The 576,716-nt window shown below is 44.8% G+C and overlaps 2 protein-coding genes and 4 long non-coding RNA genes across 23 annotated transcripts in view; 3 read left to right on the top strand and 3 right to left on the bottom strand.

The window, feature by feature from the left end:
* Window positions 1–182,185, top strand: part of PARVA (parvin alpha) — a 192,012-nt gene extending 9,827 nt beyond the window's left edge. The window contains exons 2-15 of one of the 7 annotated variants that reach the window (XR_003425072.2): window positions 90,930–91,019; window positions 91,099–91,169; window positions 93,488–93,590; window positions 130,603–130,743; window positions 137,703–137,818; window positions 142,066–142,124; window positions 144,366–144,385; window positions 145,741–145,802; window positions 146,513–146,581; window positions 150,224–150,325; window positions 151,065–151,137; window positions 177,916–178,763; window positions 180,309–180,642; window positions 181,549–182,185. Coding sequence is in view for 2 of the 7 variants with exons in the window: in XM_027073116.2 (XP_026928917.1) it covers window positions 90,930–91,019; window positions 91,099–91,169; window positions 93,488–93,590; window positions 130,603–130,743; window positions 137,703–137,818; window positions 142,066–142,124; window positions 144,366–144,385; window positions 145,741–145,802; window positions 146,513–146,581; window positions 150,224–150,325; window positions 151,065–151,137; window positions 160,582–160,658 (983 nt within the window). In the remaining 5 variants the exon portion in view is untranslated. Of the gene's footprint in view, window positions 1–90,929; window positions 91,020–91,098; window positions 91,170–93,487; window positions 93,591–130,602; window positions 130,744–137,702; window positions 137,819–142,065; window positions 142,125–144,365; window positions 144,386–145,740; window positions 145,803–146,512; window positions 146,582–150,223; window positions 150,326–151,064; window positions 151,138–160,581; window positions 162,309–177,915; window positions 181,137–181,548 lie in introns of those variants that run through there. The other 6 variants (XR_003425071.2, XR_008290460.1, XR_008290461.1 and 3 more) reach the window with 6 other exon arrangements.
* Window positions 93,601–175,890, bottom strand: LOC106971843 (uncharacterized). 2 transcript variants are annotated; one of them, XR_008290464.1, is made up of 4 exons: window positions 175,783–175,890; window positions 143,331–143,449; window positions 97,830–97,930; window positions 93,601–95,050 (listed from the first exon to the last, which is right to left on the bottom strand). It is a non-coding gene; the product is annotated as an uncharacterized LOC106971843 (long non-coding RNA). The 2 variants fall into 2 exon arrangements; XR_008290463.1 differs by lacking the exon at window positions 175,783–175,890 and having other exon boundaries at window positions 143,331–147,247.
* LOC128311824 (uncharacterized) lies at window positions 137,825–138,560 on the top strand. Its single transcript, XR_008290462.1, has 2 exons — window positions 137,825–138,274; window positions 138,314–138,560. It is a non-coding gene; the product is annotated as an uncharacterized LOC128311824 (long non-coding RNA).
* A 101,544-nt stretch (window positions 182,186–283,729) lies between the features above and the next one.
* TEAD1 (TEA domain transcription factor 1) lies at window positions 283,730–551,683 on the top strand. Of its 11 annotated transcripts, XM_027073108.2 has the most exons (15): window positions 283,730–283,861; window positions 284,463–284,609; window positions 368,908–369,163; window positions 474,529–474,593; window positions 476,978–477,040; window positions 477,130–477,192; window positions 490,626–490,637; window positions 491,479–491,613; window positions 493,013–493,059; window positions 493,935–493,996; window positions 495,556–495,680; window positions 511,357–511,530; window positions 533,322–533,462; window positions 537,816–537,968; window positions 543,906–551,683. In XM_027073108.2, exons 3-15 carry the CDS (start codon window positions 369,007–369,009, stop codon window positions 544,017–544,019), a joined length of 1,311 nt encoding a protein of 436 aa, XP_026928909.1. In that variant the 5' UTR covers window positions 283,730–283,861; window positions 284,463–284,609; window positions 368,908–369,006; the 3' UTR covers window positions 544,020–551,683. The 11 variants fall into 11 exon arrangements, with proteins under 11 accessions (XP_026928909.1, XP_026928907.1, XP_026928911.1 ...); XM_027073106.2 differs by lacking the exon at window positions 284,463–284,609 and having other exon boundaries at window positions 283,731–283,861; XM_015068726.3 differs by lacking the exons at window positions 283,730–283,861; window positions 284,463–284,609 and adding an exon at window positions 352,491–353,752.
* Window positions 462,677–470,243, bottom strand: LOC106971846 (uncharacterized). Its single transcript, XR_003425068.2, has 3 exons — window positions 467,912–470,243; window positions 467,267–467,625; window positions 462,677–466,882 (listed from the first exon to the last, which is right to left on the bottom strand). It is a non-coding gene; the product is annotated as an uncharacterized LOC106971846 (long non-coding RNA).
* On the bottom strand, window positions 471,217–476,874 carry LOC113603470 (uncharacterized). The gene is made up of 4 exons (XR_003425069.2): window positions 474,608–476,874; window positions 472,767–472,849; window positions 471,687–471,781; window positions 471,217–471,581 (listed from the first exon to the last, which is right to left on the bottom strand). It is a non-coding gene; the product is annotated as an uncharacterized LOC113603470 (long non-coding RNA).
* Window positions 551,684–576,716: the final 25,033 nt, after the last annotated feature.

Genomic DNA, 576,716 nt, shown 5'->3' with positions numbered 1-576,716 from the left:
TGGAAGAAGCCGTCAACTTAGTTGAAACAGAAATATTCTTTTCTTTTTAATTTTTTTTGACATTTATTCATTTTTGAGAGAGAGAGAGAGAGACAGAACATGAGTGGGGGAGGGGCAGAGAGAGAGGGAGACACAGAATCCGAAGCAGGCTCCAGGCTCTGCACTGTCAGCACAGAGCCTGATGCAGGGCTCAAGTTCACGAAGCGTGACTTCATGACCTGAGCTGAATTCGGAGGCTTAATCGACTGAGCCACCCAGGTGCCCCAAAACAGAAATATTCTTTACTATTGCACACTTTCTCAGGGGAACAAAGAATGAACCAAATTGCTTAGCATCTAATTTTTTAACGAAAGTGTTTTTTTTTTCCCATTATAAAATTAACCCATGCTTTTGGGATTTATGGGAAGATAGAAAACAGCCGTGCAAATTCCACCTCTCAAAGGCAATCACTATTATAATTTTGGTTTACTTCTGTCTGTTCTTTTTCTTCATGATAACTTTTTATAATCATAAGTATGCCATGTATATTATACAGATAAAAATCCTATAACTGTATTTTTGGTTTATTATTATATAAATATAATTTGTGTTACAAATATTACTAAACATATTTTTACAGGTGCATAATATTCATTGAGTGAATGTTCTCTTGCTCACCCATTTCTTTCGGTCCTCTCCCGCTCTTTTTTTTTGTTTGTTTTTTCCCCTAGAAATAATGCTGCCTAAAGCTTTTTTAAAAATTAAGAACAATTTTCCTTGGATAGAGCCCCGGAAGTATAGTTATAGGGTCAAAGGGTGCCAGTTGGCTTGTGTAACACTGATAGTTTATCGTTGATGACCAAAGAGAAATTTCTGCTTCGGGGTCTGGGTGGTCTTCCCAGTAGGCTGTTGGAAAGTAAAACCAACATTGTCGGGCCAGAAGTTTTTGTTTGCTTCTAGCTAGCAGGACCAGGGCACCTAAGTTGTGGGGTGTGGGGTAGGGTTATGGGTCAGGGGAGTGCAATTTCCCTCCTGGCCAGTAACATGTCCACAGTAAGCTGTAGTACAGGCAGGTCTTTATTTCAGAACATTCTCTTGGGCCCATCCTTCCATCTGTACGTGGCCTGGTATATCAACCCAAGTTGCCTGCTCTTCTAACAGGGCCCATGGTGCCTTTGGAATGGTTTTCCTTAAAGTTCCCCTGGGAGCTTTCCCAGGCCACCCCCTGCCCTGCTGAGTTCTCCCCCCGTTCATGTGAGAGCCAGTGAAGGTTTGATCAACAAGTCCCTCCTTGTCTCGGTCTCTTCCTCCGCACCTCCCGACTTTGGAATTCTTGGACTTGCCCCACACTCAATAACCACAAACAGGAGGTCATGACAAGACGGTGGGGAGTGCTATGGTGGACAAATTTGGGTTGCCAGCGTTGAGGACCCCTTAGGAGACATGGTGTTTGCAAGCAGGGTCTTGAAGCCGGAGGAAGAAACCCCTCCCCACCCCAGGCTGACAGAAGAGAAGGGATAGGATTCAGGAGCCTTCTGAGTTTCTGAGGGATCTTGACTGAGTGGGCTGGGCTGATGCCTCCAGGGCTCAGTTTCCTCAACCTGCATCAGGAGTCAGCAGTCAGGTGTCTCATCTCCTCTGCTAAGAGTGGATCTGAGCCAGATGGAGCATGGAATTATCACACCCAGCACCCCAGGGAGTGTTTCTGGGGAGTCGTTTATGGAGGCCGACTCCCTCACAGGGAGTGGTGTGTCAGGGCATTTATTTCATCCTTGAATCGTGCCGCGTTCCCTTCACTCATTTCCTTATCTCTTTTAAAATCCAGAAGCCCCTCCCCTCTTCCGTGCTGGGAAAGTCCCAGTCGGGCAATGAGGAGCCATGAATGACGCTCTTCATGAAAACGCAGCAGGTCTCCTGGGGATCATGATGGTGATGATGTGGGATGGCCCGGAGGCGAGGCTACTAGACTGTTTCTGCTCCCTCAGTGACATCAACCCAGGTCACGGGGCTCCCCGAAACACCAAGGTGCTCCATGGAGCAGGATCCGCGCTTACTCCTTTCTGGGATGTATTCATCAGTACAACCAGTAATCTGCCAATTGCAGTATTTACATTGACTCTTCAATGCAAAACAATTCCTAGCCAATGTGGCTTTGGCCATAGCCCCCGTGGAGAGGCAAAATTAGGGAGGGGTTCAGGAACAGGGTCTGCAAATTTAGGGGACAGGGCATTCCAGCTTCGTTGGAGCAGGCATTGAAGTGGCAGGGTGCAGAGGTTCGTGGCATCTGTTGGGTGCCTGCGTTCTGAATCAGGGAGGCTTATCCAAGTCCAGGATGGGGTCTCAGATTCAGGGGCTTGGGGCAGACACTGGTAGAACTTAGCAGGCAAGTCAGGACCCTGGCTGAGCAGGTGAGGGGCAGGAGCAGGCTACAGCATCAGTGTGGACTCGGGAGTCACTGGCCCCACACGCGGAGGTAAGTGAGGAGGCTCCTAATGTTTACACGGGAACCCTGGGTCTTGCCTCACTCATCCACCCGCCCACCTCCCCCCCCCCCCCCCCCCCCGCTCCATGCCAGGCGTGGAAACAAACTTTCAGTGGAGAGGGGTTTTCCTTTTTGCCAGGGCTGAGCTATCGCTGGCTCCCAGCCCTGGTGAGGTGACCTGTGGATGACAGGTAGTTCATGGTGACAGCCGGGAGAAGCAGGGGCAGCAGGAGCCAACAGTTTTTGATGCTGTTTGCAAAAACGCAAAAGGAGGGTGGCACAATTCCGTTGTAAAGCAACCCAGGACACGGGGAAGTGCCGAGACAACCCTTTGCAAGGAGTAGCAATTGCCTCTTGGCTGACAGTTGCAAGGCCTCTCTTTGTGGGCTCAGTAGCCCCTCCAGCACATGTCCCAAGTGCCTGGAGCACAGAACGATCCCTTCGCCTGCTTTTCCTCTGTGCCTGTCATTATGGTAAATTACAAGGCTCCCATGATAACTATGGAGAGGCAGATTGATTCATTCCTTGTGATTGTCGCCGTGCCGGGGTGATGGGCACCCAGATTTCACACCTTGTAATGGCCCTGCCAGGGGTGGATGTTAGCACAAGTGGGACCTGACACTTCAATAAATCTGAGACATTCTGCCGTGGAGATCAAAGTTCAGAATTGCTTAAATTGGTGTTGGAGCAGGTGGGAAACAGGAGCCCAGGGCCAGGAATTGGATAGATGGCAATTGTCCTTCCATTTGTAGGGCCTGAATGTCAGCTTTTCAAACAATATGACATCAATTTAAGTGATTTGGGCTCCCAGTTACCTCGCCTATTTAGTATTACTGGTTCTGGGAAGTGTGATTCGTGGTCTAGCTGATGCTCTAAAAAGGGGGACCTTGGGGAACCAACCCTGCTTGTATATCTGGGGTCAGAGACTTGCGTTTGTGGAGGGTTGGTAACATGGGGTTATTACTATTCATGGGAGCGTGGATGAGCGTTTCGTCTCCTACCTGGGTGTGTTGGTAACCTCCCAACTTACACTTCCAGCCATGACCTCTCTCCTGAGCTTTAGACTCATTAGCACGTATATGTCATGGCATTGTCATTTGCACACAGAGGTGAGCCTGGATTTTAACACAGGGCATGTAGTTCTCAAAGGCTTTGGATGAGGTGAGAATGTGCTCTGGCTTCTTCTTCTTCTTCTTTTTTTAAATATAATTTATTGTCAAGTTGGCTGACATACAGCGTATACAGTGAGCTCTTGATTTTGGGGGTAGATTCCTGTGATTCATCGCTTCCATGCAACACCTAGTGCTCATCCCAACAAGTGCCCTCTTCAATGCCCGTCACCCGTTTGCCCCCTCTCCCCCACGCCATCCCATCAACCCTTAGTACGTTCTCTGTATTTAAGAGTCTCTTATGGTTTACCTCCCTCCCTCCCTCTCTGATTATAACCATTTTGTCCCCCTTCCCTTCTCCCGTGGTCTTCTGTTAAGTTTCTCAGGTTCCACAGGAGCGAAAATGTATAATATCTGTCCTTCTCTGACTGACTTACTTCACTTACCATAATACCCTCCAGTTCCATCCATGTTGCAGCAAATGGCAGGATTTCATTCTTTCTCATTGCCAAGTAGTATTCCAGTATATCTCACTGTGGTTCTCATTTGCGTTGCCCTGAAAGGGCATCTTTTCTTGTGCCGTTTGGACATTCGTAGATCTTCTTGGGTGCACAGGCTTTTAAGGTCCAAGGAGGTCAGTGCACTTCCCCTCAGTCCTGAGCATGAAGAGAGCTCTGGCCGCTAACCCAGAAAGGTACACGCCAGGAAAATCTCATCCTCCCATTTTTTTTTTTTTTTTTAAGTTGGCTGGGAGTGCCAGAGACTTGCCGCATCCTGTACGAGGTGCAACTCATCTCAACAGAATGACTGTATTCCTGAAATATTTCCTGCTGAGCAAATTGTCTTAATCCTGTTATACCACCGGCTTTCATTATTGAACTGGAAATTGACTGGAATAAAATTTTGGCCCCAAATTGTACATGTGGAAATTCTTGATGGTATACCATTACTTTTCAAATAATGATATTAAAGACAATGATAATAACACAAATGCATCAGGGGCAAGTACTTTTGCAGAACTAAATGGGCCAGGCAATGTAGTAGATGCTTTAGATATATTAACTTATTTGATCTTCCTAACTGCCCCGTGAAATAGGTATTATTAGCAGCTTTGCCCCTTTACAAATGAGGAAAGTGAAGGGCAGGAAGGCCAGGTAACTTGCCCAAAGTCAAGGTTAATGTACTAGTTAAGGTAGCACTAGCTGCTATAATAGATAAGCCCCAGATTCTCAGAAGGTTAACATAATAAAAGTTTATTTCTTATAGCAAAACCCCATGGCGTCATTCTTTTTTTTTTTTTTTTTTTTTTTTAAGTGATCTTTACAACCTACATGAGGCTTGAACTCACAACCCCAAGATCAGGAGTCCCATGCTTCACCCACTGAGTCAGCCAGACCTCCCCCACCCCCCTTGATTGGATTGTCTCCCACGTGGTCATTCAGGGATCCAAGTACCTTGCATCTTACTGCTCTTCATTTTTCTAGGTTCTTTGAGTCCTCACCGATCAACCAAGGGGGGCTGGTGAGAAAGAGAGCAAGACTTCAGTGGGAGGCTTTTACCTGCCAGGCGTGGACTTGATGCATATCGCTTCTGCCCGCTTGCCACTGGCCAGAAGTCAGTCAGTTATGTGGCCACACCTAAGTGCAAGAGAGGCAAAGAAACACAGTTGTCTGCCCAGAGGGAAAGGAAATGAATTTTGACAAATCATACGCGTCGCTTTGCCTTTGCTGGCGAGTGGAAGCCATAGGATTTGAACCTGGGTAGTCTGGCTCCAGAAACTCAACTCTTGACTCGAACATTCTACCATCTCTCCGGGAACAATGGCTCAAAGTCGGAGAAAAATGTGGCAGGTTGCACCACTTTTTACTCCATTTCCCTCCCATCTGTAACTGTCTTTGGTTGCCTAGATGCTGTGCTTGGGAATGTTATCAAAGCCATTGTCTTTCCGTGAGAGGCTCTGTTCTATGCATTTAATGGCCACAATCACCCCCATGAGATAGACAGTCATTATCGTTCCCGTTTTCCAGGTGAGGAGGCTAAAGCAGGGAGCTTTGTTATGTGTCCAAGGCATAAGTAAGTGGTGTCTCTGGGCTTCCGGAACCCTCACACCAAGCCACGGAGCAGGGTGGGGGCTGAAGGGAAGATGAGAGAAGGTGAGAAGGCCAAAGCCACCAAACCCCACCCAGCCAGAACCTCGTTTGGATTCTGCTTCTGCAAGTTTTTTATGGGACAGGCAGGGAAGTGTAAGCTCTCAGTAGATATTTGATGACCCTAAGGAATCGCTGTTAACTTGTAGGGCATGAGAAGGGCATCGTGGTCATGTTACAAAAGAAAGTCCTTATCTTTTCCAGGTACGTACTGAAACGTGTAGCGGGTGGCATGATGAAATGTCTAGGACTTGGCGGGGCACCAGGGTGTCTCAGTTGGTGACGCCTCCGACTCTTGGTCCTCAGCTCGGGTCATGACCTCGTGGTCTTGTGAGTTCAAGCCCCGAGTCGGGCTCTGCGCAGACAGCGCGGAACTTGGGATTCTCTCTCTCCTTGTCTCTCTTCCCCTCCCCCGCATGCTCGAGCACGCTCTCTCTCTCAAAATAAATAAACATGTTCTTTCCACGTCTAGGAGTTGCCTCAGATAATGCAGTGGAGGGATTGAGGTATAGATGGACAGAAGGGGGCCACAAACAGCTCCTTCGTGCAGAATGGTGATGGGTACATGGTGGATTGTCATTCTAGTCTCTCACTTTGGGGCGTATTTGAAATTTTCTGTAATAATGATAATAAAAAAGAAGACTTTAACGAGTGGACTCTCTGTAGCCCCCTAGACTGTAAATGAAGTGATGGGGACAGAACATGTTTGTTGAGGAACAGCTGAGCGGCCTGGAATGTTTTCTAAAGCAGGTCCTCAGGGACCCTGTTTGGGAGCTATTGGCCCGTGTGTGAATTCTGATTCTGAGATTCTCCCAGAGGCGGCCTATAGTGCCTGGAGAACTGAGCTCGGGAAGATGAGCCTGGGGCCTCCGAAAGGCAGAAAGCACAGACTCCCAGGGTGAGAGGGATCCAGGCAAAGTCTGGGCTTTGCCCCGGCCCAGTGGCCTCAGCCCTGGCTAGCTGTGCGGCCCGTGACAAATATCTCGCTGAAAGGTACAGCACGGCCCCAGGCCCCAGCTGCACTTTAATTAAACACTGAAAATCCATCAAAGACTCGGCCTTCTCAGCCAGCCAGTTCTCAGAGTCCCAGGTGAAGCCAGCTCTGGGCTGGCTGCGGGCCAGGAGGAAGGTGCGCCGCGGGCCCTCCCAAGTCCCTGGCTAAAAAAATCAACAGCCAGGGCTCCGCAGCCCAGCTTCTGACCTGATGCAAATTAAGCTTGGCATTTGGAGATGGTATTAAATTGTCCTAAATCAATATTCTAGTGGCAGGATCAGAACAATTAAAAACCCCGATTTCCTCCTCAGATCGTTGGAGTACATGTGACTATGAATTGTCAGTTCACTTTTAAAACTCAGCAGGTTGAGAAAGGCGGAGGTCTGCTTGGTGATGCGCCGGGCATAGTTTATTCCAACCTCAGCATCTCTTCCTGTTTTTACATGTGTGCGACATATGTCAAGCGCACAGGGCCGTTCATATATGATATAACGTGTATGATGTAACATCTAATCCCTGCAGCAACCCCAGGAGGCTCTGTCATCCCCCCTTTACAGAGGAGGAAACTGAGGCTCAGAGAGGTGAAGTCACTCGCCCAAGTTCTCAGCTACTAAGTGGTAGGGCGAGAATTTGAATTAATTTCTCCAAGCTCAAGGCCAATGCTTTGCCCTCTGTAACACAGCTGGCTTTTCCCAATATAGTGTTTATTTTTCATTCATCATGATAATTAATAGCGAGGAATGAATGGCAACAATAGTGACTGTTTAATAATTTTGTTTCTCTAGTCTTAAAAGTTGGTGGCAATTTTTCTAGTTTGTCCACTTGTTCAACAAACGTTTATTGAGAAGCAGCCTGGTAGGGAGGTTTCTGGGCTCGGGAGTCCGCCAGACTGGTCCCACCCACCACGTCCGGGCTGTGTGACCTGGTACAAGTTCATCATCGTCTCTGAGCCCAGCTTCCTCATCTGTAAAATGGGATGTTACTAGTACTCACGCCCCAGGGTTGTCATTAAAATAAAAGGAGTTGGTACTCGCAAAGTGTTTAAAGTAAGGCCTGGCTCTCAGTGGGCATTCTATCAACCTGAGCCCCTGGCAGACGCTGTCAGGGCCCTGGAGGAAGAGCTGTGTCTATGTGCTCTCAGAACTCCCCTCTTCTGTTTAGTCAGTTAATAGTATTGCTTCTATTTTTATTAAACCAGCTAAACATGTTTAGGTTTATGGTAAAGAATTCAAAGAGTTGGGGCGCCTGGGTGGCTCAGTCAGTTGAGCATCAGACTTCGGCTCAGGTCACTATCTCACGGCTTGTGAGTTTGAGCCCCGTGTCAGGCTCTGGGCTGACAGCTCAGAGCCTGGAGCCCGCTTTGGATTCTGTGTCTCCCTCTCTCTGTGTCCCTCCCCTGCTTGCACTCTGTCTCTCTGTCTCTTTCTCTCTCTCTCAAAAATAAATAAAGATTAAAAAAAAAACTTTTTTTAAAAATTCAAAGAGGCCAGAAATAAAAACTGAAAAGTAAGAGCTCCTTTCTACTTTCCTATAGTTAGGACTTAGATAGACTAGTGTAACCTGTGATAATAATAATGATGATGATGATAGTATATGATAATGTAATAATAGTGTGTCAGAAATGCTCTGTTGTACAAGCATACACACTTGTCTTGTTTTTATACAACTGGAATACCACGGTAAAGGGTGTTCAGCAGTCCATACTTTTCCACTTACCCACTTACCTGTCTTAGGTACAGACTTACCTCGTTTTATTACACTTTGCTTTATCGCGTGTCGTGAATATTGCTTTTTTTTTTTTTTTTTTTTTTTTATAAATTGAAGGTTTGTGATAACCCTGTGTCAGGCAGGCCTGCCGGTGCCATTTCTCCAAGAACATTTGCTCACTTCATGTCTCTCGCAATATTTCAATATTTCAAACTTTATCATTGTTTGTTACATCCGTCTGCGGTCAGTGATTATGCCTTGCTGAAACTTGAGATGATGGTTAGCATTTCCTAGCGAAAAATATTTTAAATATTTTTTAAAAGAGGTCTAAACATTTTTAAGACATAATGCTACTGCACACTTCGTGGATTATACTACAGTGTAAACATAATTTTTATATACACCAGGAAACCAAAAAGTTCATTTGATTCACTTTATTGTGGTATCTGCTTTATTGCGGTAGTCTGGAACCGAACCTACAATATCTCCAAGATATACCTGTGTCTTTCACATATGGATTTACCTAATTTTTAAGCAACTTTATGCATTGTCTGGATGTGCCATAGTTAAATTTAACCATCTCCCTATTGTTTTTACTAGGGCTTTGCTACTCCAAACAATGCTGCATTAAACATGCTTGCAAACAAATAAAAGCATTCTGTATCTGTTTATCTGTATAATATAATAAACTCTTAGAGATGGAATCGCTGAGTCAAAAATGTGGTAGGTCTGAATTTTGTTGGATATTACCAAATTGCTTTCGAGAAGGAAATACTAGGGGGGAAAATGCTACCCATGCTTTAAAATTCATATTTCTTGTTAATCAGTTTCGAAAGAGAGGGTGGAAATGAGCAGTTAGCCTGATCTCTCATTTTATTGGAAATGCTTCTCCTTGGCCACAAATTTTTAGACATTACATTCTCTGGCTCCCCTCCTCAGTTCTTGATACAGAGAGAATGTTCTGGATTTCGAGGCAAAATCCCATGTGTGCTTCATTCTCTCTCCACTCCCAGGCCCCCTGCCCCCCATTCTCTGAGGGAAGGACTTCTGTTCTCTCTTTAAGTTTCAGGATAAATGGGGCTCACAGAGGCCCAGATTTCTCATGGGAGGAGAGAGTCACACAGGAACATCTTCAAGTGGGTATCTGAAGCCAGTGTCTGGCTAAGCGTCGGCCAGCCTGGCCCAGGCCTTTCTGCCTCCTCGAATTCCTCCAGGCCCACAAACAGCTGGGTGCCGCCAGTGTCCTTCCTTCTGCGTCCGACAGACTGATTTCCTTTTAGGGATGACTGCCTCCACCCACCCTCAGCCAACCAGGAGCAGAAAACCCCATGACGAAGATAATAAATTGCATCCAGGGCCACGGAGGAGGGGAGAGAAATGACTCACAAGCCCCTACATCCTCCTGCCACATTCCAAGAGCTGCCTTCCTTGGGGCTTAAATCACTCCCTGGGAGCAACACCCTGAGCGGATGGTGGAGGAAGGCCAGCTGTTGTTGCTGGCTGGATGAGGCGGGTGGGGTGAGGGCCCTGGCTGGAAACAAGTCCTGGAATTTTTCTTTAGAATGGGCTGGTGATCCTGGCTCCCCCTGAGAACAAGGCACGGGGCATTTCTGCCCTCAAGGGGCTTGTGCTGTAGCCTCTAGAGCCCCCTGTCCTCTTGCCCAGTGCCCTGGAGGGAGACAGACCTAACAGTCTGGTGACCCTGGGCAAGTCACTTCATTTCCCTGAGCCTCAGTTCCCCCCCCAACCCCTACAAAATGGGAAAGAAGAATTCAGTACCAGTCTCCAGGGTTATTAATAATGAATGAGCTAATTCATGTCAAGTGCTTAGCATGGAGGCTGGCTCACCTTAAACACTTAGTATTACTTGCTATTATTGCTACTGCTACTGCTCCTCTCGACAATTCTGCAAATAAAAAATTAGGAAATGTGGTCTGGCCGTGGCTCTCACCCCTGCCCGTGATTTATAATAATGATTGTGAACATTTATATAGAGCTTACTGTGTTTTAGAGCTTTATGTATGTTGACTCATTTAATCCTGCCAACCCATGAGTACCTACGCTGTAGGTTCTGTTACTATCCCCATGTGTGAATATACCAAGGCACAGAGAGTTGAACCTCTAGCCCAGTTAGGAAATAGTGGAGCCAGGATTCAGACCCAGGTTGTCAGCTCTAGAAGTTACTTTCTTTAAATTTGATTCTTTTTAATGTTTGTTTATTTTTGAGAGAGAGCAGGGGAAGGGCAGAGAGAGAGGGAGACACAGAATCAGAAGCAGGCTCCAGGCTCTGAGCTGTGAGCATAGAGCCCCACGCGGGGCTCAAACTCACGGACCACGAGATCATGACCTGAGCCGAAGTCGGACACTTAACTGGCTGAGCCACCCAGTTGTACGTAAAAGTTACTTTCTTAACCACTATGTCATCCTGCCTCTCAATATGTGTTTGTATATTTCTATACGACAGTTTTCTAAAGATACAGCAGTCAAGTGATGTTTATTTTTTTTCTTTTTGCTTGCATTAAAAGAAAATGTTGGTTTTAGAGGTTCCTGGGTGGCTTCGTAGGTTGAGTTCCCGACTTCGGCTCAGGTCGTGGTCTCGTGGTTCATGAGTTCGAGTCCTGCATCAGGCTCTGTGCTGACAGCTCAGAGCCTGAAGCCTGCTTCAGTTTCTGTGTCTCCCTCTCTCTGCCCCTCCCTGGCTTGTACTCTGTCTCTGTGTCTCTCTCATAAATAAATAAACATTGGGGCGCCTGGGTGGCTCAGTCGGTTAAGCATCCGACTTTGGCTCAGGTCATGATCTCACGGTCCATGAGTTCGAGCCCCGCGTCAGGCTCTGTGCTGACAGCTCAGAGCCTGGAGCCTGTTTCAGATTCTGTGTCTCCCTCTCTCTCTGAACCTCCCCCATTCATGCTGTCTCTCCCTGTCTCAAAAATGAATAAACGTTAAAAAAAAATTAAAAAAATAAACATTAAAAAAGATTTTTTTTTAATTGTTGGTTTTTCTTATAATAGCAACATAGCATTATTTTTTTTAATGGAAAATAGGAGTACCTGGGTGGCTCAGTGGGTTAAGCATCCAACTCCTGATTTCTTACAGATTGTGAGATTGAGCCCCAAGTCAGGCTCTGTACTGACAGTGTGGAACCTGCTTGGGATTCTCTCTCTCTCCCTCTCTCTCTGCCCCTTTCCCGCTCATTCTCTCTCCATCACCTCCCCCCCACCAAAATAAATAAATAAACTTACAAAAAATGGAAAATATAGACGAGGAAGATCAATGTATTTGCCTACAGTACTACCACCTGACCAGTGGCCTAGATAAAGGGCTGGTTCTTTTTTATTTTCAGTGACAAAACTGTGATGTCCTCCCGTGTATGGCTGCTGTGTAGCTCGTGTAACCTGTAACTCTCCATCCCCGTTTGACAGCACTCGAGCTGGTCTCTATCCTGTTTATCGGTACAGTTCCATGGTATGCGTACTTGGATGTCACAGGAAGAACAAATTGCTAAAAGTTTCTGAATTATCTTCTTGTCGTGTTAGGTGACACCCCGTTCACCGACTGCTGCTGGTCTGTGAATCATACTCTGAGCAGCACTGACCTAGACAAACACTATTTACAGTTTAGTGTATTTATTTCCAGCATTTTTCCAGCACTTTTTTTTTGTTGTTTATTTTTAGTCTTTATACACCTTTCTTTTGCTCACTACACTTCGTGTTACAAAATTACTGTAAGCAATTCTTGAGTGTAATTTTAATGACAATAATATCATAATATTCCATCTGGAAGAGGTACCATAGATTACCAGCCTATTCCCTTTTTCATGGACTTTGGTAGGTTTCCATTTATTTGCCATGATTAAAATATGATGGTAGTTTTAGTATAACTATTTTTCCATAGTTAATGTTATTTCCATAGGGTAGGTCTCCTACAGTGGAATGACTAGGTCAAACAATATGAAGTCTTTTAAATTGCTTGTTAGGTTTCCCAAATACTTCCTAAAAGTGATGTGCCGGGGCGCCTGGGTGGCTCAGTCAGTTGAGTGTCCAACTTCGGCTCAGGTCATGATCTCACAGCTTGTGAGTCTGAGCCCCACGTTGGGCTCTGTGCTGACAGGTCAGAGCCTGGAGCCTGCTTCCGATTCTGTGTCTCCCTCTCTCTCTGCTCTTCCCCCGCTCATGCTCTGTCTCTCTCAAGAATAAATAAACATTAAAATATTTTAAAAAATAATAAAAAAATAAAAGTAATGTGCCAATATATGCTCCCCACAGTAGTCTATGAGAGTGCCTGCTTACATCCTTTTCTGCATTCACTATTATAATTTGATTAAGGGAACAATCTTAATTGTTTTGAGTTGCTTTGATTGCTGATGAGGTTGAATGTTTTCTGCATGTGTAGCCATTTATATTTATCTTTTGCTTTGGACTCAGTTGGGCGCTAGAATCAAATGTTACTATCTTGCACAGATTTCACCCTACTTTAGATCAGAAGCCGAGTAAATCCATACATAAAGTCTGTACATATTGATGTATGGTATCTCCATTATTTAGATCCTTCCCTTTTTTCTGCTGCCAGAACTGGGGGACGCTTTTATGTGATCTTGATGGTGGTTTTTGTCTTTGCACCAATAATGTAGTAAGTATATGGCCTGAATATTTGTGAATATGTTGTGAACATGTTATTTCATACGTTGAAATCCTAAACCCCCAAGTGATGGTGTTAGTCTCTGGAGCCTTTGAGGGATAATTTGCTGGGGGGGGGGGATTAGTGCCTTTATAAAAGAGACTCTAGAGAGCGCCCTTCCCCCATCCTCCATGGGAGGACACAGCAATGGGGGTGCCAGCTATGAATCAGGAAGCAGGTTCTCGCCAAATGCCAAATACAACCATTCTGGTGCCTCGATCTTGAACTTCCCCAGCCTCCAGAACTGTGAGAAACAAACATATTTCTGTTGTTTTTAAGCTACCCAGGCTATTGTACTTTGTTAGAGCAGTACATGTGGACTAACACAGGGATTTTTCTTGAGTATTTCTGATATTTCCTCAGCTATGTTTTCTCTATTTTTTTTCTTTTCCTTTCTCTCTCTCTCTCTCTCTCTCTCTCTCTCTCTCTTTTTTCCTACTTTTCTTTTTGCTATGATTTGGACCTATTTAGTAAGTATTGCATGCCAGCTTGAATTAATCAATTTTGAAACTACTGATCTGTTCGAATTCCAGACATACTTTTGTTAATTATGGGAAAAGTAGGAAAAAACTTCTGAAATCTGGATGATTTTAGGAAATACTAGATGCCCGAACTGAAACATTTCACCATATTCCTGTGTATAATAGCTGTATGGGCAGAGTGAAATACTGAGGAGTGACAAGGGCAGTTTGGGCCTGTATTTCTCTCAAAGGGACTTGTTGAGGGCTTGTTTGCCTTTTAATAACATAGGAGATATTTGTCAATAAGACAGGGATGTCTCCCTGTGCCCCAAAGTGCTCCCTTTCAAAGTGTATGGTAAGAGCCACGTGTAGTGGTAATGGTGGGGGCAAAGTATTCCACTGCACTCGAGTTCCCCCCTTAACAAGCCTCAGGTCCCCTCCCCGGGTCGGTAGATAGTTTTAAGCAATGCAAAAGACCGTAATTGGAATCTATAGTGACCTTATAGGCAAATAATTACAAGTAGCTAAAGTATGGGTATTAACAATTTAGAATGAAAGTTTAGCTAAGTTTCTACTTAGGAAAGCTATTAGTAAGTGTCCACAAAAAAAGTACACCGTGTTCAAATTAGTTCAGAAAAGCTAGGTTAAAAGAGCTTCTTTTCCTCCTATTAAAGCTTGGTACACTCTCTGGATTTCCAAAGCAGCGACGAAGTAAGATACAGTTTTTGCAAAACTTCTTTTGCCTACGGGGTCCTATTTTTCAAGAGCTCCGTCCTCCTAACCCCTTGGCAAATAGTGTCTTGCAGCACACAACAGATCATGGAAAATTCTGGAAGCAGGCCAGCTTCTGTGGCACTGATGTTCACACTGGCTATGAATCTTGGGGATTGTTGTACTGAAGTGCAGAATCATTTGCGAACGGGGAGTGATGGCTCATACCTTCTAAGGGTTGGTTTTTGAATTGTAGTTCTTTGCCACCTTTATGTCCAATGGTAGATCAATAACCTTTGGGGAGCAATAGGATTGGGAAACCATGATCACAGGTCAAGTCTTGAATGGCACTGAAAATGTTTCTTTTTGTTACTAAAATAGACCAGAGTCAAGACAGCCCAGTATGTGGAGACATTTAATGCATTTTGAGTTAGAGGACAATATTGCACGGTCATTAAAGAGAATCCAGGCACGGGAGTACAACTCTCTGTGCCTAATCCAAAACCTTCCCATTGAGTGAGCTGTGTGGTTCTGGGCACTTAGTGAATCCGTCATAATCCTCAGGTTCCCCAGCTCTAGAAGGATAATTTCACCCACCAGGATTGATGTAGGGAATCAAAATGCACATTACAGTGCTCACGACCTCAGGTATCCATTGAGGTCCTGGTGGGAACAGTTGGTGCTCTTACAAAGTTGTAGGTTGAAGGGAAGCAGCGAGGGTCACACACCCCAGGGCTGACAATAGCGGAGAACACTTACTACCCCTAGGCCTTCAGGGACAAGGGAATGGGGTGCTGGCCAGCTGCTGGGGACAAAGCTGTGGCAGTAGGAGAAGAGTTGAATGGTCCCTGCCAGCTCATGGCCCAGCAGGGAGGGGCCGGGGAATCAACATTCTGCCTCATCCACTGGCTGAACCCAACTGTGGCAGAGATGGCGTGTGGAGTAGCTAACAGATAGCTCCGATAGGAAGAGCTCAGTACATGTTAACTAATTTTGATGGGTACTGCACAATTAATTTCCATTTTTTGCCTTGGTTACTTGCTTACTACCCGTGTAACTCTTGGAAAATTGAAAATTACTTGACCTCATCGTGCTTCCCACTCTGTCTGCAATGGACATACTGCCTTTCCCATGATGTAAGATTGTGAATAAACTCTCCATTAATGTGAAGTGTAGAGCTCTTTCCCTTCCTCACAATTTCAAAGAGATTGCGTGCACATGTCCGTTCCGCTTTGTTGCAGCTAATGCGCACATATGCGTAAGAAGGAACTTATTTTCCTCCTGGTGTGGCCTTCTATCTGAAAGTTTAATACCTTCCTGATCTTGTGATTCAGTTGCTGAGTCCCCATTCTGGACCTCACAGCTCAGTCCCAGGAACCCAAACACATTTTTCTGATGCTCAGGGTAACTTTTCTGTAATGTACTTGGCACAGCTGAAGAGATATTTCTCAATCTCTCTCTATAACGCGTGGTTAGCTCTGCCCATTCAGTCTTTGTGCTAAAGTGCATGACATCAACCCCAATAGCACATTTCCCAGCTCCCCACCTCCCTCCCTGCACCCCACCCCCCAACAGAGGCCAATATGGGACATCTCTAAGGTCCAGTCTTCTTTTCTCTATTTTCCTTCTTTCTTTCCAAGGCTTCGTTATTAAACCCAGACTCCATCCTGCCTTCTCCTTTCCCCCTGCTTCCCCCTTCCTCTGCTATTTCTATTAATCATAATGATGCAAGGAGGGGAAGGAGGAAAACTCTTGCTTTCTCAGCTTTGCCATGAGCAGCCTGAGGCTTTGGTGTTGAGGGCACCAGAGCATGGAGCAGGTGTCCTGATCAGTGTCCTGGTGGGTGCTGGGATGCCACCTAATCCTCAGGAAGGCCGATTCCCAGGGTTTCCCCATGCTGATGATTGGAGCATCATCACCTTCCCAGTGCCCAGCCTGTGCTCCAAGCATTTCAGCTGTGCCTGAGGGATCCTGATGCGGGGGGACCCAGACAGTATCAGCCACATACTTGAAGTATGATATTGTCAAGTGTTTACGCAGTGAGGATGGGGAGAGCCTGATATTTATATAAATAAAGCTAATAAGCCTGTTTATTTATATTCCAACTAAGGGATGACATGTTTTTATTTCATGTGAGTTTCTGAACTAAGCAAGGTCTTGGAAAATATACTAAAGGAGTTAAAATTTAGTTACTCAAATACATTAGTTATTCCCACGAAGTGGCTCCAGTGTCTAGGGTGATTGTCATTTCAAAATGTCAGCTAACCTGGGCCTGCTGACTTTAGCTTGCTTGTCAGCTGGCTGGTCTCGGGGTTGATGGCCCTGTGTGGCCTCTAGTTACACCTTACACATCTGGCAGCCCAAACATGTCCATCCAACATAGCTTCTTCAGTGGACTCTGCCTTTTTGCCCCCTCTCACCAAGCGTACTATCTTCTTTGTCAGAAGTGAGACCTGTGGAAGAAGCAAAATGTGGACACCTGAGTTAACTGGTGCCATGTTTCCAATTTATTCCAGGGGTGTTGTAGCATTTCTTCTAAACTGGCATCCCAGGCAGCAACCCAGCTAGCTCACCATTTAATATGCCCCACCCCCGCCCATTGGGAGATGCTTAGGTGTTTTGCCATGATCTCAATTATGGCCTATGAATGGTGTGTTTATTCATTCATTCAGCAAACACTAGATGTTATTCCAGCCTGGATTACCACTGGGTCTTGGGATTGCAGGTTACAACAGGATGCCATGGGCACTGGTGCTTCAGGGTGAAGGGCTCATAATTTGGAGAAATCAGCCTATTTGTTGCAGAGATGCTAGTATAATAAGGCCCAGTTGCCTGGACATGCCAAGGAGGGCATCAGGGTCCTAGGAAGAAGGTTCAGTCCTAAAGGGGTTCAAGAGTATGCTCCATCTGGGCAGACCCAGGAGGAGGAAAGAGGGAAAGGCCTTGGTGCTAAAAGTCAGTCCAAGAACTTGGAAGTTGCCGGCAATGAGAATTGCTCCTAAGTCTTCTGCAGGGGGAACATCCTTTCATGGGCACAGAGACAGCAGCTGGCCAGGCCTTGAGCCTGTAATTAGGTGGAGACTGGAGAGGCTGCTGAGAGTGGAAAGAGAGCGCCGAACGTGGCCCTATTTGGGGCCGTGTGGGTGGCCCTGTGTGCTTCCAGCTGTGGACAAGTGGCAGAGCCCAGGGCCTCTTTAGTCCCGGCATCTGACCCTGCCATCCTCATCTTCTCTGGAGCTTAATGATGCCATTGTCTGAGGCCCCGAGGAAGGCTGTAGAAGGCCAGGGAGAAGACACGGAGAAGGCCCCATACTGTAACTGACATGGTGCTCACACGGTCTGTGTGGGAGAGTAATGAAAATCACTCACATGGGCCTAGTTGTACTGTTTACAAAGGACAAACTTTGGGCTGTGTCAGCTATCACCTGGGCATCTGTGTACCAACCACTCAAACACTCTTAGCCTCAGTTTCCTCATTTATAAAACAGGGATAACAAAAGTCACTGTCTTGCCCATCTAACCAGTTTTTCGTTCCTAAGAAGAAAGAAGGGGCGGGAAGCAGAATTAGGCGTACAGAAAAGTGGGGCTGGGGCAGGCCTGGAGAAAAGGCCAGAATGAAATATTTGACTATGGTAGCAGGTGAGATGGCCTCTTGAAATGACTCTGTACCTTGTAATGATGTTTTCCCTAATTACATAAAGAACACATGCTTTTAGTAAAAAATTTAGGAAAAAATATTAAGCATAGCGACCCACATTGAAATAAACCATGGTCTTTTCACAGTTAATATTTGGATTTGTTTTCTTTTTTTTCATTGTTCATATACCTAATATTTTAATAAAATTAGAACCGCGCTGTGTGTTCAGTTATGGGACCCAAGCTTTTTCAGTGTAATTTATACATATATATGTTTTTAGCTTTGTTTTTACAAAATTGGAATTGTGCTGTGTATCAGTCAAGGTTCTCTGGAGAAACAAAATCAATAGGGGATATATATATGTATAGGTATTTATACATATACACTTTTATACTCATGTGTATACATATTAAGAGATAGATAAAAGTATTTGCACGTATACATACATAGATTTATTTTAAGGGGTTGGTTCACATGAATTGAAAGTCTGGCATATCTGAAATCTGTAGGGCAGGCCAGCAACCTGGAAAGTCAGGTGGGAGTTAAGGCTGCCATCTTGAGGCAGAATTCCACTGTCTTTGGGAAATCTCAGTTTTTGCTTACCAGGCCTGCAGCTGATTAGATGAGGCCCACCTACATTACAACTTGTACCCTCCTTTACTGAAAATCAGCTGATTGTAGATGTTGACCACATCTACAAAATCCCTACACAGCAGCATTTGGCGTTTGATTAAATAACTGGGTACTATAACTTAACCACGTTGACACATAAAAATGACTGTCACGTACAATATACCCCAATTAGTATTTTGATTTTTTCACTTTGCATGTGATGAGTATTTTTCCATAGTATGAAACATTTTATAAGAACTTGATCTTTGTTTTTTTTTTTTTTTTCACCAAATGGCTTTACCATGATTTATTTGGAAATTTCCCTGTTGTCAGATATTTTTACTTTAGCTTTAACATCATGATAAACATCTTTGGGTGCATTTTCTTTTTATATATTCCTAGAATATATCATTAATGGGGAATTGCTGAGTCAAAATGTTTGGAGATTTTAAGGCTTTTGATATACATTGCCGGGGCGCCTGGGTGGTTCAGTCGGTTGGGCGGCCGACCACAGCTCAGGTCATGGTCTCACGGTCTGTGGGTTCGTGCCCCGCTTTGGGCTGTGTCCTGAGAGCTCAGAGCCCGGAGCCTGCTTCCGATTCTGTTTCTCCCTCTCTCTCTGCCCCTTCCCTGCTTGCTGTCTCTCTCTCTCAAAAATAATAAACAATAAAAATTAAAAAAAAAAGATGTACATTGCGAAATTTCCTTTAGGACAATACTTCTCAAGCTATTATCCTTGCACCAGTACCATCAGTATAACTGGGTAGCTCGTGCAAAAGACAGATTCTTGGGCCTCTCCCTAGACTACTGAATCAGAATCTGGATTTTCTTTAGACTCCCATGTGATGTGTATGCACGCTAACGTTTGAGAGGCACCACCCAAGAAAATCTGTACTGAATGTTTGTGTCCTCTCAAAATACATCTGTTGAACTAATGCCTGATATGATGGTGTTAGCAGGTGGAAACTTAGGGAGGGACTTAAGTGGAAGGGATTAGTGCCTTATGAGAGGCTCCAGAGAAATCCCGGGCCCCTTCTGCCACGTGAAGACACAGGGAGAGGTGGCCAGCTATGAACCAGGAAGAAGGCGGTCATCAGAAAACTTGACCTTACCAGTGCCTTGATCTTGTACTTCCGGCTTCCAGAACTGTGACATATAAATTTCTGTTGCTTATAAAACATCCAGTCTTTGGTATTTTGTTATAGCAGCCTGAACGGACTAAAACATACCAGAAGTATATAGAGACTTGTTTTACTTCACTCTCATCAAAATGGGGCATTATGTTTTCCTCTTTGTTAATTTGCCATAAAACGATATTCTATGGGTATTTTGATTTTTATTTTATAACAGATTGATCGAAGAGGCTGGCTACCGTAGGCATTCAATCAGGAAAAAGCCTTTTGTTTTCCAAGCACAGCCTTAAAATATGCTCTGTGATATCTTAGGTGGATTGCATGACTTTCCGGTTGCTTCCATCTGTAAGAGCAGTCTCATTTAGATAATTATGTAGGTTTGACGTTCTAGTCCAATCTGAAATCAAAACTTCAGTTTCCCGTACAATTCCATGCTCTGCCCCTCCTCCTTGCTCAGCTTCCCCCACGACTCGGGCACCTGGGTGGGGCTAGAGGGAGTTGGGGGTGAGGGGGTGTCTAGGAGGGGTGGGCAGGGGGCCTGGTTGGGCCTTTCACACTTTCTCTACTGCCTCTTCCTGTTTCTCCTCGCCATGGGCGGGGTACCAAGGAATCTGTTGAGAAGAGACAAAAGCCTTCCAATATTGGTGCCATTGTTATCATTCTCTCCCGATTACTGCTGGCTGGACTAGCTCATTGCTGATGCCCCATATTTGGCTCTTCAGAGGCCCGCATAAGGAATTTTCTTAAAAGAGTTCTTCAATGTGGTGAGCCGGGTTGGGATTTCAGTCTCCAGAGCCCATGATGCAATGGCCTTCCCGGTCATGCATTAAAATAATGGCACTCAGAGTGGCTGTTGCGATCACCCAGAGAAAAACATGATGACAGCCATTTAAACTCCCCCAAATGACAGCAAAGTGAACCGAAAATTCTGGTGTTTAAACTGTGCATAGCTGATGATTAGACTAGGGGAGGATCCACTCCTTTGCAGGTTGGAACCATCTTTTATTCCTGAAGCCTCAGTTCTGCGTTGGGTATCTTCAGGAAAAGTGGTGTGTCCATCATTGTCCCTTGCGACTGCAGGTGTTGTGGGTCTAACTGACCCTAGGGAAAGGGAGGAATACAGGTTGTTATTCTCGGGCATGGCGGAGTTTATCCCCTCTAGGCGATATAAAGGGATAGTTTTCAATGTTGCACTTAGAACATGCTTGGTGAATCAAAAATTCTTTCCGGCCAGCTTTTCAAGCTGGTTTCTAAAATCAGGAAAGTGTAAATATCCACTTTGGGGCTGGGAGAAGAGAAGGTTGCTTCAGCTCCAGGTATAGGTCACGATTCCTAGGCTTTCCCGCCCCCCACTCCTTGGTTGTTTTCATACCCTCCCAGGTGTTCCCAGCTGCCCAAATGATCCCCAGCGTGATGTGCTCATGGCCTGGAAAGGTCGGGTTCTGCCTGCATCATCCTCACTCAGGGTGTCATCTCTCAGCCCCCCCTTGAAGACCCTTAGCACAAGGGCAGTGCTTAATCCAAGGGAGAGGAGCCCCAACAGAAGGCTTTGCGGTGTGGGGGTGTTAGTGGTCGGAAACTTCCTAGCACTCATGCCACCTAGTAGAGAGCAGGTCTTTGTGCTGTCCAATCCATGCTACCTTCCACTGCTAAAAGAAGTCTTCCTAAAACGCAGGCTTCTCTCCTGCTCAAGAACCTGCCAGGGCTCCCCATCCTTCTAAAGATACTGTATAAATACCTCAGTCCAGCTTTGAAGACCTGCAGAGTCTGACTTTAACTTGACTTTCCTTTCCTCCACTTCCTAATGGGCACCTTCTGCTGATTGCCTTCCACGTGTGGCCAGCCAGTGCTGGGCCTGTGCCTTTGCTTGCATATTCCCATCTACCCCACCCACCTGGCCCTGCTAACTAAACCCAGCCACCGTGGCCTCCACTGTGCTGTCCCGTGTCTGGCCCTGCAGCCCTTCCTGTCAGAGCAGTGAACCCTGGATCATATGCCTCCTGGTGCATCTGATTGTTTCATGTTTTGGATTGGGTTCCTTGACTTGATTAGGCATTTCTGGTTTGCAGTGACCGTGTCTCTCCCTGTCTCATTGCCTTCCTGGCCAAACACACAGACCGTGCTCAGGCTCACTGATTGATTGGGGCATGGCAGCCTGGTCAGAAGCCTGTGTCCCTGTTTCACTGAGCGGGGAACTGCTTGAGAGCTGGACCCTGGGTTTCCACCCCTGCACCTCCCTGCTAAACCATGGGTTTCTGACGAGAAGCTTGGCGGGGGGGGGGGGGGGGGGGGGGGGGCTGATTCCTTGAGAGGCTGGGGTGTGGAATATGTCCTGTGCTGGAATCCTAACTGATTACCTCTGTGCATTTGGGCATTATCACTTCATTTCCTCCTTTATGTAGTTCAGATTTATTCATTTAACGAGTATGTATTGAGTGTTTAATACATGGCAGGCCCTATTTTGGGAGGTGAGAGTATGCCCTGAATAGGGTAGAGATCTGAACAAATGAGAGAGGGCGAATTCTATGAAGATCTTGGAAACAAATGTTCCAGAAGGAGGGGTCAGTAGGTGCAGCCTCAGAAATTCAAGGAACTAGAAGGAGGCCCACAATGGCTGAAGCAAGGAGGTCGGGGGAGGCTGGCGAGAGATGGGGCTGGGATTTGGGCCCAGGCTGGATTCCCCAGGGCTTCACATGGCCATCAGAAGGCTGTGAGTTTTTCCAAAGACATATCGGAAGCCATTAGAGGATTTTAGCAGGTGAGCAACATGATGTGGCTGATTAACAGAGCCTGCCTCATTGAACGTAAACTATAATTAAATGAGATAACGTATGTAAGGTGCCTAGTCGTATGCCTGGTACATAGTAGGGGCTTGATAAATAGTAATTATTATTTTCAGGTTTTGGAGAAAAATGATTATCTCTTACAGTTAGTCTGACCTTAAAAGATGAAGTTTGTTATAGCCTAAATAATGGTATCTCCAGAATGCCCATGTCCTAATCTCTGGAACCTGTAAATATGTTAGCTTACATGGCAAGGGAGGATGGAGGTTGCCGATGGAATGAAGACTGCTAATCTGCTGACCTTAAAATAGGGAGAGCCTCCTGGATCATCCACGTGGGTCCATTGTAATCCCATGGTCCTTACAAGCAAAAGAGGGAGGCAGAAGAGAGTCAGAGGAAGGTCAGAGAGATGCAACATCGTTGGCTTGGAAGATAGCTTAGGGGCCCAGAATCAAGAAATGCTGGAGCCCGCTAGAAGCTGGAAATGGCGAGGAAATGGATTCTCCTCAAAAGCCTCCAGAAGGGAATGCACCCCTGCCACCATCTTGATTTTAGTTCAGTGGAACCCAAGTTGACTTCTTTCTGACTGCCAGACTTGTGAGATAAGAAAGAAGTCTGTGTTTTTAGCCACTAAATATGTGGTAATTTGTTACAGCAGCAATAGGAAATGGATACAAGGATTTTGCGTCAAATACTCTCAATTCCGGGTTAGCACACTCCCGTATGACCTATGACCCATGAGTTTTTAAATCTCTCTTGTGTTCAGTGCCCATTGATTGACATCTGTGCTTGTGGGGAGTTGACCAGCTAGGAGGAGGCTTGCTGGTGTTTTCTGTAACCTCTAGGGGTACCAAATTCCACATGTGCCTCTAGGTGGCACGTTGTAACCTTCAAGCACGGTGGTGAAATGAGTCCTACTTTTCATTGGTCTGGGAGGCCAAGAAATTCTATAGAGCTCAAGGTAAGAGACTGGGCTCTCAACCCTAGTACGCTCTGGCTGGGGTACCCAGGAACACACACTGCGAGGAGGGGTGGGATTGCCTTGTGCTGGCCCTGAGCCTCTGCTTAAAGTCCATCTGCCTTTTCCCAGCCATTAGAGCCCAGCCCGCAGGCCGCCTGCCTCCTCCGTGAAGCACCCCAGGCTACCAGCCCATAGGAAGTATTTACTCTGAGACCTGGCCTCTCCGCTGGCATGGACTCTGGGCTAGACTGCTGCACTGTTCAGGTTGTGCCTATTTTCCCTTTGCTAACCATCAGGTCCTGTCTTTGGAGGTGGCAGACAAGGAGCCCCAGGCCAGACACACATTTACGGGCTTAGCAATACCCGTGGTTTGATTGGCTGGGGCTGGATACAAAGGGTTCCTATGGAAGGGCTTTTTGCTTTATCCTTTTAAGGAAGTTAATTCTCTCCGGTTGGTTCTCCTCCTCCTTTTGGAGACAGCGTTAGAAAAATCTCAGCAACAGAGGCCCAGTCGCCTGCACCAGTCCAGCCTTCACGCTGCGGCTGCCAGAACGTTAGCTCCAAAACCTAACTCTGACCTAGTCCCTCCTCCTACTCACCCCATATATAGCTGTGGTTTCCAATGTTTAAATAAGAACAGTAATAATAACAGTAAAATCACTACAGAATCTTCTTCTTCAATGAAATATCACTGTATAAAAATAAAAGTCGGCAGTATACAGTCATCATTAAGTGTCTGGACCCTGTTATCAGACAGACTAGGTTCAAATTCAGGCCCTATCACTTATTTGATAGCAGGCAAGTTGATTGACCATCTGGTGCCTCATTTTCCTCATCTGTAAAATGGGGATGCTGATAGCACCTAGCTCGTGGGGTTGTTGCAGAAATGATATATCACAAGGTATATAAGGTACTTAGCAGAGTGCTTGGCCAGGCATAAGTACTGTTGTTCCTAGCATATACGTTGATTTTCTAAGTTCTCATTTATAGCACTTAATTATCATAAAGCCCATCAGGGACAATAGTTTGGCTGTTTGGCTGAACACAGAAATAAAAAAACATTTTTTTTTAATGTTTATTTCTTTTTGAGAGAGACCGAGAGCATGAGCAGGGGAGGGGCAGAGAGAGAGGGAGACACAGAATCCGAAGCAAGCTCCAGGCTCTGAGCTGTCAGCACAGAACCCAATGCAGGGCTCGAACCCATGAACCAAGAGATCATGACCTGAGCCGAAGTCAGTCGCTTAACCAATGAGCCATCCAGGTGTCCCAGAAATTTTTTAAAATCAATTTCACTTTTTTGAATAGTTTTAGATTTACAGAAAAATTGTGAAGATAGTACAGAGTTCCCATATGCCCTGCACCTACTTTCCTCTATTGTTAACGTCTTACGTTAGGGCGCACGTGTGTTATAAATAGTGAACCGATGTCCATACATAACCTTTAACCAAGATCTGTACTTTTTCAGATTTTTTTAAAGTTGTTACATAACAATGCTCATCTTCTGTTCCAGGATTCTATCCAGGATAGCATATTACATTTAATGGTCCCATCTCCTTACGCTCCTCTCCCCGAGTTCTTGGACCTCTCTTGTTTTTGACGACCTCGTCAGTTTCTAGGGAGTCCTGGTGTTTTGTAGGTATTCTGCAGGATGCCCCTCTATTGGAATTTGTCTGATGTTTTTCTCCTGGTCAGACAAGTTGAACGCAGACATTTGAAGTCATTGGGTCACGGATGGCTACTAGAGCTTTCTGTTAGCCTCAGCATCCATGAAATTAGAATCAAATGTCTGTGGGAAGCCTCAGGCACATTTTGGAAAATCACAATGGGGAAGATGAAGTCCACTATCCTGGGTGTGGCCTCCCAGGTCCTCTGTCCTCTCCGCCCACTTCCTCAGTCTCTTGGGCCTGCAGTGAACACTCCAGCTTCTCCACATCCTCTGGAGAGGTCTGGGCTTTGGGGCATGTTCATTCTTCTACCTGGAATGCCTTCCCTCCTTTCTCTGCCTGGCTAATTCCTGGTCTGTAAGAAAAGACTCTAAGATCCAGTTAAACTCGTACCCCCTCCCTGATGCCTGTCCCACTTTCCCTAAGAAGACAGGCACTGTCCCCAGGGTTTCCACAAGACTTGCACATCTCTTTTCAAAGTTTGTTTGTTTGCTTGTTTGTTTGTTTACTTATTTATTTATTAATTTAGAGAAAGAGAGAGTGGGGGAGGAGCAGAGAGAGAATCCCAGGTAGATTCCATGCTGTCAGTGTAGACCCTGACGTGGGGCTTGACCTCCAATAGGATGGGGATGACCTGAGCTGAAACCAAGAGCCAGATGCTTAACCGAGCCACCCAGATGCCCCAGCACATCTCTTTTTACATTGTCCTTCTTGGGTCACATCTCTACCTCTTCCTCCAGATTGGAAGCTTCTTGAGAGCAGTGACTGAACCCTAATCCTTTTTCCTCATGCCCATTGTGGAGCCTGGCATACAATAGGTGCTCAAGAGATGCTCAACCAATGACTGACATGGGAGAGAGGTGCTGTATCGGTACTAGCCTTAACGTAGATCATGTTGCATTTGTCCTAAAAATGTGGGGTCCCCCAGTGAATGACGGATGCCTGCGATAAGCCCTTGGGTGGAAAGCTGCTTTGTCCCTGCCCCAAAGAGGTGTGAGAATGCGGTGTGAATACAGAAAGGACCACCAGGGGGCTCCAGGAAGCAGTTCAAAAGCCCTGCCCGAGAGGGAGGCTCAGGGGTGGTGGCTTCTGCTGCAAGCTTTGGGTCCGACAGAATCCACAAAGAAAGTGTGTCAAAAGAGAGGTCTGTTTTGCTACTGATGTGCCAGGCTCTGTACCAAGGACAGGATGTACCAGCCTGTTCTGAAAACATGTGTGGGCCCTGGTCGAGCTCTTTCTCCCAGAGGTCTCTGCCTGAAGAAATTGGGACAAAAGATACTGATAGCTAAGAAATAATGTTTGCAGAAGCAAATGATCTTGTTACAGCCACGAGCAGACCTGCACTTCATTCAGATTTCCCAGTTTCTGCTTCCCTTCAGTGTTGATAGTTCTCCTTGGATCGGAAACTCTTAATCCTAAAAGCCAAGATTATCACTGAGAAGTTGGAACCAAAATTTCCAGGCTTTTTTTTTTTTTTTTTAATTCTATGAGGAGGGAAAAGAAATAGCTGAGTTAATTTGAGATAATGAAGGTTGAATTAGAAATTGCTCTCTGGAGTCAATAACATCTATTATTTTGTTCTTGTGGCTGATTATTATTAACAGTAGTAATAATGACAATAGGTCTCAAGTACTAAGTGCCTACCCCATGCCAGCATTGGTGTGGAGATGTCTGCTCACGCCAGGCATTTGCCTTGAGGCATCTAAGGGGAATCAGACCAGCATAGTCCCTGCCCATTCTGCTACAGAGACATTAGCTCCATTTCATAGATGAGGCAACTGAGGATCAGGCACATTAAGTGATTTGTCAAGCCTTAAGATCTGATCCCTTATCAATCCCCTAAACACACCCCAAAAGGATCTAAAATATTGGCTAAACATAAAATGACGAGGGGCGCCTGGGTGGTTCAGTCGGTTGAGCGTCCGACTTCGGCTCAGGTCATGATCTCACGGTCGGTGAGTTCTAGCCCCGTGTAGGGCTCTGTGCTGACAGCTCAGAGCCTGGAGCCTGTTTCAGATTCTGTGTCTCCCTCTTTCTCTCTCCTCCCCCGCTCATGCTCTTTCTTCTCAAAAATAAATAAATGTTAAAAAAAAATTTTTTTTAATAAAATAAAATGACGAGAGGAAGGGAAGGGATAATAACACAAGACCGAAATATATAGACATTACATTACAAGTAAACCCATTGTTAATAATAATGATAAAAAGAATGATGTCTTACTGTTCTGGGACCATGAACTTCCTAGCATTCGTGATAGACAAGTGAGAAGATAGGGGGATACTGTAAGAATTTCATACTGTTTGTATTCAAAAGACTTTTATCCTTTAACAAAACGGTTTACTTTAAAAAGCAAAGTTAGGGGGCGCCTGGGTGGCGCAGTCGGTTAAGCGTCCGACTTCAGCCAGGTCAAGATCTCGAGGTCCGTGAGTTAGAGCCCCGCGTCTGGCTCTGGGCTGATGGCTCAGAGCCTGGAGCCTGTTTCCGATTCTGTGTCTCCCTCTCTCTCTGCCCCTCCCCCGTTCATGCTCTGTCTCTCTCTGTCCCAAAAATAAATAAACGTTGAAAAAAAAATAAAAAAAAAAAAATAAAAAAAAAAAGCAAAGTTAGGATGGAACCTCTAAAATCACACTTTTTAATTTAAGTTTTTATTTTAACCACCCGGTGCTCATCATAGCAAATGCCCTCCATAATCTCCATCAGTATTTCACTCCTAGTCCCCCCACCTCCCCTCTGGTGACTGTCTGTTCTCCATATTTAAGAGTCTATTTCTTGGTTTTCCTCTCTTTTTTTCCCCCCTTTGCTTGTTTGTTTTGTTTCTTGAAATGCACATTCGTCTTTCTCTGACGGACTTATTTCGCTTAGTGTAATACTCTCTAGCTCCACGTTGTTGCATATGGCATGATCTCACTCTTGTTTATGGCTGATGATATTCCGTTGTATAGAAATACCACATCTTTATCCATTCATCAGTCAGTAGATACTTGGGTTGCTTCCATATCCTGGCTGTTATAAATAATGCTGCTCTAAACATTGGGGCACAAAAAGATAATAAATAAACATCAGGGTGCATGTATCCCTTTCAATTAGTGTTTTTGTATTCTTTGGGTAAATTCCCAATAGTGCGATTGCTGCATCATAAGGTAGTTCTATTTTTAATTTTTTGAGGAACTTCCATACTGTTTTCCAGAGTGGATGTACCAGTTTGCATTCCCACCAACAGGGCACAAAGGTTCCTATTTCTCTACATCCTCGCCAACACCTGTTGTTTCCTGCATTGTTGGTTTTAGCCTTTCTGACAGGTGTGAGGTGATATCTCATTGTAGTTTTGATTTGCATTTCCCTGAAAATAAGTGATTATTGGCAGGTTTCAAGTGTCTGTTGGCCATCTGTGTGTCCTCTTTGGGGAAATGTCTCTTCATGACTTCTCCCCATTTTTTAATTGGACTATTTGTTTCATGAGTGTTGAGTTGTACCATTTCTATGTTATATATTTTGGATACTAACCCTTTATCAGATATGGCATTTGCAAATATCTTCTCCCATTCAGTAGGTTGCCTTTCAGTTTTGTCAATTGTTTTCTTCATTATGCAGAAGCTTTTTATTTTGATGTAATGCCAATAGTTTATTATTGCTTTTGGTTCCCTTGCCGCCAGAGATAGATCTAGAAAAAAGTTGCTACAGCTGATGTCAGAGAAATTACTGCCTGTGCTCTCATCTAGGATTTTTATGGTTTCAGGTCTGTTTAAGTCTTTAATCCATTTTGAATTTACTTTTGTGTATGAAGTACGAAAGCGGTCCGGTTTCATTCATTTGCATGTTGCTGTCCAGTTTTCCCAACACCATTGGTTGAAGAGACTTTTTCCCATTGCATATTCTTACTGCTTTGTTGAGGATTAATCGACCATATATTTGTGGGTTTATTTCTGGATTTTGTATTCTGTTCTGCTGATCTGTGTGTCTATTTTTCTGCCGGTACCATACTGTTTTGATCACCAGGGCTTCATAATATAACTTGAAGTCCGGAACTCTGATGGCTCCAGCTTTGTTTTGCATTTCCAAGATTGCTTTGGCTATTCAAGGTCTTTTTGATTCTGTACACATTTTAGGATTGTTTGTTCTAGTTCTGTGAAAATGCTGTTGATATTTTGATGGGGACTACATTAAATGGGTACATTGCTTTGGGTAGAACTGACCTCTTAACGGTATTTGTTCTTCCAATCCAGTAAACTCACATGTTTGAAAAGGCAGACTCCTCCTTCTAAGGGTCTTGATCCAGCTACATGTGATCCTCCCACACCCCTCCTCTGCCCACCCCCCCCCCCAATGACGATTGTGCTCCTGTGAGGCATCCATCAGGAGGCTCCCAGAAGCTGGCACCCGTGGCTTGCTGTCCCATCATTTCTGAGGATGAGATTGCTAAGTGGTAAAGCCCAGAACCAAACTTGGAGAACGCTTGAGCCCCCAGCTGAAAGACATTAATCGTCCATGGACAGCTTTCTTAAACAAAGGAGAATTTGTAACCGGAGAGCAAAGCAGTTTCTGCACAAAGCCATGTCAAAAGGTGGATGCGCAGGAACCATTTGGACCTCTGTCCCACACGATGGCCTCCGTCCCTCTAGAAGCTGCCGTGGCTCCCAGGCCCGGGTGTGCATGGTGCCCTTGGCCGGGCTCTGGGGGTGTGCGGGCCCACACGGTGGCCCTGCCTGGCAAGTCTGCTTCCCCTCGCTCGAGACTCATCCGTGCCAGCATGGGGCCGGTCATTATTTTCCTTTGTCAAACCTTTGTCAGCAACTTCGTCCCAAACATAGTGGTTTATTTTCCCTTTGGCAGTGTTTGCGCCTCTAGTAAATAAGAGATAATTATACTCCGGTTTTAAAATTAAAACAGAAAAGCCAGAGATGCCAGTGAAGAATTATTTACATTTTACAGCAGCCTGCATCCCTGGCCAGAGAGTCCCCAGACTTAGTTTGCTGTGTTTCATGCAGACTCTGAGGGGTCTAAGGGATTTACATTGTGAAGTTTTTATTTTTTGCTTCGAGTTAGTCTTCAGTCGTGTTTTAAATTCTTTTGTGTCTTAGGGTCTCTGGAGGAATTTAAGGTTCTAAAACTGCGATTAAAATGTAGACCGTGAGGAATTGCTAGATGCGATGAGAGCATGTATCAGCATTTGGAGATGGTTTTGTTGCACCGTGACCTTTCTGTGTGCATAATGCCCTGATGATTTGGCAGCGGGGGGAGAAAGCCGATCTTGTCTTGTGGCTGCAGAGAATTTCCTTCCTTTTCTTTCTTCTTCTTTTTTTTTTTTTTGGTTGCCTAGTTTGTGCTTGGAAAAGTGAAAATATATTCAAACGGGTCCTTCCAAACATTTGATCTTGTCCTAGGAAGTGAAAGGAATTTTTAAAAATGGAATTGGATTCCTCATGTTGTTTGGCCGGTGACCCCCTGTGGGGGGTGGAGAGGTGTGGCGGGCGGGGAGGGGGGTGAAGGGGGAGTGGTGGAGGGGAGGATAGAGCCGCCTAGGGATGGTGAGGGGGCTGTCTTCACTGGGCCTCCAGCTTTGCTACGTGGAGGCTTTGAGAGGAGAAGACACCTTCCCCGTGGGTCAGAGGAACAAATACTACAGATCCAAGGGCCGTGTTCTTTTCAGAGCCTAAGGAACCTGCCTAGACCCCGGCAGACTGGCCTCACTCCTTGCTTTTCACCTACACCCCCCACCCCAGTGCCACCCCCTTGATGGAGTAGACGGCTGAGGGCAGTAGGACCTCCCCACCTGGGGGAGAGTTTACTGGTGACAAGTGAGCTACTGGCCGCATGTATGCTGGAGGGCATTTGAGCCCTGGAAATCTCTGAATACTCTGAACGGAACAGCCACTGTAGGGCCCATGGGAGCAAAGATGGAACGAGAAACTGGAAAGCAGGTTTCCAATATGGCAGAGTGGGAAGAGTAAAGTTTTGTGGGCTAGGGCCTCAGCTTTCTCGGAAGCCTTTATGTCCACAAGTCATGGGAGAAAGCCGTATTTGGACAATCCTGCATTTAAAACATACCAACCCCTTTGACTGTTAAGTGGCATTTCCCTCCCCACCCCCCTGGTTGTGCTGTGCTAACCTGGTAACACTCCCTGATGTCATCACTACTTAAATTTATTTGGAGGGATGAGGAGAGTTTTGGCCGATGAGAAACAACTCCCAGTGTTTACTCCCAAGGGGAGTCAGCCTTTACATCATCTGAACCTAAGACATTTTCTGGACCGCAGTATATATTATCACAGATCTTAATTTGAGGCATAGATGTTAGAATAATTTCATTTTGAAATATGGCGGTAGTAAAATTCAGCATTAACATGAGCAGTCAATAATTCAAACCTTTATTTGCTCTGATATCAAAGGGATATCTTTCTGCTGCCCTCAGCCAGAGGGCAAAAAAAGAGCGAAATCTAGCATTTTGCCAATAATAGTACTTTTTCACCCCAATTTAATTTTTTTTTCCTTAAAGAAGAGCCTTCATAATTGATTTGTTTGTTCTCTAAAATCCACGAGAGTCCTGTATAGCTTCCTGGGTCTTTGTGAAAAGGCTCTTGGCCTCTCCCACTCAGCTGTTGGCGCTAATCTATGCATGCCTTATTAGGGGCAGAAAGTTTGCGAACTTCGAACTGTTTATAATCTCTCTGTGTTTCTCCTTTCAGCATCTTAATGCCATGGTGAACTGGCTGCTTTGGCAAAGAGGTCTAAAGTGGAACGATTGAGGGGGGATTTTTCCCCTTGGTGAAACCGATCGAGCAGCCTGTGTAACCAGCTTTAGAAAACTTTTCATCTGTAGAATAAATTTGGCCATTATGAACCTAAATGGCTCTGTCACCCTTCAGCAGGCAGATGGAACATGTGTTTCATATTATTAATTCAAGGGAGCATTAGGGCTGGTGGAAGCAACTTTTAAGAAAGCGGAGTCTACACATCCCCATCTCGCTTCCAGCTCCCCCTGCAAAAGGCACTCTTAAAATTGTCCGGGGTTGCAGAACAGCCCCTTCTGATGGGAATGCTGTGTGACATGAACCTTGCCAAAAACTAATGGATCATTTACAGGAAGTAAGAAGTTAAAGGGGAGGATGAGTCAGTAGACTTCAAAGCTAACCCAGTTCCACAGAACTTAAATAATGAATACCAAAAACTGAAGATTTCACAGACAGCTTACACAGCTCTCGGCACAGCTGGGACCCTCACCCAACTCCGGCACTGTCTGCTTGGAGGAAGGATCCCCACTGCCTCTGGAACGGAAAAGGAGATAGGGAAAAAGGAGGGACAGAAAGGGGGAGAGAGAAGGGATGGAATGGAAAAGAAAGAAGGGAAGTGATCTGGAAGGGAGACCGTGGGTAGTTAAGTCTGATTTTTGCACAAATATATTTTGTGTGGCAAGTATCCTGGTGCATCTGTCATGTGGATCTCTGTGTAGCTGATTACTAAAGTCAAATAAAATTGTGTATTTTTTAAATGCCACTGAGTCATTTCTGAGCTCATAGACAAGGAGTTTAAGGAGTTCTATTTTGGAACTACTTATAACAGAGAACTGCCTTTGAGAAAACCAAGGGCTGGTTCAGATTATAAGCACAGCGCAAAAGTCTGTCACTTGAAGGAAACTTGTATATCAACGGAATAGAACCGATTAGGGAGATTTATGCATATTACAAAAACATTCTGATTCGGCAATTCCACTTTTATGAGTTTATTCTTAAGAAATCATTGGACATCATGTATGATTGGATACCAATCATATGGTGTAGCCTATAGTAATATACTATGTCATTAAAAATACAATGCAGTTCTTGGGGCGCCTGGGTGGCTCAGTGAGTTAAGCGTCCGACTTCAGCTCAGGTCATGATCTCCTGGTTCATGGGTTCGAGCCCCGTGTAGGGCTCCGTACTGACAGCTCAGAGCCTGGAGTCTGCTTTAGTTTCTGTGTGTGTCTCTCTCTCTCACTGCCCCTCCCCCGCTCTCACTGTGTCTCTCTCAAAACTAAACATTTTTAGAAAAGTTAAAAAAATAAAATGCAGTTCTATATTACTGACATGGAATGATTTTCACAGTATATTAACTAAAACTTTTTCAGATTGTTTATACATATTTATATAGATATATAGATAAAGATCTTTTTTTTTTTTTGCATTGAGAAGTCTGGGAATGTATACCTAAAATAGTAATAGTGATTAAATCTGGAAGGTAGGGTTTGAAGTGATTTTGATTTTTCTGCCTGCGTTTTCTAATTTATTTTCTTCAGTGAACATGTATTGCTTGCCTAATATAAAAAACAATTGGTAGGCGAGGAGGATTTTTCACTCTGAGATAGGATTTGTTTAATAAGCTTTTTCTCCACAGAGAAGGGCCCAAGTTGAATTTGTTTACAGAGCCCCTCCCAATGTTGGGAGGGGAAGAAAACTTTCCCAAATGTCAAAATCCTGTTTCTGGACCTTTTTTGCTTTAAGGGCCTCCTGGTGCCAAGCCTTCCTTCCTACTTATAGCTTGACCTGAGTCTCCTCCAAGGGCTGGACCCAGCAGATACCCTTCCAGCTTGCGGGGTCAGGAGCGGGGCCGGGGGGTGCGCAGGGCACCCCGGGCCAGACGGCACTCCTTTCTGTGGATTCAGGACCCCATCGCTACCAGGTTCTGATGGGAAGGGAGTATAGGCCAGCTGGGGTGTTTTCAAAGGCTTAGGGTCGAAGTGGGGAGGAGAAAACATTTGTTTGCAAGAAAAAAACAAAACAAAACGAAACACCCACCAAAGTGCAAGTCACTGAAACCTTCCTGCTGGCACACCCCTCTGGGCCCTGAGGAAAATCAGGAGCTGAATTCCTGCCCCATTGTCAGAAATTCCCCAAGGAAATCGGCCTGGGCCCAATGAGAGTCCAAAGTGGGAGCGGGCCGCCTACCTGGGCCTTTGTTCTCTGCAACAGCTGCTCCCAGTCTCTGACTGGGTGGCATGGACTCTGTTCCCTCAGTGTGGGCTTGGCAAGGCCGTCCCGGCAAACCCCAACCACAGCAGGCCTCAGAGGTCTCCCCCCTGGATCTCGTTCATCCGTGTGTTTGGGGGCTGTGGTGACCTCCGGGACCGGCTTCCCACTTTTGTCTTGTGTTCTGTTTGTTAGGTCCAGCTGGTCTTATCCCTGGGGCAGGATGGGTGTGGGCGGAGGGCGAAGACAGTTGGGATTCTTTCGCTGGTGGGTTGTTGGCCTGGAGTGGAACCGAGCTTCTCGGCCATCCCTACCACAGCGTCCGCCACCCCTACTTCATGGTCGGGACAGAAGCTCCACTTCTGACTTGATCTGGAGCCAATGTGATGATTGCTTATTCTCCGTAAGCCAACCTCACCTCATTGGAACCTAGTTTAATCTTTATCCTGCCACCCGCTGGCTTTGTGACCCGGGCTGATCACTTAACCTCTCTGAGCCTCTATTTCCTCATCTGTAAAATTTCAGCTTTATTGGGGGTGGAGGTGGGGTTGTTGGACGCTAAATGCCGTGACAGGAAAATGCTTCCAGTGCTGCATCACACTTTGTAATCATAATAATTATTACTGCTGTGATAACTGACATTTATTGAAGAATGCTTTGTGCCAGGAACTCTTATAAACACTTCAGGTGTAGTAATTTACTTAATCCTCACAATGGCCTCTGAGGTAGGTACTGACAAATCCCATTTACAGATAAGGAAATTAAACCATGGAGAGACTGACTGACTTGCCCAAGTTAGTAAATGAAGTAGTGAAGTAACCGGGCTGTGACGAAGGCGTTCTCTTTTTTATGTGTGTGTGTTAATTGTGGTGAAACACACGGAGCATAAAACTTCATCTTCACCGTGTTTAATTGTACAGTTCGTTCGTGTCAAATACATTCACGCTGTTGTGCAATTCCTCCCCGCAGCTCTTTTCATCTTGCAAAACTGAAACTCGATACCCATTAAGCAAGAAGTTCGCATTAACCCTGCCACCCCCAGACCCCGGAAACCACCATTCTCTTTTCTGTCCCTATGAATTTGACGACTCTAGGTACCTCATACAAGTAGAATCTTGCAGTCTTTGTCTTTTTTTGGTGACCGGCTTATTTCACTGAGCGTAATATCCTCCAGGTTTCTCCATGCTGCAGCAGGTGCCAGAACTTCTTTTTTTAAGGCTGAATAATATTCCGTCGTGTGTATATACCACATCTTTTCTCCATTTATCTGCCAGTGAACAAATGTCTCGCTTCCACCTTTTGGCAATTGTGACTAATGCTGTTATGAACAAAGGTGTATCTGTTTGAGTTCCTGCTTTCAATTCTTTTGGGTATAAACCCAGAAGTAAAATTCCTGGATCATAGGATAATTCTTTTTTTTTTTTTTTTTTTTTGAGGAACTACCACACTGTGTTCCTCAGCTGCTACCACATTTTACGTTCCCACCAGCAGTGCACAAGTCTTCCAGTTTCTCCGCATTCTTATCAACACTTGCTTTCTGGTTTTTCGATAGTAGCCATCCCGACGGGTGTGAGGTGGTATCTCCTTGTGGTTTTGATTTACATTAACCTAATGATTAGTAATTTCAGTGTCTTTTCCCGTGCTTATTGGCCGTTTGTGTATTTTCTCTGGAGAAATGTCTATTCAAGTCCTTTGCCCATTTTTCAATCAGGCTGGGTTTTTTGTTATTGTTATTGAATTACCCTAGTTCTTTATATAGTCTGGATCCCAACTCCTTATCCGATGAACAGTTTGCAAATATTTTCTCCAGTTCTGTGGGTTGCCTTTTCACTCTGTTGATTGTGTCCTTGGATGCACAGAAGTTTTAAATTTTGACATGGTCTAATTCATCTGTTTTTACTGCTGTTACTGATGCTTTTGGGGTTCTGTCCAACCAAGGGGTTCTTTTGGAGTGATCTATAGTTGAAGAAAGCTGGAAGAAGCAAATTCTATCCAGTTTTTATGGAAAGTAAGACATGAAGACCGAGGCCACCACTCTGCATGGTGTTGAGCAGTACAGAGAGACTTAATAAAAAAGATAAAGTATAACTAAGGGAAGGCAATTTGAGATTGGATCTCAGCCCAAAATCAAGAGAAAGAGCCTCAGAATACTCTATTACCAGACACTATTTGAGGCAGAAAAAAGAAAGGGTCCTAAAGGGCTGGGAGCCAAAAAGTCCAAATGAGAGTAAAAAATTAGAAGATGGGAAAATGATGGAGATTCGAGGATCTAAGGGGGGGAGGGGGTGCACATTTGGGAAGGAATTACTGCATGAAATTCGAGCAGAGAAGTTGACACATTCTCCTGGCTGGGGAAGAGGGAGGTTCTTACAGACTGGGTTGAACTGGATGGTACAACTGTGCAGGGGAAAAAGCAGGACCGGAGGAAGCTGAGGTTGCTAATTAAGAGAGAGGGAGGGCTTTTCAGAGACCCAAGGAAATGACTGCAGAGCTAAATTCTTAGTCCCTTTCAGCCTTCCCCATCAGGGTTCCAGTAAGAGTGAATCTGGCACAGCCAGAGCAGCAAGGGAGCAGGAGGAATGGGAGCCCTAAAGAGCATGCAAAGAAATATCTGGAGCCCATGCATGCCCTTTGGTTTCTGTTATTTATTTGAAAAATGAAGAGAAATGCACTGTGGCAGGAAGAACCCTGGCCATGTTTGCTGCTACCCACCCCTGAAAGTCCGGGCAAGCCCAACAGAGAGGCAAGCACATTAAAGCAGCAGCATTACTCAAGATTGGTTCCCCAAGCCCCAAAGCGGGGAGGAAGTTCAGTTACAAAGGCAGTGTGCTGGGAGGCAAGAGCCCTGGGGCCGCCTGGCTTTGCCATGAATTTCCTCTGTTTCAGTGGTTCCTCACATCTTTTTTTTCTTCTTTTTAATATCCTCTCTTTTTTGAAGTGCAGTTGACATCCAATGTCATGTTAGTTTCAGATGCACAACATAGCAAATCGACAGTTCTGTGCGTTACTCTGTGCTCACCAGGATAAGTGTAGTCACCATCTGCCGCCATACAATGGTTTTACGGCAGTATCGATGATATTCCCGGTGCTGAACTTTCTATCTTCATCTAGAAAACAAAGGCTAGAGCAAGCTGATCTTAGTTTCAGAGAGGCAGAGAGCTTTATTCAAATGATCTCAGGTGGGATGCCTGGGGAGCTCAGTCTTTTAAACATCTGACTTCTGCTCAGGTCATGATCTCGTGGTTCCAGAGTTTGAGTCCCACGTCAGGTGAGCTCGTGCCCTGCTTCGAGTGAACACTAGCCCTACTTCGGGCAAAACGTGTGCCCTGCATGGGGTGAGCTCAAGCCCTGCTTCGGGTGAGCCCTGCTTCTCTCTCTCTCTCTCTCCCCACCCCTCATAGGATTCTCTCTCTCTCTCTCTCTCTCTCTCTGCCCCTCCCTCACTTGCACCCTCTCTCTCTCCCCCAAAAAAACAAAGATCTCAAGTAACGGGGGTTTACTTGAAAGACACCCATTGACGAGAGCTCTGAAAAAGCAGAAAAGTCAGACTGTGAGCTGAGCAATCACCATATCCCACCTGAGATCATTTGAATAAAGCTCTCTGCCTTCAAGCTCAACTGAAGGAAGAAGGAACATGGAATGTGTTCACAACCTAAGGCAGCAGGAGAGGCTTTGCAGGTAGAAGTTGCTGGATTTCCAGGCTGGTTTGCCACCACTACAGTGACTCTGTCTACTCTAGATACTTTTTTCCACCTGTGCTTCTACTTATCCATCCTTTCTACTTAACGTAATGATTGATCTGTGAGCTCAGATCCGGAGCCCAAATACTCGTTTGTAGTGCGTGATGAAAGCAATGATAATGGCTAACATTTATTGAGGGCATCGTATGTGCCAGGCATCGTATGTCCTCAGAACTTTACAGGTCTTCCGTCCCTCAGTCTTCTGACCAATCGTATGGGGCAAGAACCATCAGTATTCCCAGTTGATAGATGGAAAAAACTGAGACCAGCGAAGCATTTTGCTTACGGTCACACAGCTCAGGAAGCGGCATAACCAGTGTTCATTCAGGTCCAGAGCCTGTGCTCTTCGTACAACCCGCTGACTCCCAGCAAGGAGGGAAGGAGCTGGCTGCCAGAGATCTTAAATTCCTGCCTCCTTCAGCAGTCACCCGAGCAACTGTCAGCTGTCTATTCATATCAACCTGTCGAAGACTTTCAGTATTTTTCAATCTCTAGCAGCTCTGAGAAATGGCACCTTCCTGAATTTACTGGGTATTGTAGCTCGATGGACACAGGTGTTTGCCATTATGGATGGCTTGACACGGGACTGGCAAGGAAGTGGGTTGGCAAGAGGGGCAACTACGAAGAGTAGCACAGATGAGGACATCCAAGCATGGGAACAGGGATTACAGACGTCTCAGCCCTAAATACAAGTGTTTGCATTATATCCTATTAGAATATCCAGGCAAAGACATGGGACCAGAATTAGGGGTGGGGGTGGGTGTGTTCAGCTGTGAGAATGAATGAACTCTCCTAGAGAGAGTGTATGAGGTGGTGACTCCAGCTACATATGTCAGATTCTTTCCCTGCAAGTCTAAATACCAGATCCAACAACGGATTTTTTTTTTTCTTTTAATATGCCTTTTAAAGTCACCTACATTTGCGGTAATTGCAGAAGAGCTTTGCTGAAATGGACTTCACGTGGTCTTAAGATCCCCACCAGGGCATATCTCCGTGCCCACCTGGTAAAGCCCACCTGCCGAGGCCATCCTTTATGGACAGGCTGGTGATGATTGCGAGGGCAGTGATAACACCAAACTCTCAGTGCCCTAATTGCAGTGCTGTTACTCATTCATGTATGTCAATAGGAGACAGTGACTTACTTAACTGGAATTGAGTTTGGACACTCCTTCCCTTCATTCACAAGACAACCAGAAAAACCACAAAAGGATGCATTCTAGAAATGTTAGGACTAATGGTAACTTTTTCTGGTTGTGTTCTTTTGGAGCTAAACTAAGCGCTAGAAATACTGGAACAGGTTGGGCCTGGAGCATGCTTGATTGAGTGCTTCATGACCACTTGATCGAATTCAGAGCCTTACCAGGTGACTGTGCAAGCCAGATGCTGCAGCTGTAACTTGACTTCTCCCTGCATCGGAGGCTGTTCCAGCCGGGAAGGGCTTTGACTCACAGCTGTCAAATTGTCATCTTCTCTGTCTCATTGGAAATGTTTTGCAATTCTTCCCCTTTTAGGATTCTCATGCTTGTTTTTTGTTTTTTGTTTTTTTTATCTTAAAATCATTCCATATTTACCTCTCCATCCATAGATCCACTCACAGTTTTCAATAACTTCATAAAATCCCTGTGAATTGTTACATCAGATTTACTTAACCTGTTCCCCTATGGTTGGACATTTAAACCTATTTGATTTTGGTTCTTATTAATCTGACATTAGAAACTTGGTTCACATTTCTTGCTTTTCTTTCTGTTTTGTCTCTCTTTTCCTCTTGTGTACATCCTTGAGATGTAGTCCCCAAGAGGAATGAAGGATCAGAAGGGTTACGGCTCTTGTTCCATACTGTCAGCCAGCCTGCAGAAACTGCGGAGTAATTTACAATGCCCCAGCATGTTCCCTACAACTCTGCCAATACTGTTTTATCATTGTCTCTTATATTGTTTTTAAATAGATGTACAGTTCTTTTGTTATTTCTTTAGTGGTGAGACTAAACACCTTCCCAGGCGTTGGTTTGTCAGGTGCAGTTTCCAGTGTGCACAGTGTATATATATATATATATATATATATATATATATATATAGTGTGACTGGCATGGGCTGCCACTTATTAACATTCCATCTCTCTCCTTCTTTTTCCTCTACCTTGTTAGCTCTTTGTCAAGTGGGGTCTCATTACTGATGACAATGTATGTTTATATCACAATGTAAGATTTCATTCCTATTTTGGATCTCACATAATTCTAATTATATCTTAGAACTTCCTTTTGTCCCCTTTGTATTTCTGTGGTTACTTGTTATTAAGGAGACCTTAAAATATTTGAATTCCCCTTCCTCTGGTCTTATGATGCTATTCTGTTTTTCAGTAGTCATGAATTTATCCCACTGCTACAGCTGACATAAAATACACTTTTTTTTCAAATGCTCTTTGTGTTTAATTCGTTCATTGACCAATTTGGAAAGTATTACCGTATTTGGTAAGTTATGAACATAATCTGCTTTTCTTCATATTGATGATACCGGATTATTCTACTGGCATTTATTAAATAGTGATTCCTTCATCCATCATTACTGTGATTCTTTGTTTTGTTTTGTTTGCTGTATTCCAAGGACTTATCAGTGCTTAAATCCATTTCTGGAATCACTATTTGATTAGTCTTTGTCCTGGCTCAGATCCAGCAAAATTCAGTCTTGATGAAGATCATTTTATAATATATCGTTAAATTTGATTATTATATCCTCCTCCAATCTTCTTTGGTATTATTTGGTATTATTATGTATTTATTTTCCTTATTAATTTTGCTAGTGATTTATTACATTCTAGAACATTCTAGCAGGAATTCAATTGTTCATACGTTAATCTATTTTTTATGGACTAATGTTACAGATATTACTCTATTTAGGTATTCTTTTATTTTTCCTATTATGATTTTTATCCTTTTTCCTTCACTAGGTATCTTATTTACCTAGATACAGAATTCCCAGGTATTTCATTTTTCCCAGTATCGGGCCTCGCACCGTTGTTTTATTGTCTTTTCTAGCTTCACATCAATGGTATGCGTTTGGGTGATCTTGCATTTTCTATTTGGTCTGTTGGATCACCTGCAAAGAAGTGATATTGCTAATCCTGCCTTTCCTATATTCTCCAATTCTCTTCCATCTTGTCTTGCACTATTTTCCAATATTACCTCCAACAGGAGTGCCGAGAGACGCTTCTTAGGCTTCTGCCTGTATTTGCAGCTACTGGCTGCTCCTGGCCATTTAAATGTAAATAAATTAAAAGGTAAAGTAAAAAAGTCACTTCCTCAGTCACTTTAACCACATTTGAGTGTGCTCAGTGGACATGCGTGACTGGTTACTACTATACTGGACAGCACGGAAATATTCTGTCCGTGCAGGACGTGTTAAGGGATAGCACTGATCTCGGGTTTCCACACGAAGAATAATATTGAAACTCAGATTTAAATCTGTGATCTTTTTTACCTTAAGGTATGTGTCTCCTCTTCCTATTTTAAAGACTTCTTAAAAATAGTTAACGTTGAATGTTAATGATGGCCTTCTCAGCACCCACCAAACTAATTCTTAGATTTAAAAATTGATTTTTTTTTTATATGAACTGTCCTAATGATTTCCCCATCTAGTGCTGGTTCAGCCTTTGTAAAGTAGCTCATGCTTGTTTATTTTTGGAACTTGCCCCCTTGGTCTATAGGAAATGATGTAAGATTTATTAAACTACGTTCTTATATCAGGTAGTCCCAGCACTCTCTCTTGCTCAGTGTTGTCCTCAGGTGTTTTAGATCAAGATCTCATTTACTCCCTAATACGACTTCTACGATATACAATCTTGTCTGTATTTTGAAACCTTTTATGTTACTGGTATTTGAAAATTTGGAGATGTTCTCTGGAGAACCCATTAGGGGCTTCTTTTAGAAATGTATGCATGGAGGGGACAGAGCTTTATGAGTTTTCCATTCAACATAATTAGTCCAGTAAGCACCACTGAATGTAAACCTCTCCTGTAGAACCAGGGGCAGAATGCTCTATGACAGGATGAACGTGGTATTGGCCATGTTCGAAAAGAATGAGGATTTTCACATCCCCTCTCCACTGGCTTCTTCAAGGTCCTCTCCCACCCCCCAGCTCCCTGCTGGCGGACTCCCCAACTTGAACCACCAGGTCAGCTCTCTCACACACACCTCAACCCCACTACATCGACCTCGTTCCCTCGCCCCAACCATGAGTTTCTCTTGCAGAGGAATGCCCTTTTCCTCCCCCCCTCATTCACCCTGAGGACCCGCCCAAAGTTCCTGTCTTTGTGATTTTTCTGAGTGATTTCTCTCTGCTCTCATTTTCATGTATTTCTTGAGTGTGTCATTCTTTTCGGCAAAGAACTATTCACAGCCTTGTCATTTTATCTGAGTATCTTCTGTGTTCTTATGTACCTCTCCTGTGTCTAATATCCCTGTAGGGGTAGGAAGGGAGGAGGATTTCAGGTCTCTGTTTTTTTTTTTGTTTAGCACACGCAGGCCAATATATAGTATGTGGCAGACATTCAGAGATGCTTACTGAATAAGTGTGCTGATAAGTTAGTGATTCTTACTCTGTTACCCTGCAAAACCAGCAAAATCTGTGTCTGTGGGCAGGTTTCAGTAGCTTTGGCAAGCTAGTGTAACCTATTTGGAGAAACAGGCAAAATAGTTTCCGTAAAGGACCACGCTCATCTTCCTGATTTAATTCAGCTACGTGCTCCCACTCACTCACCAGGTAACTGCTGACTTATGCCCTCCTGTGTGCCACAGGTGGGAGATACAGGGTTGCACAAAATAGACATGGTCTCTGGCCTCATGGTGTCCACAGTCCAGTAGCAGAGATTGGTGTTATAGAAGTAAACCACGAAATAAAGATGTTGTGACAAATTGTGCTAAAAGCTACAAAGGAAAGAGAAGGATGGGGATGAAGGTAGCCTGGGTGGCTGGGCTGGGCCTCAGTCAGATTAGGAAGTGACACTTAAGGCAAGAGCTGAAGGGTGAGATACATTATGTTCATGTGAATGAAGAAACAAGGCAGAGGAAACAGCATGTACAAAGGCCCTGAGGTGTGAAAGAGCTTTGTGGGTTTGAAAAACAACCAAAGGCCGGTATGTGAGTAGAACATGGTAAATAAGGAGTTGGGGGAATTGACATGGTTGAGGCAGGTCCAGATCCAAAGGGCCCTTATGGTGCTGGATGGGGCATTTGGATTTTAAGCCAGTTCTAAGAAATCTGATGTACATTTTAAGAGATTTTTCTAAGCCAGTATACGTGCCTAGTGTCGCTCCAAGCAATGTACGTATATTATTCAATACAGAGAATATTCATATGATATAGGTACTTTTAATATGCCCATTTTCAGTTGAGGAAACCAAGGCCCAGAGATCGTAAGCAACTAGCCTGGTATCACATGGTATGTTTGTAAAGGGGCCAGTATGTAACCAGGTTGTCTTGAGCCTCCAGAGCTCAAGCTCTGTCTGACTGCTAGGTGGCTTTACCACAACGTCACTTGGCCACTCTGTGGCTTGTGGAGTTGGGCAGCATAGGAGCAGGCAGATAAATTTGGGGTCTCTTGCAACAGTGCAGGTAAAAGGTCGTAGCTTGCACCAGGGGGGTTTGTCATTGGAGAGAAACCAATATTCTGGGGTGGAGCAAAGAAAGAGAAAGGGAAACAAACATGATACATGGGAATAAGTAAGTATGATTTATTTAGACATTTTTATACTCTTTGAAGTCCCATTCTAAAGAATTTAGAAAAGAAACCAAGTAATCAGCGAAAGCACAGTATGAAAGCGAAATAAAAATAGGATCAGAAATGAAATGCAAATCAGACTAATAAAACAAGTTGGTTTTTCTTTAATTGGCAGTGGAAAGAAAAGGAGAAGCAAGAAAGGAAATACACTTGTTATAAAAGAAATATGTCATTTGAATGGAATATTGTTTATAACTCCTTGCTAAGTTAGCTAACCAAGCTGAAACAGATAACTGAATTAGCGAGTAAGGAGATAATGCAGTTTGTCCATAATTTAGTGTCGTGAAATCAGATATGAAATCTACTGCCCTCTGTGGTACCCGCTGTTTTCCTCCCCTCCCCTCCCCTCCCCTCCCCTCCGCTCCGCTCCCTTCCCCTCCCCTCCCCTCCCCTACCTTCCCCTCCCCTCCCCTCCCCTCCCCTCCCCGCCTGTTGAAGTCTGACCAGTCCTCATGACCCTGTTCAAGCCCTTCCCTAAAATAGAAAAATAAAACTATCACCACGAATATGTGGTTATTTTAGCCCAAACCAACAATTACCAGCAGTACAGATGGCTTCACAGTACTGGAAACAAAGGTTACGTGATGTTCAGCCTTTTCTATTGAAGAGAGCAAGGAAGGGTTTAATCTGCTTTAGAATTTTTTTTTTAATTTTTTTAAATGTTTACTTCTTTTTGAGAGATAGGGCATGAACAAGGGAGGGGCAAGGAGAGAGGGAGACACAGCATCTGAAGCAGGCTCCAGGCTCTGAGCTGTCAGCACAGAGCCCAACACAGGACTCGAACTCAGGAACCTCAAGATCATGACCTGAGCCAAAGTAAGATGCTTAACTGACTGAGCCACCCAGGCGCCCATAGAAATGTTTTCTACCCCAACAGACACATTTTCAAACAGCAACTTTTGGAGCATAAAGGCATAAGAATTATCTAGAACCTTCTATCATGTGGATTACCAAGTGGGCTAAATAAAGTTCAGGTGAAGCATCTGTGGGTCAACTGAAGGTGTAAGGTTGTGGGGTAAAAACCTCACATACAGCCGCGATGCTGTTAACTTTTATTCTCTTGAGAAAAGGTGAATGACAGCGGTTGGAAGTAAATGACCAGCAGGCCATCCAGCGGACACGGGAGGGAACCTGATGCTGGTTGGCAGTGAACAGGACTGTGTCTAGTCCAGGTGTGTGTGCCCCAGGAGCTCACACCGTGAGAGAGCCGGGGAAGGTAGAGGAGCTCCCAAGTGTGGCTGCTGTTCCCACCTCATGGCCGTCTTCTTCAGTACTCCCTCATCCTGGGAGCGGTCTCCCCAGCTGTGGAAAACCCAGGACAGGGCTCCCCACCAGCCCATGTGACCTACCTTAGAGAGTGAGGGGCCCTTTTAAAGGGTAACAGGTGCTCTCTGTGAGGGCACTGGGGCATGCACAGAGTGGCAGTGGAAGGCGAGGAGAGAAATCAGCCCTCTGCAGCCCTGTGCCTTACGCATTCCAGGTGACAATCTTGGGAAAGCAGTCCTGCTGTCATAGGTCAGGTTCGCGTCACTGCACTTCCCTTTTCCATAGGGAGTCCCTCATATGAAAGGAAGGAGGGATAGTAAGGTGAGCAGGAGGAAGAAGAGAAGAAAGGGCGAGGGGGTGGATAATCGGATGCTAATACCAGGCCAGTCGTTCATCCATGGACTTGGGTGTGCATCTGGCCTTACTGAGACAGGACAGAGCAGTGTCCCGAGAACTGGAGTGACCAAGGTACAGTCTCGAGGTAACGTCCTTAAAAAGTCAAACGCGTGACCACAAATACTGGTTCGCCCAGACACCATACGCAAAGTCCTTGACGTGGCGTCTGGCGCATATTTGGCACTTGGCAAACCCATGCCATCATCACAGAACCGTCTCCGTCATCATCACGAGGCTGTGAAATCCTTGAGGACAGTTGTTCATACAACTCGGTTCTCCGAATTGTTCTCCAAATGAGAACTGCATGAATGAGTTCTCCGAATCTGTGGCTTGTGTCTAGTGCAGAGGTCAGAGTCCATGAACGTTTGTTGACCTATTGACTAACTGAATGAATAAACTTCTGAGCACCCATGCCCTGCAGGCACCTTTAAAAGGCCTGGAAAAAGCCTCTGAGACTGACCTTTGTCCTAAAACGAGATGGGGCATAAATAAAAAATGTTGTGAATTGAAAAGCCAATGTGGAGGTGAGGTAGCATTTGCAGATGCCAAAAAAAATGAAAAACAGAAGAAGCTTCAGGAATTGGTGGGGGAGGAGTACATTATGTGAGTTGGTAGGGAGAGTGTGAAATGTATTAATCCAGAGTCGAATCAAGTTCAGACGTTGGGAAAAGTAGTAACCCTTTAACCCTTTGGCAGTGGGAATGGGGAGAATAAACCCATCCCCAAAGCGTGAGTTTATAGACATCCTCATTCAGTTGGGTGCTGGTAAATATTTAACAAGTAGCTTTCCAGAAAAAAAAAAAAAAAAAAAAAGTGTGTGTGTAAATGCATATATAAACTTAAATTTTTCTGATCTAAAGGATCTGTAGCACATAATTCACAAATAATAATAAAATGCCCAATACTTTCTTCTAAACTCCATAAGCCAATTGATTGTCACAGAATGTTTTTGTTGATTTTTTCTTTTTTTTGAGCTCTTGTACCCACAGCTGACTTGTGGGTGCAGTTCAACCATGACTTGACTAGTAGAATTTCATCCCGATCCACTCACTCTTTCCCAATACGTTCATTGTTATTAAATCTGATAATGTGATCTGCTCAACTGGTTTTCACCCTGGTGCATATTCATTAAACTAAAACCTCTTTCCGCTTCAGCGCTTAGTATGTCAGAACTTACTCATTCACCAGTGACATGAACATCTTTGCTGAACCAGATAATAGCTTACAAATACTGGGAGAGTATTTTCCTCTCTTTTAAAAAAAAATACTACTCACAATGTAATGACTACGGATGTGACTCACTTTTAAGGTTAATCTGCATTATTGCCATTTCTTCCATCTACATAAAGAAAGACCAGAAATCAAGCCCTGACTTGTTAATGTTTGCTGATTTCCAAGATGCAGATACCCCCTCTGTGGCCCATTTCGTGATCTCCTTGAAGGTAGAATTGGAGAAAAATCTGTAACAGCACACCATTATGTGGTATTTCTACCATATAGATCCTGTAAATGTAAATAATGTCAAGAGCGTGGATAAAATAAGTGATGAGTTTGCGTCTTTATTACCTCTGTTTTAAAGCATAATTTATTTAATTATAAGTTCACGTTTTAAGTCTTAATGATGGCTGTTTTTGACAACCGGCTCGATGAATTCCTAACAATTTAGTATCGGAGAGCTGGTAGGAGCTGGTTTCAGTATACCTGTTGCCCTCCTTCCTGGTGAGGGTGAATGTCTCCTGTTTGGCGAGGAGCTCGGTACTTCTCTTCACCTTGCCGCTGCCTGCCATACAAGGCTCAGTGGCCCATGCTGCCTCGGGCAGAACTCCCACAGGGGTTCGTTCCTTTCCTGAGTCTGACACCACAGCAGGCTGCAGGGAGGCTGACACGGACCTAGCCTCAAGCCGCATTACTCACCCTCATCGTGATGTTCAGCGGCTTCTTCGCTATACTTCACATTTCACACTGATTTCCATTGTATCTTTCAAGACAAAAGAAGGAAGGATCTGTGTGGCTGTGACAGAGGACACTTATCAACAGCCCTGGGGCTGCTTACCGCCCCCGAGGTGTTCTTCAAAAGCTCCCTCCTGACCTGCCTTCAGAAAGAGACCCAAACCTGCCCGACAGGTTGGAGAAGTTCCCCGACCTTCTGGTCTCTCCCACTCCTCCTATCACAAGCCCAAACTTTTATCGGCAAAGCAAACTTTTACTGAGAAATTGGACAAAACAAGCTCCCCCTGGCCCTGCCCTCGGCCTTATTTTCCTTTCTTAAGCAATATTCCTTTCACACAGATGTGGAAAGGCTGCCAAGTGGGGGGTGGGGATAACCTGACTGCCCCACTCCCCCTGGCTGACTCAAGACAGTTTATTTTTGCACTGCTTGGTAAAGAGCCCATCTCCTGTCTGGGCCAGTGCCCCTCTCACCCCCTGCAGGCTACCTTGCCCTTCCCCAGGCCCTGCTGGGCCCCCCCCCCCCCCCCACAGTCTGGCGGACGCAGGTGCGTCTAGACCCACTCCCACATCTGACAGTGGGACAGTGCTTGGATTCTGCCCATTGTTAACTATGAGTATCACCTAGCCAGCAACCAATCACAAAATACCCTCTGTGCTCAGCCCCTACCTCCAGATCCCAGCCAGAAGCCTGAGGCCCACCTCTTGGCTATGGGACCCCTTTTGTTTTTAAGAGAGAAGAACTCAATAACTTTGAATACAGTGAGCATCTTCAGAATCCAGGGTCCCTTCTCAGAGGCGACTGCCCTGCATTTCCAGGTTGTTTCACTCATTTATCCCCACATCCAAAATCCTTTAAAACCCTGGGTACTCTCCCTTGCAGCCCCCCCCCCCCCCGCCCCCACAACCAGAACCTTCTGCCTGTTAGACCTTCCAAACATCTCTGCCCAGCTGGGCCCTACCATGCCTGTGTCCAGACTCCCCATGCCACCTCACCCTCTACCGGCTTTCCTGACTCTTGTCACTCTTTCTGTGCCATCAGCGCTCAGTCACCCTGCCTCACTTGCCCACAGGGACTATCTCCTCTTCTGCTATGGGTTCCAAACCTCCCTGCTCATCTGAGCCTGGCAGTTGTTGGAATTCCCAGCTTTCCCTCTTCCGGGCACAGCCATGGCCCCTATAGAGGTAAGGGGAACAGTTTACATTGGGGTCTTCTGTCCTTTGACCAAAATCATAAAAGAATGGAAGCGAAAGGACTACGCAAAGGAACTGTAATGTGATCAATAGCCAGTCATAATAAAATCGTTTTTCCATTAACATGAAATTTTTCCTACTTTGCTTTGGGTTGCGAAATTACTACTGAAATTGAGTAATTAGATGGTGGATTTTTTTTTTCTGATTTTCTTTCTTGCCTGTTGCTTTAAAAACATTGCTCACAGATGTTTAAGAATTTATATTAGTGAATTCCAATAAGAGGCCTCTTAATTATTCAACCTCATTCAGTAATTCTTTTTAGAAATAATGTGCATGTTTAGAAACAGGAGTGTTTTCAAATTGTCATTTTGTGAGAGAAATGTGTTGGGAAATGAAGAGAGTATAAATAGATGTGAATGTCATTTTACCTAATTGAAGGTGAATGCTGACTTTTAGGAGCTCTTGTAGAATTGAGTCCTGGTTCAAACTTGCCTTGAAAGAGATTTATGATCATGGGATATGAAGCCTGGTCTCCCAAGGGCTGTCCTGGTGACCGTTAACTCCTTCAGCTCAGTACTGTGTGCATCCAGAGGGACCAGCTTGCAAGGTGGATGGGAGAGAAAGGAAGGGTGTTGCAGACGGTGTGACAGGTCAACAGAACAAAACCTGAAAACAACGGCTTCATCCTGGCCGTGGAACATAAAGTGGTTTGACAGACTAAGAGCCCCATTCTGTCCAGTGTTGGTTTTGCCAGTCGGCCATCCTTTGGGCTTTTGTGTCTTCTTTTTCTGTTTGTAACACGATTTTGCAGAATGTTGCTTGAAGGGGGAATTAGTAGCAGTTCTATCACTGTTTGTTGTAGACATTATTGTTGAAGCCTGGCATAGCCATTGTGTTTGAGCTCGTTTTCTACCTTGGCCTCTGAAAACCTTTTTCCAGAAAACTGAGTGCTTATGTCTGATCTGTGGTTACACACAAAGGAGATCGTGGTTAGAAATGAGGGCTCCGTTGTGGCCGCGATACTGGAAGATGCTTCCCTGCTGGAATACGGCAAGGCATGGTTTAAAATATTAAAAGGTGTATTAAACTGAATTGTTTTGTTGGGTTTAATACCTTTAGAGGTTGCTAGGGAAAACTAGAGTTCTTAATGACCCACTTGAAGAATAAAATGGCCTTGAACCTGTGGGTCAAATGGTGAATTCCTTCTGCAGGTGGAAATTCTGCACCTTATGGGGGAGGCCAAGTCTCATTTTTGTGATGACCTTACCCATTTGAAACTTTCCCGGAATCTCTTATCATTAGCTCCCCACCCAAAGGATGAAAAACACCATCTGATTTCCAGTTTTTCCCATCTCTTATTTGAGTTTGCAACTTTCCCGAATAACAGATGGCCAGAAAAATGTGTAAGCCTAAATAAAAGCAAAGCATGGGCTTTACTGTCTTCACTGGTGTCAGTTGCTTTTTAAAATTAAAATTATGTAAATGATCCCTCGGCTTTGAGTAGGAGAGTCAGAAATGAAGGAAACAACCCCAGCGCTTGAGAGTGTTTTAGTTTGGGTTGTGTGTAGAGCTTTTTTTTTTTTTTTTTAAGCTTTTAATGTTTCCTTTTAAAGAGAAAGAAGAGAAGAGGCATTTGGTAGAAGCATTTTGCAAGTTGCTCATTCACAAAGCACACAGAGTTTCACCGGCAGCCAGCCTAGCATATCGGGGCTGGCAGAGACCATAGAGATCCTTGCTTTAATTGACTTGAGGAGGGAGGAAAAGACCAGAGAGGAGGGCCTGGCCGCCCCGGGTTTGGCATCTTTCTTACCTCAAGGAGTTAAAAGTCTGGGGCTGAGCGTGATCAACCAGATGGTCTTTAACAGTAACACGGTTCATATTGTTTAGATTATCCTGTTGCAAGCACCGTGCCTCGTTTACCTTTTATGGAATAAAGTGTGGAAAATTGACCACAGATGTAAGTAACCAAGAATGACGGGGAAGCTGTTGTTACCAGGCCTCCTCTTTTCTCTCCAACACTCCTGATCCCGCAGATAAAAATAAAGAGAGAAATGGGAGGCGGGCCGAAAAATAGCTTGCCTTACCTCTACAGCGCGGGTCTGAGCGCCGTCGGCCCCCTGTTCTACGTTTTCATAAATCCACGGTTGGCCTCGAGACTCACGCTCAGGCTGCCCTCAAATTCTGATTTTCCAAGTGCCCTCCAGTTAAAATATCCTACCACGTAAGCACTTTTTCCATCCTGCTCCAAGAGGCAGGGGGGCAAGGGCAGATCACTGACATGGAGCCGTTCCATGCCTTCCCGGCAGGAGAGAGAAGTGAGGGGCATTTTGCAGCCCGAGGGGCACAGATAAATTCTGCATTCCCACTGCTTCGATTACTATCTCAGCTGCAGGCTGGGCCACATTTATCAGAACTAGGCCCTCGTTATTCCCCAGAATGTATCTGGGAGCTTTTACGGAAGAGCTGGCTACCAGAATGGGCCCGGCACAGAAAGGAGCTTGTTGGGACAGGCCTGTGCGTTCCTTTACGGCATGCTTTTGAGGATTATAAAGGCATCTGTGCCTTTTTAAACCCTCAGAGGAATATTCTCCGACCAAAGTCGTACACTGGGTTTTATGATGCCCCTTTGTTTTTACTCCCTCTTTCCTCAGTTCTGTGTACTGTTTGCCAGGGCCACGTTGACTCTTGCCTCTCATCCTTCTCTGTGGCCCTTGTGGCACTCGTCTGGGACCATGGTCAGGTGACTGGGCATCTGCTTGCACGACTGGAGGCAGTGACGGCCACAATTAGCCACTTGGGTCACAGGGGGCCTCTGGAAAACGGACTTCTCAGAGCGGCCTATCGGCGTGCCTACCCTTTGTGAGGAGCCCGACACAAGATGGGGCCCAGTCCTCTGCTCATTTGTGTTTTCTGTCTTCTCATTCCCATCCGGTTCAGCTCCCTTTTCTCCTGCCAGGCCCTTCTGCTAATCTCTTCCACCAGGCTCTCCCTCTGGAGTCCTGGCTTTGCTGTCCAGAAACTCGCCTACACGAGACACCCTTAACCCGTTCCTCACACACTCCCCCTGGAAACCCCGGCCTGTCTCCGGGACGCCGCTTTCTTCCCAGGCTTCTGGTTCTCCATGCACACTTGTAGTTCACTGTCCTCCATGACCCCTTGGGCACCTCTGCTTTTAAGCCGAGGTGCCTGGTTAGCCCACTCCCGTCTGTTACAGACTCCTGGGTGCTTCTTCATACCTGCTGAGGACTGGGCAGGTGGCTTTGTCATACACTCCTTCCTTACTCCCTGGTGGCCTTCATAGTCCCCTACTGGCCTGTCCACCAGCGTGTGGTTCCTCTGTCTTCTCTGGTCCCCTGACTGTTCTGTCCACTCCCCCACATGACTTTGCTGCCATGCTCCCATCTGGAATCATGAGCGCTTGCCCTCTGAACTTTCCTTCCCTGACCACAACCTTTCATTTCACCACCCCCACTGCTCTGTAATTCCTGGAAGGACCTCTAGCTCCTGCCCCTCTGTTCTTCTAGACCCTCTGTCCCCTCTCACCCCAGCCTGAGGGCTGTAGATGACTTCAGCCACGTTCTCCAACGTTCTCCATTTCCCCCACCCCCACCCCCACCCCAACTCCATTTGTTCTTCCTCTGCTCCAACCGAGCAATCCCCAGCCTGAATCAATTCGCACGGCCTTTATCCTGAGCCTGCCACGGGCCTGCTAAGAGCTGCTGGACATAATCACTTAATCTGTCTAAATGACTTGGGACAAACCCTTGGCTTCTAACATTACCCCAGCCCTCAGTGCCACCCCTGGCCCTCGTCCTCAGTTAGCTCCTTTTCTCCCCTTCTTCACCAAATGACAGGAAAACTCACCCCGAGTGCCACCTTTTTGTTTCCACTAAGGCATCAGACTGCCATCTGGCTTCTGCTGCCACTGAAATTGCTCTAGCCTCGGTTACCTGGGACCCTCCAGTTTCCTAATTTTCTTTCTTCATCTCACAGGGTCTCTCTTCAGCTGTCTGCTTCCCGGAGTGCTCAAGCCCTTCTTCCTCGGCTGTGACAGGCGTCTCCCAAGGTTCTTTCCCCCCCCCCCCCCCCCCCCGCCGGACACTGTTCCATTTTCCCTTTTCTTTCTGCTCCTTGAAAAACTGTTGTTCCCTTAGCTCCCATCCTCTGCCCCCTGTCCCTTCACTCCAGCCAAGACCCTGATCCTGCAGCGTGGTAAGAAGCGAAGAGGTTCACCATACCGAAGGCCACTTCTGAGAACATCCTTTTGATTCAGCACAGATGGGAAGCGAAACACCCCAGATGACTGAATAGTGCTTAGCAGTCTACTTCTGAGATGATGGGCATGAATCCCAGGACTGAAAGGTGTTCCTCTTGGTGGTAATAATGAGTGTCAGGGCCCATGGGCTCTGAGTGGGCAAGCCAGTGGCATTAGCAGAGGGTTTGAGCCGTGATGTTGGGTGTTCCCATTCTCACAGGCCATCAGGGACCATGAACAGGAGGTATCTGGAACCTGGAGAAGAGTTGTCATTTCACAAGTTGGGATGTATAATGGGAACAGGTGGAGTTTGGAATTAGACATTACATTTCAAATCTTGATCTTCTGTGACCACTTGTGTGACCTTGGGCACTTACTTCTCTCCTGACTGTACCTCAGTGTTTTCATTAGCAAAGTAGATAACATTATCTTCCTCTTCTTAGAATTAGGGATAATGCACATATTAAGAAGATAGGAATTGCGAAGCTCAATTTGGTAGGATGGTTAAGCTGATGTAGACATATCCTCTGAGGCTAACCATAAACCTGACAAAACAGGCAACCCATCAGAAATCACTTGATCACCTCTTTCATGGCACTGGGCTCAAGAGTCACTGGAGAGAATGAAAAGTGGTCTCTGCTCTCAGACTGGTTGAAACGACCTGAAGTCAGAGCCTGTTCAGTAACAATCTCTCATCCAGGTTTCACTGATTTGGGGTAGCAGGAGTTCTGGAGGTGGAGAGATGAGTGAGGGCCAGAGGAGGCAAGACAGGTGGCCTCGGAGAACCTTTGACTGCCTGGAACAGAAATGTCATGTTAGTACAAAGTAGGTAGTGAGTGATAGAGTCAGAGGCTTCTGCTAAACTTGGGTGGGAGTGTTAAAATTGATGCCAGAGGCCACTGGAAGCCGTTGAATATTTTTGAGAACATGATGGAACAGTGTTTTAGGAAGATTTGTTTGGCTTCCTTATATAGAAGACATTTTTGATTGGGATGATGGAGCCATGGAGGCATTGGACAGATTGTTGCAGGAATCAGAACCTGATTTGAAGGCATACAGGGTTCAGTTGGGAAGGAAAAAGATGGAAATGCAAGAAAAAAAAACAATTAAAACTATTCTATTGTCATATTTTTAGTGGACACTGATTGGATTGCAGTTTCGCTGACTGATTGCAGTTTCACTCAGGTTCTCACACTATTTACCTGGAGATGCCATCAGATCCTACGGGTTAAAGGCTTAGTCCTATAAGACTGTTCCTGCCCCCCCCCCCCCACTTTAAATGACACCTGTGTTTCTGACCGACTATAGATTGAATGCTCCCACGAACCCTTCCTCAAGTTAAATTAATTGTTAGAGTGACTCACAGGAATCAGGAAACAGTTTACTTACTAGACTACTGGTTTATTAAGAATATAACCCAGGAACAGCCAGATGAAAGAGATGCATAGGGCAACGGGTGGGGGAAGGGGCACAAGGCTTCCATACCCCCCCTGGGGATACCACTCTCCCAATGCCTCCTGTGTTTACCAGTTGGAACCTATCTGAACCCTGTCCTTTTGGGGGACTTTATGGAGGCTTTATTACACAGGCGTAATTGATAGATCATTGACTGTCGGTGATTGATTCAACCTTTAGCCGCTCCCCACTCCCAGAGGTCCTGGGATGGGGTTAAGTGTCAACCTCTGATTCCCTGGTTGGTTCCCCTGGCAACCAGCCCCCCATCCTTGGAGGTTTTCCAAAAGTCACCTCATTAACATAAATTCAGGTGTGGTTGAAAGGGGCTTGTTATGATATGAGAACATTGCTCTTATCACTTAGGAGATTCAAAGGCTTTTAGGAGCTCTGTGCCAGAAATGGGGATGAAGACCAAATATCTCTTTCTTCTTATAAATCATAGCATCGCAGAATTGAAAGCAAAAAATGACTTAAAAGCAACTCCAAAGTTTCCACTGGGATGTTACGAAAATGAAAGCAAAACTTTTTTGTGTGGTAAAATACAACATGAATTTTTACCATTTTTAAGTGCACAGGTTAGTGGCATCATCTATATCCCCATTGTTGCACTACCATCCCACCAGAGAAGAAACTTGTATAGCAATTTGACGTTGCTGCAGCCTCTGAGTACATGATCACTGTGCTTGTAGTTTTGTGTGCTTTGTTATTGCAACATTTTCTGGTAATTTACTTTATCATAGATTACAAAATATCAGTCAGCAATGATTGGGAAATTAAAAAAAGAAAAGAAACTGGTCCTTTTCTTCAGATTGCGTTGATAAACACTCTTCTAGAGGAATGGGAAAGGTAAAGCATCCCTGGGAAGGAGGAGGTGAGGTGGAGGAAGGATGTCCTCTCCTCTCCTCTGCCAGGCAAGAGTCTCTTCATTCTCAAAGCTCAACTCCTCGGTCCCTCCCTCTGAAAAGCCTTCTTTTCCTGAGGAGGGGCCAACATGGCAGAGAAGTAGGGGGGAACCCATACTTTCCACGTCCCTCAAACAAAGAAGTGTAGAAGCCGAAGGACTTTGAACACCAATGCCTGGGAGGAAAAGAGACTGAATCGACTAGGAAGAAAATGGGAAAGCTGGAAAAAAGATAGGGCTACTCCAAGGAACAAATCAAAGCACACCTAGTGGAGGGTCCAAAATATTACGACGAGTAGGGTAATAAAATAACCAAAGTCACGACAACAGAGAGCAAGTAACAATCCCAGAAAAAACACCTCCTAAAGGGCCAGGCCCTGGTCACAGTGTGTGACCCCCCCCTTTAATATAGCAGTGTTTACAGGTGCAGAGCACACAACAAGCTTTTAAAATGTATAAGGGACAGAAAACTAGCCAAAATGACGAAACGGAAGAATTCTCCTCAAAAGAAATTCCAGGAAGTAGCGACAGCTGACAAATTGATCAAAACCGATTTAAGCAATATAACGGAACAAGAATTCAGAATAATAGTCATAAAATTAATCGCTGGGCTCGAAAAGCCTTCTCTTCCCAACCACCCCCCCACCCCACATCCCCAAACCTTACCAGAGACCAATCAGCCCTCATGCTGCCACTGTCCCATGGACCTATTTCTGTTGCTGCCGTTGTGGTACTGTATGAACTGACCATCTTGGTGGGATCCCCCGCTAGAATATGAGCTCTGCATGAGAACAGTGGCCTCTTCATTTCTGTGTCCATATTGCCTTGCACACAGTAGGTCCTCAGTGAAGGTTTACTCAACATGAGTCAAACTGAATAGAAGGAGTAGACTTCGATGGTGGAAATATCTTATAGATAAAGGAGCATCAGGGCCATGCTTGGTATCCAAGAGTGCTGCAGGAAGGAGGCCCTTCATCTGTTTTGAGTAAAACATGTGGGGAAGGCATGGAAGCCAAAGCCCAGAAGTGGATTTGGGCAGCCTGTGTGGGAAATGTGTGCTGGGGAGGCAAAGAGAAGAAAAGAGGGAAAGACAGCAGCATGGTCTTCCCATTCCCTCTTTGACCTTGTACTTCTGCTAAAGCAATCATCAGAGTTTTTTCATCAATATCCAAGCATCAGGTATACTTCAGATTCTCTCGTTTATTCATTCATTCATTCATTTACTCAACAGATATCCACTAAGCACCTAGTTTGTGTTTCAGCTTCATGCTACAGACTTTATTTGAATTATCTTTAACCTCTGAGCACTCTTTCAAGGTAGATATCATTGTCTCCATTTTGTAGAAGAGGCTCAGGAGATTGAGTTATTTGCCCAAATGAAAGCAGCTAGTTTGTGGCAGAATCAGATTATGAGCTCAGGGATTGAAGCCCTCCTGCCTTGCACAGTGTCATGAGCCTGGTGCTCAGTAAATGTTTGTCAGATCTGCTCTAGGAAAACTTGGACCAAGATGGGAAGAAGAGGGACACAAGAGACAGTTTGAGGTTAGGAATTAACTCTGCTAGTTCCCAGGAGAATCAACAAAGAATGAGGGTGGGGCAGGCACTGGGGAGCCTTGAATGACCCTGGAAAGAGAAGGGCTGCATGAGTAAGATCGTGTTTAGGATGGAAAATGAACAGGTTTGGGGATGTGACAGAGGAGACCCCCACTAGTTCTGGTCCTGGGGGAACAGTAACTCTTTTGAAGTCCCTATACTGATTTCTAAGCTGAATGTGTCCTAATGCACTCTCCTCTCTTGGGACATGAGGATGAATGGGGGATGGGACCACTCCTTAGCCAGTGGTTCTGCAGATTCTTCTTCAGAACTGCATGGCAGGAGAGAGGGAAGGAGGGCCCAGCTGTGTCTGTAGGGAGCAGTCTTGGCACAGACATGTTTTACTGTATTCACCATTATTGCCTGTGGACTTCACTCTTGATTTAGTCCTCAGGCTTCCACTTAAGGAAGTGGTTGGAACGTGATTGAATTAACCAGTGTTGGTCTTAGCTATAATGGAGGCATGAATTAAGTAGTTGTCTAGTCTAAGTTACCTTCTTTGGGAATAGAAGCACCCAGAGGCTCAGCTGAAGGGGCAGGTGTGGGAGGCCATGCTTTAGACTTTGTTTGGATCTCTGACCCAGGACCAGCCAATGTCTGTCACTACCTTGCCTTCAACTCTAGTGGTTTCCAAGGTCCATATCATGACCTCTAGACACTCTTTGTGTTGGCTCATGCTCTCTCTCTCCTCATTTCCTGTCATTTCCCCTTGTTTCCTCCACTCTACTCCACAGGCCTTCTGCCGGGTATTTGCATATCCTGCTTCTTTACTTAAATCCGTTTATTTTTTTAAATATTTATTTATTTTGAGAGAGAGAAAGAAAGAGAGCATGTGAGCATGAGGATGAGTGGAGGAGGGGGAGAGAGGGAGGGAGAGACTTCCAAGCAGGCTCCACGCTCAGCCTGATGTGGGGCTCAAGCTCACGAACCATGAGATCATGACCTGAGCTGAAGTCAAGAGTCAGATGCTTAACTGACTGAGCCACCCAAGTGCCCCTCAAATCTGTTTAAATGCTTCCCTCCACACCAGGCCTTACCACCTACTTACAAAAAGCACTTCCCGTTTCCCTTTATCCTGTTGCCCTGCTCTGTTTTCCTTTGTAACCCATCATTGCTGGCATAACCTATGTAATTGCTTGCCTTTTCATTGTCTCTCCCCTTCACTAGAATGTGAACTCCCTGTGAGCAAGAATTTATCTTGCTCATTGTTACATCCCCTGCCCCCACCTAGAATGATTCTTCATACATTGTATGTGCTCAGTTATTATGTGATGAAGGACTGAATGACGAGTGACCAGCTTCTCTCTCAGGAATCTGAATGAAGCACACAGTGACTTTCTTGGTTGCTGATAGATTCCGGCCGGGTGGGGTCAGTCAGACTTGGGACTGACAGCCATGTTCATCACATGTAAGCACAAGGAAGCTGGTCGAGGTCAAAAGAGAAGCTGAGGAGAGAGAAGAGTCCAGGTATCCCTGGAAGGGGAAGAGCAGGTTTTGCTCGGGGAGGGGGGGGGGGGGGGGCTTCTCTCTTTGCCGTTGTGTCCTGACCATATTCGTATTTGTTTTGCCCACTGACTTGTCCGAGTGTCTGTTATGAGGTTTCTCTTATTGCTTGACAAATGATCACAAATTTAGCAGTTTCAGGCACCACCCGTTTATTAGCTCACAGTTCTGTAGGTCTGAAGTCCGGGTGGGCTGGGTTCTCTGCTCAGGGTCTCACAAGACTGAATTAAGGTACTGGTAGGGCTGGCCTCTTATCTGGAGGCCCTGGGGAAGAATTCGCTTCCAGACTCTTTCAGCTTCTTGGCAATCTTCAGTTCTTTGCAGTTGTAGGATTGAGGTACCTTTTTCCTTGCTGGCTTTTGGCAGAGGCTGCCCTCAGCTCCTTACCCTGTGGCCCCCTCCCCATCAAATCGCTCCTACAAGCTCTCTGACTTCCTCCTGTGCTACCAGCAGGAGAAAACTCCAGCCTTTTAAAACGTTTATGTGATTAGGTTAGGCTCTAGGCTTGCCCGGGTAATCTATTGATGGACTCAAAATCCACTAACCAGTAACCTTAATTACATCTGCAAAATTCCTTTTGCCTCGTAACCTAACATTATCGGAGCGCAACATCTCATCATGCTTAGTCCTCGCATTAGGATAGAGAATCTTGACGGACCATTTTAGGATTCCGCCTACCACAATATTTATTTATTTAATCTTCTTTAATTAATTAGCTTGAAGGGGGGGCGGAGGGGGTGTCTGTTGCTTGCAAATAAAGAGCAATGGACATAGTCCACAGAGGCCTAGCCTTGGGGAGTGGAGGTGGGGGATTGCAGTTATAAACTTTGTCTTCCTGACCTCTGCTAAATCATGGTTCTTTATTTTTCCTCTGGAATAGAGTTCAGAATATAGAGATGTGAAAGATTAGACCATCTGCCATACTTCAGATGCCAAAAAATAATGAAAATAGCTCCTTGCCTCCAAACTCTGGTAGGAAACTTTTTTTTCTTTTTTTCTTTCTTTCTTTCTTTTTTTTTTTTTTTTTTGTAAATGCTTTTCCTTGCAGCTCACTCTCCAAGTGAGATCATTGGTGATCCCAAGCCTTTTCCCATGACTTAATTGATGAGGAAAGGGCCGCCCAGCTAAATCTCACAGAATACATTCTGAGGGTAATTGGCTTAAAGCCTCCAGGCTCTTGTTGAAATGAGTGGTTTTGGTTAATCCACACCATGAAGCTGAAAAGCTATTATGTATGTATATTTTTGTCCTGAGGTACTATTGAGAAATTCCATATAGAAGGAAATAAACTATGGTTTGGGAATGAAAAAAATTTTTAAAGAAAAATGCAAGACATAAACTCTGTTTCCTGTCCATGTAAATCAGAGCAAGTTTTAAAGCCTTTCGTGACTCACAGAGAGGTCACCGACCAAATCTGCTGAGGGAGGCAGGATGAAACAAAAATGGTTACATTTTTGTGATTTTCTTCCCCCCTGCTGCTGTTAGCTTTTCCATTTTTGTGATGTGACACAGTTTTCCAGAACGCTGTAGGAAAACGGAGATATGGAACTCCTCTCCAGGTCACTGCCTAGCTTCAAACACTGGATAGTAGTAGCTGAGTGTCAAACATAACATGTGGCAAGTTGGGGGGAGTAGAGGGGGGAGGCTTACTTGGCAGAAAATTGTGAGATTGTAGAACCAGAGAGCCTCAGAGTTGGAAGGAGCCTTACCCCCTATGGATGAGTCGTGTCCTCATTTGATGCACAAACCAACTCGGTAACGCAGAGACAGCCGGGCATCGGCTCTGCTTGATCCTACTCTTGAGAGTGAGTGAGAAGAAACAAGGAGGCAGTAACTGTGAATGACGATAAGGGGTATTAGACCTCGGTGGCACCTGGTGCTGCAGCTGGGGGACCTGGCACATGCGAATCTCACTGTCAATTGGCGATCATGGTACCTAGTGAGCAGGGTTATAGAATCCAATAAAATGTGTGTGTGCAAGCTTTGTAAACCATTAAGCGAATGGACGTTATTGTGCCATGTAAGTACTGTGTTAGTGTTGTTGATAGGAAGACACCGAGACTCTTGCCTCTGGGATGCTGGATGGTCAGTGTCTGAAGAGAAGGTGCATGGAGCCCAAGACAGGTCTAGGAAATGCAGTAGGAGACATTGTGGGTTCAAGTAAACAGAGCACTAGGAGCTTGAAACTATTTTATTTATTTTGTTTTTGTTTGTTTGTTTTGAAACTGCTTTTAGAAAGAGGAGAGGGGCGCCTGGGTGGCTCAGTCGGTTGGGCAGCCGACTTCAGCTCAGGTCACGATCTCGCGGTCCGTGAGTTCGAGCCCCGCGTCGGGCTCTGTGCTGACAGCTCAGAGCCTGGAGCCTGCTTCGGATTCTGTCTCTCTCTCTCTCTCTCTCTCTCTCTCTCTCTCTCTCTGTCTCTCTCTGCCTCTCCCCCACTCATGCTCTGTCTCTCCCTGTTAAAAAATGAATAAACGTTAAAAAACAAACAAACAAAAACCTGAACTCTTATGAGCTGCTCCCCAGGCTTCCTGAGAAAGCAGATGCCAAGCTTGAGTGTCAGGACCTGAGGGGCCAAGAGCCTGCCCAAAAGCTTCCACAGCTCCTCAGTGAAGTAAAGGCAGTTTCCATAGCCTTTGGACAGCTGTATCCAAGTGGTCCGTGTTACATGTTGACTTCTTTAAAAGTGTCAGTCACCAACTGTCTCCTCTCTTGGGTGACCCTTTACCCCTGCAGATGTAGGATTCAAAGAGAGCTGAACTCTTGGCTTTTGGCAATACAGGGTCAAGTGTATCTGTTCATTTCTTTATTCAACAAGCATTTATTGAAGCTGCTTTTGCCCAACCCTGTGCCAGGCCCAGGGCATCAGAGATGCAGCCTAGTGGGTGTCAGGTAGGAGCAGGAGTAATGTAACCTCGGCTTTTCCTTCCCTGTGCCCTCAGCTGACAGTGCTGCTGATTTCTGTCCCTCAGATCTTGCTTTCAGACATACTTCCTCTCCTCTGTCTTCGAGTAATAGGCTGAGGGGTGCCTGGGTGGCTCAGGTGGTTAAGTGTCTTACTTCAGCTCAGGTTATGATCTCATAGTTCGTGAGTTCAAGCCCTGCGTCGGGCTTGTGCTGACAGCTCGGAGCCTCGAGCCTTCTTCAGAGTCTCTGTCTCTCTCTTTCTCTGCCCCTCCTCCATTCCTGTTCTGTCTCTCTCTAAAAATGAATAAACATCAAAAAAAAATTTTTTTTAATTATAGGTGGAGCTCTGGTTCTCCTTCAAAGCCTTACCAAATCTTCTCATGCATGTGGATCACCGTTTGCTTGTTGTCTTGCCCTAAATTTACTGTCTCTGATCGCATTCCCATTGGCCTCATCCTTTTCAGTATGATTTGATAGTCCTGGGGCTGGTTTCATGGGCGCTTGTCAAGCTGAACCTAAAGGTTGTCACTTCCAGCGCTGTGGGGCAGCTGCCGGGAGGCAGGTTTGAATTTCTTGCTCGCAGACTTCTCTCTGCTCATGGTTTCCTTGGAGAGAGGGCATATCAGTGTTGCCCTCACGTGGTACGGACTTGCCAGAAGTGGAATCCAGGTGGTCAGTGGGAACATGGAGGAAGGCATCGCGTAGTGCTGTGGATAAGGTGGGTCAGTAGAAAAAAGAGGCGTTGCAAGGTACTCCAGGCGGCACCATGAGCCAAAGTTCAAAGGCCAAGAAGAAATGAGTCTCCACTAATGGAGATGGGGGGAGACCAGGAACAGGCAGCTCTAATTATCACCCATTCCTTGTGATGACTGATCCCATCCTTATGTATAATGACACTCAGCCCAGAGTGCCTTAAAGGCATTTTATAGTGTCTGCATTGTTGTTGTTCTTGAAGAAAGAAGTCACTGGCTGTTGCCAACAAATTCCAAGACCTTGGCCCTGGCCTGGGGGAAGAGAAAGCAGCTGGGTTAGGATACAACCAGAACAGGAACTTCACAATTGCAAGATGGTGTGAGTGGAGGCTGCGTCACAGTGCCTGTGGTCTGCCCCAGGGGGAGCCATCCTACCGTCAGTGGGTGGAATTGAGAGATTCTATCCTCCAAGGAAGGGTCTGGCAGAGCTGTTAAGGCCTGAGTGGTTACCAAAATCCAGAGACGGGAAAAATGGTGTGAGAAGGGCTACGGAGCAGACAGAGCATATGTCCTTTGGCCGTGGTGACTCCACAGCAAGGGAACCAGGAAATAAATGCTCCAAGTTCCTCTCTCTCCCCTGGTCTTCTTGGGGCACTTCCCATTGATCTAACTTCAGCTGAAGGCAGACAGCAAGTATGCCCATGAATGTGGCCATTCCTGGGCGGGGAGCAGGGTGGGGTACAAAGGAGGAGATGAATCTGGAGGGCTAACCATGGGCATTTGAAACCTAACTAATTCTGGATCCTTTTTTCTGGTGGGACTGACCCTACTGTCATCCTGCCAGTGCTAGGAAGGCTGGGCTCAGGACTCCCGGTGAGGTGACCCTCAGCCTAAAAATCTCTGGTGCTGCTTAGAGTTGACAGGAGCTGAGAAAAGAGGGCCTAGGATCTGTACCTTTAAAGTAACAGCTTGCTCCATACATACGGGGGCCATATGTCCTCAATTTTCCAGGACAGTCTCCATTTAAAATATTCTGTCCCATTTTGCCCATAAGAATACTGGCACTTGTCAGATCACGTGCTCCAATTTTTGATTCAGAAAATATGGTCACTGTATCCTTATACCACAACAAATGCCAGATGGTTTAAAGAGCTAATTTTTTTTAATGGTATACTTATCCCGATTGTTGAGAAAAGACAATTTTCTGAAGATTGAAGCAATTGAAGAAATTATCAGTGACAAGTGTGATGGGTTCAATTACATTTAAAAAAAGGAAAACACCTTTTTTGGTACAAAGAAAATCAACAAAACTAAGAGATAAAAAGAGAAGCAACAGGTTGAGGAAATAGTTGCAATAAAAGTACATAACCGATAAAAACTTAATACCCAGACACTTTGGAGTTTTATATAGTCTTAAAGGACACAATCAAGACTTCATTGGACAGATGGTCAAAGGATATGAGTAGACGATTCACATAAGAGGAACATTCACTGCAAACAAACCCCAGGGAGGGATTTTAATAAATTGAGGTTAAAACAATTATGAGTTATCACATCACACCTATTACATTATCAAACATAAAAGCTATAAAATATAACGTGGGCAGGGCTTTGTGGAAACATACATTGCAGAAAGCATTATACATTGTCTTTTCTTTTTCCTCTGAGAGAACAGTGTGATGATATGTAAAATAGATCACAAAAACAATCCACCACTCTGACCCAACAAATCCACTTTTGGAACTATGTCCTAGGGAAATAATATTAGTTAAGTAAATAAATCAATATTTATTTTTTGTAGAAATTAAATTTGTATGTATATTTAAGCTAGACCAAAACAACCCAAATCACCCACAATTATATATGTATATTCTTTGCCTACAGTGAAACAACCCAAATTGCCAATAATTGTATGATGATTAAAATATAAGAGTCTAGGATAAATAAGTATTATCGTTAAAATATCAAATATGTTCACTTTGTGAATATGAGGGAAGACGTATTTTAAAATGTTAAAATAGGGGCACCTGAGTAGCTCAGTAGTTTAGGCGTCTGACTCTTAATTTCAGCTCATGTCATCATCTTATGGTTCACAGGATCAAGCCCCGCATCGGGCTCTGCACAGCTTAAGATTCTCTCTCCCTCCCTCTCTGTCCCTCTCCCTCGCTCATGCTCTCACTCTCTCTCTCTTTCTGTATCTCTCAATAAATAAATAATTGATTATGGTCATGGGAAAGCTACTTTTGTCTAATTATAAGGACCTGATAAAAATGTAAATAGTATAGTTCCTCGGTTTTCTATAGTAAAAGTGTATTCTGTGCTGTCTGGCAGATTGCTGCATTATTGTGGGTTTAGACATTTCAAATGTAGTCAGATTTTCTACAAAAACAATGAGAAAAGTCAGTCAGAATAAGGCTCTGACTCTGGTCATCTGTAGATTTATTCAAGGGTGAATGCTGGTTGCTTCTTACTCTTTTTTTAAGGTATTTTAATTTTTTAAAAAATTTTTGTTTATTTTTGAGAGAGAGAGAGACAGAGCATGAGCAGGGGAAGGGCAGAGAGAGAGAGGGAGACACAGAACTTGAAACTGGCTCCAGGCTCCACGCTGACAACACAGAGCCTAACCTGGGGCTCGAACTCACAAACTGTGAGATCATGACCTAAGCCAAAGTCAGATGCTTAGCTTAACCGACTGAGCCACCCAGGCACCCCAAGGCACCTAGTTCTAACAGGTGGTGAGCTTCCTTCTACGTGTTACTCACATCCTCAAGTGTAGTGGTACGTACTGAACCATTAAATGTTGTCGGGTCCGTCCACATGAAGATCAATCTAGTTACTCCCACCGCAAGGAAAAGCCAATATAATCTCTAGTGTATATTTTTTATGGTATTTTTAAAGCCTTAAGTGCTAATCTGTTACAGGAGGAGGGGCAGGGGAGAGGATTCTTTGTGCAAATGTGAAACTCTCAAGTACCATACCCCGTGTCCCTCCTAAAAACATGCAGCCAATGCTTAGCCCACTCTTCGATCTCTGGCATACCTCTTGTCCCCAGCAGGAAGAGAGAGGCCAGAGCACATTGCTGAACCCCAAGCCCTGCAGACAGGTCTGTTGGAATGCATTGACTTCCTCTGGGAAATCCAGGCCCCACTGGTACCTCGTCATTGGGGCAGTGGCTCCTATAAATGTACGAGTACTTATATGTAGACCCCTTGAGAGTGTTTGAAATTCTACAGTTTGTTTTCTCTGTGATCTCAAGTCAAGTGCTTAACGCCTGAATTTTCATAGCAGAAACAAATCTGGGGGAGGCGACTGAGGACAGTTTGTGTGAGAGTGCTCTGAGTTCATTCAATAGCTCTGAGAGCAGCTGCCATGGATAGTAAGAAATTTTATAAAAGGTGAAAGAGAAAATAGAAACCCTCTGGGGTTCCCGTTACCGATCACAAAGACCACTTCTGGTTGTCAGGGAATGAGCATGAGTTTTGAAGTCAGCAGGACCACTGTTCAGATGCCTTCCTGCCTCTTCCTCATATGGCAAATGTTACTGACAATGTCCACCTCTTGGGATGGTTGTGAGTTAAAATTAAATAATTCCATAAAGCACATAAACGGGTCGTACAAAATAAACCTTCAATAAGTATTAGTTTTCCTCTCCTTCCTTCACCTGATAGGGTGTCCGGTAAATGGGGGGTGCTCCATTTATCATGCATATACATTATCATAGAGTCACACATCAGAGCTGCTTTCTGATTCATCTACCACACGACAGAGATAACCAGACACAGAGAATAGGATTCTGTGGATCATAGTGGGGCATAGCCAGTTACCAAGAAAGGCAGAGAGGGATGAGATCTGGATCTGACTCTTCCCCGGTGATAGGATCGCCCTCAGATTGCTGGTCCACATGTGAGCAGTAAAGATGCAGTCTGGCCACCATCCCAAAACGACAGCAGCAATGAAGGGTCCAAAATGACACAGTAGGACGTCCCAGTGGGTACACTGAGTACAGCAGCAGGAACTTGAAGGGAAGATGCTCAGACACACAGAAAACAGGTAGCAGCCTCAGGTAGTCTGACTCTAGGTGTGGTTACTTGTTCAGGACTCTGGGATGGGGTGCTAAGCAGATGATTCTGGGACCGGGGTTGAGACAGAAGGTCAACAGTAAGAACCTGGGTAATGCGCTGAGACTCTCCCGAGTACTGGAATAAAGCACCATACTGGAGTCAGACGATGACGTGGAGTCCAAGATAGCCTCAGGTCAAGTTGGATCCTGAAAACTGAGGCAAGAGTGAGTTGCAGAGGAGAGCCAGTGGTCTCAGTCACGAGGATGAGATGGGATGCAGCATCTGGGACCCAGGGTGGACCAGCCATTACGCCTCTTTGAAAGCAGATTCTCTTGTTGCTACTAGATCACAATTTGGACTCATCTCCACAGATGTCCGTGGACATTGCTCCAGAGTTCTACAGGGGTGACCTTGAAGGTTCCGTTTCCCTTCTCTTTCTTCCCTCCCCGGCTTATCTAAATCAATAAAAGCGTCTATCTTACTGATAGAGTAAGAACTTCTATCAGGATTTTGGTGGAAGAAGAGAACTGTATGTAATGGAAAATTATACTTGATGTGTTATAGCTGCTTTACTTTGAGTTCAGTTGCGATGTTTAATTTGTTTTGAAATCTCAAATCTCAACGAAGTGATTTTTTTACTTATCAAAAGGGACATTGGTTCACAGTGGTCATGAAGCACTATTTATGGCCCCTCTTCTAAGCAGCATTCTCTGGCTTTCCGTTGACAGGCTGTCTCATTAACTGCCTGTTGCTTTTTTCCTCTGACCACAGATTCTAGCTCTTCATTGTCTGCCTTCGTCCTGGTACATTATACTTTTCAGCTGGACCAGGAGTTCTCTATGGGGGCGATTTTTCCTCCTAAGTGACATTAGGCGATGTCCTGAGACATTTTTGATGGTCGTGTCATGACTAGGGCAGGGAGTGGATGAATGCTTCTGGCATTTGGCGGGGAGAGGCCAGGGATACTCCTGAACACCCTACAATGCATAGGACCACCCTCCAAAACAAAGAATTATCCAGCCCACAACATCAGTAGTGCTTCTATTGAGAAATCCTGGGATAGATGGTAAGCATATTACAAGCTGATGTCACCACTAGCAACTAACATTTATCAAAATCTTACTGTGTGTCAGGCATTGTTCCAAACATTTTCTACATATTAACTCATTTAATCTTTCTTTGTTAGGAATTATTGTTACTCCATTTACGAATGAGAGGACTGAAACACAAGGGAATTAGGTAACTGACCCACAGTCATGCAGCTGGTAACTGGTGAGGCCAGTCAGTAATGAGAATCGTAATAGCGGTAGCAGTAGAATTTGTATTAATTTGGTGGGGTGTTTGTCTGTCTGTTTGTTTTAGAGAGAGAGAGCTTGCGAGCCAGGGAGAGGGGCAGAGGGAGAGAGAGAATCTCAAGCGGGCTTCATACTCAGCTCAGAGCCAGACATGGGCTCAATCCCACAACCCTGGGATCATGACCTGAGCCGAAATCAAGATTTGGACGCTCAACTGACTGAGCCACCCAGGTGTCCCTGGGTATGTAGCAGTCTGTATTAAGCCAAGGACTTCATACTTATTGGCCCATTTCTTCATTGCCACAACCCTCTGGGACAGGTATCTGTAACACCCATTTCAGGCATGCAGAAACTAGGACTCTCTGGAGCTTGCCTGGTAATTGTGAATTTGTACATTTTTAAAATTAGTATTCATCTTCCCCACTGCACTGTCATCCTAAGCATGCAGGGACTTTGTTGCTTTCTTGCTCCTTGGAATAACCCCAGTCTTCGGCTCAAGATCTGCCGCAAGGGATTGAAGGACAAGGGAACGAAGTGGCAAGGTGTTAGGTGCCCGTGGATGGACCTGTTGAGACCAAGCTGTGACTCGGCAGCTTTGCCGTGTTTTCTCTGCCCTGGTGCTTTCCTGTGAGTCCTTCCCCCCACTGGAATTCAAAGCTACCCCCATGAAGGGTTCTGGTCCTTGTCACCACAGAGAGTCCTAAAAGTGGTGGGGACGGGTTCAGAACATCCACTCTCCCCTCTCCCGGCCTTGTCAAAACAAGCAACAGCATCTGATTGTTTACAGCAGCAAAAAGATATCATGACCGTGTCAAACCCTAGATTTTCAGGCACCTTTGAAAATTTTTATGACCTGCTCTCAGAGGAGAGGTACGCTTTCTTGTGACTGGATACTCATGTCCCTACCTAATGAAATTTGATGACACATGACACTAGGTAGGAATAGTTTTTTTTTCTTCTCTTCTGATATCTGGATATTTTCAGAAGTTAGATAATTTTATCCTATTTACATCAAACAGGCAGGTAACTCTAGACTTTTATATCTGTATTCTTTCTGGGGAGGTATAACATGATTATGAATGACAGTAATTGACATTACATGCTTTAATTAAATTTCCTTTGCTGTGAATCAAAACCTTTTAGTCCAGTCCTGCAGTGCTATTTCTAGACTCCTCTTTTACATGCCCTGATGCGTTAGGCAGCAGGTATGACATAAGTTTACTTTTATAGAGTCTGTATCCCCTAGATTAAATGAGATAATATGTGCGAGGTCAACTTTAATGCCAGCCATGCAATAATTATTAATCAAAAACTGTTAGCTACATTTGCATACTTTGTGCCTTTCAGGTTTGGGCTATTTCAAGAATAATGTGCTTCTTCAATGATCATTATAAAGCCGATGGTTGCAAAAACACCCCGTTTTCAAATGATTATGGGTAGGTAGCATAGTAATTACATCCCAGGATTTGTCCTTGGAGAGCTTTTAAGTGGCCTGTAGGACTGTAGGGTCTTACTCTTCTCCAAACGGGAAAAGTACCCCAAATAGCCTCCTGCTCCCCACGATCCTTCCCCTCCCCCAGACAACAAATACTCCACCATCTGGAGCTTCCAGCCTGGTAGAGGGGACCACAAAGGAGGATCGGGGCCAGTTCGTCAAGCCTAAGCCCTCTCCCTTTATTTAGGTACACAAGGCACCTTGCCTTGGAAAATGCACCTGCAGCCTTTTCCAGGTATCTGACCGCCCTGAGCTTTAAGGATCCTTGAGCACAGCTGCAGCACTATCTCTCTGCATGATCTATACCTTCGTCTTTGGGACCAGAGGGAGCAGGAAGCTAAGAGTCCACTGCTTGATTAGCTATGGTGCCTCTTCCCAGCCCAGAGGTTTTCCCTAGAACTGACGCTTAGTAAGGCCAACTTTGTCTTATTGCTTAGTCTCTCTCCTCCCCTAGGGCAAGGGTAGTTTTGGCACAGGGTCCTGAAGGATCAGCCACAGTAGTGGGCATCCCTGCCAAGTCCCCCAGGATCCAGCATCTTGGAAACCGGCCTGGAGTCTCTTCAGAGCTCTACCATAGCACAGATGAACTGGTCCCAGGATCTGAGGAATCCATTTAGCCCAGTGCCCCTACTGGGTCACTTCCCTCCCTGCTTCCTCTGCAAGTGGTACAGGTGCACAGAACCAAGGCCTGCCTCCCCCAGCAGGGTTTTGCATTAAATCACCCAGCCCACAAACTTGAAGGGCCACAGTGACAAATATTCAAATACAAGAGAGTTTTCTCCCAGTTCTTAACACTTGCCTATACAATGATGAGTTTCATGCCTAGAAGAAATGTGTATGTAGATACCCTCACACCTTCATTACCTAACTACACATTTATGTTCCCTCTCCTAAAATGATGGCTTCCCCACAACAACTGAGAAAAGGCTTCAGGGCATAGCATGGCCACTCTGTGTCCAGGGCGGCCTGGGGTCACCTAAGGAGAAGCATATGACTTTGAGTCTATGAGTGGACTAAGAAATTCGAAATCACCCCAAATGAGACTCGCTTCTCCGCAGCCCCCAGCAGGTGACCCGTGGCAAATACAGAGCCCAGCCTCCACGTGTGCCCGGCTCAGACAGGTAGCTTGAGGTGTATCCCCAAGCTGAGCAGAAACAAGCAGGCCCTCCGGATTTCCAGTTGCCAAGAGGCAAGAAGCGAAATCCTGCTTGCTTTGCAACAAGTCTATGAGTCTCATGTGGCATGATATTAAATTATATAGGCAGCCACTTGTTTTCAACTGATGCACTGAGCCGAGAGTTGTATCCAGCAGGCAGCATTCTCCTCAGTAGACGGTTGAAAAGATTCTATAGCTCCGCAGACCTCCAAACCTCTGAAAATTGGCCTGACAACAGAGGGGTCGGTTAGCTCTGGGCAGAAGGTACCATGCTTGCAGCTGAAATCCTGGACCATGGGCTGTGGGGCACTCTGCCCTAAAGGTACGTCAGAGCTGAACAAAGTTGCACATGCCGCCGCTGGGGAAATTCTCTGTTGGGGGTGCCCTGGCCAGCTCCTGGCTCCTCTGTGCAGCTGGGGCTTCTCAGATGGTAGGTGCCCCTTCCTTTTGCCTCTGAAGGTTGTTTATATCAACCTGCGCTGCATTAGCCTTGTTCTGTTGTTAGAGATAAACAGTAGAGGGATGGGCTGTGTGTGTGTGTGTGTGTGTGTGAGAGAGAGAGACAGAGAGAGAGAGAGAGAGGGATTGATTTAGGGGTGGAGGGAGGAGGTGAGTATGAACAAAGAAGGGAAAAACTTATAAAAGCTCTCCCTAATTTCACTGCTTGCTGTCTTCTGCTCCTGCATAAGGGTAAATCTAAGCATGCATTATGAACGCGTAGAAAGAAGCTTTTGGCCTCTACGAGCAATTAGACTGCTAAACGCGTGTCCTAAGACCTAACAGCTAGCTCTATTCCGTAGCTGGAGCAGAGAGGGTGTTGTAATTCTCATTAGTGACAGTAATATGAATAGGACACATATCTTACTTGACGAGCTCATAATCAATAATGCCTAATGGGCCTTTCCAATTCCCCAAATAGTTCGGGATAAATGTATTAAGACAGGAACTGAAATGGGTTTGATTGATGTGCATGCAAGTTCTTGGCAAGACTTCCCACTCGGTTTCCACCCAGATTAAACGCGGTTTGACAATTCACGTGTTTGGGTTTACGGCTGGGCTGCAACGTCTCCCCATGGATTTTTGACAGGTTAAAGGTTAGATCACTTTGGGCTCCTTGATCCTGGTTCTGCGAAGACCACAATTAATAAAAGAGTGAAAAGAGTAGCCATGAGCCCCCTTTCGGCCACACGGAGACCTGAGGGACCATCATGGTGAATGAGCCTTCTTGGCTGCCCCCACCCTGCGAAGAAGGACAGGGGAGATGTGGCTCTTCCCTGGGCTCTTACATCACAGCCTGCTTACATTAACAGCCTGCTCCCAACTGAGAAATGTATAAACCCCAAATTTCACTCATTTGCACTCTCTAGGAAGCATTTGTGTTGAAAGTCTCAGCCAGAGAGAATAGCCACTCTGGGGAGAAAGCAGGAGGTTTTGAGGGATCCAGAGGTTACAAGCGGACCCCTGAGATCCTAAGAAGAGCTGGTGTTGGCCCTTGGATTGATTGGGGTGGTGCCTGGAGCAGACACAGAGGGAAAGAAGGTGCGGCGAGGGTTCTGGGAGGCCCCGATGGGTGTTTCACTGTTGCTTCGCTTCTCTGTGCAAACCAGTGGAGATGAATGTTTCTCCCAATATTTACAAGTTATTTATATTTTTCCCTTCATATAAATTGCCACTTAATATAATTGATTAATTTTCCTTAAGGGCTTTGATAGATTGTTATTATGGATTTTTATAATGAAGTTGTTATATATGAAGAATATTGATCTCTGCTTGCCACATTAGCTGCATTTTTTTCCCAGACTGACCTCCTTCTCAGTTGTTTGCCCTGATCTGCCTCTTTATTTTACAAAACAAGCCTGTGGTTTCCTTCTGCTCCCCACACCCAGAATCCAGTTCTTAAGTGCCATGACAAAAACAAAAATAAGAGTTTCTTACTAGACATACACAAAAGTAGAAAGAATAGCATAGTGCATCCCAGGGAACACATCACCTCCTTGAACAATGAAGCTTGTTTCATTTATACCTCCCCTCTGACCCTCAGCACCGCCCCCCCCCCCAAGAAGGTTCCTTTGCAGTGAATCCCAGATAGATCATTTCAGTACATATATCTCATTTATAGCTCTTAAAAATAAGGATTCCTTTTTAAAATGCAATTATATTACATGAAAACAAGAATTCCTTAACATTCCCAGCTATTCAATTTCATTTTGAGTATTTCACTTATTTATTATTTTTCTCGGTTTGTTGGAATCAAGACTGAAATAAGGCCCATGCATTGCGATTGAGTGATATTCTCTCACGTCTCTTTTATTCCTTGATATTGAAGAAACCTAACGAGTTTCCCATTGACTAGAGATTGCCAGTTGCATCTGAATAGTGTCAGTGAACATGTTCCTCGGATCCCTGCATTGCCTGACGATTTGTGGGTAGTCTTTGACCACTTGTGGGTAGATCTAGGACTGATGGTGGTATGTGTCTTTGGAGGTCAGGGGAAGGGAGAGATTACAGCTGGTCATGTCTCATTTGTGGAGAGCCACTGGCCATCATTGCCTAGATACATTAATTCATTAGGGGTTTCCAGATGGTTATATTCTAATTCATGTGTTCTAGCATCATTTAATGTTAGAGTTTTCCCTTTATTTACTATTTTGCAAAATGAGTGGGTTTCCAAGCCTCCTCCGGAGGTGACTTGGGTGTTGCGTTGTATTTTCCAGTATTATTATTAACTCGTGGGTGTAAATATATTTGATGCCTTTCAATCCATTGCCGTTATTATCCTTATTGGTGCCCCATTTTTTCTGTCTTTAGCCAACAGATGCTTCTTTGCTAGGACTGTACCTAGTAGAAAGTCACAGCTTATCAATTTCTAGCAATAAGATGTCTCAGGCTCGTCTAGAATCAACCATTTCTCCAAGAACCCTGATTCCTTCTGGGGGGAAATGGAATTATTAGTTAGAGGCCACAGTCCAGATGCTGTGGGTATTGAGCACTATTTTTTTCCGCCTCTGGAAATTCATCCAAACCACAGTCACCACTATCATCAGCATCACCACCCGTTAGGGCCACCGTGGCTGCCACCTGCACTGCCATCACCAGAGAGCCTTCCTCTTTCCTAAGTGTCCCTCTTCCAGGCTCCATAACACCCATGAGATATTCCTTCTCCAACATGCCTTGGCATCACTATGCCACTTGTTCCAGAGTGCCCTTCTGTACTGCAAAGCACTCACGGGCCTTCTTCTGGTTCCTCTTTCACTATGCTGTCCCTTTTCATCTGTTTGAAACCCAGCGCAAGGGGATAGATCATAATTTCTTAGTCTTCTCCAATCTTGTTTTTGGAGCTCTTGCCAAAGTCATTCCTGTTTCACTAGATCATTTCTGAACAGCCCTTCTCCCCCATGCTTGCACACATTGCCAGCACACATTGGGAAAAGGTGGGGAAGCACTGAATGCTTACTAAGGCATGTTCTGCTATGCTGGGCATTTAGTGCGTGTTGTGATGTCACCAAAGCTTCATTACAAACTTGTGAGCTAAGTGTTATGATCCATTTTAGAGAGGGAGGTAAGTTAAATAAGAGACAGAGCTGGGATTAAGCGAAGGCCTGTCTTCCTCCAGTGCCCAGGCCAGCTCAGACTGCCTGGTGGTGGTGCATCCCAGGAAGACTTGTGCTTAGATGGTCCCACTCAGGAACTTTCTGCAGCCGTCCTGCAAACTTGCAGATCTCTGATTTTCTTATCTTTCAGTGGCTCCCCATTGCCTTCCGTATTAAATCCACACTTCGTATGTTCTGGACCTTGGCTTAACTCTCTAAAACCCCACAGACACATTCATCTCCAGCAACCTTTCTGAAAATGTGCTTGTTCTCTTGTCTCCAGCTCTTTGATAAACCTTGCTCCCTCTTCACCTACTGAACCCCTACTTCTCCTTGAAGAGGCAAGTAAAGCATCTCCTCTGAGAAGCCCTCCTGATTTGCACTTCCACATGAGTTCAATGATACTCCTGTGGCACTCACAGAGTGCGATGCTGTACTCTGGGTAGCTAGGTTTTATTCATCCCTTTGACCCTAGGACCCAGCACAGCACCTGGCCCGGGGAAGTTACTGGCAACACTGTTGAATGCATATTTCAGCAAATGGGGGAGTGTGTGCTACCTGCTATCCCACTCTTGGTCATATGGGTGTAATGTTATCTTCTTTGGAATGGTCTTGACTGTTTCTTGTGGCCTCTTTCACTCTTTGCTTCTGTTGTGCATGTTTATTTTTGCCCATAAGTTAAATTATGCTCTGGGCCTGGAAGAAGCACTGGAAGGAGGCTAAGAACACATCGCCTTGCACGTAGTCAAGTCTCAATAATTATCCATGTAATTGAATCAAATGGAAGGTTGTACAAAAGGAAGCCACATTGGAAGTGTCAGGCAGGCAATCAGCAGAATGCCAGCCAGACAGTTAAAGCATCTCTCATTTACTACAATTTCTTTTAATAGGCTCTCTATACAGATTTGCTGTCAACATGTATTGTTGGTTTAGGAAAGCAAACAAACAAACAAACAAACCCAGGAGGCCACTTCTAGCGTGATGGTCTCAGATTTCCAGTTTGGGACGGGACTTAGTCATTGATGTTGGGGAGATCTAAATGTAAGCAAAAATGCCTCCCACTAAATGTCTCGGACCCCTACGCTCAGAACTGACACATACATGCCCTCTCTGCTCCCTCCCTTGCTGTATCCAGTTCCTTATCCTTCTCTTCTTGAAGACCAGACCCATCATGGGGCGCCTGGGTGGCTCAGTCGGTTAAGCATCCGACTTTGGCTCAGGTCATGGTCTCGCGGCTCGTGGGTTCAAGCCCTGCGTCAGGCTCTGTGCTGACAGCTCAGAGCCTGGAGCCTGCTTGGGATTCTGTGTCCCCTCCTCTCTCTGCCCCTCCCCTGCTCATGCTCATGCTCTCTCAATAATAAATGCTAAAAATTAAAAAAAAAAAAAAAAGACCAGACCCACCCAATATGAATGTCTGTCTGGCTCTGATGTAGAAGATTATGAAGAGGTTTATTTGGCTGTGGGACTCTCCTGGAAGGGAAGACTACTCAAGAACCAGCATTGCCAACTAGTTATTCACTCAGTAAATTCGCATTAGGCACTTGTTGTATGGCAGGTACTGGCAGTGCAGTGGTGGGCAAGGCCTTGGGCCTCTCAAAGCTCTCCACAGAATGGAGGAGACAGGTGTTCCACAGATACGCACACGGATGTGTAATTACAAATGGTGGTAAATGATATGGAAAGAAGAACAGAGATCTGTCCACAAAAGGGTCTGGCAGCGCTATCTTCGTGAAGCCCTCCCTTGTCCCTCCTGGCAGTGCAAGGCCAGCCTGGGGCTCCCTTGTCACCTGGAGCCATGCCTGTATCGGCCCTTGGGCCACTGAGACTCTGGGTGTACATGACCGTGAGTTCCTAAGGCAAGGGTTCGTTCTGTCCTAGAATAGCATGTGGCATAAAGCAGGTGCCCAATCAGTGTTTAGGGATGGAAGGAAGGGAATGAACACTTTTACAAGTCCCCATTCCATCAGATAAAGGAGTCCTGGACTTCCCTAGCACTGTGATCATAAGAGTGTGATGTTGAACTGGTTCCAAAACTGCAGCTTTGTCCCCAGGAAGAAGGCATCTCTTCTTCTCCTGAGAATTGTAGAGGATGAATCATGAGTGGAACCCTCCACACAGGGCCTGGCATGGGGCAGGAGTTCAGTTCAGGTTACATCTCCACCTCCCACAGGCTTCCTCAGTATGGTGTTCTGCTTCTGATGGAAGCCACCTGCCCACCTAGCAGAGTAGACCTGAGCAAGGTCAGGGGCAGGACTCACATCCTGCTCATCTCTGAATCTCAGTGTGGGCATGTCAGAGTCAGGACTAAGGAGACCCTTACTGTGAATGGTACTGGCTTAGTGAATCTTAAGAACAGGATTCTGCAGCCCATTCATTCTTATTTGTGTCTTCCTTGGAGAAGAAGAAGAAGGGTATGTTCCCCTCTCAGATTTGTTCCTAGAAATATACTCTCTTAACTCCCCTGCCCCATCTCCTGGGATTTCTCTTCTGGGGAGAGAAGAGGGAGGACCCTGGCCCACTATTGCCTGGGTGAGCGCAGCAGATGATCTCGTGCTGCCCATCACAGTTCTTGGCTACCTTTCATTTCAGCCAAGCTGTGATGGACCGTTTGGTGCACACAGCAGACCCCACCACAGTCTGGCACCTACACTCTTCCGTCCAGGGCTCTGGCTTCTGAAGCCCCTTGGCCAGCATCCAGCACAGCTTGGAGGTGCGGAGAGGGTAGCGCCCTGTAGGGAACCTCAGCTACCGGGGAGGTCTCTTGGAGACGGTGTACGGGTTCCTCAGAGAGCCCATGCAGAGGATGGGGTCAGTTGCCCATAGGTGAGGGCTCAGTAACATGTGCCCCCTTCATCCCTGTGACTCTGTGTTGCTCTCCTTGCCCCCCTCGCTCCCTTTCTCTGAGGTTCCTTTCTGCTTTCAAGAGACTCTAAACTGAGACACTGGGGAAAGGAGATGACTAACTCTTCAAATCATTTTCTAGGAAACTTTTCAGGCACATCTCCTAAACTCTTCTGAACTTTAGTTTCCTTACCCATGAAAGAGAGACTAGCTTGTGCCCGGACTCACAGGGGGCCGCGCATCTAGCATCCCAAGGGCACCACACTCTATGCTTGCTCGTCCCGTGGCCTGAGCAGGCCCGCTCACCCTTCATAGCTGGCAAATGACTCAACCTTCCCAACTCAGCCACCGCTCCCCACAATTGGAAACCACCTAAATGTCCGACAGTTATGGAACGATTAAGTAACGTGTGTGGACCTTCGATAGAAATTGAGAACACTGTTTAAAATGATATATTTTTTGATGTGCATTTATTTTTGAGAGAAAGAGAGTATGAGCAGGGAGGGACAGAAAGAGAGGCAGACAGGGGATCCGAAGCGAGCATTGCACTGACAGCAGCGAATCTGATATTGGGCTCGAACTCACAACCCATGAGATCATGACCTGAGCTGAAGTTGGACGCCCAAACAACTGAACCACTCAGGTGCCCCTAAAGTGATATTTTTGATGGAATAAGGAAAGATAATGAGATTATGTGATATGATAAAAACAGGTTATAGAACTATGTGCAGTGTGTGTGTGTGTGTGTGTGCGCACGTGTGTGTAAAACAAAAAAGCTGTAAGAAAATGTAATGTGTTAACAGGGTTTATCTCTGAGCAGTAGGATTATTTGCTCTCTTACTTGTTTTATATTTGCAAAGTTCTCTTAAATGAGCCTGTTTTTCTTTTATAGCCAGAAATAAATCAACCCGTTATTTCAAACAAAACAAAAATAATGCTCATACGCCACCTCCTTTTGAATCTATTTTCACCGAGGCTGAGTTTCCGTAGAGTGACCAGACACCCTTGTAGGGCTTAGTGTATGCAAGATGATGCCCCGTGAAACTTTCTCCTAGCTTTATGTGGGAACGCAGAAGTGACCATGTTCTAGACGTTCTCATATAAAAAAAATAAATAAAAGCCATTATGTAAAACTGGGACAAAGTATCGTGTTAAGGATGTAAACTCTGCAGCCAGCTAGCCCGGGATCAGCTGGGTTCCACTTTCTAGCTGTGTGGCCTGGGGTCAAGTTCCATAACTTCTATGGGTCTCACTGTCTTCATCTGTATAATAGGGATCATAATAGTAGCTACCCTTTGGATTGTTAGGAAGATTAAATGTGTTAATATATGTAAAAAAATAAAAGGGGGGGCCACGTCTCCATGCCCGGTACGAAGGAAGTGCAGTGCAATTGGGTAGGTTCTCTCCCAGTCACCATCATTGTTCATTTGAGAGTTTCCACGAAACCCCTCAGGATAAACCACTGACTGACGTGCAGACCAATCCAGAATGAGCCCCCCCAGAGAATCAGTCCAGTCAGGACACAACAATGCCTTGTTCACTCACTGGCCACACCCAGAGCTCCTTTCCACAGAGGCCACCACGTGGGAATTCAAGTGGACTAGTATTGATGTGACGCTTTTTAAGCAGCATTGAGAGCCACTGCAAAAACAGATGATTGGCTGTTCAGTATTCCTGAAGAAGAAAGTTATAGACATGAAGGTCCAAGAGCCACAGAGAATGAAATGAGGAAAGGAAACTTGGCACACAAAGATGAATGCAAGTGGGGCGCACAGGCTGTGATGTGTCCTGGGGCTCTCCGGGCCCTCCCGTGGCCGCTGGGTCTCCCACACACTCCTCTGTTACTCCCTCCATTCTGAAAGGGCACTCTGCCCTCAGGACTTGGTTCCAAACCACATGGGGGCCTGTAACCATATCGCATTGCAGGTTGTATATATGTCTTTCCCCTCCCATCCCCAACTAAAGCACCCTCCCAGCATGTACTGAATGCTTACTGCATGCCTGGCTCTGTGTTGGGCTCTGAGAACCACTGAAGGCAACTGCCCTTCAGGAACCTACTGACCCTAGAAGAGAAGTAATTATTTATCTACACCAGAGATGACCGCACCTGTTTAGAAATGGAAGAGATCATAGTGGTGCTGGTCCTGCACTGGCTGTCCAGGGTTGTTCATTGTACCCACACTTTACATGTAATTAGGCAATATGCCAGGTCAAGTTCTTTGGTCTCCCCCAGGCTGTTGTAAGTGCTTAAGGTGTATGGATGCTCACAGGAGCACACACATGCAAAATGGCTTGGAGGTTTTCTTTATCAGCTCCCAGGCTGGCACATCCATACCACCTTCTGCTTAAGTAGGAGTAGGTTTCCTTTAAAACCAAGGAAATGGTTCTGGTTCTCTATCTAAAGACCAAACAGAACGTAGCATGGCAAAAGACAAGGAACAATGATGTATTGTTCCCCTGGACCCTCTGTGCCTGTGCAGTGTTTCCATTCCCATGACTTACTTGAGACCTCCACCAGTGTTTCAGTTCAGATGGCTTTGACCGCCCAAAGCCAGCCAATGGTGCATCCATCTCCCTCCTTGTTTGTTAGTAATTGGAAGGCAGCTGAATCACGTGCTTGACTGAACAATGAATAAATGTCCAGGGTCCATTTGCTTGGCAGACTTCCAATTCTGCAGAGACTATAAAACTGACCAAAACAAAGACTATGGTGGAAACTATAAGACTCATAAAGACTATAGATCTCCCTGTCAGCCCCCATCACAACACCAGCCTCTAAGTTCCCTTTTCTGGCTGTGCTCCAAGGGCTGGATTTCAGACTGTGGTGACTAAATAGCTGTGTCAAGTAGAGGGGAGTGTGTTGAGACCCTGACAGTCTGCTGAGGCCACCATGAGCTGGCTCCCATGTTTGCCTGATGCTTTATATTATGACTGCTGAAACAAGTATCCTTTTAGCTGAAAGTAATAAAACTCCTCTGGTTTAAGGGCTGGGATGGAAAGGTTTGGAATTCTGCATTTTCTTTTGGCAATCTCACACAGAGGGAAAGTGAACCCATATGTTGTACCCAAGGGTGAGTATGGAGAACAGAACCTGTCCCCTTAACCAAGAAAGCTGTTATAGGCAGAATAATAGTCCCCCCAAAGATGGCCATAACCTAATTTCTAGAATCTGTGAATATGTTTCCTTATGTGGCAAAGGGTAATTAAGGGTGCAGGTAGAATTTTGGTGGCTAATGAGCCCTAAAATAGGGAGATTGTCCCGGATTTTTCAGATGGACCTGGTGTAATCACAGGGTACTTAAAAGTGGAAGAGGGAGGCAGAAGGAGGCGCTAAGTCATGCAGTGTGAGAAGGATGTGGCCCCCAACCCCCATTGCTGGCTTTGAAAATGGAGGAAGCAGGCCGTAAGCCAAGGGATGCAAGTGGCCTCTAGAAGCTTGAAAAGGCCAGAAAATAGATCATCCCCTAGAGCCTCCAGAAAGGAACACGGCCCTCCCAATGCCTTGATTTTGGCCCAGAGAGACCCATGTTGGACTGGTATCTTATAGAACCACAAGGATAAATCTGTGTTGTTTCAAGCCACCGAGGGTGTGGTCATTTGTTACTACAGCAATGGAAAACTAATACAAAAGCCCATGGTGTAAAAACAAACCCCCACCAGGGGCCATGGATAAAGGTAACTTCCAGAGCAGTTCCAGAGAAAATCATTAAAATCATTAAGGAGACCAATGTACTTTAGTGATGGTTGTACTAGTGGGAAGGCAGAAATGACCTTGTCAGGCATCCTTAAGTACTGAGGAAGCTTTGTCTTCTCATCTCAGCCCTGGAAACAAACACATAAACTATGTACTTTCTTCCTGGAAACTTAGGTTCTCACTTGGGAATGAGTAGCTCTTGCACTTGTAGGGCTTTGAAGTGGTCTTTGTGCTTTGTCCCCTGTATAAATGCTTCTGTAGGGCGTAGCTACTATTGGATAAATTACCACTGTCTCATTAGTGATGAAAGGAAGCATATGTGTCCCATAATATCATGGATTTCCCCCTAGTGAACACTGTATTTGGCTGGGAAAATAGCAAATTTGGATTGATTTTTTAATAGGTTATTTTTATGGTAATTTTAGGTTTGTAGAAAAATTACCAAGGTAGTACAAAGAATTCCCCTATAGCTGACACCCACTTTCTCATCTTATTAACATCTTACGTTAGTGGGGTACATTTAAAATTCGTGAACCAGTATTGATATGTTATTAACTAAAGTATATAATTTATCTTTAGTTTTTATCTAATGTACTTATCTGTTCCAGGATCCCATCCAGGACCCCACATTACATGTAGCCATCATGTCTCCTTAGGCTCCTCTTGGCTGTGATTATTTCTCAAGCTGGTTTTTGATCACCTTGACAGTTTTGAGCAGTACTAATCAAGCGTATTTTAGGATGCTCATCTATTGAAATCTAATGTTTTTCTCCTGATTAGGCTGGGGTCATGGGTTTGGAAAGGAAGAACACAGAGGTAAATGCTATTTTCATCACATCACATCAAATCCCATGATTTATGACTGTGATGTTGACCTTGATCACCTGGCTTAGTTAGTGTTTGTCAGGTTTCTGCACTGTAAAGTAACTCTTTTCCCCCTTTCCATATTGTACTCTCTGGAAGGAAGGCCCACGTTGAAGGGGTCAGGGGCTCTGCCTCCCCTTCTTTGAGGACACAGGATCTACATAAATTATTGGGAATTCTATAAGGGAGATTTCTCTCCTCTTGCCCATCATCTATTAATTTATTCAGTCATTTACATCAGTATGGATTTGTGGATATTTACTTGCATGGTGTTATAATCCAATATCACTTACTTTATTTTGCTGCTCAAATTGTTCCAGGTTCTTTCCTTGCTGGTTCCAGACTCATCTTGCAGATTCCTTTTCCACTCCTAGAATCAACCATCTTTTCAATGAGCTCTGGTTCCTTTTGTTGGAGAATCGTACCAGAAAAAACCAAGATCTGGTGCTAGGTATATTCACTGTTACTGGAATGTCATTACTTTTAGGACTTCTCGGCTGACAGAGCAAGAACATGTATGTGTGTACATTAACCCATGTATGTACAGCTGACCCTTGAACAATGCAGGGGCTGAAGGGCACTGACCCCCTCACAATCAAGAAAATCTGTGTATAACTTTTGACTCCCCCAAAATCTAACTACTGATAGCCTATGGTTGACTGAAGCCTTACCAATAACAGTCAACACATATTCTATATATGTGTTATATACTGTATTCTTACAGTAAAGTCAGCTAGAGAAAAGAAAATGGCTTTCTAATTTTTTTTAAGTTTATTTATTTTCAGAGAGGGAGAGAGCACCAGTGGGGTAGGGACAGAGAGAGAGGGGAGAGAGAATCCCATGCAGGCTGTGCACTGTCAGCATAGAGCCTGTTGTGGGCCTTGAACTCACTAACCATGAGATCATGACCTGAGCCAAAACCAAGAGTCAGACACTTAACCGACTGAGCCACCCAGGCACCTCAAGAAAAAAATTTTAAGATGTTTGTTTATTTTGAGAGAAAGAACACATGCTAATGTGAGCAGTGGAAGGGCAGAGAGAGAGGGAGGGAGGGAGGAAGGGAGAGACAGAGAAAGAGAGAGAGAGGAAGGGAGAGAGAGAATGAATGAATCCCAAGCAGACTTCTGCTGTCATCACAGAGCCAGACACAGGGCTTGATCTAATGACCGTGATATCATGACCTGAACTGAAATCAAGAGTCGGCTGCTCAACCAACTGAGCCACCCAGGTACCCCAAGAAAATGTTAAGAAAATCATAAGAAAGAGAAAATATATTTACAGTACTCTAGGTATATTTATTGAAAAAAAAAATCCACATATAGGCTGGGAGAGGGACAGGGGAGTCAGTAGTGGGCCTGGCCCAAGATGGCAATGCTTTGCAGCCTAGTGGCCTCAGCTGAGCAGTGGCAGCCACCAGGCACACCCATGGGGGGTGACAGCAGCCCGGAGGCATGCTACAGCTGCTCCATCTACCTGGAGGTGTACCACCGGCCTGTGGCCTTTGGCAGCTGTGGCTACCCATGAGGCCAAAGGGCTGGGCGCTGCCACAGAGGAGGAGTCCCTACTCTGACCAATAGGGTCTGTCCGAGGTCTGCAGCCAGCCCAGCACAGCCCTGGAACCTGAAGGATTCAGGGTGCATGAGTGCCATGGGCACGGGGTTACACGCATAGTGCTGTCATCCCTGCCCTCTGGGAATGTTCTTCTCCATCAGCCCAGCCTCCTGCCTGCCAGCCACAGGCACTGGACTGACCTCCTTGTTGGCACATGGGTGATCTGCAGCCCTGCCCAGGCCTAGGGCCATTGGGGGCTTCTAGCAGCCTTAGGAGGCATCCCCAGCCATTCAGAGGGTAGCAGGTATGACTCTGGGCCGCACCCTTTGATCTGGTGGAGACTGGAGTGGACACTTGTAAATAAATGCCTTGTGGCTTTTGCTGTCAATTCAAAAAACAGTGCGTAAAAGTGGATCCACACAGTTCAAACCTGTGTTGTTCAAGGGTCAACGATAATCATTCCTCTCGGTATTTCCATATGTAACCATCAGGATCTAGATTAAGCTAAACATGAACGCTTACTGACACCTCCACCCCTCATCCTCTCATCGATTGCCACAGGGATCCTTCTACTCTTTGCCCCTGCTCATCTGTAACCTCCTACTCCAACAGGGAGGGACCTGGTTCCTACCATCCACCATCCATTTACTTAATTGTTCAGTTCCAGCGTGCGTGTATGGCAGTATCAGAATTGTTGACCTGCACATCCCTGGGAAATAACTTTATCAACTAGAGTACGTTCTCATGGGCAGTTCCTTTTGACTGTGGTTTCCCAGACACCACTCATTTCCAACAATGCTTAGGTCAGCCCCATCCCCCTAACCCCTTTCAGTGAGATTGTCTCATGCATTTGTAATACTGTTTAATTCTATCATCATGGTCTACGTTCCACCCTCAGATCCCCCAACCTCCTAAACAATTTTTTGAAATTTGCCTACATTTAGGTTTACTCCCAGGGCTTTGAAGTTCTGTGGATTTGATAAATGCACAAAATCATGTATCTGTCACTACAGGATCAGACAGAAGAGTTTCATCTCCTTAAACATGTTCCGTACTTTGCCTGTTCAAACCTTCTCCCAAACCCCCAGCAACCATTGATCTTTTCATTCGTTGATCATTCATATTTTCATTCATCTTGTCTCCATGGTTTTCCCTTTTCTGAATGTCATAGGAGTGGAATCATACATTGTGTAGCCTTTTCAGACTAGCCTCCTCGACTTAGGAATTGTAAAGCTCTTCCATGTCTCTTCATGGCTTTATTACTCGTTTTTTTTAAATCACTGAATGATATTTCACCATATGGGTATACCACAACTGATACAATTGTCTATTGAAGTGTGTCTTGTTTGCTTCAAATTTTTGGCAATTATGAATAAAATTGCTATAAATCTTCAAATACATACTTTTGTATTAATATATGTTTTCAAATCAAGTGAATACTAGGAACATGACCGCTGGATTATAGGGTGAAACTCCAGCTTCTAAGAAGCTATCACACAGTCTTCCAAGATGGCGCTATCATTTGCCATTCCCACCAGCAATGGACAGGGGTTCTTGTTCCTCCACATCCTTGTCAGCATTTGGTACTGTTAAGTTTTGGGGATTTTAACCATTCTAATAAATGTGGCAGTATCTCATTGTTTTGTCATTCCCTCATGACAAATGATGTTGAACCTCTTTTCATATGCTTATGCCATTTGTACCCCTTCTTTGGTGACATGTCTGATTAGATCGGCCCATTTTGTAGTTGGTTCGTTTTCTTCATTTTTAAAGTTTTTTAGATGTTTTGCAAATACTTTCTCTCAGTCTACGGCTTGCTTTTTCATTCTCTTAACAGTATCTTTTGCAGAGTAGAGATTTTAATGAAATCCAGATTATGAATTTTTCTCTCACGGATTATCCTTTTGTGTGGGATGTTAAAACTTATTGCCAAACCCTACGTCATATGGATTTTTCTATTTTTTTTCTAGAAGTTTTGTAGTATTGTGTTTTGTTCTTAGGCCATGATCATTTTGAGCGAAAGTTTGCAGAAAGTGTATGGTTTGTGTCTAGATTCATTTTTTTACATATGGATGTTCAGTTGTTCTCATACCGTATGTTGACAAGACTATCCATTCTGCATTGAATCGCCTTTGCTCCTTTGTCAAAGATCAGTTGAATGTGTTTGTGTAGATCTATTTCTGTGTTCTCTATTCTGTTCCATTGATCTATGTGTCTGCTCTTTTGCCAATTCTACACTGCATTGATTACTATAGCTTTATTTTAAGTCTTAAAGTTTGGTAGTGTCAGTGTTCCACATTTGCCATTTTTCTTTAATATTGTGTCGGCTATTCTGGGTCTTTTGTCTTTCTGTGTAAACTTAAGAATCAGTTTGTTGATAGTCACAAAATAGCTTGCTGTGATTTTGAGTGGGATTGCATTTAATCTATAGAGGAAGTTGGGAAGAATCAACACCTTAGCCATATCAAATCTTGTAATTCATGAATACTTAGTATCTCTTCATTTATCTAAATCTTCTTTGGTTTCTTATATAAGAGTTTTATCATTTTCTGCATGTCAGTTCAATATGTGTTTGTCAGATTTATACCCAAGTGTTGTATTTTGTGGTGCTGCTATAAATAATACTGTGTTTTTAATTTTAAATTCCAAAATTTATTGCTGGTTTATGGGAAGGCAGTTGACTTATATATTTACCTTGTATCTGCAACCTTGCTATAATTGCTTACTGGTTCTAGGGGCTTGGGGTTTTTGTTCTGTTTGTTTTGGTCAATTCTTTGTTGCTTTCTGCATAGATAATCATGTCATCTGCAAACACAGTTTTATTTCTTTGTTCTCAAGTTCTATACCTTTTATTTCCTTTACTTGTGTTATGGTACGGACTAGGATTTTTAGTATGGTTTTGAATAGCCGTGGTGGAAGGAAACGTCTTTACCTTGTTCCCAGTCTTAGGGGGCAAGCATCCAATTTCCCACCATTAAGTATGATGGTAGCCATAGTTTTCTGATAGATGTCCTTTCGGGTTGATTTTTCACATAGACAAAACTGTTGGGACTTGCTGAGCAGACCGTTGTCAAATTATTTGTCTGTTGCTGCCAAGAACTTTTGTGGGAGACCTTGATCCTTTTAGAAATGAAGGGAACTTTAGTAGCTTTCAGAAGGACCAGAAATTAATCATCAGAGTCCTGATAAGGATCTAGAGCAGCCTAAATGTCTCACTGGTGCCCACTTGCACTGAAGGAGAGAGAACATCCTAGCTATTCTCTTGTCCCCCCCCCCCGCCCCCCATCTTGGTGTTTTTGGTTTGGTTTGGTTGTTGTTTTGTCTGTAGGGACAAAACAGGGAGCATGGTCCAGAGAGTGCTAAGTAGATGAATTCATGACCCTTGACACTCGGGACCCCACCTACCTAATTTGTTCTTCTGTTCCTTCCCTTCTTTCCCCCTCTGTGCCCCCACATTCCCAGTGCTCAGATGTAACCATTACTCTCAACAGCTACCGCCCCCCCCCCTTTTTTTTTTACACACCTTTATGTGTTTTACACGAGATGTGCCTTTTGGGGGTCGTCTGTGCCAAATGAAAATATATATTTTTCAAAGTCCAGCTCAAATTCCCCCTCTCTAGGAATCCTTCCCAGTCTTCCACCCAAAGTTACCCTTGGTCTGCCTGAGCTCTCACAGCGCTGTAGTCCCACGTCCCTCACCCCTCTGCGAGGCATCCTGCATGTTGTGGTTATGCGTCTGCCCCTCCCACCACCCATGTGCAGACTGAGGCAGATCCATGTCAAATCCCCAAACCTATATTCCCAATGCTGGCTCAAGGTCTGCTTCAGGAGAGGTGCCTAGTAATGTTTGTTGGTTGAACGAATGAAATTACTGGCTTTGCCTAAATGGACCCTTTTGTACTTGTAGAAACCTCTGTCCTTTCTTTTCTCCATACTTGTTCTCCCCGTGGTGTTCTTTGAATCCCTTTGTGCGTTCTGAAGTATAAGAGATGCCTGCAGCTATTCTGCTTCTCATGGAAAAAAAGGAAAGGAAAATGACCATTCATTGTGTCGCCCTACACTATTCCTCTATCAACTTTATAATCCTGGTGTCCTGTGTATTAATTAGGGAGTTGGAGCTCCAAGCCCCAGAAAATGCCAACTCAACTAGTTTAAACAATAAAGGAGCTTATTATATTTCTTATAACAAGACACATAAAGCTAGAGTGGTTCCAGGGATGTAGGCTAAACAGCATCAACAGGAAACCCCTTTCTTTCTTTTTTTCTCTGCCAATCTGAGTATATTAGTTTCTTCTTTGGACTTGGGCTAGCTCACCTCGTGACTACAAAATGGCTGCAGCAAAGCCAGGCATAGCATCCTCATACAACAGTGATTAGAAGGAGAAAGATACCCTCTCTTCTTTGGACCCCTCTTTAAAATGGAGGAAAACTATTGTTAGAAGCTTCTAGAAATTTCCTCTCACAACTCATCGTATCACATGACAGTGCTTGAGTCAGTCACTACCAAGAGAATTAAGATTATCATGATTAGCTTAAACCAATCAGGATCTCCTCTAGAACTTAGGAGGGAGAAGTGTACACACTGGAACAAAACGAAGGTTCTTTCAGCAGGGAAAAAGAGTAAAATAAATATTAGCAAGGAAACCAGCAGTGTCAGCTCCAGCGTTGTTTTATAGAGAGTTGTTTGATACTGAATTTCAGGGAAGCTAAATTTCAAGGTCGCCCAGCTGATAAAAATAGAAGTAGGATTCAAATCCTGCTCTTTCAAACTCCAGAGCCCATCCTTGCCCTTTTTCTGCTGCACAACTAGACCCAGAGAGAGCCTGCGTTTCCCGGAAAAGCCAAAGCCCCCTTTCTGATGGTGAGCACTTCAGGAGTTGAAGCAATCACCCTGCTTTCCCAAGCTTGACCTTCAGCTGGGCATTTAATCTGTTTATTAAGTTATGACTAATGGCGCCGCGAGACACGGAGGGCTGCACACTCAGACCTAGTTTTAGATTGTTAGAGGAGGTTGAAGGGATAAACATCATATTCATATTCTGTGCCAAGAAAATTCAATTGCAGCTCTTTTCTCTTTCAGAGCGCGGGGATTGGCGAGGGGCTTCTGCTGGGTCCTGCTTTGGTTTAATAGAAATGAAGCCTCCAAAGCAGGCGGGCTGTTTTGGGAAAGTGGCCACTAATGCGGCCCCATGGGGCGGGGGCCAGGCCTGAACGGGGCAGTTTGCATATTCACTTTTACAAACAGTTGGCTCAGAGTCAGCAGTTAATGGGATGGGAATGATGTTCCTGTACCAAATCATTTCCTGAAAAAAAAAAAACATTTCCAATTGCAAACATATCTCAGCCTTTCTTGTAGGGTTTGTTATGTCTCTGTTGAGTGAATTAAAGAGGCAGGGCAGAGGGGAGTGTTTCGGACTGGGGATTTTTCATCTGAAAACATTTTTATGATGTACACATAAAAAAAGATCCTGTTGAGACCCACCTTGAGGAGTCCTTGCCACAAATAGTACATTTCTAGTTGCATTTTAGAGGTGTAAATATCCCTATATTCATAAATTGGCTCTCGCCATACAACAGTCTTGGAACAGATGTGGCTTTTCTCTCCTTACAAAATATAAGCACACACATGTGCACACAGGATCAGGCCAAAATTTTATATACACACACACACCCCCACACACACTTTTTTCCCCCCTGAGAATAAGCTGGAATCTTTCTTTGCATCCTGTATACTAATTTGGCAAATTCTGGCTCAATTCATAACCTGTGCAGTTGAACGGTGGTCTTAACAGTTTTGGTTATTCGTTTACTCAACTAATAGTTCTTGAGGGCTTACTCTGCATGAGGTATTCTCTTAAGTAATAATAATAGTTATAGCATAATAGCATGCATTTATGCAGTTCTCACCAGGTACCAGGCACGCTTCTAAATGCTTAATGTAAACCCATTTAACCTTCTCAACAACCCTAGGAGGTAGGTAATGTTATCACCCCCAATTTGCAGATGGGGAAACTGAGGTACAGGAGGTTAATGAACTTGCCCAAGGTCACATAGCTAGTAGAACATGGATTTCAGCCTAGGCACTCTGGCTCCTATTTGGGGATCTAACAGTGAACAAAAGAGAAAAAGTGCTAGTCTTTTCTCTAGGTGGGGGACAGACAACAGACATATGAATAATTATTATTTAAGATTGTGATGAGTCCTCTGGAGAAAATAAAACATGAGAGGGAGGCTAGGGGCTAATCAGAAGGCCTTGCAAGTGTTAGTAAGGAGTCGGAGCCTTATTCTGAGTATGATGAGAGGCCAAGGGAGGGCTTAAAGCAGAAGAATGTATCGTGCTATTTACATCTTTATAGACCATTCTGACTATGCTCTGGGAAGTAGACAGGGATGCGGAAAATGCATCAGAAAGCAGTAGACCACTTAGAAGGTGGCTCTGGTTGTCCAGGTGAAAGCTGAGGGTGGCCTGAACCAGGGTGGGGTGGTGTAGATGATGAGAAGTGGGTGGCATTGGATCCTAGTGTAGAGGTGGAGCCCACGAAACTTGCCAATGCATTCGATGCAAAGCATGAGGAAGGAAGAGAAGTTAAGGGTGATTTGTTTGGATTTTGGCGTAAACCGTTGTATAAGTGGCGGTGCCATTTACTGAAGAAGAGAAGAACAGGGGAGTGACAGTCTTGTTTTAGGGTTGTTACGGTGGAGGTGAGAGTGTTGACAATCATTATGTTTGGGATATACACGCTTGAGACCTATTAATAGACAAAAGAGGAGACATCAAGTAAGTCTGGAATTCAGGGTCAGGCCCATTCTAGAGATTTAAATGTGGACATCATCAGCATTTGGGGTCAACTAAGATAACACCATCCAATTGAATTTCCTATAATGATGAAAAGCTACATCTGTGGTGTCCAGCCTGGCAGTGGCCACTAGCCTGCCACACGTGGGCCATTGAGTGCTTGCAATGTGATAGGTACAACTAAGACACTGAAGTTTTAACTCAGGTAAATGTGTATATTTGCATGTGGTTGGTAGCTACCATTGACAGTACAGACCTTAGGGAGAATGTAGGTAGAGAGGCCCGGGGCAGGAGCTGTTGTCTTCACCGGCCAGCGTGCCCAGTCTCGCTCCCCCATTTAAGCATGACTCGACTTCCACTGCCCAATGCTTGCACAGCAGTGCTTGTTCAGTAGTGGAAATCTTGCTTCTTTGTGAGAAACAGCCTGGAAAAGAAAACAAACTACTAGTCTTAGGAGGACTATTAGAAGAAACCTAGGACTCTAATGAAATTATAGGAGTCCATTGTTTTTCACTAGAAAGCAAATGCAATCCTATACTTATTAGAATCATTTTAGCCTTGAAGGTGTGGCTTCTATTTTTCAGTTCTGTTTTGGGGGGGGGGGGTACTTATAGAGAGTGGTGGGTGTCTGAATTTGCAAATTCAAGATGGTGACTGGCTGATATCCCGTATGAATGTCAAGAGCCCACAGCGACGGGACTAAATACCAGCTTCATAATGCAAGTTGTGTCTCTTTAGGGTAGAGTGTGTTTCACGCTCTTTGTTAGGCAATCTCGTTCCCCGTCCAACTGCAAACATCAGTGAGTTTGCTAATATGAAAGAACTCTTTGTAAGTGGCTGTCTTGTGCTTAAGAGTTCTTGCAAGTATATGCTGGCAGTCAGGGAGGCCAGAGTCAATAAAAAAATAATAAAATGGAAAGATGGGACATTGCTTTTATTAAGGTTGATTGCAGCTGCCATATTAGCTCTTTGAGAGCCTTTTGGTGACCAACGCTTTCAGAGAAAATGGTCTTTCTGTGCTTAATTGGTAAAAAGGAATTACCCAAACTGGCACTAAACAGGGGTGAGGAGACTGAAGACACTCATTTTAGGGGGAGGGTTATCCAAGGTCATTGCTCAGCAAGTGTCCATCATGCAGTAGTTTTGTGGTAGGAATTTGTTTTTCACGAAGGCGTCATTTGGGGGGTGGGTGTATGGAGGGGAGCAAGCTGGAAGTCTTTAGCGGTCATTGACCTCTTTTTGTTTTCCTTGAGGAAAGTGGAATTGTAGGTTTCTAGGACTTGAAAACTGTAAACGGACTCTCTGGCCATCCATCCAGTTGAGCTCTTGATGTTCAGTGGAGGGAATGGACCTAGGAGGAGAGGTGCCTGGCCCCATGGTCCCCTACTCATTAGAGCTAAAGAGACAAGACGAGAGCCCAAAGGAGGGTAGCCTGAGGCATTCTCAAGCAGTGGCTGGGGTGGGATGGGGTAAAAAGAGAAGGCAGGATGATCAGAAAAGTAGTTAGGGAAGCCAAACAAATAGAGAGAGAAGTTGGCTGGAAATGGCTTACAACATAAATGTAGACTTGACCTGGTGACCTCGTTTAGCCAAGCAGGTACCGGGCGGCCACTGTGCACCAGACAGCCAACCCTTAAAGGAGGGGTGGGCAGGAGATGACAGGCAGAGACCCAAGAAAGACCTCAGTGACCACCTCACTTCCGTGTACCCTGAGATCGTGTCTGGGAACAGGCGGAGGCCTCCCTCTTTCTCTGAGGAAAGCGAGTGAGGTGATAGTTGGAAGAGGGGACATGCAGGAGACAACTCAGTCCTTCTAGCGAGGAGAGGCAGGGAATCTATTGCAGGTTGAGTAACAGCTGTAACCTAACCTCAGTAGTTTTATTAATGTCAATCTCAAACACCGTGTGCTACAGAGCCCCTCCCTGTCATCACTGGGCTGCCGTGTGACTCTGCCTTTCTTCTCTTTGCAGTATCAGAGCTTCAGGAGGAGGGCATGAATGCCATCAACCTGCCCCTCAGCCCGATCCCCTTCGAGCTGGACCCGGAGGACACCATGCTGGGTAACTGGGTCTCTTGTTCTCTGGGTTAGCCTAACGCCTCCAAGTGGAGCCACCCACTGACTGCCTTTTCCTTTTAAAGAGGAGAATGAAGTGCGAACAATGGTGGACCCCAACTCCCGCAGCGACCCCAAACTGCAGGAACTGATGAAGGTAAGAAGAAATTAGGAGGGGCCTCAGCTGCCTCCCAGACTCAACAGGCACCTGTAGACCACCTGCTCTAGGCAGGCAGCACACATGCCCCAACAGAAGAAATAGAAAGTTACAGGCAGCTCATGGTCCCATAGGTAGACATCTCTGATTTAACAAAAATGGGGCATGGCCACTGCCCAACAGATGGTGTTGATTGTAAGTGCCAGAGAAGTTAGTGCAAAGGAGCTCACGTTTGCCAGGATCTTAAAGTTCACACAGTCTTTCCACTGCTTTCCTCAAAGACCCTCAACAACATCCTGTGAAATAGGACTTCTTATCATCCTCATTTACAGATAAGGAAGAGGAGTTTTAGAAAAGCCAGTAGTTTGTTTATGGTCAAAGCTGAGTAGAGGAGATGGAATTCAAACAGAAGTAAATAAGATTGAATGAGATATTGTACATTGTGCCTGGCACAGGGGCTGGCTTGTAACCACCCACTGAAAAATGTTCATTTCATCCCCCTTTGCATTTCCCGTCCTGTGTTTTTCTTCTTTAGCTTCTCCAAGCTGAACTCAAAACAGGACAAAAAGGCACTGGATGCCAGAGTGGCTCATTCAAAATGTAAATGAGATCTATCATATTCCTGCTCAAAACCTCTGTATAGATTCCTGTCAACTGAAGTCTGAAGCCCATGCTCCTGGGGATGGTGTTTGGGGTCTCATGCTCTAGCTGCCTCTTCAGCTTCAGATTGTCCCCTTAGAGTCACCATGTGATGACTGCTTACCGCTACTCAGACACTTCTCTGTCTTCACTAAATGGTGAGCTTCTCAGGGTTCAAGACCCCCCCACCTTTTATTCATCATTGTTCCCCCAGGATCCAGCACAGAAAGTGACTTGGAGCAGATGTTCATAAACGCTGGGTGGGTGGATGGGGGAGAGACGGGAGGGTGTTGGATGGAGGGAGTGGAGGGGAGAGGAGGGAAGCTTCTATTCTAGAATAGTAGAATGATGTTCTGTGAAGACCCCCGGGCTCCACCCACGTATGCAAACCCAGCCCAGCTACTACCCCTGTTATAAAGGCAATCTATTGATGCAAACACAAAAGGTGATGGTCCCTGTGGTTCCATGTATTTCCAGATTGTGGTGGTTGCCTGAGGCCTGTCCTCAGGGGAGGGGACTGAGCACAAAGCCCAAAGGAACCTTCTTTCAGCGAGGGAGTTGCTTTTTATCTTGATTGTGGTGGTGGTTACACAACTGTGTACAATGACCAAAACTCAACAAACTGTATTTAACATTAGTTAATTTTACTGTACATAAATAATATCATCATAAACAAATGAGCTGAAAAAAAAAAAAGTAAGATAAAAGGCAGTGGACTTTTGCAAACTGCAGTTTCCTTATCTGAAAAATGAAGTGAATGAACCCTCCCTCGAAGGGGTGTTGTGCAGATTAACTAAATGAGCTACCTCAGCTGTGCCCCTGCTCAGTGCTTCATGCTGAGGGCACTCAGGCAAGGGCAGGAGAGTGACAAGAGAGGAGAGGAGACTGCACTGGCCCACCGCGAGGTAGCTTGGGGATAAGGAGGAGAGCAGTACCTTAGAGGGCCGATGGATAGGAGTTCAATTCCAGTCTGTGTCCATGGTTAGCAACGTGACCCTGGCAGATACGTTCACTTCTGTGTTTGCTTTCTCTTCCTGAACATAGGAGGAGGGGTGATAGATGGGGATGATAGTAACCACCTGACCAGATGTCCTAATGGGGGAGAACTTTATTTATTAATTAGACGTACCTTTATTGAACATTCGGCCCTTGACGTATGTGATTCTTTTCTGCTACCTAAAGCAGGAGAGATTTTCCTCCTTCATCTTAGAGGTGGGGAATCAGAGGCTCAGAGCAGAAACTAGTTTGCCCTGGATTCATAGGTCACAGAGGCACACACAGAGAGGTCTGTGGATGACAGAGGTGCACAGACACAGGTGCATACATCACAGAGCTACACAAATCAGTTGGTGGGTAACTAACCCCAGTTTGTATAACTCTAAAAGCCCATATCCTTGCCTGGTACGAGCCACACACCCAAACACTGTGTGAATGTAGCTTGCCATTGGGGTAAGGAATGGTAAGGGGCCAGAAGATATTAACAGGGACACAGGTGCCACCAGAACTAGAAGCACTTACCCCGGAAAATTAACAGGGCCACTAGGGCTCACCCAGCCTTGTGTCCACATACTGAGTCACAGGGATTGTTCTGCTGCTTTCAAAATCTGAAGTGCATTTAGATTTTAATCTTCCAAGAAATCTGGCCTACGAATCTTCTCTTATTCTCTCTCTCTCTGTAGGTACTAATCGACTGGATTAATGACGTGCTTGTTGGAGAAAGAATCATTGTGAAAGACCTGGCTGAAGATTTATATGATGGGCAAGTCCTACAGAAGCTCTTTGGTGAGAAGGGGGTTGAATGTTGCGGGGGAGGTGGATGGCTTTGCTCGGCAGGTGGATGGCTCTCAGGCTCCTAGTTGGGAGTGGTTCTCAGCTTACAGCCGTTCACGTGCCGTTCACACTATCAAAGTGTGGTGTGTGGGCCCGCAGACTGGTGGGGCCTTTAGATGGCCTCCTGGAATCTGTTTCACATAAATGAATTGCCGAGGGAGTTCATTGGCCAGATGGGGCTGCTCCCCCTAGCAGTTGAAGGGCAGCAGCTGGGTAGATGAAAAGATTCCACTGTGTACTAGAAAACCTGCCTTACCCTCTCTAGAAAACCATGCACTTGTGACCTCTGTAGGTGTATTTACACGTGTGTGTGGGGTAAGCGTATATATGTATACCTCTGTCACCTCTGGGTGGGTGTATGTGTGCGTGTGCACGTGCGTGTATGCATACCTCTGTGAGCTGTGGACCTGTGTGTGTGTTCCTCTGTGTACCTCTAAGTCAGGTGCAAGAATGTGGGAGCCTGTGCCTCTGTGACGTTCAGCCTCTGCGTGCCTAGATGTGCTGTCTCTTGGGAAGGTGTGTTCCTGTGAAAATAGGCCCCCGGGGAGGAAAAGGAGAATTCAGGGGTGATCTAGTATTGAAATGACAAATTCAACCTGAAAGAATTTGGACTTTGCCTCAGCTGCTCCCCATTGTCTCTAGTCCAAACCTCTGCCCCAAGTTCTAGACTTCCATTCCTAGCTGCCCACTCAGCCCCTCCCCCTGTGTGCCCCTCACGCTGAGCTCATCCACTTTTCCAAAGAGGTTTCTTGCGCTCTGAGTTAACCGCCTTCCCCTCTTCCCCGCCACGCCCCGCGTATGTGTGGGGCCTCCAGGGCTCCTTTCTTCTTGCTCACATGGTCTCCTGCAGCCACTCTCCCTGCGGTTTTCACTGGTCTGAGCTGTCGAGACAGCCTCCGACCTCACCTGCCTTCTGCCTCTCTCTGCCTCCAGCCCATTCCTGGGCCGCCAGCAGAGGAGGCCTTCTCAAAACGCAAGTCTAGTCTTGCTCTCCCCTGCCAGGGTTGGGGCGGTGGGGGGGGGGGGGGGGGGACTGGGCCAGTCAGGCCCAGCAGCACTGCATTCACACAGACCCTCATGCGACCCCCCTCTGTCTTTTCAGCCTCACTGTTCATCTTTCAGTCTCTAAGGTCCATAGAACACGCCTGCCTCTCGCACCTCTGACAACAGGATCACATCTAGACGTGATTGTCACGCGCTCTTCTGGGTTCCCCCGGATACACACACACATACATACATAAATGTACATAACACACATGCCTTTATTATATGACGTTCCAAGTTGTTTGTAGCTGTTTATGGAAATGTCTGTGGCTTCCCAAGAGCAGGAACACCGTATCTTCCTCATCGATCCAGTCTCCTCCAGTTCTAGCAGTTTGCCTCCTGCATGTTGCCTGGCACTTCATCAATGTCTATTGAGTGAATGAATGATATAAAATCTAGTCATTTCTGGGAAGCTACACTGATTTGGTACTCAAACGTCAATATTAGTGAGTATTAATATTTAAAGACTTGTAAATGCAACCGAACGCAGAGAGGAGAAGGCTTTGGCACATGTTCCCATGGAAAAGCCATGAGCCTCGCTGGTCATCTCTTTTAGCGACTATAGCTTTTAACTCCTCCAGCGGATTTCTGGTCAGGATCTGAAAGTGTCTCGAGACGCTCTATATGCTGGGCTTTCAAGGCAAGGGTGGAATTTAGCCATGGAGTGATGGAACAAGGTCACGAGGTCATCTTGCCTCTGCGCATGGGGAGAGAACTGACCAACATCACACCCGTGCAGCCCCGAGTCGGGACGGAGCACAGTCAACGTTAGGTTTATTTCAGATCTCAACCTTCGCGTTGAAAAGGTGATGTTCCTTCTGTCCACCTAAGTTTAGACCGTTTGTAGGTAGATGGGGACACACATGAAAAGGTACAGGCAGGGTGCCCAGGTGGAGAGAACCAGTTTGCAGGTAAAAATATGCATCGTGAGTGCCTGGGAGGTGTCTGTCGGGAGGCTGACTAGGATAGGCTCCAACCTTGACTTCCCCTCTATCTTCCTCTTTCCCAGCAACGTTCCTCAAAAGAATATTTGGCACTGTATCTGCTTCCTCACCACTAATCACTACCTTCTGAGGTACAGCCTGGGTATCATCATTCCATCTGCTTTCTCTTCTGAGGTCTCCAGTATCGATTCTGACATCTCCTGTGCTGTGGCATCTGACGCTAACTACCAAATGTCTCATCCCCCTTCCCCAGCCCAGTGGTCTCTGGGATCTCATGCCGCTTCCGACACACCCTCTCTTCCCCATCTTCTTCATACCCTTGACTTCTCTCTGTAACGGCGGGGACTTCTCAGTCTTCCATCTGTGGCCCCTCCCTTCCCTTTTTCTCTCCTATCCTCTTCCTGGGTGATTGCATCTCCTCCTGCGTTTCAACCATTACCTCTCTGATAATCACTCCCTGAAGCTGTGAGGTGATGTGCTAACTGCCTTCCACGCATGCCCACCTGGGTGTCACCTAGGAACCACGCTGCCTCAAACTGATCTGATCTTCCTCCTCCCCACCAAAGCTATTCTGCTTGCCAGAATAGAGCCAAATGCTCAGATTAGAAACCTAGGAGTCATGCCCTTTTGCTCCTTGTCCTGTCACAAATTGTGACAACTGTACTCCCCTATGTAATGTGTCGAACCACCCCATTTCTCAGCCAGGGGGTATGTGCAAAGCACTTAGAAAGTGCTGGCTCCCCACGTGCTGGGTTGGTGGCACTTTCTCTGATTTTCCAGCCCCTCTGCTGCCACCTTAGCTTCTCCGGCTCCAAACACCCTTTTCTCTGTGATACGCCGTTTCCTGCCTCGGTACTATTTGTCTTGACACTTAATAGGCCATTTGTCAGTGGGTTTTTTGTTTTTTTACTTTTCTTTTGAACTGATTTTAGACTTACAATATTGTCGCACAGAGAGTACAGAGTTCCTGACCCCCTCGGGCCCAGCTCCCTCTAATGCTAACGTCTTACCTGACCATGGTACGGGTACCAAACCCTAAGAAATCAACCTCAGTCCCAGAATTTATTTGGATTTTACCAGATTTTTAAATGAATGTCTTTATCAGTTCTAGAATCTGATCTGGGATTGCACACTGTACTTGATTGTATCACGTCCCTTCCAAACTGTGACTGCCTTTTCTTTCATGACCTTGACACTTGTGAAAGAGGACTGATTAGTTATTGCGTAGAATAGCCCCTAACTTGGGTTTGTCTGATGTTTTCTGATTATTAGATTAAGGTCATAAATTTGGGGGAAGAATACCCCAGAAGTGACAGGCCCATTTGGGTGTGTTGTACCCAGGGTCCACAATGTTAACCTGTCTTATTACTGGTGAGTTCACCTGGATCACTTGGGGAAGGCAGTGTCTGTCAGATCCCTTCACTGCGAAGTTGCTATTTTTCTCTTTACGATTCATTTGTTTAGGGGGCAAGATAATTTAAGATTATGCAAATATCTTGTTTCTCCTTACATGTTTCCCACTGATTTTATTCAGTGGATCATAGCTGCCTCAATTATTACTGCAGTGGTTGAGTGGAGATTTTCTATTTTCTTCATTCCTTCTACATTTATTAATTGGAATCCTTCTGCAAGGAAAAGTTGGTCCATTTACTTATTTATTCAGTATTTATATCAGTATGGACACAAGGATACTTACTTCACACTCTAGGTTATAATCTATCGGGGGTTTTTTTGTTTTTTGGGTTTTTTTGCTCGTATACCTCCAGCTTTCACCATTTGACCATTGGGAGCTCTTTCAGGTTGGCTTCTGGACACTTTTGACCTGCTGCTCCATATTTTTTTGTTCTTAGCACTTACTTTCTGGCATCATAAGATGTTCCAGACTCCTCTTATGCTTTACTTACTCTGACCCTGGAATCAGTCATTTCTCCGCGGAGCTTGGATTTTTTTTTTTTTTTATTAGAAAATGGTATTTTGCAATCAATATATGGGCACATTAGAGAGTGTTTGTAACCTGCTATCCGTAGCACACGTAAACGTAGGCACAGTACGATGACCTGGTGGTACTACAATGAATGAGACACAATCATTTCTAGAAATCCAGTTGGGCTGGGCCCAGAGAGCAGGAGCGGGCTGAGGTTGGGATTAGTAAACTAACTATGAAACACGGGTACTTAGAAGAAGATGGAAATGCCACAGGGACCTCAAGGAGTCCAGATGTGCCAGGTCACACCTCAGGAGCAGGAAATGCATCTGGAATCCAGGAAACGAGGTTGATGACCTCATGAGGCAAGGACTCAGAACCTGGAAGTGAACAAGATGTGGAGGCAAGAATCTCTCAGCAAAAGGCTCTGTGTGTTTTAGGGTCATGGTGAAAGCCTGAATGGGTGAGCATCCCCAAGATGACAGATAGACTCTGCTGAGCAGCATGGCTGGGTGTTCTCTGATCACAAACCCTGTGAAGGCAGTGTCATACCTGGGTCTCCTTTGTGCAGCCAGATACTGCTTGTTCGGCAGCACTGGGGCTGCTCAACTTGCCTTTCTCAGGGACCCCAGGCATATCTGGAAGGTTCTTCTGACATACCTTCCCCCAGTCCTTCTTTCTGAGCTGCCTCTGTTCCGGGGGGTCTTCTCTCTTGCCCTGGCTGCAGTTCTGAGTTCAGGTTTTCCCAAAAGCAGATGCCGGGACAAGGACTTGGGTGGAGGAAGTTCATATGAGAGGTGATCTTAGAAAGTAAATAGTTATGTGGGGAATGTAAGAGAGCAAGAGAAAGGCCAGTGATGTTGAGTTTGCAACCAGGGTTCAGTCCTGCAGGGTTCCCTCTGAGAAACACCTTAAGTCATCCTCCCCAGGACAGGGAGGGTCCTCCCATCCCCCTGTGGTTGAGGATTGCCTACGTAAGAATTAAGAGCTTCTAGGTTGTACTTCTGATGGAGAAGCTCTTGTGCAGAGAAGAAGAGCTTCAGGGCCAGAATTGGAACCCATGGTGTGCTGGGCGCCAATTGGGGGTGAATGCAGGTGAACCAGGGAGCTCCAGGAAGAGGCATCCACATCACCCAGGAATACGAGAAGGTACAAGTTCTGCTGTAGGGGCTGCTCCTGCTGAGTCCCTTGGTGTTGCTGCCAGGGAAAAATCAGGTACTTGTGCCGCCACCCCCATCTCCTCACAGCAACCGCTCCAGACCTTTCCACACCTCAGGATAAAAGCTTGCTGCACTTGCATCCCCAACACCTAGGCCAGGGATACTACCAAGAGAGACAGGAGATAAAGGATTCTAGAAAAATGCCTGCACCAGATAATCATTTCAGGTGAACATAAGCTTTCCTGACTTGGGATAGCTCTGTGAGCTTCCTTACGGTATGTTTTAGTTAATGGATTCTTATCTTTAAATATGTGCATGTACTTGCCTGTGTTGAGGGCTAAAAGTCATAAGGTTCTTTTTTCTAGTTCACAACAGCATATGCCCGAAACAGGATATCTTCTTCAAGCATGAGACTGAGCAGGGTCCTTTGGGCATAAAGATTCTGCAGGAGAGTTTTTTGTTTAGCTTTAGGGTATGTGTTTGTCCCTGGTAGACCCTAAAGAGAACATCTTACATTGACCTTACTCTTGTCGATTACTATTCATTAAGCAAGAGCCATTTCATTTGCTAGATGCTACCTGCTGAGTTAAGGGATACGAAAGGAAATATGTTGCAGTGTAACATACTGCATAACACAGTGCCTTCAGGTAACTCACAGTCTGGTAGTATGTGTGGGATACCAAGTAGTTTAGGAAAGGTGTCATGAATGAGGAGGCATTTTGAATGAGTCCTTAGGGAAGGAGAATTTAAACCAGATGAAGAAGGAAAAGAACATTCTAGTCAGCACAACAAAATGTAAGCCCATGTGGATTTCAGGGTGAGTGGTGGGAGAGTGTTGTACAGACAAGGAATATGTGGGTAGGCAAACTTCAGGAGTGGTTGTGTGGGACTTGTGGCTAACACAGATGAGACCCAGCACCCAGATCTTGATTTCTTACACCATTCTCCAATAATAGAAACCAGGGTATGCAGAAAATTGGCAAACTGTAGGACTGGAGCATCTTGCAGTGCCGAAAAGAGGTACTAAGAAAAAATATAGATGTGTGGGACAGCATATGGAAAGTATTCAGGACCAACCTAAAACAGCTCCCAGTGGCTAATGGTAGAATAATTTGAGCACAGAGATGAATGACAATAGTATTGGATTATAGCCCAAAGTGTAAATATCCTTAAGTCCATATTGATATAAATAGGTAAATAAATGAGAAAAGGAACAACTCTTCCTCACTGAATTATTCTAAATAATTCATGTATTTACATTCCCCTCAAAAAAATGAAAGTTAACTCCCACCTCTTGAGTGAACTCCATTTAGTGACTAGCTTCCAATGATTATGGGATGGAGCTGGAGGAGGCAAGTAACTTTGCAGTAAAGAAACAAGATATAGACCCTACTTTGACCGAGTGATCAAGGTTAACATCACCAATGATAAGTCATGTTGATAGCATGCATCCTTGATACGATGCAGTGGAAAGGGCACTTCACCTCTGTGATCTTCCTCCCAAAACCCATAACCTCAGTCTAACCATGAGAAAAACATGGGAAAAACCCAGTGCTCCTCAAAACCATCAAGGTCATAAAGAGCAAGGAAAGTCTGAAAACCTATTACAGAATAGAGGGCACTAAAGGTGACAATGATGAGAAGAACCCAAAGCATGGACTTAATGTCAGTTCATTAGTTGTGACAAACATACCATAGTATTATAAGATGCTAACAATGGGTGAAACCGGATTCAGAATATGCAGGAACTGTATGAACTATTATTTCAGCTTTTCTATAAATCCAAAAACCATTCTAAAATGAAAAATTTAATGGCCAAGTAATCTTTGACAAAGCATGAAAGAATATCCAATGGAATAAAGACAGTCTCTTCAGCAAGTGGTGCTGGGAAAATTGGACAGCGACATGCAGAAAAATGAACCTGGACCTCTTTCTTACACCATACACAAAAATAAACTCAAAATGGATGAAAGACCTAAATGGAAGACAGGAAGCCATCAAAATCCTGGAGGAAAAAGCAGGCAAAAACCTCTTTGATATTGGCTACAGCAACTTCTTACTCAACACGTCTCCAGAGGCAAAGGAAACAAAAGTAAAAATGAACTATTAGGACCTCATCACAATGAAAAGCTTCTGCACAGCGAAGGAAACAATCAGCAAAACTAATAGGCAACTGACAAAATGGGAGAAGATATGTGCAAACGACATATCAGATAAAGGGTTAGTATCCAAAATCTATAAAGAACTTATCAAAGTCAACACCCAAAAAACAAATAATACAGTAAAGAAATGGCAAAAGACATGAATAGACACTTCTCCAAAGAAAAAATCCAGATGGCCAACAGACACATGAAAAAAATGCTCAACATCACTCATCATCAGGGAAATACAAATGAAAATCACAATGAGATACCACCTCACACCTGTCAGAATGGCTAACATTAACAACTCAGGCAACAGCAGATATTGGCAAGGATGGGGAGAGAGGGGATCTCTTTTGCATTGTTGGTGGGAATGAAAGTTGGTGTAGCCACTCTGGAAAATATGGAGGTTCCTCAAAAAATTAAAAATAGAACTGCCCTACGACCCAGCAACTGCACTACTGTTTCGAAGGGACACATGCACCCCAATGTTTATAGCAGCACCATCAACAATAGCCAAAGTATGGAAAGAGCCCAAATGTCCGTCGATGGATGAATGGATAAAGAAGATGTGGTATGTATATATACAATGGAGTATTACTCAACAATCAAAAAGAATGAGATCTTGCCATTTGCACCTACGTGGATGGAACTATAGAGTATTATGCTAAGCAAAATTAGAGAAAGACAAATATGACTTCATTCATGAGAATTTTAAGACACAGAACAGATGAACACAAGGGAAGGGAAGCAAAACTTATATAAAAAACAGGGAGGGGGACAAAACAGAAGAGACTCTTAAATATGGAGAGCAAACAGGGTTACTAGAGGGGTTGTGGAAGGGGGGATAGGTAAGGGGCATTAAGGAATCTACTCCTGAAATCACTGTTGCGCTATATGCTAAGTAACTTGGAAGTAAATTTTTAAAAAAAATGGGGAGCAACTTTTTGATATAAAAGCAAAAAAACTGGATAAAGGAATGAAATGAAAATGAAATGAAAAATTTATTTACAGAAAGAAGAGGAGCCTGCTTGACAGAGGACCTTGAACAAAGAATTGTGGACTACATTTGGTGGGTAGGCAGTGGTAAATGCTAATGGCTTGTGAGCAAAATGACATGATCAGAAATGAGACTTCTGAAGATGACCAAGAGTAGTAGAGGAAGTGGAGGAAGCTCCAGCAAAACACCTCTTTGTGCAACAATGATGATGTTGAACTAGAGAGGGAGCAGTATTGATGGGGGGAAAGCTTCAAGTGATGTAGGGAATAAGTGGCTAAAGGAAACTGGTGGATGTTGAATAGGGATGACCCCTTAATCCCAGGAGGAGCAACGTCTTGTAGGGTTTGATCATATTGGTTTTGATGATCATTTTCCCACACCTACAAGTACTTAGGCTAAAGTAGAAGCTGTGGTAAAACTGAAAGAGGAATGAAGACACGGACAGGAGATCTAAGATCTGCATTTGACAGCAGCTCAGATCACTCTTCTGTAAAACCAGGAAGATGGCCTATACAACCTTACAGCTGAGCTAATGCAGTTCCACTAGCCACATGTAGCTAATAAAAGCAACCAAAAGTAAAAATCTACTTAGTCACACCAGCTACACTTCAAGTGCTTGACACCCAAATGTGTCAAGTGGCTACCATACTGGATAGTGCAGAAATGAATATTTTCATCATAGCATTAAGCGCTTTTGGACAGCATGCTCTAATCTTCCTACTGGAACAGTCATTGATTCTAGAACACTTGAAGATAATGTATACTACCATTCTTAAACCGGAGGAGGAATTTTCTGGCCTCAAGCTGAATGGCAGTCTTTTTATTTTTATTCTTTTACTTGTTAGTAGAGATGGGTATATATTTGGCACCCCAGCACAAAGTACTCTGGAGTCAAAGTAGACATAAGCTGGGAAATCCCAGTCAACCTCCAGGGTGCCCCATGTGCAAGTCACCGTGGGAACTCCTACCTTGTGCTCACCTTCATTCCAGCCACCCTGCAAGGGCATCCCATGCATGGGGAAGCCCAGGACACCCCCCTCCCTCAGTCTGCATTCCAGCTTGGCTCTAGCTGCCCCGAGAGGCCACCCTCTACCTTGAGAGCCCTAGGGTATTCCAGCTTGAAGTTTTCACCCACATCAGCTTCAAGTGTCATTCCAGGGTGCCTGCTGCACAGAGAGGCCAGAGACTACACCAGCTTATGTCCACTTCAGCTGCCCTGTCAGGGCATACTCTGAGCCCCAAGACCACCCCAGCCCATAGCCACTTCATAGCCCATAGCAGGCACAGCTCCAGCCAGCCAACCAAAGTCACCAAGCACACAAAGTCTACACAAGATCATTCCTTCAAGTTTAGGAGAAGTAGCTGCTCTGCCTAATTCATAAAAACAAACACAGAAAGTTAAGCAAAATGAGGAGACAGAGGAATATGTGCCAAATGAAAGAACAAAACAAAACCTTAGAAAAAGAACTAAATGTAACAGATATAAGCAATGTGCCTGATAAAGAGATTAAAGTAATGATTATAAAGATGCTTAATGGACTGCAGAGAAAAGTGGAAGAACTTAGAACTTCAATAAGGAGACAGAAAATATAAAAAAGAACCAATAAAAATTGAAAAATATAATAACCAAAATGAAAAGTACACTACAGGGAATTAACAGATTAGTAACTGCAGAAGAATGGCAGCAATCTGACAGTGTCATGGGAAGTTCCCAAGCTGAATAGGGAGGGAGGGAAGGAAGGAAGAGAGAAAAAATTTTAAGTGAGGATATGTTAAGGGATCTCTTGGGCCACATCAAGAACAATACAATTTGCATTATAGGGGTCCCAGCAGGAAAAAGAGGGGGAGAAAGGGACAAAAAAGTTATTTTAAGAAATAATAGCTGAAATAAGAGACTGTTAAAAACTGAGAACAAACTGAGGGTTGATGGGGGGTGCTGAGGAGGGCACCTTTTGGGATGAGCACTGGGTGTTGTATGGAAACCAATTTAACAATAAATTCCATATATTGAAAAAAAAAGAAAACATTAAAAAAATTTTTAAAAAGAAAAAAAAAGAAATAATAGCTGAAAACATTCCTAACCTGGGGAAGGAAAGACATCTAGGTTCAGGAAGCACAAAGAACCCCAAACAAGGTGAACCCAAGGAAGTCCGCACTACAACATGTAGTAATTAAAGAGAATTTTAGCTCACTCAGCCAGTGGAGCATGCCACTCTTGATCTTGGGGTTGTAAGTCCAGGTCCATGTTGAGTATAGAGATCACTTTAAAGAAAAAAAAAATCGGGGTGCCTGGGTAGCTCAGTCAGTTAAGTCCAACTCTTGATTTTGGTTCAGGTCATGATCTCACTGTTCATGAGTTTAAGCCCCACATCAGGATCCTCACTGACAGTGCAGAGCCTGCTTGGAATTCTGTCTCCCTCCTCCTCTTCCCCTCTCCTGCTCACATGTTCTCTCTCTCTCAAAATAAACCAATAAACTGAAAAATCTTTTTAAAAATGTAAAAAGCAGCAAGAGAAAAAAATAGTTACACACAAGGGAAACTCCATAAGGATATCAGCTGAATTTTCAGCAGAAACTGCGCAGTCCAGGAGTGGCATGCTCTATTCAAAGTGATGAAAAGAGGCGTACCTGGGTGGCTCAGTCAGTTGTGTTCAACTTGAGCTCTGGTCATGATCTTGCAGTTCATGGGTTTGAGCCCTGCATCAGTCTCTGTGCTGACAAGTTGGAGCCTGGAGCCTGCTTCAGATTCTGTGTCTCCCTCTCTCTCTCTGCCCCCTCATGCTCGCTTGTGCTCACTCTCTCTCAAAATAAATAAAAAAGATTCTCCAGGGTAGATAACATGTTAGGCCATGAGTCTTCATAAATTAAAAAAAAAAAATTAAAACCATATCATCCATCCCTTCTGACCTCAACAGTGTGAAACTAGATGTCAATCACAAGGGAAAAAAACTAGAAAAAACACAAGCACATGGAGGTTAAACAGTATGCTACTAACCAACCAATGGGTCAACGAAGAAATCAAAAAATATGTGGAGAAAAATGAAAATGGAAACAGAACACTCCAAAATCTTTGGGACACAGTGAAAAGCTCTAGGAGGGAAATTTATAATAACACAGGCCTACCTCAAGAAACAAGAAAAATCTTAACCTAACCTTATATTTAAAGCAATAGAAAAAGAACAAAGCCCAATATTATTGGAAGTAAACAATGAAGATCAGAGCAGAAATTAATGAAATAGACTTTAAAAAAATAGAAAAAAGCAATGAAATCAGGAGCTGTTTTTTTTTCAAATATGTATATATTTGAATATATATATAGAGATATATATTTAAAAAATAGATAAATCTTTAGCCAGACTCATCAAGAAAAAAAGAGGACCTATGTTAATAAAATAAAAAATGAAAGAGAAGTGACAAAATGAAAGAGAAGTAACAATCAATACCACAGAAATACAAAGGATTATAAGAAACTACTATGAAAACTTATATGCCAATAAATCGGACAACCTAGAAGCAATGGATTCTTAAAAACATGCAATCTTCCAAAACTGAATGAGGAAGAAATAGAAAATCTAAACAGACCAATTACTAGTAATGAAATTGAATCAATAACCAAAACAGTCCCAACAAAGGCCAGGACCAGAATGATTCACAGGTGTGTTCTACCAAATACTGTAAGAAGAATTAATCTATTCTCCTCAAACTATTACAAAAAGAAGAGGAAGGAAGGCATCCATACATTCTGAGGACAGCATTGCCCTGGTACCAACACCAAACAAAGACACTACAAAAGGCCAATATCCCTGATCAATATAGATGCAAAAATCCTCATCCAAATATTAGCAAACCACCTTCAACAATATATTAAAAGAATCATTCATGACAACCACATGGGATTTATTCCCTGGCTCAATGTCCACAAATCAATCAACATAACACACAACTTTAAACTGAAGAATAAAAATCATATAATCATCTCAACAGATGCAGAAAAAAAAAATCTGACAAAATTCAACATCCGTTTATATATAAAAAAGAAAACTTGCAACAGATTGGTTTGGAGAGAACACACCTCAACATAATAAAGTCCATATATGAAAAACTTTCAGCTAACATCATACTCAATGGTGGAAAACAAAGCTTTTCCTCTAAAATCACAATCAAAATGATGTCTACTCCTGCCAATTTTATTCAATATAATAGTGGAAATTCTAGTCCTAGCAATCAGAGAAGAAAAAAGGCATCCATATTGGTAAAGAAGAAGTAAAAATGTCACTGTTTGCAAATGACAGGATACTATACACAGAAAATCCTAAAGATTTCACCAAAAAAAAACCCTCAAAAACTATTAGAATAAGTGAATTCAGTAAAGTTGCAGGATACAAAACCAATACACAGAAATCTGTTGTATTTATATACACTAATAACAAAGTAGTAGAAAGAGAAATTAAGAAAACAGTTCCATTTTCAGTTGTACCTAAAAGAATAAAATAACCAAGGAGGTGAGAGACCTGTACTTTGAAAACTATAAAACACTGATGAAAGAAAATGAAGATGACACAAACAAATGGAAAGATATTCCATGCTCATGGACTGGAAGAATTAATATTGTTAAAATCTTCATATTTACCGAGGACAATCTACAGATTCAATGCAATTCCTATCAAAATACCAACAATATTTTTCACAAAACTAGAAAAATAAATCTTAAAATTTTTATGGAACCACCAAAGACCAAAGCAGGCTTTAGAAAGAACAAAGCTGAAGGTATTACAATCCCAGATTTCAAGATCCACTAAAAAGCTGTAGTAATCAAAGCCTAATGGTATTAGCACAAAAATCAACACATAGATCAATGTAACAGAATAGGGAGCCCAGAAATAAACCCATACTTATTTAGTCAATTAATCTATGACAAAGGAGGCAAGAATATACAATGGAGAAAAGATGGTCTCTTCAATAAATGGTGCTGGGAAAACTGGACAGCTACATGCAAAAGAATGAAAGTAGACCATTTTCTGACATCATACACAAAAGTAAACTTAAAATGGAATAAAGGCCGGGGCACCTGGGTGGCTCAGTCAGTTAAGTGTCCGACTTTGGCTCAGGTGATGATCTCACAGTTCGTGAGTTCGAGCCCTGCGCTGAGCTCTGTGCTGATGGCTTGGAGGCTGGGGCCTGCTTCAGATTCTATGTGTGTCTCTCTCTGCCCCTCACATTCGTACTCTTTCACTCTCAAAAATAAATAAACATTTAAAAAAATATTTTATGGATTAAAGGCCTAAATGTGAAACCTGAAACCATAAAACTCCTCAAAGAAAACATAGGCAGTAGTAGGCTGGGAAGATGGCAGCAGAATAGGAGGACCCTAAGCTCACCTCATCCCATGGATACTAGATAATACTCCAATGAGCATAAATAACTGAGAAGATGACCTAAAGACTGGCAGAAGAAACTCCACGAAAGGTAGAGAAGAGGCCACATCGAAGAAGCTAGGAAAGGCAGAGACACAGTTTGGAAGTGAAACAGACCTTGGCCATCTGCAGTTAGAGGGAGCCAGGAATGTGAAGAAATAGACTATCATACCAGGGAGCCCACACAGGGAAGATGAATCCCCATATTTGGTTTTGAAGGTGAGAGGAGTGAATCTCATGAGTTTTTACAATTAGCAGGATTTAAAGCCTCCAATTTTAAAAATAAGCAAGCTCTGTTTCAGGGGAGTCCAGAGGGCATTAGGAAGCTGAGTCCTGGCCCTTGAAGAAATAGTAGGACAAATAGCCCATGGAGATACAACAGTTTCAAAAACAGGTGAGCATACAGGAGGGAGATTTATTTACTCATCTCAGAGCATGGCCCAGAGAGCCAGGGATTGTGAGGAGACACCTCCAGCCCCCTTCCCCCCAGCATAAATACAGCCACCCATGGGAACCAACACAGTACATACACTCACTACCTAACTTGCTTACACCAAGTCCTGCCCCCCAACCTCTATTTCAGCAGATCCACCCTTCCTAGTTATGCTTGCCTCAGTACCAGTGCTACAGATCCCTTCCCAAGAAGACTGGTGCAAACTCTACCAATACCACCTCTTGACCCTCACATTTTGCAGGGCCTCAGTACCAGTGGGGGCAGGTCTCATTTCATGAACAGACTATCTCACATTTTGTTGAAATGTACCCTGCCTGGCTGGTGACCAAAAACTGGCCACAACAGGCAAAGAGAGCCTCTGCAGTTGACTAGACTGGAGGAAAAAAATGGCAAGGACATAACAACAAGGCACACACAACACATAGGAGACACTTTCTGAAGCACCAGGTTCTGGGGAACAGAGGACACTGCACTGCAGGGCACTGTAGGTCCTCTTCTTCATAAGGCCATTACCATCAAGAGCAGGAGATATTAGCTGACTTTCCTAACACACAGAAACAGAGTTAAATAACATAGGAGACAGAGGAATATGTCCCAAAGGAAAGAGCAGGAAAAAACCACAGTAAGAGACCTAAGCAAAATAGATGTAAGTAATGTGCCTGATAGAGAATTTAAAGTAATGATCATAAAGATACTCACTGGACTTGAGAAAAGAGTCGAGGATATCAGTGAGACCATTAATAAAGAGACAAAAAAGAACCAATCAGAGACAAAACAATCAATGAAATTAGAAATACACTTGATGGAATAAATAGCTGGCTAGAGGAAGCAGACAAATTGTGATTTAATGACCTGGAAGACAGTGTAATGGAAACTAATCAAGCTGAGCAAGTCAAAGAAAAAAAAATGCAACATAAGAATAGACTTAGGGAACTCAGTGACTCCATCAAATACAATAAAATTCACATTGCAGGGATCCCAGAAGAAGAAGAGAGAGAAAAGGGGTCAGAAAATTTATTTGAGAAATAATGGCTGAAAACTTCCCTAATCTGGGGAAGGAAACAGATATCCAGACCCAGGAGGTACAGAGGTCCCCCAACAAAATCAAACCAAGGAGGTCCACACCAAGGCACATAGTAATTAAAATGGCAAAAAGTAGTGATAAGGAAAAAAAATTTTTAAGCAGCAAAAGAAAAGACAGTTACATACAGGGAAAGCCCCATAAGGCTATCAGCAGATTTTTCAGCAGAAACTTTTCAGGCCAGAAGGGAGTGGCATGATACATTCAGAGTGCTGAAAGGGAACAATCTGCATCCAAGAATACTCTATCCAGCAAGGCTATCATTCAGAACAGAAGGAGAGACCAAGAGTTCTTGGAAAAACAAAAACTAAAAGAGTTCATGACCACTAAACCAGCCCTGTAAGAAAATTTTAAAGAGTACTCTTTGAGTAGAAAGGGAAGACTGTGAGAGTATGAAAAGTAGGAAATATAAAAGCAGTAAAAATAAGGATATCTGTAAAAATCAATCAAGGGATTCACAAAAGGATGTAAAATATGACACTATATATGTAAAGTGGGGGTGGGGGAGTAAAGAATGTGTCCAAAGTTAAGCAACCATCAACTTAATACAGACTGCTATATGCAGAAGATGTTATATAAACCTAATGGTAACCATGAATAAAAAACCAGTAATAAATATGCAAAGAATAAAGAAAAAGGAATCCATGTCAGTAAATAAAGCCAATAAACCATGAAAGAGAGCAAGAAAGGATCAAAGAAAAACTAGAAAAATAACCACAAACAAAATTATAATAAAAACATTCTATCAATAATTACTTTGAATGTAAATAGACTGAATGCTTCACTCAAAAGATATAGGGCGACAGAGCAAATTTTAAAAGGGACGCATCTATATGCTCCCTACAAGAGACTCATTTAAGACCTAAAGACATCTGCAGATTGAAAGTGAGGGGCTGAAGAAAGATTTGTCATGCAAATGGATGTCAGAAAAAGCCAGGGTAGCAATACTTATATTGGCCAAAGTAGACTGTATAACAAAGACTATCACAAGAGACAAAAAAAGACATTATGTAACAATAAAGGGGACAATCCAACAAGAAGATACAAAAATTGTAAATATTTTGCACCCAAATACATAAAATAGTAACGAACATAAAGGAAGTAATCAATAGTAATACAATATAATAGGAGACTTTAACACCTCACTCTCATCAATGGACAGATCATCCAAACAGAAAATCAACAAGGAAACAATAGCTTTGAATGATACCCTGGGCCAGATGGATTTAACCAATATATTCAGAACATTCCATCCCAAAAGCACAGAATGCACATTGTTTTCAAGTATACCTGGAACATTCTCTAGAATAGATCACATATTAATTAGGCCAAAAAAGAAGTCTCAACAAATCATGCATCTTTTCTGACTTAGAAAGCAACCACAAGAAAACAATCTGGAAAGACCACAAATACATGGAGGTTAAATAACATGCTACTAAACAATGAATGGGTCAATCAAGAAATCAAAGATGAAATAAAAGATCACATGGGAAAGTGAAAATGAAAACACAGTGGTATAAAATGTTTCAGATGCAATAATATAGGCCTACCTCAAAAGCAAGAAAAATTTAAATAAATGACCTAACCTTACATATAAAGGAGCTAGAAAAAGAAAAAGAATAAACCCCAAATCAGCAGTAAAAGGGAAATATTGAAGATTAGAGCAGAAATAAATGATATTGAAACTAAAGCAAACAAACAAAAAAATAGAACAGATCAATGAAACCAGGAACTAGTTTTATCAACAAAATTGATAAACCTTTAGCCAGACTCATCAAAAAGAGAAAAAGAAAGAAAGGACTCAAACAAAATCATAAATGAAAGAGGAGAAATAATAAGACAGCCCAGTAATACGAAGGAGTTTAAGAGAATATTATGAAAATTTGTGTCAACAAATTGGACAATTTAGAAGAAATGGATAAATTCCTAGAAACATTTAACCTCCCAAAACTGAAGCAGAAAGAAATAGAAAATTTGAACAGACTAATCACTAGCAATGAAATTGAATTAGTAATCAAAAAAACTTCCAAACAAAAGTCCAGGATTGGATAGATTCATGGGCAATTCTACCAAACATTTAAAGAGTGAATACTTTTTCTTCTCAAACTATTCCAAAAAATAAAAGAGGACAGAAAATTACCAAATCCATTCTATGAGACCAGCATTACCCTGATACCAAAACCAGATAAAGACACCAACAAAAGAGAGAGAGAGAGAGAGAGAGAAGTGCAGGCCAATATCTCTGATGAACATAGATGCAAAATCCTCAACAAATTACTAGCAAACTGAATCTAACAATGTATGAAAAAAATAATTCACTGCAATCAAGTGATACAAGGGTGGTTCAATATTTGCAAATCAATCAGTATGATACATCCCATCAATAAGAGAAAGGATAAAAACCATACGATCATTTCAATAGAAGCAGAAGAAATATTTGACCAAAGTACAACATCCATTCATCCATGATGAAAACCCTCAACAAAGTGGATCTAGAGGAAACACACCTCAACATAATAAAGGCCTTATACAAAAAAACAAAAGCAAACATACTCAGTGGGGAAATACTGAAAGCTTTTCCCCTAAGGTCAGGAACAAGACAAAGATGTTTATTCTCACCACTTGTATTCAACACAGTACGAGAAGTCCTAGCCATAGCAATCAGAAAACAGAAAGAAATCAAAGGCATCCAAACTGGCAAGAAAGAAGTCAAATTTTCCGTATTTGCAGATAACATGATACTATATATATAGAAACCCCTAAAAACTCCACCAGAAAGATACCAGAACTGATAAATAAATTTAATAAAGTCACAGGATACAAAATCAATGCACAGAAATCTGTTGCATTTCCATACACTAAAAATGAAGCAACAGAAAGAGAAATTAAGAAAACAATCCCATTTACAATTGCACCAAAAAGAATAAAATACCTAGGAATAAATTTAATCAAGGAGGTGAAAGACCTGTTCTTTGAAAACCATAAAACATTGATGAAAGAAGTTGAATACGACACAAAGAAATGGAAACACATTCCATGCTTGTGGATTGGAAGAACAAATATTGTTAAAATATCTATGCTACCCAAAGAATCTATAGATTTAATGTGATCCCTATCAAAATACCAACATTTTCCATAGAAATTAGAACAAACAATCCTAAAATGTGTATGGAAGTACAAAAGACCCAGAATAGCTGAAGCAATCTTGAAAAAGAAAAACACAATTGGAGACCTCACAATTCCATATTTCAAGTTATATTACAAAGCTGCAGCAACCAAAACAGTATGGCACTGGCACAAAAATAGATACATAGCTAATGGAACAGAATAGAAAGTCCAGAAATAGATCCACAAATACATGGTCAGTTAATCTTCAACAAAGCAGGAAAGAATATCCAATGGGAAAAAGTCTCTTCAACAAATAGTTTTGGGAAAACTGCACAACAACATGGAAAAGAATGAAACTGGACCACTTTCTTACTCCATACACAAAAATAAACTCAAAATGGATTAAAGACCTAACTATGAAACTTGAAACCATAAAAATTCCAGAAGAGAGTACAGGGAGTAATTTCTCTGACATCAGTCATTGTCACTTTTATCTGATAGGTTGCCTGAGGCAAGGGAAACAAAAGCAAAAATAAACGATTGGGACTACATCAAAATGAAAATCTTTGTACAGAGAAGGAAACAATCAACAAAACTAAAAGGCATCCAACAAAATGGGAGAATATATTTGCAAATGACATATCTGATAATAGGTTGTATCCAAAGTAAAGATATGTAAAATATATAATGAACTCAGCAACTCCACACACACACCCAAAATAATAATAATCCAACTTACAGATGGGTAGAAGACACAAACATTTCTCTATAGAAGACATGCACATGGCCAACAGATACATGAAAACATGCTCATTGTCATTTATCAGGGAAATGCAAATCAAAACGACAATGAAATATCACCTCACACCTGTTAGAATGGCTAAAATCAGAAACACAAGAAACAACAATTGTTGCCAAGGATGTGGAGAAACAGGAACCCTCATACACTGTTGGTGGGAGTGCAAACTGATACGGCCACTCTCAAAAACAGTATGGAGTTTCCTCAAAAAGTTAAAAATAGAACTACCCTACGAACCAGCAGTTGCACTCCTGAGTATATACCCAAAGAATACAAAAACACTAATTTAGAGGGATACATGCACCTCAATGTTTATAGTAGCATTATTCACAATAGCCAAGATATGGAAGCAGCCCAAGTATCCATTGATTGATGAGTGGATAAAGAAGATGTGGCATATATATCCAATAGGGTGTTATTCAGCCATAAAAAAGAACGAAAATGTGCTATTTGCAGCAACGTGGATGGAGCTAGAAAGTATAATGCTAAGTGAAATAACTCAGAGAAAGACAAATACCGTATGATTTCATTCATATGTAGAATTTAAGGAATGAAACAAATGATTAGAGGGAAAAAAAGAGAGAGGCAAACCAAGAAACAGATTCTTAATTATAGAGAACTGATGGTTACCACAGGGGAGGTGGATGAAGGGATGGGTTAAATAAGTGATGAGGATAAAGGAGTGCATTTGTTGTGAGGAGCACTCAGTATTGAATGTAAGTGTTGCATCACTAAATTGTACACCTGAAATGACTATTACGCTGTATGTTAACTCACTGAAATTTAAATAAACACTAAAACAAACAAGCAAACAAACAAGTGTTGGTGAGAATGTGGAGGAATAGGAACCCTCATACACTGTTGGTAGGAAAACTTCCTCAAAAAGTTACAAATAGAACTACCCTTTGATCCAGTAATCACACTGCTGGGTATTTATCCAAAAGATACAAAAACACTAATTCAAAGGGATGCTTCCATGCCTATGTTTATTGCAGCATTATTTACAATAGGCAAATTATGGAAGCAGCCCAAATGTCCACCGATAGATGAATGGATAAAGAAGATGTGGTATGTATATGCAATGGAATATTATTCAACCATAAAAAAGAATGAAATCTTGCCATTTGGAACAACACGGATAGAACTAGAGAGAACAGTACTTAGCTAAATTAGAGAAAGACAAATACCATATGATTTCATTGGTATGTGGAATTTAAGAAATGAAACAAATGAACGAAGGAAATAGACCAAGAAACAGACTCTTAACTGTAGAGAACAAACTGAAGGTTACCAGAGGGTAAGTGGGTGGGGGATTGGGTGCAATAGTTGATGGGGATTAAAGAGTACACTTATCATGATGAGCAGTGACTAATGTATAGTGATTGTTGAATCACTCTATTATACACCTGAAACTAATATAATACAGCATGTGAACTATACTAGAAGTAAAATTAAAAACTTAATTTTAAGAAACATAGTAATTTCTTTGACATCAGCCTTAGCAACATTTTTGTGGAAATGTCTCCTCAGGCAAAGGAAACAAAAGGCAACCTACCGAGTGGGAGAAGATATTTGCAAATGACATATCTGATAAGGGGATAATATCCAAAATATATAAATAACTTCTACAACTCAACACAAAAAAATATAATTAATCTGATTTAAAAATGAACAGAAGACCTGAATAGACATTTTCCCAAAGACATACAGGTAGCTACAGACACATGAAAAGGTGCTCAACATCAGTAATCATCAGAGAAATGCAAATCACAACCACAAAGAGATCTCACCTTACACTTGTCAGAAATGGCTAAAATCAGGGGCACCTGAGTGCCTCAGTTGGTTAAGCGTCCAACTTCAGCTCAGGTCATGATCTCACTGTTCATGAGTTTGAACCCAACATCAGGCTCTGTGCTCACAGCTCAGAGCCTGGAGCCTGCTTCAGATTCTGTGTCTCCCTCTCTCTGTCCCTCCCCTGCTGACTCTCTCTCTCTCTCTCTCTCTCTCAAATAAATAAACATTAAAAAAAAGAAAGAAAGAAATGGCTAAAACACACATACATACACACACACACACACACACACACACACACACACACAAGAAATAACAAGTGTTGGCCAGGATATGGAAGAAAGGGAACTCTCATGCACTGATGGTGGGAACGTAAAGTGGTACAGCCACTGTGAACAACAGTATGGAGGATCCTCAAAAAATCAGAAATACCATATCATCCAATAATTCCACTACTGGATATTTACCCAAAGAAAATGTGAACACTAATTTGAAAACATATATGCACTTCGCTGTTTACTGCAACTTCAGTTACAATAACCAAGTTATGGGAGTAACATAAGTTACCATATCAGTGGGTAAATGGATAAAGAAAATGGGGTGTATACATACATATATAATAGAGTATTATTCAGCTATGAAAAGAATGTGGTCTTGCCATTTGGGACAACATAGATGGGACTAAAGAGTATTGTGCTAAGTGAAATAAGTCAGAGAAAGACATTACCATAAATTTCACTTATATGTGGAATCTAAAAAGTACAACAAAAACAGAATCACAAACACAGAGAACTGATGATTGCCAGAGAGGAGGGACTTGGGGGATGAGAAAAACAGTTGAAGGGGATTAAGAGGTACAAACTTCCAGTTATAAAATAAATAAGTCATAGGGTTGAAGGTACAGTATGGAGAATATAGTTAATAATACTGGAATAACTTTATATAGTGACAGATGGTAAGTACATTCATCATGATGAGCATTTCATAATGTACATAATTGTTAAATCACAATGGCTCACCTGAACCTAATATGTCAACTATACTTCAATTAAAAATAGAAACAATTAAAAAATAAGTTTGCTATATTGTAAAAAAAAAAAAAAAGCCCCTAGATTAAGATGTAGTTAAAAGTTATTCCAGATTATTAGTGCTTCTCAAGACAAAAGCAAACATATGTCCTTTTAGAGGAATGAACTTTAAACCCAGGCCACAAAAAACTCCCAGAGACAAAATTCCAAAGAAAACAGCTAAAAATCAGAAATTATCAAACACATGAGAAGCCACTTTGAGCAAAGATCAACAGAAAAAGAAACTGTAAATTCATCCCACAAATGCTATATATTAACAACTGATAAGTTATGGAATATCAAATATGTTTAATGTCAAAATAAAAGTTTAAAAGACTATTGAAAGAATGATTTTTAAAAAGTAGCTATCAAAATTGGACAAGTCAATGTGAAAGAGAACCAAACAGAACTTCTGGAAATGAAAAAAAAATGTAATTAAATTAGAAACCTCAATGGATCAGACACAGCTAAAGAGGAATTTGTGAACTGGAAGTTGGCACTGAAGAAATTACTCAGAATGCAATAAATAGAGACAACAGTACCTAAAATAAGAAAGAATTAGAAGACAAAGATTTTTCTAAGAAAATCCAACATATGGCTACTTAGAATTCCAGCAGGAGAAGATAAGGAAAATGGAGCATAGGCAATATTTAAAGACATAATGAATGAGAATTTTCTAGAATTGATGAAAGATATGAATTCTCAGATTAAGGAAGCTCACAGATTCCCAGATAGGATAAATAACAAGAAATCTATACCTACGTACTTTATAATGAAACCTAAGAACCCTGAAGACAAATTATTAAAAGCAGAGATTAAAAATAAATTACCAATTAAGGAACAACAGAGTGAAAGCTGTCTTTCATCAAGAACAATAATAGTCTAAAGATACTAAAATGAAATCTTCAGAACTCAGGAAAAAAATGGTCAACATAAGTTAACCAGGAAAAAAAAAAAGCTGTTTCAAAAAATGAGAAAGTGAAGGCATTTTAAGCAAACATGAATTGAGAGGGTGTACTTCCAACAGATCCTCACTAAAAGGAATCTCTAAAGGATATGTACTCCAGGGACCAAAAAAAAAAAAAAAAAAAAAAAATGAACCCAAAAGAAAGATCTGAAATGCAACAAAAATGATGAGCAACAGTCACCATGGTGGGCAGAATAAAGAGCTCAGAAATAAACCCATGCCTACGTTGCCAATTAATCTGTGACAAATCTTACACCATACACAAAAATAAACTCAAAATGGATTAAAGGCCTACATATAAGACCTGAAACCATAAAAATCTTAGAAGAGAACATAAGCAGTAATTTCTTTGACACTGGCCATAGCAAATTTTTCTAGATATGTCTCCTAAGGTAAGGAAAACAAAAATAAAAAACATCAAAATAAAACTTTTGCACAGTGAAAAAAATGATCAAAAAAATGAAAAGGCAACCTACTGAATGGTAGGTTAAAAATGATATATCTGGGGGCACCTGGGTGGATCAGTCAGTTAAGTGTTTAACTTCAGCCCAGGTCATGATGTCACAGTTTGTCGGTTCAAGCCCCACATCAGTCTCTGTGCTGACAGTTCAGAGCCTAAAGCCTGCTTCAGTTTCTGTGTCTCCCTGTCTCTCTGCCCCTCCCCCATTTGCACTCTCACTCTCTTGCTCGCTCTCTCAAAAATATTTTAAAAATTTTAATGATATATCTGATGAGGGGTTAATATCCAAAGTATATAAAGCACTTATACAACTCAATGACAAAAAAGCAAATAATTCAATTAAAAATGGGCAAAGGACCTGAAAAGACATTTTTCCAAAGAAGACATACAGATGGTCAACAGACACATGTAAAGATGCTCAACATCAGGAAAATGCAAATAAAAACCACAATGAGAAATCATCTTACAACAGGGAGAATGACTGAAATAAAAAGACAAATAACAAGTGTTGGTGAGGATACAGAGGAAAGAGAACCCTTGTTCACTGTTGGTGGGAATGCAAATTGCTGCAGCCACTGTGGAAAACAGTTTGGAGGTTCCTCAAAAAATTAAAAACAGAGGGGCACCTGAGTGGCTCAGTCAGTTAAGCGACCAGCGCTTGATTTTGGCTTAGTTCATGATCTCGCAGTTTGTGGAATCGAGTCCCATGTGGGGCTCTGTGCTGAGAGCACAGAGCTTGCTTAGGATTCTCTCCCCCCCCCATGCTCTCTCTTTGTCCTTCCCCCATTCATGCTCTTGTCTCTCTCTCAATAAATATTTTTTTAATTAAAAACAGAAATATGCTATCATCCAATAATTTCACTACTATTTACCTAGAGAAAACAAAAACATTAATTTGAAGATATATGCACCCCAATGTTTATTGCAGCATTATTTATAATAGCCAAGATATGGAAGCAACCCAAGCGTCTACTGATAGATGAATGAAAGAAATGGCACATATATTTATTATTTATATTTATATTTATATTTTTTATATAATGGCATATTAGCCATGGAAAATGATGAGATCTTGCTATTTGTGACAGTATGGATGCGCCTAGAGGGTATTGTGCTAAGTGAAATAAGTCAGACTGAGAAAGCCAAATATCATATGATTTCATTCATGTGGAATGTAAAAAAACATGACAAATGAATAAACAAAAAGCAGAATCATACCTAAAAATACAGAGAACAAACTTATGGTTGCCAGAAGGAAGGGATAGAGGATAGACAAAATGCACAGAGGGGAATGGAGACACAGCTTTCCGCTTATAGAATGAATAAGTCATGGGAATAAAATGTAGAGTATAGGGAATAAAGTCAGTGATATTATAACAGCTCTGTATGATGACAGATGGTAGCTATACTTGTGGTGAGCACAGCATAATGTATAGAGATGTTGAATCACTATGTTGTACACCTGAAACTAATGGAACATTGTCTGAACTGGACTCAAAACAATTTTTTTTAACAAAATGAAAATCCTTTGCCTATGATAATAAAAAATCACCAAGGTAGGTAGATTGAAGCAATAATTAAATGAATATAAAAGAATCACAATAATTTCTAATTTGTTGATTTAAAAAGTTAAGATAGAATCCCAGACAAATTATAGCATTTAAGTCAGGAAGAGCGTGAGAAGAGTCAAAGTATGCTGACATCCTGTATTATTTAGTATGTGGATAAAGATACTAATTAACTTAATACTCTATTAAGTTAAATACACATGATAAATTTTTTAGGGTGGCCACCAAAATAGTAAAACAAAGTATATAACCTCCCTACTAGTAATGGGGGAAAAATGAAATGAGAGAGATAAAAACCTTATTCCAGAAGAAGGCAAGGATGGAAGGGTGGATAAGAACCAAAAAAGCAGAATATTAGAAAGTTGAAAATAAGTTGGTGCAAGTGAATCCAAGTATATTGATGAACCCAGTCAATATAAATTGACTGTATCCATTTAAAAGACAAGGATTTTCATGAGGTCCCAACTATTGGGGCCTCATGAAGGTAAAAAGCCTCCACACTGCAAAGGAAACAATCAACAAAACTAAAAGAAACCAATGGAATGGGAAAAGATATTTGCAAATGACATATCAGACAAAGGGCTAGTATCCCAAATCTATAAAAAACTCACCAAATCCACACCCAAAAAACAAATAATCCAGTGAAGAAATGGGCAGAAGACATGAATAGACACTTCTCTAAAGAAGACATCCAGATGGCCAACAGGCACATGAAAAGATACTCAACGTCGCTCCTCATCAGGGAAATACAAATCAAAACCACACTGAGATATCACTTCATGCCAGTCAGAGTGGTTAAAATGAACAAATCAGGAGACTATAGATGCTGGAGAGGATGTGGGGAAATGAGAACCCTCTTGAACTGTTGGTGGGAAAATAAACTGGTGTAGCCGCTCTGGAAAACACTGTGGAGGTTCCTCAAAAAATTAAAAACAGATCTACCCTATGACCCAGCAATAGCACTGCTAGGAATTTACCCAAGGGATACAGGAATGCTGATGCATAGGGGCACTTGTACCCCAGTGTTTATAGCAGCACTTTCAACAATAGCCAAATTAGGGAAAGAGCTTAAATGTCCATCAACTGATGAATGGATAAAGAAATTGTGGTTTATATATACAAGGGAATACTACTTGGCAATGAGAAAGAATGAAATATGGCCTTTTGTAGCAACATGGATGGAACTGGAGAGTGTTATGCTAAGTGAAATGAGTCATACAGAGAAAGACAGATACCATATGTTTTCACTCTTATGTGGATCCTGAAAAACTTAACAGAAACCCATGGGGGAGGGGAAGGGAAAAAAAAAGGGAGGGAGGGAGCCAAACCATAAGAGACTCTTAAAAACTGAGAATAAACTGAGGGTTGATGGGGGGTGGGAGGGAGGGGAAAGTGGGTGATGGGCATTGAGGAGGGCACCTGTTGGAATGAGCACTGGGAGTTGTAATGGAAACCAATTTGACAATAAATTTCATATTTAAAAAAAATAAAAAATAAAAGGATTGTCAGACTAGATAGCCCAACAACATCTTGCTACATGCTATTTACAAGAGACACTCATAATTTATGAGGGCAAAGAACAGTTTAAAGAGTGGGAAAAAATGGGGCACCTGGGTGGCTCAGTCGGTTGAGCGTCTCACTTTGACTCAGGTCATGATCTTGCAGTTTGTGAGTTCAAGCCCCACTAGGGCTCTGTGCTGACAGCTCAGAGCCGGGAGCCTGCTTCGGATTCTGTGTCTCCCTCTCTCTCTGCTCCTCCCCCACTCATGCTCTGTGTCTCTCTCTCTCTCCTTCAAAAAAAAAACAACAACAACAACAACAAAACATTTAAAGAGTGGGAAAAATTACATATGTTACACAAACACTAATTAAAAGAAACCTGGAGTAACTGTTTTAATATTTGACAAAACAGACTTTAAGGCACTAAGCATTACTACGGAGAGTATATATTGAGGAGACTAAACCTACTAGGAAAATACAGCCATTTTAAACCTAAATGTACTTTTATGCATCATTATATAAAAACTGAAAATGACAATCAGAATTACAAACACTTGATAAATCTGCCCTCACAGTGTTAGATTTTTAACGTATTTTGGTTATGAACACATTAAGAAAATTTCAAAAGGATAGAGAAGATTTGGAGAAAAAGTTAACCAGCCATGCCCCAAAACTAGAGTATTCTTTCCTTTCAGCTGCACATAGAACACTTAAAAAGTGTCAAATAAAGTAGGTCTCAACAAATTATTATACAGACCAAGTTCTCTAACCATGGTACGATAAAAAAAATTTTTCTAACAAAGCCTCTCCATATATTTGGAAATACAAATCTAATAACTCAGGAATCACTCATACTGGAAAGAGTATTTTCTGTACTCAAATTCTCTGAAGGATGTTGACATTAACATAGTATGATCTATACAGTAACTGTGTGTGTGTGTGTGTGTGTGTGTGTGTGTGTTAGAATATCCCAGTTTTTCTACCATTCAGAGTAATTGAGTTTATTCTTCCCTGTCTTGATACTTGAGAACTTGTGAATACTATTTCATTGTTTTCTAAAAATAATCACTCCAAAAGCGCACTTGGATGCTAAACTCAAAAAACAAGAGAAAGATTCACAAAATAATCCTGAGAAAATTTTCTAAATAGCATCCTATTTCAAAATCATTCCTGTTACTTTATAACAAGTTAGACTAATGATGAACAATTTGCAGAACTATAGAAACATAAAAGGAACAATTTCATGGAAGAATAAAATTTGAGCAATAGGAAGTTTTCGTGGAAGTTAGCCTAATAATAAAGAGCAAAGGAGGGAAACCAGGAGTCTTGAGAAAGAAATTATCTTTAAATACTTAATAACAATGATTGAAATTACTATTTAACTACAGGAATATTTGAGTGGATCTGTTAAATTTTGAGGGTTGAATATTTCAAAAATAAATAGGGGTAAATAAATAGGGGTAGAAATAGCAGAAAGAGGTTCTCAAATCTTCTCTTTTAAAATGTCATATAAATGAAAAATAAAATAAAATATCATAAAATTGAAATAAGTGATACAAGCTTACAAAATAGAGATAACTATGTTTTACCTTATTTTCATACCCAGAGAATGCTAAAGACTCAAAGAAACAATAATAGAACTAATAAGGAGATTTGATAAGATGACTATATTTAAGAAGAAAATCTTTAAGGCAACAAGCTTTTCTTTTTACCAGCAATGATCAGTCGGTAACATACACACACACACACACACACACACACACACACACACACACACGATGTTTATTGAAACTTTAATACAAATAGGAAAAAGGTGGCTTATAACCTGACTATATATCTACAGAGGAATAGTTGAATAAGTTCTAAGTCCTATAATGTATTATGTAGATTTTTTAAAAGAATGAATTGTATCGATATGTACTGATGTAGAAAGATACTCATAATATGTGTTTGAGATATTTGGGACATATTTAGAAACTAAAAAGATAATAGAAAAGATCAATGAAACTAAGAGCTGGTTTTTTGAAAAGATAAACAGAATCAACAAACCTTTAGCTAGACTTACAGATACAGGACTCAAATAAAATCAGAAATGAAAGGGGAGTTATTACAACTTGTACTACAGAAATACAAAGAATCATAAGAGACTACTGTGAACAATTACACACCAAAATTGGGCAACCTAGGAGAAATTGATAAATTCCAGGAAATGTGCAACCTACCAAGACAGAATCATGAAGAAATAGAAAATCTGGACAAACTGATTATTAGTAAGTAGATTGAATCAGTAATCAAAAACTCCCCAATAAACAAAACTCCAGGACCAGATGACTTCACTGGTGAATTCTACCAAACATTTAAAGAAAAAATACTACCAATCCTTAAACTCTTCCAAAATAGAGAAGAGGAAGAAAAACTTCCAGACTCATTTTACAAAACCAGCTACTAAAACCAGACAGGGATGTCACAAGGAAAACTACATTTTTCCTAATGAACACAGATACAAAAATCCTCAACAAAATGTTAACAAAGTGAATTCAACAATACATTAAAAGGATCATGCGCCATGATCAACTGGGATTTGTTTCAAGGATGCAAGAATGGTTTCACACCCACAAATCAATCGGTGTGATATGCCCATTAACAAAATGAAGGATAAAAACCACATGATCATCTCAATAGATGCAGAAAAAGCATTTGACAAAATTACACATCCATTCATGATAAAAATTCTCAATAGAATGGGTACAGAGAAAACATATCTTGACATAATAAAGGCTCTATATGACAAGCCTACATACCCAATGGTGAAAAGCTGAAATCTTTTCCTCTAAGGAACAAGACAAGGATGCCCACTTTAGCCACTTTTATTCAACAAAGAATTGGAATTCCTAGCCATAACAATTAGACAAGAAAAAGAAATAAAAGGCATTCAAATTGGCAAGTAAGAAGTAAAACTGTCAGTATATGTGTGTGTGTGTATACATATATGTGTGTGTGTGTATATATATATATATATATATATATATATATATATATATATATCAAAACCCCAGACTCCACCAAAAAAAAAAAAAAAACCTGTTAGAACTAGTAAACAAATTCAGTGAAGTCACAGGTACAAAATCAATATACAAAAATTTGTTGTATTTCTATACACTAATGAAACTATCAGAAAGAGAAATTAAGAAAACAATCCCACAAGGAGTGAAAGACCCTCTGTGCTCATGAATTAGAAGAATATTGTTAAATATTCTTCTACCCTAAGCAATCTACAGATTCAAGACAATCCCTATTAAGTTGCTAATGGTAGTTTTCACAGAAATATTGGAGTGGGAGAAATTGGCTTCCAGTTATGAAATAAGTCACAGAATGAAAGATACAGCATAAGGAATATAGTCAGTGATGTTGTAACAAGTGATGATGTGTCAAGACAAATGGTAGCTGCACTTGTAGTGAACATAGCATCATGTATAGACTTGTTGAATCACTATGGTGTACGCTTCAAACTAATGTAACATTTTGTGTCAATTATGCGCAAATGAAAAATAAAAATAAAGACACATTGCACAGAAAAAAAAATAGAAAAGGGATCCTAAAATTTGTAAGGAACCACACAAGACCTCAAATAGCCAAAGCAATCTTGAAGCAGAAGACTAAGAGGTACCTCAGTGGCTCAGTCAGCTGAGCATCTGACTTTGGCTCAGGTCATGATCTCACAGTTCCTGGGTTCAAGCTCCACATCAGGCTCTGTGCTGACAGCTCAGAGCCTGGAGCCTGATTTGGATTCTGTGTCTCCCTCTGTCTCTGCTCCTCCCCTGCTCATGCTCTAAGCATAAATGTTTTGTTTCTCTCTTAAACAGAAATAAACATTTAAAAAAATTTTTTTTCTTAAGAAAAAGAAGACTAAGCTAGAGGCATCATGCTCCCTGATTTCAAACTATTACGAAGTTCTAGTAGTCAAAACATTATGGTAGAGCATAAAAACAGATACATATGTTAATGGAACAGAATAGAGAGCCCAGAAATAAAGCCACACATATATAGCCAATTAATTTAAGACAAAGGACCCAAGAATATACAGCTTCTGCAGTAAGTGTTGTTGGGAAAACTGGACAGCCACATGCAAAAGACTGAAAGTGAACCACTATCTTACAACATACACAAACACTAACTCAAAATGGGTTAAGGACTTGAACATAAGACCTGAAACAATGTAACAAAATGAAAAGGCAACCTACCAAATGGGGATTTGGAAATATGTGCAAATCATATATCTGATAAGAGGTTAATATCCAATATATATAAAGAACTCATGAAACTGAATAGCAAAGAAAAAAAGAAAGAAAGAAAGGAAAGAAAGAAAGAAAGAAGAAAAAAAGAAAGAAAGAAAGAAAGAAAGAAAGAAAGAAAGAAAGAAAGAAAGAAAGAAAGAAAGAAAAGGACGAAAAGAAAATGAAAAAATACAATTAAAAAATGCACAGATCTGAATGGACACTTTTCCAAAGACGACACTCAGATTGCCAACAGACACATGAAAATATGCTCAACATCAGTTATCATCAGGGAAATGCAAACCAAAACCACAATGAGAGATTACCTCACACCAGTCAGAATTGGCTAGTATCAGAATGACAAGAAATAACCAAAACTGGCCAGGAAATGGAAAAAAGGGAACCCTTGTGCTCTGTTGGTAAGAATGTAAATTGGTGCAGCCACTATGGAAAACAGTATGGGGGTTCTTTAAAAAACTGAAAATGGACGGGGCGCCTGGGTGGCTTAGTTGGTTAAGCATCCAACTTCAGCTTGGGTCATGATCTCACGGTTCATGGATTTGAGCCCCCACATCGGGCTCTGTGCTGACAGCTCGAGCCTGGAACCTGCTTCGGATTCTGTGTCCCCACCGCCCCCCCCCCCGCCCTTCCTCATACATTCTCTCTCTCTCTCTCTCAAAAATAAAAAAAACAATTAAAAATTAAAAATGGAAATATCATATGATCCAGTGATTCCACTTCTGGTTTTTCCTAGAGAAAATGAAAATGCTACCTTGAAAGATATGTGCACTCCTCTGTTCACTGCAGCATTATTTACAATAGCCAAATATGAAAACAACCTAAGTCTCCATCAATGGATGAACAGATAAAGAAGATACAGTGAATATACATTTATACAGTGGAGTATTATTTGGCCATAAAAAAATAATGCAATATTGCCATTTACAACAACATAGATGGACTTTGAGGACACTATGCTAAGTGAAATACTGTATGGTCATACTTATATGTTGAATCTTTATTTAAAAAAATAAGCTCATAGATACAGAGACCAGATTGGTGGCTGCCAGAGGCAGGGGATTGGGGGGTTGGGCAAAGTGGGTGAAGGTGGTCAAAAGGTACCGAAAAGATGAGTTATATCCATATATATTGACATAGGTATTCATAATGTATGTTTGAGTGGAAAAACAAGTAGCAGAAAAATATATATACACAGTAATCTCACTTTCATTACGGGAGAAAATGAGAGAATGCTTTCTGTTTGTGTAATTGTGTATGTGAGCATGGCATAGAAATACACCTAAAACTGTTAACAAAGTTTGCTTCAAGATCTTCTATCTACTCAAATCCACATAATACCAATGCCATTGCCTAAAATAAAATATCCAACAAAATTAAAAGCAAAAATAAAAACAACCCAAAAAAACTAAAGTAGAAAAAAAGTCAAGTGGAATTACATTTTCTCAAAAATTATTATGCAAAAGAAATAAACAAACCATAGAAAGTCTTCTCCTGAATAATGCCAGATGCTAAAATACACAACTTTTTTTTTAATTTTAAGAAGGCATTATAATAGCATTGTGGCAATTAAAAAATATTGGCAGAAACAGAAAAAAATGAGTATTCTAGTAGGTCATGTATGAAATCCAATTTTTAAAAAATGAGAACAGAATGGACAACAGTGCAGAAAAAGTTTTTGAGCTAATAAACAGACTCAGGGACCTAAGAAGTCCAACGTCAGCAGAAGGTTATAAATATGAAAACTTATAAGCCATGATGTAACAAAATAGGGCAGGCGGGTACGCAGTCTCCTCCCCTCTCCCTCTCCCCAAGCCCTCTCCCAAGACTGTCATCACTATCCCCAGTGATCTTTTCCTCTCAGCCAAGATAAAGCTGCAGAAATTTTCTTAACCGAGCACTTCGGGCAGCCTCTACCAAACTACCCAAACTGTGATTGCAGTATTAGATGCAAACAACCTGTCATTTCTTCAGTAGGAGAGGATCCAAGATAAGAATTTGCGGCCCAAAAAATGGAAAAGGCACACGTGATCTCTTCAAGTATGAACAATCAAGAGGAAGACATTTAAATATAGGCTTATTGCTCTGGAAAACAGTGTGGAGATTCCTCAAAAAATAAAAAAGAGATCTACCCTATGACCCAGCAATAGCACTGCTAGGAATTTACCCAAGGGATACAGGAGTGCTGATGCATAGGGGCACTTGTACCCCAATGTTTATAGCAGCGCTTTCAACAATAGCCAAATTATGGAAAGAGCCTAATTGTCCATCAACTGACGATTGGATAAAGAAATTGTGATTTATATACACAATGGAATACTACTTGGCAACGAGAAAGAATGAAATCTGGCCATTTGCAGCAATGTGGATGGAACTAGAGGGTATTATGCTAAGTGCAATAAGTCAGGCAGAGAAAGATACCGTATGCTCTCACTCATATGTGGATCCTGAGAAACTTAACAGAAGACCATGGGGGAGGGGAAGGGGGGGAGTTACAGAGGGGGAGGGAGGCAAACCCTCCCTTTAAGTCTTTAAGAGACTCATAAATACTGAGAACAAACTGAGGGTTGATGGGGGGTGGGGGAGGGGAAAGTGGGTGATGGGCATTGAGGAGGGCACCTGTTGGGATGAGCACTGGGTGTTGTATGGAATCCAAGTTGACAATAAATTATATTTAATAAAAAAATAAAAATAAATTTAAAAAATAAATATAGGCTTATTAAATCCCTGACATTTAGAAATAAAGAATGATGGCCCTGGGGCACCTGGGTGGCTCAGCCGGTTAAGAGTCTCACCGTTGATTTTGGCTCAAGTCATGATCTCACTCGTGAAATAGAGCCCCACATCGGGCTCACAGACAGCATGGAGGCTGCTTGGGATTCTCGCTCTCTCTCCCTCTCTCCACCCCTTCCCCACTTATGCATGATCTCTCTCTTTCTCTCACAAAAATAAAATACATAAACTTAAAAAAAAAAAAAGAATGATGGCCATAAGCAACTAAAGAGAAGAGAAAGATAATACTTGGGCCTTCGAGGTGAAAATAGCTTGAGCTCATTCTATCCAGGTGCAGAAAATAATTTCTTTTTTTAACGTTTATTTATTTTTGAGAGAGAGAAAGAGCATGAGCAGTGGAGGGACAGAGAGAGATTGGGACACGGAATCTGAAGCAGGCTCCAGACTTTGAGATGTTGGCTCAGAGCCTCATGTGGGGCTCAAACTCACGAGCTGCAAGATCATGACCTGAGCTGAAATCAGATGCTCAACCGACTGAGTCACCCAAGTGTCCCAGATACAATTCTTTTTTTTTTTTTTAATGTTTGTTTATTTTTGAGAGACAGAGCGTGAGCAGGGGAGGGGCAGAGAGAGAGGGAGACACAGAATCCGAAGCAGGCTCCAGGCTCTGAGCTGTCAGCACAGAGCCCAAGGCAGGGCTCACACCCACAAACCATGAGATCATGACCTGAGCTGAAGTCAGACGCTTAACCGAATAAGCCACCCAGGCGCCCTCCCCCCAACCCCGAAAATAATTCTTAAATCCATAGAAAACTGCAGAAATTCTCCAATGAACAATCTCATCTTCAAATAACTACCCAAGGCACATTTGAGCTGGATAAGATATAACTGCAGAAAAATAAAAGAAATACTATAAGCATTGGGGAAACCATTGCTGTAGGTTTAATTCTTTTGTGTGGTGCTCCTTAAAAATGTGGAGAAAAGACATTTTAAGCATATTTTGGAGTGTCCGTTCTATCAATCTTGAATGGGTTGTGGAGAGTAGATTCGGTGAATCCAACAGCAGATAATACTTCCCATTATTTAACTCAAAGCTGTTCTCTTTAACAGATAAAAATGTAGACCTTTAAGTATTAAGTTATACCATTGGATGCAAGAAAAATTGATTTTAAAACACACCATTTTTAAGTACCACTCAGAAAAAGAAAAAATCATGTCAATTACTATTACTCAAAGCTTACCAATTCCTTAGAATTTTTATTTACTACTTTTTGAAAGTGTTCTTCTAGGCTTATTAAGGTATGGAAGTGCCCACACTATGAAGAGGTAGGACGCAGTGCACACACGTGGAAGCAATGAGAACCCCTGTCTTCCACCTGGCTGACAACGATTATAGAATGCCATCCATCTTATGACACTCTTATTTCAGGGATGTTAAAAAGCGAAAAACAACAACAAAAAAGTGCGCCCTAAAATTCATGAAATGGGACACATCAAATAAGTTACATTTCCAGTGGGTTTAAAAGGAAAGAAGGTTTGGGGCGCCTGGGTGGCTCAGTCAGTTAAGTGTCCGACTTCAGCTCAGGTCACGATCTCGCGGTCTGTGAGTTCAAGCCCCGCGTCGGGCTCTGGGCTGATGGCTCGGAGCCTGGAGCCTGTTTCCGATTCTGTGTCTCCCTCTCTCTCTGCCCCTCCCCCGTTCATGCTCTGTCTCTCTCTGTCCCAAAAATAAATAAACATTAAAAAAATAATAAAAGGAAAGAAGGTTTTTAAAACAGATATGTCTCTGGCGGCAAGGGAAATAAAAGCTAAAAGAACTACTGGGATCTCATCAAGATAAAAAGCACAGGGAAGGAAACCATCAACAAAACTAAAAGGCAACCGATGGAATGGGAGAAGATATTTGCAAATGACATATGGATAGAGGATTAGTATCCAAAATCTATAAAGAATTTACCAAACTGGCCCCCCAGAAACAAATAATCCAGTGAAGAAATGGACAGAAGACACAAATAGACACTTTTCCAAAGAAGACATCCACATGGCTAACAGACACATGAAAAAATGCCCAACATCACTCATCATTAGGGACATACAAATCAAAACCACAATGAGATAACACCTCACAGTTGTCAGAAAGCTTATAATTAACAACTCAGGAAACAACAGGTGTTGGCGAGGGTGTGGAGAAACGGGAACCCTCTTGCACTGTTGGTGGGAATGCAGACTGGTGCAGCTGCTCTGGAAAACAGTGTGGAGGTTCCTCAAAGAATTAAAAATAGAACTACCCTACTACCCAGCAATTGCACTGCTAGGTATTTACCCAAAGGATACAAAAATGCTGATTCGAAGGGGCACACGCACCCCAATGTTTATAGCAGCACTATCAACAATAACCAAATTGGAGCACCTGGGTGGCTCAGTCGGTTAAGCATCCAACTCTTGGTTTTGGCTCAGGTCATGATCTCACGGTTTCCTGAGTTTCACCCCTGCGTCAGGCTCTGCACCGATGGTATGGAGACTGCTTGGGATTCTCTCCCTCTCTCTCTCTCTGCACCTCCCCTACTCACACTGTCTCTGTCTCTCTCAAATAAATAAACTTTTAAAAAAAATAGCCAAATTATGGAAAGAGCCCAATGTCCACCGATTGATGAAAGGATAAAGAAAAGGTGGTGTATGTATATACAACTGAATACTACTTGGCAATGAAAAAGAATGAAATCTTGCCATTTGCAACAACATGGATGGAACTAGAATATATTATGCTAAGCAAAATAAGTCAGAGAAAGATATCATATGATTTCACTCATATGTGGAATTTAAGAAGCAAAACAGATGAACATAGCAGAAGGGAAGGCAAAATAAGATAAAAACAGAGGGAGGCAAATCATAAGAGACTCTTAAATACAGAGAACAAACTGAGGGTGGCTGGAGGGGAGGTGGGTGGGGGATGGGTTAAATGGGTGATAGGCATTAAGGAGGGCACTTAGGATGAGCACTGGGTGTCACATATAAGACAGGAATCACTGGGTTCTACTCCTGAAGCCAAGACTGAGCTGTACGTTAACTAACTTGAATTTAAATTAAAAAAATAATAAAACAGATAAATGTGATTCAGCGTGACACATACCTACACATGACACATACAAAATGCCTTGAATGATGAGGAGTGCCAGGGGAGGCACGCAAGCCTTTTCAGTCGGGTCCCAGAGTATGCTTGGAGAAGGCAAAGATGAAGAGAAGGAAAAATCCAGAATGCTGGGAAAGAGTTCAGGTATGACAGGATGGGCTACATGCCCCACTCTGAGCTCGCACAGCTCTCTCAATACTGGTGACACATCAGATGAGGCGGGGAGAGCAGTGTCCCTCACAGAGCAGGTGCTCAGTATACACTTGCTGAGCGAGTGAACGTGTGAGCATGTGTGTTTGTGGGAGCGAGTGAACGAGCGTGTGAGTTAGGGGTGTCTGTGGCCGGAGATAACAGCTGTTCTCTTTCCCCCCGCCCTTGTCACCCCAGAAAAACTTGAGAGCGAGAAGCTGAACGTTGCTGAAGTCACCCAGTCAGAGATTGCTCAGAAGCAAAAGCTGCAGACCGTCCTGGAGAAGGTCAACGAAACCCTGAAGCTTCCTCCCAGGAGCATCAAGTGGAATGTGGACTGTGAGTTTTACAAAAAAGGATGGAACGGTTAAATGTCCCCTGTGGCCCCCACCCTGGGGTTTCCCCACAAAGCCATCCAGAATGCTGGCAGGCCCCGGGTGGGTGCAAACCCATTTATCATTGAGTGAGACGTGCCCTTCTTTAGAGAACTTATCCTCTGTGCTGCTGGGAAAATGACAAAGGGTCCAAAGCCAGTGTGCTTTTCTGTGAAAGGCCGTTTGTAGCAAGTTCACGTGAGCTAGGGAGCAGAGGAGACTGCTACGGATTGAGCTACTTCTAAGCCCCTGTACAACCTTTTGAGAAAGCCACGTGTCCAGCTCATAGAGGCTTCAAGAAGCCAAAATCCCTACGTTCAGGCAGCTGAGGAGCAGGGGAGCACGGACTTGGCTCTGTTTTGAAGCCCATGCCCTTCCTCTCAGCCCCTTATTTTCCAGAAGGAGCAAAGGTCTGGGGCTGAGATCGCAGGCCCTGGAACAGGATTTTCAAATTCAGGTTGCGCGGCCAGTGTCGCTTGAACATCTCCAAAAGTTATAAACTGCTTGTTCTTTTGCTACTTTAAGAGCCCGCCAGGCTAATATGGATGTGATGAGTCCATAACAGAATCAGCCTTGAACCAGCAGATCAGGTGACTCCAATGGCAACCTCAGATTTCTCAGAGGGAGTCCAGAGTTGTTTTGTTCTTTGTAATCGATGAAAATATGAATTCAGATTAATAAAATGATTTAGATCGTGTTCTCTGCTTTTAAGTATTAAGGGGTTAAGTTCTAGACAAAATCATATCCAGTTGAAACAACTTAAAATGGACACCTTCCCCCTCCCCCCAAAAAACCACCTTTCCAACTTGGGAAAGGAAAGGAAATCTTGGGGCACCTGGGTGGCTCAGTGGGTTAAGCGTCTGACTTCAGCTCGGGTCATGATCTCGCGGTCTGTGAGTTCGAGCCCCGCATCGGGCTCCGTGCTGACAGCTCAGAGCCTGGAGCCTGCTTCGGATTCTGTGTCTCCCTCTCTCTCTGCCTCTCCCCTGCTGTGTCTCTCTCTGTCTCTCAATAATAAATAAACAGTAAAAAAAAAAAAAAAAAGGAAAAGGATATCTGTATCCCTCAGCTTAGACCCAGTAGCTGCCAGACCCAACCTCTTCAGCAAGTTTCTAGCAACTGACATTGGAGGTGAGACAACAGGTACCTCCTTCAGCATAATCATACCTTCGCGTGCACATCACACAGTGCTTGAAACAGGGCGACCTCTGTGTGATGGAGAGAAACACCCGGGAAGAGGGGAAGCCACACCCTGGGTCCTGATTGCTGCCCCAAAGGCCAGGAATGCTAACAGTGTTGGAGGAGGGGGGAGGGCGCCTGATTACTAGTGTGGGAACTGCATCTACCTTGCGGAAATCCACAATAGTCGTGAGCATTAAAGTCCTCTGATAAAGACCCCTGCTTAGTTTTGTTTCAACCTATTTCCTCCTCCCTGAATGTGGACCATCTCCATGCACCCCTCCCAACAAAACACCTTTTCACTTACCAGGGAACCCAGTTTCGGAAAGATTGAGATAGAATAGAATTTTTTTTTTTTTTTTTTTGAGAGAGAAGGAGAAACAGAGCACTTGCACCAGCAAGGGGGCATGGGGGGCAGAGGGAGAGAGAGAATCTCAAGCAGGCTTCATGCCCAGCATGGAGCAGGAAGTGCGGGGCTGGATCTCCCCGAGATCACAACCTGATCCAAAATTCAGAACCATCCTGAGCCAAAATCCTGAACCATCCAGGCGTCCCAGCATGGAACTTTTTAAAGCCACTTCAGGACCATGGTCTTTAGTGGCTTCTAATGATTTGTTTGTTTCATGTTTACCTTCATTTCTTTAAAAAAAATTTTTTTAATGCTTATTTATTTTTGAGAGACAGACACAGAGACAGAGCGTGATGGGGGAGGGTCAGAGAGAGGGAGACACAGAATCTGAAACAGGCTTCAGGCTCCGAGCTGTCAGCACAGAGTCCGACGCGGGGCTCGAACTCACGAACTGTGAGACCATGACCTGAGCCGAAGTCGGACGTTTAACTGAATGAGCCACCCAGGCACACCCTTCATTTGTTATGGGGATATGTGTACGAGTAAAATAATCACCCGTGTTGCCACTCTCTTCTGGCTGTTTTCATTTTTTGCCCACTACTGTCCCTATCAATGCAAATGTTTACTCACACTCCTGTGTTTTGTTATTTTCTCTTAATATTATATCAGATTTTCTATATTCCCATGTGGTATTCATTATCCCATGTATTCACTATCCCAGGTAGCCATTATTTTTGATGGCTGCTTCTATTTCACTGGGTAGAAAGTCCCATAGGGATCTTAAACCCTACATTGACGTTGATCCTATTAGGATGTTTGCTCACCTACTGGCTACTGTCGGGGCCAAGTCAAATGTCTTAGGTTGGGTCTCTTTTTGCTTCTCTCGAGTTATTCCTGTCAGATAGATTTCCAAAACGGAGATGAAGTACTAGGCCGGAGGGATCATTCTCTCAGTGGCTAGATCCCTGTGATGACTGTTTACAAGCATGAATGGTTTCTTCCATAAGGGATGTGATGGGTCCAACTCCTGGAGAGAAGTTCTGTCCCTCCCCTCTGCTATTCTCTCTAGCTCCTAGACATTGTGTCATCTTTCCACTCAGGACGAAGGTGGCAGGGACAGCTGTGAGTTACCAAGGCTCTTGATCTAGGGCTTTAGGGAGGTCTACCTTTTCTTCTTGCTTTATTCACAACAATTTTCATGATTAAAAAGCTATAAAATGAAAACAAATTTGAATATTAACAGCTAACATATCTATGGTGCTTACTGTATGCTTTGTACTATTCTAAACCGTTTACATATTTTCATCCTTGTAATCCTCACTCAACCATCTGAGGTAAGAATTCTATTATCCCCATTTTACAGATGGGAAAATAGAGGCAGAGAGCGATTCAGAGACCATGAATGTAAGCTTTAAGAAGTCAGGGATTTTTGTTTCTTCACTACTGAATACCCAGAAAGTGGAAGAGCAACTCGCAAATACCAGACACAGTAATATTTGCTGAAGGAGTGTCCTTGTCCAAGGTCACACGGGTGGTGACGGGTGTAGCCAGAACTGAAAGAGAGTCTTGCCGTGGAGCCCGTGCACTGAGCCTACGCATGCAGTCCCTCTAAGCTGCCCACCCAGAGACAGGGACTGTCAACCTTCGGTGTTCCCCTTCAGGTCGAGTGTGAGTGTGTGTGTAACAAATAGATAAGTAAATTAAATGTGTGTATACATAATTACATATTTTTTTTTACAAAGATGAGATCAGTTTATAAGATGTAGATTTTCACAGATCATTAAATATTCTTTCACTTTTAATATTATGTAGCAGGATATCGTATGGCTATAGTATAATCTATTTAATCAATAATGGATTTTAAGATTGTTTTCCATTTTTCCACTATTATCAACGTAGCCTGATGAGTTCTGTCTGCTGATAGCCACAATTACTTTTTTAGTACAAATACCTAAGAGTGGCATTCTAAGGCCAACGTGTGTGTATATTTCTAAGGTCATAATACGTATTGTCAAATTGTCTCCAAAAAAAATTACACCAATTGATATTTCCACCACAACTCCTATTTGGAGGACTATGCTGAACTCAGCAGCTCCTTTGAAAATGTCCACCAGCTCCTGGCACAATGGCTAAGTGCCCAATTTATATAGTAGAGCCTGGGCCCACCTCTAAATCTGCACAGTGCCATCCTGACCCAAGGGCAGGACCACAGAATCCCTAGATTCTATCTGGCATCAGGGAGAAAACCAGGAGATAAGCTCAAATGTGGCAATGATGAGGGGACCCCAACAGATGAAGGTTGTTAGGATTTTTCTTAATTGAAAAGATGAGGGGCACCTGGATGTCTCAGTTGATTGAACGTCTGACTTCGGCTCAGGTCATGATCTCAGGGTTCATGAGTTTGAGCCCCGCGTCGGGCTCTGTGCTGACAGCTCAGAGCCTGGAGCCTGCTTCAGATTCTGTGTCTCCCTCTCTCTGCCCCTCCCCTGTTCATGCTCTCTCTCTCTCTCTCAAAAATAAACACTAAAGAAATTTTAGAAAGAAAAAAGATGACATACCTTTATTCTAAAAAATTTTTGAAATAGGAAACTATCATATTTTCATTTTTTTAATATTCCTTTCCAAGTCTTGGCCACAAGCACGTGTGTGTGTGTGTGTGTGTGTGTGTGTGTGTGTACACACATATGTATATGTATTTACATGTATGTATATCCATAAATGTGTATCTTTACATTGTTTCTATTATTTCTGTTTAACATTACACTATTAATATTTATAGTTACACTGTTTCAACAGTGATTTTCAGTGTGTGGAAATTATTCCATTATGTGGATATACCATAACTTATTAAAGCAGTGATTATTAACCATTCTTGGCCCAACCTAGTGATTTGCCAGGAAGAACTCAGGCGTCACTGAGGAGAGTAGCAGCTGTGGGTAGCAGTTAGGCCTTGGGGACCAGGACACTTGTGCTTTTTTTCATCTGTTTTGCCTAATGGCTTTTAAACAAAGGGTTTCTCTGCCTAATAAAAAAAAAAATGTTTTTGAAAACCACCAGTCTGAACTATCCTCTTATTATAGTGTTTTCCAGATTTTTAAATACTATATTACACAATAATTAACATCTTTACACATGTGTGTGTGTGAGAGAGAGAAAGAGAGAGGAAGAGAGAAACTGTATAATCATTTCTTTTGAAAAACTTCCCAGGAGAACCGAGCACTCCTCAATAGAGACTGGCATCTGTATGGTGCTTATAAAATAGCTCTATACTGCTCAGTACAACAGTCAAGATGAAGTACAGTGTCACTGGTGGGTAAGAACAACCTTTTTGACCACATCTTCTCTAGCACTATGTTTTGTCATTAAAAGGCAGAGGCGCCTGGGAGGCTCAGTCGGTTAATCGGCTGACTTCAGCTCAGGTTATGATCTCACGGTTCGTGGGTTCAAGCCCCGCGTCAGGCTCTGTGCTGACAGCTCAGAGCCTGGAGCCTGCTTCGGATTCTGTGTGTGTGTGTGTGTCGCTCTCTCTGCCCCTCCCCCGCTCTCACTCTGTCTCTCTCAAAAATAAACATGAAAAAAATAAAGAAGAAAGGGTAGAGTTAGCAAATGTCCTTACAACCCTCAGAGACTGGACTGACGTACAGCAGCTCTGATCAGAAGAGCAAACCCAATTATGCCTCTGTCTGGCTGCAAGCACACCATGTCGGTAGGTCACTCCCGGGCCAGGAGCCTCCTCCGAGGCTGTAACTGTGGGTGAAACTTTGGACGATGCCCAAAAGCTCAGAATTGACAATGTCTTCTGGAAGACCTAAATGGGAGCAGATCATCTGCTGCTCATTGGCGGTGGAAAGCCTTCTTCCAAATAGCAGTGATAACAAGTAACCCTAATGAGTTCCCAAGGAATGTCTGAGTCATTTCCTTTTCTTGGGGATTTCCTTTTTTTTTTTTTTTTAACGTTTATTATTTTTGAGACAGAGAGAGACAGAGCATGAACGGGGGAGGGGCAGAGAGAGAGGGAGACACAGAATTGGAAGCAGGCTCCAGGCTCTGAGCCATCAGCCCAGAGCCCGACGCGGGGCTCGAACTCACAGACCGTGAGATCGTGACCTGAGCTGAAGTCGGAGGCTTAACCGAATGAGCCACCCAGGCGTCCCCTTGGGGATTTCTTAAATCTCCTGTTAAAGCAGATTCATCAGTCCCAGGGCAGACAGAATGACACCCTAATAATGGGCCCAGTTTGTGCTAAGTACACAAAATGAGCACTTTTGTTGTTGTTCTTTCCTTAAATGCCTCCCTGTAAGGAGGATCCCATGAGACTGGTAGGACTGGGAAGGCAGGTAAAGTACCTGGCAAAGCTTTCCTTTTATGAGACAGAACGAGGAGAAAGTTGACATGGTTTAATTGTGTAGGTATGAAGTGTCGTCTCGTAAGTTGCAATAAAAAATATCAACCCTTCTTTATCATCTGCTATGGGCTGGAAGCTTGGTCTATACTATTTCTGGGAATTCTTACAACTTGTATTTCTGCAAAGGTACTACTATCCCCACTTGTGAAGATTAGCAGATTGAGACTCAGAGGCCTTGAATGGCCTATCCAAGGTCATGGAGGCAGTAGATAGAGAGCTTGTCAAGTCAGAACTGAAGCTCCAGTCTGCCTGGCCCTGTGTGTACCCATTACATTACAGTCTTCTCCTTTCATCTGTGAAATCTACAACTCACCAGTTGCCCACCCTCCTCTAGTACAAATAGGTTTAACATCTAGCATGTTGCTCAGGAGCTATAGAAGCCAGCTGGGTCGTACACATCCTTTCCCCGCTCTTCCCGAAGGGCATTGCCTACGCTGGCCATACACGGTACTCCAAAGAGCAACAAAGGCCTTTAGATGTCTCATGCCTTCCTCGAGGGACTGCAAGCCCTGAACAAAGGAAAGGATCCAGTGTTCCTGACTCAGTGTTTATTGAATGAGGACTTGCTTTGGGTAGAGCCCTGGGACAAGGGTAGTGGTGATAACCCAAAGAGTTCAGAGTCAAGAGGGAAGGGAAAGATGATGCAGGGCAGACATGAATGAACAAGGTTATTAAAATAGAATGAACAAGAACATGGGGGTGGCAGAGGGCTGATCTTTTGTCAAAATTCAGCAGCTGTCAGGGTCCCTACTGGAAACCTGGATTAGAGTGGAGAGGCTCTATATTGGAAATGCAGCAATAACATGACCCAAGAAGTAGCTCCATGGGACTTGGCCAAGAATGAGGGGACCTAAGGGCAAGGCCTGTGAGATCCTTAGTGGGGCGATAAAAGGTGCATTGGGTGTGGTACTGCTACATTTTGAATATCTGCTTCTATTTGCCTAGAACCTGGAAGACGATTCTCTAATTTTTGATTCATCTTTTATTTCAGCTGTTCACGCCAAGAGCCTGGTAGCCATTTTGCATCTGCTGGTTGCTCTGTCCCAGTATTTCCGGGCACCGATCCGACTCCCAGATCATGTCTCCATCCAAGTGGTTGTGGTCCAGGTAAGACAGCACTACAAACATCTGCGCCCTTAAAGAGGCACGGAGGCTGAGTTCATATGGGAGCTACGGCATGCCGGGTAGCCGGTTACAGGTGGAATGGTTGCTGAGTGTCCTTGATGTGCTGTGTGTTGGGAGGCGCATGCGTGTGCCCTGTGATGCACATGGGCAGCAGTCAGTCACGTGTGCAGTGGGTGGAAGAGTGTGTACTTGAGTATGGGCTAGCCTTGTGTGGGGCTTGTCCGTGGGGTTTGCAGGTGTTCGTAAAGAGGGTGTCTGTGTGCTATGTATTTGAGGGTGTGATGTATGAATGTGAGGTGTGTGCAGTGGGGTCAGGAGAAAAGGTGTATCCCTGTGTATGTATGGGTGTGCCCTGCAAGCCAGGGAGAATCATTTTTTGGTTAAACAAATGAGGGACAGATATTGGGAAGAGACAGATAACCTGTGCATATGAAGGGGGTGTGTGTGTGTGTGTGTGTGTGTGTGAGAGAGAGAGAGAGAGAGAGAGAGAGAGAGAGAGAGAGAGAGAGAACCCCTGACTGGCCATGCCTATACGGAGGGCATGGCTGCTTTTCACCTGCCCAGAGAAGCATGGCTGGGATCTCAAGTCACCCTTTCCAGATTGTCGGATAGAATTTCCATTCGCATATGGCTGTGTAATTTCCACGGCGAGAGTGTGCTCTCTCCCTGTGACTATCTCACTCTGCTCCTAACCCTATTACATACTCAAATTGAATTTTATTTTCCAACTTTATGCCCATTTAGGAAAGGTCAGCATTCTGTTTGCTTGTTTCTGTTCTTTTCAAATAAACATGCTGCAAGGGAGAACGCCCCTTCTAAGCAGCTCACTGGTTATCCAGCGCTCTGGAATAGAGAACAATATGGCGGTTTTACCACCCCTTGGTGATAAAGAGCCTTGAGGGCTGGTAGGCTTGGCCTGACCCCACCAGGCCAAGTTTCTAGGACAGAAGCTGAGCTTTCAGGGATCGGATGTCGGTGGAGGGGAGGGAGATGTGAAGGTGTTCTTCAGTCGGCTGCTCGGCCGTGCCCTGGTGATAAAGTATTTCTTCCATGCCTTCTGGGTATCTCCCTTGCTAAACGTCAAGGAAATATCATAGAAATAGTCACGCTGGCCCTGCCTGCCAGGAGACAAGACTACACCAAGGAGAGGGCGATCAGAGGGCCACAGGCGGTGAGCATGTATGTGGTTTAGACACTTAAGTGCAGCTAAAAGGACTAATTGGCCTCATGGATCGAGCAGTCAGCTGCGGCAAGCGTTTTATGTCTGCCATGGATATGTCGCCCTCCCAGAGCAACCTGGTTGGTACAAGCATCTTACTGGTGAATCCAAGCCATCTCTATTATATTATTTTCACCACTCATGTATAAATTAATTTCAGTATATTTTTTAAAACGCTGATTCAAGATTGGGGTGGGGGGACCCCTGTTTTGGAACAGGGGTTGCTGCAAGCCCATGTCTCAAGCCTTATTTTAAGCTCAGTTATAGGCCCATCAGAAGGCTGTTGTCAGTTTAACGTCTCTGTGGACAGTTCTGTGAGCAGGAGGGTGGAACACAGGACAAGGTACATAAAAACCTGCATGTCAGGTTTTATGGGGTGTTTTGCTTTGTTAAGTTAAACAGGCACAGAAGCAGGACTCAGAATTAGCCAGAAGTCACCGACCCAACCACAGAAAGAGTCCTCGAGGCAACAAATAACAGATCGAGGTGAATCTAGGTGCTGTATGAGGGATTATTTCACCCAGATTTCCTTTCTATTCTGTACAAAAGCACTGAATTCCGCATGAAGTTGAAGATGAGTTTCTATGTCTGTGAAGAGCCTTACAAGATCAGGACACAAATTCCATTAGCCCCTTGTAAAAATTACACATTTGTTGAAGCTGAAATGGGAAAGGCCCTTTATATATCCTTACCGGATCCCTTTAAAAAAATTTTTTATTGTTTATTTGTTTTTGAGACAGAGAGAGAGCATGAGCAGAGGAGGGGCAGAGAGAGGGAGACACAGAATCCAAAGCAGGCTCCAGGCTCCGAGCTGTCAGCACAGAGCCCAACACAGGGCTTGAACTCATAGACTATGAGACCACGACCTGAGCTGAAGTCAGACACTTAACCAGCTAAGCCACCCAGGCGTCCCTGGATCCCTTTTAAATTATATCTTTATTTTTCCTTTTTACCTTTTTCACTTTGATAACCCATTCTTCCAAATCTAGTGCAGATACACTGTTGACCTTTATCCAGCTCTACCTTTCCTTCGATAAAAGTATTTTGCAAGGACACTAGTTTCTGTGGCTCTTAGGAATAGAAGAGAAGGTTCTAGAAGTTTGGGCAGGAGGGCAAGAAGGCAGGTTTCAGCCGAAACACTAACAGTGGTAGGCTCCTTTTTGACACTCTTCTCTGCCTTTGTAAAAGATGAAATTGGGGCGCCTGGGTAGCTCAGTCGGTTAAGTGTCCGACTTAAGTTCAGGTCACTATCTCGCGGTCTGTGAGTTTGAGCCCCGTATCGGGCTCTGGGCTGATGGCTCAGAGCCTGGAGCCTGCTTCCGATTCTGTGTCTCCCTCTCTCTCTGCCCCTCCCCCGTTCATGCTCTGTCTCTCTCTGTCTCAAAAATAAATAAAACGTTAAAAAAAATTAAAAAAAAAAAAAAAGATGAACTTGATGTGACAGGTGCTTGCCATCCCCAGACTGCTGTCCTCATTGTGTCTGGGAACTGACTACAGAGACCTGGTCTAATGAATCTCCCTCTCCACACCTATCAGAAGGTCTTCCTGAGGGTGCCTGGGTGGCTCAGTTGGTTAAGCATCCGACTTCAGCTCAGATCATGATCTCACAGTTTGTGGGTTCAAGCCCTGTGTCGGGCTCTGTGCTGACAGCTCAGAGCCTGGAGCCTGCTTTGGATTCTGTGTCTCCCTCTCTCTCTCTGTCCCTCCCCTGCTTGTGCTCTGACTCTGTCTCAAAAATAAACATTATAAAAAAAAAAAAAAAAGGTCTTCCTGAGCCCTGACACTCTTTCACTGGCTCTCATGCCCACCCAATGGGGTTTAAATTTCAAACTGGCACTCAGTTGACTCCCCATCGTCCCACTAATGGCATCCACCATTAGTGGTTCCAAACGGCCTCCAGTGGTGCTCTCCTGCCTCTGCCTTTTTGCTGGGGCCATCCCTTCTGCTGGAATGCCCTCTCCTCTGCATCCTGTCAACTTCCAGCTTGAGGACCCCCGCCCCTTGGAAGGGTTCCCCGACCATCCCAGCTGAACGTGCCTGCTCTCGTCAGCACTTCTGTCTGCATGGGACCACCGCATAATTGGTTACACACGACACTTCTGAGAGTGAAAGGGGGGTCCTACTGTAATCATTGAGCCGTTGAGCCACCCCATCAGGCACAAACACCGGTACTGTTTCTTGGAAATCTTTCTCACATACCTGTTTCATTTACCCCATTGTTCTCTAAGTTCCTCAAGGTCAGAAATTATGTCAGACGTTCCATAGTATCCGCTCTTATCCAACAGAGGTTCTTATACAGAGAAAACACCAATTCATGAAATAAAGAAGAAAGAGGCTAGATTGATGGGAGGAGGCAGACAGATGATGGATGGACAGATGGATGAGTGGGCGGATGGGCAGATGGGTAGGTGTGGGAGCCACCAAAGTGCTTATCCTCTTCTCAGAGAATAAGCTAGTCACCTGCGGACTGTACTGCTTAGTGAAAAGCTTCCCTATTTATCCATTAAAAAGAAAAACAAAAACTCTCCCCCTATTTAAATTTTCCAAGTTGGCCTCCGTCCTCCACCCCAGCCAGCCCCACTGTTAAAAGTGTTTCTCTGCTTCCCTCCGTAGCCCCAGCTGGAGGGCAGACACGCCCTAGGCCTTCATTTCCATTTGGTTTACTGTGGATTACTCCGGGAGGCAAACAGTTTGCTTCCAGCAAAATGTCTTCCAATAAAGAAAGAAAAGATTCACCATCCAAGAAACAGCCAACTTGTTTGGAATAAACACTAATTGCTCTTAAGTATGAATGGTATGGTCCAGTCCCAGAAATCTGGGGCCTCCTTTTGCCTCTGGTAGTATCTCCTCTCCAGTTTCATTTCTTGAACAGCAGTAACTTTCTCAATATCAGGAACGCTCATCAGTTTTGGGTGGGTGTTTTGTGTTTTGTTTTTTTTTTTTTTTTTGTATTTTTCTAAAGCATATTTTTCTCTCTGCCTCCCAACCCTTCTCCCCACCCCTGTTTCAGAAACGAGAAGGAATCCTCCAGTCTCGGCAAATCCAAGAGGAAATAACTGGTAACACAGAGTATGTCAACACCATTGTTGCCAGCCATTCTGTAATGGAACACAGATGTTTCTCCGAAATTCATCCATTTGCTGATATTTAGTTTTCATTTATTGGGATTGCAAGAGGGATTAGACTTCAGCCAATGATTATAGTTTAGCCTTTTCCATGCATTCAAAACATGCCTCTCAATGCTTAAGGTACAAACTTGGGTGGGGAAGTGGGGAGAGGGAATTAGCAGTGATTGAAAAATTCTAATTTTGTGGCACTCCAGGAAAAAGTATGCCCCAAAAAGCCAACCAGCATGAAATCGTCATGCCATAAACATGGGGCTGAATTTAAATTGCGAGCCTCCAAAAGGACGTTTTCTTCCTTTTCTGAATCTGATTTATTTGGTCACGTGCCATGACCCAGAAAACCCTTTTCTACCTTAGAGTGGTGGGTTGGTGCTTGGTGTTTTTTCGTTTCCCCGTTAAGTAGTTGGCATATCAGAATGCAGGAGGTTTGCCATGGGACAGAGAAGTTTGTTCTTAGGTAGAAAAAAGGCGGGGGTCTTGAGATCACTGGGCAGGCCTGAGCCCGGGCCACGGGCAAAGTGTGTTTTCATGAGACCCCAGCTTTCCTCTATGTTCTCTTGAACAGGAACGAACTGGAAAGGGCAGGAAGGGACCTTTAAGCCGGCCTGACTTGAGTTCAAATCCAGACTCTCCCGCCCGCTCAGACCTTGGTTTCTGTATCTCTGAAGTGGGGAGTGTTTTCCTAACCAGAGAGGTTGTGACGATTCACTGTGGCAAGGGCTTGGCCCCCGTGACCATCAGCGCTGCCTGTCGTGGCTCTCCCCCACCACGGCTGACCCGCACCCTCCAAGCATTGCCCAGTCTCTAGGCAACTTGCCTCCCCGGTGGTGGCTGAGGGAAGTCCAGGGTGCCATCTGCCTGGACCACAGTGTGTTTGTGCCTTAAAAAGAGCCCAGGGTAGGGCAGAGACGTGGAGTGGCACTTCCCAAGGGGCCCAGTTTATGGCCTGTGGAGAGCCTATCGGACAGCCTCCGCATCACTCCAGGGCCAGTCTTGGCGGCCAGTAGGGCTGCTGACACACAAAGCACGCTGATTCCCGGCCTTGCCTCTGTGAGGGGCAGGAGGGACGCCTCCCTGCCCCTCACCCCCCACCCTCTGCTGGGCTTGTCCACGCCCGCTGTTTCACCTTCTGGGAAAGAGAAAGACATACCTGAGAGGAGTCAGGGGACATGACGTTTGGGTTTGCAGTGCTCTGTCGGCTGCACGCCAGGCCTCCTGTGGTCTCCCTCTGCCATCTTGCCACATAGACATGAGGGTGGATGTGAACTCCTAATAACAGCAACACAGAACACTTTATGAAGCACTTTCGTATCTATTGATATTCAAAATACACAAAGCAACGCTCACCCCTCCTAAAGCCACATATCCCAAAGGTGAAGAAGCAACTGTCCTTGGTCTATCCAACACCTAACTCCCAAGTTCATTATCCCTTCCAGTACATTACCCACAGGTCATCATCTAGTAGGTGATAGATGCACAGTTGGAATAAACCGATACAATAGGAACCAAAAACGTATTCCGAAAAAAACGAACTGAGCACTTACTATATACTAGGAATTATGCTAAAGTCTTGCTCCATATTAAGTCATTTAATGCTCCGAACATCCTACTGGAGTATTTACCATTATCATCCTCCTTTTAGAGAGAAGAGACCGGGAGCCCAGAGAGGCTCCGTAGCTTGCCCAAGGTCACACAGCGTCTCTGGGATTCAGACCTAAGTAGTCTGTTTTAATGCTTGTGCCGTTAGTACTTTGAGGCTTCGTTGGTAAGAGTATGGTTCTATTTCCTGCCCTATTTGAGAAACTGATTCTGAGTCAATGGCAGGTGCGATTTGGTGGGAATCACAGGATGAACTAGAGAAAGGCAAAGCTGACATCCCCAAGCTGATGCAGTGCAGTGGTTGGGAGTGTTGAAGCCCCGAGTCCGATATTCCTTCTCAACTATAAGCAACAGTGTGATTTTACTTAAGGCAAGAAATAGTCCTTTAAATATCACTTACACCAGGCTTTGTGCAAACACCAGTCTATCTGTATGGCAGAGGGAAAAACAGGTGGCAGTAGGGTAAGGACTACCAATAATTGGAGACTTAGTGCAGAAGAAAGTGCCAAGGAAGGAAGCTTTGTGGGCTCTTCAGTGAAGGGCAAAGAAGAAGAATCATGCTGTATCCTTTCTCCTTTTCCTGCAGGGCTCTTTCCGGAAGGCACGGTGAGTTGCATAAGATTATCCTCTGGTGCTGGTGGCTGCCACGGGGTTTCTAGTTAATTCTGCAGCAGCTGGGAAGAACAGGCACTCAGCTTACTTCCTGCGTGTGTGTCTGCACCAGCCCGGTGACAGGGCCACTTGGTAGGGAGGGTCGGCTTACCGGTGGGAAGGGGAAATCTAACCACGGCTGCCCAGTCCTCTTGTAAGTAGCCAGAGCACTGACGTTGCCAGGCCCTGGATGGGTCCTGGGCATTTTCAGGGCGGTCATGCTCTAAGTTTGTTGTGGAAGTAAAGAGGTGTATGTACACGCTTGGGAAAGTCCACTGTCCCCGCTCAGTCCAGCCCTTCTAGAGGCAGTCTTCTCCCTCTTTCCTCATCACACGTCATCCCGCTCCAGTTTCCCAGAACTTTGGGTTTGTTTATACCGTCTGAACGTTAGAGACCTCAGTCACCCTTCTGGCGGTCCCAGATTTATTCATCAGTGCAAGAGCAGGAAAAGGCAGACCCCGGGACCACCAAACTTCCCAGCCCTGGGTCCCTCCTGGACATTCTTCTCATCCCCTGCCTCAGATCCTATCCTCTATTTTACGTCTCAGTTTAGAGAATCTGGGGGCTATAGCAAGAAAAACCCCGGCAAGGGGCATGGCTTTGCCATTTTCAATGATCCTGTATATACTATGGATAATGTGAGAAATATCCCAGTCCTGCTAACAAACTCAGATCAGCACACACTTCAGAGTTTACAGAACGCATGCACATGCCTTCTTCTCTTTCGTCCTCACCACACACCTGGGAAAGGTTTTTCAGACGGCATTTTATAGAAGAGGAAACTGAGGCACAAGGGTCGAAGTGACTAGATCACTCAAAAGGAAGACCACACATTCTATCCCGGGGCTCCCAGTCTCCCAATCCGGTTATCCGTGCACGGATGTTTGTCATGGGTATCCTGGATTTGAAAATTAGCAGGTGAGGTGATTTGAGATTTGGATAACATTCTACCTCCAAAAAGCTTCAGAAACCCTTTAGGCCCATAACTAAGTCATGATGTAATGGATATAAATAGTGAAGAGAAATCCCAAGTCAATCTGGGATTCCACAGCTTAACAGAGCCCCCCACTCCCAGCCTAAAAGAGGCATGACCTAGAGAATAGACACAGAGAAACAGAGAAAGCCCCTAAGCTAAGAATCAATCCCCAAAACCTACCCAAACCCAGTTTCCAGAGTTCCCAGCACAGTTTCATGCACCAAAGAATTCCTGCCTATATCTGACCTGGTGGCCATCTTGGCCGAGCCCTGGGGTGGGCTTCCCCACCAGGAAGCAGGTCTTTGCTGCATTTGACATTTTCCTGTGTTTCCAGAACGTGATGCCTTTGACACCTTGTTTGACCATGCACCAGACAAGCTCAATGTAGTGAAAAAGGTGAGCAAGAGGTGCCTGGGAGGGAGGGGGGCGAGCTGCACCAAACAGTAGAACACACGCATGCAGCTTGCAAGCTTCTTCAAACTGGTGTCCTCGCCAGCTCTCGGCAAACTCGGGGCTTTTCCCACCTGATGTACACTTTACCCGTCCCGTTCCCACTGGATACCTTACCCACTCCCTTCTCCCATCAGGATGACAGTGTCTCCTGGGGGTTCTGAAGCTACAAGCACCCTGTCTTCCCATCCACACTGAACCCCCAACCAACCGGGCCTCCTCACTCATCCCTCCCTCCTCCCCAGGCACAGGGCACCTGCCCCTAGGACGGTCTGAAGGAGGGACCCGGTGAGGTCACTTCTTCTCTGGCACCCCCCCCAACTCTGAGCTGGAACATTGCACCTATCATTCTGCCCTCTTGGGACCCCCTGCCCCTTTCACATTCCTGAGACTGGCTATTTGAATCCCACAGTGCAGGAGACCACAAATCCTGGGGGCCGTCCTTTCCTGCGAACTCAAGGAGCTTTGCAGAAAAGCCTCATAGGCTGCTTATTCTCACCCGGCTGAGCAGTGATCCCTGGCGCAGCACCCTTAGCTGGGCCTTGTCCTAGGTTATTACACTGGTCCTCGTCCTCACAATAGGGTCACACAGGTGGCCACCAGGTCTGGCACTGGAGAGTCTCCATCTCAATGCCTGGCTTGTGCTTCTCTTTTAGACACTCATCACTTTTGTGAACAAGCACCTGAATAAACTGAACCTGGAGGTCACAGAACTGGAAACCCAGGTGGGTGACAGCCCTGAGCGCAGGGTGGGGGGCAAGGCCCTGTTCAACAGCCACTCTTCCAAGTGCCCCATGCCTGCATTGCCAGGGTGGCTTTCCATGCTGATCCTGAAGCTTTCCCAGGAGGGAGTGAGATTCTGTCCTGCTCACAGGGGTGAACTGCGTTGAATGCTGATTTTTTCCAGTGTTTTATTTTGAAAAGTTTCAGGAATATCATCATGAATATTCGTACACGTTTCACCTACCTACACCAGTTTTTGGCAGTTGACCACATTCATTTGTTCCTCTCTCTCCTAAATACTTCAGCTTACATCTCTAAGAACAAGTACTCTCCTAAATAATCACATTACAATTATCAGATTCAAGCAATTTTCACATCAATACATTAGTCTATTTAGGTTGAACCAAATGAAGTCATTGATATTTGGCTACTTAGGACAGTGTCATAGGGATCAAAGAAACAGTTGTCTTAACATTCTCAGGCTGCTTTTAATGGCCATGTCTCAATAGTCTCTTTTTTTACATTTTTTTTAATGTTTATTTATTTTTGAGAGGGAGAGACAGACAGAACATGAGCAAGGAAGGGCCAGAGAGGGAGACACTGAATCCAAAAGCAGGCTCCAGGCTCTGAGCTGTCAGTACAGAGCCTAATTCGGGGCTGGAACTCACAAACCACAAGATCATGACCTGAGCCAAAATCAGACGGTTAACAACTGAGCCACCCGGGCACCCCTAGTCTCTTTTTAATATAGAACAAATCCTCGGCCCTTTTTTGTAGGACATTGACATTTTTGAAGAGTGCAGGCCATTAGATTCATAGGACCTCAATTTTTTCCACCTCATGATTAGATTCAGGCTATGCATTTTCAGTGACAATTCCACCCCCATAACACTGTGCTCTTCTCAGGCACTTTGTCCCTTAGTCCCGTTCCTGGTGACAGTAACTTTGCTCACTTGGTTAGTGTCCACCAGATTTCTCTACTGTAAAGCTTTCCCCGCCTTTATAATTAATCTTTATCAGGAGGTACTTAAAGACTGTGCAATTCGGGGCGCCTGGGTGGCTCAGTCAGTTAAGCATCTGACTTCACCTCAGGTCACCATCTCACAGTTCATGAGTTTGAGCCCCACGTCGGGCTCTGTGCTGACAGCTCAGAGCCTGGAGCCTGCTTCAGATTCTGTGTCTCCCTTTCTCTCTGCCCCTCCCCCATTCATGTCCTGTCTCTCTCTCTCCTTCAAAAATAAACATTAAGAAATTTTTTTTAAAGACCGTGCAATGTACCCTGTTTCCCAACCCCCTTTCATCTGTGATGAACTTCTAAAGTGTGGTTTTCTTTTGAGGATATGTGGGCACCTCCTGTTACGTTCAAAGATGATTTCCGGGTCTGCCACTGAGCTTTACCTGAGTGTGTCTTGTCCGTACTCTATACTCTTTGGGAAGACAGGGAACCCTCTAGAAAAGCGATGTGTCCTCGGAAGAGCTAGAATGAGTTCTGGAATTCCCACTTCAGTTTTCACGGGCAAGGAGGGTTGAGAGGCAGCCTCTGCCAGGCACATTTGATGCCTGTCTGCAGGTTCAACCACCAAGTCGTCAGAACCAGCAGTCAGGGGTGGGGACAGTCTAAGTCAGCGGCACTCAGAGTTGTGAGCAGACCTGACCCTAACCCAGGGTCCTCCCCTGGGGAGACATATTGGATTCTTTTTATTCTCAGTCAGTTCCAGCCACTGCCAAAAAGAGGCCCAGCTAGGTCCACGGGAGGGCCTTGATTCTGACACAGACGCTGGGGTCTGTTCTCCCGTTCACCCTGGCATGGCCTGAGGATGAGTCAGGGTTAGGCCCTCCCCACTGGAATTGAAGGCCAGCTGGCTGGAAGCAGGGAAGAATCTTGTTCCTAAGGTCAAGTTCAAGGCCGGGCGGGACACCCATCATGAAGCCAGAGCCCCAAGCCCACCAGCTGGTCACCCAGCAGACACGGTCCAACTCACATTCCGGGCAATTCTGTCTAGTTTTGTTTTAAGTTCCCTGAGAGGATTCCAAGAACTTTGAGCTCTTAAGACCTCTTTAACAACTGGGGTTTATGCCCAGAAAGACTTGGGGGCCCCACCTCCTTTGAAGGGTTCTCTAATTTTAGGTATCCATCTGACCTCTAGATCTTTTTTGTATTTAATTTTTTAATGTTTTTATTTATTTTTGAGAGAGAGCAAGCGGGGGAGGGGCAGAGGGGGGAGGCTAGACAGAGGATTGGAAGCAGGGTCTGTGCTGACAGCAGAGAGCCCGATGCAGGGCCTGAATCCACAAGCCAGGACATCATGACCTGAGCCGAAGTCAGATGCTTAACCAACTGAGCCACCCAGGTGCCCCTGACGTCTAGATCTTTGCTCAGACCATCCTTGGCCCCTGGCACGCCTACTCCTCCCAAATGCCCCTCATCTCACAGGCCCCTCACCACCTCCGCGAAACCTGCACTGACTGCCCACTGCACATTCTCCTTGCCCTCCCGCAGCAGAAGACCCACACCTCCCACTTCGCTCAGGAGCCTACTGTCCCTCAGACCAGGTTCCCAACTGTCCTTGATGGAAGGGACCAGGCTCTGTGCCTCTTGCTGTGGCCCTCAGCACACAGCTGTGCTTCGTCAACAGGAGCCAGGAAGTTGTATCCTGACTGCTTTGCTGTCGTCCCAGATAGTAATAGTGATAGTTAATATTTAGTGTCGCCTACATGCCAAACAGTGTTCTGGGCACCTTGCACATATTAACTGCTTTATCCTCATGATGAACCTCTAGAGCAGGTACTGTACTCTCATTCTCCCCACGTCACAGATGAGAAAAATGAGGCACAGACAAGTGACCTAACTTTCTCAAGTCACACAGCTAATAAGCAGGACAGCTGGAGGCCTAGGGCCAGAGCCATATACGTAACAGCTACGCCCTGCTGCCTCTCAAACAATAATACAACGAGAGGTGACAAAGGAGAAAGCCCAGGCCTGCGGAACACTAGAGTTCTTTCTCTGTTCACAGAGCCGAAGTCACCCTGCCGTGGGCTTTCAACCCCGTTTCCCTCCTCCTTGTGCCCCCCCCTCCCCCCCCCCGCCCCAGCTAGCTCCTACTCATCCCTCAGGTCTCTTTTCAGGCTGTGCCACCTCCAGAAGCCTTCCCCATGGTCTTCAGGGGGAGTGGCCGACCTCAGTCAATCTCACACGGGCCAGTGTGCCTGCCTCCATCAGAGCAGCTACTGCCTTCCTCCACACTAGACTGTGAGCCCCTCACGGGCAGGGCCACACTGACCTCTCTCTGTGGTCCCCGGGCCAGATCAGGGCTGGGCACATGCTCAGTGTTCAATACATGCTGGATCAGCCGAGAGCCGGGCCAGATCAGGGCTGGGCACATGCTCAGTGTTCAATACATGCTGGATCAGCCGAGAGCCGGACCGTGGGCCGTGGCTCCCGGACTGGACCGGCCAGACATGGGCCGGGCCTGCTGCACACAGGCCTTCCTGCCTCAGGCCGCTGCCATTGACCCTCTGCCAGCAGCCTGCCTGGGGATAGAGCCTTCAGGGCGCTGCCATGACAGCTGATGAGCCCCCTGGATAGGGCTTGCCTTCGGGGGGGCTCAGGGGTCCAGTGCCTTCACCTGGCCCTCTCCCTTCAGTTTGCAGATGGGGTGTACCTGGTGCTGCTCATGGGGCTCCTGGAGGGCTACTTCGTGCCCCTGCACAGCTTCTTCCTGACCCCGGACAGCTTTGAACAGAAGGTAAGTGGAGGGAACGTCAAGGGAGGGCCCCAGCCCTCATCCCCCCATCCATCCGCCCTCGCGGGGAAAAGGCAGCGGCTTCCCATCTGCCCAGAGTCTCCCATGGTTGGATGTGGGGCCCCTTCTGATGAACAGCTGAGCTGGGAAGGAGCTACCTGCGGACCGCTGAGCCTTCTGAACAGCTCTCCTTCCCTTTGCGGCCTGATCCCCTAGCCATACGCTCCCACCATGGGCACAGCCAAGCCTCCTCTCCCCCCAGACATGACAGGGAGGGTGGCGGCAGAGCCGGCCAGACCTAACGCTCACACTCAGCCGGGTTCTGATGCCTCTCATGAGTACCACGGCGTGCCCGCTAGACAAGGGACGTTTGGTCCAAAGCAGAAACCCTTCTCTGCCTCTTGAACATGTTTTCCGTCTGATCCTTTCAACTGTGCACGCTGAGTCCCTAAGCTTAAAGTCCTGGCAGTTGACCTGGGAACACAGCAGGACAGGAAGAAGATCTTGAACTTCTCCAGGAACGTTTCACCAACAGCCAGCTGGGACCGGCCAGCTCACACTCCACATGGCCTGCCCATCTTGGTAGCTTCATTTCTCCTTCAAATCAGGGCCTCAATTTTACTCAGCCCCTGCCCCCCTGGCTATAGTGCTGGATCCTTTGCTTTCCAGGGTCAGATCCTGGGAGTCCCAATGATCCAGGAATCAGTGCACAATGACACAGCCACCATGTTTCTCTTTCCAGGTCTTGAATGTCTCCTTTGCCTTCGAGCTCATGCAAGACGGGGGATTGGAAAAGCCAAAACCACGGCCAGAAGGTACTTTGCTCTTCCTTGGGTTTGTGATAAGACCCCGCACGTGAGTGTTCAGGGCACAGGGCAGGCCTCGTGTTTGACTGGTATCAGGGGAATGTCTCTTCTCTGAAGTCGTCTTTGCCATTTGCAGGGGGAAGTGGGACGGGGTGCAGCTGCTCTGTCCTAGAGATCCTTTGTGACTGCAAGTAAAGGTCCCACACATGGGATTGCAGAGTAAGGCCTGAGTGGGGGGTGCCACAGGACCTGCCCTGTGCCCAGTTTCCAGGTTCTTCCGTCCCTGGACAGGCCGCTGACCTATCAAACAGCTGCACCCCAGCCAGGCAAGGGGAGGAAGCGGGAGTCGTCACCGGCAGCTCTGCTCTGAGCATCATTCCCTTTTCTGTTCTTCGCTCACTCCAACTCTGCCCAAGACGAGGCCTGATGTGTTGGGCTTGGGTCGAAAATGTAAGACTGGATAAAAACACAGAAGGAGCGGGCTGCTCATGCAGCCTTCCCGGGCTCACGCTTGGAGCCGTGTGCCTCTGTGCATATGGGAGGCACGCTTCTCCTGGGAGCCTCCTTGGTACGGACGTTTATTGACTTCCTGACTGAAATATTCCATTTTATCAGCGCTGGTGAGTCAACACTGTGTTGCAGATAATTTTCTGTTTTCCATTCGCGGGCCCTTTTGCTTGCCCCCGCCTAGTCGTTTAAAGGAAAGTGGATCAGTAGGGGCTGGCTGCGTAAGCTCCCTCCCCATTGTTAACTTGCACCTGCTCCTCCATCCACACCTCCACTTTGGGGGGCGGGGAGGGTCATTCACTGACTGTCCAGCGGGCCCAAGACCCCACAGATGGTGACGTGCCAACAGGGGTGGGCTGTCCCTGACCTCAAGGCACTCGCAGCCACTCGGGGGTCACCAAAGATGCACCCGGTAAGCACGACGGAATGACAGTTGTGGCCACTACCATGAAAGAGGGACAGCTAAGAGAGCGAGAGAATTGAGGAGGTGACATCGCTTCAGACTGGGCAGATGACGGGTTAATGGAGATGATGGCAGTTGGGCTAAACCGTAAAGATCAGATAGAATAGAGGAGGCGGCATCCCAGATAGGATGACAGTGGGAGCAAAAGTCCTGCCTGGGGGATGGGGAGGAGCCCCGTTTGTGAGACAGCAGAGCATGGGGCTAAGCTGGTGACAGCCCCGGATCCAGTCCCCACCCCACCAGCTAGCCGTGTGGCCTTGGGCAACTTACCGATCAATCATCTCTGAGCCTACTTGTCATGTCTATAAAAATGGAGCTCCTAGAGACACGCACATGACAAGATTAAATGGGATGACGTCTGATGCACAGCACCTGGCATCTGACCATCAACGTGAAGCAGTCGCCTATTCATCTGGAATATGAAGCGTATGAATTGGAAAATGGTTGGTGAGGATGAAGTGAACTGGTGCTAGGTCCTGGAGGGCCCTGATGGTAATAAGGAAGGGAGTTTGGACTTTATTCTGTAGGTAGTGGGAGACATGGAAGTTTCTTAGGCAGACAAGTGATGTGATTGAAGATCTGTTCCAGAGAGATCATTTGGAAGGCAGTGTGAAGAATAGACACTTAGACATGGGGCACTGGGGACCCCAGGAGGAAAAGCAGGCTTGGCAGGGGCCATAAGGATCTCAATCCTGAGGATTGACCAAGCAGAACCAGAGTTCGGGGAAAAGATCAGGGCTGTGGTTATGTAACTGGAAGTCTCCCACTTAATGGAAGCTAACAACAGGAAAGCATGCCGAGGAAAAAAAAAGGGTTAAGGGCAGTATCTTGTGCAAATGCCTTTCTTGAAGCTGGAGGAGAAAGCAGGAAAACCAGAGGAGATAGGTAGATTATGAAGATGCGGGTTGTGTCCCGGTGTCATGCCTTATCACAGACCTCATTAACTCAGCTCCGGCCAACAAAAGCCAATCCCTTATTCTCATTTATTGCCACCTGTTCTGAGCGCCTGGTCACTGCCGGAGGGCTTCTAGCAAGGTTGGTCTCCTTCTAGGGGCCCTCTCCTGGCAAGGTCACTCTGGCCATCCTCATGCCATTAGGAACGGACTCTGAGCCCTGGGGCCAGAGGATGGGCACCCGCTTCAGAGTAGGAGGGAAAGCCGGAGAGGAAAGATCTGGCCAGGGTTTCTCTTTCCATGTTCTCGAGCCGCTTAATATGAAACTTCCTGGTCACGGATGGGAAGTACTCCTCCTGATACGTCCATTTTCAGGCATTTATTTCTCTCGGAACAGACAGCCTTCCCAATATCAATTAACCTACAAGGCTATTTCAGCATTTAGAGGACATTTCTCATACAATTACCGACTGAACTGCTTAATGTGGAACTTCCTGACCCATGGCCATGGAAAAACACATCTGCTTTATTTGTTGTTCCACTGGGCATCATGCCCACACTGAAAATTTCCAGTGCGTAAAGGAGAACTGAAATGGCATTTTGTGAAATTGTACTTTGTGAGAGGTATATACCCCAGCATTCCCTCCGGTTTCTGTGCTTCTACCTGGAAAGTAGATTCAGTGGTAAGTGCTGCAGACTTTACAAAAGGTGCCAGTGTGGGTAATTCTTTGAGGGTTCTTCCAAAATCAGACCGGCTGTGGTGGAGGCGTTTTTCGTGGCAAATGTTTTTAAGGTCAGGAAAACTCATTCTCTGCCATACTGTTTGACATTCAAAGTTCCGTTGTACCTTGAAGTCTCTTGGGAACTGGGTTTGCATCTCAGATGACTTTTGCTGCCCAGGCTTCATAAACTTTTAGTACGCCAAGTGTTAGCATCAAGTTCACGGCCAGCGAAGCCTTTGAAACACTGGCATAAAGCTGATGGCTTTTTATTTGGGGGATTACACCACCTGTCTTCCAATGCACGTGCCTACCCTGCTATTATTCAGGGAGAGGTGTCACTGAACGTGGTTAAGACTCTAGCATGATAGCCAAGCGGGGACTCAGGAGAAATCCAGTTCCAGGCAGGAATGAAGCCTATAGGTCAGCCAGCAGGCTGATGGAATATCTAAAATTTAAAGAGTCCGAAAGTTGGGGCCAGACTTCAGGCAACACTAAAAAGCCAGGCAGGTGACAGAAGCTGAGGTCCAAGTGATCAATTCATTTGGAAAGGACTTGTTTAGTGGCTAGAAATACGGAAAATGGTTCAATTTCTCTTACTCATTCCTTTAGGAGATAGTGTGCACACAAGACAGTGGCAAAAATTTTAAACTGATGGTATTAAGGGTTAGCAAGGATGTGGAGCAACGGAAACTATTGGTGTGACTATAAATACAACCATTCTTCTAAAGCAGTTTGTCTTTATGTTATATACGTTATATGCTGTATAGTTTACTGTCTTTATGTTATGTAGTTGGAGATTTGTAATGCTTTATACGGTGGGCGGAATGATGGCCCCCAAAATGTTCACATCCTAATCCCCCGGACCTGATGATAGGTTACCTTACATGGCAAAAGGGATTTTGCAGATGTGATTAAGTTGAGGATCTTGAGACAGGGAGGTTATCTCAAAGCATCTGGATAGTTCCAGTATAATCACAAGGGAAGCAGAAAGGCTCAGTGTCAGAGTGAGGCAGCATAAGAGAGACTCAAACAGCCATTGCTGGCTTTGCTGATGGAAGGAGCTACAAGCCAAAGAACGCAGGCTTACAGAAGCTAATCCCCAGAGCTAGAAAAAGCAAGAAAACTAGTGCTCCCCGGAGTCTCCAAAAGAGATCGCAAGCCTACTGATACCTTAATTCATCCCAGTGAAGCCCATTTTGGACTTTTACCTTTAGAACTACAAGATAAAAAATTTTGGGTTGTTTTAAGCCACCAACTACATGATAATTTGTCACAGCAGCAATAGGAAACTAATGCCTCTGTGAGGCAATAACTCGCTCATACATATGCATGTCCATACACCAGAAACTAAACTAGACCAAGACTATCCATGATAGCCTAGACTGGACAGCACACCCCAACAGACTAGATAAATTGGAGAACAGCCACACCATGGACTAATACACAACAATGACAATAAACGAACAGAGAAATTGGGGGAAAGACTTCTAGTTACTGTAGCATGAAGAGGTCAGTGATTATTCTCTGCAAAAAGGCAAGTATAAAACCAGACAAAAGGATCAAAAATGACCACTTCAAGGCACTGAAAATTGACTATAAGTAGACAACAAATTGAGAAGCACTTATTCTTGAAAAACTATAAAATTAGAGCTGGATAATTATAGTTCTAGCTCAATAAAACAAATTACACCTCAAAATCATGTACAAAAAGAACAGCTCAGGGGCACCTGAGTGGCTCAGTTGGTTAAGCGTCCGACTTCGGCTCAGGTCATGATCTCACAGTTTGTGAGTTCGAGCCCCGCATCAGGCTCTGTGCTGACAGCTCAGAGCCTGGAGCCTGCTTCTGTTTCTGTGTCTCCCCGCATTGGGCTCTGGGCTGATGGCTCAGAGCCTGGAGCCTGCTTCCGATTCTGTGTCTCCCTCTCTCTCTGCCCCTCCCCCGTTCATGCTCTGTCTCTCTCTGTCTCAAAAATAAATAAAACGTTAAAAAAAAAATTTAAAAAATAAAGGTACCTATGTTGCTGGTGGAATTATGAAGAGCTAGGAAATAATGATCATAAGAATCAGGATACTGGTTATCTTTTCCAGGTGAGAGGGGCTTATGACCGGAATAAGCTCATGATCATCCTCTGACATTCAAAGTTCCGTTGTACCTTGAAGTCTCTTGGGAACTGGGTTTGCATCTCAGATGACTTTTGCTGCCCAGGCTTCATAAACTTTTATTACGCCAAGTGTTAGCATCAAGTTCATGGCCAGCGAAGCCTTTGAAACACTGGCATAAAGCTGATGGCTCTTTATTTGGGGGATTACACCACCTGTCTTCCAATGCACATGCCTACCCTGTTATTATTCAGGGAGAGGTGTCACTGAACGTGGTTAAGACTCTAGCATGATAGCCAAGTGGGGACTCAGGAGAAATCTAGTTCCAGGCAGGAATGAATGTACCAGACGGGGACGGGGCTCTTTGAGGGTGCTGACGATATTCTGCTTCTGTCATGGGTGATGGTTACATAGGGTTTCTCTTCCAAGCATTTAACACCATACATGTAGGTTACGCGAACTTTTCTGGATGTTCGTCATATTTAAATATTTTTAGTATGTAAAGAAAAGAGCAAGAGCGCCAGATAGGTAGCAGGCCAACATCAATATGACGCATCTCCAAAGGATGGGTCCTATCCCGCGGTGGGTGGGAGGGGGGGAATAGGGAGCAGACAGGAAAGTGAGGCAGGGACTGAGAATGAGCTAGATCCATCAGGAGTGGGATGGAGGCTGGCTCACCCCAGCTGGCCTGTGGCTGCCCATCTTATTGGGCACACCCCCACAGGTGGGGGCCTGCCCCCACCACCTGGTGGCACTGAGCTACCAGTGTCTTCCCACCTTGGTCAAGGGATTTGGGGACCCAGCTGGAAAACTCCTGAGAAAGGGCCTCAGCAACTGGTCCAGGCTGGGATAAGGGAGACATGTGGCACAGATGGCTCCATGGAGGGCATGGCCATACAGGGCCCTGTCCCTCTGTAAAGACTGTGCGAAGAGAGTTCCCCACGCCCCTTTGACTTCTGCATCCTTTAGAGAACCATGAACTCATTTTGGATGGTCAGCTAATGAACAAGAAGCATTCCTAATGCCGCCGGGCGAGAGGAGCAAACATGGAGCCTTTTCCCCTTGGCGAGAGACTATTTTCTCCCTAGAGTAGTCTTGGGTCTGATTGGTCTCTCCCTTGGCCACAGCCAGCCGGCTAACCAGCTCTGGTTGTTTCTAACCAGGAGCTCCACCGTGCAGACCGCTCCCAGAGAGGGGCCCCGGGCCAGCACACAGTGGTCATCAGAGCAGTACTGAGTTAGTAATTACACAATCTATTAGGCCAGGGCTTTCAAGAGGTTCTGTTTATATAGCATGGAGTCACAGGAATCCAGAGCCTCTCCCCTGGCTGACATAGCCCATCTGCTGACCTGCTTGGAACTGTGTGGTAGTTGGCTTCCTTGATAAGAACAGACCATTGTCAGTGTCTCCGACTGTAGTCCCCACTCTTCACCAGGCCTACCTGGTGGTGATGGCCTATAGAAAGAAGGAACTCGAGTTTCCCAGGGAGTGCGGCCCCATCTATGTAAATGGCACCCCCTGGAGTTGTGCACTACACACACTTGGCAGCTGTACATAACAGGTGAAGACGAGAAAGGGGAAGGAAAACTACCGTGTAGGGAGGCCTTCACGTGTTCTAGATGTTTCTTGTAAACCCAGTTTTACCAGTGAGAAAACGGACTCAAGGAAGTCAAGTGACTTTAACTGGGTTACATAGCTGTCGTGAAGATGGGCTTCAAACCTCAGCAGGCATTAAAATTAAATGGTCAGCTTGAGACATTCTCCCATAGTGGGCATTTTCCTTTTCTAGAAACATCCTAACTCACCTGTCCTTAAAAGGGGAGAACAAGTCCTCCTGCATCTGTCTCTGCCTCTCCTCCATCAGCCCCCAAGTTCCTCCTTTGTGCCCATGCCCACAGCCTCCATTCCTCATCTGCCCATTCTGTGGCTAACACGTGGCCTCCACCTGCACGTGGCTTTGCTCTCTGGCCAGCCACCAGTTAGAGCCATGTCCCCTGGGAACTCCTTCCGGTCTTACCCTTGTGGGAGCACGGAGCCCTATCAGCTCTCTCTTCTCCCTAGAATTTTCTTCCTTGGCTCGCATGACATTGGGCAATCATTCATTTATCTATCTACTCATATCTTGTAAGGTCTACACATGCCGGGTACCAGATTAAGCCGCAGATGCAAAATAAGGCTGGCTTGCTGTGATCAAGTCACACACAGTCCAGGACAGAGGCAGATTTCATCAAATGAGCACCAAATCACCAATTTAGAACTGGAGGGAGTGCTATGGAAAGCATGGGGGCTCTGAGACCATAAAGCAGGGCACCCTCACCGAGGCCCGTTGTCAGGAAGGCTTTCCTAAGGAAGCAGTGCTTTGAGCTGCGATCTGCAGAAAGTTCAGGCGTCGGCTATTTGGGAAGGGTAATCTAGATGCTGCAACAGCATGTGCAGAGGCCAAGGTGATGGAGAAGCACGGCCATGGGGGGGGGGGGGAGGTGCGGGGGGGAGTGAAAGGAAGTCTGTGTGACCTGCGCATAGTGAATGAGCAGGGAGTGTGGCATGAAGTGAGACTGGAAAGGTGGGCCGGTTTACATCATGCCTTGCAAAGTCATGATTTAAGATTTTGGACCTTACCTTAAGTGAAATGATTATATGGCCATACAAGTTATGAGCTGCACAATTTCGAGGGGCACCATTTATGCTATGGCCTAGGGTAATGATACCACAGAAATGTGAACAATGCACCCTGGAACTGTGCAGTGTACATCCTGTACAACCATACCCAGAGACTGAATAGTCTATCTAGAGTGGGTGGAATGGATTAGAGAGGGCAAGAGGCTTTGAGGAGTCCAGTCAGGAGCCTGTTGCACTCGTCCCGGTACTACCCTACCTTCCTTTCATGCTCAGTCCCTTGCTGAGCTCACCTCTGTCCCTCTCTGCTTTCCAACAATTCCTCCCTTGACTAACTTCTTAATGATTGATTTGAGTGGAACTTAAGAACTACTCAACAGCAAGCAGTCAGGGACAAGCAGGAATTAGCCCACAGGGCATAGGACTCCTGGCAGAGGGTACCTTGGCAGGGGCAGGGCAAGGTAGCAGGGCAGAGCCGCTGGACAGGGCCCTAGATCTAGGGAGACTCTATACGTGCCTGAACCGAAATGGGAGCAGAAAAGGAAGCTGAGCTCCAGGCCTCTCGAGTGGTTCCCGGGAGACCCTGGTCTATCAGCAAGAGAACTTGGAGCAGGATCCGAGCCCAGCTAGGGTGGAGCAGGATTGGTCACAGCTGGGATAAGGCCTATGAGGAAGTTGGGGCAGCCCTAAGGAGGTGTCCCGGCGCTGGACTCGGCTTGTAGCCCAGGCAGCGTTGATCTTTGCAGAGCCTGGACGCTGGGGCCTGAGGGGGCCTAGCTGCGGCAGCCACAGCTACAAGGGTCCCAAGGCTAAGACCTGGGAGCCACAACCCAGCCTTTTGGAGCCACTGGCCTCCTTCTCTGCCCGATCTGGAAGGATCCCTGTCCCTACTGACCCGGGCGTGGTTAGAGCTCGGATATCTTCCCTTATCCCTCCTTTCCCAGGGGTTCAGCAGGAGCTCTCCCCGCTTTGAATCCCAGAGCGTTTATATTTTCTCTTACATCATTTATCTCATCTGACCCTCTGCATAGTTCGGTTTTTAAAAATCATTCTCGTGGTGAAAAACAGCACATATACAGAAAGGTACATGCAACATAAACATACAGGTCGGCGAAATCTCAGCCAGCAAACCACCCACGTGACCACCACCCAGCTCCCAGTTTCCTTCCAGCTACGGTGTCCTCAGCCTTTTCCCTAAATGTAACCACTCTCCTGACATGGGCTTTTGCCTTTTGCTTTCCTTTTCTTTTTTCTTTTGTTTTTCCTGATTTATTTACCTAAATACACACTCCTAAATAGGAGGAAGAATTCTTTCTCTTGTTTGTTTTCTCTACTCCCGTTCTTCAAAGGACAGCTCTCCAAGGGAGTGTGTGCAGGGGGACCAGAGCAGAGAGGGGGCCTTGTAGGACAGAGGCGGCAGCAGAGGGCTCAAGGGGCAACCAGAGAAGAAAGGGATGGGGGGAGGAAATGGTTGTACAGAAGCTGGGGAACCGGTGGCAGAACTCTCCTGAAAATACAAACTCCGAGCCGCAAAGCCAGCTGCCTTGCCCTGTCCTCCACCTGAAGCAGTCTGTCCCCTGATGACCCTGGTCTACTGCATATTCTCACCAGGTGGGCGTCTGTGCCCTCGGGGGGGCCCTCCCTGCCTGAAGAGAGGCAGCTCAGTCCTGACTCGCCTCCTAGTCCCCCAACTGTAGCCCCAGGCCCTCCACTCCTCCCCACCCCTCCTGGCTGGCTCTGTGGCCGAGGCTGAAGGCAGAGGAGCCCCACAGACCAGGGAGACTCAGGGGACGGGGCAGGGGCCCCTCGTGCAGAGATGTGGCTTCTAGAGTGAAGCCTGCATGCCCTGGGGTCAGGGGAGACCCCCATGCTCGGCACCTCTGCCCCTCGCTCCAAATTCTTGCTGCGCACACTGCCCATCCTTCACCACCCACCTGCCTCTGGTGGCCTTGTGGGGGATGCTTTTTCTCTCCCAGCAGTACCAAACGCTCTTCAGGAACACAGAACGATGTCCTGTGGGTGAGGGGGGACACCCACCCCGGGACCATGCTGGGCACACGAGGCGGGCGGTGGGAGGAAGGAGACCAGGAAGGCCGTCTGCTTTGGGCTAGGCGGCCCCACTGAAGCAGTGTGTGTTTTGTTTTCTACGCAGACATTGTCAACTGTGACCTGAAATCCACACTGAGAGTGTTGTACAACCTCTTCACCAAGTACCGGAACGTGGAGTGAGGGGCACCCTGGCCCGTTCCCCGGCCACCTTAACCTGCTTGTTCCCGTGTCCAGCTCTGTGCTCTCCCGCCAGTCCAGCCACCGCCCGGGGAGAGTGGAGCTGAAGTTAGGAAGGAAATGATCAGTAACCGGGTGGGCTGACTCACACCTCCCAGGCAGTGGGGACTGGCCCAGCCACTCCTCCCATCTGGTGCCAGCTCCAGAGTTCCTCAGTGCGATTCGGGAACCAGTTTAGGCACAAGAGACTCCCCTTAGAAGATGAAAACGAAGATAATCGTTACCATTTAATGGTTGTAAACTAGGTGCCGGGCACCACGCTAAGTGCTCTGACATCCTCAAACTCCTTAACACTCAAGGATCCCCACTGAAGCAGGTATTATAATCCCCTTGGAAGATTATAATGCTCAGATGAGGCAACTGAGGCTCAGAGAGGTTACGTGACTTGCCAGAGGCTGGCATGTGTTTTTCTTCTTTGAACAGGCTTGTTAATAACTAGCCCATCCCATTAGTCTATAGTTGTGGGGGACGGTTTGGGCACCTGCACCCTCAAAGATGGCGGGAGCCCACCCATCCCCCCACCAGGCGAGCTGCGTCGCAGCTTAGTGATTCACACTGAAATTGGCGAATCCAATTTAAGTCAATTAATAGTGTGTGTGTGTGGCAGGAGTCCTGTCCCTCCACTACTTTGTACAAATGAAAATTACTCTTAATTCCTTCAGATTTGTAATAACCCCATACTCTGGTTTCAGGGTGATATTTGGGAAGAATTCTGTTTAAAATTAATGGAGTGGCACATTCTGCAGCCTTTTTGCTTGATTGCATGTAATGGAAGTGCCCTATATTTTCCTGCAAAATAAGTACTCAATTCATTATCGTTAGGCAAATGTACAGTAGCCTCAGGCACCACAGAGAGCTGGGCGCAGGCCCACGTGAGCGTGGCTTGGGAAGCAGGGCCCTTCAACAGGGACCCTTGAACTTTAAAGAAAGGAACTCCTTTTTGCCTTCTAATTGATCATTTAGACCATTCCTGGCGAAGTCTGCCCACATGCAATTACTGGCTAATTCAAGCGAGGAAAAATGTAAGTCATTTAGACCCAAGCCGAGCAGTTTCCTTGCGTGGGTTTACTCGCGGGCTTGCGGTTACTCGTATCCCCTCTCTGTGAACCCAACTCTGAAATATAGGTCTGGTAGTCCCAGGCTGCTGGGTTCTGCGAGAATAGAAAAGGGGCCAAAATGGGGGTGACCAGAAGGACAAGAAGCAGGAGGAAGCATTTGCACACTTGACATGGGGAGGGGGACACCCCCAGAAGAGGGTTGGGGCTTGTGGTACTTAACACTTGTACCCTTCCATTGACCAAGGCCTTGGGGTAAATAGTAACTCATTCTCATATTATATCTTCATTATAGAATTTTCCTAAACATGCCAGATGGACACCAGCCTGTAGACCCGCCTGAAGTCTGTGCCTGCTTTGGCACTACTTTCGGCTCATTGCCCAAAGCCCACCTCTAGTTTGAGGAATTAATTTTGATCTCCATCTACAGCCCACAGCCCCACCCCACCCCCAACAAGTTGGGCCTCCCATATTGTCCCAAACATTTCCTTCCAGCTTCGACGCATTTCCTGCTCTCTATCTGCAGTAACTCAGAACCCATAAAATTTAGATACACCACAATATTTCCGTGGACATTTTGCTCTAAGAAATCATTGTTACTCAGCATAATGAGCTTTTAAGATATAAAGACAATGTACTCTCTCGTGCCAATTATGTAAAAGAATACAACTCTTTTTATGTGATTAATGAAATACTACATTTTTCATTAGGAAACACTAAATACTATAATATTTCTGTGTGTGCTCATGTAAATTCCTGACAGCAAATCAAGATAAACCATTGCTTTGTCCCCTTGAGCAGTCCAGAAGCGGGATGAAATGAGAGGAATGTGTTCACTTAAACATGCTTTGCTATACGAATTTTGTCTCCTCTGTTGTCCTTTTTTCTTTATATTCACGCTGCAAATGTACAAGGTACGAGTGGCCTCACTAAGAGCCCTCCTTTTGTATTTTGCGTATACATGGTATGGAAATGCATGAGAACGCTGGGCAGGTTTTCAGTAACGGGGCTAATTTGTCAGAATACTATGTCTCAAGATGGAGGTCTTTGCCTCATCTTTGCCCAGACCTAGGGCCTGAGTCCGACATCTCACCTCCTCTGGAGGCTTTCCTTTAGATTCTAGAATCTCTTGCTGAATACGCGACCATGTTTTTGAAGGTGGAGAAAGGGATCAGAACAATAAATAAACCAAACTTAACCCTCACCTCTTTAAAAACAAGAAACCAAGAATCAACTCTCTGTAGGCTTACTGCCTCTTTTTTTTTTTTTTTTTTTGGCCTTTTCTCTTCCAAATTTAAACTGATATTTTGAATAGTTTACTTACAAATGGTACAAAACTCAAAGAGCATGAATGAGTATCTAGTAAAAAAAAAAAAAAAAACTCAGTCTGCCTCTCTCCCCTCCCCCAGCAGCAGATACTATTGGCAACTATTTTGATCTGTTTTTGCATATTCATTTCCAGAGCTATTCCAGCCACAGAATGCATCAACACATATATAGCATCATGTCTTTACATAAATAGCATAGTATGCATACTGTCACACACATTGCTTTTTTCACTTAACATCTTGGAGATTTACACTGGATGTTAAAACTTCTTTAAGTGAGATTGTAAACACTTTATAAATCCAAATAAACATCTCTGGTCTGCTTGAGCCAGGCAAGGAAAGCCTTCCTCGAAGGAGGAGACGCTGCTGAGGTGATGATTTCAAAAGTTGAAGCTGAGATCTAGTGGGTTATGGGTAAGGGGTATGTTACCAGAGACGTTCTCATGCGTCCTGAACTGAAATTTTTTAAAGGCACGCGCTGCTCCGTTCCGTCAGCAAATTCCCATTTCCCACATGCAGGCACAGAGCTGACGTTCCCAAAATCCAAAATCTGGGAGAAGACCCTTTATCGGCACATCGCCAGTGTTGCCTTGAGTTGGTTGCGATTTGCAATGGCTACATTCAGTACTTTCTAATCATGAATTACTGTCAGCTTGGTTTTACCATTATCAGTTTATTTTGTTGTGGGTAACCCTCCCTAGTATACTGAAGCTTATTTGCATCAACAGTATTCTGGAACTGTAATTTTCCAATGACCAGATTCTCAGACGTGTATACATTGTGGTTCAAATATGAATTGTCCATACTCCAGGGCTAAAGCCAATGTATACATGATCCACTTCCCCCCCAATTATCACCAATTTATTTTTCCGCTGGAAAATGAGACTAGATGGAGTTGGTAGGTCAAGCAGTTTTGCCCTAAGCAGGGGCTGATCAAAAATAATTTGAGACCCAATGCATCTAATGCAGCTGCACCTCAGGAAGCCTACCTACGTTAAACATCCTAACTATGCAAGAGGGATATGTCCTGAAACCTTCACTCATGCTAATATCGCATGCAATCGCCCCTCCATAAAATTCACTCCGGTCTGTTGGAAAATTCAAGAAAATACTAAGAACAGGAGAACTACATTGAGATGCAAATGCTACATAGGAGGTAGACTCACTCAGCCACTAAGGGACCTGTGTCCACACACCAGCTTCCCAACACTTACGGATTCAGGTCTCAGCAAAAGACAAGTCAGCGTGTACAAGTTGCTCATTGTCATAACTACAAAGATTGTCTCTGCAAACACCATGTTCTATCTGCAAATACCAAACGTCGACTGTTTTTCCCTCTTTCCCCTGAAAAATATAAACCCAGGCTAGCTCCAGAATTTGCTCAGGCTCCCTGCTTTATTAGGGTGGTGACTGCCCACGTGAATACATGCACAGGCATCCAGGAGGGTGCTCAGCACAAGATAAGCGGCCCCCACACCCAGCCCGACGATCTTGAGTTTCAGGCTTCCCAAGTAGGAAGCCACCAGTGAAGCACGTCTTAAAGTACATTTGTGGGATGTTAATCGATGTTAGATGGAAAAAAATGTCACATTCAAATACGTTTGGGAAATGTGAGGCTAAAGAAAATTAAACTCACTTCCCACAGCTTTGGTTTTATTTGTTCCCTTTTGTTTTCTTTTCCTTTTGTAATTTTTTTTAAGTTGTATTTATTTTTGAGAGACAGAGAGAGTGAATGGGGGAGGGGCAGAGAGAGAGAGGAAGAAAGAGAATCCCAAGCAGGCTCCGCACTGTCAGTGCTGAGCCCCATGCGGGGCTCGAACCCACCAACCGCGAGATCATGACCTGAGCGGAAACCAAGAGTTGGATGCTTAACCGCCTGAGCCACCCAGGAGCCCTGACTTTTGTTTCCTCACTGGAGCTCATCGCAGAGTCTCCTACACGGAGGCATATTATGACCCTCTGCAGGGAGACAGATGAGGGCACGTCCAGATTGCATCTGACCATGGGACTGACTTACCCCCTGAAAATCTGCAGGATGAGCGCTCTGTGGAGCTCATTCATTCATTTAACCAGCTGGCCAGATAGTCAACAAGCATGCACTGAGTGTCTACGATGTCTTAGGCGTGCCGGGTCCCCTGACAAAGGAGGCTCCTTTGTGGAGCTCACTTGGGGACACACATACACACAAAAATCACAAATCAGTGGTGCCTACAAGCTATGGTGACCGCTGAGGACAAATACAAAAACCTGTGAAAGAGGCCTCGCTTGGGTTTTGAGGTCAAGAGAGGCCTCTGGCAAAGTGATGTTTTCAAGTGACATCTCCTCACGTGAGGAGCTTGTCCTTCAAGGGAACAGCATAGGTGAGGACCCCAAGCCAGGAGGAGACTTGGCTCCCTGGAGGGAGCTGCAGAAAGCCAGGCTGGCTGGAGTGCAAGGGGTATCGGCTCAGAGGTGTCAGAGGCCTGTGGATTTTATGAGAAAAGCGGGAGGCAGTGTGTATTCACAAGCCTTCTGGCCACCGTGCGAGAAAACTCTGCAGAAAGCAGTCAGCAGTAATGGCGTCGGAGGCTGGCCTTCCATCTACAAACCATGGTGACAGCCAGAGAGCAAAGGAGATCAGGAGAGGAGACGAGCCTCTGCCCACCCCCAATCTGGAAGCCGAGGTGTGCTTAGGAGAAAGCCTCATCCTCCGCCTCCCTGGGGCTGCTGGGAGGGCAGGAGGTCCTAAGCCACCTCCAACCTTCCTGTATTTTCGTCCCCTGAGAAGAGGTAAGGGAGCCTGAAGACCAGAGGAGGGTGTGTGCGTGAAGCAAAGGAAAGGGCTAGAGCCAGAAAGCCAATCCCTGAGGCCCAGTGTTTCCAACCTCCTCACCACAGAGGACTTGTGCCGTTGGGTCCCAGTGTGGATTCAGCGGGGTCGGGGGTGGGGGGGAGGCAGGAATGCGGTCCTCCAGCCTAGGGTCAGGTAAGGTATAGGCTTCCTGGAGGTGGAATAATAATTTTATTTTCCCAATTCATATTAGTCAGTACAAGTGACTGTTACAATGCCCACCACATTGTATTAAGCCTACCAAAAGCGGGTCACTTCTGCTTCACGGTTAGCGTCTTGTGAAATATCTCCCATTCTGATGGTATATTATTTTCACTGAGAGTTTTGAAATCCCAGAAATATCCCTGGAAACCCCCGCTGGGGAGCAATCTGGTTGGAAACCAGTCCAGTGGGGGACTGCCCCAGAATGACCCTTCTCCCCAGCAGGCTCCTGCGGCCTGAGCCATCGGCACTTCTGCCTCGATGACTCCCCTGGGCCTTCCGCATACACGTGGTCCCCAGCTTTGACGCTGGCATTTCAAAGGGCACTTAGGAAATTCTGAGAAGCCCCACGGATTAAGATAAACGATGCTTTATCGGCGAAACAGCCTTTTCATTTCTTGTTATCGATTTTCATGTTTCCACATCTTCAGATGCGATTTGTTAGCCCAGGGCCGCATTCCAACACACACAGACGTCATTAAGGCAGCCGTTTTAAAGAGTGCCATGTCTTATTGAGGTGGACAGGACAATAGATAAATATTTAATCTGTTACACATTTGCTTGGTATGGGAGACAGGGTTGGGACTCCGTGACTCTCAGGTTCGTACATGTCTTCCTGGAAACCCTGACAATGGCCTCACCGCCTGCCCACAGAAACAGCGTGCCTGCCCTTTGGCAAATTTCTGAAAAGCTGCTCCTGGAAGCCTTTTTCCACTCAAGCTTCAGAGGTTACCCCATCTCTCCTCATTCGTCACAATATTGGAGAATACAAACTCACAGAACTGGGGGCACTTGGCTTAAAAGAATGGAAAGTAAGGGGCACCTGGGTGGCTCAGCCCGTTAAGCGTCCGACTCTTGATTTCAGCTCAGGTCATGGTCTCACAGTGGTGAGTTCGAGCCCCGCATCAGACTCTGCACTGACAGCACGGAGCCCGGTTGGGATTCTCTCTCTACACCTACCCCACTCGTGCTCGCTCATGCTCTCTCTCAAAAAAATAAACAAAAATGAAAAACAATAATGGACCATAACATGGTAACCAGTGAGCATGCGCTAAGCCAGGTTACCGAGGCCATGGTGCCCTCACCTCGACCGTGTTCTGAGTCTTTCTGCGTCTTTGGTTCTCTGGGCTAATTCCCATAATGCCCCACTCTCTCACATCAGAATTGCATGTCCAGACCCATGACCAGGCCTGTCACTGACTGTGAAAGGCCAAGCCCACCAGCAACCACCCTAATCGGGGGACCTGCCAAATCGCTTTCATTCATGAAATTCACTCATCCGGACGAAATGGCTTCCTGACCCGCATACCTTCGGTGCTCTTTGTTGATAAGATACGCAGCTTCTCTCCTGTTCAGGAGGATTCCAACCCCTACATAAGTATGCCCAAGCATTGATGAGTGGGACACCAAAACACCACAGGACAACAAGAATCCTGTCAGCTCCCCGGGGCCAGGCCCCGGACTGTGCATGATCAGGATGCAGTCAAGTCAGGGAATATTCGTGGACTTCCTGTTCTGAGTTCAGCCCCTCGCTATGCACAAAATGAGATCAGAAAGTACAGAGTCCCTTCCCAAACGGATTCTTCCAATCCAGTGGAGGTAAGTGACAGACACAGCTCACTTGAAAGAATTCAGTGACACGATGAGATAGGACCAGATACATTTGAGGCGCCCTACGTAGATTCTCCCAGAAAACAACCCAGCCCCAGCTGCCATATAATCATTAGGGGCTTTTGCCCCTAGGATCGGTGATTTCACGTTCCATACAGGTTTGCTGCTACAAGAAAACACACAACCTACCCTAAGGCCAAACGGAGATTTACAGTCATTTGTCTCAAATCTTACTTGTGGCTGAGAAATCACTGTCTTTATTCCACAGACCGCAGATAGTGAGCCAGGACTCCAAAATCCAGTCTGGACCCCACCACTAGTCATTTTGACTCTGTCCTTGCACTCAAAGTCTCCTTGCCTCTCCAAATCACGTCCCACTAGTGGACATTTTTATTCTTGTTCCCCAGCACGGAACTGTTGCAGAAAATCACAGATTGGACACGTACCAGCTGACTCCTCAGTTGCGTTCAGATGCTCCCTGGCTTCTGTGGGTCCTCCGCCATCTCTCGTGGATTCCCTTCCTCTCCCCCGAACACCTGCTCCCTATCTTCTCCCCATGCCCCTCCACCTGCTTTCTCCCCGCACCATGCCTTCACCTCTTCCTTTACCAACAACTCAAAGCTGTTGGCTTCGTGGTTTTCCCGTAGCATTTCAACATCCCACTGCGTCTCTCTTCCTCCCGCCCCAGTTCCCAGGCTGCCCCTCCTGCCGCCTGCCTCCTCCGGGACCAGCTCCCTTCTCCTCCAGCATCCTGGCTTTCACTCCAGACCATGCAGATTTCTGAGATGAAAAACAATGTGCACTTAAGCCAGTTCTCCCTCACCCAGTGCCCTGGTTCACATTTTTCCTACGACGCTTCCTCCTGGTTCCACTTCCTCCCTTTCTCCTTCCTCTCATGAACCCCCAGAAGCCACTACTAGTTTTCCAGCGGCTGAAATTGCTCTCTGCGTCGTCAGCTCTTTACCCACGGGGCTGGTCCCGACCCCTCTTTTCCTGGCTCTGCAGCATCTGACCTCACTATCCATCACCTCCTACCAGGAGCTCAGCCCCCGAGGTTTCACAGATGCCACGCTTTTCTGCTTCTCTCCCATCCGCTGGCTGCTGCCGTTTGCACCCAGGTGGGCTCTTTGCCTCTCCCCAGATGTGAACGCCACCTAGGTGCATCCTCCACACTTCTTAGGTCTCTGCCCAGCTTCCGTGATGGCCTGCTCTCCCCCCAGCCCCAGTATCTCACCCAGCTCGTTGGGCATTTCCAGCTTCACATCTCCCCATGACTGGGCTACCCCAAGTGCAACTTAGCATGCCCACGCTGAATTTTTAGCCTCCATACCTGCTCCTTCTTTAGACGTCCGTCGTCCCTCCTGGGGGTGCCATCTCCTACCCAGGCACCCTCGCTCTCAGAGGCACAAAGGAGTTCTGAGTTTTCTCCTCCCCCCTCCTCTGACCTTCCCCTCCACCACAGCCAATCAGTTCTGTTGATTGCTTCTTCATGAACCACCTGTTTTGCACTGATCTCCGCTTCAGGCCCCAATCGTTCCCCTAATTTAGGCCCTATCCTCTCATGCCTGGATATTGCAATGACCTCTTAACTAGATTTGCTTTGGGATAATCCATCCTGCACCTGTTCCCTGCTTCACTATCTTGAAACACAGCTCCGATAATCTCCCACTCCTCTCAAATAGTCCCAACAGCGGTGCTTACCGAGCACTTAGTGTGGACTTCCTACAAATAATCTCATTGAGTCCTCTCAACAAGGCTGTGACATACTATTACCATCCTTGTTTTATAAAGGAAAAAGTAAAGGCACAGAGGTTCGATACTTGATACAGGTCATATGCCTCGTGGGTGACAGAACTGGGCTCTGGGCAGTCTGGCTCTAGAGTTCAAGTTCTAACGTCTTGAATTCACTAGATCTTCCTCAGTACCCTCCATGGTTTCCATCATCCGGAGACCAGAATTTCTTTGCCTGCCCATAGAACCTGCTAGAATCCGGTTCCACGCTGCCTGACCAATCACTAACGCTTTGCATCCAGACAGACCCGTCTGCTTGCCAGAGGCCCTCTGCTTCCTGCCAGCAGCTGGTCTCCTTTGCCTTGTTTTGAAAAGGAATTCCTGAAGCAACCAGGCTCCGACTGATAAGGTTGTCATTCATTTATTCTTCATTTGTTCAAGAAAGACAGTGCCGGACACTGTGCTAGGTACACAATACCGCAGAGAACAAAACAGGCATGCCCTCATCCCCGTGTGTGTACAGTCTAGTGACTTCCAAGCCCTGCTCCTTTCCCCTGGCCCCCGGTTTAGACCCCACACGGAACCCACGCTTCTGCTCTGCTTGACCCCCTCCAACTGCAGTCCCTGCTGGGATCCTGCTAATCCCCTCGTCTCTGGGATCAGATCCCGTCTGGGTGTACCAGGTAGAACCCACATTTTGCCAAAGCTGAAGGTGTTGCCCGGGGACAGATGCTCCCACTCAGGAAAGCTCAGCTCCAAGCCCCTTCCTGGTCAAGAGGCTTTGATTCAGAGATGAGCCCCAGAAGTCAAGGAAAGACTGTAGACAAACCCTTGTGGCCTCCAACCATGTGTTAGGCACATCATTGGCTTTTGCAGAGAACTCAGCAGCTACTCTCATGTAGGTGCTATATTTATCCCTATTTGACAGAGGAGAAAACAGAGGTTCTAAAAGGCTCACTAGCCAGGACTCAAAACCAGCTCTGACTCTGAAATCTTCATTCTCCCCACAATTCCCTGCTGTCTCCATGTTCCTATAATCCCAGTTTCTCGGGGCCACACAGGCTAGAAACGGGTCAAGAGCAGGTATCGATGGGGTTTAACTCCAACTGTGTTCCTTTTAACATCTCAAATACTGTGTTTCCTCTTGACTTTATTTTATGTATTTATCTAGTTAGTTGGTTGGCAGAGGGGGAATGGTGAAGCTTTCCTTAATAGGAAACTCTGAAGTTGAATCAAGAAAGATGGAACAAAACTCCAAAGGTGTTCTTTTGAAGGTCCGTTCTGTTGTCTTTTCTTGCCAAGCACTTGGTTATTTGGGGTGCTCTGGGAAGGGGCGCAGGTGTTAATGGCTGAGGGAGCCTCGCTTTTTCTCCAGCAAAGAAGTGGCCTGCTTTTGCCCTGGAGTAGGGATTTAGGGGGACTGTCCCAGTCTGGGCAGAAAGCAGGAGACAGGCTGAGTCTGGAGGGAGGAAAAGAGCCTGAGGGCTAGGGAGGCTGAGCGCTGCTGTGCCCAGAGAAGCAGCCAGAACTGCTGAGGTCTCACAGGTGAGGCTCACACAGGCTGGAAAACAGTTCAGGCAGGAGGACTCCAGCAGGTAGGGCTGAGCCCGGGCAGGAAGCGAGGCTTGAGATCAGAGGGAGTGGCATCATTCACAGAGGGGGCTGAGCAGAAAGCCTTGGAGCCCCATGGGAGGGAACCCCAGGGCAGGGGTTGAGGCAGGAGCTCAGGCCTGGGAGCTGATCAAAAGAGCCAGGAGGAGGGCGCCACCATCAAAGTGCCCAGGTCCTCCAACTAGATGCTGGGTCTTTAATAACCACGCCTTTCCAGGGCCGCCTGCGATCCCTCCCGCCACCCTTTCCAATCTTCCTTCCCTACCCGCCCCCACCCTGCAGCCAGGGGATGGCTCTGGCGTCTGCTTCAGGGAATATCTATGGGCCCACTGGCAGTGAACTAAAGACACGTGGTGACGGCCATCCTGGCCCACAGTCCAGGCCCAGCCTGGCCACCCTGCAGAGAGCACATAATTCTGTTGGCATCGCCTGTGCTCGTGTGTGAACGGACTCCACTGAAAGTTGCTGCTTCTTCCACTCACAACCAGGATTACTCACACAGGCCTCTGCATGAACGCTGTTTTGATGCATATTTACAATAATGCACCGATGAACATTGACAATAACTCCGTGAAGTATTTCAAAATGGAACTCCAGGGAAAAGCAAGCAGGCCATCTAGCAGACCTTCTTTTACATTATCCCGAAGTGTCAGGGAGTCAAGTTACACGGACCCAGGAGAGACCCAAACAGGAGTGCACAAGCACATAGTTTAGGTACAGCCAGGGGTGCCTGGCATCTGACTTCGGCTCAGGTCATGATCTCACAGTTCGGGAGTTCGAGCCCCACATTGGGATCTCTGCTCTCAGCACAGAGCCTGCTTCAGATCCTGTTCTCCTCTCTCTCCGCCCCTGCCCCATTTGCGTTTTTTTTCTCTCAATAAATAAATAAACATTAAAAAATAAATAGGTACAGCCAGAACCCCTGGGAACTTCTAGTTAGAGCACAGCACCCGGGATCAAGGCCTGGTGCTCTCTAGCTGTGTGCTATTGGGCAAGTCACTTTACCTCTCTGAGCCTCGTTCTTTATAGTGAGATATGGGGGCGGGGGGGGGGGGGCTTGTCACATGTTAAGGATGAGGCTCGGTTCTGCTTGCCTGACTCAAGTGTCTCCTTCCCACCTCACCCTCTTTGGGCTTGAAGCTGTGCTCCAACTACGTTAGTAACCATCCCAGTCTGAGCAGGCCCATTGCATCACCTGGTGCTGGTCAGGGAGACTGAACGGTAGTGTTGCTGTGGACATTGGGTAAAGCTGAGTGTTCCACCTTAAATATGAATTCTTACTGCTAGGACCAGGGCTGGCAAACAGCAGCATGCTTACTCTGCTCCTCACACACCTGTGGCAGACATTACTAATCAATCCCGCACTCTTCCCCGGCCAGTGATGTCTGCAGTGGAGTGGGAGGGAAGTGGGAGTATAGAAAGGAAAGCTATTTGCCATATAGCTTAGGACACCAATGCAGGGCTCCAAATCCGTGCCTGAATGCTAATCACTGGCTCTGTGTGGGTCACACGCCCACCCCTGGGCCAATTAGCTGCAAAAGGGGTTAAAGACCAGAGGCAGAATCTGTAAGAAGAGAGAAGCTACCATTCAAACTCAAGAGAAACAGTTACTAGGAAAAAGCACGCGTGTTATTCTGCTCAGATAGATTTTTCTCCTCTAGACAAGCCACTACCCTAGGTTCTCAGGGGTGGCAAGCCATGTGAAAAATGAGCAAAAAACCCGAGATGTGACCAAGATGACCCTCTAGAAAGGACGAGAACCATCCGACTCCAGTTTCTATGCTTTTTTCCTTCAGGAAGGCAGCAAGGTTTGCAAATACCCATGTGTTAGGCAGCCAACCTCATGGAGGCCATGACCCTGCAGCCAGAGGGCAGCCCTGAAAAGTGAGACCCAGGGAGTCCGTGGCCAGGATCTAAGAGCTGAGAAGCAACCACAATGAAATCCAGAAAGCTTCTTTAGAGACGCCTGCAGTTTGGGAACAATCCTGCTAAGTCATAAATGCTTCGAATTCCTCAGCTTTTGCCTTCAGAATTTCTGGCAGCTGAGGGCGAGTGTTCAGGGACAGACACCGATTCTCCTCTACTGGGGAAGGCCAGGCCAGGCCAGCCCGGGGTCCACGAAGCCAGCAGACCGAGCCTCTCCTCTAGACATGTCCGGGAGAAGGGAGGGCTGTTGCTGCAGGTGCTGTGGCACCCACTCCGATGCCCCTCAGGACCCGCACTCATTCTCCCCTGCTCCCCACCCCCCACAGTCGTTCCCACTGCCAAGGAAGCTGCCGGTCCGAGTCTCAGCCCCCTCCCCCCCAACCCAGGACACAACAACCGGTACTTAGCTTCCATCCAGGGCATCTCTCATCTCAGCGGTGCTCCGGTGAGAGGGTGGAGTCCCTCTGGCCGGCCCCGGCAGGCTGGCTTCTCTCCTCCCTCCACCAAAACTGCTGCCAACTCCCAGGTGTTGACCCTCATGGCTGTTGGTCCTGCGATCTGTGCTCCCGGAAGGTAGAGCTCATTCCCTCACAGGCGCTCCGGCCGTCACGTCTGCCTCCCACCGCCCACCCGGCATCTCCAAGCCCGCAGCCCAGGACCGCGGCCTGCTGCAGCGGGAACATGGAAGGAAGATTCACGGGGTCTAGATGCCCACAGCACGGGAAAATCACCGCATCCAGCCCTGCCAGCTCGTCGGTGGACAGCCAGCCCAGGGCCACCCACAGAGCTGGCTGGTGGCTAAGCCGGCCCCAGGGGCCTTTGACCTCACGGCCTTCCACTTCTGTGGAGTTGCTAACATGCTTGCTACCCACTCTGTATGCAAGCTTTCTCCGCATCTATGAGGGAGGGGTTAGCGGCTTCGCGTTTCACAGATGTCGTAACTGAGTTGCTCAAGGTTGCGCAGCTCAGTGGTGACGGAGGCAAATCCCAGCCCGGGTCTGTGCCACTCTCGAGCCCGTGATCTTTCTAGCCACACGGCCTCTAGCTCCTGTGGGCACCCGGGGTCTCTGGGTGGTTTGTGACACAGTCATGGGGCCTACACGGGTCCTGGGCTAAATGTGGCCCGTGTGCCGAGCCCCTCCCCTGCAGGTCAAGTTCCGCTCATTCCTTGGGGCAGCCCTGCCAGCTGCCATTCCAGCCCAGGGGGGCCAGAGCGTGGAGTCGGGATTTAAGCCAAGTGCCCAGCGGGTCCCCAGGGATGTCCCCAAAGGGGACAGAAATAGGTCACACCCATGCTCTCTATACTAGATGAAGCTGGAATTGTTGCGGCTCAGGACGTGGCTCGTTGAGGAGGCCATAGGATCCTCCCGGGATGACACAGGATGAGGAAGATATGAATAGAAAAGCCTCGTGGTCTACCAGCCGGGGGAGAGAAGAGAGGGATTACCTCTGCACAGGGGAACAAGGGAAATGGGCAGGAAACCAGGAGGGCAGGCCTACCAGGCCCTGTAGGCTTCTGCTCTGCTCCCGCATGTGTAAGCACATCCCTGGGTCCTGTGCACCTCAGGCAATGAGGCCGCTACCCGCAAGTTCAGCCTCCTCAGGCCCTGGGCCCCCAGGAGACCTCGGTGCCCCAGTGATATTACTTTACTCACACCTAGTGGCTGAGGCTTAAAAGGCTGGGAGTCTGAGCACTGGCCTATCGCCATTCCCCCAACACACCAGCGTTCTGCCTCAGTTTCCTTTCCTGGCACTCTTATTTTCCCAGCAGAATTATTGCTGCTCATGAGTCCAACATGCCCGTCTGTGGTTCTGACATCGCGCCCAGCCCGGGCTCCCTTCTGTCGGAGTCAGGAGTAAGGGATGTCAGTATCTCTGCTCCAAAGCACAGCCACGGCTTGTGGTCCTCCTCAAGGGGATAGAGCTCCCAGAACTTTGCCACTGTGGATGATGGCAGAGCTCTGGGGATCAGTAGCCCAACCACGAAGGGTGGTCTGAGGCAGGTAGCACTGTGGCTTCTGAAGCTCAGACAAGGTGCAGGTGGGGTGGACCTGAGAAGAGCCAAGAGTAGTCCCCAAAAAGTGACCCAGGGTAGGCAACGGTGTATCCCAGGAGTGAGTGCAGGAGACCTGTGCTCAGTCTTGGACAGAAGGGTTCAGGCTAAGGGGCGGGACTGGCCCAGGAGTCCTGTGACTCCTGTTCAAAAGCCAGCTCTGCCACTCAGTTGCCAAGAGACCTTGGGTGGGTCACTTCACCTCTGTCTCAGGTGAGCCCCTGCAGGAAATGGATGGACCACTCCAATGAGTGAGAAAGATGAACAATGGGACTGTGCATGAGAATTTAATGAAGGAATGGTTTTCAAAGTTGGGGGCAGGGCTGAGGGTGGTGATGCACTGGAGTCCAGCCGCACTGGGCAACGGGTACCATGCCAGGGCCAGGGGCAGAGGGGTCTTGTGGGGACCCAACAAGATCTATAACTACAAGGAAGGGCCGCTGGACAGGAGCTGTGGCTTTTGGTGAAGGAGTCTACTCACTACCGCCAAACTGAGGCCAGGCAGGGAGGAAGCAGGGGAGCGTGAACACCCTCCTTTCTCCTCCAGCCCTGCAGTCTCTTGCCCAGAGGCCAGGGGGGCCCAGCAGCTTCCTGAGGGCACAGAGAAGGAGAGACAAAGTCTGAAAGCAGGCCCGCAGGGGCAGACAGAAAACAGCCAAACACACTCTGGGAAAACAGGTTCTTACCCCAAAAAGTAGGAAAAGATACCTATCCTGCTTACCTCCAAGGAAGCTGTGAGGATCCGGCAGGAGGTTCAAGCTCCAGGGGAGGGGGACTGGGTGACTTCTGAAGTCGCTTTCAGCTCTCAGAGCCTAGGAATCTCAGCAAATAAAATCAGTAGTACTGAGAATCTCTGAGCAGAGCACGTGCGGCAGAAGAGAAAAGTCTGGGGAAGCTCAGTAGAGCCAGTCTGGAGCCACAACAGAGTTCAAGCTTGAGTTTGAGCTTAAGTAGCCACTACGGTTGGAACCAATGTCCTCAGGAGATGGTATACACAAAAGTATAGGTGTGGTGAAAAGGCCAGGTTCAAATTCTGACTTTGCCACTTACTAGCTGTAGAAGGAAAGGTACTAAATCCTTCTAACTATCCTGAACTGTACAAATGGGAATACACTCTCACAGGCTTGTTATAAGGATTGAATTCAAAGAGATGATATGTCACCATGCCTGGCATACAATGCATTCTCATGAAATAGGGGCTCTTTCCTTTCTTAGGGACACAGGACATGGGAGGAAGCAGCACAGCCGTAGTGAGGCGTGGTGGAAATAAAAGTGAAAAAGCAAGTAAGCTCAGTATGTCTCAGGAAGCAGGTTGCCCATGAAACCAGTCCCCCCAAAGGAGGTCTGGGAAGGTCCCCAAGAAACCCAGAAATGCTGGGAGACAAGTAACATGAGACCATGGAGTGACCCCACGTGACTGTCCACAGATGACTCAGCCTCGGGTGGAACAGGACTGTCCGTGGTCCAAAGCACGTACCAGCCAAAGCCCTGGGTCCCCCTGGCAGCTGGCTCATCATGTCTCAGTGAACGCATGTGTCTTCAAAGGACATCCAGTGGCTTCCAGGTACCCTGGTGCTTAGGACAGGCATGGAAGGTAAAGCCCTGAGCACATGCCCTCCTCTGGGTGAGGTGCCAGCTCATTAGTTGAATGAGGCATGTGGGTACCGAAGCAGCAGCCCTGGACAGAGCCTGCAGTTTTGGGTTCAGTTCCAACTCTCCTACTAGTTGTGGCTTCTCCCTGAATCTCCTTCTCTCTTCTCTCATCTGCAGAATAAGTGGTAATAGTCTCCCAGAGGAGTCAGACAGAGCACATTGCTGGGGGGTGTGGGCAGGAAGGAGGGGGTTCCTGGGTGGCTTGGTCGGTTAAGCGTCCGACCTTTGATTTCAGCTCAGGTCATGATCTCGGGATTCATGAATTCGAGCCCTATGTTGGGCTCTGAACTGACAGTGTGGAGCCTGTTTGGGATTCTCTCTCTCCCCCTCACTCTCTGCTCCTCCCCCACTCTGGCTCTCTCTCTCTCCAAATAAACAAATACAATTAAAAAAAAAAGCAGAAGAAAGAAAGAGCACATGGAACACGGGAGAGCGTACGTACCCAAGCGTGTGGCATGATCGAACCATTGCTTGCCATTGCTTGCAGCTGTCCCCAAGACAGCTGCTGCAGAGAAGCCACAGTGAAGAAATGACTCCTCCTATCAAAGACCCCATCAAAGAGCTAACTCTTGCCCAACTTGGAGCAGGAGGGAGCACACGCTGATTGGAACTGAGAACATAGACATCCAGGCCCCCAAACTCTAAGAGCCATGGTCACGGAGAGAAAAGTCACTTGGGGATTTGGGGTGGTACCAGTGGGGCAAACGGATTAGACAGAAGTGACCTCCATGGCAACTAATTCCCCCAAGACTGTTCCCATAGCAAACCGAACCACTGCACGTCTACAGAAGGGGCATCTCAGTGATCAGGAGTATGGTCCAAGGCTTGGGATTACAGGAGCTAAAAGGAGTGTAACCTGCCTGAGTCTGGTGTTCTAGAAAGAATCACTAACTGGGTGCAGTTCTCATTGCACAATGTGGGATCAGTCTTTCTCAGCAAACCTTTCTGTTACCCTTCAAAGAGCTCCGGGTATTTGTGGTGAGGGGAGCCAAGTAGGTAGACTCTATCTGTAAGCTTGATGATACTATTCTCACAATAGGCTAAGTGCAGTAGCCCCCACTTCCTACTCTTTGTTGGGAAAAAAGACATCTGAGGTAGGTTGGTTCCTCTCTGGGAGTGCTTCTTAGGACACGAGCTGCCAGAACAATTCCTGGCTCCTTTCCAGCACTCAAGAAATGTTCATGGTATCGTTCTTCCATAGGATGCATGGCCATCCACACCCAGGAAGACTGACACTCAAGCCTAATATCTGTGTCCAACTCCTTAGAGAAGGACTCCTTCTGGAAGCAGCCTGGACCCAAAGCCTTCAACAGCACCAAGGTTCCAGGCCCCAGCACATCTTAAAGGAGACGGCCCAGGACCCAGGACTTCTGGAACTCAGCCCAGGAGTCAGCAGGGGCAGTCTAGACCTTTCTGGGTCTATGGCCTCCTTGCCCCATGTCCCATGCCCCATTGCTTCTATTCCAGCTCTCTGGACCCAGTTGACAAGGGACAGCTTTTCCTTCAGTTCCTGAGTGTCATAGCTGCTCCAGATACCGGGCCAGGATCTGGGGATCGAAAAAGGCTTAAGACTCAGTCCTTGCCCCCAAAATGCTATCCTAGCACCTGTAAATAGGTGTGAATGGGAACAGAAAGTACAGAGTAGGAGCAAATGTTGAAAGAACAGGAGCTGAGTCATGAAGGACCCCGAATGTCAAGCTAAGGGATTCTTTGTCCCACATTCAGGGACCAGAGACAGTCTCGAAGGTTGACTAAGTGGGGAAGGGATAGGACCAGGTGCGCCCAGGCAGAGAGGGAAAGAGGGGTCCCACGCTCCCTGAGACATGGCTCCCTAGCCACCAGAAATGCCAAAGGGCATGCCAGCTTCTCCCCCCCCCACAGAGTCCAGGTGCCAGGCTGGCTTTGCCCTTGCTCTCTGGCTTACTTTAACCCCAGGCCCCTCACCCTTCTTGCCAGGATGACCAGGGGATTTGGATCATCTTGTTGAAGACCCAGAAGTCTCCTAGACATCACAGTAATGCAAATGTTAGATCACTGGCTTGGAGACAGGTGAGTTGGGTTCTAGCACCAAATTTCCTTTCTCAATGACCCTGAACAGGTCATGACGCCTCTCTGAGCTGGGTTCTCTTTCCATAGAATAGCTTCACTCATTGCTATGAGAGTACAATGAGATCTTGTGTGTCAAGGCAGCTAGTGTGTGGCCTGGGGACCCAGAAAGGGGTCAATTAATGCTTGTTTTATGTGAACCTGTCTAGCAGTTCAGGCTGGGGTCTTTGAGAGAGGAAACCCAGCCAGGCCCAGCCCAGCAGGAGAAAAGTTCCCTAACAGGGAGAATTCCAGGGATCACCAGTATTCTGAGACCATATCAGGCAGTGCTCTGACCCCTCTGCTGTCCTGGGGTAGAGTGGGAGGGACCAGGGCTCCACTCCAAGGGTTTATAGGCTATTAATAGCTAGTGGCAGTGGGGCTGCAGGCCACTGTCCAAGGGACTCCTCTTTCCCCTCTGCTCTCAGCTGTGCTGTTCTTTAGAAGCACTTGGGAAGATCTGTGTTATTTGGAAAAGCTGGTAGGGGAAAGAGCATGAAATCTTGCCTGGAAAAGACCACCACTTTCCCCAAATTGTTTGTTTCCCAACAGACGTCTTTATATTTCATTTCTCTGCTTCCAGTAAGGCAAACAAATGCTTTTCATTTGCTCTTTGCTTTGTATTTTTCTTTAAAGTAATTATCTATAAATAGGAGTTCACACTGAAAAGCACATGGACGTTTCCTCATTTAATCCTTATCCTAAGGTAGGGGCTACCTTTATTCCCATTTTACAGGTAAGAACACTGAGGTTATGTGATTCAGCCAGAGCTGCACGACTGGAAATGGAATCACCAAGCACCCAACTCAGGATGCCTGCCTCCAAGTCCTGCACTCTTTCTAGTGCCCCAAACTACCTCTCGATCTCCCTGAGGAAGTCTTGCTAGCTCCCCACACTGCCTCTCCTCTCCCTGAAGAAATCCTTGCAGTGGCTTTGCAGAGCTCCTCTCTGAAAAGCACAGGAGCAGAGAATTCCAGAGTTTGAAAGGACCTGCTGCATTCCCACACAAGGCAAGAACCCCTCCCACGGTATTCGTGGCGGACGCACACGTCCTGTTTCCCGGAAGGGGAAGTGCGGTGGCCCAACATTAACAAGGCCGTGATGGAATGGATTATCTAGGTGGCATTCGCCACTAAATCATAAGGAAAACCCATCTATGGAACAAAAAAACCAGCACTGGTTAAATCAGAGGCTCCATGATGTCATCGGGGACCCAGGTTCTTTCCCGCATTGGGCTCTGTCACCCTTAGGAGGTGGGTGTTTCTCCACAAGGGCTTGTAATGGCTGTCTCCCTTGCAGGCTTCCCAGGCAGCCTCAGCAATAGCCCGTGGATAGCAGACAGGTTTTTTGGTGGTGTTGTTTTTGGGGTTTTTGTTTTTTGTTTTTTGTTTTTCGTGAGAGAGGGGTGTTTGTGTGTTTAACCTGCATGTCTTCTTCTTCCTCCTTTTTAAAGCAAATAAAACTCTCCTGGCCTCCATTAGTGACATTTCCTCATGTCTCCTTGGCCAGGACTGAGCCTCATGACCACCCTCAAGCCACTCACAGGCAAAGGGAATGAGATGCCCAGAAACACTGGCCTGAAGAATGAAGACTGTGCCCCCCTGAATCATAGAGAGGAGGCTTGGAGCCCTAAGTACAGCCAGGGTTCTGTCTGCAAGCAAAAAGAGGAGAAGGGCTTAGAGGAGCTCACCAACCCTCTCTGCCCTTGGAAAATGCTGTTTTCTCTGATTTGCTGGTGAAAACCACTGAGGTTGAGAAGTGACTTGGATCCTTGTCGCTGGACTTTGCCCTGCATCTCACTCACTTGTATAACCCCAAGAGGATTCAAAACAATGCTTTACATGTAGGTGCTCAACCAACCAGCTCAGTTTAATCCAAAGAACGTTTAGGGCTTGCCTCCTATATGCCAAGTGCTTTGTGGTGTGCTGGAGATACAAAGATGATCCAGTCAGAGTCTCTATCCTTGAGCACTACAATCTGGTAGTGCTTTTAGTTATCATTATCATTATTAATAAATAGTACTATTTATTAATAGTACAGGTACAAGAATAGTACTATTCTTATTATTTTCAACCAACATTTACTCAGCACACATAATGTGCTAGACATTTGGAATATATAACATTCATGCCAGGGCTTAGGATAATTTTTATATCCCAATTGGCAGAAAAGAACACTTAGGGACAAGGAGTTACTTGCCCAAAGTCTCACAGCTCATGGGTGTCAGACACAAGAAGAAACTCAGGTGCACCTAAGTCAAAGACCACCTTCTTTCTGCCGATTGTATTCTCTGCACCTCTCAAAAATTGAATGCTCTAGCTTACCAATAATATATATTATATATATGTATATAATATATAATATATTTATATATATTATGTATATAATATATATAATATATTTATATATATTATATATATAATATATATAATATATTTATATATATATTATATATATAACACGTTAAGCTAATATATGGATAGGTAGATCTCAAAAGTTGTTTTAAGACCTATTTTCATTAGTCTCTCCTTGTCTATTTTGCTCTACTCAGTGGAGATTGCCCTTCCCCTACAAGGAGATGCAAAACTGGGCAGTTTTGTCATTTTCTTCTGGCTTCTTATACCTCACATTATGTTTCCAACAAAATAATTAAGAGGTTAAAATGTCTCCTTCCCCTGTGCTGGAGACTTATGCCAGGAAGAACCCACCATCAGGGGAGTAAGACGCTTCTTCTCTCTTTACTTTTTAGATAATGAATTTTCCTCAGGTCAGATTCGCTGGGGAGTTATTTCTGGAATCCAGCAATTCCTCCATTTTGAATGCCAGACCTTTGTTATCACCAGCCTTCTGGAGCTGCCTCAGGATGATATAAAGAACCTGTTCTAAGATGCCACGGGTGAAAATAAAAGACATTTGTTAGCCAGCTGTGCTCAGAAGTGTCCTTCCTGGTGCATCAGGTGGTTCAGGACATGAGCACAGCTCCACTATGAACCCATGCTCCTCCTTTTCACCAACACGAGCTGCTGGATGTTGCTGAGGTGGACTCTGCTCAGAGGCCCATCTTCCTCTCTGGGTTGAGGACACTTCGTGCCCTAAACTAGATCTGCTGCCATCCTCCTGGGAGCCCAGAATTTGGGAGTCAGGCAGTGAGCCCCCACCTGGCCCAGGAAGCCTATTTTAAAGAAATTATAAGAAATTCATGGGGCACCTGGGCAGCTCAGTTGGTTAAGCGTCTGACTCTTGATTTCAGCTCAGGTCATGATCTCATGGTTGGTGAGGTCCATCCCTGTGCCGAGCTCCGGGCTGACAGTGGGCTGCTTGGGATGCTCTCTCTCCTTCTCTCTCTCTCTGCCCCTCCCCTGTTCTCTCCCTCTCTCTCTCTCTCTGTCTCAAAATAAACAAATAAACTTAAAAAAAAAATGCAATAACCATCCCTCCCTAAGCCTGTCACTTTTTTCTACATGTTCTACCCATCTACCTCTGCCTTCTTTCACCAGGATCTCAGTTTCCTCCCGTTAGTTCACCTTATGTTTTCTTGTCCCAGTCTCTTTTCCTGGACTCTAAAGCCTTCTTGCTCATGGCCAGCTCTGTAGTATAGCAAGAACCAGCAGAGGCCTGAGATTCGGGCCATAGCCAGGTTCAAATGCAGGCACTTCTACTTACCAGCTATGAATCCTACGGTAGAGACTCAACCTTCCTGAGACCCAATTTCCTCTTTAGCAAAATAGGAATAATAGTTCCTACTTCATAGTGCTATTGGTGGATTAACTGGAATCTTTCATGTAGGAAGCCTGGCATATTGTCAGATACACAATCCCTATTAGTCGGCATTACACCACATAGCCCACGTAAGCAGACTCACTGGTGCTCCACAGAGCTTTCTTGAATTAACCTGAAATAAACATTTTCTAGATTTCCAGGCTCCCCGGAAGAATTTCCTCCACTACCCCTATCTCAGTTAAAAAAAAAAAAAAAAAAAAATCAGTGCCTGGCTGGCTCAATTGGTAGTACACACAACTCGTAATCTCGGGGTTGTGGGTTTGAGCCCCATCTTGGATGCAGAGATTACTTGAAAAAGTCTTTAAAAATTAAAATAGTTTTTAAAAAAACAGAAGCTTGAAAAGTGGAGGAGGGATTGGAGAGAGGGCAATGAAGTAAGCCGGATGCAAGAGCCTGGATTGCCTTTGGCTCAGTCTGGGTTTGAGGGAAACCTGGAATTACTGCGATTTCATCACAGCAGCTGGTCCAAGATAAACCTGCCAGAACTGCTCAGAGGCCAGATCTGGATTGCAGTGATAGCTGGGGCCTGCTGAGAAGCAAGGAAAAACTATTTATCTGACATTTTTTCAACCCCAACCAAGAATTTTCTTTGGCTCGAGATGCCGCTGGGACCGGTTTTCATTTGCATGGATCTCATATGAGGATCCATGCCTCTGACGGGGGAAGACTTCTTAGAAAGACTTCCATTCCCCAGCCTCCTTTCCACGTGTGCCTTTCTCATGATTCAGAAATAATTATCCATCCAGGAAAACTAATCCCTGAGTTACTTATGCATGGACTGTGCCAGAACCTCACATATAGGTTCGCTCTGATTCAACTCCACACACAGCCTGTGTAGGTCTGAGCATCAGCAAAGATGGCCGCCAGAGAACATTTGCCCTCCTTTCAAATTGGCAGCCTTCATGTCACTGAAGCCATGTTAACTGATGTGGCACATTTTAATGCATTTCACTGTCTCAAGCTGTGGCACCAATTTAGAGTGTGAATCTTCTTAACAGCTGCTTCTAGAGTGGCGGTCTGGAATCTACATCCTTGACTCATTGGTGCCAACCAAAAAAAAAAAAAAAACAAAAACTTGTCCATGTATCATATATGGCTTTCAGTGGCTTTAAGACAGTCCTGTCTGAACTCGAACGCCATTGTTCTTGTAATATGCTTATGAAGACCGCACTTTTCAAACAGGTAGCATTTGGGGAGTGGTATAAATGTTCTAGGAATAAAATAGTGAGTTTGAGAAGTCAATCCAGAATATGTCCAATCGGATTAGCATTATCTGTGTTGAATCAGGTACTTTATTTGAATGAGATGGCCTTACGAGCCTGTTGCATGTCCTGTTGATTTATCATCCTCATCCGTCGCAAGGCAGAGGATACTGCTTTATGAGCCCTTTGGTTTATCATCCTTAGTCAAAGCTAGGCACAAGGATGGACTTGGCTGCATTGTTGTCATAGCCAAAGACTAGAAACAAATGTATCTATTAGGATGCATCCAGTTAACGGAATGGCATATATCATTTAAACAAAAAAAGTGACTCACCGAAAATGTACAAGTGTTGTTATGAAATAATTTCCAAGAAATAGAGTTAAATCTGGAAATATACAAGATCCTGGTCATACTGATCATCTCAGGGGAAAGAACCAGGGGCAGAGGGTCAAGAGAAAGAAGTTTCTGTAATTTTTGTATGCTCTTGAGTTTTGTACCTTGCGTTACCCATATACACCATGATAAAATGGTTGGTTTTTCAAAAACTACATTCAGGGTCGAGCCCGAAGAAAGATGGTCAAACTAGCTATATAATTCAAAGAGTTATAATCACAAGAGCTCTCATTTGCTGAGCAATTACTCTGTATCAGCCTCCTGTTAGAGCCACTTACACATTTCATCTGGTTTTCCCTTCAAAGCAATCCTGTGAAGTAGATTTTACCGTCTTCAATTTTAGAAACAAGGACACTGACTCAACGGGTTCAGGAAAGTTGCCCGAGGTTACACAACCCGCACAAGGCTAAGCTGGGATTCAAACCTGGGTCGGACTAACTTTTTCCACTGGTCCCTGCGGACCTTCTCCGATCAAACACTCAATGGGACTGCATCTCATCACTCTGTCCCCACGGCCTGGCAGAGCACTTGGCACACAGGAGGTGTCTAATACATGCTGAACAGATAATAAACAGAAAGCAAAACAGTGAGAGCAAGACGCAGCCAGCAATTCCCTAAGAGGAATTTTATACATGCTTGAGCATCTTGGAATTGCACGACTTCTTTCTTTTGTTTTATCCCCTGGTTTCCTCCATGATTGTTGGAAAAGGCCAACAAGCTCGACCATTCATTTCAGGGTGAATTTGGGACCCAAACGGTTAAACAACCAACCAATTTGGCTTCCTTGCGGCCTCCCAGCCAAGGAGATGAATGGAATGTTCACGAGGTCGCTTGGCAGGGGTCCACATTCCTATGGGAACGTTGCAGCAGTGAGAGCTCTGGGACACTGAGAGGCAAATGTGTGGGAGTCGTGGGGCAAACTGCAAAGGATCCAAATTCTCAGAAAAATGCATGGAGCTCCATTGGTCCAAGGATGCTCTGCAGAGGACTAGCTAAGTCTCCGCCCTGGCTCAGAGGGAAAATAGAGACAGGAGCCAGCACCCATCCAGCTCTCCCCTACAGCTGCCCAGGCCTAGAATGGTACGGGCCACTTCCAGCACTGCTGCGGATAGGAGTTCATTAGAAGAAACTCATCAGGGAGTCCCACTCCTTTGGCTGATCTTTAGATTCCTTCCATTTTCCGTTTTCTAAAGAAAAGGACTTGAGGGGAATTTGCCCACCCCCCCCCCCCGCTTTTCCCTGGCCCCACCCTGCAGCTGCCTCTGTCCTTCCCCATGGAAGAGGACCCAAACCCAATGCATTTTCATTTTCATCAAGTACATCCTTGCCTGTAACACACACTCCAGAGACCAGGTGAGTCACTAAAATTCCACATTACAACTCCCTCCAGCTTTTAGAAAGGCCGCATCAGTGATGATGATGAACATTGGATTTTCTGTTTAAAATTAGAAACTAGGATGTTCACATTTTCCCTCAAACAGTAGCTCACAAGAAAACTTCTTGTCACCACTCTAAAAAGGAAGTTCAAGCCTAGAGCTGTCCAGACAGAGACTTCTGTATGGACCCCCCAACATCTCTCATGCCAGTCATCTGGAGAAATTCTCCAGCTCTGAGGAGGGAGCCCTGCGTCCCGATTTCCCTTCCCACTTGGTGGCATTGGTACCAGGTTCTGGTAGTACTCGAGCAGACTTTGCTGTAGTTAACTCAGGCTGTTAAGAAAAGACTCTGTTTGGGGGCGCCTGGGTGGCTCAGTCGGTTGAGTGGCCAACTTCGGCTTAGGTGATGATCTCACAGCTCATGAGTTCGAGCCCCACATCGGACTCTGTGCTGACAACTCAGGGCCTGGAGCCTGCTTCGGATTCTGTGTCTCCCTCTCTCTCTGCCCCTAACCCACTCACATTCTGTCTCTGTCTTTCTCAAAAAATTAAAAAAAAAATTTTTTTTAAACATTAAAGAAAAAAAAAGAAAAGACTCTGTTTTATCCTGGCGCCATGAGGCTAGGATATGGAGACACTGGAAGCTGTTTGCAAAATGACACCTTTCCATTCCATATCCAAAGGCTAAGAGATAAACCAGTAGGTTGCTGGCTCTCTTAGTGAAGTCTTAACCTAATTAACGCTATGGAAGACAAAACTAGAAGTCTCTCCCAAGGCCAGGAAGGCAGGCTAAGAAGCTTACAAGGAAGGGACCATTCTGGGGAGAAGCAGGAGTAACTAGGGAGGGAAAGAGCATCCTGACTTTGTTGGTACCACGGGGCACCAAAACCTTACAAGTCTTTTAGGACCAGAACAAAAAGAATCAAGGAAATAACACGCCATGGAAATGACACAAATGAGCTATAATGATGAAGTCATCTGCTCTGCTCATAATCCGCCTTCTGGAGAAGCTGCTGTGTTCACTTGGCCACAAAAGTAGCCTTTGGCTATAGCATCATCTGAACATATGCCTTGCTCCCCACCTCTGGGGATAAATGATCATAAGTGGACACCTAACCCAAATTGAATAAATCAGGTTCTCTCTCCCAGGGGTTCAGATGTGGGATCCAGAGATGTTGGATGTACCATGTAATCACTTGAATTGAAGAGATGGCATTTGGCAGCAGTGGGTAGCCATCTTTTATCCTGTAGATAGAAAAGCCTGAAACCCCCTCTGTCGAGAGAGAAGGAGGGGAATGAATTGGCCAGGTGAACAGAAACAGAGAGAAAGAACTCCTAAAAGACCCAGAGCCTGGCTCCTCAAGGTCCTTTGTTCAGGCCCGGTCACATCCTTGGACTCTTGGAGGCTTGGATTTCCCACCTATTTTTATAATAATCCCTCTCCCTGTTTTCTTGGATTAAGCTAATATGAGTGGGTTTTCACTGCTTAGAAGCAGAAGAATACTGGCTAACGCAGAAGCGCAAGGCCCTTAGGCCAAAGTAGGAACAGAGGGAGTTCAGGTAAGATTTGCAAGGTAAGGTTGTCTACCTGAGCAACAGGATGGGATTGCAACATCTTACCTGGTCTGGACCGCCCTCCTCAAAGCCCGAAAGGTTTGTTGCTGCTTTCTTACCCAAGTCACACACATACACACACACACACACACACACACACACACACACACTGCAAAGTTTCAAATATAAAAGGATATAGAATAAGTACAGCAGTCTCTTATCATACTTACCCAGTCTTAGGTCCTACCTCCAAGATAAGCTTTGCTCATGCCATATTTTATGCTCTCTGAAATGCTGTTAATTGTAAAACACATCCCAATTTTGGAAATGTTAAAAGATAGAATCATATATACTGTTCTGTTGAGTCTATTTCCAAATATTTTCTCAGTATTCCATATTATCAGGAGATTTTTGTATGGTTATTAGTTTTTATCATTAATCGGACTCAATCTAAGCACATTGTTCTGTAACTGCCTTCTGAACAACACTTCTCGGGGCATTCTCCTGATTTCAGTAAGAGAGTCTGTTCTATCCACTACTGTATCTCCAGGGCTAGAACTGTACCTGCCACATAAGTAGGAAGTCAATGAAGAAAGAATTAACTAATGAATAACCAGCTTCCTTTGCTCTTTTAATGCCAGAGGTCTTTAGTAGTATTTATTTGGGACACCTGGGTGGCTCAGTTAAACATCTGAGTCTTGATCTCAGCTCAGGTCTTGATCTTGAGTTCACGAGTTCTAGTCCCACAATGGGTCCCATGTTGGGCTCCATGCTGGGTGTGGAGCCTACTTAAAAAAAAAAAAAAACAGTATTTATTCAACCTTTCCCCCATTACAGTAACCATTTTGGTTACTTCCTATTTTTTACCTTTATAAATAATACTGCTGTGAACATCTGGACTCCATTGTGTTTCTGTAACAGCAAAAGAGTTATCATGATTGGGTGCTCACTATGTTACAGATGCTAACATAAGTAATTTATATGCATTAACTTACTTAATATTCACAACAGACTTTGGAGGGAGGTACCATTCCCATTTCCATGTTTCAGATAACAAAACTGAGAATCAAAGAGATTGAATGACTCACCAAAAGAGTCAGCAGGAAATAAGTGAATGGGCAACCTTGCTCCAAAAGCAAGGCCAGGCTCATATCACTGTGTTCCTTTGTTTGGATGAATATTCTAAGGTGGAATTGTTATGTCTGAGAGAAAGAATGTTTCACTCCAAAACTTCTGCATCAGTTTAATTCACTCTATCATCCTTTGAGAGTACCTGCTTCCCAACATCATTACCAATAATGGATGTTACCAGTTTTTAAGTCATTTAAACATACAGGTAAAAAAAAATATTTCATTATTCATTTAATTTGTATATCCTGGTTTACTGGGACATTGGGTTTCTTTCCATTGATTACTGGCAACTTGTATTTTTCTATGAATTGCCTGCTCATTTTCTTTGCCCATTTTTTTCTATTGGGTGCTCTGTCTTTTAGTTACTGATATTTTAGGAACACTGAATGTTATCACAAATGTGGCAGAGTTTCACCAAGGCTGTATTTTCAATAGGATACATTTTGTTACTCAAAAATTTTTAAATTTGATATAATCTAATTCATCAGTTTCTTTCTACATATGCCTTCTGAGTTTTGTGTCCTTTCCTACTCACATTGATAAAATATTCTGTTCTTTTCTTCTAACGTTTTATTTTTATGTTTAACTCCATATTCCATCTGGAACCTATTTCAAGATGTAACTTGGGCTCTAACTTCTTAAGTGGAGACCCAGTGTTCCTATCACTACTCTTTGATGTGCTATGTTTGTCATAAATTAGATTTCCATAAATACAAGAGTCTGTTTCTAGAGTTTCTATTATGCTTCATTGTCTTCATGGTCTATTCCTGAGCCATAACGTGTGTGTAAAGCAGAGAGACATAGTTGTCACATAATTAACGTCAATTATCTTCTGCATCTCTTCTTAACTTCCCTGTTATTTTTTTTTTCTTTTTCACAGTTTCAATCTATACATTCATGCCTGTGTTGGTTTTAACCTATCTAGAATCTTTCACCCTGAATTTTAGGGTACACATCGGACTACCCTAATCTCTAATGAAGGGTGATAATGTGGTCACTTTACCAAATCATTTGTATAGTGTTACAGCTATCTACAACATAGCTCCCTCCCAGGCCTAGTAAGCCAGCCAATCTCTCCTCATCGATCAGAATAAGAAACAGTTGAATGTGTTCTTAGGATTCTTGGAGATAGAATCATTCACAGATCTGCATGTCAATCATCCTGCTGGTAGCTGAATCTGAGGTTTTGGGAAAGGATGCAGAGAGGTGATTCCCTGTCTTGGCTACAGGTGTCATTTGCGTCCTTTCTGTTGGTTGGATCCAATGGCATCATTCAGTGTCCTCCCATGGCTATGTGGCCTGCCACAGAGTCCCACAGGTGTCCTCACCACCCCCAAGCTCACTGATTCTCGCTCAAGTGACCCATATTCCACCCCTGCCCCTTCTCACAGGGCTGTCTCTTGAAATAAAGGTGACTCCTCTGTCACCATATTCCAGTCCAGTTCCAGTCTCCACAGTGTCAATTATACCATGAGGTCCTCCTCAAGTAAAGAAGAATCATATCAAATTTGTTCTGTAAGTTACCTCCTTTCTGTACCTTGGTATTTCAATATTTGAGGCTACAATAATCCAGTCCCCATTCCCACTATTCCTCCATATAATGCGGTGAGACATCTGGTGAAGAGCATGGCCCTGCAAATCAGTTGGCTGTGCCTGAACCTGGTTGCCCCCATGCCCAATCAGCTCAATCCTCAGCCTCCATGCATATTTTCTTCATAAGGCACATCATAACCTTATTTACTTAAAACACTAGACAGCATTCCAGCGCTACACTTGGGAGCCATTTTAAACTGCAAAATCACCAACAAACAGTGCAGAAATGTGAAAAATGGGGCACTTAATTAGACCACAAAAGGGGCATTTGTTCACAGTGCAAAGGCTGAAACAAGAATGCAGAGCATCACCTTGTTCAGCCTCAGCTGGGAACATGCAGGTGTCAGGCAACTCAAAGTTTTGCCAAGCCTTGTGGGTTGGCAAATGTCAGCCAAGGCACTGCAAGTATTGATTTGGGGTTACAAATGGATTTTAGCAAGGAAATGAATTTGTATATACAGTCTCTGTGAATAAGGATAGACTGTAGTTAGGTCCATATCTCACATGGTATTTGAGAATAAATTCTAAAAGATCAGATAATAAAAAGTAGTAGAGAAAAATAGTGGAGAATTTTTTTAGGCCCTTGGAATAGAGAAGACCTTTCTAATTAAGGGATAAAATCTAAAAGCCACAAATAAGGATTGTTAAATTTGACTACAGACCACAGAAAAAAATAACGAAAACAAACAACAACAAACTACTTTAAGGCAAAAAAGAATTACTATAATCAAAGTCAAATTTAACTTGCTAAATAATCAAAATAGCAAAAGATAAATGACAAATCAGGAAAATATTTGCAATTCATGAGAGCAGAAAGCTAATCTCCCTAGAATATAAAATGTCCAGACACAGATGAGAAAAAGACTAAACTCCAATTAAAAAAACATTCAAAGGACACAAAAATTCACAGAAAAATATATAAGCAGTTCGTAAAACAAATGAGAAGATGCTCAACTTGATTCATAATGAAAAGAATGGGTACTAAGTCTATACTTAGATACTACATCTCTCCTATCAGACTAGCAAAATCCAAATTTTTATAATAGTTTTTAGAATAGCTGAGGAAACATGTATTTCCGTACACTTCTACCAGAAGGTTTAGTTGGTACAACCTATATAGAGGACAAATTGGTAATAATTATGAGAATTCGAATGGATATAACCTTTGATCCAGAAATTCACTCTTAGGAATTTGTCCTATACTTGGGCACATGTAAAATGACAGACAGGGTTACTCATCGTAACATTGTCAGCATTAGCCAAAGATTGGAATGTCAATAAAATGAGAATTAAATATATCATTATTATTTATACAATGGAAAATTGTACAGCTGTAAAAACACATGATAAAGCTCTTTATGAATTAACACAAAAGGATTGCCAAGATATACTTGTTAAGTGAAGAGCAAGAGGCAGAAAAATACTTACGTTGTCCCTTGTGTATAAAGGGGAAAAAAGAAAAAATAATTAGGCACTCTGGCTTATATATACATAAAAGTTCAATGAAAGGATTATTAAGAAACTGATAAAAATAGATACCTATTGTGGGAACTGAACAACTATAAGAAGGAAGTGGGAAGGGCGTTGTTTTAGAATTCCTGATCTTTAACTTGTGGGAATGTATTCCTTATTCAAAAAATTAAATAGAAAATTATATTTAAAAATGGAAGCTGGAGGGGCACCTGGGTGGCTCAGTCGGTTAAGTGTCCGACTTCGGCTCAGGTCATGATCTCACTGCTTGTGGGTTCGAGCCCCGCATCAGGCTGGGTGCTGACAGCTCAGAGCCTGGAGCCTGCTTCCAATTCTGTATCTCCCTCTCTCTCTCTGCCCCTCCCACACTTACACTCTGTCTCTCTCTCCTCTCTCTCTCTTTCTCAAAAATGTTTTTTAAACATTAAAAAAATTTTTAATAAAAAAAATGGAAGCTAGATAGATTGTATTATAAGATAAAGGCACATTATCTTTTTGTCAACACAAAACAGAAAGGTAATTAGAAACTCTAAGGAGGAAACACACAAAAAAGCTAAATAAGAAAGTCCTGGTCCAAACCAGAAGCAAACCAAACTCCATACTGCTCTCTGTAAATGGTATGCTATACGCACAGTGAATCCATCAAACCTTGTTGCCTGGGACAGGATTCTGAGCAGCCAAATCAGGTCCGCGGGTACCAATGTGAATTCAGCCCAACCTGTTACACCCTTGATGAAACTGAGTTCAATGACATTCAAAAGCAAATTTATCATAACTAGAAAATCACTATTTGGCCCAGCCTTGTAAACTATCAAAATTAAAACTAAGTCTAACTATTAAAAAAAAAAAAAAAAAGACTTTCTTTAAATCTTGCCCATTTTTCTAACACATAAACTATAATCTCACTTTGGTCATTGTACCAGCCCTACCAGGCTCTGGGATGACAAGGATGCTTTCAAAAGTCTGTGGAATAATATTATCTTCATGAAAATCTCTTTAGCCAATACCGACGATGCTCACCTTCTCTTTGCAGCCAGGCTGTGATAAGATAATAAGCGTTGTGTGCCAGAGCTCATTTTCTCTGCACTCTTGCGGAGTTCTGAGAGTTGCCATCCAGATCCTCTCTACCTGACTCAGCCTTTGAGAGTTTCATGTGTACAGTGAAAGCCTTGGTTTATGGATGCATTTATGTCAGTCTGGCATTTCATCATGGAAGAGACTTAAGAGCAAAAGGATCAGGCCCATGGCCTGATTTATAAATAAAATGTAGTTGGAAGATGGCCACACCCTTTTATCTAGCTATTGTTTATAGCTAATTTCATGCTACAACAGCAGAATTGAGTCGTTGCAACAAAAGAACGCATGGCCCACAAAACCAAAAATATTTACTATCTTGCCCTTTAAAAATTTTGCTGAGCCTTACTCAAGAGTGTCCAGGCCTGGCATCCAGCTGATCCCACTAACAAATCAGACAGACATAATAGTATAATGTTGCCTGAATCAGTATTAAAAATCCTGCTTTGGAGATATATAAATATATATGCAGATAAAATTATCATTATTATCATATAAATAATCAGTATATATATGTGTGTGTATGTATGTATATATGTATATACATATATATGTGGAGTTGTATCTTGAATAATGCAGGGGTTAGGGTGCTGATCCCCCACACAGTCAAAAATCTGCATATAACTTTTGACTCCCCCAAAACTTAACTACCAATAGCCTACTGTTGACTGAAACCTTACCAATAACATAAAACAGTCAATTAGCACATATTTTGTATGTTACATGTATTATATACTGTGTATTTTTTTAAGTAGGCTCTACACCCAGCGTAGAGCCCAAAGTAGGGCTTGAACTCACAACCCTGAACTTAGATCAAGAGTTGGACGCTTAAGGGGCGCCTGAGTGGCTCAGTCGGTTGAGCTTCTGACTGCAGCTCGGGTCATGATCTCATGGTCTGTGCGTTGGAGCCCCGCGTCAGGCTCTGTGCTGACAGCTTAGAGCCTGGAGCCTGCTTCGGATTCTGTGTCTCCCTCTCTCTCTGACCTTCCCCCGTTCATGCTCTGTCTCTCTCTGTCTCAAAAATAAACATCAAAATATAAATTAAAAAAAAAGAGTTGGACACTTAACCAACTGAGCCACCCAGGTGTCCCTGTATACTGTATTCTTAAAATAAAGTAAGCTAGAGAAAAGAAAACATTATTAAGAAAATCATAAGAGGAAATACATTTATAGCACTGTACTGTATTTATTTTTTTGAAAATCTGCATATAAGTGGACCCATGCAGTTCAAACCTGTGTTGTTCCAGGGTCAACTGTATATGTGTATGTATTATGTATGGTAGCACACTCTTACTACAAAATAACAGTAAGATTAGGAGCAAAATGTTCATTCAAAGAGACTATAATAATCTTACCTTTATTCTTTCTCACAAGAATCCAATGTGCTCTACACATCTGAGAGGCAGCATAGTTTAGTGGAAAAAAATAGATAGATCCAATTAAAATCAGCTCTCTTAAATTCCCTGAGCTCTACATCTCTTTTCTGGACCTTGGGGATACTATTACCTTCCTAAAGGACGGGTCAATGAGACACCACATGTAAAATGCCTTGCACATAGTCAGCACCCAATAAATGGTGATTATTAGTTTTATTACACCTATGCTCATCTGCCTGACCCCATTCCTCTTTTCTCACTTTTTTCATTCCCTGGGCCCATTACCTGAACACCATTTCCTTTAATTACTGACAATATCTTTATTAATATCCTTTCTCTTACCTGTATTTAGACACTTATTTTTTAACTTCAAATAACTGAAGGTTGGAAGCCTCCATAAGTTTTGCCACTAACTAGGAATCAAAAAGAAAATATATAATGATCTCAAAAGAGTGTGTGTGTGTGTGTGTGTGTGTGGTTAAAACCATAAAATAGTTTAAATATATACTTTTTTAAGTATCTAACACCATAAGAAAGAAAGAGAAATTTCCACATGCTAGGACACTGAAAATTGGAATAATAAATATGGGAACTGATTTTAGAGAAAGAAAAGAGATGCTATTTTTAGTGATCTAGGGATTGGGGATTTAACACTCTTGTGAGGCTACAAAAGCCACATTAATGCTAGGAGTTAGAAATGAAATATCACCGTCTAGTGGAAAAAAACTATCAGCATGCAAAGATCATAAGAAAGTTTGTCAGTCTTTTCTTAGGCTCTGGATTGAAAAAGAAATGTCTCTAAAAATGTGGGCCCACACTGTACATGGGTTTGGACTTCAACTTTACATTCTCCATGTGATCTGAGGACACCAGTGATGTCCAGTGTCTAAAAACAATTATTTTGCATATTTTGTGAGCTCATCTTTTAATGGCACTTTATCTGTGGGAACATTGTGCAGCTGAGAAGTTAACATAATCTAGTAGAAAACAGAAAACTATCTGGAGGGATACGCTCTCAACACAGGCTGCACTAGATTCTGACAGAAAAAAAAAACCCACAACTGAAAATGAGCTCATGACAAAAAATAACAATGTGAAACACTTGAAAACATAATTCACCGTGAATAAACAACAGTATGCACCACATAGAACACAACATAATCACCAAAAACCTTAGATACATAAAATAGATTATGTCTGAAGTTATTTTTTTTTATTTTTTTTAACGTTTATTTATTTTTGAGACAGAGAGAGACAGAGTATGAGTGGGGGAGGGTCAGAGGGAGGGAGACACAGAATCCGAAACAGGCTCGAGGCTCTGAGCTGTCAGCACAGAGCCCGCACAGAGCCCAACGCGGGGCTCGAACTCACAGACCGCGAGATCATGACCTGAGCCGAAGTCGGACGCTTAACCGACTGAGCCACCCAGGCGCCCCCATCTGAAGTTATTAAAGATAAACACGTCCACTTAGGGCAATGTGGAGTAACAGAAAATTGGATTTGCCCTTCCATCTGAAATGACCAAAAAAAGAAAAAAAGGACAAAATATATTAAACAATGGTTTGCAGACATAGAACATTTGGCAGCTCTGGACAGTGACACTTAAGAGAGGGGGAACGTAGAATAGAAACCCACCAACTGCCACAGATTACTTCTTGGAGGGAATTTCCAGGCCACAACACGGGAAGGGAGAATTGAGTTGGAGGTTTGCAGACCTTGTGAGTTGAGAAGAGAGAGCTAGGAGAAAGGGAGGCCTGAGCAGCTAGAGCTCACAGGACAAGGAACCAGAGAAGAGAAAAATACACCAAGAGTGAGCTCTAGAGATCATCAGAGCCTCTTGAGTCTTCAGCTGAGTACAGCTCAGAGTGTGCTTGTGAGGAAACTACACAAAAGTTGGGGAAAGAATCAACCAAAAAGATCAGAGGGATCAATCCCCAAAGCTCACACGGAGCCAGGAATAGTTCATTTTCCTGCCAGCCAGCATGAAAACCCTCACAGTTCAAGGGAATTGAGTAGAATACTTAGAAGGATGATATATCAGTAATGATATCAAGATGTAGAACAAAGAATATTGCCATGGATACAAAAAGGACACTTAATAATGATAAAGGGGCCAGTTCATCAAAAGGAAATAATCCTTGAGTTAAGGAGATATAGCTGAGACCCTGGGGAAACTAAGGTGACTTGTATTGATGGGACATAGTACAAGAGAAAATGGAGTAACACAGAGAACTCAGGGATCTGCAGAGGGGTCCCTGAGTTTTCAGTTGACTATAAGTACGTGTGTGTGACAAAACCAGCCATCTCTAGGGAAAGAACTTTCTAAAGAATTTAGAAGTAACGATGCCCAGTGCTCACTTATAGCTAGGATGGTGCCTGATCCCACCACCTAGATTGAGAAACTTTATGATTCTCAGAACGTGAGGTAGGATACACAGAAGTCTCTTGTCTCAATAGTGGAGAATTATTGGTCCTCTACTGTGCACTACTTCAGTTTTGCCTAATAAATTTTATTGTTTTTATTTTTTACATTCATTTATTTATTTTGGTGAGGGGGGTGGTGGTGGCAAGAATTCCAAGCAAGCTCTGCACTGCCAGTACAGAGCCCTAAGCAGGGCTCAAATTAACAAACTGTAAAATCATGACCTGAGCTGAAATCAAGAGTCAGGTGCATAACGGAGTGAGCCACCCAGGCTCCTCTGACTAATAAATTTTAAAAGCAAAACTAAAGGGGCACCTGAGTGGCTCAGTCAGTTAAGCATCCAGCTTCAGCTCAGGTCATGATCTCACAGTTCATGAGTTCCAGCCTTGCATCAGGCTGTGTGCTGATAGCTCAGAGCCTAGAGCCTGCTTTGGATTCTGTGTCTCCCTCTCTCTCTGCCCTCCCCCCACTCAGGCTGTCTCTGTCTCTCAAAAATAAATAAACATTGAAAAAAAATGCTTAGAAGCAAAACCTGAAAAGCTCAAATTGTTCCAAGTGTCTTAAGTGTGCCCCAGAACAAAGGGCAAGAACAAAAATATTCAACATGCATTATGGAAAAATTTATGATGTCTATAATCCAACCCCAAATTCCCAAATATAAAAGAGGAAGGAAACAGGACCCATATTGAGAAATTAATTAATTAATAGAAACAAACCAGATGTAACACAGATATTAGAATTAGCAAACATAGTCATTAAAACAGTTACTATAATGGGGTACCTGGGTAGCTCAGTCAGTTGAGTGTCCAACCTCAGCTCAGGTCACAATATCATGGTTTGTGGGTTTGAGCTTCATGCTGGGCTCTGAGCTGACAGGATGGAGAACTACTTTGAGTTCTGTGCCTCCCCCTCTCTCTGCCCCTCCCCTACTCACACTCGGTCTTTCTCTCTCACAAATAAACATTAAAAAATTAAAAAAACAGTTATTATAACTATATTCCTCATGTTAAGAAAAATTAAATGAAAGTATGAAAGATATATGAAAAAAAAGAACGAACTAAAAATTCTAGAGAAGAAAACTATAATGTGTGTTGGAAAATACACTGGATAAAAGTAATGGCAAATTAGATTTTGCAGGAAAAAAAAAGGTTAGTGAACCTAGAGATGGAACAATAGAAACTATCCAAAAGAAGAAAAAGAAAATTTTCTTAATGAGCTGTGGGAAAATGGTAAGTGGCTAATGTGTTCGTAGTTAAAGTCCTTGAAGGAGAGAAAATGTGATAGTAGAAAAATATTTACAGAAAAAAATGGCCATAATCTTTCAAAATTTGATGAAAACTGTAAGTCAATAGAGCCAAGAATTTCAACAAACTCCAAGCACAAGAAATTTGAAGAAAACTATACCAAGATCCATCATAATCAAATTTGCTCAAAACCAGTGACAAAACTAAATAACCTAAAAGCAGCCAGCTTAAAAAAATTAAAACAAAACAATATATGACATATATGGAAACAAAGATAACTTGCCAGAAACAATGTAAGTGAGAAGACAACAAATAACATCTTTAAAATGCTGAAAGAAGGGGCACCTGGGTGACTGACTCTTAGTTTCAACTAAGGAGATGATCTCACAGTTCCTGAGATCGAGCTCCACATAAGGCTCTGTGCTGACAGAGTGGAGCCTGCTTGAGATTCTCCCTCCCCCCCCCCCACCTCTCTCTCTCTCTGCCCCTTCTCTGCTTGTGCTGCTTCTGTATGACTCAAAATAAATATTTTTTAAAATAAAATAATGAATAAAACGCCGAAAGAAAATAAACTGTCATCCTACAATTCTATACCCAGCAAAAATATCTTTCAAAAAATGAAAGTAAACTAGATGTTTTTCAGATATTAAAAAGCTGAAAAAATTCTCTACCAGCAGAACCACACACTACAAGAAATATTTTAAAACATCCTTCAGGCAGAAACAAAGAGTTATCAGATGAAAACGTGGGTTTATACAAAGGAAGAAAGAGTATTGCAAATGGTAACTTCATACATAAATATATAAGATTCCTCTCGTATATCAATGCCTGTAATGGTAATTGACTCCAGACAAAAGCAATTACTATTTAATGTGAGTTTAACCACATAATATATGACAACAATTGCACAAAGTTTAGAAGAAAAGAAGTGGAAGCATACTATTGAAACGTTATGTTACTATATATGAAGTGGTATAACATCATTTGAAGCTAGAATGTGATAAGTGAAAGATGTATATTATAAACCCTATAGTAATTTCTAAAACAATAAAGAGTTATAGCTAATATTGTAATATAGGAGATGAAATCACAAAAAAATATTCAATTAATCCAAAAGAGGGGCACCTGGATAGCTTAGTTAGTTAAGCATATGACTCTTGATTTCAGCTCAGGTCAGTTCATGATCTCATAATCATGAGGTTGAACCCCACATCAGGCTCTGCACTGATAGCATGGAGCCTGCTTGGGATTCTCTCTGTCCCTCCCTCTCTGCCCTTCCCCACCCCTCAAAATAAATAAATAAACTTTAAAAAAAGTTTAAAAAATCCAAAGGAAGTTAGCATAAGAGGGGAAAGGTAACAAAGCATAGAGTGCACAAATAGGAAAAAAAAAAGATAATAGACTTAAATCTAACTGTATCAGTAATCATATTAAATATAAATGGTCTAATTGCCCGAATTAAGAGGTAAAAATTATCATTTTGGATAAAAACATGTGAAGTCCAACTGTGTGTTGCCTATAAGAAACTCACTTCAATAAAGAGATATATCGGGGTGCCTGAATGGCTCAGTCGGTTAAGTGTCTGACTCTTGGTTTTGGCTCAGGTCACGATCACACAGTTTGTGATCTCAGTGATTGAGTCCCACATTGGTATCCACACTCAGCAGGGAGCCTGCTTAAGATTCTCTCTCTCTCTCTGCCCCTGTTCTCTCTCTCTCTCAATTTAAAAAAAAAAAAAAGGTAAATTTTAAATATAATAATACAAATAAAAAGATGGAAAAATATACATCATGCAAACATTGATTCAGACAGTTGGAAGGCCTATTAACAGGGTACATTTCAAGCCAATGAATGTCTCCAGAAATAAATAAGTTCAAATTTAATGGTTGCTCTAGGGATTACAATATACATGACTAACTTCACAGTCTCTTTAGAATAAATACTTTATCATATCAAGTAAAATGGAGATGTCTTACAACCATTACCTTCCTTTTTCTTTTTTACAGTTGCCATATATATCTAGATACACTGACAATTTTATATTTGCTTTCAGCAAATATATATATATAAATATATAAAGAACTATATATATATAGAATATATATAAATATATATATTGAACTAAATATATAAATAACTAAAAAAATTTTAGTTCTTTAAAAACTAAAGAAAAGAAAAAACACTTGCAAAAAGAAAAATCATCCATTCCATATACAGGGGTATTTACCATTTCTGTTACTCTTCCTTCATTCCTGAAGTTCCAAGGATCTCTCTGGTTATCATTTTCCTTTAAGCTGAATAACTTCCCCTGACACTTCTTTAAGACCAGGGCTGGTGGTGATGGATCACTTCTCTCAGTTTTTATTCATATGAGAGTATCTTATTTCACCTTCATTCTTAATGCATATCTTCTCTGGATATAGAATTTGGGATTGACAGGTTTTTTTCCTTAAAGATTTCATTCCACTGTTTTTTGGCCTTCAAGGTTTCTGGTAAGAAATCCACAGTCTTAAAAAATTATTGTTCCCTTGTTCAAATATGTCATTTTCTTTAGCTGTGTTCAAGATTTTTTTTTCTTTTTCTTTGGTTTTTAGAAGTCTTGCTATGATGGATTTTTAGGTATGGGTTTTTTAGTTTACCTTGTTTGGAATTCAGTGATCTTCTTGAAATAAAAATTTACGGCTTTCACCAAATTTAGGTCATTTTTCATCATTATTTCTTCAAATACTTTTCTCAACCCATCTTTTCTCCTCTCTTTAGGCAACTCCAATGCATAAACATCAGACTTTTTTATATCATCCCACAGGTACCTGAACTTCTGTTCTTTTTTTTTTTTTTGTCATATTTTTTAATTTTTGTTTTTCAAACTGGAAATCTACTGCTCCATTTTCATATTCACAGATTCTTTCCTCTGTCATTTTCTCATCCAATGAATTTCTTAGTTTAGATATTACACTTTTCAGTTTTAAAATTTCCAATTGGTCCTTCTTGCATTTTATATTTCTTTGAGATTTTGCCTTTCTATTCATTTCAAGAATGTTTACCTTTATCTAATGTAGCATAGATATAATAGTTGCTCAAAGTCATTGATAATTCCAATGTCTAGGACACGTTAGGATTAGCATCTGTTGTTTGTCTTTTCTCTTGAGAATTGATCACATTTTCTGGCGTTCTGTGTGTCAAGTAATTTAAGATTATATCCTGGATATTTAATATTGTATTGTGAAGTTCTGGATTCTATGAAAATTCCCTGTAAAAGGCTGATTTTGGCAGTAAGTCTGGTGAGATTCCGACTGTAAATTCAATTTTAAAGGCAGTTGAAAAGTGATAAGAAATCTACCATTGAAAATGGCACTAAGTCCAAATGGGTTTAGAACCAATCTTCACCTAAGCTATAGCACAGATTATAATAATTCTACTCAAATTATTTCAAGCCACATAAATACATAGAGAACTCTCCAACTCATCTTATTAACAATCATTGTAATAACCAGATTGGTTAAAGATTGTACAAAGCAAGCTAAAAAGATCAAGATTGCCCATTTATTTAGCAAGAAAAATTCTAAACAAAGTATTAGCAAGTAAAGTGAAGGAATATGTAAAATAACAGTACAATATGGCCAATTGGGTTGCTTCTAGAGAATCAAGGATGATATGACAGCAAAAGTTTGATTAACAATCCATTAGAAAGAAATAAAAGGAGAAAAACTGTCATCATTAAGCATCCAACAAGATACTCAACACTGATAAATATTAAAAAGCATAGGAGAAAGAAATCTTTTGATTATCTTTTAAGTCTCTGAATTCTAGTAGCATATGATTGCTTCATTTGTCCTTCTGATTTACATAAACCAATACATTTCTTTTTTTTCCTTAAGCTAATTTAAGTTGGAAGGCTGTCACTTGCAACTGAGAGTATACACTAATGCAAATATCAAAAGAAAAACAATTAGGAAGTAAAAGATTATTCAACAAAGTAGTCACATACAAAATAAAGTTTTGAAGTCAATAGAGAACCTTCGTGCATTGCTAGCAGGAATATAAAATAATGTTGCCACTTTGGAAAACACTTTGGCAGCTTTTCAAAAAGCCAAACATGAAATTACTATACAACCCACCAATTTCACTCCTATGTATCTACCCAAAATATATAAAAACATAAGTCCACACAAAGACTTTATGCGAATGTTTGTAGTAGCATTGTTCAAAATAGCACAAAACTGAAAACAATCTAAATGCCCATTGCTGGTGACTGGATTGAGAAAATGTGATATAAACACACAGTGGAACACTATTCAGCAGTAAAAAGAAACAAGCCACTAACACATGCAACGTTATAAATGAACCTTGAAAAACATTATGCTAAATGAAAGAAAACCAGACACCAGAGACTTCATATTTCCATTTATATGAATTATCCAGAAAATTTATACAGCCAGAAAGTAGATGAGTGTTCACGTAGGGCTGGGGATGGGAGCTGGGATTAACTCGAAAGTGGCATGTGAGGTTTTATTGGAAGAAGGAAAAAATCTTAATTATGGTGATAGTGGCATCATTCAGCAATGTTACTAAAAATCATTGAAATGCACACTTGAAATAGGTGTGTTCAACAATACTAGAGAATCTATCTCAGTCAATCTGATAAAAGCCAATAGCTAAAGGCTAATAGATTTCTGATATACAAACAGTAATCAAGTTAAATGCATGATAGAAGAAAATATTCCATACACAACTACAGAAAATTATAAATTATCCTGGAATAATGTAATAAAAAATGTTTGGTGTTTACAAGAAACCACAAAATTCTACCAAGAAGCATTAAATCTTGAATAAATAGAGAGCAATATCTCAGTTTCTTCAGAGCAAATTTTATCATCATAATTTTTTCCTAACGTAACCATAAGTTCAATGTATTCACAATCAAAATCCCAGCAGGATTTTTTGAGCAGAAGGAATTTGAAAAAAAGATTCTTAACTTCATCTAAAATTATAAACATGTGAAAATAGATGGGAAAATCCTTTTTAAAAAAAGAGCAGAAATGGGATCATGTCCTCCAATGCATTATTATCATAAAGCTACAATCCCTAAAATAGTACAATAGAATGTATAGCTTTATCAATAGAACAGAATAAAAGGTTAGCAAATTAGCAAAAGCATACAAATTTAATGTATTATAAATCCAATTTCAAAGCAAAGGAAGAAATACGGAATATTCAACGCATGGTGCTTGGACTGGTGTCAAGTCATTTGGAAAAACATAAAGCATCATTCTGACCTCACTTCATGTGCCAAAATGAAATCCAGATGGATGCTATTTTTATCACAGCTGAGTGAAGAGGACTTTTCTGAGCATTTCACAAAGATCAGTGTCTATGGAGAAAAAGATAAGTTGGATCACATTTTAGCTAATAGTATCTGAGACCTCTATACCAGGTGCCTTTCTAAGCATTTTACAACTAGTCATGTATTTAATCCACACAGCAGCCCTGCGATGTGGATACGAGCAGCAGCCCCACAAACTGAACTATTTTTTTGTTCATCCTCGTAATGTCTTGGCCTCACCTGTCTCCTGGACCCCCAGCCATTTGTTCTGCTTCTCTCACCACCCGGGCCAAAGAACTTCATTCAAGCCTTTGTGGTTTTGCTGCCTAAGGCTGGCCAGCCACTTACCTGGAGTCTATGGCTCCTCCTACAACCTCCAGACTCAGATGAGATGCCACTCCATAGGGTGTGGGATCTGACTACCCACAGCAGCCAGGAAGTCTGATAATGCAACCCAGAAGTGAGGGAAAGTGAACTCCCAATGGGGTAAATGTTGACTAGCGAAAGACAGGATGTGGGAAAATAAACACAAACATCTCATAGCTTTCCATAGTCGTGGATAGCAGGACAGTAGCAGGAGAGTGGCAGCATGGGGCTAGTGTAAAATTTGTAAACATAAGCTTCACACTTCATACATTCACACATTACCTCTAAGTTTCATACATACACACACATACACACTACATCTTCTTTATCCATTCTATGTATCCCAATATATACATTGTGTATACACACACACACACACACACACACACCCAGTCTTTATCCATTCATGTATTGATGGACACTTGGGCTGCTTCCACAGTTTGGCTATAATAAATAATGCTGCAATAAACATAGGGGTTCATATATCCTTTTGGATTAGTGTTTTTGTATTTTTTAGTAAATATCCAATAGTGGAATTACTGGATCATATGGTAATTCTATATTTAATTTTTTGAGGAAACTCCACACTGTTTTCCACAGTGGCTGCACCAGTATGCATTCTGACCAACAGTACATGAGGGCTCCTCTTTCTCCACATCCTCGCCAACACTTGTTGTTTCTTATCTTTTTTATTTTAGCCATTCTGACAGGTATGAAGTGATATCTCAGTGCAGTTTGGATTTGCATGTCCCTGATAAGTGATGTCGAGTACCTTCTCATGTGCCTGTGGGCCACTGTATGTCTGCTTTGTAGAAATGTCTGTTGATATCTTCTGTCCATTCTTAACTGGATTGTTTTTGTGGGGCTTTTTTTGGTGTTGAGTTGTATAAGTTCTTTATATACTTTGTATATCAACCCCTTATCTGATATATCATTTGCAAATATCTTCTCCCATTCAGTAGGTTGCCTTTTTGTTTTGTTGATGGTTTCCTTTGTTGCGAAAAATCTTTTTATTTTGACTTAGTCCTAATAGTTTATTTTTGTTTTTGTTTCCCTTGCCTTAGAGATACATCCAGAAAAGTGTTACTATGGCCAATGTTAGAGAAATTACCCCCCTGTGCTCTCTTCTAGAATTTTTATGGGTTCAAGTCTCACATTTAAGTTTTTAATCCATTTTGAGTTTATTTTTGTATATGCTGTTAGAAAGTGGTCCAGTTTCATTGTTTTGCATATAGCTGTCCATTTTTCCCAGCACCATTTGTTGAAGAGACTGTCTTTCTCTCATTATATATTCTTGCTTCCTGGGGCGTCTGGGTGGCTCAGTCAGTTAAGCATCCAACTTCGGCTCAGATCATGATCTTGCAGTTTGTGAGTTTGAGCCCCACGTCGGGCTCTGTGCTGACAGCTCAGAGCCTGGAACCTGCTTCAGATTCCGTGTCTCCCTGTCTCTCTGCCCCTCCCCAACTCTCTCTCTCTCTCTCTCAAAAATAAACATTAAAGGGGCGCCTGGGTGGTGCAGTCGGTTAAGCGTCCGACTGCAGCCAGGTCAGGATCTCGCAGTCCGTGAGTTCGAGCCCCGCGTCAGGCTCTGGGCTGATGGCTCAGAGCCTGGAGCCTGTTTCCGATTCTGTGTCTCCCTCTCTCTCTGCCCCTCCCCCATTCATGCTCTGTCTCTCTCTGTCCCAAAAAATAAATAAACGTTGAAAAAAAAATAATAAATAAATAAACATTAAAAAGTTTAAATATTCTTGCCTCCTTTGTCAAAGACTAATTGACCACATACTCGCGGGTTTATTTCTGGGCTTTCCATTGTGTTCTATTGATCTATGTCTATTTTTGGTGCCAGTACCATACTCTTTTGATTACAACAGCTTTGTAGTAAAACTTGAAATCTGGAATTGTGATACCTCCAGCTTTGTTTTTCTTTCTCAAGATTGCTTTGGCTACTCAAGGTCTTTTGTGGTTTTTAGGATTATTTGTTCTAGTTCTGTGAAAAATGCTGTGGGTTTTTATAGGGATCACATTAAATCTATAGACTGTTTTTGGAAGTATGAAAATTTTAACAATATATGTTCTCTCAATCTCTGAACATGGAATACCCTTCCATGTGTTTGTGTCATCTTCATTTTCTTTCATCAGTGTTTTATAGTTTTCAGAATACAGATCTTTCACATTCTTGGTTAAGTATATTCCTAGGCATCTGATTACTTTTGGTGCGATCGTAAATGGGACCATTTTCTTGATTTCTTTTTCCAAGCAACTGCAGTTTTAATTACTACCGTTGTTTTAACATTGTCTTTGCACTTTCCCTTTCCCCAGGGATTAAACCAATGGTGTCCTGATAAATGTTTAGCAACCAGATTTCAGGAGGGCGGAAGCTGATTTGTACCACTTGTTGACTTCCATGGTGCAAATACTCCACAACAGACCATTTCAAGAGACATGCATATATTACTGAACACAGCATTAGGAAGAGATGCACAGTGGCATATCATTGCATGCGTTTTTACCATTCAGTTTCAACAGATATAAACAACTCAAGAGCATAAATAATGGAAACTTGTAGTAAAATAATTAGGAAGTGATGAGTTTCAAGCTTGCATTACCTTCATTTTAAATACAATGTTAAATTATAAGTTTGTGAAATTTAATTTTTAGTAATGGTTACATCTAATACTCAGCTCGCAAAGTACCTGAAAATTTAAGTCAGCTCCTGTGAGCTGGGATACCACTGAATTCAACCTGCCAAACATTTTCATGGTTCCAATTTGAACTTAACTTCCCACAAAGATTCCTCTTGACTCTTTGCAGGGGAGAGACCTATATATTCCATCCTGGATTCCCTGGGGGCTGCCACACCTCTGTCCAAACAGGTGCCTGCATCACCCACCTTTCTCCCCAAGCAATAAAGTTCCCTGAAGCTAAAATCACAGCTTAGGTCATTTCCCTTTTTTCCCTTTGAGATAGAAAAAAGGAGAAAAATGTCTACTAAATTAAACCTAAAACTAGTTTATAGAAGTTGTACAAATTAATTACATTGGTTGATTAATACAGAAAGACAAGGATCTTAATCCTTATTCTGTTACTTTTGAGCTGGAGGACATCATTCCATCTCTCTGAGTTTCAGTATCCTCCTTAGTCAAATGGGAATAGAAACAGCCTCACAGGTGGTGGTCAAGATTAAATGATATAATGTCTACAAAACAGCCCAGTGTCTGGCACAGAGTAAGTGCTCAACAAATGGTAACTTGTTACTATCTGTTTGAAAGGTCAGCTTTAGGTAGGTACACTTGTAATGCAACTTATGAAATTTTAGGATGTCAACTCCTGATTAACTAGCTCATTACCAAGGCAAAATGCCTTCCAAAAATCTCATTAGTCCAATATTCACACACAAATACTAAAATTAGGAATATGCTCTTCAGCCACCAAATTACCCAACCTACTTTTTCATATAAATGCAATGGAAAGGTACATCCATGTATTAGCGTAGTTTTCCAGGCATGGGAAATACAGCATTTAACAAAGTTGACACGAGTTTTGCCCTCATGAAACTTATGACCTAGTGGGTGACAGAGACATAGAATATAATCACACAAATACAGGATTTCATGCTACAAGTGAGAAGCAAGGAAAAGATAGTCTGAGGAATTACTTCAGGCATAGCTTACCTACGCTGGAGTGTTAGGGAGCTTTCTGTTAGTAAGAGACATTTAAGCTAAGGTCTAAATGGTGAGCAAGAGTTAACCAGTCACAGATGGGGAAAAGCTTTTCATGGTAAGGGATCAGACTTTGCTGCTGTGCATTCAAGGCCCTGGAAGATAGGAGCCACATAGTATGATAAGCATTAAAGAAAAATTATGTCTGTTACTAATTCAACTATATTTGCTATTTCCCCCTCACTCATTCTCTACTCCATCTCTCCAGCTCTTTCTGAGAAGGTGGATCCTATATCCTAAAGAACCCTTTGTGACATGTTTGGCTTGCACCACTTTGGAGGTAGAAACTGGAGACAAGTTGAAATCAAACTTAATTGTTCAGCATATTAAAGGAATAAGAAGTTTAAGAGTGACCCAGAGGGAGAAGCTGAGAGTCAGAGAGGCTGCATGCTATACTGGAGAAGGTACTTCTAACTAGTAGAAAAAGCTTACAGAAGATCAGAGGCTAGAAGGAGGAGAGAGGCCAGGGTATTTACTCTCTATCTCTCTGCCTCCAGTTGGGTCTCCAGCGGGAGCTGCGTCTCCACTGTAACTTCCGATCCTGACAAACAGCCCCTCCACCTTAGTCCTGGCTCCCATCAAGAAGGCCTAGCCATGTTGCTAGCTACCCCTTGATGATGCCAAGTTCTAGGCTTTGGAAACAATGTCTCCTCTTGGTGTTCCTTCAACTCCAAGGGAAAGTATGCCTTCCTGCTATTGCTAATCTCTGGTTGCCTCAACTCCCTGTGTTTCCTTGCTTTTCAAAAATTGGTTCATGGGCCAGCAGAATTGGCTTTATTTGGGAACTTCTTAAAACGCAGCATCTTAGGCTCCCAAACCTATTGAATTCGAATTTGCACTGAAAAAGGTCCCAGGTGATTTAAATATACATTAAAATTTGAGAAGTAATGGACTATTTGTATCTTGAAGGAGACCAACCCCTAAGAAACAAACAGCCTGTATTAAATTTCCCTCCTTTTGAAATGCCTAGATGGGTACTGTTTCTTGACAGGACCCTAACTGACACAGTCAAGTTTTTATATTCAATATTTTATGTTCGAGTTTGTTTTTAATGCTTACAACCTATTGTACAACAATTTAACATTCTTGGACTATTTTTTTTAACTTAAAGTTTATTTATTTTGAGAGAGAGAGAGAGCACGAGCACAGGAGAGGCAGAAAGAGAAGGAGAGAGAGAATCCCAAGCAAGCCCCTCACTCGGTGTGGAGCATGATGTGAGGCTTGATCCCATGACCATGAAATCATGATCTGAACCAAAATCAAGACTTGGATTCTTAACCGACTGAGCCACCCAGGTGCCCCTTGGGGACTGTCTTTTGAGCTTGATAGATGCGGTCCTATCCTCTCATTTCCATAAATTCCACTCCACACATATCCAAAAGCTACATTTCTCAGGTAATATGTGATATATTTCTTCCTAACATGTGATATATTTCTTCCTAAAATGAGCACTTATCCAAAGAAAACCTTTCTGGTGGAAATGATAGACTTTAGGGGAGCGCAGTAGGTGGAGATGGGGTAGTGGTGGAGGAAAAAGGATGTGGTCTTTGATAGTCTCTCTGACAGAAGAAATAATGGAAGCATATGACCCAAACATCAGGGGAAGAGGAGAGCTCACCTTAGTCCTACTCAGTCAATGAGATGCTTACCTGCCCTGCCCTGCCCTGCCCTGCCCTGGACAAGGGGCTGTGTATATCTAAACCTATTCTAAGTCTAGATCTTAAAGAGGAGTACTCCAGCACCCAAGTGCGCAGGGAGAGAAACCAAGGAGATCCCACAGTTCTCACCGGTTCACAAAGATTGGGCCTTGTTTAAGGATAAGACAACAGTAAAAAAGGAATCCTATAAAAATTATTATAGCATAAAAGAAATGAAAAAAGTATTCTCTAGGCTCAGAGGAAAATCATAACTCTAAAAACTACTTAGTACACACACAAAAACAAAACAAAACAAAAAACTACTTACTACCAAGTGTCAGAAAATGTTTTGAAAGGACTTTCTTTATTATTTTCAATAAGATCCAAGGAGTCATGGTCTCTTTGAAAAAGGATAAGTGAGTTTTATCAGCAATGGTTTGAGATAAAAAGAGAGCTTGTAAATCAACTTCAAAAGTAATACTACTAATAATATCAATGTTGGACATGATTTTATAAAATTGAATTGTTCCTGAAGAAAATATTAGAACAAATAAAACAAAAATAAGAATCTAAATTTTAATGAAAGAAGCTATTTTTCAGTGGAAAAAAAAGGTCAGTGACTGGGGATCAATATGGGTTGGTATGTTCCAGGTGATATTAATATATATGTTCCTGATGATATTTTTTGAATTTTAAGGAAAACCAAAAAAATTCTGTAACAATCTATGCAAAACAAACAAATGAAGAAAGCCAAAATCCCAGATTATCTACAAAGGAACAAAAATCAGATTTCTCTTTGGCAACATTGAATAACTTAAGAAAATTCAGAAATTTCTGTGAAGTTTTAAAGGAAAAAATTTTAACCAAGTATTGGTGAGAGACACCAAGTGAGAGAAGGATCTAAAATGATCCAAGAATAGGGGCACCTGGGTGCATATGAGTTTGAGCCCCCTCATGGGGCTCCGTGCTGATAGTGCAGAGCCTGCATGAGATTCTCTGTCTCTCTATGTCTCTCTGTCTTTGCCCCTTCCCTCTCATGCTCTCGCTCTCAAAAATAAAATAAATAACTTAAAAAAAAATAAGCCCCAAATGCAGAAGGGATGTAGCTGCATAGGGTTTGTTGATATTTGGGGTCAGTTTAGACTCCTTCCCGACAGAGGGTTCTATGCTTTCTAAAGGAGAGTATAGTCCCGGGTATATACCTGTATCAACAGTACAACTGGAAAAAACTCCCCCTCAGACACTGGTATATAGTCTCCTCCTTAGTCTCCAGTGTTAGTCTTTTTGCATATCTTCATGGATATTTTAATGGAAGAATATAAGACAATAATGTTGGGCCCTGCCAATCTGCTACCATAACAACAATCATGAAGACTAGCATTTGTTCAGCGCTTACTGTGTGCCAGGCATTGTGCTTAGTATTTTGTATATATTACGTCATATTCATTCTCACAATAACACCTCACTGTAGGTGTTGGAGGCAGCCTCTCACTCTCTGTGGCTTCATGTTTCCATGTGGAAGTATCTCCATTAGAATAAAACTCTTGGCCTCTTACTCACCCTCTCAATCTCCCTGGGGAGAGTTGCTCATCCCATTGACGGGTTAAGGAAAAAAGGAACTAAACACACATGGCTTGGCCACATCCAGTACCACTCTTTGATCTGCCTGCCTAAAGAAAGGATGCATTTTGGTCTGCTTGCGAAGGCTCAGAGTAAGCTTAGTGGAGCAGATCTGCCAGAACGGAGAAGCTGTGTGCCTTTTCTGCCGGTGCCTAATGAATATGATTAATGTTGGGGCACAGTATTAAGAAGACCTTCGTTTCTAGACATCCAAGTTTTTGAAGACAGTTTTATTAGTAGTAAAGCAGCATTCGGCATTCATTTATCTAATTTCTGCCCTTTCAATTACTTCAGTCCAAATGGGAAATTATTTATTAATCTCTTAAAATCCCCAGGGTAGGTATTACTAGTATCTCCAGTTTAAGTAAACTCAAGCACTGAGCTAACTTACCCAAGGTTTCCCGGTTCATCAATGGTAGAGCATAGATTCTCACTCAGTTCTATTCAACTCTAGAGCAAACATTCCACCATCAGGGCCAAGCTAATACCTGAAACTTTATTGTCCCCCACAGCTGACCTTTGTAAAAATCGCATCACGCTGCTAAGACTCAGTGATAGCATCATCTGAAGAAAACCCATCTATCCTTCAAGACTCTTCTGTGGAGCCTCACCCCAATTTTCCCAGACAAAGTTAGTGAGTCCGTCCTCTGTGCTTTTTGTACAGCCTTCTGTTGGAGAGCAAAGGTTCATTCGGTTACTGATGTGTTCATTCATTTTTCTCCCTAAGCACAACATCTAGCACAGAGGAGGTACTAGTTCAATTTCTGGTTAAATTATTGTCATAGAAACAGATTAACTAACACCAAATTCTCCAAAGCAATCCCTTTAAGTGCAAGGTCTACACAGATTCCAGGGTGGATTGAGCTGCCCTCCTGCATTATTTAAGTCACAGGGCCTTCTTCTGTTCCATTTAATTTCAGGAGGTTTTTGTTTTTGTTTTTGTCTGTTTAAGTTCCTTCTGTTCTTGCCCATAGAAGTTGTTGTTCTGGGAGGCAGTAAAGGGGCAGCAATATGATGTCTATTCATACTGTTTTAGTCTAACTGGTTTAATCTCACCTGGAATTGCCACAAGAACTCAAAGTAATTACAACAGTTACAAACATGAAAATATTAACTGCCATCTATCAAGCACCTATCAGGTGCCAAACACATGGGTTATACAAATTATCTCCAAGCATCACAAGAAGCCTATGTGGTAAGTATTATTATCCCCATTTCACAAGTGAGAAAACCGAGACTCGACGAGGTGCAGACATTTGTCCATTGCCACACACCGGTAAGTGGCAGAGCAGAAGCCAAGTCGGTGCTGTCTAGCTCCAGCTGGATCTTTTTCCTTTATTCAGTGATCTCTGGAACTTGTAGCAGCTGTTGTGATAGCTGGAAAAGGTAGTGGGTGCGAAGGTGCTTGGAAAACGAGAACTAAGCACGTGCGAGATGATGAAGTAGAGAGCTTTAGCAAGGGCACTGTGATAACGGCCCTGGGGAGGGGAACACATTGATCTGGCTGGAGTTGAGGGACATTTCTTATTATGTGATTGCTCTGAATTCAGTATTTCTGAAACAGTGGAGATGCAGACTCTCCTCTCTTTGTGAAACAGTCCTCACCTCTGGGAACAAAGACAGGAGAGCTTAGGTTAGTTTAAACCAGCTATTTTCTTTCAAGACAGATGAAGGTGGGTGGCAGTGTTGCCCACTTGCTGTTGGGTCCAAGACATTGATTGATTCCGGACCCTGCTCTGAGAGAGAGCAGTAACTTACAACACATGCTGAACGTTTTTCCATTTAAATTGCATTTCGACAACACAATAGTCCTGCATGTTTATCCTCTGAAATACAGCACAGCAGAATGCACAGATTATTACATATGTTCTGAATGTTTCACCAGACTCCAGAGGCAGAGAAGGGCCTTTTGTTCTTTCATTTACCCAATAAACACTTCTTGAATGATTTCTATATGTCAGGCATTGTGTTAGGCACTGAGAGACAAGACAGGGGCCCTGCTGTTGAAAAATTAAGACTAGAGTAGGAGAGACAGACTCATAAACTTTTAAATATTATGATACAACATAAGTGCAATAATAGAAGTGTATGCAAGATAAAGAAAACTGAATGAGTGATGTTCTTCACCAGTAGAGGCTCCTTCCAAGAAGGAGATGATGTCTGAGCTGACTTTGGATGACTGAACAGAAATATTTTTTAAGCCCAACCCCTATTATGTGCCCTGTCTTCCTTCCTCCTCCCCGCCCCCCATTTGTATCTAGTGCTTGGAAACACACTAAAATACTATTTGTCATTTTAATAATCATTTATTAAGTACCTACTACATGCAGAACACTATATAAATATTTGTGCAGGATGTGAAGAAGAATAAAGGATAGTTCTACTAAATCCATCAAAAGATGATATTAGAGTAAACAAGGCATGTTCCAAAATAACAAAAGAATGAGTAATAGTGGGGAAAATATTTATAAAACACTGGAGATGAAAGATCAAGCAGACAAAATGTAAATTCTGAACCAAAAAGCAGAGAATGGGATCAATGATCTAAGCTCTCACCTTAAGAAGCTAGAAAGAGAAGAGTAAATGAAACCCAAAATATGCAGAAGGAAAGAAATATGCAGAAAACAATAAAATTGAAAACAGATAAACAACAAACAAAACTAATGAAAGTAAAAACTGGTTCTCTGAAATGATCAATAGAATTGAAAATACTCTAGCTAGACTTCTCAAGAATAAAAGAAAATAGATACAAAGTGCCAATTCAGGAATGAAAGAGGGAACATCACTACAGATACTGCAAGTATTTAAAAAGATAATAAGAAAATATTATGTACAAAATATCAATAAATTTGACAACTTATATGAAGGGGACAAATTCCCTAAAAGAGTGCAATGTACCAAAACTGACCCAAGAAGAAATAGAAAATCTGAATAGATTTATATCCTATTTAAAAAAATTAATTTGTAACTAAACACAGCTATGGACTGAATATCTATGCCCTTCCAATTCATGTGTTGAAGTGGACATATTGTATGATTCCACTTATATGAAGTTCTAGAAAGACAAATCTAATCTATAGTGACAGAAAGCAGGTTAATGGTTACCTGAGCTGGGGGTAGAAAGGACCACCAAGGGGCACAAGGGAACGCTTTAGGGTAATGGAAATATTTTATATTTTAATTATGGCACCAGTTACAGGATATATCCATTTGTCAAAACTCATCAAACTGTACACTTAAAATGAGGGAATTTTACCATAAGTCAATTACATCTAATGAGAGTTGACTTACAATGAAAAAAATACATTTTAAGAAGAAGTGTGATACAAGAGATAGATTATAGACTGGTAATCAGACAGATTAGGTTCAAATCTCAGCTCTTATATCCCAGAGGTGTGACCTTGGACAGACCACTTCACCTCTAAGACTCTCAGTTTTCTCATTTGTGTAAGTGGGAGTAATGATATCTACATCAAATAGTTGTGATGAGGAATAAGTGTACACATATTTTTTCCCCTGCGCTATGGTACTTAACAGTGTGCCAATAATGCTAATCCTCTTCTATTTAACTTCCACCATAGAGATGAAAGAACCGGAAGGCTGTGGTATTTCTTTGAGATGTTTAGCAAGCCCTTTGGACCCAAACAGTCCAGAAGCAATTATGGCCCCAAGTCACAGATCAGGCCAGCAGACACTACTTTCTTCCCTGGATAACAAAACAAAACACAGGAAATTGTGGCTTGGCAGAAATTCTTAGATAAAAAGAAGGCATGTAGAACAAACCATAGGGAGGGAGGAAGATGGGTAAGACCAGGGAAAGAAGATACAAGTCAACTGTGAAGAATAAGCCTTTTCCTCTCTGCTGAGATTCCAAGTTCTTCTTCAGTTCTATGATTGATAGTGTCTGCAGGTAAAAAATAATTATTGTGTTCAGTGCAGGGTAACCTGGTAGAAAGAAAACAGCCTTTGAAGTTCTCAGTGCTCGGCTCAAGTGCCAGTTTTTCTATTCCCTGGGTGTGTGATCCTTGGCAGGAGAGGGAGGGCTTCTGAATCACAGTCTCCTCATCTCTAAGACAGGGATGATGGAAGAATCAAGCTCAGAGGGCTGTCCTCAGGGTTAAATAGCACAGGCTTCCACAAAAATTGATTAGAGACATGGTTCTCAAAGATTGGTCTTGCTGACCAAGAATAAGCACAAACAGTGAAGAGCTCTGGATCCAGTCCCCCAGAGGCAGGTCCAGATTGGATGAGAATGTCCGCTTAAGCCAGTTGGTGAGGTACAGAGGTCCTGAGTGACAAGGGTGAGCTATGAAAGACTTTGAGAGGTCATGAAAGATTTTGTCCTCCTCTACCCTGGTCCTCAGCCATGTGTCTCCAGGAAGAGACACTCAACTCAGTCTGCTATCACTGTTTACCCTCTTGGCCCTGGAATCCCAGAGCAGAATGTGGTGAGTGTATCCTCCCCCTGGTGAAGCACTGCATCACAGCTGGGTATGTTCTGGGAAGTGTATGTCCTATTGGGTTTAGTGAATGACCTATCTCCTCCATGGGCACCAAGTCCCCCTGGACCAATGGGAACTGGGCACGCTCCACAGTGGCAGCTAGGGGGATCCTGGGCTGGGATCTCCCAGAAGCTGGACCACTTTGGGGACATCTTTCCTGCAATGGGAAACTTGAGGTGGCCTGTGTCGGTTCCTGCAAGGACCTCATAGACCAGGATTTGGAGAATGTTTGAGAAAGGAAAATTGTCCAACACTGAAGAGAAAGAATTGGGGAACATCCTGTTATCTCCACAATCTCTTCTCACTGGCTGAGAAGTTATTCTGTGTCTTCTCCTTGTGTCCTTTTAAAAGAGTCATTTCAGAAGCTGTGTAGTGCAGTGGAAAGGACAAGGGACAGAGGTCATGGATTCAGGACTGTTCAGGATTCTCCCTGCTTATGAAAACTTGGACACGTCTCTACTTTTCTGAGCCTTTGTTTATTAATCATGTCTATTACCATTCACTGGCTCTGTTCCTTGTACCATGCCGCCAAAAACTAGCTCATTTAATCCTTCCAGCAAGTATATGAAGGAAGTTTTGCTATCCCCATTTTATAGATTAAGAATCTAAGGCATAGGAAGCAACTTGCTCAAGGTTTTAATCCAGTAGAGTCATTGAGATCATTCTGACTTAAGAGTTTATGCTGAAGTACTTTGCTATCTCCAGTCTACTCCCATTTTTCAAATAAGCCTTAGTAAAAATGATGATGATGATGACGATGATGTCTTTGTTACATATTTTGCCTTGCAAACCTGAAAGTAATTCACATGATTTTTTATATTCAAGATTTATATTCAAGGTTATATCAAGGGAGGGCACCTGGCTGGCTCAGTCAGTAAAGCCTGCAACTCTTCATCTCAGGGTTGTGGGTTCTACCCCATGTTGGGTGTAGAGATTATTTAAAAAAAAAAAAACAAACGATTAGGGGCACCTGGGTGGCTCAGTTAGTTGAGTGGTCAACTTCTGCTCAGGTCATGATCTCATGGCTCGTGAGTTTGGAGCCTCACATCAGGCTCTGTACGGACAGTCAGAGCCTGGAGCCTGCTTCAGATTCTGCATCTCTCTCTCTCTCTCTCTGCCTCTCTCTCTCAAAAATAAATAAAAATATTTTTTAAAAAAAAAGATATTACCAAGGTCGCAAACAGACCCTGAGTTTCAGGGCCTAAGAGTCCCCTTCACAAAGGGAGTACGGTGATAGGAAGAGATCTGTGGAGAGTGCCAGAACCAGGACCGAGATCATGAGCGTGGCATTGGACTGATCAGAGCCCAGTGCAGGAGCACTCATACTGGCAGCAGCTGTTTCCCCCGACCTTCACCCCTCCCCTGGCACTGATGTTGAGGCAGGAGACCCCATCTCTTCCAGGCCCCTCCTCTGTCCCAGGCAGAGGACTCCAGTCCTCTAATGAAGAGCCAGTTTGATTAAACATTTTCCTCTCCTTGGCTCAGCTATGCAGGCTCAAAGTAGCCCACTGCTGACTATTCTTCTTTTGAAATTCACCATATGTCCCTCAAAACATAGCCCTCCCATTTATGCAAATTCTTTGTCCAGTCCATTCACCTTCTCCCCTTGGCCCCAGGAGGTGCAGATAGCTTAAACTGTGGAGCAACTTAAATACTCTTCCATAAAAGGCTGATCATACCAGTTATCTTTACTTTGTTCACTAGTCACCTAAAATCCTATTGTAGTTGAAATAAATATAACTCAAACTGCCCGAGGCCACAATAGGGACTTATTGGCTCCTGTAACTGAAAAGCTCAAGGATATATAGCTTCAGGTGCAATAGGATCTAGGTATTCAGACAATGTTTTCAGGAACCTGCCTCTTCCCATCTCTTGTCTCTGCTTTCTTCCACATAGGTTTCATTCTCAGGCAGCAAAGCCAGGGGATTTTATCCCACAGAATTCGCCACCCCCAAAAGTTAAGGAGTCCCTGTGCACTAGTTTGCCCATTTCTGAACCAATCTCTGTGATTCAGACCAGGCCATGTCTTAATCAAGGGAGAGATATAACATAAAGCCTGGACCATTATACTTCGAAAACAAAACGTGATAAAATCTTTATTGCCTTGGAATGGGCGAAGGTTTCCTTAAAACACCAAAAAAGCACTAATCATAAAAGGAAAATAAAATCATAAATTGAACTTAAAGTAAAAAACTGTTGTTTGAAAGATATCATTTGAAATGAAAGAGCAAGACTCAGATGAGAGAAAATAACAAACGTCCCTTAAACTGTAGAATAATTTGCCACTGTTAATAAATGACACGTGTGGTGTCTGGGTAGCTCAGTCAATTGAGCATCTGCCTCTTGATTTAGGATCAGGTCATGATCTCTCAGTTCATGAGTTCGAGCTCAGCATCGGGCTCCACCCTGACAGCACAGAGCCTGCTTGAGATTCTCTCTCTCTCTCTCTCTCTCTCTCTCTCTCTTTCTCAAAATAAATAAATAAAACTTAAAAATAAATAAATAAATGATACACATCAACATGAAAAGATCTTTGGGAAGAAGACTTTCTGTTTTATTCTACATCTCTATCACCTAAAATAGTGTACAATCAATATTTGAGTTAATGAATGACCAAAATATATTATTAAATAAAAAAGTGTTATGCAGAGGCTGATCTCATTAATGTAAAAAAATATTTTGTATAGATGTGTAAATGTATAGAAATAGAATTAGAGAGGTGCCTGGGTGGCTCAGTCAGCTAAGCATCCAACTCTTGCTTTTCAGCTCAGGTCATGATCTCATGGCCTTGAGATGGAGCCCCGTGCTGGGCTCTGCACTGACAGCGCAGGGTCTGCTTGGGATTCTCTTTCCCTCTCTCTGCCCCTCCCCTGCTCATGCTCACTCGCTCTCTCTCTCAAAATAAATACATAAACATTTAAAAAAAGAGATTCTCATGGGGCGCCTGGGTGGCTCAGTCAGTTGAGCGTCCGACTTCAACTCAGGTCACGATCTCACGGTTCATGAGTTCGAGCCCCGCGTTGGGCTCTGTGCTGATGGCTCAGAGCCTGGAGCCTGCTTCAGATTCTGTGTCTCCCTCTCTCTCTCTGCCCCTCCCCCGTTCATGCTCTGCCTCTCTCTGTCTCTAAAATAAATAAGCGTTAAAAAATAAAATAAAATAAAAAAATAAAAAAAGAGATTCTCTCTCTCCTTCTGCCCCTCTCCCACTCATACTCTCACTGTCTAAAAAAGAAAATAAAGGAACAGCCAAACATTTAAAAAAGAAAAAAAGAAATGAAGGGGGAAAAAGATCTGGGCTTTTACTTTTCACTCCTTATGCTTATGTAGATGGTAGAATTTTCACTAAGATAAATAGAAAAAAATAAAAATCATGAGTCTGTCTTATTTCGGGGCCTGGCCTTTAAGCCCTCAGGCCATGCCCTGCCTGAAGCAGAGGAGCCATACCAGGTAGTTCTGGAAATTACTCCAGTCGCTGCCTCCCAAGACCACTTCAAAGTTTCACTCGGGATTGATTCCTCAAGTTTTAGTCCAGTTTGTACACAACTAAGCTTCTGATTTTTGACCCAGCTCCTTTGAATTGACAAATGGACTGTTTAGCTTTTAATTTGTTTTTCCTGTAAGATACTGTCTCTCTAGTCATTCCTTTAGACCGTCCCTTTCAGCTGTTTTATGAACGATGCTTCAACCTCTCATTGACCCAAGTTCCCCGGACACTATATCCTGATCTAGGAATGTCCTCAACAGAACAGGACGAGGGATCAAGCTGGATCTCCTGCTGGGTTGAAAATTTTGCAAGCTGCCTTTAAGTCACGGGGATTATGTAAGATAAGAGCGCAAGAAGTAACTACAGGTGCTTGACATGGTTACTGCTTCCACAGAATATGAGAACAAGGTTTCTTATTCCCCTTTTAAAGAAAAGGAGAATCTGAACCTCCAAGTTTGAAAACATGCATTAGATCATACAGCTAGTGAGTGTCTCCAGTTCAAACTGAAGATTCTTTGATTAAAGTTTATTTCCTTTAGTTCACCTCCAACAAGTTGCTACCAAGGAATAGGACCCTGCTTACCCCCAAGTCTCCTAGTGAAAATGTGGAACAGAATTCACCCAAGAATGAAGGAAGTGTCTCCCCTAATTTTATTGCCCCTGCATAGCCCAGAGATGATACCACTTTAAGAAAGCCCAGGTAGTATATATGGTTAGTATGAGCAACATGAGCAGAAGGACATCCCATCACCTGGAATGTGTTTCAGGTTAGCCTTATGAAAACTTTTCATTGTGTGAAGAAAAGAAGCTGATTATCCAAAAGATAAGTCAAGAGGAGTGGTTTCTCTGGAAACATGAGGATTTCAGAACTTTCAAAAGTGCTGCAAGGAAAGCAAGTCAAGATGTAGAAATGTGCTTTATGAATAGAAGGCTCATAACACCCTCTCTGTCTTCTTGGAAAAATAGCCTCAGTGCAAAAGTGGCAGCCCTATGCACGTGTGACCAGGTCCCTGATCACAGATGATTGGGCCAGAAGTGGACATCTAAAAGTGAGCTGGTCAGACTCTGCCCCCTGGCTCAGATGATCTAAACTCAGTAACAACTCAAAGTGGGGAAGCGATGGCCTGAATATTGAAAAAGTAAGTGAAAAGTCATTAAACTGAATGGTGAGGCTTCCCAGGACATTGGGAGCCAGGAGAGAGCGTTCTCCTGCTCAAGACAAAGGACCTGCATATACTGACATTTTGATGTCCCCTCAAGGGAATGGCCAGGAACCCCTAATCAGTGAAGAAGCCTAGTAACAAGCTCTCTCTCGCACATGTGCGCGCGCTCTCTCTCTCTCTCTCTCTCTCATACCTACACACGCACACATGCATATCTCCAATGCATTTAGTACCTTGTTTAAAATTTTGTTTTGCATTTGTTTAAATTTCATTTTTATTTATTTTGAGAGAGATCTAGAGAGCCAGCGGGGAAGGGCAGAGAGAGAAGGAGACAGAATCCCAAGTAGGCTCCCCGCTGTTTGTGCAGAGCCCAACACAGGGCTCTAACTCACAGATTGTGAGATCATGACCTGAGCCAAAATCAAGAGTCAAATGCTTAACTAAGTGAGCCACGCAGCACCCAAAAAAAATGTATATCTTTTAAAAAACAAGGCTCACCACACATTTGGAGAAAGCTTGTTTTAACATAACAGACTGAGACAAAAAAAAAAAATACAGGAGGAAGAAAAGAACAAAGGAAGAGAGAATAATCTAGGGAAATTAGAAACAATTAAGGAAATAAATAAACTCTTAAAAATTATAATACATATAATACACATAAGGGACTAATGGGTGGCTCAGTCAGTTAAGCGTCCGACTCTTGATTTCGGCTCAGGTCATGATCTCACAACTCATGAGTTCGAGCTCCATGTCAGGCTCTGCACTGACAGTGGGGAGCCTGCTTGGAATTCTTTCTCCCTCTCTCTCTCTGCCCCTCACCCACTTCCTCTCTCTGTCTCTCTCTATATATATATCAAAAATAAATAAACAATTTAAAAATTATAATACATACAAGAAAATGGCAGGTGATGTTCAATTAAATAATGTAGGACTAGATAATAAAACCACACTTCTGCTGAGAACATCTATAAAAGCTGGATTTGTAAAAAAAATTTTTTTAAATTTAAAACTACTTAGATTGTTCAGAACTGAGAAAGGCTGGCCTAGGATGCAGGAGAGGACAGAAACATAGAGGTAGCAAGGAACGTGGGGCCTGTTTAACACAGAGACACCAAAATCCAGAAGAAGTGTGTTAAAACAACAAAAGCTTATTCTCTCATCGTTCTGGAGCCCAGAAGTCCAAAATCAGTTTCCGTGGGACAAAATCAAGATGTTAGCAGGGTCCCATTCCTTCCAGAGGCTCCAGAAGACAATCTGTCCTTGCTGCTTCCACCTTTGGAGGCTGTTGGCATTCTTGGACAAGTGGTGATGTCATTCCAATCTTGAAGGCCAGGATCTTTGGATCTCTCCGTTCCCATCTTCATTTGACGTTCTCTTGTGTGCCTTGTCAAATCTCCCTTTGCCTCTCTTATAATGATACCTGTGACGGCATTGCTGGCTCACCCAGATAGTCCAGAACAATCTCCTCACCTCAAAACCCTTAACCTGATCACATCTATGAAGACATATTCACAAGTTTCAGGGATTAGGACCTGACATCCCTGGGGGACCATTTTTCAGCCTACCAAAAGTAGCATCAAAAAGCATCAAGTATCAGGCCCTTGGGCGGCTGAGTCGGTTAACTGTTCAATTCTTGGTTTCGGCTTAGCTCACGATCTCACAGTTTGTTGATTCGAGCCCCACGTCAGGTTCCGCGCTGAAGGTGCGGAGCCTGCTTGGGATTCTCTCTTTCTCCTTCTCTCTCTGCCCCTCCCCTGCTTGTGCTCTCTCTCTCTTTCTCAAAAAGAAAAAAAAAACTTAAAGAAAAGCATCAAGTATCTAGAAATAAATATAAGGAAAGACGTGCAAGACTTTACACTGAAAACTACAAAATGTTTTTGAGAGAAATGAAAATAAATCTAAATAGATGGAAGTATATATCATTTTCATGAATGGATAATTTAACATTTTAAAGACATTCCAAGTTGATCTATGAATTGCATGCAATCCCGTTCTAGGTGTCAGCAATGTTTTATTAGGGGAAATTGATAGGCCATCTCTAAATGGCCTGGAGAAGAGCCAAGACAAACTTGAAAAAAAGAACAATGCTGGAGGAATTAAACAACTAGATGTCAACAAAAAGCTAAAAATGTAAGCGAATTTATATGCAGCATATAAATTCTAAAGCAGCACTTTGAAAACTTTAATGTGTAGGGGGGACCAGACAAGCATACCACTTACACTATACCTTTCTCACTTACGGCCCCTCACTTTCCAGAGTAAGCACATCCATGTAGTGAGGGCTTTTGCTTGCAATAAGCAGAAAAAGTAGGTGCTAAGAAACTATTTGCTAAATTAACTTTCATAACCCAGGTCTCTTTGCCATTTTGAAAATAATACATATCGCAGCAACAAAAGGACTAACACCTTCCCAGACATGTCCACTAGTGATTTGGGGAAATAAGTGATCACATACTAAACTTGGATACTGGACATTGAATATCAGAAGAGTCCCTTTTCTATGAACGCTTTTTTCCAATCTAGTTATCTACAGACCAAGAAGACAGCGGGACCAATACTGTATTTTAGCTGATATATAGAACGCACATGGCTCATTCAGTAATACCCTCAGGTTAGGTGTGTATTTTCCATCAGTGCCTTTATCTACACAAATGGCCCTGGTACCTCACTCTATTGTGATTCAGCAAACAGTACTAGCTTGTGATCTGAAATCAGCTGCCTATACCAATAATGGCTCCAATGGACATTATCTTTCCATTGTGGTTCCTAAAATTAGTATTTCTTTCTGTTATAATGAAAAAAATAATCTCCATTGATTGCAAAAAGCAATGCCTGATATTACAGCATGATTACTTTCAGAATAAATTGAATACTGTATTGTCCAGTAATAATTATCATGTTAAAGAGATCTCAGTCTACAAAATAGGAAGAAATCCTGTCAATTAGATAATATCCAATAAACCAATAACCAAATTGTACCAGTGCACTAAACATAATTAGCCTTAGATTTTTAAAAAAAAATATTCAGAGGCAAAGTCAAGTCTTTCCCTGGGAAGATGTTATGATTGCCAAGTAGAGCTCTAAGTCACCTCTGTATCTAAGGCTGCCTGAGGCCTGAAGGAGAACATGATGTTTAAGAACACAGTGTAGGTAATGTTTTTAGTTTTTAATGCCCTTTATTCTCACTGTAGTAAGCCTAGACCAGGCCCTGGTCGTTTAACATATGAATCTTAGTACGTACTTATTACCCTCACAACCTAAACACCTCCCAAAGGCCCCACCTCCCAATATCATCACATCACATATCAATGAAGGGGGTGGGACACAGATATTCAATCTACAGAAATATGTGCCCATCTCCAGAGTGGGTCTCTACCCATCTCTGCTGCAAGCCACAATCAAATCATCTTAAAAAAACAAAAAAAACAAAAACAAAAGCTAAACCCTAGAGTCGTCCTTTGCTCACTTGATATTCCTTGCATCAGTTAGGACTGGTTAGGTTATCCTGAGCAGTGGCCATCTCTAGGTCTTAGTGGCTTTCATGTTACGAAAATTGTTATTTTACTCCTTGCTTATGCTGCATGGGTGCTGCTGGTTGGCAGTGGGGCTGTGTTCCCTGTAGATGCTTGGACCCAGGTGGAGGAAAGCTGTCATGGGTCATGATCTCCACCACTGAAGGAAGGAAGAGAATACGGTAAATCACACTTAAATCTTCCTGAGAGTGGCATTCATGATGGCCACTCATGTTTCCTTGGCCAGGCAAAGCTCACAGCTATGGCTAACTTCAAAAGTGGGCAGGGAAATGCTACCCTAGAGGGAATATGGTGAACAGCACAAATAACTCCTACTTCTACAAGGGGAATTTAAATAAGAGAAATATACAACCTTATGGGAAAAGTAGAGTAAGGACCACTGAAATATCTTATAAATATTTTTTAATTTTCTTAATGTTTATTTTTGAGAGAAAGAGAGACAGAGACAGAGTACAAGCTGGGGAGGGGCAGAGAGAGAGGGACACATAGAATCCAAAGCAGGCTCCAGGCTCTGAGCTGTCAGCAAAGAGCCTGATGCGGGGCTCAAACCCGCAAACCGTGAGATCGTGACCTGAGCTGAAGTCAGATGCCAACCAACCGAGCCACCCAGGCACCCGTGAAATATATTTAAATATTATTAAACTTAAAACAAAGTAAATCAATTATTTCAGCACACCAAATAGCATTAGTTTTTAAATACCTATTAAATTAGCTATAAAGATTCTGTACCATTAATTTCCTATTATTGTGGCTTTCTCTGTGGAAAATGTAGAATTTTTCTCTTCAGTGGTTTCAGTACTAGCTGTGCATTCATTTTGCTTGGTATGTATATTGTGCATGTGAAATATACAATACACATGTTATACAAATATAATGCATCTGCAAAGGTATTTTTCTGCTTTGTTATTCCAGCCAGCTGTCCTGTTTTATTTTTTAACTCTTTGTAACAGTTGAAAATTCACATAAGATATATTCACAGTCTGGAATAATATACATAATTCTATCTTTACCAACTCAATTTTTGCCAAATAAGATAGATATTTGAGATAGGGAGGAAATGTGTCAAGTGGTTTATTGTCATTATTTCACCCCTCTGCTTGAAACTTTTAAAATTTCCATTAGCTACCTGTTCAGATTTAAATTCTAATATCTGGATTGGCAAAGATGACTACCTCTCTACCAAAAATTCAAGACATCCTCTTTCCCCTTCCAGAGGGTGGAGTCACCACTAGGAAATAGCTTCCTAGCTCTCTTTATAGAGCAAGAGTTATTTTTTTGAATTATGATTGCTGTTATTGTTTATACTATTTAGAGAACATGTATAAGCACATACTATATGCAAGGTATAGATGTGTTTGACAAACCAACCCATTACTGCATATAATAATCTTATAAAGTAAGTTCTATTATTGTCCCCATTTTACAGATGAAAAAACTAAGGGTCTGAGTAGTTGAATAATACAGAAGAACACTGTCAGTAAGTCAGAGATGGGATTCCAGCCAAAGAAGTCTAATTCCAGAGCCCATGTTCTTCGGTACTATGTCATCCTTCCCCTTGGGTCAGGGCCCTTAAAAATCAAGTGGGACTGGGGCACCTGGATGGCTCAGTCAGTTAAGCGTCTCACTCTTGGTTTCAGCACAGATCATGACTTCATGCTTTCGTGAGGTCGAGGGTCGCGTTGGGCTCCCTACTGACAGGGAGCTCTGTACTGACAGTGGGGAGCCTGCCTGAGATTCTGTCTCCTTCACTCTCTGCCCTTCCCCCACTCACACTGTCTCTGTCTCTCGAAATAAATAAATAAACTTTAAAAAAATAAATAAATAAAAATCAAGTGGGGCTTCTCTGTCTACTCTGTGACCCCAGGGGATAATAGAGCCACACCATTTCTTGTAGGATCCTGAGTTTCCAATTAGCCACAAGGAAGCAAGCTACCTCCTGACCACAAACTCCCACACTAGACTACCACATGAATAAATAATAAACTTCTATTAAGTTTACACACTGAAATTTGGGCTTAGTTGTTATAGCACCTAAAGTTTTCCCCCAACTGATATACACGGCAATCAAGACCCCCCAAAATTTCTTGGTTCAGAGTCAGGAGACCTGGATTCTAGGGCCAGCACAGACTCCTACTTAACATATGACCTTAAGGAATCACTTCTTTCCCTCAGGCCACATTTGAAAAGTAAGAAGGTTGGATTAGATCAACATTTTACAATCTGTGCTTCATGGAACATTCTATCTTGTCTATGTTGCTTGAATCTTCTTGAAAACAGGACTCCATGGCCAAATAAGGTGGGGAAATATTGGATACTGCATCTCCCTTCAGAGATTCATAATGCATATTTGCTTTGCTTAATGAAGGCTTTGAGACATTCTTCCATAAAGACTTGGTGAACAGTATTCACCATGTGGATTTGACCACAGTTCTTAATTTTTTTTAATTGAGACACATTTATTAATATTTAGTGGGATACATGTGTACTAAGAAATGTAGTTCAGGTAATGGTGGGCTAGAATCCTAAAACCATTCCAAGTTCTAAAGATGTTCTGTATGGTTCCCTACCTTTCTAAGTTTTCCATGCACACCTCCAATCAGGTTACCTCTTCATTGCAACAGATATGCAACAGATGTCTACACTTAGGTCTGGAAACCATAAAACTCCTAGAATAAAAGAAGTAGGCATTCAGCTCCCTGACAAAGGTCTTGACAACGATTTTTAAAAATCTGACTCCAAAAGCAAAAATAAACAAGTTGGACCATATCAAACTAAAACACTTCTGCACAACAAAGGACACCAACAGCAAAATGGGAAGGCAGACTAATGAATGGGAGAAAATATTTGCAAATCATATATCTGATGAGGAGTTAATATCCAAAATATAAAAAGAATGTATACAAATCAATAGCAAAAAAAAAATTTTTTATTTAAATATCTGCAGAAGATCTGAATAGACATTTCCCCAAAGACATACAGATGGCCAACAGGTATCTGAAAAGATGCTTAATATCACTAATCATCAGAGAAATGCAAATTAAAACCACAATGAGATATCGCCTTATGCCTCTTAGAATGGCCATTATAAAAAAGACAAGAAATAATAGGTGTTGGCAAGGATGTGGAAAAAAAGGAACCCTTGCATACTGTTGGTGGGAATGCAAACTGGTGCAGCAAAACAGTATGGAGTTTCCACAAAAAAATTAAAAGTAGGATTACCACATGGTCTGGCAAGTTCACTCCTGGCTATTTATCTGAAGAAAATGAAGACACTAACTCAAAAAGATGTATGTACCCCCATGTTCATTGCAGCATTAGTACAACAGCCAAGATCTGGAAATAATCTAAGAATTCACTGATTGATAAATGGATAAAAAATGTGAGACACACACACACATACACAGAGCCATAAAAAACAATGACATCTTGTCATTTGTGACAACATGAATGAAACTTGAGGGCATGAGATAAGTGAAATAAGACAGAGAAAGACAAATACCATATGATCTCACTTATATGTGGAATGTAAAAAAAACCAAAAAACCAAGCTCATAGATACAGAGAACAGGTTGGTGGTTGCCAGAATCAGGGGATACAGCAGGGACGGGGGAGAAATGGGTGAAGGGGCTCAAAAGATACAGACTTCCAGTCATAAAATAAGTAAGTCACAGGGTATCATGGTGACGGTAATACTACATTGTACATTTGAAAGTCACAAAGAGAGTCGATCTTAAAAGTCTTCATCGAAAGAAAAAAAGTAATTATGTATGGTGATGATGTTGACTGGGCTTATTGTGGCGATAATTTCTCAATATATACAAATCTTGAATCATTACATTGTGCACCTGAAACGAACATAATTATATGTCAGTTAATCTCTTTGGGAATTAGATAGTTACACAGTGGTGATAGTTGCACTTCTTGGTGAGTATACTATAAACTACTTCAAAAGGTGAATTTCATGGTATGTGAATTTTTTCTCAATAAAAAATTGTAATAAAAACGTAGAAGTCATGCTCACTCCTTGGAGAGAATCCCAGCAACATGACTGAGGGCAAGATCCTTGGTCTTTGAAGGCATCATGTCCTCATTTGCCAATTAGACTCAATACCATTGTCCCTGCAATTTGCGGTGAAGTCAGTATATGCATGGAGCTGAGCCCCATGTTCCCCTCCTGGTACTACTCCTAGTCGAATCTGAATCCTTCTTGTTTATAGCACTGCCCCATGCCCAACCTAGCATCATCCAAGCCACGAGATGTGTTTCAGGTTCTTTGGTTTGATATGGTTTTTATATCCCTTTTCCCCTTTCTGAAAGTCCTCACCAGAAAGAAAAAGTGAGAGTCAGTGAGGACCTATTACGTGCCAGATTCTGGTAAAATACCAGACTTAGGTGTCCAGATGGTGCCCTGGGCTTGGTGTGTTTATTTCCACTGTAAAGGAAAGGAAACTGAGGCCTGGCTTACAAAATTCTCTCCAAGTCGTGCCATTAAGGAGAGTAGGGATGTTTGGATTTAGATGGGCCTCAGCTCAAATCTGCCTCTCAGCAAATCTTATGAGATCGCCCATAGGTTTCCTAAGCCTTCCAAACCTCAGCTTCCTCATCTATAAAACAGGGACGATGGGGGAATCTTTGTTGTGGAGTGATTTGGAAAATTAAACGAGATACAGAAGATGCACTTAGCACAAATCCTGGAAAACACGTTAACTATTGTCAGTCGTATGTGAAGCTTAGCGGTGGCTGGATTTGGATTAGAAGCTCCATATGTGGCATTCCAACTTCTCCCCCACTTCCCCACATTGCCTCTCCTTTGTACCTGTCCAGGTTGGCGTGGAGAAAGACGAAGAACAGACCATCTATAGGTGTACACATCCCATTTTCCCCAAACTCATCATTCACAGCATATCCTTCATGGACGCCCCCCCCCCCAACACACACACACATACACACATGCAGCTTTCTTGCAAATTTCCCAGTAGCCAGCCCTAATCACGTCATGGAAAAATGGGATGTAGCTTAACCAGCATTTCACTGGAACATCCCCAGAGTTTCACTTGCTTGACCTTTCATAAAAACTCTGAGACACAATCAAAGAGCTTGCACAAACCCCTCCACTCCCTCTGTGTCTTCTCATAAACTGGCTCCTGGCCTCTCCCAGCTAGGTCTGGTCTCAGTGGAATGTGCTTATCAATCTTACTCCAGGGGAATGAGACCAAACAGCCTGGTGCCCTGGTAGCCGAGGAAGCTTCTACAAGCTTGTGGTATGCCATCAAGTGGGTTGACCCAGGATTTCCATTTTTTATCTTCTGATAACTTCCATGACACCCAGAATCTGCACCCCCCCACACACACACACACACTGACATGCACCCACCCTTCCAGACTCATTCTGTTTTTCAGCCTCAATCCTACTCTCTTTTCTGCTCAGTCTAGTAGCGTAAATTGAACATGAGCTCTCACTATGATCATTGTTAAGTACTGATATTATCGCTTACAGTAATCAATGGTCCAGTTGGGCTCCCTGTTACAACCCAGCCAAGGGACTTGCCATTCCCTGGGAAGCAGCGTGGAGTGTGGGGAGAGCGCTTTGGTGTTGAACAAGCCTGGCTTTGAACCCAGCCTTCTGAGAGAACCTGAATTGGGCCCTCCACTCGTCCTTGTTTTCTCATCCTCACAAGACAGCTATTCATACCCACCTAGCTAGGTTTTTGGTGGGAAATACATAACTGGCACCATGGCAGTTATTAACAGTGTCACTATCTTCACTGTTGTTGATCTAAGGTTGTCAAGAGCCACCTGACAGGGACAGGGGCCCTGTTTCAAAACATGCTCTCAGGGCAAACGGTTACTCAGTTGTTACAAAATTAACCATGGGATGTCTCGACCTCAAGAGTATATTCACCCTTTATATCCAGACACTCAACCTTTAGGAGTAGAGTCTAAAGAAATAATCATGGAGGCGGGGCAAGGATGTAGCCACGGGAATGATCATCACATTATTGTTTATAATAATGAAAGACTGAAAAAATGGACACTTGAGCAATCAGTTCTTACACAGTTAACCCAAGTCCAGTTCAAGGGACAACTAGCAGCTCTTGAAATGTGGTAGGACAATGTCCATGTCATGGAAAGCTGGCTACAATGTTGAATACATAACTTAAGTTGCAAAAATATGTTTCAAAACAGCATCTAGGGCACAATCCTGGTTTTATCTGAAGGAAGATCTGGAGAGGACATCGGAGCATATTCAGAAAAGGCCAAGATAATCATGAATATGTTCAAAATGGATGTCTTCTTTTAGTCTGTATCTCCTGAACTGTTAATAATGAAAATACTGAAGGAAAAGGTAAAAATTTGGGTAGATTTTACCAAAAAAAATGATCAAAACATTCCTCCAGAAAAGTTGCACAAACCCTAGTACAGCTTGAGGACTTCGGATAAAGTGAACACACCTGTGTAACTAACACTCTGACCACGAAACATAACTCGCCACCACCCCAGAGGCCACCCTCTTGCCCCGTGTGTCACTGCTCACCCTTCGTGGATACCCGCTACCCTGGTATCTAAACAGTCTGGAAGAGTTTGTTGGATTTTACGCACTTTACAAATGGAATCACCTCTCCTGCTTTGTCTCTTTCTTTCATTCAACACCGTCTGTTGTAACTGTAGTTCATTGGTCCTCAGTGCTGGATGCTCTCGCATGAACACGCAAACACAGTTTCATCAATCGTTCTTCTATCGCTGTTCACTTGCATCATTACTTACTTTTGGCATCACGAACAGTGCCTCTAGGGACATTCTTATTCTCTTTTGGTGGACTTATGCCCACACAGAATTGTTGGTCATGGGAAACGTGTATATACCGTTTAGTGGATACTATCAAACAATTTTCCAAAATAGTTATTCCAATATACACTTCCACCAGCAGAATGAGAGTTCTGGTTACTGGACTCCAGTGACTTGTCCATACTTGGCACTGTCTGGTGTTTTCATGTTCACCATTTCTAATGGCATCACGCTGAGGCTTTATTTTACATTTTCCAAATGACTGGTGGAGTTTAACATCGTTTCAAATGTTACTGACCACTCTGATATTCTTTTGTGAGGTGCCTATTCAAGTGCTTTGCCCATTTTTCTATGAGTTATCCCTATTTTTCTTATTGACTCATAAGAATACATATATTCTGGGGCGCCTGGGTGGCTGTCAGTTAAGCATCCTACTTCAGCTCAGATCATGATCTTGCAGTCGGTGAGTTTGAGCCTTGCATCAGGCTCTGTGCTGACAGCTCAGAGCCTGGAGCTTGCTTCGAATTCTGTGTTTCCCTCTCTCTTTGCCCCTCCCCCACTCATGTTCTCTCTCTCTCTCTCTCTCTCTCTCTCTCTCTCTCTCCTCTCAAAACTAAGCAAACATTAAAAAGTTTTTTAAAAGGATACATATATTCTGTACACAAATCATATCAGATGCATGTAGTGCAAATATCTTTTCCCATTGTGTGGATTTTATTTTTTCAATTTCTTAACGGTGTGTTTTGATGAAAGAGGGTCTTGATGTTAGTGCCTTGTACTTCAATAGTACCCTTGCTATGTCCTCTGGCAAGATTGAACCCTGATCATATCACTTGCCATCAAGAGGCCAGGGAGGCAAACCCATACACAGAATAAGCACCTATCCCTATAATGACAAAAAGCTGGTCCTCCCAAGATGAATAGGGGCCAATCATGCTATTTGCCCACTCATAGTACTACTTTTGTTAGTCTGGGTCCTCGAGAAAGAGATGCCAAGGTGGAGTTAAACATGCAAAGATTTTAGTTTAAGAGAATATAGAAGGAACTGTGAAGATCTGGGACAGCTATCAGATCACAAATGCCAGAGACCTTACATGTTGGAGCATGGAAGGAAAGTTTGGACAGATAAAAACATCCTCAACCTCCATACAGTCTATGGGAGATTCTGCCAGGCCACCAGGGAGCACCTAAGCCAAGGTCAGTTGTCAGAGATGTCCCTCAACAACCAGGAATGGATGTGTCCTAGTATCTTTGCCACACGCAGTCATTCCTGGGAATGCCCGTGGGAAGCCTGGTCACCATGCAAACACAGCGATGGATTTCAGAGCACCAAGGCTGGGCTTTGGTCAATTACAGCCCCTGTGACTGGAGTTCTGCTAAGCACACTCTCACAGCCACTGCAGCAAGAGAGCGAATACGGAAGGAGAACAAGGTAGAGGTGAATGAGGAAGGTGGCTAATGTGACCACTCTGGGAAATACTGAGTTTGATACATCTTTAGCTCTTAGATATTCGGCAACCAGCAAAATACACAGGGCAAGAATTCAGCAAGTGGGTCTCAGGTTGCTCAGATCGAACATCAGGGCACGACCCCCTCAAGAGCTTTGTGAGAGAAGGAGACTCGGGTATCTTCCTAAAGGAGTCAGAACAGCACTAGGGGGACCAGGCATTTCCATGGCTTCTTGCTCTTTCTGCTAAGAGCTTATTGAAGGACTGGAGAACAGAGAGGGAAGGAAGAAAAAAGAGGCCTCATGTAGTAGATCATGGGGCCCTTCCCAGACTTAGGGCCCTCATTAAAGAAACTCTTTCCCAAACATGGCAGCCCAAGGGTGCTGACACATTTCAGCTGTATTCGTCTCAGCAGAGCAAACTGGTTTTTCCCACCTTGAAACCGAACGTGCCCCAAAGTAATTTGTATCAGTTTTCACTAAGAATTTTAGAGGGAAGCCAACGTGCATTCATTATACACGTGAGTGAGCTTGCACACATGCTTGTACAAACACACAGACTCACACACGGTGCAAAGGATGTGAGCAGTCAGATGTGGCCAATCACAGAATCTGTATTCTGCAAGCTGGGAGGGAGCGTGTGGGTACGTGAGTCAGGATTCAACATCATAGCGACCAAGGTACTGAAGCTTGCCGAGTCAGGCAGCAATTTCTGCTTAATAGAGCCCTTAGGTCTCAATAAGTGCTTTGAAATCCACACATCAGCATGCAGTTCTCATGATTGGGGATGCCAGAAATCCAAGGGTGAGGGCAAAACTGACAGCCTCTCCTATGAACATTCAAAGATGCAAAAAAATCCCCTGGTTCTGCCTCCTTCTCAGCATTTGTTAAAAAAAATTTTTTTTGATGTTTATTTATTTTTGAGAGAGACAGAGCGTGAGCAGGGGAGGGGCAGAGACAGAGAGGGAGACACAGAATCTGAAGCAGGCTTCAGGCTCCGAGCTGTCAGCACAAAGCCCGACATGGAGCTCGAACCCACGAACTGTGAGATCATGACCTGAGCCGACGTCGGACGCTTAACCGGCTGAGCCACCCAGGCACCCCATCCTTCTCAGCATTTGTAAATATGCATCTGCAACTATCTTTTTAGTAACATCCAGTCACCCACGCTCACCTCCAGGAGTTTCGCAGCAGATGGGGCTGGTTTGTGCACAAGGGCAAGATGTGGCCCCTGAATTAAAATCCGGTATTTGCTAACAAGGCTGCATACTGACCCAACTAGAAAAAAGTGCCCCTTCTCAAGGCACTTTTCTTCTATATTCCTGAAAATTGTCCTAATATACTAACTTTGTTAAACAATTTAGAGCCCGAAACATTGTTGTGCTAAATATGCAAAGTGATTAGGTCTACTTTCTGAATGAAAGATGGGGCAGTATACAACCTCGGCATCCGTCTGTCACAGCCACCTCAGATTGTACCCAGCAATTGTCTTTCCTCTGCGCTCTGTTTTTACACTGTGGGATTTAACACACTACATGTAAATGGCTGCTATTCTTTCGGAAAACAGCTATTCCGGTGGGCCAGGGTTCTGTGCCAGGAATCAGGAATTTCCCATCGGTAGATACTCACAGTCTATGGAAGAGGCCTGGAAAGGTGGAGCCAGCAAAGAATTCCGAAATGGGAGATACTCAAGTAACCTCAAGCGACAAAGGAAAGCAAAACAGCATGAGTTAGGATGAGTTCCAAGCAGCCGAGAAAACTGTGCCCCAGATGTGTGCAGCTGGAAACCTGTTCCAAGCCTGGCTTTCTCCCTTGGCTCCTCCGACCTCTGGCCACTCCGCTTCACCTCACTCCCAGGGTCCCTCTGCAGCAACAAACGTGGCCATTGCAACAGAGAGGTTGTTGCTTGGGAAACAGTGGTACCCAGCACCCAGAAAGCAGGGGGCTCTCTCCCCCGCTCTCCAGGAAGAGCGGGTCGTCACCAGGTGGCCAAGCCCAGACCGGCCAGAGAGCAGGGCGCTTCTCAGAAGCCCCAAACACAGCTTTGGAAACTCTGTTCCAGGTTTCCAAGTCAGAGCTTTTACATCCTTCTTTTTTTTTTTTTTTTTTTTTTTTCATATTTAAAATAGTACAAGGGTGCCTGGGTGGCTCAGTCAGTTAAGTGTCAGACTTCGGCTCAGGTGGTGATCTCGTGGTTTGTGAGTTTGAGCCCCGTGTCAGGCTCTGTGCTGACAGCTCAGAGCCTGGAGCCTGCTTCAGGTTCTGTGTCTCCCTCTCCCTCTCTCTCTGCCCCTCCCCTGCTCATAATCTGTCTCTCTGTCTCTCAAAAAATGAATAAACATTTTAAATAAACAAACAAACAAACAAACAAACAAATAAATAAATAAATAGTTCTGTAAATGTTTAAAAAATAAAATAGTACAAAACCATTATGGAAAAAAATAACAAAAAGAATAAAGAAGAAAATAAGTTTCCCTTCGTCTCATTAACCAGAGACCAATTGTCTTTCTTTGTTCTGATTACAGAAATAACACATGTAGTCATAGTAGAAAATCTGGAAAGTAAACAGCAATATTAAGGAAAAAACATGATGTATCATTTCATGTCATTTTGATGTGCTCTTTTTGGCCTTTTTTCTATGTTCCTTATTCTACAAACAAATGAGATTATACCACACATACAGTGTGTGTGTGTTTTTTTTCCATTTTTATTCTATGAGCATTTTCCATGTAATTTTTAAAGGTATTTCTATTCCCTTTTTACTTTTATTTTATTTTATTTTTTAATGTTTATTTTATTTTTGAGAGAAAGAGACAGAGACAGAGGGGAGGGGCAAAGAGAGAGAGAGAGGGAGACACAGAATCCAAATCAGGCTCCAAGCTCTGAGTTGTCAGCACAGAGCTCGACATGGGGCTCAAACTCACAAACCCAGAGATCATGACCGGAGTCAGTGCTCAACTGACTGAGCCACCCAGGCACCCCTCCTTTTTACGTTTAAATTTTATTTTTATTTTTTATTAATTTCTGAATGGCTTATATATATGTCTACGTGGTACACAATTTGAAAAATATGAAAGAACCTAAAGTGAATAATAAGTTTTCTTTTCATTCCTATTCCACAAAGGGGCCATTAATAGCTTTCTATGTTATTCCTGAGATAGTCCATAAATTTAAACACACACACACAGAAGAGTAGTGTATTACTTTTTGTACCATTCTCTTTCATTTGATATATTCAGGGCCTAGCTCCGCAGCAGTCGTAAACTAAACAGACTCCCCCGTTCTTATCAACAGCCACATAGGGCATTGCATTGCACAGGTGGACCGCACCTGCCTGATGCTCTGTTGGTAGGCATTCAGGTTGCCCCCAGCACTTGTCATTTCAACACGAATCAGTACACACAAATGCAAAAGTGTATGCGGATAAATTCCTAAAAGCAGAATTCCTGAGCCTAGAAGTTTGTCCATTTTAAAATTTGGTAGAAATAGCCAATCACCTTGCAAGAAGTTTGCAGAATTTTCTCTCCTGCCTGTAGGGTGTGGGGGCCTCCTGGATAACCCCGATAATCTCCCCTGGTGCTCGTGTTCCTCTGTGTTTTCTTCCCACACTGAATCACAGCTTCTGATGTTTTTAAGAGGATTTGTACTTTCTTTTCTGTGAACTATGTATTTTCTCCAGATATGTCCTTTCTTGTGGAGGCAGAATATGTAAGTTTATACGACTAATTTAATGTTTAATGTGACTAATTTGACCAATCCTTTATTGTTAGACACCGAAGAAAATTTCCATATTTTGGCATTCACAGTACTGTGAGGGGCGTCTGTGCGGCTCAGTCGGTTAAGCACGTGACTTTGGCTCAGGTCATGATCTCACGGTTTGTGAGTTGGAGCCCTGTGTCGGGCTCTGGGCTGACAGCTCGGAGCCTGGAGCCTGCTTCGGATTCTGTGTCTCCTTCTCTCCCTGCCCCTCCCCCACTTGTGCTCTGTCTCTATCAAAAATAAATAAATGTAAAAAAATCTTTTTTCAAGTATATATTGCTAATCTAAAAGACTGAACATGACCTACCACTACCGACATTGCTTTGGGAGAGCATCCTCTTTGAAAACCCTAGCTAAAGTTGGGGATGTATCAAGCCATTATTACTCAGCGGGCCTCCTCAGGACCTCGAGCATCCTCACAGATTCCCGCTGTCACTTGAAAGTCACCTGGAATGAACCTAGCTTGGACGACAGCATCATCAAGGGCAACTGTTGGGACTGTGAGAACCACCAAAGCTGGGACCCCACTGCTCAAAGCATGGGCCACGATGGATGCCAGACTTCTGACACAGCTCTGATTACACACATTCTGATCATAATCCCGCCGGCACACGCGTGCTTGTCAGACCTCGTGCCCCTAGGTGGGGTGAAGAAAACGGGGACGCAAGTCTCATCACACATCTGTTTCTTTGGCCTCCGCTCCCTAACCCAGAACAGCAGGGCAGGCCACGGAGGTGAAGCAAGACATTCCTCTAAATGGAAGGGTGGCTGAGCCCGTTCACTCGGAACTGGTGGGTTGCAGGCCTTGTCCAGGACCTAGGGGTATTAAGAGAGGTGGGAAAATGGCCTGCTGCCCACACCTCGAGTTAATTTGAACACTTGGGGCCAAGGCGCACCAGAGGCTCCTCAGCAAAGGCTCCGCTTTCCTGAGACAAGGGCCGTAAGTCAGCCCTTTCTAGACCCACACATGTAAGGACCGCCTTGTCCACACGAACCCAATCAGGACGTCTAACGAAGTAGGGTTACCTCTGATTGTACTATTTCAGAAATTCTGTTAAAGGTAGGAAACGATTCAGCAAGTTGCTTTTATGTGGGCGGGAGAAATGCTCTCAAACTACGAATCTTTATCTTTCTTTCCAGAAACTCCCTGAACTTTTGCCTAAGAAGCAAAATCATCCATGTTGCCTTAAGAAGCAGAGGGGAAGCCCGGCTGACTCAGTCGGTGCTGCAGGTGACTTGATCTCAGGGTTGTGAGTTCAAGCCCCGCACTGGGTGTAGAGACTACTTAAAAATAAAATCTTTAAAAAAAAAAAAAGGCAGCAAAGGTTTTGAGGAGACAGGTTCATAGAGCATTAAATATTAACCCTTACAAGCGATGGTACCAAGAGGCGGCTCCACCGTACCTTCCAAATTCACACGTACGCGCACGCGCGCGCACACACACACACACACACACACACACACACACACACACTAAACATCACTCCAAATAGGAACACGATTTAAGTCAAAATTGAATTAATGGTGCAAACTCAGCCTCTAGACATATCCCAGCCCCTCCTCCTAATAAGATCGCTTCCTTCCTAGAAACTTCGTTGCTACCACAGGCCCCCACTCACCCCAAAGCAGCAAAGCACAACTGTAATGCATAGCGATCCTAGTTTCAGTGGGCAAAACATGGCACGCAGTAACTCCTAGGGGTGCATGTTGGGTTGAACCTTTGTACATTGGTCTTAGTTCTACCTGCTTCTGCCCTATACACCTGTTGAATTTCAAAACAAACAAATAAAAACAACAACAAAACACAAAACAAAACAAAAAAACCCAGCCCTTCAAAAATGTGAAGAAACTATCATGTTTTACCTAAATGTTCTGTAATCTAAAATTTCCAATGCCTTCGTCTATGCTCCATGTGATACTCATTTGTTTATTCATTCTTTCATTTATCCAACCATATTTCCATTCATTGGATAGTTGCCCATTCTGGCCAACGCTGTGACAATCAAATAACTGACATACAGCATGGACCAGAGAGTGACAGACAGATGAGAATTGCCACAGTGGCGTTGGCTTCTGTGTTTTATTAAATAATAATTTAAAATGGAAATAGAACAAAAAGATTAAGTAAAGAAAACTCAGAAAACTTAAAGAAATTGCTCTGATTTAGTATCTTGGTATTACATAGACAGTTCTGAAATTCAAAGCCAGTGACATTCCATAAGTCCACTTGTAAGTTGGTTGTTTAGAATGCAGATCTCGGGGGCACCTGGGTGGCTCAGTCGGTTGAGCATCCAACTTCAGCTCAGGTCATGATCTCATGGTTATGAGTTCAAGCCCTCCGTTGGGCTCGCTGCTGTCAGCACAGAACCTGCTTCAGATCCTCTATCCTCCTCTCTCTACCCCTCCCTGGCTTGTGCTCTCTCTCTCTCAAAACTAAAAATAAACATTAAAAAAAAAAGAACACAGACCTTATCTCCCATAGGCAGAAACAAGGCACCCAGAGGTTACATCCCCTACCTTGGAAACCTAGTAAAGGAAGAAACACACTGAAGTTAATACGCTCTACATTGTCCACTGAATACTGTTAGAAGGCATCAGTGGCTACACATGTGATGACTGAACAAAACTAAAGCCACAAAATTCAGTAAGAAAATTCTTCTCACTTACTTTGCTAGTCACTAAGGATAAGCAGGTATTGTTCATTCATTCAAAAACCATTTATAGGGGTTTATTTAGAAAATAATAGGGATGCCTGGGTGGCTCAGTTGGTTAAGTGACTTCAGCTGAGGTCATGATCTTATGGTTCGCTGGGCTCTGGGCTGACAGCTCGGAGCCTGGAGCCTGCTTCAGATCCTGTGTCTCCCTCTCTGTCTGCCCCTCCCCCACTCACACTTTGTCTCTCTCCCTCTCTCAGAAATAAATAAAACACTAAAAAAAAAAAAAAGATAAAAAGAAAAACCCTGTTGGCAACGTTTGCAGAGATTCTGAAGGGGACTTCTGAATACTGTCAAGACACTCAGAGAGTCACAAAACTGAATGCACTGTTTCTCTTTACCTGGATATAGGTGCACTACCAATAATATTTATGCACTGACTGCCATGAGCATGGCCACTTGGGGGCTGTGAGCCAAACAGAACCAAGATAATTATTGAGGAATTTTCCAGACATAACTGGGAAAGAGCTAGAAAACAATGGAAGGAACTCTAATTGCCCACAGCTATGAATCTGACTAAAACAATTATCCATGTACTGAAAAAGAAATAAAAAGATTTATTAAGTGTCTACTTGTGCCAATAAACAAGACAGACATGTTTTCATAATTCTAGGTGAGTCTGAAGGAAGATGGGGCCTGGGGAGGAGACATGAGTCAGCATATTCCCCGTGTTGGCCTCCACAAGTTTCTCTGGGCCAGGATGTCATCTTTGGTTTCAGAGAGAGACTGGGGGAGAAAGGGGAAGTGGAAAGTTCCCTGTTTGTGTTGGAGGTACTAGAAGAAGCATCCTACCGCTGGCTCGTTGACTTAAGGGTGCCTGAACTGGGCATCCAGACTCCAAAAGAATCCATATGCCCTGGCCAAAACATAATTGCCCTAGAATAATTGCATAAATTGTGAGGAGATGAAAAGGAAAAAATAAATATTAGTAACCACTGTATTCTTCCCTCACTTTATACTACAGGATAATCTAGCATATTAAAAGGCTCTGCCGTAGATCACTGTTTATCAGTCAAGTCTTTTTTGAGGTCTTTGGGAATGCAAAACAGAAAACAATTCCTCGGGGAAACATAACTGGATAATAAACAACTCATAACAACAAATTAAAGTATTGCAGGTGTGGAAAGGAATGTTCTAGGTTCAGGCGAAGCATTAGACCGACTCATGTCAGGATACCAAGAGTGGACTTTGCTGAAGTGTGGTGCTTAGACTGAATTTTCAGCAATGAGGAGAAATTAGCCAAGTAAAGAAAGGCTGACACACCTAGCCACAGAAATCAGACAAGAAAAAACAATAAAAGACATCCAAATTAGTAAGGAAGAAGTAAAACTTCCACTATTTGCAGATAACATGATACTACTATATATAGAAAACCCTGAAGATTCCACCAAAAAACAAACAAACAAACAAAAAACCAAAAAACTACTAGAACTGGTAAACAAATTCAGTAAAGTCACAGGATACAAAATCAATGTACAGAAATAGATTGCGTTCCTATACACTGGTAATGAAGCAACAGACAGAGAACTTAAGAAAACAATCCCAATGGCAATTGCACCAAAAATAATACAATACCTAGGAATAAAAGTTGATCTCTGTCCTATCCTGTTGCTCGTAGAGATTTCATTATGGGAGCACCTGGGTGGCTCAGTGGGTGTGCGGAGTGCCTGGACGGCTTGGTTGGTTAAGTGTCTGACTTCATCTCAGGTCATGATCTCACTGGTTCGTGAATTTGAGCCCCACATCCGGCTTTCTGCTATCAGCACAGAGCCAGCTTCAGATCCTCTGTCCCCCTCTTTCTCTGCCCCTCTCCCACTCATGTTCTCTCTCTCTCCCTCAAAAATAAATAAGCATTTAAAAAATTAAGATGTGGTTTGTTTGCATATATAGTGATATATATATATATATATATATATACTTTTTTTTACTATATATATACTATATATACTCGTGTGTGTGTATGTGTGTGTGTGTATGTGTGTGTGTGTGTGTGTGTGTGTGTACATACAACCTTGGTTTGCGAGCATAATTCGTTCCAGAAACATGCTTGTAATCCAAAGCCCTTGTATATCAAAGTGAATATCCCCATAAGAAATAATGGAAACTCAGATGATTGATTCCACAAGCCGAAAATATGAGTATAAAAATGATTACAATACTGTAATTTAATACAAAATATAAAGAAAAATAAACAAATTAACCTGCACTTACCTTTGAAAACCTTCGTGGCTGGTGTGAGGAAGGCAAGAGAGAGGAGGGTTATTGTGTAGGATGACTTTCACTATCACTAACGGAATCACTGCTATCTATTAGCTTGGTGGAATCTTTTTCTGCCTGGGGACCATTGTATATGCTTGTATGGATGTTGACTACAGTACAGTATTAATAAACTCTTATCATCGACTGTAAACTGGCAATAAGGCAGCAGAGGAGTCTATATCGGCAGGCAGCCTGACCTAGAATGAAGCAAAGCATTCCTAAGCTTACTCTCGTATGGAAAAACAAAGGACTGTCCGTAGGTGCTTTGAAGTGACAAAAAATACACTAGTGACAGCTGTGGTCACCGTCCAATGTTCCGAAAAATCACTGATTTCTGCCAAACACTGTGGCCTGAGACCAAGCATCTGAGAATGGGAGATGATTACCCACAATCCCACAATGAAAGAGAGAGAGAAGAATCATTGGCTCAGTTGTGATCATGTGACATTCAGCATCTCTCTCTCTCTCTCTCTATATATATATATACATATATATATATACATATACACACACACATATATATAGTGGAATATTATTCAGGCATAAAAAAGAATGAAATTTTGCCATTTGCAACAATGTGGATGGAGCTACAGAGTATAATACTAAGCAAAATAAGTCAGAGAACAACAAATACTATATGATTGCACTCGTATGTGGAATTTAAGAAACAAGACAAATGAACAACAGGGAGGAAAAAAGAGACAAACCAAGAAACACACTCTTAAATATAGAGAACAAACTAATGGTTGCCAGTGGGGGGAGGTGCCAGTGGGTGGGGGGGATGGGTGAAATAGGTAAAGGGGATTAAGAGTACACTTATCTTAGTGGGTACTGAGTAATATATAGAATTGTTGAATCACTATATTGTACACCTGAAACTACTTTAAAACTGCATGTTAACTACACTGGAATTAAAATTTAAAAAGAAATGAAGAAAAAGATGACACAGATTTCCAAGTACATGAAAGGTATATAGGTAGGTCCTAAGGCAGAAGAGAGCTTAACATGTTTGAGGAACTGAGAGAGATCTTGTGTGGCCAGTGGGAAAAGAATAAGAAAATTGGCTCAAATTGAGGTTAGAAAATAAGCTAGATTACATAGGTTGGTCAAATTAAAAGTTTTATATTCTAGGAGTGCCAGGGTGGCTTGGTTGGTTGAGCATCCAACTTTGGCTCAGGTCATGATCTCACGGGTCCTGAGTTCAAGCCCTGCATAGGGCTCTCTGCTGTCAGCACAGAGCCCACCTCAGATCCTCTGTATCTCTCTCTCTCTCTCTCTCTCTCTCTCTCTCTCTCTCTCTGTCTGCACCTCCCCTGTTCATGCTCGCTCTCTCAAAAATAAACAAACATTTAAAGTTTAAAAAATAGTTTTAGGTTCTATTCTAAACACAATGGGAAATCATTAAACTGCTTTACATTAGAGACAAGGAATAGTTTCAGAGCAGTAAAATCATTGATCAGTTTCCATTTTTATTTTATTTTTGTAATGCTTATTTATTTATTGAGAGAGAGAGCAAGTACATAAGTAGGGGAGGGGCAGAGAGACAGAGGGAGAGAGAGAATCCCAAGTAGGCTCCACACTGTCAGCTCACAGCCTGATGAGAGGCTCAGTCTCATGAATCATGAGATCATGACCTGAGCCAAAATCAAGATTTGGACGTTTAACCAACTAAGCCACCCAGGTGCCCATATTTCCATTTTTAAAAGATCATTTTGGGGGTGGGACTTCCAAAATGGCAAAGTGAAGAGCTCACTGGGCCCTCTCCCCAGTAAATTCAACTGAAGAAAAGTATTTTAAGAAAACAACAATTTAAAATCTAGAAACTGTCCTAAAGGTACACAGCAAATGGAGAAACATTCAATCAAGAAAATCTATTATATTTTGCTAAAATAGTAAACCACCACTAAATTCTTTACTCATGTCCAGCACCATGTTACATAAGCTCTACCCAGGTTTTCAACTTCACACAGAAATACCTGCTGAAGCATTCAAGACAGTGAGGAATCCCTCTCCCTACATCTCCCAGTCTGGGATTATAGGCTCAACACAGTAAGGGCATGCTTCTGGGATTTCCCATCCACCACCATCCTCACCTACCACCAACGTTGCATTGCAGAAGCTCTACTCCAAGCAGGCATAGCCAAGAGCATGAGTCTCCCTTTTTCTATCCAGCATCCACTCGCAAGATAGAAGTTCTACCCCAAACATGAAAGGCTGAGAAAACTGAGGTTCCACTCACCTCCCACATTCACCTAATTCCATGTACTCAATGAACAGAATTTCCAGGTCTGTAGGATCAAGCTAAGAAGACAAGGGATTGCCACTCTCCCCACCCTACCCCAGTACCCTCTTTTTGAGCCCGGGTGTCACCAAAATAACAGTAGGTTTCTATCGCTAATTCAAGTGCAGTGGTGCAAGGGCTATGCCCAGGGTGGGAGAGGTAGGCAATTAGATGAACTCTAAGGTCTGCCTGAGGGAACTGAGTGTTTGGAACAGAATGGAGAACTCCATGCCTAAGAATTTTGTTGAAAATCATGAAGATCAGGTGGAGGAAAAATGAAGAGGAAGCTGGTCACTCTATTATATAAGCTAAATAGAGCAGACAGAAGTTTAATAGGGAGTGCAGCGAAAGAGATAGCCACAAAGAGGCTTCTGGGATCACAATCCACTCTGGTGTCAGGAAGGCTGTGTGCATGTGCACAGTTGCACCCATGCAGGATTAATCAAAAGAGGACATGTGACAGACTTGAGAGCATTCCCCAGGCCACACATAGACCCATCAACATAAGGTAAAGCTTCAATGGAGCAAGGGGATTAAATAAAACATCTGACCACTGACTGAACAATAAGCTATTCTGCTCCAGAGACAACTCCTAAGAAGCCAAGCTTAAAAATAAAATTACACTCATCCCTGGCAGTCTGGAAGAATATGTGGTGCATAAGACGACGCCAGGAGTGATCAAAGAAGTGATCAAAGAAGGAATTTCTAAGTTACCTGTCCCAGCTGAATGTGATAGAAAAATATAAACTTCCTGAATTGTGATAGCAGATTACAAACCACACACATCTGTCAATAAAAGGAAAAATAAATCTAAGTGGCTAAGGGAACTGAAGCACAACCTTTGACCAATAAATGGCTTATGGTGGCCAAGAAGTGACCCTTAGGAATCCAGGCCAAAAGATAAAAAGTGGGGGTGGAGAAGAACCTGAGTTGGTAAATTAGAGTTTGCACCCTACAGGAAATACAGACTTGGCATAATTAGTTGAGTCAAGTCTCTAAAGGAATAAACAAACAAACAAGCAAAGAAAAATAAACAGCAATTCCCTGGAAGGGGAAGATAAGTATTCAAATTGGTACAATATAATATCTAAAATATCCAGCTTTCAACAAAAAACTATGAGATGTGAAAAGAAACAGGAAAGTGTCACGCATATACAGGAAAAACTGCAGGCAATAAAATCTGCCATTCAAGGAGGAACAGATGGTAAAATTAGCAGACAAAACTTCAAACGAGTTATTACAAATATGTTCCAAGAATTAAGGGAAACCACACTTAAAGAATTAAAGGAAAGTATTATGACAATGTATCATCAAAAAGAGAATAGCAGTAAAGAAAATTATTTAAAAGAATCACAGAATTCTGGAATAATAAAGCATGATAACCATAGTGAAAAATTCAGTAGAGTACCTCCCTCAATAGTAGATTTGAACTGGCAGAAGAAAAAATTAACCATTGACAGATACATTAATAGGAAGTATATAATCTGAAGAACATACAATAAAAGGAAAATTAACAGAGTCTCAAAAAAGTGGGACATCTTCAATGCACCATGATACATGAAATAAAAATATCAGAGAGGAGAGAAGGAAAGGGATGGAAAAAATATTCAAAAAACTGATGGCAGAAGTTTTCCAAACTTTGATGACAAATATTAACCTACACATTCAAGAAGCTCAACAAACTCCAAGTAAGATAAATACAACGAGATACTTATTTAAACACATCCTAGTCAAAAGGTTAAGACAAAGAGAATATTCTGAAAGCAGGAAGAGAAAATCTACCGGGCATATATAGTTGACTCCTGAACAACACTTGTTTGTTCAAGATTTGAACAAAATTTGGATTTGAACTGCATGGACCGACTTAATCATAATTTTTTTCAATAAATACAGTTTATTTAAAATGTTTAAAAAACATTTTAAAAAAGGGGGGGGAATAACAACTGACACCACAGAAATACAAAGAATTATAGGAGAGTATTATGAAAAAAATACATGCCAACAAATTGTACAGCCTAGAAAGAATGGATAAATTCCTAGAAACATACAATCTTCCAAAACTGAATCAGGAAGAAATAGAAAATCTGAACAGACTAATTTCTAGTAACAAAATGGAATCAGTAATAATAATAATAAAAAAAAAAAACCTCCCAACAAACAAAAGTCTAGGACCAGATGGCTTCACAGGCAAATTCTATTGCACATTTAAAGAAGAGCTAATACCTGTTCTTCCCAAATTATTCCAAAAAGGAAAACTTCCAAATAATTCTACAAGGCCAGAATTGTCCTGATATCAAAACCAGGCAAAGACACTACCAAAAAAGAAAACTACAGGTCAACATCTCTGATACACATAGATGCAAAAATCCTCAACAAAACATTAGCAAATTGAATCCAACACTACATTAAAAAAGATCATTGACCAGGATCAAGTAGAATTTATTCCAGCTATGGAAGTGTGGTTCAATATTTGCAAATCAATCAACATGATACATCACATTAAGAAGAGGAAGGATTAAAACCATATGATCATTTTAATAGATGCAGAAAAAGCATTCGACAAAATTCAACATCTATTCATGGTAAAAAAAATCTCAACAAAGTGTGTATAAAGGGAACATATGCCAATATAATAAAGGCCTTATATGATAAACCCACAGCTAAAATTATACCCAATGGTGAGAAGTTAAAAGCTTTTCCCCTAAGATCAGGAACAAGACAAGGATGTCTACTCTCACCTTTTTTATTCAAAGTAATACTAGAAGTCTTAGCTATAACAATCAGACAAGAAAAATAAATAAAAGTCTTCCAAACTGGTAAGGAAGAAGTAAAATGGTCACTATTTGCAGATGACAGGGTACTACATACAGAAAGCCGTAAAGAATCCATCAAAAACTATTGGAACTAATAAATGAAATTAATAAAATTTCAGGACACAAAATTGATATTCAAAAAGTCATTGCCTTTCTATACACTACTAATGAACTATCAGAAAGAGGAATTAAGAAAACAATCCCATTTAAAATTATACCAAAAAGAATAAAATGCCTAGGAATAAATTTAATAAAGGAGGTGAAAGACCTACATTCTAAAAACTGTAAGACACTGGTAAAAGCAACTAAAGACAACACAGAAAAATAGAAGATATACCATGCTCATGGATTGGAAAAATTAATATCGCTAAAATGTCCATACTCCCCAAAGCAATCTACACATTTAATGCAACCCCTATCAAATACCAATGATATTTCATACAACTAGAACAAATAATAATAAAATTTGTATGGAACCACAAAAGACCTCAAATAGCCAAAGCAATCTTTAGAAGAACAAAGCTAGAGGTATCATAACCTCAGAATTCAAGATATACTACAAAACAATAGTAATCAAAACAGTATGGTATTGGCACAGAAAAACAGACACAAAGATCAATAGAACAGGATGGGACCGAGAAATAAATTCACCCCTGTATAGTCAATTAATCTACAAAAAGGGAGTCAAGAATATACAGTGGGAAAAAGACAAGTCCTTCAATAAATGGTATTAGGAAACTGAACAGTTACTTGTAAAAGAATAAAACTGAACCACTTTCTTAAAACACATACAAAAATACACTCAAAATGGATTAAAGACCTAAGCTGGAGCCCTGAAACCATACAACTACGAAGAGAAAACAGGCAGCAATCTCTCAGACATTGGCCTTAGCAACATATTTATAGATATGTCTCCTCAGATAACACAAACAAAAACTACTGAGGCTACATCAAATGAAAAGCTTTTGTACAGCAAAGGAAACCATCAACAAAACAAAAAATAAACCTAGTGAACAGGAGAAGATATTTACAAATGATATATCTTAAAAAGGGTTAATATCCAAAATATATGGTGAATGTCTACAATTCAACATCAAAAAATGAATAATCCTATTAAAATTGGTAGAAGACCTAAATAGACATTTTTCCAAAGAAGACATAGAGATGGTCAACAGACATGATAGACATGAAAAAATGCTCAACTCATCATAAAGGAAATGCAAATCAAAACCGCAATGAGATACCACCTTAAGCCATTAAAGATAGCTAAAATCAAAAACAACAAGAACTAACAAGGGGTGCCTGCATGGCTCAGTTGGTTGAGCATCCAACTCTTGATCTCGGTTCAGGTCATGATCTCACAATTTGTAAGTTCGAGCCAGGCGTTGGGCTCTGCACTGACAGTGTGGAGCCTGCTTGGGATTCTGTCTCTCCCCTTCTCTCTGCCCCTCCTGCATTCTCATTCTCTCTCTCTCTCTCTCTCTCTCTCTCTCTCTCTCTCTCTCTCTCTCAAAATAAATAAATAAACTTAAAAAAAAAAGAATTAACAAACATTGGAGAGGATGTGGAGAAAAGAGAACCCTTGTGCACAGTTTGTATGTATGTAAATTTGTGCTACCATTGTGGAAAACAGTATGGAGAGCCCTCAAAGAATTAAAGAAGGAAATATCATGTGATCAGTAATTCTACTAGTGGGTATTTACCAATAAAGCCAAATCCACTAATTCAAAAACCTATATATATGCCCTCTACACTTATTGTAGCATTATTTACAATCCCAATATATGGAAACAACCTGAGTGTCCACTGACAGATGAATAAATAAAGAAGAGACGATATGTATACATACATGTACATATACATATACACACATACATATGTTTATAACATACACACAATGGAATATTACTGTGTTATTAAAAAGAATGAAATCTTACCATTTCTGACAACATGGGTGGACATAGAGGGTATCATGCTAAGTGAAATATGTCAAAAGAGAAAGACATATAATATGACTTCACTTATATGTGGAATCTAAAAAACAAACAACAAACAAAAGAACAGACTCTTTTTGTCCTGCCTATCATTTATTTTTAAAAATTGAGATACCATTGACATATAATATTCTATTTAGTTTCAGGTGTATGACATAGTAATATGTGTGTATGCTGTGAAATGATCACCACGCTAAGTCTAGTTCTCATCCATCACCACACAGTTATACTTTTTTTCTTTGTGATGAAAACTTTTAAGATCTATTGTCTTAGCCCCATCTATATGCTGCCTGCAAGACACTCACTTTAGACCTAAAGACATCTGCAGATTGAAAGTGAGGGGATGAAGGGCCATCTATCATGCTAATGGACGCCAAAAGAAAGCTGAAGTAGCCATACTTACGTAAGACAAACTAGATTTTAAGCCAAAGACTGTAACAAGAGATGAAGACCATTTTATCATAATTAAGTATGCCCCCAACTTTGGACACCAAATATATAAATCAACTAATAATGAGCATAAAGAAACTCATTGATAATACAATAATAGTAGGGCACTTTAACACCCCACTTCCTGAATTGGACAGATTAAGCAGAAAATCAGTAAGAAGAGCGATGGCTTTGAATGACACACTAGACCATGTGGACTCAACAGATATATTAGATCATTTCTTCCTAAAGCAATGGAATACACATTCTTTTCAAGTGCACATGAAACATTTTCTAGAATAGATCACAAATCAGGCCTCAAAAAGTACAAAAAAAATGAGATTTTACCATCCATATTTTCAGACCACATCACTATAAAACTTGAAGTCGACCTAAAGAAATAATTTGGAAAAAACACAAATACATGGAGGTTAAAGAACATCCTACTAAAGAATGCATAGGTTAACCAGAAAATTAAAGAGGAAATTAAAAAATACATGGAAGCAAATGAAAATGAAAATGTGACAGCCCAAAACCTTTGGGATGCAGCAAAGGCAGTCTTAAAAGGGAAGTATATTGTAATATAGGCCTACCTCAAGAAGCAAGAAAAGTTTCAAATACACAATCTAACCTTATACCTAAAAGAGCTAGAAAGGAAAAGCAAATAAAGCCTAAAGTCAGTAGAAAAAGAGAAATCATAAAGATTAGAGCAGAAATAAATGATATTGAAACAAACAACAACAAAAACTCTCTCTGCCCCTCCCCTGCTCACACTCTGTCTCTCAAAAATAAAATAAATAATAATGTCTCTCAAAATGTCTCTCAAAAAATAAAAATAATGTCTCTCAAAAATAAATAATAAACATTAAAAAAAGAATTAATAAAATTGATAAACCCCTAGCCAGGCTTATCAAAAAAAAAAAAAGGGAAAGGACCCAAATAAATAAAATCATGAATGAAAGAGGAGCGATCACAACCAATACCACAGAAATACAATTATAAGAGAATATTATGAAAAATTATATGCCAACAAACTGGGCAATCTGGAAGAAATGGACAGATTCTTAGAAACATGCAAAATACCAAAACTAAACTAGGAGAAATAGAAAATTTGAACAGGCCCATAACCAGCAAAGAAATTGAATCAGTAATCAAAAATCTCCCAACAAACATTCAGGGCCAGATAGTTTCCCAGGGGAATTCACCAGAAATTTAAAGAAGAGTTAATATATATTCTTCTCAAATTGATCCAAAAAACAGAAATGGAAGGAAAACTTCCAAACTCTTTTAAAAAAACTTTTTTTAATGCTTATTTACTTTTGATAAAGAGAGAGAGAGCGCACAAGCTGGGGAGGGGCAGAGAGAGAGGGAGACACAGAATCCAAAGCAGGCTCCAGGCTCTGAGCTGTCAGTACAGAGTCTGATGTGGGGCTCAAACGCACAAGCAATGAGATTATGTCCTGAGCCAAAGTCAGACGCTCAACCTACTGAGCCACCCAGGTGTTCCCAAACTCATTTTTTTGAGGCCAGCATTACCTTTATTCCAAAACCAAAGACCTCAGTAAAAAGGAGAATTACAGGCCAATATCCCTGATGAACCTGGATGCAAAACTTCTCAACAAGATACTAGCAAATAGAATCCTACAGTACATTAAAAGAATTATTCACCATGATCAAGTGGGATTTATTCCTGGGTTTTAGGGCTGGTTCAATATTTATAAATCAATGAACATGATATATCACATTAATAAAAGAAATGGTAAGAGCCATATGATCCCTCAATCAATGCAGAAAAAGCATTTGATAAAATACTGCATTCATTCTTGATAAAAACCCTCAACAAAGTAGGGATAGAGGGAACATACCTCAATATCATAAAGGCCATATACCAAAGATCCACAGCTAATATCCTCGATGGGGAAAAACTGAGAGCTTTTCTTCCATGGTTAAGAACAAGACATGGATGGCCACTCTCACCATTACTATTTAACATAGTACTGAAAGTCTCAGCCTCAGCAATCAGACAAAAAAAGAAACAAAAGGCATCCAAATTGGCAAGAAAGAAGTCAAACTTTCACTATTTGCAGATGCCATGAGACTCCACGTAGAAAACCCTAAAGACTACATCAAAAAATTGCTAATACATGAATTCAGCAAAGTTGCAGGACATAAAATCAATGTACAGGAATCTTTTGCATTTCTATACGCCAATAATGAAGCAGCAGAAAAAAGAAATCAGGGAATCAATCCAATTTACAATTGCACCAAAACCAATAAGGTACCTAGGAATAAACCTAACTAAAGAGGTTAAAGATCTGTACTATGAAAACTATAGAACATTTATGAAGAAATTGAAGAGGACACAAAGATATGGGAAAAGATTCCATGCTCATGAATTAGAAGAACAAACATTGTTAAAATGTCTCTAGCACCCAAAGCAATCTACACATTTAATGCGATCCCTATCGAAGTACCAATAGTGGTTTTCACAGAGCTAAAACAAACAATCCTAAAATTTGTATGGAACCACAAAACACCTCAAATAGCCAAAGCCATCTTGAAAAAGAAAAGCAAAGCTGGTGGCATCATAATTCCAGACGTCAAGCTATATTACAAATCTGTAGTCATCAAGACAGTATGATACTGGCACAAAACAGACACATAGATCAATGGAACAGAAGACAAAACCCACAAATGGACCCATAACTATATAGTCAAGCGATCTTCAACGAAGCATGAAAGACTATCCAGTGGAAAAAAGACAGTCTCTTCAACAAGTGGTTTAGGGAATAGTGGGCAGCAATATACAGAAGAATGAACCTGGACCACTTTTTTAGACCATACACAAAAATAAATTCAAAATGGATGAAATACCTAAGTGTGAAACAGGAAACCATCAAAATCCTAGAGGAGAATACAGGCAGCAACCTCTCTAACCTTGTCTAGAGCAACTTCTTACTAGTCATGTCTCCCGAGGCAAGGGAGACAAAAGCAAAAATAAATTATTGGGACTTTATCAAGATAAAAAGCTTCTGCACAGCAAAAGAAACAATCAACAAAGCTAAAAGGCATCCTATGGAATGGGAGAAGATATTTGCAAATGACACATATGATAAAGGGTTAGCATACAAGCACCCAAAAAACAAATAATCCATTTAAGAAATGGACTCTGCCTCCCTCTCTCTCTGACGGTTGTTCTCTCTCTCAAAAATAAATTAAAAAAACATTTTTAAAAGTTTATTTATTTAGGGGCGCCTGGGTGGCTCAGTCGGTTGAGCGTCTGGCTTCGGCTCAGGTCATGATCTCATGGTTTGTGAGTTTGAGCCTGGCATCGGGCTCCGTGCTGACAGTTTGGAAGGTTCTGTGTCTCCCTCTCTCTCTGGTCCTCCCCCGCTTGTTCTCTCTCTCTCTCTCTCTCTCTCTCTCTCAAAAGTAAATAAACATTAAAAAAAATTTTTCAAGTTTATTTATTTATTTTTGAGAGAGAGAGAGAGAGAGAGAGAGAGAGTAAGAAGAGGAGAGGAAGAGAGGGAATCCCAAGTGGGCTCCACACTGTCAGCACAAAGCCCAAGGCAGGCCTTAAACTCATGAACTGTGAGATCATGACCTGAGCCTAAATCAAGAGTTGGATGCTTAACTGACTGAGCTACCCAGGTACCCCATTTTAAAAACAATTCTATATATATATTTGCAACTTAGTTTCTGTCTTTCAAACACTCCTTTTTAAAAATATATATATATTTACTGTTGAGAGAGAGAGACAGAGTGTGAGCAGGGGAGGGAGCAGGGGAGGGGCAGAGAGAGAGAGGGAGACACAGAATCTAAAGCAGGCTCCAGGCTCCGAAATGTCAGCACAGAGCCTGAAGAGGGGCTCGAGCCTGCAAACCACGAGATCATGACCTGAGCTGAAATCAGAAGCTTAACCGACTGAGACACCCAGCCACCCCTCACACACTCTTAAATACAGAGAACAAACTGGTGGTTGCCAGGCGAACAGCAATGGGGCAGGAGGACAGATAAAAAAAACAGAAGGAGACATAGAGGTATAAACTCCTAGTTATAAAATAAATCAGAGACGAGAAGTAGAGTATAGGGATTATAGTGAATAATGTTATAATAATATTATATGGTGACATATGATGATTACACTTATTATGGTTAGCATTAATACTGTATAAAATTGTTGAATCAATGTTATACACCTGAAATTAATATAACATTGTATTGCAATAATAGTCCAATTAAAAAGTCAATTTTGGACTGGAGGGAGGGGAAGTCCCCCAAACCCCTCATTATTCAAGGGTCAACTGTACTAGGCAACATCAAGAAGAACAACTGTTGATTTTGTATCAGGAACAATTAAGGTCACAAGACAATGAAATGACCTATTCAGAGTGCTAAATTTTTTTTTTTTTTAATTTTTAACATTTATTTATTTTTGAGAGACAGAGAGAGACAGAGCACGGGCAAGGGAGGGACAGAGAGAGAAGGAGACACAGAATCCGAAGCAAGCTCCAGGCTCTGAGATGTCAGCAGAGTCCAACACGGGGCTCAAACCCACAAATTATCATGACCTGAACCAAAGTTGGATGCTTAACCGTCCGAGCCTCCCAGGTACCCCCAGAAATTTTTTTAAACAAAAACCCCTATTAATGAAATATAATGAAAACACTATCTTCAAGTAAAGGTAGACATTCACATATGAACAAAAGTTAAGAGTATTCATCACTAGAAGATATGCCTTACAAGAAGTATTAACGAGAAAGTAAAATAGAAGAAAACTGCCCAACATTCTTGTTCCTGGCCTCAACTTTTCTTAAATGTGGGGCCAGCCCAGATCAGAGTGACATCATGCAAAGTGGTGAAACAGGAAGTGCTAAGAGTTGGTCCCTTCATTAAAGCAATATATGAAGTGGAAAGAGCTGCTTGAATAAACTATTGTGGAACTCTAGAGCCTGAATGGGTGCTTATAATAACCAGTAAAGTGCTTGTTTCAGTAGATACATATTTTTTAATTATAGGAGAATATGGTGAACAAGTATATGCTAATAAAATGTTTTATGCTAATAAAAGTCAAATGACTTAACAATCTAGCAAACTATAGTACCAAGATTGACTCCAAAAGAAAAAGAAATCCTGAGTAGACCAACCTGAAAAAAACAAACAAAACAGATCAATAGCAATTGAAGAGCCAAATCTCTCCCACAAAAAGCAATATATGTTATGTTACAAGTGAAGCTTACCAAAACTTTAAAGAGAGATAAGCTTCTTTTAAAAGAAGATAGGGGCACCTGGGTGGCTCAGTCGATTGAGCGTCCGACTTCCGCTCAGGTCACGATCTCACGGTCCGTGAGTTCGAGCCCCGCGTCAGGCTCTGGGCTGATGGCTCGGAGCCTGGAGCCTGCTTCCTATTCTGTGTCTCCCTCTCTCTCTGCCCCTCCCGCGTTCATGCTCTGTCTCTCTCTGTCTCAAAAATAAATAAATGTTAAAAAAAAATTAAAAGAAGATAAAGAAACAAAACACTCAATTTGCTTTATGAATCTAATAAAGCATTGATATCTAAACTAGACAATCACAGCACAGAAAATTGTAGACATGTCTCTCCAGTAAATCTAGACTCAAAGTCCTTTAAAAAACGAATACAGATGTTTACTAAAAATAAAACATCATGCTTAATTTGGATTGATCTAAAAACACATAGATGATTTCACATTAAAACTCCCATCAACTAAGTTGTAAAATTAATAGATTTTAAAAACCATGTTATTACCTTCCAGTTTGATGTGTCCTAAAAGCCTCTATTAAAAGTTTGTCTTTGGGGTAAATTGGTGGCTCAGTCAGTTGAGCATCTGACTATGATTTTGGCTCAGGTCATGAGCCCAGGGTCATAGGATCAAACATTGGGCTGAGCTTGGAGCTTGCTTGGGATTCTCTCTCTGCCCCTCTCCCCAACTCGCGCTCTCTCTAAATCTCTCTAAAATGAATAATAAATGCTCATCTTTGTTGCAACAAATATATTAAACAATACTTTTTTAATATTTCAAACTTTTATGATTTTTAACTATGATGAAAGGCACTCAACATAAAATTTACCTTCGTAACCATTTTTAAGGGTACAGTTCAACAGTTTTATGCACAGTTACATTGCTGTGCAATCTCCAGAGCGCTTTTCATCTTGCAAAACAGAGACTTTGTACCCATGAAACAAGTCCCATTCCTCCCCATTCCCTCCCTCCAGCCCCTGGCAGCCACCATTCTACTTTCTGCCTCTTTGAATTTGATTATTCTCATATTGGTGAAATCATACAGTATTTGTCTTTTTGTGACTGGCTTATTCCACTTTGCATAATACCCTTAAGTTTTCTCTGTGTTGCAGCACATGTCAACACTTCGTTCCTTTTTAAGGCTGAATGATACTCTATTGTATCACACACCACATTTTGTTTTTCCATTCACCTGTCCATGGACACTTGGGCTGCTTCCACCTCTTGGTTATTTTGGGTAATGCTCCTATGCTCCTCCTATACTAATGCTCCTGTATTGTGTATACCAATATCTCTTCGAGATCATGCATTTAATCCTTTTGGATATATACTCAGATGTCAATTTGCTGGATCATAGAATATTTCTATGTTTAACTTTTAAAGGGACTGCCATAGTGTTTTACTCAATGGCTGTATAATGTTACATCCCCATCAACAGTGCACAGGTTTCCAGTTTCTCTACATTTTCACGGACTCTTGTTATTTTCTGCTTTTTAAATAGTACTCATCCTAATAGGTGTGAGATTGTACATCGTTGTGGTTTTTAATTGCATTTTTCTAATGATTTGTTACATTGGGCATTTTTTCACATGTTGGCCATTTATAAATCTTTGGAGAAATGTCTATTCTAGTCCTTTGTCCATCTTTCAATCAGGTTGTTTTATTGTTATTGAGTTTTAGGAGCTCTTGAAATATTCTGGATTTTAACCCCTTATCAGATATCTGATTTGTAAATGTTTCTCTCACTGGGTCTTTTTTTTTTTTTCCCCACTGTGAATTGTGTACTTTGCTGCAAAGAAGTTTTCAATTTTAATGTAGTGCTTTTAATTATTTCTTATTTTGCTGCATATACTTTTGGTGTTATAGTAAACAATTTTTTAAATGTTTATTTATTTTTGAGAGACAGAGAGAGACAGAGCATGAGCAAGGGAGGGGTGGAGGGAGAGACACAGAATCCAAAGCAGGCTCCAGGCTCTGACCTGTCAGTACAGAGCCCAACACGGAGCTTGAACTCACAAGCAGTGAGATCATGACCTGACCCAAAGTTGGATGCTTAACCAACTGAGCCACCCAGGCACCCCTAAACAGTACTTTTTAAAATGCAGATACCAGGTAAGCAATGTCAGTGGTATACGAAGTGAGGTCTCCTACCCAGGGAAGTGCTACCAACAACAGAAAAAGATACACAGTGAATCAGTTATTGGTGCTATCAAACAACCTTTTGAATAATTATGACTAACGTGCAAAAAGGAATAGAAAATTTTAAACAGACCACTGAAACTATTATTAAAATGTCAAATGGAGATTCTAGTAGTGAAAAAATAAATTGTAACTGAAATTAAGAATTTAATAGGTGAGTTTAAGGACAGATTAGACCAGAGCAAAAAAGAGAATTAATTCACTAGAAGTGAAAATATACAGGTTGAGCGGTGCCTGGGCGACTCCATCAGTTAAGCATCTAATTCTTGATATCAGCTCAGGTTGTGATCTCACAGTTGTGAAATCAAGCCCCATATCAAGCTCTGCACTAAGCATGGAGCCTGCTGAGGATTCTCTCTCTTCCTCTCTCTCATTTGAAGATACTCATCCCCAAATTTCCAAACCTAATATATCAGACTAAAACACAGATTCAAAGAGTTCTTCAAACTTCAAGTTGGATAAATAAAAAGAACACTGTATAGTCAAACTGCTGAATTATAATTTCATTGGTAAATTATACATCATTAAAGCTAAAATAAAAAATACTGCTAAAAATCAAAGACAAAGAGTAAACAAAACCAAATAAAGGACAAAAAAACCTCATTATCCTCAAAGAAAAACAGTAAAACTTAGGTGCCTTTTCAGAAGAAACCATGGAAGACAGAAGACAGTGAATGATACCTTCAAAACATTGAAATTTTAAAGAAATCTCCCAACTTAGAATTTTATCCTTCGAAATTAAGATAACTACTTTTCAAACAAACAAAAGCAGAGCCTATGTCACCAGAAGACTTGTACTACAAGAACAACTCAAGGGAATTCTTCAGCCTGAATAAAAATGACCCCAGATTGAAGCATGCAACTGAAAAAGAAATAAATACCACTGGAAAGGATAAAATATAGGTCATATAAATGGATTTTTACTGTTTATAAAAATAATAATGTCATGTAGGGATTAAAACATAGTTACAAAATATGTTACAACAAAAATATAAAAGATAAGAAGGAGGTAAATGAAATTCAACTGTTGTAAATTTCTTTGTTATCCCAGAAGTGGTGAAAGTATTAATTTAAGGTAGACTTTAGTAAATCAAGGGACATATTGTCATTGGTCTGGTAACAACTAAATAAATAATTATAGAGTTATGATTCAAATGCTAGTAAAGGAAGAAAAGTAAAAATAAAAATACCTTGTTAATCCAAAAGAGGACAAAGAGGGGTAATGAAGAGACAAATAAGTAGAATGAACAAATGGAAAATTGGAGGATGGTAGTCTTAAACTCAATTATATTACTAAGTATATACATTAAATATAAATGGATAAATAACTGCAATTAAAATAGAAATACTAAAAGGTGATTTTAAAAAGCCAATCATAAGCTATTTACATAAAATACTTTTAAATAAAAAGTTAAGACAGATTGAGAGAAACAAGAAAAAAGACATAAGATGCAGATACTAATCCAAAGAAAGCTTATGCATAGATAAGATTCTAAGGAAAATATTAGTGAAAGTAAAAAGGAAATTTCATATGATAAAAAGATAAACAGGAAGATTTAAAAACTCTCACCATGTATGCATCTAATAGCATAGTTTCAAAAGTTGATAGATCTAAAGCAAAAGTTACTAGAACTAAGGTTAAGAGAACTAAAGGCAGAATTACACAAATCTACAATTACAGCTAGAAATTTCAATAAGCCTCTTCCAAGAACTGGTAAGACAAGGATATAAAAGATTTGAAATGTATGTTTAACCACACTGACTTAATAGACATTTATAGAATAGCACACTGAATAACTGTGCAGTGCATTCTCAAACGCAGGTGGGATGTACACCAAAATGCACGACATGGTGAATCATAAAGCAAGAGTCAACACTCTTCAAAGAATTGAAATAATATGGAGCAATGTTTCTCAAACTTTAGCTATCAGCATAGATATCAGTTAGGATCTTGACAAAATGTAGATTTTTAATTTCCAACAAGCTCCCAAATGATATCGTTATTGGGCTCATGAACCACAGTTTGAATAACAAGAATGTGGACTACAAAATCGGATCACAGTCAATTTAAACTGAAAATCAATTTTAGAAAAGACTATTAGAAAATTCCTAGAGATTTCAAAATTAAGCACTTAATAGCCCATGGATCAGAAATCACAATGAATAGTCAGAAATATTTTAAGCAGAATAACAACAACAACAACGACAACAACAACAAAAAACACTACATGAAAGAAGCTTTTAGGAAACTGTAAAACAGTGCCTAGAGAAAAATTTTAAATGTTAAATGTACGAATTACCAAAAGAAGAAAGGCTGAAATTATGAAGGCTTCCAACTTTTGAGGCTAGAAAAAGAATAGGAAATCAACCCAAATAAAGTAAAAAGAAGGCAGTAATAAAGATAAAAGCAGAAATCAATAAGATGAGAAGCATATACTAAAGAAACATGATAAGGTCTAAAGTTCTTTGAAAGATTATTAAAATCAATAAATTCATAGAAAGGTTGAGAGAAACAGAGTACTGCAAGTTACGAATTCCAACAATTCTCCAGATTCTACGATATTAAGGTAAGAGGGTATCAGAAATAATTTTATAGAAAAGAATTTGACAATTATAATAAATGGATAAATTCTTGTACAAACAAAAGTTAACAAAACTGAAATAAGAAGAAATATAAATTTTGAATGGTTCCATATCTATTTTTTTTCATTCCATTTGTTGTTTTAAAACTTTCTCCAGGGGGAACTCCAGGTTTAAGTGTTTTTAGTCTTGAGTCCTTCTATATACATAATAAAGAAATACTACCAATTTTACAAAAACTCTTTGAGATGATGAAAATGTGAGCATACTTCCCAACTCATTTTACGAGTCTGCATAATCTTGATATCAAAACCTGAAAAGGATATTACAAGAAAGGAAAATTATAGATCACTATCTCTCAGGAAAATAAACACAATGATTCTATACAAAATAATAGCAAATGGAGTACAGGGATATGTAAAAAGAATATTGAACTTGTCCCAGGAATGCAAGTGTGTTAGTTATCTTATAGCTCCATCATAAATTACCTCAATACTTAATGGTTGAAACAAAGAAATATTTATTATCTTGTAGTTACTCTGGACTGGGAGTTTGAGATATGGGTTTCTCAAATGGGTAGATTTGGCTCTCAGAGCCTCTCATGAGTTTGTAGTCAAGATGTCAGCCGAGGCCACAGTCATCTGGAGATTTGATGGAGACCAAATAATCTGCTTTGAAGATGGATTACTTACATGGCTGTTGGCAGGAGGTCTCAGTTCTTTGCCACGTGAGAAAAGACACAAAAGGCTACATATTTTATGATTCCGTTTATACACGATTTCTAGAAATAACAAAATTATGCAGACAGAAAGCATGTCAAAGGTCACCTAGAGTCTGGAATCAGAATAGGAATGAACTGCAAAGGGGAACAAGGAAACTGTCTGGGTGATGGCTTGTGACCATGGTTGCACCACGGTGTCGGTTTTCTAAAACTCGGACTGTATTTTTAAAATTGATAAACTTAAGGTATGTAAACTGTGCTGCAATAAACTGGTTAAAGCATCAGTCAATATCATTGACCACCTTAACAAAATTAATGAGAATCATTACAGAAGCGTCTCAATAAATGCAGAAAAAAAGTATTTGATAAAATTTAACACCCGTAACAGCACAGGGAATGCAGTCAATAGTATTTTACTTCTGCTGTATGGTGACAGATGGTAGCTATGCTTGTGTTGCGCACAGCATAATGTATTGACTTGTTGAATCACTATGTTGTACACCTGAAACTGACAGAACTATACTCAATTAAAAAAAAAAAGGTTTAAAAAATGTAACACCTATATATGATGCAATCTCACAGAAACAGAAGAGAGCCTCCTTAATCAGATGAAGAGGTTACTTAAAAAAAAAAAAGGAAAAAGCAAAGAAACAAAGAAAGAGCTAAATTTAAAAAGACTGATACCAAATGTTGTTGAGGATATAAAACATTTGGAAATCATATATTGCCAGTGGTAATGGAAAACAGTACCACCACTGTGATAAACTGTTTTGAAGTTTCTCATAAAATTAAACATAGACTTACTCTATAACCCAACAGTTCCTGTCCGAGGTATTATCTCAACAGAAACTAAAACTTAATTTCACAAAAGAATTTGTATGGAAATGCTGATAGCAGCTTTATGTATAATGCCCCAAACTGGAAACAGCTTAAATGTTCATCAAATAGGAGAATACATAAAAATGTATGGTATTTGTGGTATAGCGAAAATATTTTCGGAGCAAATAAACCATACATAAAAGAACACATGCTCTTCAATTCCATATATATGAAACTTTAGAACAGGCAGAACTAAAACTATGACAGAAATTGGAAAAAAAGTTGCCTATGTGATGTGTGTAGTGATGGAAAGCAGGGGAGAAATACAAAAATGTCTTAACTCTTAATTAAGGTATTGGATATATGAGCATAAAATTTATTCAATTATATATATAATATCGGTACCTTTTTCTCTGTAAATTGTACTTTGATTTAAAATACTTTAGGGGCACCTCGATGGCTCAGTTGGTTAAGCTTCTGACTTTGGCTCAGGTCGTGATTTCATGGCTTGAGAGTTCAGCCCTGTGCCCGGATGTGCACTGACAGCATGGGGCCTTCCTGGGATTCTCTCTCTCCTTCTCTCTCTCTCTCTCCACCCACTTGCTCTCTCTAAATAAATAAATAAATAAACTTAAAAAAATAAAATACTTAAAAAATTTCATTTAAACATTTGCTACATTCTCAATCATAATCAAATGTAAATTACTTATTCTTTATAGGCTAAGTCTTTTTAACTAGACTTTGAGTTTTCAGCAATAGGTCTTAATAACTTAGGATATTTGATTTTAAAATTTTTATGTATTTTGAGAGGGTGAGAGAGAAAGAGCACGCACATGCATGCACACATGAGTGGGGCAGGGGCAGAGAGGGAAGAAAAGAGAGAATTCCAAGGAGGCTCCACTCTGTCAGAGCAAAGCCAGACACACAGCCCAAAACCACAAACTGTGAGATCATGACCTGTGCAGAAGTCAAGAGTCGGACGTTTAACCAACTGAGCCACCTGGGCCCCTCAAGCTAAAGGCTGTTTTTAAAAATTCGTTCTGAATTTCACATATTAAAAAAACACAAAAATCTGTAGTTGAACGCCTACTTGAAGATCAAATATTGGATGTTTTCCTACTGATTTCAGAAATAAGACAAAGGTGGGGCACCTGGGTGGCTCAGTCAGTTAAGCGTCTGACTCAGGTTTTGGCTCAGGTTATGATCTTATGGTCTTGGAACCCAGTCCCACATCACTCTGTGCTTACAGTGTGGAGTCTGCTTGGGGTTCTCTCTCCCCCTCTCTTTCTGCCTCTTTCCTGCGCGCTCACATGTGCGCACTCTCTCTCAAAATGAGTAAACTTAAAAAAAATCATCACCACTTTTATTCAGTTTTGTCCTGGAGATCCTAACCAGTGCCATAAGGCAAGAAAAGCAAAAATAAAGAATAGAAAAGAAGAATTAAAACTGTCCGTATTCACAGAAACACATGATTGAGTCCTTAGAAAATAAAAGAGAATCTACAGGAAAATTATTGGAATTACCAAGTAAACTTAGCAAGTTGTTGGATCCAGAGTCAATACGTAAGAAGCAATTTTATTTGCACATGCCAATACCAAACACTTAGAAAATGAAATTAAGGCACTAATATCATTTACAAAGACATCAAATACATAAGAATAAATCTAATGAAAGATGTTTAAGATCTTTACATTGACAATTATAAAATATTGCTGAGAGAAGTTTAAAACATGTATAGATGGATTCAATATTCAAAAATCAATTAACACGACCTACCATATTAACAGGCCAAAGAAGAAAAACTACATGATCATATCAGTTGATGCAAAAACAAATATTTGACAAAATTCATTTCTTGTTTGTGCTAAAAATCACTTGAGCAAAGTAGGACTAAAGGGGACCTCCCTCATCTTGATAAAGAGACTCTATAAAAAAACTGTACAGCTGATAGCATACTTAGAGGTGAAAGACTGAATGCCTTCCACCTAAATTCAAGAACAAGACAAGGATACTTGCTCTTGCCACTCTTGTTCAACATAATACTAAAAGGCCCAACCAGCACAACAGAGCAATAAAAGAAATAAGAGAGACAAATTGGAGAGGAAAAAATAAAACCACCCCTCCTTGCAGATGACCCGATTATCTACATAGAAAATCCCAAGGAATAAAAAAAAAATTACCTCGTAAAATTAATAAGTGAGCTCAGCAAGACCACTTTTACAAGACCAACACACAAAATCTATTCTACATACTAAAAATAAACAAGTAGAAACTGAGATTAAAAATACAGTATCAATTGCAATCAATCAGAAGGGAAATACAATAAATGAAATCTCATTAAAATGAAGTTTCCCTATCAAAACACAACATCAAGTGAATGAAAATACAAGCTGCTGACAGGGAATAGATATTTGCAGGATACATATCCATCAAAGGAATCCTATACAGAATATGCAATATGTTCTGGCAAACCACTAAGTAGAGGACTTTCCCAAAAATGAGTTGATTTTTTTAAAAATTAAACAAACAAACCACATAAGTGGATGACCAACTGACTAACAAATGAAAAATTGTACAATATCATCAATAATCTGAGCAATGCAATTTAAAACAATAATCAGATACTACAATACCCACCCTCCAAAAAGACAACATCAAGTGTTGATGCTAATGTGAAGCAACTGGAACGCTCATACATCACTGAGGAAGTTTAAATGTGTACAACTGTGAAAAACTGTTTGAAAGTGTCTATTGTATTGGAGGAAATTTATACCCTATGACCTAGCAATTCAATTCCTCAGTATATACCCAACAGAAACAAATGCTTATATCCGCCAAAATCACATCCAAGAATATTTAAAGCAAGAGTATGCACAATACCCCCAAACTGGAAAGCACACCAATGTATATCAACAGAATAGATCAATAATAGATCAATACATGCCAATATGTATCAACAATAGATCAATCAATAAATAACAGTAGAAAAGATCATTGTATATCAACAGGAGAATAGATCAATACATAGATCAAAGCAGAATAGATCATACAATGGAGGTATCCATAGTAATGAAAAAGTATTAGTAATTACTAAGTGCAAGGAAATGGATAAGTCTTTGAGACATATTGTCAAGCAAACAGAAACACAAAAGAAGAAATTTTATATGATTCTATATATATGAACAAGCAAAAATAATTAATAATTAACAATTATTATTTTATTATAATAAAAAATAATTAACAGTGATTGACATCTGTATATATTCAGGGTACTGACAGTGAAGGTGCATAAGAAACATTCCAAATCCTGATCCACATGATGGTTAAACAGATTTATATATAGGTAAACTTTCATTTTAGCTGTGAAATTTAGATTTGTGTATTTTGTGGTATGTAACTACAATTCAATAGGAAAAACCCTCACACCTAAGTCTACATGAATCTATAGTAATTTGAACAATGTAGCATTTGTACACAAACAGGTCAGTGTCCTATGATAAAGAACTTGGAATCACAAATATGGGAGTGCACATTATGAAGAAGTATTTACACAGTAGGTAAATTAAGAACTATTCAACCATGTGTTTCTGGGACAACAAAGTAGCCATCCAGGAAAAAATTAACTTGAGTGCTTGCTTTACACACCAAATGAATTTTGAATAGATCAAATGTTTGAGTTGAACAGTTACAACTATCTATATAGTAAGGAAAGTATTCCTAAATATGATATAAAACACAAATGTCACAAAATATTGATAACTGTAGTTCATTAAAATATTATTCATCACAAAACCTTCATAAAGTCAAAAGACAAAAACTTGGGGAAAATGTATTTGCAACTCCTGTTACAAAGGGTTAATTCTCCAAATATACAATAAGTTCCTGCAAATTGAACTAGAGTATAAATCCAACAACCCAAAAGAACAATGGGTAAAGGGTATGAACAAGTTTCATGAAAAGAAAGTTAGGGGTGCCTGGATGGCTCAGTGGGCTAAGCGTCTGACTCTTGATTTTGGCTCAGGTCATGATCTCATGGTTTGTGAGAGAGAGCCCCAGGTGAGGCTCTGTACTGCCAGCATGGAGCCTGCTTGGGATTCTCTCTCTCCCTCTCTCTTTCTGCCCCTCCCTCCTTCTCTATCTCTCAAAATAAATGAATATTTTTAAAAAGGAATAAAGTTAAAAAAAGAAATAGCTATGAAACATATGAACATATCACTTAAGCTTTTAAACTTACTCAGAACAAGAAAGATTCAAGGAGATAGCGTTTTTTAACCCACTACAATAGCTAAGATAAAAAGGTTAATTTTTTTTAAATTTTTTTTAACGTTTTATTCATTTTTGAGACAGAGTGAGACAGAGCATGAACGGGGGAGGGGCAGAGAGAGAGGGAGACACAGAATTGGAAGCAGGCTCCAGGCTCTGAGCCATCAGCCCAGAGCCCGACGCGGGGCTCGAACTCACGGACCGCGAGATCGTGACCTGAGTTGAAGTCGGCCGCCCAACCGACTGAGCCACCCAAGCGCCCCAAAAGGTTAATTTTTAAGGATAAGAGAAACAGGAAATTTCATACTGTGTATAGGCACATAAATTGGTGTAACCCTCTGTGAAAGTGATTTGGTAATACATATCAAAATTAAAAGTGTACATATCTTCAGGCTCAGTAACCCTACTTTTTTGGGGGGGATACCTTTTCCATTCTCAATTCTTTTTTTTTTAATGTTTTATTTATTTTTGAGAGAGAGAGAGGCAGAGTGCAAGTGGGGAGAGGCAGAGAGAGAGGGAGAGACACAGAATCCAAAGCAGGTTCCAGGGTCTGAGCTGTCAGCACAGAGCCTGATACGGGGCTCAAACTCACAGACTGTGAGATCATGACCTGAGCTGAAGTTGGCTGCTTAACTGACTGAGCTACCCAGGCGCCCCACCCCACTTTTAATAATATATCTTGCACATATCCACACATATATACCAAATAACATTCCAGGTCTTCTGTGTGTGTGTGTGTGTGTGTGTGTGTGTGTGTGTGTGGTATTGTTTGAAATACAAAAGACTGGAAAGAATCTAAATGGCCGTTAAATAAGCTATCTCCGTACAATGAAATATGCAGCATGTAAAGAGCATTGTGTATTGGTGTGAAATAGTCTTCAAGATACATAATCATGTTTTTTAAAAACTAAGTTGCAGAATGTTCATCAGTGCAAAATGGGGTAAAGAGAGCAACTAGTTACAAGATAACAGACAGTGTAAAAGTAAGGGTAGCAGACAGGGTTGGCCAAGTGACAATCCATCCAACCAGTGGCATGGGGTAGCAATTACCCACAACACAGACAAGAACCTTATTAGCTCCGCCAATACAGACACTATGGTTACAACCAACAGCAGCCTCGCTATGGTTACCACCATGAGAAATGATCCCAGCTTTTACTAAAACCCTTTATTCCATTAACATGACAAAAGTGTGTGTATCTTCCACTGGTCATAGCTTTACATCTGATTTCAGAGAGTAGATTATTAACTTTTTGCAACTTGTGACTTAAAGAGAGAGAGAGAGAAAGAGACAGAGAGAGAGAGAGAGAGGTTACTAGAAATGTGATGGTTGCCAGGAATAAATTCTCCACTAAAAAGGTTGTGGATTATATTGCTTGTCTTCTACCTCAGATTCTTTTTGTTTCATGTTTTAACAGTGCTTTGAACTTGGTGAATCTTTTGTTTGACCTCCAGGAGTTAAGTCTTTGTTTTCCACAGGAATACAAATTTTAAAGTAGAAAATGCTTGCTTTTACTTCGTAAGATAAGGAAGTATCCATATACACAGATGTGCTCATTCCTTTTTTTTTTTTAGAGTCTCTTTATTTTGAGGGAGAGAGAGAGAATGCGAGCAAGGGAGAGGCAGAGAAAGAGAGAGAATCCCATGCAGGCTCTGCCTGCTGTCAGAGCAAAGCCCTACGCAGAGCTCAATCTCACGAACCGTGAAATCATGACCTGAGCCGAAATGAAGAGTCAGACGCCTAGCCGACTGAGCCACCCGGGTGCCCGCCATTCCTAAATTTTAACAGAGGTTAGTACAATCAACTCATGAATACACAACTATGCTTACTTGTAATGTATTGTACAGAACATCAGCAGTTGAAAGGTAAAACAATTGTACGGTATTTCCTGCAGCTTTTTTTTTGTAATGATCGTGGTATTTTATGTTTATTTACTGCAGGTGTGAGTCAGCTCCACGATATCCCTTTTTAGAGGGATATCATGAATATTAGCTATAAAATGAGGAAGGAATCCTCAGTTTCAGTGTCTTGATCTAGTGTTAGGGCAACATTAAGGCACACAATTATTTTATATAAGCCGTTGGCTTTTTGCTAACTTAAACATATCAAGTCAAAATTCACATGTTACACAAAAGTTTAACTCTGTAAGTGTTCCTCTTCCCTTTTCAATTGTATGTATATCATGCTGCATTCTGATTACTTGCTCCCATGGTATTTAATGTGGATTGATTTTACAATGTTCTATTCACTTTCAAATGTGCACCTCAGCTGTTTTCTCTTCTGTAAATACAATGATGCTGTAATCTCCTTTTAGAATGGCCATTTTATTTCAGATTTTTTTTAAATGGTTATTCATTTTTGAGAGAGTGAAAGACAGTGCATGAGCAGGGGAGGAGCAAAGAGAGAGGGAGACACAGAATCTGAAGCAGGCTCCAGGCTTCGAGCTGTCAGCACAGAGCCCGATGCAGGGCTGGAACACGTGAACCAGGAGATCATGATCTGAGCCAAAGTCGGACACTTAACCTACTGAGCCACCCAGGTGCCCCTATTTCAGGTCATTTTAATGGCCATTAAATTGTTTCATTCAAATAAAATACTTGTAAGATAAAAAAATCGAAGTGGATAAACAAGATATGAAAATATGATGTAATCCACAGTGAAAAGAAATTAAATAGACCCCTATATATCAATACGGCTAGATCTTAGAAATTTTATTTCAAAAGGCAAGTCACAGAATATAATAGATAGTATAATGTCATGTTTAAGGATTTAAAAACATACTCTGGGGGCACCAGATTAAATTAAAATTAAATCTGTTTGGGAGACACCTGGGTGGCTCAGTCAGTTAAGTGTCCAATTTGGCTCAGGTCATGATCTCACTGTCTGTGGGTTTGTTTGAGCCCCACATCGGGCTCTGTGCTGACAGCTCAGTCTGGAGCCTGCTTCAGATTCTGTGTCTCCCTCTCTGCTCCTCCCCTGCTCATGTGCTCTCTCTCTCTCTCTCTCTTTCAAAAATATTAAACATTAAAAAAAATTTTTTTAAACAAAAATCTCTTTGGGGCACCTGGGTGGCTCAGTTGGTTTAGCGTCCTACTCTTGACCTCAGCTCAGGTCATGATCTCACCATTCGTGAGTTCGAGCTGAGCATTGGGCTCTGCACTGACAGCGTGGAGCCTGCCTGAGATACTCTCTCTTCCTCTCTCTCTGCCCCTCCCCGGCTCACTTTCTCTTTCTCTCAAAATAAATAAACATTAAAAAAATTTTTTAATCAAATCTCTTTGTTATTTACTAACTTTTTAGTCTTAAAAAAGTATAGCTTTTTAATGATTTGTTGTGAAAATAGATTTGTCAGTGTAGGAGGGTAAAATATAACAGTTTATTGACTTGATTTAGACCTTCAATATTTAGTCATAAAGTATGTGAGCCTCTATTTGTAATCTATCCTAGACTACGAAAATGTAAGGAACTGTCTAGAAATAAATATGACAATTTTCAGTTAGCAATTTTCAGTTCTGAGTGGTGGAAACACAACTATTTTACATTAAACTATTTGTTGTATTTTATGATCAGTTAAAGTTTTTTTTTTTAATGCCGAGTGGTTAGTTTTATGAAATAGTACAATGGGTGATACTTATTTTCTCCTTTATCATTTTCTCAATTTTAATATAATGAACATGTGTTGTTGTTGTTGTTGTTGTTTTAATCAAAAAGAACAAAAAGGATTTCAAAATGTAAGCAAGCTGTTTGGAATGAAGGCAATTTTAAGAACCTGATCCTTGTATGGGCCTGTTTGAGCTTTTTAATATTTAAAGGAAAAACCGCTCCCACAGGCCCGGTGAGTCCTTCACTGACGTGCACCAGTCATAAGTACAACAGGGGTTTGGAATGTAGGAGTTAAAGAGAGAAAGTTAGGACAGATCTGGTCAAGTCAGTGGACTTCTAGGAACACAAACACACCCCAACAGGGATGGACAGTGGAGACGGGGAGCGGGGGAACCGGCAGTCAAGGATCTTAGGGCACATGAACTCAACCCTACCTTATAGGATATTGCTGTCCAGTGTCTTAATTCTAGCCAGGATTCCTCCACAATTTGACATTATTTTTAAACTTTTATACAATGTTTGCTTAGAGTTACTGACATATTTATAAACGTGTTCATCATTAGTTCACACGCCTCACGTTTCCATATGGGTTCACTTTCCATTTGGCTGAGGTAAATCCCTTAAAATTTCCTTTCGCGAAGATCTGTGGGTGGTGTAATCTCTGATATTTGTATCTGACTGAAGTTGGGGGAGTTTTTTTTGTAATATATATTTTTTTTACTTCTAGCCCATTCTTGAAATATATATATATATATATATATATATATATACACACACACACACACACACTTTATATTTATATATTTATATATTATATTTATATATATTTATATATTATATTTATATTATATATATGTGTATATATATATATATATACATATATATGTAGTTAAGTGGATTAGAATTGTAGCTTATTTTCTCTAAGCATAATGAAGATGTTATGCTTCTGGCTGGCATCAGATCTTCTGCTGTTGAGAAGTCAGATAACAATCAATGGTGCTCCTTTATAGGTGATGTGTCTTTTGTCCCTAAGTGCTTTTAAAATCTCTTTTTCTCTGGTGTTCTTCAATTATCTGATGATGTGTCTAGAGATGGGTTTTGTTTCTATTCACCCTGCTTTGGATTCACTGGAATTTCTGCCTTAAAAAATTTTTTTAAGTGTTTATTTATTTTTGAGAGAGAGAGACAGACAGACAGACAGAAAGACAGAGCGTGAGCAGGGGGAGGAACAGAGAGAGGAGACACAGAATCCGAAGCAGGCTTTAGGCTTTGAGCTGTTAGCACAGAGCCCGATGTGGGACTTGAACTCACAAACTGTGGGATCATGACCTGAGCTGAAGTCGGACGGTTAACCCACTGAGCCATTCAGGTGCCCCCAGAATTCCTGCATCTAAAGATATGTTTTCAACACTTGTGGAAAATTCTCAGTTATCATGAATTTGGATATTTTCTCCTTCATATTTTCTTTATCTTTTTTTTAAATTTTTTTTAACGTTTATTTATTTTTGAGACAGAGAGAGACAAAGCATGAACGGGGGAGGGGCAGAGAGAGAGGGAGACACAGAATAGGAAGCAGGATCCAGGCTCTGAGCCATCAGCCCAGAGCCCGACGTGGGGCTCGAACTCACGGACCGCGAGATCGTGACCTGAGCTGAAGTCAGATGCTCAACCGACTGAGCCACCCAGGCGCCCCTCTTTATCTGTTTTTTAAACAGCTTTATTGATATGTAATTTATGTGCCACAAAGTTCACCTGTTTAAAGTGTATCATTCTTGAAAGAACAAATATTGTTAAAATGTCTGTACTACCCAAACAATCTGCACATCTAATGTACTCCCTAACAAAATACCAACAGCATTTTTCATAGAACTAGAACAAATAATCCTAAATTTTGCCTGGAAGCACAAAAGACCCTGAATAGTGAAAACAATCTTGAAAAAGAAAAACAATTCCAGGTTTCAAGTTAGACTACAAAGCTGTAGTAATCAAAACAGTATGGTACTAGCACATAAATTAATGGAACAGGATAGAAAGCCAAGAAACAAAAGAGGCAAGAACAGGCAATGGGAGAAAGACAATCTCTTCCACAAATGGAGTAAAAGAATGAAATGGGACCATTTTCTTACACCAAACCCAAAAATAAACTCAAAATGGATTAAATACCTCAATGTGAGACCTCAAACCATGAAAATCCTAGAAGAGCACAGGCAGTAATTTCTCTGACAAGGGCTGTAGCAATAATTCTCTAGACATGTCTCCTTAGGCAAGGGAAATAAAAGCAAAAATAAAAAGCTTCTGCACAGCAAAGAAAACAACCAAAAGAAATTAAAAGTCAACCTACTGAATGGGAGAAGATATTTGCAAATGACATATTTGGAAAAGGGTTGGCATCCAAAATATGTAAAGAACTTATACAATTCTACACCAAAATAATAATAATAATAATAATAATAATCCAATGAAAAATGGGCAGAAGACATGAACAGACATTTCTCCAAAGAAGACATACAGATGGCTAACAGACACATGAAAAGATGGTCAACATCACTCATCATCAGGGAAATGAAAATCAAAACCACAATGAGATACCACCTTTCATCTGTCAGAATAGCTAAATTCAAAAGCACAACAGACAGCAGTGTTGGCAAGGATGTGGAGAAAAAGGAACCCTTGTGCATTGTTGGTGGGAATGCAAACTGGTGCAGCCACTGTGGAAACCAGTATGGAGGTTCCACAAAACATTTAAAATAGGACTACCCATACGACCCAGTAATTGCACTACTGGGTACTTACCCCCCAACTATGAAAAAGCTAATTCAAAAGGATGTATGCATCCCTGTATTTATTGCAGCATTATTTTTCAATAGCCAAGATATGGAAGTGACCCAAGGGTCCATTGATACATAAATGGAGAAAGATGTGGTAATATCTACAAGGGAATAGTGTTCAGCATAAAAATGAATGAAACCTTACCACGTGCAGTGACATGCATGGAGCTGGAGAGTATAATGCTGAACAAAATAAGTCATAGAAAGATAAATACTGTATGATTTCACTCATATGTGGAGTTTAAGAAAAAAAACAAATGGACAAAGGGGGGGAAAGCGCGAGACACATTTACCACTTGATAAATAAATAAATGAAGCGTATAGTTCCATGGTTTATAGTATATTTAGCGTTGTACACCATGACTCTGATTTAATTTTAGAACACTTTGCCTCCAAAAGAATCACTGTACCTCTTACTAGTCACTACTATGCATCTCTATCCCACCTGCTTAGTTCAAGGAGACCACTCGTCTACTTTCTTTTCCCAGAGATCGGCCATTTTGAACATTTCATAGAGTGGCCTAGCTGGGAAATTTCATGTAAATAGAATCCTACAATACGTGACAATTTGTTAGTGGTTCATTTCATTTGCCATAAGGTTTTGGGATTCGTTCATGGCATAGCACCTTCTTATTTCCAAATAATATCCTATTGTATGGATCTACCACATTTTGGTTTTCATTCGTGACTTGGGCTATTTTCCCTTTTTGGCTATATTGTGAATATGCTGCTATGAGCACCTGTATGTAAGTTTTTGTGTGGAGGTATGTCTTTATTTCTCTCTTGTCAATACTTAGTAATGGAATTTCCAGGTCCTGTGTTAACTCTCTGTTTAGGATTTTTTGAGGAACTCTCAGACTGATTTCCAAAACGGTTGCACCATTTTCCATTCCCACTAGCCGTGTGTGGTGGCTCCAGTTTTCCATCCCCATTATCCCTTTTTGGAAAGATGACTAGATGAATACTAGACATTCTCCCTATATCCAACATAACTCATAACCTCTCATTTTTTCAATCTCTTTGTATTCCAAATAAATCCTTTCACTCTATCATCCAGTTCACTAGTTCTGCCTTCATTGGTAGAACCCGTCTTCCAAATGAGTTTTTTTTTTTTTTTTTTTTTTTTTTACTTTCAACCATTAAAATTTTAGGAAGGCTCCACACCCAGTGTGGGGCTTGAACTCATGACCCTGGGATCAAGAGTCAGACGCTCTACCAACTGAGCCAGCCAGGGCACCCCCTCAACCATTAAAATTTTAATTTGGAGAATTTCTATGTGGACTTTTCTCAGTTCTGCCAAATTATTCCATGCTCGCGTTTTAAGCTTGTCATATATTTATTTAAACCTAGTGTATTAGGTAGCTCAGTCTGCCATAACAAAATACCATAGATGGGATGGCTTTAACAACAGACATTGATTTTCTCACAGCTTGAAGACTGGAAGTCTAAAGTCAGGATGCAGGCATGGCAGGGTTCCTGGCGAGAGCACCTCTTTACCAAGTGTTAAGATGGGAGAGAGAGAGAGGGAGGGAGGGAGAGACAGAGAGACGGAGAGACAGAGAGAGAGAGAGACAGAGTGAGCACCAACTTTCTGGGGTCTTTTCCTATAAGACACTAATCCTATCAGGGCCCCACCCTCTTGACCTCATTTACTGAATTATTTCCTTACTCCAAATACTGTTACATCAGGGGGTTAGGGTTTCACATAAAATTCTAGGGAGACGCAACTCACTCCATAACACATATTGCACTTGGTTGCTTCTAAGCCTTATAGTTTAGTATCTGAATACATAAAGGCTCTTCTTTGGCCTGGTATTTTTTTTTTTTCTGCTGTTTCATATAGATAATGCCTTGCTTCTTAGTATGTTTTGTGATTTTGTCTTACAATAGATTTCTCATTTTTGTTGGAACTTCCTCTGTAAGAATTTTTGGAGGCCTGGATTGAGTGTGAATTTTTCCAAGGAGGATTTACAATTTGTACCTCTCAGTTAATGAGGGACCTAACAATAGGGGGCCACCTTAAACAAATAACACCATCAGCTTGCTCCCCATGCCCCTCAGAACTGTGTGAATCCATGGGATGGTCAATTTGTGGCTACAAATTTTCAGGGATTCTTTTCCCTGACATCCAGCACCGAGGACAAGTCATTTTTCCTGCTGTGTCCTTCTCAGTAACATGGCTTGTCTCATTCACTTTACAGTGAGGGTAGGATCCCAGCTTTATGTAAGATCTCACATCTGATTTGCTGCTTTTCTTAGCCCTCAGCTTTGCCTTCTATTTCCTACATGCCACCTAACTATTAAATACAAAGTCAAGTTCTTTCCAGCTCAGAGAAACATTTAAAATAATGTTTAAGGGCGCCTGGGTGACACAGTTGGTTAAGCATTCGACTTCAGCTCAGGTCATGATCTCACAGCTTGTGGGTTCGAGCCCCACGTCAGGCTCTGTGCTGACAGCTCAGAGCCTGGAGCCTGTTTCAGATTCTGTGTCTCCCTCTCTGTCTGCCCCTCCTCTGCTCAGACTCTGCCTCTCTGTCTCTCTCTCAAAAAACACTTTTTTTCAAAATAAACTATTAAAAACGTTTGAGGGTGATGGGGTGCCATGTCAGCAATTTCCTCTCATCTTTTCTGAATATGAGATTATTGAGAGAAAAACATATGTTCTGTTCAACCCAGAGAAATGATTCAAACTACTTAAAACAGAAATTATATTGGGGTGCCTGGGTGGCTCAGTCAGTTAAGCATCTGACTTCAGCTCGGGTCATTATCTCACAGTTTGTGAGTTCGAGCCCCTTGTCAGGCTCTGTGCTGACAGCTCAGAGCCTGGAGCCTGCTTCAGATTCTGTGTCTCCCTCTCTCTCTGCCCCTTCCCTGTTGACACTCTCGTGCTCGCTCTCACTCTCTCTCTCTCTCAGAAATGAATAAGCATTAAAAAAAATATTTTAAAAACATTCAGTTACTTTAAATTTGAGCAACACAGAAAAAGCTGGAGGAAAAAAGAACATCACCTATAATCTATAATATTTTGGAATGTAGCTTTCTGGTCTCTTTTTTTGTGCATACATATGTATTCACATATACTTTTAAAAAAATGTATTTATTATGAGAGAGAATGAGAGCAGAGGAAGGGGCAGAGAGAGGAAGGGAGAGAGGATCCCAAGCAGGCTCAGAGCCTGACACGGGGCTCAATCCCACTAACTGTGGGACCATGACCTGAGCCGAAGTCAAGAGTGGGTCGCATAACCAACTGAGCCACCCAGGTGCCCCCACACTTTTACCATAAACCTCTCCTCAGGCCAATAATATTCTTTTGCAACATAGAGATAAATCAATCAATCAATCAATCAATAAGTCAATCAATCAATCAATCAATATTACTTACCGATTTTTGTATATCAAGTCAGCAATGAGGCTGAGATCCAGGACAAATTTTGTCTGCCTCCACAGCCTACATTTTTTTCTCTGCCCTCCTGACCTTCGATCACCACTCCCTACGTCCCCCCACTGCCTCCTTGCCCTCAGACAGGAGAAAAACCAAAACAGCACAGATTTTTTTTTTCTCATCCCCCTGAAATGTATAAATAATGACCCTGATGTGAGCCAGCTGTGTAGTTCTGCCACCCCCCCCCCCCCCCCCTCCAGCTCCCATTCCCACCTGTCTTCGCAGGCTCTCCCAAACAGGTGTATTACTTTTGAATGCACCGGCTTCATCCTCAGGGCATTTGCATAGCTAATTGCTTTCACAGTCCCCATTTTAGGATATTCTTTTCAAGAGGTTATTTGAAATAATGCCCCCTGGTATGCCACTGGCCCCTTTTGAATTGGTGATGGGATATGTCTTGGGAATGAGTCAATCAACCGTTATTTGAATATCCGCGGTGCACAAGATTCTGCATTCTTCTAAAAACTCGGGAGTGCCAAGATGGGAATGTTAATTCCTTGCCAGGAAGTATTCTGAAATTCGACTAGAGGGAGAAGAGGAAGGTCCACACAACACTACACAGTAGCATCAAGCAGCCTGAGTTCAGTGATGGGAGTCAGAGAAACATGAGGAGCTTTTATTATCATAAAGACTTTACCAGAAAGGTGGGGCTTGAGCTCAGCCTCTATTGGTGGAGGGATGTATGTGGAGGAAGTATTTTTGGCAAGAGAAATAATAATGATTAAGATACAGTGGCAGGAATGTTTTCAACACGTGTGGTGGATGGTGAAGAGACGGGTGTGGCTAGAAGGTAACACAAAAAATGGGTAAGACGTTAGGCCAGTGAGGCGCCTGGCTGGCTCCCTAGGTAAAGTATGTGACTTTTGATGTCAGGGTCATGAGTTCCAGCCTCACGTTGGGTATAGAGCTTACTTAATAAAAATATAAAATAAAAGATTAGGTCTTAAAAAAAAAAGTGAGGCCAAGGACTGATTGTGGAGAGCTTTGAATGGTGTATGCAGAACCAATTTTCTTAAATGGGAAGCATCTGGGTTGGATGGTGCCGGGTCCCAGGTGGGACTCTACATGAGGATGTAAAGCTTTTTTGCAGACAGCTCCCTAGAGCCAATTGGTAGGAAAAGAAAGGGCAGGATGGGTGGTTCTAAAGAGTCAGTGAAAATTATTGACAACACTGGGGAAGCCACGCCTATGTGAAGGCTAGAGAGACAGTGCTGGTAGAGGGGAAGATGAGAGACAATGAAGGGACAGAGAAAAATTAGTGGAGTGAGTTCTCCAGTAAGGTGAAGGGGAGCAGATTCCAGGATACACAGGTTGATGGAGAAGTTGGGGGAGGGCTTGTCTTTCAGAAGGAGGCAAGTCACATACTCTGAGACAGGAGGGACAGAGACTGGCCTAAGTAGGAAGAAGGAATGGTCTGGAGCGGAGAGAAGGGCGAAAGATGTGTTATCCTGGGCTAGGGCTAGGCTCAGTGGATTGAGGAAGTGGGCAAGGAGTGATCTGGTTTGGAGAGTAACGGTGATTATGTAAAGTGAGTTTAACAGTTCAGAGGATGGATGGGGAAGAGGCAGAAAGCCTGGTGACAGAGTGTAGACCTACAGAGGCAAATCCGTGCCCAGGCCCCATGACTAGGGACCACTGCCCACGAGTGAGTTGGGGTTCTCTTTGGGGTAGATAAATTCCTCCATTCCTGGTCTTGCCTTCTCCCATGGCCTTGGAATTCTCTGGGGCTAGGATTACTCAGGTTCTCTGGCAGCTCGGCTGAGTAGAATTTTCTGTAATGATACAAGTGTTCTATATTTGCACTTTTTACTATGGGAGCCAATAGCTACGTGGTGGCTTTTGAGCACTTGAAATGTGGCTAGTGTGATTAGGAATGGAATTAAAAATTTTTATTTAATTTTCATTAATTTTGAAAGCCACAAATGACTGACTAGTGGTCACCTCATTGGACAGAGCAGCTTTTGAATGGCCCTTTTCTTCTTAGTGAAAGAGATAGGACAGGAGTGGAGAAACACATGGGGTCAGGTAAGAAGTGTTAGTTTTTCCCAGGGACTACTCTGGCAGACCTTCCCAAGAATAGGCTCATCGTTTCAGAAACTTCACATTCCCTTTATTTTGCTCATGATAAACAAACTCACAAGGATCGCTTATTTTGGAGAATTTTTTTTTTTCATGGCTAGATTCTGGATAGGTATTTAAGGATAGGCCTGTCCTTGAATCTGTCTACACCTGGGAAGCAGAATTCGCTCTCCCAAGGCTTCTTGAAGAGGAAATGTGGAAACTGAGGAGACCATTGCACTCAGGCCAAAGTAGCTTCTGTGGTCATAGGAGGAAGTCTAGAGTTCTAGAAATAGTTCTGGCTTAGCAACAGAGAGATCTGGATTCAGACTTTGGTCCTTAAGCAAGTTAGACAAGCATTTAAATTTTACGGCTATAAAAAGGAAAGAATGATACCTATCTGAAAGGGCTGTTGCAAGCATTTCATATAATGAATAACATTCATATTTATTCCATATTGATGGCCAGCTAAGGTACCAGGTACTAGGAATAAAATCGTAGGCAAAGCAGGTATGACTCTTGTTCCGCTAGCTTATTTCACTACCTTATGTTTTAGTGTGTAAAGATAGACATTAACCAAATAATTGCAAAGTATATATTGCATGTTTATAATATAATTGTGCTATATAAAATTACAGAGTGCGATAAGGGCAGGAAGGAAGAGTACAGGTGGTATGATTTTTAAAATACGTTGACACTTTTCCAAAGAAGACATCCAGATGTCTGACAGACACATGAACAGATGCTCCACATCACTCATCATCAGGGAAACACAAACCAAAACCACAATGAGATACCACCTCACACATGTCAGAATGGCTAAATTAACAACACAAGAAACAACAGGTGTTGGTGAGGACAAGGAGAAAGGGGAACCCTCCTGCACTGTTGGTGGAAATGCAAACTGGTGCAGCCACTCTGGAGAACAGTATGGAGGAGGTTCCTCAAAAAATTAAAAATAGAAATACCCCACAACCCAGCAATTGCACTATTAGGTATTTACCGGAAGGATACAAAAATAAAAACGTACAGGGGTACATGCACCCCAATGTTTATAGCAGTATTATCAACACTGATAGCCCAAGTGTCCATTGACTGATGAATGGATAAAGAAGATGTGATACACACACACACGCACAGGAATATTACTTACCAAAAAGAATGAAATCTTGCCATTTGCAATAATGTGGATGGAGCTAGCATGTATTACGCTAAGTGAAATAAGTCAGTCGGAGAAAGGCAAATATCACACGATTTCATTCATATGTGGAATTTAAGACACAAAACAGATGGACCTACGGGAAAGGGCAAAAAAGAGAAGAGAGGGAAACCTAACCTAACCCTAACCCTAACCCTAACCCTAACCCTAACCCTAACCCTAACCCTAACCCAAACCAAAAGAGACTCTCAATGATAGAGAACAAAGTGAGGGTTGATGGAGGGAGGCAGGTGGGAGATGGGCTAGATGGGTGATGGGTATTAAGGAGGGCACTTGTGATGAGTGCTGGGTGTTGTATATCAGTGGTGAATCACTCACTTATACTTCTGAAAGCAGGATTGCCCTGTATATTAATTAACCAAAATTTAAAAATGTTTAAAAAATATGTTTGCAGACTTTTTGACACTCTGCCTCTAAAAGGCAGTACCTAATTCTTCTCTTATTGAATGTGGGCCAATCTTAGTGACTCACTTCTAATGAATAGAATATGGTAGAAGTGGTATTATTTGACTTTACGTTAGGACGTAAAAAGGATAGAGCGTCTTTGTCTCTCTTTCCTTCCCCCAACCTCCCCTCCATTTCCTCCCACTTTCTTAATGCTTAGCTTTGAATTCAAGTCACCATGTTGTGAGAAAGCCCAAGAAATAGGGAGAGGCCTCTGTAAGGGGAAACTGAGTCCTCTTATCAACAGTCAACACCAACTTGCCAGCCATTTGAACGAACCGTCTTAAAGGGGAAACTCCAACCCCAATCAAACCTTCAGGTAACTGCATTCCCAGCTGACATCTGACCACAGTCTCATGAGAGACCACAAACCAGAACCACCTAGCCAAGCCATTCCCAAATGCCTGACCTGTAGATATGATGAGCGACAATAAATGATTATTACAAGGTTAAGACATTAAGTTTTGGGGATATTTATTACCCAGCACTAGGTAACTAATGCAATAAAAAAAAACCCATGTGATAAAGTTTGGGGTACCAAGAAAAACAGGAGAAAAAATAAAGAGGAGAGGAAGATATTTTTTTTTAATTAGTGCTTATTTATTTTTGAGAGAGAGAGATAGAGCGTGAGCAGGGGAGGGGCTGAGAGAGAGGGAGACACAGAACTCAAAGCAGGCTCCAGGCTCTGAGCCATCAGCACAGAGCCCGACACGGGGCTCGAATTCACAAACCAGGAGATCATGACCTGAGCTGAAGTCGGACACTTAACTGACTGAGCCACCCAGACACCCCAGAGAGGAAGATATTCTAAAGAGCTGTCATAACACAAACAAGGACCCTGTGAGCAAGTGATTGGTCTAAGGACTAAAAGTTATCCAGGGTGCTAGGAGCACACAGTTGACAGGCAGAGATGCAAGATGACTGAAAAGGCAGGGAGGGGTTAGATCATGCAGAGCCAGAGAATGACTTCTCCTAAATGTGGTAGGGCACTCTTGAAGAGTTTTTAGCATGTAGAGAATGTATGAAGCCCTAACAGCTTGGTTTCTGGTGCTTTTCCTAGAGATAGGAAACACCCGATGAGGACCATACTCATAGTGGAAGACCATGGTTTTGGACAGGTTGTTTGACAGGCTTGTAAGAGACCCAGATGATGTTGTCCAACAGGACATTAGATATACACCTCTAGAACTCCAAGGAGAGATATGGATTTGCATGTGCATGGTTGTAAGACAACAGCAAACACATAATAATTGAAACAAATGGAATAGATTAGCTAGAATTAGCTGCAGATCGGATGTAAAGTCAGAATGGAAGAAAACCTAGGATCTAGAACTACACAATTTAACAGCTAGCTACAGGAGAATGGGCCAGCGAAGGACAGTGAGATACATCAGAGGAGTAGGGGAAACCAGGAGATTGTGCCAGGGAGAGAGATGGTTTCAGAGAGGTGATAATCAACCATGTCAAATAACCCAAGATGGGGTGAATGAAAGGCCCACTGAACTAAATAAACTGAGTCATGAGGGCTAGAAAAACATCTGTTTTGAGGGAAGATGTGATGGAGACATGAGCCTGAATGGAGAGTGTCGAGGAATAGTGGGAGTTAATGGAGATGAGGTCAGACAATTCCTAGTTCAGTTGAGAAAGGGAGGAGAGGGCAGAAGCTTCCGTTGAGGTTGGGGCAGTAGAAGGTCATTTTTTGGTCATTGTTTTAAGATGGGAGGCAGACGTCTGTCTGTTTACATGCTGAAAGAAAGGATCCCATAGAGAGTGAAGTTCGTGGTCTGGATAAGAGGGAATGGTGTACATGGAAAGGATATGAAAATGTAAGGGGATGGGATTCAGAACCAGATCAAGCCCTGGGCACATGGGAAGCCCTGGAATATGAGCAGCTTTTTTTTTAATGTTTATTTTCAACTTTATTTAAACATTTTTTAATGTTTGTTTTTGAGAGAGAGAGAGAGAGAGAGAGAGAGAGAGAGAGAGAGAGAGAGAGAATGTGAACAGGGGAGGGGCAGAAAGAGAGAGACAGAATCCGAAGCAGTCTCCAGGCTATGAGCTGTCAGTACAGAGCCTGACGCGGGGCTTGAACTCACAAACCGTGAGATCATGACCTGAGCTGAAGTTGGACGCTTAACTGACTGAGCCACCCAGGCGCCCCTATTCTTAACTTAAAAAAATTGTGAAATACAACAGATACCTAGAAAGGAGTTCCTAAAAGAAGTCCCCCCTTATCCATGGTTTTGGTGTCTCAGGTTTCAGTGACCAAGTTCACCTGTGGTCCTGAAGCAGATGATCCCATCATCAGGAGGGCAGTAGTAGCCTAGCACTGTGTCCCAAAGCTTGGGTCAATCACCTCGTTTGACCTCAACACAGGTTCATTTTTCCTTCTTACACCATCGCAAGAAGGGTGAGTGCAGTATGAGATATTTAGAAAGCAAGAGAGACCACATTCACGTAGCTGTCATTACAGTGTATTGTTATCATTGTTGCATTTTATTACTATTGTGAGTCCCTTACTGTGCCTAATCTATAAATCAAACTTTATTGTAGGTACATATGTAAAGGAACATAGTATATAGAGTGTTCAGCACTATCCATGGCTTCAGTCCTCCACTAGGGTCTTAGAATGTCTCCCCTTAGATAAGGGGGGGGGGACTACTGTACATAGCTTAATGGATCATTATAGTTAATATCCGTGTAACCAGACAAAAATATAACATTGCCTACATTTCAGAAGTCTCCTCTCGTATTTCTTTTCTTTGTCCCAGTGCCCTATTCCTCGTGGTAAGCACTATCCCAGATTTGTTGGTAATTCACGTTCTATTTTCTTTCTTTCCAGTTTTACCACCTATGTATATATCCCCAGACAATGCTGTTAAATTTTACTTGTTTTTGAACTTTATATAAGCACAATTATACTATATGGATTCTTTTATTTCATGCTTCTCTCACTCCACAGTATATTTTTTAGCATCATTCATGTTGTTGCATGGACCTCATTTATTGTCAACCCTGTATACTATTCCACTGTATGATTATATCACAATTTATTTATTCTTTCTGCTATTAGTAGACATATGGGTTGTTTCTTGTTTTTTTCTTTTTTAAGTCTGTGATCCTCTATTTAAAAAAAAAAGTTTACTTATTTATTATGAGAGAGTGAGTGGGGGAAAAGGGTAGAGGGAGAGAGAGAATCTTAAGCAGGTTCCGTGCTGTCAGCGTGGAGCCTGATGCAGGGCTCTGTCCCATGAACCATGAGATTATGACCTGGGCTGAGATCAAGAGTAGGACGCTTAACCAACTGAGCCACCCAGGTGCCCTGATTCTCTATTAAAAAAAAAAAAAAAAAAAGCATTTTATCTATTTAATTTTTTAAAAAGTAATCTCTATGTCTAATGTGGGGCTTGAATTCACAACCCCAAGATCAAGAGCCTGATGCTCTACCAACTAAGCCAGCCAGGCCCCCTCCTGTTTGGGGTTATTACAAAAATGTCCCCCCCCCCAACATTCTTGAACGTGTGCGCTAGTGCACATACACCTGAGTTTATCTTGGCTGTACTCCTAAGAGGAGCTTGTGGGTCACAGAGTACGCATCTCTTCAACTTCACTAGTTACTACCAAACCTCCCCAAAGAGGTTATACCAATTTACCCTACTATAAGTTGCTCAACTGCATCAGAAATGAGACAAACTATATCTTTACTATTAAATAACACATGTTGTTTTCTAAGCAGTGTCTTTCTGAGCCAGGTGCTCCCTTAAGTAGGTTCTAACGGGTCAGCTCTCCTTTCTAGCTTCCGGCTGACTGAGTTCTAGCTTCCGGCTGACTGAGTTCTAGCTTAACGTGTTACCATTAAGTGGGTCACTGTTTCTCTTACGTGTTACAAGTTAGGTTGTTTGGTTAAGACTTGGGAGTAACAAACTCTCTTGCATCATAGGTGATACATATAATTGTTACATCTCAGGGTGGATCACCCCTACACGTGGTTGATCTTTTGCACCGCACTGCATTTGGGGGACTAAGTAGAAGGTTAAGAGCCTGAAACATCGCGCTGGACTGCCTGGGTTTGGATCCTCACTCCGTACTTTCTAGCTGTATCTCAACCAAATTATTTCACCTCTCTGTTCTGGTCCTCTTTTTGCTCATCTACAAAATGAGAATAATGAGTACCTATCTCATGGGGTGACGTGGGGATTATAATGAGATAATGAATGGAAAGTACTTAGAAAAGTGCCTGGCATCTGATTGCTTTGTTATATATCCACTTTAGTTTGGGGAGCAGTAGGATCAGTGATTATGAACATGGGCTGAAGTCGGAGGGAATTTAGGTCTTGGCTCTATTCTCTCCTGACCGTGGATCATTGGGTGAGTCATGTAAACTTCCTATACCTCAGGTCCTCACCTGTATAAACTGGGCTACTAATGGTTACCTCAGGTGCCATGAGGCTTGAGATGGCCAATTCAAAATGCCAAGTGCCGAGTATGGGTGTAGTACATGTTTAGTTGCTGTCATTTTGGCCGGTGGCAGTTACTGTTCCTGCCCTCAGATGCTGGGGTTGAACAGCTGCTGGGTCCTACATCCATAGGTCCCATGTGCTGACCAGTGGGTGACTGAGGAGAGTGAAAATGTGTGTAGGGACCACAAGAGTTATTCCCATTTTATGTGTAGGTCCCAGACAGCATACACTTAGCTAAATGAGACCCAGTCTCCTTTTAAGGGCTCAGATATGGGGGCATCCCCATACACCGTTAACAGAATACAATAGTGTGTCTGGAGCAAGTAGCTTTGAGGGTCCTGGGGAGGAAATACCTAGTTGGGCAGTCTTCCTAGAAGAGGTTTTTAAGATAAGTCTCAAGAAACATCCATGTAAATGGGAGAAGTCGGAGAAAATATTGGTCATGAAGAACTTTGAATTCCAGGCCAAGGTATTTTTACTCTTAATTCAGTAAGAGATGGAATGCTTTATGTTGCCAGGTGGCTGGGAGATGGGAGCTGGAGTCTGAAAAGTGGTCAGGTGCACTGGGCCAACCGTGGCTGAGCAGCCCTATGGTCTGGCTTGCACCGCCGTCCAACTCTGGTGCTTTTAGAAGATGATATTTGGAGAGGGATATGCCTGGGACAGTTTTAATGCCAAGTTAATTATGTTTTTCTAACACATTTCCAAAAAAACCAGTGCCAAGGTGGCTGGGGTCGCTATCTTAACCCTCATTGTATCATCTTATTATTGCATGCAAAAGAGATAAAATACATGAGATCAAATACGTGAGTACCTGCCTGGGGTGGTGGATACCTACACAAGTGAGAAAATTGTACGGAAATACAGGCACCCACAAATGAGTACAGTGAAGACTGGGGAAATGTCACTAAGACCGGCGGATTGGATCAATGTCAACATCCTGATTGTGATACAGGATACTTTTGGAAGACATGACGGTAGGGGAGAACTGGGCAAAGTGAAGAAAAGATTTCTTTGCAGTATTACTTTTTACAACATGCGAATCTTCAATGATCACAACCAAAATTTCAAGTGAAAAACATTAGTAAAAGTTAGGTTTTGTAGAAAATGTGCCACAGCAAGTCATATTCTGCTTCCCTCAGTTACGCATATTTAGGGGACTTGGGGACACATAAAATAGGCGCCATTGTTTATCCTGGGACCTCAGCTGGAAAGGAGAGCAAAGAGCTTAGAAGGAAAGACGGCAACAATGCAGGAAATGCTTCAGTACATTGATCTTCGAGAAGCTTCACTGACAGTTACCTGTTGCCCAACACTTGATAGACCGTTCTGCCACAGAAGGCCGACTTGCCTAGCTGTCTTCTAATTTATCCACCGGGTCTGCTACGTCACTTTCGCGCCTCCGAAGGTAGCGTTAAAATTATTTTTATTATAGAAGTGAAGTTTACCCACACACACAAAGGCGGTGACCTGAAGTTACCGGATGTAACATTTTAAAAACTCGAGGAGTTTTTACCTGATCCATTACTTTCGGAGAGGACAACCCGCAGGGCGGAGTGGGCTTAGCTTTTTGAGCAACTTGGAGAGGACCGTGCTAGCAGGGCAGGGTTATCACGAACTCTGTAATTATACTTTCTCGGCTATGCTACAGGTTTCGCTTCCCAACAAAAGGGCCGACTTCGACTGGAACGAGCGCTCCGAACTTTTAAAGTGAAAGAGGGGAAGACATGGCAGGCTGGGAATCCGGCTCCCGGAAGGCTTCCACGGCGCTGGAGAACCACCACCGAATTTCCAGAAAAGAAACTTCTCTGCTCCGAACTTGCAGACCTCCGCGAGTCCCGCAGCGCTCTCAGCGGCCCGCCGAGCTTCCGCGCCCCGGACGAGGGAAACTGAGGCAGGGCAGGCGCGGCGCGCGCAGCTCCGGCCTCGGCGCCCGCCGGGAGGAGGGAACCCGGGGTTCCAGAGCTCTCCGCGCGGGCGCGGGCGCCTGCGAGCCGCCCTCCTCCCCGCCGCCCCGCCCTGCTCGGGACAAAGCCCAGGCCCGCGCCGGGAGGGGGCAGGGCGGCTCCCGCGCGCGCCCCTCTCCCCCGTGGGCGCGAGGCTCCGCCCCGCCGCCCCTGCCGGGGGAGCCCGCGCCCCAACGGCTAGGCGGCCGAGCCGGGCCCGCCCCGAATCCCCATGACGTCACCGGCGGCGGCAGGCCCCGCCCCCGGCCCCGGGCGGCAGGCCGCATGACGTCACCGAGGCCCCACCCCTCCGGAGCGAGTTCGGTCCTGGCGTTCATTTCATTCCTGTCCTCATTCCGAACATTCTTAGCATCGCTCGCGCCGCGCCGCGCCGCCCGAGCCGAGCCGAGCCTCTGCAGCCGCCGCCGCGGCCCCGCCGCCCGCCGCGGGCGCCCACCAAGCACTTTGCAGACTCGCTTCCACCCTGCGGGCCGGTCCGCGCGGCGGGGCCCGGGCCCGGGGCGGCCGCGTCCGGGGACAGGCCATGCAGTGAAACCCCCCCACCCCGTCCGCCTTTGCCCGGAGCCGCGGGCAGCAGCCCAGAGCGCCCAGCCGGCCCCGGGGCAGGAGCGGTGCTAGGCAGGGGTGGGGTGGCCCGGCCCGGGGACCGGGAGCCGGGGAGGGAGCCGGGCACCGAGCTGCGGGCGGGGGAACCGGCGCCGAAGTTTGCCTCGGACTCGCCGGGCGCTGCGGCGGCTCCCTTCGCCGAGGTAAGTTGGCGCGCGGGGCTGATGCAGGGTGCGGGCGGGCGGCGCGCGGGGCGCCGGGGGCTGGGGGCCGGCGGCGCGTCCCGCTCGGGCCGCTCTTTCTCTCGCGGCTCCGCTTTGTGTGCGGCGGGCGGGCGCGCGAAGGGCCGGGGCCGGGCCCCCGCGCCCCGTTCAAGGTGAGCGGCCGGGCGCCGCCGCGCGAGTTGCCGGGACGCCAAGTTGGGCCGCGCGCTGCGGAGCCCGCGCGGCAACAGGCGGCCCCCGGCGGCGGCCCTGGAGGCGGCCGGCCGCGCCGCGCCCCCCGCGCCCCCCTCGCCCGCCCGCACGCGCGCACACGCACACACCCTCACACCCTCGGGCAGTTTGCACGGTTTTCTCGGGGAAGTCAGAAGTTCGGAGCGGGCGCGGGCGGCGAGAGCCTCCGGCGCCGCCTGGGAGCCTGCAGCCGGCCGCCTCCCCCCAACCCTACCGCCCCCCCCAACCCACCCCGGGCGCCGGGACCCCCCGAGGCCGGCCCGGGGTCCGCGCCGACTCGTGCTGCTGGCGGGGGTTCGCTCCTTCTCAAAGATGAAAGAAGGCACGGTCGCCTTTGCCGCTTCTCCAGGACTGTTGCTGCCGCCGCCGCCGCCGCTTCATTGCACATTCAAGTGGAAAATTTTCAGGAGTCAGCAGAAACATTGTGTCCAAAAAAGACTGAGTCGCAGTTACCACCAAACCCTGGAGGAGACTCTCCCTGGAAGACTTCCCTTCGGTAGGAAATAATTGGGGGATTTGTTTGTTTATTGGAAGAGAAATGATCCCCAGGAGAGGAGAAAATCAGGGTGTACTTCTAGTCTTTGTTCGTAGCAGCAACACTTGTTTTCAAAAGTCCAGAGGCCCGCTTTCAAGAAAGTTCAACTTCTATGAGTTTCTTTTTTCTAAAATGCATTTGTATATTTAAAAAAAAAAAAAAAGCAAAACTGAAGCAACATTTTTAAAGGAGTTGAAAACAATGGAGGGCTCACACTTCCCTTATTCTCCTCCCACGAAAATAAATAAAATCCAGATCATAATTTTCTCTGCTTTTTAATTCTTTCTGTTTAAAGATTTATTTAAAGCTGAATGGTGTCACTGTATAAAAATATTTATGAAACAATGAAATAGCAGCCACCAGCATTTCTCAGGAGGCTTGTTAACTTCTCAGAAGCAAGTGGCTGTCCGTGATTTGCAGAAATGAAAATTGACCTCCGTAAGCGCTGGAAACTTAGAGACGGATGATGTTCCAGGAGAGGGTCATGTAAAAAGGCCTGTTTTAAAAACAGTGCCTTGGAGGGAGCCCAGGTCCTGGGACAGAAAGATCCGCAAAACCTATCAGATTTCAAAATGGTTAAACAAACAAACAAACAAAAATTAAAATGCTACAGATATTGCAGAGGAGCAGAACACTAACAGTTCAGGGCAACCACAAGTTTCTCCCTCCCCACCCTTCTCCTTGATTGTTTCTGGAAGTTTTGCTGGTCTGATCGCTTGTGGTGTGCTGGGTGCCTGCAGGTGGTTACCTGAATAGACGGATCCCTTGTGGAACATGTGATCAGAGCAGGCAGTGTGGGCTTCTGTCTGTGCAGTGACTCTTGCTGGCATGTGGTGCCCGGGGGTTTCTCCGCCAGGGTACTCTGAGGCACTGGTTGGGGAACATAGCTCAGGCTGTGCCTAGTGCTTCATCCTTTGACTCTTGGGTTTGTGCCCTTTTGTAGATAGCAGGATCTTTGGGGCCGGACTTAAATCCAACTTTGGTAAGAATCTTTCCTCTTCAGAAGGAAACAGTGGAACTAATTACAAAGTGACTCAGGAAAGACAAATGGATTAGTTGAACCTTTGTTAACAGTGAGGTTTTGAATTGTTGATTATGTTTTGGGGGGAAAACTTATTTTTCTAATCTCAATATTTCCATAAATGGGCACAGATATTTTTGTTTAGTATTTTGTATGTGCATCTCAGTATTGAGCTCTCAGGTTTCAGGTTTTAGACAGGGTTTATAATTCTTTTATTTGTTGTTGGTATAAAAAAAAAATGGACTGATAAGCTGTATCCATTACTGTTTCTTGCTGATGGTATAAAAGTGCCAGTGTGTAGACCATTTTATTTTTACTTTAATGTAAGTATTATTTGGTCTGCAGTTTTAGGGTCGTAGTTTAATAATCTCCCCCCCCTTTGTTTTTTTACAATTTTCAAACAAAACTAAGTGACTCTGCCTTGACAGTAAGATTTAAAAAATATAGGAAAGAATCTTTGTATAGACTCCTCTCTGTGATCTTTCGTAAAGTAACAAATAGAACTCCATCCAGAGAACATGCTTGAGAGATAGATGGAGGTTTTTTTTTTCCCCCCTTTTCCCCCAAACATAAACCAGGACTCACCACCATATATCCTTAATGAAATTTAATTTAAAGAGGGATGGCAACCTAGTTTAGTTTGAGCCGGATTGAAACAAATTTCTCACGGAGAGGCGCTTTTTGCATTGCGGCACTATGTGTGCTTAGGCCCTAGCGGCAAACTAATTATCTGTTAAGGGCAGGTTTGGGGCGGGGCGGGCGGGGGTGGGGGGAGGGCACCATGGGAGAAGTCAGCTTCTTCTCTTCCCCTTTTCCTCTACCTCTCTGTCTTTATACAGCAGGAATTATGTATTTGGATACTCACTTTGGGGATTAATGTTCCCTTTTATTTAGAAAAAGGACAAGCAGATCAAAAGGAAAAAGGTGTTCTGTCTTTCTTGCTGCTTGAGCTTCAGTGATTTAGAAAGCGTTTTGAATTCTGATGCTGCAGAACAAGTATAGGAAAGCATTTCTTAATGGGACAGCTGAAGAAGAATATGTGTATATCATTTTCTAGATCATATTTGTTACATCTTCAGTAGAAAAGTATGTAACAGGAATAGAGACCGTGGGTCCCAAATGTTAGATAGGCCTTTGAAGAAATGAGCTGTGCCATTAACAATATTTTAAGGTTCCTTGTTTTAGAAATGGATCAGTGTGACATACGTGGTGGTCCAACAAGAGTCTGTGCATCTGTGGGATTACTTTTTTCTCATGTCATGTATTATTACACGTTAATTGCGAGCATAATTATACTGACTGCAAATGAAAATTGTGGTGTTCTATCACTCAAAAGGTTGGTGCAGATAACTGCATGTATGAGCCAGTGTCCACATGTGGACAGTAGGTAGGTAACACTTCTAAGCTTGTATTTTAGGCACATTGACTTGTTCCCAATAAAGAGATTGTGAAAGAATAAAAAACACTGCTGAGTGAAAGCTGGGTCTACAGTTTGGATCCATTTAGTGATAAAACTTTTTTTTAGGTCTGTTTTTTTTTTTTTTTTTCCCAAAGACTGGAGGATACTGGTCAGAGCAAGCGTTGAGCTTTTTCTGTAGAACTGCAGGGAAATCGGAGCCCACCTTTCTGCTGATAAAGGCACGCATTGCAGCTTCCTCTTTAGAGTTCAGTGACTGGAACTGCAGAGGCTAGTGTCCTACTTCTGAACTCGGGGTGGGGGGTGGGTCGGGGTCGGGAAGTATATTGTAAGCTAATATATTGCCCTTTGACAAACTTGGGCTGTGCTGCTGGGCTATTGGTATTGGGGACTGACCAATGGCTAGAATAATCTTTTATAGCTGCCTGGTGCTGTTTCTCATTTTATCTGCAGAAGTCACAGATTACCCGGTGGTGTTTCAGTTAGATCCCAAGTCAGGTTTGAACAATATCAGTGATACATTTGATTCTTTCATATTCACAAGGGTGATAAAATCAGGTAATTCAGGTCCATCTGAAGCCCTTAATGTTTCAGGGTTGGGCTTTTTGACAAATAGCAGTTTAGTCCCCCTTGTATTGTAATTACTACATGGTTTTGAGATCTGGGAAGTGTGAGCCTTCCCTCTTCTGGGATAGTTTGTGGAACCGTAGAGTATTTGGATTGAAATATCTGGAGTGTTTTGATTTTCTTTTGTTTCAAAGCTGTGAGCTATTGAGAGTCCCCAACCCGTTAAGGTTCTCTTCATAAGCTTCCTTGACCCTATTCCATATTTGAACTCCTAGCTGAAATTCAGTCACCTCTTCAGATACATTCAGTCTTCCTAGTGGTGCCTAGTAAGAACATTTTGAAATATGTATTTTTATTTTAGTGAAACCGAATGGGATGCCCTGAAGGGTGGGTTTTGAGGATGGTATTTCTTACAGGGTGGGTTCCTCTCGGCTCTTAAGTTCTGTCCAGTGGCTTTTTGCATGGTTGGGAGGGTTCTCAGAAAGTAGTTTCCATAGTCTGGGAGTCCTCGCTAATGGTGAAACCACTTGTCTGTCTTCTGATTGGAAGGAGGGGAGGGGGATCCTAGAGGCTGCTCTTTTCTATTTTGGGGTAGGCCAAGGGAAGTCTCCATCCTGGCTGTATCTGCCCCCACCCCCCACCCCCGCAAATTTACTTTCCCCATCAATATCTGCTATCCTCATGCAGTGCTTTCTGCCCCTTTTCACATTAGTTTTTAAGGCTGTGTCCTAGGATTTTATTAGCAGTTCTAGTTTGGGGAACAGAGCCCAGCATTGGAAAATGGGTTGAAAAGAAAAAAAAGGAGCTTACTAATGAACAAGTTAAGCACCACCATCGTCTCCAGTGGGGAATTCTGGTTGCTTTTAGGCATCTGACAGATTTAGATGTATGTGCAGAGTGACTGAAACACTCTTGACTGGGAATATACAGCAATGACGAGTGCTGTTGTTTTTACTGATATATAAACTGAAACACTGCTGCTAATGGTGGGAAATGTTAATTATGTGAGAACATATTGAACTTATATTCTCTGGCATGAACTTTTAAAAAAAATGCATGAACTGCGCCGCTTTTTTATAGGCACAGCTTTCTAATTATCATAATTCAGTTCAGCTCCGCTCTTGGATGGAGTTCAAGTGCAATCTCCATTTAACTTGAAAGGAGATTTTTTTTTTTTTTTTAAACTGAGAGTGTTTAAGAAAATTTGAAAAGTTCATCCGAGAATGTTGTCTGTCTGCTAAGGTGTTGGTAATTGGGGGGGTTGAGATGAGCACCTTTCCATAATAGATAACTAGATCTGAATGTTAGGTTGACTGCCTTTTTTTTTTTTTTCTTTTTCCTTTGCCCTGTTTCCAGACCTGCATCTTGTACATTTTTGCATAACCAGATGCTGTGTGTTGCTGAGTTCCCTTTGAAGACCCGTGTCTTTGCCCAAATAGATAAACCAAATAAGTGAATATTTTATTACCATTAATGATATAACCTCCGTGAAGATAGGAACCTCTTTACAGAGTAGAAAGAAACTAAATGCGGAAATCTTACGAATTCATTTGCCGAAAATCCCCATTAAGCTGTGATACCAACCAAGCCTTTAGAAGGTGATCTCCTCATTTGTTCGACTTTGCATCTCAACCTGATGGCATTCTGTGACAGGAGTCATCTTTGACAGCATTCATTCCACGGTCTTGTGTCCTTTAAATTTTCTATGAGCTTAGTGCCTTTTCCAAGAAAAAAAAAAGTTAATGAAGCCCAGGCGCCAAATCCTCTGTGGAATCAATTTTAATTGGAAGAAAGAACAACTTCAGCTGGACCTTCCGACTTTGGTCCAGCCTGACTTCTGCTGAAATGCAAAGGGAGCCCGCAGAAACCAAATGACTTCATTTGCTCTGGCACTTAAGAGCCGAATTCACTTCCACGGTGGTGAAATAAAAGGAGCCAAGTGTTTTAAATAGCCACTCCCCGAGGCCCGCCCGCCTGAGTGTTTTGAGAAAAGCGCATTGTCTGCTTGGAGCTCCAGCCGGGAGCCTGCCTGACCCGCCCTCCCCCACCAGGCAGCTCCATTTCTGGGCTTGACATCTGGTTTGTTCTGTTCACCTGATGTATACCTACGCGCGCGGCGTGCACGCGCGTGGCCTGTAGGTAACGCGTCTTTTTGGCATTGAACGTGTGCTGCGTTTCTGGTCTCTACGGGGTTCGGGGGAGGCACGGAGCTAATGGCACAAAATAAAATGTAAACACAGCAGCCGCCCCACATGCCTCTGCTGCCGGGTTTCTGTCCGAAGCTGCTTTCTGGGCAGGCGCGCCTATTGTTGCGGCAGCAACAGGCGGCAGAAGTTGGGGCACCATATGGCGGATGTGGGCCTCAGATAAGCTGTCTGGTAATTTAGCTTATCGATAGCATTTTGATATGCTCCGTTTTCAGATCACCCGTCCCCGTGGCTGGGGATGTCCTGGGGGCGAACTGATTGCGAACCATCGAAACCATTGTGAGCCAAGCTTCTTTGGTGGAATCTCTTCGAACCCATTCTCCGTGGGCTGCCGTTTCATCTCCCAGCCTTTGGGAGACCACGGTGGTTAGAGTTAGAGCCCGGTCAGCTGAGGGGACAGCAGCCCTGTCCTGTAATCTAGAACCCTCAGAAGACCTCCTCAGGTATTTTCACTGAGAGAAAAACGGAAGACAAGCTACCTAATAGCATTTTTCTTGCAGGCAGAGCGGAGAAATTCCCATAATTCAAAATCTGCTTTTGTTTTAAACGCTGGAGAGCTAAGAGAAGGCCGATATTGCGCTTTCTTTGATAAAAGGTTTCTAGTTTTGTTGTGTGCTCAAAAGGCCCTCCCCCTGATATCCTTTCCCCTCGGAGTTTTACCTTAATCATAAAATATAAAAATGACTAATGTCTATATAACTGGAAACCAGGAGAAGAGTCATCTATGATTTGGAGGGAGGAAGCAGCTTCCTTTTTTTTTTTTTTTTTTTTTTTTTTTTTTACTGGGAACTGTTAAAGAGGGAACGGCTTCTAGAACAGTTCTAGTCAGGTGTCTTAGGGGACCTTGGGCAAAACTACCCTGCCAGGAGGGGACTGACGGGGGTTCTTCCTGCCTCAGTTGCTGGAGCCAGCTCGGGATTTCTGCACACAGTAGGTGGCTGTGTGGAAATTTGAGGGTGTTCATCAGCCTTTCTGATCAGCCACGTGAATCTCATTCAGCAAACGTTTGTGCCCCCGACAGGTGCCAGGCACCAGGGAAGCAGGGTGAGACTGTCGGGCGCCTTTCCCAACACACCCTCCTTGGATGTTCTCGCTCATCCCCACACTTTGACTTCTGGGTTTGTAGTTCACTGTCCACAGATCCTTTTGCATGGCTAATTCAGGATGATCCTGACTCCAGTCCACGTCAGCCTCTTTCCACTCCTGTCCCAGGGAGCCTCTGTCCCACCAGTGTTCCTACCTGCCATGTGCACTGCGGCCTTCACGCATCTTTCAACAGTCTGGACGTTACCCCTGGAGCCTTAGGAAGGCTGGGCTCGGTGCAAAGTTGCTGTGCATTTAAGAGGTTCATAGAGGTGTCCACCTCTAGTTGGGAACCATTGCTGTAGATACTCTTAACGCTTCTCCTCACGCCCGGTCAGACTAAATTTGGTCACCCTTCCTAACTCTGTGTGTATTACCCCTTGGGAGTGTAGTGGTTGATTCCAGATGTGATTATAGAGGTGAGGTGTGTGTCAGGCTGGCTGGCAAGGGGTTTCAGGGCTAATTCTTGTCTGGCGGCTTGCAGAAGCGGTTTTACTTTCTGGGTAGTGGGACTGCTCATGGAGCTCCTCAGGTGGTATCCCTGACGTTGCAGGAGGCGATGGGAAGGGTGATCCTACCAGCAGCCCAGAGATGAGCCAGCTGCCGCTAAGCCTAAGCCGCACGTGCCTTTCGTTCCTTTCTTCTGTCTTCCTTGCACCTCGGGCGCTTTGAAATCCAGATGCTCCCAGTTTTGTGTCGAACCGCTACTTGCCCCTGGACATTTGCACATTTACAGGTGCTATTGGGTGCCAGGGGTTGGGTGATCGGTAAAAGGTGGTCAGAGAATGGCGAGCAGTAACATGTCCCTGCAAAGTTTGCAGTTCAGCAAGGGAAACAGGCCTGTAAAGAGATCATCACAATCTGGTGGGGAAGCTGTGTATATTTTGTATGTCATGAGTTCCAAGACGCGATGTTTTGTATTTGAACACCGTGGGGGTGGGGATGTGTCTTACAGTCGTGGCTGGGCAGGCAGTGGTCCTGACCTGGGATGTGGTTGCACACACTCCTCAAAGCCTGTACAAAGAATGCAGGGAGGAAGAGCATCCCGGGGTGGGTTGTGGGGCGCTCGTTAGGATGCTCTTGTCACGAGGGTCGTCGTGTGTGCCAAAGCATGGGTGTTGATGTCTCAGAGAAGCTGTTTGAGGTATATATTACCTAACCTACTTTGCTTATTATTTTCCTCTTTATGTGCAAGACTGACATGTGATTAAAAAAAAAAAGTTTCAATATGCATGAAATTTCGATTTCTGAATGATAAGGCAGCATTCTGGCACGGTTGGTTTCATAGCAATGTTTCTTAGAAATCACGCTGCATGTTACACTCAATGGTGTCTTAGAGTTGAGGAAATGCTGAAGAAACACGTTTACATCTCCACCCAAAAGGATCTGAGGGATCTTTATATTATAGACAGGGGTTGTTTTGAGGGAGTGGGTCAGGAAGGGGCTTTCACTTTTTGAGCATGTGTCGTTCTCAGGAGCATGAATTTCCTTGTTTAACACCAGAATAAAGGGAAAATAGCTCAGTTGTCTAAGTGCTCTCGATAACATGCAAACAGCCGTGTCCCTCAGTGGTCGGGACCGAGGAAACCTTTACAGAGGAAGTGGTGTTGGAGTTGGGGCTTGAAGGGAAAGGGTTTTATTTTCCTTTTCTTTTGGGGTGTGTGTGTGTGTGTGTGTGTGTGTGTGTGTGTGTGTGTGTTGCCAGATGCCATTTTGGGAGCAGAGCGGAGCTGAGTCAGTAGAAAACAAAGGACCCCCTGAAGTACTCTCCAGAGTACTGAACTCAACCCCGAGAAAAGGTGTATTGCCAATCTTTAGCTCCTATAGATCTGAAACTTGGCTTGAAGAATTAATTGGAGGAAGCAAAACGGAAGAAAGTGGGGAGGCACCTGGTTGACAAGGGGAGTGGGAAGTTTCTGGATTCTGGTTTGGAAAAAGGCAGGAAAATAATGTGGTTTTAAAAGCACAGATTTGGAGGGGCGCCTGGGTGGCTCAGTCGGTTGAGCGTCCGACTCTTGATTTCTGCTCAAGTCATGATCCCAGGGTCATGGGATCTGGCTCCGCACTGAACATGGAGCTTGCTTAAGATTCTCTCTCTCTGTCTCTCTCTGTCTCTCTGTCTCTCTGCCCCTCTCCCCTGCTTGTGTGCACACACACTCAAAAAAATTAAAAAAAAAAAAACCCACAGGTTTGGTTGGAGTAGGACACTCCTCTGTTGGACCCTTGGCTCAGCTACTTACTGGTTCTGTGGCCTTGGACAAATTACCCTCTGAGCCTTGGTGTCCTCATCCCTGAGTTTCAGTAGAATGTGTCCTGTATGTCTGATACGGAATACATGCTTGGTAAATAGGTATTTCAGGTGTTCTTCTGAATGTCAGGTCTTCACAGCTTTCCTGCCAGGGCAGCCTGACAGTGTGACTCTTGAGGAATACCCAAGGCTGAGGCAGAGTTACTTGAAGAGCTGGACTGCAGGTCTCGGGCAAATGGATTCAAATCCAGGAGTGGTTGAGGTCTGAGACCATTAATCACATTGAACCGTATTTCCTCTATTAAGAAGTGATGGAGGAAACCCATCAGTACATATATAACAGGTGAGGTCGTTCCTTGCCAAGTGGTGGTAGTTTGAATTAAATGGAAATGCTTCCAAAGGGGGGTAGCGGGGTGCACCTTCGTGCACCGAAAGGAAACCTCTTTCTTAGATTGCTGCGTGGAAGCCACGCTCCTAACTTGGGATTGGGTTCTAAAAGTTCTCTGAGATGAGTGAATGGAAGTCATGTTTTCACAGAGAAATTATACCTGGGGCCCTGGACCTGCTGGGGAAACCACTGAGGAATCGCCCATGGAGGTTCAAAGGATCAAGCTTCAGGTGTGAAGGAAGAGGCAGAGACGTACCTTGCCCTTCCTTTTTGCTGCCCCTGTTATACTGTTTGTTTTTAATTTTCTTTGGTATCGTACTTTATTTTTTAGAGCACACTTCACACTCAGTGTGGAGCTTGAACTCACGACCCTGAGATCAAGAGTGCATGCTCTCCTGACTGAGCCAGCCAGGCTGCCCTCCCTGCAACCACTGCACTCTTTAATACCTGTTTGGGAGCAGGTTGCTTAACTTCTCTGCTCTCAGTTTCCACACATGGAAAATGGGGCTGACGCTACCTACTTTGAAGGGTTGTGGGCAAGTTGAGGTAAGAGGCAGCTCAGCAGGTGAGAGTCGCAGGTGTGAGCGCTGTTAGAACCCAGACCATCCTGTTCATCTTCGTGCTCCAAGCTCTGAGATGAAGTCTTTGCCCCTTTTATTAGACTCCTTTCTGTCTGTGGGCCTTAAATATACTTCACAGAGTGATTCACACGTGTGGGAATGGCAGCCCATCCATCGTTTTCCCAGTGTTTTTGCATATTAAGGAGGATGTTTGCTAGTCTAAGATGAATGTCTCTTTGGGTTAGTACCCAGGCACTTCCTGGATAGATGAGCTGGACCTTTTCTGGAAGCTGGCGGGTCTTGTGCCCTAAGCTGGTCCTGCTGTGCTCAGATAGCCAGCTACGCTTCAGGGTGTGTCGGTGTCCCCATGCTTTAAGACTTGGGCCACTCCCTGTGACTGGTCTGAGCAGGTAAGATTGTTTGTGTGAGCCTGGGCTTGGGACCACCAGCATTTTATTGACATCTCTTCCTGCTGCCTCTTAACCAGGTCACATGGAACTGTGTGTGAGTGAATCTGGTTTCCCAGTCTTGAAATTAAAAAATTAAAATTAGAGATTGTTAAGAGAGATGAGTGGACTTGGCCGGGGGATAGAGGCTTTTGGAGACAGGCAGGCTGACAGCTGAGGAGAGGAGAGAGGCACATTTAAAGACAATTCACAAGCTGTGAATCTACTAAAAGCCACTGGATTACATAATTTTCAAGGGTAGGTAGATTTTATGGTATGTGACTTCTATCTCATAGAATCAATACAGTGCTGAATCTCATTATCGCACTGAACAACTTTGTACTCACTTGGAGCCCCTCCCACGCCCCACCTTGCATTTGCATTTGTTTTGCTGGTCAGATGATTAAGGTTGATACTCAGAGTGATGTCCTAATATGAGTTTACATTTTTGCCTGTTTGCTGGTTTATAGTGAGAGGCCTTCAGGTACCCATTAGAAGTATCTAAGATGTAAGATGTTTTCACTTTATTTTTTTTAATGTGTATTCATTTTTGAGAGAGAAAGAGAGAGCAAGCAGGGGAAGGACAGAGAGAGGGGGAGACACAGAAACCGAAGCAGGCTCCAGGCTGTCAGCACAGAGCCCGATGTGGGACTCGAACTCATGAACTGTGAGACGTGACCTGAGCTGAAGTTGGATGCTTAACCAACTGAGCCACCCAGGCGCCCTGGATGCTGTTCCTTTAGAAAGAGTGATTTCAGGGCCTCCTGGGTGGCTTATTTGGCTAAGCATTCGACTCTTGGTTTTGGCTCATGTCTTGATCTCACAGTCCAGGAGTTCGAGCCCTGCATTGTGCTCTGCTGTGACAGTGCAGAGCCTGCTTGGGATTCTCTCTCTCCCTCTCTCTCCACTCCTCCCCTGCTTGTGCTGTCTCTCTCTCTCTCTCTCAAAAATAAATAGACTTAACAAAAAAAAGAAAGTAATCTCAATAATGCAGAATGACTTGCTCCTTACTGATACGTGTTGGCCACATTGACTGCCCGTATGGCTTGAAGCCAGAAGCAATCCAAGACCTTAATAAATACCAACAAGGGAAAACTGGGAGATCATGAGAAAGAGACACTCGAAAGGCACCTGAGGCCACAAGTCGAGTATTGAATCTGATTTGTAAATTGTCTTAAGCAGGGAAGAAAAGAACCCAGAGTCAGGTTAATTTATACCCCAACTTTCAGGTTCTGCTCTGCCCAGTTTTTTGTTTTTTTTTTTTAATATTTATTTACTTTTGAGAGAGACAGAGCATGAGTGGGGGAGGGACAGAGAGAGAGAGGGAGACACAGAATCCGAAGCAGGCTCCAGGCTCCGAGCTGTCAGCACAGAGCCAGACACAGGGCTCGAACTCGTGAATTGCGAGTTCATGACCTGAGCTGAAGTCTGACGCTTTAACCCACTGAAGCGCCCAGGTGCCCCGGCACCCCTGCCCAGTTTTTTCTTAATTGTAATTTGGTCTTGTTTTTTTGTTCTCCCATGAGATGCTCCCTGTCTTCCTCCTAATAACGGTTTGTGGCAGTTTTTATCCATTGGTATTTTGTAAATGGTTGTCTTCTGTTTCTTGTGGCTATGTCACTGCTTGCCTGATACTGTCCTGCTTCTTGTCTCTAAGCAGTAGTTAATAACACCCTTTTACTCTCAGATGCCCCGTTTGGATGATAAACTATACATACAGTCATTTTACTGTTAGGAAACTGTTGAGGAAACTGGGTGACCTCCTCGAATTAAGCAGAATGGAGAGCCTATCTTGGACAGGGGGCCTTGTGCCCAGGGGTTGAGCTCCTGACAGAATTTGGAAAGTCTGTCCCAGGCTGTTTCTGAGACCAGAGCTACAGTACAGGAGCTATTCCTATAAACCTGTGCTGCATTTAACTAAGTTGCTTCAAACCCTCTGCTCTTCTGTAGATCAATTCATAATGTATTAAAAAAAAAAAAGTGTCCATTCATAGGAATGATTCAGCATTGGTTCATTTCCTTTTAGACTAGCAAAGTTTAATTGAGAAGTTTTTCCCAGTGGAATTCTGAAAGGTTTGTATTGTGTGAAATTCGGGAATTTCAGATTATATTTTAGGACTTGTGGTCTCAGTACTCTTGACATTCTTAGGTTTCAGGCTTGCTTGTCTGTTCTTTGGGAGACTGTGGGATCACGTCCTCTGATGTACCTAGCAGGGCAAGTGGAGTGGAATTTAAGAAATTTTAGTATTTTGCCTAAAACCAAAAGTAATTGTAACGATACCGCTCAGTTCCAGGTGGTTGTTTTGACACCACTGTTTACTTAGCTATTTTGTCATGCGCTTTAGGCAGTAACTTGGGCAGGTGTTCAGCCCACTGTGGTGTCTTTCAGGCCTGAGCTTGGAGAACTGTTTCCTTGTCGGGGCCATTCATAGGGCAAAGGCATTTTTGAGGGTCCACCAGGGGCCAGGATCTTGGTCCCTCCACTTCCAGCTGTGTAGAAAGAAGGCGCAGTTGGACAGCCCCTGCTGTTGGCTCCCCTGTGCCCTTGGGCAGGCAAGTCACTTGAAAATCTTGGTTTCCCTCTCTGGGAAGACAGTGCTGGGCCACCTGTCGCCCTGGCCCGCTTTCGAGCTGAGCTTTAGAGAGATAAAATGTGAGAACCTCAGGCAGAAAGGTCCTGGAGAAATGTGTCTTTATCGGTGTCATTCCATACACAACCCCAGACACCCCTCCTAAAGGCGGGATACGTGGACCAGGAGCAATACTGCTGGGTGCCCCCAATTCCCGGGCCACTCTGGGGGAGTTTGGGTAAGGAAGAGGCTGACTGGCCAGGTTCTGTCTTAAGACTGTTCTTTAGCATTACCTCATTTAAACCTAAGAGCTCCATTTGTAGTCGAAGAAAGTGAAGCTCAGACAGGTTTTAATTCCCTGCCAAAGGTCACACAGCCAGTGTGACCGTGTAACAGGGCCAGTGTTTGAAGCCAGTTCCTTGATCTGTTACTCCTCAGCTGCCAGGCCAGGAAGATTGCATATTAAGTCACCTGTCAGGTTTTATTATTATGGTATTTGAATGGAGTTAAGATAGATTATGACATTGAAATTAGAGGTAAGCTTCCCCTCACTTGGTGTATTTGTGCAGAAAAGGTAAATAAAGTACACAATACCTTTGTTTTGTGTTCTTGGTGGCCTGTTTTACTCTGTCTTCCAAACAAACGTGTGGCTAAGGTCCTAAAAAGTTGGGTGTGACTCTGTCAAGCCTTTTATCCGGGAATTGTCTCACCTGGTTTTGTCTTGTGGAGAAGGGGCAAGAGTCACCTCTGTCCTTTGGGTTTAGTCCTCAAAAGACTATCGGGACTCCGGGGGTGCCTGGGTGGCTCATTCGGTTATGTGTCCGACTTTGGCTCAGGTCGTGATGTCACGGTTCATGGGTTCGAGTCCCACATCAGGCTCTGTGCTGACAGCTCAGAGCTTGGAGCCTGCTTCCGATTCTGTGTCTCCCTCTCTCTGCCCCTCCCCCGCTCGTGCGCGCGCGCTCTCTCTCTCTCTCAAAAATAAATATTAAAAAAAACAAAACAAAAAGACTATGGGGACTCAGTACCCCTCAGTGCTCAGGGTATACTGGCCATTGAAAATGAGAGGCTAAGGCTCCTGGGGACTGGGTTGATCTGAACTCCTTTGTGTTTGTGTGTATTGTGTGTGTGGAGGGGAGGTTGATATGGTTTGGAAGCGTGGGTTGATGATCCATATTGCTGTGTGTGTGTGTGTGAGTGTGTGTGAGTGAGTGTGGAGGGCTGCTGATGCTGTTTGGAGGCCTAGGACTGGACCTTCCAGTTTCTCTGGTTTTTCTTTGGAATGTGCTCTGTTGGCAGGCTGTCAGAATATGTCAGCGCCCCCCTCCCCACCTGAAGGCCTGGATATGGAAATGGCCTTATGCTGGGGGGTAGGATTTAGTCAGGCAACCTTGACTTCACTCCTTGTTAGCGAGGGTGCTTGGGAACCTGAGAGATGGAATCAGTTCCTTCCCTTCCCCGCCCAGGTGACCACCTGAAAAACACACCTTAGGCTGTGCTATGTGGGGAGCAGTGGCAGAGGCTGAGGGAAGAAAGGGTTAATGGGCTTGCTCAGAGCCCTTAATAATAAGGCCTCTGAAAAAGACCTTAGGGTCTTCAAAATGGGACTGCTAATGGGGTTGCTACCCATCTTTGACACCTTGGCTGGTTTTTAGTGAGAGTGGGCTGGTTGATCCTCCTTTTGTCCTTTTCACCTGGTTCTGGTGACTCTGGTCCAAAAGGGCAAGTTGGGGCCACTGGTGGCCAATTTCTGGGCCCTGTGCTCTCGTCTTTCCCTCCTTCCCAGTACTGGCCCACTCCTTTCTTGGAATCTTCATGCTCCTGTGCCTTTTGGGTTCTTCTGCCATTGGCCATTTTGGTTTTGCCGTAATTTTGTGTGGTTCTCTTTGTGTAGCAAAGTAGCCAACAAGCATGGTTTTGAGGTCAGACCCTGGTTCTGGCTCCAGTCCTGCTTACTGGGTGTGTGATCTCAGGTAAATTTATTCTGTTTCCTCATCTGAAAACTGAAAATAATAATATGATAAGGTGACCTGATGGAATATGGCAGATGGCCCACAGTGAGCTTCTGCATTGTCTTCCCCAACAGTTTCTGCAGCCCCCTGCCTCCGGTCCCCACCTCCCCCCAAGGTTCTGAGGGCTTTGTCCCGGCCAGAAGGGACCAGTCAGACTGGAACGCGTTTATTTGCTTTTCCATCTTCCTCTATTGGCTTTAGTTTTAAGCTTTTTCCCAGCCTCCACTCTTGCTGGATTTCCTGCTCTGTGGTATTTCTCCCTTCAGACAATTTCCCTTTTGCTTCCACGTTTTCACGCACAGACACGCATCTGCACACGTGTGCATGCCCTCTACTTTTCACCCGTGATCTTCTGCTCTTGTCACTTGGAGATCTTAGAAATTGTCCCTGCAGTTCCCTAAGGTTCACCAAAAATGGCCCTCAGAAAAGCCCCGTTTATCGATTCTGGTACCTTTAACCCTGGAGAGCACTGAATCTTTTTTGGCTTATGGAGTTACCAGCACTCTCAAGAGTTGTTGCTGTTTTGAAAAGACATAACTGATAACTACATGAACTTGTAGAATTACACACATTTCTCCTACTCCTCTCTTTGACCTTGGGCACCCTCTTTAATCTTTTGGAAACTCAGTTCCTTTACCTGTAAAATGGACACAGTAGTGTCTTCTTCTCAGGTTACAGCAAGATTTAGGATGACACCTGGCAGAGAAGGCAGTGTCCCATAAGTGTTAGTGGCTGTTGACCACTGTGATTACTGTCACCCAGCAGCTAAAAATTAGAGTGCCAAGTACCTCTTCCTGTAGCATTTTTCTCTCTCTTTGAGGGAGTGGGATAAGAATAGTATCTTACTGTATTTAAAATTAAAAAAAAATTTGTTTATTTTTGAGAGAGAGAGACAGAGTGTGAGGGGGTGAGGAGCAGAGAGAGAGGGAGACACAGGATCCAAAGCAGGCTCCAGGCTCTGAGCTGTCAGGACAGAGCCCGATGCGGGGCTCGAACCCACGCACCGCGAGATCTTGACTTGAGCCAAAGTCAGACACTCAACCGACAGAGCCACCCTGGCACCCCGTGTCTTACTGTATTTTATTTCAGATTGGTCAGCCTTTTTATTATGGGTGAATTCAGTACAGTAGAGGGCCTTTGTGTCCCATCATCACTTAGTAACAATCATCAACGCGTGGCCATTCTTCGTTATTTGAGAGAGAGAGAAAATATGAGAGAGAATGAATCTTAAGCAGGCTCCCACACTCAGCGCAGAGCCTGATGTGGGGTTCGATCCCATGACCATGGGATCATGACCTGAGCCAAAACCAAGAGTCAGTGCTCAACTGACTGAGCCACCCAGGTGCCCCAACTCATGGTCATTCTTGTTTCTTCCAAATGCCTGGCTCCTCTCCCACCAGACTTCCATTCTGAAGCAATCCCAGATGTCATACCATTACTTCTGTAAAGTTTCCAGTGTTTAAAAGCTATCACTCCTTAAGAAAGAAAAATACTAACTGCAATATCATCACATTTTAAAAATAATTCCTTAATATAAACTATCTCTATCTATAAAAGTCATTTTTCAGATTTCCTTGATTGTCTCGTCAGCGGTTTCCCACAGTTGTGTTTGTTTAAGTCAGGATCCAGAGGAGATCTACAGCTTGTGTTTGGTTATTGTGTTTCTTAAAACTCTTTAGACACCTCTCTTTCCTCCTTTACTTTTCCCCTTGAATTGATGTGTTACAAGAGCCTTGTGGTTTCTGTCTTGAGTTCCCCTCCTTCTGGATTTTGTAGCTGCATTTGCATTCTCAGGGTGCCGTGTGTCGTGTTCCACAATCCTGTTTTTTCCCATAAGTGGGAATCTAGATCTATCAGCTCCATCCCGTTCAGGTTTGTGTATATATATATATATTTTTTGAGAGGAATACTTTTTTCTCTTAAAAAAATTTTTTTTTAATGTCTGTTTTTTTTTTTTTTTTGTTTTGTTTTTTTTGTTGTTTTTTTGAGAGAGTGCAAGGCGGGGAGGAGCAGAGAGAGAGGGAGACACAGAATCTGAAGGGGTTCCAGGCTCTGAGCTATCAGCACAGAGCCCAACTTGGGGCCCAAACCCATGGAACCGCGAGGTCATGACCTGAGCCAAAGTTGGATGCTTAGCTGACTAATCCACCCAGGTGCCCTGAGAAGAATATTTCATAACTAGTGTTCCCACAAGAGGTACATATTTATAACGTCCAGTTGTCTCTCTCTTTGTGATATTAACAGCCATTGATTTTTCATCTCTGCCTATATCTGTTGTTTCTTGTGGTCTTTATAAACCGATCATATTCCAGTCCTCTTGTTCTTTGTTTGTGAGCTAGAATACTCTTACATAGAGAAACTTCTCTTATCAGTTATTTGGTTAACCTGGTGTATAGTTTGTACAAGAAAGGCAGGTTTCTGGTTTTGTTTTTTGTTTGAGTATCACTAGGCAATCATAGGTTTTTAAGTTATTGGATACATTGTAGTTCCTCCTTTGATATTCAAATTGTACCATCTTTGGCCAATTGGAGTTTCTTTAGTGGGTTCCTGCTGTCCATTTATTTATTGTGTTCTTGGACAGAATGAACCATTTCTGCTGGATGTTGGGTTCCTTTTAATGGAAAACAGTATTTCAAGGCTACGGTGTGGACGCTGGGGTCTCTGCTCCCCCTCATCCCCACCTTGTTCAGAAATGGACCCCACTTGCCACGTCAACGTGTTGACCCAAGGTAAATCCTGTCCTTGCACACTTGTCTCATGTTGGCCCCTTTGGCTCTCAGTCATATTTCCACACCCTTGCTTGTCATCTTGTCCTTTTCTCCCTTAAGAAAAAGGCCAAATCAAAGAATTCCCCAGGGACAGTTCATGGTTTGACACTCCTCATGAAGGCCAAAGCTCACATTAATTTAGGCTTTACAGAAGACTTCAGTCACTGCCCTCAGTCATGCCTACCCGATAGTTTGTTCTGGTCCTTGTTTAAATAACCAGAAGGTGAGAAATTCCTTATCTTATTACCTTTCGGAGCCATTCAGACTGCAGGCTCTATTTTGATGAGATTGTTGGGGTCATTTACACACATCTGTTTGAATAAATACTTGTTGAATTAAGTTTTGTACTTTGCTGTCTTGAAGTGTTTAAAATAGAACATATTTAATCTCTTGGTCATTTAAAGAATTTATCACTAACTAATACATTATTTTCATAAGCCAAAAAAAAAATGTTAAAGCGGTGTGGTTTTAGGCAGATTTATGCAGTGGAGTCCTTAGAACACAGCAAGTGTGGTGCTGTTGTGGGAACCTGAGAGTAAGCCTCTAAGCCTAAAGTGAGTGCTGTTAGACTTATTTTTAGTAATCCCTATCTTTGTTTCTTGGAAATTGTTTTGATGCCCATGTTGGTTCATTGCAGAATGTGACTGAGGAAAAAAAAATTACAAGAAAATTAAAAGCTCATTTCAAAGAGAAGCTAGAATGCTCTCCTCAGAGGGTCCATTTGGGCCTGGACTTTCAGCTTCAGTAATACTTTTTTTTTTTGTTTTGTTGATGAAACAAAGCCATGTGCGTTTACAGACCAGCCAACACAGCCACACAACAGAATGAGTGAATAATCCTGAAATTATCATCATTCGTGACATCCCTGAGAAATTAATCAGCATCCTGGCCTGTGAAATTTTGGATATGCATTTAGATATGCCCCCCCCCCCCATTTTTACTTTCATTTTTTTTTCTTTTTTTTTTTTGAAGGCAGTGAGCTTCATTTAATGGTTCCTCTGTATTAAAGCAATGTACCGCATTGTAGGGGTTCTTCCCTCCCCTTTCCTCCATGGGCATAGAGGGCAAGGAGCCCTGTAATTCATAGGCAGGCAGGCCTCTGTGCCCCGGGGTAAACTCGGTTCCACAAAGGGAATTTTCATTGTGGTCCTGTGGCTCCCTGACATAGTGGAGGCTTCAGGAGGCTAGTGGTAAAAGCTACCAAAGAAAAAGCTGGACCGGAGCCACTGACGTCATGTCAGTAAATCTGTTGGAGGAGCCCCACCGAGCAGCGCCTGCCAGCCGGCCCCTGCACTTTGGCCTTGCCTGGTCAACTGTTCTCGCTGTTTCCTCCACCCCCACGCCCCCCCCCCCCCCCCCCCCCCGCCTACATTGTTGTTTTCTTTTCCTTTTCCCTCTGTGTGGCTGGGCTTGTGTTGAAACCCGTACACTCTTTGAAAATCACCCCTGAAACTGGTCCTATGTTTGATGCCCTCCCCCGGGGGAAGGGAAAACCCAGGGATTGGTGGGCAGGGGAGGATTGAAAACTTGCCCCCTAGCGGGACTTCTTGATGACGAATGATCCATGAGGACATCATGGGAAACAGCCGAGGTGCCAGCTCCTGACTCTGTACTTGTAGAGAACTTTGCTCTTCAGTACTGGGTGCGTGTGTGTGTGTGTGTGTGTGTGTGTCTGTCCCCTTCCCCATTTGTCTGTACACACACGTGTGCGTATGTGTGCGGCAGGGGAAAGAGAATAATGTTCAGCAGCAGAGGATGGTAGAAGTCCCGAATTGCAGAGTTCTGCAGAGGGTGATTTAGGAGAATGAGTTCCACTAGGACCCCTTTATTACCCATTACTCATCGGTCAGCTGACCCTGAACTCTCTCCCTGGTTTGCAACTCTAACGGTTAAATCTAGAACTACATGCTTCTTCACATCTTGGGTATTTAGAGTCGCAACCCCAGATGCGCCTGAATTAAAATATTGCTGTGCTAAATCTATTTTTACATCTAGGGCATTGACATCTAAAAATAAACCTTATCCCACCTGTTACCCACTTTTGAGAAGTTTGGATGCTTCAAGTCCTAGCTCACAGACCAGGCTCTTGATCGTGGCTTCAAATGGGATGTCCACATATCACTTTTCCTGCCATTGGCGTGATGTTTTATTTCATTAACCATTGTCCTCCTGTTTATTTTTCTGTGAATATTCATTTGCAAATAAGAGTGAAGCATAGGTTCAGATTGATTTTGAAGTTCCTGAGTCTTAGGGTCAGAAACATATTAAAAGCAGTATCTTATCCATGAATCATTAGATGAGTCAGTTCCTGAAACCACTACAAGCCTCATAGTTCTTGGCTACAAGCAAAAGCAGGAAATCCAGGCTTCAATAACTTCCTTTCCCAGTCCTGGCTGTAGTCGCATTGGCGGTTAGGTTCTGCTGCCTGCCTTTGTAAGCGGTAGGAAGATGTATGTCTGAGGAACAAAGGCACTCAAGTCAATTTACTGAAACTGTTTATAATTTGTGGTATTGATCTGAATGTGAGGCTGCATTGGCATACCCTCTCTGCTGTGCAGCCGTGCACCTCAGCCAGGGAGGGCGGTGGGCTGGGTCCCCTGAAATGCCCCTGCAAACCCAAGCCGAATGTTTCAAGGAGCTTTAATGTTCCAGTGAATCCTCAAACTTGTGGGCATGGAAGCAGACATCAGGCAGAAAGCTCTGGAGTCCATATGTACAGCTGAAGTATCAACTTCTTTTGTTCTCTGGGTTGAGAGGGAGGGTGGAGGCAGGGAGGAGAGAGAGAAAGAAAGAAAGAAAGAGGAGAGAACACACCCATACCAGCCAGCCCGAGCTCTGGCTTGTCTCTTGCTTTCCCTTGCAGTTTACTTCCTTATGAACCGGGTCTTTTTTTTTTTTTAAATCCTTTTGCAGTGTTTTTCAGGCCAGTCTTACTGACTTCAAAATCGGTTCAATAACTATTTTATTAAATGTTTTAAAAAGTAAGGGGGAATATGAAGTCCTTATCTCCCAATGTAATGGGTTCACTGCAACTTGAATTTCTCTTCTTTCCCGAGCAGTTCCCCACTTTGTCTGTGTTCCGAAGTCAGAGCAGACATAGGTTTGTGTCTCTGCCAATTTAATGCTTTGCTTGTGAACTTATGGACTTTTTCGATTTTGAAAAAAAAAAGTTAAAATTGAGTGTAATTCATTTTCATTTATCAACTCCTCTGTTCTTTTCCTACGCTAATTGGTATTGGCTAGCTGTGAGAAAATGGGACTGAACTTGGACTTTCTTCCCACTGGGTATATGCGGAGTCCTTGGAAGTTCTGATAGAAGTCTAAAAATAGAGTGGGCAGGCAAACTCTGTGAAAGAGATGAGGAAAAAGAAGGAAAAGTGAAGTGATGAGCAGTCAGTCATAACTGATGCTGTCTTTCAGATTGAGCTTGTTTCCAATTCATGGCTGGCAATGACTTAGAAAGGTCAAATTCTATTTCAGCCTTTGTAAAGGATAAAATAAAAGCAAATGCAAAAGTTTGCCTGCCTTTTTAATGAAGCATGGCTGATTCAGAGCACAGCCAGGCTGGTGAGTGCCACTTTGTTCTTACTTGTCATTTGTATTTTGTGTTTGGGTAATTCTCGGTTCAACTTCAGTCTCGACTGGAAAGGTTCGGATAAGCTGTTGAGAAAGTTACGCTCGTTTTGATTTTAGAGGTTTGACTGAGAGTCAATATCAGCCTTTGGTTTTCCAGATTTCAGGCTTGTAAGAAAGAAAACAAAACAAGACCCTTAGTCCTAGGTGAGTGTGTTAGGAAACCACTGGAAATATATTCCTCTTATTAACGCAGTAAGAGTTATTGTCTAAACTTGCAAGATATTTTTCCTTATGTTGTGAGAGATACAAACCCAATTATTTTTATTTGTCCTTCATCGATCTGAGCATTAACTTCTTTTTGATGTAAATTTCAGGCTGGGAGTACAGACTGAATCTGGATTGCTTACTGTCGCTGGACCAAGTTGTTCAAGGCCAGGGATTGATTCATTAATTAAAATCAATGTAAATGGATTTGTAAGCCTCCTGTAACAGATTATCTTATTAGCAACCACACAGAGCCGCCCGTGATCTGTGAGGAATGTGTTTGTTGCCCTAGGTGAAATAGACCCCGACTGATGGACTCTTTGGGGCTACTTTATGAAAAACCCAGCGGCTTTTGGGAGGAAGGAGCGAGCCTTGCTTAACCTTTACACTGTGCAGTTTCTTCCAATGGAAAATTACTTTTAGTGTGTCTGCCCCAGACAGCGTCAGTTCTGTGTATGTGTGTGTCGAATATCCCTGCAGTGGCTGCCTCTCTCACCCACCTTTGCATTCATGATCCCAGGGACATTTTCGTGTATTGGCCAGGTTCTGCCTGTTTCCAGGCAGGATTCCTGCCGAGAACCTTCCTCTAAAGAGACAAGGAAGAACCAGAAATAACTTCCCATTTGATAACAACAAAATGCTTTTTTTCTTCGACCCAAGCAACCAACAAGCAAGCTACAAAGGAGACACTTATCTGTTATTTGAGGATCTGGCTGTACAGCTGTGCTTCCTTGGAGTGAGGGTAGGGAGACAAGATGGAACCTTTGGAAAACCTTGTGGCTTTAACTAAGGTCAGAGTTCATTAAGCTGTCATTTGTATTGTTACTTGTTGTAACTGTGCCAGACACGGAGATACCTTCTCCAGTCAGACCAGCTTACCCACCTTCTCTCTGATAGTTGGATCAAGGGGGTTCATCTCCCCCAAGCTGAGTTCAACTGTCTCCTGAATATTTTGGGATTGGGACAGCAATCCTAGTTTGCCTTTCATGTTCGCATTATAGTTCAGGGAAAATCTAATTGGGGGGTTGACTCATGGGTGCAGAGAAGCATGGAATAAAACTGCTTTGCAGAGAGAAAAGAACAAAGCAGTTGTGCAGGGCAGGAAGACAGGAGACCTTGGGAAGTCTCGTTTGTGGATGGTTTTCCATTTCTTGGTTTCCACTTCCCCTGAGGGCTGGCTGCAGATCTTGACTCAGGGTCTTCTTATAGACCCCTTGGCCTTATTCAGGGTCTGCTGATAGACCCCCTTGGCCTTATAATGAACTATGTTCTATCTTTTGTCTCCCTCGCCCCACCCCCTTAGGTTAGTGGGAGTGGGTTACTGTTAATTGAAGCCAAATGGTCTCTGGCCAACTAGTTTGCTGGGAAATAGGCCCCGTGTGGTGTTCTGGAGAAGCCCTACTCACAAAGGCAGCTAACTGTGGCAGCACATGGCTTCCGCTTGGCTTGCCATGCAGGGCTAATGTTCTGGACCCTGTGCTCCAGTGTGGATTCGGTCTGACGGAACTTGATTTTATTCCCTAGGTGTTTGGCTAACTGGGTAGTACCAATAAGGGTTACCCCTTAACTTGTGTCTCCTACTGGAACATTTCAAGGCCTTCCTTAGGCTTTTCTCCTGCTTGGTATGCCCTGTGGATTTAGGTTGTGTGATGCTTCATTCAAACATGGCAGGTGAGGAGGAATTTTCCCCATCATACCCCAGGGCACTGGGATGATCTGGTTGGCTAAGCATCTGGAAAGAGGCAAGCCAGGTGTGTCATTGGGCCTGAGTGTCCTGCCTGGTGGCACCACCCTTCACATCCTCCCCTCCCCTCCCTCTCTCATCAGTGTGGAAAGCATGCTGTCTGTGGCCTTTGGCAAATGCTTCCTGATGATAAATCCAATGTGTACATTGTGCACGTGCTTCAAACTTCCTCTCGGGGACTCTTCCAAATTCGTTGGGTTAGCAAATGGATGAAATGGCAAATGCCTTCTTGAGGAGACCAAATAAGATGTGTGCCCTCGGGGATGGTGTCAGGTACCGAATGCCTGCTTCTGCTACTGTTCTCCAGATTGGGGGGGGGGGGGGGGGCGCGGCGGGGAGAGCAGTATAAACGAGCAGGGAGGAAGACATTTAGAAACGGCAAAGTAGAAGCAGTTAAAGAAGATAGAATTTGTTCTGGAAATCCTTGTCCTGCACGTTAGCAGATGTATATGCAGTATTTGTTGGCATCTTTACAGAGTTGAAGCCGTTTTGAGTTTAGGCTTGATATGACATGTTACGTTCTACTCAGTTCATAAAGTTTAGTCTGTATATTTAGAAAGTAGACACCTGGAGAGCTTTTTTTTTTTCCCTCCTGTAACTTGAGAGGTAGTGGGAAGGGGAAACTTGGTGGAACATTATCGGGATGTGGATACGAGGAGGGCGGATTTATGGAAGTGCGTTCCCAAAAGTCCCATGTTTAATCAAAAATAATGTAGGGGCGCCTGGGTGGCTAAGTCGGTTAAGTGTCTGACTTCAGCTCAGGTCATGATCTCGCGGTCCGTGAGTTAGAGCCCCGCGTCGGGCTCTGTGCTGATGGCTCAGAGCCTGGAGCCTGTTTCCGATTCTGTGTCTCCCTCTCTCTCTGCCCCTCCCCCGTTCATGCTCTGTCTCTCTCTGTCTCAAAAATAAATAAAACGTTAAAAAAATTTTTTTTTTTTTTAAATAAAAAATAAATAAAAAAAAATGTTCATCTGAAGCTCTACAGTTCGGATAGTTCTTTCAGTAGGTTGACTCACTTAGCCCTCATAACAACTTGGCTTTTGTAAATGAGCAAGTGGGGTCTCAGAGGTTAGGAGGCTTGCCCAGGGTCACAGAGCAAGCAGGCAGACCGTGCCCAGGGTGCTGCTGAATCATGCTGGAGGCCTCCTTTGCTGTGTGCTCTCCAAGCTGCCATGGGAGTAGAATGTGTTAGGACAAGGCTACAGAAGGGTGACATGGGGGTTGGGGAGGGCAGGCAGGTGGGGTCTGGGGACAGGAAAGGAATAATCTTTAAAAAAAATTTTTTTTTGAAATTTATTTATTCTGAGAGAGAGAGAGAGAGAGAGCGAGCATGCTCATGAGCAGGGAAGGGTCAGAGAGAGAGAGAGGGAGAGAAAGAATCCTACGCAGGCTCTACACCTACAGTGCAGGGCTCGAACTCATGAACCCGTGAGATCATTCTCTGAGCCGAGATCAAGAGTTGGAAGCTTAACTGCCTGAGCCACCCAGGTGCCCTTGGAAAGGAATAATCTTAAACTATCAGTTCAGACAGGTCTCTCTGCAGTGTTCAGAGCACAGAAAGAGCTGGAGTGGTCTCAGATGATCTGTCCACTGGATTGCAAACCAGGCTGAATGTCTTCGTCGCACAAGGAGTTTTTGTTTGTTTGTTTTAAATACTGATTCCTGCTGTTCACCCTGGATCTTCTAAGTCAGATTGGCCAGTGGTGATGCTTGGGTGGCCAGTGTTCTGAAACCTTCCCAAGTGATTCTTGATAAGGTATCTGAGTCCCTCTTAATTCTGGCCCCAGGTCTCTTTAACTAGGAAAGTTCCATAAAATTTAGCTACTTGGCATCTCCTGGGAGCTTGTTAGACTAGCAAAATCTGAGCCTTCCTCCCCTCCCCCACCTCTAGGCCTGCTGAGTTAGAATCTTCATTTTAATAAGATTCCAGGTGAATAGTCCAATACCATTTGAGAAACACAGCTAACATCTCAGGGAAACCAGGAGACTGTGGGATGGGTAATTGCACATACACTTTGTAGGGCTGTCTTTTGCCTTTTGGGTTTCCTTGTTTGTAATGTTTCCATGCAGAAATTAATTTTAGAGCAGATTTATCAACTCTTACTTTATGGCTTCTAGGTTTTTCATTTGCGTGCAGACTTTCTTACTTTGAAATAATTGGAAGAAAGTCTTCTACTTAAAAAAAAAGGTCATACTTTACATACTTGAGTGTGTCTGGAATTTATTTGGTGTATAAAGAGTGACGTAAGGAATCTAGACTTTTGTACCTAATGCTTGACTTGTCCCGACACCGTTCATTGAATCTTTTCTCCATGGGTCCAGACACTGAATTCATATTGTTTGATTATCTACCTGGAGCTTTAATTACCGTAGCTCTGTCACAGGTTTTGATATCTAATACAGCTACGTACTTTTCATTACTCCCCATTTTAAGATTTTTGTTACCTGCCTTTTTCTCACCAGTTTGGTTATCTATGTAATTTTACAAACACTTTGTGTAGTTCAAGAAATTTTTCAGAAACTATTTTTATTTGGGTTCTATTAAGTTTATCGATGAGTTTAGCCTCATCCCACTTGTTTTATATTTTTTGTCTTTTCTAAATTATATATCCTAGTCATTCAGAACATTTTCCAGTAACAGTCACACCAGCCTTTGTAACCGCTATTTTGAAAGTTGTGAGAATGTATCTTCTGCAGGGTTTTATCTTTGGAGAGCTTCTCCTGATTATCCTATCCAGTAGGTGTCTTTCTCCTCAGCCCAGCTGCTGCTTATTCTGAATCACTGTGTCCTTTTCATTTCTCTCAATAAAATAAAAATAAACATCCGATTATGTGACCTACCCCCTAGATTGTAAGCCCTTCAAGGGAAGGCTCCATGCCTGTTTTGTTTTTTTTTTGGCTGGTGTAGTTGCTCAGTGTTTAGGAAATTTCTGGCAGTTAGCGTTCAATAAATAAGGGTTAAATGAGTTGGAATGGAGAAATCCCAGTTACCAGAGCTCCTGGCCCTTTAGTTGAAAGTTAGCTTTGTGTAGAATTGTCTGGATTTGGATCCCACTTTGAATCCCCCGTTTGAGGAATGACTCACGCGGATTAAAGTGAACGTGTGGTCCTTGGGGGGAAGCGTTTGTTATCTACCCCTGAATGGAGGACAGGCCTGGGAGTGTTTTCATCTGTGACAGCTGACAGGTGGTATGAATTGGTTCTGGAGAGAGGGGCTTGGTGACCACCAGTGTCCGGTGTAGCTCTGGTCACCAAGCAGGCCGTCCTTTTGGTGAAGAACGCTCTGACCCGGATTCTCCTGCTTCGAGTGTAGCCGCATCCCCCCTTTAGGTGCTTCTGTTTGTGTTTCCAAATGCTTTTCAGACTAGGGAAAATAAAATATTACTGCAAAGAACTTTGCATCTGTTTTCTGTTTCAGAAAATCCTTTAGAGAAAACAGCATCACCCATTTCTTAGACCCTTTGGTTTTAAGTACAAGCACCCAACTTGTGAGCTCCGCATGGACGGGAACACAATTTTCATTATTTTTATGTCATTAACACCCAAATGCTCAAGTAGTGAGGGAAACCAAACTATAAATGTAACAGTATACATATATTTTTTTCAATTTTTAAAAATGTTTTTATTTATTTTTGAGAGAGAGAGAGAGCGAGCGAGCAAGTGGGTGCCAGCATGGGAGGGGCAGAGAGAGAGGGAGACACACAATCCAAAGCAGCTCCAGGCTCCAAGCTGTCAGCACAGAGCCCAACGTGGGGCTTGAACCTATGAACCGTGAGATCATGACCTGAGCCGAAGTCGGATGCTTAACCGACTGAGCCACCCAGGTGCTCCTATGTATATATATCTTTTAATTTTTTTTAATGTTTTTATTTTTGAGAGAGAGAGAGAGGAATGCATACACGTAAGTGGGGGAGGGGCAGAGAGACAGGGAGACACAGAATCCGAAGCAGGCTCTAGGCTCTGAGCTGTCAGCACAGAGCTCGACTCAGGACTCGAACTCCTGAACCTGAGCTGAAGTTGGATGCTCAACCGACTGAGCCACCCAGGCGCCCCCGTTTTTAAATTATTATTAAAGAAAAAGCGACGTTTCATTGGACTGCAGTGGAAAGAAGTTCTGCATATATTTTAGTTTCTGCTAGCATTCTTAAAAGTCACACTGGTCTTAAAAACTTTTCCTCCTGCAATGGGAGAGTTTCTAGAAATTGTACTTCTCGACTCTCATTATTTCCCTTCACTCCGAGGCGAGAAGGGTGGGACGTTTGGATGGAGTTGGTCAACCACTTAAAACACTGCTGCTTTTGCTTCTTAGTCTATGATTTGAGGCCTATATTTGGGATAATTCAAAACTCCAGTAGTGTTTGAGGGCTTTAACACATTTGGTGCCAAGGGACTTGGTTTTGTAGGTTGTAAGTAGTTCACGTGATTGTGTCTTCAGTAAAAATTACTTTCAAAACTATCACTGTGGCGGCACTGCCTGAACCCACAGCCGTCTCCTTGAGCTGAGTTCGTGGGTCAGTGGGACAGCTGACCCTGCATGGGACAGAGCAAGGACACCGTCTCTAGCACAGGGCCCACCTTCCGGTTCAGCCTTTGGGCAAAACCATAGCAGTCCCCACCGGTGCCCCCATTGTCCCACCCCCTTTGCATTTGCCTTCACTTCTTTGTGTGTACCGTGTATACTATTTGAAGAGTGTAAGCCCGTGGTGTTTTCTTTAATAAAACTGCATTTATCCTTGTGTGGACACAGCGTGTTCTCAGAGAGTCCGCATTCTTAGAGAACATTGGGAACAGTTGACTTACATTTTTTTTCTTTGTTTCTTTAAATACAGCCTTCCTCTGATTTGTCAACTTTAAAACTGTTGAAAGTCAGTAGAAAAAGTTGATTGAAGGGAGAAGGGGCTATTCTGGAGTGTTTTAATTTAGTAACTGCACTTGGGAGTGCTAAGGGCTTTTACTTTTCTAGAACCTGTAGCAAAGCACAACTAAGATCTCAAACCTAAGTTGGGCCTTGCGTTTGATCTGGGAAATTGGGAGTTTGGAAAAACCAAACGGTCCTGGATAAATGAGTTGCTGCCATATTGAAAGGGCGAAAGTTGAGTCATTGGAGCATGCCGTGCCTGTGAGTCCTCACTGTCTCTTTTTTGGGTTCCAAATGATGGCACAAACATTGAATTTATTGTGTGTGGGGGGTCTGTGTTGGGTGCTGAGGATTTGGAGAATGAGAACTCTAGGCTGGTTCAAGGAACTTCATGGAAGCAGTGTAGTGGGGGAGAGAGCTATGCTATGGGGATTATCCCAGTCTCCTGTGGTGAGTCATGTGGTGGGGTGGGTGAGGGTCTGCCAGAGAAGAGACTTGGGGCTGGGGGTCCTGAGTTCCTGCCGAAGCTAAAATAGAGACAACTTACATAGAGAATGTGAGCGGCTCATCTTTTTGGCCCCGTGGGCCGTGTAGACTTTACTCCACATAAACAAGATGAATTTCTACATGGAATGCCAATGAATGACAGTATGATGTAGGAAGCGTGAACCGTCTAGCCCCTGAGGGTGAGTGTTCTCACCCCCGACTCTCTCTGGCTGGCTCCAGAACCCTTCTTTGGATCTGCTCATGGTCTCTGTAACTGGAGACCTGGAGGAGGTAGAGCCAAGCTATGGACCTCCTTCACCCTAGTCTGTTCTGGAATGGTGAATTCTGCCTCCTCGTCTGCCCTTTGCACCAGAGCCTTTTGTGTGTTCTGCTCTGTGCACTGTGGTGGCCTTGGGTGTCCGTGGTCCTGGGCTGTGCAGGGCGCGGATGTTGGGACTGACCCTTGGGCTTAGCGCTGGGGAACATCATGGACGGGGTGAGCAGAGTTTCCTTCTCCCACGGCTCGTTCCTCAGACTAGTCCCCTTCTCGACTGCCTCTTGTGCTTCCTGCCTTCCATCTGTACAACGCTTTGTGCCTTAGTGTCCTGTGGCCAAGTCTGCTGTCCTAGTTGGTCCTCACAACAGTGCTGAGGGTGGAAAGTGTCAGGCTTGTTAGCTCCTTTTTAGAGATGGAAGACTTGAGGCTCAGAGAGATGCACTTGGGTGTGTAAAGAGCAGAGGCCAGCTGGGGCGCCTGGGTGGCTCAGTCGGTTGGGCGGCCGACTTCGGCTCAGGTCATGATCTCGCGGTCCGTGAGTTCGAGCCCCGCGTCGGGCTCTGTGCTGACAGCTCAGAGCCTGGAGCCTGTTTCAGATTCTGTGTCTCCCTCTCTCTCTGACCCTACCCCGTTCATGCTCTGTCTCTCTCTGTCTCAAAAATAAGTAAACATTAAAGAGCAGAGTCCAGCAAGGAATCCTGAGTCTCTGTCAGGTGCTTGTATGGCGACTCCACCGTATGGCCGCTCCGTCACCGCCTTTGTCCCAGGCTGCAAGCCTCGGCGGACCGTCTCTCTTCCCCTTGTGAAAACGATTGCTCATCTCCGTAACTTCCTTAACATTCCCTCTGGAGCTATGACCGTCTTCTCTTGTCTGGATTTCTCTAGCTGTCCCTGAGACGTGTCCACTGTGGTTAATAAAGTTCCTACGCCATCACTATCAGGACCCAGCAATACCTCTGTAGAGTTCTTACTGTTGGCCTTACACTTAGAGCTTGCAGCTCATTTAATTTTCACAGTAATTCTGTGAAGTAGGTGTAGGTGGTATTATCACCTCCACTTAATAGAAGAGGACGTGGAGGCACAGAGAAATGAAGTACCTTGTCCAGAGTTGCACAGCTAGTGTCAAAGCTGGGATTCAAACCCAGACTGGCTGGCTTCTGTGGCTTTTAGTCTCTACATCTGGGCTCTGGGTTCTGCTGCTTGTTAAAATCCTTCCCTGATAAAGCTGGAGATCCTTCCTCTTGTTTTCAAACCCAGGCTTGTGAGGTATTGCGAATTTGCACAGGCATCTTCTTTTTTTTTTTTTTTTTTAAATTTTTTTTTTTAACGTTTATTTATTTTTGAGACAGAGACAGAGCATGAACAGGGGAGGGTCAGAGAGAGGGAGACACAGAATCTGAAACAGGCTCCAGGCTCTGAGCTGTCAGCACAGAGCCCGACGCGGGGCTTGAACTCACTTACCACGAGATCATGACCTGAGCCGAAGTCGGCCGCTTAACCGACTGAGCCACCCAGGTGCCCCCGCATAGGCATCTTCTAAGGAAACCAGCTAAAACCCCAAACCTCTGGAAGCACAGTGGCCCTGGATGTGTTTTATTTTATTTTATTTTATTTTATTTTATTTTATTTTATTTTATTTTATTTTATTTTATTTTATTTTATTGATACTTGGTGAAGACCATTTTAATTATTTAAAAAATCTTAATTTTGAAGTATAGTTCAAACAGTATTATTTGCTTCAGGTATACAACATAGGGATTCAATAGTCATATCTGTTACAAAATACTCCCCATGGTAAGTGTACTTACCATCTGTCATCATACAACGTTATTACAGTATTATTGACAGTATTTCCTACGCTGAAGTCTTTAACCCTATGACTTACTTATTTTGTAAGTGGGAGTTTTTACCTCTTAACTAACCCTTTACCTGTTTCGTCTGTCCTCTCCCCCGTCTCCCGTGTCTGGTGACAATCAGTTCTCTGTATTTATGAGTTTCTTTCTGCTTGTTTTTTTTTTTTTCACATCCTAGATTCAGATGAAATCACACAGTATTTGTCTTTGTCTTATTTCACTTGGCGTAATATTCTCTAGTCCATCCACGTTGTCACAAATGGCAAGATTTCGTTCTTTTTTTAGGGCTGAGTGATATTCCGTTGCACATACACCATGTCTTTATCCATCCGTCAGTGGGCATTCAGGTTGCTTCCTTATCTTGGCTATTGTAAATAACGCAGCAATAAACATAGGGGTGCAGATAGCTTTAAGAATTAATGTTTTCGTTTTCTTTGGTAAATACCCAGGACTAGAATTACTGGACTGTATGGTATTTCTATTTCTAACTTTTTAGAAGAACCTCCATGCTGTTTTCCACACTGGCTGCCCCAGTCTACATTCCCACCAACTGTGCATGAGGGCTCTCTTCTCTCTGCATCCTCGCCAACACTCGTTATTTCTTGTCTTTTTGATATTAGCCATTCTGACTGGCTAATGAGGTGATATCTCATTGTGTTTTTGATTGTGGATGTGCTTTTTATATTTTTTCATTTTTATTAATTTTTTTGAAGTTATTTATTTTGAGAGGGAGAGAGAGAGTGAGCAGGGGAAGGGGGGTGCGGGAGGGACAGAGAATCTGAAGCAGGCTCTGAGCTGACAGCAGAGTCTGGTGTGGGGCTCGAACTCATACCGTGAGATCATGACCGGAGCCGAAGTCAGATGCTTAACCGACTGGACTGTCCAGGCATCCAGGCGTCCCTGTGGATGTGCTTTTAGAGCCTGGAAGGAGGTATGTTAGAGGAACCTGACTTCTGCCAAGTCAGAGACATGTATTTATCCTGTATTCTGGCTTCATTGGCATTGTGGTTGGTTTGTTTTGGGAACTCCCCTCCATGTACCTAGACCAGAGGAAGGTGATGTGTGTTATGGGCAGTTCCCCCTACCAAGCCTAGGGAGAATGCAGTGTGACCACTCAGTTTGGTAAGTGGAATTTGCCGGAGGAGCTGCCCTTTCCCCTCTTGAGAAGTTACAGGTGACTGAGGTGTCTGAAACCAGATAGCCTGCGTAGTATTAACTCTGCTGATGAGAATGTCGCAGTACTCTCTTACACCCTCCTGGCCAGCCACTCCCACTCAGTATTCCTCGATTTCAGCCATGCTCGGCTGTCCCTGATGCCTCCCTGCCTTCTTTCCCACCTCTGTCTACCTGTGCTACACCCTTATACCCTTGTCATTGTCCACCTCTTGTTTCTAAAGAGTAGAATGTATGTCATTTCACGGAAGCCTTCCCAGTTCCTGCAGGGCGATATAACTAACCCTGCTTTTGTCTTCCTTAGTAACCCCACACCGTTCCTCTGCATTAGCGTCCATCGCATTGACCCCTGTGTGTTGGATTTATCCCATTCTCTCCCCAAGCCCCTTGAGGGCAGGAACTTTGTATCCTGCCTGGTACACAGGAGCTCAAAGCATGCTTGCACAAGTCAAAATATTTGGATGTGATAGTCATAGCTAACATTTGCCAAGTGCTGTAACTGTTTTTTTTAGCAGGTGAGTCCTGCTTATGGTGATGGTCACTTGTTTATCCCGTTACTTTTGAGGATATTGCAGAGCCGTCCAAAATGAAGTACAATATTTATGCTAATAAAGACATACACCGTGTGTATGCTCCAGCGTTTGCCTTGCAGAGTAGATACCCAGTGCATATCTGTGGAATGACTGAATTAATGAATGAGTGAATGAATGAAAAGAGCCTCCGTCCTCAGGGAAGGCAAGAGGGGTGGAAGGACTAAACTTCTGTACCACCCTTGAAGCTGAACTTGGTGCTTGCCTTGAGGGCTGAGGCAGGGGCTGAGCTGACGGAGCTCTCTGGGAATCCACATTTCTTCTTTGTAGTCTTTTCTGCTCTTGAGAACCGGCAGGTCTTGTGTATCTTGCCACATTTTCCCAGACCCCAGGGTTTTTCCTCTGTTCTTCAGAATCCTAGGATTCTACCACCAGGTTTCAGTCGAACCTGGAAAAAGTACTCATCGTTTCAAAGTCCTCACCTCGTAGTTTCAAAATCCTCTGTGAAAATAGTTGGGGTCACTGTAGCATGATTCAGTACAGCGAAGCATCCCAATGTGCGAATGCTGAATGCTCGCCGTGGTCAACAGAAGCCCCACGGCTGGATTACGCGTGCTCTTGGGATCCCACCTGGTGGAGGAGGGGAAGGTGCAGCTGCCAGCATCCTGCTGGCATTTGTAGGTATTTATACAGGCAAACTCGAGGACAACCGGTTCTTCGAAACACTTGACGCTTAGAGAAATGAAGAGAATTTTGCCTTACGCTGTGAGAACAAGGCAGCAAAGATGGCCGAAATGCTGGTTTGTGTACCAGCTCGTACCGAAAGTTGTGTTATGTATGCCAACATAACTACTGTATATGTGTAATATTCAATGTGTATTTGTGTAATAAGCGATGTGTACGTTATACTAAGATGTCCTTTACTTTTTTTAAAGTATTAAAAAATTTTTTTTTGATGTTTATTTTTAGAGAGAGAGAGAGAGAGAGAGACAGAGTGTGAGCAGGGGAGGGGTAGAGAGAGAGAGGGAGACACAGAATCCGAAGCAGGCTCACGGCTCCGAGCTGTCAGCACAGAGCCCGACGCGGGGCTTGAACCCACGAACTGTGAGATCATGACCTGAGCCACCTAGGCGCCCCATCTTTTACTTTTATGACTTATGTATTATAGTGTAGGTAAAACTTCTTAGGAATCTCCTTTTTCATACTGTCATTTGTTGAGTACTCAAAAAGTTTTAGCTAGAATATGTCAAATGAGGTGACAAATCATTTTTCTTTTTTTTACAGGCGTGCCTGGGTGACTCAGTCGGTTGAATGCCTGACTCTTGATTTCGACTCCGGTCATGATCTCATGGTTCATGAGATTGAACCCTGAGTTAGGCTCTATGCTAAGCATGGACCCTGCTTGGGATTCTGTCTCTCTCACTGTCCCTCTCTCTCTCTCTTTCTCAAATAAACATTTAAAACAATCATTTTTTTACACTGGCTGACAAACTCTATTGCCTGAATCTCTCCAGTGTAATCTGGTGGCCCTTACTTAATGTATCTTGCTGAAACTTTTAAAATAAATTGAATGGGCTCCATTAGGCAATACGGGCCTGTGTTCTCACCATGCTTATTTACAAAGGCGGGTAAAGTGTCAGTGATGAAATCGAAACTTAGTTTGAACTCAATGTGCGAAACAAAATAAATTTGACTCTTTTGAAGTTTTACATAAATATCTGTCAGAGCCTGGTACGGAGTATCTGGGGATTTTTAGGGCTGACCTCATTGAACATTGAATTATTATGTTGTAGGAGATACATTTTAACAGTGTTTTCCTCAGAAATAAAGGGCTTAAACGGGCCAGTGAAAGTACTTCCACTCCCTCCGAGTTGAACATTTTCTGATAAGAACTATTACCCAACCTTAAAATAAAAATTTCCTGTTGCCTTACCTTTAGATTTCTGGGTTACTTTAATTGAATGGATTTCTGAGGCTGAGTGTAAAAGGTTAAAATAGGTAACATTTGCAACTAAATGTGAGTTAGGATTTTCCATATACTGTAGGCATAATAAAAGAGAAACATTGTGGTTTAAACTTCAGTTCATGAGAGCAGTGTTATTGTATTTCTAATAAATAAGAGCTGTAACTTAAGAAATTCTAATCTCACTTTTTATCAGTTTTGTTATATATGAGGGTTATACATAAGGTTTCCTTTGACGGGATGCTTCTGCCGCTAAAACCATTGCCATGGCCATCTGTAAGGTAGGCAGTGGAGCTACTGGGCTGCAGCATGCACGGCGACCTGGAAACTGGTCACTGAGCTCCTTTCTTACCTGCCTCTTTCGAGGACTATCAGGGTCCTCTGGTGCAGCCAGACCAGATGCGACGCTCCTGATGCACGTGTTCCTCAGTTCACTAACACTCCACGCTTGACTTGGAAGGTCAGCCTGGCTAGCGCCTGTCTGTAGTCACAGTTGTAATCTCCTGACCATCTCCATGATGCTTCTCTGCATCCTGTTTTACACTGATGGGAAAACCAGGCTAAGAGAGGACATGTAACTGGTCCAAGGTCCTCTCTTGACCTTGGCCCCAGCAATCTTTTCACCACGCGAGGTTGCACTTGGAGATCTCAGTTGCTGTGTCTAGGAGGAGGCCTTTGGTTTACAAAACTGTCTCCAAATCATTGGCTGGTTGGCAATTTTCCAGACAGTGTAAGTATGGGAAAGAAAGAACGTTTGTGGCGCTTGCTCTTCAGCAGAAGCCACAATGGCGGTGGAAGACCTGTTCACTCATGGTGCTGTGCTTGTGTGAGTGGGTATTGGTCCCATGGGATGTGGAGGAAAGCAGTTGATGTGTTTGTTCTTTTGAAAACACTGGCCCGAGACCTAGGATCACCCCTTCCACTCCTCCTCATGCCTTCTGCTTTGGTGGCCAGCCAGCTGCCCGCCTTTGTGTTGAAAACAAGATCCCTCCACCCAAGGACATGGTAGAACTGCCTGCAAGCCACGTTAAGGCACATATTCAGATGTAATGATGACGTCTGAATTAGTTTTCACAAAGCCTGCACCCCAGAACTTACAGATTTCACGCACAGGTGACTTCTCTGCGCTCTGCTTGTTTATCCTTGACGTATTCACGTTCCTAATGTGCTTGATTTCTCATGGCAGAAATGGCTGGAGTGGGGGCGTGTTTATGGCTCTAAAGTAGACAGGGGCATCTGCTAGGGTGAGAGCTGATAGTGTAGAGAGAGGGGAGCACGACCGTAGGCACGTTAAAAAGCATGTTAAACTCCGTAGCCCTCACTGCCCTGTTGCTTCGAGTGGTCAGCTCGATCATCTAGCACCGTGGGGCACTGGGTGTTCGTAATAAGGCTGCGATCTTTCCAAGGCATCTTTCCCTGTTAACGAAGACAGGGATTGAAGAGTTACTCTTCAAAGGGGCGCCTGCCTGGGTGGCTCAGTCGGGAGACTGCCCGACTCTTCCTCTCAGAGTTGTGAGTTTGAGTCCCATGTTGGGTGTAGAGATTATTTCAAAATAAAATCTTTAAAACATTTTTTTGGTGGTAAAGGAATAGTTAAGTAAGTCCCAGGGAAACCATATAGTATTATGAAGCTGTTGAAAGTGACGAGGTGGACTTACCTCCTCTTAGGGAGAGATGGCGAAGGGATTACGTGAGAAATTCACAGCTCGGCCTGTGTAATGCAATCCTATTTTCAGTATATATGTATATATACATATATGTGTATGTGTGGGTGTAAAATGAATACTTTTTTTTTAAGTTTATTTGGAAGAGAGCATGTGGGCAAGAGAGACTGCGCATGTGCACACAAGCAGGAGGAGAGGCAGAGAGAGGGAGAGAGAGAATCCCAAACAGGCCGTATGCTGTCAGCGCAGAGCCTGATGTGGGGCTTGAACTCACGACCTGGGAGATCACGACCTGAGCCAAGATCAAGAGTCAGACACTCAATTGACTGAGCCACCCAGGCACCCCTAAAATGGGTATATCTTATATCATCTTTCTATATGCATTAATTTGGGGAGAGAATCTATATCAAATGCTAACAGTGATCATTTATTTAGGATTTAGGATCAGGTAAGGATTCTCATTTTCTACCTCCTACATTTCTGTATTGTTTGATTATAAATGGAAAACCAGGAAAAATTTTTAATTTTAGAAAGCCAACCAGCTTGGGCCCCTTTTTGAAGTCTTCCAGTTCTTTGACTTATCGGAACCTTTCTGATGTCCCTTTTTAAAAGGGAGCTTTTCATGCCTTTTAAAACTTCAACACCGCGGCACGTTCCCCGCCCCCCGCCAACTTCTTAAACTTGCTCAATGGTAATGAGCAAAGAAGTAATGAAGTATTAGCAATTCATTAACGAAAGGGATGAAATTATGTATGTGTGGTTCATGAAAATAATGTGGCAAGCATCACCAGGCATCCACCATGTGCCAGACGTTTGCGTTACAAGGGTGAGTGGGACGCGGCTCCTTGTTCTTCAGAGCTCATCGTGAAAGGAGGAGCGGGGTGCTTACAGTGGAAGTGATCGTAAATTGGACGATCGCTGCTAATTAACGGAGGGCAACCCAGCACCCAAGTGAGAAGGCAGTAACTGTGGTCCTACGTCCCCTCAGCAAAGAGTGAGCCCCTTGTCTGACCAGGCACCGTTCTAGGCACTGGGGGACAGAGCAGTGACCAAGGCGGAGAAGACCCTGTTCTCTGGAGCTTATGTGCAGCAGGAGAGAGGCAGACCTGTCCTGAAGATCATGACCAGTGCAGGGAGGAAGTGTAGAGACGACGCCCACAGAGTGAGGGGAGGGAGGTGCAATGGTGATGTGCAGGGGGGAGGGTGGGAGCGAGCAGCAAGGAAGGGCGTGGAGACGGTGGAGCTGGCGTTCCAGGCAGAGGCTCCAGCGGGCACTGCACGGGCAGGAAGTCTGCCGCGGTGTTTCCAGGGCTGGGCTGTGAGTGCCGTGTTGAGGAGTGTGGACCGTATCTTTTGGTGACTGGCCAGCCCGCGGGATTTTCACCGGGGAAGAGAGGTGATTGGATTCGTGGTTCAGAAAGTTTCCTCTGACTCTGAGGCTGGATTAAAAGGGAAAGAGACAGGGGCCTTAGGGTGTGGTCACAGGGAGGCCACTGCAGTGGCTCGGGAAGAGGCAGGCGAGCCGAGTCAGAGGGCAGAGGGAAGAAAGCAGTAGAATGTGTCGGACTAATGATCGTAAGCCACCGAGATCCTGTGTGGAACAGGAACTGGGAAAGAGTGAAGTAGTTATAAAATAATATTTGTTCGTTGGAATCCACGTTTCTCTGATGCCACCTAAAAAGTCACCGGTGAGCCCTGAAGGCCACACATGGGGATTTTCCCAGCTCACCTGCCGTTTCCCTTCTAGGATATTGCATATCGTGAACCTGCCTGGGAACCAGACAGACCCTTTGTGCAGAGAAGCTGGCTGGCAGGGCTGAGGCCTGAGGGCTAGACCAGAATCTGCAATACTCAACTCAGTTCTTCAGTGTCTGCTTCCTGAGCATCGGGGAGAGGGCGTGGGCCACAGCTTCCCGAGTCCCCTCCTCCTGTGCCTGCAGACAGGCGCCTTACCCGCTCAGGTTTTCCTGAGAATCACTACAAGGAAACTGACAGAGAAGCAAAAGTAACAAAGTAACACAGATAGGGTCACAAGTTAACCATAGTAACAATGAAGGAAGCATGGGGTCCCTGGCAAGGTTCTGCTCCTCCTACAAAGTCATTGTCCTGAGCCTGACTCCTGGTGAGGCTGCACCAGGCTTCCTAACCTCCCGTCCCCGGGGGAGACCGTGCCAAACCTTCCTGTTTCCTACAGGTCCTCCCTGCCTCTTTTCCCACCAAGGGCCCTCAGCCCAGTGCTGGGCCTGAAGGCCTAATTCAGGTAGTCTGGGCTGAAGGTGGAGTGGCCATTTCCAGATCCACTTGGGAAATTTGCGTCTTTTGAGGGACGCTCTGTGTAGTAGCCCTTCACAGGGGCAGTCTTGGTATTTCTTCCTGGAATCACCCTGATTCTCCTTAAAAATCTCTCCTCCCCCTACCCACTCATCCATCCATCCATCCATCCATCCATCCATCCATCCATCCACCTACTATTCCTCCCTCCTTTTCTCCATCCAGTAATCTGAGCTCCTTGTTGGGGCAAAAAGCCCCGTTTTTAGCTGTGAAAAAGTTAGGGGGCTCTCAGGTCTCCTCCTACCAGGCTGACCATTTCACCCCTGGGAACTGTGGGTGGAACAGCCTCCTCCTGTGAGGCCCGATCACTTTTTCTGCCCCCACACGGCTTCAGCTCATGCTTCTGTGTGGATGACCCCTGAGCTCTGCCACTGAATTTGCTGTGTGGCCTTGGGCGGGTTCCCTAAACTCCGTCTTGCTGTCCTCTTTTGGTAAAATGGGAATAGTAACATACTTCTCTCCTGGACTGCTCTGAAGGTGAACTGACATAATGTGCGTGAAGTACTCGGCAGGTTGGCTGGAATTCATTATGGGCTAATGTATTCCCACCACTTCTGCCGCACTACCGTTTGTGTTCACGCTATCACCACGGTCTGTGGTGCCCTCGGGAACTGTATCCATCATGTGGGGATGCTAGAGAAAAGGTAAAATGAGAGACTGATTTTTTCTCTGGGTGAGAAACCATCAGATCCAGTATGCTTGGGGTTGATGAGGCACGCATCAGAGGGTAGTTTTTTTTTTTTTTTTTTTAAGATTTTATTCTGTTTTATTTGGTTTTAGAGCGAGGGAGAGTGAGTAGGAGAGGGGGGCAGAATGGGAGAGAGAGATTGAGAGAGAGAATCTTAAGCAGACTCCACACCCAGTGCAGATCCTGTTGTGGGGCTTGATCCCATGACCCCAGGAACATGACCTGAACTGAAATCAAGAGCTGGCCGCTCAACCAACTGAGCCACCCAGGTGCCTCTAAAGATTTTATTTTTAAGTAATCTCTACACCCAACATGGGGCTTGAACTTACAGCCCCAAGACCAAGAGTCTCATGGTGTACCGACTAATCCAGCCAGGCGCCCCACTGGCATGCCGACCGGAAAGGCTTTGTGAGAGGAGGTGAGTCTTACGTAAAACTTGGACCCGAATTGACGAGAAGCATCAGCTTTGACCCAGACGGAATTGGAAAGGTCTTTGGCCTTGTGTCTAGTCAGAGGATTCTCGAGTTTGGGGCCAGTTATTTCTTAGGGCTGTGGTTGATGTTGAGGGTCTCCTCAAACCCACGGGCAGAGCAGGGGTTGTCTACAGGCTCATTGAATGCAATGTGTGTTGTCTAATGTTAAGCCCGAGCGTTTTTAGATGTGTTAAGAGTTCGCTGTCTAAAACGCAGATTCACTTAAGAAACGTTACTGGAAGCTGTGGTCGTCTGTTGGCCTTTAAGTTTTCGATACTCAAAGCACTACTGCTACTTCCCGGGTCATCTGTAGAATGTTTTGTTCTTAAAAAAGCTCCCCAAACTTGGAAAAGGCAAGAACCATAGATTTTTGCCCAGTAAAACCAGAAAGTTGACACTGGCCGTGTCTCGGCTCATGTAACATAGCCGGAGGCTTTTAGCTGCAAGTGGCAGACCTACTCAACACAGCTTTACAATAAGGAGATATTTCATCTCCTAGGATTTAGAAGTCCAGAGGTGTGGTGATCCTGGGGCTGGTTAGCTCGGCAGCTCAGTGACCTAGCCAAGGACCTGGGTCTTTCCATTTTTCACTGTGCCATCCTTTGCATGTCAGCTCCCTTCTTTCTTGGTTAGCAAGTGGCTGCAGCAGCTCCGGACATCACATCATCATACTCATATCCAGAAGTGTTTGTTCCCAGACTGTCTTCTCTCCATAAGGATGGAACGTATGGTGAGATAGCCTCTAGAAAACTCGCAAGTCGTCGCCTCTGAGGGCTCTTCACCTGCCACTCTTGGTCTGGAGAACAGAAGCCTCCTGAACAGCTGGTCCCAGGAGTGGGAAGGTCTGGAGAATGGAGTGATAGAAACACCACCCATATCTGTGTTGCCAGCAGCTTTGGCCTGGTCAGCCTCCAGGTAGCGCGCTGGGGAGAGCCTGGCTGCTTCCCTGGCTTTTTTCAACAAGAGCACACCATGTGCTGGCCTAAGAACCCAAGGTAGAACGGAGAACCAGATAGGCATGGACTCCTTCGAATTCCTTCCTCCCTCCCTCCCTCCCTCCCTCCCTTCCTTCCTTCCTTCCTTCCTCTCTCTCTCATTCACCATTCATTCATCCCTCTAGTACTTTCCCAGGGTAGCTGTAACAAAATACCACACACTGGGTGGCTTAAACAACAGAGATTTAGTTTCTCCTGGTTGTGGAGGCTGGGAGGCCAAGATCAAACTGTTGGCAGGTTTGGTTTCTTCTGAGGCCTCTCTCCTTGGCTCGTATATGGCCGCCTTCTCACCGCGTCCTCATGTGGTCTTCTCTGTGTGTCTAGATCTCCTCCTCTTATGAGGCCTCTAGTCATGCTGGATTAGGACCCACCTTATGAGTTCATTTTGCCTTAGTTATCTCCTTAAAGAAATACCATCACATTCTGAGGCATCTGAGGTTAGGGCTTCAATATATGAATCTTGGGGGGACACTGTTCAGCTGATAACAATCCCATTTTCTCTGTTGGGTGCCAGGCGCTGTCCTAGGCACTAGGGGCATCAATGGGGGTGAAACAGACAAAAATCCTTGCCCATATAGAGCTTACTGTGGGGTAGGGCGTGGTTGTCCTCTGTTACCGGTTCTGGGTCCTGTTCAGGACCATCTAACATAGTAGGATTTCAACACCTTCCTCTCCCAAATTCCTTTAAATTCCATGTCCTGGAGTCATTCCTTCCTCAGAGACAGAGCCCAGGGTTGGAAGCACCTTGTGTTCTAGTGTAACCAGCAGAACAGGCAGGAGACAGAGAAGACATCTTTTCTGCCTGGGAAGGGCTTTTTGAGGGATCAGAGAGTGGAACAGCGCTCAGGGTGTTGAGGGAGGGTGAGAGGACCCGTGTGTCGGGTTTGGATGGTGGCTAAGAAAAGGACTCCAGGCACAGGGTGCTCCGTTCCCGGGGAAGCTTGTTTCTGGGAGCAGGACAGCCCCTACATTGGGGTGCCCGGGGAGCTGTCACCCTGTGGGTGTCAGCAGGGCTCCCAGAGACAGGAACTGCCAGGCCCGAGCTTCAGCAGAAGGGGCCGGGGTCAAGGAGTCCCCTCCTGGGTGTGATTTGGATTCTAAGGAGGGTTGCCCTGTTAAATTTGAGTATCAGAACAGCAGTCAGTACATTTTTAGTATAAGTCTTTGAATTTCTGAGAAGCAATGTTTGTGACAGTTACAGTGAAAAAATTATTTGTTGTTTACCAGAAATTCACATGTAACCGGGCATCTCGAGTTTTTATTTGCTAAATCTGGCAACCAACCCCAGCTCTAGGGGTTCTCAGATTAACAGAGGTGGTGAGGAAGATGGGGATCGAAGGGCAAAGATAATCCTAAATTGTTTTTTTTTTTTTTTTAAATAATAGCTTGAGAAGGGAATACTGTGCTCACTTCTTCCTAAGTTTACCCTATGCCCTCTCCCTTCAACCTGAGACCGCCATTGGCCTCTTTTGCACTAAGAAACATCACACAGAAGTCTCGTGACTTAGGACAGGCTCCTTGTCCCCTGGGCTGTCAGCTCCCTTCCGAGGGCTGCAAGGAGGAGGTGTGGGCTCCACTCTGGTGAGACCTTGAGCTCAGTCTTTCCATCTGCTCTCATTTTCTGTTGCGCTGGAGCAGAACAAGCCGAGTCACCAGACCCCATCTAGCCTCATTTTCTCTCTTAGCAAAAGGGGGTGTCTCTGAGGTGGATAGGGTGGCTGGAGATGCACAGGGTGTTCTCACAGCCCCTGGGCAGCCCTCGTCCCTTCCCCTTGGCTGCGGACCATCAGTCCTTGCGGCTGAATCCCTAGACGCGAAACAGTGGTCAGGAAGCGACGTTCATATTCTCCTCCTGGACTCCTTTTTAGGTGTTTTCAAGGTCCTGTTTCCAGCAGCGCTTTTGAGTCAGGGGTCCGGGGTCTTTCCGTAAACGGCCAGGTGGTAAAGATTTTTGACTTCACAGGCCACATGGTCTCTGTCATCACTACTCAGCTGTGCGGTTGTAGTGGGACACTAGCCACAGACAGTAGCCAATATACAGAGCAATGGGCATATCAATAACATTTTAGTTTTTATTTATTTATTTTTTTACGGACAGTGAAATGTGAGTGCTATGTAGCTTATCATTCTTCTGGCTTTTTAAAAACCGCTTCAAAATGTAGAAAGCGTTCTTGCGGGCCGTACCAAAAGAGCCGGTGGGTTGCAGTTAGTTGGCCTGTGCGCTCTGGTTGGCCACAACCCTGTTCTGTCACCAGCAGAGCTGTCCCTCCCCCACTTAGGGGCCGAATGACTCCTTCGCTCCGAGGTCACGGCTTCCGCTGCTGCTCCCAGGTGATCCAGGTGACCGGCTGGGTCAGGATCATAGGCAGGTTTGTCTTTCATGCTTTTTCCAGCGCAAGTACAAACCCACATCCCGCGGTTTGCTCTGCAGAACACTTTGTGCATGAATCTGTAAGTCTTTGGAGAATGAGCCTTTATCAGGGCGGCCTGCCCTTACGATCAGTATTGTAATGAATGCAGTTTGCGGTGATTCCAGGCTAGGATATCGAGAGTAATTTTGAGCTGATAATAAATGGGTAAGCAGCAGACCTGAATGTGTGGTAGTTATTGGTCTGTGCTCTAATGCTGCCTTCTGTATACAGTCATGTGTGTGCGTTTGGTATTATGTTTCTAAACGGACAGATCAGATTAGGTTTGACTTTCTGTCACCAGATGGGATCTAGCTGCACCTGAAACGTGGGTCAGGAGGCAGGGCCCTTTATCCCTGGGTGTCCTGACTGATGGAAGTTTCGTGCTTTATGGATGGAAGATGTGCTGGGCGAGGTGGACAATGGAATTACGCTTCCCGCAGAAATCACTCCTGGACGGGGAATCAGGTTTGCCCATGTGCCCTGTAGCACTCATTCTTGCCGAATGCTGGGAGATGGGGTGGTTATTAGGTTATGTCAAAGTGGTGTTTGCCTTAATACACGATCCTCCAGCAATAACCCAATAACGGGAGGTGGATGGGGGGAGCTGACCTGCATGTTTCTGAAGGTTGGAAGCATCTGGAAGTCAAGGAGGCTTTTTTCTGTGGTATTATCAGTGAGCCGTGAGGTTTCTCTACCCCACCCCTCACCCTGAGTCCCTGGCAGGCTTGAATCCACTAACATGGGGACGTCTTCCAAGGCAGTATAGCTTAGTGAGCAGCATCTGGGCTCACATCGCCTGGCTCCTGGCCCACCATTTCCAGCTCTTTGCTTATGGGCAAGTTACTTAGCCTTGCTGTTTACAGAATTGTACGGTGGGGGTCTTAATCGGAGTACTCGCCTTGAGAGCAGTCCTACGAGTCAAATGAGTTAATGTCTATAAAGTGTTTAGAACCCTGGCCTGCCTCATAGGCATCTTTATTGAGATACAAGAGGGAGAAGTGACTTTCTTTCCTGCCTGCCTTATGCTGGGAGGTAGGGTCAGTGCCCCTCTGGTAGTAACGTCTCCAAGTAAGCTCGCAACCATACTGTCTCCTCCTGGCATCCCTCATACAGAGCCGCCGAGCATACCTGGGAAAGGTACACGCTGGGTTCTCGGAGTAGTGCTCCATGGATGATGCTTGGCCCTGGGAGGACCTAAGGCTGAGATGCCAGGCCTGTCGCTTGTCTGCTGTGGGGCCTTCAGATGCCTCTACCTCTGGAGTATGAAACAGATAAGCAGGCATCTCCCCCCCCTTCCTCCCCCCGGGACTGTTTTGGGGACATCAAAGAAGAGGAAAGTGCAAGTGATTGTAAGCTGTAAAATCCGTCCTCAGAGGGAAGGCACCACCGCGGTTCCCATCCTCTTCCTCGCTGTCCTCCTGCACCCCCTTGGCCTCCCAGTCTCCCCCACCCCCCAGCTCTTGTGGGTTGAGGCTTTGATATCAGGTCTGTAGAGTCCCGTGGTTCTTCTGTAGAGATTCTGATGTTCTCCCGCTTCCTTTCCAGGTAGAATTATCAACGTGATTCAAACATGAAGTTGTGTGAGAATAGCACTTTGGTTTTGTGGAGGGGTATTTTTGAATCCAGTTTCTTTTCTTTTTCCTTCTCTAAATTATACTCTTATCTTATCCCCAGAGGGTTCGCAAGTACAGTCCAAGACCGGTCTATAGTCAGATGATGTTTTACATTTGTTTTGCTGTGATCTAAGCTTTTTTAAAAAGGAGAAATTTCATCAAATCCCAGTAACCTCCGTATGAATGTTACCTTGTTTAGGTATCTTCCTCAACTCGAAAGTGGGACTGAGCAGTATAAATTTTACTTCCATATGCTTTATGTGTGTCATTGTGTTCAGTTCAGGGCAGCTCTCTAACTTTCAAGAGTTTAAAAGCATTGGGGCGCCTGGGTGGCCCAGTCGGTTAAGTGTCCGACTTTGATCTCACAGTTCGCGAGTTTGAGCCTCGCGTCGGGCCCTCTGCTGTCAGCATGGAGCCTGCTTCGGATCCTCTGTCCCCCCCTCTCTCTGCCCCTCGCCCGCTCTGTCATGCACACGTGCTCTCTCTCTCTCTCTCTCTCTTTAAAATAAGTAAACGTTCGGGGCGCCTGGGTGGCGCAGTTGGTTAAGCGTCCGACTTCAGCCAGGTCACGATCTCGCGGTCCGTGAGTTCGAGCCCCGCGTCAGGCTCTGGGCTGATGGCTCAGAGCCTGGAGCCTGTTTCCGATTCTGTGTCTTCCTCTCTCTCTGCCCCTCCCCCGTTCATGCTCTGTCTCTCTCTGTCCCAAAAATAAATAAACGTTGAAAAAAAAATTAAAAAAATAAAATAAGTAAACGTTAAAAAAAATCTTTTAAAAAAAGTTTGAAAGTGTTGCTCTGAGGTGTTCTTGGGAGTCCGAGGGTGTTCTTGGGCAGGGGGGTCTGAGGGTCTTCTGGACAGCCCCTTCCGAGTTGTGGTTGCTTTCTGAGATCCCTGTGGCTGGGCGCACTATCTCTTTGACAGTGCTGTTTCCAGGAATCAGGAACAGGGCTTTACTGTCCTGGCCTGGATCCTCCCAAGTCCCGCCCCCCCCCCCCCCCCCCTTCAGGGTCTCTCCAAGAGCAGCAAGCAGCCCCTGTTTGCTGACTCCGAACAGAGCAAAACTCCAGAGCAGTTTGGGGAGGGATGCGGGTGCCCAAGTGGGAGGGACTGAGGTGGCACTCTGTGGAGGGCGTCCTTGTCCCACGGCCGGATGGCGCTCGCATTAACGAGGGCGGGGTACCATCCCATGAGCTCCCATGAGAGGGAGATGCCAGTGCCTTGCCAGGTGCAGGCCGAGTGCTGGCCGAGGTAGCCCCCAGCCACAGCCACAGCCACACCCCGTATTATCCCTCCAGCTCTTAGATGCCGTGCTACCTGCTCGTTCCAGGCGGCTTCTCCACACATCTCCTCTCCTCTCCCACTTCCTCTGTTTCGACTAAAAGGCCAGGCGAGGCACAAGGATTCTTTTGTGCTGAAAGGGACAAGCAGCGCTGAGAGAAATCTTAACAACCCTTTCAGAGTTGGATCTGGGAGAAGCCCAGGGTTGGAGCTGGGGTGGGGGGATTGGTTGAAATTGCAAAGAGCCTGATGTCTGGCTCGACCAGTCTTGAGCTAAGAGCTGTGAGACTCTGTGCCTTGAAAATTATGCTTTGGAAAATTAACAGAGGATCTAGGCTCCCCAAAAAGGGGAGGGCGCGCTGGGGGGAGCATGTGCCAGTTAGCATCGCCTACAAGCTAGGGTGTGCTCATTCACTCCCCCCTTTTGACCAGTATGGAGTCCCGTGATGGAACTCTCTCTATGCCAGAGTCCTGAGATGGAACTCTCTCTACACCACCCTACTTCAAGGCAGCAGTGGCTTGCTTCTTCCAGGACTGAACAAAATGTACTACTTACTAGGAACACGAAAGAGTTAAGCCAGATTTTAGGGCAATATCCAACAAACAGGATGCAGTACACCAATTGTGACAATCCTCTTGATTTATCCGGTCCCTGCTACCAGAAAGGCGGTGGGGGGCACGTCTAGTTGACATCATTCCATATCTACATTTCAGAAAGAAATTCAAGTGCCAAAACTAGTTCTACATGCATTAGTAAAGCTATGTTTACCAGTAAAAAAGAAAGCAAGGAAGCCAGGGTGTGTTGGTGGATGGAACAGGCTGTGGTTTCCATAACCTGTAAACCCTTTTTTAATTTTATTTTGATGTTTATTTATTTTTGAGAGAGAGAGAGAGAGAGCATGCACGAGCGTGCGTGAGTTGGGGAGGGGCAGAGAGAAAGGGAGACACAGAACCCCAAGCAGGCTCCAGGCTCTGAGCTGTCAGCACAGAGCCCGACGCGGGGCTCGAACTCACAAACCGCGAGATCATGACCTGAGACGCATTCGGACGCTTAACCGACTGAGCTACCCAGGCACCCTAGTGAACTCTTTTTTAAAAATTTAATTTAATTTTTCTGAAGTTTATTTTGGGGGGGGGGGCTCAGAGAGATTCCCAAGCAGGCCCCACGTTCTCAGCACTGAGCCCGACGTGGGGCTCGAACTCATTAACTGTGAGATGATGACCTGAGCCCACACCAAGAGTCAGGTGCTTAACCCACTGAGCCACCCTGGTGCCTCCATAATGTGTAAACTCCTTAAAGCATGACTGAGTCTGTTCATCTCCAGAGCCTTTTGCTCCATACATGGTTACCGAAGCAATCTGAATTACAGACTTCTTTTCCTGGCGGGAAAGGATCTTTGAAATCCAGCTTCCTCATTTTGCTGGGGCGCAGGCAGGCAAAGCAACCTTCCAGATCTCAGGCAGTAATTGGTTGAGGCGGAGCTCCTTCCCCAGCTTCTCCTCCTGGTGAGGGGCATTTCTCATCGTATCGTGTTGCTCTTCTAATTAAATCCTGGGCAATGTCTGTGGCATGCGTAATTTCTAATTAGATGACTTTATGGATCAATTTGCATTTAATGTTAAATCTAATGTGGAAATCATTAAAAAGTTAAATCCCTAAGGAGAGGAATAGGTACAAACTCCATGCCTATTAAAAATAACAAGTATGTGCCCTGCGTTCATACACGAAGCTTTTCATGCGGAATGGGAAAACATTAGTAGGGAACGCAGAACATCCAGGTAGTCCCGTGTGCTTGTGAATTGGGGAAACGTGTGATGTTCAGATCAGACTTTACAATGCTTGTAGTAGCTGTTGTAACAGGTATCATTTTCTGCAACTTTACTGGGTGCCTGGCCTGTGGTAAGCCCATTAAGGGATTGTTTTATTTAATCCTCAGAACAACTCTATGAGGGAAGCTTGACTATTTCCCTTTACAGAGGAGGAAACTGCGGCTTGAGAGATGAAGGTCTTGAGGTCAGCAGATGGTAAAGGCAGGATTTGAATCCAGACCAGCTTGATTCCGGCGTCGGCCGTTGAGTAGCCTGTGAGATGCTCCCGTGGGCGCTCGGTGATTATATCCCACAGAGCTCCCCGGAGGTCTGAGGGTGACATCCGTCGGATTCTGAAGTGTTTGCAGCTGATGGCAATTTTGGGCGGTACCATTACTGCTGTAAGGGAGAGAGATGGGCCCCAAGACGACCAGCTGAGGCTCCTTGTCAGTGTCCCCAGGCTTAAAGAGGCAGCGGCTAGCAAGTGCAACCCTCACCCTGCCCCGCCCCGTGCACAACTTATCTGCCTGGCGCCTCCTCTGGGAAGCAACTTCCATCTTGTGTGTGTGGCTTTCCTTTGGACCGTGGGTCCTTCATTAACTTCACGTAAGTTATTTTACACTTAAACTTCCTTTATTCCCTCGTTTTGTTTGACTACTTTCTGCTCCGTTAGATTGTAAAGAATGTGGTTTTGAGTCCCGTGTCTCTTAATTGCCTGCGTTTAGGGCAAACAATTTAGTCCTAGCTACCTGTCACTCGTCTACTTGGTGTAGTTGTGAGGTTTCCTTGAGGACCCGCGAGTGTGGAGGTGTTGGGCCTAGGAGGCCTGGGATGTACTTGGCTAAAAGCTACCTATTTCAGGGTGCCTGGGTGGCTCAGTCGATGAAGCGTCTGACTGTTGATTTCGGCTCAAGGTCACGGTCATGATCTTGTGCTTTGTGAGTTTGAGCCCCTCATGGGCTCTGTGCTGGGAGCCTGCTTGGGATTCTCTCTCTCCCTCTTTCTTTGCCCTTCCCCTGCTTGTGTGATCGCTTTAAACAAACAAACAAACAAACATTAAAAAGCTGCCTGTTCCTTCTCATTCCCTTCTGTAGGAACAACATCCATTTATGATTGACATGGCTGGATCTGGGAGCACTCACTTTTTTTTTTTTTTTTTGGTCTGCCTCTTGCTGGTGCCTATTGTGCATTTATTCAACTACTGTTCACATGTGGACAGCACCCCCACACCCTGTTCTGGTGGCTGGGGACACAGTGCCACTGTGCAAAACACGGGGGATGATCTCTATCCACTCCCACCTCCATGTCTAAATACAGTGGGATGCAGGTACTACCATGCTACCTGCTTGTTTATTCATTCACTCATTTTTTTCAACAAGCATTTTGAACACTTACTGTGTTCCCATTACTCTGCTAAACACAGGGCATGTGAAATCGGGTAAGATCTGGTAGCTCAGAAATTACTCCGGCAGGAAAAAATGTGTCTGAGAAACACAGGTCCCTCTCTTGTGTTCTAACATTTTAACTCTGAAGTTAAATGCTCATTTGAGCAAATATGGGCTTCTAAATATGTTTTTTTCCTCCCACAGCCCACAGATTTTTTTCATCTTGTGGGGAGATGGACATTTGAGTTTGGGTGTTGGGACTTGGCAGATGTTTGCAAGATTCTTAGACTAGTGGGTCTCAACAATCCCTGTGCCTGAAGAATTGCCTGCATGGCTGGTGAAATTCACATTCTGGTACTTCAGTCCCAGATACTCTGATGCACTAGGTGGGGTTGGGGCTTCAACCTGCAGCGGGCGTGAGTTGGATACAGGAGGTCAGATTCACACAGTGCTGAAAGAAAGAAAGTTTTAGTCTCTTCGTTTTATTAAGGTGGAGACTATTTCCCAGAGAAGGAAAGGACCTTGGAATTAGAGCCCACAGTAGACAGGATGGGCCAGGGTTTTCGAGCAAAATAGTTTGGAGTCTCAGCCGTGTCCGTCGTCTGGTAGCCTCATCCAGCTGTGAATGGGTCGTGTGGCTTCCCTGAGCGTCCCATTCCCGGCCAGCCTGCCTTGCTGGCTGAGGGATGGGATTGGAGGGTCCCAGGCCGGGCCAAGGACAGAGACTCTGTTGTCCCATGCCCAAAACTAGTATAGTGGTTTCCCAGATTCCCGCCTCATCCTCAAGAGTCTCTTGAGTTGAACGGCTGCGTCTACACCCCGTGATTTCTCTTTATTTCACAAAATAAAATGCTGTAACCACAATAAAGGCAATGAAGCAAAAGAAAAAAGTTCACCCACAAGCTCACCATCCTAACACAACTGTTTTCATTTTTCTTTTAGCCCTTGTCTGAGTGCAGGCATATTTCTGTATAGCTGTAATCATATGTAGGCCCAATTTTGTATTCTGCTCTTTGCAGTAAACCTTAAGCAAATGTTTTCCAAATGGTTAGAGTCTTCGTTTTTAATGGTGTTACAATCTATCATCTCATGGGCTGAATTTCTTTAACCATACATCTCTTATTGGGCATTTAGATTTCTTCCCCCCCCCCCACGGTTTTGCACTATTATAAATAATACTTGGAGATATGGCCTCATCCTTATTGTAGATTATTTCCTTAGGGTGAATTCCCAAGAGCAGGATTTCTGGGTTAAAGGGCGCAAACATTGTTTGGTCTCTCGATGCATAGTGCTAAACTGCTTTCCAGGAGGGTTGTGCCAGTTCGCGATGCCTTCAGCAGAACAAGAAGGTACCAGGTCTTTAACAGCTTGGCTTGCATTAGATACTGTCGTTTTTACAAAGGTTTGGCTCAGTGGTGCCTCATTGCTCGACTGGTATTTCTGCGATTATGGTCACGTTTTGGTATGGCTTTATTACTATTTTTTAAGATTTTATTCAACTTCTTTGTTTTGTGTCATAGGCAGGATCCTAGCCATTTGAGGTCAGATTTTTCTGCTCAGGATTTTTCAGATTCTTGCATTTTTGCAGTTAAAAAAACCCAAACGAACACAAACCCAACCCAGAGCCTATCTGTATAATAAATACTCTGGACATCTTTTACGGTTGGATTAGCTGTTCGTGATCTAACTTCCTTGCAGGTTGCCAGTTAATGGGGTGAGGGGCCCCCATTTCCTGTCCCCCTCCTCGCCTGTAAGCACTGCTTTTGTCTCTTTGGAGATGAAACATGAAAGGATCAGCTTTTCAGCCATGCCCCCTTCAGCATATAAAATGAAGGTTGCCTAAATTACGTAGCACCGAGCCAGCATAAAGAAAATCACAGCGTTGTAACAAATTGCCTTTAACTGCTCTGCAAAAGTAAGCGTCTCAGGATGGAAGAAAGGTGTGTTTGAGGGTGTAATCTTAGCTTGTGGTGAAGGGTAGTCCAACTTGTTTTTCAAGTTGGTCTTGAATAACTTTGTTCTTTCTGGAATGCTCACCATCCTCAGCATGACAGAGTTTGCCTGATGACAAACCCCTTCACTCTGCCTACATACCACCCCACGGAACTGGCCTGTTTATTTGCCTGGGGTAAATGACCGTACCGGCCTCTTTTGCAAGAGCACCTGGGATTTGATGGGCCAGTCTTGTCCCCCCAGGCACCCTCTGTTAAGGTGGCCCCTGGGGTCCCCCCCCCCCAACCCCGCCAGGATCCTGGTAGGATGCTTACTGTCTTGGGCTGGAGACGGCTTGATTTCAGCTTAATTTGTTAATGAAGCAAGACGGACAGCATTTTCCCCTCCCGCACACCTCTTGGGCTGTTTGAGATGAGGCACAATTAATTTATTTGTACTGTCTGTGGAGGCGTATGCCAGCTAATGCAGTGCAAGAGCTTTTATCTTTCTGTTTGTAATGAAGAGGGGCAGGCTGCTGGCAAATTGACAAGGATTACTGATGACTCATTCTCGGACTGCAGAGTGCTTTCTTCTGAAATCATAAAATGCGTACACAACACACGTGTGTGCACACATAACATGCGAGCCTAGTTCCTGTTTGACATAGGCAGAACCGGTTCGGGGAAAGTTCAGGTGCCCCTGAAAACACTGCAGGAGAGAGAGAGAAGAGGTGGACGGAGCCATGCCCCCAGCTCCCTGGCTAGGCCCAACTGAGGGCAGGACCCCTTGGTCAGTGGGGGCCCTGCCCTTTGAGACAGAAAGTCACTGCTTCGTGCTCCAGTAGGCAGCCTTGTCCCTCTTCCACCTGCTGGTGGGGCCAGCCAGTGGACTGACCTGGGGAAGCCTGCCCTCCTGGGCTGCTTCCTACCCGAGGTCCCCAGGCAGCACTGTGGGGACTTGGCTTTGTGAGGCCACGGACTCTGGGGCTGTTTGAGGTTAGCCTGCAAGTGCACTGGGCTCTCTCTGGCCTTTGCCTGAGTCCCTAGGCCTGGGCCCTGGCTGCGGCTGTGTCAGTTGTGGGTTGCTCTGTCACTCGACTCTGACACGCTTCAGAAGAAAATAGCATATGTAGTGGCTAACATTTGTTCGGCCCTGTACGGTACATAAGACGTTCTGCTGTTACAACAACCCTGAGTTGGTTATATTGTTATCCCCATTTGACGGATGTGGAAATCGAGGTGCATACAGGGTAAATGACACGACGATCAGGCGGTTGGCTGGTAGAAAGGTAGCGGCGATGAAAACCAAACCTTGAGAGTCTAAAACCCGACCTTGTGATCTTTTCACGACATTGATTCATTAAGGACAACGTTGAAAATATCCTCTGTAAGAAATATATAACTCATTGGCCGGGGAAGGTATTCAAGAGTTCTCTGAGAGACTGTATTCATGTCTCTGCTTCTGTGGGAAAGAAAGCAGGAGGCTCACAGGATACTTTCACAAGACCTGAGAGCAATTTGGTTGTCACATTCCGAGCAAGAAACTCTAAAGCATATTCTAAGGAGTGTTCCTTCCTGTGTCAGACGGTTGGTCAGACTGGTTGTGCGGTGAGGGCTGGATGAAATGGCGAAGGCAGTTGACTTGCAGAGCCGAGAGGAGCCGCGGAGCTTTTACAGACGAGGAAACTAGGGCCGAGAGAGAGAGAGAGAGAGAGAGAGAGAGAGAGAGAGAGATTTTTGTTGGGAGGGATTCCATTCGTTTATCCAGCCATCCAGCCGTGCATCTGGCAAATGTTTATTGAGCCTGTGCTGGGCTGGGAGATAAGGCATAGGCTCTGAATGAGGCAGACACGGTCCTGTCGTCAAGGAACCTAGAATGGTGGAGAAGATGGCCCCGCGGGCACCCGCAGTCTGGCTGCTGGGGCTGTGTTGGGTGAAGCCGGGGTGCCCTGGGCACAGGGGAGGCACACATAACTGTTGGGCCTGTAGTCAGGGAAGACTTCCTTGAGGGATGGTACTTCCAGTGAGACCTGAAGGGTAGAGCTGAAAGTCCTTATATACGGAAAGCTGTCGACCGAACACGGGCCTCTCCGTCCTCAGATCCAGCAGCAGAGTCCGTGCTGGAAGGAAGACCCCAGGTGCTTGGAGACCGCAGGTGGCAGGCTCTGGGAGACTCAGGCGTGTGTAGGAAACGTGCAGTCTAGGCCCGTGCTGCACTCGGAAGGTGGCCTCTGAATCGAGATGGCCCGGAGGTACACAGTGACCCCTGGCCTCCGAGGACTTAGCATGGAAAGAGAATGCAAAACCTCCGTGGTTTTTTAAAATACCGATTACGGGCTGAAATACTGTTCCGATGTGTTGAAAAGAAGTTATTGAAATTAATGTTACCTGTTTCTTTTTACTTTTTTTTTTTTAAGTTCACGTATTTTTGAGAGAGAGAGAGCCGGCACGTGCACAAGGGTCAGAGAGAGAGGGAGAGAGGAGAGAAGACCAAGCAGGCCCCGTGCTGTTGTTGCAGAGCCCGACTTGGCCGTGAGGTCATGATCTGAGCCAAAATTAAGAGTCAGACGTTCAACCGACAGAGCCACCGGGGGCCCCCTCTTTTTACCTTTCTTAATGAGGCGACTAGAAAACGTGCCATGACCCACATGGCTCGCCTTGCATCTCCGTTGGACAGAGATGTTCGGTGCAAAGAGAGACCCGGGAGGGGAAGGGGTTGGTGACGAGAACATAGGATCTCGGGGCAAGAGGTGAGGTTCGGGACCCCGGGGCATCGTCTGGGGGCAGTCCTCACTGTCTCTGTGCCTCACTGCAGCGTCTGTCTCATGTGGCCTTGACAGCCGAAGAGGATGAAGTCAGAATGCTCGTGAGAAGCGCATGCCGGTGTGGGCCGTGGTTCTCCTTGCAAGTGAACGGTCCAGGACGAAGAGGCCACAGGCCATGCAGTGCACTGATACTTGAAAAAACAGCTGAGAAATCCGGCCACTTGCAGAATAAGAGGCTGGTGTGTGGACAGGGCGTGCAGTACGCAGTGAACTCCAGACTGGGGGGTGGATCTGTGTGAGACGTTGTGGATAAGAAAATTCCGTTTCTGTTGCACTTGGCTTGCTCTGCCCCAGGAATTCCCTCACCCCTTACCCGGGAGATTTCATCCCGGCTTGTACGAGTCCTTGTTTCTTGCTTGATCTCAAAAGGCCGTTAAGGGCTTTCCCATTTCTTTCTTTCTTTTTTATCTTCGGCTTTCCCTTGCTGTCCAAAGGTAAAGTAATTCTGTGATTATTTTTGAAAGTTCATTTATTTATTTTGAGAGAGAGAGCAAGCGAGCATGAGCATGGGAAGAGCAGAGAGAGGGAGAGAGAATCTCAAATAGGCTCAGCACTGTCCGTGCAAAGCCCAACCTGGGCTTTGAACTCACAAATTGTCAGATCGTGACCTGAGCTGAAACCAAGAGTCAGATGTTCACCTGACTGAGTGTGAAGCAAAGAGCATTTCTTCCTTGCTTTTCAAAAGTTCACATTTTGCCAGTTTGCTTTTAGGAAGGACCTACATCAGTATGTGTTTTCTCCGACCGAAAGAACCCTGACGAATATTTTCACTTGTACAAGAAAGACTGTTACTGTACTAACATAGGTCTTTCATAAGAATGAGGTAGCATAACTTGAATTTATGGAAGGTGGAGGATACCCATGTTGTAATCTTAAAACCAGGCACTCATTGGGTTGCCTGGGTGGCTCAGTCGGTTAAGCGTTCGACTTCGGCTCAGGCCACGATCTCACGGCTCGTGGGTTCCAGCCCTGCATCGGGCTCTGTGCTGACAGCTCAGAACCTGTGTAGTCTGCTTTGGATTCTGTGTCTCCCTCTCTCTCTGCCCCTTCCTCAGTCTCTCTGTCTCTCTCAGAAATAAATAGACATTAAAAAAAAAAACAAAACCGAAAACAAAACAATAGCAGCCCAGCACTCATTAAGTGCTTGTTGAAGGAGTTGACATTCTACCAGTATTGCCTGAAACCTGGATGTGGTGGGTATCTGCTGGGCTCCAGAGATGCTGTGCCGAGCAGAGGACAGCCCAGCCCCTGCCCTCAAAAGTCTCACCGTTGGGAAGGAGACAGTTACCTGACCGAGGGAGAGGATTGTGGGAGGCACGGTAAGCATTCCCAAAGTGCTAAATCCTGTGACTCAAAGGGCGACTTCATGAGAGATAACAGAGGTATGAGCTCAGAGGTAGTTGAGAGAGACAGCACACCTTCTTCGAAATGAAATCAAGGAGCTCAGTTTGCCTGGGATCCTACCAGCCCCTGCAGTTTCCAGCACTGTGACCATGTTCCAGACTGATGTCGCACCTGTACGTGTATTGATTACACTTTTCATTGTCAGTTTACAGATGCCCAAAGATGGCTCAGAGCGTGTGGAGCAGACGGCTGTCCTCCATCCGGAGTGGCCCAGGCTAATTGGGAGGCTCTCCGGGGACCAGAGGGGCAGAGGCGGTGTGGCAGGCCCAAGCAGGGGATATTTGATGGGCACGAAGTAGCTGTGACCTGGCGGGCAGGCGGACGGTCGCTTCAGCGGGAGCTGGCATCTGATACTCATCCCTTTGGGCTAGTTTTGTAATAGCGGCACGTAAATAAGCTGCCTCCGGTGTGTTTCCAGAGTATCTCTGTCTGCAAAATGTCTTTAAGGAGATGTTTGACTTGCAGGCATGTGGCTGATAAAATAAATACATTTTAGAAATGTAAACCTCTCTGTGAGTCTCCTCTCTCCTCTGGGAAAAATAAGGCCCTTCTTTAACCTCTTTTCTTCCCTAAGTGTAGAATTCCTGCCATGCTTTATAAGCAGAAATATCTTCGGAATGTAGCACCTGCGGAAATAAAAAGGGGCTCTGCCCACACCATTGGGCCATGGCTATTGTGTGGGTGGTTTCTTGATGGTTTGTGAAGAGATACCAGCCCTGACACCTGCAAAGCATTTGAGGAGCTGGGCCAGGGTTGGGGGAGCTGCAATTCGGAGGAGGGATGTAAGTTGTTTTTTGCTGAATTATTGTGGGCAGGCAGCTATCCTGGGAGATTCTCTCTGATACTGGAGGAGCCTTACCGTTTATTACACCTGGTTAGAATAGGCACGTGGCGCCTCGGCACGTGTCTGGCACGATGTAGGCACTTAATAGATGGTTGTTGGACGAGTGAATGAAGGAACGAGGCCCCTTTCTGGGCCTTGGAGATCTTGTAGGGTGAGAGTGCCCCATGGCTTCCCTCTGCTTCTTGGTGGTTGAATGTACCGTTACTTTGCTAGCATGTGAATCGCCTGCCAGTCGCCGCAAATTCTGATTGAGCAGTTCTGGGACATGGCCCTGAGAATCTGCATTTCTAGCACGTTCTGAGATGATGCCTGTGGTGCCGGTCCAGCGGCTACACTGTAAGTAGCAGAGTTCGATTAGGGTTCGGTCAGATCATCAGGAAGTCTTTCATGAGTGCCCAGCAGCCCTTAGGGATCATGGATGAAGGCAGGGGCCTTGGTCCTAGTCCTAAAAACAGGTAGCCATATTGAAAAAACCTGTAGTCCTAGTGAAAAATGAAGACTCCTCCCAGAAGCTGGAGAAAAGAAGCATTGCAACATTATACTTCGAGGTTGACAAGCGGTCGGGGGAAGCTGAAGGACCAGAGGGCCTTGTCATGCAGGTGGCACTGGAGCCACATCGTGGTAGAGTCAGGACCTTGGCAGTACGGTTGTGTCTGCTTCCACGGGAGGGGACACCTGTAGCTTGCCCTATCACCTGGCCATCCAGCTTCAGCTTTAAATGCTCTCCTGATGGGAACATAACATCTCCTGCTTGTATAGCACTTTACAAAGCAACCCCACAGGCTTTTTCTTGAAAGGTGAGCAGAACCTTCTGAGATTGTATACATTTTACTGCCACTTGGCAGATGGGGAAACTGAGGCTTCTAGAGATTAAGTGACTTGTTCAAGGCCAGATTCTTCTTTCCAGTGGTACCCCTGGGATCCGGACCTTTTGATTCCCAGTTGAATGTCCTTTTAACCATACTCCATTTGGCCGTGATTTGGTGAGAGAGCAGAGAGGTAGACCCTAAAAGCTTGTTTGAGGATTTGAGATTGTAGGGGCCTGGAGCATGGATGCCTGAAGCGTCCATCAAGGAATTGGAGTATATAGATGAGAGGCAACCTTGAGGGTCATTTAGGAGGAGGTAACCCTCCACTCATGGAGGCTTCTCCTACAGTGCGTTCCCAAAGAGCCTTAATGCTTCCTAGAGGCACGTTTCTTTTGATGGGGAGCTCACTACAAAGGAAGGGCCATTTATTTAGCTCAGATGGGGTCTCCTCCGTCCTTAGCCATTAATCCTAACCCCCTCTTGCGCTGGAGCCATACATGAACATCTGATTGCTCTTTTCGTAGGGTAGCCCGTTTAGATTTTTTCTTTGTCCATATCAGATTTTCAATATATGTTTACTATGAAATAATAAAAAAGGTGAAGTTTTAAACTATCAAGAATTTCACCACTCGTAGTGTTGTTAGCTTCACGCTACATAGTCTCCCAGACAGGTTTTAGTGCAATTTTTGATGTGTCTATATGTTGTTTCTACAAAATGAATTATATATAGTCTGTGTGCATAATATTTTGTAATTTTGTCTTGTAAATAGAATTTGATCGCTGTCTTCCATGTCAATAAATATTTGATATTGTACTTGGTATCATTTCATAATGAGATGTGTGATTTTTTTTTTTCCCCTCTTGTCAGATATTTTGCCTGTGCTCCCTTGTTTTTTGGCAATTTATAAACCATGCTATAATAAACATTCTTCTAGAGAGGGCACCTGGGTGGCTCAGTCGGTTGAGTGTCCGACTTCGGCTCAAGTCATGATCTCACGGTTTGTGAGTTCAGGCCCTGCGTCAGGCTCTGTGATGACAGCTCAGAGCCTGGATCCTGCATCGGATTCTGTGTCTCCTTCTCTCTCTGCCCCTCCCCCACTTGTGCTCTTTCTTTCTCTGCCTCTCAAAAATAAAATAAATGTAAAAAAAAAATTCTTTTAGGTTAATCTCACTGCTTTTATAGTTTACGTATAAACTGTGTCATTTGAAGATGACTCTCTTGGCCCCCCAAAGTTGTTCATTCTCTGGCCTCATCTTCTTCGTTCCACTTAGGATGTGGAGCCAAGCATTCTTGACTGCTCCTGCTCACCGAAGTGTGCTCACTTTTGGCCACTCATCCCTCCCTGTCTGTGGGATCCAGATTTGCAGTCTCACTTTTCTTACTCTGAATGCAGCATTTCTAATCAGGACAGCCTGATGCTGCATTAGCTTTTATGGCAGCCTCATCACAGAGTCATTGAGCTTGCGGGCAACCCAATCCCTTAAGACTTTCTCATGTGATCTTCTCTACCCTATACTTGTGAGTTGATTTTTTTTTTTTTTTTTTTTTTTTGGTAGTGGTGGGGGGGAACCTAAGTGCATGTCTTGACATTTATCCTTATTAAGTTTCCACTTCGTTAAAGTCAGCCGGTCATTATATCCTTTGAGATCGTATCAGGAGCAGACTGTCATTCTTCATAGTCACCGTCCCTTCCAACTCCCAGCCACTGGCAAATTCCAGGGTCAAATGATTCAGCAAATCCCTGCGATCCTTTACATCTCTGTCTTCCTCACTAGATGGTGAGTTCTTTGGGGGCTGAGACCATATCCTGTTACTTCTCTTAAAACAAACAAAACAAAAAACCACACGGTTTCTACTTCCATGTTATTATAGGTGACCTAGCAGATACCCAGCAAATGTTGCCATGTGAATGATTGTTTTGCTTGAACTCCGAGGATGAAGGCACAGTTGTGGCTGTGGGATCACAGCGATGAGTATAGAGAAGTCCAGGCTGGGTCTCCGGGTGAGGTTGAAGGGACAAAACCTGAGTAACAGGTGCAGTCAAGATACGTTCAGGCGCTGCAGAGGCCGCCCAGGGTAGAGTATTTGGGCTCGAGCTAATTGTTGTGATGGATCCCCACGTCTTCCACAAAGGCTGGCAGTGCAGGGACTCCTCTGGGCACATTAGGCGTGAGTGCTTGAGGCGTGAAAACCTGAGTTGGGACCCAGGGGATGGCAGGGAAGATGGTGGTTGGTGGGAGAGCTGAGGACAGGAAACCACCTGCCCTGCTTTTGAGGACTGTGCTGAATAGTGATTGTATAGAGGGTTCTTACCTGACTCTGTCCTGTGAGTTGTAGAACCAACGGTGCCCTCTCTTTTTCTTGTCATAGTCTCAGAGTTTGAGGCTTGTAGAGTGAAGACCTACTCATGATTGATTACGCTTAGATCAGAGGCCGAACTGAAACCAGAACCCAGGAGCTCAGATCCTTCTCCTGCAGGCAGTACTCTTGAAGCCAGATCTGCGGTGTGAGGCAGCATGATGGTTCCTGCATTTACCCACCTCGGGGGCCTGCCTTGGGCCCACCAGTGCTTCTGAGTTTCAGACGCCTCATTTGTGAGAGGGGAGTAATAACTCCCCACTTGCCTTTTCGGGTTGTCGTAAAACACACAGGATGGTGTTAGGAGAAGTAAGCGCTGAGCACTGGGCTTTGGACACAGCTGCTTCTAGGTAAAGGCCTGTTGAACTGGAGGACTTTGAACTTGGCTGCATCTCTTAACGTCAAGAGAGTCAAGGGTCAGAATCCTGAGTGTTCCAGGTCCCCCGGTGTGGCTGTGATCTTTTCCAGGCATGAAAGCAGCTCTGGGACCCCTGCTTCCCACCTCCCAAGAGATTTGGGATCCTGGTTAGGGCAAAGGTCCTTGTTTACTAAAAGGGAAGCTTTCCTCCAGGAAGAGAGAGAGAGAGAGAGGTTCGTTAGGGGCTGGGTCCAGTCACAGGAATTTCAAGACCCCGCAGCACTGCCCAGTGGTTGTCTTGGAAATTTTAAGGGCTTCTGCACTGGCTGAAACCCTAGTTATTTGTGCAGGCTGAGCTTGCACGTGTTTGAGGTAGACACCCAATTTCCCTGTCCTGCCTTCCCTCGGCACGCAAGAGGTGTCTGTCACACTTCCCTCAACCCCAGAAGCCTACTTTATATTCATCTGTAGATGCTTACCTACGTAAAGAGCACACGTGTCTGTGTGCGTGCACATATATGCATAGGCAAACGTGCATTCACAACTGGATATACAGAAATACACAAACACACACCTGCATTCTTTTAAAAAAGAAAAAGATCTAAGATTATGTTTAAGCTTGGTTTAGGCTTTCTTTTAGGTTCGCCTCAAGTGTTAATGCGCTGCAGGCACTTTAATTTAGGAAAGGAAATTCAGAGGAGGAGATGGGGAGAAAATAACTCCCGCTAATTGTCAGGAATCCGAGGAGGTCCGGCGGAGTCTGGCCAGCAGAAGCCGAAGCGTTTCAGGTTCTGGCTCGCCAGTCCTTTCCCCCTTTTCCACTTCAGAAGTACCTAGGGTTTCCATTCCAAAGGATGGCCATCTCCTCCCTTCCTTCTAGTTAGCCAGAGGACTCGCTTTCCCTCTCCGTTCCACCTCTCACCCCCTTCCTTTCTGGCTCATTCCCACTGAGTCTTGTCTGAGCTAGTATTGGGCAAAGGGGTTTCTGCAGGAAGGATTACAAACGGGAGGGGAAGAAGAAGTAGGGAAAAAAGATCTCGTCCTGCGGTGGTTCTGGCCTTCTGGTCCTTGTCCCAGACAGGGGTAGCAGTGGGTGGAGAGGGGGTTAACATGTCTGCCATTCCAGACGTTTCCATGTATGTTAGCTCCTCACCGCAGAAGGAGAGAACACATGAGGAGGCCGAGGTGTGGCGACATTGAACGCATGGCCTGGTGCACAGCTTCGGAGTCGTGGGGTGTGTATTCAAAGCCAGGCCTCCACGCGAGAGCCAGGCTCCCTGCCACACTCCAGGTCTCTTGACAAGCCTCTGCCCGCCCGCCCTGCCTCCCAACCTCCTTTTTATCTTTTGAGCACCTACTGTGTGCCACGCGCTCTTCTAGATTCTGGGGTTATGGCTGACGTTGCTGCCTCTCACGGGACCGTGAGGTCTTTGAGGGGGGGCATGGTGGTTCCCACCTTCATCTCGGGGACGGAGCCTGGCCTGAAGTTGCCCCGTGCGTGTTGAAGGCTAATTGAATGAATGCCTGCATGTGTTTTATGACACCCGACTAAATTATGAGCAGGCCAGCCAGGTAGCTACCAGGTGTGGGTCTCAGCCAGCCGACAGAAGCAGGCCATGCTTTATCTAGATAGACATCTAGAGAGGTCATTGAGGCCGACCTTCAGGCGCTTTGTCAGTGTGTGTGAATTGTGAACAGGGATCTCCTTTAAAATGTTAATATGATTGTGATATTTGTTTACTTTGGCAAATAGTTTGCCTCTCCGATGATTTCTCTCTATGAATCACCACACGGTGCCCTGCAATTCCAAATACATTCTTTTTCTTCCTCTCATTTATTTTCTGCGCATCCTTTTTTCTTCCTCTCTCATTTTTCTTCTCTCATTTACTATTTCTGATCAAAACCAGTACACGTGAACATATTAAGACCAAAGAGCTTATTTTTTTTTCTAGCCTTCCCCCCGCCCCCCACATTGCCCCACCTAGAACAAACTATTCAGGAAAGACAGGTTTGCATGGTAGCAATGTATCTTAAAATGAAAGTGAATTCAACTTAAAGAAGGAATATAAAACTCGGAAATATTTTATGTAGGATTTTAGAGATCTTATTGACTTCAACTAGTCACTGTTATAAAGTGAGAAGTGAGGATCTCTCTTCCTTTGAACATACAGTTTATCAATGATTATTCTTAAATCTAAAAAAATATCTGTGTCTGAATATTCACTGTATTCTGTTTCAGATGAAGGTATAATCTTCAAAGTTTATTGGATGATGCTTGAACATACCGATTTAATATAGAATTTTTGTCAAATTTAATGGTCATGGAATGTGATGGGTTCCAGCTGGAACCTTGATTTTTGATAACATTTGCAAAGAAATACCATAGGTAAAGCAGGGAAAAAAAAAAGCAGGGAACATTTCTTTGAGATAGCCAAATACAGCTTGCGTCTCTTAAATGAGTTGCTATGAATGAAAATGTTTTTTTCCTTCTAAAATTTATTTATAATTTTATTGTAAGGTCTACTTTTGAAAAGTGCCTTTAAAACTTAGAATCACCACCTTTTATTATTTTGTTAAGAAATAGTCTGTGTCTTCAGAAAAAAAACACTGCTAGAACATATTTAATATGGCCTATATATATGTAAAATATAATATAGTTAGTAACATTTATGGCACTCTAAAAAGATTCACGTTGTGGAGAATGCAGCCATGCATGGGCCGGAAGTCTCTCTGTTCTGGTGGACAGATGAATGGACTAGAAAGAATATTACACATGAGACCTATCTAATAAAACTCCTGTTTCTGCCCCCTTGCTTACAGATGAGGAAACGGAGGCGCTCAAGGTTTAATTGATAATTAAGTTAATAATTGTTGCGTCCTATCTAACCCAGCACGGGCTCAGCAACTCAGAGTCAGGCTGTGTGTTGACACATTGCTGTCTCCATAATTCCCTGAACATCTATAATACGGATGGTTTGACTAAGTGGAAGACTAAATAAATATAAAATAAATAAGTAAATAAAAGAGGGCAATCATTATCTCCTTTTAAAAAGGCCCTCTGAGTCTCCGCTCCTTTGTCCCAGCGCCTCAAATATCCTTTACCTATAGTATTTCTTTGTAAGTGGGCAAGAATCAAAACCCGAGGCTCACGCAGGGATTTTGCTTCCTGGTTGAGGGTTTCCGCACAAGCCGCCAGCAGCTGCGTGTCTAACATTTACGTCTGCTTCCCTTGTCATTTCAGCCCGACCTGTTTGGAACTGTGAGTAGCCCCAGTGTGTGAATGTTCCAGGTTGGGCTTCCCTAAAGCTGAACTCAAGGCATGGAATCCAGGCATGTTTGTGCCCTTCAGTTGGGGTTCTGTGTCCTCTGGCAGTTGGCCGACTTGCGGGGCTCCAGCCCGGAGGAGCCTGGTTTATGCTTGCTTCCCTCTTGAGAGTTTGCTCAGTGATTGGGGGGAGGGGGGATAGAAAAAAAAAAAGGAAACCTACTTTGCTCAGTAGCAGATTCAAAAATTTGTCCTCCTATGTGATACATAAACTGAGAGTAGACTTGGAGGTGTGACGAGCAGAATGGCATTAGGGGCGATTAAGTAATTACAGCAGAAACACACACAAGAAAAAAATACTGTGCTTGTACCAGCTGCCTTGAAGAATGGAAAGTGCGCTATGCAAAGAACAAGCAATTACCGCCCCTGCCTTCTGAGCTGACCTCTCCAGATCAATAAAGATTTAGCAGCCTTAAAGAATGTTTTCTGATTTTAGCCCAAAGAATAGGTGCCTGACAAATTAATCAAACTGCAATTTAAACTCGACCTCAAGAGAATTCGAAGAGGCGCCTGGCACCCGAGTGCCAGCCCAGGGTATTGGAAGACAGGCATGGAGCTTTAAGTCCGTGGGGGCTGGAGATGCTGAAAATCACCTGTTCACAGGTAAATCCCCCATAGCTGATAGAGGTGGCAGTGGACTCTGGGAATCTCTGCAGGTGGATGGACCCTTGTCCTTTCAGGTTCAGGTGGGAAAATCTTGAGTTTTTGATGAGCATTGGCTTGCGTTCTTTAACCACCACCTTTCAAGACAACCGTGTTCTTGGGCTTTGAAAATCGGAGCAAGTATTCTAGGCCCTTTTTTTTCCAGCAGTTAATGAATTGACTTGGTAATTAAGAAAGGTGATATGTGTTGAACCAGGTCCTGAGGACACACCCAAATAGGATAAGGGTGCTGCCTTCAGGGAGCTTGACACCAGGGGCGCAGACCGGTTGCCAGGCACTCAGAGAGGTGCTCTGGTACAAGGGCATGAGGCTGTGTGAGCATGTGACCAGGCTCCCCAGACTGGACTTGGGGATCCAGCAAGGCTCCTGGAGGGAGTGCTCTCCCTGCTGAAAGGGGAAGAGTCTTGGAAGATGCATGTGGCATCTGTGTGATGTGTGAGGCCTCTGTGGGCGGTGAGGGCTCTGTTACGGATTCCACTGCCTGTACGCTTGCACTTGGTCTGATTTCTTCGCTTAGAGGTCCCATTTTACCTTCCTACCCACCTATCTATCTACGCACCGACCTGTTTATCTGTAATTTTAATTGTGGTCAAATGCATATAACCTAAATGCACTGCCTTAACCATTTTTAAGTGCACAGGTCAGTGGCGTTAAGCACTGTCCCGTTGGTTTGCCCCCCGTCCTGGTGATCCGTCTCTGTAACTGTTTTCATGGAAGACTGAAACTCTGTGCCTATTCATGCTGCGTGCGAGCGCCGCGGGGAAGGTTTTGCCGAAGAGGGGCCAGTTTGGTCTCTGGAGTATGTGCGTCTTAGCTTACAGGGGGCTAAGGGAAGGACATTTTGGAAAAGAGGTGCCTGCACAGCAGCGGGCGAGAGACTCGTCTCTACGTTCAGGCAGTCTAGTTTGGTAGTTGCCAGTTTAGAGCCGTCTGTGCTCAGATCTTGGCCTTGTACCTCTTCTGAGCGAGGCCGGGCAGTTGATCTCTTTCTGGATCTTGGTTTCCTCATTTCTAAATGGGAATGGTGCTGGCACTTTTCTCATAGGATTGTTAAGAGGATTGAATGAATTGACCTATAAAGTGCTTCCGTAGGGCCAGGTCCAGAACGTACACGGTGTAAGCGTCCACTACTGCTGTAGAGTCCTTGGGTCTACCAAAAACAGGCTCCGATCTCTGTGCGTCTGGACTCGAAGCTTGTGACTAGTCCTAGAAAGTGGGAGAATGGCTCCTGGGGGGTCCTGAAGATAGAGAGGATTCAGGTTGACACAGACGTCTGACTTCCAAGCTTTTCTTTTTTCATTCAAGTGCTCAAATGTCTCAACTTGTAGCTGATTATTTAAATTTTGTTCAGAAATTGGAGTCATTTTTGGGGCGCCTGAGTGGCTCAGTCGGTTAAGCGTCTGACTTAAGCTCAGGTCATGATCTCACGGTTTGTGGGTTTGAGCCCCATGTCGGGCTCTGTGCTGACAGCTCAGAGCCTGGAGCCTGCTTCGGATTCTGTGTCTCCCTCTCTCTCTGCCCCTCCCCTGCTCATGCTGTGTCTCTCCTTCAAAAATAAATAAACGTTAAAAAAAAGGTGGAGTCATTTTTTAAAACAATAGAACATAAAAAAAGTGTAAGACAAAAACCTGTAATGTCACCCTCCTAATAGTAACTATTTTTTGAAATTTCAGTTACTTTATTTTGTAGGTACAAGCATAAAATCAAAGTTTTAATTGTGTATGTACCATACACAATTTCGTGAGTACATAAATATTACATTAACACATGTAAGTCTATTTTATAATATATACAAATACATATACATATAATTTCATACGCACTTCTACACATACAAGTGTGTATTTTCTAATACATATATACACAACGTTGTATTTTGCTTTTGAAAATCAATACTCTGAGAAGCTTTCCTCAATGTTTCAGCCTGTTGTTTTTCATTTTTCTTACAAATGGAGACAGTTTTCCTTTGCATTATGTACTGTGGTTTTCTTAGTCATCCCCCCGTTCATAGTATCATGGGTGATTCTGTAATGTGTATCTTTGTGATCCTAATGTTTTTCTTCCATGGAATTCTCTTTTTGATAAATTTCTAAGGCGAGGATTGCTACGTGAAAGGATCCAAGCCTTTGAGGCTCTTGGTCAGTGTAGCCATTTGGGTCTAAACATCCCCAACACCATGGTGCATCCCCATATTCACTGCAGATGTTATTACTGTCTCTACAAGTTTGTTGGTTAGGAGCTTTTACAGTAACACCTTCAGCTTGCTCGAATTTGTCATCCTTTCCCTCTCCTAGTGAAGGGGGAGAGTCACATACTTCTGAGCGACTTGTCCATTCATCTCCTTTTCTGGTTGTGTTCTTGATATTTTCTAAAACAAATTTGAATAGTTTACTTACCATAAATATTAGCTTTGTGTTGGAAAAGAATTCAGGTGCAGGAAATTTAAAAAGAGAAGGACAAAGACTCGGAGTGCCTGGTTGGCTCAGTCGGTTAAGCGTCCGACTTTGGCTCAGGTCATGATCTCGCGGTCCGTGAGTTCAAGCGCTGCCTCGGGCTCTGTGCTGACAGCTCAGAGCCTGGAGCCTGCCTGGGATTCTGTATGTGTCTCTCTCTCTGCCCCTCCCCGACTCTTGCTCGCGCTCTCTCTCTCTCACACACACACACACACACACACACACACACACACAGATCTTTCATTGCCCTGCAGTAGTCAGGCATGCACCCTTGTCGTTGTGTTCCGGGGACGGAGAAGGAACCTGTGCTCGCCATGTGCCAGCTCTGCTGGGATGACATGGGTAGAGTCTGGACTCTCCAACGGCCTTGCTTTTCTGTTGCCTTTTGTTGTGAGCAGAAAAACACAGCGGCTGTCCATTCTCTCAGCCCTAACGGTATGCTTACTGCATTCACAGGGTCTCCCGCACCTCCTGTCCCATCAGCACCCAGTACAGAGCCAGTGGCGAGGAGGCAATCTGTTTTCATGTGTCATGGGTCAGAGGTTAGAATGTGCCTTCCCTGACATCCTTCTCCCCGCTCCAGTTCCCAGTACAGCATCCCTGTTAAGAGATCCCTCAGCTATTCCTTGACTACCTCCAGTGATGGGGGATTGACTGTGGCACACACAAAAAAAAACAGACTTTGGGCTCAAGCTGAGGTGGATCTGGGTTTGAATGTCTGTTTGACAGGTGGACAAATAAAGTTTCTAAACTTCATTTTCTTCGTTATCTGGAGAACGGATGTAGTAATGGGTGTAGCTCTACTTAGAGCCGTGATGAGGAGTAGGAGAAATAATAAAAATAACGTCCTGACCCTTGTGCCTCACAGACAGTAGTGTTAAATAAATGTTAGCTGTGGCTATGATTTCCATTTACTACTCCAAGGTATTTCCTTAAGCTTTTGCCATTGTATTTGATATTGTGAGTTAAAAGTGCCTCCCATAGTGACATGAAATTTGGAGTATATTCTTCCTTAGTGGAGATGTTGGTGGGCATTGGCTTTGAGCTGATTCCCGCTCCGGCCACCATCCCAGCTGCTGGGCTGGGCGGGGCTGTAACGCATCCAGGCTGCCTCTAGTTTGGTTTTCAAAGTCCGATTTACAGGCTTCTGGTTTGTCCTTCTCTTTCCTGGCTGTTGTCCCTGCCCTGGCATCCGCAATAGAGGACAGACAAAAACATTTAGAGGAAGCGAAATTCTGTTCCACTTACTCGTTATCTGTTCCCTCACACAGAAAATACTGTAGGTTAGCAAAGAGTGATGAGGTAGAGATCATGCTTCCAACTGCATAGCAATGCGCCCAGCTCCAAAATACTACATTTACTGGAGTGATAGGTAAGCCAATACCAGGGTCGTTGGGGCACAGGTTGGGTTGTACTTGACTCTTCTACTTATCTCTAGACTTCAGCATTTCGATATGTTTGCTTTAGCTTCCCAAGAATTATAGTTGCTGATCTGAGACTTCCTCTAAGTTTCATGCGATTTAACCAGACCGCTTTTATCCTTGAGGAGCCAGTATCACGGGTGTTCGTACTCGGTGTATGGACCTTATGATTATGATGTCCCTGTTTGTCTAACCCAGTTCACTGTGCCCTGTAGAGAATAACTCAGTGGCAAGAGCTCCTTGCTAGCGTCTTGGGAAGTGCTTTTTATTAACGGTCCATTTTGGTTTTAAAAATAAAATATAAAGGATTTTAATGAATTTAAGAAACAGTGCTGGTGTGATAATTACGATTTTAACCAGTGGTCTTTGGGGAGCTGGTGGGGAGGGAGGATGAAGAAAATTTAAAAAGAAAATCTTGGGGCATCTGGGGAGCTCCATTGGTTGATCATCCGACTCTTGATTTGGGCTCAGGTCATGATCTCAGGGTCGTGGGATCGAGCGTCACGTCGGGCTCTGCACTGAGCGTGGAGCCTGCTTGAGATTCTCCCTCTCTTTCCCTCTGCCTCTCCTCTGTTCACGTGCGTGTGCTCTCTCTCAAAAATAAAAATAAAAAAAAGCAAACCTTGAGTTATAAGTTGCCTGCGAACAGGAGTGGTATTTAAAATATTTATTAAACCATAAGGACATTGACACCAGGGAAAGCACTGGAGGCCCCGGGGTGTTCCAGGCACTTATCCTTCATGGGGATAGAGAGGAGGCCTGGGGGTTCTGGGAGGGGGGGGGGCAGCCAAAGGGACAGGGCATTCCACGGGCTTGTACCACTGGCTCTTCACCAACTCGTATGGAAATATTTCACTATTGTAGACAACCAGCTTGGCCCTACCGGGGAGGTATTGGTGGGGTTGGTGTGGATAGTACCAGCAGCATCCACATCCCCTTTGACAGGTGTTTAGAGGTGTTAGAGGGACCCCTTGCTTGTGGCTTCCTCTGTCTCACTGCTGAGGGGACTTCTGTTGTGCTGAAGTTGATCTCCCGATAGGCGCTTGGAAAGTGTCACATAAGAATTTAGGGTTGTCTATTTGAGAAGCACCGAGACGCATTCCTTTATTCAGAAAATACCACAGTGTGACAGGCACAGTCCCAGTCTTCAAGGGTCCCCAGTCTGCACCAGTGGCTTCCATTTTTCCCTGCTCTTGTGGATTCCAGGAATCTGTCCATAGGAGATGATTACAAGGATGTTTGCCATAACAGTGAACAGTTGGGCAACATATGAATGCACACCCGTGGGGAAATAGTCAAATAATAAGTATATCCACAACATGGGATACTATACGTCTTAAAAATCACGAATACAAAGAATGTTTCAGGACTTAGGAAAATGCTAAGTGTGAAATGAACCCAAGACTGTAGGGAATAATAGTAAATAGTATTGATGAGAATAACATTATTTATGCAAGAAGTACATCAGAATGTGTTGTTAGCACTGACAACTGTTTGGTGGAGGACTATGGGTAAAGCTCGTTTTCTGTGTATATTTCCAGATGTTCCAGTTTTTTGGTCATCTGTGGGTATGAACTTTACGTTTAGAATAAATGTAATATTTTTAAAATCCAGTTTAAAGTTTTAAACTTAATGTCTAATCAGCAGCTGAGTATGCCGAATTGAAACTTGGAGAAACACATTTAGAGCTTGTGTCAATTGCCTATAAAGGAAGCTGCTGACTTAGTGGGATAAAAATAAGAGCCTAGGTCAGCCTCCTCGTGCGGGTGTACCCAGCTCCTCCAGGTTTCCAGACTGTGAGGGTTCAGAGAGGCCCTAATGGGCTTGTTGAAAAGCTCTACTTGGCTTCTCATTAATGTCCCTCCCCGAGTCGTGCGCTGCTCTGCCGGCTAACCTTGTCCGAAGGTTACCCGTGGCTCTCCAGGGCTCGGCTAATTTTAAACCCGGTCGGCCAGTGCGGTGGCGTGGCATCACACTGTGGAGACACGAACAGCTCCCTGGGAGACACAGCTGGGGAAAGCTGAGCTGAGTCCTGGGTTTTTTCTCCTCCTCCTGTAAGTGACCAGGCACGCTGGACAAGCCAAAAGAGCTGGGCTAATAATGAGAGCTTTTATGGTTAAAAAAAAAAAAAAAAAAAAAATCAGGATTATTAAAGATCTTTTGCAGTGGCAGTGCCGGTTGGTAATTGCACGGTGTGATGTGTCCTGCATGAACTGTGTGAATTCTGACAGCCTGAGGAGGAACAAGCGGATGAGATCCTCTCTTCCGGGAATTAGACTGTTTCTAAAGACCGAGTGAAACTGCTGTTAATTTCACTGTGTGTGTGTTAGTCTTCTAAACCTGCAGAACTCAGCCCCGGCTGCTAATAGGTTCCTTCTCTGAAGTTTTGGATGGGATTGGGAGAGGGCTATTTCTTAAAAAAAAAAAAAAAAAAAAAAAAAATGAAGCACACAATCTGCCTGTCTGCGTGTTTACCAGCTGGGCTGGTTGCCACTGTGATTGCCATTTTAAAGTCCCTCCCCCGCCCCTTCCCCTTTAAGTATTTGCAATGGAGTCCTGTTCAGGGCACTGCTTGCCTTCATAATCCTCATAACCCTGCTATTTTAACATGAAACATAGATCAATGACTATAAAATAAGGTCTTGTTGGAGAACCTTTCCTCAGGAAAACACACTTTTTTTTTTTTTTAAAGAAGATCTTAAAGAATCTATTTTTTTCTTTCCTATTTGGATTTTTTTTTTTTTTTTTAATCTGCCTCCCTTTCAACACCTTCCTCCGGGGGGATCTAATGTGCTGGGGCTTTCACAGCGGGCTCTCGCATGAGGGATTACAATGGGAAACCAAATCCGCCCCCGACACTGCCTGGCCTTGGGTTTTACCTGCCAGCTGGAGGAGGGCATTTCTTGTAACTAGGTCTGCACCCAACCCACCCTCTTATAAAACAGTTGCTAGGAGCGCATTACAGAAGCATGGTGTATGGAGTATACCCAGATGAAAGAACAGTGGACGGAGAATCAATAACCTGTTAACTCGCCACCGTGATTGAAGTTAACTTTATTTGAAGCACGCCGGCTGGGTCAGACCACATCAAGCCAGCAGTGTTCCTGCATGAGGGTAGCACGGGGGTGACCTTTGGTTTCATTTTGGGAAAAGGAAAAAAAAAATGTGCGAATGCTTTTTATTAGCCTTTTCTTTCTTGAAGGTCTGTTCCTCCTTCAGCAGAGTTAATTAGCTTTGTCATGTTTGGATTTAGTTTTGAGAAAATTAAAGCTGAGTAATATCAGGGATTTGTTGAATGGGAATACTTGTTAAAACCTTCACTGACCCCAATCTGACTTTTATAAAAGAAGCAAACTAAATAAGAAAAATAAATAAATAAATAAAAATCTGCGCCCCCCCCCCCCATCTCTTGCCCTAAAATAATGTTTTTAAAAGCACGTTTAAAGTAGTTAAGCAGAATATAAATATAAGCTGCTCTGGATGGGACACTAAGTGAATGAGTTATTGTAGGGGCTGTAGTGGTTATGTGAAGAGCGTAGTTGTGAATTTAAAGTATATTTCTTAAAACCCAGTTCCTCTTTGACTCAAACTCAAATGTCTGCTTTTTGTTGTTGTTGTTGTTGTGTGTGTGTGTGTGTGTGTGTGTGTTTCTCCTGGGCTTCTCTTTCTGCACTTGGCCTGCTCGCTGACTGTGCAGGCCCGCTGTTATTTTGCGGTAACCTGACACTTTGGCCTGCCGACTGCAGCCCCCAGGCCCCCGGAGGGGGACTGGCTGTGAGCTGAGAAGGCTGGAACCTGTGTCCCACATGGAGCAGCTGTGGCAGGGCTGGGGCTCAGGGATCGGAGCAGGGATCCCACAGACCTGGGAGGAGGGCCTGTGTGTCATCAGTTAAGACCTCGGGTTGTGGCTCATTAGGTAACAGGCCCTACCTTGAAGGGGGTTCAGCAGAGTTGATGTTGAGACTAGAGGCTAGCTCATCAGGGCCTTTGGAGATTGGAGGAAGGTTTTTCAAGCCAGTGCCTTTTTAATTTTGTTCTGTGGGTTTGGTCTAGAGTATGCCCAAGGCTGTCTTTGTGACTCCTTAGACAAGGATGAATTTCTTAATAGTCATAAAAACTGTATTAATATTTTATGTTAAACTAAATCAGGCAATTATTTATTGAGCCGGGGTGGGGATGAGGTGTAGAGATGAATGGGGCAGAGTCCCTGGCTTATGAAATGTCTGTAGTATAGCAGGAAAGACAGATATATAAGCAGTAATTATTCATTAGAGCTATATACATTTGTTCAGCAATTACGTTGAGAACCTGCAGTGTGTCAGCCACAGTTCTAAGATGTGTGTGCACTCATACCCACTAATCTGTAAGCCTGTAGATAATGATAAATAACGTACGTAATGACTGCCGATGATTGAGACACCCGTACTTTACATCCACTCATCATCTTTACAACAGGTAGATAGTGCTAATTCTCATTGGCACAGAAGGGGGATAAAAACACCGGGACACAGCTAAAAAGTGGAGAACTCAAAATTCAAACTCTTTGGTATTCCAAAACCCTAGGTACTCTTTATATATATTTCACTGCTTTGATATATAGATATATAGGCTCTCCAGATGCACAGTGTAGTCCCTGCAGCTCTAGGGGTACCCATGAACGAAAACATGTAGCAGACATTTTTTTGGAGTTCCAGAAACTTGTCTGGTGTTGAGAGATGATATAGGAATGCCAAGGAACTTACCGATTAGCTGGGAGACTGTATCTTAAGAGACATTATGGTGAAGCATGCATGTGTGGGGGTTGGAAGTTTATTTGAGGTGCTCTGGGGACACAGATGTGACTTCTCTGAGTGGAGACATCTGCTAAGGCAGATTGAGAGAGGTTGGTAGTTTTGGTCTTGAAAGGACCAATCATTAGGCAGAACGGCTGGTGAAGGAAGCACCAGGGCAGAGGGACCCAGGTGGCGGAAGGATTGAAGCAGGCGGCCCGCCGTATCTGGGCACCACGGAGCAGTCACGTGGTCGGAATGGGAGCGGGCTGCAGCTAGGTGGTTCAGGCCACGGGTGCCCCTGTTATGCACTTGGGTTCTGGAGTGGGTGGGGATCTGCTGAAAGATTTTGAATGAGCATATGATGAAAGTCATATTTGCATTTTGGGAGCACAGGAGAGACTTGGTAAAAAAAAATACATTTCCTGGGGCCTCTGATTCAGTACTTCTGGCATCAGAGCTGGGATCATATTTTTAAGAAGCCGCCTATGTCGTCTCGACCTATATCCAGAGCTGGAAGCCGGCCAGAACCAGGTTGTCAGGAGTGGTAGCGGTTTGGGGACATAGGCAACTGCCGTGAGACAAGAGCAGAGTCGAGGGGGATGGAGGGGAGCGGAGGGCATGCAGCTGAGGGATTGGGGGGCTGAGTGGACACTCTTGGGATTCAGTTGCATCAGAAAGGGTGGGGGGAGCGTGGGATGGTGGCCCCCGCCGTGGGTGCTGTACTCCCGTGAGTCGCAGAGCCTCTCTGAGGGGGCTGTGCGATTGGGTCCCCTCACCAAGGACCTGGAAAATCTCTTCGGGTTTCCTGGCTGCTTTTAGAGACAGACCCTCAGTGCAGAGACATGGCGTCGAAGGTGTCAGCACCCAGTCTGCCCGGTCTGTGCGTATGTGAGGGTTTGGGTTTGTTTGGCTTGCTTTTGGGCCGTTTAGGCCTTCAAGTTGAATCCTGCATGCTGAATCCATCCACATCAGTCAGTTGGACTGATGGGGAATCAACACCATGAACGTTGGAGAACGGGAGAGCCCGAGACAGAGGGAGGGCTGTAGTGCCATTCCACAGGTGGAATCCGCAATGGATTCGGGTTCGAGGAGAGGAGTTGAAGGCCGGTGTTCCGTGTTCCTCTATCAGGGTAGCAGATTGTGTTGGAAGAAGAAGAGATCCTGGACAGAAATATAAACCCAGCCCCCTTAATTTTCTTCTGAAGAAAGAAGAAATCCTTGGGTGTGTGTGTGTATGAGTGTGTGTTGGGGAGCTGCAGAAATGTAGACTGAATCCATTTCTGGCCTTTTGCCTCCTTTACTTGGTACAGGGGACTCGCTGGCAGGGTGGGAGGGGGAGGCAGGAGTCTGGTGGCACGCCCTCTTTCAGAGCCTCCTGGGCCACGCGGAAGTGAAGGCACAGGGAGGCTGGATTCCAGAATTGGGTGCCTCAGCCTTTCTCAGTCTGTGCTTCTCGTTGCCTGGGGGTCTTGTCCCGCTGTGTGTCCTTGAAGTGTTTGTGGACCGCTTGCATGCTTAGAGCTGGTTGGTGCTGTGCACACAGTAGGTGCTCACGTAGCATCTGACGTTTTTGAATGAGTGGCTTATTGTCTAAAGGGGGAATACTCGTTTATCCTGCCTGAGCCAGTTTCCAGCCAGAGTGCCAAGACTAGTGCTCCTGCTGAAGTTGAACTGGGTGTAAGGCAAGGACCAGGTTTACATTTGGAGGATAGGGATGTGGGCAAGGGTGGGGCTTTAATTGGTCTCTGAATTTGCATCCCTCTCAGTAGAAGACCTGTTTTGCAGCTGCTCCATCACTGTGTCCTCATTACATGGCACATTGCGTCTCTCATTTGAAGAGTGGGGATTCCATTATGTCAGTAACACTGGGACCAGCGGACATTTGGGTCCACTGTTGTCTTTGGTCGTATGTCTTCGGTCAGATTATACATTCATTCCTGTGGGCATTAGCTGGTGTTTGCATGTTGGCCATTCTCAGATGTATGTCTGTGTGAGCACAGCAGCTTAGTCCCCGTGCTGGTTTGGGGGTGACTGTGCTGTCGGCACACAGCCCTCTTTGGGGACCAGGGGAATAATGCAGGGTGCTTGAAGACAAAGTCTAATGAGCAGTAATTGAAGATCCGAGTGGAGTTCATCTGGTAGCTCTGGGCTGTTTAAACAAACACATCTGTTTACACTGTCGTTAAAAACACCTCTATGAATTTGGAATGCTTCAGGGATGGAACACTTGAAGTTACCTAGAGAACTGTTCTGGCCTTGGACCACGCTGAAAATGCTTTTGATTAAAAAATTCTGATTGCAAATTTATAAAATTATCTGTTCTTCATCCTTTATTCTCCCAAGCAGATAACACACTCGTGCGTGCGCACGCGCGCGCGCGCGCACACACACACACACACACACACACACACACACCCCTTCCTGAGTGGCTTGCACACTCCTGATGTTGCTGGTATTTTCTTGTTAGCCGCTGTATGCAATAGCCCAGCCCTTTGGTCACGGTGTGCGAGGGGCCCTGTGTGATCCGGTTCAGCTTCGTGTTTTAAGCTCTGCTCCAGCCTTTCTGCTTTCTTGCTTTGCCCTTCTGTCAGCACATCCCATGCACGGACACTCTTCTTGGGCCCCCCTGAACCCTGCTTGTAATTGGCCTGGTAAGTCCTGTTTAGACTTCCACAGCAGTCTGAACCTCCCCTCCTGTGACCCTCTGGTTGACCCGAGAGACGGGATCAGCTCCTGGATCTGTGCCCCAATAGCACTTGGTTCATTCCTTCTCTGACATCCTGTATCCATTCCTTGTTCATTCATTCCTTCACCCATGGACTCATTGTTTTAGACCTTCATTCAGTCATCATTTTGGAGGAGCAGTTACTGTGTGCCAGGCGTTCTGTTAAATGCCAGGGGCAGGAAGATGACTAAAGGCATGGACCTAAGCCTTAAAGATCTCACACACCTGCAAAGGCGGCAGACACGTAAATCCTTCCTGTGCAGTGAGTGAGGCAAGTTCATTTGTCCCGGCGAGCCAAAGGCCTTCCCGGCTTCTGGCAGAAAATGAGGGAGGGGTCGGACAGCCTCCCAGAGGAGAGGCTTGAAGTCAGGAAGGATTATGAACTTCGATATCTGTCTCCCAGCCGGAAGGCTGCCCCTTGAAGGCAGGGAGGGTAGCATATTTATTTATCTCTGTTTCTGTAGTGCCTGGCACGTGATGGGGGACATGGGAGCGGGCTATGAGAAAACAGAAGTACTTTCCGCTTTGTGTTTCTACCCTCTTTGACTTCAGAATGAATTTAAGGCGGCTTGCAAGGCTGTAAAATGGCATTAATTAAAAGGGGAATGCAGGAAAGAAGAAAGGGATGGTGTAGAGGTAAGGCCCTGTAGTGGATCTGCGAATGAAACTAAACTTGCTAACAACCTCCGTGGCTTCTCTGAGGGGCCTGCCGGTGTGGCTCAGGGCAGTCTGCGGCTGGCGAGTAAAGCCAAGGCCTAGTCCGTTGACCACAACGTGAAAAACCAAACCAGACAAACACACGTTGTCTTGTTCGTCATCGAACTTACCTTTGGGATCTCTGTAAAGAGCAATCCGTGAGATATGATGAAGGACACCTTCACCTTCTTGGAGTAAATCCAGTGACTAATTCTTGGGATGTTCCTTTGTATGCTGATGGCGCTGCATAAAAGCGTAATTCGGTAAAAGCAGTTTACCGAGAGCTCCTGGAATACATTGTCTCTAACGTAACTGTGGAATCAGAAAGGTTAGTTGTAGCTGCCCTTCTGCCGTGTTCCGCTTTTATGCAGTCCCCTAATGCCACATGCCACTGTCCGAGGTCCTAGAGGGCTCAGGGGCTCAATTTCTGCTTCCAGGGAGTTTTAGGATTGTGTTTTGGGCTCCAGATACTCCCGTATGATTTGGGATGAGGATCTGTATGCTTAGATCCCTTCGAAATGGCTATTGAAAAGTGGATTGGCCAGACCCAACACCCCCACAAAAAAGGGATATCCTGATTTTTGATGGTTGAGGGGCTGGAAAAGGACAGCATGTGTTGTGTTGAATTGTGTCCTTGGTTTCCTGAAGGTGACAGGGAAGAGTAGTTTTTTCTGGAGCCCAGAGTTTGGATCTTACATTGTGAGTACTGAGGAGGTCCATAGGGGTCTGTTGGATCTTTAGAGAGCATTTCAATGCCAGCGTACCCTGTACAAGAACTGGAGCAGAGCTTGGACTTCACAGTTCAGCACTTTAAAGTTTATTTATTTGTTTGGAGATAGACAGAACCAGCAGCAAAAGGGCAGAGAGAGAGGGGGACGGAGGATCCAAAGCAGGGGTCATGTGCTGACAGCAGAGAGATCGACGCGGGGCTCGAACTCAGGAACTGTGAGATCATGACCCGAGCCGAAGTTGGACGCTTTACCAACTGAGCCACCCAGGCGCCCCCACAGTTCAGCACTCTAAAATGCCAGCTTTGTTCAGTTGTTCTTGTTGATGGACTTCTGGCCCAATCAGAAGTGAACTGTGGATTTACCCAGTCCTTCTGTCTCCTTGCATACTGTGTAAATGATCCTGGGTAGACATGGGCTCGGCTGGAATGAGAGAAGCACCCTTAGTCATAGGAGCTGGAGAAGGTGGCCCGGGACCATTTCTGTAGGTGGACTAGGGAGGGCTGTTCCTGATGCAATAGAATTCGAACTCCACATCAGCCAGAGGAACTGCATCTGGGCAGGTCAGCTGTTGGGACTCAGTCAGCCCAGAGCCAACATATCATTAAGTTGGCTGGCAGCAAGCTGTGTAACACTGCGTCCCCATGGCCTTTTGTAAGAAGGGTGACACCCCAGTTGTGACCTACAGACTTGCCACCCAGGGCGCAGCACTCTGCTTGTACGAGGCTCATTTGTAGGCACTCTTCCTGGTATGAGACTGAGATGGGCCGTTTGAAATGCTCGCCATCGGGTTTGACCAAGCACAGCGTATGTACCTCCCTGCTGTGTTGGTTTCTTTTAAAATACAAACAGTCTCCTTTTGATTTTTTTTTTTTTAAATTTGTATTCATTGCCATTTAAAACGAGAAGGCATCACAGTAATCTGATGGTGAACCTCACCAGCTAAGAAAGTAATAGTATCTGTAACTTAGTGACTAAGGAATATTCTTTTTGTGGTGTTTGTTTTCTTTGTTTTAAAGAATCGTTGCGGGGGCGCCTGGGTGGCTCAGTTGGTTAAGTGTCCGACTTCGGCTCAGGTCATGGTCTCATGGTTCGTGAGTTCGAGCTGCGCTTCGGGCTCTGTGCTGACAGCTCGGAGCCTGAAGCCTGCTTCGGATTCTGTGTCACCTTCTCTCTCTGCCCCTCCCCTACTCACGCTCTGTCTCACTCTGTCTCTCAAAAATAAATAAATGTAATAAAAAAATTAAAAAAAAAAGAATCACTGGGATTGCTCTGTCCACCTCAAATATATGTTCACTTTACAGACCTACGGGAATTGAAGGGTTTTCTTGGACTGTTACCCCTGGGAAAGGTTGTAAGAATTTTCCTTTTGAATGCTCACTGAGCGCTACTTAAAAAGCTAACTCTTGTGGCATTTTTTTTTCCTCTTAAAGCAGGAAAGAAACTTCTGTTTCTGCCTTTGAAGTGTGTTAAGTAGTCGACCTCCTGGGGCCCCATGGCTCAGGCTGTGGACCATGCCATCCAGCTCCTGCCTCGCATATGAGTGCACTGTCTTGATGTCAGGTTTTCACTTTGGAATGGTCAGATTGGATAGACTGCTTGGCTTTAGGTCTGTGGCCTAGTTCCTTTTGAAGGTGTCTTGGGATGAAACAGAGCAGTGATTCGTTTGACTGGTAGTGGCAGGAGGAGAAAGGGAGAGGCAAGAACTTCCGTTCTCCAAACTGAGGGTTGACGGGGGGTGGGAGGGAGGGGAGGGTGGTGATGGGTATTGAGGAGGGCACCTTTTGCGATGAGCACTGGGTGTTGTATGGAAACCAATTTGACAATAAACTTCATATATTGGAAAAAAAAAAAGAATTTCCGTTCTCACTGGCTAACAGATTACTTAAGGGGATGGGAAAGGTGATGCCACTAAAGGCTGGTAATACAGAGCTGCATGGCATGAAGTCCATCGAAGCCTTTCTTGAACTGTCACCTGGGCAGGTACTTGGGGCTGATGGAGCCGGAGAATTAATCAGAGAAACTCAGGAGGGTAATGCCAAAGTCCTTCCGTGGGTGCTCAGCATCGTGGTCTTGGTGAAGAGGCATTGGCTTGTTGACGGATCCTGTTGATATGGAAGTGATGTTTGCAAATGAGAAGGAGTAATTATCCACTCCTTCCTGCTGAAATTAGCATCTGTTGGCAATTGGAGTCTATGACACCAAGGCTTACTGGCTGCTAATGGCTTTATGTTCTTAGCGTTGTCATTTCCTGAACGTTCTGCTCAGACAAGGACTTAACGTTCTGTAGCTCCATTTCTCTGGAGGTTGCCTCCAAAATCCAGTCTGTCAGGCTTCGCTTGCATTTCTCGGGCTACTTGTTGACAGGTTTGGCTAGTGTCTAAAATGATGGGAAACTAGTAACTTGTCCCACCTTACGTATGCAAAGTGATGAACCATCATGAGTGCCTGACATTCCTACCAACTACCTGGGGAGGTGAGTCAGTATCATCACTACTCATTAGGAATTAATTAGACTGTGCTTGCAGGTGTCAGTTGGAGACAGCGCTGAGCCTTCGGCACTGCCTACATTCTCTCCCTTGGAAATCCAGCCTCCAGCTCACTGTCTAGTGAGGGTGTAGTTGAGTCTGATATTCCCAGGGAAGGTGCGCTGTGTCTGGCAAAATGACTCCTGGATTCAGATTTTCATTAATATAGGACTTTAATCAACTTAGTTAGGTCTCTGGACCTCATAAGGTGGAGATAATACCCGAGAGGAGTAGGGCAGTGATGAAATAAGATACTGTAGGTCAGAGCTTCTGGCATTGTGCTTGAAACGTGGTTCATTGGGAGAAGGTTGAATTTGGATTTGAGGTACCAGTTCACTTTGGAAGTAAAGAATCTTTTTTTCCTAGTCTTTTATTGGAGGGCAGCTTTTCTCTTATGAGGAAAATCTGGGCTGTCACTAAGATCACAGTGACCAAGAGTGATTCTCTTTCTTTAAATGGCTCTCAGCTTTGCCTACGTCCACATTCTTCTGAACTCATAGAAATCTTCCTTAGCATTCCTTTCAGTGCCACTCCTTAATGTTCCTTTTTCATTCACCCGCTCACTCAAATTTGCTTTGTTACCATTTTTCATTTCTTCAGATTTCTTCCTTGGCCACCTCTTGGGTTCTGGCCTTCACATCCTCGCCACTTTGCCTCTCTTATTACTTTCCTCATAGCTGCTATTGTCTGGTTGTGTCTTCTCTAGGGGCCAGAAGAAAAGAGAATGAGAGAGGGTAAAATATTGTATCTCAGAAATTTTCATTCCACTCAAAATAATGTTTGTTCATCGAAGCAGGAGTTTACCTTCTAGAGGACCCAAACCATATTTGTGTCTTTAACACAGAAGGGCAGTCGGTTGTCAGTAATTGTGATTAATAATTAATAAATTGGGTTAGATAGTCAACTCTTGTCTATCTCAACTGTGCCTGTCTTAAGTCTGTTCTCTTACATCTTCGTAATTGGGTGATTTTCTCTGGGACTCTTCTCCTTAGAACCTTGACCAGATCAGGGTGAGGGATGGGAAAGGGACCAAAGCTCTCGCCCTTCATGTGGAAAGCTTGGGTGATAAGTTCATTCATATTGATGTCAAAGAATGTTCACGTCATCCGGTTGTTGGTTCATTCTTTCACTGAGCATTATTCCACATACTGTGCTAGCACTGGGGATCCCGTGATGAGCGTAAAAGTCCCTGCCCTCAAGGAGATTGGAGTATCGCTGGGGTGCAATAACAAATCAACTTACCAAGTTTTATTATAGGTAGAGTCGATGGGAACACAAGGTAGTGTTGTGTTGGCCTTAGTTGGCTTTCAGTGTTAATGACGGAAACTGATGTACATGGGGGTTGACCAGTGCCCTGTCTTCCTGGGTTACTCAGGTGGAGATAGAGTCCTAATGCCCAATCCATCCCTTTTCTGGTTGCCTCGTAGAGTACTGAGACATTGCCTAACAGAAGCTGTATGGATTTTTGTGACCCTCATGTTCAGTGGCGTTTCATTAATCAGGAGGGTTATTTAAAACTAACCCCTTTATTTAAGAGCTCTTAAATCACCTGTAAGTGGGTGACGTGCTTACATTATGAGAGACCCATAGAAATTAAGATACAGGGAGCAACAGAATACTGTGCCCTAGGTCCTACCCTTGTGAATACATCCCTTGAATGGAGTCAATGTCAGAAGCACCTGCATTTGACTGTCTCACCCCTTTCTTTGCCCACACTTTTAGATTAAAATGTGAATTGGTTAACTGTATATATGCTATCACTTCACTGTAATCCTATCACCTTTCTTGAAGTGTCAGTGGGTAATTATGGAAGAACGATCCATTTAGGGAGGGTAGCTGTTGGGGCAGTTAACAGGAATATTTAGGTCCCGGGTAACATTTATTATAGCGTGGCCAAGGAGACTTTTAGGAACAAAATGAGCTTTTAGAAAAGTGTTAATGATGGAAACGGAGGCACACAGAGGCTACATGGTACACAATATATCCCCCTAAGTCTCTACAACAGTCCTGCAGGAGTAGAGAGAGTCCTTCTATCCCTTCATGATTTTTCTGTGTTGGGATTGAACTTAAATTTATGTCCATTTGTAGGTTAAACCCTGAGCTTCTACGAGATGAACTAATTTAGTCTGGGTGTTGTGGCTGGTGGATGAGCCAGGTTTACAAGCCAGGTCAGGTTGAGTCTTAATACCACGTGTTCCCTCTCCAGCGCCCCATCCTGGGCTTTTCTTCATTTCCTGAGTTGAGTGAAAGTTGACTCCCTTACTCAAAGGATGTATGAGCCGGTGAGGATGTAAGCCCTGGCACAGATACTCTCTGCTCAACTCATTTGACTAGAGCTTGTTGTTGGTAATAAGCGGGCGTTTGCTGCTATACATTCAGGGGCCACGTAGATTGCGTGGTAGTTTACCGATTCCACACATGCTTAGGATATTCCTAATGTGTGACTGACATTCGCAGAGCCACCGGACACACGCTTCCAGGATGAGGTGGATTTTGAGCTGGGCTGGAAGGGACCTGAGGGATAGAATGCCAGGATGGTTATTTCGGTATCCAGTATGGGAGCTTTTCTCAGCCAGCCCCAGTCTTGTGATCGGAAACTCTCTGCCCAGACAGGGCCTCATCTTACAATTGGGTTGTAAAACCAAGGGCCTGTAGAACTCTGTGGATTATGTATGTGGTAGCTTCTGGGGCTATGTTCTGGCCCTTGTCCAGAGTAGGTAATTCCATCCTGCTGAGCTCCGGTTGACCAAATTGCAAGAGCCTGGACACAGCGTTCTTCCCTTTGCAGTAAATGAATAAAAACCTGAGAGCATTTAGAGCGCTGCCTGTATTGACTAAGTGGATGGATCAGTTAATGCTAGCTAATGTTGCATGCCCTAACCAAGGACTAGGGAGTTTTAGCTTTAGAGGTAACTTGAAGGGGTTGTCCGCCCGACTTTGCTGCCTGTCTTTACGGCACTTCCCTCCTTGTGGAACAGTTCAACTAGCTGGAAAATTTTCCGTATGTTGAGCCAGAATCTTCTTTGGAACTTCTACAGAATGGGTCTACACCCTTCCCATGTGGCAACTCTTAGAGGTTGTTCAATGTCTACGGACACTGAGCTTGACGGTTATGATTCAGAAAGATCTTACCAGCTTTGAGCCATGCCCTAAGGGTAAAAATAATGGAATTTAATAGGAATAAATATAAACTCCCGTTTTTAGCTCCGAAGCCAGTTGCACAAGAGAGGAAATTCAGGAGCAGCACTTGGGAGCTTGGAGGTTTTATGAATCATAGGTTTATGAATCTGAGTGTCATTTATGAAGGGTTGTGGACAAACTGGGATGCATTTATGAGGGCTGGGCAGAGGGACAATGTGAATTATGCCTAGTCTGGAACGTAATCAGGAGGCTGGGGGCTGTTCCAGCCATACCTCAATGGGTGTTTGTTGGTGGGGGGGGGGAGGGTTGCTCCATTTCTGTCCCTTGAGGGATAGACCCTCAGGGGATGAATAGGTAGAAGTTAACTGGGTTTTAGCCTCCCAGATGGAAGAATCTCAGCACGCCAGTACAAAGGAAGTGGTATTGGGGTTCCTTGCCATTGGGGATGTTCAAGTGCAGACCGCGTGACCAGCTGATGGAAGAGTTAGAGAAGATGTCAAGCATAGGATCAGGGGGTGCTGCTGTATTTTGGCCTGGAGACTCTGTGGCTCTCACTCACACGGTGGTGTTCTCCTTAGGCAAGTCACGCTCCCTGGTCCCTCAGCAGGCCCTCACTGTCCTGGATTCTATCCCTCCACCATCGTGGTTGCATGCTGGGCACATCACCTGTTCATCCTACGGTGAGGCTCCCTGCAGTGAATTCATACTGCTGGGAGCTGCCCAGAGCCCGGAGGGACTGGCCTGTGTTTTTTTGTGCCGTTCGTTTTGTTTTGTTCTATTTTGGGGTCAGGTAGAGAAGGAGAAGGCGGGCTGGCCGCTACCTCAAAATGTTTGCTCATATTCTCGTACTTCTTCCGAGAAAGTGCTTTGGAGGTGGAAGCGACTGTTGGGTAGAGTCGTACAGGTCAGCCTGAGTTTTGTAAGACTCCTAAATCCCAACCAAAAAAAATATAATAATTTGAGAATTCGAAAAGCCCACACTGGAGGCATCATGGAGTTCATCTGCAGGTCAATCACAAGACCTTTTCTTGTGGCAGAGTTTATGCCTCAACGTTTGGCAGGTTTTAAAGTCCTGTGTTAACGCACACGTGTTGGTAAGACGTGGTAAATATTTTGCTGACAAGCTCCTTGAGTGATGGGTCAATGGCAGCATTTAAAGGCAGACAACCTGAGGGTTTCTTTTATCCAGGTGCTGCTAGATCCAAAAAGCTGTCAGGCTAAGAAGCCAAATGCACCCACCAGTTACACCATTAATTGTGTCATGTTCACATGCCCCTGAGTTTCTGCACCTGGGATCTGTTGATCTATGCAGCTGGGGGAGGGCAGGTGAGAGGGGGTGCAGTTGGGAGCGAGAAGGAAAGAAGACAGGTTGCTTGCTCTCAGGGGACTGCCCCGGAACTCCGAACAGGTCCCCTGCGCCTGGTGGGGCCACCGGCATCTGCTGCCCTTCTGGCCGCCTCTGTTGTAATATCGTGTGGACTTGAGTGTGGAGGTGGATGGGATGGTGGTCACACCGAGCTGTCCCTGCTCCGGTCCTGTGCCTCCCTTCTTCGATCCATCCCCAGGCGCATTTCTTCTTCCCTTTTGGGGAAGCCTTTGAATTAATGATCTGATGCCTCTTTGACAAAGGAATATCGATATGTTAGTGTGCAGACGGCAGGGGGTACTGGATTAGATCATTTTCACATTGGTGTTTGTGCCAGTTTGACATTTGTTTGGAAAGCTTATCCCATTATGCCCATAGGTTACATGCATAATTTAAGGGGAATAAATCTTTGAGAAAAATTTCTGGTGCTTCTGTAATCTTCAGTGCTACAGAAGAATAAATGAAAAGACTCCCTACGGATCTCATGTGATCAGAAATTCCAAGCAGGCTACCAGATGAAGTGCCCCGTGTAGGTGTAAAAACATTTCTGCAAATGCGCAGGCCACTTGTCGAGGTCGCAGGGGAGGCGAGGGCAGGGGCGTCTTGGTCCCTGCTGCAGAGTTACAGTCTAGAAGCTGAGAGTGGCCAAGTGAGCTGACCGTATAGGGCAAAAGCCCCGCAGAGAAATGCTGTACAGAAGCAGATACAGGGCAGTTGGCATTGGTTTTAGTGGAATGAGTATTTAGGATGACAGTAATCTCCTCCTTCCTCCCTCCTGCCACCGTCTTGCATTCTGGCGATCTCAGTGACACACTGACTGGGCTGATTTGACATTTTTGAGTTCTCATGCCACTTGCCACAGTGAGGCAGACATCTTTTGTCTTACTTTATTTCCTTTTGAACCACTTGTTTTGCCGTGGACATTGGATTATCCTTGAGTAAAGTGCTCCTGGTAGATTGGAGGCATTCAGTCAGAGGTTTTTGCAGGATTCACTGTGAACTTGTAACTCCGAGTGAGTACTGTTCTCACATCTGTGAAGACTATCCAGTTTCTGCCTGCCATCGCGTTTGCGTATGAGTGTTTAACATGATCCATAAAGAACAAAAGCCGCCTGGACCCCTGGATTCCGTATTCTCCGCTAGGACTTATTTTTCGAGCAAAGCCAGTGACTGAAGAACAGGTAATAGAACTAGTGAGAGCAGTATGTTGGTCATTACCTCGTCCTTATGCTATCTTTTCATTTCTCTCTTAGGTTTATTTTCTTGAAAAGGCTCCAGGCTCCGGCTTGGAAAATCCAACCGCCAAAATTGAGCCCAGCAGCTGGAGCGGCAGTGAGAGCCCTGCCGAAAACATGGAAAGGATGAGCGACTCTGCAGATAAGCCGATTGACAATGATGCGGAAGGGGTCTGGAGCCCTGACATTGAGCAGAGCTTTCAGGAAGCCTTGGCTATCTATCCGCCATGTGGGAGGAGGAAAATCATCTTATCAGACGAAGGCAAGATGTATGGTAAGTGGTCTGGAATGCTACGATGTGCTTTTGTAATAAGGGACGATTGTCGCTAGCCTCGTCCTGAGATCCATTCACTGGCTTGGGTTCGATGATCTTTGTGGATTTTAGTTGGCCATCAAGGGACTAAATCTCAACTAACCAGAAGAGTCCATAAAGGGCCGTCGGGAAATCATTCTCTGGGGTTTTCTTGTCCTTCTACATGCTCAGCAGCATTATAACAAAAGCTCTCAAGGTCCAGGTTGGAGCACAGTCGCAGTGACATGCACAGACCCCCATGTGTCGGGGCTAGTTCTTAGGAGCACGTGGCCAGTCTCACGGAAGCCTGCCGCGTATTAGCTCCCGGTAATTGACTGGTGTCACGTGGAAACGGGACTTGGTGCTACCAGATCTCTTGATTCCCGCCCCCCACACTCCCTCCCCCCAGGAAGAGCTAGCAATATAGATGTTGATACATGAAATCTACTCATTTTTAAAAGCTGGCATTTTTGTTTTTTAAGCACAACCCTGCATAGGCCAGTCAGACATGTATGTGGCTTGCTCAGACCTTCAGACCACAATCTTAACTGCTGTGTTGCCAGTTTGCAGTTGAATGGCCAGATGAGGTGTTAGCCCCCAGGCTTTCACCAGCCTCCCCTTCCGCAAGGGGACGCTTAGCAGTGCGTTTTAAAGGAAACTTCAGGAGTGCCCGCGAAGGGAAGACTGGTTAACCAAATGGCTTGGGGTGCCAAGGGCCGCAGCAAGCACCCATCCACTAGTCTGGGGCTTGTGTGCTGGGGTTGAATGTTCCCTGGTCCTTCCCTGAGTGCTTCCAGCTGCAGACCTGAGCTTGCTCACCTTTTGGGAAGCAGATGGCAGGTGGTTGCCTGCACATTCTGCCTGTCTAATTGGGCACGTTGAGTTGACAGAGCTTGTGCTAAAGAGTCTAAAGAGACGCAATCAAATCGCCGAACCTCCAAGAGAACCGGCCCAGCAGCCTACCTGAGGTTATTAACTTATCATGGAAGTGATTTATTTCTAAATAATTTGAAAGCTCTTCCATAATAGGGTGTTGTACCTTTAATCCTGCGCCTCGTCTATCTGGGGCCGTAGGAGGCTGCTGCTCAAACTAGCACACGCGGCTAAGGAGAAGGCAGATGGTGGTGCAGCTGCTACCAGCTGTGTTCCCTGCCCTCCCCTTCTCCAACTTGGATGATGTAATGGAAACAAGGGAAATTTTGCTTTCTGCAGCCTTGGAGTCTCCAGCCTGTCAGTGTCACACACACAGGGGAGAGAGCCCAAGCCTTCATTTGTTTTATGCTCTCCTGTGATCCTTTGTAGCCAGAGAAGCTTCTTTGTGTCCATTGGTGAAATGGACTCAGGGTGAAACATATCAGCTGCTGTGGGTAGAAAGTTTCAGGGCTGTCTGTTTTCTGTGTGTGTGTGTGTGTGTGTGTGTGTGTGTGTGTGTGTGTGTGTGTCTTTCCTGGGCTACCCTTCCTCAGCCTGGGGATATGCTTGCAGGGTCTTGTCTTCATACCTAAAAATGCACCCCCGCCCCCCATTTTAAAGGCAGAGGAAAGTACTTTAATCCTTCCGCCTCCTTTGAAGCTGATTTTATTACTAGTTGTGAAGGCGGCTTCAGGCTGCTCTCCGTTGTACAACTCCAGTTTGTTAGTCCAGAAATTGTTGTTCTCTAAAATACCGGCCGAGTATCGCACATCCTGGTCGGTAGGAACTACTACCCTTCTCTTCTCACAGAGGATACTGGAAAGGTGCTTGTGCTTTAGGAATGAGGTTTGCGGCCGAGAACTTAATTCAGAGCAAAAGTTAATTTTGTCTACTCCCGATTGTGTTTTCTTCTCTGTTGGTTTTACTTTTTAGGTAGCAGCATTGGTAGATTTAACCAGTCTGCCTATAACACCATCACAGAAACAATTTTTTTGTGGAAATCCGTGTGTTAAGTGCTCTTGTTGGTGGTCATGGGGTGTCCGAGGCACTGGGCTGAATATGGAAAAATAACCAAGAAGTTTTGGATTGGAGTCCTTTACCACCCGCGGACAGATTTGCCTTCTGCCTGAATCTCCGTTTTCTCCCCCATGGAAAGGAAAAAGAGTCAATTAAAGTGATTGATGTCTATGGGTCCCCGAGACTTGTACGTTTGGTGATGCCGGGACTTTGTACCTCAGTAAGAGTGATCAGTATGAGAGCACTTGTTCTTGATGTATGGATTCTTTCTTTCCTTAAACCAACATTCCACCGACTTACTGTGTTAGTAGCGACCAAGCTGATTTAAAATGGGGAGGTCTTTCGAGCAAGCAGCATTAGGAATTACAACTGCTGCGGCGTCACGTGTCCGGATGGGGGGGTGGTGCAGGAAATGCATTTGCTGCGGTGGTCTTGAACCCATGCCCTCAACCCCCTCTCGGTGGCCAGCATGGAGGGGTGGTGCTCTGACTGGTAATTTGAAAGGGACACATGGAGTTAGCAGGGACTCGAGAGGTGCAGATGACATCCCTCAGGAGGGCTGCTGCAGATTCCCCTGTGACTTTGAGGGTAAGAGAAGTTAGACGTGGGAACCTCCACAGTGAGGCCTCCGCCACTCGGGGATTGTGGATTGTGTCAGTGAGCAGTGTGGGGCCAGAGGTACTGTTCCCTGGCTTCTGGCTTGTTCCCCATCTTACCATACATGAACCAGGCACAAACCAGACCCAGAGTCGAAGTGTCCTAAGGTCCTAAGAGCGTTCTTTTTCTTTTGAGCATTTTGAAAATGAAAACATTGAAAGCATTTTAGATTCCGTGGAATAAAATCAAAATAATCTAATGCTTTTTAGTGAAATACCAAGTGTTTTTGACTTGAGGGGGTTTTTCCAATATTTCTGAGCATTTGTAGAGTGCATTGTGATGTCACTAATACTGAGCCATTTGAGAAGGAAGGTCAAGTGCAGCGCTGATTTATTTTGGTAATGACATTTCCTCCGTGGTCGGCAATAGGGCAAATGCAGTCTTATAGAGGGGAAAAATGGAAAGCTTTCTTTATGAGGAGGTTTGGGCCATTAGAAGAGATGGCTTGATTCTCCCTCTGCTGCCTGGGTCTGTGGGGAAGCTGAGACTTGATGTGATTGGCCTCCACGTGGACAGACTACTTTTCTGCCTTGGGCCCCTCTGTGTGGGCACCTGTCCTTAGGGATAGTTAGGAGATTGAGGCCTCTCTGCAAGCTCACACTCTCTCTCTCTCTGTGTTTCCTATTTTTATGTAGCTGAGTGTCTCTTTTTCTGGTAGATAGTTGGAGAGGAGATAGCAAGAGGACACAATGGGATAGAAGGTTTTGATCAGCAAACTGGTCTGAGATTAGATTTCACGGGAACAGGCCATTAGTTTTTAAAACAAAGCCGTGAACCACAGGGATACCCAGATGTGTTTGTTTTGCAGCTGAAAACCCTAGTCTAGCACTGTGGTCCCGTTATCTCCTATAATCAAACCAGGGTAGGGACAGCAGCTAACATTCCTCCACTGATTGCTTTAGAGACCGAAGAGTGCAGCACTTAAAATTTTGGACTTTGGAATTGATAGGAGGCTTAGCCCTGCCTCTTCTAGATATCAGACTTTGGGCAAGTTGCTTTTCCTCCTGGTGCCTTCGTTTCCACAACCGCAAAAGGGATTTAAATGGATCCTACTTTGTGGGACTGTTACAAGACTTAAACAAACTAATTGTGATCTGGGATTCCCCCTGCCACATTTGGACGGTGTCCGGCATCCGGTGAGAGCTATGGAAGTGTTTGTGAACGGAAAACGAAAAGTGCTGTCTGCCATGAGCTGGGCTAAAGGCTTTCCATACGCTTTCCATCTACTGCTCCCAATGACATTTTGAGGTGGATATTCTGATCCCCACTGTGTCGACGAGAAAGCACATGACTAGTGTAAATGGTATAGCCGGAAGGTTTCAAATCCAGGTCTGTCTGACCCCCAGACCTGGGCTCTTTTCACGTGCTTTCATTCCTTGCTTGGTGGAGGTCATTATGTGTTAATTCAACAGATCAGTATTGAGCGCCGCCTGTATTCCATCCGGGTGCTGGGGGTTGTCAGGGATACAGCAGTGAACCAGACAGACACGGTCCCTGCCCTCACGGAGCCGTCACAAGTTCATGTGCAGGAAACACTGACCTGAGGTCAGGGCTGTGTGCCAGAGCTTTCTGGGAAGTCTGAGGACCCTTTGAAGATGGTCACCTTCCACTTAGCCTTTTGAAGCCTGTTCTTGGCCACCAACGTCCAGGGCACCTGGCCCAATGCTGGCAGGAGGAAAGCTTCTCAAATAACGCAGCAGGGAGGATCCTAGATCACAAGGCTGGCCATGATGGTGGCCAGGAAGCTGTCTGGAAGATTCTGGTGCCCTGGGATCCTACAGGCGGCCTGGACAGAGCAATTGCTAGGCAATGGCTCTCTCCTTTTATGAGCAAATGTCTTGGGGGTCCTCACCTAGGGACAGCTCCATGGATGGCCCCTTTCTTGCCGGGATGCCAAACCTACTGGTTAGTCCTGGAGAGAAGAACTGTGAGGATGACAGAAGTTTGAGGGGGTGAGAAGGAAGACCCCTGTGGGCCAGTCCTCTCCAGTTGTTCAAGCTGAACCCTGCCAGCTGGGGGAGCACTGGACATGGGAGGGGCCCCTGCCTACTTCACAAAGGCACTGACAGAAAAGGGAGGGGGGCACTTGTAGTGAGGTGACAGCAGGGGATGTCAGAATGGGTGAGCATTAGTCGGTTAGGCAGAGACTAAAATCTGTGGTCCTCCTGGTTTTGAGAGCTGGTTGGGAAAATGCGGGAACATCCCCTTTCAAGGCCAGGAAAGTGGCCTGTGCCTGTAGGCCCCAGAGGCCTTGATGTGGAAATGGCTATAAAATCCAAGCCCTGTGGGATCTCCAGGCCACTTGGAAAAGTGACGCTCGGGGCCTGAGGTGAACTTGTTTTTCTGCACCTGGACATCATGTGGCATCTTTGATTTCCTCTTTCTGTCTGACCTGTGATTCAGGGTATTATTTCAAGTGAGTTGGCTACAAATGGGAAGCACAAAGAACTGTGCCCTGAGAACAGACTAGAAGCCCCGTAAGGCAAGGACCCCACCCTGACTGCCTTGTCAGACATAGAAGCTATCAGTGATGTTTGTCCAATACATGCATACCTGAATTGTCATTGAAAACAGAGAAAGGTTGGTGAGTAATCCTGAGCCCAGAGGGCCTCTGCTGGTAGAGGCACTGGCTAGAAAGAAAGGGAGAAGAGAACGCAGCGGGGGAAAAAAAGAGAGAGAAAGGTTTGTATATTTAACGGTCTTCCTAGATGAGGAAGAAGAAATCCTGGTTTTTGCTAGGTGCTGGCGGATGCTAATGCAAGAGGGAGGAAGGATTTCTGCCCAGGTGGGCCCAGTGGTAGAATGAGGGTTAATTCTGGACTCCTCAGAACACGTGAGTAGTAGAGGATTTTGAAAGACTTTGGTTCCTGTGAGAAAAGCAAAGCCAGCGTCATCAGCAGCGTTTTGGCTGGGAAGTTTTTTTGTTTTAAAAAAAAAAATTTTTTTTTAATGTTTATTTATTATCGAGAGAGAGACACACAGCATGAGCATGGGAGGGGCAAAGAGAGAGGGAGACGCGGAATCCGAAGCAGGCTCTAGGCTCCGAGCTGTCAGCACAGAGCCCAACGCGGGGCTCGGGTTCACGAATCCTGAGATCGTGACCTGAGCTGAAGTCAGACATTTAACTGATGGAGCCACCCAGGCATCCCTAGACACTTTCTTTTTGTTTGAGAACGTGTTGTCTTGTTTATTCCTCGTGACAACCCAGCGATACAGGTACTTGACAGCTGAGGAAGTTGAGGCCCAAGGTCAAATCGATTGCTCAAGGTCACATAGTAGATAAGTGGTGGAGCTGACATCTGAAAGCAAGCCACTTTATACAATTAACTACAGTTGATCCTTGAGCAACAAGGGCTTGAACTGTGCAGACCTGCTCTATACAGGCTTTTTAAGATAAATGTGGTGCGGTATTGTAGGTGTATGTTCTCTCCCTTATGATTTTACAAATAAGTTTGTGTCTAAAAAATATTTCCTTATTTTGAGAGGGTGGGAGGGGCAGAGTGGGAGAGAGAGAATCCCAAGCAGGCTCCACACTTGATGTGGAGCCTGACACGGGGCTCGATCCCACTACCATGAGATCAGGACCTGAGCCAATGTCAAAAGTTGGACACTTAACCAACTGAGCCACCCAGGTGCCCCCAAAATAACTTTCTTTACTCTAGATTACTTTATTACAAGACTGCAGCATATACTATGCTTCACACAACATATGAAATATGTGTTCATCGACCATTTCTATCATTGGTAAGGCTTCTGGTCAACAGTAGGCTCTTTAATAGTTAAGTTTTGGGGGAGCCAAAAGTTAAACTTTTGGCTCTGTAGGATTTTTGACTCTTTAGGGGGTCGGCGCCCCTAACCCCGGTGTTGTTCAAGGGTCAGCTGTACATATTGATCTGGAGGGAAGTGTATGCCCTACTAGAGATATACACAGCTTAGTGGTAGGGCAGTGGGAAGTGGTTGTGACTGGGGAATGCACATGCCTCTATTAGAAAATGCAGAAGAATGAAGGAGGCAGAGGCAGAGAGGCAGACTTACCTGAGCTAACTTTGAATGGGAGAAGGCCACGTAGTGTGTGTTTTTCACTTACTTTGGATTATGGACCCCTTTGAAAACCATAGAAAGTTGTGGTTCTTCTCCCCAGGGAGATGCATAGTTGGGTGAAGTTACAGGATCACTGCACAAAACTTCAGGTGATGTCGCGCCTAGGCTCAGACTTGCTGCTGTGGCAAGAGACGGAGAAGGGAAAGGCGAACAGATCTAAGCAGACCGGGTGAGAAGGGCACAGGGTCCTGCGAGGGCATCCCTCTGGTGCTCTTAGAAATGAGGGTGTATGTGGGAGGGTGGTGGCAGGCGGGCCTGGGCTGCCTCTGCATCATGGAGGACCGTGAAGGCCACAGCGTGGTGTCTGGTGGTCATTCTGAGGACAAAGGGAAGCCATTACATTTTTCCCGGAGAGATGACGTGACTCAGCCGGTGTTTTACGAAGCCAGCTCTGCAGGCGAGTAGGCAAGCTAGATGACTATCGCAGGAGCCCAGTGGGAGAGGAAGAGGCCTGAAGCAGGTACCAGCAGTGTGGGCAGAGAAGTTCCAGATGTGGAACCAACAGGACCGGCCAACCCAGTGGGATTTGTGAAAGAGAAGGCGGGGTTGAGTGATGGCAGGGTTCCGCTTCCAGGGGCCCGGAGGATGAAGTGGGGAGTGGAGACTGGAGAAGCAGGTTTGTAGACAGGAGAGGAAGGAGGAGGTGAGTTCTGTCAAGAGCTCGAGGCCCCGGGCAGCCACCAAGGCTGGCTGGGGGCTCGCCATCAGAGAAGTGGTCCCTGAAGCCGTGGGAGCGGTGAGGACGGGCCTGCGAGGCTTAGGCACTCCCAGTGGGTCACAGTGAAGCTGGCACAATTTTTAAATGAGGTACCTGTTGCAGTGGGACAATAAAGAGAAGTGTCTTTTTGAGAAAAAGAGAGACACATCGGTAGTTCCCCAGCCTGACCATCATCAGCAGAAGCACTTGAGAAGCTTTTTAAGCCTTTAAGAAAAAGAAAAGGAAAAAAGCTAACTCAAACCAATCAAATGAGAACCTCTAGGAAAATGGTCTGGGAATCTATATTTTTTAAAGCTCCCTGGGAAATTTGGGTGATCAGCCAGGTTGAGAGCCATAGGGCTAGGAGGCTACAGCCTGGGTCCAGGAGGACAGGAGCACATTTTTTAGAGTGGGGGGGGGGGGGGGGGGAAGAAATGAGCAGAGAATGAGACTGACATTTGAAACAGTCCTTACAAGGTTTGGGTACAGGAAATAAACTACGTTAGTCAGATTATGTTTCCTCTGTACCGAGACAGAACACGACCATGGCCTAGTCTTTGGAGAGATCTTGCCTCACACAGGAGCAGCCATGAGATGGTATCTTGAAGGACGTGAGTAGTTAAAGGAAGACTTTCCTTAGGACAGGGGAGGGTGGTTAGCAGGGAACAGAAATTGATGAGGTGAGGATATATTTGGTGACACAGAACCCAGAAGTGACTTTAAGAGGGGGTAGGGCTTCTTTTACTCTGAGGCACAATGCCAGGACCAGATGGGCGGAGGGTCTGGGGAGGGCCTAATGATCGGGTCTACCGATGAGGGGAGTAAGGTCATGTGGGCCGAGGCGGGTTGTGGGCTTTGGAAAAGTAGATCAGGCTTAGTAGAGATGCTGTGGGGGAGCTGGGGTGAGCGAAGGTATTGCCCAGCACTGGCAGGAGGCCCTGAGAGAACCTGGAGAGCCTTCTTTTTCTTTTTAAAGTTCATGTATTTATTTTGAGAGAGAGAAAGAGAGAGAAAGCGCAAGTCAGGGAGGAGCAGAGAGAGAGGGAGAGAGCATCCCAGGCAGGCTCTGTACTGACACGGGGCTCAAATCCACAAACCGTGAGATCATGACCTCAGCCGAAGTCGGATGCTTAACCAGCTGAGCCACCCAGGCATCCTGTTTATTTCCTTTTTTTAATTGAAATCTGTATTGAGATAAGTAGATTCACGTGCCATTGTAGGAAATACACAGTGATCCCCTGTACGTGTTGTCCATTTCCCCCAAATGGTTACATTTAGCAAATACTGTTACATCCTGTCCCAACCAGAATATTCATGTTGATAGATAACCCACCAGTGATCTTACTCAGATTTCCCCATTCTTGCTTGTACTTGTGTGTGTGTGTGTGTGTGTGTGTGTGTGTGCGTGCGTGAAGTTCTGTACACTGTTATCACCAGTGTCGATTGGTGTATCCACCACCATAGTGAGGGTGCAGAACAGTCCCAGTGCCGCTAGGATCCCTGGACTTGCCCTTTTATGACCACACCCAGCTCTGTCCCGCCTCCCCCGGCTTTAAGTCCTGACAACCTTTAATCGATCTGTTTCTAAAATGTTGCCATTTCGAACCTGTTATATAATGGGATCATACTGTATGGAACCTTTTGCGGTCGTTTTTTCCATTCCACATCATTCCCTGGAGATTCATCCCTGTTGTTGGCGTGTTATCAATGGCTTGTTCCTTCTTATTGTTGAGTGTTTTCCGTGGGATGTCTGTTTAAGGGCATCTGGACTGATTCTAGTTTCTGGTTATTACAGATAAAGCTCCTATGGCCGTTGATATACACAGGTTTTTGTGTGAACGTGAGTTTTCATTTCTGCGGGATAAAATGGCCAGCAGTGGTAGTTGGGACTTTCTGGGGTTTTTTTGTTTTGTTTTTGTTGTTGTTGTTGTTTTTAACCGGTCCCCTGTTTTCCAGAGCAGCTTCATGTTTTCCCCTGCGATCTAGGTTGTCTGCATCCTCACCAGCATTTGATGTTGTCCCTTGTTTATTTTAGCCATTCTGAGAGGTGTGTGGTCGTATCTCATGTGGGTTGTAATTTGCATTTCCCTAGTGACTAATGATGTGGAGCATCTTTTCATGTGCTTATTAGCCATCTGTATATTCTCTTCAGTGAAATGTCTGCTCATGTCCTTTGTCCATTTTCTAATTGGATTCTTTATGTTTTTACTGTTGAGTTTAGGGAGTTTATTCTAGATACGACTCCTTTGTTGCATATGTGGTTTGCAAATATTGGCTACTTGTCTGTTGCTTTTCTTTTCATTTTCTTCACATGGGATCCCACATTAAAAGTTTTTAATTTTGATGCGATCCAATTTATTAATTTTCCCTTTTGTGGATTATACTTCTGATGGCCAGTCTGAGGACTCATTGCCTAGCCCTAGATCCTGAAGATTTTCTCCGATGTTTTGTTCAAAAAGGTGTATAGTTTTATATTTTATATTTAAGCTTATAATCAATTTTGAGTTAATTCATGTATAGGTGGAGAGCAGTACTTTTTGGGAAGCCCATTGGCGTGATTTTGTGATACATGTATTTTTTTTTCACCAGAGGATTATTGGTTCATCCATATTTTGACAGTTGTCAAAGTTGGGACCTGAGACACCAAGGTGCTGGTGATCACATGGTTTTACCAGCCTAGGTTGGGAAAGGGACAAGGGGAAGCTGGAGGGGCTACATCATGACATGTACTGCCCAGAGCCTCTGCTAGTTAGGAGAAGAGGCAGGGTAGGAGGCTGTGGTCACGCATGGGAGAGGCAGCATCTGAGATTAGAGGTGGAGAGATTTCGAGCTATGAGTTTCGAGGTGTGGCCATGAATGTGGTCAACTGATACGAGCATGGGTGATGACCATTGGTGAAGAGGAAGTAAAACATGGGGAACCTCATCAGCACTGGGTTCATTAATCACTTGAATGTTGAAGTGCGTAGTAGTGAAGTGTGAATTTGTAAATAAATGTGCCAGAGTAACCAGATATTGGGAGAAATTCTTTGAGGACATGACCCCATGGATGTGAATGGAATGAGTTAGGTATAAGTGAATACATGGTATGGACATAGTAAAAAGCAGGTGGCAGAGTGGTGGGGTAGAAGGAACATTTAGGGTCACAAGAAGATGCTAACAGTTCCTACCTCCTTCCTCCCAACTTCTCTGGCCGTTCCCATACTATTCCTATTTGTGATGTGTCTTTGGACAGCTGTATTAGCTTTCTGTACTTTGTCACTATCATCTGTAGAATGGGATGAGGAAATCCACATATCTCTCCCTGCCACTCAACAATGCTGAGAGAAATCCAACTGCAGATGAGAAAGTGCTTTGAACTGAATCCTAAAAAGAGTACTTTTGTGAGGTTAAGCCCCCTTAGTGCCTGTTGGAAAGGTAGGTAGGAATGTTTTGGAGTTGTCACACAGGATTAAGCTTCCCTGTCCTAGGTAGAGGGGTGTTTCGTTAAGGGAGGGTTGAACTCCCCCCTCCCCCTTCAGGGTTTCTGCCAAAGAAGGGGTCGGAGAGGGGAGATTGGGGCAAACTTGTCCAGGTCAGAGTCACATACCGTGCGGGGGACCACTGGGAGCCTGTTGCACCGCAGAGGCTGGGCAGCCCCAGACAAGTGGCCCTGTAGAGCCTCCAGGGGGAGGGGGCTTGGACGCACTTGGGTGTTGTAGGCACAACCGTGGATTACAAGTCTTTTTGTTCTTCCCCCACTGACTTCTAGAGCTTTAGCTCTACGCTCCCGTGGCTGTGGCCTTGCCTGTCACTTGGGAGCTTGTCTCTAAGCTCTTGCTATCATTACTTATTTGTATCCTTCTCCACTGATAGGATGTACAGTGGTCATTTCAATAATTATTATTGTGGTTTTGTTCTGCTGATCTCTTTAGTAAAGGTGCCGTCTTAGAGAATGTTCAACTCTGTAAATTTAAATACATAAATGTATCACGTGGTCAGGATCATAGAAATAATCTGCAGGAATTTACAACATTGGAATAGTGGTTGCCACAGGGGTTGGATTATAGGAGACTTACTCCTTTTCTCCTATATATTGCAGTATTAATGGAGTTTCTTTAATAGCGAACATATGTTGCTTTTGGAATTGGAGGAAAAAATAATTATATCAAGTTTATTTTGTCCCTCTGGTTCTGAGTAAGGAATACTCATTAAAGGAAAATGTGGAAAGTACCAAGAATTAGAAGCAAACCATATTGCCTAGGTCCACTTTGGTGTGACGTTCACTAGGGATTCTGTTGGAGGTGTGGGGGGTGGGGTGGGCTTTGCAGGGTCTTGGTGAGTGGAAGGGAAGCTGGTGCCACTGAACTCTTCAGGGCAACAGTCTTGAGGGACAGGTGGTCAGAGAGTGGTGGTGCTGGGGCAGGAAGCAGGACAGAGTGTTCTTATTATAGATTTCAGGACATCGGTCCGGGAGTTCAACAGGTGCCCTGGCCAGTTGGATCTGTCAGTCAGCTGTCCAGACCAACAGTGGAATTATTCTGACATTCGTCTATTATGGTAAAATGGCTATGGGAGAGGTAGAGAAAAGCGTTCGAATCCATTCTTCTAATGTCTGCACACTCACAGCAAAGGGACACAACAATATTAATGGGAGTTAACACACCATATCCCCTGCCGCACCAGTGCTTATCATTTAACTCAAACTTGACAGGAGTAGTGGACACGTTTTATTTTGGAGGGCTGGGAGGGGGCCTCTCTTTAAAAAAAGTGTTTTTTTTTTTTTTTTTAAAGGGTGCCTCGGTGGCTCGTTCGGTTAAGCGTCTGACTCTTGATTTCGGCTCGGGTCATGATTTCATAGTTTGTGAGATCAAGCCCCACATCGGGCTCTACACTGACACCGCGGAGCCTGCTTAATTCTCTCTTTCCCTCTCTCTCTGCCCCTCTCCTGTTCATGTTCTCTCTCTCTCTCTCTCTCTCTCTCTCTCTCTCTCTCTCAAAAAGTAAATAAAACTGCTAAAAAAATTTCTTTTAATGGTTTTTTTTTTTTTTTTTTTGATGATCGTGTTATTTTTTGTAACAGATTCCTAGCAAATAGTCTTGTGTTTGCAGTGCCTTTCGGCAGAGCTAGGTGACTTAGAGTATGAAAATGCTCTGGAGACTATGGTGTAGTATACCTTCTCATTTGATATAATCATTTGAATTAATAACAGGTAGGTTTCATTTGCTTGATATTTACTTTTTGTGCATAACCTGCAGATTATTCTGTCTGCCCACCTTCCCTTCTCTCAAATGCTTCAAATCCAGGTAAATAATAAAATCAAATTCACTCTTCAAAGCCTGTAAGGATATTATTTCTTTCAAGCCTCTTTCTGTATCATTGTAGTCCCCTCTTTCTTAGCTTTTCAGAGCACAGTCTGAAAGGTGTGACGTTGAAACGTGCTGCCCACGACATTCAATTTATTTAAAAAAACATTTTTTTTAATAGCATTACAGCCTTTTCATCACAGGCAATGAAATTGGTCATTAGCTGAAAATTTCCATAGACATTGTTCCTTTTGCAAAGGCCAGAGGAACTTTTAGGCTACCTTATAAGAGAATGCTATGGAGGAAATGCTTTGAGCATCTGGGGTAATATTTAACATATGTTAATAAGCTGAGGGTTTTTTCTTTCTCTCCCCCCCCAGCCATTTAGAAAAGGTCCCAATTACTCTGTGTCTGCCCTCTTCCCTGGATCTGCCTTGGCTCTGTGACTAGCTTGCCATTGTGTTGAGACAGGCTTTGGCAACTGTCTCTCAGATGAATGGTTCTATTACAAACACAGTAGCTTCCGTGACAGCTTAGAAGAGATTGTTGTTTATGGCTGCTTTTATTGAGAGAGGTTCGGCGCACGTTAATGTCCCGATAAAGACATTTGTACCTATAAAGTAGCCACAGCTTTAACCCTATTTGATGGTGAGTAAGGTATTGGGGCTGATGACATGGCCAGATGTGAGGTATCGGATTGCATGTTTATTCAACTGTTTCTGCAGTGTCTGTACTTCGATGTGCCTTTGTATTTGCTGTATCACAGCAACACACAGAATGCAGTGGCGATACGATCCTGCTTATGGAAGATGCTATTTGGGTTACTTGGATCGTAAGCCACGTGTATTAGGAAGCATTCTCTCAGTGCTTGTGTGTCCTGAGACAGCAACCGCAAACAGTTGTTAGGTGAAAGGATTTGCCAGGTGGGATGACCACGTGCGCTGGGGTAGGGCACTTTTGAGATGGACGGATCTGAGTGAGGCCTGGGCTGACCGGGGCAGGCATTGCAACAGGGATTCACAATAACGATGATGAACATCTAGCCAGGGCTTGCTGTGTGCCAGGTACTATTCTAGACGCTTAACATCAACTCACCTAAGCCTCACGACAGCTCTTATGAATAGCTACTATTATCATTGCCGTGTCACAGATGAGGACAGGAAGGCCCGGAAAGGTTAAGTAAATGGCTCAGGGTCACGCAACTCGTAACTCCTGGATCGGAGGTATGAGCCCCTATCGGTCTGACGCCAGCACCGGAGTCTCAACCGCCGCTTGTCTGCTGCCTCTGAGGCTTGACAGAACTGTAACCTGAGGTCCTCTGGACTCCGTGTCCCTAAACTGCTGCCTGCCTGGTTTGGGAGAGAGTTTTGGTTCCAAGTAAACAACGAAAAGGGGAGAATGTGCTTTCCTGGTGTCTGGGATCCTCTTTATCCTATTATCTGGCTGGCAAACTCCTACAGGTTCTTTAAGACCCTGTACAAAATACTCTCCTTTTCTCTGAACCCTTCCTTAAACTCCACAAGCAGAGATAGTTGCTCCTTTGTGTGTGTGTGTGTGTGTGTGTGTGTGTGTGCGCGCATGTGTGTGCGTGTGTGCGCGCGCACACTTTTTTTTTTTTTAATTAAGTTATTTAACTGTCAGAGCCTTTCAGGTGCAGTTTTTTTACAGTGTTTGTGTCTCCGTGTCCTCGGGGGGCAGGGCAGTGTCATCAGCACGTCTGCATCTTTAGCACTTAGCGTAGTGCCTGGCACACACGAGGCCCTCAAAAAAATGTGTGGATTGGTGAAAATTGTTGGTAATAATAATTCCACCTTTCCATCTCTAGCAGGCATTTTTTTCCCTGCATTGTTATCACATGTGCAACATTCTAATGAAATAATGAAGGCAACAGTTGGAATTTCATGGATGTGAAACTGGGGCACAGAGCCCAGAGGGCTTTCCATTAGGATACCTTAATTTGAGGTAACCTCCTGGTAAAGCAGAATTTATGGTGGAACCCATAGCACCCCATCCTCATGTCTGTGTTTTTCTGTTCTGACCACATTGACCCTGTGCCTGGGTCAATGAGAATGGGAACACTTTTTCTTAGTTCACAATTTTGTGCCCATATCACCATGATTCTGCCCATATAGGATATTCATTGGCTAGAAAGGATGGCTGAGCCTGATTTGGCTATTGTGGTGACTGAACCCACCTTCCTCCCATCCTGATTTGATTTTTATAACTATAGTAAAGCATATTCCTAGAAAGCTAGTCTTTGACAATTTTTCCCCTTTGGATATACCCGCTACAGTGTGTTTGTAAGCTTATTTGACATGTCCTAAGTGGTGTCTATGCATACATATGTGTGTGCCTTACTCTTTTCAGGTTGACTGTGGATTTGGTTTAACCTGTCTGAATGTGACTTCCACAGATTATCCTAAGATGACATTGTTGATCCTGAAAGATTCATTTGAGTGAAACAGTGAACTAAGCAAGCTATTGCTGTGGAGTTTAGAAGGTTGTTAATTTAAGTTAGGGCAGGTTACCAGACCTTTGTGACCAGATCACAAAATCTGGTTAGCGTAGATTTAACCTACCACTAATCTTGTTAGTGGTTGATTTATATGGGGGTTTGTCAGCCCATAGGAGTAAGTAAGTTCATCGTGGTTGTTAAGGGCATGGAGTCAGGAGTGGGGGCTCTCTGGGCTTAAGTCCTGGCTCTGCCGATGTGTAACCTTGGGTATATTAGTATTCTTGAACCTCCATTTCCTCGTCTGATAAATGGGGCTAATATTAGCACCTATCTTACAAGGTTGATATGAGGGTTAAATGAGATAATGTGGTGAAATGCTTCACATGCCCAACTCATTCTTGGAGAGAAGTATTATCTTGACCACAAAATCAGGCAAAGACATAACAAGAAAACTATCGACCAAAACCTCTTATGAATACAGATATAAAAGTTCTCAACAAAATGCTCATAGACTAAATCCTGCAACATATAAAAAGAATTACTCACCATGACTAAGTGGATTTACCCCAGGAATGCAAGGTTGGTTTAAAATCAGAATTTAATGTAATACACTTTATCAATAGAATAAAGAACAAAAATCACATGATCATCTCAATAGATGGAGAAAAGGCATTTGACAAAATCCACACCTCATCTTGATAGAAACAAACTCCTATGTGCCTACCATACTAGCCTCAGAAGAGAACTTCCTCCCTGATATGGGGCATTGGTAAAAAATCTACAGCCAGCATCATAGTAATATGATGTTTACTTAATAGTAAAACACTGAATGCTTTCCTCCTAAGATCAGGAATAAGACAAGGATGTTTGCTTTCACTCATTCTCTTCAACGTTGTGTTAGAGGTTCTAGCCAGGGCAGTTAGTCAAGAAAATGAAACAAAAGGCATCTGTATTAAAAAAGGAAGAAGTAAGATTATCTCTTTCTGATCTTTTATATAAAAAAATTATTAAAGCTAATAAAGGATTTGGTAAGGTTGCAAGATATGAGATCAATACACCAAGTTAATTGTATTTCTGTACATTTGTAATGAACAGTCTAAAAATGAAATTAAGAAAGTAGTTCTGTTTACAGCATTATAAAAAGGATAACATAACTCATGAATAAATGAAAATAGACACGTGTGTCACTTTTACTCCCCAAGCTACAAAACGTTGTTGAAAGACATTGTAAAAGACCTGAAATAAATCAAAAGACATTCTGTATTCACAGATCAGAAGAGTTAATAGTGTTACAGCCATCATCCCCAAATTGATCTACAGATTCAATGTAATCCCTATTAAAACTCCAGCGGACTTCTTAGTAGAAATTGACAAGCTGGTCCTAAAAGTCATATGGAGATTAAGGGGATTCAGAATAGCCAGGACATAACTTGGAGAAGAAGAACAGAGTTGGAGGATTCATGCTTCCTGATTTCACAACTTACTACAAAGATACAGTCTGAATCAAGATGGTATGGTACTTGTATGAAGTTAGACATGTATCTTGGGAATAGAAACAAGAGTCCAGAAACAAAGTCCTGCATATTTATGGTCAATTGATTGTCAACAAATGTGCCAAGCTAATTCAAAGAGGGGAGCAATAGGTTTTTCGATAAATGGTGCTGGGACTATTGGGTATCCACATGTCAGGAATGAATTTGAACCCTTTCTCCACAACCTACACCATAACTAACTAAAAATAGATACTAGACATAAATTTAAAAGCTAAAACTATAAGACCCTAGAAGAAAATATAGGAATAAGTCTTTCTAAGATCTGGGGTTAGGTAAAGCCTTCTTGAATATGACACCGAAAGCATGAGCAATAAAAGTAAAAATAAATTGATACTTCATCAAAATTACAAACTTTTGTGCTTCAAAGGATACCATCAGGAAAATAAAATAACAACCTGGAGAATAGGAGAAAAATATTTTCAAGCCGTAAATCTAATGTGGGACTTGTATGTAGAATATAGAAAGAACTCTTGCAACTCTGATAAAGGAGGTAAGTAATCCAATTAAAATGTAGACAAAGAACCTGAATAAGCATTTCTTTTGAGAAAATATACAGGTCACCAATAGCGCATTGTAAAGATGCTCAGCATCATTTGGCATCTTGGAAATGCAAATTAAAACCATGGTGAGATACCACTTCATATTCACTAGGATGGTTATGGTCAAAAAGACTGACAACAAGTATTGCCATGGATGTGGAGAAGTAGGAATCCTTATGTATTATTAGTGGGAATATAAAATGGCACAGCCACTCTGGGGAACAGTCTAACAGATACTCAAAAGGTTCGACATAGCATTATCAGAAGACCCAGCAATTTTACACATAGGTATAAAACTAAGAGAAATGAAAGCAGATATCCCTATAAAAACTTGCAAATGAATATTTATAGCAGCGTTATTCATAATAGTCTCAACAGTGGAAGGACCCCAAAGGTCCATCAGTGGATGGACATAAATAAATATGGGCATGAATAAAATGTGATATATCCAATCAATGGATTGTAATTTGGTGATAAGAAGGCATGAATTGCCAGTACATACTACAACATGAACAACTCTTGAAAACATTATGCTGAGTGACAGAGTGCAGTTACAAGACTATATATTGTATGATTCCAGTTGTGTGTAATACTCAGAATAGGCCAGTCTTTAAAGATAGGAAATAGATTAGTGGTTACTTAGGCCTGGAGGATTTGAAAGAAATTGGGCAATTACTGTTAATGAATATGGGGTTTCTTTCTGGGATGATTAATATGTATTATATATTACATATGTTATATATGCACGTGCATGTGTATATATACGCATACATATATACACACACAGATAGTCTACATACATACATACTCTGAATATACTAAAAATCATTGAGTTGTACACTTTAAATCAGTGAGTTATATGATATATACATTATATCTCAATAAAGCTGGTTGGTAAATGTATATACTTAGCATCCTACGTGGCCCATTGAAAATGGTCAGTAAATGTTAGCTACCATTGTGATAATTTCCTTCCTACTTTTCTTGCTACTTGTACAGTAGCAAAGATGGAATTGAGAGGACAATGCTGAGAAAGCAGGTGAACCTAGCAATTAATTCTGATCCTGGGTGATGGAGCGGGTAGAAGAATCTGTAGGGCTCTAGGCTGGGAGCTAAATGCTGATTTAGGAGAGCTAATGGAGAGGTCAAGTGAAGTTACATGGTGCAACTGCCTGGCATAGAATCGGCCCTCCCAAACTCTTAGGTAGATCTGAATTTAGTTACCCTTAAAATGGTGGTCGAACTTAGGGCTCAAATCTGGTCGAACTAAACCAGATGTTCCTCCCAAAAGAATAATCACCACTTGTGTGTTAAAGGCCAGGGTTTTTGTGTCCAGGAGTTACTAAGCCAGATGTGCGTGTTTTCTTTTTAAATCGCAGTAAGCATGGCAAAGACCAGGGTTTTAGTTCTGGGCCTGTATATTTTTCTAGGCGGTGTCTGGGGAACCTCAGTTTCCCGGTCAGTCCCTGGAGAACAGCTTTGCTCCTGGCAGGCTGCCTTTGGGCCTGAGTGTCGGAACCCCTCGAGAGGAGAAGGGCAGAGCCCAGTCCTCATACTCTGGAAGTCAGTCCCTGCAGAAGCTCGACAGTATCATAGATCGCCATGTTAGTTACCAGTGGTTCCTCCTTTAGAACTTGGAAAACATGTGCCAGCTGGGTGGGAAGGTTCTCCGCTAAGATGTGTTTATTTCCCGACATGTCTCACGGAATTTTTTCCCCCAAGGATTTACCTATGGAGAGAAGTTCCCATTTCAGTGTTGGGGGAAAACCAAGTGAGCTGCTTTTCAGATGTTTAGCCACACGCTGGCACCCAGGGTCACGCGGTACGGAGTGGCAGAGCCAAGACTCAGAATGCCCCCCATGGCCACCTGGCTGCTAAGACAGTTTGCTCTTAGTCTTAACCACTAGGCCGAACTGCCTCTCGGAAATGGACGCAATTGAGGGAGGGAGAGGTGTGAAGACAAGTGTTTTCGGGAACAGTGAGGAGTCTGGTAGGACTGGGTGCCGACAAGAATGGACGGAATGGCTAATGAACTGGGAAAAGGAGGATGAGTTTGAGTAACATGGCAGGTGATTGCATTTGAACCCTGAAGATCAGCTTGTCTGTGTGAGTAGCACATTTCTGGAAGAGGGACAGGAGCCATCACTTTTTTGGATACTCAGCTAGTGTTGAAGAAGAATTATTCTGGAAGCCTGAGGAGTGACCCACAAGGAGGTGGAGGTCACTGCAGCACTCCTGTAGGAAAGGAGGATGGCTTCACCTATGTCAGGGGCTGTGGCAGTGACAGCGAGAGGCCAGGGTGGGTTAGGTCAGGATAATAGCGATCAGGCATCCAGATGGCATATAGGAGGGATCAGAAGGCTCGTTAGGGCTTGGTGGCAAAAGAAGAAATGGAGGATGGAGGTGTTTCCTCTGTGTGGACAGCAGCGCATTTACAGACACATGGAAAAGCAGATTCTGTGGGGCAGAATTGGAGTCATGTGTCTGAGCTGTATGGAGCTGGCAGGGCTTTGGGGTTCTCCGGGGGGAGGAGACCAGCAGGCACGTGGAAGTTCAGCGTCCTGGGTTGAGAACAGTTTAGAGGGACAACATCTCAAGGTTTGGAGTTAAAGCCTTAGAAGTGAATGAGCTTGTGCAGGAGACAGAGAGGAGAAAGGACTAAAGAAAGGAAGGTCTCGGTGAGAACCATTGCAGCCGTAAGAGTCAGGCCCCAGCTCACGCTTGTGTGTCCGTCTTCTTACTGAGCATCCTGCTTGTCACGTGAAACCTTACAAGTGCTGGAGCCGGGGAGCCCGAATGCCTGCGTGTTTATTGTACTAAGTATGTTGAAGTCTTGAAGTTTGTCTCTTCTCGGTGTGTTGATGGGAGCATGGGTACTTTTCCTGTAGGTTCATGGGGTGCTGAGTCTGTAGACATGTTCTACTCTGTGGCTCCCTAGGGTGAGTTTTAGTGGGTTAGACCCTGATCCTTGTTCAGCTCCTTCCTTTAACCTAAACCAGATCTGGTCTGGATCTGATGTGTGATTTCCTTCCTCCCAGGCTCCCGGGGAGCGTTGCTGGGACCCTTGCGGTCCTTTGCGTTGCAAGGAATCAGCCCCCCACCCTTAACTGTGGCTCCTGTGGGGTAGAAGTGCCTCCTTTCAGAGTCTGCTTCAGCTTGCTCTCTTGGGGCTGGCCCGGAGAGCCCAGGGACAGTAAGCGTGACCTGTCAGAAGCAGGGCCTGCCCTCTCTCTGAACCAGGACTGGGCTCCTGGTAGCCTGAGCCTGGGCGCCGTGGGGGACGTGTGGGCCTGAATGTGCTCTGTGCCGGCCGGGGTGGGAGGGGAGCTGAGGGGAAGGCAAGGGCCTCTTCTGCCTGCTCTTCTAGAGCCCTGAACTGGAGGGGTCTGGTGTCCTTGGTTTTTATACTTGAAGCTGGCCCAGAGATGCCCTTTCCCCAGTTCCAGTTCTGGGGGCCAGCTGGCCAGGCTTGGTCGCAGCTGCTCCTACATGGCTGTTCCCTCCCGTCCCACTGATCCCAGGTTCCAGGGTGCAGAGGTCATTCCCAGTTGCCTAAGATGCCATGTATTTGAATGTCCGAACTAAAACACTTGAGAGAATAAAATGGGGCAGTATTAAGAATAACACCAGGGAAACAGAAATAAACTGAGACTTTTCAGGCAAACCAGGATATGTGATCTTCTTCTCTGTGCTTTCACTTTGGGCTCAGTTCTTAATGTACCCCCTGAAGTGGTCCCACCTCCCCTACACCCCATGACCCATGTGATTTGGGTGCCAGGGACTTACAGATCTCCACCCTTTGAGATTTGGTCTTCATAACAGAAGCCTCAGGGATCTCCCACGTTGGAAGGCCCAGCACAAGGGAAACTTGGAAGTGTGTTTCCTGGAAGTATGTTACAGAGGAGGGTGGGAGGGACGTGAGCATCTGGGCCTCTCTGAGACGAGGCCAAATAGGGGTTTAAGAAGAGAAGGTGTTCTTTTTTGAGAGTCGAGGAGGTGATGAGAGCTCTGTCCGGGGGACTCCTCAGCCTGCATGGGCCCGCATTTCTACGCAAAGCTGGCAGAACCCAGATCTCCATGGGGCCTGAGCGAAGAAGGTCCGAGGACAGGAGATGGCTTCTCGTTTGGTCTTCTGACTGTGTCCTGGAACATCTGCCTTGCCCAGGTGACCTGGATGGCCTGGATTTGACCATTTTGGAGTGAGGAGTAGGGTTGCCAGATTTGGCAAATAAAAATACAGAGCACTCTGTTAAATTCGAATTGCAGGTAAAGACTAATTTTTTTTTTTAAGTTTATTTATTTATCTTAGAGAGAGGGAGAGAGCACGGGTAGGCGAGGGGCAGAGAGGGAGGGACAGCATCTGCATGGACAGCAGAGCCTTATGCAGGGCTCAAACTCTTGAACCGTGAGATCATGACCTGAGCCGAAGTTGCACGCTCAACCAACTGAGCCACCCAGGGGCCCCAAGCCTAATTTTTCTTGTATAGGTATATCCCATGCCATAATTGTATTTTATACATGACAGTCTCAGTTAGTAGTATCTGGCCAGATTTTGCTTGTTCTGGAACGTGGGGTAATCATTCACAGTGCTGCCTTCACTCAACAGGTATTTATTGAGTCCCAACTGACACGTCAGATGCTGTTGTAGGCACTGGGGGTTTTCATTGAGCGAGAGACAACAGGAGTTCCTGACCTCCTGGGGCTTTTGTCTAGTGGGGGCAGTAGACGATAAGGAAGAGACATAAGGATGTCGGATGGTGACAGTGGGAAAGCAGAAAATAAGGTGAGAAGGGAGGATGGGAGGGGGCGTGGGGAGAGGATTCACACCTGGGTAAGGGTAAGGGTTTGAGGGGATAGGCCAAGCAGACGTTTTAGGGGAAGAGCATCCCAGGCCTCGGGCGACACACACGTCAAGCCCTGGTGTGCCGGGTGCGTTTGAGGAGCCGTGAGGACCAGTGTGGCTGGAGCCAGGTCAGCGAGGAGGGAGAGTGTGGAAGCGGAGCCAGTGAGGTCAGGGAGTAGAGCTTGTGGAGGGGCCTCTGTAAGGACCCGGGAGGCCTTTGGAGAGGGTATTGAGCAGGGTGGGGATGTGATCTGATAAGGATTTTGTTCTGTTTTCTTTTTTTTTTTTAATGTTTATTTATTTTTGAGAGAGAGAGAGAGACAGAGCACAAGTTGGAGAGGGGCAGAGAGAGAGGGAGACACAGAATCCGAAGCAGGCTCCAGGTTCTGAGCTGTCAGCACAGAGCCTGATGCGGGGCTCGAACCCACACACTGTGAGATCATGACCTGAGTCATGGTCGGTTGCTTAACCGACTGAGCCACCCAGGTGGCCCTGTTCTGTTGTTTTAAATTACAGTATGGTTAACATATAGTGTTATACTGAGCCGATGAGGTTTTATTTTATTTTTGGTTTTGAGAGAGAGTGTGTGCATGTGCAAGGGCAGGGGAGGGGCAGAGGGGATGAGAGGGAGAGAGAGAGAGAGAGAGAGAGAGGGAGGGAGAGGGAGGGAGAGAGAGAGAGAGAGAGAGAGAGAGAGAGAGAGAGAAAATCTTAAGCAGGTTCCATGCTCAGCATGGAGCCCGACACAGAGCTCCATCCCATAAACCGTGCAGTCATAACCTGAGCCGTAATCAAGTGTTGGACACTTAACCCTGCTGAGCCACCCAGGTGCCCCTGATCTGATGGGGTTTTAGGAGAGTCCCTGGCAGTTGGTGGAGATCACACCAAAAGCTGGCCTGGGGTCCCGTTCTGTCATCTTGCCTGCAGAGGTGGGCTGTGGGACTTGAGGCATGCATGTCATTTAGAATAAAAAGTCGTTGCTACCAGGACTCAGCAACACTTTATAGGATCTTTGCCTTTTTCTCTCCTGTCTTCTCCATTTGAATGACGCATTCCTCCTAAACAAGGGGAGGGAAGTGTTGTGATTATCTCTACGTGTTTTCAACCCCTGTGTGATAATACCTGGTTCGAGGGACAGTTCCAAATGTTTCTTATTAAGCTTTAGAGGAATGACTTACCGGACAGTGCTTACACATCTGAAGTTCCAGATAAAGTACAATTCTAAAATACATGAGTTTTTGTTGAGTTTTTGTTGGTGTTGAAGGAAGTCATTTTTCTTTGGACTAAATAAATTGAAATTTTTTTGAGGTCTCGAAGAGCTTGAAAGCATGTCTTTTGTTTCCAGTCTCTGAAAAGGAAAGGGAAGAGTGAGCTGATCATAGTATGCAGCTTTCTTACACTTTACTGGGCTGAAGTCTGATTTAAAAATGGAGGAAAAAAAGCCAACAGACTTCACATTGACCTTGACACTAAGGCATATATACAACTAATTTATTTATTAATTTATTAATTTATTTTCAAATGTATTTATTTATTTTGAGAGAGAGCGCATGGGCACCCAGGGGTGGGGTGTGGGAGGGGTGGGGAGGGGCATTGAGAGGGGGAGAGATAATTCCTATCAGCCTCTGCGCTGTCAGCACGGAGCCCAACTCAGGGCTCGAACTCACAAACCCTGCGATCATGATCTGAGCCCCAAATCAAGAGTCAGATGCTGAATCAACAGAGACACCCAGGTGCCCCAGCAATTTATTTTTATAAAATATTTATGTTCTTTGGAAAAAAATACTGAGGCTCTAAAACCTAGACTTTTAAGTAAATGGGATCATTTTAAATGTTAGCCAATTTGGGGGATGAGAATTATAATTCTAAGTATATTTTCTAAGTATCTTTAACAAGCCTGATGACTTACAGAAGACCATAGTGGTAAATTAACTTTGCTGAGTAATATTATTAATAAATATTTAAATTTTTACATATATCCATAAGGTTTATTTGAGAAGATGCAAAAAGGAAGCACTTTAAAAAAGGTAATGCAGAGGCGCCTGGGTGGCTCAGTCAGTTAAGCGTCAGACTCTTGATTTCAGCTCAGGTCGTGATCTCATGGTTCGTGGGCTAGAGCTGACAGTGCGGAGCCTGCTTGGGATTCTCTCTCTCCCTCTCTGTCTCTGCTTCTCCCCAGCTCACGTGTTCGCTCTCTCTCTCTCTCTCTCTCTCAAAATGAATAAATAAACATTACAAAATGTGTAGTGTAGACAGTTCAAATGTGAAAATGGATTCTTTTACCAGAGTTGTGAAGAAAACATCAAGACCAAATCAATATTTATACATATATTCTTTGTTTTAAATGTTTGTTTATTTTTAGAGAGACTGAGAGAGAGCACGCATGTACGGGGAAGGAGCAGAAAGGGAGGGAGGCAGAGAATCCCAAGCAGGCTCTGTGCTGTGAGCACAGAGCTCGATGTGGGGCTCAAACTCACAAACTGTGAGATCGTAACCTGAGCTGAAACCAAGAGTCAGATGTTTGACTGAGTCACCCAGGTGCCCCTCAAGCCAATATTTAAAGTAAGAACTAAGCAGGCTTTTTTGAGGGGCTGTCCCGTGCCAGGTCATGAGATGGGTACTAAGAAAACAGAATCTCAGGGCTGACCACTGTAAAAAGCATCAGATAAAATTCAATGAGCAGTAAAACACAGGTATGTAAATTGTGCATTTAAAAAGAAGGCCTTTTATGGGGCACCCATACTCTGTCTCTCTCTCTGTCAAAAATAAATAAACATTAAAAAAAAAAAAAAAGGCATTTTAGACCAAGCCTGTTTGAGCGAGTTTAGCTACGTCCTTAAGCAGGGACTAAAATCCATTGTAAACCACTTTAACGTAATTGAGTCCCAACCATGATAAATTGAGATTTTTGCCACGCCAGTTTGGATTACAGCCTAGAAGCGCATTCACTTTAGGATTAGAAAGATCTAGCATTAGCATTTCTAGCTATAGGACTTGGCCATCTCTAAGCTTTAGTTTTCTGTCTGTAAAATGGGAGTCTTGAAACCAGCCTCATGGAGTGGTTTTGCCTGTTAAGTGGGCGACTCGTATCGGGTCCTTGGCCAGCACCGGCGCATAGTGAGCTCTCAGGGAGTGATGGCCCATATCATTCTTACTGGCATTGCTGACGGAGACTCTACAACTTACGTTATTTCATGATTTCCAAGGCCACCCAAGTTCAAGTTTTGGGTGTGCAGGTAGCATCGTTTGAATGCCTTGAGAGGTGGGGGAGCAGACAGGGGGGTTTGGCTCACAGTAGGTGGGAGGTGGGAACTCAGAATCCTGCTGAATGTGCCATCACACTTGACATCACCCTCCAGATGGCTGTGCAGCCAGGTTGATAATTAGCTCCGACAGATGCGGGCGGAGAGTCCCCTGGGCAGCTCTTCTGCAGCGTGGGTGTGTGGTGAGAGCAGCACATGGCATCGGGAGGCCCGAGCCGGGTTGGGATGTGCAGCGGGCTCAGCTGGGCCGACGCAGGCATCGCCCTAGTTGGACCCTCCTGGGTCTCAGCTGGTGCACAGACACTGCCCCCACCCCGCAGGCTCGCAGGAGCAGATGCCACCCCTGTGGGGGGCTGTGGCCTCCAGCTGCTTTGCAGCCTCTGTCAGGCCAGGGCTGTTGAAGCTCTTGCTCTGCTATTTAAACCCATCCTTGCTGGTGACCGCTTCCAGTCTTAAGTGGAGGCGGTGTATGTGTGTGCGCGTGCTACAGGTTTCAGCTAATTACCGCCGCAGGGGATCTGTCCAGTGACTGGGTGTGGGGAAGGCCAGCCCCACGGCCCTCTGCGTTAGCCTCCACCCGTACAGAGGCACCTGCTGAGCCTGCACCCAGAGAGGGGCTCTGCTGCCCCTCTAGGACCTCCCCCTCGTCAGTGGACCTTTTTCAAAGCAGGGCAAGAACCCGGGGTTTCGTGCTCCCGGCCTGTGGGGACTGTGACACCAGGGCTCAGACATTAAGATGTGGACTCTGCCACCCAGGTTGAGGGAGGGCGGGCAAGTCAGCTTACCTCTTGGGATTTGTTTCCTCTATTAATGGGCAGTGAATTGGGGAGCGGGGGGCTATTAGCCTGTTGTCTTTATCTCCATGTCCCTTGGACACAGTAAGTGCTCATGAAACAATAGCTTCATTTGTAAAGTGAGGATGACATTGCCCACATCCCTGAGTTGTGCTGGGGAGGAGAGACCGTTCGTGTAATTCGATTCAGCTGTGGCAAAAGGGGAACGAGGTGAGGACACTCTCGTTTTCCCTTAGGTTCTGCTCCTTTCATGTCCCCAGTATCAAAACATCTCAGACACTCAGGACTTCAAAAGAAGCCCATTTGTACATGTTCACTAACTAGTTCAAACATAACTGATTTTGACAGTGGATCTTAATGGACATGTCTTCAGAGAAAGTGTATAAATGGCCAGAAAGCACATGAATAGATGCTCAACATCACTAGCCACTAGGAGAATGCAAATTAAAACCACAATGAGATAGCACTTCATACCTGCTCTAGGAGGACTGTGGTCAGAAAGGCAAACAGTAGTAAGTGCTGGCGAGGACAGGGGACAGCTGGAACCCGCATACACTGCGGGCGGGGAAAGTAAAATGGTGCAGCCTCTTTGGGAAGACAGTCTGGCAGTTTCTCAAAAGGTGAAAGGCAGAGTAATTCCATTTCTACATCTCTGCCCAAGAGAAATGAAAACATAAGTCCACACAAAGATTTGTATGCACGTATTTATTGCAGTATTATTCTTACAGGCTTTGTGTGAATGCCTTGGTTTCTGATATGGACTGGGTGTTGGGACATACTGTAAAGATTTTCCTGGGATGGCTGCTCTCCTGTTGGGTCTGTTTTGTGCGGTTCATGCCTCAGAAATGCCTAGCTTTGGCCTCCATCATTGTCACTTTCAGAGGACAGCCCAAGTTCGGTCTGTGTTTTCAGAACACAAACTCAGGGAGTCTCCTGTAGAGACTTCTGTAGAAACCCTTATCAACTGAAGATGTCTGGTGTCTCCCAGACTTTGGTCTCCTGCATTCCTTGTCATCAGCATGGGGGGGACCCCTTCTTGTGGTGTGAGTTGCTTTCAACGCATCAGGCTTTCGAAGATGAATTCCTGGTCTGATGGAAGATTCTGGCAGTAATGGGATATCTCTTGAAGGTGCTGATAAGGGCCTCGTCAGTTTCAGGAGTGGGCAGGTCTTTCTTACAGAGGTTTCTGGTGACTGGGATACCTGATTAGCAGGCTTTTTCCTGGCCCTGTACAATGACGGGTTATAGGTGGGTGGGCGTGGGAGCAGAGCATCTTAGATGTGTCTGTGACGTTTAGGTGTCAGTGGGTGGTGTCAGCCTCAAGGAAAGGGCCTCTTGCTTGAGATTTGGAACTGACTTAAGCCAGTTCTCTAGGCATCTATTGTCTTGCATTAGAAACACAAGTTTTTCCTATAGTAAAACTATAACGGGGGAGCCTGGGTGGCTCAGTCAGTTAAGTGTCCGACTCTTGATCTCGGCTCGGGTCACGTTCTCACAGTTCGTGGGTTCGAGCCCCATGTCGTGCTCTGCACCAATGGCACAAAGCCTGCTTGGGATTCTGGTTCATCTTCTCTCTGCCTCTTCCCGACTTGTGCTTTCTCTCTCTCTCAAAATAAATAAACTTAAAAAAAAATAATAAAATGGAATAGGGGAAAATGTTTCTTTAGTAACAGGCAGAATACAGAGAGATAACCATAGGGAGAAAATAACAAGCACAAGGCAAGCAGCCTTATTTATTTGGAGAACATAGGTGAAATGTTTATTGTACACAAAGCAAGTCGAACTAAAATTTCTGCATGTACTACAGGGTATAATTACAGAAACCTGAAGCTAAAGGACTAGCAGGAATTCCAAAAGAACAAACAAGCTAGACATGGACGCTGCTGTTCCCGTAAACTAAGGGTGGGGGGGCATCGTCTAGAGGTGCCCCCAATGGGAGATCAGGCTGCAGGGTGATGGGAGTCGAGCAGGTGCTCAGGACACTACTCCAGGTACATGGGGACACTTGGAAATCACCTCACTGATTGGAAAGTTGTTTGGTGAGTACAGAAATCGGACAAAAGTGAGCGAGCGTTTTTAAGGGAGATCTCGATCAGGCTTTGTTTGGTAGGTAAACAGTGCTTCTCTGCTCTGGGCCTTTTTTTCTCCAGGCAGCTGTCACTGATTCCACATATTTGGTGAGGAAGGGGCACAGTTCCAAGGGTATTACAAGAATAACCAGGAAAGGAAAGGGGAAAAACTTTTAAAATGTGCTGTATGTGCCATGGAGAAAGGTTTGGGCACAGACATAAAAATATAGGCAAATCTGAAAACTTGCTGCTTTACCAAAAAAAAAAAAAAAAAAAATTGCCCATGTATATTCATGCCCTTGTGATGGGCACTGAAACGGAAATAAGGATGGGTCTCAGTCCCCCCCGCCCCCCCTTGCCCTGCATTGCTGTATTAAACAGTGTCCTGGCTTTAGAACGTCAGGCCTGGATATGTACAGCCTAGCTGTTAGCTGAGCAACTCCAGACAAGGCTCTCGATCTCTCTATATTTAAAATAGCTGTAGTGCTGCATGCATATGGTTGCTGTGAACATTAAATGAGATGTTTAGCATAAAGTCAAGGATCATGCCAGGAACATGATAAATGTTTAAGTGTTAGTGCCCTGAATCCTAAACAGTGGAAGTTATATGGGGCACCTGGGTGGCTCAGTCAGTTGAGCGACCGACTCTGGCTCAGGTCATGATCTCACAGTTTGTGAGTTCGAGCCCCGTGTCGGGCTCTGTGCTGACAGCTCAGAGCCTGGAGCCTGCTTCAGATTCTGTGTCTCCCTCTCTCTCTGCCCCTCCCCCACTCATGCTCTGTCTCTCTGTGTCTCAGAAATAAACATTAAAAAAAAATTTAAATGATGGAAGTTATAATCGGAAATGTTTAGATCTAAGGTATACACTCATTTTTTGTTTTTCTTATTTTGACATTAGAAACAATTGAAAAGCATAGAAGAAATCAAACTCCTATCATCTGTATTTGTCCTGTTTTTCTCTTTCTGTGCCGATATACGTTTAGATTTTTGCATATCATTGAAAATCTATAAAGCTATTTAAAAATGACCTCGAATATATGCATGTATCTGTGCACGTAAAATACTTTTATTCAGGCATTTGCCTGTTTTTGTTTTGTTTTTTTTAAAGCAGCGAGAGTAGTTTTTCCCTTCCACAAGTAACTGAAGTGAATGCTCTTGAGTAATATATGCGATTCTTTCTTTAGGACCAGTTCCAAGAAGTGGAATGGGATAGATAAAGGGTAGCTTGTTTTCTTTAAGAGCTATATGATAATATTGCCAAATTCCCTGTGTCCGCCTCACTAAAAACGAAATGGAACGCTCATTCCCCCCAGTCCATGCTCAATGTCAAGTGTTTAATTTTTTAAATGTCTTTGCTCTTCTGATAGGTAGAAAACACCTTACTGTTAATTCAGTTTGTACTTCTGTGGTTACAGGTGAGCTTAAATAATTGTATATGTTTACAGTGTATTCCCATTTCTTTCATAAATCATCGATTTAACATTTCCCCCAATTCTTCTGTTACAGTATTATTTCCTTATTAATTTGCAGGATGTTGACCCTTCTCATGAGTATTGCAGATATATCGATTGTGGCATTACATTTTTTTTTTTAAGCATTTTTAGGCACCCACTGACATGGTGAGGTAAGACTTTGTTGGGAAAAGGCATGCAGGTGTGGAATATGAATGCAAAGAGAGCTTAGATGACTTCTTTATTCAAGCCCAGCGGTTGTGTTGCAGTGGGGTAGATGGAAATCTTGCTGAGCGCCTAACATCTGGGGCCTCATTTCTCATTGTGAGTTCCCCGCAACTGTTCAGAAGCCTTGCTCACTGGGAAAATCAGGACACAGGCTGTGCCCTGAGGGTATCCCAGGTGTATGTGCACTGCACCACTTTGAAGAATTGGTTTGGGATGACCGTATAGGATGACGGAAGTGGACATTTCGTTGTTGGGGCTCTTGGAGAGAAGTGGCCATGACCTTTGGTCTATCCCACCCCATCTTATGTTTTGTTTACTCTGGCCAAATCCGATGGGAAACAGCTGTGGGATGATGGGAAGGACCTGGAACCAGTAGCTCAAATTGTGCCTCTTCTACTTATCAGCTGTGGGACCCTGCATAGATCGTGCAACGTTGCTTCGTCTCAATATCCTAGGTTTGCTGTGTTGGTAAAACGAACAATACGTACGATCCGCTCGGCATGTTCTAAGCATCCAGTAAATGCTTGTCAATTATTTTTTCTCCTCCCGCCAGACCATGAGCTTCTCTAGGCCTGATCTGTGCCATATACATCTCTGTATCCTCATGCATGTGGCGGTCCCTTTGTGATTATCTGCGAATGGGGCCGAATGGGGCTGAGGGTGTGGTGGCTTATATATCAGAGCCAACTGCTCTCTGAAGAGTTGGAATTGACTTTTAAACATTCTTTGTTTATTACTTTTACATCTATATGTAAAAGTACAAAAGCCACCTCTCATAGGTAGTCAAGGTACACTGAGTTGGGAGTGTCCTGCAAAATTTGGGGCTTAGAATCAATCCTCCCTTTAGGACATGTGACAGGCCCTCTCTGGGTTAGGGCCAGGGCGGATACTGCCCCAGCGCTGATTGTTCCTCTCCAGGAGGGCCCTCTGACATTGAGTTTCCCCGCCGCGTGGCCCAGCGGCTGCCTGTCAGAACCCACTGGGCCAGAATGGGCCGCCAGGACCCAGCCAGGCCTGTAATTGTTCCCACTCATGACAGAGCAGGGCTGCTCCTACAACCCACTGGGAGTGCCCGAGCGGGTGTGCAGACACATAATGGGCCCCGCTGCCGGGACGGCAGCCTGTGAAAGCCCTGGGAGAGGCCAGGCGCTGGAAGGCGTCTCCAGGCAGTTACTTTTCCTGGAAAGGGGGACGCCCAGCACCCAGTGCTTTTCTCTAGCACTTCTGGCGAGGAAAGGAAATCTGGTCCTCAGTGCAGGCACCTTCTGCTGTGGCCAGGTCCAGTGTCCTAGCAGCCCTGTCAGGTGGATGGCAGTGCTGCATGGGGTCAGTTGGCCAAGCCTGCATAACAAAGGACTGTGAGCAAGGCGGCTTAAACCCACAGACATTTGTTGTCTCACAGCTTGGAGGCTAGACCGCGTAAAGTCAAGGTGTCCGTGTGGCCAGGCTCTCTTGAGACTCTGCGAGAGAATCTGTCCCCCCCTTCCTCTGAGCTTCTGATGTCGCTGTAAGTCCCTGGCTTCTTTTGTCTTGCAGCTGCATCATTTCTGTCTCCACCTCCCTTGTCACGTGGTGTTTGCTCCTAGTTTGTCTTTACTCTACCTTCTTTTAATGACACCGGTCACGTTGTGTTAAGGGCTCCCTCTACTCCGGTATGACCTCAGCTAATGAATCACATCTGCTTCCATCCTCTTTCCAAATACGGCCAAATTCGGAGGTGCCGAGCTTTTGGACTTCAACCTAACTTTCTCGGGGACACGGTTCGAATCCATAATGCTCATGTTGTGTACAAGGATGCAAGTCACAAGAGGAGCAGTAATTTGGCCAGAGTCACCATTACAAAGTGTCGGGGTCAGGATTGTAACCCAGGTCACTTTGACCCCGAAGCAAATTCATTCTCTTTCCACTAAACTTTGGTGCATCAGAATCACTTGGAGAGCTAATGAAAAGCACAGAGGCCTTGGCCCCTCCTCTGCTGCTCCTCCGCCTGTGCCCCCTGGACCAGCGACCTCACATCATCCCGGAGCTGGTGGGAAATGCGTATTCTCAGGCCCTGCCGCAGACCTGTGGAATCGGAACCTGCAGTTAACAAGGTCCCAGGATTTGTGTGCACACTCAGCTGGGGGAAGCACGCGACCGGGGGCTAGTTCACTCCGTTTCCACACGGACTGCATATTAGAATTATTTGAGAAGCTTTCAAACAAGCACACAAACAAAAACAATGACAGCAGCCTCACCCCAGGCGGTGTGAATGCGATCTCTGATGAGGCAGTGGGCATTGTTTTTTGTTTGTTTTTTTGTTTTGTTTTTGTTTGCTTTTTGTTTTCCCAAAAACCTGCCTAGGCAGCTCTCATTCACTGTCGAGTTGAGAACCTCTGGGGCCTGGAGGTGCTCATTTCTGGAAGATGTCAAGAATCTTCAATACTTAAGTTGAGAATCCTATCTGTATAGGGTGGTCCTTTTATTTCCCTGATAACACAGAGACTTGGCAGGGAGGGGATGTATTTCAGCGAAGACAGAATATTGGAGCAAAGAAAAACCACCCTGCTTGTCTTTCCTGATCTTACCTCTTACAAATGCCAAGTGAAGGGTAGCAACCTATTTACTGAGACCAGGAGCCTGAAAGGGGGGCATGGAGATATAGCACGTAGCAGGCGATCAGCATTTGTTGAATTAAATTGAAAAGAGACCTACACAAACAGCATGGTTTTGTCTTCCTGAGTTTTGTCCTTTAGAGAGAAGTTCTTGTATTACGTTGGGGTACCAGGAAAAGACACAGAGGTAGAGGGCTTAAGATGTTTAGTAAGTCTTGATCTATCAGCCAACATGAATGGGTTCTTGGAAGTTTTGAGACTACAGTGTGAGTAATTCTTAGCTGCGGTGAGGGGGAGAGACCGGTATTCTAGTGGTGACATTTTAAGCTTTAATCCTTCACCACCGTTGGCCTGGAGAAGGAAGGTGACCATGTTCGCAGCCTCTGGCTCCTGTTTTCTCCTTAAACTCAGTGCCCATCCGTCCTTCTTCCCCCAGCTGATCCCCGGAGTGTGGGGAGAGAGCCCAGTTCAGTTTGAAGTTTGGCTGTGGCGTGTGTATGCAGTCGTCTGGCCGGGGTCCTCAGAGATGGTGGGAACCTCTTTGTGGGCAGGACTGGTGTCCTTCCCTCATTCCTTGGCCTTCTTGATTTCCGGGATACCCGTCCCCTCATCCTGACCGCCTCTCTTGTGAATTCCACAGTGTAGTCCTGATGTCTCGGGTGCGTTCTCGGTCATCTTTTACTGGCCTTTTTCTGCTCGACTCCACTCACTGGTTATCTTCAGGGTTCTATTCTCCTCTTTCTGGGAATTTCCTCCACTTGGCCAACTTTACTACTATCTTTATGCAAAGGACCGCTGTTTCCCTTCCAGATGGATGTCCTTTTGTCTGCAAAATGCTCCACAGGCTCCAAATGGAACCCACCAACTTCTCTTCCTTGTTTTCTTTTTTGTGTCATCGTGTGCAATCTCCTGTTTTTCCAAGCCCCTTATGTTCGAAACCTCCTAGTTAGCCCTACCATTTGATTCACCTGTGAGATATTCGTTCAGTCCCTGACTCTTTCATTCCCCTCTGGGACATCTTTCACTTGTCCATGTTCCTTACCATTCCTTCCACTCAGTCCTAATGGCCTATTTCTGTTACTGCCATAGAAATTGCAATTCTTTTCCTCCTCTTCCTTCTCCCTCCCCCGCCGTGTGTGTGTGTGTGTGTGTGTGTGTGTGCCTTAAATTTTTTTGCATAAAATGTAAACTCTACCTTTATTCCCACTTGTATCTTCCACAGTCATCTTGGTGGCCTCAGCCCTCAACACAGTATTTTTTGTTTCCCCACACTTGACTTCTGCACCTACACTCTGTGATTAGCATATGTGAAGTCCCGTGGAAGTCTGCTGGCTGCTGATTGGAGGCGATGCATCCCGTCCTCTAGACTGTCTGTCTCCCCCTGTCTATCCATGCTTTTCCTGTCTTTGAAGACTCCTGGTTCCAGTTCGTTTCCACTATGCCTTTCCTGACCACTCTATCCTCCCTTGATTTCTCCATCTTCCCTTCTCTCTTTTTTTCAATGTTTACTTTTGAGGGAGAGAAAGAGCATGAGCAGGGAAGGAGCAGAGAGAGGGAGACACAGAATCCGAAGCAGGCTCCAGGCTCTAAGCTGTCAGCACAGAGCCCGACGTGGGGCTCGAACTCACAAGCTGTGAGATTGTGATCTGAGCCAAAGTCAGCTGCCCAACCGACGGAGCCACCTAGGCTACCCCTCCGGCTTCCCTTCTGACCTGCAGAGTACTCATCTTCTCTAGCACCTTTTAAAAACTGTTTTGAATTCACTTATATTGACTTCTAACTTGTAGTATGCTGGTGTTCTGTTTCCTCAGTTAGACTGGAAGCTCCCTAAGGGCAGGGCTTGCTTGGTGTTCTGCGGTGGTCTTCAGGGGGATGTCTGGGGTTGGCTGTCTGCCTGCGCACCTTCTGCCCCGCCTCCTCCCAACACACTCCCCAGGGGACTCCTCTGCACAGAGTAGGAACTCCGTGCCTATGGTCACATGAACGCAGGGAGAAAATTGGAACCTGTGGCGGGTATATTTATTCAAATATGTAAACCAAGCATGACTACGATGCATATGCCAAAAGTGTAAAGTTCTCATCTGTAATTACCAATTAAAAAAAAAAAAACCACTTTGTATTTACAGTGGAGTTTGGCACCAGATCAACACTTGTTTCTCCTTTGGTACAAATGTTACAAAACCTCAACTGCTCTGTTGCCATAAAAGGAACGTGAACTTCTGTGGAGGTGGTGATTTATGGCGGATGTCTCCAGGCCGTGCTGTCCCACTGTCCCACCGACAAGGGCAGCAGGGGCGGTGTTGATCTAGGCTCAGTGTGGGGACTATTTGGTCCTTTCTCTTCCCCTCTCCCTACCTCCCCACCTGAAAAACAAAAAAAAGTCTGGCATTCTGCTTGCCGGTCCTGTATTGAAGTAGAAAGATTTGAACACTTGGTCTCTATCTGTTAATAACTCATTCAGGGGAAGTTTGAGGTGTCACATTAGGCTCCCCTCATCTGTGAGGGAGTTGGAATCTAAGTAGGTGTGGTGGGAAAGTGAAGAATACGGACTGATCTGGCCTTTTTTTTTCTTGGCTTACCTACCTGCCTACCTTGGCTCTCAAGTTCGCAATGTCTGGTGCAGTCGGTAGAGCATGTGATGCTTGATCTCAGGGTTGTGGGTTCGAACCCTACGTTGGGTGTAGAGATTACTTAAAAATAAAATCTTTTAAAAAATTACAAAAAAAAAAAGAAATGTGCCAGGCATTGGTCTAGTCTACATGCCTTATGGATATTAATGCATTTAAATTTCACAACATTGTTACCCTCATTTCACAGATAAGGAATCGGGGCACAGAGCTGTTTGAGGGGGTTGTGAACGATCACACACTCAGCTCAGGGCAGTTATTTTTATTTTTTTTAACGTTTATTTATTTTTGAGACAGAGAGAGACAAAGCATGAATGGGGGAGGGTCAGAGAGAGGGAGACACAGAATCCGAAACAGGCTCCAGGTTCTGAGCTGTCAGCACAGAGACCTACATGGGGCTCGAACTCAACCGACCGCGAGATCATGACCTGAGCCGAAGTCGGCCGCTTAACCGACTGAGCCACCCAGGCGCCCCAGGGCAGTTATTTTTAAAAAGACACTTAATGATGACTGTTTTTCCAATAAATATCAAGGTGACTGAATATCTTTTTTTTCCCCCAATCAGATGTCCGATTCTACAACTTTAATCCCTATAAATCATTCTCGTTCCTTTTTGTGGTTATGGCTATACTGTATTTCTCTCTTAAGGTTGGCAACAGCTCTGTGTGTGTGTGTGTGTGTGTGTGTGTGTGTGTGTGTGTGTGAGAGAGAATGTGTGTCTGCATTTCAACACCTACTGGAAAAATTTCCTACAGCGCTTTACAGTTTATAAGGGCTTTTTCACATGTTATCTCCCTTACTCCAACAGCCGTGGTGAGTAGAGTTATTATTAATTTCCATTTAACAAGTGAGGTAAGTGGCTTAGAGAGGCTAAGAGACTGGGCTGTGACTTCAACACGATTAGTACGTTGGAATTTGAACCCAAGTCCTCCTAATCCTTTGCTTTTCCGGCACCAACTTCTGTTGATGACTTGGGAAGTCCTGTCCTCTCTATTTGTCTTTCTTCCCATGCTTTGTTCTTCTAACCTGGCTCAAAAATGATGTCTTTTTGCTCATATCCCAAACTTGTATGGTAGATGGTGAAAGTAGGGGTTTGAGAATGCAATTTTTTGAAAGAGGCAAGATTGTCAGATCCCACCAGGCATTCATTCATTCATTCATTCATTCATTCATTTTTTTGTTGTTTTTCTTTGGTAACTAAAGATTGAACTCTTTGCAGGGTTTTTCTTGCTGTCTTTGGACTCAGGCACCCCAGGGGAATGCGCACCTAATGCTAATAATTAAATACAGTTTCTAATAAGGGAGTTCTCTCAGTGTCACCTGCACTGGTCTACAGAATTGGGTGAGAGGCTTTTAAGGAGAGATTGGAAGCTGGAGAGCCCAGATGTATGTAAATACCCAAATCTGAAGATAACTACTTCCTGTACTTCCAGAGCTAAATAGTCTTCTGCAAAAATACTACTGTCACCCCTGTCCAGAATGAATGAGTCAGAGTTCTAGGTTCTAATCCAGTTCTCCCACCCAGCTATGTGATCTTGCATCAATCACCTGCATGCCCTCACCGGAGCTCAGTTCAGGGCGGTGTGGGAGCAGCTATGTGCCCCGCACCATGGTAGGTGCTCCAGATGGATATATAAATTAGATAAGGTCTCTCTCGTGGAGAGTGGGAGACTGCCAGGAAACACAGCTATGTTCCTGTTGTGCTGGAGATAGGCCCGGGGCCTGAAGAACTGCTGGGAGGCCCTAAGCCATGCTGTAGAGCTGGGTGTCAATGAGGGAGTATTCCCTAATGTTGAGTAAAGTCAGCTTCCCTCCTCTGCCTGCCCGTCCAACCCCACCTTCATTTCCCTATAGTATCCCTCCTTGGGTGCTCAGCATATAGATGTGCTCAGCTTATAGATGGACACAGTAGAGAATGGGATAGAAATGAATGGTGGTACAGAAAGGAAGCAGAACCTCAGGAGCCATGGTCTGCTCCTCTGGGAATACTGTGGGGCATCTTACCCTCCATTCTCTGCCCCCATCTGTGCCCCAGAGGACCATGTGCTTCTCCCAGCACAGGGCTAATCTTATAGATTGAGAAGTATCCTGCACATCTGACTGTATCCCACACTGGCCTAAGAACCCCTTGCTAATGGAGTCAAGGTTACATCTTTCTCAGTATCAGCACAGTGCCAGGCACAGAGGTGTTGAGTGTGTGGATAGATGCATGGATGGATGGATGGATGGATGGATGGATGGATGGATGGAGCTTGCTGGAAGCACAGTTGGAAGGAGCAAAGGGAAGAGGCTGAAGTGAGGAGAGGTGAGATGCTCTTGGGTTGTGATTGATGAAATGTAACCCAGGCAGGGAGAGGCCTGGGCTAGAACCTTTTGAAAAGCTGCCAGCTTCAAAGCAAGAATTTAACTCCTTGGTTTCACAAGAGAAGACTGAGCTTATCCCAGAAATGATTTGATTTGATTAGGCCTAATGCCTGTAGTTTGTGCTTTAGTGAAAGCTTCTCAAGTTCTAGTTGGTGGCTGGTGTGAAAAGGCCATTGTGGACAGAACTGGGTTCTTGGTGGGGTAGGAAGGTCCCAACTCAGCCACTAAATCCTCTCCTTTTCTGAGTGAATGGGGCTGCCGGAGTAGAAACTAGAGCCTCTGGTAGTTTTACCCCATTTATAAGAAAAGGGGTAACTTCATGGAGGCCTTTAATTAATAGCTACAATATCTTGAATACCTGCCATAGGCTAGGGACTGTGGTAGACACTTTAATTCATTGAATCCACCAAATAACTTTCTGAGATAGGTTTTAATGTCCTTATTTTGAAGATTGCAAACGGAAGCTCAGAATGGCCCCTGTTGAATAGCTAGTCGAATGGGAGCCTTGGTTTGAGTCTGGGCCTGTTTTCTTCCAAAAGCTCATGCTCTTAAATGGATTTCAGCGATGCCAGATCGCTGGACTTTCCTGAAGATGTTTATGTACATTATCACCACAAAGTCAAACTGAGAATCATATTATTGTATTTCATTCAGAATCATAACATGCCTTAATCCACATTCTGCCTCAGATAATGAAGGTGGGTGGTTCACAGGCTTTATTGATCCGTGCTTCTGATGGGCAAAAAAAAAAACCAACAACAACAAAAACCTGTTTGATTTCTGTTCTGGGGAGGCAGAACGGATCACACAATAGCTTGGTTGAGTTTGACATTTACTTAATGTAGGTACATTTAGTGTAAGCTGAAATTAGGCAGAGGGCTGAAATAGGCCCTCAGGGGTTGCTGTGGAGTAAAAAGAGGCAGTTACACTCGGCTCCCCTCGTATTTCACGCTTGACTTTAAATATTCGTGAAGGGAACATAGATCTTTGGTTTTAACGGGATGTAGCTCAAAGGTCAGCCCTTCAGAACAGATCATTTCAGTCTCAGGGCACCAATTTTAACCTCCAGAGATGAGACCACATTTGAGGCAGCCAGAGCTTGGTGTTCAAGAAAATCCATCAGTGATAAATCAGATCACAATTAAGTTTTTTTGTTATTACTTGTTGAGCGTCCACCATGGGTGGGTCTTAGAAGTATGAAATGATTGTGGGTTTTATTGTTTGATTTTGAGAAGTAACTAGTCACCTTTTCCACACGAGGGGGATACTCCTAAAGAAGGGTAGATCGACCTAGTCCCCTTTTGAATTCATGAGTTTTGTTTTCTGTATGATAAAGTGTATACAGTAAAATGTATCGTTTAAAACAACCATGTGTTCCCTGCCCCCCCCCCCCCCCCACACACACCCCCATCCAAATAGTTCAATTTCGTCTCTGGACAGGGAGAAAGATTCTGTTTATGAAAGTGCCCGGCACATGGTAGGAACGTGGTAGGGGGCAAGTCGGTGCCCGTGAATCTTCATTTCCCTGCATGGCCTGCTTCCCGAGAGGGACTGGTGGCCAGGTGTTGTTCATCCAGGTCAAGATGGAGAGAATGCACTTTTGTCATTTCTGCAGGCATGTAGCAAACCCAGCCGGGTCTCAGGTATTCCAGATATGAGCGATGTGCCGATTGCGCAAGGCTAGAAGCATTGCTCACCCAGAGATACAGAGGCCTGCCTGCCCCGAGCCCTTTGTTCTCCTGGTTGAAAGCAGTTAATTAGCAACTGTCTCCATAGCAACTACCTCATAGTCCAAAAACATTGTCTAGTTTTTCAGTTTAGCTTATCACACTGTTTACCTGAAGGGCTTTTCACGGCTCGGAGTCTCATTTGAGTTGGCGGTGTGCCCGTTGGAGAAGTGAATTGTCAAGACAGAAAAAACACCATGGTAGCCAGAAGCCGGGGGGCGCCTTCTCCCTAACACGACCCATGCAGGCTCTGGGTTCCGTGAAGACAGGAGTTGCGAGGGCCTAGCATTTTCACCTGTGTTTTTTGGTTTGCCAGAAAGCTGCCATTCTCTCCACAGGCCCTGAATGAGGCGGATTTCCGCCCCACCCCCCCTTCCCCGGGAGGCTCTCTGAGCTTTCATATTCCCTGTTTACGGCCTGTGTCTGTTATTAGTCATCTCAAAACCCTCGGTGCTCTGTGCACATTCGAGGAAATTTCACTTCCCTGAGGGTCTTGGTATTTCTGAAGGTCCTTGGATGAAGGATTATGAGGAGGCCTGTGAATTAGTCAGGGAGGCTTTGTTTTTAGTCATAATGAGGAAGGGCTTCTCCTTACCTGTGGCTTGAAGTCGATCGTGTGTGAGCAAAAGACGACTTCAGGTGGCTCGCCGGTAAATAGGAAGGGGAACTCTGGCTTTTCGTAAGCTGGGCCACAGCGATAATAATTGTCATGGCTTTTGTTGATTGAATGCCACTGTGCTGGGACTTGGTGGAGCTTCAGCTCACATCATCCCCAAAGGGAAGGTGGGAGGCAGGTAGGGAGAAAGATCCCACTTTCTGAATGCCTGCTGTGTGTCCCTGTCACGGAGGCAGGTCTTTCACAGAGTGGGGTCCCCTGGACCCCTCACAGCAATCCTGCAGACTACGTTCACTCTTACTGTGCTGAACATGGAGAAACCAGTGTTCTGAGGAACCGTTGCCTGTTCAGGATTGTGGAATGCCCGCCCAGGTCTGTTGGTATTACAGGACACAAGCTCTTGCCTCCGAGGCAAGCGGCATTATGGATGCGGGGCCTTCTGACTCAGGATTTGGTGGTGGGGCTTTGCCCATAGCTGGTGAAAGGCTCGGTTAGGAGGTATGAGTGACACATGGCAGTTTTCTTGCAAACTCTTGCCCGAGGGGGATGGTTACAATATGGCGGCGTATGTGTGTAATCAGATGCCTAAGTTATGTCCAGAAAAATCACGAAGCCCAGGCCTTCTGGGAGGTTTTCTCAGGTCCAGTGATAAAGTAGTGGAATTTTATCTTTAGGCACATGCACCAGAGCCCAGGTACCTAAGGAAATGTCTCTCTCTTCAAAGTATTAATCTGGAAAGACTGTGCCTTTTGACGTTTCCATTCTTCACACCTGAAAGAGGTCTTAAAAAGGGACCTCCATGGGAGAAAGTGCTTTCCAAGCTTGCAGCATATGGCCTTGAATTCTGTTCAACAGAGCATTGTTGGGCACTTAGCTCCTATCACTGTGGGCTGAAGAGTGTGGCGTTTCTCTTGTGGTCATCACTTGGACCTAGCATGGATTCACTAAGAACAGCTCCTACCAGGCAGTTTCTTTCATAGCAAAGCTAATAGAGCAGAAAACTGCAGTTGATGTGGAGGATAAATAAGGCAGTTTATCTGATTTTTAGTGATGTCTACTCTGTCAAAAATAGACCTGTCCTGTGTGCTCCATGCAAGGGCTCTGATTCTAAAGTGCCGTTGGTTTAACGCCTAAGGCTAATGAGCAGGTGGTAACATGGGAGATCATTTCCTGGCTGTTGCCACCATATCTTGTGTCCCAGCTGACATCTGTACGGCGGCCTGGTGGAGGTGACATGAAGCTTGGAGGCGGTGAGCATGCTTGGTGTGGGCCTGAAAAAGTCTGCCCTTGCTGGAAAGTGAATCCATCTAAGAAAGAGGATATTTTAGAGGAGGGAAGGTACCCAGAAGTCCCAGCGTGGACAGTAAACATGTGACTTGACAGTATTACGTGGGTTTTGTTGACTGTGAGATTACAGTTAAGTTCAAAAAAGTGGCCTCTGCGGAAGTGAATGTTGTCTCGGGCTGTGTTGATCGAAGAGAAGGGGATGCTCACCATATTCGATGATGCTTGGAGTCGGGTGTTCTGCTTTCTTCCTATTTTCCCCCCTTCCCTCCCTCCGCCCCTCCTTCCTGTGTACTCTGTGCAAGGCACCTTTCCATGTGCTGGGACTACAAGGGTGGACACAAAGAAAGCTGCCTTTAAAGGGAACGTAAACATTGTGGAGCTCGTACAGAGAATGATAAAGAGAATAGAAAATCACATGGTACACAGAATCATCGAAGGGATTGGGGTGTTTGGTCCAGCTTCGAAAAGACTCTCAGAGATATGAGACTTGTTTTCAAATGTGTGAAAGATGCTCATGGGTCAAGAGGAAGCACTTTTGTCCTGTAGACCCTAATTATAATGGAGGCAGTCAAATACTATTTTCTAACTGTCCTACCAACATGGACTTAGGCTTCTGTTCCAGAATACAGGGAGAAGTGTTCAAGCAGGGGTCAAATGACCATTTGGTGGTTTGCTGTGCAGATCAAATGATAAAGTGAGTCTCCTTTAAAATTCCTAGTCGCACAACTATGGTCGGAGAGCAGGCCTGTTATCTGCATGGGAGGCACTTCCTCGCAGTGGAGGAAGATGGGTATCACATTTAAGATGACTTTTTTTTTTATTGCTTACTTATCTCTTTTGGGAGACAGCTGAGGATGATCAATTGAGAGACATTAGGACATTTGTAACTATAGTTTATGAGATGGGCACTTTTCATTCCAGGAGGATCCTTTTCTTCAGAATTCTAGCACAGGCCCAGTTCACGATAATTGTTAGGTCATCATTATATACTGTGGGGGGTCTTCATTCCTTTCTGAGCCCAGAAGTAAGGATCGTGTAACATATATCCTGGCCATTTAAAAAGGCTTACAAAATAAAAAGGGGGGGAGTGCCAGGTGGCTCAGTCGGTTAAGCGTCCGACTTCAGCTCAGGTCATGATCTCAGAGTCCGTGAGTTCGAGCCCTGCATCGGGCTCTGTGCTGACCGCTCAGAGCCTGGAGCCTGCTTCGGATTCTGTGTCTCCCTCTCTCTCTGCCCCTCCCCTGCTCATGCTCTGTCTCTCTCTGTCTCAAAAATAAATAAAAACATTAAAAAAAAATTTAAAAAGCATTACAGTGATTATATAAAACAACCTTTTATGTAGAACCATTCAAGTTGAGGTCTTCGGTCTCTCCATATTGAGTTTATTTCTTGTGTCTTCAAAATGCTTGTCCCTAAAGATGGTACAGATTTCCATGCATGGGACACAGAACAGTGGTCTTTTTGCTCTTGATAATTATTTACCATAGTTTTAAGACAACCCGGGGAGTTTTAGAAATTGAGACAATTTCTGCAAAATCAGGCATTGAGTGATCAGATGAAGATAAGGAGTTTCAGAAACTTGTTGAATCATTGATTCACCCTGTACCACCCGAAAAATTGATCTAGTTAAACTGAGTTAGTTTCACAGCTCTGGTGTGCCTCTGGGTTGATTAGATAGTTTTAGGGAGTTTTTTATATTCTTTCACTAGGAGTTCTGCTGACCGGTTTTTAATACCTGAATTGACAGGCTGGCTTATAAATTTCGAGGGTCTGTGTGAACTTCTCCTTCGTCTGTTTACAGTGGTAGCACTCCTGTGTTTGAATGTGACCCGACCTGCCCCTAATATTCATGGAACCTGAAGCAAGAGTAGAAGTGGAATCTCCTATACCATATGTCTCAATCTTTAAAAGTTTTAAACCAACAAATTATTTTCTCATCTCCTACTTTGATAAATGTACCTTCATAATAACCCAGAACCAGAAAGTTGGGGACCTGCCCCCTTTTGCGTCCCACCCCTGGATATGTGGGTTCCCCAGCTGGCATAGGCAAACTCTCCTCCACTCACCACTCCCTTCAACAGCTGGTCACTCCTTGCCCCTGCGGGTACACATACTAGGGACACAAGTGTCCTTTTGAGGCCAGATTCGGGGAACTGGTCTGTGAAGGCCCTCGATGCAGATTGGGGACCTGGGTCTGGGAGTTCTGAAGCCAGAGGTTCTTGCTCCCTGGTCTGAAAGGTAAGGGGAGCCCTGAGCAGGCTGTCCCCCTGACCTTCAAAGACTTTACCTGGAGAGGAAGAGTATGGTTGAGAGAGGACCGGAGCAGGGCCTTTGAGGCCTACAGTTCCAGTTGGGTGCTGTGGCCTGGGTCTAAGGACAGTATTGAATGCGGGTAAAAACATGACCAATTTCTAACTGACTTTCAAGCTTCTGAGCTTGAAACTGAGTTATTTCAACTGAGTAGTTGGGTTGGCCTAAGTAACGCTTGCCATTTAACCTTATAAATGATCTAAAGATCATAGTCTGAGAGTTGAGTGAAAAATAGGTGAGCTCATCAGGTCGGGTTTGAATTCTGTCATATTTTTTAGTTTATAGATATGGGGACCTGTACTGTGAAATCCCTGCGACCGTGAAATCACCTATAAGAATTGCAGGTTATGCCGAACAATCCAAATGAATTGGTAGGTTGGCTCCCATCGGCAAAATCTTGAGGCTGTTTGGGGCAAAAAATTACAAAATGTAATTAGTAATAAATAATTTGCTTTTCTGGGGAAGCAAATTGCATTACGGGTGTTTTTCTCCCCCTGATAATGTGTTTATTTTTTAATCTCTTGATACTTTCTATTGGTAGCACACCTGATGATTTTTAAGGCATTTTGACCCTTACAGTAGTCCTGCATAGCAGATAGGATTATTTTTATAGACACTAATCCAGGCTCAGAGGGGTCTGATTTGATCACAGTCTCACCTGGGGCCCAAGTTTATAGTTCCAGTCTTTTTTTGTTTGTTTGTTTTGTTCTTGGTATTTATTTATTCATTTTAAATTTAAATCCCAGTTAGTTCACATATAATGTAGTAATGATTTCAGGAATAGAATTTAGTGATTCGTCACTTATGTATAATACCCAGTGCTCATCACAAGTGCCCTCCTCAATGCCCCTCGCCCCTTTAGCCCTTCCCCCAACCCAACACCCCGCCAGCAACCGTCAATTTGTTCTCTGTATTTAAATCTCTTATGGTTTGCCTCCCTGTCTGTTTTTATATTATTTTTGCTTCCCTTCCCTTATGATCATCTGTTTTGTTCCACACTTGGGTGAAATCATGATATCTGTCTTTCTCTGACTGACTTATTTTGCTTAGTATAATACACTCTAGTTCCATCCACGTTGTTGCAAATGGCAAGATTTCATTCTTTTCGATGGCTGAGTAATAGCCCATTGTGTGTATATACCACATCTTTATCCATTCAGCAGTCAATGGACATTGCATTTTTTCCATACTTTTTGGGTAGTGTCGATAGTGCTGCTATAAACATTGGGGTACATGTGCCCCTTCGAATCAGCACTCCTGTATCCTTTGGATAAATACCTAGTAGGCATTGCAGGTTGTTTTAAAGAATGAGGTTAAAACACTGAACCTAACAGCACAGATAAAAAGTGTATGCCAGTTTTCACAAAAAAATTCTCAAATGTGAAAGCTCTTTTTTTTTTTCTTCATAAATTTATTTGGAAGCAGTAATGTTGGCAGGCACATTGACTTGGGCAGAATAAAATAATTTTTTATCTTAGTTTTTCCAGGAAAGTGAAGCTGGTCAACCTTCAGTGTCCACACAGTTCAGTTTCTGCTCGAAACACAGTCTTTATGAAGACTAATTCTTCACAGGATACCTGAAAATGTCTCCTTAACCTTAAACCTCAAAATGGTTGAAGACATTACTATGGTTCGGTGTGGTTGGATGGGTTCTTCTTCTTGGTTCTGCCATTTCTTGGCTATACCTGTGTGACATTGAGCAAGTTCTTTAACCTGTCTCCGAATTTTCTCATTCTGTAAAATGGGTTGAATAATAGCACTTGTGTTATAAGGTGGCTGTAGGGACTAGAAAATACAGGTATAAGAGTTTACTTAGCACATAGCAAACTAGTAATAGTAGTCAGTTCACAGAATAATAAATGGAAACTAATCATCATTAGCTCACTTGTGTGAGGAAGGTTTAAGGGTTTACGTAAAGGCAACATTTTATGGTAAAAGAACCTGGGGGCGCCTGGGTGGCTGAGTTGGTTGAGCATCTGATTTAGGCTCAGGTCATGATCTCATGGTTTGTGAGTTCAGGCCCCACATTAGGCTCTCTGCTGTCAGCGCACACAGCCCGCTTCAGGTCCTCTCCCCCCACCCCACCCCCACCCCCACCCTTCCTCCACTTCCACGATCTCTCTCTCAAAAATGAATAATCATTAAAAAAAAAAGAAGAAGAACCTTTCCACGAGGACCTATGAAAATTATAAAGGGCTGCAAGGAAAATCCCAATGCGGATAATTTGCCTTCTCTTGGAATTTACCTGTTGAGGTGACATAAGTGATGCTTTGAAGCGCCGGAAGTGACCAGCGCTGGATAGGTGCTGAGGGCTCAGTGGTTCCTTTGGGTGCTCCGTCCCTGCCTCCTGTCCTTGAGAGCAGACTGTGGTCCTCACCCATCCCCAAAGAGTCCTGAGTTGCCAGAGCCCTCGATGTGATTGAATGCTTATCCACAATGTGGTTTTGAAGGATGCGATTTTTCCTCTTTGAGTATGAAGCGGAAGAGGATGGAGAAACAACTGGAAGTTTCTTTTTTCTAAGTGAATACAATGCACAGCCTCAGGAAACCGGGGGAAAGGATGAGAAGGAGAATTATTTTTGTTTCTAAATGCCCTATTCATCCCACTTCCCAAGTAACTTGTAGCTATCATTATTTTTAGTGATTTATGCTTATTAAATCGTCTCGCTCAGGAATAATCAAATACTGGCCTCAGACATCGTCAGGGAGATTGCAGAGCATAGCAGGCACATACAGTAGTGCCTAGAGGGTGCCCAGTTTGGAATTGGACATGGGATGAGGCAGCGGACCTCTACCCCTCCTGTGTCCTCAGCTCTGCCCTGGAGCCTGTGCCGACGGGGGTCACAGGAGCCTGACCTCTTTTCTGGAGCCGCTGCCACTGAATTCATTTCTTGCAGCCCCTGCGAGTGCACCTCCTCTGCGCCCTGGTCTTCTGTAAGCCTCAGTTTTCTCCTTTGTAAGAAGGGAGACAAGGTCCCAGCTTCGCCTGCGTGCTCAGAGCACGGACCGAGAGCACCTAGCTTGAGTCTTCCGAGAGGCTGCTAGGTTATGCCTTCTCTTATGTGTGGGGCAGTAGATGGTTTCTCTGGTCGCCAAGCCCCTCTTCTTTGAGACACTAGGGAGAAAGCAACACATGGGATGCACAGAATTTCCTGAACAGGCACTTGAAACTTTAAAGTTTCAACTTTAAACTTGTCAGCGGTGTTTTCTTTCTCATTCTTGATGTTGAAAAATCCATCCTTTAAGCTTTAATCATCTCACCTGTCAGGTGGGGAGAATAGCTCCCACTCTTGCGAAGTGGCTGTGAGGATCGGTGCTGCAGGTGACAGGCTGGATGACTCTATATTTGCAGTCTCTGTAGCTACAAAAGGAGGGAGGGAGCTGTGGAATCCTATTCTTTTCTCTGTCTATATACGTATACATATACATATACACACGTGTATATATATGTATATACACACGTGTGTATATATATTTGTATACACACACACACACACACACACACACACACACACACACACACACATATATATATATTTTTTTTTTGAGAGAGAGAGGGAGAGGGAGAGAGCATCCCAAGCAGGCTCCACACTCTGCGTGGAACCTGACGTGGGGCTCGATCTCAAGACCACAAGATCATGACATGAGCCATCATCAAGAGTCGGACGCTTAACCCACTGAGCCACCCAAGCACTCCTGGAATCCTGTTTTGAGCTGGAGGTTTGAATTCTGAATCCCTGCTAAGACGAGAAATGAGGCCCTTCCCAAAGCAGAAACTGCGATGGTCCATATTGAGTATGGCCTACGCACTGGTTTTCTTTCTTAGAGCGTAACTCTAGTAACTCTGATAACTCATAGTAACTCTAATGATTAGAGTTACACTCTTCCTGACCCAGGAAAAGTGTCTGAGTCGCGGACCTAGAGGACCCCAGAGGGAACAGGCTTTGAAGGGAGAGCCATGGACCCTCAGTGATAGACCCTCACAGTCTGGCTCTGGCCCTACCAGATCCCGTGGGTCAGTGTAACCTTAGGATTTTTAGGTCTTAAATCTTCATAACGAACTCTTTACCCTCCCCTTTACTTAGTGGCAGAGCCTGGAATCCTTCTCTGCGTGAAGACAGGTGGAATCTGGAAGGTTCAAACCCTCTGCTCTCCCCACTGACAGCCCAAGTGTCAGTGAGTGTGTTTCACTCACTGCTAGTCCCATTCCTGAACTCTGCCTAGTATCTAGTAGACATTCAAGAAGTGCCAGCTGGAGGAATGTCACCCTTGGGGTTGATGTCTTGTGTGCCTACCCCCAGATCTTCTCTTTTTTATAAGTAATCTCTGTGTCCAAAGTGGGGCTCAAACTCACAACCCCAAGATCAAGAGTCACACGCACTACCGACTGAGCTAGCCAGGTGTCCTCCCAGATCCCCCAGGCTCCCCAGATCTTCAAAGACCATATTTCTTGATCTGGCCACAAGATCCGCCTTCCACTGACCGCTTCAGACACGACCGGGACGTTGGGCATAGCCTTTCTTCACTTCCAGGGATAATATTCTTCTTTGTAGGGAGGTCTACACTGGCAAGGCTGCACTTAAGCCTAAGGAGGGGCTGCCAAAATCCGTCTTCCTGTGCTTCACCGCTCAAGGCAGTGATGGGCAACTGCTAAGATCTGCGGAGTCTTCTGTCTGCAGCCCAGGTTAGAGAAAACCCTCTGCTTCATTCTCGGGCTCCACCTTCGGCCACCAGGAACTCAGCTGTACCTTGTGATCTCCCAAGCCCTGCGCCCCACAGGTGGGCGGTGTTGTTATGGAAATGCTCCCGAGGCATGAAGGAGTCTTCTTTAGACCCACGATAAAAGGGAAAAATAAAGAAAAGAAAAAACTCCTCTGTTAATCCTAAGTAACTGCTACCAGGTGAAGGCTTTTTAGAAGTGAAGGAGCTTGGGAATTTAGGGACAAATGTATGGAAGCTGGAACATTTTCTCTGTTGGGGTTTAAGCCTGGGAAAATGGCCAGTTTGAACTTAGAGACATTTTCCTGTTTTCTCAAACTAGGGGTGTGCTGGGAGAACTCTGGGCTCGTTGCCCACAGGAGAGCTGAGGAAGCTTTTGTCTTGACCTCTCTGGCTGAGACACATTTTCCTCCCTCTCTCCACGTCCCTCTGCGTCTTTTGAGTGTCTTTGTGGAGTCGGGATGTCTAGTGACTGAAGGCTCTGTGCTTTCTGGTCTGACCAGGAACCGTGCTGTACCTCCCTGGGTCTGGCAATGTCACCAGCAGTGGGTTGATGCCCAGTGCTGCGTCCTACATGCTGATGAGTACGGTAGATAACGTGACTGCGGTGTTGTGATTTATAAGGAAAATATATATTTGGTCACGCAGCTGACCAAATATATGTTTTCTTGTATGTCTTTGGTCTCCATCCACAGCTCCTGACTCACAGCTCCCCAAACCTGTGGAATTTCCTGTTGAGAGTGACAAAGGTGTCTCTCTTTATGTTAATGAAATGACTTTTGGGCCCCAAGTACGGATGGGTGGCTGCTGATTGCCAGGAGAACCAACCATGTGATTAGAGGGTTGGAACTTTCAGTCCCATCCCATCCCGATTCCTCCCCACTTCCAACCTCTGGGGAGAGATGAGGGTCTAGAGGTTGAATCCGTCTTTATTGGCCAGTGATTTAATTAATTAATACTGCCTGTGTAATGAGAAGCCTCCATAAAGACCCAAAGGATCGGGTTCCAAGAGCTTCCAGACTGGTGAACATGTGGAGATTTGGGGAATATGGTGCCTTCTGAGAAGGCGCACCCTTTCTCCATGCCTTGCCCTGTGCCTCCCTTCCATCTAGCTGTTCCTGGGTTTTATCCTTTGTAATAAAAATAAATAAGCTAGTAAGTAAGGTGTTTCTCTGAGTTCTGTGAGCTGCTGTAGCAGATTAATCAAATCTGAGGACGGGGTCATGGGAACCTCTCATTTATAGCCAGTTGGTCAGAAGCACAGGTAACCACCTGGGCATGTGATTGGCATCTGAAATGGGGAGAGGGGTCAGCTTTGGGGGACTGAACCCTTGACCTGTGGAATCTGACGCTATCTCCGAGTAGACAAGTGTCAGGATTGAGTTGAATTCTTCGGCACGCTGCTGGTGTCCACGAATTGTTTGTTGGTGGGGTGGGAACTCCCTGCGCACATTGGAATTTGGGTGCGGGAACCCACTTCGTCATCTTGGAGGTTTCTCATGAAGTTCTTCCCAGAGCTTTTGGTCAGAGAGGTCTCAGATAGTTCTGTGTCCCTGGCCCTGAGAAAGATTTCTTCAGGCTACGGATTCTTCCACTGGATAGTGGCTGCTTGCTGTTAATAATTCTTTCCCTGGACTGGTGAGATGGTTGCTTTCATCTCCGCCTGTGACGCTGGGAGTCATTGGCACAGAGGTGGCCTGGGGCTACTTAAGCGCTCCTCAAGAGGCTTATAGAGGACATTTTGGAAGCCTTCTCAGCATCCATTCTGCTCTTCTTACCAAAAGCACACAGGCTAGCCTTCCCCTGTGTCCTTTTTTTTTTCTTTAGTGTTTATTTGTTTTGACAGAAAGAGAGAGAGAGAGAGAGAGAGAGAGAACACGAGCAGGGGAGGGGCAGAGAGAGAGAGGGAGAGAGAATCCCAAGCAGGCTCTGTGCTGTCAGCGCAAAGCCTGACATGGGGCTTGATCTCATGAACCGTGAGATCAAGACCTGAGCTGAAATCATGAGTCAGATGCTTAACCAACAGAGCCACCCAGATGTGCCCCCCTCCTTGTTTTTTTTATATCATTTGGGAGGGGTTGACCTCACTCACAACTACATAGGTGGGCCATGATTGACATAAGCCAAACAAACAGCTTCTGTCCATGGGCAACTAGCTACCCAGTCAGAACCAGTGAAATAGATGAGATTTTTGTCTTGACTTCTGAAAAAGTAAATCTTCTTTTTCGCCATAGATTTTGGTTGAGTATCTCGCGTTCTATGGATGGTGTGTGAGGACATGAGGTCTGTAACTATGGTAGCATTTTTCTTTCTAAGGAACCTACGCATGTACTAGACTGGTTGGAACCAGTAGCTAACCTAGTAGGGGACAGCTTTGTGATGATGTCATCTGAGCTGCTAGAACAAGACTTCTTAGTTAAGAGAACCACTAATCCCCCTTCCTCTGTTCTTTGCTTAAAAGCCAGTTTTAATTGTTTCTTGGAATGTGGTAACCTGATACGAAGACTCTTCCTGATGAGAATTTGGTGAAGAATTTCCAACAAGATCTTTCCAAGTCCTTATCATGAGTGGGCATCGGCCACGGCAGGTGTATTCAGGGCATAACTCCGACCTCATGCCTCTGGGGGGGTGGGGGGGAGAGGTCAAGGCCGGAGATAACTGTCTGTGATTCTGGAGAGAGCCAGAGGTGGGACCCAGAAGCCCAGGGAAGTGCTGAGGAAGAGTGGGTTGGAAGAGAGCCGTGGGAAGATTTGAACTGGTAGTAGGGAGTGGCCTGATTCCAGTGGCATCTAGGAACAAGATCTCAGGATGGATAATTTGTCCAAATCCATAAAATGTCCAACAGCAAGAGTGAACCCTAATGTAAACTATGGACTTTGCATAATAATGATGTATCCGTGTAGATTCATTAATTGTAGCCAGTGTCACTCCGGTGGGGGGTGTTGGTAATGGGGGAGGCTATGCATGTGTGGGGGCAGAGAGTACATAGGTAAACTCTGTACCTTCTACTCAGGATTGCTGTGAACCTAAAACTTCTCTACAAAATAAAGTCTATTTGTCTATTTAAAAAAAAATTTTTTTTTAATGTTTATTTTTGAGAGACAGATACAGAGTGTAAGCGGGAAAGGGGCAGAGAGAGAAGGAGACACAGAATCCGAAGCGGGCTCCAGGCTCTGAGCTGTCAGCACAGAGCCCGACGCGGGGCTCGAACTCACGGGCCGCGAGATCATGACCCGAGCCGAAGTCAAATGCTTCACCGACTGAGCCGCCCAGGCGTCCCTAAAATAAAGTCTGTTTTTAAAATAAAGTTCCCAGGATGGAGGTGTTGGTCCTCAGTTGTCACAGCCCGTGTGTGTGTGTGTGTGTGTGTGTGTGTGTGTGTGTGTGTGTGTGTGGTGGGGAGGGGATGGAGAGGTCCAATTTCTGTCCTGTTTGCAGAGTCTGATTGTTATAGAGGTATTTCTCCCAAAGAGATCTCTACTTTTTCTTTCTTTCTTTCTTTCTTTCTTTCTTTCTTTCTTTCTTTCTTTCTTTCTTTCTTTCTTTCTTTCTTTCTCTCTTTCTCTCTTTCTCTCTTTCTCTCTTTCTCTCTTTCTTTCTTTCTGTTGTTGCTTTGTGAAGCTCTTGCCTCTATGCTGAGAAGAGCCCTTCACAGCTCATCTTGGGGTGTGACAGTGACACACACCTGTGATTGGATAGACCTGACGCTCAGCAGTGATACACCCACCAGCCAGAGCTAACCACAGGGCCGGGGCCATGCTCAGAAATACTCTTATGATGCACACGGGCTTTTGGGCTTGTGGCTTTGGTCTGGTGGTTGTGGACGGAGAAAATTGCTTCCTGGGTTTACAGGGAAGGTAGGGGAATGGCCCTCTTGTCACCACTTACGCAGTGAGGGCTGCCTGGTGTGGGCACGGGAGGACGGATGTGAGGGACAGGCAGGATTTCAGGGCTTTGCAGCGAGGTGGCTGGGTAGACAGGGTAGAAGAGGACATCCTCGTGCAGGGATAACCCCTCCCTGCTGTTCTGTTGACATTAGAACCCGAAAAAGGTGGGAGTGAAAAGAACACTTACTGTCTGGTCCTGGGGAGACAGAATGATTGAAGGTATTTGCCTCTATCCTGTGGGAGACTCAGCCTCTTACAGACAACAGGTCTGTAAGAAATGTGGTCAGGGTTAATAGAGGGACAGATGCACATTGGCATAAGTTTTTAACAAACGAAAAAGTTGCATTTATTTATTTATTGTTTAATGTTTATTTTTGAGAGAGAGAGAGAGAGAGAGAGAGACCGAGCATGAATGGGGGGGCGGGGGGGCGGGGGCGGGACACAGAATCCAAAGCAGGCTCCAGGCTCCGAGCTTTCTGCACAGAGCCCGAGGCAGGGCTCGAACCCTCGAACTGTGAGATCATGCCCTGAGCCGAAGTCGAACGCTTAACCGACTGAACCACCAGGCACCCCAAAATCAAAAAGTTTTAAAAAGAATTCTGAATGACTACCGTTAGCCAGTCTTTCAAATACAGTATCTAATATGAAACTTAGGAAACTTTCCTAGAGAAAGTTTAATCTTGGAGATGCTGGAAGCCCACAGCTTTTCTTGAACTCCTCTTGGTAAGCATGAATCCTTTAGATTCAGGACCAGAGAGAGTCAGCTGCGTATCTTCACTGAGTCAGTTTCTTTGGGGAGGTGGTGGCTGAGTGCTTTCCTGGGTTCAGGAACACAGAGCCACAGAATCACCCCTAATGGGCCTGAGAGCAGGTCCTCTGGATACCCAGTGAGACTGTGAACACAGCGGTAACATAATAGAATAATACCACTGACAGCACATGGCCAGGCTGGAAGGAAGGGCTCATGTGCCAGCAGGTGTCTGGTATAAAGGAAAGGGTTAGTGACCAGGATATTCTGAACCGAGAATCAGGGCACACGGTCTGTCTCAGCAAGGTGAGTCGGGGCAGAATCGCTGGTGTTTGGATGTTCCTGCCGAACCCGTATCAGCAGGCTCTGCCGGGCAGATGTGGCCCCGGAGGAGTAACTAAGCCAGGTGGCAAGAGCCGGCCTGGAGCTGGGGGTTCAGTCCTGGGGAAGATGTTCCTGAGCTGAGGGTGTTGGGGCTGTGGAGGCAGTGGGGGCACGCCGGGGGGTCCCTGCGTGTCCCAGCAGCAGCTGCTACCACATTCGATGCTTGAGAGGTGGAGAGTGCCAGGGAAACCTGTTGGGTGCTTCCCCCCCTTCCCCCCTACAGAATAGTAGAAATGCTATCTTTGAATCTACCGTTGAGGGGATCTCCTTTAAGGGAGCTTTAGGAGGGCCTAAGTCGAGGCTCAGTGGGGACGGAGGAGCTGCTGAGGTGAGGTGAGCACCATGAGCCACATTCTGCTCTTCCGCCCCCCATGTGGACTGTGCATCCCAGGTCTGGCCTGGGAAAGTAACATTTCTCACAGCGTGTGCGTGTGTGTGCACGTGCGCGCGCCCGCATGTGTTTCGTTCCTTACGGTGGTACTTTCGAGAAGCAGTGGAATGTTAAAGCCAAGAACTGTGCTTTCATTTCTGGAAACGAAACACGAGGAGCTCAGAGGCCTCTGACAAGTTGAGAGCTGTGTGACTTTGTGCGAACTCCTTACCTTCTCTGGGCCTCCGCCTGCACCTCCTTCGCAAGGAGCCACGATGAAATGATAGCCCCCGCTTCCCTCCTCGGTGGTGCCAGAGGACAGCACGCTGAACTGTAAGTTCACCTGGGACCTCCACGTTTTGTTCGGGTTTAGCCGGTGCTGGTGTCCTCTCCTGCCTCAGGCAGCGTCTTGAGTCCCCGCCTACGGTGGAGGAGACAGGGTGGGGTCCAGCCTGGTCCGGCTCTCTTGGACAAGGTTGAGAGGTGCTAGCCACAAGTCTGAAGCCTTGAAGAAGTGCTACAAGGAAGGTGTTTCTTTCCCCGTTGGCACGGCCTCCAGGTTCTCGACAGTTGGACACAAACAAACCGTTCTGGAAGCTGTTTCTCATTCCCCTTTGCCTCCTGCTTGCTGCCCGCCACCCTTGCTGGTCACTGGGGCTGACGTATGGGGAGGAGTGGAAAGTGGCCGCGCTGACAGTGTCTGTCATTGTTTGCTCTCTGTGGAAGGAGGATGTCTGGCGGAGCGAGAGACCGCACTCTGGCTGTTGAGGCCTGTGCTAAGGCTGCAGGGTGCCCCGGGTGCCCCAGGAGTGCATAGGGGCTTCTGTCTTCTGAGGGTAGTGTCCTGGGCCACTGTTCCTGTGTTTGAGTGCTGTTTCCACTCTTGGAGAGTTTGCTCTCCTTGAAAGCAGATAGGGATGTAGCCAGTGGGCGCCTTTGAAGGCGGCAGGGACGAATGGGAGAGGGTGTGAGGGCGCTGGTCGGCTCTGAAGGGGTGGGGTTGACATCCTCGGGGCCCCCACCTCCCCTTGAACCCCTGCTGGCCTGGCTGGAGAGCTTGTATGGAGGAGGGGGCCTCTGGGGCTGGGCCAGGGAGAGTACTTTTGGCTTCAGGGAACCTGAGGAGCTTGTCCTCATCAAGAATCGCCAGCAGAGTGGAGGGGAAGTCCAGGCCAGAAATGATTGACAAGTCTGTGAATAAAGCGAGAACAGTGGGGAACATTTGTGCATGTTGCCCCCCTTCATTCTCCAGCAGCAGGGGGGCACAGAGGTGTGGCCAGGTTAGCAAATTTGTCACACAGTGAGAGGGCCGGGAATTCTCATCTCCAGTCCAGCCGCCCTCTGACCGTCCAAAAGCACGGTCCGTGGTGGGTCCTGCCCACCCAGTCGCCGCTGAATGCTCCCTCCACGTTCGCAAGGCGCATGCTTTTTCCTTTTATTACTCAGGAACGGGCATCCAGTGCAGAACTGGGCCCCATAATGGCTGCTGACTAAGTGCTTAATGGAGATATTGCTGCTGATAAACCACAGTTGAAAAGGGAAAGAGGCAAGCAAGCTGGCCAACATCAAAGCCAGTTCTGTTTTATAGATAAGAGTAGCTTTCATTTTGTGGGCTCCAGAGCCCCTGTCCCCAAATCTCGGAGTGAATTTTAGAATGGAAGCTGTGTCTGTCCCAGGGAGCTAGAAGACAGGCCTGCTGGGACTTGGAAGCCTTCCTTCCTTCCCAAAGAGCCTGGCCACTGCCCTCATTTGCAGTGGAGACCCTTGGGGCACAAGGAGGGCTCCCAGCTGCCTCTGGAATGAACAGTTCTGCTCTCACCCCCAAGAATTTCCGTGTGGTTTTTGTTCTTCACAATTTTTCATTCCTACTTAACACAGCATTTAAAATAATTCAGAGGGGCGCCTGGGTGGCTCAGTCGGTTAAGCGGCCGACTTCGGCTCAGGTCATGATCTCGCAGTCCGTGGGTTCGAGCCCCGTGTCGGGCTCTGTGCTGACAGCTCAGAGCCTGGAGCCTGTTTCAGATTCTGTGTCCCCCTCTCTCTTACCTTCCCCCGTTCATGCTCTGTCTCTCTCTGTCTCAAAAATAAATAAACGTTAAAAAAAATTTATAAAAAAAAAATAAAATAATTCAGAAATCATAGATATTAAATACAGGAATCTGGGGGCCCCTGGGTGGCTCAGTTGGTTAAGCATCCAACTTCCGCTCAGGCCACGATCTCCTGGCTTGTGAGTTCGAGCCCTGCGTCAGGCGCTGTGCTGACAGCTCAAAGCCTGGCGCCTGCTTTGGATTCTGTCTCTCTCTGTCCCTCTCCCCCCCGCCTTCTCTCTCGCTGTCAAATATAAATAAACATTAAAAAAATATATTTTTGAATAAAAAAAACTACAGGAATCTGGAGAAGAGAAGTCCCAGAAATGTAATGGGCCCAAGTTGCAAACATTGTAAAACACACTTGTGTGGCTGCGTGTGCAGTGACTTTCCTCCTTCGTTAAAACTTAGCGATGACGTGAGGTCACGTCCCCGGTCACAAGTGTTCTGGGTGAAAAATGCAGCTAATTGTAGCCAGGTGATAAGTAGTTTTAATGACTGGGTGATAATTAGACTAAATTGTAATCTAGGCAGAACCATGGGGGACTTGACAGTCGTAGGGCACGTTTGTGTTTGTGTACGTGTGTGCACGCCCGTCTGTGTGTTGCTTTTATGTTGTTCAGTGCAGGGGCGGGGCCACAGGAGAGATGGGGTGTTTTGAGCACAGTGGCCCGTAAGAGAGCAGGTGCGGGCCACACCAACACATTAAAACTTGTTGCCTGACTTAAAGGTTGAAGGATTCTTCTGTCACTGGCTCAGGGGAAAGAGGCAAAGGCAGCAAGTCAGGATCATAAATATGACATAAACCTGATCCATTTCAATTACTGTTTATAGCACTTCAGTTTTGATTTGGCCCTGACTGAAGTCCTGTTCACTTTTCAGAAGATGGATGGTTGTTAGGACCCCAGGCAGGGCTTCTGTTGAGGCCAGGCAAGCTGGTGACGGGCCTGTCCTCTCTCTGTTGGGAGCCAAGTGTCTTTGTGAGCCATCCACCTTCACACCAGGCCTGCTCTTGGGTGGTTCTTCTGTTCTTTGTTTAAAATCGGCATTAATACCATTGCAGCCACGTCGTACCTGGGGCTGCCCACCTTGCTGTCACCCTCTGTCATTCTAGTGCCTGTGTGACCACGTTCCCGCTTGGCCCTCTGGAAAGCCCCTGGAGGGTTCTGGAAAGGCATACTAGCTGTGGTTCAATTTTCAGGACACTGGAGCCAAGACTGTCAGCCCTTTGCCCCTGGGAGCCTCTTTTCTTCTGAATATTTATTTTGCAGGGGATTTCAGGGTTGGCTCGGCAATTGGATGCAGGCAAGCCCTTTTCTGTATTCCTAGTGGCTTACAAGCCCTAAAGTAACAGAAACCATTTGTTGGCCTATTAGGGGCATTTCCACATTGGGCCTCTAGTCTGGGAGATATGAAAGGTGGCCCTTTGGGTGACTTTCTGCTCCAGGCGATGCTCCGAATCAGTGCAAGAAAGAGGAGAAATGCAGTTTTTATACACAAGCCAGATGCAGGACTCCCAGAGAGGGAGGGAGAATTCACACCCTGTGGCTGTCTTTTACCACATCTTTTGTGCAGATCTCCAGTGCCAGGAAGGGGGGAGTCAAGGTGAAGAAGCCTTGGTTCTTGCTCTCGACACACTCGTGGTTTAGCGGAGGGGACAGAGTTGGGCACAGCTTGCTGTGTAGCATTCTCACGTGGAAGTCTACAACTGAGAACTGCTGGACCCTCCCTGTTCTTCATCAAGATGCCCTCTCTGGGCCACACGGCTGGAGGCCTGCCAGCCTGGAATACTGTTTGTTCCCAGCTCAGATGAAGGCTCCCCGCCTTTGGTGGAGCGGCCTGTGTGAAGTTCATGTACACTGCACGACTAAAGAGAAAAGTCTCTCCTGTTCACTAGCTGCCAGATCAATAAGAACCTTGAGCCAGGCGGTCCGCGGATGCATGCAAGTCAGAAGACATTTGTTCTTTCTGGCCACCTGTTAATTTTCGTGGAATAAAAGGTACTTCAGAGTGAGGATAGGTTGAGCTGACTCTTCTGTTATCCAGAAGTTAGCAAATTTTACTTTTGAGAGCGGTGGGGATAAACAGACAGCAGTCAGTCAGAAGGGGTACGAATTGCCAGCATTTGGGATTTTTCTATTCTTGTTTATGGAGAGAGAGACTGCCATGGACTTAATTCCCAACTTGTTGATATAGCATACCCTATTTTTTAATCATTTTGCCAGATGTAAATATTTCTCTTCTTTTGTAAACAGGGAATTAGTACTTGGTCTATCACATTTAATGTATTCTGTGCATGTGAGCACCGGCCTCTTCAAAACTGTCGACTTCATCATCCATGTGCTGTCTCGAAATGAGATCTTGATGCCCCCCAAGTGAATTATGAAAAGCTTCTCATAGTAATATAATTGATCTACTGTTGGCCACACTTATAAAAAAAAAAATCAATGTAACGTGTTAATATTTCATGAGTGCCCACGTTGCCAGCTTCTTGCAATGGGACCAAACTGTAGAGAATGAGAACTGTTTCACAATAGCCCCAGCACACGGACAGAGTGCCAGGAAAGAGAGTTTGGGGTTGACTTGAAAGTTTGAAGTGCACAGGGCCATTGAAAAACAATCCTCTGACTCATGTCAGATTGTTATAATTATTTAATGCCCACAATGCAGCCTTGTCCCCACGGATTTATACTGGAGAGGTTTCTTACCCACACATTGTGGTTATTAGCTGCAAAGAAAGCAGCGTTTGTTTATAGTGACATGGGGTCTATCTGTATGGCAAAGAAAACACTGCAGATTCTGTCTTCTTGTGAAGGAGGCAGGAATTTGGCAGACAACCTATAGGAAATTGGGAGACAGGCTCTCATTACTTTTCATATATGCGGGTGGTTGCCCCTAATAACCATTAAACACCTTTTATTTTTAACCTTTGTTCTAAACCCTTGAGAGAATGAAATTGAGTGCTGACTTTTCATCCACGTGATACTCGTTTGCCGGTGTGCTCCAGAGTGTATGTAGACTTGGAGTTGTCCTACCTCCATTAAACATGGGGTCACACGCATTGTCTGTGGCACCGCTGTTAACATTTGTGTAAAGAGTGGATGTGTTTTGAGCAGTTCTCACATGGCCACATCTCATTAAGCTCTTTCAAAGGACATGGGATTTGGGATGTGTGTGTGTGTGTGTGTGTGTGTGTGTGTGCGTGTGTGTGTTGTGTTTTGGAGTCAAAAACTAAAAGTTGAGGAAATAGTGCTTTGGGGCCTCTTTGGGGACATGTCTGGTTTGGAGATCAGTGGTGGTGCTAATGACCCAGAGTCAGGGCGTCCGGCTCCTTGGAAATGAAAGCCCTTTGAGTCCAGAGGGTCAGTCGAGTCCGGCTCCTCAAAACTGCCCTCTGTCTGTGCTTTCCCTGGCCCTCCCCTCTTCCCTCACACGGAACTCTTATAATTGCCTTTGCTGTCAAAGGAGATTCAATATCAATGGGTTTCTCAAGCTTAGAGGGCGACAGGGAGACATTGAACCAGAGTAGTGTGAAATTGTCCTGAGGCACTCACAAGCTGGGGTGTGCAGATGCAATTTATAATTGCACCAGCAATACTTGTAACCTTTATCACGCTTAGTGGTGGAAATGAGAAAATCTATGTGAGTCAGCTTAGGACTGACTTGGGACCCATATAGAAACAACCGAATCCTCTTAGGTTTGCAAGAGAACTACAAATCGAAAGCAGACACAGAAAATAGGCCAGAGTAACAGCCACTATATTTTGAACCCCAAATTAGGGCTTATGGTATGTTCCAGGCTTTTTTTTTTTAATGTTTCTGGCTCAATAGGAAGTTTGGGAGATCTGTAGGAATTTGGGGGCGCTTTTGATGGTTTATGCAAACTTTGGAATTGGGGTTGTTCCAGAAACCCTGGGATGTGTGTTGACTGAAATACAGAGTAGGGTGCTGAGATGTTGCAAAGGACAAGCCAGTTTCGAGAAAGGTTGTGTTTCAGTGTCATCCCCCGCCCCCCCCACTGGGTACTGGGTGGAGGCTGCCCCATCCCTGCTTGTAGGAAACCCCCAGGGCCTTATGCGGAGGGGAGTTTTTGTTGCTGATTTAAAAAATGAGGTCACCAGTGTATTCACATTATGATCCTTCGTTTAGGCAGTGCGTTTAGGTCTTACTCTTATGTGTTTATGTTATATTTCGCGGTAGAAGATGTTTAAGAAGCAGTCCTATTTTGTCATCTATGGGCCCAGTTTTAAACCATTTGAAACAATGGGTTAAGAACATGTTACTGTGTCCCAGACAACTAAATGGCATATTGATTTTCTTACCCTGATTCGTGAGGACAGGGGCAGTTTCTCATTCTTCCTGGGGTTGGAGGTGGAGGAACTGAGTGAGCATCGTAGCCAGGTGGCCGGGAACTTAGGTCCTTGGAGCTTAGGGCCTGCGCAGTGAGGGAAGGAGGTGGAAGGCAGCTTAGAGGGCACCGTGTGCTGTGCCATGGAATATAAACTTCTCCATCAGTGCAGAGCCAGATGGCAAAGGTTTTAAGTGGGGAAGTATGTTGGGGGCGTGATGTGAGCTGGTTTGAATGAAATCTGCCCAGGGCCCTTGCCCTGCAGTAATTTTCTGCAACCCACAGGACCCTGCTGTTGTGGGGGACGGACAGCTCTGTAGCCCAAGAGCCACAGGCGCCCCCTGCCCCCACCCACCCTCGGGGGCATCCAAAGCCTTCCTCTCTAATAGCACTTTGTCTCCTGAGAAGAAAGGCACAGTTGTTTTTCCTTTCTTCCTCTCCTCCCGCCCCCAAAGCGTTCTCCTTCTCACCCAAACCATGATCTCAGACCTTAGGAGTTACAAGTCAGACATGTCACGGAGCTTCTTTGAGATCAGTTGTCTACCCTGGTGATGAAATCGAAATACCCTAAAAGAAGCCTTTGGAGGAGGAACTTGCCAGGGTCATTAGGCATGCTTGGCGTGAGAGAGGAAATGTGATTACATGAAAAAGGGAGTACAAAGTGGTGCCTATTCCATGATTGTGGCTACTGTTCCCAGGGATAAGCCCCAGACCAGAAGGGAAGCCAGGCTGAGGAAATCCCTTGCCTTGTAGGGGCTGGGTAAGTGCAGGTTTCCCAAATTAAAATAAGTTCATCGTTGTAATGACTTTGTTGAGCCACTGATACACTGATTTAAAGAAATCAAAAGTGAGTCATTATAAGATGGCAACAGCGAGTGTGAAAGTCAAGCTGAGAACCCAGGAAGGTATATTGTCAGTCTATTTCCGGCTGATGGCAGAAAGGGCTTGGCAGAAGGCAAGTGTTTGCAGACCTTTGGGGGCTCTGTACCTCCCGGCATGCTTTGTTTCGTCTTTGCCTTGGTCTCTCCACTGCCCTGTCTGCCCTTAAACTTGGGGAAGTGACCTCCTGCTGCTTTCAGGGTTTCCAGAAGTAGAGCCCCTGTTCTTCGATTGGTCCAGTTCTCTGCTATCCAAAGCCGGAAATCTCTGTGGCATGACTTTGTTCAAGGCCCTGGTGTGATGAGCCATTGATGGAAGTGTGTGATTTAACAACCAGTGCTTCTGTAGTGCGTGGTGCTTGCCGACTCGGGATTTGTGAATATGAGGAGGCCAATGTTTTGAGTGCTGGCCCCAGCCCTATCACTTTCTTACCCTGTTACCTTGGCCTAGTCCTGAAACCTTTCTGAGTCTTAGGGGGGGAATGAAAAGGCTGGATTGGACCACATGAAATGATACATGTGAAAACATTTAGAAATTGTCAAAGCTGTATCCACCTGCAAGAGAATATTTTTATTCATAATTGCATTGTATCTTAATGGGGACATAGAGGAGGTTAACCTCTTGCAGAGTTTAGTTTCTTCAGTAAAATGGGACCATGACTGAGGCCTTCACTGGGAGTTCCCTCAGCATGCAGATGGAATTGTAGAAGCTTCTCTCCGTGGCCCTGGGGTCGGTAGAATGTCCTTGGGATAGAAGTAGGTTGCCTCCCGTGTGTCCTGAAGAGCCTACAGTGTAGGGGTCATACTAGGTTTAGAAGAGTCATCTGGGGGCGCCTGGGTGGCTCAGTCGGTTAAGCGGCCGACTTCGGCTCAGGTCATGATCTTGCAGACCGTGAGTTCGAGCCCCATGTGGGGCTCTGTGCTGACAGCTCAGAGCCTGGAGCCTGTTTCAGATTCTGTGTCTCCCTCTCTCTGACCCTCCCCTGTTCATGCTCTGTCTCTCCCTGTCTCAAAAATAAATAAAACGTTAAAAAAAATTAAAAAAAAAAAAAGAAAGAAGAGTCATCTGCACCCTGCAGACGGTGGCCCCTGAAAGGGACACATCGCCGCATCTCATTTCATTCACAGCTTATCTCTTCGGATTCCACTGGGCCACGTGGGCTGGAATTGTAGCTGCGAGTGAATTACTTTTCTGTGGTGTGTCAGGAGTGTGTCCCTAAGGAGATGAAGTTGGTATAAACAGTGTGGGCATCCTGGCTGATGAGTGGGGAGCACTGATACTGGGAAGTTCATCGGGGCCGAGTTAGACTCACTGAACGGGAAATCCCCGTTTCACATGCAAGTGGAGGTCGCACAGCACCAGGGGCGCCCTCGCTTCCGATCTGCCACACTGCGGTTGTGTGATGTCCGTGTCCCTTCCCGGCCCCTGCCCCTGGCGGCTTACCTCTTTGCAGCTCAGCCCTTTCACCCACTAAGTATAGTGGCAAAAACAGGGACATCAAAAGAGATAAGGCAAAATGTTAGTAATGTTAGCAATTGGTTCTGTGATGGGGAGAATTCTCTTGGGCATAAGAATTTAATGTTTTCGTGGGTGCTGTCTTAGTCTGTGCTGCTGGAACAAAACACCATAGACCATAGTCTCTGCTGTTTACATACAGTTCTGGAGGCTAGAAGACTGAGACCAAAGCACTGGCTTGACTCGGTGTCTGGTGGCGAGCGCTAGCTTCCTGGCTCATAGATGGCGGTCTTGTGGCTTGTCTTCTCCATGGCGGAAGGAGCACCCGGTCTCTTCAGCTCCTTTGAAGGACACTGACCCCATTCTTGAGGGCTCTGCCCTCCTGACCTAATCACTCCCCAAAGGCCTCACCTCCAGTTACCATCACACTGGGGATTAGGATTCAACACGAATTTTGGGAGGATGGAGGACACACACATTGAGTCCCAGCATGTACGTTGATCATGTACACACATTCTATCACAATAACATTTTTACGTAGAGGGGCTTGTTTTAATCCTCATAGCCACTTTATGCGATGGGTACTGCCATGTTCTGGTGTGAGAGATGGGGGAAACTGAGACACATGGAGGTCAAGTTCCAGAACAAGCAAGCGGAAAAGCTGGAATTTGAACCCAGGCAGCCTGGCTCCAGAGTCCCTCCTCTGAACTACGATGCCAGTCTGTTTCAAGTTAATGTGCTCCAAATATGCCGGGTATGATATTCTTCTCCCACTTGATGAATTCTCATTCACTCGGCAACACGCAACATGTGTGTGCCACCGTGAGAAGAAACTAGTCTTGGGAAACAGAGTCCTAACTTAGAGTTCCAGGCTCAATAGAATCTCTCAGTGCTCCAGGGAATGCGTGGTGATCACTTTCCTTCTGAGCAATGTCCACATGACGTGTCAAGTCCCATGGAGACTGGCTTTTTAGGTACATTCTTGGGGAACCTTATGCTTTCTAGAGCTTAAAGAACTATGCCTTTGTATACTAGGGATATCACAGATCACAGTTCACACTGCTTTCCCTCGACCCGGATGCAGACATCTTCCTTTTCTAGCAACATAGAGGTCTGGCCTCCGACTTTTCCAGCATGCACGCACACGTGCGCGCGCGCGCGCGCGCGCGCGCGCGCACACACACACACACACACACACACACACACACACAGCTGCCAATACCTCTTTCTCGCTGACTATAGCAAATGGTCTGGAACCCCGAGCTACCACCTCTTCTAGAGGATCAGAAGATTATTATCTTTTGACTCCATGGTGCTAAGGACATCACAGATACTCAATGGAAGCTTATTGAGAAAGTGAAAATGGCTTTACAGGAAATGCAGATCTATTTTCATGTGTTTTTAAGTTATTGATCAGCCTGTGTGGAATCTATAGCCAGATTCGAATTGGCTGAGCATTGGTAACGCGTTTCAGTGCGCACACCCGGGGGAGGGGGGAGCACATTCTCTCACTGGACCTTCCGCCGCCTCTGTCCACCACTCCTGCTCCTGTTCTCTTCCTGTGTGCTTTGCAACTTCCTCCTCCTTTTTCTCCTTCTCTGCTCTGCCTCACCTGCAGGGAAGCTAGAGGTCTAGTTTCTCACACGCTGGTCCTCTGTCCGTGAAAACATAGAGTGCCCCTCTCACGAATGTAGAAATTCTTAGTTATTTTCAAGGAATGATTGCGTTACGCGGTGTACCCACCTACTGTCAGCTGTGAGCTCTGGGAGAGACAGGTGGCGTGCCCTGTCACATCCCCTCAGGATGAGAGCCCAGATCATTTATTCTAAGCCTTCCCACCCTGGCTTCTCCATAGGAGTCCATTGGAAGAGGTGGGATAGACGCTTGCCTGTGAAGTGTCTGTCCTGGGAGGAGGAGGGAAGAAGGCATGTAGCCAGAGACTACAGATGCTTCTGGAGAGGGCCGGGAAGGTGGCCTTGTGCACATGCCCTCTGCTCCTTCCAGCTACGCAGACGCCTCAGAGCTTTCCCCGGCCATGCGCGCCTTGCAGGATGGTGCACTGTGGAGCTCTGCTAAAGGAACTTGCGTTTTAGGAGCGCCCCCATTCTGATATCGGTGTTGTCACATGGATGAAATTAGCATCCGTATTAGTAACGCCCAACCCTAAGAACCATGCAATTATCTCATGATTTTATTTAATGACGGTGCTCTTTTCAGAGCTTATTGGGGTAATCTTCAGAACATGTCCTGATTACATGTTGCACGGACTACTTAACAAGTGAACGAAAAAAGCGATTTAAACCGAGCTCCAGCTTAATTTGTAGTTTTTACATTTCAAGACAGCATTCTTAATAGGTAATTATCCAGCGTCCTTTTTTTTTTTTGACGTATGTCAATTTTTACTTGTTTTATAATTTCCCAATTCCCCCAGCACATCTCATCTTTGATAGTAACAGTGAGAATAGTAACAGTGAGCTATCCCAGTGCTCCTTCACCTTGCTAATCAGGCAGTCTCTCTGAGCGCTTTCGGGAATGTTTAATGACTAAAATAAGACCTTGCAGGGCTTGCGTGTGGAGCCTCGGAGGTCATTTCTAAATGGAAAGCCAAATTGCAGGCACTTGCTAGTTGCATGATCCCGGGCAGTTCACTTGACTTCTGAGCTCTGATAGTCTAGCTTCTAAAACACTCCTACTCTATAGGTGAAGCCTGCTTCACAAGGTTGAGCTGAGGCTTAAATGAGGGACCTCTGTGAGAAGCACATGTCCATAGAAAGTGTCAGAAAGCCCTTTTCTGGGGCAGGGCAGGGCGGATGCTGAGACTGCCCGGGTTGCCGCACTGGTGGGTTGCTGGGGCCCTTCTAGAAGACCCTCTTCGCCTTTCCACCCCGAGATGCTTTCTCTAGTTGGGAGGAACAGGTAGGGAAGGAGAGCAGGCGCTTCCTTGACGCAGATAATCTGTTCTCCCCCCAGATCATTGTGATAGTGCATCGAGCTCTGCACGGGGCAGGGTACGAGGCTGCGACGTGCATTCCGCTTATGTAATGCACTAGTGGTGTGTGACAGAAGCGTGAGCTGTGATGGCATACACACAGTGTCCGGTGTTTGGTCCAAAGTACCATTAGCGGAGGAAGGGAAAGGGAAACCTTCACTTGGCACTTCCTGTGTAACAGGCACAGGGGCTGTAGGGGTGAGAGGGACGGTGGTGGTTGGCGGTGCAGAGGGCGTGGGCCCTGGGGATGGGAACTGCAGCAGTACTAGGTGAGGTGTGCAGGTATCTGGTGCCAGTGAGCGCAGAGCCCTGGGGGAGCCCCCTGAGTGTTGCCACTTTTCCCTTTAACAGACGGAGGTCCGCCTGCTCCGCCCTGAACGAACGGTTCTTCTGGTTCTTGGGGAGACTAAGTGATTTCGGCTTCCCACCTCCCTGGGATACCGGAAAAGGAGAACTTCTGTAAAAGCAGGAAAATGAGCTCTAGTTCTGCCCACACGCTTTGGTTTTTCCCTCTCTATCCCTGGCTAGATTTTAAATCCTTTGAGCAAGTGTTTTGTTTTGAAACTCATTTCCTACGAAATCCCCACCCCGTGACGTCCAGTTTGTTGAGCCATCCGTGAGGTTCATTGCCCTTTGTGATGGCCTAGGTACGTTACAGATGACGAGGTACACCATGGGCCCTGGGTTCTGCATGCTGTAGGCACTCAGCCGTCGTCTGCGGCCTCGTCCGAGGGGGTACACGGTAGTCCTGGCAGGCAGGTGCCGCCGTCCAAGCTGGCGGGTGTGCGCAGGATAGAGTGCGAGCGAGTCAGAGACAGAGTTTGCCCCCACATGTGGATTCTGAACCGCCGTCTGTGCCTGTTGCTGGGGCTTCTCAACTTTCACCTTTCAGAGAAAACACGGTCTTTGGATCCAGTGCGTTCTTTCAAATAGCGCTGGATGCTGCTTGATTGTCTCCATCCTGGAACTGCGCATGCACGCACGTGCGTGCGTTTAAAGAAGTCCACCTGTTTTGTTAAGATAAGAGACTGTTGTGTGAAAATTGCTGCAGGGAACTCCCACTGGAGGCTTCCCTTCTGCCAGACCCCTGCAGAGTTCACTCCCAGCTGGCTTTAGGATGGGGGGAGAGGGCTGGGGCCAGATCGGTGGGTCCCCCGGGTCCGCAGGCTTGGGCAGTGGGATGAGTGGAGGGTGGAGACAGTTGGTGGGGCAGGTTCCAGGCCGGAAGAGCCATACTGACCAGGGGGCTATTAAAGAGCTGGCAGTGGTGCCCTGGTTTGCCCTCTCTTTGCCGTCCCCCTCCCCCCACTTCTCACGATCAGTGCATGAGACAATGCCGCCTTTACGTATATTTAGCGTTCAGTAACTTTTATGTCATATCTGTTAGTGACATTTTTGGTTCTCTGTTCTTAATTTAAAACACACATTGATTTATTTTTAAGTTGTAAGTATGTTTCCCATTTGTGTGTGATCATGGGTCATCAGTATAAGGAAATATTTATCCAGCTCTCTTTTGGAAGGTCCTCAGTAAAGCCTGCGTAGACTACTTTGTACAGATTATGAATACGCGGCCTCCTAAGAGCTCAAACAGGCAGGGATGTCCACTCTTGCCACTTCTGTTCAAAACTGGTTAAGGCATTAAAAAAATTCATATTATAAAACTGGTTAAGGCAATAAAAACATTGACATTATAAATGAAGAAGTAAAACTGTCTTTATTTGCAGACGAATTGAGCCTGTATATAGAAAATCCTAAGGAACACACGCACGCACACACACACCCCACACCACATGAACCTACCAGAAGCAGTAAGTTCAGCCAGTTTTCAGGATACCTGTCAATATACAAAAATCAATTATATATATAGCACTGACAAAAAAATCTCTCTTAAGATGAAATTAATAACACTATCCCATTCAAAATAGCATCACGGGGGTACCTGAGTGACCCAGTTGGTTAAGCATCCGACTTCGGCTCAGATTATGATCTCGTGGTTCGTGGATTCAAGCCCCATGTCCGGCTCTGTGCTGACAGCTCAGAGCCTGGTGCCTGCTTTGGGTCCTGTGTCTGTCTGTCTGTCTCTCTCTCTCCACCCCTCCAAAAGTAAACATTAAAATTTTTTTTAATTAGAAAAGAACAAAATGGCATCACAAAATAAAATTCTTGGGAATAAATTTCACAAAAGAATTGTAAGACTTGCACCCTGAAAACATTGCTGAGAAAAATGAAAGATCTAACTAAATGGAAAAGAGTCCACGCTCATGGATCAGAAGACGGAGTACTTCTCCCACATTGGTTTATAAATTCAATATAACCCCTGAATACTTAAAAAAAAAATTTTTTTTTGTACAAATTGACATGGTGTTCCTTTTAACACAGAAACAGAGAGGGCTCAGAATAAAAACACAATTTTGAAAAGAAGAAGATAGAGGACTTACACCTTTTGGCTTCAAAACTTACTTCAAAGCTACAGTAGTCAAGGCAGTGTGTTGTTGCTGGTGTAAGGGTAGGTTTATGGCACTGGGTTGAGAGTCTCGAAATAAACCATAACGTTTATTGTCAGTTGATTTTTTTTTTTTCCTACAGAGATGCCCAAGCAATTTAATAGCGAAAAGATAGGATGTTCAAGCAAATGGTGATAGTGCTGGGACAGTTGGATGTCCACATGCAAAAAAAAAGATAAATTGAAACCCTTAGACTCTCTCCAGAGATTACCTCAAAATGGGACGTAGACCTAAATGTAAAAGCTAAGGCTAAATCTTCCAGAAAAAAACCACAGTAAAAAAAATCGTTATGACCTTGGGTTCTTAGTTCTTAGACACGTGGGACCAACTCAGTACACCTTTGCTAGCCCTGAAGACTGTCGTTTTAAAAATCTTTCTTCATTCAGTGGGTGGAAAGCAGACACGTGAGGGAACTGTATTCTCCTGTTCACAGCAAGATTGAATTCTTAAAATGTATTAACCACCCAAAGTTAGAATCTCTGGGATCTTTGTCCTGTCTTCTCCTAACCCACCCACCAGACCTCCCCAGAGAAGTAGTTGTTTGGAGAAGAAAATCAAGTTGTGGAGCTTTGTACTTCAGATTACACTTTCCCTTGTCAACCGTGGGTCTCCTGGGCCTGCACAGAAGGAGATCCGTAGCGATTTTTGTCCTTCCGCAAAGAAAATAGTGGAAGTAAATAGTTTTCAAGAAATGAACAGTAGAGAAGGAAATGCACACAGACCAGACTAATAACAGTGATCAGGTGTGATAAGAAATAGCGTGGGATTTGACATCAAACTGCTTGGATTCAAGTCATGGTCTACTTCTTACCGGCTATGCAAACTTTGGGCTAGTTACTTACCCTCAAGTCCTTAATTTCACCTGTACAATGGAGGTAGAAGCATTGCTTTTCCCTTAGTGTTGCTTTGGGCATCAAGTGAAGTAACACACGTAAGGGTTAAGCACTGAGCCCATTGTTAATTACCACAGGTTTGGGTTTCAGGTCCCTGGGTTTGGAACTCTGACTCCAAAGCTTCCATCTTGAACAAGGTTTTCCCAGGCATCCCTGCAGAGCCTTCTTCTTTAAAATACGCTTCAATCGAAAGGTTGGCAGCACAGTCTTTTTGTCACTCCAGACGTGATTTCCTTTGGGGCTGCCGTGCTCCCTCTGGTTTGAATTCACAGAGTAACTAACTAAAGGGCAAGAGAGAATTCCTCTCAACTCTCCGTCTCCGAGAATACCTCTGGGTGCTGGTGAGGTGCCACTCATCAGTTCTATTGTTATTGTTTTTAGGGCTGTAAGCCTTCTGGATAGAACCCAGTGGATTTTCTTGAGTGCAGAAGAATTAAGCGAGGTGAGGGGAAAGCATTTAGACTTTATTATCTCCAGCGAACCATGCCTAATCTCACGTGAGCCCTAAACGTACATATCCTGCCTCTGAGTACCCTGTGAGTTCTTTACAGGCAGGAACTGCATCTTTGAATTCTCTGCATCTCCTAGGCACCTGCCTCAGCGCTACGCAAACAGTAAGCAGTCATGAGAGGCTGGGACTGTGCCTGGCATTTTCTGAGTTTCCAAATAGGCAAAGTTATGGAACCATACAAGGTGTCAGATGGTGTTCAGATACATAACCTCACTTTGTACTTTCCGCCATGCTTGGGGGGAGGTTATGAGATGACAACAAGCATTGCCTGTATTTTACAAACAGAAGAATGAGAGCCCAGATAAGTTAGTGCCTTGCTGAAAATGATAATAGCTCTTAAGGGAGAGCAGAGATTTGAACTCAGATCTACTCCACTCTAGGCTGGAAGCTTTATTATGCTTACACTGCAGATGGCCTTGCACATCTGATACAGCCAGAGCCACAGGTTTGTCCTAGTGACAGACCACGCATCCTGTTTGCTTACCTTCAGATTTGCAGAGGGAAGAAAAACGTTCTTCCACATTTGTTGTGCCAGCAGTGAGAAAAATCCTATTACCAAACATATTTACTCCTGGCCCCTCCCCTCCCCCCCAACTCTGTGAACAACCGTGTGTGGACTTGACATTGCGTTTCGCCCTCTTTGTGCCAGGACAGCTCAAGTGGATGCTTTTGTCACCATTTCTGCTTTCTTGGCAAGAGTTGTATCCCTAGCCAATGAAAAAATAAGTGAGCGAGAAAATGACATTTCCGGGGAATGGCAAGTAGCAGTTAGTGAAACTTTAGAAGAGAAGTGGGGTGTGCGTGTGTGTGTGTGTGTGTGTGTGTGTGTGTGTGTGTTTCAGCGAGTAAGAAATGGTCACAGCAGAGTGAGCTGTTGGCTGAAGAATGTATTCGCTCTCATCACGATGGTCACTAAGGATGTTTTGAAACCCCAGGTTGAGTCTCGGGGGCCTAGGGCGCTGCCGTGCCACTGCTCCAGGACGGAGATCTCTTCCTGGTGGACACTTAATTCACAAGTGTGCTAATTATTCATCCTCCGTCAGGACAGCCTGCTGAAACAATCGCCCTGCTTGTTTGGTGCGCAGTGTGGCGTCGGACAGCAGGCCTTTTTATGTAACTGATGGCGCTGTATGTTCATATTGTTCTTTATGTACTTATTTTATAGCTTATGCAGCAGACACTGGAGTCAATTAGCTTCTTGTCTTGCAAACTGGGCGCTGCTGTTCTAGAACCGAGTTGGAAGGGTGTGTCGGAGGGCGACCGGCCGACCTCTCTCTCCTTTCTTTTTGTGCTGTGTGGGCTGGTTTCAAGTTACAGCATTTTTATTGGCTCTTCTTTGCTGAACCTTGGTTTCAAAAGCTGGCATCTGTGAGTTGAATTTCTTAAAGGCGTAGCTTTTCTTTTCACAAAATCGAAATCAGGAAGATCCACACAGTCCACTTTTTTTTTTTTTTAGCTGAATGTTATATATATTTTTTACAGTATGCGCTAACTGAAAAATACGAGTGAATCGTTTCTCCATTCAGTCCTTTCCTCGGTATCGGTCCACACAACCCTTCCTGTAGAGTCCCTGCTCTTGCTTTCCATTTTTCTGTATCCTCTTCCTCCAGTCTTAATTTTAATTTTACTCTTGTCTAACTGTTTTCTTCACCTGTATTTTTTGAACCTACCTCCAGTCCTTTGGGGAACAAGCCAAGCAAGAGTGTAAATAAATTAGGTAAACTCTGTTATGTCTGTCCCACCAACTATTTCTGCAAAGGACAATGTTTATGAAACATGGATTTGCTGTTTTCAGCTTATGAGCGTTTTTAAATATCGGAAAGAAAATTTATTAAAAAGAAAGAAAGAAAAATGTCTTTCCTGCATCCTCTTTCCACCTCCTGTTCTGTGGACGTAGCTCTCTGACCTGATTAATGAATGCCTGGTGGACGAGGAGGCTCCCATGATGGGGGAGCTCGCCCTGGACTGAAGTGCAGCAGGCAGAATTTTTATCCAGTGCACTTTGCCCCAGTCGACCATCCAGTTCTGCACGGCACAGACTCCTGTTACCCTTGAATCCTAAGAGCCTTCCATGGTGCCTGGCCCAAGACAAGAGTTTGAGAAAATAGATGAGAAAAATGAACAAGCAAATGAGCCCACTCGATCTTTTCCTCCCTTGTGGAAGCATCCCTTAAGCCTCAACTGCACTAGAAATCGTCCCCACTGTGGTCACCAGGGGGCTGTGGGTGTGCCTTAAAGAGCAGCTGGGTTCTCCAGAGCAGTCGGGGCCTGCTGTGCTTCGGGCTTACTACATTGCTTAGCCTTATATTTGTCTTTAGAAGAAAAGTTGAACTCCGGGGCGCCTGGGTGGCTCAGTCAGTTGAGTGTCCCACTTCAGCCCAGGTCATGATCTCGCGGTTCACGAGTTCGAGCCCCGCGTCAGGCTCTGAGCTGACAGCTCGGAGCCTGGAGCCTGCTTCGGATTCTGGGTCTCCCTCTCTCTCTCTGTCCCTCCCCTGCTTGTGCTCTGTCTCTCTCTCTCTCTCTCTCTCAAAAGCAAATAAAAACATCTATAAGGGAAAAAAAAGAAGAAAAGTCAAACCGAAGAAAAGGACCTTGATTTCTCCCTCATTCTTGCCAACTTTGTTGACTGATTATGCTTCTGTTGATCCTCGAGACGAACGGTTTTCTTCCTTTATCTCTGTATTTATTGAACATCTTCTACAGTCAAGGCTCTGCCTCAGCATGGGAGATGGAGAATCTCCCAGTGTGGTGTTCTGCTGACCCCTTATTCCACCTGTAGAGATTAGGTATGGACTTGGGTGTTTGCAGTGCACCTGTCATGAAAGCTACAAGAGTTACAGTATATTGAGCACATGCCATATCCTGCAGATGGTGCCTGGCACCTTCCCTGTAATCACTTAGGTCGTTCTTGAGACAGGACACAACGTGTGTTGGCGTCATGAGACTGTTGAAGCATCTTTTTTTTTTTTTCCTCCGCGACACTCACCACAAGACACATAGAGGGTTTTTAACGAAACGACTGGGCAGTGGGAGAGTTTGTAGCTTTCTGTTGAAGAGGGCAAGATCAGCGAAGTTTGATGAGTTGTGCCTTGGGAGCAGAGACATTGAGGGAGGACATGCAGGCCAGGGAAGCATCCAAGAAAGGACTTCGGGGGTGACAGAGACCCTCTTCCGTTAAGAATTGGAAGAGGGAGGGGCACCTGGGTGGCTCACTCGGTTGGGCGTCCAACTTCAGCTCAGGTCATGATCTCACAGTTTGTGGGTTCGAGCCCCGCATCGGGCTCTGTGCTAACAGCTCGGAGCCTGGAGCCTGCTTGGGATTCTGTGACTTCCTTTCTCTTTGCCCCTTCCAAGCTCACACTCCATCTCTCTCTGTCTCTCAAAAAAATAAATAAATGTTTTTAAAAAAATCGGAAGAAAAAAAAAAAAAGAAGAATCGTAGGAGGGAATTGGAGGAGGGTTGAGAGTGATAGTGACCAAATGAGAAAGAACATTCTGGAGACTGAGCTGGGCCTCACCTCACGTGGGTAGGGAAAGCCAGAGGACAGCCTGCCCTGCGGAGATTCACAAAGGCTGGCGGGCAGGGCATGGGTGTGTGTCCTGATGTACAAAGTGGGGGTGAGCAAGGGGTACAGAGGTGGGAAGACCCCGTTGTGTTTTAGGGGAATCAAATTCCTCTTCCATGTCTGCAGATTCCAGGATGCATGGTTGTTCCAGTGAATTCTTGAGCCTTTCTCTGATACAAAGAAATATCCACTGTGAATTCTAAGGCACTGATTCTTTTCTATTATTAGTATTACTATTATTATTTGAATTTCTGAACCCCTTGGAGGGGTTCATCTTCAGCACTGTTCGTCTTGTTATTTCTCTACTTATACTGTATCTACTTGTGTTGTCTTGGCAGGAAACGGGCAACCCCCTGCACCCCCTGCCCCCCCCTCCCCCTGCCCTGGTTGGCTTGCCTCATTTGTTAGGCTGCCTGGGAAGTTAGCTGTGGCTCTCAAGGGCTGACGCCACATCCCTGAGTCCTGGGTCCTGAGGAGGACTCAGCCCAAACCTGGCTACCCATTTGGGTGGCCTGAGAAGTGGCTTGTCCTCATTCCATGCCCCTGAAGGGAAGGCTTCACCCGGTTACCTCTGGGCATGGAGACCCTCATACTTAGAGATGGGCAGGGATTAGGGCCCAGGGTCTCAGGGCCTCACTACATGTGAGAGAGCTGCCTTTCTGTGCAATACAGCCCAGCCCCACTTGTCCTTAGGTATCTGCTGCTTGTGTGTATTTAATAAACAAGATCAAGAATGTGTTCATTCATCAAAAAAATCTATAAGCCTTTGTGTAATATACATAAATACATATATAGACACATTTTTGCACATGAATTATAAATGAATCATACATATACTATATACTAATTATATTAATAATTACATTACACACACATTTTAGTTCCTATGTGTCACCCGTGTAACCGTGTAAAAAGCCAAAGATGTCAGGAGAGTGGGCGAGCCACCCTGCAACCCCACACCCATGGTCTCCTTCCCTCCACTGTTTTCTCTGGCTGAGGCTTCTGCCCTGGCCCCGTCATCTGACCCCAGGCCCCCAGTGCTGCTGGTAGGAAGGTGATGCCCTCTCCTTTCCCTTCTCCCTGTTGTGAAAACCATCTCCCTCCATTCAGTTCCCCAAATGAGACCTCTTTGGCAGATGAAGCTCTCTCTGCCTGAAATCCACCCCCCCTCACCTACCCTTCAATGGCTAAACCTCCGTGACCACCCCCCCACCCCAAGAAGCCTGCCGTGTTGGTCTGTCTTCCTCCTACTCCTTTCCAGCTTGTCCTGTCTGCATTGTGGCTTTCTTCAGAGGCTGTCTCAAACACCACTTCTTCCGTGGACTTTGCTGCAGAGCCTGCTCTTGCCCTGGCCGCCTGCCACCTAGAGGCCTTCTCCTTTCCCCGAATTCCCCCAGTGACCTGAGCTGATCTTAGATGTGCTTGGTTCACCATTAATTGGGCGCATATTCCCCTCAAACTCCTTGAGGGCGGATGCTCTGCCTCATTATCTTTGTGTCTCAAAAAGGTTGCTTTTATATAGTCAAGAAATACTTGTTTGAATTAGTTTCTTATTGATTCTGGCAAGTTAGGTTTGTGGGTTGTTTTTTTTTTTAAGCAAAAGGAAAATGTTGTAATCTCAGTCTATGTATATGACTCCTTAAATTGGCTTTATGTATTTAAACTTCATATTGTACTTACTACATATTCCTTATTGAAACATGCCACTTCCTTTAACGCAGGAAAGAAACGTTTGTACTTCTAATATGCCAAGCAGGAGATTTACTGTTTCCAACAGGTATAGGAGGTAGGAAGCGTCCCTCGCCTCCTTCCCCACCCCCGGACTTCAGCATATGGGATAACTGATCCTAGAACAGTCATGTGACTTGCCCGGAGGCATACAGCCAGGAAGCCAGGATCCCATATTCCCACCCACATCTCTCTGACTCCTTCCAGTGAACCGCACTGCCCCCTAGTAATGATTAAGCTGGTTACTATGTACACACAAAATGCATTAGGACAAGTTTTACTTGTTTCCAGTTCTGAGCTCTCTCTGTATGTTGGAGCGTCATAATTTGGGGGCATTTGAAGGATTGTCTGTCCCTTAATTAAAAGCGAGCAGACTAACAAAAACCAAGATGGAACAGTGGCGGAGATAGTCACTCAGTTAATCTAGACACTCAGCAAGGGTTATAAATTCAATATAGACAACTGGGGAAAAATACTCAAAAGTTTTTGGTAAATGGTCTCCCAGCCAGACTGCTTCTTAGTAAAACAAGGGAAAAGCAATAATGTCCCCAAGACCGTGTTTAATCTGTACATTCTTGGTAAGACCTTATATCCCCCCTCTTTACATTGAGTTTAAGGTTTCCTTTTGCCTCCTGCCCTAATCATTAGGAACTATACTTTTGTCACAGCTCAAAACTTTCCTATTGACACATCAGTCATTTTTAAAGATCTTGAATGTTCCACCTTTATAAAGCTAACCTTTTGCACTCTATTAAAATTTAAGAACCGCTTGATTCTCCGCGAATGCCCCAGCTACTGGATCATGAAAGCATTACCTTGTGCCAAGGGCATGATTCAGTACACTCATTCCTTTTTAACAAATAATAAGAAGTTTGACTTTTCATTTACACATCCTGCCAATCGCTAACAAGTTTCCATCTCGTTCAAACACCAGATTGATCCTAAGAAATTGAAAATATTGATTTAACCCTCTGTCTGATTTGTACCGCAGGCACCTGCTAGTTCAGTCTTAGCACATTACAATTGCTTGCCTGTAATTCCTCAGGGGACCACTAATAACTACCACATCTGTCTTTTCATCTTCCGAAATTATGCTAGCAGTTGTCCAAGTCAATTGTGATTCATTTGATCCTGCTCTCCTTCAAGACATATTGCAACCAAATAGACTTGCTCACCAGTAATATATCTGATGACATAGTTAGTTCTCGTTAATTGACAGAATGATTCAGGCTTTTATGGATGGCATTAATTGGTCCCTTGTGTCCATGCAATAATTGACCAGACAGAAGAAGCAGCATTAGCTTTCACCCAGTCAGGAGAGTGTTGAGATGAGGTAAATGTAGTCAGGATGACAAAATGTCTGTATTTTTAATCAAGACTTTATCAATGAATTGAAGAAAAAGAGATTTGGGGGGAATGCGGATTATCTTAATTAGGAACGCCGCACCCCACCCCGCAGAGAGAGGTGTGCCAAAACGCAGGTCTGCCTCTCCCCTGGCCTTGTGGGGCTGAAATGTTTTAATACAGAGTACCACGTAGATCTGATTGATACAAGGCAGGAAAGTGCTGTTCTCTGAATTAAGATACTGAAAAAGGAGAAATAAAAAACGCTCTTTTGGACATTCATCATTGGCCGCCCAACAAACTGCGCACGTAAAATCTGAAACTGTGGAATTTCGTCTTGAGTCTTGGAGAGCAAGTCGGCCCCCAGAATGTTTGGATAAGTTGTCTCATCTTCCCGAAACTTAAATTCACTCCTGTCGCCATGCCGCTGAAAAGAGCTTTGGTTCCCTTTTTCCTGACGGATCAGGCTTTTCATGTTTGAAACGTGAACAGCCTATCACCCTTGTTGATTCCCCTGTTGTTTTTGCTACACAGAATCACTCGGTATTTCCAGGGTCTGTTATGATTCAGCCATTCTAGACATTCCCACTCATTCTTCAAGAACCCTTTCTGCTGCCTCCTCTGAGTTTCTCAGACCAGACTAGTTGCTTCCTCCTCTCACTTACTACACGTTTGGTTCCTCGTTTCCCCAACCGGAGTTGGGACTAGCCCTTGGGCAAAGGCTCTATCTGTGTATCTGACACGTATAATTATGTAAAGACTTAATAAGTGTTTGTCGAATTGAGTTGCAATAGTGATATCTTGAGGAATGAGAATTTGGAGTTGGAATCGAAGAAAGAAGGCCTGGATAAAATTAGACATCAAGCCATGTGTATTATAGCCCGTGTCAACAAGTGGCTGGCAACCAGCGTTGGGGGTAATTACAGTTTGGTGTAAAACAAGCCATTTGAGGTGTGAAAGATAAATTGCTCCGCTCACGTTTGGAGAGGAGAGGGTGAGATAGGAGATATGCAGAATAGGTTTTCTAGCATTTGATTTACTTAGATTATTCATCCTTTTTAGGTCATCTGTTACTTAGGCTGGACAGTGGCTGGAACTGATATCCGTGGAGGCTTTGGACTTGTGAATGTCTGACACAACCTCCTTTTAAGGGCAGTGTGTTCTGACAGACCTGGGCTCAGCTCCCAGCCTGGTGTTTAGTTGCTGTGCCCTTGCAGTGAGCTCTTTAACTGGTGTGGGGCTCAGCTTCCTCATCTGTAAACTGGGAATAATGGTAGCCTCTGTCATAATAGAACGTCCGTGATAATGAAGGGATTATTTGGGAAGGGTATTGCATAGCGGCTGGTACACCCTAGGCACTCAATAGATGATACCCATTACTGATTAAAGATCTTTTGATTTTTCCTTCTGAGAGTTCAGAAGGATGGTGAGTAAATATAGGTGTGTGTATAAGGAGGAAGTGCTTTAGAGTTTTGCGATTTTTTTTTTTTTAATCCTGCCTCTGGTTGCATCAGATGGCCATTGTCTCTGTGAGATCATGTGTCACTTCCATAGGACTCAAGAGCATCGTGTATGTAGCCCAGAACGTAGCAGAGGGAGGGCAGGAGGTGATGTGCCAACACACGGCAGCGAATACATATAATAGCAAACCTTGTTTGTTTGTTTTCTTCTACTGGAAAGCAGCGTGTCTGCCATTGTGAGAGTATCTGTTTCCACTGATTTGGAATAGACTCCCGATCTAGGTCTGGTATTTTATACATACCAAACACTGTCCTGTTTATAGGAGAAGAAATCTGCTTGGCAGTGAGATTTTTAAATGGCGAAATTCATACAAACAAACCTTGGCTTCTAACTTAGGCCTGGCTTAGAAGTACGTATTGTTTTTCTGTTAAACGTGCAGGGTTTAGCAAGGAGACCTCCTCTGCAGAGAGCTGAACCCAAGAGACCTCAAATTTGGGAAACTGGGGCTGGTACTTCTATGTGGACTTGACTGACACCACACCTCTCCGGTTGAAAGGGTTGGCACACAGGAAGGGTTTGGTTGTTGGGTGGATGGATGGATGGATGGATGCCGGCATGCTGCTGTTGGAGTTTTATTTGAGAGTCATAATCCTCTTTTAAAACATCACTGTCCGTGCAATGACAAGTAAAGGGTACTGAGTGTAGTGTAAATGAGGTCAGTGAGATCAATTTCTCTTGACCCCAGCTGGGACTGTGGCATTGCAGGAGTGCGATCTTATGTGGGAGCAGAGAGGGGGCTTAGTAATTTCTGAGCCTAGCTGACTACTTTAGGGTTGGAGTGCCTTGTGCTGGGAGAAAGAGGTAATAGGATTTGGGAAAGAAGTAAAGGTAGTGGGGAGGAGGACTAGGAAAAAAACAAAACAAAACAAAACATTGCTTCCTACTAAATTGGGGAAGCAATTTAGCAAACGGGCTGAAGTCCCCGTTTTCCTTTTAGCATCCTCGAAGGAAGACAGGTGGCCACTGTTAGTAGTCTTACTCTTATGGGTTAGATTTTCGTGGACTGGTCTCGGGTTTACGAGCCAAACGAGATTTTGTGGATTCGCTGGGAATGTAACTGCAACGCTGTCTTTTCATGGGCCGGGTAATACTACCTTTCAATTTCTGACTTCAAGCCGTGGAAAACAACCCATCCTTACGCTGAGTACTCCCCCTACCCTCTTTTTCTGCCTTAAGGCTTATTTTGAGGAATCCTTGCCGTGTTGTATCGAGGACCAAGTGGGATAAAGGTGGGGAGTAAAGGCACATTGGTCCTAAGAAGAAAAAGTGGGTCTCTTTTTCTTTGGCAATGATCACCTTTGAAAAGTGTTGTACTATGAAACGCAGTTTCCTTAAATACAACTAACTCAGCCTAAATGTGTGCTTTTTATTATGTTCAGCAACTGAGCCCAAGTTAATTAATGCCACACATCCCGTAGTGACTCTCTCTCAAGCCAGGCACACTCACATATACCCTAGTGCATAAAAGGCAAACAACTTAATTAACTTACTCTCTGTCCATAATTATCTTTAAATTAACTATTTATAATGTCCAAGCGTTTACACTGCGAGCGTATTTTAAAATCTGCTTAGAATAAAAGGGACTGGACATGGTTGGTTACCCTCTTCATTCCTTTGTTTGCCTGCTTGGCTGTTACTTTCAGATGCCACTCTCGTCATACTCTAAGGCTGTGTGCCTGAAATTAATATCAATTTCTGCAAACACTCAGGGTTTCGTATTTGTTGCATCTTGTTTCAAGATGTGTTCTTTTCTCCTTGAGCCCCTACGCTGTGTCAGGCCTTGGGCCCTCAGGAGCGGACAGGACAGATGGGGCTGCTGCCCTCAAGAAGTTGAGAGTCTCTTTGGAGGCCACATATGCATTGTGTTAGTTTGCTAAGGCTGCTGGGCCAAAGACCACAGACTGGGTGGCTTACACAACAAAAATGGATTTTTCTCAAAAATTGATTTTCTCACAGTTTTGAAGGCTGAAAGTCCAAGATCACAGTGTCAGGAGGTTTGGTTTCTCCTGAGACCTCTCTTCTTGGCTTCATAGACCTCCACTGTCCCACTTTGTCCCTACCTGGCCTTCCCTCTGTGCACACACATCTCCTTTGGTCTCTTCCTCTTCGTACAAGAACACCAGTCATACTGGAATAGGGCCTCACCCTTATGCCCTCATTTAACCGCAATTACCTCTTTAGAGACCCTGTCTCCAGACACAGTCACATGGGAGTTCAGGGCTTCAACTTAACAAATTTGGGGGTGGGACGGACCTACAGTGTAGTCTGTAAACCTTGTTTATTGTCAGGGGCTGTCTAAAATGGGAATTGACATAGAAGTAGGAATTGGCTAGGCGGAGAAGAGAAACGAGGGGCGGAGTATCTCATGTTTGAAGGCCCAGAGGATATGAGAGAGAATGCAGTGGATAATTCAGTGTGACTGGATTTAGAGATAGTTACTGTTTTTTTTTTTTCTGTCGTGATTTTGAATGCCACGTACACATGGATTGTACTCTTGAATTATACCAGCTCTCTAGAACTCAGTGTACCTTGTCCTTGGATTTGTGAGTGGTGCTCAATGTGGAAAATGGGATTTTATCTGTGGAGGGTCAGGGTCACCAAATGGTATTGACCAAGTAGCCTTCTCCCTACATACTTGTGCTGCTCTGGTTGGTTGGGTTTCTCGTCTGCCCTCTCGTCCCCCATGCCCCTGTGTAGGCAGTGTGTGCAGGAGGTAGGCACAGTGGGGACGAGACGGATTCCCCTAACAGAAACCGGAGAATAAGGGTTCCTGGCTGGCCCCAGTCAGTTAAGTGTCCGACTGTGGCTCAGGTCCACGATTGCACCGCTTGTGAGTTCGAGCCCCCACATAGGGCCGTCAGTGCAAAGCCCGCTTCGGATCTTCTGTCTCCTTCTCTCTCTGCCCCTTTCCTGCTTGTGCTCTCTCTTTCTCTCAAAAATAAATAAACGAACAAACGAACGAACAAAAGAAAGAAAGAGAAAGGAGGGAAGGAAGAGGGAGGGAGGAAAGAGAAAGAAAGAAAGGAAAGAGAGAAGGAAGGAAGGAAGGAAGGAAGGAAGGAAGGAAGGAAGGAAGAAAAAGAAAGAGAATAGAGAAGTGAAAAAAAAACCCACTGCCCAGAACCAACTACTGTTAGCATTCTGGTGTATTTTCCTTCATTTGAGTTCATTTTTACTCTACAAAGTTGTGATCATCCTCCATGTTTTATTGTGCTTTCTTCATGTTAAAGCATAAGCCTTTCCTATTAAATAATATTTTTTTTAATTTTTTTTAACGTTTATTTATTTTTGAGATAGAGGGAGACAGAGCATGAACGGGGGAGGGTCAGAGAGAGAGAGAGAGAGAGAGAGAGAGAGAGAGAGAGGGAGACACAGAATCTGAGACAGGCTCCAGGCTCTGAGCTGTCAGCACAGAGCCCGACGCGGGGCTCGAACTCACGGACTGCGAGATCATGACCTGAGCTGAAGTCGGACGCTTAACCGACTGAGCCACCCAGGCGCCCCTTAAACAATATTTTTGAATGCCTGTTTAATGTTCTATTCAGAGAAAGTCGAACAATTCCTTATCTTTAGTGTGTTTCTCTTCTTTGCCCCTCACGAACATAACTGTGACAGACACCGCTTAGCAACCTTCTTCCCCAGGATTCCAGATTCTGTCCCTAAATCACACCAGGAACAAAGGTATTGTTAAGGCTTTTCATACATATAATCAAATGGCTCGCCAAAAAGGGTTGAATCAGAGTATCAGTACTTTCCCCCAACAGCAAGGTATGCTCCTGGGAGCAGAGAGGATTATTGTTGTTTTACATTGCATTACCTGCGAGGATGAACCTTTTCTCACTCTATCAAATCATTTCTGTGTCTTTTGTGAACTAGCCTTCCAAGCCCTTTGACCATCTTTGTGTTGGTGCGGTGGTGCTTTACGGGCAACAGAGGTGGGGAGGAGTGCGTGTTCTCTCTTCCCTGGTTTAACTGGCAGCAGTGAATGCTGAAAGTGATGTGAACGAGAAATTATAATGGTAATGAGAAATGAATTTATTTACGCCTGGTTTTGGAGTCAGCTAATGTGTGCACCACATTTATAAGAAAATGGAGGTCCGGGTAAGTTCAAACTGGAATTTTGAACCAGGTGTCCCTGTCCCTAAGCTGGGGCTCCTTTTTCTAAACCAGCCACCTCTTCTATAAGATCTGGTATCTGTGTTTTTACACCGTTTGCTGCTGGCCCCTGGAATGCCCGACCCAGTGCTAAGCTGCTCCTGCAGGAGGATGTAAAGAGATAAGCATACTTCCTGGCAATGACAGTGACCCTGGGGATCACCTTTGGGTAAGGAGAGACTGAAGGCATTGGCCCTCCTGTCTGGAAAGAAGAAAGTTGGAAGAAAGACATAAAGGAAGCTTAAAATCGTCTAGGGTAAATGCAGATGCATCCAGTATTTTTGTAAATGCTTGAATGTAGATGAGCTTAGAAATTACAAACGAAGATTGTTAGGACAGAGGGTTGCATAATACATTTCATATCTTGTTACTCTGCATATCTCTGTAGCTGAAATTTAAGTGAGTCGGACATTTTGTGGATGAAGGAATGATTCAGAGAATGAATGATTCAGAGAGGAAATGTAGCTGGAGAGAAGACTCCAACTCTTTAAGGCTGAAATTATGGGTGGAGGACCAGAACGCCTTCCCCAGCAGGACATCGCAGGTGCCCACCCAGGGTGGGCTTGGTCTGAGGGGCGGAGCGGGAAGGATGAGCCATGGACGCCCTGGTAGATGGCTCTTCATGGGTTAAAGCAGGGACCGACACGGCTGCTTTACATCATCATCTCTCATGTTTGAGGACCCACTGGATGTGCTCAAAATGAGCCATTTCACCTCCTCTTACCTCTTCCGCATCATCAACCTGCTTATTAAGAGAGAAGATCTTTCATTCTTTCTCTTCAGAGGAATTTTGGAGCCTTTGGGATTTTGAAAACAACACTGTTGCCTCCGAACATACAGCATATCCCTACGAATCCTAGTAACAGGATGTTTGGTGTTGACACGGGACCTCCTTTTGTGAAACTGACTATGTTCAGGAGGATCCCACTGTGGAGGGGCCCTTGGAACATTGTAAAGTCTTTGGATAATGTCCAGTGTGGACAGGGCTGCGTGGCCTCTACAAAGGCCTCTGATGTTTTAGGGGGAGAGCGGCCTTTACTTTTTGATTCTGCAGTTACGATCGCGATAGACTCCAGGACGCAATTCCGCATATATCCAGATTAGGTTTTTCTTTCTAATTGAGGAGAACTTGGGATTTAAATCCTGCTGGAAGCAACGTTAAGGGCCTGTTTTATGCATTTACTAAATGTTTATGATGAGATGCACTTTAAAGAGAACATTTAGCATTTGCGTAAAACGTCGATACAAAACAAAGGTTTATTATTACAGAGTGGATCTGGAATGAATACTTCCCCGCTTTAAACTCATGAGTGGTGGGGATGTGGGCATGTCCCTTGGCTTTTCCTTGCTTGAATTTTGTCATCTGCAAAAAAAGTTGAAATTATTAGATAATCCCTAAAGTGTCTCCTAGAGCTAAACATTTCTGACTCTCTCGTATTAAAGTCTCTAAGACAGTTCCTCTAACAGAGTCCAGGCAGTATGGTTACAAGTATTTCCATCGTTTTTTTGGTGGGTTTTAGTGATAATATTTTGTAATTAAGAGGCTTGAGTAGATGAGAAACCACACACATGGCATGAAAGGGTTTCTCAACAGAAAATCTGTGTGGCTCAAAGTGGAGAAGCAGGCGTATAAATTTCTCTTGACAGAAAACATGTTACCACACAAGGAAATCATGAAAGACCTCTGAGCAAGCATTGCTTTTTCATAGGCTTGGGAAAATTCCCAAATAATATATTTTTTTTCTAAAATAATTTTTTTCTGGGGTACCCGGGTGGTTCAGTCAGTTAAGGGTCCGACTCTTGACTTCGGCTCAGGTCACGATCTCATGGTTCATGGGCTTGACACCCCCCCCCCCCCCCCCACATCGGGCTCACTGCTATCAGCATGGAGCCTACTTTGGCTCCTCTGTCCCTCCTCCCCCCCCCCCCCCCGCCTCTCCCCCGCTGGTTCTCTCTCTGAAAATAAATAAACTTTTTTAAAAACTTAAAAGATAAATAGTATTTTCCTTCCAACTTTATTAAAACAAAACAAACAAACAAAAAACCTTTTAAGATCCTAAGTTTCAGAAAGAAGTCTGGTGCACACCATGTATATTGTTGGTCCATTCATTCAGTCGATGTTAATTCATCATCTTGTATGTGCTAGGTGGTATCCTGGGGGCTGGGGATAGAAGGGTGATGGGGAAAGCCCCTGCCATCTGGTACCCCGGCCACTTCTAGAGAAGGCGGTCATGGAAACAAATGATGGATGTTGGGGTCGGTTCTGAGAGCAGGAAAGTACAACGAGCAGGAGCAGAGAAACCCCAGTTGCGGGTTGTGGAAGCCTTTATGGAAAGCTGGATTGCGGGGGCGCCTGGGTGCCTCAGTCAGTTAGGCGTCCGACTTCGGTCCAGGTTATGATCCTGCATTTCGTGGGTTCAAGCCCTGCGTCAGGCTGCCCTGTGCTGACAGCTCAGAGCCTGGAGCCTGCTTCAGATTCTGTGTCTCCCTCTCTCTCTGCCCCTCCCCTGCTTGCACCCTGTCTCTCTGTCTCCCAAAAATAAATACATATTTTTTTTTAAATGTGGATTGCAGTCTGCAGGTAGCAACAAGAGCTGGCATCCCTGCTGCAGGGGACTGCACTGATTGAAAGCCCAGGGATTGGAAGGAGGCACCGAAGACATCGGGAAAAGACTTTGTTTTAATTAAGCAAGGCCGCTCTGGTGGTAGCCTTAAGGAAGGGTCAGAGTGGGGGAAATGGAAGATCAGGAAGCAGTTAGGAGGTTACTGGGAAAGATTGGGAAGGAAATGGTGAGGGCCTAGGAGAAGTGTGGATGAGCCCGAGGGACAGATGTTTATGCAATTGTGTGTTTGCAGACGAATGGATCATGTAAGGATGGGGAGCCAGAAGAAGAAGGCACATGTGATTGTGGGGGGTTCTAACTTGTGGGTGTTGCTTGGATCACCTCTGAGAAACTCACAAGACGTCACTCAAATGTGACATCTCTAGTTGACTTAGGAAACTCCTTGCCCCTTTGGTGAAACATTTATTTATTTTTAAAGTTTATTTATTTATTTTGAGAGAAAGCAAGTGTGCATTTGGGGGAGGGGCAGAGAAGAGGGGTGGAGAGGGAATTCCAAGCTGACAGCAGAGCCCAAAATGGGGCTTAATGCCACGAACGGTCGATCGTGACCTGAGCAAAACCAAGAATCTGACGCTCAACCAACTGAGCCACCCAGGAGCCCCTCCTTTGGCGAAACTTTTAGAAGCACTGACTAAAAGGGCTGTTGGCCACTGATCTCCTGACCGAGATTTAAAAAAAATTTTTTTTAATGTTTATTTAATTATTTAGAGAGAGAGAGAGACAGACAGAGCACAAGTGGGAAAGGGGCAGAGAGAGAGAGAGGGAGACACAGAATCTGAAACAGGCTGTTAGCACAGAGCTTGACGTGGGACTTGAACTAAGGAACTGTGAAATCATGACTTGAGCCAAAGTCCGACGCTTAACCCACTGAGCCACCCAGGTGCCTCTGCTGACAGATGTTTTAAAACACACATGTGCGTGCACACGCTCACTGATGCACACACATATATGTTGATTAAAATTTTCACTAACAAAAAGCACGTGTAGCACACAACCTACAAATACTAATGAAACATACAGTGCTTTTGACTGTAAATTCCATGCAGCCAATTGATGCTCACAGTATTTTCACTATCTTCTCTTGTGTTCTTAGCTAGACTGTGGGCAGCGAGCAGAGAGTGGTGTCGCCTGCGCTCCCCAGTCTCTGCTCGCGTCTGGGAAAGTGGACCCGCTGCCTCACCTCCCTTACATACTCTCCCAGAGGGCTGCTGGACACAGGCCTGCTTTGTCAACACTCTCTCCCAGACCACACACCATTCAGTAACTGCCCTTGGGTTTTGTTTCCATTCATTCCCCCCCCACCCCATATCCGAGGTCAGTGACCAGAGTCCAGCACATGAGACCATGTGAGTCGTGTAACTTCCAAAGGGCCCTTGATCCTTGGAACCCCACTTGCGAACCCCTGTCTCCAACAAGCCTCATTCTGCATCAGACTGATGGGCGGGCACACCCACAACCACAGCCACTTTTGTCTGTGAGCGTGTTTATTGTCGCTCTTAAGAGATGTAATTTAACGTGTCCCATAACACACAGCTCTCATCCTACTTGACCTTTCTCTAGCATGTTAAATGGGTGGCTTTTCGGGCTCTTTTTGGAACTTTATCTGACCTTGCCCTCCATGATACTACTTGACCAAGTGTATTTCTTTTTTCAATTTCTCAACCTCCTCTGTTGACTCCTTCGCCTCTGTTCAACCCTCTGTGCTCTCCAGCTCCCCTTTCCTTCTGTACTCTTCCTGGTGTGATTGGCTGCTTTCAGGCTTACTTATCAGCCAACAGGCTGACTGCCGGACCCATACCTCCTGCTCAGCCTGGATCTCTTAATCCCCCACCTCGCACATCCAGCTGCTTTTACAGATGGCTCCCCGCGGGCATCTCTTTGTGCCCTCAAATTTAGATGCCCAAACAAAACTGATTGCCTCCCTTGCTCCAGTGGCCTGTGTTTCCCGCATTCTTCATTTCTAAGATGCAATACCATCTTGGAACCAAGACGATCAGCTGCCCCTGAAATCTGTCCTTTCCGTCTATACCACACGTGTCCAGAAGACCGGCCAGTGCCAGCCCTTGATCCAAGTCCCCTCTCTTCCTTCTTCCAGGCTACTTCCCAAATTCAGGCTTTCTTCCCCGCTCCCCCGGATTGTTGCTCCATCCTCCTTGCCCCTCTCCTTGCCTCCAATTAGCCCCTTCCCGGCTCCTCTTCATTCACTAGTTAGAATTCTCCTTCGAGAGCCCAGGTAGGATGTTCAGGCGCCCTCCTCGAGCACTTCTGATGGCGCTTGGCATTGTCCTCGGGATGCAGCCTTAACTCTCAGCATGCCTGTCTCACTGACACAACCTCAGCTGGGCCTCCGCTGTCCTGGCTACTCGCTTCGTAAACCAAGCTAAATAAGTCCTCCCAACTGCTCACTCACACTGAAAGGTCTGTAATTAAATTACAGAGAAAGGTCAATCAAAACTCATATAATGGGGATGATTGTTTCTGAGTAACGGTCTTTCTCAACTTCTACTCGTTTTCATTTTCACGGCCTAAGTGACCGTCTCTTGGCTCCTGATACCTGGGTTTGGCTGAGATGATGTCATTGGGACTCCCCTCTGCATGTGCTTCACGTGGTTTGGGGGTGCTGTGTATGTCTGTAGGCGTGCCCAGCTGGCTCCACATCTCTCAAGGATAGAGGGGCCCTATTTGCGTCGGAAGCTTCTCGGTTTTCTCTGAGGTAAAAAATGAGATCTAGGCTTCATGTTACGGGAGGTCATACGTACACGGTGGCTCCCTATATGTGATCTCGTGAGAGGAACAGAATTAGATTATGTGTGGTTTTCAGAGTTGGGGTCCACATTTGATTGCTCCCCCAGGTAGCAACTTCATGGCTTTCATGGCGGGGAGGGGGGAGATTGTTCTGGAAATTTTACGCTCCGTGTCCTTCAGCCGGTTTGTTGCCAGGCCAGACCTGTCTAAAAATGGAAACAGAATATTGGGATGCTTTCTCTCTTCTCAGGCTATCAGTGGTAGCTGTCAGGAATTTGTTACTGTCTCCTAACGCCTTTTAGCATGAGAACAGGCTAAAGGCAGTCCAGGTGGGGGAAGTTAACATTATTACGGGATGCCAGAGAGGGACCCAAGTCCGGACTATTCATATGTGGAAGGGCGAAAAAGGGGAACAGAATTAAAAAGGAAACCCTTAGAAATATCTAACCACCACGGATCTGCCTTTTTTTGTCTTTCCCTAACTGCGTCTCTTATACACCATTAGGTAGCTAGATTGTAAGTTCTGTGAGTGCAGAAGCAGGACCTTTTCCTTCCTTTGTCCTCCTCGCTGTCCACCTCCAAGTCATGCCCATAATGGGTGCTCAGAAGCCATTGGCTTTAGCATAGTATCTCTGTGCTCTATCTAGCACAGCTCTTGAGATTGCAAGGATGGGTGCTGATTAAGAAGTGTGTCCTCACCTTAGCATACAGACTGCACTTAATTCTCCTCCATCACTATTCCCGGAGGGAAACTCGAAGGTGAATGTTTGCTTTGCCTTGTTTTTGGAAGGGCGACTTTATAATTTTCTTGGGCTTTTCTAAGAATCCCTCTAATCCCAACACCGCCCCCCCCCCCCCCCCCCTCCGACCAGCGCTGCTCTCATAGTAGCTGTCCTTCATGCAGCTACTTGCATTTCCTGGGAAGCGTGCCATCTTCCTTTGGTTTGGGCCGTGGAGGCTCCACACTTTCAGCATTCAGAGGGAGGCAGAGGGTGGAGGACAGGAGGACACCAGAGCTTTCTGTTTGTTCTCTGGCCGCTTGTGTCTGGAGGGAATCTAAAAGTAGCTAGATCTCATCATTGTGATATCATAGCATTACAGGGTACTAGCCCTTTGGGGAAACGGACTTTCCCTAAAGTCAGTGACTAGTTAATGGCACAGTTCTAGAGTCTGTATTTTTCCACCCACCCCCCACCCCCCCCCCCCCACCGTTTCTGTGGAGGAATCTGGAAAGCTCTCATCTGAAAGTGTGTCCTGACCTCGTGAAGTATCAGCCTCAAGGTTACATATGTTAAAGAAATGCAGTCTGTTTTCCCCAGGTGCTGGATTCTGGTGAGCAAGCTGACTCTGAATTCCTCAAACCACTTCTACAGAGCAAAGAAAAACCAGTCAGACTAATGTTAATCATGGGAGCCTATTACAATGATATATAACTTGTCATAACACATTATAATATTGCAGCAGGTATATTTAACCCACAGAACATTCTCTGGGGGCCCTTAACTCCCTTTAAAATCGTGTTCCAAGTCTCTGTAGCAAGACGGAGTTTCCGAGACCGGTGACGCGGCCACCCCACGATGGACCAAGCCAAATGCTAGGAGAATCCTTTTTGGAAAACCCTGCCCTGTATCCCCGGGCTTAAAAGTATGTTTGGTTTTGTCAGCACCTCCAAATGGGAAGTTGAGATTTGAGGGAAAACCTTTGGTGGCTGTGCACTAAGCTTTCCCTAGAGTCGAGTCTCGGTCGTCATGGGAACCGCACTGCTACCCCATTTATTAATGGAGGCTCGGTGAACTTCCGGAGGTACTCTTGCCCCGTCCTGTAAATTCATTCTAGAAAAATGCAGGTTGACTCTTCAGATATTTCTCTGTCACGTCTCAGGCATTCGTTCCTGGAGCCTCACGAGCTCCAGAGAATGGCCTGTGTGCAGTTTCAGAACCACTGGTTTTTATCTGGCAAGGGTGCGTGAAGGCCGTTTCCTTTCATGCTTAGATCGTGTTACTGCCTGCCTGCCTTGTTCAATAAGCAATTTTTTTTTTTTATTATGCCGCCTTTACGAATTATGTGGATTTAAAATAAGGGAAGAGGGAATGGAAAAATTCAGTAATCAAATACATCTAAAACCTTGATAGTGGCTTTAGGAGACTCAGATGTTTCTGAGCCTTTTCTAACTTTTAAAATTCTAAACTTTGTCCTTTATCCAAAGTGAAAGGTTTCTTTCTTCCCACTTCAGTAAAGCACTTTCAGAGAATGCCTCAGACAAATGGCCTTAAAGTAAGTCTAATTTCACTAAACTAACTCTCCCCTGCCAGGCATATATTAACAGTATTGGAAGTTGCCTCCAGAATTTTTTTTTTTTTTTTTAAGCTAATTGTTTATCTGGGAGGATGGAAATGGTAGTTTTAAGCCTTTAAGTCATTCATCATGCCTGGCAGCCTCTATTGTCTCATTGTTGAGTCTCAGCCAAGTGAGACTCCTCCTTGGTCTTGGGAGGGAGGTCCACAGATCTGGTTTTGCCAAATCTGTGTTCTGAGTCCGAGCCCTACTCTAAGGGAAGGTAATGCTGGCAGACTCCTAGGTCCCCTCAGCTTGGGGAAATGGGGACCCACTTTATTATGTCATAGGAAAGTTTGGAAGTCACTGTCTGTTCAACGTAGAAGTGACGGCACTTACTTCATCTGTTCTTCCCAATGTCTCCGCATTACTGTTAGTTTTAAGTGCATTTTTGTGGACGTAATAAAATATTGTTTACAGTGAGCTACAAAGTAAGTAATTACAATGTGGCAAATGAAATTCAATCTAGCTTTGTCGTGGTTTTTTGAATTTTAATTAAACCAGTCTTAGAGTAAATTATAAATGCCGCTGCTTTTGTTGTGACAAGTGACATTGGCAAAATATTAATCTAATGGATAGTTATTCACAGAAGTTAATGTCTTCTCCCGTCTGCAGGCTTTGGGTGTTTGTTTTTGTTTTAATTTTCAGTTTATGCTTTAAAAAATCCAGAGTAGAGAATAAAGTTTTAAAAACCACATGAAATAAGAACTCCATGTATGGAATATTCCATCACTGATATCTTGCCAGCCACAATTGAAAATGTCTCATTTATGGCACTGAAAACTTTTTTTTTTTTAAGCCAGATGTCTCTGTGGTCACTTTTTTGGTATCGTGAAAGCTGGGATAAATAACCAACTGTTGACTACAAAGCCGTAATATTAAAGGAATAATCAGCCCGTGTTCCTATTAGATCATTTCCCTTTTATTGTATTTTGTAAATTACCTTGTGGTGTTGCTTAAAAGCTGCATTTTGTTGGTTGCATGTCCCTTTAATAGCTAAATTATCCAAGTTATTTTCTTAGGAGATTCTCTTAACTTGCATTTATAATTATCTGTAAAGAATGTATATATTTTGAGTATATTAAATATTCAAAAGTTAATTTTTCTTTCTGTCGGTTTATGTGCTTCTCTCCACCCTGGCCTAAAGCTTTTCTTACGTTTTAACACTCTGATTTCTAAAATGAATGTGAAAAATTTAATGACAAGATCTTTACACTAGTCCTGCAGGAATTTTTAATATGATGAATTTCAGTCCAAGGGTGAGATCTTTACACATTGTTTATCTCTTTTCACCCTTCAAAGCTGACTTAGATCCCAAAAGTTAGAGTAAAATCAATTTCACCCCATAGTTTTTTCCCTCCAGCGTGCTAGACATTCCCATAGGAGAAGTAGAGCCAATTATCCCCGCGCGCGTGCATGTGTGTGAGGATGATAAAATCACATCATTGAGTCAGTTTCCAAATACGGTTGTAGCCTGTATTTTTTTATCCAGGGATTACATTGTTGCCCCACCACCGCCATCATTAGATCGTGGGGGGCAAGGGTAGAGAAGGTGCGAGACGGTTGGCTGTAGACATCCAAATATGACAGCAGAGAGTAATCTCTGCAACAATATGGCAGCGGAGCATGTGCTGACTTTAGAGTGCCAGATCAACCCCAATATTTTTTCAGGGAGGCTAAATCTCTTGTAACTGCTCAATTGGATTTGTCACTGAATGAAGTATCAGCTGCTGTTGGACAAGGCCATAAAAGCCAGCCGGCTGGCCCTTTGTAGGCAGGGCTTACCCAACGATTGATATGTTTTAGCACTTTTGGGATTATTGTGATTAAGAGGAAACCATTCTGAATGAGAGAGAAAAGAGGGTAAGGATGCACAGCCCACAGCTGGTGAGCAGCATGTGTTTGCTGCTGAGGAAGTCACCATTATGGCTTTCTCCGGGATCCTGCCCTGATTGACGGGTATGAAATCTTTATATGAAGAATCAGTGTCCCGGTTTCCTCCAGCGGCAGCTCTCCTTGCAGGGCAATGGGTATTTGGAATGTTGTGGACTCGAGCATTCTGAATGCTTTCAAAGCCCTCGGGCGCGCATGCTCACACGCCCACAGTGCCTGAACGCATTGGTCTGCGCGCACCCGAGTTAATTGAGTTAACGTGTAGGGATTTCAGGAGTAACAACAGAGTGTCCTCTTTCATTTCCCAGACCCAAAGCTCTGTGACAGCCGTTAAAAATACCCCTCCATGTAGTTTGTGCCCGAGTCGTTTGTATGGGTGCGACGGCGACATGGAAACGGCACAGCCAGTGGATTTGTAAACTCGAGCACCTGGCTGGGGGTTTCTTTAAGTACAGGAACCTTGCCTTGTCTTTTTAGAACAGGTTTGTTTTCGAGAACCACCTGCTCCCCGGAGCAATAGAGCTCTTGCACGGGTCTTGCACTGGCCAAGGCAAGCCCCTGTGGAGGGCAGATAGGAGTTTGAGGCTGCCCAGTGCTTGTGGTTGTGCATGGAGTCCGGTCGCCTCTCTGGCCATCCCGGGGAGACTGTGCCCGGTTCATGCTCAGAGTTTGCTCGGCATCCCGCACAGGAAAGAGGCCGGCTTGCCAGGTCCTGCAGAGTGTCTTTCCAAGCCTGTGAAAAGCACGAATCATCCAGCAGTAGAGCATGCTTACAGCTGGCCCTTTGCTAGCTTTGATCTGCGAATCAGGCCGCTCCATGAATGCCCTTATTGTCATGTTATGTGTACACAGTGTGTGAATTATTGAAAATAGGGAGGCCTGAGCCTCATCTGGTAGAGATTACAGTGCAGGCATGCTGGGCGAAGGTCTGTAATTGAAAATCCCCAGATGCTGTTTATTTGGCCTTTGTCACATGACCTGCTGCAGGAAGATTGTCGGAACAAAATGTTGCCTGCATGGAGAGTGGAGCCCACCCTCCCCCACCCCGAGAGTCTCCGCAGGCTCAGTCTGTACACAGCTTAAACACCTGCCCAGAGGATTTTTAAAGGCTTAAAATAGATTCGCTCATAGCATTTAAATAGAGGGCATCTTGCTTGTTGGTTTAAACTGCTTAAGCGGTTGTTGACTTGTGGAACCTTCTATCCACACAAGGGTTTGCTGGATAATTTCACTCTGAGATATCTTTGCAAAGCAACCTTCAAGGCTAGAGCCATGTAAGCAGAAGTAGTTTGGGCTCTGCCTTTTCTTAAAATCAAACTTGAGTGTGGTGAATGAGCTTGCAGATGAGGCCACGTTGACTGTGTATGTGTTCCTTGTCTTGAAAAATACTGTGGCTACCCAGAATATGGCTAGCTAGTTCATCTGTGTTTTATCCAGTTCATCCTTACCAATTCTACCAATGAAAAAGTTGGGAGGTTTCTTAGAACGTGTGTTTTTCTCTGTTGGATACTGAACGTTATACTCTTTGTAGGTGGTGGATTGAGGCCAGATGGTAAATCTGAACTTGATCACAGGAATGAAAAGCGTTGTCATTTTGAAGAAGGGAGGGCTGTGGGTTTCGCAGGTGCTTTCTGCCAGGGAATAAAGTAACCCCTCCCCATCCCTTTGCCCTCCCCAGTATCTATCTCAGTTGTGATTATGGGTGCCTCGTACGTTTCTTAGAGCTTGGGAAGAGGAAAGGTTCTTGGGTATTTGCCACTCTCAGCATTCACCTGGACTGTGAGTTCCTCGAAGGCAGGAGCCCCTGTCGTGTTCTCTTTATATCCCAGATATCTGCCAGCACGGTGATTTTCTGTCCTGCCAGCTCTGTCTTCCTCCCTCTCTTCCCGCCTCTTGGAAGAAAACATTCAGTCACCACCTCCTGTGTGCCGTCATGACAGTTGTTCAAATATTTTTCCTTTCAAGATGGGGCTAAAATCATCAGTGGTGCTATCATGAAGTAGCACATTCTCAGTACTGTGCCGGGAGTTGGGGGTTCGGGGAGACTGGGAGTAGGAGATGTCCCCTGCCTTCAGGAAGCTGATAATTTGTCAAAGAAGGTAAGTGGAAACACCCACAAGCAGGGTGCAGTATGGTAAGCCCCGTGCTGGACGCACACCTAAAGCCTGCTGAGCGGAAGGGGCAGAGCAGGCTAACGGGCAGGGAACTGGGAAGTGCCATGTGACCTGGGTTTTGGTAACTCAGAAATAAGCCTTCAGCAGATTTGGGCGGGATGGTGGGGGGGGGGGGGTGCAGTGGGGTGGGGTGCGGGGAGGGGAGGTCATTCACACGAAAGGAATAGAACCCAACATGACATGACAGTATGTGTAGAGAGTGACAGGAAAAAAGGCAAAAAAGAAGACAAAACAAAAAACGTGGGTTTGTGTATGTAACATTTTAATTTTTTACAGGGAGCATATACTGCATATCAGCTGGGTAATTTGAAATTTTTAAAGGAGAATAAAAGGGGGTTCACTCTCCTGAATGTGAAACTCGACCAAGAGAGGTATTCTGGTGTGCTTGTTCACGATCTCACGTAGAAAGCCCAGTGCGTAGGCCACTGTTTTCTCCTTAATGATCGGCCCGTGTGTTGCTGCCTTTGGCTGCTCTTGGTTTTGCGACCAGTCGAATGTGGCCGGCGCAGCTGCGTGAATGACAGAGCGTGGCAACCACGGGAGAAAACGTCTGGATTTTTATCTCAGACTGTTCTTTAGTTGTCCCTCTCATCCTCATAGTGCCCTGCTTTTATTGCTGTTGTATGGCTTTCTGCCTCAGTTTCCCTCCTGTACTCGAAGCCCCTCGAGGGCAGAGAATATGTACTGTTCCAGTGGATCTCCCACACTGCTCCTGCAATGCTTCGTGCTACGCCTTTTGTATAGAAAGTATTCAACAGATGGTCGTCAAGCAAGGGAGGGGAGTGCATCGGGGCTGGATTAGGAAGGACTCGAAAGCAGAAGGACGGGTTGAGTTTTACCCTGTGTTGTAGGTGGTGGATGGAGGACGTTAAGTGGTGTACATTCAGTCCACTTCACGGCCGGGTTGTGCCCCCTTCTAGTAAGATTGTGTTCTCACTAAGCGCCTAGTAGTGGCCTTGTGAGAAGTTAACTTACTGGGGTATCGAGGCTATCTTCAGAGCAGTCGGTCCAAAGTCAAGGCGTCATGAGGGTGGAGTCAGAGCCCGACTCCCCCACTTAGCAGTTTGGCGACTTGGATGGGTTTCTGAGCGTTTTGAGCATCAGTCAGCATCCACAAACTGGGAACAAGGTAGGTGCGAGGGTGACGCACGCGAGCGAATAAGCACAGCGCGCTACGCGGCCCTGGCGCACAGTAGGTCTTCAGCACATGCTGTTGTCCACCTCGCTCCCACCTCATTGCGTCTCTACCCACCACACAGTAGGTTTTTCGTTTCGCTTAGCCCTCAGATTAATATGTCCTCAGTTTGAGTGCAGTTTTTAAAATGTCCTTTATGATCATGGTTTCCATGTTATTTTTAAAAGAATTCCTGAGTGCCTGGGCATTTAGAATCCTCTTTATTTAGCATGTTTCCTAAGCAGCGGGCAGTCCCACGTGAGTGTCCCTTCGACTGAGTGCATGGGTAATGTGCCTCTGTACGGCAGCCGCCTAGTAGCTACAGAAGTTTCTTGCTTTATTCTTCTAGTGACGGTTGTATTTGCACTAAGAACTAACTTCTGGAAATCCGGCGGGGGACGTGCTATTTAATGCGATGCCGCCAGCCTGTTCATAAAGATAATTTTACAATCTGCCACGGATTACAAGAATTTTGGCCGCGCTTCGCCCTTGGCAAAAACCTAATTCCCGCTATCTTATTCAATGAACAATCCATTCTAAATTAAAAGATTATTATAGCAAGTAAGTAGCCTGCATGATGCCCGGTTAACGTTAAGATATCCTAATAAAGGGCTCCGTTTACTTGGAAACAATTTCTGTGGCCACATCCTTTTGACAGGTTAGCGTGCGGTCAAGATGTCCAGAACGGTTTCAGTGCCGCGTGGCAGAGCTGCTCGCTGTTAAGATCCCAGAAAGTAGAAGCATTGTAGGTTTATACAAGATGCTGTGTGGCATGGCGCTCTGGACAGAGAAACCTCACGTACGCGTTGCAAGCGATGAAAGCATATAAACCAAGTGCAGTGACACTGCATAATAGTTCCAGGACCATTTAAGATCACTTTGAGGGGTGAGACCCTTCCCCTGTCATTGCTAATGCATGCAACAATCCTCCCGAGTAGATACTTCATCCCCATTTCACAGGTGAGGAAATAAGGCTCCAGAGAAGTTAAGCAAGCCGCCCCAACTCACACAGCTTATAAGTACAAGTCCAACTTCCCCAGCAAGACTGCAAGTCCTACTTCGGAATCAAAAACAAAAACAAGTCTGCAGCGTTGCCACCATTAAAGATTCTCCATGAAAAACCAACAGTTTTTGGCACTTCACATGTGTGGATTTCACACTTCTTTAAAGGCCAAATAATTAATAAATAAACAGAGTGTTCTTAGCAAAGTTTTTCATTAACAAGACTCTCCTGGGTTAATGTTGAGATTAGCTTTCTTTTGGACCAGGTCCATATTCCTGTGGCATTTGGAGGTCGGTGTGAGTAGGAAGGGGAGAGGAGGAAAGGGGCATGTGCTGGTCCCCCTTGTGCCAAGTTAAGAGAGCAGAACGAGGGTCTGGAAAACTTTGCTGCCTGTCATTGCAGTAGTCGTAACTGTAAAGGGGCTTACGGGTTTCAGGTGATACTGTTGGTGCTGCCCACTTTATACGATCTTTTTCTAGATCATTTTTTCTCTGTGTAGGAGACCTCACTCGTTCATTTATTGAAGACATTTACTGAGTACCTACTTAATAGGTGCCGGATCTACAGTCAGAGAGAACTAGATAGATTGTTTCTATGGAGCAGTTATAGCCCTAGACGGGGAATGAATAGTCCCCTAGATGAGTAATCCTCGTGTAGAGCAGCAGGGGGTATGCTGGGCATATGAGAAAATGACTCACTCTGGATGGGTCCCAGAAGACCTTAGGGAGGAAATACTTCAGTTGGGGCTTACAGGGATGAGTAGGAGTTTGCAGGCAAAAGAGAAGGGAAAGAACATATGGTCTGTGCAAAGGCATAGAGGTACGGAAAAGCATGATAGTGACCTTGGGAAGTCTCCAAAGTTCTTTGTGCTAGAATAGAGGAGCCATCTACAGAAATGGGCTAGTAGGCCTGGGTACGGGCTAAGGAGTGTGTGTTTTTCTTACAGTGGCCAGGGACGTGTGGATGTGAGAAGGCAACATAATCAGATGTGGCTTTGAAAGAAAAGGCAGATGCCCCAAAGACAAGTGAAGATTTTCCCTGAGAGCCTGTGGTAGGGGGTCTGTTTAGGTTGCCGTCGAGGGCAACAAGCATGGGTTCCATTCAATCCCATATGCACCTATATTCAATCCCATCTACACCTTGAGCGTGCATAGACACAGACCCTACCTTTAAGGAGCTTATGGTCTGTTACACAAGGAGTCTTACTAGAGCCAGAATGTGGGCCGTGCCTTGACACAGGCAGAAGTAAGGCATCGTGGGCCCAGAGCAAAATGGTGATTCTCTGCTACGTTCCCAGCCAGAACCAAGCCATGCTGAGCGATGTGTTTATAACACACGCTATCTATCTTCTGTTACCAGTTTGCTCTGTTGCGCTGTGGTCTTTCCCAGACGCTGGTCTGTGAGGTGAGCTCCAGGCTCCTGACTCTCTGGCTCACTCTTCACATGTTCCCTGCCTTGTGCGTGTTTCAGACGGGGTTTCGTGGAGGACACCCCCTCCGAGCTGGGCCTGGAAGGATTTTTTTGATGGATCGTCCTAACCGTGAGCAAAACCTCCGAATGGCAGGACGGTTCAGGGAACTGAAAGCTACATTGTGCGTTTTGATGGTGGCAGAATGGATTCAGGTGATGGTGGAGGTGGTATGTCATGAGAACGCAAAGTTAGGGCCAGATGGTGGAACAGCATTGAATACTATACTGCGGTGGTTTGACCTTTAGACTGTAGGCAGTCGGCCATTAAGGTCTTAAAGCAGTAGCGTGGCTAAGCCAGAGCTGTGCTTTATAGGTAGCCGTGGACAGGATGGACTAGGCAGAACAGGGGTGTAAAGTCCAGCTATTCATTCGAGAATTTAAAAGGTGATCATCCAGCATCTCTTTACCGCTTCGCAGAGAATGCACCACCAGAGACGCTTACTTCATTCATATTTATTTTCCCTCTAGACATAATGACAGCAAGGATTTCTCTCCAATGTAGAAGGACTGTGTTCCATACAAAGCATTGGGCGGTTTTACTTGCTTGCCTCTTTGGCCCTTGTAGTCTACTCCGAGTGTGCAGTCTGTCAGCTGTCCCGCTAAGAGGAAGGACAAGACGGCGTTTTATGGGGGCCATCCCTTGATAATGTTATCAGCCGCCGTTGACTGGTAGGAGCTCCTAGAAGTGGGATTTGAGTTCTCTCCAGGCCTTTTGAAGGGGTGTGAGGAGTCAGTGTCGACTTGCCAGAGGTTAACATAGCCGTCCTCTGTATTCTTTCTGCTATGGCGATTGCTTTTAAGCCCCTGAGTGGAATGCAGACACAGGTTCTTTAAGGGACTTGCCAATGTTCACCTCCTGAAGGCCATCAGTCCACCCTGTAAACCTTTAGATTGGGAACACACAGCACCAACCCCTCACAACCCAGAACAGGCTGTCCGGCCCTTTCTGGTGATTTTCCACGTTGGTGCTGGTTTTTGGTCAATGATTTATATCAGGGATTAACCGAGACACTGAACTTCCTCATTGGGAGTGCTCTGGGGTTGGTTCAGATGCTGTTTTTTGTTTTTTGGTTTTTTGGGGGGTTTTTTTTTGGTGACCCTTCCTTTATCCCCAAGCTTAGCTTTGTACCCTCCTCCCATTCTGGTTGTCCATCCCTGCAATTCAGTCGTTCATCAGTGTGTACTTACTCTTGAGGACCTGCTGTGTGCTCGACCCCAGGGGTACAGTGATGCACAGACCCCAGTGTGTGGCTGGTGCTCCTGTGGAACTTCCTGTCTGGCAAAGTGGGAGGGGCAGGCATTTATCACGGAAGCATTTGGATACGTGGGCCGCATCAGCTGTGGTGCACGAGAGGCACAGGCCCGGGCCGGGCGACTGGACTCCGTTGTCATGAGGGTCCTTCACAGGTGTAGGTTCCTTGAAGGCAGTGGCATCTTCATACCCCCCGTGATGCTGGCATATTGCTTGTGCTCTGCAGGTGCCATCAGTTGTCTGACTAGATGGTGACTGACCAGCTTCAGTAGGCCTCCTTTTCCTCCCCGTGTTGCTGGTGCAATGGCAGCCATGTGGAAAACAAGGTTAATTGTTAACTCCTCCCAGGTTAGTTAATAAAGACCCTTGACTGCCTCCTCTGGCAGTGTTCATCCCTACAGACTCCCCATAGATGCAGGAGGAGTGTGTGTCCCTTGGTGCCCACATCGTCCCCTACACTTGTGCTTTTTGGTGTTGACTTTCAAAGCGTAAGAGAATTTTTCCTTGAGAGGAACCTCAGCTGACAGGGAAAAAAAAGGGGGCGGGGGGGGATTCGTGGCTACAAAGTATTTTACCACCACCTTAGAGAATCTTGCCCGAGAAAGTACTTCGTAAACCGTCTCTCTGTAGGGCGCCGCTCCTGTGTCGGAGGACAGAGCCACGTCCCGCGGTCTCGTCACCTTGCGGAAGGCGTCTTCTTTGCTTCTTTCCACTGGGACATCTTTCCCTTTTCTGTGTTCACTTTATGTTGATGATCCCGTGTCATAGTGCATTGATCACAGGGAGGTAGCAGCCCTGCTTCTGCCCCTGTCAGTGACTCATTCCACAAACGCTGAGCTGCCTGGGAAGGGGAAGCAGAGAAAAGATGAGTACCATTGGTTCTTATTTTCAGCGACTTCTGGTTGGAGCCATGGCATGTACCAAAACAATAGAATATAAGGCAGAAAGGATATGAACCAGCAGCAAAGAGGCCCAAGTCAGAGGCTGTGGATGTTTAAGAAAAACGGAGGCCTCTTCTATCCAGAAGGCTCACAAAGGACGAGGCATTTGAAAGATGAGCAGAATCCAGATGTGCAGAAAAGAGTCAGGGCAATACAGGGAAAAGCAGTTGTGCGTGCAGGTACAGAGCTTGGAAGGCTCTAGGTGTTAACAGGGAAGCTTCTGGTAGCCAGTAGGGCCATTGAGCTGAGTTAGGGTTTGTGAGGGGCTGTGGAAGAAGGCCCTGAGGTCGCAACCATAGCATCAGTGTCTATTTGATACGGCTTCGTTCTAGCAGTCTGGAGAAGTTGGAGTTTCCTTTCTGATTTTCTACGTGGTTAAGAGACGTGGGGGATCCTCAGGTATCCCTCCCAGCAAGGAGAGGGCCAGTGTACAGTGACCAGAGCCCCTGCCCTGCCCCTGGGGTGGTCAGCCCTCCCCTGGTGTGAGTTTGCCTCTGAACCCCGACTACAGCCATTAAGAGGAGGTTCCGTGCCTTACTTCTTTCTTTGTGGCTCCCTGCCTCCGTTCAATTACAAAGTGGCTCTTACGCTGTGAAAGCCCAGTGTCTCTGGGCTACAATTTCTAGCCACAGACCCTGCATTTGCTGGGCCTCAAACATGACCTTGAGGCCACATCCCATCACACACCCAGCCCACAACAACGTTAACCAGTCTTCTGTCTGGGCAAGGCAAGCCCCGTGCAGACTCCTCGCCTTTCAGCTGGAGTCTTGCTCCCTGTTGTCCCTTTTAGCGGGAGATTGCATGGCCATCCGGGGCATGGGAGCAGCGATGATGGCTCACTTTCAACGCTGTTATGTGCTTTAAGAGAAAGGAAGAATAAATAAAGGCTGGATTGCGGTGCCTGGTGAGGATCACGGTAGGAAAGTGACGAGTCGGGCTTTGTCTGTCTTTGCTGCTGCCCGCTGCCTGTGGGAAAAGCAAGGGCAGCCACAGCTGCCGAGCCTCAGGCTTAAAGAAGCAAGGGGGTATAGGTGTCTAACGGACATTTTATGCCCCAGAGTAGCTATAGTATAATGACACTTAGTGGTGAAGTGTGACATTGGCACTGAGCTCTATAAGCTATCACAAATATTGATAGAGAAGTGTGAAGGTGAGGCGTGAATGCTGTGGGCGCTATCGGGTCAGAAACCCTTGGGCCCAGAAAGGAAGTGTGGGGCAGTCAAGGGAGCTTCAGGGCCGGCAGGTGTGGTTTTGTGGGGTTCCACGTTCCTGCTTCTGTGTGTAAGGAAATGCCGCTCTTCCGTGTGGCATGGCCTTCCTCCCATGCCCCTCCATTCCGTCTTAGCACTTCAGTTAATGATACTCACATTGAAGTCTTAGGAAAAGTGTTCCCATGCCTGCGGAAACCACTACAACACAAAATGCAACCGCAGCAATAAGATAAGAGCTCGGCAGATGGGCAGAGGAACGGAAAGGCATGTCGAAGCAAGTATAGAAAAAGCGAAGGAGGTGGGTACGTACGTAGTGTGTGCGGTGAGATTCTGCAAAAAAGAAAAAAATATTCTGTACGTCTGAAATTTTTCATAATAAAACGTGGGAGAAAGTATCATCTGTCCTTAAAAGCGTACATGATGTTCCGGTACTTTGGGGACAGCTTTCTAGACTTCCTAAATTACTGTGTCCGATTGTCCGTGTATGTTATCAGACCCTCTTCCATGGCGGTAGTCCTAGTGTGACCCTTGGAGCTGGTTGGCGCTTTTATCTTAGCTTTTGTGTTGGCCAGTGACCTCCTTGTGGGCAGGCAGTCTGTCTTCTCTTTATATCCCTGATGCACCAGGCAGGCATCATAGAAGGCGCAAAGAGGTGGTCCCCGCCTGCCAGTAGGATTCGTTTAGGAATGTCATGCATGCTTAACGTTGCCATTACCTTTATTGAAAGTCCTGTTTGTAATGTAAGGTTACTGGACCACTGTGTGTTTGTGTGTGTGTGTGTGCACGCGCGCGTGCGCACGTGCATGCTCACACACACACTCGCGAGTGTTTTAGAAGAAAGAGAAAAATTAGGGTTGACATTTCCAATTCCCAGCATTCTGATCACGACTGCAAAACAAGACTATGCTGTGTGACCCGAGGCCGGCTGCCGGTTACATCGGTGATTGTGGGTGCCCAAGCTCCCAGTCCTTGGCAAGGGAATTCTGGACTATATGGATCCACCCCATTTGGAAAGCCGTACTATAGAAATATATATAAATAGGGCTCAGATGTTCTTGTCAAGGTCACTGACCAAGATCCATTCAGAACCTTGTTGATTTCCCCAAAATATGTACAACCCCGGGGTGCCTAATAGTTACTCCACGGCCATTTGGAATGTCATCCTTGTTTCCATAATGGTAGGCATATTTTAATTCTGGGCAGATTTAGAATTGAAAATGGAAGATTTTAATAGAATCAAAGCTATAGTGTTAATATTTGACTCAGAGGATTTATACATATTTGATGTTTCAAGTAATTATTTAAAATAATTTGGTCCGTGCCACAGGTGAGCCTTTATTTCCAAATTAAAATGTGCAATGAGGTAATTGGTTTAGACTTGATTTGGGGGAGGGTTGAAGTCTTACTAGAATTGTAAGCAGTATTAGAGCATTTAAGATAATTCGTTAGGTTTCTAAGAGTTGTTTAAGGGAAGGTTTTGGAAATTCAGTCAAACAATTCTAATAATTAAAAGAATTAAATATATTCTAAGTTAAATACCCGGTTTTAAACGTTTAAAGGACTTTCAATTAGCTTTGTAAAATGGAGCAAACATTTGAATGGCCCTTTGAAAGTGATTATAAAAATTATAAGATATGTAAGTTGAGCTTAAAACTTAAGGATGAACTAGATAGAGTGTTTACATCTGTTTGGTTTTTTTTTTATATTTACTTTTGAGAGACAGAGAGAGAAAGCCTGAGTGGGAAGGGGCAGAGAGAGAGGGAGACACAGAATCCAGAGCAGGCTCCAGGCTCTGAGCTGTCAGCACAGAGCCCGATGCAGGGCTCGAACTCACAAACCACAAGATCATGACCTGAGCCAAAGTTGGTCATTTAACTTACTGAGCCACCCAGGCACCCCTTGTTTTTTAAATAAATTAATAAAATATCCATTTTTAAAAACCAGGTAAGCCCAAATAGTGTTTCTGCGTACAAAGCTGCCCGCATGGTGATTAAAAAATTCACACAAAATAAAGTGATTAACAAACACTGTACTTACTAGATCAGGTGGGTGCTCAGAGTTAGTTGAATCTGAATTTAAAAGTCGAATCAGCGGTACCCCTTGTGAAGGCAAGAAACACACAGAAACCTCAAGTTAATTACCCTTCACGGCTTCAAACATGGTATGAAAGAAAGAACGTGCAGGGTTTCAAAAGGTGATCTTACGCAAAGAACAGGGACGTGAGAGTCACAATAAGCTTTAGTGAAATGGTGGCTGTCGCGTAGTGCTCTGCGCATGCTAGGTGCTCAGCGAGGCCCTGCTGTAGAGAGGGTAATGTTGAGAAGTTTGATTGGACATCATTTAGCTCCGACGGGTATCGTTCGCACAGACCGCAGGGTTGTGTACGGTCAAATGTGGCTGACCTGGATGTTCATCTCCCCGCGGGACCACATGCCGTAGGAAATCAGTTATGGAGGTTACGTGTCACACAAGTCACACAACTGCGTCTGCTTTCACAGAAGATGGGTATGGGGGCAGGGCACGTTCCTGCCATCTAGACAAGGTTCGGGTGAAATTGCATGTAATATAGAACCCTGGATTTATTTTGTTCTGGCCACTCAGACAGCCCTAAACAGGGCTCACAGTGAGGCCCTGGGCTGGAGGATGCTTGGCTCGTCTGCAGACATTGTCATTTAGGTCTGGCTTCTGGTAATGAGGCACTCCTGGCCGGGCTGTGCTGTCAGCGAGCCTTTGAGACAAATTGCAAAATCTGTACAACCATTTGAGAAATGGGGAAGCAGACCCGAGGACCCTACAGGGGATATTGGTAGTTCTCAAAAGTTTGAAACAGAATGCTCAGAGAAGCAGTTTAAACCTGAATTTAGAGGTCCTTTTCCTGTGGTTAAAGCGTAAGTTCAGACAAGAATGAGGATGTGAGAGGATCCTGATGGGCTGGAATGATAAACTTAATCTAACAGGATGAAATGCAGTAGCAATAAATGTAAGCTTCTGTATTTGGATCTGAAAAATCCCAACTGTGCACGAAAAGACTGGGCACAGAGGTAGAGAGATATATCTGAGGAGTAGTCTATATGAAAAAGACCTCTAGGAGTTCAAGTGACGTAAATTGACAGTTTATTGTGGGTCCCCAAAATCAAATGCAGTCTTAGGCTGCATTAACAGAAGTAGGATATTTAGGATGAGGGAGGTGATAGACTCATTCTGCTGTGGACTTGTCACAGGAAGAGCACCACTACGGTTCTGGGCTCTAGCCTATGAAAGGAAATTAGATAAAGGATGCTCACCGGATGGCTGTGGTAGTGTTCCAAAAGCTGCCACAGGTAACAGGAACAGGGGAAGTTTGGCCTAGGTACAACTCCAGGAAGACCTGTAAGTTGTTAATATCTGAGAGTCAGTCACGTGCATAGCCTCGTTCATGTGAAGAGGAACAAGGAGAACCTGGGGATGAAAGTTCTAAGAAGCTCCAAATAAGGAGGGTCTTTTGTTTTTGTGTGTGTGTGTGTGTGTGTGTGTGTTTCCTTTGAGAGAGAGTGTGTGTGAGCAGGGGAAAGGGGCAGAGGGAGAGAAAGAGGGGGAGGGGGAAGAGAGACAGAGAGAGAGAGAGAGAGAGAGAGAGAATGAATAAATGAATGAATGAATCTCGAGCAGGCTCCATGCTCAGTGCAGAACCCCACATAGGACTTGATCCCATGATCCTGGGATCAAGTGACTTGAGTTGAAATCAAGAGTCAGACACTCAACTGACTGAGCCACCCAGGCGCCCCTTTTCATTGTTAAATATGGTTTAAGATAAAGTGGACTGCTTCCTTAATTCTATAAGTGCTTGGTTACGTTTATAAGACTCTAGGCTTCTAGCGGTAGGAGCAGATGACCCAGAGGAATCTCCCAGCCCCAGGATCCCACAATTCCTTTGCCTTCCAGTGGTGACCCTGATCTGCATGGTCCTAACACAGACATGCATGGACAGAGCCATGATGACAGGAACCTTCTAGGCAGTGCCGAGGGAGTCTTCAGAATCCTCAGACGAGCTTTCCACAAGGACACTCTTGGGTTGATCCTCATTAGGGCTGCCAGTTTTTTACAGTGCCAGGGGAGATCTGGGGGGGTGCGGTCCCACTCTGTCACCAGAGGCTGTGTTATTGTCTCATTGGTTCTTTCTGTGTGCCCAGCAGTGTGTTGGGTGCCGGGGAGGCTTTTGGGGAACAGACAAAGCTCTTGTCTTGTCTGAAGAGGTTCAGTTATGCAGAATGTCTGCAAAGTAAGGCAGCACAAACGAATTCTACAACCAGCTCTACAGCTAACAAATGTGGTTAACTGAACGAGAGGGCTTTTATTTCATGTAGTGTTATTAATACCTTTCCCCACTTAGCGTCAGGGACACATCCTCCCATGACATTATAGTTCTTCGAAGTCAGATTACCTGTCTGACATCTCCGTCTCCTGGTGGGGTAAAGCCGGGATATTTTGCTTATTCTTGTAGGCATTTTCTTTCCCCTACAGGTTATAAAGCTTTGAGGTAGTTAAGTCATTTCTTTTTCTTTTTCATGAACATGATCTCGTGTATAGTTAGTTACTAGGACAGTAACATCTTTCGGGAATGTCGTTAGCCCCTTGTTGTAGGGTTTCTGTGGTCACAGCAGGTCAGTCTCCGGTGGCTCTCATGACTCTAACTGGAGTGAACTAGGGATGGAAACGTGGGTGCAGCGAAATGGGCATGGAAACTAAGACGGAAACAGATTTGTGGATTCCCGCGCAAAGCCTTGTGTTTGTTGCTCGTACAGGTTGACCACCTCTTTAGGCACAAACGTGTAAAGAAACAAAAAGGCACATTTCTACCCTCAGTTGCTGATCCTAGTAATTAAATGCCCTCCATCCTAATTTCCCCTGGCAAATATTTTTGCAAACAATCGTACTGTTTTATTTTTCTGGCATGAATAGATATACAGCTCCAACTTTGAAAATTTTTTGTTCTAACTTCTTAGCTTTCAGAGGCTTTTTTTTTTCCTTTAAGTAACCCATCTTATTGTAAATTCTTCTTTCTTTCAGGTAGGAATGAATTGATAGCCAGATACATCAAACTCAGGACAGGCAAGACAAGGACCAGAAAACAGGTAAAATAACGTACCTGGACACTGTGCATGTCAGCGAATGGCCCGACGAGGCATTTTGGCTGCACTGGCTGGCTGTGCTTTGGCTCCTAGGAGCCCCCAACTTGAGTTCCCTGTAAGGACGTCAGTATTAGAGGTGTTTCCAATTGGCTCAGTTTTCACTGTTCATCATTTCAGTGACCCTTTACGATGTGGTCTCCAGAGTTCTTTTTATACACACATGGGAAAGTCTCACTGCCAAGGACAGTGTATGCACTGGTCTGGTACTGTACTTTAATACTTCTGTTTCTTTCCCGAACTGCGCATCTGTAAACGCTACAGACGCTGCAGGTGCAAGTACACTTGGAAGTCACGAAATTTTGAGATTTTGCGCATTGTAAAATCCTGGAACAATTCTGCATTAGTCATCATTTCGATGCAAAAGTAACACTGGCAGCCATGACTGTTGGCCTGAACATAATACTGAATGATGTGCGTCCAGGGAACTGTTGCTCCTTAAGCTATGGCTTTTTGTCAGTAGCTGCTGTGACTGAAATGAAGTTATAACTTAAATACCTTTGTGCAGAGTAGCGTCAGGAATTTTCCTCTGCCCTTTGTCAGGGCTCTGGCTCTCTCCCCGTTCCTTCTGACGTAAAGCGGTCCAAATCTCTGACCCAGTTCAGAACTGGAATGGATGAGCAATTCGTGTTTAGCTAAAAACGGAGAAAGAAAGAGAGAAAGGCAAAGGGGGGAAGAGCCTCGAACAAACCTCATGGGTGAGCTGTTAACAGAGCACAATTATTTTTTAATATTGACCTATGCTGATCTCTCTGGCACGGATTTTGAAAACTATCATCGTACCAAAAGGCAAGCTTAACTGTGGATCTCGTTAAGTATGAGCAGCAGACTCCGGTTCTCTGCTCAGCGATGAGTTGTTTTCATGAGTGTTTACGACGGGGAGAGCTTTTCTCCAGGAATGTTACATGTGCCCCCGCCAGGAGCCCGACTGCTGAGTCAGCACAGAGGGCCGTGGCTTCCTGCCAGGGCTCAGAGGCGGGGCACTGTCTGTTCGGTGCATGCTCCCCCCACCCTGTGACAGTGGACTGTGGCCCTAGGCAAGTCAGAGAATCATGTAAGAACAAAATTAGGGGGAGAACAAGTAAAAGCAGGAGCCGGATGGAGGGGTGACGATGATGGGGGAGTTCCCGCTTCTCTGTACTTTAAAAACAAAAAGGCAACTTGCAAACAAAAATCATTGAAACTCAAAGATAAAGCTAAAGATAAAAGGATCTTTTGTTACCATCAATCCTGTTTTTATAGTCAGTATAGTGTTCGAAATGGAATAACTGCCTCTCAGTCCGAGTTGCTGAACTTTTCAATGGAGGGTTCTAAATTTCCGAAATAGATCCAGTTCCCAGCATACTGAAAGCGGTGGACCTGGGCTATCTCTCTGCTGGGTCTGTGAGCCCTAGTCCCGTGCCCAACCCCTTCACCGGGGACTCTTCTAAATTTAACCAAATGTAACCCACTGAAAGAGATGCAAATTTGTTTACCCAGTGGAATCATTGTGTTTCCGAAGCTGGGCTTGGCTTGGTTTCCAACACCCCGGCATCCTGGGGATGTTTTTAGGCAGCAGTTGGTGATACCTCTCCAATGTGAATTTGTTGTTCAGCAAATCGTGTGGTTTTCAACCCAGATTTTTAACAGGATGGCTGGCTGGCTGTATTCACACTTTTCGCTTTGTAATAATATGCAAATCCACTTCGCGCCCAGTCAGTACCCAAAAGAGTGGAAGGATTGAAGATATTTATAAGGGGGGGGGGAGAAAAAAACCCCTCTGCTGACTGGGTCTGTCCATTTCTCTGTGAGATCTAATTTACATGTCGGTATTATTTTAACATTTGCTACAGAATCCAGAGCTCTTAATGAGATCAGAATATAACCGACAGCTTCGGCTTTTTGATTCTGCAGAATGTGCTAATTTATGGATGGTCTCTTCTAAATTGAGAAGGAGGGATTTTCCCTCCTGATCCTGAGAAGCTATAAATATTTTCATTTACCTCTAGCCCCACCTTTTAAATTTCATCAAGAAAACAACTCCACTCTCCCCCTCTCATCCCGTGCCCGTGATTTCTCCCTGGTGAGAAAACTAAAAGCAGCCTAACTTTCATCCTGAATCAAGTCACTGCAGTGATGACCCAGTCTGAAAAGCTTAGAGCAGCGCTGGGGGCTTGGTGTCTGGCTGGGACTGTGTATTTCCTAACTGCAGAGCTTTGTTGAGATGCAAATAACCTTCCCCCAACCCCCACCCCAAAACCCTCCCAAGGAGTAGCGATTTTATATTTGATTTCCTTTTTTTGTTTTGTTTTGTTTTGTTTTGTTTCCCCTCATAAACCCGAACAATGTAGGTGTCTAGTCATATACAGGTCTTAGCAAGAAAGAAAGTTCGAGAAATTCAAGCCGCCATTAAGGTACGTCTGGCTTGCCCAGTTGTAGGGGGCTTTTCATCTCCATGGTTACAGGCTTTTCCTTTGTTTTCCTCCCTTCCCCTACCCTGCAGGTGTCTAGTCACATTCAGGTTCTTGCCAGAAGGAAATCTCGTGATTTTCATTCCAAGCTAAAGGTATGCGCTTTCCTGCTTTTTGGCTTGTGGTTGCTATGCATCTCACTTCCTGTTTTCCATGGTGACTGGTGAATGCCTGGTGCTGGGATTCTCGTAACCTAGTTTCCTCGCATGTGAGAGCTGTTTACATTTCTTTGTGTCTAATCTCTGTTTCTGTACTAGCCTCACATTAAGCTTAGTGTGTGTGTGTGTGTGTGTGTGTGTGTCCCTAATAACAATGCAAATGCAGCAGAAAGCTGGTCTTGATAACTTTTCAGCTCAGAAACATGATTTTTTTTTTTAACCTTCAAATGTCCACCAAACAGCCCTGGGCTGGGAGAGGAAAAAAAAGTCCAGAGACACAAAGTTAGTGTAGAAATTGTTAAAAAAAAAAAAAAAAAAAAGTAATAAAGTAAAATAAAATGCATCACTTCTAGAGTAGTTCTCATGATTACTTTAAAAAATATTTAGAAGTCATTTTTTTGTACTTGTTATGTATTTTAGAGAATACTTATGAGAAATATGTCTTTTCATGTAATTTTTCAAGTATTCTTTCAAAACAGACAGTATTTTCTGCCAGATTTCTTCCACGTTGCTCAATATTGTTTTTTAAGGGTACAGCTCTGTTATTATAAAAGAAATTTGAGGTGAGGCCTTTAAAAAAATCTGAAGAGATGGGAAGGCTCTTAATCAAATCCGTGTTTGCAATTCCATTTCTACTTGAGTTTACTTTGTTTTTTTACATGTGTCTCATTTTCTAGTCTCTGAAAATATATTTCACAGCAAAAATGGAGGCATTGAGATTTTTAAAATGCAAGTTCTCCGTATTTTCTCCCCTTCCAAAATTTGTAGTAAAAGATAAGTGACTTTTTCTTTCCATAATGCCCCATTTTAAAAATGCAAAGGAATTATAGTTTACATAGAAGGCTTTACTTTATAATAAAAATGAATTTGTGGCCCATATTGTTGCCCTTCCCACATGCCTTTTTTTGTTGTTGTTCCATTTTGATTTTTTCCATACATTAATTAAATTTGTTTTTGTTCTAAACCTAAAGAACGAAGTGCGATTTCACAGCACTGAATGCTGAACACTGGGATCCTTCCCAAAGTCCTCCAACTTTTTTTTTTTTATGCAAACAAGGCTGGCTGTGGAACAGGACTAGCGACCAGGAAGGAGCATTTGGTGGCCCTCTGCAGTGGGCTGCATGCTGGCTCGCTCGCACGTGTGGCTGATGGTGGCTGGCTTTTAGCTGACTGGCTGAGCAGTTGGAAGATTAAGATAACTTCACAGATCCTGCTTTTTAACCAAAGGCGCCGTCCTCTCTATGTGGATGTAACTCCCCCAGCGTTCGCTCAAGTTCTGACTCTGTATCTAGTTTCTCTGCGCTAACGAATTAATGATGTTCAAACAAGTTTACAGACATCCATTCTGTGTTTCCATCCGCGATGTTATGAATTGCTCTATTTCTGTACCGTCTGTGTGGTTCCTACATGCTCACCCACGGCACACAGCCCTGGACCAAAAGCCCTGTACGTGATAAATTAAGCTCTCCTGCCCAGAAGGGAGCCCCATGGGATATCGGAAGTACTCGTTTTCTTATTCAGGGATTTTGAGAGCCTTCCTCCGTGGAAACACTTTACCAGTACTTTATACGTACACGTACATCATGCAAACACAGTTGTTGTATTTGTGTTCGTTCTTATTAAAAAAAAAAAAAAAAGATGATTTTCCCCCTCCTTTCAGCCTTGGCCCACTCTCCTTTGGGACAGACACAGAGAGGAGGTGGAAACAGAGGCAGTAGGGTAGCAACCGGCTCAGCGTTTCAGCTCCAAGAACCACCTCCATCTTCTTGCGGTTCCTTTCCTTCCTCCCTGCCACATTATTCTTGGGAAAAGGGAGGCCTTTGTTCTTCCCATCAGCCAATACCAATGGAGTGCTCCAGGCATGGTGTCCATCATGGTGGGCAGTTAACAGTCAGCCCCCTATTCATAGAGCTGGCCGTGGAAATAGGAATGCGGAATAGAGGGCACTGTCGGATGAGTGTTAGCAGAAAGCACCCAGAGAAAACGTGGAGGGAATCCCAGGGACGGGCTGCACAGCAACGGTGCTGCTGTTGGGGAATGCAAAGACCGAGTGAGTGTATGCAAAGTCTGTTACGTGTCCTCTCATTCAGTAAGCTCACTCCAAAGTGAGTTCCATTATTCAGATTTTGAGGGGTAATATTTAAGAAGCCAGGAGGTCAGTTGGTTTGCCCAAAGCTACCAAGCCCAGCACACGTCGCTGCCAAGATTTGAACTCCGGTCTTTCTGACGCCTACCCCACCGGTCTTTGAGGCGGGGTTTCATCCAGTGGAGATGGGAGAGTGTTCTCAAGCAGAAGGTCTTGTGCCAGCACGCGCCGTGTCGCCCCCCCCTCGTGTCCCTCGGAGCTGGGCATGCAGTTCTGACCACCGGCCCTCTCTTCGGCACCCACACTTTAGAAACAAGGCGAATTGTGAACTTCGAGCCCTTGGTCAGAATGTGGACCTAATGTGTGATTGGCACTGTGGTGATTATCTGTAGTTCAGGGCAGTGAGGTCCTAGTCGCAGAGCTGCTGTGTCACCACCCAGAGGGCATTAGGCCAGCCGAGGAGAATGAGTGAGACTGGCTGTCACCAGACTGGCAGGTGACAGCCAGTGGACATGTTGCTGCCTTCGCCTCCCGTGGGCATTTGATGTGAGGGATGCCTTCCTCAGCCTTCCCAACCAGCCATTACCAGGCAGGCAGCGGGCTCGTCAGGAGAGGTAGGTCTCACCGGCTTATCCATGCTTTCCCCTTCAGGTCTGGCATCTCCCAGCACGTTCGTGGGAGGCAGGGGTGAGCACTGAGTTCGTTGTGGGGTCAGGCTGACGGCCACACTGCCTTGGCCTCCCACACTCATTAACGAGGCAGACTCGCTGTGGAAGGTTGAAGTCATCCCCGCAGACAACAGCGATAGCTTCTGGGCGAGCCGTGGGGGTGGCAGCAAGGGTCCAGACTTCAAAAAGAGACGCCATGCTTTGCCTGGGAAGATGTAGCCAGGTTTGCCGGAGAAGGTGGCTGATGGCCTGCCCCGCCTGCTTCAGTCCCGCTGCTGGGCCTTTTTCCTATGTGCTCAGCAGTCAAGGATTTGTGTTCTCTGGGGTGGACAGAGGCCCTCCTTAAAGAGAACGAAGCCAGGCTTCATCCCTCTGGCCTCCCTTGGAGTCTGAAAAAGTGGTTTGCTCACACCTGGGGCCGCCGCCAGGCGTGGCTTCCATGGGAGCCCTTCTGCCTGTAAGCCTCCCTCCTTCCTGGGGAAGGATGCGGTTGAATTCTTTAGGCTGGTGACTTTCCAGCCTTTTTTTAAGCTGCAAACTCGTGTTTCAGGTTGAAATCTTTGTTGAAGCATTTCATATATAAATGAGTAAACTATTTTAATTGGGGCTCATGCTCTTTTAGCCTTAGCAATGGCCTCTTGGGGTGTTCCACTGAATACAGTTTGAAAACCACACTGCCTTAGGCAAAGGGAAAAGGAGGTGACTCTCCGCTGTCCCTGCAGCCTTTATAGGACAGTCCATGTTTGGCAGCCGGTTCTGCCATATTCCTGTGAAGAAACCAGACTCAAGAAGAGCGTGGTCATGCTCATGTCCCAATTAAGGATGAGTCATCCTTACTACAAAAGTCATGCTCTTGAAAATCTGTTAGAATGAGACCCAAAGGTCAGCCTTACTCTTCTGCTAGTGCAGAAATGGTTCTCAGAGTGCTTGCTCGTAAACCAGATCACCCCAAAATGTGTGGGCTTTAGTTTTAGCTGTCATAACAAAATTTGTTTTCATTTTGTGGACATTTAAGATTTCCACGGAGATTTGAACTTTATAAAGCACAGCAAACTTTTCATGGAGAACCCATGTACATGTCGGGCATAGAGAATCAAATTAGCAATCTCTGTTCTTGAGGAACACTTAACATTTCTGTTGTTTCTGGCCACAATTGGGGAAATACTAGATATCCAGTAGACTGCTCCCCAACTAGGGGGCTCTGCAGTGGAAATTGAACAGAGTGGTGCAAAGACTCCAGTGAAAAGAGTGGTCAGCTCTGAGTGTAGAATTAAAGAAAGACTTGGGGAGGGCGTGCTATTAGAACTGGGCACTGAGAAAGGAAGACAGTTCCCCTCAGATATCGGGGTTTTTGGGGAACCATGAAAAACACTGTTACTTGGAGGCACGGGATGGACCTGGGCAAGCCCAACAGAAAGGTCCCAGATCCTCTGTGAGAGAATGAGGTTCATCTCTGAGCCGTGGGATGTGCTCTGGGCTGGAAAGTTCTCTCCCACCCTTTTCAGATGGATGGCTAGGGGGAGGCAGAGCTGGAGGCAGGGGGCCTAATTCAGGGGCTGCTGTAGGATCTGAGTGAGAGGGGTGCTGACCTGGACCAGGGGCAGCCACACACACACACACACACACACACACACACACACACACAGTCTCTTCAGCTGGCTCCCGCTCCTGTCCCCTCGACTGCTGTGCTCTCTTCCTCGATGTTTTTTAAAGAGTAAATGATGTTTAAAACTTCTCTCCTTACTAAGTCTGAAAAGTGTACACTTTTCAATAGCAGCATTGAACATATAGGTTATTGAAGGTTGGGTTCTCTTAAAGTAATGGCAGTTCACTGAGGGGATGCATCAGTTAACTACGAGTTTCTTGCTGTATTTTAAATAGGACAACATGAAAAAGTGAAGAGAGTTACTATAAAATATTTGTTTCTATCAACCAGAAATGATCATTTTCATTATGATGTATTTCTCTTCATTTTTTTTTTCCAGTGGAAGAAATCAAATGGCAAAACGGTATTCTTTTTCTAATTTCCTCTCCCCAACCTCTTTCCCCAGCCAATCACAATCTCCTTCTTCTCCCTACCCCCCAGCAATGGTATCTTTCCTTGCCATTTATTTCCCTAAGAAAATAAATCCAGTGAAAACTATTTTCTCCTTTTGCCCCTGTCCTAAAATGAGTCAAGATTTTTATCCATCGTTTACTCTGAATTTGTGCTAAAGCCATTGGCACCAACATGAGACATTTTGTTTATGCAAAGCAGCCTAGAGGTGCCTGGGTGGCTCAGTCAGTAAAACGTCCGACTCTTGATCTCAGCCCAGGTCACGATCTCACGGTTTGTGAGTTCGAGCCCACATTAGGCTCTGCACTGACAGCATGGAGCCTGCTTGGGACCCTCTCTCTCCCTCTCTCTCTCTGCCCCTCCCCTGCTTGCTCACTCTCACACTCTCCCTCTCCCAAAATAAATAAATAAACTTAAGAAATTAATAATGTATATAGAAGCCTAAGCCAAGACAGACTTGGCTAGCCATTTGGGATGTCCTTGGCCCCAGACTGTAAGCACAAGGGAGGGCTGCAAGGGGCAAGCAGATAGAGGGGATGGTTGAGGTAGTCGAGGAGTGCTGTGAGGAGACGAAGAACCAGGAGCAGAGAAGCCGGGCCAGTAGGAAGAAGGGGTGAGGGGTTGGCGGAGTCCCGTTGAGATTCAAGAGCCTGCTAAAATGGATAAGGAAATGCAAGGCATTTGTGACCAGAGTGCCAGAATTTTGGACGTTAAGCATACACTTTGCTGTGTTTTATTTTCTGATTCAATCTTCTTGGGCTAATGGGCCTTAAGAGACAAATCAGAGCGCTAACTGGGGGTCTAAGATGGAGCTTATTAGCTTTGAGGGAATCGTTCCGCAGCACTGGGCGGGCCATGTTGTGGTCCCTGCCCAGACAAAATCCTTTTGAACCCACTGCTCTAACAGGCTCTGGGGTGGTTGTAGGTGACACACGGCTTTGTAACTAGGCCTGATTGTAGTTACAAGGTAAAGATGGAGCCTCGCAGGTGCAGCGAGAGAAGGACCTGTGGATCGGTGGAACGTGCCTTTAGCAATTCCAAGGATTCCGACTTTCCTCCCTCGGACCTCGTGTCACCAGCTGCACCTGCAGATGTCACCCAGAGCAGGTTCATTTGTTGTCGCGCGTCTCCTCCTCACCCGCAGGTTAGCCCCTCACTGCGATCTCCGGCCGAGCAGTGGAGAAGCGGCAGCCTGTCAGAGATGACAGCGTGCGGCGTGGTCCCGAGCCTGGCCCACAGCTCTAGAAGCTATTCTCTACTTTGAATTATTTCGCTCACCATTAATTGCCCAAGAGGCCATTAGCCCCCCCCCCCCTTTTTTTTTTTGGAAGCGCAGGGATTTATTATCCCAGCCTATAAAAAGAACGCAGAAGTGTGGTCCACACACGAAGCAGTCTCTCTTTGCTGCTTAGGGTTCCTACTTCGAGCTTCCTCCTCCGAGTCTCTTATCTCGGGATGTTCAGTTGCCTCGAGGGGTTGTCCAGTCCCTGCCCAGAGGCCTCCCCTCCCTGGCAGCCGCAGAAAGGCGACCTGCAGACCACCCACCCCCTGTGGACCGTCGTCATCTTCCTGAGAAGGTGGGCCGGGCCTCCTGGGGTCTGGAGTGCCCAAGTCCAGACGGTACTCCGAGGAAAAGAGGGCTTCTTCATTCTGCCCTGACCTCAGCAGGAATACATCTTAGGCGGTGGACGTGTTCATGTCCAGCTCTGGACTCGCACTGAAGAAAAGCCAGTACTTGCTGACATTGCGTCATGCCACAAGAGCAGAAAAGGGCCCGCAAGTGTCCGATTGCGTCCAGTCGTTGGTGACTAATTTACGAGCTACATGTGCTCCCCGGGGCCGTTTTCTTCATCCTCACCCTGGTGGCCTTTTGTGATTTGATTTCTTAGCAGGCCATTCTTCCCAATCTGCCGTTCCTTCCAATAAGCAGAGAGCTTAAAGTTCAAATTGTTGATTTAATTCTCGCGGAGAGTTCAGGAACTTCTCTAGGGACGTTGCTGCACTTCACAAGGCTACCTCCTGGTTGTGTCACCACCGATGCCGGCCACGAATGGGCCCGTCCACAGGGGAGACACGCCTCACTTCACCTACGGTGCTCCCCGTGGCCTGCTGAGCCACCCCGCTCCTTCAGGCAATGGCTGTCAGCGGTACACACGGCCACGGAAGCCTGAAACCACAGCCTCCTTTGTCCCGGCGCTAGTCCTGAGACAGTTGGCTCGGCCGCAGGATTTGGGAAATGACGCAGCACCTTCCTGATACCTTCCGATCCTCAGGGGGTTCTTTTGCACTCACCCTCTCTCCCCAGTGTTATTTTCTCTGCCTTGTTTTTAATTTACCTGAGTTCAAGCTAAGGGTGGAGACCGTTTATTTCTCGGGCTTGGGTGTGTTGGAATTAGAACCTCTTATCAACCGTGTGGTGATGCGGAACTCACAGTGTAAACAGAGGGCTGAATGCATTCACCTTTCTGTGTGAACTGAGCCAGGGCTGGATTTTCTTTTTAAGGGCAACGGAAGCACCCTCATTCTCCGTTTTTATCGCTTGCTGGAGAAATCCCGTTGTTAATCGGCCCCCAGTGTCTACGATGCTCTAGACTACCAGAGAGCTGAAAGTTCGTGTGATCGGGACCAGGGTGTCTTAAGCGTTTCGGGTCACATGTGCCCCAGAGACTGCAAGTTCACTGAATGGCAAGGCTGCGGGCACCCTGGGGAGTGCTTAATGCAATTCCCAAAGCAGTCCTGAAGGCGCTGTTCTCGGCCTCACTTTACAAATGAGGAAGCAGATGCTCAATGGCCAGGTGACTTACCCAGGGTCCCAAGTCTGCATTTGATCTGCATTTAGCACCAAAGCCCAAACTCTTCACATGATGTCATGCAGCTCTGCCCAAAGAATACTGGTCAAGGATGAGGGCTCATTTCTCTGACTCAAGATGCTTTCACATCATCTCTCACTGTTCATCGTGTCTGTATGTTTGAATTATTTAATTTTAATCTTTTAAAATGTTTCTCTATTTTGAGAGAGAGAGAGAGACAGAGAGAGTATGAGCCAGGGAGGGGCAGAGAGAGAAAGGGAGCCACAGAATCCAAAGCAGGCTCCAGACTCCAAGCTGTCAGCACAGAGCCCGACGCAGGGCTTGAACCCACGAACTGTGAGATCGTGACCTGAGCCAAAGTTGGATGCTAACCGACTCAGCCACCCAGGCACTTCTGTATATTTGAATTAAACAGCAGATGAGTGGTGGGAGCTGGAACTCAGTCTGGAGTCAAACTAGAGCCTGCTGCCTGCGTGGGTTCCTCTGGCTCCTCGAGAGAGATTTACTTCCTGCCTCTTACTATCACCTCCCAGGGGAAAGGGGGCTATGGTCAGAAGGGTGCCTTTTCCCCAGCACCCAGACCTAGCTTTAGCTGACCTCAGTGATAGGTTTCCTGGTAGTGTTGTCAGGCACACCTATAAATCACCTGGATCCTCATCTACAATCTTTTATGATGCTAAGCCCCACATCAAAATTAAAGGAAACACTATTGACAATTATAAAATACTAAATATAGCTTAGTACATTTAAAAATGAACAATAGTAAAAGCCTTGAAAATTTTTTCTTTGATGTGAATGGAGTCTCTGGCATTTGGAAATACAAAAAAGATGAATTAATTGCTACTCATTACGTGGCAAGTCGGGAGAAGTATGAATGTGCCTCCCCCCCCCCCCCGGCATTAGCTGTTGCCCGACCGAAATAGCCCCCTTTTGTATTTACTCCTCCTTTCTCTAATAATAAGTAAATTAGGGATCATGGCTAGAAAAATTCAAGTGCCCTCCATCTTTTCTCCCAAACCATCCTACAGATTGGCGATGTTTTATGTACTCAGCGACTAGCGCTAATAATCACAGAGGTCATGTGAATCCACATAGCGCAAGGTGAAAGCAACATCTGCAAAATGACTTTTTAGGAGAGCACCCTGTGTTTTGTCTTTTCCTGAAAAAAGTGGTTTTGCAAGCAAATTGCTATCTTTCCTCTCCTGTACTGTATTTTTGTATTGCTGGGAAAAGTGCACTTGGGGAAAAACATTTAAGAGCTATCCAGAGAATTTGAGTCCGTGGTCTTTTTTTCCAACGTTGCCTATTTTTCCTGGTGTATCAGTGGACTTCCTTACGAATAAAGTAGATTGGAGTCTTTAAGTTTTAAATTGACGGCCCCTGAACAAACTGGAGTATATTGATTTAGTATGCTGTTCATTAAAATGCCATATATAACAGCTATAATATTATACTTGCAAGCTTGTGAACTTTATATTATCTTTAACGTTGTTGATGGCTAGTGCTGGAAAACGATAAGATAATTGATTCCTCAGAGTAATCAAAAGCCAAGGAAGCAGAGGAAAGTGGGAATAAGACTCCCATACTGCCTAGAGACTGATTCATCACATGTCCTGGAGTCTGAAGAGTGCACTGCTTCAGCCATGTGCATTTGTGACACTGGCCGCCTTCCTGTCATGTATATTACACTGTAGACACTTTCCAAACATTGTGCACATTTAAACCATAACGAGGAGGCAGTCTGTGGAACCCAGAGGTATAGCAGCAGCCTTGCTCTGCTTCATGAAATATGAAAGCCTGTTTACTAAGTGGCCATAACAGTTCGGAAGGCTTCAGGCTGAGGAGTTTATGTGTGACACAGTCTGCTGGACCCCGTGTGGCTGAGGCAGGGAAGGCCATTGACAGCATGGCGTGCCAGAAATTGGACAAGGAAGAAAGTCGAGTGGGTTCTGAGACCCGCATCCCTCGGCACAGTCCTGTGTCTGACCTCATTCTTCGGACAGACGGGCCATTTGTTCTTAAAGCCCCTGTGTTTCCTGCTCCATAAATATTTTGCACATTTCAGACCATGGGCTTGAGTTAGGATTCAGTTGGAAAAGGAGATTTGCCTTTTCTTTCTCCATTCCCCAAATATTCAGCTTTTTTGTGGCCTCATTCTTCATAATCTTAGGGATGGAGGGACTTAAAATCAGTAATGAGGACTCGGTGTGAAGTTGTCCAGGCTTTTTGCTAGGACACGGTGTTCTTGTTCATGCAAGGTCACGTATAGACACGCACACACTCAGAGTATTTCCCGTCCTGTAAGACATCACAGACCGCAACTTGGTATTGACTTAGTAACAGTTTTTCAGGATAAAACAGGGTGCTCATCCTTTGTAAATCTCATCCACATTTCAGAAATGTTGGTGTGAAAACATCTTAGAATAAAAGTATTCTGATGTACAAGTGTAACGGATATTTTTGAACTTACTTAAGCGTCAGTTATTTGGGTAGATTAACAACCGCCCTGCCCCCTTTATTCTGGGGTGAGTGGTAAGGATGGAGTGGGATGCCCCAAAAGTCCAGGATATTAGGCCAGAGTGACACAGAGAAGCAATTTACTCAGGTCTGACATTTAGAGTTATAATTTCTTCCAAGCCAGGCTTGTATCTCTAGGCTGCAAATGACAATTTAGAGGCCCTTCCATTGAAATCTCTCAGCTTGGCATCGTTCGGTACTCCCATTTCAGATTAAGTGGGTCAACAGCCAGGCTGTCGGTTCTGATTTCAGGATCTCGCTTGCCGTGCTTATTATCTGCAGGGTTGCTTTAGATTTTAAATAATAAAATTTAATCCTTTTAATTTTCAAATATATATCATAGATAAACGGGGAGATGTTCTAAAATTAGATGAGTAGGTAGAGTGTCTCCACTTCAAAAGGTAGGAAATCAGAGGTATAGACATTTTAGTCCATTTGCAGAAAATTGCCTATTCTCAAATAGCTAGGTCAAGTGCAGAAAGAACCTCTACTTGAGATAAAATTTCCTCTCCACGCTTGGCTTTCTCTCTGTTAGGATAGGTGGCCAGGAGCTGCCCAAATTTTAACATCTTAACTGTCTTTTCGCCGGTGGTTTCCGGCTGTGTGTGTTAAGACGTATTTGCTTATAAATGGAACTCACACTCATCGCCACAAATACTTTTGGAGGCAGAAAGGCTTTAGAGAATAAAGTACAACTCTGTTTCATAGATGAAGAAAATTAGAGCATTCAATGACTTGCCCAAGGTAATGCAACCCACTACCACCGTCAGGCCGAGGCAGGTTCAAGCCCGCCTGGAGAGGCTCCTTTTACTGGCACGGAACAACTTGGTGAGCTAGGAACCACTGATTTGCTCTCCTGCTTCCGGACGTGTGTCCCATTCAGGCATGTCCTGGAACGCTGGGCAGTTAAGAGTCCAACCTTACTGTGTTTAGCAAAAGGAAACGGCCATGTTCCGAAGCTGTGTGACATACAAAAGCTGGTGACTTTTCTCCTTTCCTCCTTGACTGATTTCCTTTAAAAAAAAAAAAAAAAAAAAAAAAAAAAAGGCATCAAACTTTCATGAGCTTTTCGAAGAACTTTTCAGTCCGCGCAGCACACAGGAACATCTCCAGCACCTCTAGTAGAATAAAAATGGGCCATGGAGATGTGGGGGAGTCCTTTCTCTTTGGACCCGGAGTTTTAATTCTTGAGTCCTTCCATCCACCCGAGTGTGTGCAAACACACTGTATCTGGGCATGCCAAATCACCCCCGTCGTCAGCATTTCATCAACAGGGGACTCTCAGGTCTGAGAGAGGCCCATGACATGCATTTGAAATTTAAAAAAAAAAAAATTGTTTGAAGTTTTTATTTATTTTGAGAGAGAGAAAAAGGTTTTATTTATTTTTGAGGGAGGGACAGAGGGAGGGAGAGAGAATCCCAAACCAGCTCCGTGCTGTCAGCACTGAGCCCGATTCGGGGCTCGAACTCGGGAACCTTGAGATCATGTCCTGAGCCAAAGTCAAGAGTCGGACGCTTAGCCAGCCGAGCCCTGCAGGCGCCCCAAGGATGGTGCTTTTGGGATAGAGCCAAGCCCACAGATCTTTTGTAGTTATTCCTCAGAATTTGCATCAGCCAGGCCTGCGAGAAGTCTGGGCTGCGCTGTCCCAGCTCCCCTAGCCTGGGCCCCGGAGAAGCTGTGAGGCTTGTTCCTCTCAGTGGAAGGCGCCTGTGGTGAGACCTGTGGCATTACTTCAGTTCAGAAATCACCTTGAGAGGCGTTCGTAACCTCTCATTAGGGGCTAGGTGGCTTCGGGGCTGGAGTACAAAGTGACGGGCCCAGAAGAAAACTGATGTGTTTGTATTCATGTCAGGGCACTTCTGACGGAGATGGGCTGTAGTGTGACTAGAGCCGGGTTTTCTGTTCACACATGTGGATCACCTTCTGCGGGGATGATGAGGGGGCAGGTGGCAGGTGAAACCACGGGACCAGCTAGGTAGGAACAGATGGACTGGAGCTGGGATCTTTGTGTGTGTCAGGCTCAGCTGGGTTTAGGGAACTTATACACCTAGTCAGTTTATTCCACCATCATCATGATTTTGTCTTTTACAAGCATCACAGTATCTGAAATTATTCAGATCTTAAAAAAAAAAAAAGAGAGAAGGAGAAGGAAGGAAGCAAAAATGTTGACAGAGAAAGCTAGCTTTAGGTAGAGCCTTCAGCAAATTAGCAAATGGAGGCTCAGCTCAAAGAATGTCATCTGACCAGAGGCAGTAAAGCACCACTCTAGTCCCCCGGTGCCATTCCACTGGGGACGAGCAATCCTGCAGGCTTCCTGGGCCCTTTGTGGTGCCATTCAGCTGTAGCACGTGCCTTTCGAGATGACCATAATGACCGTGAGCCAGCCAAAAAGCTGCAACATGAGGCTCCTTACTTTTTCAGTTGAGAGCCAGAGAAATGTGACAAGTGTCAAATTTTATGCAAGGGTTAGGCTCTTTGTCAAGGGGCAGCATAAGCTTTTTGCAAATTCACGCGGGATTCTGGCAATTACGGGGCAGAGTGATGTCTGTCTATACCTCGGGAGCACCTAATTTGATCTTTCTTAGAAGCCCCTAGTAGTTGTTTTGTAGGCTTTGGGGGGCTTTTTGTTTCTGGTTTTTGCTTGTTCGTGTTTAAATTTCTCCTTTTGGCTTTGCCTTTGGCACCTCCTCATGCCACTGTGTCACCTCTGGGTAAATCTGTACACATTGAAGCCAAGTCAGGGCTGTTTCAGCCTGAAGTTCCCCTTGACCTTCACTCACTGGCTGACTCTGAACGGCAGCCGTGGTGGGTGCTGTCTTTACTTTACTGTCCCCATTTTGTTCCTGCTCTCATGGAGTCTGGGCCTGGTATAGATTGTATAGACCTTCTGTTAGCAGCCGGGAGGAACCTTGACTTGTTTCCCAAGCATGAAGCCTGTACCGTCAGGACCTGCCTGACCGTTTCTCCATCTGTACTGGGGAAGCCACGGAACCAGCTCGAAGGGGGTTGGGAGTAGTTTCTGAAAGGTTGGAATGGTTGGTAATCGCCCTTCTAGTTATCTGGGTCAGACATCCCTCCTAAAATGTGAAAAAAGACCCACACTCCTATGCATTTTATTGTACCCAATATTTTGTGTTTGTATAAGTATATATGTATTTTTTTTAAGTGAAGAAGAAAAATACCCCTGCTTTTGTCCGCAATTCTTTTAACAAATTGTTTATTGTTGTATCCAGGTAACAAGCATGGTAAGTATTTTCACCACATTGAGTATTCTGTATTTTAGCTGTGCTTGGCAGACTTTTTGGCTAGCTTTTGTGTTATCAGCCTTGGCTTTTCTAGAAGTGACCCATCAGGGAAGGGAGAAACCACTTACCCGGTAGCAGCCCCTGCGTTCTCGGCTGTAGAGAGAACCTGTGTGGCCTTAGCCCCATGGTGGGGATACCTGAGAAAGCATGCACCCCGCCAGCATGCTGCTTGGCCCCGTCCTGGCCCCCTGCCCGCCCTGCTGCCTCCCAACCTCCCCTCACCAGGTGTCTGCTACGGCTTCTGGGCCTCGCATGACTCCAGCAGCCCCTGGGAGTGCGGCCCCGTGACTGTGCACACCAATGGGGCCTGCCCGCACCTTGTGGATGGTCCTACCCCAGATCCACAGCCAGCCCTCTTTACGCCCCCTTCTCCCATCCGTATGCTTAAAAGCAAGGCCTTTTCCCCCACCCTTGCCTTGAATGTGTTAAGTAATTGGAGAAATCTCCCTTTGGAAGCTGGAAAAATAAATACGCTGTCCACTCTTCTCAGAGGCTTCCCATTCTGTTGAAAAACAGATTTAAAAATTTTTTTTTTTTTTTTTTTTTTTTTTTTTTTTTTTAATAAAACCTCGCCACTGGGTAGTCTCAGTAAAAGTTCAGAGTTAACGGTAGGTCGAGTGTGTTTTAGCCTTCTGGCTGTGTTTATTTATCCGTGCATGTTTGCTTCTCCGGCCTCTCTTGTGGCTCTGTATTTAGTCCATGTGCTCGTGGCTGTGCCTGTGGAAGCTGCCTGGTAGCCCTGTGTTCTGTATTAAGTCTGTGTGTCACTGTCACCTTCAAGGATCAGACTGCCAAGGATAAGGCCCTGCAGCACATGGCCGCCATGTCGTCAGCACAGATTGTCTCGGCCACCGCCATTCACAACAAGCTGGGGCTGCCTGGGATTCCACGCCCCGCCTTCCCGGGGGCACCGGGGGTAAGTCACAAGCTGGTCCCGTAGTGGTGGCCCCCAGGGGTGAGGGGCCGGGCGTGAAGCCATCCACCTGGCGCTTGTTCTTGGCTCCCGTGTAGGGGAGGGAGGGACTACCTGTGGCCAGCTGATGATGCTGGGGGCAAAGTGGTAAAAGGGAGGGAAGGAGCTGGAGAGAGAAGGAAGGAGGGGGCCTGGAGAGAAAGGAAGAGGAAGGCATCCTTGGTCCCTGCAGACATGGGATTAGGTATTACTTTGCCAGTGCCCTTCTGGGTTGTGACCTGCTGCTTCTGCTTTTTTTCCTGGCCCTTCGTCTCTTTTCCTGTGTCCTCGGGGTCACTTTAAGGGAACTAAGCCCTAAAGGGACAAAGTATTCTGTTACCGTTTTCCTTTTGCACCTACCAAGGGCTGAGAAGTTGAACGTTTGTTACAATCCCATTAATCTTTGAAATCATCTTTAGCGGTTCTAGTTATTGTTGCCGTTTTGCAGACGAGGTTACGGAGTAACAAGAGTTTGGGAAATTTGATCACAGTCCCATAGATAGTGACCTCAGGACTCAAACCCGGAGCCTTATGCCTCCCTTTGCAACTCCTTTTAACAGGCCGCCTCTCCAGCAGGGGCCGGCAGGCACCAGAAGCCTCAGGGAAGCTTACAGCAAAGGAGGTGTCCGCATTGCTTCTCGGAGCTTTTGGCCTCTTGCTCAGAGCTTTGTCCTCTCCCAGCTGGGCCCTCGGTGCTGTGAGCTGTGGAGACAGAACGTCCCACAGGGAGGGTTTAAGAATGGAAGAAGAGGGGCGCCTGGGTGGCTCAGTTGGTTAGGTGTCCGACTTCGGCTCAGGTCATGATCTCGCGGTCCGTGAGTTCAAGCCCCGCGTCAGGCTCTGTGCTGATGGCTCAGAGCCTGCAGCCTGTTTCGGATTCTGTGTCTCCCTTTCTCTCTGACCCTCTCCCGTTCACGCTCTGTCTCTCTCTGTCTCAAAAATAAACGTTAAGAAAAAAAAATTAAAAAAAAAAAAAAGAATGGAGGAAGAGAAGGGGAGGGGGAAGGGGGGTGGGGGTGTGCCTGGATAAAGCAGTCAGACAGAACATCTGTGAGCCCACCTGTAATGTGCCCAGATCTCTGTTAGGTGTCAGGGGAACATGGAGAAGCTGCTGCCTGGTCCCTGCCCTCAGGGCACTGATCTGGAGGAGGAGCTCCAGGGAGCCCTGGGCTGCCAGGCCAAGGATGCCACTGCCATCGTGTGCACATCGGTGACCACATCTATGTCGAGAGAGGGTCACCGTGCAGCTGATGGAGGGTCTGAACCCACTGTCTTTAGCAGGGGTTGCAGTGTGTAGGCATCCCGAACAGTGCTTCGATGTGAACTCCTAATTCTGACACGCCTCTTGCGTTTTGCCTTCTAGTTCTGGCCAGGAATGATACAAACAGGGCAGCCGGGATCCTCACAAGAGTAAGTGCAAGGAGGGGCTTCTCAGTGACGGCAAGGGTCTGGTCACAGCCCGACCCCGGGTGGCGTTTCTCTAGGATGACTCTGCCTCGGGGCTTGCGGGAGAAAGGAGATTTAACCTGAGATTGCCAGAGTCATCTCCCATCATCCACCGAGGCCAGTAGCAGCGAAGAGACTGCTTAAGTCCAGCTCAGGGCCACCTTAAGTATTAGTGTCCAGCGGGAGACAGGGAGAGAGGCCCCCTCCCTTCATGGCTTTGGAGGCCAGAGCCCGGGGTCTTCCTGAGAAGTGCCTTCCTGAGAGAGGACGGTGGAGGCGATCCTATAGCCCAGCCCATGCTGGCTTTCCCGGTGGTAAGGGCAGCTGAGAGACCATCCTGCTTGAAGCGGGCCTTGTAAACTGGAAGCTGAGGGTGGTCTGGAGATAAAAACAGAAAGGAAATCCTGCCCACCTGTTCTCAAAAGAACTTGAGCTGTTTGGCCAAGAGAAGGAGCCTGAAGCACGTCCCAAACCTTGCCTGGGAGTGGTGACCCCTGACCTGGGTCGTGGCAGGGACGAGAAGAGAGGGTCCAGTAGGTGTCACAGCATACGGGAATCGTGCTGGGGTCTCTCCAGCTTGTCCCACCGAAGCGGTATGAGGCTTGATGGTTGGGCCCCCAGCACCATGCTGGCCCGTCTCAGTCAGAGGGAGTCACCGTCTCTGTCTTGGCAGAGCTCTGCCTGGGCTGTGCTACCACCTGCAAGCAGGGAACCTTAACTGGGGGGGTGTGGGGTGGCAGGTTGGGCCCCAGCACTGGGAGGCCAAGGCAAGACCTGGGGAGTAGAGTAACCACTGCTATAGTCTCGATGTATGACTCTGTCCGCCCCTCCGCCCCCAGCGTCAAGCCCTTCGTGCAGCAGGCCTACCCCATCCAGCCAGCGGTCACAGCCCCCATTCCAGGTGAGTCCCCCAGCGGCTCCCTCGTGGAGAGTGTCCCACGCAGCTGGCAGCCAGCCCGTCACACTGTGTTCCACGGCAGTGCAGCCCCCACCCCCCACCCTGTAGGTGCGTGGGTGCCCCTCCCTCACCCCTACTTTCCTTAAGGCTGGAAGTCAGGGGGGTCATGGATGTGTCCAGTGCCCCCAGTCTCCTCCGCCCAGGAGCTCTTCAGATGGGGTTTTACAGAAAAGGAAAGCCGGGGGCTTCTGGCTGGCGCAGTCAGTAAAGCACGTGACTCTTGATCTTGGGGTCATGAGTTCAAGTCCCACATTGGGCAGAGAATTTACTGAACAAAAAGAAAGGGAGGAAGATTTAGATATGTCAATTATATCTCAATTGCAAAGTGGGAAGAAAAAAGAAGAAAGAAAAGGGAAGCCCATCACTTTCGCCAAGACACTGGGTCACCCTTGGAAGGGGAAGTTGTGGTGATTCCTTCCTCATCATAAACAGGCTGGATTGGGCAGTCCACGTCTTGAGAGCAGATAGGGTTTATTTACCCTTCCTTATGTCAGTAGGTTTCAGTTCCTTGCACCCTTTCTTTAATGAAGAGTTTCCAGGGAAGCCTTGACAAGGAAACCCAAATCTCGCCCGCGTACCTGCCCCATCCCCCACCTGTGCGCCTGGAGTCACTTAGCTGAACTATCCCCAGATGGGATGTGTGTTCATGTGTTACCCTCTTTTCTGACACCATGGAACATTCTGAGAGAGAGAGAGAGAGAGAGAGAGAATTCTGTAGTGCTTATGACCACAGTCTTAGGAAAAGAGATTGGGGGTTGGGGGGCGCCTGGGTGGCTCAGTTGGTTAAGTGTCCGACTCTTGATCTTGGCTCAGGTCATGATCTCCTGGTTCATGAGACTGAGTCCTGTGTCGGGAGGCTTCTGTCCGCACCTGCTTGGGATTCTCTTTCTCCCTCTCTCTCTGCCCCTCCCCTGCTCTTGTGCTGGAAAGGAAGGAAGGAAGGGAGGGAGGGAGGGAGGGAGGGAGGGAGGAAGGAAGGAAGGAAGGAAGGAAGGAAGGAAGGAAGGAAGGAAGGAGAGAGGAAGGAAGAAAGGAGGGAGGGAGGGAGAGAGAGAGAGAGGGAAGGAAGGAGGGACGGAAGGAAGGAAGGAGGGAGGGAGGGAGAGAGAGAGGGAAGGAGGGAGGGAGGGAGAGAGAGAGGGAAGGAAGGAGGGAGGGAGGGAAGGAAGGAGGGAGGGAGGGAGGGAGGGAGGGAAGGAGGGAGATGAGCCAACACAAGAAGTGCCCGGTAGTCCCAGTGTCTCAGAGGATCTTTGCAGGATTCACCTGGGCTCTTTCAGCCTCTCTGGCCTTGGTCCCCAGCTGGGCCCCTTATCCAGGGTGAGGTGTCTTCCAGCCCTTAAACTGGGCTGAAGTTGGCCTTGAGAGGAGCCACATGACCATTGTGCCTCTGGGGTCCTTGGCCAGAACCCCACCACCGCCTGACTTAATTCTACCCCTGGACTCTGGCGGAGGGGGACGAGGCTCACAGCCTCCTTTAGAGGTGACGATTGGTCTTTCAGGTTTTGAGCCTGCGTCAGCCCCAGCTCCCTCAGTCCCAGCCTGGCAGGGCCGCTCCATCGGCACAACCAAACTTCGCCTGGTGGAATTCTCAGCCTTCCTCGAACAGCAGCGAGACCCAGACTCGGTGAGTGTACTGCGAGGTGTGCCTTGAATCCCATCCCGTTCACCTTCCCCCGCCTCTGCCTTCCTTCTCCTTTCCCCCTGCCTCATGCCTGACAAACAACCTGCATGTAAACGGGCCTGTGGGAGATGAGCCAGGCCGACTTCCAATTAAGTAGAAAGGTATTTGTGTTGACAAATAGGTAGAATTTTAGAGCCAAATGCTCTGTGCCTCAAACTCCGGGGAAGGCTGGAGCTGGAAGGGAAAGGCCTTAAGAGGCTCTTGTGTTTAATAAAACGTAACAGTAGGTGGCAGTTACTGAACCGTGACGTGGGGCTGGCACTGTGCAAAGCTGTTTATATACATGGTCACTTTTTATCCCCACAAAAACCCTACAAGGGCAGGTACCATCTGACAGATGAGGAAACAGATTAACTTCTCAAAAGTCACACAGGTAATACCTGTTAGAGTCGAGATTCCAATTCCTGTCTTTAAAACTCAAGCCTAAGCATTTAGCTTAGTTATTCTATACTGTCTTTGCTTGTTTTCTCAAGATAGCAAGTGGTTCTCTTCTTAAGGAGAAGTAACAAGATGGTATTTTAGCAGTTTGATACAGAACGCGTTGCATTATAATATAAATACCAGTCACAATGGCATCTGGACTCTGTGTGTCATTTTCTTCTTTTCTGTCTTCACCACCCCATCCAGCACCCGCCATACCATTGTTTCTCAGCCTGTGCCATTATTTCCCATACATATGTGAGCCTCCCTTCTTTCCTACCTAATGAGCCCCAGACCCTTCCTTCACTCCCACTCCTTGGCTGTGAGAATGAGCATTGCATCTGTGTGTGGGTGAACCCAAGGCAAAAATGCAGGAATCAGGAGGTTTGTCTTCGGGATCTTCACCAACTTATTTCTGCACACTCTATCTCACCCTCCCCCCACCCCCCACCTCCCCAGCCCCAATCTCGGGCTCGCAATGCCCAGAGGTCCCAGGCTCCCTGTGAGTTCACCGCCTTGCTGTCATTCCCTCGTCAGCAGAAAGTATCATGGGTGAGTTCACCATCCATCGTAAATACCAGCACACTGAACGATTGGAGGTGACCTCTCCGGGGTGTTTGTACTTGAGCTCAGTGGAGAGCCTCTGATGGTGGCATCAGGGAGACACCGCGAGCCATCACCAGAGTGGAGACCTAGGGGGAGCCTGTGTGTGGACCGCTGACACTTCTGTCTACGAATTGTGAACTCTGGGAGCTGGTAGTAAAACAGAGCCTGCTCCAAAACTAGGGAAAAAAATGAAGAAAGGGATGTAAAGTAAATCATTGGGCCCATTGAGGCAAGTTACTGGGGCCAGGGAGGGAAGGGCCAGCTGGATCACTCTTCTTACGTGGCTGAGCGGTTTTATAGGAAGGGTGGTGGCAATGGCTTAAAATCTTTCTCTGTGAGAGGCACTGAGATGAACAAACATGAAGATTATCCTCCTGGTTCTTTGTTTCTTCTTCTTTCTGGAAAGTACAGGGGATTCTTTGGCCAAAGTCTGGGTTTCGGCCCAGGAATGCTTTTCACTTTGCATCACGTGTGTTTGTATGGCACCTGGTTCCTTACAGAGTACGCTGTAATCGATTATTTCATTCTGTCCCCATAGGGCCCCATGACTAAATGGTTTGCCCTATTTTACAGATGAAGAAACCGAGGCCCAGACAATGTTAAGACAACTTAAGATGTTTAGCAAATAAGCACAGGGATCAGGAGCCCAAATCTATTCCGTTATACTCTTTTGACTACCGTAAACCATCCCCAGTTTTGAAGTTCTCTCTCTTCAGTACACATACCTCCTGTGTGGCAAATCTCTCTCTTTGCTTGTGACCATTTTTTAAGGAACAGAACTCCCAACGCACTGGGAAGCAAAAGTCCCAAGATGGTAGTTGTTTTCCCTGGTTAAAACACGATAGAATGTTTTATCGCAATAAAAAAATGTTTTATTTGATGAAAATGCCTATGGCAGCCCCATCTTGTGACTGTCCTCTCCAATCATGGACCCATTAGGACCCGGAATCTCTAGTCTCTCTTTTTGTTGTTGTTAGTGTTGATTTGGCTTCACGTTGTGAATCCCTAGATTCCTTCAGTCCAATCTGTAAACATTTACGAGCACCTGCGCATGCATGCACAGTGTCTGCCCACGTGGGGTGTAACATCTAATGGGGGGACACACACAAAGCACCAGCCACTCATGAAGAGGTCATTGTGAAGTATGGTGGGGTTTCAGAAGGAAGAGCATCAAATGCCGCGAGCGATTAACGGCACAGGGCAGACTCCCTTGAGGAAGTAACCTTAGGTAGAGGATTGATCTAGCCCGAGGAAGAATAAGGGAGAAGAACATTCCAGACGTGATGACTCTGAGTATATAAAGGAGTAAGTGAAAGTTGGTAAACAGTTTTGTAAAGGCAGGACCCACCACCTCCTTGGAATACAGTCCAGAGATACGTGTTTCGTACGTGTTTAGGATTACACATGATAATCCGACTGGTTCGACTGGATTTGGCCTTTTACCTATGGAAGAAAAGGTTTGACTCTAAAGACTGGACTTTAGCACATGCCTTCAGAGGCCCCGAAATAAATGTGAGGCCTGGCATGAGTCAACACCCTTGGGCCTCTTGAGAACATAATTATATTTTAAGGGGACACGAGTTGGGGACTGAAAGAAATTGGAATCATTCAACAGCTACGTTTTAAACACTTACTACATGCCAGCCACTGTTTCAGGTGTTAGGGATTCAACAGCAGAGGAAGCTAATCCCCATTGTCATAGAGGCTGTGTTCTAGAGAAGACAAACCAGAAATGCACACACACACACACACACACCCATACACACCCATGTGGAGTGATGTTGGTGCTGAAGTGAATATAACAGTCTTTCACAGTGTGAAAATTACTCATCCTTTAGATTAAAAAAGTATAATTTCTGAAAGTAATAATACCATCTAATACATATGTTGGTGTTGCTGGCTTGCGTCATGATTTTAAAAGTATGTCTGTCAGTGCCAACCAAAGCTGTATCACTGTTGTGAAATTATGTCATTTCCTTTGTAAACACCAGTCTCACTTTTGATGTGGCTCCTCATATTCCTGGGTTCTGGACCCTTAGTTTGCAGGGGTACGCAAATGGATTTAATGTGTACAAGTGAATACACGGGGGATTGTGAATAGTAGCATATGGGTTAATTTTAGGAGAAACGTGAGGGCTTGAAGGATGAGTCTAACGAAGGAGGAAGCAGGGGAACCTTGGGAGAACAAGGTGACTAATTGAAATTTGGGGGGGAGAATTAACAAAACTATTTAAAGCTGAGTGAGAGGGTCTCAAGCACCAGGTTCTCAGATTACATAATGTGTACTTTATTTTGCAACTACAGAGCGCTAGGGTGCTGTTACAATGAATGTAACACTTCGGGCCCAGGGTCACACTGAAAAACGTGGAGCTTGTGGATGGTTTCTTTGGCTCTCAGACTTTCTGTGCTTCTCGGGCTTTAATTTTACTGTATTTTTGTTCCAACTCTAGGAAATTGTAAAGCCATCTAAAAGAAACTCAACTGGTATCTTTTAACAATTTGGGACGTATACAGTGTTTAGAATTTAACATTAGACACGTACACACATACAGATGTGCCCCCCCACTTCTTTCTCAGGGCTCAGCCTCCTTGGAGTCACGGGCTTATAGGCAGTGGTGACAAAAGGCAAACAAATAAATGAGTGCCCTGCGTCTTGTGCTGTTTTTCACTAGTGATTTCTTTCATCTTTATCACAGCCCTGTGAGGTTGGTAATTCTATTCCTTTTTATAGAAGAGGCCTGGAGAGAGAGCTGGTTTAAGGGTGGCCGTGGCCAGCGTTGAACCCTGCTGGTACTGTCCCCCAGGAGGAGATGAGGCACGAACACACACTTGTGTAGCAACAGAGGCAAGAGGAGAACCTGGTTTGCCACATCCCCAGTCTAGGGCGGCCTCCCTGGTACCAGCTCTTCTGGAAAGTCACTCTTCGGTTCACTACGCGCATCACCACTGCCGCCACTGAAGACTTCTTCCTGACTGCCATCCCTGGCGATACTGGCTGCTGGTAATATTCCGCAGTACAGTAGAGGCAGTGGCCGACGCCGTGCATCATTTTATTTAATCCTGTGACACAGCCTGCCCCATGTTAGGCAGTCACTTGTCATTGGACACGGGATGGAGGTCCAGGCCTGCTGACTCTGCAGCCGGAGACGATGACCAAAGAGCTGCAAGATCCACTTGTATCTTCATTTTGTAGTCCGTAGCTCCGCAAAATCTGTGAGGAGCGAAGGAAGAGTAATCCGGGCGGCGAGCGCCCCCTGCTGGCTCTGCATCGTGTACAAACCAGACGGCAGCATTTCCCCAAATCGGTGGTTGTTTATATTGGTGGAAAACCAGCAAGTCAGTCCCTCTGTTACCTTTGGCTCCACTTGAAGCTAAGAGAAAAACAGCAGAGGGTGAAGAAAGGGAGGAAGAATCGAAACAACAAAGACTATTTTAGAAGTGGTTAGTAATGCTTGAAAATGCACTCTTCTACATGATTTCACTGTTGCGTATCAAAGGACTTCCGAATGTTAAGTGCAAGATCCTCCACCCAGGGTGGGCTGTTTAGAAGCACCTTGCCTGAAATCTGGCCAAGGGAGCCAGCTGCTCCTTTAGGCGGATGAAAACCTGGGCTCACCGTCTGTGCGCAGGGAGTGGTTTCTCCTGATAAAGCCTAGCCAACTTCCTCCATCCCTACCCTGGGACGCGGCAGGTTCCTCCAGCCCTCCTGCAGCCCGGACCACATCCGGCCCCACAGCTGGCAGCCCCCCACTGGTTCAGACTTCCCAGGCACAGGATTTTTCTGGATGCCAGGGCAAGCAGCACCATATGCAGGAAGAGAGTGTGTGAGTTTACTTAGGTAGGAGTTCATACAGCCAGAGAAGGGAAGGCGGTGGATTGGAGAAGGAGGGACAAGGAGAGTATTCTCTTTCGGTTGGGAAGCAGCACTGCTTTGCAGAAAAAGGAGGGGAGCTCTGTGACGGGTACAGGTTTTTCCCTGAACAGGGAAAGCACACCTCGACTCACTACAGCAGCGATGACTGTTGCTGGCACTGACTGAGCTGTTTTAAAAGCACTGTATGCCAAGTATGTTGACATGGATACTGTTCTTCTCTCCAGTCTGTCAGTAAAGGAACAGAGGCTCAGAAACACGAGGGTACGTTATCAAGATCCATCGGCAGGAAGTGGCCGTGCCAAGGTTTGGCTCCACTCGGTGTTCTTAACCACCTCACTGTACCTTTGAAGAAATAAAGAAATGATTCAAACAGAAAGACAGCTGCCTTCCAAACTGTGAGCTCCCTAAGCACAGGCTGGATGTAAACAGTTCCCTTCACCTTGGGTAGAGAGTTGGGCTGGGTCTCCCCCGAGCTCCTTTTCCAACCTGGGGCACCATGGTTCTTCTCAGGATTTGGGGCAAAGGAGTAAAAGAGGCAAAGAAGATTGCCACCTGGACTTCAGAACACATCTCCCATCATGCTGTAGTGGCAACATGTGTATTCTGGTGGAACGAGAAGGCTCTATCTGAATTCTTACCAGCTGTGTGAGACTGGGGACCAGTGGACTCAGCCTGACTCCAGTCTGTTCATGGACATAATGGTCTTCACTGTATTGCTGTGACAGTGAACGTGAGTAGGATCCCTGGACATGTCGACAATTCCACAAATCTACTTAAGACCTGAGTGCCTTGTAGTAATGTAGCAGGAAGTTGGGCCAGAGATAAGGAAGGGACCAGGCTCGAGAGGCTATGCTCACCAGGTGGTTTGGACCCTGTTGAAATTCAGCGGGGAGCCAGAATGATTTTTGTTTTAATTTTTTAATGTTTATTTATTTTTGAGAGACAGAGACAGAGCATGAGTGGGGGAGGGGCAGAGAGCGAGGGAGACACAGAATCCGAAGCAGGCTCCGGGCTCTGAGCTTGTCCGCACAGAGCCCGACACGGGGCTCGAACTCACAAACCATGAAGTCATGACCTGAGCCGAAGTCTGACACTTAACTGACTGAGCCACCCAGGTGCCCCATAGCATGATTTTTTTTTTAATTAATTCTGATTTGAATACATACACACAGCCCCAAATCTATAAGCATAAAAGAGTGGAGGGAGACTTCCCATCCTTCCAATGCCTGTCCTACCCCAAGTAGGTAACCACTGTTACTAGATTGTTGTGAGTCCTTCCAGAGATTTTTTTTTTTTAATTTTTTTTTAACGTTTATTTATTTTTGAGACAGAGAATGAATGAGGGAGAGTCAGAGTGAGGGAGACACAGAATCCGAAACAGGCTCCAGGCTCTGCGCTGTCAGCACAGAGCCCGACGCGGGGCTCTAACTCACGGGCCGCGAGATCATGACCTGAGCCGAAGTCGGACGCTTAACCGACTGAGCCACCCAGGCGCCCCGCAGAGATTTTAATACATATACCGGGTAATGTGAATATCCTCACTCCTCTTTTGAAAGACAAGATGTGGTCGGATGTGTGTTCCAGGAGAATGACCTTGGCAACTGGTTAGAAAGCAGGCTGGGGGAGGGGAGTGACTTTCCAGTCCAGGTAATGTGGCAAGGACCAAACGAAGGCAGTGGCCTGGACATGCCCAGGGGGGATACAAAACAGAGAATGTCAGAGGGGAGCCACATCGTGTTGATAAAATTAAAAGGCCTTGGGGATTAATTAGCTGTGGGAGGAAGAGCATAATGGGATGACTGTTTTTGAGACCAGGGATGGCGCTGTAGTTTGAAGAGCTGTGGAACAGAGAAGAAAGCAGGATTGCTAGGAGCTGGCCTGTCTGCTAATGCTCTTGCTTCTTGTCAGAATGAACTTGGCTGGAGTGGGTATTGGAAACAGAGAACCTCAGCGTCTTTAGGTAGCTGAGCCTAGTAATCAGCTTCTAGATAGCGTGGCCAGATATTTGAAGTGTGTCTGAATCCAAAGCCCGTGGTTTAAGGAGTTTGAGGAGACGTAGAAGCAGTAGCCACCATTCAGGGAGATCTTATGTTCTAAGCATTCTTCCGTGCATTTCGTCGCAGCGTGACATGGGGGGGACCGGGACTGGGACGATCTTGCGAGGACAAGGATGTGCACCCCAGCCCCACCCCTCCGGGGGGCCCACCTGCAGTTGGGCAGGTTACCCCGCAGATAACCTTATTCTTTTCCACGAAGACAGGTGGTCACTGTGGCCCCAGGAGCAATTTAATTTTCGTATTTTTATAGCTCCTTTCAACGGCCTAAATTCACAGATCAACGAAAGTTCCTTGGTCGGATCACAGATCCTGGTTTTGGTTTGGAAAATGTGGCCGGTGCAGCTCGAAGGACATGTACCATTGTTGACGACTGTGGCAAAGAGAAAGGCGGGTGGTTTGTAGGGGGAGTCGATTGGAGAAATGAAGGAATGAGCTCCAGGAGCTCCTGGCAGGAATGAGCTCCTGCCAGGAGAACCCCTGCCTGTATCACGGACAGGGTGAAGACTTAGGGCAGGGTTTCTCTGGAGAAGTTTCTAGGCCCTGCGGTGGCTATTGAGGCAGCGCTTCATCTTGGAATGGGGTCGTGCTTTCACGGGAAACCGCTGTTTGGCCAGATGCAGTTGCCGGTCCTTCAGAAGAGAGGCTCCTTCTCGCACCCCAGTTCGTGGCGTGGCAGGTGGATCTCATGAACAGCAGACCTGCCTACCAGCACCTTTTCCTAAACTTGTTTAGGAAGCAGCTCCCTGCGGTTCACGCAGAACTGTCCTGTTCACTGTTTCGTTTGCCCTTCACACTGACCCCTGGAGAAGAGCCAGCCAGGTGTCATCTGCGTTCGGATGAGGGAGTCAAGACCCAGAAAGGTTAAGCAGCTTGCCCCAGGCCACACCGCTCAGCAACGCCACAGCCCGGCTTCTAATCCCTGTGTTGTTAACGGACGCCCCATGTGCTTGGAATAAATGGTCAGAGCGCACATTTGGCCTTCCCGGTTCTCCAAGGGAGGCTACAGCTGGTCCGACGGTTGGCTGCGCCCAGTGTTTAAATGCTTCTCCCCCCAGGTTTTTCTGGAAGGACACAAGCGAGGCGGTGTTCCCGGGTGACGGCTCAGTATGGTGTGCTGTGGTTTTCCCCGCTCTGTCTTGCATGCTGCCCGGCGGTCCCCGCTGCCCATCCTCACCCAGCTGTATGTACCCTCTTACAGCGGTGGGTGGTTTATCCTCGTGTGGGAGCTGCGCTGGGCACTCGCCATCCTTTTTCATTGCCATTGGGGGATGAGGCAATTGAAAGCATCTGGAAATCTGGGTTTTATGGACGTTTCACAGAGGCCCGGCCAGGCTCCCATCTGCTTTCCGGGGTGGGTCAGCTCTCCACGCCCGCCTTCTGCCCGGGTGCCGTCCCTGCGCACGGCCCACGGGCCTTTGCAGCTGCACCTCTGCGGGGAAGACCCGCTTCTCTCTGAGAAAACAGCAGCCCCTCTCTAACCGTGGTGGTGGAAATGGGAGGCAGGGCCGAGGGGGTGCATCCTGGTGTGAGATCTGGGCAGGAAAGACCCAATTGGCTCCTTAGTCTTTGCTCTCAGTGCTGTTTGTTTCTGAGAAGGGCACAGGGCAGGGGACGAAGCCAAGTAGCCAGGATAGGGCTGGTGCCTCTGAGCCCTTAGCTGAGGAGAGGCCCTACCGGAGTTTGAGCCGGGCCAAGCCCTGCCCGTCCCCCCACTGCCTCCAGGCGCTGAATGTGCAGGTCATTCTGGTTGGCTCCGCCCTACAGCCACTCCCTGCAGGGCCCAGGGGTTATCGCAGGTTGCCCAGGCTGCCCTGGGGGAGGGGTGTCTGGACAGAGCCCAGGCAGGCGAGGGACAGGAAGCAAAGGTAGGTGATTTGTCCCTGTTCTGTTCCAACTTGTACATTAGCATCCCTTGACATGAGTTATTCGTCTTGGTTTCTTTAAATTCCTAAGTGGATTATGATTTTTCTGGTGGTATTATTTGACAGCAGTCATTTTTCAAGGTTTTACTACGTTCTTCACATACTTGGAATTTTTGAAACAAGTTTAGGAAAAGACCGCCATCTTTATGTCGGACGGTGTAGTGCAGCTCTGGGTGTGTTTGAGGAAGCGGCACCAAGGCCAAGGGCCAGGGTTTTTCTCTCCCCCTTTTCACAAAAAGGGAACTGCCTCATCAGAGGTCCCTGAAATAGAATCCGGTAGCAGTTCTTCTTTCGAAAAAGAGAAAAGAAAGTCAAAAGCAACCCGAGTGGCCACTTTGGGGAGTCTGGTTTATCTCATCTGTGGTGATGGGCACTTTCAAGGACAGGTTCTGCGCGTTTCAGAGAGCGGACACTGACCAGTCTGAAGGATAATAACAAGTTAGGTGCAAGCACAGCACTATGTATTTCCCACACATTATCTGCTTTAACCCTTGTGATGCTCCTTCAAGGTGGGTTCTCTGCTTCTCCTACGTTCCACATGTGGAAGCTGTCCCGGAGGGCTGGACCCAACCCCATCCCCAGTGACCCCCGCTAGGAAGTGCCACCCAAGCCAGATTTGGCCACAGACCCTGACTGACTCCAGAGTTCGGGCCCTCGGGGCTCCCTCTGCAGCCTCCCCAAGCAGCAGAGAGGAGAGGAGAGCCGGGAGCAAGATAGAAAGTGACCTCACAACAGATTTGGGAGAGGAGGAAAAGTCCTTTGTGAAACGCCCAGGGTAGCTAAATAACCCGTTGCAAGTTAGCTTTGTTGAGTTTTTAGGGTAACATTCACCTTTGTCACTGTTTACACACTGTTTACACATTCTTCCGCTGTGAAGAATGGCTAGAGGGATTGTAACGACGAAAAGAGAAAATGAGCATGTTCCCAAGTCAAAAGAAATCTGTGTATTCAGGTTGTGTCAGGGGCTGCCAAGCTGTGAGACATCCTTGATCCAGGTGGGACTTTGCTGGTGCAACATTGGTGTTTTTGGTGAACTGTCCAGGCAGACAAGGGTGCTTGTTTCTGCTGGGTCATTCTGAGGAGTTGAGCCATAGGAAGGCTCTGTGATCTGACCAAGTTCCTTTTGAGTCCAGGGAACTGTGGCCAACTAGAATAAACATCCTGAAGCACAACTCTTAATATTTTTGTTTCCCTTTATAGTTCTTTCTCTTCCTCAAAAAAACTCCATGATGTTCCAAGATAGTTTCTGATTGGCTGCTTATTTAACTTAATTAAGTCATATGTGTGCTTTGTATATAAGCCAAATTGAACCAGACTCAGCCTATAAAGAAAAGCAGTGGTCCTCTGTCCCATGTCTCCCCACCTCCTGGTCCTTCTTCTTAGGGACAGGCACTTATAAAGCCTTTCAGCTATTTCTTTGTATATTATTGCCATATTCCCAAATAACATGATCATACTGTATATCTCAATCCATCAATTTTGGACATTTTTGGTTGACTTCTCGCTATGGAAGACCACACTTAGCTCTCTAAATAAATGTAGCACTTTTTTCCTGCCCATCCCCTAGTGTGGTTACATCACAATTTTTGGTTTAGTTAACACTCAGCATTTGTATCACAAGCCTGTAAATTTTACATACAGCGTGGTTAATGTGTGATGTGTTAGAACCATTTTCTTGATTGTAAACATTTTTTCCTGGGATTTGTCATTGCCTCTTTTTTTTTTTTTTTTTTTAATTCGGTTTTTACATGCCCATACAAGTTCATCCTCAACGTTTCTAACAGAGTTCTCATACTCTTCTCCAGATGGTCACATAAGTCAGGGGATCTTTCAAGTCCATTGTCCCCTTGGTGGCACCCCTCCGGCTCTCCATCCACCCTGGACCAGCTGCCGTCCAGGTCAGGGGCCCAGCTGCTAGCCTGTGCATTCTCTTACCTCTCTTCTGGATTAGGGCCCCATCTCCCTCTTGTGATTTATTCCCTCATTTTGTGAAAACATCCTCCGGCAGCTAGCTGGAATAGTTGGAGCCAGGGCTAATTTTCTGAAACCTTTACAAATCTGAGTGTGTTCAACTCTCACTCAGATGTGATGGATAACTTGTTTCTCATCATGGTTTCCAACTTAGACTTGTGAACCCTTATTCACATCCCGTGAGTTCCACCTCTGTTCTCCTTGCTCATGAGTAACACTGTATGGTTAGTGCTGGAGAATAGTCATTCCTATCAAAAGAGCAGGTGAATGCTGATTTAAGTCATGTGATATACGGGAGAGGAAATGTTGACTGTCTTTATTCCCAACCCGCTCTATGGGAATCATTGAGAACATTTATTTACATGGGTAAATATATGATTCTGACTGTGGAGGCAATAGACTAGCTCCATACGGTGACTCTATAGGGTCTGTGAAGAAAAGGGTTTTGTGCTATTAGCTCATGGATTCCCTGTGTCTAGCATAGTGCCTGGCATAGAATGGGCCATAGGAGTGCTGGTTTGTTCCACTGAAATCCACAAAAGAAATATGCAGAATGAGCACCTTTTCTGTAGTTGTCATTGAAATGTTGATAATCCACACATCCACTGACCACCGCAGGAGACTTTTTTTTAATCATTGAACAAACCAACGCTAACCTCCTTTTTTGGTATCGAGGCAATCTAGTCTTAGGCTTTAGTGTCCATGACTTACTGACATTCACCGTTTCTGCTTATACATTGCCCCCAACACTTACGATTTTTAGTTGCTGCTACTGGTGTTGTTTTTGCCAATATTTGTTTCCTGCCCTATACAATAGAATTGCCCTTTATTGGTGCCGTGTGTCACCTTTAGCTTTGGGGAAACCACCATTGCTGAAAAGAAAATGGGATTTGTATGGGAAGGAGGAAGGGAAATCAGGTATTCACCCTGGCCTTCTTCCCTTATAAGGAGAACTGGCAGGATGGGAAGTAGTTAGAACCTTACCAAATGGTTTTTAGAGTTTTGATTGCATCAAAACTTGAACCCAGACGTATCCAGTAGATCTCTTCCTTTCAGTCTTCTGGATTTGGGGGCGGAGGGATTCCTAACCTACCCAGGTTGAATTAAGGGGAGAGGGAAGGCTGTTTGTCTCACTGCTGTGGTCTCCAGGATACCTTCTTTAGTCCTTTGTATTCTTAGAAACAAAGTCACCTCTTGGCAGGAATCAAGCCACCCAGATGCCAGCAGTCAGGGTTTGGTTTCACGTCACCAGCTTTGGAGAGGCAGTGCCAGGTTTCCTTTGGCGAAGACAGCCTGCCCTTCTCCGTTCATTTCAGCCACTCGGGCACAAAGGTAACTTCCTCAAAATAGAAACCTTAGAAGAAGAGTCTGTCTGATGCATCTGCGAATCATTATGTTTATCCTGAATTCTAATTTAACTTCTTAGAATTTTGCAAACACGAGTCAGCTTTTTTCTCTTCTCTTTTCTCAAATCAACCATCAGAAAACGTAGATGTGAGTGAGTGAGAAGGGTCTAGACATTTTCTTCTGGGAGGCGGTGTGGTTGACGTTTGCGGCAAATGCTCAGGCTGTGGCATTGACAGGTCCAAGTTTTATTCTTAACTCTGGGACTATTCCCGGAAGTGTGACCTCAGGCAAGTCTGTTCATCTCTGAACTTCCATTTCCTTGTGTGTAATGACCTTAATAAAATGCCCCTGCAGTGTCATTGTGAGGCTGGGATTACCTGAGGTCACATATATAGAAAGCACGTTGCCCGGAGCAGTGAATGGATACAACTCTTTTCCGTCCGTCAGGCACAGGAGAGGCCTACACCCCGGGAAGCTCATTATGAGTGGGCCACAATCGAGAATTTGAACGGTCACATGGCTTCGCAACTTGCTCCCAGCTCTTGGCTTACCTGTGCTTATTTTTTCTTTGCTGGGCAAAGGGGTAGCGAAAGCAGGAAAGTTCTTTTGCCTCTCCCCCCAGGATGGAGTCACCTCACATGATAGTAAACGACAACAGTAGGAATCTCAGCAGCTACAGTCGGTCCAGTACCTCTTACGTGGTAGGCCCTATGCTGAGGGCCCTCTCTGCATGATCACCTTTCATCTTCAGACCCGTGGTGCAGTACACATGGTGTGTCCTCGTTGACCATGTGAGCAAGCTGGGATTTCAGGTTCTCATCTGGCTCCGGGGTTTTTTTGTTCAGCCATATCTTCATGGCCCCCGTGAAAGTGTGGTAAATTTTGCCCCCCGTTCACCTTCCTGTCCTCTTGACGTGCAGAGGTCCTGGGTTCCAGCAGGACGCTGCAGGGACCCTAGCCGTCGTGAGCCAAAAAGACTGCAAGTCCCAGCTCCTCACCTACATCCCAGCTCTGGCTGCCTGTGGGTGGCTGCCAGGGAGGAAGAGCTGGGAGTGCGGTGTTCTGCAGAGAGACTCGGATTCTATCTGCAGGTGTCCCCATAGCTCTGCTTGTGGTGCATCCTTGCCCAGAAACTCACGGCCTGCAGGGGGCACACGAAATGACAGAAACGGTGCCGCCTGGACAGGGCCGGGGAGGGCTGGGAGCTTGCTACCAGCAGAGGTTATTAAGAAGGGTTGGGTGGATGGACACGCACTCGGCCAGTCACCTGGGTAATGAAAGAACACCTTTTGCCCTCAGCTCTCAGAATGGCGGGGAAGTAGAGAAAAGATGATGTGACAGCATTTGGGAACATTTACAGAAAGGTCAGAGACACTCCGCCGTGTGGATCTCAGCTCCCTAACCTGGCAATGGCTTTGACTTTGTTTTTAAAATTCTCTTCCGGTACAGACACAGTCTGTCCTTGCATAGTGGTCCCCAGCCCCCAGTCTCACCTGAAACCTACCAGGTAGCTGGGCAGAGGCTGGGTCCGTGACAGAGCTGGGCAGGTGCCCCCTTTTTCATTTCCCCTGATGCTTTTTAGGGATTTTGAAGCTTTGGTAAAGATCCCATTCTGATGTAGAACAGAAGAGGGGCGTAGTCTTCTCCCAGAAGATGCTGGGCCCTGGCCGCCATCTCCTTATCTCCAGCACTGTGAACAACTGCCATCGGATGGGGTGTCGAGCCTCCTGCCCTCTGGTCCTGTGGCCAGAGGTCCATGGTCTGTGTAGCAAGTTATGGATTTAAACCAGCATTTCTTCAGGATGTATTTCTAGGGTTTTGTGACCACGCAAGTTTAGGAAACTTTGGGTTACACTGTTAAAAACTGTTTTTTAATCATGCTAATACCTACTGTGAATCTCAAAGAAGGGGTTTTTTTAAAACAGTAGCCAGTAATACTAGCTAGCATATATCGTTTACTGTTCATTGAGTCTGTGAGCCTACTAAGCTCTTTCTACGCAGTTTCTCATTTAAACTCCATAGCATCCCTGGGAGGTAGAGGCCAGCACCTTCCCCATTTTAAAGACCGGGGAGGCACTTGTCTTAGCTGGTTTGCCCTGGGCACAAAGCTTTGTACTCAAGCAGGCTGAGTCCAGACCCCATGCTCTTAACCAGGATATGATACTCTTCTGGTAGGCGACCTTGACCAAGCCTTCTTGTATTTGGGACTCCTCATTCCCAATGGGATCAGTACCCCGAAGCACTCTAGTTGGAGAAACGTCCGTTTAAACTTAAAAGGTAAACAGGGGCTGCTCGGCGAGCAGGGGCATAGAATTTCTTGTATGAGTCCTGTTGGGTTCCGCTCTCCCCGCAGCCCCAACCCCCCCCCCCCCCCCCCGCCCCAGACGTGTTTGTGTCACGTTATGTTGGTGTCAAGCGTCTTTTCTGCAGGAGAGGCAGGCACAGAGGACCTGGAGTAGGAAGTGAAGCCAGTGGTTCTCAAACCTGGCTGCATATTGCAACTCATGTAATGACCACTAAAAATTGCTGATGGCTGGCCTCGTTTTCTGGGATTTCCAGTGAGTCCGGATGGGCTAACCAGGCACTGGTGAGGTTTAAATGTTCTTTGAGAACCACTGGTTTGGACAACTCCTTTGTGGTCCAGTGACCATGTCTTCTACCAAAGCAAGGAGAAGAAAGGGTCTCTTTTCTAAGTTAAATGACTTAACAGGGTTTTGGTTGGTTGGTTGGTTGGTTCGTGACTGAGTGACCTGTGTTTTCAGATTACTGGCCCCTTATAGCCTTGTACCATGAATCCTCTCCATGGCCTGTACTCCTCACCCTAACTTTGCACTGACAAACATGTACTGACCGGCCCCTCTGCAGAAGCTTTAGACTGGTTACTGAGGAGAAGGGTGGGAAAGAGGCTCGGCACTCTTACTCCCGTTGGAGGAAGTAGGTGGGTACCGCTGCCCAGAGCACTGCATCCGTGCTGTTGCCAGGGGAGCTGGGGCAAGAAGTGCATTCTGGGCGATGCTGTTAGCTGACCACACACACATACTTTTTGTTGGGCTTAATTGCAAATATTGGGCTCCAAAGGGTGTTGCTGTCATTCTCAGTTGAATCAGATGAAACTGGGTGAGAGGATAATTTCTTGGTTCGGTAGTTAAAATAACTTCAGCTGTTATTTACTGCTATGTCTCCAGAAAGCCCTTTTTAGGGAAAACATATGCCCTTGTCAATGAAAGACAATGATTGTTTTAACCCTGAGCTATAGTGGCTTTTCTTAACGTCTTCATCTTTTCAAAGGCACAGACCCTAGGCTATTCAAGGCGTAATTCCAGGATTTCGAGACTATTGCTCTTTTTTTCCAGTTCAAGATGGATGTGCCCCAGGTTGATCAAAGGGTTTGTAATGGGAATGTTTCTGTTGGTTTCTTACAGTACAACAAACACCTCTTCGTGCACATTGGGCATGCCAACCATTCTTACAGTGACCCATTGCTCGAATCAGTGGACATTCGTCAGATTTATGACAAATTTCCTGAAAAGAAAGGTGGCTTAAAGGAACTGTTTGGAAAAGGCCCCCAAAATGCCTTCTTCCTCGTAAAATTCTGGGTGAGTAAGACATTGCTGTGGTCGCGGTGGATTTTGTCTGAATGGTCGCATCCTGTGTGTGAGCGCGGAGCCTGTGCGCGTGCATCCGCAGGAGCGCCTGGGGGGCCATCCCCGTGCTGACCTTGTGATACATCCTTGGGTACAGATGCACCTGGGCAGCATCTGATATCCCTGCCCGAGAAAAAGAGAGATGGAAGGCCTCTTTGGGCTTCAGGGCTCACTCGTGCCATGGCCGTCCTCACAGACGGCTGGAGTCGCGATAGAGGACATGGGGCACGACGAGACCCTTTCTGTTTCTTCTCACTCCATTAAGCAAATCGACCTATAAATTCCACTGGAGCACAGGACCTGAGGCAAAATGGGGCCGGGATGGAGATAAAGTTTCACGCTTCAAGATTTTAGAAGTGTCGGAGAGCCTGCAAAGTGGGTTTTCCCCGTAGGTCCCTCATTTGTGCTTTAAAACACCGAGGGCAGATCCCCCCAGCTGCTGGGGCTCGCTCTGAGAGAGGTTTTCTGTTCTTTTCTCCACTAGTCAGGCTCGAGCCAAGAGACTGCTAACAGGTCACAGGCATGAGTACAATGTGTGTATATTGGAGGCAGCGAGACACCAGAGGGCCTGTTAGCAGTGAGTATTTATAAGTCACCCGTCTTTACAAAAATAAAATCACTTCAAACGTTTGCACTCCTTAGCATGGCATTAAAGGCCCTAAGTGAGCTGGTTCCAGGGGGGTTCTTTGCTCTCCATCCTGTGCCCAGCAGTTCTGTGTGTCTGATGGATTTTTTTCCTTTTCTTCTCTCCCGTGGGGCCAGCTCCTCCTTCCTTTGAGATGGTGGCTCCTTTATTCTAGCACCTTCCTCACTTAGGCAGACCATTGATTTTCCTTTTACTCCCAGCGTATTTTGCAGTTAATCAGTTCCCATGCTGGGTCATAATTACTTGGATGTGTGTCCCACTCCCCTCTGGACCCAGGCTACCTCCGGGGCACCTCACTCATAATAGGGCTGCCGTTTATTGAATACCCGCTGTGGGCTAGGAGCCGTGCTAACGCTTTACACTCATTTTATCCAGTCCTCACAGTGTTAAGTGGGATTTGCCTCCTATCCAGCTAAGAAAACAGAGACTCAGAGATTACAAAGGACAGGCTACTTGTAGAGTGGGGGGCCGGGTCTTGTAATGAGATAAGTTTGGCTGTTGTGCCTCTGCCTGATTTCCTGGCTGCTTCATACCCTGTGAGGCATACCCAGCCGGTCAGGGGCAGGGCGCCGGGAGGCAGGGGGGGCGGGGGAGTTCTGTCCATCGAGGACTCTCCAGTTCTCCAATACCACACAAACGCCTTACACAAAAAAGCCCAACAAATGGGGAAACGAATGAATAAATCAGGGGAAAATGTAGGTTTTAAATGTCTTGGAGGAGAATTTACATATTAAATTTAGTTTGTTTAGTTTCTTCTATCTGTCCGTGGCAGCTAGATTTCATTTTTCATTCTTCTGTATTAAATTTGGATTGTTGTGGAAAAAGCCTTCTACTTATATTAATGTTCTTGGGACAAGTAATACATATGGGTAACCTGAATAAGGAAAAATCCCTTTCAGATTGGGGGCTGCCACTAGAGATTTGAATGGTCACTGGGGGTCAGTTATTATATGGTAACATAGCAGTTTTCAAAGCATGGCTTAGAGTCCCCTGGAGGGTTCATCCGTATACTTTCAATGGGCTGAGAAGGCCAAAGCTATTGTCATTATGACACTGGGACATTGTTTGGCTTGTGCACACTGCTGATATGCACTCTGAAGGTTCAAAAGAAGTAGGGTAAGGGGTGCCTGGGTGGCTCTATTGGTTAAGAATCTGACTTCAGGTCGTGACCTTGCGGTTTGTGAGTTCGGGCCCCACGTTGGGCTCTGTGCTGACAGCTCAGGGCCTGCGGCCTGCTTCAGATTCTGTGCCTCTCCCTCTCTCTGCCCCTCTCCCACTCGTACTCTGTCTCTCTCTCTCAAAAATACATAAAACATTTAAAAAATTAAAGAAAAAGAAAGTAGGGCAAAACTGCTGAAGCTTTAGCTTAATTGGGCTGGTACTCACGTACGGTTTCAAGAAAAAGAGAACTAGTCACACCAAGAATGTCCTTTATGAATTGTATTACATCTTGAACCCAGAGTACACATGGCAAATGAATGCAGGGAGCCTGCCTGCTACATCAAGGAGAACGGCTGACAATATTTATTCCCAAAGAGAAAATCCTAGCTTTCTAGAAAAAATAAGGGTTTTGGAGAACTCATATCCACCTCCGTGAACTTGACAGCTTTCCAATACTTAAAAGACTTGTCTGGTGAGATCCACAGCCAAATCAACAAAAGTGACTTTTTGGTATTGTGTAAGATAAACCAGTGGATTTTAATGTAACCGCGTATGAGAAGTTCACGGGTATGGTTTCAGGTTCCACACTGCAGCTGCGTTTTAAGAAGCTGTCGCTTGTTAAGTTTTGGTATGGTATGAAATAAAAATGACCACAAGTATCAGAAGAGCCTATTGAAGTACTCTTCCCTTTTCTAGTTCCCTATTCATGTTAGTCTGGATTTTCTCCATGTACTTCAACAAAAGCAACACATCGTGACAAGTTGAATGTAGAAGCATGTTTGGGAGTCTAGGAGTTTACATGAAGACACACGTCAAATACATTTGCAAAGTATGAGACAGTACTACTCTTCCAATTTTTGTCTTTGTTTTTTAAAATATGGGTATGTCCAATTAAAAGAAAAAAGATGTAATGAGTTTATTTTTTAAGTAGGTAACAAACAGGGGTGCCTGGGTGGCTCAGTCGGTTAAGTCCGACTTCAGCTCAGGTCATGATCTCACGGTTCATGGGTTCGAGCCCCGCATCGGGCTCTGTGCTGACAGCTCGGCGCCTGGAGCCTGCTTCGGATTCCATGTCTCCCTGTCTCTCTCTCTGCCCCTCCCTCACTCACGCTCTGTCTGTCTCTCTCTCGCTCAAAAATAAACATTAAAAAAAATTTTTTTAAATAGGTAATAAATCTTTTTAAGATGTTCTCAGTTTAAATTTACAATACAGAAAATACAGATAGATATAACCGACAGAAACAAAAGCCCCTTGAGGTCCTCAATAAGTTTTAAGAGCAGAAGGGGGTCCCTGAGATCAAAAAGTTTTTGAGAGCCACTATTGTGAAGGGTATAAAAAGAGGCCATTCTACTCAAGTTGATTATAATTAATCAGAAATTGTAGGATCCGATGAAAGGAAACCGTTTTCATTACTTTCACATTAAACAGTATTGGTTTTTAAGGTTAATAAGATTTCTTATAATTAGCATGTTATTTGGATATAAAATGGAATGGAAAGTGCTTAAAAAGTTATTCTTGTTTTTGCTTTCAAAGCAAAAACTTGGGATGATTTTAATAAACGCTTTCAGTGCTGGGCCCCTTTGGTCATGAATCCCCAAGGAATGAAGTCTAGATTGTAGCGTGTGATTGCTGGTAGGAAGTGTCCAGTTTAGAAACAGTCGCTCTGGGATTAGATACTAGTTTATTAAATTAACACATGCAAGATTAAAATTAAGCACTCCTATGAATGTGGGAGGAGAGTTCACTCCTTGAGTACAATTGTGAGCACCACTTAACCTTTATAAAGACATTCAGTCACAACCACATTAAAATAAATGAGGAGGGGCGCCTGGGTGGCTCAGTCGGTTGGGCGGCCGACTTCGGCTCAGGTCATGATCTCACGGTCCGTGAGTTCGAGCCCCACGTTGGGCTCTGTGCTGACAGCTCAGAGCCTGGAGCCTGTTTCAGATTCTGTGTCTCCCTCTCTCTGACCCTCCCCCGTTCATGCTCTGTCTCAAAAATAAATAAATGTTAAAAAAAATTTTTTTTAAATAAATAAATAAATGAATAAATAAATGAATGAATGAATGAGGAAAGGCCATTTGAATTAGGTTTACAATTTGCTGCAATTTGAAGTTGCACTGGCTTCCTCCGATGCCTCAATAAGAATGAATTATACTTAGAATATCTATCCTTGGATAGCTGATGTTTCTAGCAGGTGTTCCTGAAGCCGGTTTAACACTCCCTTTGAAATATTTTTTGTATCTGCAATTTGCTTAGCAGATTTTCTTATCTTTATGTGAATTCAGTAAATTTCAGCAGAGATCCTGTACCCGATCTCCTTTATTCTCCTCCCTTTTTCCTCCTTCTCAAAGTGCCTGAAGTCTCTAGGGTGTCAAAGTTAGGCTGACTCTCCATTTGCCCCTGCGATTGCTCCTGAAGCTGTTTTCGGAATGTCGGGCCGGCCACCTGCAGCCTGGACTCAGTCGGGCTAGGCAAGGTCAGGAGTTTGCCGTGGAGGAAATACTGAGCGCTACCCTCCTAGTGCCTGTACTTGGAGGCCCGAGCTGTGGGCACCTCCACCCTTGGCCAGCTGACACTTGAAGGTGAATGGCATGGTGGTGTGCCAAGCAGCAGTCTCTCCACTGTTCGGAGGGTGGAAGACCCTGACTGGCACCCCAGGACTCAGGTCCCCAAACATAAATGACTGGCAGAGGCAAGGGTGCCCATGTGGGTGCCCCTCTACCCTGTTGGCTCTATAACCCCTCATGCCTTAATGGGGTGGGGCACCAAGGGCCCGTGTGGATGGCTGTATATCTGGTGAGATCTTTTTTTTTTCTTTTAAGAGCCTTATTGAGGCATAATTTACAAACCATAAAATCTACACCTTAGAAATCGGTGATTTTTAGAAAAATGTACAGAGTTACATAACCTTCACTCCACTACAATTTGAGCCTATTTGTATCAGTCCAGCAAGATCCCCCGTGCCTGTTTGCAGCCGTTCCCTGTTCCCGCTCCCAGCCCCAGACAGATACTGATCTACTTTCCGTCTGTACAGATTTGAACCCTTCAGTGTGCAGCCGTTTGCACCTCGCTTCTTTCCCCCACAGTGTTTTGAGGTGCAGCTATGTTATGGCGCGCCTCTAGGTAGCCTCTTTCTATTGCCCGGTACTAGCCCATCGTGTGGACATACTGCGTTTTTGCTTATCCGTTCACCAGTTGATAGACTTGCGGACTGTTGACCCTTTAGGCTTTTCTCCAACAATGCCGGTATGAAGTCTTTGTGTACAAGTCTTTGTGTGGATGTGACGGTTGCGTGTTCACCATCTTTCTTGGCATTTTTCCATAGCAGTGGAATTGCGAGGTCACATGGTAACTTCATGTCTAACTTAAGAAACTGCCCCAGATGTTTTCTTAAGTGGTTTCGATTATTTTCCCTTCCCCCCAGGTGAGATGTTAAGGGTCACTCGCCACCTCCTTCAGCCATTATGGCGGCCAGTATCAGGGTAGGGAGAGATGACCTTGAACGCTGTAGATGGATGAGGGGCTGGCTAGGGGGATCAGCAAGACACAGGGCACACGTGAGGTCCATCCAGGTGAGTTCAGGAGCATTCAGGAATCTTGAGGTGCTTTGCAGCTGGGCCTTCACTTGTATGCGAGGCGTAGGTGGCGGACAGATTAGGAAAGACAAGGAATCGGGCTTGATCGTGTCAGCAAAAGGAAGCAGTCAGTGCTTTTAACCATTTTCAAGCCAAGAGAGTATTCGGATTCTTTTTACTCAGTGTTACAGCGACTTTATTTGCATTTTGCCTTCTCTGTTTTTATTCTTTATCTTTTTCTTTTCATGACCCTCTCCTTATTTCCTTTCTCTTCCTTCCTGCCTCCTTTTCATTCACTCTTGTGCATTTTAATTCTTTTCCATATTTAATTACAAAGAGAAGAAGAGGCTTCTGCAGGAAGGGGCGGGAAGGGGCTTCTCACTTTTTCAGCAGTTGAGTGTGACTTAATGAGTTCCTTTTTTGAGCCAGGACTATGCCAGATAAGCATGTCCTTGATATTATTTAATCCTTGTGAGGCCCGTGTGATTATTCCTACTTTACTTTACACATAAAGAAATTGAGTCAGGGAGAGGCAGAACGACTTCTGCAAAGTCTTACAGCTAATCAGTGTGGGATTGGCCAAACTCTGAATCCACACTCTTTCCGTGAAATCTCTGTGTGGCCTCTGCAGGGGGCACAGCTCTGTCCCTAGCCCCTCTCCTGGCCCGATTTCGCTGGAAGCGGGTGACGGTAACCGACGGGAAGCAGCGTGGTTTCTGGCTGAAGTCAGCCCTGTCATCACGGGATGCCCTGGTGCACGTTACGTGGGGGCAGCCGTGAGCAGACGCTGCTACCAGGAAGTTCAGGTCGGACCTCGAGTCTTCTTAGAAAAACTGATACCTCACTGTTAGCGGCCTTTGGGGTGGGGTTAGGGGAGCAGCAGCTTCGTGTTTACATTATGATTCCAAAGGCAATATCGTAACATTCTAGACAGTCTTGGAAATACATAATTTTTCATTCATTCCTAAGTGCACCATGAATATAAGACATGTTTATGTAGCTTGAATCGGGGAATACATTAAATTAAATCTGGTATCCGGCTTTTCTCCCTTACCAGACACCCTGACAAGTGGCCATATGCCATTATATCCCTCATTACCTTTTTGTTTTTTTAGTTTATTTATTTATTTGCAGAGAGAGCGCTCACGAGAGTGGGAGAGAAGGAGAGAGAATCCCAGGCAGGCTCCACGCTGTCACCGTGGATCCTGATGTTGGGCTTGAACTCACGAACTGTGAGATCATGACATGAGCCAAAATCAGAGTCAAACCCTTAACCGACTGAGCCATCCTGGCGCCCCCCTAATTATCATTTTTAATGACTACATGATATCCGATTTGCTGGTTAAATAAGAATTTAATTATCCTTATTTTATTAAATATTGATAATATTACTGTGTGTGTGTGTGTGTGTGTGTGTGTGTGTGTGTGTGTGTGTAAATAACCAAGGTGCTGTTTTCTAAGGCAACTGAGCGCTGAGTAGAACAGGCATCTGCATCCAGCGTGCATGGACATAATTTAAAACGAAACAACTTTCAACTGTCACTTTGCTTTTTGAATTCCTCTTCACCTACAGTTATTTTTTCTTTCTACTCAAAGACCTTAATCCTTCCTCATTCTCTAGAGCAACTTTTTTTAATGTTTATTTATTTTGAGAGCAAAAGAGAGTGCACACGAGCTGGGGAGGGCCAGAGAAAGAGGGAGACAGAGCATCCCAAGCAGGCTCCGTGTGTCAGACCTGAGCCCAAATCAAGAGTCAGACACTTAACCAACTGAGCCACCCAGGTGCCCCCTCTATCGAAACTATCAACGAGGTTAAACATACTGTTTCACTCAACTCTGAGACCTATACTTGTTCCCATCTTAGCAGTTCTAGAAGTGGGATGCTGCTTAGAGCGGACACCATCAGTGCCTTCCTGCCCCTCCAGAGCTGTGGTTGTCCTCACCTGCCCTTTGTGACCTGAGCCAACGTGAGAGGCATCTCACCAGCCCCCCGTCGCCTTAGTTAAGTCTTTTGTACTAATAGCGCTTTGGACGACTAGTGCACGTCTTAGCTTAAACTTGAATCCCTACTGAAAACGTCTCGGAAAAATTACAGTTAGATGCAGGACTGAAGTTATGATCGAGGAGTGTGGAACCAGACTGGTGAGGCAACCCTTGCACTGGCAGAAAACCAGACATTTTTTCCCCTTATAAAACAGTGATGGATTAGGTGCTGTGGAGGCCCTAAGAACAGAAGAGCCCCATCCGCAAATGGACCATTTCCGCACCGAGATTACGCAGATGGGTTGCCAGTGATACAGCAGACAAGGCAGCTAATTTCAGATAAATGCCAACTGTCTTGGAATTCACCATCGGATTCCCAAAGCTAGACAAGGTGTGGGTGTGATTTCGTCGTGAGTCCCAAAAGACAGAAATCCAAAGTATCACTTGCAGCTGACTTTCAAAAGAAGTTCCTTTTCAGCCACATGTGGTTTCCTGAAGGAAGTAAACAGAATTATGGGTTTAACCAAATAAGAAACACAGCAAAGCTAATATTTTTTGAAGGGCCTCCGAATTCTACTCTCTGTCCTAACAGGGTGTTCAAGTGTGAAGCTTGGGGACTCTGGTTCAAAGAAAGCCACATGTTACCAACACGTTACTGATAACCTTGCAGCCTAAAACTATTTAGAAGAATAATTAGTATGATGAAGACTTAGTCTTAAACTTTGCTTGAAATAATAAGTAATATGAAAATGAAATTTTACGGACATGTACCCTGTTGTTAAAGAAAAATTTTATACACGTTTATATAACGTTTCTTTTTTCTCTCAAATTATCAAATTAGTGGTATTTTAGAAACCAAGGTATATGATGCTACCCTGTGGTTATGCGTAATATTTTGCTTTTTAAAATTCTTGGAATTATGATCGTTCAGTCGAAACAATTAACAATAAATAAATATATCTATAGTCGTTCAACTTTCTTAACCTATTTTTCTGGGGGAGGAAAAAGGCTAGTTTTACTAACCAGAGCAGATGTGAGAAGGCTTTACAAAACAGAAAGAGAAAGTGAGTTATCTGGAAAGAGGGCAGCTGTTAGAAGATGCTTTTATCTTGGTAAGAACGGAATCACATTTGTTGGACAAAATGACAGCCACTATAAATAAAACCACAGGGCTTTATGTAAGAGGAGAAACCGGGTGCACACGGAAGCTGCCCGAATGGCCCCCTGCGGAGTTTCAGCCTGTGTCTAATTGGATTCCGCCTGATTTTGGATTGGAATTGTAGACTGGAGTCTATCATTTGGAACCAAACCCACCCGTTCCTGTTCGTGGAAAAGGAAGTTAGCAAAATGGAACGATTTGCTCCGCACATGTTTCAAACTGCTATCAGTAAAGAAAGGGTCTTTCAGTTCAACAAGCCTTCCATGTCTCCGTACTTCGGTCTCATCTCAAAATAGCATCAAGTCCCGAAATTACGAGAGCACTGTCAAGTGGTGGCATGATGTAAGTGGAGGGAAGATTAGCAAGCAAAACCACAGTGTTCGGAGGTATTTATGAGGCTAATACATAATAAATACCCTGGGCCGACTGTGGTTATGTGATCATCTTCACCAGTGGCCTGTTTTTTATAAAAAAACATTGCTTGGGGTGTCTGGGTGACTTAGTTAAGCATCCGATTCTTGATTTTGGCCTAGGTCGTGATCTCACGGTTCATGAGATCGAACCCTGAGTCCGTGTCTGACAGCACAGAGCCTGCTTGAGATTCTCTCCTCCGCTCCCTCCCCCCCCACCGCCCCGCACACCCACTCGCTCTCGCTCGCTCTCTCTCTCGTGCTCTCTCTCTCAAAAATAAATAAATAAACTTTAAAAAAAAAACATCTCTTATCCACAAGTTCTGGTAGTGCGTGTGCAGGGCTAGGCGAGTGAATAAACTTGCACACGCATCCAGTTTGGTTTGATTTCATAAGAGAAATGTCTGGAGCTTGCTGGCATTTTCTGCTTTGACTGCTGTCTCTTGCTGCTTCCTTCCTGTTTTCCCGGCCCTGCATCCTAAACTTCTTTGAAGGCCTCCCCCCACCGATCAGGGATCCCATCTGTAGCTTTTGTTTACCCGGCGGTGTGGTGTATATAGCAGATTTTTTAAGTGTTTTAAAAAAATTTGTTGGCTGAAGAGTTCTTTCACTCAGCACACGTAGAAAAATTGCTATACGTCAGGTGCTGTAATACACCTGCCAGTTAGCCAGCTCAGATGTCGTGTACTGATAGAGTAAGCATCTGATAGTTTATGGAGTGATGCTTCTAGAGGCATTTACCAGAGTAGGGGAGGACACCTTGAGAGAGCCCCCACAGAAGCTTTTTTCCGAGCTATCTCTGGAGTTCTGTTAGGTTCTTATAGAAATGGTTTCTTGTTTTGCATTAGTGACAGACATGTACGTCACTAGTGAGTCATTCAGTCAACTCTCAGTGCACTCTACTTTGATCCTAGAGAGCTGGGAAAACAGACTTGATAAGAGGCCGACCTTGGTGTCAGGTCTGGGACGGCAGACACATAGGCAGGTAAGTGACAGCACCATGGGATAGGAGCTGTGATGGAAATGTGGAAGCACAGAATGCCTGAGAACATTCCGGAAAGCCTCACAGACACATGGCATTTGAGCCGAATCTTGAAAGAATTTGGTCAGCGGAAGGGGAGTGGGAAGGAGTTCCAGGAAGTGGACGCTTGTTCAGAGACCGGAAATCTTACTAGGAGGTGTTGGCTGCTGAGTCTTCCAGAACTTGGAGAACGGTGAGGGCTGGGTTGGAAACAGTGATCTCTGTGGCCATCACTTTCTATTTAAAAGACTTTCTGGATCCCCCTGAAAACAAGGCCACACAGGACAGCCTAGAAAATGGAAGACGCTCATTCTGCTTTTTCCTCAATCCCTTACTTAGCCTCAGCCACAGTATGGATACTTTTTTTTTTTTTTTTTTTAACTTGAATGCTTACGCACATCTTGGCGGGATGTAAATTGGAGTTCCCTTAAGCCCTTGGGAGACCCCATCTGACAGCTGTTCCTCTAATGCTTTCTGTCCTGGGTCATTTGGCTCAGTGGTTGCTAACAAAGCCCAGGTCAGGGGTCCATCTTTTCTTGCGCTGGGCTCTTTAACTCTGCTCCCTGCCATGGTTCCAGGCTGAGATGCTAAGCCACTGTCCCCCATGAGCCACTGCTAAGCAGAGGTCTGGGGAAGCAAACACGTGATGTCTCTGCCCTTCCCAGTATTTGCCCCGTTGTTGGTGGCACAATTGGCTTGTCTGTAACTTTGCCTCAAGAGAAGCCTGAGAAGGAGAGAACTAAGGTGGCACGATCCGGGTGGTTCTTGTTGCCAGACCCAGTTTTGCAAGAATAAGTGGATTATCTGGACATAGTCATCCGGACATCTTGGTCGGTTGTCTAAATACACGTAGGCCCTTGGTGATATATGACATCCTTTCTCACAGGTGGCGACCCAGAGCACATCCTACCCACCCACCGCATTTGTATTTACTTTGTACATTGCAAAAACAATATAAGCTTATTATAAATAGTCTAAGGAAATCAATAGACTGGAGAAGAAAACGTGAGATTTCCCCCCACCCCCACAGCCATGTATCCTCCTGGACTTTTCACACACATTTACAAACATTATCCATCATTCGATTGTACTAAAAAAGAATTATGCTCCATGTATGATTTGGGGGCTTTGTTTTTTTCTTAAAATATCCTGAGCAGAAAACGTCTTTGAGGGTAAGTCCCAATCTTTGTTCTTTTTGTTAACATGACTTGTTAGTAGAGTTGCCAGATTTTAGCAAACGAAAATACAGGCCACTCAGTTACATTTGAATTTCAGATAAACAACATACACGTTTTTAGTGCACACAACTTCCCACGCGATCCTTGGGAAACACACATAATTAGGAAAGTTTGTTGTTTACCTAAACATCCAATGGATCGAGGTGTCCTGTATTTTATTTGGCAACTCTGCGCTTGTTAATTGATTTGTTGTCATTCTGTATAGGACTTTTCTTGCACAAAAACTCTCAACCAGAAAAAAAGGTCCTGTTTCCCGATTTGGAAAGGGTGGTCTCGGGCCAGTGTTCACACACCTGATGAATGTGCTGCGTGACGGGCCGGCTCAGCTGGGAGCCCAGTACTCATTAGCTGCCTCCATTGGAAAGAACTGGCCTGTGCAGCTGCTTTGTGCTTGGGGCTGAGACCTTGGCTCTTTCATCCCAGCTACTGTGTGAAGTCACCAGTGGCAGTTACCTGAAGTCCTGTGGGTGATATTAATTGACATTTTTTAAATGAATGCCTGTATTTGTAGGAATTTGCAATGCAAACAGTCAGCCTTTCAAGCGGTGCATATTGTAATTAAAGCAAGCTTTTAAGATTCTTTGAAGTACTAAATGTTTATGAAATTCAAATAGGGGTGCCCGATCTGCACAATAAAGGGGCTCTTGGTGGAGTTTTTTTTTTTAAATCTTCTATTTTGTAGATGTAAATATATGCCATAATTAGTGGAAAGTAACTTGAAGAGCGAGGCTGAGTTTATTCCTATTATTCTTATTTAAAACAGCTGTGGCAGGAGCCCTACAGCTGCTGTCCCGTTGTTTGGGCAAGGGCACCATGGTCCCAAGTGAACACGCTCAAAGACTCGCTTCCCTATGAGCAGCTCCCTCGCTCTCCCCCAGTGCAGGTTGCAACCCGGGAGTTGTCCCATGGTCATCCCGGTGAAATTCCCCCACCCCAGTCCTCTGATGCCAGTGGGGCTGGCTTCAGGGGTCTGGGCGTATGCAAATGACTCAGGGGGGAGGGTGTGGGAGCAGCCTGCATCCTCAGAGCCTCCCCCCGCCCCCCATCAGCACTGCCTCCTGGGCTCCTTCTGCCCCACCCCCCTCCCTGCTCGCCGCCGCCTTGTTGCCCAGTGCGGAGTGATTGTCCTTTGGCGCCTGCGGGAGCAGCTGCAGGCCTACGCGGTGCCCTGCCCGGCGGAGCCTGGCCATGTGGCAGGCCTGGACAGCCGCCCACAACCAGGCCCAGCTCCCAGTGCCGCCTGCCAAGGAGCAGATGCTGCCATTGGAAAAAATTGCTTCACAATTTGAAATCTTGGTCCTTTGATCATTGCTCAGAGAGGATGAAGAGGAGAGGTTCAAAGTGGTGGTTTGAAAATGCCAGCGTCTCCTTGCCTCCATCAGTGCCTATTAGACTGTCTCTTGTCAGGGACAGTCCTCTTGATGTTTTCATCTTTGCAACCAAGTAATTCCCACTCAGCCCTTGCAAGCCCTCCGGGTGGAAGGGAGTGTCCAGCTGCCTCCTCCTTTCCTGACCCGGTGCCCCTGCTCTGTCCCCTGCCTGTGGGGTTATCTGCTTCCCCTCAGTGCCGGCAGGCTTTTACCTTCTAGAAGCTCACGGCAGAGTTTGTCACCAGCCCAGCGCTGCTCCTGCGTGAGCTGTGCGTTTCCATTCTTTGCTCAGCAGCTGTAGTGCTCACGCCCTGGTCCTTCAGCCACCTGGAGCCAGGTTTTCAGAGCCCTGGAGTCGTCCACAGAGGGCCCCCTGGCCCGACCCTCCCCTCTGAGAGCTCTGGATCCTACTTACCAGGGCGAGGCCTCATTTTTCCTCACCCCTAGAATGGGAAGGATCATTCTTTGAAGTATATTCCTTTTTTTTATTTTAATGTTTATTTATTTCCGAGAGGTGAGAGGGGCGGAGAGAGAAAGGGAGAGAGAGACTCCCCAGCAGGCTGCAGGGCTCAATCTCACAAACCATTGAGATCATGACCTGAGCTGAAATCAAGAGTCGGACGCTTAACCAGCTGAGCCACCCAGGCGCCCCTGAAGTATATTGCTTTTATACTTCAAATTTCAAAAACATAAAACTAAACAGCGGAACAGACACATGAATAAATGGGCTAACTAAATGAGAAGTAACAGAGGAGAAACTAATCTAGAGTCTTGCCTGGTGACTGAAACATTTCCGCTGCATTTATAATGAGTGTAAGACAAGGATGATTTAGAGAAGGATTAGGGAAAATTTGATGTTTCCTTTTTTTGTTATTGTTTCTTTGCTGTCTGATGCAGTCAGCTCTCTCTGTGTGGCATTATAACTTGCTTCCACCTTGACCTTGTATCATTTCCCAGGACTTGCCCACCAGTGGACTCTGAAGTCTTTAATTGATTCAACACGCCTTTATTAATGATTGCTTTTTTGTTTTATTTGCAGAAAGAATTCTGTAACCTCTCTAATTAACTCTTTGTGGGAAAGATGGTAATTTTGTGCCTGTGTGAACAGTTATATCCAAAACTTAAGACTCGTCATAAACTCACAGATCAGAAAAAGTGCTGCTTTTTCTCATAGGAAAAAGGCATCGTGTGTCTGTACTGTGCACCTGATCCTTATAGATGGGGGCTCAGACTGGCTCTGTGGGCATTGTTTTCTGTCTTGGTTATTGATTATGAACAACCATCTTTACGCGGTTACGTCTCTGTGGATATGACGCAAGGCTCCGTCTGTATCTGTCCTGAGTGCGTTTTCGATCACTGAGTTACTAGGAACAGTTGTCAGCGTTTTTAACGGCTGCCATTTTGTTTCATGTGCCATCTCTTCCTATCACTGTGGCGGCTTCGGGAAGCAGGTCTTTCTTTGTGGTTAAAAATGGAGAATGAGACTGAAAGAAACGACTGCTGTCCATGCTGTTGGGCAGACGTGTGGAATGAAATAAGGATAGGTGAAAAGTCAGAATTCACAGACATCTGTAATGGATGGAAGGGGGGTCTGAAATCAAGTTGGGGTTTGATAAAAATAAATGTAGGACTTGAATCCGGGGAAACAGATGGGACCTGAAGAGCCTTGTGGGTGAGAAGAAGAAGAAGACAGGTAAGAGTAGGGGGGAAATGAATGAAAACTGCAGAATTGTCTAACAGAGGTATTCTCGGGTCTGTGTGATTCCAGAAGGCAGAGCACTGGGGGGGAGTTGCAGGGACACAAACTGCAAATTGAGGGGTGTGGTAGGCAGAGTCACGTCCCAAGTCCATAGCCATCGTATCTGTGAATATGTTACAACGCACAGAAAGGGGAATCGAGGTTGCTTATTGGCAGCTAGGGCGAGGATCTTGGATTATCTGAGTGGGCCCAGAGTAGTCACCAGGTTCCTTACAAGCAGAAGAGGAGGGGGACCCAGGAGAGATGAAAGTAGGCAGCGGGAGAAGGACCCAGCCTGTTGTTGCAGGCTTTGAAAATGGGGAGAGGGGCTCAGATAAGGAATGTGAGTGGCCTCCAGATGCTGGAAGAAGCAAGGAAAACCAATCCCTCCCCAGGGCCTCGAGAGAGGAATACAGCTCAGCCAGGACCCTCATAGACCCGGGGAGACCAGCGTCGAAGTCTCACCTGCAGAAGTTTGAGATTGTATATTTATGTTGTTTTAAGGCACTCAATTTACTCATTTGTTAAAGCAGCAATAGATAACTAATATAATAGGAAAAAGAACTGTCTAACAATGAAGTCTACCCTGCATGTAGTTTTTTCTTAAAGCAATGATTTTCCTATATCTAAAGATATTTAGCCCAAAGGCAGCACAGGTCAGGATACCATAGAAAGGATTCCTGCATTTGGCCTCCAAGCCTAGTTCATATATGGGGTCTCTGTTCTAAGGCAAAATGGGCAAAGATTCCTTAAAAGGGCCCGTTTGCCTGGACATCCCCCCCTCCACAGCCACATCTGCCTGTGTGTGTGTGTTTAGCACTTCAGAGCCCAGCCCAGACCATTTCAGGTTGGCTTGTCCCCAAAGGAAAGGATGGGATATGGTTTGAATTTGGGATTTGTTGGGAAGACAAGTTTGCTGGATTTTAGCTGTTTCTTGGATTTTTATATTAATTTGCTTTTAGAAAATATCGTGCAGTCAGATAAAGCTGATGAGGCCGAAATAGTTTGTATCTGATACCAGCACATTCTTTCTTATTTTCTTGCCTTCAGAACTGTCTGAAACAGGGGGCGCCTGGGTGGCTCAGTTGGTTAAGCGTCTGACTTCGGCTCAGGTCATGATCTCACGGTCCGTGAGTTCGAGCCCCGCGTTGGGCTCTGTGCTGACGGCTCAGAGCCTGGAGCCTGTTTCGGATTCTGTGTCTCCCTCTCTCTGACCCTCCCCCGTTCATGCTCTGTCTCTCTCTGTCTCAAAAATAAATAAAGGTTAAAAAAAGAACAAAAATTAAAAAAAAAAAAAAATGTCTGAAACAGGTTTGCCCTGAGTTTTCAGTTGGGAGAAACAGGTAGGGGGGTGGGGGGGTGATGAACTACATGTAAATCTCAGACTCAAATCACAGAGTTTGCCTCCTTTGTTGTTGATTCAATACTAGCATTCTTTCTTTGATATTACCTTTGCTCCATGGGAGCTCAGTGAATGCATTTCTTTCTGGATAATCGGAACATCCTCAGCTGACAGACGATTATCTCTCCCATCAATACCTCCTCCTAGAAAATTCCCAAAGAACAGCTGTTGATGTGGTGGGATGGCTACATGATTATTTCTCACCGTTCGAGAGTAATTGCGGAGAGTTGTAACAGCAAATTGGTTATTTACTGTTAGTCGAGAAGCCTTTTAAAAACTAACCTGATAAATGTATACTGATAATTAAAGTTTTCTCAACTGTGAGAAAAGCAAGATCATTCCAAAACCATCTGTCCCTGTTATCTAAATGAAAGCTAAAATGTGCACAGTCCTCATGACCCAGCTGTTCCACTCCTGGGAACACCCAACAGAAATGCATACACGTGTTCATCAAAAGCGTGTGCAGGGGTGTTTAGAGTAGCTCTCTGATTTGGAAACATTGCCAGGGCCCGGCAGTGGTAGAATGCCTAGATCGTGGTATTTTTCATTCGGTGGAATCATCTAGCAAGTAGCAGGTGAATATGTTACATCGCACATATTGCCCACAACAGCACGCGTGAATCTCCCCACTACGGCTGAGCATATGAAACTGAGCACAAAGGAGTCAAACTGTGATTCCATTTATTTAAAGTTCAAAACACCAGACAGAACTAACGGACAGTGTTTTCCCCTCAAGATCACCCCTATGAGGTAAAGGGGTGATTGTACTCGAAGACAGCATGAACGGGAGGGCTTCTGGTTTCTTCATCGGGGTGCTGGCTGCATGTGTGTGTTCACTTTATGAAAATCAACGGACTGTAAACTTGTGATCTGTGTGTCGCTCTGAATGTACGTCAGACTTTAGTTTTATGTAATAAACAAACAAACAAACTTCCACAAGTTTAGAACTCCTAATTTGTTGAGCTAATTTCTGAGCAGGTTTTCGTAATGTGTATATTACGAAGCTTCATTTTTGATACTTCCTGTCATTAAAACCATAGATCCTCCATCACCAAGGAAAACTCATTAAAATTATTTGGGGACTTCGAAGGGACAGTGGTGAACCGAAGGTGGGATGGTAAGGATGGTCTGCCCAGGTGCAAGGCAGTAAGGACGTCCGTGGTGGTAGAGACGTTTAATGGTAAAACCACCTAAAAATCGTTGTCATGTTTATGATCACCATGTGCCCACAGTTCTGAACAATGCCGTTGACAAAATACTTCTAAAGAGAAAAAAATATTTTGTTGACCTAAGTCCTAAATGATTGGTGAAGTTAGTGTTTTTATTCCATCTACACACACATATATATGCTTCAAATTAGCACGCTTCTATTGCGTGGCCGTTGTGTGACTTACTCTTTAGTAACACATGTGGACTCAGCCTGTGTCCGTTCGTAGGAGTAAGTTCTTGACAGTTTGGAGTCGTTTGGGCTGCAGTCCCCGTGGCTAAACCATAGACCCGGAAAGGCACCCTGATAGCACAGTCATTATGCAGACGGCAAAACCGAACTGGAGTCACTTGAGTTCTGTCACTCTCTTACTACTTTGAGAGTTCTTGCATTTAAAATTTAAAACTGTGAAACAGAGTGCTGAGTCTTACTGAAAATAATTTTGTCCAATAAAGAAAAGAGGGTCTTAAAAATGAATCCAGTCTGCTGAGGTCCACGCAGTGCGCCACTGCCCGGGACGGCTGCTTTCTTTCACCAGCATGACTTTACGCGCAGAAACTCTGAGAGATGGGGGCATTTCTGGGAGACACGGGAGGCTGTGGACATTTCCAGCAGTTTTGCTAACACCACATTGTGGCAAATACCATTCCAAACATTTTTAAATTATATATATAGACAGATTATTTTGTGCGTTTGTTTCTATGCTTGCTTTAGATTTTAAACGTCTGAGTTAGTTTGCATCATCAATGCCAGTGAAGTGAATAAAGTAAAAAATGGAGCATTTTTTTTAAAAAAGGGCAGAAAAGAAAGTCTTGTGCCTAGGGAGCTGAGGTGCAGTTCTGAAGACACCTCCCTCCTGGTCGTATCACTGACATAAGTAGAGGTTGGTAGTTTAAAAGAAGTAACTCAGAGTGCCTGGGTGGCTCAGTCGGTTAAGCTTCTGACTTCGGCTCAGGTCATGATCTCATGGTTTGTGAGTTCGAGCCCCGTGTCGGGCTCTGGACTGACAGCTTGGGGCCTGGAGCATGCTTCGGATTCTGTGTCCCCTGCTCGCTCACTCTCTCTCTCTCTCTCTCTCAAAAATAAATAAACATTTGGGGCGCCTGGGTGGCTCAGTCGGTTGAGCGGCCGACTTTGGCTCATGTCATGATTTCGCGGTCCGTGAGTTCCAGCCCTGCGTCGGGCTCTGTGCTGACAGCTCGGAGCCTGGAGCCTGTTTCGGATTCTGTGTCTCCCTCTCTCTGACCCTCCCCCATTCATGCTCTGTCTCTCTCTGTCTCAAAAATAAATAAACGTTAAAAAAATTTTTTTTTAAATAAATAAATAAATAAACATTAAAAAAAAATTTTTTTTAAATAAAGTAACCCACCCGGTTGAAACATTAAAAAAAAATTTTTTTTAAATAAAGTAACCCACCCGGTTGCCTGTGCCGTTAACCACCTCCTTCCTATACTTCTCTCCACTCGTCACATCAGACTGCTTTTAACTGTTCGTTGACCACCTTCTTCCCTATACTTCGCTCCTCACACCAGACTGCCTTTGACTGTTCACCAGTCTTTCAAAACAACCCGATTGTGTTAAAAACAATGAGTTTCTTTGTAACTCAAATACTGTCAGTTTATTTACAGCCCATTGAAACTCTTTCAGTGCTGGAAAATTTTTTAAATGGAAGGAAAGGAAATGAAAAGTAATTTCTAATGTACCTTTCCTGCTGCACGTAAACTCATTATTGTATCCATGTTGCAAAGCAACAAACTATTCATCAGTAGAGCACGCAGTAATTATTATGCTGTGCCTGGGTAATGGAATAGTATGCAGTTACCAAAATGTGAGGCTGCTCACGTTTTTAAATGGCTAGTCTTTTTAAAACTGATTATTTCCGTATCAGTACTGTATGAGTTCTAAGATGTAGCTGTGTATTTTTTTTGTGTTTAGTTTTTAAAGTTTATTTATTTTGGAAGAGAGAGAGCGCGGAGATGGGGCAGAGAGAGAGGGAGAGAGGATCCCAAGGAGGCTCCACACTGTCAGCACCGAGCCTGACATGGGGCTTGAACTCATGAACCGTGAGATCACGACCTGAGCCGAAATCAAGAGTCGAACGCTTAGCCAACTCAGCCACCCAGGCATCCCAACTATATATATGTATATATATATATTTTAAAGCAAGGTTTGAAGAGTGCCACTCTTTGTGCAAAAAAGAGGGGAGGTGTGTGCTTGCTTATCTACGTGCTAACTCTCTCCAAAAAGACGCTTGGAAAACACTGATCACCAGTGGAGAGATTGGCAAGTTCAGGGATAGAAGTAAAATGTACACTCTTTTTCCAGTTTGATTTATTTTCTTTCTTTTCTTTTCTTTTTTTTTTTTTTCCTTACCACATATATGTTTTTACTTTTTTCAGAAAAATACTAAAACCTGTTGGCACAAACTATCCATGACTGTGAGAGCATAAATCCCACCACTGAAACATACCTGAGCCACTTCTCAGAGCCTCATGTCCTCAGCTGGTGGCAGAACAAGGCAGTGGTTCCTGCGGGCCCACGTGCACGCCACATGGCGGGTAGAAAGCTAGATACAATTCTGGGCTCCCGCATGCCTGAGACTCGTTGGTAACATTCTCCTCTGGAGGCTGGAGCTCAGTAGACCCAGAGAGCTTGGGCATAGATGTCAGTCAGCGTCAGACATCATCGTTTCTTGCTAACCTGCTCTTTTCGCGGAGTCAAGCGTCAAACCTGCAAAAAACCTGAAAATGTACACTTGGGTATTTTTATTTATTTGCAATCTGTGCACCATATAATTCCAAATGGCAGAATGTGAGGGAGTGTTACTAAATTTATGGGTAATACAAACCTGGACAAGTACAAGTAAAAGCAGATTGGAATCCAGTAAAAGGAGCTATACGCTGGTTGTTAGTTGCTATTAGGAATACCTGGGACAGGTAATTACTGTCGTTGAGCCCTGAATTTAGCTTTGAATTTCTTGGCATGTAAGAAAAAAGGGGGAATTTAAAGCATATGGTTCTTTTTATTTGAGGCCAGGAAATCTGCAGTTTTGCCTAAGGAAAGGGACACTGTCTTGATATTCAATTCAAATGCAGATCCTCATTAAAAATAGATATAGGATGACTCAGGTCTTCCTAGTGGTTACTGCCTGTCAGGGTTTGAGAATGAGCTGGTCAGAATGTGCCAGACCTCACAAACTGTGGTCTCATTTATGAGTCCGGTCCACCTATCTCTCTCTAGCCCCCACATTGGTGCAGATACCGTCCCTTGTCCGGACCACTTTGACAGTTTTCTGACCTGTCTCTGCCTGTGCTCTCACTTTTTCAGAGTCGTCTCCATGCTGTGTTCGGGGTGCCTTTTAGGAACTCAGATCCAGCCATAACTTGTCACTGTGCCTATCCTGGGCACTTACAACTCCTGCATCCCTTGGTTTTAGGATCTAAGACCTAAACCCTCCTGCCTCTCTTGCCACCCTCTCTCATCCCAGCCTTTTCGTGGCCTTGTTTCTGGTTCTGTGCACCTTGTCCACACTCTCTCAGGACACATTCACCCGCCTACGTCAGCTCTCCTACCGTCTTTGGATCTGAGCTGCATCATCCTCAGAAGCTTCCCTGACCCCAAAGTTGGTTCTCATGGCCCTCGATGCCTCTTTCAGGAGTGCTCATCCCTAGGGTGATGTCCTCCCTACTAAATTGTGAGCCCGTGGCGGCAGGGACTGGCCCAGCTCGTGCTTACTCTGATCCCCAGCTCCCCACCCAGTGCCTGGTGTGCCATAGCAGATCACAAGGTACCGGAGGGGAGGGAGCCATCAATCAGTGGCCCGGCCACTGCAGCGGCCTCGCAGCCTCCCTCCACAGTGGACACCAGACCGCACTGAGACGTTGATCCCTGAAACACAGCTCGGTTCACAGCACCTTCTTGTGCCAGAGCTTTCAAAGGGTCCCCATTTCCTGCAGCATGCAATCCACACCCCTTTTTTTAGCCCTCCATGGCCTGGGTCCTGGTTGCGTTTTTCCAAACTCACTGCTCCTGGTGGCCTCAGTCCTTAACACTGCAGCTGGAAAGAGGCGCCCTAGGCTGCTTCTACCCCCACTGTCCCCTCAACCCATCTCTGCATGTTCACTTCGTAACCACCCCGTAAGTAATACCCCTGGTTGAAAGTAATGCCTTCCCTTGTCTGAACTCTGAGCATCTTTGACGTGGTAGTATTTCTATGTCCCTTGTAGCTCTTTTAAGACATACCTCTCACTTGTGGTCCTGTATAGTGTCTAACATAAACCTCACACAGTAGGTAGTCCTACGATACCTTAAATGAGTGGGAATTACCAATGACTTGGCATCTTTGCAAGCCAGTCTTGAATAGGAACCATTTCCCTCCTGGATGCTGTCATTTGTAATGAAGGTTCTGTTTTTGTACGTATAACAAGCAGCTAGCCAGCTGCAGATCTCCTGTTCTTTTAAATCTGTCTCCAGATCAGTGAATGTGAACCCAAGGCATACACTGCTTTCTGCACATATTTCAGAGACCTCCTGGATCCTTTATAACAAGGATAGAGTATTATTCTATACTGGACGCAAGAAAGCAAACTGAATAGATGCGTGTACAATCGTCATTTCACGGGAAGATTGCTGGAGTTAGTGTTCTCTTCAAAAAATGACTAGTGGGCTGCAGAACTTGTTTCTAGATCAGCATCACCTCACCACCTCCCTGCCCCCCACCCCCGCCCTCTGCTCGGCCAGAAGGATTGGAGATCTTCCCCCCGTCACTGCTCATTGCCGTGACTCCTGTAAAGAGAAAATAACCCCCACCTCCTTTTCCTTTCCAACAGGCCGACCTAAACTGCAATATTCAGGATGACGCTGGGGCCTTTTATGGTGTCACCAGTCAGTATGAGAGTTCTGAAAATATGACAGTCACCTGTTCCACCAAAGTGTGCTCCTTTGGGAAGCAAGTAGTAGAAAAAGTAGAGGTAAGTGGGCATCTGCAGACCGGAGCCTTCATTCGGGGGCACCCTGCTTCCTCCCTTTCAGCTTTCACCAGGGCAGAGAGTTTTACTTTTCTGGTGTCTCCTCCTTCTCCCCCTTTCTCTCTCACCTCTTTTCCCTGTCACTTCTAAAAAGACACAGCGATTTGCAAGCAAGTGGAAGAAGCCCCCACGCCACCCCTCCCCGACTGCAGGGGCCCTGCCTTGCGCGGCCAGCAGTGTTCGGTGCCCTGGTGTGGAAGCTGCTACAGACAGGCCCCGCCCCTAGGTCCGAGGGCACTTCCGGGCGTTGTAAATAGCACCTGCCTTCTAAAACCCGGACACCTCAAGCCTGGTGCGGGTGCTTCTGCCCCTTCTACTCCTTTCATTGTTCCGGACAGATTCCAGCGCGAACTGGGGTCGAATACCTATTCATAGTTTTCCTGTTGCATACCTCCCTCCCTTTCAAAAAACGTGTGTTCTTTTCAGCAGGGTGGGTTGCTTTGTGTGAATGTTTGCGGTTGACATTCCACGTAAAGCTGTATCTTCCGACGTCTTCTGCCCGTTAACCCGGTCCACCCGTCATGGCAGTCCTGGAGCTCGCAGGCCCCAGGGCCCAGCCTAACTGTGCCAGACTTGGTGCCGAGGCGGGAGAGAGAGGATGCCCTGGGCGGGAGGAGAGGTTTGAAGACTTTGGGCCGAACGATGAGGATCTGGGCTGCTGCACGGCCTTTGGCTTCCTGAGCACAGGAGGGGCATGCTGTGGATGGTGTTGAGGAGGTTACACTGGCCAGAGTGGATAGAAGGGAGTTGACTAGATGGTCGATGTCAGCTGAGGCGTCCTGAGCTTCATGAACATGGCAGCAGTGGAAATCCAGTAAAACATTTTTGAATGGAACTCAGAGACTCACCAGATATTAAATACTAATGAGGAGGAAGAACCAAAGGTCACACATTTTGTGGTTGCAAGGGCCGCGCTGCCATGAGCAGAGATTAGAAAGTAAGGTATTCAAAAGCAAGTAGTCAGGGGATGACTCTAGATGCAAGACTGGAATTTGGAAGACTGAGAATACCAGTTGGGAATCCTAAGCATTAAGGACAATTAAAGCTATGGGAATGGAGGGCTTGGTGCAGGGAGGGCATAGGAGCAGTAGCCAGCCCCGGGGTGAGTGGAAGGGACACACAGCAGAGGAGCAGAGGACAAAAATGGCTGAAAGAGGAGGGGAACCAGCCCAACGCATGTCTGGGAAGCCCAAGGAGAGGGGAGGTGAGAAGGTGACCGACCGTGTAATGAGACAGGTCTGGGAGGCCTACAGCCAGATGACCTCCCATCTCCTCCGAGCAAGAGGAAGCACCATTACTGGTCAGTGGTTGGGAACGTGGAATGTTCGTGGGCAGCATTGCTGCTGAATAGCTGATCTCTAGATGGACTACCTGCCCGGACAAGATGAACCAGACAAGTTACTCTGTTTCCCAGATTCCAAACTCATACCCAAAGCTGTATATAAAGTTCAGGGAGCAGGAAAAGGTTGCCTTTGACTGAAATCCCAGGAATTTTCATGAAGAAGGTAGCGTGAGTGCTGGTGGAGTTTTGTAATTAAGCTTTTAATCCATTTCGAATGTATTTCCGCATTTGGTGTGAGATGGGCGTCCGCTTCTGTTGTCTTCCAAATACACAGACGTTTGTGTCAAAACTGTTGATTGGGGCGCCTGGGTGGCTCAGTTGGTTGAGCGGCCGACTTCAGCTTAGGTCATGATCTCACACTCTGAGTTTGAGACCCGCGTCGGGCTCTGTTCTGACAGCTCAGAACGTGGAGCCTGCTTCAGATTCTGTGTCTCCCCCTCTCTCTGCCCCTCCCCTGCTCATGCTCTGTCTCTCTTTGTCTCCAAAAAAAAAAAAAAAAAAAAAAAAAAAAAACATTAAAAAAGATTTTTTTTTAAGATAAAATAAAACCCGTTTATTAAACGATTCATCCTTTTCCCACTGAGTAGATCTTAGATGTACCCCTATTAAGGTCCTGCGTATCCTGGGAGCCATTCCTGGAGTCTGTTTGATTCCACCCTGTTTATCTCTCCTTGTCCCCCTCTACCATGTTGATTTGATTACACGGGCTTTATAGTACGTTCTTACATCTGCTAAGGCAAGTCGATCTTGCTTTTCTTCTTATCCATATATTTTGTAGGCCAATAACCAGCACTTATTCTTCCAAATAATTAGATCACTTTAAAAAAAAGTAAAGAAAGCCAAAAACCTTTTGATCAATGTAATTATAATCGTACTGGTTTTATATGTCATGTGGGGATAAACTGATACATTGCCAGTACTAAGTCTTTCCAGTGAAGAACGTATTTGCAGGTCCATTTACTTATCTTAATAAGATTTTGTAGTTTTTACATCTACGTTAATTTATGTTAATTTCTTAATGCGATTTCCTGTTTCTAGATTTTAATTACCAGAAGAGAGACAAGTTCTTGGTTTTAGCAAAAATATGTCCTATCTGGCCATCTTGCCATATTCCCTTATTTATCTCTACTGGGTCTTGCCCCAAGGTTCTTGGATTTTCTACGTATGTGGTCCTAGCAGCAGCAAAAAGAGCGGCTTTATTTTATTTCTTCTTTTCCAATGTTTATGCCACTTTTCTGTTACTATTATTTTCTCGCTTTCTTTCCATTTTCTAAAACCTCCAGCACACCTGTAAAAAGAAATAGGATGGTGAGTATCCCTGTATAGTTAGTTACTGCTGCTCCTAGAGATGGACTTGGTGTTTGGCCATTTAGGGTTATACTTACTGTTGGATTTTATAAATGGTCTTTATATTTAAGTGCTTTCTTTGTATTCTTGTCATACTGAGGGTTTTTATTAGTAACAGCTGCAATATTTTACCAAATGCCTGTTCAGCAACTCTTACTATCATTTTCTCCCATTCGTGGACATCACGAGTTAATGCATGTCCTGCGTTTGAGCCACCACAGCATTCCTGAACAAAGTCCTACTTTGGACGCACTGATGTGTTCCGTGTGCTATTTTACGTTAAGATTTTTGCATCTCATAAGTGATAATCACCTTTCCTTTTTATAGTCTCTCCGTGTCCCTCGATTTCCTAAAAAGAATTGGGACACCTGGTCTGATGTAGTTTCCATAACAATGAAAACAGTTGTTCCTTAAGAGTTCCATAAAACTCAGCCATCACACCAGGTGGTCTTTATGCCTTTTTCAGGGGTTCATCTCTAAACAAGTTTCTAGGCGGAGCTATTGGAGTTTCCTATTTTTTGGTTCAGTATTAGTAGTTTAAGTTTTGCTGGGAAAGCATCCTCTCCTCTACAGCTTTTTGCCTTACAGCGTTATGTGAAGTAACCTTTTACAAATCTCCCAATCTCTACTGTCATTGTGGTTTCGTCTCTTTTCTTCCTTAACCTTGTGAAGGCTTTATTTTATTTTGGCTTTTTAAGAACCAGTTTTTTAAAATTTATTCTGTCTCCATTTTTTATTTCTGTTAACATAGATTTGAGCTTTTATCTTTATTAATTTCCTGTTCTGGGTTTTCTTTGGTTTCTTTGTGGTTTGGGTTTACTTTTGTGGGTTTTTTTTTTTTATCGAAGATGTGGTTTAGTTCTGTAATTTTTCGTCTTTAATGATGAACTCATGAAGCTACATCATTAAGTGTCCTCCAAGTATAGCTTCATCGGGTCCCATAAGTTTTGATGTAAAGGATTTTCCTTTTCATTATTCTTGAGATAGTTTGTAATTTCCTTTTTAATTCCTCTTTGATCCAAAGCTATCTAGGGATGTGTTTCTTATTTCTGAGTGCTTCAGTGGGAACTTCAATACCAGTATTTTTTTTTTCTTTCCTTTTTTATTAAAGACATAAATAACTCACAGTCAGGAGCTCATGATCAGTGGAAAGTAGTTTTTCCCAAGGTAGAGAAGTTAGCTGCATTGGTTGTTGGCTGTGAGGCCTTTATAACAGTGAAGGAGGATTTTCTCTGGGCTCTTTGAAGAATTGTCATTGGCTGGGCCCGCTCTCCCAGATTTCCAGGTAGAAAATCACTAAGTAGGTGATTATATTTCTTTCCAGCCTTTGCTTTCTTTTCTTTCTGACCTGTACAACCCTTCTTTAAAGGTATTCTGTTTACACATTTTGTTTTTTTAATTTCCAGAAAAATCCTGGATTTCTGAGTATGGCATTCAGTTTGGAAATAGGATTTTTTTTTTTTAATTAAGTAAACTACATAAATAGTACAGCATCTAGCGGATGATTCATGTTGAAAAGGAAAAATGCTTTTGCAGGCAGCAATAGCTTTTTTCATGTATCTTGAAGTCAGAAGTGTAAAAGTGCTCAACTCCTTTTTCCCTCACAGACGGAGTATGCGAGGTTTGAGAATGGCCGATTTGTGTACCGGATAAACCGCTCCCCGATGTGTGAATACATGATTAACTTCATCCACAAGCTCAAACACTTACCAGAGAAATATATGATGAACAGTGTTTTGGAAAACTTCACAATTTTATTGGTAACTGTTTTGCCTCTTTCCTCTTGGGGCAGACCCAGCTGGTGGGGAAAGACAGCAAGGTGGCCGGGCCAGGGGAGGTGACCAGGCTGTTGATCAATTACCATTTGAATCCACAACATCCAGGGCAAGCATGGGCTCAGGTCTATAGAAGAGACGGGGTTTCATTGGGCTGGGCTAAGCTTTTCGAAGCTTGGGAAAACTAGAATTCAAATGGGTAGTAAAAACTATGGTCCCTACATTCTAAACTCCAGCTGCACATTAGAAAGATGTGGAGAACTTTTAAAATACTTAAAAACTTGTAAAAGCCTGACACCAAGGCTGCGTCCTAGATCAGTTAAATCAGGATCTCTGAGAATAGAACCCAGGCATGAATATTTTTTATAGTTCCCTGGGTAATACCAGTGTCAGCCAAGTGCGAATCCTAGAAGCATTGTCTGCAAATCTCAAATGAGGCAAAAACTATAAAGTCCATGGGTTTGTCCTTCAAATACACCTTGACTCATTTCACGAAGGATTGCAAGGCTTTAAAAGAGATAACATACCTTAAGACAGCAAAACGTAAACCCTCAGTACCACAAGAAATAGAAAATTAAAATAGAATGTCATGACCAGGAAGAGGGCAGAGGAAGTATTCTCCATAGGCTGAAAAGTACGGTCAAAACGTGGGCAGCTAAAAGGGGAAGTGAAAACAGTGGTGCTCAGGGTCCACGATGGGAGAAGTTTCTGGTTCCCCTGGGCAGTGCTGGGGAGTGGGGGAGGGTCCCCTCAGATTTAACTTTAAAACAAATTTCCCATGGGGGCTTCATTTGGAGACTTGGGAAGGTTAAGAACAGTGTCATCCTCAAAAATCTGCCTATAAAATATGCAGCAATGGGTTTCATAATGCTCATTTTTGAAAAAGTTAGCATTCCTTGATTTAACTGAAGGAAAAATGCCAAAACAGAACTTGGAAACAGTTGTGCTAAAAGGGGGCAGCAAGACAATATTGTGGTCAAATATCCAGCCCTCTGAAGGCCTGCTTTGTTGCTCTGTTTCTAGGATGAAAAACTGGAATACTTAGGGCAGAAGTTGTTTACCAGGAGTTTTGGGATCCTTTGAAACCAGGGTTCTCAGTCAATGGTGTGCTACTTTAAGGGAAAAAAAAAAAAAAAAAAAAGAAGGCGGCTGTTCCCCAACCTTCCCCCAAACCCTTGATTTATCAGCTTTTGCCCATTTCCATGGTCAGTTTCAGAGTACCAGTGGTTGTCCAGTTCATGAACTTCCTTAATATTCAACTTTCAGAAGCCAGTAGGAGCCAGCTTCTTCACATCAAATGTAAGAACTGAATAAATAAAGGTTTAGAAATTAAAATCTTCTGCGTATCAGATTCAGCCAGGAAGCTTTTAAAAATTCTGGGGCCTGGCCCCCATCTCAGATAAATAAAATCAGAATCCCTGGAGGTGGGGCCCAGCATCCTGGTTTTGTTTCATTTTTACAGCTTCCCAGGTGTTGAGACCCACTATAGGGGATGGCTAAGTGAGCCACAGAGAGCCTCAAGAGTTCACAGACACGTGATCGGCATACAATTGGCGGACAGATCATTTGGCATGTAATTTTCATTTATTCCTGAGAGGGAATCTCCGTGGATTCTCAGGCGTGTCCGCGAGAAACTAGCAACCTGAGGGAGAGTTTGGAAAGCCTGTTCTTTAATAACTATTATTTACTAGTATCGTGTTCCCTGATGGTCTTTAGCGAAAACTGAGCAGTTCACGGTTTGGGCTGCTGGCAGGCACCTGTCGTATAGGTGCTTCCTGTTGCTATTTAAGAACAGGTGACTTTTGTGCTCAGGTGAGCAAAAGGTGAGTGTGGCACCTTGGGGTGGACATTGAATAGCCTCACGAATTAACCCAAACTCTCTGAGTGAATGGGCCAGCCCACCTCTCTTGGAAGCAGCCTTAGGCATTTTTACAAACCAGTTCTAAGGTCTGTTCCAGCATGTTAAGGAATATGTCCTCATTGCCTATAACCCTACCTCACAGAGCCTAGCTTGGGAAAAATCAGGCCCAGAAGAAATTAAAAGCATCTGTTGGCCACCAAACTCATGAATACTAGTAATACTCTCAGAACACGTGACTTCCAGCAGCTTAGATATCAGAAAACACACCACATTATGTTAATTTCCAAAATGTATCATTAAACCACTGAATAAATCCTTTTGCTACGAAGAACTAGGAGCTCTCAATAAATGTCTGCCAGAAATAATATTTTAGCATTTAGAAAAGCTGAAATTAAACCAGTACGCCTGGATTATGAGAGTCACATCCTCTCCTTGATGAATAAAGGAGAAATAGTACTTCTGAGCTCTTCCTCCCAGGAAGGGTGTAGGAATACGGCCAGGTTGGCAGCCGCTGGACACAGTGGCAGGTATTTTACCAGGTATTGGATACAAAGCCTCTGTCGGCAAGATCAGTCCCAGACCTTACTGGCTGGTGAGCTAGACTCTGATTCCATCAGGATGATGGAGAAATTGAGGTGAACCCGTAAAGGGAAGGCCTTAGTGACCGTATCCAGACTGGGGAAGACAGTAGCTGAATCATAGGCCAAGCGTTCTTGTCCTCTTTGGAGGTATATTCAGACATACATACACGTTGCTAGGGACATTTTTTTCTTTCCTCCTGTTGAATCTCAATCATCAAGTCTAAATAGGACACATTGGGGGTACCTAGCTGGTTCAGTTGGTAGTGCATCTGACTCTTGATCTCAGGGTTGTGAGTTTAAGCCCGACGTCAGGCCTGGAGCCTACTTTAAAAAACAAACAAACAAACAAAAAAACAAATAAGACATTTTCTTTCCCAGAAAGTTTGCGAGAAGGTAAGGTAAATCATAGAGGTTCCAGGCACAGTGCTGAATCTTTTGTAGATGTCGTATTATGAAATTCTCGCCACAGAACTATAAGGTCATATTTATTCCCATTTTATGGATAAGGAATGTTAGGCCTCTCTGAGGTCACAGAGCTAAGGACACTCATAAATTAAGACTTAAAATGATAGAAAAGACACTTTGCAGGTTATTTCATGATCCTGGAGTCTGAAAACGGGGGTTTAAGACCCAACTCTACTTTATGATCTTGGTTTGAGTCAGTTATTTAAAGTCTCTAAACAGTTTCCTCCTCCGTTTACAAACAAAATGCTCACATCTGTATGCTTCACCTCAAAGGTCACTGAGAATATTTTCATTTGTTCAGCTAAACTATGGAGAGATTGTACTAGCTGCCAGAATACAGCGCAAATATAACACAGTCCCTTTCCGATAGTAAATCCTGGCCTGGTAGGGGAAAGAGACGGTTACAATACCTTTGTACGTTACACGGCTGCAGTATCCTTGAGAAACAGACACCTGGACATACAGAGTAGTGTAACTACCTGAGCAGTTACCTGTAGTTGGAATGAGGTGGGAGAATTCCCAGAGATGTTAAAAGATGAGGTTTAAGCTGCCTTGATGGATAAACAGACATTTTGCAGATTTACCAAGCAAAGGGCTTTTCGGCGGGTGCATACTTAAGCGTTAGATGCTGGGATGTGACCTAGATGGGGTGGGACAGCCGTCCTGGAGGCTCCTGAGAGAGGCAGGGGTTCCTCAAGCGATCCATCACAAAATGGATGTAAACCAAACAGTGGCTGCTGGCTGGCAGAGGGAGGTATGTGGTGCCACGAGAGCACATGACAGGAGCATTTGCCTGGTCAGGGAGGCTTCCCGAAGGAAGAAACCATTGAGGCATACCCGCCGGGTGACTAGGCGGAGAGGGCGGAGAAGGGCACTGCAGGTGTGCAGGCAAGTGGAAGGACTGGAAATGGGGGGTGTGGCTGGCGTGGAGAGAGGGAGGAGCCCAGGGAGCCAGCCAGGTAGGAACAGCCACGGGAACAGCCAGACTGAGCGGGGTCTGCTCAGCCATCGGAGTTTTTAAGCAAGAGTGTGTTGTTGTCAGATTTATATTACTTACAGGGGTTTTGTGGCTGCTGTGTGCCCCTGGGAATGTGTGAGCCAGGGTAGCTCCTGGTAGGGGAGTCTAGGTGCTTGGCTGGTCCCCTGGGCTGTGGCAGTGGAGACCGGGATGATTCAAGAGCTGTTCAGGAGGTAAACGCAGGCAGGACATGGCATTTCTTTGGACATGGGGAGAGAGGGAGAGAGGTTTCCAGGATAAGAGGCCTGCATACTTGGAGTCTGGTCTGTGAAGGAAGAGGCAGGAAATAAGACCAGGAAAGCAGGTGGGTACCAATATTGAAAAAAATCTTTATTCCCCAGAAACAATAAATGTAGATAATCTATTATTGTATCAATTCATTTGTCTAGAGCAGCATCGCTTAATGATTAGAAAAAAAGGTCTTCAAAATCAGATCTGGGTTTCTTAGTTGACAGTTGTCTAACCTTAATTTTTTTTCAAACTATCAAGTTTTTTGAGAGAGAGAGAGTGCAAGTGTGGGAGGGCCAAAGGGAGGGGGACAGAGGATCCAAAGCAGGCTCTATGCTAACAGCAGAGAGCCCGATGTGGGGCTCGAACTCATGACCGCAAGTTCATGACCTGAGCCAAAGTCAGACACTCAACTGACTGAGCCACCCAGGTGCCCCGACAGTTGTATAACCTTAAATCACCTAACTCCCCTGCCTCCCTCTCTGTCAGAGGGGAGCTGATAGGGCACCTACTCATGGAGTTATTGTAATATTACATGAGACGGATGTGTATGAAGCATTTAATACTGAGTAGATGTATACTAAGCAGTTACTATATGTTGGCTATTATGTGGATTGTCATTCATTCAGCAAATATTTATTAAATGGCTGTTGTGTGCCAGACTAGTTATTAGGCAACATGGTCCCTGTTCTTCAGGAATTTATAACCCATTGAATGACATGGGCATTAAAAAAAAAAAAATCTTACAAATCTGTGTGTACTTACAGACAGTACTGTGTGCTCTGATGGGGAATTACAAGTTTGTGAGACTTTAGTCATCAGTCAGAGACCATACCCTTGGATACCGAGAAGGCAAGGGAAACAACATGGGTGAAGCAGCCTGACAGAGCTGGGAGCGGGGCCCCGATGCACTGGACTAGGCCCTCAGACTCCAAGTGTTTGAAGACACGGGGCTTTTAGAAAGTCCCTTGTGAGAATGGCTCTGAGAAGTAGGGAGGGGCCACAGGGACCTGGGTCAGATCTGGTCACTCAAGATAGGAACGCAGGCTGAGACCATGGGCAAGAAGAACAGAGAGCTGGAGTCCAGCGACTTCAACCAGGAGGGGAAGTAGATGATGAGTATTGAACTAGATGAGTATTTCAAGTACATTTCGAAAGCTAAAGCCTATATGAATGAAAAATGAAAAGAAAGATCCTGTGACAAAATTCTCCCACCATCCCTTACTCAGCACATATTTTACTGAGTCCTAGCACTGCTGGTTGGTGAGCAGGGCATTCGTGGGGCTCATGTCTATCATTGGCCCTTGTGAAACCAACCTCGTAAAAGTTTAGGTACAAGATGGGAGGCGTTTCCTAGGGTAAATGACCCATCTCGTGGGACAGAATGCTAGAAAATTGTCTTCGTTGTCAAGAAATTGACCCTCCCCCAAAACCCACACTAATTCTTGTGGTCTCTTCGTGGACCCAGATAATGGGTGAGGCCCTGTCCGGAAGGTATTTCTTACACATGGTACCTAAGTTCACATAGAATTCAAGTCAGACCCAGAATATCCTGAGTTTGTTGGAGAGGGCAGAATCAGGCCAGAACACCTCCAACAGTCTACCTGCTGGACTTGAGACTGTTCCTCTCCAAGCAAAGCCTAGTTGTCGTGGTACAGATAGAGTATGTCTTCATCCATGTGAGTTTTTCTATCTGTATGTGTGTGTGTATGTGTGTGTGTGTGTGTATATATATATATATATATATATATATGCTTTTTTTTTAACAGGTGGTAACAAACAGGGATACACAAGAAACTCTTCTCTGCATGGCCTGTGTATTTGAAGTTTCAAATAGTGAACATGGAGCACAACATCATATTTACAGGCTTGTAAAAGACTGAACATGGTTATTTATATATATAGACATCTGTATATACACACACACACACACACACACACACACACACACACACACATACGTGCGCACACACACTCTCTCTCCATTACTGAATGACTGTAAACCTCACCACACAGGGGGGTGCCCTGGCCCCGAGGTCACCCTGACTTTTTCTAAATCCTGTTTGAGTGAAGTCATTTTTCATGTGTTCATACTATCATTGTAGCTGTGAAGTTCTGGTACAGTTGTAAAAAGAGAAATCGAGTTGTTTCTATGTGTCCTTCAGATCCACAGCCCACAATTTTTTGGGAAGGATGAACCTTAAGAACCCGGGTCTCAGTCTGCAGAGACCTGTTTCTAATTGTGGTAGAAAAAATTTGAGACAGAGCATTTGCCATGGGACATTTACAGCCTTTATACAAATGTATTTAGTTCTTTTTTTTTTTTCCAACATAAAATTCTTGTTTTAAGATACAAGTAAAATTAATCTTTAAATATAAATGTAAATTAGTACACAAAACTAAGAATCTTTAGACTTATCTTTGTAACTAATTAGGGTGGAAGTTATGAAAGAATGTAATTCACTAAATTATTTTTTAAATGAAACTTTTCTTTCTTTTTTGAAACCAAATGTTAAAATATAGCCTTAAATGCTTGGTAGAAATATTCTAATGAGACAAATTTGTACTTTTTTTTCCTCAAGGTTAAAACTAATCTCTTAATCCATTAAACTCTTGAACAGGTATTACAAAGGAAGAAAACTTCACCCCTTATCCTTAACATATATAGTATATTTAAGAAATATAAAATTGTATTGTACTAATGTGATGATTATTTAATGAAAAAGAAAACATGGCTCTTTTTGCAATAAGTAGATAAATACTGAAAATCTAAACGTACAATGTTTTATAGTCTTGTGTGTGCAGTTATATTTTATATGGACAACCAAATTTTTTATAAAGATGAGTAAATGTTTGAACCACTGAAATTTAATAACAAAAATTTAAAATTGGCACGAATACTGCACTGTGAGCTGCAAAATCTAGAAAATCCTGTGGCTGGGAGAAATTTCATCAACCAAACAAGTAAAAGGCTCATCAGTTTTAGCATCTCTGCTCCCCAGAAAACTTGCAAGCATCCTCACCAGCCTGTGGATAAATTATTTCTGGTGAACCAACATGCATATTAACCTGCTATAACTATATGTGTATGTGTGTGTTTGTGTATGCCTCTATACACATATACATGTGTAGTTATTCAACACATATTTATTGAACATTTAGTGTCACTCAATTTGCTAGGTGCTGATACGTATGTATATCTCAGTCTGTGTCCATAGATCTAGCTATATTCTCACAAGACGTCCGTTTTCTCAACATCTCTCAATAAGTCAGAGTACTTGTTTGAGGTCTGAGAGGCCCAGCGCCCTCTGACTTTTTCAAACAGACTCATTTGGGAGGTTCTCTTCCCAGGAGGAATTCGACTTTCCGACCCAAATATTCCAAAGCATTGCCCAGGCACAGCTGGTTTGAAGTGGCCAACATGTCTTGGGTTATTTTTCCGTAAGTGCTTCATTGGGAAGGAGAGAGGGCATACTCCCCAACTTCCCAGAGGAAAGTGACATTTTTATATTTGCCAGGCATATGTTAACATGGTGGAATAAGTTCTGTAAGTCACGAACCTTATTAAGACTTTTTCATTAAGCTGGAAAATGAACACCCTGTTCTTTCACCTCCAAGTAACTTCCCCTCTTCTCTGTCCCACCACCTGCCCTGCTTGTGTATTGATTAGTGCCTGGTGGTCATGATCATGAGGGTGTGGCTGGCTTGTGGCAGAGGGAAGGACACTGGACCAAGCCTGACCTGTTCCAAACTCATACGCCACCGGTTCCTGGGAAGACCAGAGAAGAAAGTGCAGAATGTTTCCCATTTGGAACGCACATCCCTCATTCACACCAGTAGGATGAGATCTGTCTTCCCTCTGTAAAGAAACTAACATTTATTCTCTGATTCTAAGTGGGCCTTGGAAGGATTGGCCCCAGTTGTCCGTTCCATCTGGTCTCCAGCCTAAGCATTTAAACTTCTTCCATGGTCATCATACGTAAGGACTTCTCTCGGTCACCCCTCCTAGGGATGCTTTTTTGCTCCTGTCTCCTGCATCTTTCCTCGAAGGAAACCCCACTCACCCAGGACCAGGACCCTACGGAGGGGTGTAAATGACCCGCCATGGCCAGAACCATCCGAGAATTCAGGGAGAGGGGCATCCGATTCACATTCCCACCCAGGAATGGGGTCTTCTGTGCTGCCAGGAGGGCTCCTGAGGGTTTACTTTTCAAAGCACAAACAGACCCCAGCAGAGCAGCTAGAGGGTGGTTCTGTTGGCTGCAGAGAAGGGCAGACCCCGGTCTGCTGAACTCACAGAGACAGGCTGGGCCCTTTAATGCCACCCCGCCAAATGCCCTCTTCCCCCAAATGCCTTCGTGGTTGAGTTTGGGGCATTTACACGAACATCCTTGAGGATTGCTTTTTGCTGTCAAGACATTTCTAAGATCTTTAAAATTTTACTTCTTGTCTTGTTCTTCTAAAACTTTCTCCAGGGCAGATATTTTCCCTATCTTAACCACTGACCCAATCACCCAAACACTTGGCCCTCTCTCCATCTCTCTCAAATTAGGTGCTGGGGTGGGATTTGTGTAGTAACACCTAATCCAGATCTGTCTTTGGCCTTTCACCCTTAATAGCAGAGTCTTCACCCTTTATATGTAAAGCTTCCTAAACCATAAAGAAGCCTTTCCACACCTCTGTCTTTACAGCTTTCTTTTGGGTACCATCTATCCTGGTGACCCTCTGCTACCAGGATTGAGTCAGGGACATCATGTGCTTTTACTGGAGAATTTGGAGGCTGATTTACCACAGCTTAGACAGGGAGGCACTAAAGAACTGGACTCTGGGTCTGTTGGCATTTGTTTCCATCTTAGCAAGAGACCTAAAATTACAATCAGGACTTTTCAGAACAGGTAGAATCCCAGAAGGCCTAAGCTATGCCAAGCCAAGGTTTCTAAACCTCGACACCGGACGGTTCGGAGCAGTTCCTTGTTGTGCGGGACTATCCTGTGCATTGTAGGAAGTTTAACAGTATCCCTGGCCTCTTCCCCACCCTGCCTCAGCTACCACAATCCAGAATGTCTCCAGACATTGCCTGGTATCCCACGGAGCACAGCACTGCCCCCCGTTGAGAAGCACGGCCCTAGGTCTTACAGGTCACCAATAGCATATTTGAGATTTTCTGGTTTCCTTCCATTTCACCCTTAGAAGTCTTGCTCTCCTGGGAGCCTTGTTTCAGGACATTAAGAGGCAGGTAGGAATATTACTCAAATGGTATTATGTCCAGGTCTCTTCCAGTTCAGAGCTTCTATTTCAGTGCAGAGTCTGTCTCGCTACAAAGTATCCCTTCCTTCATCCCTGGGGAAGTCGGGAGCAGCTGGTGGCCGTCGGGCGGATAATCGATTACACTTGCACCTCTATGTCAGGTGCATTTGGAATTTGATCTTCATGTTTTCGTGTACCAGCTTGAAAGGAAGTTCCAGCTATTTTCATGATTCCTCAGAAGCTTATGGGTCTCCTGATCGAAGCTGTCATCGTTTCAGTGAACTTCCTCTGGTCTTCTACTTTCTGCCCTACCTTCAGTGCCATTGTTAGAATTTATGGAAGCCTTTGGAACACTTCTTTTCATCTTTAGGGATGTTGGAGAGAGGGACCAGTTCTGGAAGAGGGCTGATAGGTTTTTTTTTTTGTTTTTTTTTTTTTAATTGAGCTACAAGAGGGCACAATCTACCGTCTTTCATTTAGCCGATGAGAAAGTTGAGGCCCAGAGTGGAAGTGACCTGCTGAAAGTCACCCAGCTAGTTAATGACAGAATAAGGATGAGGAGGCTCTGGGACCTTGTCACTTAATCCTTGGCCTTTCCTGGTGGAGGTTGTTCCTCTCCGGTGCTCGAGGCTACCTGATCCCTCCAAAGGTGTGCACAAGCTCAGGTCAGAAGAGAGGGGGAGGATTAAGAACCGTCCCCCTCAGCCAGAGTAATAGCATCCCCCCCCCCCGCCCCATGCTGACGTTACTTCTCACATGGAGCCTCTGGTCCGCTTGGAGCTACGCGAGACACGCACAAGCAGATATGAAAGCTGATGAGCCTTTTCGCTTACCCTGAGGACAATTCACCTGCCCCAGACTCTGAGTCCAATTTCTTTTTGCCAAACATCCCAGCAGCAAAGTCCGACACTCGGACCAGCCAAAAAGCAGCCCCGGTTCCTGGCACTTGGTGTTACAGGTCCCCAGAGGACTTAAACCCAAGGCTTCTTTAGGTCTCGATACCGTAGCGGCTTTAGCAGTCTGTTTTTGTACAACCGTAAATTATTTGAATTGGATGAGATGACAGTCGATTTTACCAAACCAGGTACATACAATTTGTATAAGTTTGTATATGCTCTGTCTGGTACACCACACCTGTCCTAACGAAGGGTAGAACCAATTCTGTGCGTTGGTGTTCACACCTGTGACATTGAGAGGAAATGTCTGCATTGCTTCTTTCTTTCTGTTGCTGTTTCTGTGGCAAAGCCCTGCACATGTCATTTCTGAAAAGCCTTAAATCTTTGAGACGTTGCATGTAGGGTGCGCAGTGCAAAAGGCTGCCTCGGAACTGTGAGCCCTTTTGTAAGCTGGAAGCATTTCTCTTACTACTGTTATTACTTTTTTAGGGAGTTTTAAATTCAGAGCTGCCAAAGCGTTCCAGTAAGCAGTGCCTTAGTGATACCTAGTCATGCCGCCGGCCTTTTCTTACCCAACCCTCCACGCCCATTTACGAAATTGGCCCAGTATTTGAAACCACGCAGGCAAAAACCGTTCTCATTTCTCTTGCGTAAGCCCATTTTTCTCCGGTTCTATAAGAAACTGGCCACGCTTGGTCTAAAATCGGAAGCCGAACATGAGTGGGTTCTTTGACCGCACTCTCCAATGTATATACCAAAATGGACAGTTTTCCAACTTCGTAGTTTACCATGAAAAGCAAATTGTACTTTTAACGCTGCCTTTTAAATTCACGACCAAATACTTAGCTATTTATGAACCTTCTGCGCTCTAGCATGGAAGTGCCTTTGGTTTGAGATTCCAGCTTAGAAAAGTGCTGCCGTGGTGAATTTGTAGAGAGACCAAAAATATTCTGAGATCACCGTAATGCCTTTGGTTTACCAGGATGAGTAACCAACCACAGGCCTCTGTCCACAAGGGTGCGACGCGGACCCTGCCTGTGGCCGCCACCAGTCACCAGTGGCACGCCGCGGGAGGAGGGCCCCCGGGAACTGTCGTTGTCCTGTCTGTGTGTGCCAGCGACCCAGGTGTCCCCTCCGCTCGCCACCCAGCCCCGCGTCCACGTGAGGGGACTTGCACACAAACGGCAGACTTCCGGCCGGTGGACAGATCCGTCCTTCCCCTTCTGTTCGTGTCCAGTCTCTGGAGGCTCACTCTTCCATCCGGACGACCGCGCGCACTTACCTGGTTTACACAGTGATACCATGCCGAGAGCTAGAAGCCTCAAACTGAGATGACCGTGCAGAACAAAAAGCGAGTTAGGGTCATGACAATTGAAGTGTTCTTCTTACGGCGCAGATGTTGACTCTGAGTGTTGTGTATGAATGTGCTATGAGAAACTTCCAAAGAGCACCATTCACAATTCGGCATTTTCAAAGAATGTTCCAGCCCTCAAAAGGGCAACTCTCTAGAGTCCGTGTTGGCTTTTATCCAGACCTTGTGTAGCTTGGGAAAACTCTTAGAGGTAAGGAAGAGGAGTGGAAAGGACCAGAAGGCAAAAACACCAGCCAAACAAAAGCCAGGAGAAAAAAAAAAAAAAAATTGTCCTTTACCAATATAGACTTCAAAATGACATCAGACATCTTTGAAAGTTAGCCTCTGAACTCTTAATGCGTATGTTCTTTCGTCTCCACCTGGTGTCTTTAAGAATACCCTGTCTGGGCTCTGAAATTTCAGGAGTGATTCCTACCCACACCAAGTTGTGAGTATAGAAATTTCTACAAGGAAAAAAAAAAAATCCAGTGATGAAAAGGAAACTGACCTAACACAAGCGCTAGTCAGCTGCTTGTATCCAACCCCTCCCTGCTAGTTTACTCCACCACAACTTGAAAGAAATTAATCAATTCCTTGTTTCCCTGCTTCTCTTCTCAACTGTTACTGTGCTTTGTTTGGCAATAGATTTCTCCCATAAACTCATCATCGCTTCTTATCGTTAAGAATGAAGGTTTTGTGTTTAAAATGTATTGCGTTGCAAGGATAGTTTCACTGAGGTCACGCACCATTAACTGAGATGAAATATTTGTATTTATTGTCATACTTCCTAAGCTATCGCTTGTTTTATTCTTCGTGAATTTGCGTTGAGTCAGTCATATGCCACGCCCCATCACTTTAGTTCATTTGAAATGCATTTATGTTCCCTCTTGTTCCTCATTAAATGGGGTCAGATTCCAGTAGATTCCGCCTCTCTCAGGTAGACTCTTTTGTCTGCTTTCCATTATGGTTTGCCCTTGCCTGGTCTCTGAGAGGGGCCAACAGAATCTAGGCGTAAATCAATTGGAAACCAGTCTCGTATTTCTTTATTTTTATTGTTATTTTTTTTGGATCATTTTCTGTGACTAGTTTGACTGTGTAAATTAGATATTAACTGCACTTCTTAAAAAGGAAAAATACATCTCCCTGTTACCTCCTGGAAAGATTCACTTCTGTAGGCCTTTGTCAATAGGCTCACGCCTGCAGAGAAGGGGGAAAAAAAAAAGAAAGAAAGAAAACACAAAAACAGTACGTGCCTGAAAAACAACAAAACAATTTTGTAACATTTAAAAAAGAAACCCGAATAGCCTTTAATTCTTTAATACGCTTCAATTTTATGTAAATTGGTTTTGCCACATGTGTTTGTTCACATTCTAAATGACTTAATGGGATTCTCACAGTCTGTGTCTTTGTGTCCCGTGTATACTATGGGCTTGTGACGGAAACGCTTCATCTGTTCAGTGGTTGCTTTGATGTTGTACTGCGGCTGGGAGGGGGCTATGGAACCTGCCTGTGGGTAATAAGGTTCCTCTTGGTAGATTGGAGATCTGGGGGGGGGGGGGGGGGGCAAATTCTCACACACGTTTTCTTAAACTGTTTGCAGAAACTTTCAAAAGGCATTCGGTTAAACCTCTCGGCAGTACAGTATTCCTGTATTTGTTAACGTCTGTGTTTAGGTACTGGTACCTTTTTGTTTAAAAATGTTCTAAGTGTTGGCTTTAAAGTGAATTTATCTTTAGTATGATAGTTATATGAAAATTATAGGGTTTGTGTGCAGAGAATTTTTTTATAAAGTGCTTTGTAAAAAAAAAAAAATGTATTCTAGCTTTCGCGGTACATATGTGTGATAACTTTAATATCCATGACAGTTAAGTGCAATTATTTCATCACTCTAAAAATGCTATTTTTGTGTCAGTTCCTGCAGGTGTTTTCATGTCTTTGCAAAGTGACACATTTTGATGCCTTCTTGATAAAGTGGTAGACATTTTGTAGCTTTCTAGAAACTTTGTATTCATACGGTATCAATGAAAAATAAAGACAATGAAAGTGTGGGTTACCTTTTTTATCTGCAAAAGTGTATGCTGTTGAAAATGACATGTGATTATGTGTTGTGGGTGAGCTGTGGGCTCCATGATTCGGGTGTATGAGGCACACCGTGCATAAGAAAGCCTTTGATTCACTGAGTTAAGTTTACTGTGTGCTTGGCACTGGCCAAGCGTTTGTGATACAATGTGGATACATTGTTTCCTTTCATTCTTACAATAGTTCCAATGACAGTGACATTTTTACTCCCAATGGAGGCTCAGAAGAGATGGGTCATCCGGAGCCCTAACCGGTGAGTGGTGGAGCCTTAAATAGTTCACCTTCTAAGGCTGGGACTCCTGCCTCGTCCTTCCTCCCCTCTGACCCCCACATTACGACTCACTGAGAATCCGTGGACGTAAGTAGCTCAAGGCTAGACGAGAAATTTTTCAAACAGTGATGACCTTAGGCTTCTGACACAAAGACCGAGTGTACCCTGGGATCCTCCAGTCTGTGAACTAGACCTCAGAGGGTCTTGTTTCTGCCGTTTCTTTGAAAGCTGAGGTCAACTGTGCCTCAAACCCCACAAGTCACTGGTGGGAGTGGGAACAGAGAAGGAATAACATCTCCTCTCCTTTGAAAAGAGACCTCTTCGGCAAGCCACGATTCAGGAGGAATGCCGGTGTGCACTGAGCTGCTCAGGGCAGAGAGAGAGGAACTGTGGAACACCTTGTGGAGGCCCTAATATATGCCAGGCACTGTTACAGTCACTGTTTTCTCTAAACCACACACTCAAATAAAGGAGTCCTTTCCTGTTTTCCAATAAAGAAATCGTGGCCCAGAGAAAGTAAGCCCTCGTTAAGGTCACGAAAGCTACTAAGTGGCAAGAACTGAGAGGTGGAAACGCCTCCCCCCTTGCCGTTCTGACTCCACCACTGACCGTGTGGCACCCTTTGCCCTACAACTCCTCTAAAACCAGGTGCTTTAATACATTAAAAACCTCTTTCGTTAGTGCCTATGGTTCCAGTCAACTGAAGTTCAGCAAAGATAGAGACACACGAGGTGAACATCACTGAGTGAAGGGGATTTTAAGAGTAAAGGGGAGGACAAATAAAGGCTTCTGTAAGACGAGGGAACGAGCAACTTTGCTGTGAACCCGGATCATTTCCGACTTACTGTTGCAGTAGACTAACAAACATAGCTATACTTACAGAAAGCCAAATTAGCGGCTGCCGTTAAGTCATCAGTGAACAACTGATAGAGTTCCAATTAAAACAAAATAAAACAATGTTGTGTAAGCCTGTGAAGCTTTAGGGTTTTTTAAACTGCTTTTAAAGACACCTTTGTTCTGTTTAACATCCCATATGTCAGATATATCTAGGTTGTTTTAACTATAGCAAATAGTCTGCCAACCACCTGACTGCATTTGTTTTTGGTTTTTCCCCAGTAAACGTTCTCCTATTTGCTTTGGCTCCCAAGACGTTCAGACTTAAACGTTGTGTTCTGTGCTGATAAGAAACCAACTCAAATGTAAAGACATAGAAAGGTTGAAAACAAAGGCTGAAAAATATACCAATAAACCACCAAAGGAAAGCTGATAGATTATTTTCATGCTAGGATAGCTCAAGGGAAAAAATTACTACTAGAGTTCATGGGGATTATTTCAAATGATACAAGTTTTAATTACCCAGAAAAAAATAGAGACTCTTAACTTGTATGTACTTAATAACATAGGTTCAAATTTATAAAGCAAAATTGGGCATTCCGTAGTGGGAAGTTTTTAAACAACTAAACTCATTGGGTTATTTACAGGCAAAGCAGACCAAAAAAAAAAAAAAAAAAAAAGTCAGATATAGGGGATTTGAACAGCATATTTATTTTATTTTATTTTTTTTTACTTTTTTTTTAACGTTTATTTTTGAGACAGAGCATGAACAGGGGAGGGTCAGAGAGAGGGAGACACAGAATCTGAAACAGGCTCCAGGCTCTGAGCTGTCAGCACAGAGCCTGACGCGGGGCTTGAACTCCCGGACCACGAGATCATGACCTGAGCCGAAGTCAGCCGCTTAACCGACTGAGCCACCCAGGTGCCCCAGCATATTTATTTTAATGTGCTGTTCTAGTTTACAAAATACAAAGTGATGAACCCAACAATTGGGAGACTACACATTGTTTCCAAGCACATACTGAATTTTTGTGAAAATTGACTGTATTCAAGGCCAGGGGTTTTGAAATTATAGTCTGTGAGCCAGATCTGGCCTGCTCTTTGTTTTTGCAAATAAAGTTTTATTAAAACACACTACTAGCTCCTATTTTATTTACTTGCTGTCATGGCTGCTTTCATGCTGCAAAGGCATAGTTGATTAATTGTAAAAGACCTATAGCCTAAAATAATTGCTACCTGGCTGCTTACAGGAAGAAAAAAAAAATGTTTTAGGGCACCTGGGTGGCTCATTTGGTTAAGCATCGGACTCTTGACTGGCTCAGGTCGTAATCTCATGGTCCATGAGATCGAGCCCCGCATCAGGCTCTGCACTGACAGTGTGAAGCCTGCTTAGGATTCTTTCTCTTTTTCTGCCCCTCCCCAACTCTCCCTCAAAATAAATGAATAAGCTTTAAAAATCATTAAAGTATTTTGCCAACTCCCATCCTAAGCCAAAAAAGCAAGGTCCTAAAAAGATGTCTGTGTTTCCTGTTGCCGAGTGTATAGGTATTCTGGCAAATGGCTATCAATTCCTTTGATGCCCTTGATGTGGCATCATAGCATTCTTCCTCAAGTATCCAAGCCTTCCCTTTGATCAGTGAGTTATGGGTCTAAGAACAGGCTTAGATCTGGAAAGGGTGAGGGACAGATAGTGATATTTCACTGGAGCAGCTGACATCTGTTCATCTAATCTTGGATATTTTATGATTAATACAATCAACACCTTCGATGGTTGCCCATCTATCTTGTCCCTATCTTACCATGGTCCACTAGCCATCTTCACAGATCCCTGAGTGGCTAGACTCCTTGGTTTCCATCCTTTGCTGCCTGTTATGGTAGTTACTACCTTGCCTCTGACGGTTAATTGCTGCTACCTGGTCTCTGCTGTTCCAGAATCTTCTCTTCGTTCACATAGGGGAACCCAAATCCATTTCAGTATCTCCTGCCATCAACCTTGGCCTGCAGGCCACCACTGCGTTTCTCAGCAACGCTTATGCCCCATTCACTGGTGCATTTGCTATTTTAGTGAAGGGACTCTTTTCTTGGGCTTCTGGAGCACATAGTTTTATGGTAGGTGTTCTGGTCTTAAATTATACCCCCACCTCCAGGAGTGTTGACTCTTTGAACTTTCTGAGCTCTGCCTCGGTACCAAGTACCAAGGCAGTTCCAACACCTCTACTACATTTCCTCTACGCCATCATTTTCTCCAGATTTCAAGAGGCCACCCAGTAGCATGCTGTCCAGCTGACCCAGGATCATCTCCAGATACCCTTACCAGGATATTAAATACTAACTTTAGAAGAGTGTGACCTATACCAAGAAACTCTCCCTAAGCTAGCCCAGTCGCAGGTTCTCAAGATTAATTCCCAGCCTCGTTCTTCTTTTTTTTTTTTTAATGTTAGAGAGCATGAGTGGGGGAGGGGCAGAAAGAGAGGAAGAGAGAGAATCTCAAGCAGGCTCCATGCTCAGCGTGGAGTCCAGCTTGGGGCTTGATTCTACACCCATGAGATCATGACCTGAACCGTTATCAAGAGTTGGACGCTTAGCCCCCTGAGCCACTGAGGCGCCCCCATTTCCAGGCATGTTCTGCCAGTTCCTGCAGGACTGAAGAGTGCAGACTAGCCAAATCCTGCACTCTTGGTGATGAGCCCTTTCCTCCTGAATTAAGAACCAGATCTCCTCCACCGGACGTGCTGAGGCTCCACCCTAGTAATTGATGAGGTGGGGCAGATCTCGGGGATGCAAGTACTTCATCTTGTGAGGCATCCAGTTCAGTTGAGGTCTTAACGTGGTCTCCACGCAGGGGAGGCTGCTATCCCAGCAAGAGCAGGTGTACTACTCGCCCAGAGCGTTCGAAGTCTCGGCGTTTCCACCCAGATGTCCCCACCCCACGTTTCAGGGTGCTGCTACTTACTTTTAAGGCCTGACTGTAACATAGACTTGTGAAGGCTGTGAATTCAGCTCTCTTTGTAATTTCTGGCTTCGTTCTCAGCAAAGTCTGCCATCAGCTGCATGAGCTAAGGATTTTTTCAAATGCTGCCAGGGAGACCTTTAAACCAGGCCCTGAGTTGAGCGTGACATTTTCTTCTTTCTGTGCACTGATTGCACTTAGCAATAACCAGCCTGTTCCACAACCGTGAATTAATACCACCCTCACATGCTAGAGCTTGTGTAATTTAGCGCGTCCCCTTCCTTGTAGACCCAGTGCCAATTTATCACAGGTGGCCGTCCTAGTGTGGTGCTACAACATTCCAGGGGACCAACTGTCCTAATTTAGATTGTCCCAGTAGACTCTTTTGAAAAAAAGACTCAAGTGCTAACATTATTTGTGAGCCTTAATAGACATTAAGATTAAATCTTAAAAGATGTCACTTCAGATGATATAAGGTTAAATCACTATGAAGGTGAAATACTGTCCATCCTGTCTTAAAGAATATGAAACAAAAACAAGAGAATGACAAAGAAAAAAAAAATCCAGCCATCTTTCAGTAATTGATGGGATAAGCAGACAAAGACCAGGAAATATGCATAAAAATTGAAATTTTGATTATATGTTATGTGCACAGTCTATATCACGACATTATCATTCATAATTTTCAATCACATAGGGAACAATATGAAAACCATGTACTTGGCAGGGGCACCTGGGTGATTCAGTTGGTTCAGTGGCCAACTTCAGCTCAGGTCATGATCTCGTGGGTTGTGAGTTTGAGCCCCACATCAGGCTCTGTGCTGACAGCTCGGAGCCTGGAGCCTGCTTCAGATTCTGTGTCTCCCTCTATCTCTGCCCCTCTCCCACTCATGCTCTGTGTCTCTGTCTCTCTCAAAAATAAAAAATAAAAACATTTAAAAAATTAAAAACACCAACATGTACGTGGCAAATTAAGCAAGTGTCCGTCTGTTTCAAAGGATGGCTACAATACACAATATTCTCTGACCATGTGCAATTAAGGTAGAAATCGGTAAAAAAAAAAAAAATCTTTAGAAAAGCCCCATATATTTGGAGATTATTAAGCATTTCTAATTAACACATGAAAATAAATCATGGAAATTAAGAAATAATTGAAACTATGTTAAAGCAATACCACCTATTAAAATATGTAGAATGGAGTTAAAGAAGCATTTAGAGGGCACTAGACTAACATGCTTAGAAACATGCATTTTAGAAAAGAAGACTAAAAACTAATGAGATAGGCATTTAATTCATGAAGTTAAAAGAACAAAAAAAATGGAAGGGAGTAATGAAATAGAAAACAAACATGTTAGAGATCAACAAAGTCAAAAGGTGGTTCTTCAAAAACACTAATATACAAGCCCTTAGCAAGATTGATAAGGAAAAGAGAGAGAGAGAACCAACCGAACAACAGTAACAGCAATGAAAATAGGAACACCACTATAGGTCTTACAGATATTAATAAAAGTGCAATGAAATAAAGATATAAACTTTATGTCAATAAATGTGTAATGATAGATAAAAGTGATGAGTTCTTAGAAAACTATAACTTTGGAAAAAATGTCTCACAAAGAAATAGAAATTCTGAAAAGAGCAGTGTTAAAACCCTTAAAGAAAATGAAACACTAGTTCCCCAACAGAAAAACCCAGGCCTAGATAGTTTACTGGGGAGCATTATCAAACTTCAAAGGAACAAAATCCTGCAATCTTACACAAAATATTTCAGTGCATAGAACTATCTAAGCTTAGGTCTTCTAGAAAGCAGAGCCTGAGACAAGGATTAAGATACTAAAACTATCTGGGAAATGCAAACTCCGACAGAGTAGATGAGAAGAAAATGGAAGTAAAACAAGGGAAATGCAGTGTGCTACATTTATGTATTGAATAGAATATTAGGTCATTCAGCATGTGAGACTATGGGCTATTGGCATGTGGACCCTTCTGGAAAGGATTCCAGGAAGAACCATATCTTGAAGTAGTCAATGGGAGAGTAATTTGGCTGTCAGGTAACTTCCCATCTCCTAGTTCTCACGGGTCATCACCCCATAGAGATACAATTGCCTGTCCCTCTGGGTGGCATCATCCACCTATTAGCAGCTGTTCAGGAATTCAGATCCCATATCTTGTAATGTGGTGGTGTTTCATTAAAGTCCAAAAGTGGAGGGAAAACGTGGCATGTGTGGGATGTCAGTCAAGGCAGAGAAAGGAGGCAGTCAGAGGTATCTGAGAAGACACATAAGGTTGTTTTTTTTAATGTTTATTTTGAGAGTGCAAGTAGGGGAGGGGGAGAAAGAGAGGGAGAGAGAGAATCCCAAGCAGGCTCCACACTGTCACCACGGAGCCTGACACGGGGCTTGAGCTGATGAACCGTGAGAGCATGACCTGAGCCGAAATCAAGAGTCGGATGCTTAACCAACTGAGCCACCCAAGCACCCCTAAAATTTGATTCCAAATATACTTCCCAACTTATTTTATAAGGCTAGAATACCAACAAGGATAATATGAGAAAAGGAAAAGGTTAATCTCTCTCATACGCATAAAATTGACAAACTATTATCAATTTGAGTGTAACAATATGTATAAAGCATAATGCATGATAACAAAACGGGGTTCATTCCAGGAAAGCAAGGTTGGTTTACAGTAGGAAATCAACCCATGTGATACACATCAACACATGAAGGAAGAAAAATCACAGATCATCTCCATAGAAGAAGATAGATGTATCTGATAGAGTTCAATGTCCACTCATAATTTTTTTGAAAACTTCTTGGCCAATTAGGACTAGAAGAACCTTTTTTTTTTTTTATTTTTTTTAACGTTTATTTATTTTTGAGACAGAGAGAGAAACAGAGAGTATGAACAGGGGAGGGTCAGAGAGAGAGGGAGACACAGAATCTGAAACAGGCTCCAGGCTCCGAGCTGTCAGCACAGAGCCCGACGCGGGGCTCGAACTCACTGGCCTCGAGATCATGACCTGAGCCGAAGTCGGACGCTCAACCAGCTGAGCCACTCAGGCGCCCCTAGAAGAAACCTTTTTGAACTGATGGAAGGTATCTACAAAATAATGAGCTGACAGCCGTAGCATTTCTTTCAATGTTGGGAATGAGGTCAAGATGTCTGTATCTACCACTTTTGCTCAACATACTGAGGCTCTAGACAGTAAGGCAAGAATAAGAAAATACATAACGGGAATCTGATCTGTCATTATTGTTAGAAGATAAACTTGTACATGTAGAAAATTGAAAAGAATATATGGATACGTTACTAGAATTTGGAAGTAAGTTTAACATGTTGCTGCGTACAAAACAATGTACCAACAATAAATTGCATTTCTGCATAATATTAAGATATAGAAAATTTCCTTAAAACATATGAAGTACTAAAGTACAAACCCAACAGAGGTCATAAGAGATCTTTGTGGAGAAAATGATATAAGTGCTATTGAAAGGCTTTAAAGAAGACCTACGTAAATGAGATCCAAATGTTCATGAACTGGAAGAATCAATTGCATAAAGTTGTCAGTTCCACCAACTAAACCTACAGACTACGTGAAATCCAAGTAAAAACTCCATTCTCTCCACTCCCTCACTTACGTGCATGGCAGTGCAAGGGACCAAAAATAGTTAAGAAACTTTTGAAGGTAAGAACAAGCTAGAAGATTGTGCCAGTTATCAATTAATTTTCTCTTACCTCCAAATCTGCCTTCTCGGCCCTCTTCGGGAGACTGGAGCTGGACACTAAAGACTTCTTCCTTGCCGGTTGGCAAAATGTTTTGCTTTGCCAATAGAGGGCACTGGAGTTATACTGCACGACAGCAGCGACAGGAAGGCATTGGGCTCAGTCCTCCATTACCGTTATTTAGTGCAGTAGCCCAGCAGCCCTGGTGAGGCAGCTCCAGCTGTGCCCACAGGTCACCCCTCCCCCCCATGGCGGGTGCTTCTATGGGGCTCCATGAGGCCACTTCTACTGTGGCTCTGACTATGCCCTCAGGCAAGTGTCTCCGCCAAGGAGGCAGTTTCCACAGACTAGCTCCATACCCCATGGCAACAGTGGATCATTCTACACACCAGCTCGGGCCCATACGCCCTGTCAGGTTTCTTTGCAACGAGCAGGCTGCATATACCTCAGCCTTCAGTTGGGAAGGCATGTGGTTCTCCAAAGGTTCTAGTTCCTTCTTTGTCCCCACTTCTTCAGCATGGAGGTAGGAGCTGCCTGCTATATCTGGACTCCTTGAGTCTTCCTTTACCCCTTTCAGTAGTTAAGCCCTTTCTACTAGTTAACAATTCTTTTTATTACATTTTCCCTGTTATAGTAACTGGTGTGATTTCTGTGTCCTGATTCTGTGACTGACATAGGAGACTAACCCTACCAAGACATTGGTACTTACTATAAAGCCCTACTAAATAAAACTGTGTGCTGATAATGCAGGATGAGACAAATTAACAAACAGAATAGAATAGGGAGATCAGAAAAAGATCCAAGCATATATAAAATCTCGATACATGACAGAAATGGCACTACAGATCAGTGGTGTAAGAATAGACTATTCAGTAAATGCTGGGGGAGACATTGCTTAACCACCAGGAAGAACGAAAATGTATCTTGACTTTACAACATGCCCTGAAATCAATTAAAGATAAGTTAAAGATAGACATAAGAAAGGCAGAACTATAAAGTATCTAAAAGTAAACATAGAATATTTTCAAAACTTTTGATTAGCAAGGAGTTCTTAAAAGAGTAAAAGGAAGACCCAATAAGGAAAATTTGATAAATTTAATTATAATTCATAAATTCCATTAATTATAAAGATAGTGAAAGTAACTGCCCCAAACTAAAAGATATCTGTAATATGTATAACGAGGAAAAATAACAATATACAAAAGACATCATGAATCAATATGTAAAAATAACTCAGTCAAAAATAGAGAAAGACTTAAACAGTCATTTGCCCCCAAAAGAATCTGCATGGCCAATAAACCTATGGAAAGATAACTCCATTCTATATGGAGTTTGTTTCCCCTCTTTCATTCCAGGAAGAGCAACGGCTGTGTTTCCTCCAGGGCTCCAGCTCCTGTCTGAGGGACCCACAGGGTTCCAGCTTCTGCCAGTGGTCTGACGCCTCCCCCCACCGCAGCTGGGGGCAGCTTATCCATTCACTCCTCGTCCTGAAAGTGGGAGTGACGTCCTCTTCCTGCTCATCTTGTGCTTTAACCTCTCAGCACCTCCACCACCTGTGAAACCAATTCCCTGCGTCAAATTCCCTTTGTTGTAAATACTCTAAGTGGTTTCTCTTTTCCTAGTTAGTCCCTCACGAATGCAGGGGAAACACTCTCTCTCCACTGCTCTGGTTTCCATAGCGAGGGATTTTTTTCTCTAATTACTCTTGGCATCTTGCTCTATTACCTTACTTGTGCCCACGGAGGTCCAGTGAATTCCCTGGCCAGTGGGTGACAGCCGTTGCTGCACATTCTCATCCAGGTGGGGCTCTCCTGGCGGAATTTGAGGGTGAATTTTAGCATGCACTTGAGTCACAGGGAGGGCTCTGTCCTCCAGCGTAGCCTGTTTGCAATAATGTTGATACCTGAATCCCCATCTGTCCGGTTTCTGAGTCTGAATCGGTTCCCAAGGCCAGGACAAGGCGTGCTGTTTCTCCCTGGCTTCCTCACACTCCAGCAGCACGCAGGGGAGAGACCAGATGTGCGGTTCTGCTGTGTTAGAGCCAGGAGAAAGTCGCCCCCCTCCCCGGGTCTGGCTTGTGACAGGAGGAGGCGGGAGGAATGGGGGCACCCTTTCCCCACCTCTTCTCCCCAGACACGCTCTACTAAATTTCCGTTCCTCAGGGAGCTATTGAGACTATACCATAGACCCAGAAGGTCAATGCCAGGAGGAGGTAAGAACCAGGGAAAGCCAGCTTCGCGGGCGTGGAACACGCGCAGCCGCAAAGGGCACCACCCTCAAATGTGCTCGTCCTTCTGTTGTGGCTGTCTTGAAATTCTTAAGACGCTTTCCCACAAGGTGCCCTGCATTTTTCACCGGACCCCTCAGATTGTGTGCTTCCCTTGTCGTGGGGTGCACCTCTCAGAAGGATCGGGCAAGTGCTGCGTGCCAAGCTCCTTGGGATTTTAAGGCCGGCCAAGCTGCCGAAAGCATCCAGGGAATTTTCCAGGCGGACAGCAGAGGGCAGTAAACTGCCGCTTAAGGCCTTCTCACCCTAGAGGACTAGGTTTGAAGTAAACTTTTCGGAAGTTCATGGGGGGGCTGGGGGGGCGGGGAGAGCAGGCGACAGGAGTGGGGGGTGCTGTTGGCCGGTTGTCTGTTTGCGTTCACTGTGAAACTCTACACTCCTGAGCCCCAGCTGCGGCCAGGTAGTGTGTGGCCCGTGCTATTCCAGTGAAGCCTGTCCTTCAGCACGGAATCAGACCCCTATGGGGTCAGGCAGGAGCCCTTCCACCGGTTGCCTCTAATCCTTAGAGCACGCCAGCAAGGGCTGTGTTTTCATCTGCATGTTCCTGCTGAAAAACCGGATTCAACAAATGTTAGCTTGATCCAGCTATGAGGTAAGAAAATGGGGATTTGAACCCTGGTCTACCTAGTTTCAAAAAGGCACACTCTTCACAAGTTCGGTCTGCAAAGAGAAGAGAAAAAAAAAAAAAAAAAGGGAAAGACCTTTCTTTTCAGCCTTGGCTTTGTCAGGTGGAAAGTTCCCCAGGGCTGCGTCCGGGAGCTGGCGCTGGCTCTCCCAGGGGCAGGGAGGGCAGCAAACAGGAAAACTCCCATCGGCCCAAGGGCTGTGACCTGGGCCGCGTCTCTCACCAAGCAAAGAAAGGACTTTTGAAACCTCATTTCCCACCCCACCCCACCCCACCCCCCCATCTCCTTTTTTACAATAATCCAACAGCTCTCTCTCTTGTCTTGGGAGCCCTGTTGTCCTGAGGAGCTCAGCATCGATTCCGGCCTAATGAAAAGCGTCTTCATTCGGTGAGCGCTCGTCCACATTCCTGATGGGCTTCTAGCGCTTCTGTAGACGGGGTTGCCTTGAGAAGCTCCCCAGAGGACTTTGCAGCCTCCTACAGGCAGGCCCCAAAGCACACAGGTGTCAAGATGAGAGAGCTGAAGTGTTTCACAGTTGATGGAACCACGATTCGGGGCTTGCGAGCGCAAATGCACACCAGGAGAAAGCAATCCTCGTAACTAAGGAAAGCGGCCCCTGTGAGGCAGCGCCTGCCTCCCCGTTGACGGGCGTTCACAATTAAAGCAAAACCACCCCAGAAAACCCACCTGTGCACCTGAGGGCTGAGATTCATTAGCCTGCGTCTAATTTAGCTTTGCCTCAGTGGCTAGGGAGTGCGGGGATGAATGGTTGAGGGGGGTAACAGTATAGGAGAGGCATTCTACGCAGTGGCTGGGCTGAGGGATCTAGACTCCCCCAGTCTGGATTCCGACCCTGATTTTAGCACTGAATAGCGGCGGGTCTTTGCGCAGTTTCTTGCATTTCTCTGAACCTCAATGTCTTTGTCCGATAGTGGTGAGGACATCTCCCATTAGAGCGCTGTAAAAAGCCATGAGGATAATGGAGGCCCAGTGTTGCCTGGACCCCCAAATGGAAGCTCGTATGTTTTCTTTCCACTGCTCCATGCCCATTATAGCCTTTGAAAGCAAATATTCTGCTCCGGCAGAGGAGACCACTCCGTGCGATGCTTACACGCGTTCTCCTGCGTCATGCTTTCTGTGAGACCTCTCAGATGTTTCCAGAAGAAAGGTATACGTTTTCAATTCATAAACAACAACAAAATAAGAAAACCATTTCTTTCTGTGCCCATTGCCCTCCCTTTGGCCCTTCGAGTAAGGAGAGGACAGATCTGGCCCTGAGTCGTTGGTACAGGGACATTCTTGAGTTTCACAGAGGCAACACCAGAGAAGCCAGACCTGTGTGAACGTGGGAAGGGGAGCCTGCAAGATTCCCACAGCATGAGGGCCCCCAAAGGTGGGACCCCACACATCAAGCCCTCCACGGACAAAGCTGGACCCTCCCCCTGTTGAGCTGGGCTGTGGCCAAGAGGCCTTTTAGCAAAGGACTGTGGGTCCCGCAGGGATTGATCGACTCCCTGCAAGTGTGGCTGGAGAAAGGTCCGGGCTGGCAAGATATGAGGAAAATCCCTGCACCTCCGGTGCCCCCCTCCCCAGCCCATCTTGAACAAAACACCCCTCCAGCACAACCCTGGCACTTCTTTCTTCCTCTTCATTTAATGAAGGAAAGAAAATCAAGGAGGTCACGTTTCTACACATCTCAAGCTCCAGATCCCAACTCCCACCCAAGGAACCGCGCGCTTTTGGGAGAGCCCAGGGTGTCTCATACAGCTCTGACATGTAGCTGGCCCGGATGCCCAGTACTGCCTGAGGCTTCTTGGGATGGTAAGTAAATGCACATATTTTAAAACTTGGAGCCAGATTTCAAAGGGGCTTTGTATGTGTTTTTACAATTAAGCCAAGAAAAAAAAAACCCTCTCTATTTTGCGATGCAGGTATAGCTCTTTTGAGGCCGGGTGGAAAGCCAGATTTATGAAAGTAGTTACCACACTGAAACTTTAGAAGCTGCCTCCGGTCCTTCTCAGGATGACGCCCGGTATGAAAATCAACAGGCAAATACAAATGTAATTAAAATATTATCACAAAAATGTAGATCAGCGTCAACTGGATCCAAGACAAGAACTTTGACAGGGGATTTAGGCAGAGAAAGCCGGGCATTGGTTTCTAGATTTGGAGGTAAGATATGTAAAGTACTGGGTTGGGTCTTGAATACATTCGCTCTCAAGCTATAATCTGTGAGTCTCTGTTGGTGGGTGGCCTGGGCAGGCTGGAGGGTGGGGGTGCTGATGAGGTCAAATCTGTGATGGGACATTGAGGGGGACTGAATTTCCCCTGAGGAGAGCCTCCTATTCTCACCGCTAGAAAAGGAGAATTTGAGAACCTGACCCTTGACTCTTCTCTTCCTGAGGTTTCGCTTAGGCTTCTTTCCCCTCCCCCACCCCTGCCCTGCAACCCTCTTGGAAGCACCAAAGGGATTCGAGTGGCATTCCGTGCACCTGCACCGGCTGGCTCCCTGGCTCTCTGCCTACAGGCTCAGGAGACACTTGCCTTGGTCACGGCACCCCCTCTCCCACCTCTCATTTAATCAGTTTCTTCCTGTAATAAATCGGTTCTGAATTCCTATACCGAGAGAACTCTTTTCGACTTGACCCTGCCCACCGAAGAGCCAAACCTGAGAATCCTTGGTGACGGACCAACACAGGTGAAGTCCCTCTCCTGCCCTAGCGTGGAGTTTTACCCTCACCGTATCACCGACCCTAGCTGGGGACTCACAGGTTACCTCTGAACACCACTCTGGGGGCCTGCATATAAACCACAGCCATTTATCAAGCACTTAACTATGTGGCCCAGATTCTACAGCCTTGCCGGAGGGTATGGCTGTCACCATAGTGGAGGACGTCTCCTAGTATAGGACTTGTGTGTCATGTTCTCATACTATAGAATGTCAGGGGGTATTTACTAAAAGAAAACCAATAATTAAAATAGAGGTGAAAGGGGGTGCAGGCCCCCGGCTCTGGGCTGCTTTGGAGGAGGCAGGAACAGTGAGAAGTGTGGGTCGTTGGCCCTCCTGCGCTTGCTGGGAGGTCATGGCAGTTCATCACTGCGTCGTCAGCCTTTGCCTCATGGACTTGCCCCAAGCAGCCTTCCGCCTGCTGTCTGGGCCACAGCACCTCCACGCTCTGCCCTCCCACGATCCCATCCAACACGGAATGATCATCCAGAGAGTAATTTACAAGCCGACTCCCCTGACATGGGCTCCGGCAAGTCCTGGCGGGTGTCTGCTGGCTTGGGTGGGGAAGCAGCCCTAGCTGTAAAGCCCCTACGCACCTGCAGGCCCCAGTAGTGTCCCCCGCCCTCCCTCTCCTGCAATCTCCCGCTGCATCTCGTGTTCCAGCCCAAGTGCAGGGGAGGGAGATCAGACATAAAATTCTGGGGGCAGAAAATTCCTCCCACAAGGACATTCCCGCCCCCCCCCCACCCCTTTCCAATGAAGCAGAAATTTTAACTCTTCAGGGCAAATTTTCAAAGCTGAGTAACTACCTATTACACACTTAAATCCTGTTATTTGTTAACAGTATTTGAATGAGTAACTTGCTCCCAAAGCCATGGGAGCGTATCTTTTAATAGAGCAGGGACGATTAGAGATGAAAAGTACCCGCGCGGTGCGCTGCCAGAGGCTGTTCTGCGCTGGCATTCCAAGGCTGGTGAAAAAGAACTTTCTTTAGGAAGATGTAGAAGGAGGGTGGCTTAGCGGGGAGAGAGAGCACAGAGTATATCCGTGTGGCAGGAAAGGTTTGGGAATCACCTGCTTGACCACTTTGTGTGTGTGGTTCAGGGACCTGTCCTGTGACTGTCAGTTGCAGGCAAGTGTCTGTCAGAGAAACAGACCAAGGCTCGCAGGGTAGAGCAGGGATGTCAACTGAAAGAAAAAGGCCCTGAACGCTCTCTCGGGACTCCGTCTCCACCGGTCGCGCTTACAGAGAGTCACCTTCCCGCGGTAATGTACGAAAACACCCTCCACTCCCCTAGCGCTGAGCCATGAGTATAGAAACCCTGGAGCAAATAAATGAGTGTCTTGGTGATGCTGAGACCCTCCAGGATGGACACTTCCAAGCCCCTTGCAGTGTGGTGTCCCTAGATGGGACAGCCAAGCCATCAGAGAAAGGTACTGCAGCCAAAGAACGAAGACCCTCCAGGATGGACACTTCCAAGCCCCTTGCAGTGTGGTGTCCCTAGATGGGACAGCCAAGCCATCAGAGAAAGGTACTGCAGCCAAAGAACGAAGCCAGAGACCTGGGGGATTCTGGCACATCTCGAACACCACCAGGCTCTGAGCTCAGCTCCGAGTGCGAGGTGACATGGCGTGAAAGAGTGGGTTCTCCAAGTTGGCTGCACGAAAGAATAATTACACGAAGGAGTTTGTAAAAATCCTGATGTCCAGACCACGCACCCCCAACACTCAGTGATTCAGACTCTCTGGTGGTGGGACCCCAAGCATCGATAATTTCTCAAGCTTTTCAGGTGATTCCAGCACGTGCCAAATTTGAGCAGTGGTGGTGCCGAATGGTTGGAATGATTATGAATGAGACTTGGGGACCCACTGGGGAGAGAAGAAGGTTTATCAGTTTCTGTTGGCAAAGGAAGCATTCAAACAGAGAAGACTCCGAATCCTCCTTCTTTTCGAATGAACGTTGTAACGTCCTTCGGGGGTAAAAATATTGCTCCTTCTTCCTTTGGAAGGGGAACCCTACAGCTCAACTAGCTTAGCTTTTTTTTAGGTGGAGGGGTAAACTTGACTTTGTAGTGTTTATAAAATATTTTAAAAACTTTTGGGGGGGAGATAATTTCACACTTAGCATAGGAATTTCAAGAATAATATATAAAGCCCTAGTATACTTTTCTCTAGAGAGCTAGTTGTTAGTATTGTCATATTTTTTCACATATATACAGACATATATGTATATGCACATATAATACACATCCCTATATATGTGTGTGCACAGATACACAATCCCTGTGTGCATACACACACACATATGTGCATTGTACATATTTCTTTCTGACCATTTGAAGATTAGTTGCATATACCATGCCCCTCTCTATGCATTGTGCCCTTTCGATTTAATGCCATGGTGTATATTTCCCAAGAACATGGATACTATCATCTTCTATAACCACAGTACAATTATAAAATTCAGGAAATGTGACATCCATACAGTACGATTGTCTAATCTACAGTCCATGTTCCAATGTTGTCAATTGTTTTAATAATGTTAGCTTTTATAGATTTTTTCCCCCAATTCAGGATCCAACCTAAAATCACACTTTGCATTTGTTTACAGTTTTAACTTCCTAGTAGGGAAGGGAGAGATTTACATTCAAAATTTCCTGCTGTGTAATATAACATAACATAAGGAAGATGTCCTCTGATCTTAAACAAATTATTTCTCATTCCTAAAATTCATAAGCCAAAGTTTTATTCAAAGCTTCCTCAAAAGTTAAAAATGAAAAACTTTCTCATGATCTTTCAAATCTTTAGTGTCTCAAAGAACTCACAACATGTTACCATTTTTAACCTGTTTTTCTCATAGCATGAACACAACATTGCCGTGTGAGGGAAATCTCCCACAATATGTGTGTGATGCACGAAGCGTTATCTCTGGTGATGTCTTCTCAAGAGGTAACCAGGAAATGCTTGCTCTGTGAATGAATGAATGAATGAATGAATGACCCCTTGCTTGGATTACTGCAATAGACTCTCAGCTGTTTTCTGGCTTACATCCTTCCCCTACCTGCCCCCCTGCTCTTTTTTTCATAACCCGGCAACCAGAATGATCCTTTTAAAAACCTAACTCAGAGCGTGTCCCTGTTCACACTCTCAACACCTTCTTTGGCTTCTCAACTCATTGAGAAGAGTCGGCATCTTCAAAATTACCTACAAGACCCCGTGCGTTTTATCCTGTGGACCACCTGTAGTCACACTGGCATCCGTGTGGTTTTTTGAAGGCACAAGGCCCACTTCTGCTTCAGGGCCTTTGTACTTGCTTATAATTCTATTCTTCCCCCATCTATCCACCTAGCTTGTCCTTGGCTCTTTTCAGGTCTCTGTTCAATTATAAACCCTCTCATCCCTGCCCCTGCTCTGCTCTCTAGGAGGCTCCTCCTTGTGCATTTATCTTCCTCCTCCCTGTCTGATGGGCTTTGGGGGCCACACAGCCTTCTTAGCCCATTTGAATTTTATGGAAAGTTGGGGTCCCAAATTTTGACTTCTTTCTTTAACTTCTATTCGCCAACCAGCCAATACTTTTGGAACCCCTCCCTACGGAAATTTGTCAAAGGCCGAAAAGGGCAACAGAAACTTATTCTGTTATCCAAACACTTTCCTTAGACCAGGAGGTGGCAAACAGGCCAAATCCAGCACACTTCCTATTTTTGCAAATAAAGTTTTATTGGAACGTAGCCGTGCTCATTTGTTTACATATTCTCTATGGCTGGTTCCATGCTATAATAGTAGAGCTGAGTAATTTCAAAAGAAACCATAAGGCCTGTACAGCTGAAAATATTCACCACCTGGGTCTCTACCAAAAATTTGCCAGCCCCTGCCTTACACTTCTAAATTCAGATGGCTCATGGTCTGCTTTTCAAGTCTGCAGGCCCAGCTTCCCTCACTTTTTGCCAATGCATACCATGGATTCCCACCTTTCTGGACTAGCAGCTAAGCTAACGCCACATAGCTTAGATTTCGGGTATGGCAGTCTGGAAGGTGTGACCTCCAAGGTCACTCAGCAGGTGGAGGAGTACTGTTCTCAACTGCCTTTCCTTCCATTGGCAAGACTAGTTCTAAAACCCCAGTTTAAATATAAGGCGGGGGGCGGAGGGGTGACTGGGGGATAGCTAGAGGGCTGTTTAAACGTTTGATGAATTCTGGTCCGTCTTTGTAACTTTGATCCTTTACCTCCATGCAAGATGAGGTCTAAACTCGCCCCCACTGAGACACTCTTGGAGAATCCCATAGCGTGGGATTCCACAGAATATTCCAGAGGGCCTGGAAGTCTTTTCTCATATCCAGCAAAAGCATGGAGTGTCTTTTATCTTAGAGCACTGGGTGCACGGAAGAGGTAATTTGAGGAAAAGGAGTGTAAGTGAAGGAAATGGGGAGGGGGAGCAAAAGCGTGCGAGAAAGAAAAGGATACTGGAAGTCACCAAGAGGGGCAGCCCTCTTCCAGTGACTGAAGGTCTAGAAGCCTGTGAGCTGTGCTTTTCAGAGCCGGGGCACCACTGAAGCCCAAGCTATCATTATGACTACAAAGCTATCTACTTATTTCCATTTTATTATTGAAAATAGTGAATCAAGCATTTTATGACTGGAAGTGACTTCAAAAATAAAGTTAGTTTCCCCCCAAGCAATTAAAGAAGAGTTTAGAGTTCATTTCTGCTTAATAGATCAAGGTAGAAAATTGCATTTTCTATTTAAAAAAATGTTCAGAGAGCTTTGGGGGAACGCTGGGTCGTAGGCCCGAGAGACAGGAGGCTGGGCTCTGTGCCCAGCTCTTTTTTTCCGACCCTGTTCATGACCCTGAGAAGTCGAGTCGTATAACCTTCTTGGAACCTCAGTTTCTCCCTCTGAAACAACCGGTGCTTGCCTCTTTGGGCAAGTTGCATGATTAATAATGACACAGTGTAAGCAAAGTTACTTTGAGGTCTTTGGATGAAAGACAAACTATAAACTCTGCTGGAGATTTACTGTCTTATTAAAGAAATGGCAGCATATAGTACTCCACTAATAAAGGCTGACAAAAGTAAGTGTTCTCCATTCTTCCCGGCAAGGACAGGCTATTCATGTATTGCAAGTATGATGAGAGAGGGTGTTTCCAGGGTCATTAGACTTTATATTAATATTGCCCAGGAACATGTTTTGGATCTACGTCTATATTATCACCTGGAGTGGTAGCCAGTAGGGCCAGCCATCTAGGTTTATAATTACATAAGGACTAACAACGAACAAAACGGGCATGTAGAGTAGCTTTGTCCCTTGACTTGGATACGAAGGGAACAGGAAGAATTGCCACCCAGCACATTAAGACCAGAATTCTGGTAAAACAAGAAAAAGCTATGAGACAAAGACAGAGCATCGTGTGAGGATCGCCTTGGCTGAGTGTCCTGAAAAATTAGGCAGGAAGGAGGCCTGTGTCGGTCCACATAGGAATACAGAGATTTCAGAGGTGCTCTTAATTCCTAGTATCCACGCTTCTCATCAATCCAACCCAGACACAGTCACCTGCATCTTCTTGGCCATTGTGGGTGACTCTTCTGGTTATGTGGGAAGAGTTAAGGAACGTGAATCCAAAGACTTTTAGCTGTGCGATGAGCTGTGCAACCTTGAGCAAACTGTTGCCTGAGCTGTAAAATGAAGGCCCGGAGCTAATAATAAAACTAACGTCCGCAGAGCACATACGAAGTACCAGGCCCCTTTCTGTTCCTGGCGTATGCCCTCTTTTCTTCAGTCCTCTGATGTGGGTCCTATTATCTTCATTTAACAGGTGAGACTGTGGCTCAAAGAACTTGCCAGGTCTTTTATGCACAGGCATTTATTTGATAAACATTTACTAAGTGTCATACTATATATCAGTCGCCAAGAATCAAGGGAAGACATTCAGTCCTCATCCTTGACGAGCTCAGAAGGTGGAAGAGCCTCCTACTGAGAGTCTGCCTTCGTCCTTAGTCTGCTCCTGCTGCTAGAACAACATACCATAAGCTAGGGGGCTTAAACAACAGAAATTTCTTTCTCACGGTTCTGGGGCCTGGAAGTCTCCACGAACTTGTTCTGGTGAGAGCTCTCTGCCGGGCTGCAGACTTTTGACTTCTCACTGTGTCTGCCCATCTGGAGATCAGAGAGGAAGCCAGCTCTCTAGTGACTCTCGTAAAAACACCAATCCCGTTCATGGGGACTCTACGCTTATGACCTCATCTAATGCCAATTACTTCCCAAAGGCCCCACCTCTTAGTCCCATCACAGCGGGGGTAGGGTTTCTACACGTGAGTCTGGGAGGCACACAAACCTTCAGTTCATAACAGAGTCACTACTAGAAGATGGAAGGCTGGAAATCTGACCTTGGGTCTAAGATCTTAGCCTTGTCAATGTGCTGAATCAGTACGCAAACATGCTGCTATTTCGTCCATCTTAACAAACAAATGGTTTCTCTTGACCCCATTTTACCCACCAGCTACTGCCCCACCTTTTTGCTTCTCCTTCCAGTACTTCTGTGAGGAGATGTCTGTACTCCTCTCCAATGCCACTCCTCCTATGCTGTCTTACACTCACCCCACCCAGGCCTTGGGTTCCACCAAACCACCGGAGTCTCATCATGGTGGTCAAGCATCTCCACATTACAGTGACTTAGTTCCATGTCCATCCTCGCCACGAGACTATGTGTTCCTCCACGGGCTAAACCGGGCGCTTCTCACTCGTCATCTTCCTTGACTCCGCAGCAGCATTGGACACACTCACTTGACACCTCCCTCCTCCTTGATATGCTTTCTTAACTTGTCTTCCAGGATGCCCCTTCCACTTGTTTGTTTTTGTTATTGTTGGTTTGTCTGCTGGATTGTCTTTTGTTTCCCAATCTCCTTGGTTGCTCCTTAGCAGTCTTCCTTGTTAGTGTGTTCTCTTCTCCCCAGATTTTTGGCATGGCAGTATTCCAGGGCTCAGACCTTGGGCCCCTTCTCTTTTCTGTCTACACTCCCTGGGTACTAATGCCCGGTTTCAAGGTTTGTCATACCGTCTTGATGCAGATGAGTCCCCCGTTTATATTCTTGGTCCAAACGTCTCTCAGATGTCCAACTTGAGAAACTAACTGTTGCGTGTCACCTCTGATTTGGACACCCCAAATCAGCACGTGCAGACTTACCACCCGCTGTTTTCACTGAAACACTTTCTACTTGCCGCTTTCTCCATCTCAGATGATTCTAACTTTATTCTTTGGGTTTCCGAAGCCAAAAACCTTGACTCACACTGCACTCCACTCTTGCTTGCATCCTCTACGTCCAAAAGATTAGGAAATGCGTTTGGTTTTACCTTCGAAAGGTATTTAGAAACTGACCAGTCCTCACCATGCCCCTGCTCCTACTCTGGTCCAAACCACCATTAACTCTTACTTGGGCATCTACTCTGTGCTGGGTTTTGTGCCAGATGCCAGGAATATAGATCAGTAGGACCTAGTCCCTGCCACAGAGAGCACAGAGTCTACTGGGAAAGATAGATAAGGAGCTAGATAATTTGCATTGCACTGCAGTAAATGCGATGACGGAGACATGGAAGTCTGGAGAAGGGATGCATTCTCCATATTCCCTTATAGCTCAGATGTTAAAGCTCCTCATGCCAGCCTTATATCTTTAAACTAAGCTGACCCCACAATGTTCTAGGCAACCTAAGACCAATTAAAACAAGGCTCAGGTTCCATTCACGGCTCCTAGACCCATTTGCTTATAATATGTCAATACCTTTCTTTTTCTTTTTTTTTTTTTATCTTTGCTTTCTAATTCCCTGTGTCATACTCATCCATAGATAGAACTCAGACCTTCCCAGCATTGACATTCAGTGTGTCCAGAATGTGGCCTACACTGACTTCCGTTCTCCTGGTAACTTTGGCTAATGGCTCACTGGCCCAGCTCTGGCCCCCGGGGACTCAGCCCCAGTGGGCTGGCTGGGGCCGATAAAATTCAATTCCCATTGAATTGGTGCTTCATTGAGAACCACTGGCCTTGGCATCCTTAGTAAGAGAAATGTCTACTTATCCTTCCTTTCCATTTGTTTTTCGCTGTTCCGCTTGGATCCAGACTCACTAGTTTCTCTCCTTTCTCCATTCCCTCGCAGCCAATCTTGTACATGACTCTCATTTACATATGCCTAAACAACTGCCTTGGCTCCATCTTTTCCAGCTAAAAGCCTTCCAAGGCTCTTTATTACCTACCCAATAGGCTCAAAATCTGTTAGCAATCAAGACCCATGCTTGGCCTCAAACTTCTGCTGTCTCATGTCCCAGCCATATTTCTGCATAACCACGCCCTGTCTATGCATGGAGACCATAACATGCATACGTTTGTTCATCTCCAGGCCTCTTCTGTGCCCTCTCCTTTGTCGGGAATGTGCTTCTCCACTTCTTCACTGAGGTAATATCATTAACACCTGTGCCGAATCTCTGCCCCTGCCAGCTCACTATGACCCCTCTGAAGTCACAGTCCTCAGGCCCATATCATCAGCAACTACTCATGTCCTTACTTTCTCAGAGCATTTCTTGCAGTGCAGTTTTTATTATATGCATGCGGGGTTTTTTGGTTTTTGTCTTTTGTTTGTTTTGTAGTTTTACATTGTATTTAGCCCTTTCCTGGGCATGTTTTCTCTCTCTTGTGAACCCTCAGCATGGCAAAAGTGGGAGAGCCTAGACTTTGCAGTCAGACAGACCTGAGTTTAATGCTGGTTCTCTCATTGACTAGATATGTGACTTTGAGTAAGCCACTACATCTGGGACCTCAGTTTCCTCGTCTGTAAAATGGAAATGATAACTAACTCGCAAAATTGTGACGATCAGAGAAGACAACATACCTGAAGCTTCCTAAGAGTGCGTGGCTCAGTATTTTCTCCCTCTTTGTGTCCCATATGGAGCCTTATACATAGCACATTTTGAAAATCTTTTGATTTAGTTTTGAAACAAAATGTCTTTTGTGAATTATGAACGATTATAGCACCATCATAGGGTAGATACAGGCACCCATTTCTGCAGTACGCTTTAGCAAAAGGAAAAGAAAAAAAAAAAGGCAAATACTCAGGATCCATAAATGAAGCAAAAGCTGAAAAAAAGGAGTTTCAAGTAGTATCTGATACTTTGGCTGTCCTTGGGGGTAAAGTCGCCAAGTTGGGGTTCCATCTTCCATTCAGGACAGGGACAAGGCCTTCGATGAGGACCCTGCATAGAGCCAGTACCTTCTAGGGGCACATTCTGGGAAATAAAGCCCACCGGTCATGGGCTATGGGGAAGGAAAAAAAATCCCTCTGAAAAACTGTAACCAGAAGCCAATTGTCACTGAAGGGTTATACCCACCAGGGGTTTGAGGTTCAAATGTATACTACCTGAGTGACAGGGAATCCCCAGCAATTCAACATGAGAAACATCCTGAGCTGGTAGCAAGGCTTCCAGAAGCAAATGCAAAACCACCTTGAAGACACCCTCACCCCCCAGGCTACGCAGGAATGCCACGAGTACCGCTGCACGTCAGCCCGCGCTCAAAGTTATGAAACACACAAGGAAACAATCACACAGGAAACAGCAGCCACAAGCAAACCACAAGGCAACAACAAAAGCAGCCAAATTAAGACGCCCAGGGTAGCAATAGGTACTGCGGTGGTTAGACCGGAGCCTGTCTTCAAGGGGCATCCAATCAGCCTGGGAAATAATTCACTAGCAGCGTAAGGCAAGGCCGACGAATCCCAGTTTAATAATTACCACAAGGTAATCCGAGTAAGTTCTTCAGCTGTCAGAATGTCATTTTCTTAGAAAGCAACGCTTTACCCTGTAGATCACAAAAGGTTTTGGAACTCACGAGTTAAACCTCTTGAGGACACATAGGCACAATGTCCAGCACTAATTTGTGCTCAATAACCATTGGCTAAATGAATTCATGAGGAAATAAAAGAAGTGGGTCCGACCAGCACTGCAGAGCCTGGGGCCAATGGATGTAGAAGAAGGAGAAGAAGAAACAAATTGTATTTTCTCTCCAAGGCAGGAGCCCAGCTGTGTAAAGGACGCACTTGTGAATAAACAGGTAGAGTTTACATCAGGCACTCTCCCACCAGCCTGCTCTGACTTCTGGAGTTTTCCCAGCATGGACCCATCAAGATTATCCTACTCTCAAATGTCCCCCTGCCTTTTTTTTTTTTAATGTTTATTTTTGAGGGGGGGGGCGGGGCAGAGAGCGAGGGAGGCACAGAATCTGAAGCAGGTTCCAGGCTCTGAGCTGTCAGCATAAAGCCCGACGTGGGGCTCGTACCCATGAACCGTGAGACCATGACCTGAGCTGAAGTCTGACGCTTAACCGACTGAGCCATGCAGACACCCCTCAAATGTCCCCCTGCTTTGAATGCCCATCTCTCCAGTGCTGGGGGTCGGACTGCCCTGTCCTTGGGAAGCACTCAGGCTGGGATCCAGGTCGGATAGGAAGAGCCATTACCTGCCCACCCAGCGTCTCCGGATGCCTGCAGCTCTTAGGGATGTGTGTTTTCCCGCATGAGTCTCTACTTGCTATGACAAAGTGAAATGAATTTTTTTTTAAATTTTTTTTAACGTTTATTTATTTTTGAGACAGAGAGAGACAGAGCATGAACGGGGGAGGGGCAGAGAGAGAGGGAGACACAGAATCGGAAGCAGGCTCCAGGCTCTGAGCCATCAGCCCAGAGCCCCACGCAGGGCTCAAACTCACGGATCGCGAGATCGTGACCTGAGCTGAAGTCGACGCTTAACTGACTGCGCCACCCAGGCGCCCCCCAAAGTGAAATGAATTTATTCCAGCTATGTGGGCCAGCTGGAGGGGAGGCGGAAAACCTTTATCCAGGCTCCCTTGCCATGTCCCCCCTTAGGGTCACCTTCATTCATTGGCTCATGCAGTCAACAGATATCTATTGAATGCCTACTTCCATTCAAGGCTCTGGAGAGGCAGTGATGAACAAAACTGAACATAGCTATGCTCCCAAGGGGTTTTTCTTTCAGGACAAGAGACATCCAATAATAAAAACAAATCCTGGACAAAATAAATGCCCAGTGATAAATGTTATGGGAAAAAGCCAAGAGGGAGAGGTGGGAAGGACCAACCCTACCTTCCTCCGGTGTTTTACATCTGCCCTATCACCTCTGCTGAACCCAAAGTGGGTTTTTGGTTTTTTTAAGCTTTAGTTTCTTTTGAGCTGCCCGTTTTGGCAGCTGAGTCTGTCTTACAGGCCCAGGGGGACGGGCGCGAGCATACAGAGGTGTCAGAATGTTTGTAGAAGTTGTCTTACCCTGCACTGACAGCTGCTATCACTCCATCTGATTCCATGGCTCACTCACACAGGCGGGAGAAGAATTCTTTCTTAATGTGAATTTTAAGGTTCTGCTGGCTGATCAATGGACTCTCTCTGCCTGCTGTTAATTTCAACATACAAAGGGGAAGTTGTCCCACAGGTAACCTTTTGAAACAAAGGCAGGGCTGGAGTGGTCATCAAGGCAATGGTTAAGCAGGCACAAACAAAATGTGAGCTGGCATTCATTTCAGCCCGCAGCAGCCTGGGCTCCT

Source organism: Acinonyx jubatus, chromosome D1 (genome assembly GCF_027475565.1).
Source record: "Acinonyx jubatus isolate Ajub_Pintada_27869175 chromosome D1, VMU_Ajub_asm_v1.0, whole genome shotgun sequence".
Lineage (NCBI taxonomy): Eukaryota > Metazoa > Chordata > Mammalia > Carnivora > Felidae > Acinonyx > Acinonyx jubatus.
This window is presented reverse-complemented; position numbering and strand designations above follow the sequence as displayed.

Excerpts from the sequence above, each read along its gene's own strand:
- TEAD1 (XM_027073108.2), top strand. The coding sequence starts at position 369,007 with ATGGAAAGGATGAGCGACTCTGCAGATAAGCCGATTGACAATGATGCG. Across the intron at positions 477,041-477,129 it reads AAATTCAAGCCGCCATTAAG|GTGTCTAGTCACATTCAGGT; the intron begins GTACGTCTGGCT and ends CCTACCCTGCAG. Across the intron at positions 495,681-511,356 it reads AGCAGCGAGACCCAGACTCG|TACAACAAACACCTCTTCGT; the intron begins GTGAGTGTACTG and ends GGTTTCTTACAG.